The sequence below is a fragment of the Molothrus aeneus genome, chromosome 7 (genome assembly GCF_037042795.1).
Source record: "Molothrus aeneus isolate 106 chromosome 7, BPBGC_Maene_1.0, whole genome shotgun sequence".
Lineage (NCBI taxonomy): Eukaryota > Metazoa > Chordata > Aves > Passeriformes > Icteridae > Molothrus > Molothrus aeneus.
Window position 1 is genome coordinate 28,722,000 of NC_089652.1, and position 576,716 is coordinate 29,298,715.

Below are 576,716 nucleotides of genomic sequence, written 5' to 3' on the forward strand. Positions count from 1 at the left end.
CCTCATGAATCACCTTCTTGTTTATTTTCCACTCTCCCTGATTAATTTGCTGATTTCCTCAGTGCTGATGTTTATAATGGGAGGCTGTTCAGAAGGTCAAAATGCCTCTCACTGGGCACTTACTTCTTTTTTTCATTTGCCACTAGGAAGCAAAAGTGTGATCAGTGGCAGAAAGGTTTCCTCATGTGTTTATTTTTTAAGTTAAAACCTACAGATACCTTGCTGGTTTCTTATATAGTGAAAAAACAAACAAAAAGAATTGTATTTCTTTGGATATGATTTCTACTGCATTGCTCGGAAAACATAATAATTTGGTTAAATCATTCTGAAAACATGTTTTTTGGGGTTTTGTTTTTTTTTTTTTTTGATTAGTTGAAGTATTTTTAATGACTTGGACTGTATTGTATGACCTGTAATAAGAAATCATGAATATTTACAGTAGAGGGAGCAATAGCCCCATTGCTGCACTATTTCTCTTTGGCTGTAGGTTGTGTTATAGCTTTATATAGCAGATGTATAGAAAAACAACAATTAAAGAGATGTAATGATGTGTTCTTTTCTGTAGTAAAGTTTCCCTCATGATTCATATTAACTATTGAACTAGTACTTTCCTTTTAAAAAGCAGAAAATTATGCTTCTGGGGTTGTCTCACCATAAGCTGGATGAGTGCAACAGTAATACTATTTCAACCTGAAAGAGATTTCCTTTTTCAATTGCTACCTTAAAATTATGCTCTTATCAGAAAATTTAAAATCTAATCCGCATATTTAGCACTTGGGGGTTTTTTTTAGTTGTTTGTTTTTTTTGGGTTTTTTTTTGAGACTTGCGGAATGGTTTAAAGCCTCTGAGTGTTTTGTGCTACCTGTGGTTAACAAGACCCTTCTGGTGTTGCTATGGAAATTGTGAGGTTACAGTATGCACATGCTGGATCTTCTCCACGCTCAAATGGGAGTGGAAGAGGTGATGGTAGTTCAGTCTCTTTGTTCAACTGCACTTCCCTGAAGCAGGAGACAGTCAGAAAAATTAGAAAATTATTTGGGTAAAGTCATCTTAATGCCGAATGTGTCTTTAAAACCTCTCTCTATTCAATGCAATGAGCCATACAGGCTAATTCCAGTATCAGCCTTCCCAGATTGGACTTTTAACTGCAGGTCAAATAAAAATCAATGCCATTACTAGGCAGCCCATTTTCACTAATCCTTTGGGTGGTCACTTGAGAAAGATTTCTCCATTGTACAATGTATTTCCTTCAACTGAAGAGGCTTTTCAAAAGGAGGAGGATGATGAGCTTGGCACTGATGTGTCAGCTGAAGCTTTTTTGTGAGGCTGCAGTGGCTGCACATCAGTGTAGGGTTTCTGTTAGTGCCTCTCCAGATGCACAGGTCTGGATGATGTAGCCAAGAACTGAAATGTGCCTAAACGCTGGTCTGGATTCCAGCTTCTGCCCCATCTTTACTTCTGCACAATTACAGGAGGGATATTTCTCCTATATGGTTAGGATTTTTTAAAGAGATTGGCTCCTGCAACATGTGGTGTCTTATGAAAGGCAGAGATGTGACTTATCATGGGAAGTGGTTCAGGCTAGAGGATTAATCTTAGGTGACAGTGGAAGGGTAAGGAATTTGAGCTGAAAGAAAAAGGAAAGAAGAAAGTTTGATTTTTCTATCATAAAATGGAAGAAAAAAGGAAGTCAGCAAATCAGGAATATTCCTATTGGGAAATTCTGAAATTTGGAAGACTTTTTCTTAAAATGTAGTACTTTGGTTGAAACTCCCTAGTGAGTTTAGGCTACAAACTCTTCCAAACAAGGCACTGTCTGCAAATACAGTCTAGATAGTATGAGGAAAGATAAGATCTGGTCTTAGTATGTTCTCCAGACATTATAGTAAAAATGAGACTTTTTAGAGGAAAAAAAAAGTAGGAATGGAGCTTTCTTCCTGTGGTCACTGACAATGAGTAAACATAGATACCAGGAGTGTTGTCTTTATGAAACCATTCCTCTTACCAGAAATGTACATCTCTTTGGAAGGTGATCAGAGAAAGGGGAGAAGAGAAGGCTTGTGGCTCAGATGATGCTCTTGCCATTCAAGATGAACTGTCAAAACATTGTCATTTATTGTCACTGACTCATTTAAAAAGCTGAATCACTAATGCATAAATGGCTCTTGTTCATAACATGATTTAAATGGAATGCCTCTGATTTAGTTCAGTTTAATTTGGACATCATGCCATCTTTGCAGAATCGTGTTAATGTCACTTCCATTTTCTTCTTGAAGGTTGCTCATCAACAATTCACAGCATCACCCTTTCATTTCCCTTTGGCAGCCCAGTGTTTCCTCCATGTGTGCACACTGAGAGTTTCATTCTGATCTAGACTCACAGAATGGTTTGGGTATCGTGACAGAACCATGGAAACATTGTTTTGTCTCCATAACGGTGTTATAATTACATCACAGTGTCTTGAAGCAATTAGCATTATAATAATATGTTACAAAATGTATGTGATGAGTGCATAGCAGTCTGTGCTGTGGCTTTTGTTTGGTTTGTACTGAAGTTTGTTTTAGAGGCCTCCAAAGAGTGGTAGTTTGTTAAAAATGTTTACACAATAATTCGCATTTGGGTACATTTCAGCAAAAAAACCACGATCTTCCTACCTTGTCATAAGTAATTGCCTTTTTCTGTGTTAACTCAGAAAGAATTGACGTATTAAAGCTATTTTTAACCACAAGGTTGACAATTTATGAACCAATTAACTCTCCACTTTTCAATAGCACTCCTTGAGCATGTCAGAACACTGTAAACTAGAACATGGGTTCCTTGCTACTCTTGTGAAGAAAATAGTATCACTATACCCATTTTACAGAAGTATAAAAGAGCAGAAGAGAAATGTGAATTGCTTGAGGTTGCTTTGCAGACTCATAGCAGAATTGTGCATTCGCACACACACACACTCGTGTGTACAAACCACCCAGAGCCATCAAGTCCTTCTACTTACTGCTGACAACTGTCACACAATTCTTGAGATTTACTGATCAAGTTCCAACTCTGTTTTTTTTAATTCAGATACTCTGTCTTTCATTAAGATTATACAGCAAAAGTTGTGAAAATAAGATTTCTAAAACCATGAGTAGAAATTTGCCAATTGCAAGGAAATAGAAAGCACTGCCCTAAAGAATCAGAAAATCAAATAAGAGTCAAACTCTGCTGTTGTTCCCTGTTTGAAATATTGAAATAAGGCTAATGACATTTTTTCCTCATCTGAGAATATTCCCAAAATGAATAAGGAAGTGACAGCCCTGGAACTTGAACTGTCTTTCCTCTGACTTCTATGACAGTTATACTGGACTCTAAAGAAATGAGTGTCTTTGCTCGTGGGGTGAACTAAAAGCAACATCTGTTGGGTAGGCTCAGAGGGAGGTTTCTGTGACCTTTTCATGGATTGGTTTCTTCAAGACTGACAAAGTTTTGCAGAGGGAGATTCCTGTTAGGTTGAAAGTTCAGAGCAGATTCTGAGTCAGTAGCTTTTCTGCCTGATGTTAGTGTCTAAAAATGTCCACCTACACTGTTATGGACAAAACCATAGCACAGCAGGGAGGCAGCTCCATGCTTTGGCAAAGTGTGACAGATGTAGTCATTTCTTTAGGGATTTTTGAAATAATTTTCATGGTCTTTGGCACTAAACATCTACAGAACTGTAGTGGGAATGAAGTGCCTAAATCTACCAGGCTCTTGGCATAATCCCAGCATGGTGATGCTTTCTCTCCTCTTTTCCATTTCAGTAATCTCCCTCTCCCCACCTGGGTTTGCAGGAGATGGAAGAGCTCCTAGAAGGAATGTGAATGTGTCAGCAAGCAGTTTGTGGTGCTCTTCCCAGGAACAAGGAGGATTAAAGCAAACACAGCCACTACACTGCTGGTGTAGTGAGGATGTTCAGCTCCCTTGCACTGGAGGGGTTGAAAGCTTTAGACTCTGTTTTAAGTGCCTGCAATTTTGTTAGCACACCATGAACCACAGAAAGTGTTATTGGGCCTGGAACAACCAAGTATTGTGTCCCTGGTGGACATGGAAGCCCATCAAGCTTTTGTTTTCTTTGAGGATGTATGTTGGAGTATTTTTCTTTGTCTGATGCTTTCATGGTTGTGTTTCTTGCACCACTGAATGTATCACAGCAATATCCAATTCAATCTTAAGAATAATCACTTTGTAGTTTGGAGAGTATACCTTTCAATACACACCATAAAGATCTAGAAGATTAATTGAATAACGAGGTGGTGAAACCAGGCAAGAAAATATGGAGGACTGGGAGAATGTCTCAAAGGATTTAATAAATTGGATGATTGGGCAATATGATGGCAAATTAAATTCACAGAAGATAAACACACAACAATGCATTGGAGGAAATAATTGAAGCTGCTCCTGTGCACTGATGTATTCACAATTATCTGCAACTTCTCAAGTGTAAGAACTTGGTGTTATTGAGGGTAGTGCAAAGTCCAAGAGCTGATGCAGAAGGAATACTAAGGGACATCCTGGGCCACATTAATACAAGGTGGAAGAATAATTTTCTGAACAAACCACTTTACTGAAAGCATGTAGAATGCAAACATGTTGATTTTTAATTCAAGTAAGAAATTGCTCCAAATTAAACTTCCTAGGATTCGTTCTGGTTATGTAATCTAAATGTATGATGAGTTGTGCTGATAGTAGTATTTGAACCTGAGATTTTCAGCAATAAAAATATCTTATACTGATTAAACTGAAAGGCATTTGGATGAAACATGGTCTTTTTGATGCTTGGCTTTTAATTTCACCAGACCAGGGACATTACTTCAGTCCCACAATTAGTCAATAGTAGGCATAGGACACTCATGTACACTACTGATGAAAACTAAATGCTGCTGTTGGGCCAATGTTGCAGATACAAGGCATAGGAAAAGTATTTGGTCTAATAAGTCAGACAAGATGATAGTCATTGGTAAATAAAGAAAAGTAATTAGTATAGAATATTAATCTTCATTGTCAAAACTAGTTTTGTTTTCCAATATTTTAGAAAAATAGATATTTTAAAAAAAGAAGTGTCTGTGAAACATTCCATTGATGGTGCAAGAATCAGCACAAGTATACATGTGTACCCACACATATATGAAAGGAGCAGGAGGGATGGCCTTGGAAGAGATTAAAATAAAAGGATTGAAATGCCATTACAGATAAACAAATACGAATTCATGAATTCCAAATTATATTTGATTGTGTGAATGGTAATAATGACTACAGTGTTTATTTCTGTTGCCTAGGAAAACCGCATATGTTTGCAATATTGACATTTGAATCTTAAATTCATGTTGTGCTGCTCGATTTTATAACTGATGAAGAGATGCATCGTTGAAATAAAAGCTTCTCCTGGCAGAGCTTACAATCAGTTATTCTTTTGCACTTGCAGAACATCAGACTTTGAGCAGGGGTGGCTGAGTTTTGGGTGTCACTCCTATGAGCAAAGGGACCAATGTGGCTGTTGCTCAGAGTGTGCTGGCATGGAGAAGAGAGAAGCTGCAAGAGGAATGTGTGTTCTTGGGCACTGAAGTGTCCTGCTAAAGCTCTCTACCATCGGCCATAAATGGGAATATGGAAATCACCTCTATGCATAAGATCCACTAGGGCTTCTTCCAGGACTAAAATTCACGCCGAAGTTGTGTGTTGTTCAGCTGCAGATCCAAGAGTATTTCGCTGAACTGTAATGAATTTAGCTTTTACCTGAAGGCAGGAATATACTACAGCCCTGTTGCAGATAGGTTAATTATTATTTAGAGGGTAATTATTCTCCAGAACGTCACAGTTCACAGCATAAAGACACCTTGTATTTGAATCTAAGAATTCTTACTGCTAATCATTTTTTCTAATATATATTTTTGTTGGATCTTGGTAGCCAGATGAACTGTGGCCTATAGCTCAGACTTCTGGCAGCTCTGGAGCATGAGCTGTCTCATGCTGGCTATGCAATAAGGCATGCTAGCATAGCATAGCATGGAATTGGTCTCTTCCAGATGTTCACCAGAGCTCAGGGAAGAGCTGACATGACACAATCAAGGAAAGGAAGATGGTTGGTTCTTGTGTACAATTTCTAGATTCATTATATCAGTCAGTGATACAGAGCCCTTCTTTTTTAGCAGATATCAGTGTTTCTAAACAGATCCAGATGACCACAGAGGGTTTACCCTTTGAAGGAAGGCAGTACTTCAGCTCCAGCAGCTGTGAGGCATTATGTTTTCAAAGATACTCAGAATCATGTGTGGTCCTAAAGAATTTATAGCACAGCTTTCCTGGAGGTCAATTTTGATACCAGCCTCTATGAGATTGACAGATGGGGCTGTAGAAACACCTACCTTGAAGGCAGCTCTTCTGCTGAAAGTATGTCAGTCTTACCTGCTGTTATATAAATGACCTCCCTCTCAGAGCAAGTGTCACAGTGGTTTGGAACATATTGTTTTGAAAATAGTATCTGCAGATACTGTCTAGCCCCTTCTGCAGAACAGTATCATCTGTGACTTCCCATCTGGTTCCTAATTTTGTCTCTTTCTAAGCTGTCAGCACACCAGATCCTCACACTTCTGTATGAATCTTGGCCCCATCAGCACTGGAACTAAAAATACAGATATCAAAGTGGCAATATGTATTGAAAACTCAAATTATACAGAGGTTCTTTCTTGAATGTTCTGCCACTGAAGCATCTCTTCTAGGGGGAAAAACATTAATTCTTGCAGTTGTTGGAATGGGCACAAACCTCATCAGGAATCTTCAGTATACCACATGTACATTATCATCCCTGACTCTCTAGGTCTCCTTGGGAGCCATAGGAATCCATCCCTGACCTTTTAATGCATGAGAAATATAAGATACTCTGAGCTAGATATGGTGGCAGTAGAGACTTACTTTTAAAGTTCAGAGCTAAGCTGGGGTTTGAACTGAGATCTGAAGAACCCCTGCAGGTAGGTAAGTACCAGGTCTGGAGTTGCTGTGGAGAGGGAAGGAAGGCTAGACCTCGGCCCCTCACCCCCTCAGGAGCTCTGGGAAGCACAAGGATGGGGCTGTGTGGGCACAGCTTCCTCCTTGTCTACTTACAAGTTTCTGGTTGCAGTAAAATGTGGTTTTCCTGTATTCCCAGTATCCCAATACCTCCCCTCCATCACCCTTGCCTGATGCAAGCAATACTGGGAGGAAGCTGGAGCTACTCTCCATCCTTGTGAATCTCTAGGCAGCAGGGAAAGGAGGCATGCTATTAGTGGAAAAGAAAAAGCCAAAAAGATAATAAATGGAGGAGAACATCTAGAACCTTTCCAGCTGTAGCTGCAAATGAGGCTGAAAATACATCTGGGGAAAGGGACAGAAGTGGAAGTGTGCTCAGCAAGGCTCTTAAAGCCCTCTGCAGAGAAGTGGTGACTTGAAAGCAGGGGGACACTGAGTAACTGAGCCATACTCCTGGTGTCAGGAGGAATGATGGCTGCCTCTGAGATGTGGCTGCAAGAACTGCTGTGTGTCTGGAGGAGTGTGAGGGAAAACTCCAAGTCACTGAATGACTCCAGTGCATCAGATTTGGTCTCAGAAATTATTGCTTATTACTGCCTTCAAAAACATTTTTTTAACCCCTCCCAAAAAAAAAAAAAAACCCAAAAACCCACCAAAGCAACAAACCAAATCTAAACTGCCTCAAAAAATACTACTGAGGGGTATCTTCTGACAGTATCTTGGGTAAGAATTTGTAGATAAGACTTGTTACATGAGCAATACTGGGATGTTTGCTTAATAGCAAAATAAAGTTTATTTGATTAAATTTATTAATTTGGACAATTAATGGAAAAAACATTCCCCTTAGTGGGTGGAGTCTGTTATGAACATCACAATATACATTTTCAGCGTTACAGCTATTGCAAAGCACTAGGCTGGATAAACAGCTGCCAGTTACAGGGACTGCTGGCAGGATTTTCAAGGACTGTACTTTGCAGTATGGAGTTCTAGGGGATTTTGAAAGGTTGTCACCTGATTCAATAGGAATGCGTGACTCATTTGATGTGTTAGCTGATTAATTTTAAGTTTACTAGGGCTTTTGAGGAGAATCCAAGGATTAAACATTATGGCACATTTACAGAGCCAAACTTTAGTTTTCTAACTTTGTGAAAAAAAACAAACCAAAACCAAACCATTGTTTTTGTTTTTGCATACACCACTACTAGTTTTATCACAGCAAGAAACTTCTTTCTCACACTAATTTATACTGGTGAAATGGAAAACAGGTTAGTATTTATGTCCAACCATGTGTGAAATTAGTATCCTACGAGTGCATTGAAATGAATGCTTGTGGTAATAAAGTAGTAGTCACTGTTTAATTTTAATGCATGCTTCACTTTAAAATTGGTTTTCTGAATAGCTACTATGTACATTTACATTCTTCCCAAAAACACTTCAATATTTAATATCTCCTTTTTCTGGTCTGGTTCTGTAATTCTTTCTGCACTGGTCAAAACTTGCCTGGGAGATTGCTTGGAATTTAGGAACTACTGGTAAAGAAGTACTACTCAGTATCACTAGGAATCTGGCAGAACTTCAGAATCAGGATTAAAAGTTTGCAGGAAAATCAGAATAAAATGTTCCAGCTTAACAGTGCCTTAAGACTGATGTTCTTTATGAACATAAAAGTACAGTGTACACTTGGCCAGCACAAGGTTTGCTTTTCAGGCCTGATGTAGCAAATGGAACCTGGTTGAGGAATACCAGTTTTGTGTTTAGATTTATTTATTTCATTAGTTAACAGAATCTCTGATCCACTAGCACTTATAGCAACTTATTTAACAAATTAATCCAAATAAGTTACCAAGGAGAAAAGAATTTTCAGTCACTGTTGGCTCTTCCAGATTCATATCTGTAAGTTTAGCTAAGACTTGTGTCTTCTTGGATGCATCAGCTGTTCTGCTTGTTGCTAATTCAGTCCAAGCTTCTCTGGCCAGAGTGGCAAATGCAGTTCTGGAACTTATGGAAGAGACACATTTGTCTGATGATACTGGTAAACCTTTGCACTGCCACCATGATAAAAATATTCTATATTTTGTAAATTGTTTTGCTAATTGCTATTGCTTTCTACTGAGTGATGTTTCTGTAGAGAAGTGATTATTGCTCAGCTTTCTGTCCAAGTTTGGGGAAATTGGAATTTGTTTCAGCTCTGAAAGCAGGAGACTAGATGGTAACTGAGCAGCCATTCCCATTTCAGCTGTGATCCAGAGGGGGAATATAAAAAGAGTAGGGATGATACTGGGACAGGGACTTTGGCATGGTATTAGAGCTTGCTCTATGCCTGCCCATACAGCTGTTCCACATCTGAGCAAACAGTAGAGCTAAGCCACATGTGTGAGTATGAATGTGGGTGCTGCAAAGCCAACCTTGATATGTGCGTGCTGTCTGTTGAGCCAGAAATAATCTTTGGCATATATATGGGCATTTGAATTTAAGCATATGAAGCATGTCTTCTGCCTCCTCCATCCTGCCCTGGAGGCTTCTCTGAACACCCTGTCTCCAGGGACTTGCAGATTTTCCTTTGCAGGATCCCTGATAGTCTAGAATACAGATGGAAATTCCCACCCAACTGTGCCTGGTCCCATATAAGAGCATAGTAATTTCAAGTCTAATACCTAGACATAGGCCTAAACAGGTGTGAGAAATTCTTCTCACATACCCAGAATGTAGCTGTAAATAACTTATTAACAAGGCAGCCTTAGGTGCTTTTAAGACTTAGATTTTCCTGCTCTACTATTCAGGTTTTCTCTTGATTCCACCTCCTAAAACACTCTCTATTTAGACTTTGCTGTATCACTGAATGGGAGGGACTTCTGCACAAGCAATGGTCTCTGCAGCACTTAACAGACTGCAGCTCATCTGCTGAGTCTGGCAGATTGGTTTTTCTCCCTGTCCCTTTTGAATGACAACTCTTGACCCATGTACTGTCTTTTGTAGCACTGGACTCTGTGCAGGACACACCTTTGCATGTACCTTCTCAGAGTCCTGCTCTGATTCCAGCAGTGCAGCTGTCCTGGAGCCATCAAAAATATTTCTCCTGTCTTGGATCTGCTGTCTTGGAAAGATGAATTTTACTTATTTCTTGTTCGCATTCTTCTCCTTCCTCCCTCCTGTAGCATGCAAACTCATGAGATTTAGCTAAAAAATGTTTCATCTCAGATACCACCTATTGCCATCCCATTGGAAAACTTGACTGTAGCAAAGGCCTTAAATCAAAAGCCTATGTGACACTTTCTGATCTTTCAGCAGCTTTAGGGGCTGCCAAAAAAAAACCAAACCAGTCATACCTAGTTAAATGAAGTTGTTTGGTAAGGATTGAGGTATTTGTCAAGTAGAGCCATGCAAAAGATTAAAGCAATGTCTGTCAGTGAATCTACTGTATTTTGGCTTATGTAATTCTACAGGGCTTTTTTCCTATGTTTTGCTTTTCAAGGAAACTGTAGGTGTCTTCAGCATTATATCTAAAAAGGGAATTATACATTGCAGATAGTATTTCATTCTATATTTAACAGCTCTTCTTTGAACAACAAAAACTGTAAACTCATTGCTGGGACTTGAACTGAAGTCATGGTGGTTCCTAGTTGTTAATGATATTTTACAGTGACAGCCCTGTTCTGCTTGCAATGTTAAGAAAAACAGTAGCTCACTCAGTTCTGGGTTTTCACTAAAGTTTACTGATATTGGACTGTAGTACTGCCCATCCTGCAGTGCCATGGTGTGTGCATATGAAAAGTGTGTGCAAAATGTTACAGTAGGACTGCTGCTTTAATGCTTTAACTCTAAAATCAACCAGATTGTACCAAATCCTGAAGGGATTCAAAGCTTCATGAGGAAACCGCAATCTTCCCAGTTGCCAAGCTCACACTCCTGAAAGTACCTGTATGTAAGATTCCTGGAGAGCAAATTTGCTCTGTGTTCGTGAATATTCAGAAATGAGATCTTGAGATGGGATCCAAAATGGTGCAGCATGTTTAAGCCTGGAAGAGGGAAGGCTTTTGTACACTGTGCTGTGATGTGGAAGGGGTAAATGGTCGCTGAAGAAAGTCTGGTGCTTGAAAGGCTGATGTTCCTCATGTCCTTGTACTGTGGTAGTGCCCTACTGCTGGCACACCCTGATATGGAGGTGCTTCTGGCATCCTGGAGGTCCTAAGAAGAGGAGTCAGAGGCTGCACAGGGGTCTGTAATGAGCTTTGGCAGCCTGGACGTAGCCTTTGTTTTGCTACTTCCTGCAGATAGTTGTGAAATGACCTTTTTTAATCCATAAACATAAAAAGATAAATGGCTTCAGTTAAAACCAGCAGGAGGCAGGCATGGGAAATGGCACTACATATGAACTATCAGGAGGGAGGGAATGAAGAAATGAAATGCTAGGTAGATCTCTGTAGGATGTTTGCTCTTATTTCTGAGTCTCTGGGCATGACATATCTGTTTCAATTGGAGTAGTAAACAGTAAGGTCGGAGGAGATGTGACTGGGATCTCTGTGCTCATCCTGCCTGGTCAATGCCATTTTGACAGTTAAATTTCTGCAGGGAAATTTTCAGTATTTTTATCAAGTGCAATATACATCCAAATCCAGCCTTCCCTTATGTTCTATTGAGAAGAGATCAGGTGGAGGAAATCCATGCTCCTCTGGCATCTAAAATAATCTGGGCTGAAACAGAAAATGTTCTGCTAACCTCAATTGCTAAACTACCTGTGGATTGAAAACTGATCCAAAGAGTGTCACTTACAACCAGTTGGCTCTGACACTTCCGCTAGACAAAGTATTTTTTTCCTTAAGATGCACTAGGCTGACTGATACCTCTTTTGAAGTGCTGCAGTGCATCCCTCCATGCTGGATGCTTGGAGAGGTTTTGTCCTCAAGTCCCTTGAACATCAGAGATTTTCAGTGGCAAATGAGTGATGATTAGGCATTACCCCTAAAGGATAAAGGCAGTGAGGCCACAGGGATATTCTGGCTAAAAGACTGCTGTTCTTGAGAGTGATGGATGGGATTTTGCAGCAAGAATGGGTTATCCAAGGGTAATACAGCCAGAGGGGTCATCATACCAACAGTTGCTTTTTCGCCTAATGGTAGAGGAAGCAAAGATGGACAACTGTGAGATGTGAGAGTAACATTCCTGTTTTACAGTGGTGGTTAGGTGAAAAAGCAACATTTTTCCTTAAGCTCATTTTAGAGCTGTTATGCGATCATAGAAGAATGAGGAGCTGGGGAAACTTCAAATAGGTGAACAGGAAAAGAAAGTGCCCAAATGGCAAACATCTGTCTTCATCTATATCTGCCTGTCTGTGCTTGAAATCTTGACAGCTGGGCTCAGGGAAGAACATTTAAGTCAGTGGCTAACAAAGTACAAATAAGTATTCCTCACAGCACTCCTTTTGAGACAATTATTGTCCCAAATCACAAATATTGGAGCTACAGTAGAGAATTCAAAATCATTTAGCGAGCAGAATCAATGTCTGAGCTGGGACCAGGATCTTGGCTTACCAAACTCCTTTTTGGCTCTCTAGTCACCGAGAACTGTAAAGAATAAAATATGAAGGCGTACCTGCAACAACGTGCAGTTTCGCTGATCGTTTGCAAAGCAATCGTGCCCAACAGCTCCTGAACAAAAAAAAAAAACCCTAACCCCTCCACCCAACCCCAAAACAAAAAACAATTTTTTGTGTCCGTATAACCCCATCAGCGTTCACTTTCGCCCCCCGAGTACCTGCCCGTCTAACAGCCGTGCCCCCGCGGCTGTTCATCAGAGGGGAGGCATGGCAGCGTTGCAGCCCGGGGATGCACAGCGCTACGCCTGCGGAGCTTACGGGGGTAGGGAATAAAACAAAAATTCCCTCCGGAGCCCGGCGGGGCGTCCGTGCCCGCACCTGTGCCCGGCGCGCCCCGCCCGGAGCGGCCGCGCCCCGCAGCGGGGCTGCCCTGGCGGCGGGGGGCGCCGCAGCCTCCCCGGCCGGCGCCCGGCCTGGCTCAGGAAGTGCCGGCAGGGAAGCGGCGGGGGCGGCCGCCGGGGGCCGGGCCGGGCTGTCAGCGCGGCGAGGGGCAGCGGCGGCGGCGGGGGGAGCGGAGCGGAGCGGAGCAGGTCGGAACAATAGCGGGTGGAGGGGAGGGGGCCGGCGGCGGCGGGGCTCGGCATCGGCACCCCGCCCCGGCCGCACCGCCCAGCGCAGCCCGGGGGCAGCGCAGCCCAGCCCCGGGGCAGCCGCCCCGCAGGCACCGCGGAAGGGATGATCCGAACGGCGCTCGGTTGGGCTCGCAGCTGAACGCGCCTCCATCCCTCCCTCCCTCCTCTTCTCCCTCCCTCTTTTTTTCTCTCTCTCTCTCGGCTCTCCTCCTCCCTAACTCACTGGATATTACCAGCCGCCGGGCTCGCCGCCGCCTCTCCCCCAGCCATGAATCCCGCCGAAGGGGCGGCGGAGGAAGGCGCTGTCCCTGACTCCGAGGTGGATGCTTTCTTCCGAACAGGTAGGGGAGCCTCGGGGAAGGGGCCAGGGCAGCGCCGGGCCCTGCCTCCGCCTCGGGATGCGGGGCTGGCGGCTGCGGCGCGGGCACCGCCAGTAGTGGAGCCGCGGGGAAGGGAGAAGAGGGGATGGAGGGGGTCCCCGCCTGCCTCCTCGCTTTGTCCGCCGCAGCCCCTCGGTGCGCCCGTGGCCCCGTGGCCCCTCCCGTCCCTGGGAGGATGCTACCGCAGGGCTGCGCTCCCACCGCCTCGGGAGAGGACCGGCCAGGCCCCCGCCCCAAGCAGGCACAAAAGCCCCGCGGGGATGCTCGGGGAGAGCTGTCGCGTTGTCACCCCCGCGGGAAGCGGCGCCGGCTGGGCCCCGCCGGGCCCCCGCCCCGGGCGGCGGCGGCCACCCGGGTACCGGCTGGTATTTGAAAGCGGAGCTGGCTGCCTGCCCCGCTCCAGCCGGGCGAAGCGCCGGGCGCTACCCCTGCCGCCCTCGGGTGGGCAGTGAGTGAGCGCAGAGGCGCCCTGGGCAGCGCTCGCCCGCAGCCGGCTGGGGATGCTGACCACGCGGAGACGGCTCGCAAAGTAGCTCAGGGCTGGGTGAGAGCCCTCTGTTTCACTCTCCCGATTCAGAGGATGCTGAAATGCAGCCAAAGTGTAGCTGGACTACAACAGAGCGTAGGAAGCCTTTGCTAATGAAGCAGTGGTTAATTAAATGTTGTGGGCAATAGGTACGTGCTGGGGTCCCCGCTGCAGCACTGGTTTGTGAGGTGGTGTTTGTGTGGGAGCCCCCAGCTCTGAAACATGGCTTTGCACAGGATGAGCATCTCAGCTGAAGCAACTTGTGGTCTGCATGACACACCCCCCTCTTCTCTCTTGCTCCCTCCCCCATCAAAGTCTTAAGAAAGTTTTATAATCTTGGTAAATTTTTAATTAAAAATTGTAAAGGATTAAGTACTTGTTTCATAAGGGGATTGACCCTTTTGGGCTAGGACTGACACTGCCACAGCTGTTTGTCAAGACTGCTTTTCAGCTGTTTTCCTTCTTCTACCTGCTCATTAGCTACACACAATGCTTTGAGCTCCAGTTACAAAAAAGCGATTATGTAATCACCAAAACTTTAAAGAAGTAAAATCCTGAAGGCCTGCAGCAGCTCCCTGCTATGGTAGACTGCACCCCATTTATGTGAAAACCCTTTGATCTAGAGGATAAGTATAATAAGGTCTGGCTGTGTGTATCTTATGATCCACAAGTCATTAAGCCATAGGATATTTGCCTGTTGATAGCCTACCTGGTTACAAGATAATTTCCAAAGTCTCAACAATGACAGATTTGTTAGAAAAAATAAAAGAAAAACAACCCACCAATTTTCCTTTTAAAAGGAATGTGTTAATTAAGGTTTCTCCCTGCCTTTTCACTCTCTCCCCTCCTTCACCCAAAGCTGAATCATTTCTCTGTGACACTGCCTTCTCAACGTAAGCACGTTACCAGAATTGAATTTGGAGAGAGTCAAATCTGTCTAGCTTATATAAAAAAGTATTCCTAAATGAGGGGAAAGCACAGGGAGCCATGTGGCTAGACATTTCTCCCAAGCTGCCTCCACCTTAAATTTCACCTGTAGATCTGTGAACACACTTGTAAACCTGCATTGTACATTTAGCCCAGAGATTTCAAAGAGTCTCCTAACACTTCTGCTTCTTGAGGAAACAAAAACGACAGGAACCTGGGCTTGGGAGAGGTGCCTAGGTCCTATCCTTGCACTGAAGCATGTGTGCATAGGCCATCCTTGATGGTTGTCTGCTTCACCTTAAGCTTCAACAAGGAAGGTCTTGTTTCTGCATCATTATGTAGCATCTTGTGTCCAAAATGATGATGTAAAAAAAAACCAAAAAACCCAGACTATTCGTAATTAATTTTGGCTCTCTGCTGGCAACATCCCTGAAAAATGGGGAAGGCATGAGCCCAAGTAGGAGTTCTGTGAAATGACAGTGTTGGTTCTCTGAGTTGTTTGGGGCCCCTTTACTTGTGGGTTTGTGCACTGCTGTTGTGCTGTGTGAAGTTGGGTTCAGTGGATGATGGGGAGAACAGCTGATGTGGAGCTTGGGAGAACAATCATAGCCAGGATACAACTGACTCCCACACCTCTCAGGCTGACACTAGTGATCCTGTCTGAGCAAGGACTGTCAGATGTGGTCTGATGTGTAATAGCTACAGAGACCTGCATTGACTTAGCATTTGTTATCCCTTGATGCTAGATTTTTTTGTTTCTATGCCTTATCCTGATTTGTGTTCTGGATTTGTAAAGCATAACCATTGTCTTACATGCTCACATCAAATAAAAAATGAGTGTATATGGTTTAGAGATTAGCTGCCCTGATAAGCCAAGCTTATACTAAACAGCCTAAACTCATCCCAGATTCACAGTTACCACATGGAAAAGCATGAACTCATCATTTGTTAAAAAAACAGAGTCAAAACAACTAAAGCTCTCTCGGAGGCTTTTAGCAACGAGCTGGGCTTTGCACTGAGCCGGGAGGATCGATAGGCTGCTCCCTGGTGCCGGCAGAGGAGGCTGATGCTGGGGGTGGCGCTGCTCACAGAGCATCCAAACACGCGAGGTACCGGTCCCTTATGCAGGGACACCTGAGATAGAAGGTTTCTGAGCTGTCCCTGGAAAGGCAATCTGAAGAAATTAACAGGAAGTAATAAAGGAAGGTCTGTTCTGGTGCTTACACTGATGAGAACTAGGAGTAACTTTAAGAAAAGGGTGGATTTAACAACTGTGTAGTTGATGCTGGCAGTCAGTTAAAACCTCCCTGGAGTCAGGCAGGAAAGGGACTATTCTAATTTTCACCATCTGATATATGCAGTAAGAAATTCAGGAATACTCTTTTAGAGAATCAATCCCGTGTAATTGGGATAAAAATTAGCAGGCAGAGGGAGATGAAGGGCAGAAATTAGTATTGCCATCTCCAGCTCTGATTTCTAGGATAACATCATCTGCTGAATTGTAGCAGCAATTTCTGCATGATGTCTATCACTTCTGTTTGAGTAAAAACCCAAATCTATGCCTAGGTATGCTTTACCAAGTTTCTTAAGTCTGTTTCTTTTGACAGGTAAAATATGACCAGGTTCTCTGGAATTGTTAATAGTTGTATTAAATGTGTACTGAAACTTTTTTTCTTGTGTGGAACAGAATCCAAATACTTACAGTTTCAAACATAAATGAAGTCACTTTTAAAGTCTACAAATAAGAGATATCCCCTGAATACAGACACACAGAGAAACTTTAACTTCCTGCTTAAGGTGTAGTAATTTCTGCAGTGTATTTTGGATACAGGGGTGACCAAATTTTAAATATTTATATTTATATTTAGAGGTCAGTGACAGAACAATTTAGCAAACTGCCAATTACTAAAGAAGTAGTCATTAATATTTCTCATGCGCTAGCAGGTAGTTTTATTTTCTAATTTATTTTTCTGGCACTTATGTATAACATTGATTATATCTGATATGAAGATGCCAACTTTGTCATTGATACTTGCTGTGAGTGAGGTGAAAATTGACGTTATTCCATTTCCTTTGGATGCGATGAATTATTCTCTCTGCTTTTCAGCCAGCTATACTTCTAGTGTTGTTCATTTGTGCACAAGTGACTGGCAGTTCTGCTGTTAAATAACTTTAAAATGATTGGCATTGGCCAGGCTGTTTGATCAAAAGATGTGCTTGAAGTGATGTCAGCAGAGAAGTGCTCCTTGAGGTTGATGGACTCAAGTGTCTCCTTGTAGTGCAGGTAAATTGATTCAATTGAGTTGTCACTGGGGTGAGGTGTTTGTGTGATGCCTGGCTTCCTTACCTTGAGACTTTCTAATTCATAAGGCCTGGTCTGGTAATGTGTGCTGTTAAAGAAGGCTCCGTTGCAGAAAAGACTGTCAGGTCTGTCCTACCATTTGGAAAGCTCTTGTGTTCTTTGAGGCATTGCTTTTAATCAAAATCTGTACCATGTTCTGGAGGCTTTGACCTCTGACCCTGTCAGGAATATGAGTTTTGTTGTTTTCTTTCTTTATTATCTAATGTAGGTGGTTTTTATTTTTTCATGTGATTGATGTAGGGGAGGAGTTGCTGTTTTACTACAGGTGGAACCCAGGTCCCCCCAAACCTCCGCAGTGAATGGAGAAGGCTGTGTGGCTCTGCCCTGTGTTTGTCCCATCTCCTCCCCCTCAAATTCAGACAGATCTGCTAGTTCAGGAATTTTCATGTAGACATGGGAAAGGACACATAGGTGACTCAAGAGGTCTTGGTGGGAATGACAGTCCTCTTCCCTCTCTTGCCATGCAGATGCTGCTAAGAAATGGGGCAGAAACTGCTGGACTGTGGGGTCTTGTGTCAAAAAAGAAAGACTTCTTTTTGTCTGATGCTGGAAGGTAGCAATTTAAATGAATGATTTATGTTCACAGGAGCATTTCTTTTCCATACTGCTTCCTTCCTTCTCACAGAGGTATGTACAGGGCAATAGGGATGATATCTGATAGTTATTTACAATGTGTTTATTCTGGATGAGATTGCATTGTGGTGTAGGCAAGTAGGAAGATACTTATTCTGTTTGATATTAATTCAATTAATGTTGAACATGATTACTTCCAGACTTGCCTACACTGTGTTTTTGGGTTGAAACTCTGAAAGAGGAAAAGTATAATCCTGTAGTCACACAAAAGAGGAACCCTCCTGGTGCTTGTGTAGACTCTTTTACATGTGGACTTAGATGGCCGTGTGAGTGTTGGAATGATGAGTGGCTTGGATACAGTGAGCATCCAAGCTGGCCAGGCCAATGTAACTATCACTCTTTCCTACCACCTGCCTCCCATACTGTATTTTATCAAGTCTCATAATAATAACCTGCTGGGGAAACATGAGGTTTGAAAAATGGGAGTGGCTTTGATGGGTTTGGTGGGTTTTCTTTGCTGTAATTTCCAGGCACACCCCCACATTAAGAGCCTTTTAGGGAGTCCTCTGGCTGCACAGGTGCTCTGGGCCTCTTGAAGGTTGGGAATGAAGTATTCTGTTGTTTCAGCTGCTGTGACCTTATGGTCTCTGGAAAGGCTGGTTATGGATGTAGAGCAGCTTTATTGCTCCACGGTGACATGTACCATACAGTACCCAGTGGTATTTTAAGTACTTCATAGTTACATCAAAGAAAATACTTAGGGAGTATTAGGCCTTATAAACCCATAGTGTTGTGCCTTTTACAGCTGGAACTTAAAGTCATGAAACGACTTAGAGGTATTTGTGCTTTTGTTTGATTTGGACTGGTGTCCTGCTTTTAATATTTCTTTGGATAAACAACTCCCGTTTTATAGCCTTGCATGGCTCACACACCCTGTGTTTAACTGAAGGGACTTTGCCACTTGGGGAATTTTGCCTAGAGAATCTGGCAAGAATAACAGGGAATATTCCAATACATGTTTTACAAAAGAGAGCTGGATATGAAAAGAGAAGTCAAAAATGATTGTCTGAATGGAGAGCCTTAAAGTGTAAAGGACTGTAAAAAAAAGAAGTCATAATATTTTGAATTATTTCTTTCCCACTTGCTTCTAGGATGGATTGTGTTACTCCTGTACAGATCCAGAGAACTTCAGAGGAATTGCTTGGGAGTTTTCACAGATATAACTGAAAACAGAACTTGGCCCAGGCACTGCAATGGCAATCATAAATCTAGGTTTAAGTCAGTCACCTGTGTGATATGTGGCCTGCAGTGTGTTGAAATGGGATTTAGAGCGTTTCGTGCTAGGAATGGAGTGACGTTTCAGCAAAATATCTAAGTTTTCATGTTGTATTTCATATTTGATTCAGAATGATCCTCATGTTTGAATCCAGGGTAAAGACTTTCCTCTGTTTATAAGTCATTGTGAAAGTCATTAACCTATGTGATTACTGTGGATTCATATTAGTTTCAGCTGGTTTTAATTTATTTTATTTTGAACTATTCAGAGATCATTCAAAGTGATATTTTGAAACTATGTATGTTCACTGCTGAAGTGCTAAATATAATTTAAAACATTTGATGAAGTTTAAGAAATTTCTGTTACTTAATCAAGGGCTTAGAAGATAATTCTGTTTCTACTTTTAAATATAAATATTCATTTTGTTTGCTCACCTTCATTAACCAAATGCCTGGAATAAATTGTGGTTTATTTGGGTTCTTTGTCTCTTATCAACGTGTGGCTTTCTTACTAAAATCTAGGAGTGTTTATTGTTTCTTTCAAATTGCACAGAATGAAAACATTCAGGTATGTAGGTCTAATTTGTTACATTTCAACTTCAAGGCAACAAATTACCTTTAAAACTAAAAATGAAATTCCTTTTTTAATAACCCTAATTATATGAACCAGCATTTCAGTTTCACTGATGGAACAAAACTACCATAATTAGGCAGACTGTAGTTTTTAGTGTAAGGTCACATCATGCTTTGCTGAGAATAATAAGAGGAAATGATCTTCAATTTAACATCTTGGTGACAGATAGACCAGCTGCTCTGGTCATTTCTTTTAGTGAAGTGGCCTTGAGAAAAAGGGTGAATGTATGTTGCTTGTGAGAGAAATTAAATTAACCTTGTTACATAATTAGTATCCATGTAGACACGGTGGAGTTTTCTTGTTTTTAAAATACTTTTTTTGGGTGGGGGGAGGGTAGTTTTGGTGTGTGCAATTAGCTGTACTGAAGTGGTAGAAGATATGCCTTATCTTTAAAAGGATAATAATAATAATAATAAAAACATAACACGGAAAGATTTGACTCTAAGATGTTGCTTTCTTCTGGGGATTGTGACCCTTTCTTTGCCAGGTGACTGCTTGGTGAAGCAGTAAAGGCAGCAGGTCAGGCATGCTCCAGTGCAACAAAAGGGCAGTAGTTGGCCCGGGTTGGTTTATTACCTGAAATCAGAAAATATCTATCTCTCTCTATATGTATATATCTCAAAAAGTGCTTTGCACAGGTTCCGCGGTAATACCGGTGCTGCTGGCATGGTTCCTGACTCCTGGAGCGGACCCTGGTGCTCCCGCTGCTTTTAGTGGCAACTGGCAGCCTACTTTGGGAGCAGCCTCGTCAGCTGGAAACAATAGTGTCTGATTCTTGTTTGTCAGCAGGGACAATAGCCCCGCTGATGGGCTGCGGCGCAGGAGAGGGGGCTTCCTTTGTGTGGCAGCGCGGGCATGGCAGATGGCTAATTGGACATGATAAACCACGGGGGCAATGGGGGAGAAAAAGGAGATCTGCAGAGATTAGCGGCTTGTATCTCCCACACTACGGGAAAAATGTATTTTAAAGATGTCATCAACTTTAGTGCTTTGCCATGAATATATCATTCAGTAATGAAGAAGGAGGACATCCTAACTAAAGTATTTCCTCGGCTGATGTGAAGCCTGCTTTATTAGCTGGGAGCTGTTACTGTATGGGAAGGTAGGTGAATGCATGGCTCCCAAAGGCGCTGGCATGGCACTTAGGAAATTAGCAGTGCATATTTTTCATTGGTCTTGTAAGTCAATGTCAGACTGTTGTGCCAAACAGCATCCAAGCTGAACACAAAGAGCTTTACCAGTTGTGTGTGTTGGGAGTGGAAAGTTGTGATCTACCATAGCTTGACTTAATAAGAAGAGACGTTCCTCAGTGTTGGAGCACTGAAAAGCTAAACTGATTATCAAAGATGGAATTTATTTATTTAAATATATTTTCCTGGTCTTATTAGAGTATGCACTATAAAGGCAAAGCCTGAGACCCTTGTGCAAACGAACTTTTGCTTATTTAAATGAGTTTAGTGAAAATCAGAACTAAGGCCTTGGTTCTGATTTGATTCCAAAGAATTGGACACCTGTCCTATGAGGAAAGGCTGAGAGAGCTGGAGAAGGCTCAGAAAAGGATCAGTTGCAATAAGACAGGAAGCATCATTTTTAAAGTAAAAGAGAGTAAGTTCAGAGTAGAGATAAGGAAGAATTTTTTTATGATGAGGATGATAAAACTCTCAAATTGTTTGCCCAGAGAAATAGTAGATGCTCCCTCCCTGTAAGCCTAGATGGAACTCTGAATAATTTGAGGCAGTGGAAGATGTCCCTGCTTGTGGCAGAGGTGTTGGACTAGATGACCTTTAAAAGACCCTTTCAATCCAAACTGTTCTCTGATTCTATAGTATCCCAGGTAGTTTTTGGTATGAGATGTGTAGGCGTAGCTGATGGTTTCAGCGGCTTCAGACTGTGGGCTGTGAGCCCAAAGCTGTGTCCACAGCCTGGCAGCAGAAATCAGAAGCTCATCCTAATAATTAGATTAATTTTAGTTCTTTTGTTCCTCTTGCTGCCCCCTCCTTCTCCCCAACCAGTTAAACAACTTTGGGAGTAACTCTACAGAGGAACTATAGGCAGTAAGGCTGAAAGAGGGGGGGGTCACGAGTGTTTGGTGGCTGCTGCAGTGAGCAGCAGTCAAGTCATTGCTGTCTGTAATTCCCTGTTCTGTAAAACGGTATCAAGTGCCTAGAATACTTTGCTATTTTAGTGTCTCCCATAATAATAATGTTATGGCATATAACAGATACTTTTAAATTGTAGTAAAAATAAATCTGCTAGAGGTTAAAAATAATTGCTATCAAGAAATATGCAGTTCTCTGTGGAAGCAGATTTACTTGCTGTGGAAATATCTGGACTGTGTTTCTTTTCAACTGTTTACTACTGTCTTTTCCCATGGGACAAGTTTAGTGGAAACTCCAGATGAAAACTTTCAGTGAGTTGCCTTTGGTTTTTAGCAGGCCATTCAAGTGCTGTACCTGTCAGTCTGCACAGCTTTTGAAGCTGTAGGTGCTTGAGAATATTCAAAAGATTGTGAGTGAATGCAATAAAACTTCCAGTTGGGTTGTTCTCCTGTAGGACCTACAATATGGCCATAATGTGATGGTTCTCTACCAGGGTTTATTATTTGTATTGCTGTCTCAGCCACGGATCAGTTCCTTCTGAAGCAGATCCTGCATGAACACTGAACAAAAAGATCCTTGCCATTGAGTGCTTATGACAAAAGCTGTCAAATAGGCTGCAATTTCATTTAACCAAAGATTCATGTTTTGCTTTTGTTTTTAAACATGTCTGTAGGACAAGTCTGAGGAGTTACAGAGTCATGCACTGGGCGCAGAGCAGAAGAAATGGATGAGAATAAGGTACAAGCAGAAAGATAAGGAAGAAATGAGAAAACTGTAGGGAAAGCATGGAAGAATGCCATAAAGTTACCTAACAGAGCACTTCAGAACTGGAGGGCACTTGGCTGAGAAAGGGATCACAGCCTGCATCCTCCGTGGAAGGGAAGCAGATGTTGTCAGTGTGGGGAAGGTCAGAAACCAGAGGAAATCACAGGAATGAGACAATAAGAGGTTTGATTGGAGTTGTAGCTTTTGGGATATAGAAAGCCAAAGGTAGATTTTCTGACACACTAGAGAATAAAACAGCAAGATTGCCTGCGTACATAGTGAAAGGAAGGAACAGGCAAAGCCTGTGCATGTTCCATGCTCAGACTGGGTAAGGCAGCCATAAGAACGATGACAAAGCGCAGGAAAAGCAGCAAGGTTTTCTCTTCTAGGTGTCCCTCACCATTGAAGACTGTTATTATCACACTGCAGTCTTTTAATAGTGGTGCACTAGATGCCTGCCTTGCTTTGATGCTGTGAAGAGAAGGTGTTTCCATATGAAGTGAAGACACAGACCCAAAATCCTTGCATGTTCTGCTTCATGTCTAATGCCTCTTGTTCACAGAAACATGTCATGGAGAGCCGACCTCCTAGGATCTGGCTGCCACTCTGTTTGAAGCAATTTAACTTTCCTGCTCTGCTTTTCTGTGCTGAGGCAGAGAGTTCAGGAGTGATGCTAATTGAGTCAGTCTGAAGCATTCAGATAAATTTAGTCCGAAGGAGAAACTCAGGCCTACCGGGTAAATAGTAATGATCTTGTGAGCTTGAAGGACTTAGATCTAAGGTGTGTGAATCTCCTGTTAACAGCTTGCTCCATTCAACTCAGTCCTGCTCCAAAGTGTGCTGGACTGTTAAACAGGTCAGCTATCTCTTACATATTCCTGCTAGTCTGTAATCTGTCTGCTGCTTTAGGTTATTTGTCAAATCCCTAATGAGACTGTCTTGAACTATTTGAGCCAGGAGAAAGTTTTTAAGAATGTCTTGGTTTAGAACACCTCTGATGCTAAAACTGGAGGGGAAACCCTGTTGATTGGATGAGCTTAAATCAATTGAAACTGATCCATGTGGTAATGGGAGTTTGTAAAAATAACACTTCCCTGAGAAGTGTACCAGGAACTGCATTTAAACCTCCCTAGACATTACTTTTCCTTTTGGTGTGAGGACACCTTGCAAACAGTGGCTCAGGCAGGAGCCTGAAGCAGTTAGATTCCAGAGGAAACCAACTGTAGCAATCTATTTTTAAAGGGTTATTTTGATGAATTGGATTTTATGACCTGATCTGAACTGGTGTTGAGCGCCCACGTGTTCTGTTGTTGCAGCTTGGACCCACAGGAGGGTCCATGTGTGCTATTCTGCCACTGCAATCCTATTTGCTTGCTGTGTTGGGCAGTACCAAATTATTCTCTCCATTCTCAGTCCTACTTTTCCTGTGTGCCAGTAGTGGAAAGTTGCAGATCTTTTGCTGAGGAAAATAAAACTTGTTACATTGCAGTTTCTTGGCTGTCCTGTTTCCCTTGAAGCACTGGCAGTTGGGGGTTGGGTCTGTCATGTTTTATGAAACATCATTATGCCTATTTTGACTATCTTTAAAACATTATTTCAAAATCCTCTATGACCAAAGATTTCATGCAAGAGTTTACATAAGGTCCTTGATTTTGTTATAGAGTTACAGATACAGGTACTATATTAAGACCTTAAAACACCAAACATCCAGACCTCTCCACTACAGTCAGTGAAATTTGAACAACCTTGATCTAGAAAGCCAGGGGCTCTTGCAGCATCAGTCCCTGATGCCTTGTCTGGACAGGTCCTTGCAAAGCTCCTCTTAACATCAGTGGCACAGGAGCTTTACAGTGGGATTTTGGCGGGCACCAGCCTGGGCTTGTACTTCCTTGTAGGAGGCATTCAGCATGTAGGAGTGAATATAAACCTTGTATTCAGTCTCTTGAAACTGTCTCAGTATTTCTGTTGTATAATTCTACACAATATTTCAATTGTGCTGAAGGAACTTGAGTTGATTCTCAGTCCAGAAACAAATGGAAAGCTGTGATGGATGGGCTTGGATTAGGTATTGATGCTCAAGAAAGCTAAGTGACACACTTTTACACATGGATAAGTAAATGAATATGTTAATTTGTAAGTTTAGAACTTGTCATGGAGGTTTTTATCATACCGAAGTCCTGCTGAGACTCTGCTGACAAATGGGATTTTTAGATAGAAAGCCGCCATGGATGAGTAGGTGCTAATGGCTCTGTTGTTGGCACCCATCCATTTGAGCCCCTAAGTGGCACTTAGATATTAGAAGTGCACTCTTTCTGAAGTTAAGGCTGGAGGTTCACAGTTTTGAAGCTGTTGGTGCAAATAAGGCAATTCTGAGCAATTTCTGGAAAGGAAGGCTGCATTTCTGTGTCTTGCCCAAATTCCTCTTGAGATAACTGTATTCTTCTCTTTCTTTTCCACATTTCTACTCTGGTTATACTTTGCAGTGTTCGTGTGCATGAGTAGTTGCTGAATTTGACTGCATGAATTGCTGCATTTTCATTTTGAGAGGTGAATCGTATTTGTGTCTCTTCCATAGGGCTTCAGTGTCAAGATCATGTTTTTAGCACCTCTGCTTGTCTTTGCCCAATGTCTTTTGCTTGAGTCAAGGTAAAATAAACACAGTCTCTGGCAGCTGTGTCAGGAACAGCACATGCAGACACCGTGTCCAAGCACCCCATCCTTCCCGGCTGCTACCAGAGCTGTCCGGGAACACACGGGCTTCCCCTGCGTCACGGCTCAGCCTCCGTGCCTAAAGGAAACCTCTTTGGATCTCCAGCTCTTCCTGTCCAGCTGCACGTGGCTCCAGCACGTCACAGCTCATTGTTTCAGATTTCAAAGTGTGCTGCACTCTGCAGCACGAGAGGAGCTGGAAAATGTTATTTTACTATCATGTTATTGTTATTAAGAACTCAATAAATGGTTAAGCACCACATGTTGGTCAGACAGAGCTTCCCTGCTTATGTTGATTGATAAGAGGCTTGTTAGAGAAAACCTGCTATGAAAAGAAGGGGATAGGCAGGCACTGATTGTCTCCAGCATCCCAAATCAATGGGTGCTTTTTCTGGTGCTGACTGGAATTGAGTTTCCAATATCTCAGCTCTCTCCTGCTGTTTTGTGTGTCATGTTCTTATAGGGTTAAATTAGGATGCAGCATCCAAGCTGCAAGCTCTTCTGACAAGAGCTCTTGAGCTTCTGCATCTGTAACTTTCCTGAGGCTCCCCAAGGAAAAGTCTGGCATGCTTTATCTGACAGACAGCTCAATTGATACTTCTAAAGGTTTACTTACCTGGTGTCAGTGCATCAAGGTGCAGCCAGAAACGTTCACCCTAAAATTGTGGGTATCCCCAAGTTCCATTTACAAGAATTCTACTACAGTTGCAATAGAAATGCCTCAGCAGTAAGGCAATAAGTGGGCATAAAGTGATAAGGAGTGCAGCATCCCTGTAAGGTAAAACAGTCGTACCTTTTTGGATGGGAGCCATAATCTGGAGAGGGGAATCCAGACTTCTAATTTTATTCATCTCACTTCTTCTGATCTATGCCAGACCAGAAGGTTCCTCAGTTATTCATGTTCATCTTAAATATCAGTTATCCCCTTGCTGTGAGAACAGATCCATTGCAGAACAATGATTTTTTTTTTGCCTTAGAGTAATCCTAAGAGAAAAGATTGCTGCTGTGAAAAGTAAAGCTCTTGGTGTTCTTGTTCTGTGTTCCTCTTGTCATCATTAAAGCTTCTTGTGTTAGACCGTGAGCAGCCCACATCATCACCAGCTTTTCCTGCTGCTGGAGCCTGCAGTGAGACACTAATCCTGCATTTACCATCACAGTGTCTTCATATACAGTGTGATTTTACAAACCTAATATTATGTTTCTCTGCAGGAACAAGAGCAACAACAAGCCAGCTAAACAGCAGTGTTAGCAGAAGTAAGCAAGTGTTGTGCCATCTGACAGTGCTGGACAAACAGCAACCTTATTTTTGCTGTCTAATACCAAGTCTGTAGATAAGTTTAGAGGATAATGTAAAATTCCATAGATGAAGACCCTAATTCAGCTCTGGCCTGCTGGATGACACTAGGCAATTAGTGTTGCTTTGTGCCTCAGTTTCCCTATGAGAGTTGGGTAATTGGCTGTGAACAAAAAGCTCTGTAAAATAATAACACTTAAAGCAGTGCATATAACAGTTACAAACACAGAACACTGTCATCATCTCCACTCCATAAGTGTGAGGAACTGAGGCAGAAAATGGTTTGCCAAAAGCTATTGATGTAGCTGGGGCAAGAGTCCTCATTAGACCTCTGGAGCTGGGGGCTGCCTGCCCAGCCTGCAGGATTCGTGCTGCTCGTGGCCCTCCTGCCCCTGCCACCGAGCACTGCAGCCTTGGGGGAATGCACAGGACTTCAGTGTGGGCAACAGATTTAGGCCCATTCCTTTCACTGTTTCTGCTGCCTGAATTGGAAAAGTAATGAAATGGTTCTTATCTAGGAAAAAGGTTTGAGAGCCTTCTGTTTTTAACAGTCATCTGCTAAATAGTACAAAGTATATGGGACAGCACTGTCCTAATTAGTTTTCTGTCAAAAATTAACAGCCCTGGAGTTCAGTAGGAAAAGATTTAGGCCAATATAGTGTCTTTGAAAAATTCACAGGACTTTTTGAATATGAGTTTGAAGCTTCAACATTATGGAACCTCCTCTGAGCAGAGCTTTACTCTTCATATAAAACATTCTCCCACTTTAAAAGCCTGTGTCTTAGTGTAATTTGAATCCTTCTTACTTTAGGGTATATATTTAGTATCCAGCTGATTTTTTCCCTCTAAAGTTCTTGGATAGCAAGTCCACTAGGAAATCTCAGCATTGCCAAACCATTTTAAGACATTTGGAACTTCAATTACCTGCTGAACTCTTAAAAAGTAATTTGGTAATGAAAGCAGTGAATGCATTCTGCAGTGTTTAAGGATTGCTTACAGAGATAAAATGGTTTTGGCTCTAGGTCAGATAAATACTTTTATGATGAAGCATATGTGCAACCAGTTTTTCTCCTTTTTTTTTGAATGATTCTGAAGAGTCTAATCCTTCAGAATATCCCCAAAAATATTTTGGATTACTAGACCTTGTGTTCTTAACTGAAGAGAAACATTTAGTATTTTGCACCTAAGGAACATCTTTCATCTTCATGTACTTTACAAAGCCAAATATTTTCAGTTTAACCAAACTTGTGTGAAACGAGAAAATGTAATTTCCCATTTTAGAGCTATGTTAGCCAGCAGCAGGACATGATCTGACTCTCAAGTCAGGCTGGTAGCAGAGATTGCTGGAAGATGATATGGGATTGCATGCCTAGGTGAGAAACTTGGGTAACAGATTCTTGGAGTCTTGCTATGTTTGACATTGGCTCAAATGTGATTGTGGTCACAAATCCGGTGCCTCTTGTGGGTGAACAAAAGAAGGGTGCAAAACTGTTTGTCTCCCACTCTGGGTTGCAGATTATTTTTGTATATGAATCCTTTATGTGTTCTGCCCATGCCTAGGAAGCCAGACAAGGGCTCTGGTGTGTGTAACCACAGCCAGCATAGAGGAAGAGAAAGATCTGAACTGCCTTGCTACCATACAGGTAACACACAGAGTTTTTCTTGTGGGAGAGAAACTTCTCAGCTCTTCTAGGGTGGTTCTATTTTAAAATTCACATTTCTGGAGCTGGATGGCTGAAAGAAATACCTAGTCTGAGAGGTGATTGAATTACTGTGGGATGCCTGTCTTGGTGTGTGGCTCTGTAGTATTAACAAGTTTATCCAAAAGTGAAGAATTTAGTTGAAAGATGAAGACCATTAGTACCAGAATTTGGGGAGTGGGCAAAGGAGGGGGAGGTTAAATTGTGATAATGGAATCTGAAGCTGTTTCTGAGTTTCCTGTGGATCATATCCTCACTTTTTATACTCCATAGTTTATCTGGGACACTGAATGTAGCCTCATTTGCCATTTTTTCCCCTGAACTACAGTATCTACAGCTGTGGCCAGATGTGCTACTTGGCTTGCAGCTGAGCTGGGTTCAAAGACTTTGAACCCAAGCCAGGCTTAAAGTGCCTGGGCACAGTCCCCACTTCTGGGGGTTGGTGTCTGCAAGCGTAGCTGCAAACATAGTCCTTCTCTAACCTAAATCAGTCAAAATGATCTGGGTTAAAGAGAACCCTCCATGCTTTTAAATAGAAAGCCAACCTGGATCATTTTGACACAACCGGGTTAGGGAGCGACTGTGTGCAGATATAGTGACAGATTGGAGGGGCAGAACCCAGCTCTGCTGCAGCTGAACCCTGACTGGGACCACAGGCCAAGTAACACTGCTCTGTGAGAGCTCAGGAAGCTGCCCTGACTTTTGTCCCGTGCAATAGTCTTGTTTGTAGGAAATCATGAAATAGGTTAAGGGAGAGAAATGCAGCTGGTGTTTCCCAGTTTTAGCCTCTGATGGCCAGTTTGCTGCCTGATGCCATCTATTGTAGATGTATGTTCTTACCAAAGGGCCTGGTAATGGCTAGGTTTTCCCTAGAGGCAGTTTAGAGCAACTTTAAGGTTCTGCTAAACTTGCTTTCCCAGGTGCTTGCTTTCCTGGACTGTAAGGAAGCTGCTACCCAGGCAGTATTTTCTGTATAACATCATTTATTTTCAGATATTTATGCACATGAGTGACACACATGTAAACTTGACACAAGATGCTCTGTGGGTTTTCACAGCATTCTAAGCATGCTGATAAAAGGCAGATACAGCAAGACTTTCTATAGAAACTGAATGAAAACATTTGAGATTTTAGTTCACAGAGGATAGTATGAAAATCTCTTGGGCAAGTTTGTAAGTGTGTGTGTGTTTGACATTGGACTTGACAGTGATACCATTGATTTCTGCTGGGCTCAGACTCAATTACTTTGGTTTAACATCAGTGCATTTGAGAGTAGAGTTAGGCCTGCTGAAAGTATGGATGCTCTTTCTTTCCTCTTGGGGAATCTTTTGGCAGTGGTTATGCAGGTCATGTCTACCTGCTATGACCTGTCTGCATAACAAGCCACCACTCTATTACTTGGCTTTAGATATTTCAGATACCTTCAGCTATGAAAAATAATTTTCTCACCCTGTCTTCCCTCCCCAGGAGATACAATCCCCTTGTTCCCATAGCACACACACTGGATGCTGTGGTTCAGCTCCTCACCAGGGCATTGTGTTTTTGCCATCACGTGACTTGTTCTCTTTCAGTTTCTGCTGGAGGCAACAATAGGAGACTCCTGCTTTAGTGTGTAGACTCCTTCAGGAGAGTTGAGCATCCACATAAACAAACAGAGGGAGTTCTGGTGCACTGAGGTGTGTGGTGTATGGTGGTGAAGAGAGATGGCTGGGCCATTGGATGGGGTGCTCCCCAAACACCAAGGCCCATGTGAGTGACTTCAGTAGTCCCATCTGGTGCATGTTGCAGATGTGTTGATGATGACATGTGACAGCTTCATGTTCTGTAGCCCTCAGGCTCAGGACAACCAGAAAGAAAAGGCTTTCCCTTGTTGGTGATTATTTCTGAATGCATTCACAGCACAACGCAGTGCTTCCTTCAGCTGTCTGAGGCGAAGACTTGACTTCTCCTTGTTTCACCTCCTGTGACATTTACTCACAACAAACAGGCCTAGATGTTGCAGAATGTTTTTCTGGGTCATTGAAAGCATTGTATGCTTGTCCTTCAAAGAACAAACACAACATCCTTAATCTCAGCCCATTAGCTTGTTCTAGTCTTTTAAACTCAGTCATTTTGGGGCCTCAAGAAGAAGCTGTATGAGGTGTTAGGACAATACTCTCAGGCACATGGTGTGACCCTTGGGGATGGTGCTGTGCAGGGCTGGGGGATGGCCTTGATGATCCTTATGGATTTGTCCCGTCTCTTATTCTCTGGTTCTGTCAATAGGCATTATTCATATGGGAGAAATGAATTGATTCGTACTGGAAGCACACTTCCTCATGCACACACTCCCACAGGGCTCTAGCATGAGGCAAAGGCCATGAGTCTAACCCAGAGGGTCAGCTCCTGTGCTGTGCAATCTCTTAAGGGGATGGGGTACAAAATCCTACAGCAGTACATGCATACCAGTGGGGCTGAGCTGTCCCAAAATAGTCTGACCTCAGGTGGTTGCACCTGGCAAATCTGCAGTTTCTCCTGTGTTATCAGCAGGTGCTCCCAGCTCTCCGGTCTTCTGTTTGCAGTGGTATGTGCAGAAACAAGTTTACACACAGCCTACAGGCTGTCTCCAGCATTTTGGAAACCTCTTTGCATGAGTGGTTTATCTGTACATCTGGAAATGAGCTTGATTGACACAAAAACACAGGAAAAGCTGTATCCCAGATGCTTTTGCTATGATTTGGTAGTGTTTTCTGTGCATACTTGGCATTTATAGCACTGTCTGGTCTCCTTCAAATCATATACCTGCCTGGAGGCTAGGACCCTGTGAGCTCATGGCTTGAGCTGGAATTGGCTACCTTCAGCCTTAAACACTACTCTTCTGCAACAACTGTCTTTTATTTGTAGAATTTCAATCCAATTTCATGCTATGCAGGCTGTTTCACTTACCATTTCCCATGCTTTTTCCATGCCATCTCTGCCTCTCAGTGCAATGGTCTCCACATAATCTTGTCCTGAAAATTTTGGTGGTAACAAAAAAAAATGTTTGTTGATGATTTGAGGAGAAATCTCTTCAGCTTTTTTTGAAAAAAAAAAGTAAATCAGATAATTTGATGTGTTTGGACAAAACCACTTCTAACTGAAAAAAATTGTTTGAAAACTACCTAGAATATTAGAATAGAAATTATTAGCTAATAAGTACTGTACATTTTCCAACAAAAATATTACATTATATTTGAGAGCATGGGGCCCTTTGGTTATTTTTTGAGTCAAATACATATTTCATAGTGAAATGAAGATTTTGCTGAAAACTTGTTTAGCCCTGCTCCTTCAGCTATTTTCTTAAGCACCTCCTAAAAAACCATTGTTTGCATCCCCAGTAAACTATCATGTTTAAATTCTTTTGTTCAAAATGAGGTCCAATAACTTCTTAACAAACAAACAAGCAGGCAAGCCCGTGACCTGCATGTGCCAGAGTTAATGGAGCTGTCAGCTGTGTTCATGCCATGGTGATTGATGGGTGCTCTGATGGAGTGGCCTCTTCCATCTCTTTCTGTCTTGTCTGCATGTTAATGTCTCCACTCTCTGAATAATGATTCACTTTAATACAGATTTGTCTTATTTTTGTTTCTGAGTGCTGTCAGGGCCAGGGTTATGTCTATGTTTCTCTGAAGCACCTGTCATGCTTCTGGCCAGCAGGAATTTTACCTGGAGATGTGAATGTCCTTGTTTTATGGGAGCACCAACCAGTAAAACAGTGCCATGTGATATTTCAGTGAACCTGCAGATTTGGTACCAGGGGTAGATGAGGTCCTTTTCTTAGATTGCATGGCTATGCCTGGCATTTTGGGGTGGTTTCACTGTGACAGAGGTGTGTGTTTGAGGGCAGAAGGGGCACACAACAGGATGCTGGTGAGCTTCTTGCAGGACTTTCTCCAGGCAGCTTGTGGGGACACTCCTGAAAGTGGAGTGCAGGCAGAGAGATCTGTGCCCATCTTGTTCTTTTGTCTCCTGAGCCAACTCATGATGACCAGTGTGGACACAACCAGTGCAGCTGTATGTGGTTCCCTTGGGGATGTGCTGGCTGAGTTATACCTTGCATGATGGATTCACTTGACTTTACATTATGTACAGGCATCTGAAGCTCACATTAACCATTGGAAGCAATGTTTCACCGTGTGGACATGATTCCTTGTGGAAAGTTATCCATAGGGGTGATTTATTTTTATCCATGAACCACATATCTAAATATATAGATTGCCAATATTTTGTAGAAAGCTTTAAATCCAATAGGTCTCAATGAATTCTAAATCTTTGAGTGTTTCTGTTGATAGTTTGGAAAACAGTTAACAAAGCTGAAGCAATCAGTCCCCCTCACCCCTCCCCTGCTTTCCCCCAGAAGAGCCCTAATTCTCTACAACTTCCTAGAAGAACGTTCTAGCAACATGGGGATCAGTCTCTTCTCCTAAGTAACAAGTGATAGTACAAGAAGGAATGGTCTCAAGTTGTACCAGGGGACATTGAGATTGAATATTAGGGAAAATTTTGTCAATGAAAGGGTTGTCAAGCATTGGGACAGGCCACCCAGGAAAGTTGTGAAGTTATTCTTAGAAGTGTTTAAGATGTGTGGATTTGGCACTTGGGACATGGTTTTGTGGTGGCCTTGGCAATGCTGGGTTAATGGTTGAGCTCGATCTTTGGGCTCTTTCTCAACTTAAATAACTCTATGATTTTAGGATTTCAAGAACTCAGATCTGTTTCTTGTCACAAAGATGGTCCAGATCACTCTTTATTCGCTTCTTTGTGGGATGAGGCAGACAGGCTCCCTGCTGCAATGCACCTCCTGTTTGTCCTACTTGATATTCCTGTCTCTAATATGGGCATTTACAGTAGGGCCAGCTCAGCACCTTATTAAATTTACAAGCCCTTGGTTACATTGTTAGTAAGAATAAATATTTTAAAAGACAAGGGCAATTTAGAGATCCTGGGTTAGATGTAGCAATTTAAGCAGGAAAAGTCAATTGATACTCTGAATAGCATGGGCCAAGACTAGAGATGTAATAGTATGGGAGGAAGGGGGCTTCAGGGACATCTGCCACCAGTGTATATGTATATGTGTATTGATTCAAACACTGCAAAAGACCTTAAGATATTTGCATCAACTACTGCTGTGTGATTCCAGTGTGTGAGGAGGGTATATGAGAAATAGGAAAGGCAAGATTCTCACTACCACAACATAGTTCCCCCCAAAATTTTACAATTGTAAAAAAAATTATTTTGGGAGTCTGGTGGGTCAAAGTGGTCCCAGGGCTGCTGTCCTGCGTAGGATGCTTGGAAATCAATAGATGTTTAGGGTTCAAGATTGCAAATACCCCCTCCCTCCCATTTGCTTCAAAGATAAGTCTTGGAATAAAAGAAAAATCCGTTTCTGTTGACAAATATTGCAGAATACGGTGTGAATATATAGTGTATGTGTGGGAAAGCAGCAATTTGCATTGTAGCTGCAGTAAATTTTCATGCTATTTGGAAGTCAAACAGTGTCACAGTTCCAGAAGGACAGCAGAGGCTGCAGTTTGCAAGCTCTGCTCCCTCCTGCTCTCGTGCAGTATTTATCACCAAACTGTGCAGGGGGCTGTTAGCCACCAAGGCTCTTGGGGATCTATCTCCCAGGTTGGCTTTGTTTCACTAAGGGGTATGGAGCTTTCATCCCTTCATCAAGCTACTCTGGAGAGGTTTAGTGTTGTGAATATGCCAGTGCATGGTACAGCTGTCATAGTCCTGCTGCTCGAGCAGAAATTTATGGCAAGGAAAGACAGATACATGTGGTGTTGGGTTATGAGACTGACAGATTTGCTGTCATGTCTCATAGCAGTTTAGGTGAGATAAAGCTGGTTTTTATTTATTTTATTTTGTCACAGAGTGCAAAACTTGAGCAGAAATAAGGGATATTTAACAGTAAAGGGAGCCTAATTTTCCTATTGGTGTAACTGATTAGAGATGATTTAAAAAAATCATCTCAGCTAAGTGATTCAGAGGAAGAGGACGAGGTACAAGGCAGGGACAAGCACAAGCTCCAGCATTCTGGGGATAGAGTCCCAACCCTCACTTGTGGCAATGTGAGCGGTGCTCACCTGCAATGGGTTATCACAATTTTATTGAAATTGTTTTCATGTGTGAATTGTTGTCTTCCCTCCAGCAGCTGTCAAAACCCTCCCTTGGGTAACTTCTCAGAGCAAGCAGTCTGATCCTGATGCAGGAGGCCACTCGAGCCTGGGCCCCCTGAGAGGTTGTTGCACACGGCTGCTCACATGGGAAGATGTGCTACACCACATGAAAATGAACAATTAGGGAAAAACCTGGAAACTAGGTTTTAAGCCAAGATTTTGAATAGTTATTACCAACTTCTTAAATTTTCTGGCCCCTGCTGGTAGTTCTTGAAAAGGAATTTAGGAACTGGGGCTAGTCCATGTGTATTTTGTAGTGTTTGGTTTTGTTTTTTTGTGGGGTTTTTTTGTTAGTATTTATATGTGAGACCATATATGTGACTGTTTGTGTCAGAAGCTGTTACCTTAAGCAAGCCAAGTAGTGAAATAAAGGTCAGGAGGTTTCCTTCTCTGTGCCTTCACAGTAGGTCTGCATGCCCATAACCTGTCCACTGAATGTGATTTAGGATGTCTAAGAGGAAAAGGATATTTTCCTGTATATATGAGTGTATTTCTGTCTCTGAAATAAAATGTGAATTAAAAGGAAAAAATTCATTCATTATGTAATTCCCCCCCCTGCCCCCCCCCTTACTGTATTTCCTTTGAAAAATGGAATCCCTGTGACACTTGGATGTTCCAGTGGATTTGTTTTAAAAATTTTGTGGGTGATTCCAAATACTTACAACTTCCTTAGTGGAAAATAAGTTTCTAGAGACTTCTTGGCAAATGTCTTTTTTTTTTTTTTCTTTTCTTCCTACATCCTGGTCACACTTCTGTCTAATTTATTGTCCAGTTCTTTAGGAAAATAAATGAATCTAGGAAAACTGGGTTTATTTGCTCTGTGCCTGGTTTTGACTTGTCACATGGCCATGACCATAGAGAGAACATTAACCTGGTTGTGACTTAAAGCACCAGCAAATGTGTATCCTTCAGGCTGGGGTGATTCCTTTGGGATTGCTTAGAAGAGCTGGCAACAGATACAGTCAGGTCTGCCCTGGGCTGGGCATGGCTTACATGGGCACATTGGAGCACCTTGGCTTTAGTACTGGTCCTGCATTTACCAGGTTGCCAGGTTGGCACCATGTATTGCTGTGAGCTGTCTTTTGAAACACTTAACTTCATTCTAGAGAATTGCTGCCAGATGTTTGGGGTTTTTTCCCCCCTTATATATTTCTCAGTATCCCAACAACTAAGCTGCTCTGTGTACAGATGTAAAATAATACTGCTTTTCTGATAGTCATCTAAAAAAGAAACTCATTGTCTTGGTCCAAGATAGATGTCCTAAAAAGGAAAAAATATAACCTCCATGACTGCTTAGAAAACCTTGACATTTGCTCAATTTTTTAGTGAATGGATTTCTTAATTGCTTTGGCCACAGAGAAAACAGAAATTGAATTACTGCAATACTTGCTTCTTTTCATTATTTGTATAGTTTTGGTACTTCACAAAGCAATATTGGGATTGGGAAAATAAGCTTGAGATGGTTTTTCTTCCTTTTCACCTCTGTATTTATCAAGCTCTTTTGTTTAAAACCTAATATGAAAATGTGTTCAATATCTTCTGGTTCCTTTGGTTCAATCCAGCATCAGCTTGTATTGAGTCTTGGGTAAAGTATTTTGTTCTTAGTTTTCTGAAAGTTAACATGTGTTTTACCTGGAGTATGTAATTTATTGTTATCTATCTTTTACCCTTTTGACCAGCTGGAGTTGTTAACATCTGAACACCTTTAAGTAAACTATGAAACCTTGTTGCCTCATTCACTATGCTGCTGAAATGTACAGATGCTAAAAAAAAATCACCGTATTGCTGAGCCTTTAGTAACTAATATTCCAAGTATCACCAGTTCATTAAACAAAACTACAAACAAGAAAGCAAAAATCCTCACCAGCCCTATTGGGTACCCAAAGGAGCTCAGTTGTTACATGTATCAAATGTGCAATTTGTAAGCAATACAAAAAGGTGTTGTCTTCTCCATCATTGTGAAAATGAGTTTTGATAGGAGATCTTTAGGGGATGCTTATGCTAAAAGTTCGTAAAAGTTCCAACTGCAGCTCCTAATATTAGACATATAAGTACATTTTGGGCTTGGATATGAATTGAGACTGCATTTAGGAAAAGAGCAATAACACAGCTCTTTTGAGCATCTGCAGATTAAGTCACTTGCTCAAGACTGTTTCCAAGGTGTTGGCTGTAGCTTTCAGAGTCTCTGAGTTGCAGCACATACTGGTGTTTACCTGGAGCATCCTTATACCCATGGTGGGGGCTGGACCTGTGAAGAGCAGTCTGTGGTGGTGCTCGTGCAGCACAAAAAATGAGGTAGTTTTGTTCTGAACAAGCCAAGAGATAGAAATACTTCTGTTCTGATTCATTAAAAATGGTTTGTTGGAGCTACCATACCAAATAAGGCTGTGGCAGCAACAAAAGGTCAATTTTTCTGTGACTTGCTGTCCATGGTTGCTTTTATTGTTTATTTTGGTGATCAGGTGCTGTGATAGAGCAGTTCACTTAATGTGTCAGACATGCAGCCTAGAGCAGAGAAAATCTGAGAAGGAAAAATACGTTTTCTCTAAACATTGTAATTAGGAACTTAGAATGCTAAATGCAGCTCTGGCAGTGATGTGTCTCAGACCCCTTTTTTCCCCCCACTTTGCTCTTCTTGGGGTGGTGGTGATTTCACAAGCAGTAAATTGTCAGTGGTGTAAGAAGTTTTCACACTTTAAAGAAGCAAGAAGCAACCTTTGTAGGTTTTTAAAATGTTAGTTAGAATTCAGGTTCCTGACACCTCTAGTTAGCTATTTTCAGTAATCCTCCTTTCAGGGAAGTCAAGGAGAGCTTTACCATTGCCTTTGGGAAGCTTAGGTGATTCTGCAGCAGAGAGGAACAGAGATTCAATGATTTACTGAAAAAGCAGCTCTGCTCTAACCACCAAAATTTCCCCTTTTCTCTAGGCCCTGATCCTTTCTTTCATTGCTTTTCTAGCAGACATTAAAAGTACTAGTGTAGCAGCAATATTGAGGCTTGCTTAAATTCACATCTGTCTGCTGATGTAGCAAAGCTCTGTGCCCTGCTATCTGCAAGTTTTCCCCAAATTATAAAGTGTGCACACACAGAGAGGCTTCCCTCTGCCTCTCCCCAGTGCCATCTGGGCTTTGTGTATCTGTGTGTGCAGTGGGGGGTTTTATGTGGCCTCCCTGTTGCTGCCTGCTCCTGGTGCATGTGGCCTGAGCTCAGTCACACATGGCCTGGGTTGGGTGCTGTGAGCCACAGCCCCTCAGCTCTGCAGCTTTTGCCAGGAAAGGGAAAGCTCAGTGTGGCTCTGCTCCATCCAGGATCAACACCAGCCTCAGCTGGTGCTGCACTGCCCTCCAGCCCTGGGAAGGCAGCTGAAATGTTTGAGCTCTTCGTGTTTTGTGCTCCTACATCTACTCTGCCCTTCATCCCGTTCCTTCCACTGCGCTTTATTCACAGTTGTGCCCCTACAAAACAGCCTATGACAGTTTACTTGGGCTGACTAATTGCTCCTGTCTCTAATTTTGTCTTCATACCAAGTCACACAGAGCTTTTGAAATGAATTGAGGACCGAAAAATGAAGCAGAATGTTACAAGAGGCCATTTTCTGTGTATGAAACAAGGGGCTGCTGGTCTGTCCTGCTCATCAGGTCTGCAGTGTTGCTCATCCTCCAGAGTGCCAGGGCTGAAAAAGTCTGTTCTTGCTCTGCAATGCTTTCTCTCTCTGCTGCTCCATGCTGGACTGGGAGGCTACAGAAGGGAAGCTAGAATTTAAATTTTAAATCACATTCCTACAAAGTGATGATATGGAAATATGGAAATTATATTTATTTGGTGGTTGTTCCTTGTTGACTATGGCCTTTTAATGTTTTTTTGTGGATTGTTTCTGTTTGGTTTGGTTGGGGGTTTTTTGGTGGTTGTTTTTGTTTTTTCTTCTTACCAATAAAACCCAGTTCTGTTTTTTTTCAAATTCTTTAATCTCCAGTCATGCTTTCTTTGAAGCAGAGTGTGACCCAGACTGGACTGCAAAGGCTATTCTTGCACAAGCTGCAAGGAAACCACATGTGGTCCCAAACCTCATCTTACTTGAGATCATGAGATCTCACTTTACCCCACGCCATCCTGAACTGCAAGATTTACATTAAAGCTGATAAGAAAAATCTATTTCACTGAATTTCCTTCTTTGAAAGGAACTACATATTTTGCTTACATGGTTTGCCATTGCTGAAACTGTGAGAGAAGCTGGACTTTTCCCAGGGTCCCAGTTGTGCAGCCTGCCAGCTCTGCCAGGCACCTTGAGGTTGGCAGTGCCCTCTTGGGAGGGATGTGGTGCCAGGGCATGCAAACCACTGTGGGGCCGAGGATCCTGGCATCACAGGATCTGTGGCTCAGGAGCAGCCTGCCAAGCCACTAGGGCCCCATTTTTCTTTTGGAAGAAAACCAGGTTTTAAAATACTAAAATGCTGCATTAGGCAATAGTCTTTTGCTTCCCAGCTTTAGTTGTTCCTGACGCAGAAGGAAGAGAACCATCACAAATCCCCCTCTCTCAACAATTAACTATTCCTTGGATGTTTCATATTTAAGTATTTTTAAATGTTGTCCTCAGATCCTGACAGAAGGAGATACAGCCCAGACAGCATGAGAGAAGTTCGTTTAGTCTGAAATAAACTCAATGAAAACTTCCTTGGTTATTCCCTGAAATATTTCTGCAAAAATTACCAAGACTGCTTTTTAAATTTTTAGGATCTGCTATGGTTATTAAACTGTTGCTGTCCCCCGTTTAGGAAACTGAGTGGAATATGTAATATACACATGCACTTTATGTGTGCAGGCTTATCAGGTACAGCTGAAAGAGGAGGGCTTTGGGCTGGCATTGCCTCCTATTGCAGAAGTGTTTAATACCAGCCCAAAAGGAGCCAGGACTGCAATCAGCAGTAGGTAGTGATACAGGAGCACTCATTAAAACCGGGTGAAAATTATATATTGATTAAAAGTTTTGTCATACCCAGGAATGTGACAGATGGTTGATTTGTAGTCAGGGAAAGGTTATTGGCTCTCAATTGTTTATTTATTTCAGCAATTCAAAGATACTCAGTTGCCAGACCTGGAGAATACTGCAGTAATTAATAAGTTGACAAAGAAAAGAGGTGATGCTGTGCGTGTCCTGTGAGTGCCCATCAGCAGGATGGAAACACCACGGAGCCCTGGCGAGTTAATTCACAGAACAGCTGTGAGATGTGGGGGATTATTAGCATCTCTGTTTTACAGATGGCACCAAAGTATGGAGATTTGGATGCAATGGTAGGATTTGACAGTGGTTGAGAGAACAGAAATGGATCCAATTTTTTCCTGCATTTGGAGGGTATGACTGAGGTTTTGAAATTCGATTTAAAGCCATTGTTTTTATCCTTCCTTCAGTTATCTGGGATAATTGATTATTATGATCCCTCGGTCTCCACAGGACTCCCCTAACTTTTCTTTATTTTTATTTGTTGTCATGTAGTGAGTTTCTCTGAATCCTGGGCATCCTTTCTAACACTGCCAGTTTCAGAGGGTGATTTTTTTAACAGCTGAAGATTACCTATATGTCTAAACAGCTCGTGAATTAAGAGCTCTTCAAATTTTTTTCAAAGGGCTGAAATTCTCCAATTTGCAGTTCCAGATTTGTCTTTTAGGCAGTGCTGGATTTCTCATTCACCATTGCACTGGTGCATAATTCAAACAGCAAGGCAAGAGGGGTACACAGTTTGTTGTTTTTCCATGTGTGTGATAAACTTAATACCCCTGTTTGTCAGCTCCCAGCTTCAATTTTATCATTTGGAATTAGTCAAAGTATGGTTTGTTCAGCATCCTCATTAGGTTTTTATGTTTATAACTGCTGATTTAAACAGATTCAGCTTACAAAAGGCCTCAGAAATCTTCAAAGAGAATTTACTGAAGGTCCAAGACAACACAGTTCTTCTAATTGTATCATAAATTCAGTAGGGACATTGCACTGCTGGTTTCATGCTAAAAATATTATTTGTATGCAACAAAAGAGACACTTCTGTTTGCATATCTGTCAGTTCTTGTAGAGCACAGTTGTTTTCTCAGGATATTTCCTACCTGCAAACTAATAATTAAACAAACAAACAACTTGTAAAATGGGCTGAGAAATTGAATTTCTCTAAAAATGCAGGAAATGCCAGGCCAGCTTGTGTGTGTACTAGATGATGATACCAGGTGATGTAGAGGTTTCAATGGTAATGTATAAGATCATAAAAATGACATAAAACAAAGCCACTCTTCTGATCATAATTTTGGAGAGATTGTGTTACCCAGAGAATAAGTTTCACAGCACTTTCTTGGTGCTTGGAAGCTGGTAGCTAAAAGCAAGAGATGAAGACTGGAAGTGAAATTCCAGTATTTTGGTCTAATTTTAGGTGTGGAGACACGTTTTGATGAATTTAGAAAGTGGAGATTTCTTGCTGAGTAAACCCAGGCTCTTCAGCACCACATTTTATTCTGTTTCAGCATTGCTCATCTACAGTGAACCCACTTTTATCAGTAAAGTAGTGAATGATATATTAGAGCCACATTTATGGCTCTGGGGATTAAAATCCCACAACAGCACAAAGCTGAAAGGAGTGTGCTTTCAAAGGATATGTGTATCTAAGTAGAGAAAAGAAGCTTTCTGTCATCCTAGAATTGATACAAACCAGCTTAGTCACATTGAGGCATCACTACAAGAAGTACAAACCCCATTTTGAATGCACATCTTTGCTATGTTGGGAGGTACAAAGGTCAAGTTGACTGAAGGAGGTCATGAGGTGACACAGAAAAGATACAGTAGGAGAAAAGAATTGAAAACAGGTAACTTTTTCCCATACTCTTCATAAGTGGTGAGAGAGGGATGGAGTAATGTCATTAATATGCGGTTGAAGTTGCTGTGCCTGAGGTCTGTTCATACAGTGTTGTGTTGAAGCACATGGGTTAAAAACCAAACTAAAACAACACAACCCCCCCTCTCACCAACTTTTTAACCAGTTCAATCAGATTAATTTGTATTGTGTTTGAGAATTACAGGCTTTAGCAACAGAAAGTCCTTTTTGTGCTGACTTTTCCTTATTTTGGTGTTATAATTGAAAACAGAGATGTAGGCCAAGAAGGATGTGACAAGAGTTCTCTGGCTGATTTGTGAATGTGCAGCTGTTTATCAGGTCTTGCATCTTCTGAGTAGGAAAGTCTTTGTCATGTGCCAGTGAAGATCACAAAGATGCGGTGTTCACCCAGGCATGATTTAAACCAGACAGTGGATCATACGAGGAATTCTCTAAACTTGAGAATTTCCCTGTTTTACTGGGAAAGCTCAACAAGCTCTTATTGAGTCTTAGTGACATTTGAAGGCAACCCTCAGGGTGCTACCTGCACTGGAAGAAAGCAAGGGATGTTACAGGTGCTGGCATCTCAGGGAAGGCAGAGCAGCATCTGAAGTGCATTGCTTGATGATGACTTTGGCACACTGCATAATTGACAGGTCCCAATAGGCATCTTTTGAAAATTGGTCCTTTCAGTAGTTATTGTGTATAAAGGTATAAACAGGGTTTGCTTGTCAGGATTTTACATGTGTTTCTCATAAACTCCATGTGCAGGTATCTAAGGAACAGTTTACAACTTAGCAATATGTGAGAATGGAAAATATTATTTTTGTTGTAAGCATTATTGGCTGGATGACTGAAGTTTCTCATAAAAGATCCAGTGCTTCTGATGTGCCTCTGTCCCTGAGGAGCCTCCGTGCTTGGAAGTGGATATATCTTGTGGTTCAGGACTGACTGCATCCCACACTCTGTAGGAATTTCACATTTCCATAGAAACTTAAATACAGTATGTCATTCAAGCTACACAACTTTTGGCCTTCTGAAAGTTTTCAGCATACACAACCTGGGTCTGATCCTGCTCTTACTAAGGCTGATGGGAGCTTTGCCATCATAGGAGTAGGAAAGACTCTGTCACAAGCTGTGCCTATCTGAGCTGATTATTTTGCACAAATCAAGGTCTTAGTTTTTTGTTTTGTTGTGGTTTTTTTTTTCCTCATTGTTATGGTTTCCATTATTATTTATATAATATATTTTCATTATTATTTGACTGAGCTTAAGTATGCTGTGCACTATACAAGTAGGAGAGGAAGCTTGCCCCAAAGAGCTTGTAATGTAAATAGGAAGATAAGGAAAAGCTGGCAGGCAAAGAAAGAGATCTGTGCAGAGGGGACACAGCTTGCTTGGAGTGGCAGACAAAGATGAGGGTGCAGCCAAGCCTCTTTGGTCCAGGTTCAGTGCTCCCAAGCACACTATTCTGTTCTGTGCTGGACTAATTTTGGATCTATTCTGATGGGATTGAAGGAATTTTCAAATTGATTTCAGCTGGAGCACTATCTGCCCCTTGATGTTGAAGGGCAGAAGGAGAAGGGACAGACTTTTATGTATTGGGGAATTACGGTGCCTGTTATCATGGGGAATAGCAGCCACACACAGCATTTCTCTTTGGCTTATCTGCTCCCACAAATAACCATTTAGCTTCTCAGGAAAGTTGTCCTGATGCTGAGTGATTAAGTGTGCTAATAAGGGAAACACAATTATTGATGTTTTTCCTATTGGTGTTTCAGAAATGCCCGAGATCCTTGTTAAAACTGGAGTGAAGTAGGTCTTGTGGAACAAAAATGCAGCCTTATAGTCAGTCTTAGGTGTTTTTATCTGCATTTATTTATTCATCAGCTTCTGTTGGAGAGAAGGAAATGTGTATTTTTATTTGGTTCATTATTAGTGTGCCATTATTAATTTCATTCCTGTAGTTGTATTTATTCTCTCTACAGCTCTATGGTTTCCATGTCATAGAATCATAGGATGGTTTGGGTTGGAAGGGACCTTAAAGCCCATCCCATTCCAACCCCCTGCCATGGGCAGGGACACCTTCCACTATCCCAAAGCCCCATCCAGCCCTGCCTTGAACACTGTCTGGGATGGGGCATCCACAACTTCTCTGGGCAACCTGTTTCCCTGCCTCACTTCCCTTACAGTGAAGAATTTCTTCCTAATATCTAATCTAAACCTACTTTCCCTTCAAAGCCATTCATCTTCAGAAAAGGAGATTTCTGTTGTTTCACAGGGGCTGGTTTATTCCCTGGAACAGTCCTTCACAAGTTCTGGATTTATCTCAACCAATTCATCTAGTCTCTTCTGGGCAATATGCCATTCTTTTTTTGACTACAGGGCAAACATGGTATCTGTTTAGCACAGGAGAACATTAATTTACCTGTGAAAAAAGACTACTTTGCCCACACAGGTATATTTATTTAAAATATGTTTGTATCAAACTTTATGCCAGGATAAAAATCATCTTCTGTGTTCCAAGGTACATTTTTTGTGCTAAATTTTGACTGAAATTAATTCACTGTTGCAATAAGAAATACTACAACTAAATCTGCTCCCTCCCTGTAGCAAAAGCCAGCAACATGTACAACATGACAAATTGTCATTTGCTGTTATGAGCTTTCTTCTGTATGTGATACTATTTGAGAAATGGAATGCTATGGTGCATTGAAGGGCTGTGTTGTAAAAATGCATATGCACGGGGGGTAAAATTAAGGTTGCCTGGGTAACCTTAATTCTGGAATTTCCTGATTTTTGAATGCTATTTTGTGCAACCTTCTCATTGCCTTGGAGTGGTGTTTGCACTGTGTTCTATTTATATGCACATGGTATAAACAAAAAATAAATGTTTTGTAACATTAGTCATGGATTTCATCTGGTTATTTGTTCTTGATTTCATGCAGGAGTTATTTTGTCTTTTGAGTTTGTTTTTGAACATTTTTAGCAGTTAATAGTCAAAGTAAAAGGTTTTAGAATTTGTCATTCCTGTACTGAAGTCAGCTCTTTCCAACTGTGTCTGGCCATGTAGGGGTGAATCAGAAAAGAATTTTGCTCAAGTGCTTTCTATTTCCTTTTCTCTCTATTTTGCAGTAGTTCTGGATGCAGCTTTTCAGTGAGCAATATGTTTCTCCTACAGTTTCATTTTACTAGAGAGATCAGGATGGAAAACATAACATCCAATCAAAGTAATGTAATCTCCAAGGGAAAAGTTTCTTCAGCTTGCTATAAGTAGAAATTAAGAAATTATGTTTCTTTTTAGCAGGTCTCCTGGATCAAGCTGTTTAGGGCTTCTAGAAGGGAGTGACTGCATCCAAATGGATTCTCTCCAAAGTAAAATGTTCTTTTTTTTAATTTTTTTTTTTGGCTCTGCTTTTAATAGCAAAAGTTGTTTTAACTCTCATCAGTTTCTAAAAAGATAGAACAGTGAAGTTCACTGAATCATCTGAAAATATAGCTGATAAGTAATCATAAAAATCAAACCAAGGAAACAAAGACTGGAATGTAACCTATGATGTATGGGGACCTCGAGGAAACAAAGATGAATGAAGTGTTTTATTGAAGCTAGGAGCAGGAAGGAAGCAGGTGGGTAGAGCTAGCTCTAAATCAGATAGCAGTAAATATGATCCTGGTTATTTTTAATATTATGGCTCTGATTCTTCTAATGTTAGGGAAAGTATTTTGGTTTCCTGAGGTTTGGTAATTGAACAGTGAGACAAATGTTCATGTTTGCAGTCAAGACTGATGCTGAGATCAGAGTTGCAAGATAACAAAGGGAAGAACCTGGTCTGTAATTAATTCTTTTTGACCATGAAATTCAGCAAATCTCATTCCCCTTTGGAACATGAGGAATGAGAGCAGATAAACACCTTACAAAGGGGTGCTGGGGTGCAGTGCTGGGGTAACACCTCCATCACTGAGTTAATGGCTTTCAGCAGCCCTGTGTCCAACCCACTAAAACTGATCTCTTTCTAAAAATGTTTGCTTGTACTGTAATTTAAAATTTAACATTCCTTCCTGGCACATCATATGATTTTCTAGCAGGGGCAGAGTGAGTAAAAGTGCTCAGGACACTCCCAATATCAGCTGTTTTAATCTAAGTACAAGTAAGGAGTGGTTCGATGTCCTTCAGACCTGCTCTCCAGCCTGGAACATGCTGTTCCTTTTTCCCATCCTGAGCTTTACTATATGCTCTGGGCCAAATTGCTGAAGTAAACACCCAGAGTCCCATTTGAGTTTATAGAATCCCAGACAGGTCTTCCTCCCAGGGGGGGCTGGGGGAGGGCAGGGAGTATTTTATCATAACTTCCCCAAATCTGAGCACTGTAATCACAGTGGGGTTGAAGTTTAAGAGAGAGATTTAAAATAAATCACTGTGGTATAATATGAAATACACAATTAATCAGTTTTCATACTAATGTCCTGCAATAATGTTAAATGTGGGTAAGGAATTTTAGTGGTTGTGATCCTAGAATACATGCAAATGATTATGAGGCACATTTGAGTTATTTCTTCTTCTTCTTCTTCTTCTGGTATCTTGTAAGGTAAGGACAATTCCTGCAAGACAGAGTAATTGAATCTTTGATTCAATTTTCAAAATGAAATTCAACCTAAATATTGATTTGTTCAGAGTACTGTCACAGTGAGATCATGCAATGACTTGCAGCATTTTTTGCCAGCTTCTGTTTCCATCAAGATCACTGGGAACTTTGTCACTGACTTCCCTGGGAGCAGCTCTGAGCTGTTCACGTGTACTTGTCATGCCAGCACTCCCACTTAGCAGGGCCTGAGGATAAACTGGTCTTGGAGGTGATGGTTCATCACTCAGAAAGCCAGCGGGGAGAGATGTGAATTTTTTGATGTGAGGTTTTCAGTCACTTCCTGGACTATTTAGAGCCTCAATGCCATGTGGTTGTCACTGCTGATCTCCTGTATCCATCAAAGCTGTTCTGACCAAAAACCCTTGCACAGATGTACCTCTACCAGAGCAGCTGTGCTCACCCTGCCCTGGAAAAGACTAGCATAAATTTGTCAAGCAGTTTTACCTTTTTTACTTAAAAATGCTGCATCCACAGCCTCATCAGCACAGTTGTCCTGGTTTAATTGCATTGATGTGAAACCCTTGCAACTGGCACAGCTCTGTGAGCTGGATGAAAGACCTTAGCACATCCCTGGCAGACACAGTGGCAAAATTATGTGGGTATTTTTACACTTCCTTTGTGCTGCTCTAAGCCTTCCTTGTTTCCTTTCCTTCAGGCCATGACTTTCCCAGTGATTAAGATATAGTTCTTTGTAAAGAAATGCCATAGACTGTTCTTGACCTGGAGATTGTTCACTGCACATAGTGAAAGTCAGGTTTTGGGAGTTTGTTACTTTGCTCTACAAGTCCAGCCAAAAATCCTGAAAGTTTCCCTTGTTTCTGCTTTATTGGAACTACTGGTACCTGCATTTATCTTGCAAAGCCACCTGTATAAACTTATTGTCTTCAAATTATGCTCCCAGTGACACATATACAACCCCAGAAAGGAAATGGTGTTGGCCAGATGACACGGGACACATGAGTAATGGATTTACACAGCACTGGACCTGAAAGGATTTGTATTGTTACTGATGATACATGAGCCAGAAAACAAAAAGAATTTGACTTTCAACTTGAGGTGAAGTTTGCAGTGGTGCTGTTTTGCTTTTAACCTCAGTGTCATTTGGTAATGGTTCTTAGCAGCTGTACAAGCTGTGTAGTCCTGTTGTACAGAATCACAGTGCAAGGCTGACTGATACTGCACAGGGAAGATTCCAATCCTGAACAACAGCAAAGCTCTCTCTAAAAACACCACAGTCCTCTGATGAAGAGAACAAAACTTTTTTCTTTTTCACCCCACCATGAAAATATGTGATGGAATCTGAAAGTCGGGAATTCTTTCCATCTCCTAATTCACAACTTTTAGATCAACATCATAGTATGTCATGTTGGAAAATTAATAGCTTCAAGCTGAGTTTTGTCACAGCTTCCACAAGCTGGCCTTTACAGCCCAGCAAAAGCACAGACAGTGCTGGTTAAGTTGTTCTCCTAGGCAAGTCTTCTGGTTTATTTACTTCAGCAGTGTTTAGTTACTAAATATAATTTTAGGGCTTAAATTTTCACTGTTAACACTTGGATTTACTCTGTTGTAGTTCATTTGAAGCCAGCAATGCCACATTGTCATAAGAATGGAGTAAAAGGGAAATCTCTCACTTCAATCTAAAGAGTTATCGGGTGCTAACAGTTACAAGGAGAAAGGGCCAATATTTTCAGCACAGCATTCTAAAAAACTTGGACATTTAAATCCATATATGGACATGTCTTTAACACATGCCTACTTTCAGACATGCTGAATCTCTGCAGTCCTTGTTGGCATAAAAGGAAATCAAGATGTTTGATCCTAATGCTCGTGGCAGGCTTTGGGTCTGCTTTGCACATGTGCATGCCCAGCACTGGAGCATCCAGGACTTAGAGCCAGATGTTGAGCTCCCAGCTCTCTGGGATGGATGGGCTTGCCATTCTCTCTCTTTTTGATGGACTTCCTGTACCAGCTCTCAAAATTTGTGAGCAAATAAACCAGCTTGAAAGCACAGAAGACTATGACAAGACTTTCTTCAAGTCTCAGCAGTGCTTTTTCTTATCATCTAGGTTCTATCTTCCAGACCCTAAGATCAGGGCCAATGTGAGCTATTGCTGAACAGGATGAGATGCACCTTTTTTCTGAAATAAGTAGCTTCTCTTGCCTCTTGAGTATCCTCAGCCTCAGGAACAGCAGACAAGAACCATTATTCAAACATGGCTTGGCACAGAGATGCAGTCACTAAGCTTCCAGGCTGGCTACGAGTTGGTTCAGTTGAGCAATTTTATAGAAGGCTGATGCAATTCTTTCTTTTTTTTTCCTTGTAAGGGAAGAAAAACTTCATATTCTTTGGATTTGGTTTGAAGTTAAATGATCCTCACTACAGTATTTCCCAAACTACCATGTAATCCAAATAAGTCTGGATTTGACTGAACTCCTGTAAGAGGTTTAGTGATATCTGAGCTATTGTTTTAACTTAATGCTGTCTGGTGGGTTGATTACACCTAGTATTGTAATGCTCAGAGGTTTGTTTTGCATGTTAAATTGTGGATAAAGAAGATGAGATTCCTTTCATCTCTTTTAGAAATTAACAAGTCCAGCAATTGCTCATTTAATGATTAACAGTTAGTGGCGTGTCTCACTGCACAGGCTTTCCAGGTTGTATTCCCAATTTGCACTTCTGATCAAGGATCTGTATGATTTTGGTGGAGCTGTGTGCACAAGGCATGATGGTATTTTGGATGTTTCACTTCTTTTTTTTAAGAGCCTCTCTCAATGGGGGTCAAATTCCTCGCTTTCACTGCTGCAAATTTACTGCAAAAACTATGCAGTATAACACATCCATGCTTTCCCTTGTAATGGATGAGATTTACTGGCATAATATTCCTTGTTTGTTCTTGGCTAGCAGTATGATTTGCTGAATGATTACCTGTAGCTGCCAGGTCTGTATTACATGAGTGCTTGCACCTTGTGAAGATAAAAACATGACAAAGGATCAGTTAAAATGTTGACTCTGAAGCTATTGTCAGTAAACCATAACTGTCAAAGGGTATAATAGTAACAGCAGAAGAATAACTCTATCACGTAGTAATGAAACTTTTTCCCAAGACTTTACCATCAACTATCAACATCAGGAGAGTGTTACAAATTGGAATCATTATAGCTGCAGTGCCCGAGTCATGCTCCCACTCAGACATAAACTACAAAATTCACAGCATAATGATGGAGTTATTAAACACTGAGCCAGATTGTGTCCTAGTTGTTACCTTTGTGAATGTGTGCTAATGAAGAGGTGATTTTGGGGGGAGCCAAGCACCCCTCTGGTCACATGGCAGCAAAAGCACATGCCTAGTGCCTGTGCAGGGCTCCCAGCATCAGCTGTGTGTCCTGCTCAATGCCAGTTCTGTCATTGAGATGCTGCATGGAAAGGAGAGACAGTTTGGCATCGTAAGGGCTTGAGAATCACAGGGTGTTTAATTATAACATCATCTGGCCAGGAGAGGGTTGATACCAGTTTGACAATTTAAACTGAAAACCAAAGACACTCTGGGGAAAGAGGTGAAATTGATTCCCTCTTGTCATACAGGTATCTTGTCTGATATTTCAGTGACATTTACAGTGATTAAATAGAGAGGATCTGTAAATCCATGATTTAAGGTTTTTAAAAAATTTATTTAGAAAAAAGTCGTGAGTGATTGGGAAGAAAGCTTTTATCATCTCTTTAATCAGTTGGGGAAGACTTGGTACTATACCAGCTCACGAGAGTCTGGCCTCATGGCATCTCTTTTCCTGAAGTAATAACTGTTACCTATATCATGTATAATTTGAACTAACAGAAAAAGTATTGCACGCTGGGGAATTGCTCTCTCCAGCCTCACTTCTTTCTGTCATTTGAATGAATAATGCTGTGTCACGTGTTAGCATAATATACTTCCCAGGTCCTTGCCTTGTTTTGAAGCATCAACTTGAGATTTCTTTTTCCCTTCCTATATAATTTCAGTGCTATTGCATTCCTAGTGTTTCAGACCAATCCTAGATTAGCTAATGACAACAGGCAAAGTAAAAATTCTGGTAATTTTATTTATTCATCATTTGGTGACACCAAAAGCCTTAAAGAGGGTCTGAGATCTTTCCCAGGTCCTATAAAGGTTCTTGCTGCCTGGCATCCAGATTTGAGAATGTATTTAAGTGCCAAACTTTTTTTTTTTTTTTAATGCTCTCAGCTCCCTACAGAAATGAGCAAGATTTAAGGGTCTAGATGCATCAGAAAATTTGAATTTTATTTTCCACTAATTTCAGTAGCCAGAATCTGATAAATAAAGGCTTACTAAGCCAGGCAGTGAACATGAAGTAGATTGTCTGGATGCAGGTTATGGAATGAGTGCTGTAGCTTTGTGAGTATTTTTATAACTGTCCATGAGTAAACCCTTAAATTAATGATTCACATGTCAAAATGCCATCTGAAATCTGTGCTTTACTGCATTAACTGCTGCTGCTGAGGTGTACGGTGGCCTGGCATCGGGGGGACAGCACACCAAGTTGTGTTTATGTTTATCAGGTATTTCCAGAAGTTTTAGGGCTTTTCTTGCCAAAATCGTAACCCCTACACCTGGACACTAATGCTGTTATAGCTCAAATAAACACATATGGAGCTACTTTTCCAATTGGCAACAGAAGCCTATTTTTATTTGATGGTATTTGAGTCCTAAGTGGGGAGCATGCTATTAATAATAATTTACTAAAAATATTTTGTAGTGAATTTATCATTAATGCAAAATGTATTTTTCTATTTTTGGAGTAACTTCTCTGATTGCTCATTGCATACTGGTGGATATGGGGGCAATGGCCTATGTAGAAACTTGGAACCTGTGATAACAATTTTTTCTGTGATGACTTTGAAGCTGTTACGTTAGAAACTTAATGCTGGTTTACCTTCCCCTGGCTTTCATGGAAATTTCAGCCTGCATCATCCTGAGCTGGGAGTGGAGATGTGGTCTGCACACAAAACTGATGTTTAATATTGACAAGCAGGCCTGAGCTGCAAATGAAATTAAGAAACCTTGCCAAATCTCTATTGATGTTTTTCAGTCCTAATAAACACTTGAATACAATTTTTCGGAGTGCTGATGGGAGGCACTGAGATGGAGCTAGCATACAGCCTGACACCTTGAAGGGAAATAACAACTAAGTGTGCTCAGTGAAGTAGGCTGATACCCAAATGCAGTCAGTTCAGCGCTTAAGGAGGGCAGTTCAGTTCCATACTGCATCTCTTCTGTGTCTGAAGTGTAAATTAACCCACAGTAGCTCTCAGATAGGTTCCTGTGCCATCAGGTGCCTCTCAAAGCCTGGTGGTAGTTTTGGGCCATCACAGCAGGGCAGTGGTAGCCACACCAGTCAGGGACACCTGGGGCAGCCTCTTCAAGCACAGCCTCAAATGTGCAGCCCAGTTGTGCTGGCAGGAGAAACAGACTTGTCCTGCATCACTCCTGTGTGCACTAAATATAGAGAGTTCCTGTGTCATTATGAATAGATTTGTTATTTGTAGGCAAAGGAGATAATTCCGGAGACCTCTCCTTTCCACAGATTTTTTTTTTTATTAATATCTAAAAGATTATTTGTGCTTCTCAACCTGAACATGGGGCTAAACTGATAATTGCTCTTATGCTTGCAAAACACTTCAACCAGAAAGCGGAAATGTCTAAATTTGTATAGTCCAGTTTTGAAAAAACATTGGCTTTCCCTTTATAAGAAGAAAGATTTTGTGTTGAAGGAGAAATGAAAAACATTCCCAGACATGGGTAAGTGTCTTACATAAGCCGTCCTTTCTTTTCAGATGCCCAGCAGTAAATGATGCAAATGAAAAAGATACAGTGTGGGGAGTACTATTTCAGTGTAATCTTCCACCTCACGACTGACACCTGAATGATTTTATTATAAGAACAACGTGGTTTGGGGCACAGTGTCAGAAAGTCAGCTCTTGCCTGGAGCACACATAAGAACGTCAGTAACCCCTCCATTGCCAATTGTCCAGAGAAATCCCTCTCCCTTATATTGTAAAACTTTTTCTCTGCTGAATACTACCACTGAATTTCAAACACAAGCCCACTGGAAAGGCAAAGGCTCTCATGTGGACTGGCTTTTCAGAGGCATTACTGAACAAGCTGTAACATGTGGATTTCTTCCTGTTAGTGTAAATCAGTGTTAGCATGCAGTGTTTGTAGTGTGACTAGGTCTTACCAGCTTGTCACCAAAAAGTTTTGCCACTGTCACTTGCTTCAGGAAAAGACTCCAGATGCTCTTTGGGGGGATGCTGTGATAAGAGCATGCAGGTTGGGCTACGGCAGTGCTTTATAGCATTGCAGGTGTGAGGAGGTGGAAGGGTACTGCCCAAGTGACTTGGGTTTCAGCTTTCCCCCAGGAAGAGATTTTACTTCATAGAAGAGCGTGCTGTGTTGGTACTGTAGGAACAATTTGCCTGCATCAGGAAGAAAATACAATCCCAGAGAGAAAGTGGAGACATGAATGAGCATCAGTGAGATTTGCCTTATGTAGACACACCCCAGGCAAACTATCATTGCTTTGTAGTATGTGCTCTCCTGCAGGGTCTGCACCAAGCCTATTTTGGGAAAAGGACTTCCCATCTTTACCCATGAGCGGCAGTCATATTCAGAGATAAAATTAATGTTTATTGTGTGGTCAGTCCATAACATATCTTACTTCCAGGCCAGTGCAGAAGTGCTGTGCTGAATTACAGCCTCCTCCAGAGAGTGCCAAATGGGTGTACCTTGTGGAAATAACCTTCCTAGGACAACACAGGGCCTGCTCACCTGCAGCAGCTTGGGCAGCCTGTACTGCTGCCTGCCTGGGACATGGATATGTTTTCCTGAACTCTAGTTAGTAGGATAAAAAAAGGTGAGACATGCATGTATATCCTCACTGGTCTCTAGAGATCAGCACAGCAAATTCTTTCTCAAAAAACAAGTAACGTCCTGAGACCCGTGAATACAAATGCTTGGGATATGGATGCTGTTTTCCTACTCATGGCTCTTGGTGTGTCTGGTCCAAACTGAGCTTTAAAGATGGTAGAGAAGCAATTTTTTTCTGCCTTGACTCACTCTGTGAGTATTTCTTGGCAAATGATTCTAAGCAGCAACACATTTGAGAAAATCTCTTTGAGATATCTGTGAAGAAAATTAGACACTTAATTTGGCAGGTGAATTTGTTACTCTGAAACTTTTGCTGGTCTCTGATTTTGGACCAGGTTTATTTTTGTAGTTGATATTGCTTATGTACCTATTTAAGTGTCATTGTGCCTTATTGAACTCTAAATGTGTCACCTATAGTAATGTGTACAGTCAGTGTGTTTTATTTTTTTAATCAAACATGGGAAAATACTGACGCATAAACATTGCAATCTTGATTTCTTTTACAACTTCTTTAAGCGCTTAACAACTGCAAAACCCCAACTTCAAACACTTCCTGCAACTACTTAGGGATTCATTTGAATGAAGATAATTCAAATGTTGGCATGTAACTATGAGTTGGGCTTTTTAAAAAAAAATCTTTGCAAAATGAAAGGATTTAATTTTTTTTCCTAATAAAAACAAACAGCTGGGTCTCCCATATGGTATTCTCTTGTAAAATATTTACATTTGAAAGGCGCCTAGACTCTTTGCAGTAGAATATAATTTAAACAATGAGCCCAAGTGAAAAAACTTCTGTTGTTGTTGGTTCTGATTGCAAAGGTTTTTAGTGTGCACCTTCCTCCTTCTGAACCTTCTGTGCTCAGCATTAGGCTGAGTCTTTGTGTTGGAAGATTTGCCATGTTGAGTAACAGTGTTTCCTTTTCTGAAGAAATAATAATAATGTTCATAAAATCTCAACCTGATACATGTCAAAGGGTGTGGGAGAAGCTGGATATTGTGAAGGAATTGGGGGGAAAAATGATAGAAGGAATGAACTATTAGTACATGAAGTTCTTAACAGTTCACTACTCTGAACTGCAGAAAAGTTGGCGGTAGGAAAGTGTCCCTGGAAGCACCATCTCTCCCTGGTTAGTGGAAGCAGTTCCCTTGGCTGTATAGCTGCCAGAGTCTGTCTTTTTTACCCTGCTGCAAGTATAAATGTTAACTTTCCAGCTGGAATTGCTCTGTTTGCTTTCACAGTGAAAACAGAACTAACTATTCTGGTAATGTTATTAAAAAATATTTGTCATGTCAAAAAGTCTTGCTGCCTGTAATTATGTTTAAACATCCCAAACTGAATAGCAACATTCAAACTCAGCTGAAGTATTTGATTAGACTCAGTTAATAGTTACTAATGGCTGTGCATCTTGTATGTAGGACTCCAGGGAGAGAATGGGGGAATTAATGGCAAGCTTATTTGAAAAGCAGTGAATGACTGAAGAGCTGTGAAGTCTTGAACCTTGTCCTGTCGATAGAACAGGGCAGGGAGGCTTGTGCCAGGCCTGTTTAATGAAACAAGAGACCTGATTTTACCCGATTAAGGCTAGATCTTGATAGAAAACAAAACAGTTTTTATGTCTGATGAACACAAGGTTGATGGGAGTTGCTTTTTTCTTGCCTTTTTTTTAAATTTTAGAAAAGTTTCTGTTTTGATTCAAGCCCACAACAATCTTTGCTGGCTGTGTTTGTTGCTGATGTTATGCTCTGCAGAGCAGCAGTAACCTCAGTCTGGGCGTTTCAGCAGCAATCCCTGATTACAGCTGGTTCCTGGTGCAGGACACATCACCTGAGTTTGTCAGACACCCACCCATGGTGGTTTTCTAAGGCCTTCTCTCTTGGGGAGCTGTATGACTTGTAACACCACCAGTGCTACTAAAGAAATCCGTCACTCCCTAATGTAGCTGCAGGTTGGATAGTTACAGGTGCTTTTCCCTGAAAAGGTTGATGCTCGGGGGAAATTCTGTCTGCATGGATAGGGGTGAACACTGTAATCATCCTGTGATGCCATAGCAGAGCTTACTCTGGGAGGCTGCATTTATAGCTGTATTGGTATAAAATCCCATCCCTGACCAGCAGCTGCTTGTGGAGGAAAACTGGGTACAGGCCTGGCTTTGGTAATTAGAGAAATCCATGCAGTTTTACTTTTTGTTTTATGTCACTCCAGTTTACCAAAGCCCCTTACTGTAAGCTTCCCTGCAGTCCATGAGGAGGTAGAATTGTATTATGAAGGAAGGTGTTTTACCCTATCAATGCCATCATGACATCCTGGAGAATTAGTTTCCAGCACAACTTTGTCCTTTCTCCTGTTTTTTTTTTTCCCCCCTGTACTTCCCATTCTGAGTGCATGCTCTCCTAGTTGTAAGAAAAGAGTATTTCCCTGTTGAATTATTTATCAGCTCTGTCCAGTGCATGTTGTTTCTCAGGAATAAATATGAACTCCTAACAGGAAAATAGTTTTATGCTTTTTGGCAGTAGCCACAAGATGGTCCAAAACAAGCTGCATCTTTTTATTATATGCAATGCTTGGACTTCAGGAATATGTTCTATTCAGAAATAATGTGTTACCAGCATCTTGAGAAAGGCCATGAGACTAAAGAATGCTTGTTCTGGTTACTTAAAAAAAAAGGTTTTAAAGATAATGTCTATGATACATTTGATGTTTGAGATAAACTTGTTATTGGGCTGTGAAGCAGCATGCTGGTCTGTTGTTTGCTGTTTTGAATGGAGGAATTCAATTTTGGATTTATAAATTTTTTTCTTAATTTGAAGAAGAGAATCTCAGTAAGTCAAAATACAAGAGCAGATAATCTCAGTGCAAAACTGATGGTTTCCTTGAATAACTCTGGATGATTCATTTCTGACACAAGTGCTAGAAATTAGTGACCATTTTAAAAGCAACACAGGAAAGGAAAATCTATTTTATACTGGAAAGGAAAGCACCTGGCATGGTTACATTGAATTCAGAGACCTACATCATCCGCCCATGTTTTTGGACAGGTCTGGAGGAGCTGGCAGGAGGATAATAGCAAGTTCAAGGGGTGCTGCTTACAGCAAAAAACCCCAAAGCAAGGTTTTAACCCCTTGCTGGCTGCTGCTTTCTCCTTGGCCATGTGTTGCCCTGGAACAGCTGTCGGCAGCTCTGAGCGCAGCGGGCTCAGCGCACACAAAGGCTCAGCAACACTGAGGTTATGACCTAATGTTAATGGTGCTGCCACTTATTGTGTGCCTGCCATGGGACTTCCCCTGCTTTGTCTAGGGTCCTGCCTCATATTCTCTTTAAAAGGCTTCCTTGCAAAAGGAAGAATTATGAAATCAAACTTTCTCTTTTATTGTAGCAGCTTGTGTTTACTCTTGACGTGCTTGCTCAGAAAAGCTATTTTTGTCACCGCTGGGGAGATGAGAGTAGGTTCTTGCGTGTCCTGTTTAATCAGAGTTTCAAATGGCTGTTTTCTAGGGGACAAAAAAAAATCAGGTCAACAGTCAAGGGATCTTTTTATGTTGATGGTGACAGTTTTTATTCTGCGGGAGTTATAATCTAGATGAGAGAGGCAAAAATACTCGAGGAGAGATATCTGGCTCTGTAGAGTAAAAATGTTAAGTGTTGCTGCAAGGCTGAATGTAAGTCTTTTTCATTCGAGTTCTGTACTGTAGCAGTGCAATTTTGCACCATAGATTTTCCCTTGAAAAGTCTGTGCACATCTACTTTAAAACTTGGTGTAGTTTGTTGCTCCCTACCAATTGGATGGTGGGAGACATTAATTTATTACATGTTTGGGGGATGTCTGTGGTATTCCCCCAACAATAATGGGAATGAATACACCAGATTGACTATGATTAGTGATGGTAATAGTAATAATTTAAAAAATCAGTCCTTAGATATCTATCATTCTTTCTACCTTTCTATTTGTCTAAATAGAAGATCTCTTATCTGCAAGAAGAGATAAGTCAATTTCTAAAAGGGCAGCAAGGATGGAGCATTGATCTCCAGTTCCAAGAGCACAAAAAGCCCTCTGCTTGCAGCATCTGTTCACATTTGTCTGGGGTTATTAGCTTATATCTGACCCGTAGTACATGTTTGGGCAGCCCTTTTTGGGACAGTGAAGGGCAGCAGTGCTCACACATGCTGGCCAATTCATTATAATTAATTTTGCAGACTGGGAAATCTAGAAGAGCAAAGGTTGATAAAGCACAGAATAATCAGAGCTGCAAAATTCAGTAAAATACTATTTAGTTCTAACTGTGCCCAGGGGATACCTAGGGGAAAAGCAGATTATAGATACATCATGGCAGAGACAGTGCTATACAGTCCTGTCCAGAATTATTTCCAATGTTTTCATTCAAGTATGCAGTTAAACTTGCCCTTTGGTTAGTCAGATTTAATTTGAGATTCAAGTGCCAGAATGAGTAATGTATATTTCAAGTTCTTGTAGCTTTTGTTTCTAGCTGGTGCCTAAATCTGAGATACCTGAAATAACTACGTGCTTGTTAAAATCTTCAATAGGTTTTCATTGAGAAAAATGATAAATGGATGGGCAGGAACAGGAAGCATTTAAATTCTTTGAACATAAATGCCTCATGTGGCAGTAGAAACAGAATAGAGGCTCTTTGCCAAATGCCTGGGACAGATGCAGGGCCCTGAGCACCCCCACGTACTTGTGATGCCAGCGCTCAGCCACATGGTGAAATTCTAGCTCGCCAACTTTGTTTCATTACTTGGAGAATCTGTTTCAAATTTATGTACATAAAAATCCCACAACCTATTAAACATAGCTCATTATCAAGTTTAAAGGATATCTGTAATAGAGATTTCTCAAACTTGCAGGTAATGGAGGGTACACTTTGGAGAGTTACCTAAAATGACCCTTTGCCTGTTTAAACCATTTGCTCTCACCACTGCAAAATGAATTATAAGGATATTTTAAAGGAAATTTAAAGGAAACACGTATTGATGAAGAGACTCCTGGGATCCTTTAGATGTGGTTCAGAATTGTCACAAGGATGATGCTCTCAAGTGTCTGATGTTTCACAGCTGGATGCTGCATAGAGAGACCCCCATGTTTTATCTCACCAGAGGCACATGAGGGCCCAGTGCTTCAGACAGGCGACACTGGTGTGCCTCATTCTTCATCATCAACAGATCACCTTTTGAAATGCTGCTTGCCAAAGTTGGGAGAATGTTGTGTGCAAAACAAATCATGGAAAATATGGACCTCAAGAGGTTGTCTTTGCCCACTTCATCCCTTACTTCATGGTGGAGACAGTGACTCTTGTATTTTACCTGGCAGCTTGGCACCCTTGCAACAGATGCACGTAGCATCTGTTCCAGCACTTCATTAATGCACTGTTTGTAAAAGTTTTTTTCCTAAAACTTTATCTCATTTGCAGAAATTTAAACAGGAATCTGAAGTTTGAAGCTACCTTTTTATGATTTTTTTCTTAAAAACCTTTGTGTGTCTTTCCATAGTCCTCACTGATGAAATAACCCCAGCTCTTTCAGTCTTTCGCAGGAGTCTGTGTGCTCTGGACCTCTGCACGTTTGTATCTCTGGGGAGGGTTGGCTGTTTTTTTTTTTGTGTGTGGGTTTTTTTTTCCCTTTTTTTGGGTTTTTTTTTTTGGCTAGTGTCAAAGTTACAGTGTGTTTTCAAACAGTTAATTGAGTAAAATAGAAGGCAAAACTAAAGAATTAAAATTTCATTGTTCAACTAATTCAGCTTGTTCCAGGTGGCCCAATGCCAATTTAATGAATTTCTTGTAACTCTGATGCAAGTGATTAGGATGGTTTAATTTCCCAAATGTTGTAATTCACATAATATTTTCTCTTCATTCTCTTCTGCTTCATTCTATAGTATCTACTTGCTGCTATTTTTCAGGTGGAATTTTTGGGTAACTGAGAACTAAACAAAGAGATCCAGCACAAGACAGTGGAAATTTACTGACTGCTCTGTTCCATCCCAGCCACACACTGATTTATCTCTTTCTTCATCTGCAAGCCAGCTACCCTCTCTACTCTAACTCTGATTCAGGCCTCCTTGCTGTTGGTGCAGTAGTCTGGGTCATAAGAAAACTTCTCTTGAGTTTCCTTGCTATCCTAAGACTGTTGAAATTGTATCTTAGCTTTTTCTTTGTGTCAAAACCCAAAAAAATCTGCCATAGAAATAACCTGAACTTATTTTTTTTGTGTTTTGTGAATGTAAATCTTGACTGGCTGTTTGCTGACCCCATCCATCCTCATGGCTGTAAATGAGAACAGAATATGGTCCTGCTTCTTTATAGAAAAAAAAAAAAAAGAAAACACACATAGTTTGGACTTTCAGTGATATTATCTTTGCTGATCTGTCCAATGGTTTTCAAATTATGATTTCTAAAAAGTTACTCATAAGGCATTTGCTGAAGGATTTTTGGCCTAAGCAGTTTGGCAAAGTGCTGGTTTTATGGGATCTGTATCAGGGTTCTTGACTGTTAGTGCCTCTACTGACTTATCATTCCTATGCTGATTTGCAGCTCTGGGTTGTGGTTACCTGCAGTAATAACTTTGGCCGTTTCCACTGAACAAATGGCTCAGATTCAGCACTGGAGTTGCAGAGAGGTTTCAAATCAGGGCCACATGTATAGACTTAATATTTGCAGGAATATGGATTGAAGGATCTTTTCTGTCAGGGGAAGCAGCCAAACAGGATGGAGTCCTGTGGAAGCCAAAAGTTGGGGTTGTGCAGTGAAAATACTGGAGTTGCAGTCATGCTGAGATGGCTTGGAGGAACAGCTCTTACCTAAGTTGGCAACAAGATGATGAATGAAACCATCTCAAAAAGCACAGCCCTTTAGGAGGGAGGCAGCAACCACAGCAATTGTTCGTGTCTCTGAGTGAAACAACCTCCTGTGACGGATACATGTCTTTTTCAAGTGTTATTGGTTTTGTAGCAAAATGTGAGAGAAATTTTCATTAATACTGTAAAATAAATTTCTTTCATATTTGTGTGCAGAAAAATGAAAGAATAAAGAGCCCAAACTCAGAGCAGTGTGTCTTGGGATGATGAAATGGGTGATGGAGACCTGTGCATGACTGTCCCCTCTTTTGCAAGTTTAGTAGCCACATGGTTCAATGTGGTGAAAACAGGCATTTCCTGGCTGGGCCTATCGTTCTTAGAGCAGAATATTTTTGCATGCCTCAAATACATTAAGATCTGAATGTCCTTTTTTTATAGCTGAAGGAAACCATCTCTCTGACCAATCTTTTTGTTCACTTACTAGCTGTGCTCAGCACTTTCCAATCCACAGTCATGTAAGTGACAGAGAATAGTTAGCTTGGACCTTCAATCTTGAAAAATACATCTTGTGGAGGGATTAAATGCTCTTCCTGCATTTGGAGCTCAGGACACTCAGAAAAGCTGCGGAATCCCCGGCTGGTACATGCTGCTACATATTCAGTAGTAAATAATATGTAAGAGGGAATAAATCTGCACCTGAGATATGGTTGGTGTGAAGGATTTGATGTTTGCACATTGTGGATTTCAACTGTTGCACTTTGGACCGGCCAATCCCCATGCATGCCCAGAGCATCCATTTGTGGGGTGTGTGTGTCAGTCATTTGAGCATCATCCAAAGAGATGCTCTTTGGCTGTCCATAAGCCCCCTTGGCAGCACAAATCAAAGCAGCTGGGAGATTGCTTCAGAAGTGTGTTCTGGACCTGTGCTGTGGTGCTGAGGTAGCTGTACCTGCTCTCACCCTTGTGAGGTGAGGGGCCAACTTTTCCTCTAATCAGTGATAATTACTACTGTGGCTCTGAAGGATGAATGCCCATCCAAAAATCTCCTTTACATTCTCCTTCTTCCGTGTGACACATTTGTCCCTGGCAGCATCTGTAAAGCTCCTGTAAAGCAGGGACAGTAAAGCCCCTCCTGCTGTCCCTGAGGGCTGTGCTGTACCTCTCAGCCAGGCAAAGAGCAGGCACCCAGCTTCCCCGCCTGGCCTCCTCCACCTCCCTCTCTCCCAGGGAGTTGTGTGCACACATCAGCACTGCTCCCATTCAAGTGGTTGCTATTTTGGAAAAGAGCAGAGAGGATATCAGGCCCTGTATGGAGCACTTACTGGAAGTGCCTCACTGACTCACAGCAATTACTAGGGTATCTGAGGTTAAGGGAGTGATGAGTAATTGAGGTCTTTTTCACTTCAGGGATGCCAGATCCTGTCTTCTTGTGTGCCCAATGGAAAGAAGTAATTTGCAAGCCTTCAGTAAAAATATATAATAGATGGAGTATTTTTTTTTTTACCTCAACAATACTAGCAGTGTCTCTAAAACGTCCCTTTGCATTGATTGGAGGTGTCAGCAAGGGCAGAGAGTGTTGCACACTGTATCCTCTATGAGAAGAGTGCAGGGCTTTGCTCTCTACCAGACCTGCAGAAATTGTTCAGAGACCTGACCTTTTCCTGCATAGCCCCTCTGAAATTTGTTGTATCACATAGAACACAGGGTTGTGCCTAAATAAGATTCTTGCTGATAATTTTCCAAGAGTGCTCTGTGCCTCTTCTTTATCAACTGGTGAGCCACATCCCTGGCAGACTAATGATTGATGCCTGATAGCAGACATTCCTGGGAATACAAATCCCCACACTGCTGTGTTATGCATTCATAAGGCAATTATAAAAATGGAGGTGATCTTACTGAGCATATAATTTGGATGCTGAATAATCTGTACTCAAAGTAGTATCAGTGCAGAGTGAGGGAAGTGTTTTCTGTACCTGAACACGTAGATCTTTGAGCGGAGAATACAGCCCTGCAACTCTGGTAGCTAAAGCTTGTCAGGACTGTCCACCCACCATCCAAGTCCATTTAGTGCAGTTGCAGAAATGCTTAGTAATTATTGACACTATATATTCCTATGGATTATTGCAGTTCCATCAGATCTACCAGGTGGTTGCTCCTCCTTTTCTTTTTAGACTCAGTGTAGTTTTCCATGGGCTTTTCCACGTATCTAAAATTCGGAGGAGTTTGGCTGTCATTAGTCTCTTGCTGCCTTCCATCACCAACTTTGCTCTCCTTTGTCGTGATGCCTGATGTGCCATCTCCTCCTGGAGGATGCCTGCCACAAGGGACTGAAGCTGCAGCCCATACACATTTGATTCTTGAACTAAAAATACAGATGTGTCATTCCAGTCATTTCTACCCTGAGGCCAGACAGGCTTGTGGGGTTTTTTATCATGTAATGAAATGCTTCCAGTGACACCGTATAAATGAAGAATAATAACTTATGCATCTTGTGGAAATGAATTCAAAACTGAAATATAATTAAAATTGCTTTTAAAGGGGAAAAAATCATACTGCATTAAAAATAAGGAAAATTCCTTTTTAAACATCACTTTTCTGAACCATGTTGGGTTTTAGTCTGATTCATTGATATAATGAGAGCTTCCAAAGATCAATGCTTGTGCAAAAAATATTGGCTTCCAGTTATGTGGACCATATACATGTGGAGGGACAGAATGTAAGAAAATAAAGATAGTGCAGAAGGCAGTCTCACACCTGAGGAGTTGCAGCTGTACTAATCACCAAAGATTAGGAACAGGCCTGCCCTTAATGGCCACAGCTGTGTCCAATAAGAAGACAAGTGCCACAGAAGTGTGGGTTAGCTGGGTGAGGAGAGAGTTGGAGTTTGTTGGCTCTACAATGAAGAAGAAGCCACTGCTGTGAGGAGCTGCCCATGAGAAATCAAGGTGGCGGTATGGAACTTTCACAATAAGTGAAACCCGACTGGATGAAATCTTTCAGGGGAGAACAAGTTTTGGTATCACTATTTAAAAGCTAAACAGGAAAAGAAAGCTTTGTATGAAAAAACCCTTCATCCTAAGCTCACAATGGCTTGTAGGGTCACAGCTTCATTCTCTCTTCTCCTTGGGATCAAGGCAAAGTGACCTGTGGCAGCTCCTGGTTTTTGTTACTGTACAGGGCTGTGTAAAGTGGGGTTCACAACGCCAAGTTCCTTGGCATCACACTTCCCAAAGATTCTAGAACTTGGAGAGTGTCTTCTATCACACCCGTAAGGCTTCGGATCTTAACCCAGAAATGAACCAAATCAAAGTATCTTTTCCTTGGTGGTTCCTGGCTACGCAGGGTGGATTTCTGACCCTATGTTTTTGGGATTAAACCAGGAACTCATCATGGCCCTTGGGTTCCTCAACCCAAGCAGGGCACTAGGGCACTGACCCTGGGCAGACCCAGTTTTCTGCTCCAGTGCCCGTTCAGTCAAAGCCTGGTAATTGTGCAGCCAATTAGTCTTTGTTGTGAGCATCTGTGACAAAATACACTTTGTTTTAATAACAATCATTATTTGAAAAGCCACTAAAAATTAAAACAGATGCAGCCATTATGTAGCTGCTTACATTTGTGTGGCTCTACTGGTTTTCTTCAGTCATGAGTGAAATTGTAGCTTGTTCAGGGAATATGACAGAGCCCTAAATATGGAGATCAGGCAAAATATTTTCACCCGGCTGCCTTCACACAGAGGAGCTCACACATGCCTGTGCTCCCAGTGGCTCAGGGTGAGACAACGAGCTGACAGATTTCTGAATTCAAAATAAATTCAAGTCAGGCTCAAAGGCAGGGATGGGAGGGAAGCCTGTCTCACTCTGTCCCTCTTCACTCATGTAAGTGTTAGGTCTTGGTAAAGCTCCAAATTAAAACATAATTTTAAGTTGTAGTTTTGTGAGCCTTTTTGTGCTTTTGAAAAATATTATCCCAGGAACTCAATTAAGAAAATATCTTGCATCCACCTTAAGTGGTGGGAATGCATTTTCTGGTATTTATAGTACCAGCAATTACTATTCTTACACTGTTCAGAGACCCTGAAATATTTGTCAAGGTAAAATCCATACAAAAAAGAATGCATCAGCTGAATGGTATAGGAAATACTGTTTGAAAATGTCTAAGTCATGGCTAAGAAGACAGCATTGTCTTGTCACAAAGCCTGGGATGATATTCTTCCATTTTCTTAACATGTTTATTACCAGGTAACAGTGCAGTGGTCAGATATCATTATATCTGCTGTGAGAATGAATGGGGACTTGCTGAAAGTTTTCAGTGTGTCATTGCCTGAAGAATATGAGAGACCAGGAAAGGAGTTAAGTGAGAGAGATAGTTTAGCACATACCACACTGGCTTTTCCCCCATTGGCCCCTATTTTCCCAAAGTCCCTTCCTTTTGCTGCACAATCCATGCCATGAGTTCATATGAACAGCAAAGTCTCTGTTCTTCATTTGCTAAAGGGAAAAACAACGTGATTCTCTTGTTTTTCTAAACTTCATCCCTCACATCAGAGCCTCCTTCAGAAACTGCTCTTCCTCCTCTGTTCCCACTGCCTCTCCTTTTCTGACAGTTCCATGAAGTTACAGCTCTCAGTAACAGCCTCATGAGGAGCACCAGGATAGGTGAAACCAGAGAAACCCCCATTGTGATCAATAGCTTCCCTTATTTTCCTTTCTTGGTAGTTCCTGCTGTGCCACGAATCCAGTAATGGCCCGTTAAGTCATTACCTGAGAATTTCCATTAAAATCAGAGGGATGAGCAGTGTCAGCAAGAACTACTCACTAGAGGAAGAACTAAAGCATGACACTGGAATTGCAAGTCAGATCTCCTTAGGTGCCCATTGGCTTTATTTCCACTTTCTTATTTTTGTAAGGCTTGGTGAAAGTTGGTGATAGCAGGGAGATTAAGTGAGGAGGTGACACTCCCAGGCAAACGTGAGTACTGTATTTGTGGTGTCTAGCAGCAGAACAAGGAGCTGATGTGATGGGGTTGCTACCAGGTGTGTGCCAAGGTCTGCCTGAAAGGTCTCCTGGCCAGGCTGCCCAGTTAAGGGACTCATCAACCTTTTGTGCTGGATTTTTGCAGTGGGAAAGCAGCTTCTCAGTTGCTGTTCCTCTGGATGTCAGTGCTTAAATCATGATATTTACTAATTAAAAACCACAAAATCCAATAGATGAAGAGATGCAGAGGGTGTGTAACTTTGGAAAGTTGATTAGAGACAGTAGAAATGTGTTATATTAGAAGATCTTAAAAGTGAATCACACAGACCTTTAAATAAATAATTGCTCTTAACCATAATTTTTGTAGAGGAAGTTGCTGAGTAGAAACTTTTTTTCCCCATTTTTCAAGTGAGAGTCCAGGATGCAGTCATGTTAGTACACTCGTCCAAAACGCAGACGGTTTCAGAAGGAGATTAAGAGAGCAGGAATTCCTGGCTCTTGGCCCTGTGTTCAGACCATTTGCCCTAACAGAGAAGAGAAAACCACAACACACCAGGCACTTGGTTGGAGTACACTCCATTAAAGAGAATACGAGACTTTTAAATTCGGCTCTGTTTCAACAAGGTGCTTTCAGCTTGCACTTAATGTTGTGTGATTTATGCAATGACTTCACATGTTTTCCATGGGGTTACTCACACTTAATGTTATTTGTTTGCTGAATCAGGGCCTAAATCAGATCTTCTTTTAAAACTTCCTAGTTAATAAGTGATCTCATATTATCTTGTGCCCAGAGCAGTTTCCAAACTGGCATTTTAGAACCTGTGGGTACAGTTAGCTTAAAGTAATTAAGATAAATGTTAGATTTGGAATGCTAGTCCGATCCAAATTGCATGTTAACTAAAAATACTGTTTCCATAAGCAGTATTGAATGCAGATAATATTAAAGAACTGAACCAACCCATGCGTGCTACTTAGGAGATGTTGGAAATCCAGAAGAAGAGGGAGTAAACAAGAAAGCTATTGGCATATCAAAGAGCAAGTCACTGATGTCTGTCAAATTTGTGACACAAGGCTTTGTAGTAACTGGGGACCAGTATATCTCTCCAGCTGTTGTAATTTGGCTTAAACTTACAGTCAATTTTTCAGCCGAAGTAGAGGCATAAGATGATGGAGGAAGAGTGGTAATGTGTTTATAGTACGTGACAGAAAGTCTGTGTTCAGTTCTTGTCCTTGCTATAAATGTCCTGTTGGACCATGGGCAAATCTCTATAAAGTTTTGTGGGCCTCAGATCTCTGTTTTCTGCTTCATGTTTCATTTACCCATTGGTTGCATATCCAGAGTTTGGGCTTTCCAGAACAGAGTCCAATGTCAAAAAGCTGAAAAAGTTTTAATACTGCTGCTGGTATTTCTATATCCCAAGATCTAAACACATATTTTCCATCGAAACGAGCTTATTTTAGATATAAAGAACCATGGCAATGGATAACCATGAGACCTACAAACAAATCTTCCCTAAGGGCAGAACTTTTAGAAATGTGAAGATGTTGTCCAATGCATACAAAAAAGAAAAATCCTCTGTTTTACAACTCCACACATGATACTAATTACTTTTACCATGTAATAGTCACTTCAAATAATAATGACATTTCATGCTTAAAAGCATTTTGAACAAGACCAAAGGGCATATTGATCACACTTAAATCCTGTGAAGGGGTGTACAGAGTTTGAGTGTGATCTCGATGAGGCCCTTGGTGAGGTAAAGCCATGGAGCACTGTGTCAGACCCTGCAGCCCTGAGCACTGCAGGTCATTAGAGTGGTACCAAAAGGATCTGGGAGAACTTCAGCATCTCTTAGGGAAACAGCATCACTTCTTGTAGGACAACGTTAGCACAAAAGGAATGAAGCCAGCAGAGTAATTTTTTTTTTTTCCAAATGAATAAATACGACAGAACGTTGTAGTTCATATCATTTTATGATATCATATAATTTACAATAATCATTTTATGATTATTGTAAATTGCAGGATGATTTCTTTGTTTTAAAAGCACCTACATATATTTACCAGATGTAGGACCCAGTGTGCTAAAACTGTATAGTTCTGTAGGACATCTGACTTGCATATCTTCTTCCCTGGTCCCTCTGTAGCAGGATCGAACCAATGTACTATTGTTAGGTCTTACCTTGAAATGTAAAGAAAAATGGGCCCTTGTCATTTGTGAGATTGCCCATCTCCATTTTATTTAATTTTGTTTGAAGAAGACCTAGCCTATGAAAGTAATAATCCCAAACAAACCTTAGAAGCACCACAGAGTAAGTTCAAAGGAAATGGTTAAAGAATGAAAGCCATCTTGTAATAATTTTAATGTTATATATAACATAATATAATATAATATAATATAATATAATATAATATAATATAATATAATATAATATAATATAATATAATATAATATAATACTATATACTAATATAATACTATAAAATTATATTTGTTTCCTTGATGTTGGTGCTGTTATAATACTGTTGTGCATTAGCACAGAAAGCATGAGGTTGTGTTTAAAGTTCATCTTTATCACTCAGCATTTCAGCTTCAGTGTGATGTAGCTCCCAAATCAATCAGGAAGTATGGAAATATTTACTCACTGGGTAGAATTAATCAATTATTTGAACTGTAGTGGAAGTCTGTGTTTTAATCTCTATACTATCAGTAGTTCTTTGTGGTGGAGTAAAATGACATTTTATGATCTGCCAAAGTTTTTTGCATTTTTGACACAGATACATGGCATTACTAAGGTTAAGTGAAAAGAACCAGAAGGAATTTAATATAAGATTATTTAAGGTGGAGAAAAAATGTTCCTAATATATGTAAAATTACAGCCACCCATCAGTCATAGTCAGAAGCTGCAAGAGATGGACTTTTTTTGTTTGAGTCCTTGCAAATTATCCTGGAACTGTTCCAGAAGTCTCTTTATCAAAAGAGAGAAAATGTATTGTAAATCTTGCACCACTTTTCAGCTTTAAATATTGCTAAGGTACAGAAAAGGAATTTCCAAATATCCTTATTGTCAGCCTACCTCAGCGTTTTTCGTTGTTGAAGCTTTACAAGTGATATCTGAAGGAAAGCCTGACCAACAAAGAGCTCTGAATGGTTCCTTTTCTTCTTATCCAGCCAACCTGTAGATGATCCCAGTGCTACCAGGTCATGAATATACATTCAGCCCTGGGAATAAACACCAAAAAAACATTGCATAATGCATAAGGCACCACTAAAAGTCTTGAATGCCAGTGAATCACAAGATTTTTTTTTTCTTTACTAATGCATGAATAGTCGTTTCCAAGGGTTGCAATACTGGGGCTGTAGTTTTGTGGCCAGCAGTTCTCACCGATGCAGAACCTAAAGTGTGATTTGCAGCTAGAACTGGAAAAATTAGTCTCTGGCATTTATACCTGTATATTAATCTGGACATGCAGTTACCTCATTTGTAAATTCATTCAAATACAAAACCAGCTAAATGATATCTCCAGAAGAAGCTGAGGATGTAAAAAGGTGCATTATAATATTCCCAAAAAATATAGGAATAAACTACATGCCTGGTAAATACAGCTTGAAATCCTAGATCTTCAGGCTTTGTCTGAAAGTCTCTTGAAGATGATGGAATGATTCTCCTTGCATTACCTAGGGCTTGCTTTTGACTGCAAGTATATGCCAATGTTTCAGAAGCATATAATATGAATAATTGTCAAAGCAGCACATGAAAATACAGCCAATAGTCTGAAAAGGTGATGAATAGGTTAATTAAGGGGATCCTCCACAGATTCTCTATGTTGTGTTACAGTCCTGTGAGTTTGGAGATAATAGTAGGTGAGGTGTAATTAAAGGACTTTTCAATTTAATGCACCAGAGTTTGAGGTCTGTGTGGTACATTATCAATCACTTAGCCTGGATTTTATTACATGCCCTGTGTAGCTCAACAGCTTCTGAAGAATACTAATTTAAATGCTCTGCAAATGAAGAATACGGCATTGATTTGATGTATATCCTATTCAATTTGAAAACAGAGAGTAACATTAGCCTTTGGTCTTTCTCCTGGATTCCTGCAGCCAATACTTGGCCCCAGCCATGAAGCAGTCATTGAAATCATCAGTGTCATGGGCAGAACAAGTATGGGGTCCATGGTGCTGCATCCCAAAGGTCTTCCTGACTTTCAGGAGGTCAGTACTCCATTCTGCTCGCATTAACATGGGGGAAAAAAATCCCATTCCCAGTTAAACACATGTAAACCAATTGACATCAGTCAGGCTAAAAGGGATTTAACTACATGGGGGGATTTAACTGCAGGCAGAGCCTGGCAAAAAAGTGAAAATTATAGAAGAAATAACAAGTTTTGATCTTGGGAATAACTGATCAAGCCTTGTCAGCATTTGATGGATAATTTGCTGATAAATATCTGTCCTCTTTTTCTCCTTTATAAAGATTTGTTATGGTGACCTGAGATTTTTTTTTTTTTTTTTTTTGTCACAAAAGAATTTTTTCCTCAACTGGATTGGACAATACTTTGCTGAAGTGTTTGTACCAGGGTTGCTCCCTCACACAGGTAATGTTCCAATGCCAGTGCATTTGAACAATGAAAAATATATCTGTGTTATAGGAGTGGCTCCAACCAGATGATCATTGTAACTCACATACAGATCCTTCTCTTGTATTTAAATGCTCTCAGGTATCACTAAGGAAATGCAGTTGCCTGTAGTTACAAAAGGTCTTCTTCTGTTCCATCATGAGCTGTTCTGACCAAAAGAGTGGGATTTTAAGTATTTCTATTAATGAATAAGGGGTTTGGAAACCTGTAGGTCTTTGCAGGCAATGTTTGCTGCTGCCTTGCAGTGTGCATAGGAGCACTTGAAGTGGACTATAGCAAGTCAGAAAAGGCTTAGTGTGGAATTTTGAGTGATTTACATGTAATAAGATACAGGAGGTCTTGAGCAAAGAGTCAGTGTTGAATAACTTAATAGTCTGTGGGAAATGCAGCCAAACAGCTTTAAGGTGCTTTAGGGGAACTAGGGAGGTTGTCAGCAATTGAAAGGGTTGGGAGGTTTTAATCACTGAGAGATGTGGGTGGGACTGTCTTCACCAGTCGCTGCTGACCATAAAAGCTCCTTCCTGCAGCCCTTAGGCAAGGCTTTGCTTGCTGAAGTAACTATAATCACACCTAAAACATCGCATCGGTGTTAATGTCTGGCAGGTCATTTCACAAAACAGCTGTTGATTATCACTGTGTAAGCATATTTGCCCTCCCAAAAACTCAGTGTTGTTATTGGCTGGTAGTTAGGACCTTATATCTTGTGTTGCCCAGAAGAGACAAAATGTATTTACATTTCAGCACAGAGAAAAATTATATGGGGATGGTTTGGTAAGCATTTATAGACAGGCTAACAGCTCCCATCAAGAACCACATAAAAAGCCTGTTTCTTGGCATGGCCCACACAGTTATGTTTGATGAACCTGAAAATGTTTTGTACAGAGAGACCTTGCAATGTTTTGTCTAATTGTCACAAAATACTAATGATATATCCAAGTTGCTGTTGTTTTCCAGAATACAGTGGTAATAATGAACAAGAAATAACATCTTCCCAGCAGAATGATGTAATATGTTTAAATATGTAAACTTTGTAAGTGGCTCTCCAAATGACTTGAAGGAAGGCTATAAAAAGCAACTGAACATTACCTTTGCTTTCCATGTAGCAAAGTGTTCTCGGGGTGGTCACCAGGGCCTGTGGGACAGCCCTGGCTGGTGCATAGGTGCAGAGCTTGTGCATAATCTCCATTTCTCTGAGGTAGGGACCATGGCAGCTGATGGCTCTGGAGTGTCTGTCCAGTCACAGCCTGGCTGAGCGGGTGATGGATGTTCCTGAACAGCAGTTTAGTGCTGGAGAGAGCCCCGAGGCTGAAGTCATTTATTTATGCACGCAGTGTCCTGCGCACAGCAGCACAGCCTGGCCCTGCATGGGGAAGCACCCGTGGCTGCCTGCGTGGGACCCCACCTGTCCTGGGCATCCCAGCAACTTTTGACATGGATGTGTGTCTAGGGAAATTGCCCAAGGCCACTAAGGCTCCTTCCACCCACCCGTGGTGCCTGAGTCAAACTGGGAAGACTCTTGCTGGTGGTCCCTCTGGTGGGTGACTGAGCCACAGCCATGCTTCCAGCTGCCCAAGCACCTGAAAGGGTGGCTTCCAAAATGCAGGAGATTTCCATATCAGTAATGGCTGCACTGGGCATGTAAGTGAATGGCATGGGAGGTGTCTTCCAAATGAGAGCAAAAAGTAAGGCTTGGGAAAGTCTGGGAAGCATGGATGCTATAGTACAGCCTTCTGGCAGCACAGGGATTTTGCTTCCAGGAGACCTTGGATAGACTTGAACTGGTGACATGGAAGTGACTGAGCATGGGTTCCTATGCCCGGATTTGTCCACTCCACCTCAGGAATTGCTGTAATATATATTTGTCATAGCTGTTCCAGTTTCCTCAGCAAAGAATTTCCTAAGGCAGGGACAGACTGACGGAACAGTTAATTTATGGATTGCTTTTTTTCTTTGTCCAGTCCATATTCTGGTTCTCTGGAAAGAAAGTTGTTTACAGTTGGGCTGGATTACCAAACTGCCACTGATGCTATCAGGAGTGATGATTTAGGATTTATTTATACTCACCCAATTGGAAGTGATGGACAATGCTGTTTCTGGCAATCCTCACCCACCAGCTCTTAAAGGAGCCAGTCACAATTTCACGTGATCAGGATTTCTTGTTGTTGTCTCAGAAAGCAATTAAAACTTTAATTAAAATCAGCACTGTCTTTATTGGCTACAACTGCATATATCCTAAAATGATCAGACATGAGTCTGCAGCCCTTGGAATTGTGAATAGTGAACAGTTGCCAAAGGTTGAAATGAAGGAAAGTGTTGGCATGCATTTAAAACCCATATAAATGCTAAATTAAATATTTTAGATTGGATAATAATCTCCATATTTATTTAAAACTATTTTAAGTATATCTGTCTCAAAATAAAGCAGGGAGGCAAAGGGAATGACATATACTTTAGACAGAACAACATTACTCATCAGACTTTTAACTTCAATGATTGCAAGACTTTTAAAAGACTCTCTGTGCAGTACTGTAATGTAGAACATATTTTCAGATGAATATTTAGGACAAATAGAATCAGTTGCTACAAGTCAGGATTAAGCCTCCAAGAATGAGATTTTGGAGGCACTGGGATGACACCATTGTGGGGAAAAGCTGATGACTTCTTGTATAATTCTCTTCTCCTCCCCATTGTGGGAGTCCTGAATTAAAGTTAAGTAGATGACAAAGTTTGTTCAGTTTTTAAGACTGTAGTAGATTTTTGTTGAATTCATGTTTCTTCTATTTTTATTTATGTCCGTAATTTAAGAATGTTTTGGCACATATTATGGGCAAAGAGTCTTGTTCAGGAGAAACATTGGTGTGAGGAGGGAGGGAACTATACAAGCATGGCGTGGATCTAGGTGAGTGCAGTTGTACAGATTTAAATGAATGTGAATCTGTCAGAAAGCTTCCCCTATTTTGCTCATTAAAGGTTAAAGCACAGGCTCATTAGCTAAGTTCTTGAAGGTGTAGAGTCAAGGGATGTTTGCATTCATGAAGTGTCAGGCTGTTAGCAAAATGGGGGAAAGAATCATAGATAATATAAAAAAGGGAATTTTATTTTAATGTCCCTTATTTTTTGCATCCTTGTGTCTGATAGTCTCACCATACCTGCAGGAGAGGAGTGTCCTTCACTTTCTAACAGAATCTCAGTGTTACACAATGGATCTCACCCAATATAAAAGGGTAAGGGTAAAAGCCCTTACAGTCCATGTCCTGGTATTTCAAACTGCAGGATCCTAAGTGTTTGCCTTGTTTGTTATGGGTGGTTTTTTTCATGCAGAAAGGAAGCCTCAGAAATTTGCATAATTAATAATACTAAACAGCCAGTGTGCAGTAGAGATAGCATTAAATCTTGGTGTAGTTGTAGCCACAGAGCTGCTCTTGCTGGTAACAGCTTCATGTGTGGCTGCTCCACCATGTTATGCCTGCCAAGAGTCCAACTGACTGTTCTGCAGTCTATATGTACATAGAGACTGTTGCTGTGGACAGAAGTGTTATTAAAAAGGCACAGAAATTATGTTTTCTGGTTTTTCCGTCCCACCTGGAAAATGCCCTCCCAGTGCCCATTGCAGAAGTTGGGTGAGAAGTCAGAGGTGCAGTGAGGAAAGAGTTTCCATTTTCTTTTCTATACACGAGTGCCCTGCTTGGGGCTAGTGGTTGATTACAGCACAAGAGTTCTGTTTTCTCCATGTTAGAAGGTAATTTTTTGCATTAAATATGTGCCTTGATAACACGGGACTAAGACCAGATATCCTGTCACTGAGAAATGCATTCTTCAAGTGTAGCCATCCTTCTGGCCTGCTTTTTGTTAATTGTTGTTATAAATAGTCCTAAGCAGGCCAAAAACCTAATCTCTCAGAAATGGGAGAACAGCAAGGGTTCCTTTGGTTCCTTGGTGATATGTAGGAAGAAGCAACACATAGGAATTTTATTCCCAGAGAACTGTTGCAAGTGGGCTTCAGGCAAAGAGTTTGGTTAAGCATAAACTTGATAAGCATCAATAGTGCCCCAATAAAAACAGTAGTTGTAACAGAATAAGATGCCCAATAATGGAAAACTTCGAAATAATCTGAAGTGCTCTGTACTTATAGTTGTGAATGTACTTTCTCATCTTCCCTTTTGTCAGCAAAAGGTATCACCAGGTGCGAGGTTGTTTAGGGGTGTAAGGTTTCTCTTTCCCTTCTGGCATATGATAGGGATTCTTGGATCAACGTAGTCAGCTGGGAGCCTTAGGCAATGTTGTGAACCTCAGGATTTCAAAAATTGGGGATTGAGTTCACCAATGCCTTAAAAATGAGATTTGCAAGAAGTATATATTTGCTAACTTTTTGTATATGTATCCTGGACTTTAGGCTTCAAGGATCTATTATTTTTAAAGTTCACATTGATAACCAAGTTTCAAGAGAAGTTTCAGGAGGTTTGTGGTAAAATCAGGAGCAATCCAATCTCTGTTTTACAGTATGTTAAGTCTGTTAGGAATAGTTGTGGAGAACTGAAGTTTTAGATCATATTCTCGTATGTGTGATATATGTACTTCCAGATGTGACACAAATGGGACTTGTTGATATTCATCCAACACAACACACTGATCATATGCAGTAACATTTCACAGATTTTATAGAGATAAAATTTTGGAGTTTGGAAACAAATTAGTCAGGCTTATTTGAACACATTTAAATAGACACTCTGGGAACCTGCAGGTCTGTGGGTGTTTTCCATTTCTCTTAGGATCTCCAAAGCTAAATTAGAGCAAAAGGCATCATTAAAAGGCCACACAACTGCCACAATTGTATGTCATCAACTTGTAATTACAAGTAGTTCCCACCGATTTGCCTCACTGACCTCCAATGGAGGCAAATGAGCATTTATTTGGCACTGTGTTGCAAATTGTCCTGTGTGTTTCTTGATGTACATTGACTTTTTTATTCTTTCCGCTTTGTGTCTTTGTTTTTGGGAATCACCAGTTGGTAGTATTTTCCTAAAAGTTATAAAAATAGGAGAGACAAAACTTTGAAAGTGAAGAGGGAATGTGTTGGCAGAAAAAAAATCCATTTGAAGCCACTGGAGAATTCCTACTGTCACTTGAAATGGCTGTTGTGGGGGGAGATAATATAAAGGCCTGGATTTTTAAATGTGATTAAGATAAACAAGCAGTGTTTCTTATCCTTGAGCTGGTTACAATCTAATCCAAGCAGCTCAGTGTAAAAGTGCATTTTTGGCCTTAATTGATATTTTTAATAATGTCAGTGCACAGTCTGGAGCGATCACATTTTGCTTTGACAGCATAAAGCATTGTGTAAGTTTTCATCCGTACCACTGAACTATAAACATTGCCTGAGCCAGCCCAGCAGAGCTTGAACGTTTGAACTGGAGCCGGCCTGCCTCGAGCACGGGAAGGAGCTGCTTCTCTTGCCGAGAGCAGAGTTGTCAATGGTGGTTTGGGGGGACACCAGCAGGGGCCACTTGCAAGAATTTTAGATTTTATGGGTCTGATTCCATAAACTGATTCCCTGAACTCTCATGGAGCAGAAGTTGTGTGTGTATATATGTGTGTGAGAGAGAGAGCTAGGTAGGACTTGACCCCATGATAGTTAACTGCCTGTTTGTGGCATTAATGGTAAAGAGAGAAATTCCTTAAGCACCCTTGGATGCTAAAGCCCCTGCACAATGGCCATCACAGTATATCTTTCCTGGTTATTTGCTTTAAGGGTGTTAAATCCATCTTAGTCCTTTGTAAGCCTGAGACTGAAGTTGTTGTTGGAATTCCTATCTGTGAGCAATGTCTCCACTAGTGTTGGGTTATCCCTTCTGGCCCTGGAGATTGCTTACCTCCAGCCAAACAGGACTTTTGCCAGAGGATGCTTCTCTCTTACTCAGCACCACATTGCCTTGTGCTTGGAGGGGCAGCAACAAAAGAAAGGATCTTCAAGAAAGCATGAATCGTTATTGATTATATCCATGGTGCAGATCAAGGCTTTGTCTGCCTGTTGCTGGCCCCAGGATGTGGGGAGCAGGTGTGGCTGGGGAAGCTGTTTTGGGTGCTGGGAGCCGTCCCGACTTCTCTGTGTTTAGAAGGTCTTGAAAAGCTTTGGGTGGCAGAGCATTGCCTCCAGAGTGAGCCTCTCTGCTCTGGACCTGGCTAAAAGGATGCTGCCATGGGTTATAATATAGCATATTACAGAGAGATTTTTAGGCCTTCTGCAAACATTTCCATTACTTGAATTCAACTCTTCCATTAGTAATCTCAGCTTCTTCTCTGTCCCCAAACCCAGGAGCAGAGAGGGTGAAAACTACAGCTTTTCCAAGCAGCAGTTACGGTTTGATTTAGGGATGAGTGGAAAATAACTCACTGTAAAGCAATAACAAAAGCAAAAAACAAAACAGGAAGGGATGATAAAGATAATTTGCTGTTTGCTTTTGAATTTAGGAAAAAACCCAATTCATAATGCTATAAACCCATATCAGTTTTATCTTACTCAACTGATTTTGTTTATTTGGAATAGGAAAAGTTTGTATTCACTCAAACTAACTTAATTTTATTTCGATGAACACAGTGTTAAAGGGGTATGGGATAATGTTGGTGAGAGCCAAACACCACGTGGAAACACTGCAGGGTCCCTACACCAGCATTCAGTGAGGGCCAGGCTCTGAGCCATGTAGGACATTCATAGCTTCCACTAAAGTCATTTAAAGTTCTGCTGTCCAGTACATTCCACCTCTCTTGCTTTTCCTTTTGAATCTGTTTGCAGCCTATCTGTCTTCATCCTTTTAAAATAAATGTCTCTAAACTCCTCTTTGTTTTCAGAAGCATGAGATCATTGTTTTTGATGGTTAAGGGTTTCAAAAGAGAAAGAACACACTTGTTTGCTTCATATAGTTTGTTTACAGAAATAAGCAATGACATTCTTTTTGTTATTTCTACTTCATCCAAAAGCTGTATCTCTTCTTTACTGTCTTTAGTGGCCTAAAATTATAAATTGAATTTTAAAGTTTGTTTGCCTGTGGGAAGATAAAACTTGGGAGAAGTTGGCTGTGCAATCTTCAAACCAAACCTGCAGCATTGAATGACAGAGCTGAGAGCAAGTGTTGGTGAGCAGAGGGAATGCAAATAAGGCACTGTAGAGGATGGAAAACCAAAATGGGTTAAGTGTCAAATCTGCTGCTCATGAGAGTAAATGGGAAATAAGATGTGGAAATGCTGAATCGCTGTTTTCATCTTGGCCCAAAGAGGTGACTTTGATATGACAGAACACATCCATTTGTGCCCAAGGCTGGTCTGTTCAGGAGAGAGCATTTGGCTGTTACCAGCTTGTCTCCTTGCAACCTTTTCTGACTCTGTGAGAGGAGAAGAGCTGAGGCATGGTTGGCCTCATCATGAGGAGACTTGAAGCTCTGAGTGCTGAGTGAGCTGGGATTTTAAGAAAATGAAGAGTTTATATGTGTTTGCATCCAGGGACTGCTACTATTGGTGACCTCTTTTTACCTCTTTCTAATGCTGTAAAGCAAAGGAATGCTCTGAGTTTTGTCTTGGTTCATCACTCCCAGTGTTCAAGTGCTTCACTAAATTTAAAATGTAAAGTCAGGAATCTCTCTGGACCAATTCCTCCTTGCTCAGCTGTGTACAGAGTAAGACAAAGAAAAATTGGTACTATTGTGTGAAACATAGTGTCTGTGCTGACTGTGCATCACCAGCCTGGTGGCTCCTCAGAAAAGATTTTAGTCCCCTCTGAAACCTGTGAAACACTTCACAAGTTCACACAACCTCAGTAGCCAGATCTTGCCAAGGTTGGCTGGGATCCACACCACCCTGCATGTGGGTAGTTCAACATGCCAGACTACTGAACAGTGTATTTGGAGCTGGTTGATGATTTTGTATTTATCAAATAAATCTTTTCTGATGGTGTTAATTCACATCCTCTTTATGTATCACTGTCAAATAACAGATTTACCTCTCCTTAGTGCCCATGACACACATCTGCTCTGGGATGAGAAGCACAGATACCTGTACACAAACATACAGTGTGTTGTCCAGCTAAAACCTGTCTCTTCATGTGATATTCCTATGTCCATCTTGTTATCTTCCACGCTAATGAAAAACTCATTAGAGTAAAGTTGGTGCTGATGCAGAGATGAGTGGCAGCATGACTAGGATGTTGATTGCACAAGACATTCCATTGCACCGGATGCTGCTTATTTCTTGCATTTTCCCTCCATCCATTTCTTGCAATTTCTCTCCATCCTTTTATGCACTCTCCTTCTCACCAAATGCAGGTGGAGTGGCTGTTTTGGAAGAAGGAGCTCACATAAATATTCAAGGCATTCTCACCAGCAGCAGAAAGGGCTCAGTTACGAGCACTTACCTGGCAAGGTAGAAAAGGATTTCAGTTTGGCTCACTGACATCTTCAGTCTGTCCAAAGCACAGAGCCAAGGTGTTTTGATCCTGCCAGTGGAGAAGTCAGGCCTCCCAACAAGATCACCAGAAGTTCTGTTTTAGAAATGGTCTGGTTTTGCTTCCTGCAAAGATAAGAGTTTAAACTCTTCAATAAAGAAATGTGTGTCTTCCAGGGCCCATAACTCAATTTAGATGGGACTTCTGAGACGAATTTCACAACTGTCGTCATTCTTTCCGTTCCTCTCAGAGGTGAATGGAAGAGCTACAAAGCTTAAACAGCAGGGCTCCTTTCCAGTCTTTTGTATGCATATATCACACAGAGACCTCACAGATCTCTATCAAAAGTGATCTCAGAATTCCATCCAAATTGGCCAATATATCCATCAATATTCTTTTGAGAACTTAATGGAAAAGCTGAATTTATAGGACATTTGAGTACAGTGGATTTTATACAGACATGCATTTTATATCCACTCCTTGGCTTTTTCCACCTGCTGCAACAATAATAATTTAAAAAAGCATATCTATGTCAGCATAAAGTAATCTTAGCCCAGCTTGAGTTGCATTTTTGGCATCCTTTTCACCAGACAGCTTGTGGCACATGAGAGGTCTGCATGGGCTGTTCAGAGGTCTGCATGGGCAGTTCAGAGGAGTGGGTTTTTCATTCCTCAGTGTCCTCTTTTGTGACAGCTGAAAAGAAATGATGACAAGAACTGTTAAAAGTTAAAATATGTCTTTGTGATGTATCAAATTAGCACTTGGTTATGAATTTTGGGGGTTGGGGTGTTCTGTTTTTTCTTTTTTTTCCCTCAACAGATCTATCAGAGTAGTATACTTGTTTAATATCTTTCAACTATAATATGTGATAAAAACAAAGATTGTGTTCTTGGCTCAGAACCAGCTATGGTAAACTTCAACAATGTGTATGTGCAAGAGAAAAAAAGAGAAATTTTAAGAGACTGTCTTACAGGAGATAACTAGAAGCTGTTTTGGCCACAGCACAGTAACCCTTTTGCTTCAGACAGAACTGTTGGAGGCTGGTAAAGGATAGTTGATTGTAGACAGACACTGAAGATACTAAAAACATCCAGCCAGTGGATAACTTCTTTGTTCATGGTGATGCACTTCCCTACATCAGTTTGCTTAGAGCGAGTTGTCTGATAAGAGCTCTGTTCACTGTTTGAATGAGAAGTGGGTGTATTTAATAAGTGTCATCAGAGGTTAGATAATGCTAAGTCAAGGCAACTGTGCCGACAGATGGGAATGCTTAGTCACAACCAGCTCCTGGAGCCTGTAAAATCTAAGATTTATAAGGACCAGTACATTTGTTTTCTCATAAGTGATAAGGGAACAAGAGACCCTCTACAGAAACATTGATTAAATCTTATTTTCTCTCCTAATGCCCTAAAGTTATCTGATCCTTCGTGAGAACTTGTGCCTACTTATCCTATTTAATTTATTGAAATACTTTAAGCCTTTCAAGTTATCCACAGGTAGTACAGAAAAACTGATAGAAGTGTATGCTTCAGCAGCAAAACTTTCTTATTTTACTGAGGTTTGGAGGAGAAATAGATGCTGACACCAATAGAAAACCCCGCTGGTATGGCAGACGCATTCATGGCAATTAGTCAAGGAGCTATCAGTAGGAATCCTTACATTTCTGTTGTCTGTGACATCTTGAGATTATCCTTTCCCAAAGTACAATAAACTTCAGGAGGCAAAGAATGCTACAAACAAATTCCAGCTATGAAACAGTGTTTCTTCAGTATTATAGTGAGGAGAACACAGGGACTTGTAAGAGCATGGAGTCTGATAAAGATCAGACCAGAAATCTCTAGATGAGCAAATTTCTGTACTAAAAAAAAAAAGTTTTTTAATCTTCTTCTTTTTTTTTTAAGTGTCTTTTTATCTATTTCGTCTCTGCTGATTGAGGTGGAAGTGCATATGAAACATGTTACAAAAGCAGTGGTGCTATTTTATTTCAGGATGTTACATTTGTCCCCTTGTTTTCAGTCTGTTGGGTGGAACAGTTTCGTAGTACATTTTGTTTGCAGCAGATATTGAGAAATGGACATTTCTATTAGCTTTTATATCTACTTCTTTTCCTTAATGATTGCAATGCTCTCCATTGAAATTCATTGTAAAATGAACTTGATCTTAATGGAAATAGAATTTCACCTAAGAATTTCTGTGTTGCAGAAAGGTCTGATCATGTAGTCTGATAAGACATACAAGGAATACATTGATGCAAGGATAGGGTTTGTAAGGACAGCCTCATAGAGCCATTGTCAATTTGGGTCAGAATTTGAACAATTTGAACTTTTTTGAACTTACATCTTCCCTCCCAAAAGCCACAGGAAAGTTTCAAGGCCAAATGATTTGTCATGAAAAACTGTGTCTGGTTCAGGGACTGGAGTCTGGGCTTCACTGAGTCAGGGTTGCTTAGGGGTCACGAGAGCAAAGTGAAAATATCATCCATTGGTGGATATTTTCAGGGGAGCAGGAGTGGAAGGAAATTTGTCTATGGGGAAGGGGAATTTGCTGGAGAAGAGAGAAGGAAAGCAAGTGATAGAACTGCAGGAGGAAAAAAGGGTTTATCTATGGGCTTTGTAGTCTCCTTTGATGATGCATTTAGGGGTAGCACTGTAAAAGCTGTAAAGGGTTGGTGGGTACCTGCGTGTCACTTGGCATATGCACAGGCTGGAGTGGAACACTGTACCCAGATGATCCGAGAGCAAAGAATTTGTCCTTTGTCGCTGTTCTCTGAACACTGCTGCCAACCAGAACGGTATTTGTGTTCATTCCTCAGCTTACTCTTTTGCAACCTCAATTAAGAAAAAGTTCAAGCAAGAGCTGTGTACTCAAATCCATGCAAAAGCCACTGTGGCCTTGGATCTTTCCTCCCTCTTCAGATGTTGCTGGGGATGCATTCTTTCAAATGCTGATATTGTGTTGCTTCCAGACTGAGCCATTTTAGGATTGTGGTTAAATATCATATTGTTGAAATTACTGCTGTTGATATTAAATTGGCTGAATGGTGACTCTTGCTTGGGGTTACCACAAGAATAAATTCTTTCTTTAATGACTGCTTTCAGGTTCAGTGCCACTAACATTGTGCAGCAAATCTATTCTGAATGTGCTTAACTAAACTTCTTGGCAATAACAGATGTGTGGCTTCTGTTTTGTGGTGTACACAAAACAGATCTTGCAGAATTTCTTTGTTTTGGGAAATCTGGATTCTTGAAATCAAAGGGGTGAACTGAATGCTTAGAATAGATTTATAGATGTTTTAATTCTTGCTCTGTGAAAATATTGTACTTTCTCTTAGATGAGATACCTTTAGATTTATATCCACTACTGTTGACAAGATGTCTCCTAGAATGAGACATCTGAGTACAGTGTCACATACTATTTCAATGTGGAGTATTTTCCCTTCATTTTATATTCATTTAAAACCTGCTAGTACCAGCAAAGAACCCCTAAAAAGTAGTAATTCTCTGCCAAAGTAAGCTTGGAGACACACAGTGGATAGAGCATGAGAAATGCAATGCTCTGCTGTACTGTATTTCATTTCCTTGCTAGAAGCAACATCTTCATCTTGGTTCTTCTGTTTCTGTTCCCTCATGGATGTGCTATGTATCTGTTAAGCACTCATAATTTTCTCAAGACTGCATGAGATGCAAATATTACAGTAGTCCCTTCCTCAGATAATTTCACAACTTAGAAAATAGAAAAATAAAATATGCACCTGAGTTGGGCCACTGAGAAGTCACTCAGCCTAACCTATAAAAGACGCTTAAGTGAAATGTGTGTTCTGATTTTGAAAAAAAAAAAGGTTTTTGGAGATGTAAATGGGGAACAGTGTCTGGGTGAGGAGGGAAGTGTTGGATTTTTCTTTGATAGCAGCTGCAGAGCGTGAGGCAGGTAGGCAGACTGGGACAGGAGAGATGGCACCTGTAAATGCTGGTTCTCATGCACATGAACTGAAAGCCAAGGTGGTAGGTGGGCAGCTCACCACAGTGGGCTGGTGGGAAACCCTCTGGAGATGCCCAAGCTTGGGTGTCCTTGAGATGGTGGGTGGTGGGGAGGCCATGGCTGAGCCCCAGGACAGGGTGGCCGTGGCCAGCACTGGGTGTCTGCCTTGGGCAGTTCTTTGTTCATACCTCAGGGTCCTCTGAGGGGATTTGCAGCTTTGCACTGTCCAGTGAGGGGCCCTCTCTTATAAACAGAGAAGGGCTGGGTTGGAGAGATTATGAAGCTGAAAGTGGTTTATTTTTATGATAACTTTGTGGCTGTTGTTTACATGGCTGATACATAAACTCTCTCCTATCTCTCTCCTTGCTTTTGTGCCATCTCCTGCAGTCTGCAGTGTCTAAGTAGCACTAGTTATGTTTATTTAAAGAAACTTTTATGTTCTGTCCCTCATACAGCTTACTTCAAATTTCTCCTTTTTTACTTGAACCCTGGTGCCTACAGGGACCATGTGGGAGTCAGTGTCTTAATAAATCCTTCTGTAGACTAACAAAGAGCAGTTGCCTAACCAGGAGGGACTCAACGTACTCTGTGCATGTAGAGCAATTTCAGGGTGTTCTCTTAGTAGGGGAGATTTCTTCATGACAAAGGCATTTCCAGAAGGGTTCACTGTGCATTTAAAAGTGTCAGATTTTTATTGATCATGTGAAACAGAGTAATTTTCTGCCTTCGTTAACCTGTAAAAGTGCAATTGCCAGAGGTCTAACAAAATCAGCAAAGCTGAGGCCTCTCTGATAATGACAATCAGTTTCTAGCTTTAACTTATGAAAAAGAAACACGATAGTATTATGAGCAAAGCCAATATTAACCATGTAAGTCTTTTAATTAATTTTATGCCTTCTCTAAACAGTCTTTTTGCCTTGGTCATTTGCACTATAAATCTCTCCTGGGTTTTAATTTTTAAAATTGAATGTAATTAATGTATAAATAAGTTCATTTGTGTTGTGTTGTGTTGAAAACAATGCTTGGAATTCCAACTAGATAACTAAACAGATATTTTAATTCTTTTGTTGTTACTAGACTACCAAACACTGTCAAGAACCATGATCCCTAATGATGGATCTGGTATCAATTGCTAGACAGAGATCTTCTGAAAGTTTAAGTTTTCAGTTGTTTATATAGTCTTAGTTAGCTAATCATAAGGCATAATCAGCTCAGCTAAACCTCTGGCATGTTTAGAAATACCTGGGATGAGATGTGCAAACTGTGATATCTAAACAGAACAGAAGATGTAGAAAAGGCTTTGCAAAACATTTTGATAAGCAGCTGAACAAATTCAGTTTGTTCCTTAGCCCAGTTTGTGAAAGACCACCACATTGTGGTGATTGAGTTATACTGACAGTTCTCTGGGTAATTTTTGAGCCCAGTGGGAAAAGACTGAGTATGAATTGAGTTATGTCATTATTAGACTGTAGAGAAGTCCTATTGTAAAGGGTGTGTGCTGTAGAGAAGGCTTTGGATCAAAATGCATCTTAAACCCCAGGGAACTCCTCCACAAGACAGAAACCCATAAGAAATGGGCATTGTTAATGCCAGTGTTGATTGTGTTTCATTAGAGCATGAGGCTGGGAAGCAGTAAATCTGTCGCTTGGTTGGGGTTTTTTTTTCCTGACTCTGACCTTGACTTGCTTTAACTGTTTGGGTAATTTTTTTTTTACCATCTTGGATAATCTTTAAAAGGATTAAAATGTTTTTCTCTCTGTTTTACTCTGAGTGGTAACGCTGTGGTTTACCTTGAGAAATGGCATTCAGCCTTGTGTCATCCAGACCCACTTTTCACTACACTGAGATATTCTCATTAATGGGGATATTTCTGGAAGCTCTTATTAAACCACAGGAGCAGGGCACTGTTACTGAACTTGGATACCTACACGTTATTTCACCCTTCAAGAAGCTTGATCTAGAATCAGCATAAGGCTGTTTCAGAGATTGGGAGGGCAAAAAAATGCTCATTTGTGACACAATATTATTTCTAGGGAAGTACAAACAGTGTTAAGGTTAGGATGAAATCATTCCAAGTCAAATCAGTGAAAGCTTTGCCAATTGCTTTGGAAAAATCAAGCCTTTAACAAAATGATTAATTAATGAGAAAAAATCCTCACCAGGAAACTCCAGAAGCACACTTTCTATCTTGAAAGTTCAAACTCAGTTTACGCTTTGATGAAAACAAGAGAATGTTGAAGAGTTCGGAGTCAACTGGAAATCAACAAAGCATAAGCCTCTCCCTGGCTGTGCTTCTCATCCCCACTTCAGGCTGTTAACCTGATAGGAGCTCATTGATAAGAGCATTAAAAACTTATTGATAAATTGTTGAGAGAAGCTGTGAGAACAGATGGGTCTGGGAAGACTTCTTTCCCAGCTGCGTATCAGTTTGCAGATACTTTCCAGCTTTCTGAGCAACCAATCTGAAAAGCTATTTACTTTCAGACATATCAGGTTGGAGTTCTAGCAGCTGGAGCTGAGTGAATAATTACTTCAATTAAAATACATTCAGCAAGAGGTCAGTGAATATTTTGTGTAACAACATACCTAGTACTTAGCAGCTTAAATGTGTGCAGATTTTTCAGCTGTGCATATATACACAGTGTCACTTTGGGCCAGTTGTAAGAATATCAGGAGAGCAGCCCAGAGGTCTGGTTTTTACTGCCCTGCTGTCTGGTGGTTGTGCTGGGCTTGGGGCTGGAGGTGTAAGGGGGGGCAGCAGCCACAGGGGACATGCTGCCCTGCCTGGGTCAGGACTCAGAGAAAACCTCTCCAGGTCTTGGGCTTGGAGTGCAGCCTGGCTGACACCCAAGATATTGTATATCAGCACTGAACATGCAGATGGGCTGTCCTCTGTTGCTATTATTATGCAATAACTGCACAAAAATGCTATTAAGCTAAACATGAAATTAATTGAACATAATATGGAACAGACCCATGAACTGACTCCATGGTCTGTCTGAGGCACTGTGGTCTGGCATCCACAAATACTGATTTATTTCTAGGTCTTGTAACCCATTTTAGTTGTGACAGGTAGTTAAGGCACCTGACAGGGTGTTCAGAGAATAGCATGTCCTAACTCCTTGATGACCTGCTTGTCCTATTTGTGGAGATGTTAATTCTACCCATCAAAAGACCATGGAAAATATTCTTAATTTAGAAGCATTTTCCTTTCCTATTTTTTTAGCCTTTCCATATGTATATCTGTGTCTGAAAAATGTTCACTCCTTTCGCTCTTTTTGTCTTTCATTTAAATGGTTCAAATACATTGAGCCTTAGCCAGCTGAAGGGCAGGTGGTTGCTGCCCAGGTAAGGGATCCAGGCCTGAACTGCAGAAGTGCACCAAGTTCCCAACAAGACATCAGGCATCTGCCCTGTGACCAAGAGTGGACCACACCACTGAGCTTTGCTGCTGTGTGCTGGGTTAAGAAGGGAGCTGTGGGTCACGGTTGACTGTCATGCTGAGTGCACAACTTTTTAAAGGAGAATATTTCACTCAGCCATCTGAGGCTTAGCAATTGAGTTAATTTGGCTTTTTTTTTTTTTCGTTTTTTCCTGTTTCTTTTTTTTTTTTTTCTGGAACAAAATCCTCTTTGATACAAAGATAGTAACAAATGGAGAACTGACATAGGTTTTCCTAGAATCAAACATATGGTTGGTCATGCTCTTTATATAGGCTTTCTCATCTGAATATTTTTCCTAAAACTGGCAGTAGTTAGACCCTGTGATGCAGTCAGATGCCTGGTAAACTATGTAAATTAAGTTTTTTAAAATCTCATTTTAGATTTTGTTTTCTATACTTGGATTTTTTTATGGCAGTTTCTGCATCACTTTCACAATTTCAATTTCACTGTAGCAATAGTGATTATAATTTACAGTAGTTTTCCATTTCTCCTTTAGCAGTCTTCTGTTTGCAGATCCCTTTTGTAACATCACTGAACGAAGAACTTGGGGTCAGCTGCTGTAGCTCATTAACCTAAATTCCTTCAGACTTGCTGCCTTCCAGAGAAAAGTCCCACTTTCCTGTGCCCTTTGTTTCTTGTATCATTTTTCACCTTGCTTTACAAAAATACACAGTTTTGGAATGGATTCCCAAGCAACCCAGATTGCTGATGTCCTGCCTTCATCACTGTTTGCTGCTTTACCAGGCCTTGTATCAATCAGGCATTACAGTGGTAGTGAAGTTACTTTTACCCCCTGAATACTGGTGAAAATGTTCAGTGGCTTCAAGCATAATAATAATAATAATAATAATTCCTGAAAAAACCTCTGCAAACATCCATCCTTCATGTGTCATTTGAGATCTCAGCCAGGTCTGAGTTAATTTAATGCATACTTCATTGGTAAACTGTAATGCTAATTTTTAATATGGGTGTTGCACCATACTAATTTTAAAATTTTATAAATAGATAAGTGCACTGTGCCAATAAAACCAGACTTAAGCAGCCACATTTTGCTGGCTCACTGAAGTATCAAGTCAGGTCTGTTTGACAAGATTTTTCAGTGATTTGAAGTACGCACTGAGGTATTGACCATATTCATCTTTATCAATTGCATTTTGCATTAACTTTTATATTAATCTCCCTGTAGTTAATGTTAGACTCTAGAGTTTATAGTTGTCCTAACTCTGTGCTTGTACTTTTTCAATGTTGGCACAGCATTATTTGTCTGCTAAAGATTTTTCCCTGGCTTAATTTGCAGGCCAAACTTCTTAGCTGGATTTAAGACCTTTGGGGTTTGCTGCTTTTGGTTCTGCTTTTCTTTTCCATAGATTCTGCCTGAAAATGTGTTCAGGTTTTGATTACCTGGAGAGAAGTTAATCATCTTTGCATGATGAGAATTCATTGCCCCATTTCTCTCAGGGCAAAGTGCTTTTTTCCCTGGTAACAATTCAACTTCTGGCATCTAGCAAAAAGGGATCACATAATTGCTAGGATTATAATTGCTGTGATTTCTTTTTCTATAGAAGTTTATATAAAAGTCTAAAGTGTACAGAAATATAGCTGAGGAAGAATAATTTACTGTACGAAATAGATGAGCACTCTGCTCTTACAGAATGCTCAGATCTAAAATGAAAGTTCAACTTGGCTTCTGGAGCAGCATGCTGTGTAGTTTTCCCTTTAAAGACTTTTCCTCCTTTTGCTGTGAAACCTTTTCATATAGGGCTTTTCTTCCTTGAGAAGCTCTCCTGCTGGTTAATGTCAGCAGATACACCCACGGCTGCTCAGGAGGGAGATGTCAGAAAGGCGTCCTGCCGGCTCTGGATTCCCGAGGCAAGCTGGGAGCCCTGCTCAGGGAAGGGAAAGGAGCTGAATGCTGCCTCATGCAGCAGTCAGTAATTTTCCCTGGTTAAAATCAAGCTTTAAATACAAAGCCCTGTACTCCCTCCCCCACAAGCCTAATCAAAATACTTATTTCTTTTGTTTAAAAAGCATAAATCACTATCATTTCATGTACTTGTGCATGGCATAAACTGAAGCCACTTACTTTTTCATTATAAAGACTTCTGTTATTGTGACCTGTATTATATTTTCTTTTTGCTATTTGAACTTTTAGTCTTTGATGTTATTGTGATCTGTAGCAGCATGGCCAGTAACTTGTGTTTCCTCCTGTCCTATCTGACATATATGTACTGTGCTCACCATATCCAGAGCTGACTGTCCTCCAGTGGTGCATTAGGCTAACTGAAAAACTGAAACACATGACAGCATTACCACATCTGAAATAATTACTGTGCTTTAATGGCTGACTGACAACTACCAACACACAGTACTTCTAGGCTCAGTGTAAGATGATATTAATAAAATATGTACAGAAGCCTGGATGTCTCTATTAAACAAGGTGCCCATAAGGGCTACTGGAATGATCAAAATAATAGAAAAGCTATATATAAGTACGTGTTGAAAAAAAATACTCAATATATGGTTGTTTATGTCTCTGGAATAATGAAGACTGAGGGCGATAAGGTGTTTTTTTTCTGTGGATAAAGGGTGACATAATCTATTATACCACCACTAAAAGAGATTGAACTCCATGTTATTGTTCAACACAGAATGTCTCAGAATTTCAAGTCAAGTTAGATTGGGTTAGTGGCTGGAAATTTTCTATGCATTTTCTAGGAAATAGAAGTTTAAACTTTGTCATCATTTGTGAGATTATTGTGACCTTCCTCTAAGGTCCAGATAGATCCTTTCAAATCATGGCTATTGTCTGGTAGACTGGATCAGATGTCTTGGGATAACTTGGGGTTTCCTGTGACTTGCAAGAATCACGTGAATACTTTCATGGATAGCCAAAAGGAGAAGATGCAGGGTCCCGTGAGGTCACATATGCACCAGGTATGGCACTGTGTGGCTGGAATGGTGTTCACAATATTGCAGTCAGCCTGTACAGAAAAGTGGGAGACTGGAAACCATGGCTAGCTATTACCTCAGGGAAAGGCAAATTCTGGATTTTGGCCAGTCCTCCTGTTCCTATGCTGCTGGACCCTGCATCCAGAAACTCAGTCTTCGCTGAGCGTGACTGATATGGCTCTGCAAAGGCTGTGGTTGTGGCAAGTCCTCTTGTACTCCTTCAATCCCTACAGCTCCTACACCAAATAAATACATACCTACTTTACAACTTTATGATTTGTAGAGTCTTTCTGCATATCACTATCGCCACTGGGAAGACAGAAAAAACAGACACGAAATTTCCAGTGAAAGCAGCTTTACAGTGCATTTAATTGTCATAGAATTGATCATCTCCATTCCCCCCAGTGTTCTCTGACTGATCAGTAATCTGATAGATTCAGGATGATCCTGAAAATATGTGTGGAAGACTTTTTGTCTTTTATTTTGTTTTGTTCAAAGAGAAATAATTAATTCCCTTCCCACTGAACTCAATTCTGTTGCAACTTAGTTTTTATGCCTCATCTTACCACTTGACAGGCAAAATATGTTTGTGTAAGAACTGGCTTATTAAAGCAGGATAGCCCAATAAACCCATTGAATCCCAGTAATATCCTTGCCTAACAAAAAACCAAATCCCATGCAAGTGTCCTTGTTTATTGTTCCACAATACATAAAAGTTGTGCCAGCCAGTGATGGGAAACAAATTCTTATTTTTCTTTTTATATTTAACTTTTTATTTTGTGGGTAAAAGAAAAGAGGAAAAATTCAGCTCTTGGGAAAGAAATGCCATCTAGCCTCAGCCCATGAGGAGGTACAGGCCAGATGTCGGAATTATGTCTGTGTACCTATCCTGGAGGTCTGTGGGAGGGTAATTTCAGGCCAGAGACGATCCAAATTATTGGGTGCCTGATAGCTGGATACTGACCACAAATACTCAGTCACATTTGGATGGCTGATGTTTGTGTTATTCTGAGTGTAGCTGTTTCTTTATAGTTTTTTTTCTACTGCCAGGACTTTGCTTTTTTATGAACATCTCAGGTGAGGGGGAGGAAGGGTTGTTGAGTGCAGCAGGCCAGCAGCAATTCCATTGCTTGGAGTAATCTCAAGCTGTTCAGAGACAATAACCTTCCTTTGTCCTTATTAAATGCTAATAGCACATTGGCTTTTGAAAACCTTTCTTTGCTCAGGTACTTGGCTGATATCTGTGAATCGTGGTATTTTATGGAGGTGGGCTGAATATTTCAGTAGCTGCAGAGTACTGTGTTCCCATAGCAATGGAGAAACCTTAGTGCCTTGCACAGGCACTTGCATGATTCACAGCTAGGAAAGGCAGTCAAAGGAGAATGGTGATAAAGCCTACACAGGCCTAGTTCTTTGGGACAGTTTGTTGTGTCTGCTCCTTGCTGAGGAGGAAATGCTGATGTGGCAGTACTGGATGAGTTGATCAAATGATGCTGAAAAGGAAGACATCTGATATGATTTCACATATTGGGGTGACATGTTCACCTGGATGTGTGTTCAGTGTTGTGGTTTTTCTGTCCACAGCTGTCAACAGGCAGGGTTGTTGTGGGGTTGTCTTATTTGTCTGCCTACCGCACCTTCCTTGAGGAGAAGGAAGTTGAGACCTGCATTCTCCTGGCAGTGCCATTCTTCACTCAACCTTCCTTTTATTCAATGCAGAGTAAAGAATCTGTGCATTGTGAATACTTAGGCACTGAGCTTTGAGTAAACATCTGCATGATGGTTTTGCCAGCTTTCAGGAGCAGCCAGATTTGGGAGAGGGCCTAACAGACTTAATTGTGAGAAAGAAGTATCTAAATATATTTTCTGTAAAATAATCTTCTATTGTTTTTATAGTTTCTTTGCTTGATCAAACACAGAACTAGAGAAATAAGGAGAAAGAGAATCTGGATTGTATAGCCAGATTGTCTTCTTCTGAAACGTGGATCGTAACAGACACTCCGGCACAGGCTGGAGAGCCACTCAAATTTCTCCCTTAACAGGCTCTGTCTCTTTGGGATCAGAGGTTCCACCTTATCAGCTGGGTTTGCTTGGACAAGGACTTTGGGGACTGGATGCCATCCAGTGCTTGGATGCAGCTTAGGGTGATTGTGCCCTGTCAGTAATGCAATGGGGCTGTGCCAGGATACTTTCCTAGGGCCAGCCAGGCAAAAGCAACCATGGGTTTGCCTTGACAAATGTGCAAGGAGGAGCTTCAACTGCTTGTAGACAGCACATCCTTGAGAGTGTTGTTTTAGTGACCTTCCAGACCTGATGTGAAAACAAGGCTCAGAAATGCCCCTTGGATATTCAAACAGAGGAAGGCACAGCATATTAAACAGTTGTTTAATTAGTAGGAAGAGGAATTCTGAGATCCTCTCTCTGGAAGCTGTAGTCAGCTAAATTGAAAGAGGAAAGATGGGTGAAGCTTCAGCCATCAGGGTTATGGCATCTGCGGCAGCTTACCAATGGATGTTGGAAGTTCTTAATTACCTGCAATATTTCAATAAGATTTAATAGCTTTCTGAAGTAGATGATCTAATGTGACCACAACATGTAGCTGTTTCCAAGAACTGTTAAGGAATTATCTGCAGCTTGTCTGAAGTGGTGGATCTAAATTCCTGTGATTGTGATAGTCTCTTCTTGCTTCAGAACAGAGGTACTCATGCTTTGATTATTTCTGCATATACCTAAGCAGCGAAATTAAAGGGGCTGACAAGGCAGTGGATTAACACCAATTTTTTCTTTGTATTTTTAGGCTTAAAGAATCCTCAGGATGAGTTTCAAAACACTTTTTGTCTCAGACTTATTTATTATATATGTCTTAACTAATAAAAAAAACCCACATGCTGAAGAAAGTTCCTTGATTAAGGGCATACAGGAGGCCAGTGACATTACTGAGACTGGAAACATACCATGATTTTTTAATATAACTTTTTCTAGGACTGAGGCGAGCCCATAGCATCTGTACTGGTATATTCTCTTCAGTTAAATTAGCTCAGTTACACTGATACTTGGTCTGGTGATCTGGAGAATTAGAGTTCTCTGTCCATTGCCAAAAAATAATGGGGGGGAAAAGCAAGGCAAGCCTCATTCATTTTGCATCCCATTCCTAGGCTGAAAGAAGGGTTTAGCTCATGAATTTAAATAACTGTTAGCAGATACTCTTACGTGGCTGGCTGAAAGAACCTTGACAGAAGTTATAGTAAAAGCAGATGAGAGACATTGCATATTTTTCACTACATATAACTTTTGACCATCTATGCAGGTCTGCTGATAGATTCTGGCAAAGACAGTCCAACAGAATAATAACGTGCTTGCCATTTTTGTACTTATGATGTGATATTCCAAATATCAAATTAGCAGAGGTGAAGTTTGAAGCTCTTTCACAGCCTGCCCATTATGTTTCTAAAGAAAGAAAAATGCACAATTTTGCCTTTTTACTACCTTAATTAATAAACTGCAACACAATGGTAATATAGTGCCTTTTATGTCTAAGCTTTAGAACACATAACAGGAAAATAATCTTTTCAATTATTCCAGAGGAAGAGTATTAAAGGCGAGTACCACGTAACTCAGTGAATCCAGCAGTGCTAGAGCTGACAACAAAGTTCCTCAAGTTCAGCTCCATGTACAAGCAGCTGTCAGCTACCAATAATCAACACTTTCAATCATAACTTGTGGCTTCTGTTTGATGATATGAGTAATGACAGTGACATACATAACTGGAGCTCATTTTTAGAGTCTGAGCCATAAACAATTTTAAGAGCAAGTCTTATTAATGTCTCTCAATATCACCTGCTAGTTTTAAACATTCAGATCTGTTTTCATATAAATGTTGCTGATCTCTTTGTCTTCTCAAGAAAATAACATGTACTTTTAGGCTGATTGCTGAGAAAAGCCAAGCTGTCATAATCATTCCCTCTAGCAGAAAGAATATGTTGTTATCTGAAATATCAGAGGGAAGAAGTTTAGCTTTTTGAAGAATTTGATCTAAATTTTCAAATGTATCAAAGATTGCGGTGATTTAGCAGAGATTACCTGAACTTTGTGAGAGTTCTCCTTTAATGTTCCCTCTACCAGACTTCTGCTTCTGAACGTATTTGAGATGTCTGAGAACTTGAATTCTCTTTTAACAGAAACCTCTCTTGATTTAGCCCCTGAGCAACAGCTGTGAAGATCAACAGCCCACTGGTGAAAGGAATAAATTATATTGGTAGGATTTTTTTATCAAGAAAGGAAAAAAAATGGTTTTAGAATAAAACTAGGAGGTTAATAATGCATTTCTGCTGTATTTGTAAAATTTCCTATGAGCTTATGCATAGCTTTGTATAGACAGATTGGTGTAATTCTTAACCCAAGTGAATATTAGAATAAATATTTAATCAAACAACTTAAAATGTGAATCGTAGAGTGAAACATAAATCTCATGTACAAACTTTCTATTTCTTACTCTGAATTTTGATGCAATATTTATTGACTAGGTCAGGTTGAATAATTTAGACTAGCATGGTTGGATTTCCCAGAGTTGTATGTACTTTGCCTGCTGTTTACCCAGCAATCCTCTCATGGACATACCTTGTTTGCCATCTTTCCTCCAGGAACAACTGAAATTATAAATCTCCCACTATATTTGATTTCTGCATCATGAACTTACAAGGAGTAAAACTAAAAGCAGAGGCATTGTCAATAGGCTGCTCAGCAACAAAAGGGGAGGAAAGCAAACCCAGCTGTAATTCATTGACAGATTTTTTGTCTCCAGTATCTCTTCAGCAGGTTGGTTCTGTTTTTATAGGCTGGCTGTGCAATGAGCAGCATCAGTGGTATAAACCAATGCACACTTGCATTGTTAATAGACCAGACAGACTTTCAAAATAATCATTTCAGGAGACTGAGCTGTCCCCAAGCCACCTGTAAGAGAAAGTAAAACAGTTTGAGCATCTGATATGTGCTGGAGCAGAGGTTCCTCTGCAGCCCGCGATGTGGACTGTGGTGAGGCAGTTGTGCCCCTGGGACACACATCAGCAGGGGATGCCCAAAGGAGGCTGAGACCCCATGGGAAGCCAGGGCTGGAGCAGAATCCTGGCAGGACTTGTAGACCTGCAGGTGACCCACACCGGAGCAGTCAGTTCCTGAAGGACTGCACCCCATGGAAGGGACTCATACTGGGGCAGTTCACAGGACACTGCCATGGGAGAGAGCCCATGCTGGTGCAGGGGAGGAGTGTGAGGAGTCTTCCCACTGAGGAGGAAGGAGCAGCAGAGACACGTGATGATGTGACCACAGCCCCCATTCCCCATCCCCCTGCACTGCTGAGGGGAGGAAGGAAAGAAATTAGGAGTGAAGTTGAACCCAGGAAGAAGGGAAGGATGAGGGAAAAGTGTTTTAAGATTTAGGGTTATTTCTCATTATCCTGTTCTAATCAGATTGATGCACTCATTTCCCCAAGTCAAATATTTTTTGCCTGTGGTAGTAATTTGAGTGACCTCTCCCTGTCCTTATCTTGACCCATGAGTTGTTAATGATATTTTCTGTTCCCTGTGTATTTGAGGAGGGGAGCAATAGAGTGGCTTTGTTGGGCACATTGTGTCCAGTCAGGGTCAGTCCACCACAGGATCTTAGACATCAGATTTTGATTGGCAAAGTAAATCTGTGCTTTATGTAGCACAAACATACAGAGCAGCAGTGACCACAGAACAATGAAAGCTGTCTCTTGTCATTGAATTATAAATAATACCTAACATATGCATGTAATTATGACCAGGATTACATACACACAGAGAGCCAAGTGAGAGCTGTAACATGCCTAAAGAACCAGCAAGATCTTTCCAATCTTGTAGGAATTATGTGATAGCATGTTCATTTTACAAATATGCTCCTAATGCGCCAATTTCTGCCCCTGGCAAGTTACTGTTGTTTTACCTCTCATCTTGGCAACTGTTTAACCTGAGGATCTTTAGTTACATTGTCTTGGGAAGACTTAGGATGGAGGGCTAAGCTTCAAGGCCAGGCTGTCATCAGATGCCATGCTCTACATATCCCACTGAATAAAATACTGACTGTGGCAAGGGTTGGGCAAGTGAAAAAATGGGAGAGGAAAAAAACTTTTTGAGAATGTAACAAAAATGGTGGCAGATCTGTGGTTTTACAAGTGGTTTCTTCACTTATGACCAATTACTGTGTAGTTTACGGCTCCTAAATTTGCAACACCTGTACCAATCTCCCATCTCTGCTGCTGCTATGTCAGATGCACTGGAGAAAATCCAATGGACCAACAGAGAGACAAGGAATGTGTCTCATTTGATATCAGTTGAGCTGCTTATTACAGCCATTGTTGCTGGTACTTATCCCTTACACCATGAATATCTCACTTGTTTAAGCAAAAGGGAAAGTACATTAGTTTTCTCTTGTGCCTTTTGGAATAGAATTCAGTTAGTATTTAGTTGTTTTGAGAGAGAATAACTTGAAATTCTTCTGTTTATAAAGGTCCCTCCCTACTTCATGAGTCCAGACACATCCTGCTGTGAAGTATCTTGTTCTCTCTGACATCCTGCATGTCTTGCCTATGCCCCTGGTGTGAGCTGCTGGTCAAGGAACAACAGCTGCACAAAGAATGAGAAATAATGGAGTCTCCTACACCTATTGATTTGGAAAACTGATCAGGTTCTTGAATGCTTTAACTCTGAGTACTTCTGCACTTCCCCCACTAATGTTTGCAGTCGTAATTCTAGAAAATCAGTTATTTGTTTGCATTTTTGTTCATGATCATGCAAAACAGAAAAAAAGAATGATTACCTTAGATTTCCTATCAGGATAAGGCAGACAATTTTCCCCTGCAGCTTAGTTGTAGCTCTTTAGGGATTAATAAAAATTATAATACTGTATCTTGTTTAAATCATTAAGTAACTTTATCCAGTTTTGTAGAAGAAAATATTGTCAGATTATCTGCGTGCTTTGATGTAGAAACTTTTCCTTGGGTAAAGCTTTTTCCATTGAAGTCTTATTCATGTTGTTTTTATTATTTTATTGTTTTCACACGTGGACCCTATTATCAGCTTAGGAATGAAATGGTTCTTCTATATTCCTTTAAATAGAGAGTTCAATCAAAATATTATTAATCTTTCTGGAGTATTTATTCAGCATTACGAGTAGCATATCTGTGGCGTCAGTGTTAATGATTTTGTGCAGGAAGGAATGACATCTCTCTGTTGACCCTAAAGCACTGTGGGTTTGCCAAGTATTATTTTGTAGCACAGACATCTACTACTGGTTACTGTGGTTCCATGGAAGAGTGTATTAGCTGCAGCATTGATTTTTCTTGTGCTCTTACAGAGACAGGAAAAAAATGTGTTTGCTACAATTCATTTGAAGGGGAATCAGGCAAGGTTTGTGCATTCCTCTAGCTCCAGCTCACAGGGAAGTTTGGGTCCTGCCTTTGTAGGTGATACTAAAGCGGTAGCACAAAAAAGGGTAGATTTTAAAATAACCATGGGGTAATGAGCTACAAGTGAAACTTATTGAGCCTGTGCTCAGTATGTGCCTTATTTTACTGGAAACTGGGGTGGAAAAGATAAAAAAGTTGACCTTTCCTAGAAAAAGTAAAAGTTGTGCTCCAAGGTGTAGGGTGGTAGCTGATGCAGGACCCTGGCTATTACCCCTGCTCATAGTGGAGGATGCCAGAGAAATATTTGTATTTGTGTCCTCTGAGTGGATCAATTCTGTAGCTGTATGAGGCATGACAGGCCCCCAGTGCTGCACTTTAACTTTTGTCACACCATTAGGCCTGGATCTGTCTCCCTAGTTTATTTTTAGAAGTGATTTGGCAGAGAGAGAAGTGCCGAGACTTGCCCTTTCCCTGTGGAGGGAAGCTCTGATTATTCCTTTAGCTGCCACATTCTTGTTTGTCTGTCTCTAATCTATTCTACCTCTGGAGGCATTTCTACTGTTCTCATTACTGTGGTATGTGAGCACTTTGGGCAGTGAGCTGAAGAGCAGAGTCAAATACAAAACCCCCCAGGAGGGTCCTGTACCATATTCTGCTTCTCTCTTTCCAGGGAGGTGCTGGGGATGGGGAAACTGTTGAGTTTGCCGTCCCTTTTCTGTACCTTCTGTATCTGGCCCAGGGTAGTTATTGCTTGCTGTGGTTCCTCTCCCACCACCATGTGCTGGAGGACTTTCTGTATGGGGGTTTCCACTGGGACCTCTGGGTCCAACACACTGGAATGACATTGACTGTCGTGGGGCTACTGCAATTCTGCCCACATAGTACCCTTGAGTTACAAACAAGGATATCTCCCATCAGCAACAGCATGTGTCTTGCTTTGGATCATTTCAGAGTGATTTTTAAAGTCTGGTTTCTTTTAGAGTAATTTGTGCTCTGGACTCTTCCCTTTCCAGCTTGAACAGCAACCTGTGAATGGTAGCACTTCTACAAGCAGGTCTTTATCTTTTCCCTCTCATGAGCTGATGATCCTTTAATTGCAGTGCCATCTGCCCATGCCAGGGTTTAGTCACGAGGCCTGAGTGTGTGTTTTGTGTCATACGTGAAATACCTGGAGGAGAGTGGGTTTTGTCCTGTTCCTTGGTGCAGAGGTGAATTGTTGCCAGATACACAGAGGGACAAAGAGCTGTGCACAGAAAAGTAGAAGCACAACCAGCCCACACACTTGGTGGCAACTTGGCATGTCAGGGACACTGTTTTCTGTATCATATCCATAATGTTAGGGGAAAAAAGACAGGCTGAAAAGTGCCTGGATCTCTAGAAGATGCAATTCCCTATGCTGACAACCCACTGTTTGTGGTGCTGCTGAGGTGCCTGTCTTATTCCCAGCTCCATTCTCTGTGCAGCATTGGAAAGAAACATACCTGTCTGTGATGGTTCAAACACTCTGGGAAGTGCTGAGTGTAACTCCCTCCTTCTGGCAAGGGAGCCCTGCGAGGTGGAAAACTTCTGTTTTCAGCAGTGATGGAGAGAATAAGAGGTACTCGTTCTCCATCTGCTCAGCACTTAAATTGTTATTCCTTCATGCTTTCCCCACCTTTCAAACATAAAATTGGCAGAAACAAATGAAGCTGTAAAATAACAGCTCTGAATTAAAGCTTAATTGTGCCAAGTGCTGTTAAAAAGAGCATTGCCCTCAGTACGCTCTTAACACTTCAGCTGTTAGGGCTGCTGGGAGGAGAGGAAAGTTGTTCATTTTTACCTGCCTGGATACTGTGGGGTTAATAGACCCCACGCTAGGACAGTCAGTGCTAAAATCATTGTCTGGAACAAGTGGAAATCCGACTACAAATGCAGCTGAGCAGCACCAGTTAATAGCCTGGCTGTTAATAGCTGATGTAGGGGATTGCCAGTGAAAATACCCAGAAATGGGCAGGGCACTGCTTAGAAAGAAAACCTAGTAGGAGCCAGCACAGTGCTGCTGGGAAGGGGGTGGGATATTTACAAGAGTCATCATAGACTGATGTGGGTGTCACGTCTCTTGGATGAGACGAAGTGAGCAGTGTAATGCTGATCTATCATAAACATTTGTTTAAAGTCTTGCAGGAGACTCACCCAGCCCAGGCAGGGGGCCCGGTGCATTAGCTGACTGTCAAGCAAAGCTACTTGGTATTCATAGGCAGGTAGCAGCCTGTCTGAAAATCTGCCAGATTTTCTGTTTAATTATCTATGAGGGACGTGTCACCATTAGGACTGCTTCCTATTTTGCATTCTTTGAGGAAACACAAGAACAAGCTCCCTTTGCCAGTGACAGGGAAATTCAAGGGTGCCTGGGAAGAGTGGCTTTGCTGGGGCTGCAGCTCTGTTCGGGCTGGTCAGAAAAATTTGGCAAAGACCACACTTTGTGCATTGAAGCTGAAATGTTTTGTGGTAACTGGTCTCAGGGATGATTTCTAAAGGGATTATTTGGGAACCAATGTAGACTGTAATTACTTCTGAAAAGAAGGAGAAATGTCTCCATCAGACCTCTCACCTTTTCTACCTTGAAACAGATATTTTGAGTATACTGGTTTTCCTGTAAAATTTGAAAAGATTTTCAGTTGAATGATGAACTCTATCAAAAGAAAAGAAATTGTCCTTTGTTCAGCCCTAGGTTATGTCAGGGCAAGGAGATTCATAGGCCAGCACATCTGAGAACATAAAAAGCCATCTTACATTTTTAGTCAGTAAGAGGATACACGCCTTGTGTACTGAAGGCTGAAAAATCTCTTTTAAGATCCATGCAATTTTCTCTAAGATTGAGGTTGTATTTTACTTTCCCTTTCATTATTTATTCTTAGTTTTCTCTGTGGTGAGGAAAACTGGTTGCTCAGAGTAATAATCTCAAGCCTGTGCATGTCAGATGTGTGATTAATTGGCTGGAGTGAGAAGGGTGTCTCATTTAGATGATTAGTTTGGTGATGCTGGTGTGGTGAGCCAGCTGACCAGCTAAGTGCAGCCACCTGATGATCCCAGAGCAAGACTGGGTTATAGTAACAGCAGGTTATAGGTTATAGGTTTATTTGGAACTTGATGGAAATATTAGACAACAGAATAATATGAGCAGATCTAGTAATCAACATTCTGAATTATTTAGAAATTCAAATTAAAGGACTTAGACTGTGGCACTGCTAAGAAGCAGTGACATCCAGGGGATTCAATCAAGAAGAGCAGAGCTCATATTGCAGCTCCACTGCTTACACAGTGGACAATGCTAGGAAAACAGTTTTTCTTACCTTTTTTCAAAGGTGTCTGTTTTCTTTGGGTGCAGAAGCTAATGTACTGTGTGTTTGGTTTCCAATTCCAGAGCCAGGGACTGGTTGGTGCAAATGCTTAGGGCTTGCCACTGCTGGGAATTTGTCATGGTCATCCTCATATTTGACCAGAGACATCAAAGAACTCAGAGTCATGGATGTCTTTTGGAGACTGTGGCAATGGTCATATGTAGAACTGGAATGGCAGCCAAGGCTTCAGCATCTTTGAATATCTCATACAAGTACTGAGAAAAATGGCAAATTAAATGGAGAAAATGGCCTCAAGGATTTTTGGTGCACTAAAGCAAGTAGAAACATGAAATCTCCAGAATTTACAGTGGTCTAGCCTCAAATGCCTCTGGAAATGAATGGGAGATACAATATTTAGTTAGTTATTAAAGGAATCAAGGTTCCTGGTGTACCCTTTCCTCCAGAAAGGAGTGTTAGGAAGCAGTCTTTGGCTCAAGAAATGTATCTTTAGAATGAATTTTTTAAGTCAGAAAGGAAAAAATAGAGAAGCTTTATGGATGTTCAGGGAAACTTAGGCTGAGAGCAGGGCGAGCTACAAAGCAACGACTACTCTACCCTTTCTCTGCAACTTCGTATTGATATTATTGGAAAAATTCATTAGCAGATGTGCACTTTTCTGAGTAGAGTACAAGTTGCTATAATTAAGAGAGGGATGATGTATTATTTAAGAGTAATTTGCAATTAGTGTTCCTAAGTGCTCTGCTATATCATTGGTTTCTTCTCTCTGTCTTGATCAAATGCAGCTGGATAACCTGTAAATTAAAAATGATGGAAAAGTCACTGTGAGTACAGCTCTGGCTCTCTGGACTGAAAAGAGCTGGAAGAGAAATTGGCAGCTGCTACTCTGGTAGCAGAGGGTGGGTGGCAGAGCAGTGGTGCTGGGACCCTGGGGCACTCTGGGCATGGGAGATTTGGGAGAAAGCTGAGGTCTGGGACTTTTCAGCCAGTCCAAGGCAGGGCTGGGAGGGAGGGGACCTGCATCTTCCCACAGGACCACATTTATGCAAATACTTCTTTCCTTGGGGTGGGATTTCTGCATAGTAGGAAAAGCAGAACTTTGCTGTCAAACCTCCTGGATGTTTGCTGGAGGAGAAACCCAAGTCTCAGTCCTGCCTGTGGAGAACATGCCTGCTCCAGACTTTATGCATGCACTGGAAAAGTAATTATGCTTCACATGCCCAGTGATGATTGAGCAAATGTTGATAGTTTAATTATTTCTCAGAAAGTGTTGAAAAATTAATGTCTCATCCAGTGTCCATGTTTCTCCATGGACACTGGATGAGAAGTTTAAATGCTTTGAGGCCAAGGAAAAGTTCTTTACTCTGTTAGAATTCTTTCTCTACATAGGCACGAGGCAGCATATTGCCACTGTCACATAATGCCAAATTAACAAGTTTCTCCAGTTCTTTGTCACCTTCTTGTGTTGTCACATTTACCTTTCCCTTGGCAGATTTATCCGTGCAGTGGCTATGGCAGAGAATGATCAAATATAATTTATTATTTCAGACATTTCCTCACTGCTCATGACTTTAGTAATGTGGTAGGAATAGAAAAGTGTTCAACCTGTAATGTCAGTGCAAAGAATTAAATATTTATCATATGCCAGAGAGTGACTTGGGACTGATTAACATGTAGATTTGCATACAGGAGCATTAGGAAACACCACAAAGTGGATCATTCCTTTCTAACAATACATGCAGAAACATGTTTGTTTTCAAATTTTCAGATATATGTGTTTAAAAGATGCCTAAAGAACTGTGATTGACATGATCCATGAAATGCTGCTGGCTTCAATGTCTGATTATGCTACGTATCCCATAGGGCAGGTGTCTCAAAGGCTTTTTGTCTATCTATGACTGTCAATCTCTACGGTTTCTGAATCAGCAGCAGTTTTAATTTGAACTGGTGTCACTGGGAGCACTCAGTCTTTCAGCTAACAGAGTAATGGTTAATTGAGATGGTTGGAAGCAGTCACATAGTGGTGGCTTCACAAATTCTAGTTTATAAGCCAAAACATGCTAATCTGCTGTTTGTGTGCTCTTAGATTGGTGGTTAATACCTCCGTGAAACAGTTGCAGATATCCCCACACACATTTTCATCAAATGTATTTTATTTCAGTACTAAAGTGGGCTTCAGGTGCTCACATACTTACTGCAACTCAGAGGATGGGCAGTCAGCTGCTGAGCTGTAATAGCTCAATCATTTTTGGTTATGGGAATATACCTGTGCTTTCTGGTTTTATTAAGAGTTTGATTTTTTGTTACAGGCCAAACTTGACTTGGCAAGTGGCAAGCTGGAAATGCTTTTGAGTCTTTTTCAAAACCAAGTAGATCAATTTCAGTACTTTAAAGTGGTTTACATTTGTTGTCACCAGTGCTACCTGGCCATTTAAGCTGAGCTTTCTAGGAGCTCATTTCTTTCATCTGGGCAAATGAAATTGCTTACCCGACCTAGAAAACCAGGAGGATTTTAAACTTCTTTTCACTAAGAGGACATTTCAATCTCTCCTGTGTTTAGACTGGCAGTTTGTGAGATACCTACACAGGAGTTGGAGGCCTGTTTTGGTTTTTTCTAAGCTGAGTCTATTAAGGTGTTTGACGCGGGTCTCGCTTGTAGAGCTTGTGCTGAATCCTGCTGTGAACCTGGCAGTTCTCTTGCAGAGATCACATCCCACCATCCTGTTGGAGGTTATAGCCCATGGAAGATGTGTTTGTTCTATAGCTCTCAAATATCTTTCCCTCTCCAAAAAAATAGGAAAAGCTGTCTTTGATTCCACAGAGCTCTACTGATGTTAGAGGGAAATACAGAGTGAACTGAGCTAATTTGTGGATATTGCAGTATCTACCTTGCCATCAAGTTTAACAGAAAACTTTGGCTTTCAAAAAGCCTTTTGCATTTAATGAAAGAATTTCAATTGGAGTCCCTCCATCATAGCTGTGCTCCTGATAATAACAGTTTCCAATATATTTGCAGCAGTCAGCATGGCTCCAGGGATTTAAAAATCCTAACTAGTCAGATTGCCCAAATCTTGTTTAATATTCTTAATATTCTTTTCCAGTTTCTTGTCTCCTGGGAGAGGAATGGTTACCAGAGTGGGTACCCAGAAGAGTGGGTGGTCCTAGGCCCATTGAAGCACCTTATATGATCTTATTTTCTGTCTTACCAACAACATTGGTTCTAGGTGGTGACCTTTTTCTTTTTAAGAACTCATTTCAACCAGAGTTGTGAGGATTATTTGTGCAAGTGTAAATGTCTGATACATGAATATTTCTGTTTTCTTTGGTATTTTAAGTGTTCAGACCACCAATGTGATAGGATGCTGGGAATTTAGTTATTAATAATAGATATAATGATGATATTCTGAGGATTGGATTAGATTCAAGGTACAGTCCACAATGCTTATTTGGTTTCTGACTTTCTTAGAGAATTCAGAGAGATGATGAGATAATGAGAGACAAACCTGAAAGAGAATTATCATTTGTATGAGCTATCATGATGCGTGATAGGGTAGCACATTGTTGAATCAGCTGGTTTTAGATGCCAGGTATCAATCCTGTGGTGTTGATGAAATTCCATAAAAAGGAAAAATGAAAGAAATGGAAAAGAATAAAACATGAACCAAGAGTTGAAATATTTTATGAAACACATGCTAAATCTCCCTGCTTTAGGACTGGTGGCCTACAATGGAACAGAGCATTGGGCCAAAAAGAATAAATCTTACTCTAAATCAGTGAGACAATTTTATGCACAGCATGAATTTAGAAATGGGAGGAAAGGAGGAGGCCATAAGACAAAGCTTAGCAGGAACAGAAAGAGGTAGAATATATGTGCAAGAGAATGCAGTTGTAAAAGGAAAGGAAAATTGACACAATATGAACAAAATATGATGAACTCACTTTTTTGTTCTATGGCACTTTGTCTTCTCTGTCAAAGCCTATTCTGCCATTACCTCACTCATTTGCTGACCTGTGCTTCCCTGGGTCATTTGTTGTTCCCAAGAACTTTATATCCATTCAGATCACCTGGAGGCTTGATTTTGCATTACGTCGGTGACAGTGGGTTTAGTCCTGATTTATATTGTTCTAATCATATAAAAATCACACACTTCATTGGTAACACTCGGCATTTCTTTAGGGTTTATCATTCATTGAGCACTCTGTGACAGTAAATAATGATCACTTCCAGCACATGGCAGATGATTAAAAAAACCAAGGAAAGCAGAGAGCACTTGCATGTTTTGCCAGTGATCACATGGTATGGTGGGGAACACAACCCAGATCTCCAGACGCCTTGCCTATGAGATCATGCTGCCTCCCTAAATAAAATTAAAATGGAGTTCTGCCGTAAAAAAGGAATGACTTTGCTCTGATACCAGTCTTAGTGAGATCAGCAGTGGGCCTCCACTTAATGACACTGTGTTACTGCTGGGTTCACTGGGAACACTGTTAGACTCCCTTAATAACTGGAGAAGAAAATGCCCAGGCTTTGGTTTCAATCTGTACACAAAATGCTGTAGAATACGCAGCAGGAGTGCTCCACTAGGTGAAAAAAACAATCATTCACCTCACAGTTTACAGAGGAAATCAAGTATGTGCTATATTCATCCAATCTGTAACTGAAAAAAAACACTGTTCTTTTCCCTAAGGTGGTAATGTCTCCAGTTAATCTGTGATTTTCTGAGACTCATGTGTCTTCCATGGGATGCATGTGTATCCCACTCCCCTTCTCCCTCTTTTTCTACTCCATTCTGGTTGGGAAATGTGTTTTTAATATTTTGAATCAGAGATTGTGTTTCCACACTACCAGCACTGCAGGAAATTCAGCTCCTGCTAATAATAAAAAAAGACTTAGTGATTTCAATTGGAAGGGAGTTCAGGACAAGTCCAGTGTGCAGTGTTCCACCGCAGGGATGTGAAGATGAGGGAGCTGGGCAGCAGTGGCCATTGGGAAGAGCTGTGGCTGTGTGCAAAACACAAGGGCAGCAGGGAAAATAGAAAGCAGTCCCAGGGTATGAAGCAGTTGGGATGGCTACTTAGGCCAGTTGGCTCTATGGCAATGCTTCATGGAGACATGAAGATGCCAGCACTACATTGTTCAAGGACACTGAGTTTTTAAGCTCCCCAGTGAAAATTATAAATTTGGGGCTGTGTATTCCAAGGTGAATGATATATCCTGTGCCCAAAACTTTTTTCTCCTTTTGAAAAAAGGTAGAGAAAAAAAGATGTTACTGTTTCACTATTTGCAAGTATACCATTTACCTGGTTTTCCCTGAAAGTATACACTTTTTCCTCTTGGATATTTTCTCTCCCTCTTAAGAAGTGTTTTGTATCAAAAGGTCTGGATAAATGGTCATAGCAGATGTTTAGGCCACCTTGGTGCACATTTGTTTATTTGTGTTGGATCCGTTGGGCTCTGTGTGGCCTGCAGATCCTGAACACCTGAGGCAGAAAAGTTCTCCTTACAGAGAGAGAGTCCCCTTACAGCAGGGAGTCTCTGCTCCATGGTGCACACAGGACCCCAGTTCTGCTCCTGTTCTGCTCACCTTTTCCATGTGTGGAGCCTTGGCTAATTGTAGAGGCATGAAGAGGATTGAGGGTTTGTCAGGCAACCTGACCCCAAGCTATCTGCTGATGACTTCTGCAGTAAAGCTCTCTGATGTCAATGCAAATGTGTGGGGGCCCTGAATTAAGATGCAATTTGCTGGGAGATAATAAAGTTAGGGGCAGTGGAGCCTAAGTACATGAAGATAAAGTAGTCTGTGATAAATGACAGGGCAAAGGTGTAATGCTACTTCAGTGAAATAGGGCCTGGGTTTATACCTTTCAAAAATATGGCTGTGATTCATCTTCATGGGTTAAGGTTTGTTTGTGATCTAGTAGAGGAATGTGTAGGAATCTGACCATAATGTATCTTAATATTGCACAATTGACTTGTAATACTGAATTCCTGTGGTAGCATGAAGTGACACATATTGTGTCACTTTCTTGTGCTTCTCCACAGCTGTGCATGGTCAGGGCATCCCTTGAAGTACTTCTTTCACAATAATGTGTTGAATGTGTGGCAAGTCATATCTGTAGTTGTGCTCTGCAAAGACCGACCATTTTCTTCTAAAAGGTTTTAAAGGACATATTCAATTTGTATGCTTTATGGCATTAAAATATTTTGATTGCTTTAAAACAACACAATAGAAACAAAAAGCAACTTGAAGTTGGTATGGAGTTCTGCCCTTCCTTTGGTTCAGTACTTCAAGTTTATACACAAAAGAAATACTGGGTTGCCACGGTAACTACTTTTTCACAGGTTCACCCTGTGTAACATGCTGTAAATCTTTCTTATGTGCTGATGGCCAGAGATAAGGAGGTAAAATCTAAGCTCAGAGTTTGATGTATGGAAAGGAAAGTATAAAGTGTGCTCATGTGGAAGTAATTCAAGCAGTGCAAAAGCACACAAATGTGCCAGTCTATCAGTGCATCTCTCTCTATTTTAATTAGTATTCCTCTCTTGGGAATACCTGCTTCATCAAGTTCTCTGTATTTACAGGCCATCCAGTAGAACTGAAATTGTAATGTTATAGCTCTGTCATGTGGCTCATGGTTTTCTTAATAAACATTGCAGCCACCTATTTCTTAATGGGATTTGCTCAAAGCAGACTGACAGAATTTGTGATGACCTCTGTGGAAAATCATTATTGCCTTGCAAGGCAGTTAGTGTCCCATAAATCAGTAAGATTATAACTCTTGCACTCTTCACAAAACACAGCTCCTGCCTCCTCTGTTACCCTGCTAGGCTCACACATTTGTGCTGAGGATAATGCCTGCACTGGGCTAATATTCCATTGCACCAGCAGATTTTCTAAGTGTTTCAGTCCTGTTCAGCATGTAGTTTGTAGTCAGTATCCAAATCATGCTAAGGAAAATCTTTAAAATGCAGAGAAATGGGTGTCAAAACTGCAAACATGTCTTGGTCATTTTTGGTAGTGAGAGTGCAACACAATTCTGGCATAAGCAGTTTCTGCCTTGAAAAACTTTCAGACCACACAGAGGCAGCAAACAGAAGTTTTAAGACAGAAATAGAGGGGTGTCAGAACTTCCCAAAGAGCACACAGAGGTGCAGCAATGTAGTGGGGAGCAGAGGGGAGCTGAGCACTGGGTCTGTCTGGATGCAAGGCATCACCAGGTTGGTCCTCAGTACAGGATTTTGTACATGTTCATGATTTTGAATGAGACAAAAAAATGAACTTTCCAATGTTTCCTGGTGATTGTAACCTTGTTGTGTGCTGCAGGGTAAAGCAGGATGAGAACTCTGGAGTAAGAATCTTTTGAGTGAAAAAATATTAAATTATTTATTAGCATTTGTACCAGATTTCCATTATATCCTGGGTGCATACACAGAAATATGCAAAAAAACCCAGTCCTTGGTCACACAGTGTTTGGTGGTAGTCTTACAGGTATTTGAGGACTTGATATTCTTGAGTTTCTCAAGCTCACTTCATCTTGTCACCGTTTTTCCTTTGTGGAGAATGTGTTCCTGGCGAAACGCAGCATGGGAGACAGTACATTAAAACATGAATAACTGGCAACATACTCTATTTCTCTGCAACAGGTAGATCAAAACAACCCAGAATTTCCAACAAAAACCTGGCTTACAGCCCTGGTTCTTTTTTTTTTTTTTTTTTTTTTTTTTTTACTGGTGGAATGAAAGCCTAAGGAGTGTTGTGATAGCAAGCAAGTGCATGTAGATGTTTATCTTAATCTCTTTCTTAACAGATACTAAAAGGCAGTTTTGCTAGAACTCTGAATTCTTGATTTGTGCTTCACTGGGTTGGCATAAAGTGAGATCTGACACCTGAAACACTGGTTTCAAGGGCCGTGCCATGTTCCTCTGATGATCTGCAGCACTACAGCACCACACTGGTTTTTACCACTGAGATTCTTTTCGCTAGGCAATAAACTTAGTTGAGGAAATTACCCCCATGTCATAATTATGTTAGAAGTGTTGTGGCTAATTGTAAATATCCATATTGTGTTTAGTTATCCTGGAACTCAAGAGCAGCTCAGACAAAAGCCCAAGATTCAGATTCTACTTACTGAAGGAAAAACATTGGACAGCATCTGATTTTATTTGCATTGATTGCTTTATCCATTAAGCTTACATCGAGGGAAGCTTTTGGGAATGGTATCAGCCTCTAGGTAGGCAGCATAAAGAGCTGCTGGCAGGATGCTGTGCTTATTACCAGCCACGCTATGGATGGGGGCATCAATTGCCAGGAAAGTATTGAATGGTGAGACAAAAGGCTGACCTTGTAATGGGCAGCGTTAGGGGCTTGTTATGGACCATTTCCTGGATGAACCAGGCACTTTGGCACCCGCCTCACCCCCTGCCCACACGAGAAACTGAAGTGCCTGAGAATCAGAGCCTGCCTTGGCTGCTATTGCTGGCACAGGGCAGAGCCACTTGCTGAGATCTCCTGTGAGCTTCTGTGTGTAAAAGGAAGGAGCTGCAGCCCTCACCAAACACCAGAGGTTTGATCCTTAAATAAGGGTCACAGGTAAACAACAACAACAATAATAACATGTCTTTTAGAGGAAAAGTTTGCAAAATGGCAGAGCAAAGGCAGTTTGGGTATTACAGACCTTTATAAGCTTCCTGGGTGCTGAGTGTTTTAAACTTTCCATGAATCAGGAGTCCCAAATGATTTAATCGGTTCCAAAGCACAGAATGCTGTGCTAAGTCCCAGTCATTCAATGTGTTAAAGCATGACAGGGTTTCCTGAATTACCTCGTTTTCTTCCATTGAACACAGGACCTGGAGAGGAGACAGTGGGACTTAGCACTTTCCCTGATGTTAAGTTGGGACTTGGCCAGAGTATACATCCAGAGGAGTGGGAAAAATTTCCCAGACATGATGGTTTAGATGTGCCCATGTAAACACTGTCTGCTTTTCCTGATTTATTTGACGATGTCACCTGGATAAACTTCTACAATGCTAAGCAGTACCTTTGAAACTCCATCTCCTGCAGGGAATACTCACATCCCACTTTTATGCATTTGATCCGAGTACTTCAATCACCAGCTTAGGTGATCTGTATGAACTCACTGGAGTCTCCAGTGGCAATTCAGAGCCTCTAAGTATCAAATTAGAAGCAACTTCTAAAGGGAGGATTTTTTACATGTCTTTTTCTAGAACTGAAACAATCCAATAATGCTCCTTAAGTGCATTGTAGGAGTCTTATAAGAACTCATTCAGTGACTGTTTTGAGAGACCTTGAACAAAAAGATAAAAAACATCTTCAGTCTTACTGTGGCTGACTCTATTGCATCCAGATGGAGGATAATTCTGGTTAACTATCTCTCAGCAAGAAGAGTGGTGGTTAGACGATAAAGGGAACAAAGCATGAGGTGAAATTAGTATCAGAGATGATGAGGTTATTGACTTTAAGCATGTGCAACATAGTAGAGATGATACTAATTTTGAAAAGGTTGCAAAAAAGGTGTGTTAGGAAGTGGAAGCAAGGCGTTTTGTCTACTTGAGGTCACTCAGTTTCTGTACTGAGAGCTGAAATCTTACACAACTTCAGACCAGCTTGAAAAGTTTATTGAAGCATTGAATATCTTTTCAGCCTGGTTTTCATACAGGGCATGGTGCAGTGAAACTCTTCTGTGGAAAGGGATCTTGTGTTGTCACTGGACATGTAATACTTGTGCTTCTTTGCTAAAATGTTTCCTCTTGACTGAACTTCTTGAAGATGTTTCAGATGCATCCATGTTTTTATCAGCAAGATAACTAAATCTGATTTACAAACAGAAGGCAGCCTCTCCTACTCTTGTGTTTTTTTAATGCATCAATTAAAAAAATAGATTTTTTTTTCTAGAGAACGTTTTTCATGCACTGAAGTTTTCTCATATTGTCATTTCTTCAAAATGGAAAAAACAACTCTGTTTGGTGGTTTTCCATCACGCTATCAAATCATTAACATAAAAAAGGATAAAACAGAAATGAAATGGAAATAATGTAATTAATTATATTTAAAGATTCATCATATATCTGCCTTATTACTGTTTGTCTGCTTTTTTCTTTTCTGACTGAAATCAATGGCAAATTACAAAAAACTGGGAAGCGTTTCTTCTTTCTCCACATTCTAGAAAGCTGTATGTTAGACATGTCTATAGGCACATGGACAAAACTGTTAATGAATTAGCATGTTAAATGATTTTAAAGACTCCATCAGGAGACAAACATGAAATAGTAAATAATGAAATTGTTTCTTTATATGTAGATTACCTACCAGATTCCCTCAAAAGAAGGTTTTGTCCCAATGAAAATTATAGGCCCATATCCCTGTATAACTAAAGCATAACATAACCTTTCCTTTAAACTCTTGTGATTAAGTGTAAGCTCATTGTATTTTTTGATGTATCCATAATTGATTGAGATTACAAAAGTGTGACAGTAATTCGTCTTTAGGAAAGTTGCTTTGCATTAATCATACTTGGTTGTGGGGAGAAGTGTGGGTGTGACTTTTCAAATTAAGCAGCCACAGAGAAAAACACTTAGTGATTTTCTTCAAGTTAATGTTTTGAAAATTATTTTCATTTGAAAGCAAACAATTTTGAGATCTGGGTTTGAGAAGGAGGAGCGATCTTTTATTTTTATTCTCATTTAATGTTCCTTGGCATTTTTCTTGCACTGAAAAAATTAATTTACTTAATTGAGTTCATTTGGAAATAGTAACAGAAGGATGACAGATGCATTTGTTGACCCTTTCCCTAATGAGGGAGCATTGTGTCATTCAGTAGCTGCCCAGTGCTGGGTGCATGGAAGGAGTACAGCAGTGGTCCCACTCCCTCTGCCCCTTAATGAGCAGAAAACGTCCCCACCCCTGCCCCCCTTTCATTACCAGTCTGCAATAAAAGCTGCAAAGATGCTCCTCCTGGTTCCCCTCTGGGAGTAGCAAGGCCACCTCCCTGGTGCCCATTTGGGGCCTTCCTTGGCTGTGTCCAGACTGAAGAACTTTTAGTAGGATAAAGCTCCTTGGAAAAAACAACCAAGATGAAAAATGAAGATGTTTCCATCTGGAGGCAGGAGGAGGATGCCTCGTCCCTCTGTGCCCCTGCCATCTCTGAGCAGCCAGCATTGGCTTTGCTGCTCTGGCCCCTCCACTCCTGTCCTTCTCTGACTGTGGGTATTTACAGCTGCCAGCTCTTCTTCAGGCTTTTCTGTGTGTTTGCATGCCAGTGTCTGTGCTGGCTTCTGATTTTTGTCTGAGCTTCCATGTCCAACTGCTCTGTGAAAAGCAGTTCTGTGCATCTGAGTAACAAACATCATCTGGGAGAGGAGGTTCACTCAGAGGGATCAGCCAGTGTCAAGTTTTTACTTTATGCTGGGATCATGAAGGGAAGCTGCACACAGAAGCCTTCAATAATCTCTCAGGAATTTAATCTTTTTATTTACGTGGATCATCCTTTAAAAAAAAAAATTAATTTTTAACTTTTTTTAAAGCTGAAACTGAGACCACTGTGGGGGTTTTTTTTTAGATGTTTGGGTTTTTTAAAAAATTTTGGGGGGGGGTGGTCTGGTTTTTTTTTTTTTTTTTGGTTTTGGGGTTTTTTTGGTTTTTTTTGTTTGGTTTTTTTTTTTCTTTATCTAATCAGACATCGAAGGAGACAGCCCAGAAGTCAAGAATGGGTGCAGGGGAGTTGGGGGCTTATCCTTTGTGGCATCCCCCCCCTTCCCCCTCGGGTTCATGTTTCCTCTCCCCCAGCTGCAGACAAGGGTTGGGCCAGCAGTACAGGCTCGGGTGAAGACAGATCTGCTCCCACATCGAGCCTCCCACGAAGCTCCAGAGGTCCAAATTTGTCTCATCATTTACGGTTTCAGCCTGGATGTTGAAAACATCTGCTAACCTGTCCACAGACATGAAAAAAAAAGGGGATTTATGTATCGTAGTCAACTTGATTTAGAGGGGTAAGAGTTATTGCAAGACAAGGAGGTGTGGGCTGTTCCTCGCACAGCCAGAACACCACATGGCCGCAGTGACTGCTTCTGGCTGAAGCTCACTGATGTGCGTGCTTCCTGTGAAACACCAGGGATGAGCCATGAAAAAGGCCAAGCAGCTCTCCAGGAGCAAGGCATGCTTGGCTTTCCTCACTGCTGAGCCCCTTCCCGCAGGGTTCTTCGGCTCCTGAAGCTCTGGTTTACCACATCTCCCCTGTGCAGCAAAACACAGACACACATGCTCGAAGTTAAACCTACTCCTAAGACTTATAAAACTCATTAAATGCAAGCATATGCGTTTAAATGCTCTCCTGGGTGACACCTTCAGAGCACATGCCAGCAAACACGTATTTAATTTCATGCCTTTGGTGAAATGTTGATTTTATTTTATTTATTTTTGTGCCTGGTGAGAAGGAAAAGTTCTTTTTATTTTTCGGCAACTTTCTTTGTAGAGAGTGTTGAAAACCTGGACTCCACACCATCAATGAGAAGCTTTGCTACCTACTAAATCTAATTACTTCCCACTGTGGTTTTAAAAAAAATCAATGGTCATTTCTAAATAAGTGTCCTATATAATAAATTAAATTATTTTAATGATAACTTGTATCTTTAATATCTGGCTGCAAGCTAATATGTGTTAGCGATTGGGCATGATGTGTAGAAGAAAAGGCAACATTCCTAGTACCCAGAGTATAACTTTGACAACAAACAAGCAGTAACATTTATTCATTAAGAGAAGAACTGTGTATTCCTGCAAATGAGATGCCACCATACAGCTCCAGGTCAGCAGAAAACATCCCGGCTTTGCTCAGCTGTTGCATGAGCATGGCTTTGCTGGAGCAAGGCAGGATTTCGGGGAGATGTCTGAGCGCCATTGTCCCCCTTGCCTGAGGCGTGCAGTTTCCCTATTTAGATTGGGCTGATCATTACAGACTTAGTTCAGCAAAGCTTTTGAGCATGTTCTTACCTTCAGCAGGAACTACATGAGTGTGCTTTGATGCTTGTGGGTTCATTGCTGCCCCTCTGATTTGGAGCAAGGTCAAATTAACACTGAAGCAGGACTAGAGCCTACCACATTTCAGATGTGTCCAGGTTTCACTGTTACTTGGGTAAAGCTCTTAAATTTTTACAGGTGGCAAGTTTGTACCAGTAAAGCTTTTAGTTTGGGATCTCCATGGGGAAAGATTAAATGCTTCTACTTTTCTAAAAGTTCTGCTACCCTAGTGAGGTTTTTACCTTTATCTTTTTAAATAATGTCTTCCAGGTGTGGAAGGGAAACCCCCTTTCATTGTTTGGCCTGAATGTGCAATGGGGTTGGTGAACCATAAATGGACCTGTTTCAAAGTATTGTCCCCAGACGGATTTCTGAGAAAAGTGAAGGACCAGACAACATACTTTTATTATTTTTTAAATGGTTAAGAGTGAACCATAAAGCTGTAACCTAGTTTACTTTAGAACAGGAAACTTCTCGGAAGCTTTCTCCAGTGGTGTGATAAGAAAACCCTTGGAAAAGTGTTGTTTCACTGTGGACAAGCAGGGTGAGGGCTGGCTTGGGGGGTGAGGATATTAGAGGATGAGCATTTTTTAGAACTGCACATAGGCCTAATAGAGGGAGACAGCTTTTGGAAAACTTGTGCTGCTGGAAACTGGCCTCATGCCAAGAGCTGATCACTGCAGATGCAAAATCCAAAACTGAAAGGGTTTGATGGTGTGGAACCCTGTGGCACAGCTCAGCCTCACCAGCTGGCGAGGCAGCAGGGTGGGCAGCAGGGCAGATGTGCTGGGAGGCTGGAGGCTGCCAGGCCTCCAGCAGCTGTGCCCTTGCAGCTGGGGGTCCCTCTGCACATGGGACAGCTCCCCCAGGGCTGTCTGCTTGGGACTGACTGCTGCAGCCTGTGGTAGAGGAGGAGGATCTCTCGAGGTCTCATTGCCTTTATTAAAACTGTGTAAGTCATGAAGATTCTGGGGGGGTTTGTTTTGCAGGGGAGTTGTTCAGGTGCAAAGGTTCAAACTGAAGCAGTGTTAAAACTTTCCTATTTGTTTTTTGCCATGCCAAAAAGAGAACTATATGGTGGCCACAATGTCTAAAAATCTATACTGAGACAAATGCATGCAGTTGCATATATTCATCTGTTTTGGAAACAGGAGAGAATTCTTCATGCTCATCTTTAAAGGTCATTGTCCCTAATCTGTCTAATAACAAAATATTAATTAGAGTAACTGGTATAATCCTCGTTTATCCCTGACAGTCTGCTAAAGCCTGCATAACCCTGCAGGCTTGCTGCCAAATTTTAGTGAGTGCAAAAGATGCCTTGGATTTGTGGTCATGGTCGTTTCTTGTGCTGTAAGTAAATGAAATGATCAAAATGCACAAGCAGCATCTGACATTAATTGCATGAAATACAGTTCTGCTGAGAGTTAAACAAAAGAGAAATTCACTGCTGGAGACTCCTTGTCTTTAAGATTGATGCTACATGGGACAACAGCCTTAAAATTCATTATTTAAAGTTCATTGGAGGCTGCTGACAGGGGAGGCCTTCTTGATGAAAGGAACTCTTCATACGGGATTTCCTAGTTTCCTAAATAGAGCTGAGCTTTAGAGAAGACTGTGTTAATGATGGTTAGACCTTTTGGGTTTTCCCAAAGGTCTCTATAATGCCCAGGAAATCTGTGCTGCTGCCCCATATTCTCAGATTCAGAAATAAGGTGGTGCAGGTATAGGCAGCTGCTTAGTGCACTCTGTTAAAAAAAATGACATTTCCATTCCTGTTTGGAAGCAAAAGCACTGTGAGGCTTATTAGAGCTCAATTAACATAATATATTGCAGTTACTACTCTCAGAATGATACCAGACATCCCCCTTGGAGGGGGTAAATTGAATCCTGATAACTGGCATTTAAACAAAACTGGAAACCAGCACTTAATAATAGGCAGAAAAATATAGAATGTAATTGTTCCTCTTCTGAGTTCAGCTGAGTCTGGTTGCAGGTGAAGAATTAACCATGGACTTCCATCCTTTCTTAAGGAAAAAAAAAAAAAAGAAAACCTTAGCCTGAAATAATCATTGCACTTGATGGATGACATGGTTTGCTGTCAGTACAGAACTTAGAGAGAAGGAGGAAGGTTTTACAGTCCTCAGCTTAGCATTTGATGGACATTTAAAGACTTTATCAGGCATTTCTTCCCAGGCCCTGCTCTCATTTTCTTAAAGGACAAAGATAATAATTTTTTCAGTCTGCTGCAATCTCCCATACCTCTTAATATGGTCCTTTACTCCTAACACAGGGGGGAAAAAAGTGTGTTCCAGCTAAAGCCTTACACATAATTGTCTGTGTCCTCTGTAACACGATGGGAGAAAAATCAGTGTTGAGTTAGTGCCTCAAAAACAAAAATCCAATGGCTATGATGTTCCCCACAAATCAATATGATTTTCAGGCTTCTGAACAAAGCTTCGAGTTATTTTGCTGTTGTAACAAACAGTTTATATAAAAATCTTTTCCTCTAAATATCTGTTTTTATCATGATCCCCAAACCATGATCTTTTAAAGAAAATCATTATTATAGATACAGGAAGTTTGAGGACAATAAAGTGAATTGCATTTAGTCAGTTCCTCCTCATGCCTAAAAGAGAGGCTGCCATGGCAAGCTGCCAAAGCTGTGTCCATACATTGGTGTGCTTTGTGGGTTCAGCTCAGTGGAGCAAAAACTTAAATTGGGAAAGATCTATCAGAGAGTGGTTGGGTGGGGCATTCTCCCCTTGCTTCACCCAGCTGTGTCTATCCATGACACACAGTGCTGCTAAGAACATCCAGTGCAGCCAGTTTTGGAGAACAATCCTTGATTTAAAATGTAGTCCCTGCTAGAAAGTGTCAGCTGGAAAATTTGTCAGTTGGAAAAGAAAGCTGAGTTGCAAGACCTGTTAAAGATGTGGGGATCTATGAAAAAAATGGTGATGGGTCTGAGGGTATTTAGTTATTTTCATTACATGTAAAACACAGCTGAAATAATTTACTGGGATTATTCATGTGTAACCTGAAGTAATTATGACAAAGAGCTGGCAGGCAGGAGCTGCCTTCACGAGCCTCTGGTGTTCACACTCTGCACCACACATTTTTCCACACTTTTTCTCCCCACACTCGCATTCAGCAAGGTGCTTGAGGCCATGCTTACATCCATTAAAGCTCTCTTAAACATATGATTAAGTACTTTATTCAATAGAAATCTTTGCTGTTTTGGGGCAGTCAGTTGTGGACCTGCTGCCTTTGCCCCATGCTCTGGGCTGGGTGCCCTCAGCAGAACCCATCCTCTTTTCTGTGCAGCAGCACAGGGTGTGAAGGCTTGATTGCTGTTTGTTAAGTGATCTGAAATCCATGGAAGGAAGTTGTCACGGGAAGGCAACATATTGCAAAATATGTCCATTCTGATGTACTTGTTAATCAGTTCTGGGATCCCTTGGAGATGGGAAGTGTTGCATAAATGTGAAATTTCCATTATTTCATGTAGCATTACTCATGCAAAGGTACTGCAGGCTTCCTTCTATCTGATTAAGATCTGCGCTGGTTAATTTCTAGTATGTTTAAATATTTTTATTGGACAAATTGAAACTACAAACAAAACCTAATTTGTAGTTTTATATTGATGGTAAGACTCCATTATTATTTTTTATGTAACTTAATGCAGATTATGTGCATGTATTAATTATGAATAAAACTGTACAATGGAATGGGTCATGAGTGGCCAGTATTTCAGTGATTAAAATAACAAAGCACAGTGGAAAGAAACATAAATGAATCTAGACCTGTTTTTAGTTAATATCAGCCTCTTTTGAAACATGTCATGCAGGTCTGAGAGTGGTGCTGCCGCTGTCCATTGCAGTTTAATAGCCTCCTTTGTGTGGTTCCAATTTGCATGAGATTTACTTGGGAATTGATTCTTCTCCAGCCCTGCTAGCTGCTATTTTGGGAAGACAAAAGGGACCAAGTATGGTGCTGTAGCTCAAGCACAGGGCAGGATTTCAAGAGCTGCACCCCAACAGGCTTTGTGTGGCTGTCAGGCTGCTTTGTTTTCCTGAGCTGCTGCAGTTCAACTGCTGAGTTTGTGAGCTTTCTGTTTTACAGGATAGAAGTAATAATAGTTCAATTATTATTTCTAAAAATAGAAATAATATAAATTCCAATTTTCGTTGGACCCCAGGTATTTAATAATCTCTTAATGATCTATGCAAGTTCTGAAGATGGGGAATTGCAGCTTCTTTGTAGCAGGTGAAGCCCAAGTGTCTGTGTGAGCTGCTCAGTCCTGGCCTGGCAGCCCTGTTCTGCTACAAGGAGCAGGGCAGTGCCTCAGCCCAGCTGGGGCAGATCTTTCCCATCCTGGGAACCCAGCTGCTTCCCCAGGGTCCTGCAGGAAGGGTTTGAAGTGTGCCAGGCAGGAGGCAAGGGCATATAAGGGACCTGGATTAACGAAGGAGGGTGTGATTGTGTATTTTGCATACTGCAGTGCAACCACAGCTCCTCATAGAGCAGGCTCAAGGAAAGGCTGTGACACAGAGAAATCATCACTGAGTGATGCCCATGGCCTTTCCAGCACCAAGGTCTTGGGATTTGGAGTGAGCAAAGAGGCCTTTGAGCCACCCAGTGCTCTGCCCCATTGGCTGTTTTCTTTAGCATGAGCATAGCATGGTTTTGCACCAGGTGACCTTATCCAAGTGTCTCCTCAAGGGCAGCTCATTGCTTTTATTTCCACAGGGACTGCAGTCTTGTAGGTTGTACCTGTGTAACACTGGCTGAAACTCATTCCTTGTGTAGGTGTGACCATGGCTGGGTGTGCAACAACCTGACAAACTTGTGAGGTTGTGCAGGTACAGTAATGTCAAGGGAAGCAGCCAACAGAAGATCAAATGTGGGAAATACAGGTTTCACCATAGCTCTTGGCATCTCTGGTGAGTTCGCAGACAAGGGTGCCAAGCAGTGTTGTCGCTAAAGTGATTTTTGTGATATAAGGACCTATTTAGTAGCATCAGCACAAAAAAGATTACAAATTCGAAGCAACTGAAAAGGTAAAGTCTAAATAAACAGAAAGAAAAACTGAGGGTGTTGTGACAGGGTTTTTATACAGTCTTCAATGTAGAAGCATATAACTGTAGCACCATCTGAGTCTCTAAGAGAGCCCGATCCTGCATGGTCCAGATTCTTGTAGGAAGCAGAGCGTCGGTGGGAGCTGACGTGACAGAGCTCCTGGCAGGATGAGACCAGGAGCTGGCATGCTTCACAAGTGGCTCTTTTTGCTGTTAGCAACCAGCTCTTCTTTGACGAATAGCAAAATAAAATGAGTGATGTGCTTTTTTGGTTCAAGGAGTTTTAAAATGTGATGGAGAACTGCCAGGATAGGAGCAGCACTCCTCCCTTATCTTTGCTTTTGATGTGCAGCAAAAATGAAGGCATTGCCTTGAAATAGTCTCCTGCACTGGGCAAACAGGAGAAGAAGAAAGAGAAGAAAAATCTTGGCAAAAGGACCATGGCAAAAACTGTGTGCAGAATATCCTCTGTAAAATGTGTCATGATAGGAAATCAATTTTGAATTACGCTCTGTGATGCATACTGTATTTTCCATCCTTCATTGTAATGAGCAAGCACACCCTTACGTAATTATGACTTTTTAAGAGATTGCCTTTGGCTGAATTTATTGCCAGACAGATCTATCCCATGGCATTTAAACTTCACAATGCGATGAAATGTGCAAGCTGGCTGAAACGTCAGGAGGATGCCTGTAAAACTTCATTCCAGTGAGGGCCATCTTTCTTCTGCTCTTGTGCCTCATTGATTTCTTGCAGTGGGTAAAAACCAACACAAATTTGTGCCACAGATCTCTTGCAGGAGCTGAGTTTCACTCCCCTCTTGTTGTGCCACAACAGCAGAAACAGGAAGAAGGGGTTTTCCTTAGCACTGAGATGCTCTGTCCATGTATCATGTCCTGCAAGGAAGGCTGAATAGCTGGCATGGCTGAACATGCAGAGGTGGTGACAATCATTGAAATAACTCTGTGCAGATTGGGGAGTGAGGCTTATGCTATATCTGTGGAAATCCCCAGACAGTTTAGATGTCACTGGCTGCAAGCTGTTGGCATGCAATGTCTGCAGTTTCACATTCTTCCACAAGACTTTTGGGCGCATTTTCCAGTGTTGCCTCTGGGTTGAGACACAACAGAGGCCCTGAGTGAGCCTGTTGGGATTAAAGGGGAAGGGAGACACTCATCTTCCATGCACATTTGCTTACTCAGCCTTGCAGCAGAGGATGCAGGTGCAGATGCAGGTTATGATGGTGGCTTTTGGCATGCGGGCAGCCTTCCGTTCCAAAAGCCAATGGATGGATGGATGGATGGATGGATGGATGGATGGATGGATGGATGGATAGAAGTTCATGGAAGCCAGATGTTGCATGCAGATACTTTCCCGAGGCTGGCTTTGAACTAGACCACTGTGGAAGAAGCACTGTGCTGGCTGATTGCTGCTTCCCAGCAGGCAAACAAATGCACTTCCAGTGGCAGTTACACTGAACTGTCCTCTTCATCTTAGAGTGTATTCATAATTGACAAGACAAGATGAGATTTTCTCATTTTCTGTATTTTTCTTGCTAAGTTTCTTTCTACAAATGGTGTGGTGAAATCTCCCTCTCCTTTTCACAAACTGGATCACTATTTAATGAATATGGACTCCCTCTCAGCTTGGAAGACATTTTCAGCAATGCTCAAAGTGAAACTCAGTGATTTATTTACTCCTAGAAATTGCTAGCTATCCAAAATTCACCCAGGAGTGTCAGAATGCTTCTCACAGAGTTATGTTATAGCCCTGCTCAGCTGCATGAAATGCCAATTCACTAAGAACCAGAAGAAATGAAAACCCAGTTGCTGCTTTTGTACAATTAATTAAAAAGATAATTTAAATTAGAAAAGAACTAGTTTTGATTTTCCATTTTGAAATCTTTACTGGACTTGGTTGGATTGTTCACGGTGTTTTCAAAGTCTGTGAAAAATTTTGATATTTGTTCTACCTTGTCTATTGAAATGAAGAGGTATCTCCTGGATCTGAGATGCATGAGAGGTCCCCAGCACGGAGCCTTGTCCTGACAGGCCTACAGAAGCCTTTCAACATAAATATTCTCTGCAGCCCTGCTTCACTGGCTCTTTAAGTGTTACTTCCTTCATGTTGAGAAGGTCAAAACACCATAAAGAAATTGAACATAACTTCTTGACATTTGAGATTGTGAATTTTCCTTTCGAATTAGAGCAGTAAATTTGCAAGTTAGTAAGAATAAAACCGAATCCTTCAGATGGTTTGAGGAGGGGGGGCAACTCTAATTAAATCCTCCAGGTCAAGCAGTCCTCGCTCATCTGGTTTGATTTTGATGAGCTGTCTGAGCTGGTGTGTACAGAAGTGTGCTGCTGTTTGTTTTGTTTCCCAAAGCACCACAGCTCGAATCCCCCAGTGACAGCAGCAGACCTGGATGCTCTCAGCTGAGGCAGATTGATTGTCTTGCTGCCACCCCTGGAGTCACTGGCTGTTTGCACAGCACGGAGGGATGGGTATATGTCACCCTAGAAATGCACTGAGCTGAAGCTCCCCAGCAGTGGAGCCTGGGGCTTAAGTGCAGATCTGGTTTGCACCTGAACTCTTCTGTTCTCATCATGCTCCCTGTCCCTTCCTCTCCTTTGCCTTGTCTCAGCTGTCCCAGGGGGCTGTAGGGTTTGTGTTTGCAAGGTGATGGTGGCAGGACTTTGGTTTATTTGGACACAGAGGCTGTGCAGGGCAGCTCTCTCCATCCTACAGGCTGTGATCTCTGGACAGTGAAGGAGAGCTATGACCAGAAGCCAGCATCTGTGTGTGTGTTCACAAGATATGGCAAGAAGTAATTCCCATACTGCAGCATAAGGACAGTTAATCACCATCTTACTGAGAAAGCCACTGAACCTGGACTTGGGAGTGCATCTGGACCAACAAGTTGAATGTGGTTCAGACTATTTTCTAGCAGTGAGGGCATCTGGTATGGGGCAGCCAGGTCTGTGCTGACACCATGGTTTAGCCTCCAGAGCAGGGTGGCTACATGCAAATTGCTCATTGATAATAGTACATGGCCTGTGCTACCCTGCTAGGAAATAGTTTAGGAACAGACCAAGCTAAAATCCTACCAGGCACCATTTATACAGCAGCAGAGAGCATGGACTTCCCAACTGCATTTAGTTTACTCATCAAATGCAACCCATGATGTCACAGTTCAAAGAAATGACCATCTACTCCAGCTCTGGAGCAGGGAAGAGCTGCTCCTCAGCTCATGCAGACTCCAGGAGGCCAAACTTCTCCAGAAGATCCTTCAAGACGGGCAGGAAGGGCACAGTTGTGTAAGGAGTATCTGGGAGTTAGACCAGTCTGACTGGGATTGAAAGAGCTGCACCAATGCAGAATTGCACAGTTATTTTATTAGAATTTTCCCAGGGAAGCATGGAGTGGTCAGTGAGAATGTCTGGAAGCAGAAATAGGCTGTTTGATCTGCTAGTGTAAACAAGCAGTAAATCTAAAGCCAAATTCAGATCTGGTTTGCAACATATAATCTGCCTTGGCTTAACGAGGGTTAATGAGGTCTAACCCTGGGCTGGTAATGGGCCCTGAGAGGTTCTTTCCCATCTGTGTAACAGACCATGGATTCTGCCTCGCTCACTCATAATTATTTCGACAACAGCTCTGGGTCCAGAGCCAGGAGATCTATTTGTTCTACAAAACAGAACAACTGTCCGATTTATGTGTGCTTTACAGTGCTATTTTTGTTAACGCTGGACTTATCCAATCAGTCTCTTCCAGTTCCAGTTTCTGTAGGTATTTTCAGTACAATTGCATTGCATATACAAATATGGCAGCATTTCTCATATCATTACTGTTTCCTTTATGGGATTCCCCCAGATTTTGGGTGGGTTTTGTTCTCCAATCCTACCTGGGTGTATTCCAGCTCAGAGTCACCACTTCATCCATTAGCCCTTACCAGGTCCTTGGTCTGTGTTTGAGCAAAGCAGAGTGTCTTCCTGGCTCCTGGTCTAATGTGGGAACCTATGGAACAAATATTGAATGATATATTTCCAAGAACTCCTTCTATCTGTTTTCTCGTATGATGTTACATCTTCCAAGATTTTAATGACTTTTTGTTTTCTTTTTAAAGACAAATATTTCCTTTCCCTTTACATGCTTCATGCAGCTTTTCAGAAACACACAGGGGAGTTTGAAACACCAGCTGTTTCCTTTCAAGATCTCTTTGAAGATCCCTGGGCCCTGTACTCCTTATTCAGCTCCCGGGTAGCTGCAGGGTCCGTGCTCCATGCAGACAGCAAGGGAACAGTTTCCAGCCTCTCAGTCTCACCCAAGAGTACCTGGGGCTGACTTGTCTCTCACTTGTGGCAACTTGGACATCCCAGTCCTACCATGGTGAAAGCACATGACATCTGTGTGACTGTCAGTGATAAAAATCCCTGTTTCTCCATCCCTGTGAGGTGTGCCTCCATGTTAAAGAGCAGCAAGGCAAAATATAAGCAAAGTGAGAAAATGCATTCATATGCAATTTGCAGTCAGAATTTGGACAAAAATTACACAGGAGAGGTGGAAATTATCACAGCTGGTCTTTTTAAGAATAAAGGGCTACAGCAGATTAAATCTGCTCAGCCTCCAAGGAGTTTACAAACATCTGCCGAGAGCAGCCACTGAAGAAATGTAGGAGTGGTAATGCTGGACTTGATCCTGGAAACATTCCACTGTGGTCAGGGGAAAGCTCTAAGTGGTTGCTAGGATAAAGTCCTGACTGGCCCCTGGTGCATTTCTGGGCATGGTAATAACCCCTGCATTTGGGGTTATTACCAGGCTGCTGAAGATTTCCCCATAAGCACTACTCCCATCTCCATGGCAAAAGCATGTCTGGTGTCCCCACTACATTGACGCTGCCCTTGCCTGGACTCAGCCCACCATCCTGGGGTGACTGATCCCACAGAGGTGGCCATCCTTCCTTAGCAGCTCAGTGCCAAAATCTTCATACAGCCAAGAGTGTGGAGATGTGTTTGAAGCTGAGAACTTAGTTGGTTCATGAAGGGACCTGGTTTTATCCATCCCTCCGTGGGTCTCAGAGAAGGGATTTAAGGTGCTCTGCCTACCTCTGATATGATGCCAGCTCTGCAGCTCAGCTACCAATGTCATCCTGGCATCAGAACTCTCTGTGAACTTCTGGTCACCACAGAGGCTGCTACTGGCTGTGTCCATGCTCATTATCCATCCCCACACAGTGCAGCAACTTTCCCCTCTGAATGCTACACCATCATGAAGAATATTAGCACCAAGTGTAAAAGTAAATCTGAGTTAAGAAATATTTGTTCTAATGATGCATTCATAGCATTGCTTTTGTTGCTCTCAACAATGGTAATCACATGGGTTTCTGGAAGACCCTGCAGCTAAGAGATAACCATGGCCTTTCTATTGCAAATATGCCTATGGGTAACTTTTTATGCATATGCAGCCTCATTAAGCCATCTGTAGAGAATTAGACTGCTCACTGCATAATTGTTTGCAGGAACAGGAACTGGGTTCATCGCCTTTCTAACAAAAATTGTATATCTGTCTAGAGAATGATGACTTCATCTTAATTTGCATCAAGGCAGTGGTAATGAAGCAGGCTTGATGAAAATGAAAAGCAGACTATGAGAACCTGGCATCAGAAGTGAACTACTGATAGCATAGTCTCATTTTCAGTTCATCTTGAGACTGTGCTGTGCTAGCGCTGTGAAAGTGTCTGCTCCTTACTTATATCCTGAGAACATCAATCTTCTAAATATCTATATACCAATATTGATACTGTGTTCTCACTGCTTATAATATTATATACATGCACTCTCTTTTTTAAAAAAACCCAAATATTTATTAGAATTTTCATATTTTTCTTTTATTTTGAAAAAGGACAGCCCTTTACTTGAACTTTTGACTATGCTGGATTGAGATGGTTTCATTCCCAGCTTTTCCTCTCTCTGATGCTGCAGTTTTTTCATGGCATAAATAGGATTCTGCACCTTCCCTTCTCCTATTCTGTGTATATTGTCTTTAGAGATTGTCTTGTCCTCAGGAAGTGTTACCTCCTCAGGTTCCAAGCTAATGCAAGCAGAGGTTGCCAAAGGAGGGGCTGGCATGTCCCTCATCCCTGGTTTTGTTCTGCTACAGACAAACCTCTAGGTGTGAGCCTGCTGGAGGGCAAAGCTTCTTGCTGTGCTGGTGCCCAGACAGCCAGGCAATGCACAGTGCACTTTGCTGTCTGCTGAGTGTCAGGCACCCAAAGTTTGGGATCTTGCATTAGTCACCACAGGGGTTTGAAATGTGTTCATGGTGGTTACACCATCAGCTTTTGCCTAAATTGTTGAAAATCTTCCTTCATGTGTTTTTTCCCCAAAGTGTTCCCCCTCTAAAGCAGAGTGTATGATGCTATTTGGGCTAAATATGTTGGTTTGCTACTGATGGCAAAACTCTGTGCTGAGGAAACTCAAAGGCAACCAGGGATCTCAGCTCTCTGAAGGTGTTGTGGGTGGGATTGATAGATCCTACTTCAGTTTACAACATTTACACATTCATTTGGGCTAATCATGAACCTCTTTGTTGTTAATTTTGATATGTAGACACTTTTAGAGAGTGATGCATTCCATTTCTTTTTAGATGTGTTTCAAATGAGATTAATTCTCCCCTATATCGCACCATTTCTCTGTTCTCTCCTTTGATTCTGTTTTAAGCCATTTTCAGCCCATGGAGCAAAACCAGCAAATGTTGGCCTCTCCAGTTGTCTTCCAGCACTGTGCTGCAAAGGGAGAGTTTGCACCTGCCCCAACCCTATGCAAAGTGAAGCATCAGCAGGAACCAGGGAGTTAGAAATGCTCCAAAGTGTTCTTTCCTGAAAAAACAGAGATTGAAACCCACAATTGAAGGTATTCCTGAGCCCACACAGTGCTTTAGGGCTTTATTACTTTCTGTGAAGGGTGTCTTTGCAACCTGTTCTATTTCTGTCTCTTACTTCTGCTTTACTTGACTGGGAAACATCATTGACTTGGAAGGGAGCAGTGAGAGATGGCAGCAATCCACACTCCACCACTCTCCGTGCTGTTGGCAGCTGAAAAAGGAAGCTACCTGAGGTGGAAACTTCCTCACTTGCATTTTGACCCTCTCCACAGCCATATCTTACAGCCAGAGAAGCAGATATTGCATAGGGGGCACTGATTTGTTTCATACCATGCTCTTGTGAGGCAGCCATGGACTGAAGTGGTAGCACACAAATCAGCCAGTGCCATTAGGGGTACTTAATAAATATTAATTTAGGTGTGTTCTTTCTGCTAAGAAGGTGTCTGGTGAGTAGAGTGCACACTGGCAGCTGAGCACAAATTAAGCTTTTCCATTTGCTGAGCTCATGCGTGGCCACAAAATTACATGAAGAGAGGAGATACACCAAAGTGGCGAGATGCACCCTGAAGTCATCACACCATGGAGTCCATCCAGTCTCTGTAATTAACATCAGAAGTGTCTTTGTTTTTTATTTTTACTTTTTTGATCTTTTTACAAGTGAGACTTGGTCTGGTTTAGTAAACTTTAGGGTATGATGATTTGCCAAAGTACATAGTTTACACCAAATCTGGCAGTTTTGCTAGCAAGAGAATACATTATACTCAAACATAAGCAATTATATAGCTTCCAATTTCTTTCTCCTGTTTGCAACTTTTAGCTTTAATCACTTCGAAAATAGTGAACAATTTTATTCTTATTTACCAAGTTACTTTTCCTTCATAGTTTATACCAAACTTGCTAAGAATGGAAATTGGATTTCAGTTAAAATGCAGAGAACCTGCACTGTGAAATTGTCTTAGTATTAGGTAAGTAAATCTACTTGTGCTGGATGAAGAGGTTTGGGTTTTTTTAGTAATCTAAATATACTTGTATTTTTAAAGGTTTAAAATACTATTTTTATGTGATAAAGTAGACTGATTATTTTTGGGCAGCCTTCCAAATTATTAGATCCCAGTTTTCCACTCTCATTATTTTTGATGTAACAGCAAGGGAAAACAAATGTTTCTGTTGTGGTTTTTTTTCCCCTAATACTCAGTCCTTCTCCTGTTGCTAGGTGAACTGATTGCACTGGTTTTACTGAACTAAAATTAAATATAAACCTAAGCTAAATGGATCATTTCATTGAGACAGTAAATGTTTGCAAGGGTGGCCCAACCTGGCCCCGGTGATAGATAAAGCAGTATAAAAAGGAAATAGAAGTACTAGATTTTATTTTCCAGGCCTTGAAATGTTGAAGTTTTCTGTAAAACTGTATTTAACCAAATGCATACCTCAGTCAATCCTAGATTGAGCAATTGATTGTTATTGATTCCCGGTCCTATTCTTGATCTAAAATGGACAATCATTGATTTTAGAATGCTACATAGCACAATTAAATGAGGTGAAAATTTTTTTGTGTCCAGAAATATTCACTGAGATCTAGATAAATGAATAATCATGTGATTTTGGACTGGAATATAAGTAGAAACTGAAAGAGATTTTATTGTTACCAAACTTAGCTGATGATTTTTTAATACAGAATTCTTATTATTTATCTTTATGGTTTGTAAAGCTAAGCATTGTTTATACATTGGAAATCAAACACAAAATAAGTATTTTATAAGCAGAAGAAAAAAGACATGTAAATATATTGGGTTGGATTTAGTTGAGCGAGGTTATTAAATTATTCAGTTCTTCATGTGATATTTAGATAAATAAAGTCTCATTTTCCACTATGCAGCTGATCTCATTAAAGGGAAAAACCCTTTAATGTTTAAACCATCTTCTAATTCTGAGCAAATCCCTAAGAATGTTCTAAGGAGAGAATTCTTAAATTGCTGGATTTTGTATCCTAATTAAATCTCTTGACAGCTCTCCGCATTATGTGCAGCAGTGGCTCAGTGCAATACAGGAGGTGGAGTTCAGCTTTTCATCATTCTCCTTTTTTGCAAAATAAGGCTGATATTTCCTTTTTTGTTCTGTGTACTGAGGAGCCCCGTTTCCGGGTGATCCAAGTTCAGCTGCTCCTTGGAGGTGTCTGTTTTCTGGGTTTTCTCCTTGGCTGGGAAAGGGGGACTGTCCAGAGGAGGGGTAGATGTTTCTTGCAGTGCAACAAATTAGGAGGAGGAGTGGATCTCTTTCTGAACTTGTCTTAAGAATGAAGTATGGGATTTGACTGATAGATTTTAAACCATAAATGGATTAATTAGAGTGTGACTGAGATCATGTATAAAAAAGGAGCCAGCTAATTAAGTCTGAGCAGTACTCCAAATGCCTTTTGTACTGATGACTGGAGATCAAAGGCTAGAGCAAATTTTTTAAGATTGTATTTCTTTAAGTGAATAAATGAGCCTTACTAAGGGTGGACATCCTTTCAGTCAATCCAGGCATATTTTCTACCTGGTTGATATGCTTAGAAGTGCCTGATTTTTAATTGATGCTTGGCTATTCAGATATATTATGCTCCCATGCATTACAGCAGAATAGATTTGTACTTTTGCATTTTGATGCCTTATTTAAGAGGAAAAATTTTTCTCTTATGCTTTGGGCTCAATTGTCAGAGATTCTGGAAATTTTATTATGGATGGGCTGTAACTTACACCAATCCAGGAATAGCACATGCCCTGGTGAGTCCAGCCACGTATTCTCTTATTCTCTGTCCTGTGTTGCTGCTGCCTGCTCCTCTTGCTTTCTGTGGCTACAGTTACACAGCTGGATTTGGGGTTTGTGCATACTTTTGGAGCCAGGTTATAGTCATCTTGTTATGAACTCAAGGCAACAGTAATAAACAACAAAAAGCATCTCCTGTGATGTGCTGAATGCCGACTCTGAGCCTGGAAATTGGGAAAATTAAGAGAAGTCAGCTCAATACAAAGGAACACTGAATGTCAATGAGGATTAGGGGTCTAAGTGGTACCTTAGTTTTTCTTTAACATTCCATTGCTGTAGTTTAAAGAGAAATGACAATTTCCCTGAGCAGAGCAAGCCAAACCCAGATACATCCTTGTGGAAGTCAAGAGATAGTAAGAAGGCAGAAGGACAGGTGTACACCTCACTGAAAACTGGCATTTCCACATACATGTGATTTTGATGTAAATTTTCTGTGTTGAAGTTGAGGGAATTTTTTTGTTCTAGACAAGAGAAAGGCAAGGAGGGGAGGCTACTAAATTTCAACTGCTCTCTTCTAAACTGAGAGCTACGTCCATGTGACTTTTTAAATGAAAATAGGAGGTTTTTGCCACTTGTGGGGGTGGCATGGACCAAATCAGGTCTTGAGGTTCCTGGTTCTGTTTTTCACAAGGTTGTCTTAGAAGTGACCCAACCATTGAGAGTTACACCATTTAATTCATGAGGCTTATCCCTTTTCCTGTCCTGTGGTTCAGCTCCAAAATTTAAAGGATCTTTTAGGACAGTGAGAGTCACTGGTCGATACCCAGGTGAATGTGCAGAGTCTCCTGCTGAGGATGTTGAGAAGCTGGGCAAGAGATGAGGTTTAGAAGATACTACTCCTGGCAATCTTATCAGTCAGATTCAGCCTGATGTGCCAAGACTTGTGAATGGGATTGAAGGAGGATTTATTGTCCTCCTGCCCTGGATGGCCTGAGGTGGAGGGCTGCTCTCCAGTCTGTGGATTGTTTGCTACATCCGTGATGCTTCCCATGCATCACAGCACAAACTGCTTCAGTCTGTAATGCTCTTAGAGAAATAACAACTTTTCATGACAGTAAACATCACTTGATGGATACTCCAAAATGGGTTTTATTGACCTTTGCGTCTTTTTATATTTTCTGATTTGTTTCTTTTTTTGGCATAATCCATTGTAGAATGATATAATTTCAGAAATGAGAGTACCTGCTAGCTGGAGGCTTGGAAGCATCTCCTTTTGCCAGGTTTGACCGAAAACATAGGAAAACAGGAAATAGCTGGTTCCTCAGCATTTTCCTTCTGTGTGAAAAATGAGTTGATGTTTGTTACCTTTCAGTCCTCTGCACTGGTATAAGCCAAGAAGGATCTCCACCTCTGTCTGTGCAGCTGGGTGCTCTGCAAGCACCTCTTTCTTTCTCCAGTTTAAATTGGAGCACCCAGCAACTGCTTGTAGATCATGACAGTGGTATTTGGACACTGGAGAGCCCATAGCATAGTGGCTTTTAAACGTACTCAACAGCAGAGGGGACCTTTGAGTCTCCAAATCAATAACAGAACTCTTAGACTTGGGAAGAAGTCCCTAAATACATCAAGGACAGATCTCTGTACAAAGAAGTGTAAATATTACCTTGTGTGTCTTGCCAAATCCACTTAAACAGCTTTCCTAGATCTGCAAGCAGTTACTATTTGGAAGACAGATGACTATCAGCCAGTGTTCAAGCCATATCTGCTGTTTGCAGGGCCTAACTAAATAAGATGATGCCTCTCAAACACTTTTCATTTGCAAATAAAAACTGTTCAAAAGTGTATTATGGACAAAGGAAGAATTCTGTGGACAGGGAGATGGGATATATTATATATTTTCATAGAGATTTAAACTGGGTTATTTGTCAGGGCACAGCACGCATACAACTGCCTGTATTATGGAGCCTTATTACTGTATGTAATAGAAACAAATCAAGTGCTATTAGATAAAAATGCTGTCATCTCCATTACTGTCACAGCAGCAGCCACTCAGCCCAGTTCAGATGCTGTGAAGCAGCACTGGAGTCACTCTCCAAGCACACAAAGGCAGGTAGGTGGCAAAAAGCTGCTTGCTCCTCAGCTGCTTGTCACATACTGAGGAACAAGTGTACAGGAAAGCCTTGTATTCAGGTACAAAGTATGAGCAAATCCATCATAAGATTGGGATGGTAGTTCCACTGCAGAGACATTAAGTGAAAGTGCACTGGGGATTTTGAAGTTTTCAGGAGTTACAGTGGAAAACACATTTCATCTGCTGAGCACAGCATTACTTATCCCCTGGAATCAGCCATGTCACTCACAACATCTTAACCAGGTGGCAGCCAAAAAGAGCCATGCCATGCATGCACTGTGACCTGGACAAACAAGATCTGGCATCCAGGAAGCCAGAGCAACACACAGTGAGGCCACATCTTGTATAAAGTTGTATATCTCATAGATATGGATGGCAAAGCAAAAAGTATTTCCAAGAATTGTCTATCTCAACTGCTAGTGGTGTTGCACTTCTTTTATATAAACTGCTAATCTGACAGGTTTATACCATCCACATCTGTATATGTGTATCACTCTGTCTGTCCAGGTATGGATGTTATAAACATGTTATAAACATGCTCAGTTTTCTCTCTCTGGCTTTCACAACTCTGACTTTTGCAAGTGGGCTGAGCAATGCATATATAACACAAGTTAAATTATTTTGTATTTTTTTTCTTGTTATCTGGATGAGTTTCTAAGCAGTGCTCTCACCGCTGTCTTTGAGCAGTGCTGGTGACTGAGAGGTTGCTTTAACAAGATAGGAGCAAAAATCTGAGTCTGATCTGTGTACCAAGTAGTCAAAGTAATTTGAAATTATTGAATGGAAGATGTGGTGCTTAATGCAGAGCACTCAGGTATGGGTTTTGAAGGCCTGAACCTTTATTGAGGTTTTCAGCTTTCTAACTGAATTTAGGGTGCAGAGTATTTCTAGGTCTTTGATATGCAGCCACACAGAGGCAGAAGGAGACACAAAGATTTAGCCTCTCTTCTCAAGGCTGCCACAGAAATGAGGGTGCCCTAATTATGCAAAAATTACTCCTGCAAAAGACATTCCTCATTTGAAATCTAGCCCTGTCTGAAATGCAAGAAAGAAAGGAAATCTGTTTCTTTCAGTGAATTGAGAAAATGTGGAACTTAGAGGAACTGCTCGTATATGTGCTGCTGCTGTTCATCTCTCACAGGAATAAAATTTAATATGAATATGTTTATTATTACCTCATAAAGACAAGCAGCATTTTAGAGCAGAAAATGTCTTTGATTGATTGTTTCCCCCCGTTGGAATGAAATCCCAGTGGAAACAATAACATGTTTAAGGAGTGCTTTGGGAAGCAGAGGATGACGAGGCTGGAAAGCCTTGTAAGTTTCACACTGGTCTGTAAATAAACTCACACCTCTCTTCTGTCTCTTCCTGTCTCTGTCCACCTGGGATGTTTATTTTTAGGACACTACCTGTATTTATGTTACTGTCTCTGGAACTAGAAGCAGTTCTTGTACTAACAGATTTTACTTTTGAAACTTTTTGAAGCTGTGGACATTAAAAATTGTCCTGTCCCTTTCTAGAGTTAATTGGATGTTAAACCCCCAATGTATTTCACGTCTTCAACTGCTTATAGAACAGGGCAATATGAGTGGTGTGTGTGTGCTGGGGAAGTTTTGCAGCTGAGAGGGAAGCACAGGAAAGTGGATCCTGCTTCTGAGGCACAGGGCCTGTGCCCACTTCTCCACATGTATGCCTTGCTCACAGTGAGGTTCTTGTGGGATATTTTTGATGTCAAACCCCACAGTGGCTGTACTTCTCTGTCCCTCTGCTTGTACGACTTGAACAGAGATCACTTTGAAGATTAAAGGGTAACTTAATTGATTCTAATGGACACTGTCTCTACCCCATCCTTCATCTCTTCAAAACACTTTGAGTTCTCCAAATGAAAAGTGCTAAAAAGGTGAACAGTATTTTCACTCCTGAATATAAAATAATGTCCTCATTTTTCTTAGTGATTTGAAGGGCTTCTGTACAGTGTTTTCTGTACCACTTGCCAGAACAGGATCATAATCTCTCCCTGTCTATACAGAAATATAGGCAATTTGATTAAAAACCCCTCAACAAACACAAATAACCTTCACCATTAGTCATCAAAGGTGTTAATAAATAGAGCACATAAATATTACATTGATTATCTGCCTCAAATAATACAGCTTCAGCAAGATAAGCTTCACTATAAGGACTGACCTGTCTCACTGTTGAAATTTTTATGGAATTACAACATGCCAATCATTACATGGGGGAAGCAGCTTAAATTATCTGGAGGTGTAGGATTTGGGGGGAAAAAAGCAACATCATTGCTGAAGGATTCAGTGCTCAAAAGAAAGAAATCCCTCTCTCCCCTCCCAAACACAAAACCACTTATAAAAGGAGAAAATTTAATTAAAAGATTGAACTTGGAGGCAGCAGCTGAATCAGATTTATAGTCTGAAGATCTAGGACACTCCTGCATCTCTTCCATCTGGATCACTTATTTTTTAGGAAAGGAATTTTTCTGCTGTAGATGGTTTACTATTATACAACTAACATTTATGAAGCGACTGAAATGGAAATGGTAAAGAAACCCAACTTTAAACCCCAAATGAGGAAATACCCCAGAAACAGTTTAGAGCAGTGAGGTGTCTTGTCCCAGCCAGTGCTGAAGGTCAGCTTCGGTTGTGATGTTTTCCCTTGTGTCTTGCTGCACTCTCATGTGAGGTCACTTTTCTCTTCAACTCCTCAGAGATGTCCATCTCCTATCAGCAAATCCCTGTGGTGTAGAAGTTGAAAATCTAGGAAGTCCTGTCCTCCACGTGTCCTTTGCAGAATATTGTTCTTTGGTATAGTTACCATTTACTACTTGATTTATTTTTAAACTTTATGTTTATGTGTAAGTGGCCTTAGTGCTGAAGATGAAAGTAATTTGAAAGTGCTGTCTTTCAAGGTGTTAAGCATCCTTGTGTCTATTATAAAGTCAGTGGGAGTTGATAGCACTAATCACCTCACAGGAAGCATTTACCATCCCTGAGGGTTGGAGCTGTAGATTACAAAGTCCCTGGGGGAAGGAGTCTGTCATGATTTATTTGTCTTTGACTCTCCGGAGTCCCCTGTGGTGCTGTATAAATAACAACACCCTTCTGGAAATGCCATTTGTGCAGCCTTGCTAACTGACCCACTTATCTTAAACATCTCAAACATCTTAAATTTCTTTCCTACTGTTATGCTTGAGGGTGCAATGTTTGTACTCTCAGGAAGCTGAGCAGGGGGTGCTGGTGGAGATATGGGGCCCCCAGCCCAGCAGCCTCCCCTCCAGCACCACGCTGTGAAGTGGCACAAGCCGAGGGGCCTCCCCTGCCCTGGGAGCACTGACAAGTGCCCTAATGACAAGTGCCTCACTTGTCATTAAAAGTTTAGCTGGAAACTAGTTTATCAAAGATGTGACCTGCAAACATTGAGAAGAGCAAAGGATTTTAGGACAGTCTTTCAAACGTGTCAGACTGAGATGGTGGGGGAGATTTGTGGCTTGTTTTCTCCCTGTCCTTATTAAGGGAATCACAGTGGCTGGTTGGGGTGCCTGGTGCAGGATACATTCCCCTGCCTGTGTTGTGGCATTGAGGTGATCACTTGCCCTCCAGTACTGAACATTGCTGTGTGCTGGCTCTGGATTTGTCAGCTTGGTTTGAAAGGCAGAGCAGATCAGCTCAGCCTCACCTGGGTACCTGCCTGCAGCCTGTGCTGGGGTGTCACTGTCACCCCTCGATGATGTAGGCGTCGGCTCTCTCAGAGAAGATTCTCTGTGTGATCCACACAAAGTGCATCGCTGCTCATTTCCAGGAGCCTGATCAAGCAGATGTGTCCCCAAGTGGGAGCACGTGGGACCCACTGTCTAGACTAGGCAGAGAGGAGAAAAAAAAGGATAAAATCTGACATCTGTTTGGTGTCAGATGCCCCCCTTATCCAGTGCTCTGCACGCTGTCTGAATTACAGATTTACTGCAGAGATTGAAGGCTCTCCCTTTTAACACAGCCCAATTGATGCAGGTTTAGAGGGCTAATTTGCTAGTTCCTCTGGAGAGAAAGGTCAGATACTCCTTTGCTTGTAACAAGTGATTCCAGTGATTACAAAAGCTCTCAGAGCAACGTTGTTGGGGCATTCAGCACTGGGATTGTGCAGGCTGGTGAGGCAGGACACCAGCTCTTGTAGCATCAGGCCTGTGTCTGTGAAATCACATGTGATGATGTGTCTTTGGAGTTTGAATTTCTGTACTGACTGTAGTGGGGCAGGGGAGGAATTCAGGCTCAGCTCTCTGCAGCTGGAGGTGGCCATGTGCCCCCAGCTAAGCAGGGAATGTCACCATGCAGCCCAGGCACTCAGAAACCTGCTTGCTGCTCACCACCCTCAGCTCAGGACAGGACTGTCCTGTGGCTTGTGGCACTGAGTGCAGCCACTCAGGAAGCAGCTTTTCACTCCATTGCAGACATTCTGACTTCCCCAGTTAGAGGTTTCCCACACTTGGCTAATACAAATTTTTGATTTTACACTCTGCTGTCCTTTCCTGTGGGGGAATGGGGAGGCTGAGTATAAGTCCTGTTTCCTTCTAGCCATACCAGCCCCACCATTTCAGCAATGGTGAGAGCTCTCTAAAAGCTTTTGTACGCGGATTGCAAGGGGATTACTCCACACTAAAGTGCTTTCTGATCAATGATTATCAAGGTCAGCTATTACTCTGTAGAAGTTTCAAACCTACTTGTAAATTAGGAATTTTTTAGGGATGCAGTCCTGAAAGTACTGCAAATCAGGTGTGTACAATCCTCTGTCAGAAAAAGTTTCCTGTCTAATTCAGAAAAACTTACATCTGTTTTTCTGTTGTTTTGCAGTTCTTTTTTTCACCTCCTTATTACATGTTCATCACCAATGAAGAGAAGGAGAATCTGAAATCCAAAGTTCACTTCTGTGGTCAAATAATTTGTTGTCTCATGTGAAAGAGTTTTGCTGCTGAATGTATTATCTGCTGTGGGAGACAGAGCTGACAGGCCCTGGGCTGGGAGTTGGGCTGTTAAATCCCACCGACAAGGCTGTTGATGACTTTGACAGATAGCACAGCTTTTGTGTTGTGGCTCTGCTTCACATTCAGATTTTCTTAACCTCATAATATTGAGATCTTCTCATGAGGAGATGCTCTGACAAGCTGAAATATTATTTCAGTGGTTGCCCACCAAATGCACCTCTTATCCAAATTAAATTCTTTTGGCCTTCTCTGTAATTATGCAATGAGCCAAGGAGGCCTGTGAGCTGTACAGTGAGGGTTGGAGCTTGCCTAGGGACACGTCTGTTGATGGACCAGCCTCTTTCTGGGGTTTTTCAGAGTCTTTTCTCTAATGTTACTCAGCAAGGATGTCAGGACCACACAGAATCTGTGGGACACCCCAAGGTCAGGGTGCATCTCAAGGTGATGTGATATCTAAGGTGTAAATGCAGAAAAGGGACCCAGGGTTAAACTGTTGTGGGTTGTATACATTCTTTCACTTGCTGAAGAGCCCTGAATAGCAGGGCTGCATCAATGGGTGGGTTCATCCCTGGATGTTGGAGACACTTCCCCAGGAGCCTGGCAGCCAGACCCTGCACAATGCTTCCTCTCCCCACATGGCCATTACATTGAGGTTCATCTCTCCCTGTGACGTTACTTCCCAAGCAGCTCACAGCCTCCTCTGGTCATTGTTTTGTGTTGGATATTGGAGGAAAGCAAAAAAGGCTGCATTTTTTTAAAATTTATTTTGTATATATGTGTGTGTGTGTGTAATTGAAATCTGTAAAGTGCCGAGTTTTATTTAGGAGTCACTTGTGCCAGTGAATGAATTCAAGTCATGGTGATGCAGCTGATTTATATGCAGAAAAATTCATAGCAATATCCAGGGCAAAGATTGGTGCTTCCAGGTAGGAGAGGATCCCATGCAGGGATTTACATCCCCAGCCAACTTTGGTGCAGGGCTGCACATCCAGACAGGGGCTCAGTGGAATCTTTCCTTCCTCTCCTTCTGGTAAAGTGTCAGCCCCTCGTGCTGCAAAGCCAGATGGCAGACTGGATGGCTCCTCGGCAAAGCTGCTTCCCTTATGATGTGATCTCTCTCCTTCTGTGGGCCAGATCCTCAGCTGGGACAAATCACAAGAGTTCCCCTGGGTTTCACTGCAGCAATGTGAAATTACAGCTGCTGACTCCAGCTGCTGAGGTTCCAGCCGGTACCAAACAATGAGCCCAATGAAAACCTTAGCTCATGGAGATGGCTGCCAAAAATTCAGATGAGCAGCTGTAGACCCAAAAGCAAATCTGGACTGTGATGTCATTGCTCATCATTGTGCCACTGAACCAGGGCTTTATACCTGATGCTGCCATAAATACAGTGAAAGTGCTGGCTGCACCTGCACAAATCCACTTCCAAACCCAGGGACTCAAAAGGTTGCACAGACATACCTGAGGTCAAAATCTGGCTCTCCCCTTTCCACCTTGTGCTTTTTCTGCCTACTGTTGGCTTCCTTTGACAGGTGCCAGCTGGCTCTTTGCCTTTTGTCTGGCTTGGGTTTGGTGAGCAGCACTTTACCCCCACACTGCTGGTGGACAGCCATTTACGTGTTTATTCTCATTGAACTGGTGAAACACTCAGCTGGGAGAAAAGCCTGCCAGTCAGTTTGGTAGGAATGAGGATGTTTCTCATGTTGTGCCATTTGTGATGTAAAATCCATGAGTTTCCTCACACCTGCAGGAGAGGCCCTGGGGTACAGCTTCGTGCAGGGTTTTGGAAGATGCCCACCAAGCCGTGAATGGAGGGCTCCAATGGATTTCAGCACAGCTTCAGTCCCAAAGCATGCGGGGTTTCTGGCAGCAGGTTTCTTCCAGCATCACACTTTATATATATACATAAATGTATATATATTGGATCTCACTTATTCATGAGTGTTTTTCTTTTACAGGAAGAAGGAGATGCATAGAAAGGAAATGTAATGGCTGCATATAGGAAAAATGTTACTTTCTTTGGCTTTAAAAGTTGAGTTCATACAAACCACAGGAATATTCCTCCTCCCGGTGGGAGAGTCAGGTTTTGTCTGGGTATCATGTCATCTGTCCACATTTGTTTTGGATCCAGGAGAAATTATTAAAAGTGATTGAAAAATCAGGCTTTGAAACAGTTGGTATGGAAGTGTGAGACCTGTCTATCACCTTCCATCAAAGAAGTCTTGGCACCTTTCTCACCATCTGACAATTCTCCTCACTCTGCTTCTGTAAAACAGAAATGCTGGCTGCTTGTGGTAGGGGAATGCAGCCTAGTGGATACCAGCAGATATTCTATGCTCACCATGTGACCTGTTGGTAAGCAGCCTTGATAGAAAATTAATCCTTTTAAAAGGTAATTAAAGAGTCTAGAGTCACTGTGCCTGGCAAAACATGTTGGTTTTCTGGGATATGGACCACAAGAAGGCTTTTTCTGCTTTTCGTAAAGCAGGTGCATTCTGTTCTCCATCATTGACCTGTTTGATTTTTTTTTTCTGCTGTCACTGGTGATTCTTTCTTGATCAATATCCTGCACCATCATCTAGTCAGATTTCCTTTCAACTATTTGTTTTCCAGCATTATCCCCTTTCTCTTCTGTTCTCAGAAGAGAGTGATTGACCTATTTTCTAATTTCTTTGTGTTTCTGCATCAGTCTTTTTATCAGCAGGCTGAGGTGTCACTCACTAATCTAGGAGAACAGTCCTGTCCCAAAGTAGCATAGCCATATTCCTAAGTGCCTTCTTGAGTTTAAAACTAAATCCATAGCCTTCTCCTTCTGTCTCCCACCAAGAGAGAGCAGTTTCCAAGCTGGGACTGCAGTCACAAATGCAGGGCCACTGCAGGATCAGTGCACAGAGCCAGTCTGACAATGGGAATGGGTTAGAGGCTGGGACTCGGAGCTGTCGACTCACAGGCAGCTGAGTGACTGCAAGATGGGTGCAGCAAATTTGAGCTTGGTGCTGACACAGCCTTTCAATAACTGGGTCATGGGTGCATAACACCTCCATATGCAATAATATGTGCACAGCTTTATGTACAATAAAGAAAATTAGCCCACATATTACCTTTGCTCCTGTCTGCTAAGTTATTGCATATCTACACTGTCTTCTGCACTTGCTTATTGACTATAGAGAAGGTACCTGAGTGCTGAAAACTAATTCAGCAGGATTGGTTGATTCATTCTGGATCTGTCCTCATTGTCACCTCTCTACAGGAAAAAAAAAATAGGTCTGTTCACCTTGACACCCCTCCTGTGAATGTGTGTCACTTTTTATTCAAGTTCCTGCCAGTAACTTTTCCCAGTGCTCAGGCCAGGCTCAGGGAGCCTGATGTTCCTCACTCTCTGTCCTGAACCTGAGCCTGCCTGGTCTCTCATCTGCTCCTCATGGGGAGTTAAAGGGTTTCCTTCATAAAGGTTCTTCGGGCTCTTGCTCTTGACTTCCTGATCCTCCTGACCTCTCCAGAGCATTGTTTGATTTTAATTGTTCTTATTCCCTTTTTTCGGTCATTTGACATACTTGCATGTTGCCTAGCATTTCATTAATTTTTCATTTTCTGCCCCCGGGAAATTTCTCTCCAATTTTGGCATGTTTCCCTCATTCTCCCTGCAGAACACTGAGTCAAAGAAATCATTTAGTTTCCTAGTAATATCCGCCTCATCTGTCATCAAGAGATAAAATTACTAAAACAATGAACAAAAGGTTAAAAAAAAGCTGGACGTGTCCAACTGCCAGATTATAGGTCCTTGCAGTGAAATACTGGTTGTGTGTGTATTTTCCCTGTATGCCTTCCCGTTTGCCTCCTGCCTACTCCCTCCCCTGTGCTGAAACAACTTGGTTTGATCTGATCCATCTTTCTTGCTTAAAAAACAGGGTGGAAACCTCTCCTGAAAGCATCATTTTTGCTGATGGGATAGCTGAAAGCTTTTTGGAGATGTCTCTTTGTTGACTGTTGTTCAAGGAGTGGTTTGTAGCACCAGAATTTTTATTGGGATGCTTTGAGTGGAATGGTCAACTTTTGCCTTCTCTAGGCATGCAGGAAATGCTCAAAACATTGGGTAGACTGAGCCAAAAGTGAGCAGAAGTGGGTTCTGCTTAGCAGAGAAGAGGAAATTCTTGGCTTATTATTATTCATATTGTAAATGAAAGTGGCTTTCCTGACCTGCAGATTGTACACAGCACAATTATTATTATTAGTGCTGAGGACAAGGATCTGCAAGTGCATTATACCTAATTTATACCAAATTTCTGTGGGTACAAAAACTCCTTTGGACAGCAGTGGCTCACACAAGTGTGACAGATGCAGTGAATGACTGATGGCTTCCTCCAGTGCCTCCTGGATCCCGAGGCAGCAGATGTTAACAGAATGTGATCCCATGTGGAGCTGGGCATGAGAGAGAGGAGAGTGCCAGGGCCAGGCTCTGTCCTCTGCTGAGTGGCGCAAACCCAGAGCTCTTGGGGCAGTTAAACCAGACTGACACTCATATTGCTCAGATGTGCTCTCTCCTAACTGCAGGTTAGTTGAAGATGTTTTAATCTCCATAGATCTTCAGGCCTCTGCAAATTACCTTGCAGGTTTTTCACAAGCAAGTGTTAAATCCCAAGTTAGTAAAATTGAATAAAAAGTTGTCTGAGTCATCTAAAATTTGTACTGGGGAGCTCTTGTTCAACAGGATGAGACTATCTGTATGTTTCAAACAGCTGTCAGGCTGAAGCTTCCTTTTATCCCAGATGTGTGAATTTCCAGCAATTTATTAACTGGATTGTTCATCCTCAATGCTGTATGGAATTCCTTCCTGCTACTGCCATTGAAGGGAACAAAGGAAGAAAGAAAAGGCTGGGTGGCGTCGGGTGTGTGTTGCAAGGTGTCTTCTGCTTTCCTAGATTGATTATAGAATAAAGCTTCTGACAAAGCCACACTGCAAATCAGTGGATGCATTTCATGTGATAAAGGGAAAAAAGATAAAAGGCCTCAAATTATGTGTCAGTTTGGAGAATTATGCTTTGGGCTTCTGCAATTTTGGTGGTTATTTTAAAGGTGGAATCCTAAAAGTATAGAAGTGTGTGATGGCTTCATGACACCTTAATACCAACCAAAGCCACTGAATCACCACTAGCCAACAGGGAAAATGCATTTTTCAGGCCTTGACAGAAAATATCTGTGTGTTTTGCATTTGGGCTGCAGTTCACTTTGAGCTCTTCCAAGACTGTGGAGGGACAGAATGTAAGAAAATAAAGATAGTGCAGAAGGTAGTCTCACACCTGAGGAGTTGCAGCTGTACTAATCACCAAAGATTAGGAACAGGCCTGCCCTTAATGGCCACAGCTGTGTTCAATAAGAAGACGAGTGCCACAAAAGAGTGGGCTAGCTGGGTGAGGAGAGAGTTGGAGTTTGTTGGCTGTGATGAAGGAGTTACTGCTGTGAGGAGCAGCCCATGGGAAATCACCAAGAAGGTTTAGAACTTTTGGAATAAGATGACAACAGAAGACATTCTTATCTCTGCTCCTCTGGGTTTGGATTTTTGCTTTAAAAATGTGACAAAGAACTCTTCCTGCTTGAAAAAAATGCTATGGCCCTTCCCTTATGGTGCATTGATTTTCGTATTGTTTAAGCATCTGCAGAGCAGAGAAGTATCACCAAATCATGACCTTTACTTACGGAGTGAATAAATAATTGGTAACCATTAAGTTTATATCATGAAGTCAGAAGGAAGATTTTTGTCCAGTCACTGATTGTCCAGAAAGTGTGTGTGTGGTCTGTCCTTTACGGCCCATGGCCATACTCCATTAAGACTTTGCCAGAAGAATCAGTCTTTTTAAAAAGCATGTTTTTTTCCAAACTTCTCTGGGAGCAGTCCTAGACCACTTGCTATTCCATAATTCAGGTTAGTAAAACCCTGTAAGTTTGCTTTTCTCATTTTAACTTGATGACCTGTGATGAACAAAAATTGAGTGAGCTATTCCAGTTTATTTCCCATGTGCATTTTAATTCTGCATCCAATGCAGGTTGCTCCATCAATTTATATTTTTCTTAGATCAGGAGTTGCGATTTAATTTTTCCAGATATTTCAGCTGTTTTAAATTTGCTCTGCTAAATGTCCACTAAAGCATCAGGATGGCAGTTAGTGAGCACTTGAAAGTCTGTTTTATGAAAAATTTTGACATTACGAAATTTGTTTTCTTTCAAAACTTGAATAAAACCAACCTTGTTTGAATTTCCCATTGGAACAGAATTTGCAAAGCTAGAGGTGAAATACATCTTTCCATCATCATTAAAAAGTGTGAGAGAGCTCAAAAAGGCTACAGTAATCAAACCCCATCATTGGCAGCACAGAGGGAACTCTGCTACTTTCTGAAAGATGAGACAGGTAGAGGGATTGAACAGAATTTTAAAACCATCTCCATGGCCTGTTATTGCTGTTGATTCATTGCATTTACCTTCAGAGCCCATCAAGACCCATTCCTTGTCCCTACAAATGTGGCAGGTAAGGAATAAGGACAGGGACCTCTGTCTCTCTCTTTTTCTTGTGTTTAAATGTACAACTCCAGTGATCTTTAGTCTATATCACCAGCAAAAAACATGTGGCTCCTTTTACATTTTTATTCAGAGGAGTGGGGATTCTAAGGTGACATACATTTCTGGTAGTCTCTAATGAGCAGCTTTATAACATGTGCTTGCATATGTATCCTCTGGTATAAAATCTCAACATCGTGCTGGGGTGCCACATGACTTCACACTGTAAATGTCATTAGTGTCTTGTATGTTAACAGCCCTAATTGTTTTCAGTGATCTGTCCTGGATTGTTAGCTGAGGACACCAGCTTCTAACAGGAGATGTTGCACTTATTGCCCAGTTTTCACAGATTGGCTAAACCTTTGGCCTTTTGAAGGTTGTGTGTGTGTAATCTTTGTAAAGGCATGCAAATGATGAATGGAGCATTCAGCTGTGCTGGCATCCTCCAACAGCGATTATGGACCTCAGTGGTTCCTACCAGTGAGTTCCTGGGAAGAGACAGCCAGCTGTTAATGACTCTGGCTGCACTCTCTTTTATGTTCAGAAGCTCCCTGAATAAAAGGACACTACAGAACCTCACAGTTTATAATTTGTGTGAGACCTTGTTTAGCTTTGAATTATTTGGAACCTTACTTCTTGGAATCTGGGATCACATTATACAAACACACTTCAGCCATAAATTCTGCAGACTTGCAAAAGTGGTTACAAAAACCAATGCTCTGAAGTGGTGAAAGCCCTTCTTTGGTGCTTTAAATGGTGTCTCACTTATTTGCAACTAATGAAATTCAACTATAAAAATTCTTTTCTTAATAAAAGGAACTTCTGTAGTAAATAATCTTGACATCTGTAAAGCAATCCAGAATAACAGCCATCTTCAAAGTAACGTGACTTACAAATTTAATGGCAAAAGGAGATTTTGTCCAGAAGACCAGGAAAAACAATTTAGGGGACAGTAAGCATTTCTCTTGCTGAGCAGCTACCAGAGTAAATCTCTCTGCTGCCTGGTTCAGCAGTTCCCTGTCCTCTGGTAATTTTGTCCTGCCATATGAACCTGATTTGAGGTCCCCTGAGTCAGGCTTGTAGTGGTGATTTCCTCATGCACAGCGTCACTTCATGCTGCTCTGTGATGACAGATAGCAAAGCTGACAGGAGATGCTGGGACCCTGGGAGAGCCCTCCTCAAATTGCTGTCCTGGGGTCAAGGGTTGCCAGAGGCTGGGGTGGGACCCTGGAGGGAAGGAGCCCAACATGTAAGCACATTGTTCTGTACAGCATCTGCAAACACAAGCCTGATGAGCCAAGGTTCAGGGAACTCTTGTGTTTTTAAAGTAATAGGGAAAAAATGTTTGGTTTTGGCAGAAATTTGGATGAAATTCCATTTCCATCAGCCTGTGTTAAAAGAGAAATTGTAACTCCCTCATACTTGTCACATAGATTTTTATTTTCCAAAGAAACAAAATATTAATAGATTCTGAAAGTGTAAGACCTTGTAGTGCTTGCGTTTTGATTTATGGCTTCTAATAGCAAAGGAAACAATACTGTGTGAACAAATTATTCAGAAATCAGAAAAGGCTAGGAGGCAGGGGAGAGGGGGGAAACAAGATGCCACTAAAGAAATTTGCCTGAAGAGGCACCTAAAGTGATTCCTGTTTCCCAGTAGAGAGCTGAGGTAAAGTGTGCAGCACTGAAATGTGACTGATCCCATCCCAGATGTATATCCAGCAATGCAGAAAGGGGAGGCAGAAATGGGGAGCAGAAAGGTTGTTAAACGTGGGGGAAGGGAGAATGTTTGGGGTTTTTGTGGGGGGAGGATTTCTGTGTGCTGTGCTGCTCTTGCAGCAGTGGGAATTAGGAGGCTGCCTGGTACCACAGCAGCTCTATTGAGGACTCCCTTCTGAAGCAGTGCTTTAGCATTCATGATACATAGACTGCTGACACTCCATTCAGCAGGGCAAGTGAAAAGGACAAAACTGCCCTGTGTTCTGCTCATCTGCACTGCTTTCTGTTTTAAACTAATAGAAAATCTCTGCTCCAACAGCGGAGGAAGCTCTCTTCTCTTACTAGCAGTAGATTAGGCAAGCCTTGGTTGTATCTGACATTCTGGCTGCTGAAGCATGGGGTGGGATCCCAGAACATTCTGCTTTCAGAATTGCAGGTTGAAAGAGTTTGTCATTTGATAATCCAATCTATACAATTCTTTTTAATCTCTTTTCCTAGTGGAGTCATTAAGTACACAGGAGTGTTTGGCAGAGGAGTGATAGAGTGTGATATATCTTATTTTGGGAATGGACTTTCTTTTTTAATAACAATGAACATTTTTTCCACCCATTACCTTTGTGACTGACACGGGAGATGTTGTAAAACTTCTATTCAGAAGAAGTGTTAGGTCAACCTGCAGCATTTCCTACATACACAAACAGCTTACAGCATTGTCTGGGTAAACCTCTCAGATTTACAGCAAAGTGCTTGTTTGAACTTCCTAAGCATGTTGAAAGATTGATTTTAATGTAAACAGGACCTGCTTACAGCACTGACAATAGCACCTTACTTTAGTGGGAGCAGAAGGACGGTGCACGGGGGAGCCAGCAGGCTGTGTCTGATACAACACTGAGATGAAATTCTGCCAGTGGAAGCAGATGTTTTGAGGGTTTATATTTTCAAATTTCCCTTCTGAAACCTCCCAAAAAGAAGCAAGGTTTCGAGCATGCTCATTGCTTCTCTTCTTGAAATCTCTACTCCTTAAGAGGTCTCTTGCAGTTGCTAAGAAACTAGGTTCCCCAAATGGACATCCCTTTGAACATCCTGGTTTATTGTCAGAAGTACTTGTGGTGTTTCAAAGAAGGCAAAAAATGCTGAATAGTTCTATCTTTTGTTTTGGTGGTTTTTTGTTTTGGTTTTTTTTTTTTTTTTGGTAGGCCTAGGGTTTTCCTGTTGGTTTGGTTTGGTTTTTTTGGGTGGGGCTTGGTATGTGTGTATAGGGTTTTTTGTTGTTTTTTTAGGGTTTTGTTATTTTTGTCATTTTTGGCTTGCTGCTGTGGGCAAGAACAAAAAGAACCATCTTTTCTCATAGAGACACCTGACACGAGAAATTTGGCAGAGGAAAGGATGTTTATCATCCCTGGGCTTAGGAGTATGCTGCTTTTATAATATGAGAAAATTGGTCCATGTACACAGGGCCAACATAACACAATCCCACCTCACTCAGGTCCCTTGTCCAAGCCTGGATGGCTAATACAGGTGAGGGAGGACCATGGGGACAGAATAAGGAGCACATTTATCCTGAAGCCATGTCCAGCTTCTGCTGTTCAGGCTCTGCTTTTTCACTGCCCTGCGTATCTTCATTTCAGATCCAAACTCTTGCAGAGAATAGGCTCCAGGAAGAATTTCCAGATGGTGAAATTGTTGTTGTGGTTACTGTGGCAAGGTGACCAAGAGGCTGACTCAAATGGGACCAGCTTGAGCATCATGAGTGCTTGAGCAGGCTGGAGCACAGATTTCTCTTGCCTAGAAGATGGGTAATCGCTCTGCCAAGCTTTTTAATGTGGTAGCTTATCAAGTGCATTTATAACTGCTTGATTATCTGTACATTCCACTGCTCTTTGACATGAAGACATCCTCTTGTGAGCTGTCCTCAAAATCCTTCTCTGCCTCTCCAGCAAAGTGAAAAGCCATCATCATCCTTTACAGTAACATGGTTTTGTGTTCTTCCCTGGGAAAACAGCCATCATTTGAGCCTATCACCAATCTCTAGCTTGCTCCATATTTTTGTTTAAAGACATATTATCTTGAAAAATAGAAATCAAGGTCCAACTTTTCAGATTTATACCCTTCACGCTACCACCTGGTCCTGAATCCAGAGTGATTCTGTGTAAAGATTTCCCATCTTTTTCAGTGGGTGTTTCATGGTTAGTATGAACTGACTTGGCCTTGTAATGATATGTTTGCTGGCAGTGTGTTATTTAGCTGCTAGTTATCTTTGTGTACTGTGGAGAAATTCAGGCAAGATTTGCTACTTGGTAAACAGGAAAGCAGGGTGGGAACCAAAGTCTTTTTATGCATGTCAACTCCTTTAGGTTTTTTCTACAACAAAGATTTTCTGTTTAAGAAAACAGTGTCTGACAGGAGAAAAATGGGAACAAAATGATCATGGATTTTCAGCTTGGAAAGAAATTGCATACTGCTTTTATTTCGGATTCTGGATTTGAATATTATCTTGTCTGGAAAGGTTTGATGAGGTTTTACTGCCAAATATCAGGATGTTCTTATCAACCTCACACCTTGTCTTCTGATCACCATGGAAAAATGGATCATTCAGGCCTGTTTTATGTTCAAAAAGGCAGTTTATAACTTGAGCAAGTTAGCCTGCAATAAAGAATTATGGCTTGGATGTCTGTCTTCCTCATCTGCATGAATTTACAACATCTATTTGAATTGGCACTGATTATTAGTTTTTAAAATAGCACAGGGCATTTAATTGAAGAGGACTGACAATATGCAAGGAATAATAGGCTGTGAAAGCAATGAGGTTGCATAGCTAGATGTTTTCTTTTTATTTTTAATTTGCCTTTGAGCCTAAGTTAAATTTCCTTTTCTGTGTATATAAGATAAGCAGTAGTTATTGATCTTGTTTGAAATGATTTATTTATTTCATTAAGGGTCCAAACCATTCTGGAAAAAGAGAGGCTCAGGACCAGTGCAGAAGTCACACTGTGCCTGGACTGTTGTTCTGTAACGATGTGTCTGCTTCAGATTCATGGACTCCTCCCGTCTGCCTCAAACTCAGGGATTCCTCCCTTGGTTTCCAGATCTCCTGGCTATTCTGTTTTCTTCTCTTTATTTTCCCTTTCTGTTTATAAAAACACTTTCCGTTGTTGTATCATCTGATGATGTCCACTGGCTGTTGGGTGTCTCTCATACCAGTATGGACATAGGTTCTGCCCATGCATCCAGAGAAAGTGTGCTGTGAATTTTCTGTTTCTTGTGAGTTGGGTATTAAGGCACAACTGTAAATGACAGCCCAGGAAACCAAGAGGTAAGTTACTAGGCTGTTTCTAGGCAGGTAGAAAGGAGAAAGAAAGGACACTCTTGTTTAACAAATTATTCTGAAGCTTTTCCTCATCATCTTAATTATTAGTTCCTCACTATTTCCTTCCATAAATAATTATGAAGTAGAACAGTCATAAATTATAACTTAATTTGCCCCAATTAATGTTGAACGATCAGTGCAGTTTGCAGAATTGAGTGATTCAACTGCACTAATGGATTGTGGTGAATATGGGTTTCTGTCATGTTATATAATGCTCTGTTATTGTCTTTAGCTCAGCCCGGGAGATGCTAGAAAATCTCTTGTTTGCGCTTGCTTGGAAGCTGGAGTCTGGCTCAGATTGCCAAGCAAATTACGTGGGTTTTCTCCTCAATGCTGTTACCAGGAACCCTGACAAAGTCCAAATCAGGAAATGGCTGGATTTCTTATTCAAGGGTTATCTTTATGGCAAAAAAACAGTATGAACTCATTACAGATAAGTGTATTTGCTATATTCATCTCTAAGATCATGGTCTTGCATATTAATTTTCAAGACTACCAATTTCCCAATGGTTTGACTGAGATCTGCAAAGGCCATTGATAAGAGTTTATTTCCTGTCATGAGACTAGACTGTTTCCAATTACCATCCTACAGCTTTATGTGCAACAGATCATTGACTATTTAGAGGACAGGATAAAAAAAAATCTGCATAAAATGTACTTTTTTAAACTTGTGCCACGTTCAAATTTTCTTCTTTTGACTTTTAATCATGCAATTTAGCAAAATAATATTTTCATTTTAAAAGAGAGTCTTCCTGTCTTCCTTTCTTTTTTTCATTGTCCTCATTTTCACTTATTATCTGTCTGTTCTTACCCCATTTCACTTTCATCTGGGAAGGCCTGGCAGTTATGAGCTATCACACAATCTTTTTCTTTTAGAAAAGTCCTAGATATTGCATTAAGTTCTTAGAAATTCCAGTTGGATTAAAGGAAGATCATAGGATAGTTAGATCACCCTGTTTTCAAGAAATAATATGTATCTGTGACTCGAATAAATATGTATTCAGCCTGAAGAAATGATAAGCATTGTCTCCCAGATGACACCAGTTCTCTAAGAGGAAGCTTCTATAAAGACATTTGGCTCCAGCCTGGAGAGATTGGAGATGAGCACATTTCTTTATGACTTCTTGACTGCCTTTCAGCACAAGTCAAGTCCCTTCATAACAAGATCCGGGTCTTGGCCTAAAAAAGGCCTTGAAAAGGTCTTGGAATTAGGCCTTCTATGCCAGAAGAGCATGTGGCTGGGACCCACTGTAATGGAGATGCATATGAGACCTTGGATGTATCTCCTGTCTGGAGGAACAGATTTGACTCACAGGTACAAGTCCTGGTTTCCCTCACAGGACAGCAGGATGAAGGATGAAGATTGTGGGTGAGAGTCCATAGTGATGCAGAGTCCCCAGGCAGTGCAAAGGACAGCTGCTTTATTGCAAAAACAGGGCCTTTTTAGGCAGTTAGCTCATTATCTGTTACCTAGTTTTAAAACAGAACAAACATAATTCAACCAACCACCATACTCCACAATGCGAACACACAATCATTGCATAACTTGTTTTTCTGCCTCTAATTCAGCAGAGTCACTTTCCCATAGTCCTTTTCTACTTTTCTGAAGTAACAGGCCTTAGCCATGATTTTACAAGGCCTTCCTTTTGTAAGGTTTTGCCTATATGCAGCAAAAGATAACCTAGTCATTCATAATATCATATAACATTACTGCCCATTGCTATTTTTTCCTCATTTTTGATATGCATTTCTTTTTCATTTCTTTAGCCACATTATTGGTTAGTTTACCCAATGTACAATCACAGACTCCATAAACCAAATATTCCAGAGTAGGAAGCTATGGTGTCTCTGATGAGTCTTCAGCTTTTGGTCCAGATGTGATTCTCTGGCTGGAAGACTGGGAGCAGGGGGAGTCTTTCTGAAGCTCTCTGTTTTTTAGCCACACATGAAACATTTCTGACTGCCAGCTCCCTCTCCGTGTCCTGCTTAGCACCTCACATGTAACCATATGGGACAAGCGTTTTAAGTGAGAGGTAATTTGGCATCAGTTCTGGTTCACCTGACAAACAACTGATTACTCCAGATTTCAGTGTGTAGGTTTTCCTATTGAAGACCACATTTTCATCCTCATTTCACTGAATATGCCACACTGACTTGGGGCATATACCTTAAAAGTTGAAGGTGATGGGTTTGGTGACCAAGTGTTCCTAATTTTCAAAAACTGTTTTACAAAAGACTTGTGCTTGTTGCCCCATACAGCAGTTCCTCTCTGCAACTGTGTTGGCAGCCTTTAAGCTCATAGATGGAGGAGTTATATGCTCCAGTATCCAGGCAATTGGATATGTGGCTTCATGCTTTATTTTCAAATCTGCCGACTTTGGTACTCAGAAATTTTGTGCAGTCTTTGTCAGATATAAGGAAGACATAAGGAGGAATAGATTTAGGCTAACACCCACTCTGTGCTTAAATGCCTCTTTTACCAACTAGACTCTGTACCTTCTGAGGATCACCACTTGCTGTGGTGGGAATTTCAGATCTAATGAAATGTTTGAAAGCTCAGAAGATTGAGAATGTGTAAACAGACTTCTGAGACAGGCACCTTTTTGAAGTGTTTAGTAAAAACACCCATAAGCATCTGCAGCATGGAGGATAAGCAAGTGCCTGGTTGGGTCCTGGTCTGTGTCAGAGGAAGCCAGGCAGTGCATGGCACAGGGCTCTGTGCAAGGGACAAGGGTTTATCCCTGCCAGTGATAACCCCCTGCACAACCCCAGAGAGGGACTTGGCTTTCCCATGCCTCTCTCCCTTCACCCACACAGTAGATTTGCTTTACTGTTCTCCATGGTGGCTGCTCCAGAATAGGAGCAACCCTGCTCAGATGTGTGTGTTAAAAGCTCAGGGATGACTCAGACAAGCTGGTTTTCTTTCTGAGTTTCTGAATGCAGTATTTGCCACTCTGATTTCTCACTTCCTTCACTAAATGTTTGCGCTGAGTGCTGGGTTGCAACTGAAGGTCTCCACTGTGTTGGAACAGGGCAGTGGGGCAGCTGGGAGTAGCTCTCTCTGACCACCATGTGCTGGAAACATACTTGGCTTGCACTGATGGTAAATTAGATTACACCCAGTGAAGTTCAAACCATCAGCAGACTAATTGCTCGAGACTTCACTTGGCAGCAGTGCTAATGTGTGGCACTTGAATACTTTCTCACTTTTTTTTAGAGATGGACATTTTCTTTCGATAACAGCTTTTTATCTTTGCTTTCTGCCTTTTGACTTCCCTCTGAGCAAACCATACAGAAAAAACACCCACTTAGCACTGATGGTAAGAAATTTTCTTGGCCAGTAGAAAGACAAGATGCTGCTTCCAGGCCCTGTGGCTGCTCTCGGGAGGCAAGGAAACACGCTGTCCCCAGCATATGGGTGAACCAAGATGATGGAAGACTGAACGATTTGCTTGTGATCACAAGTTGTGTCAGTGGCCAGGATTAAAAACCAAATGTTTCTGGCTAACCTTGAGAACCATTATCCTTCCTCATCTTGGGACCACCAAGGAAAATGTCAGAGCTTCCTGGAGACGAGAGTTGGCACAGCAAGACCCCAGGCAGAGCTGCATGGCACTGGGGGAAAATTTCACATATTGGGCCACCTGCAGATTTTTCTGCCTCACTGTGACATGGGTTATGTTCTTCAAAGGCTTTCAGAGAGGGTACACCAAGGAAGGGAAGGCCATTTCCTTCCAAGGAGTAAAATGCAAGGGTAGATTCAGTGTTAATTTCTCGAGAGTTTTCTGAAATGAGCCACAAAAATTGCTTGGGACCTGCACTGATGTCTATGTATCTCCATCATCTGCTACTTTTTTGCAGGATAACGGTTAAATGAATGGTTAGAAACATCCCTTGTTTATAAGTCAGTAACTGTTTCTTTGGCTAAATTAATTTATAAGCAACTTTGCGTAAGATATACATCCTGAGGCTTTTAGCCAATGGATTGTCCATGATGGCTTTATTGCCAGATTAATGTAGCATACCTCTGTGTTACTCTTAGCGGACAGATATGTGGTCTTTTTTTTCCTCATCCTAAAATAATTTAATAAGGGAAAGATAAAAAATGAAATGGGCTTTCAGTATCAATTTAATCTGGAAAGGGCTTTCAATATCAATTTAATCTGGTGCTATCAGTAGTACTGTGCCCTACCCATAGCTATGTACACCTTCCTTGATATTCCTGGAGGCTCTGCATTGTTGCTAGTGTGCCTAAACACTGCTTTCATACTTCAGCCATAGCAGTTTGCTTTTACATTTAACTCAGTTCTGAATTTTCTGGATTTTTTTTTTGTTGTCTGGAATAATTGCAACTTCCCACAAAATGCTGCTTTTGCTTTCAGACATCTGAATTTACTCAATTTAGATTCCAATTAAATGTTATTTTTTCATGAAAATTCAAGTAACTATGCAACATTCTGTGCTGTAAATGACGAGGCAAATCCATTTCTTCCTATAAAGAATTAAAATAATTTGCAGAGAGACCATGATGAAAGTCGCACAGAAGTGTCGAAGGACGGTTTCAGTGTGGTAAATCCACAATTCTCTGAATATTGTCAAGTGCTGCTCCTGTCTGCATCAACATAACAAAGGACAGGGTTTAATCCAAAGTCTAAAGCCACTGGTATTGTGAGGGCTCAATTTTCCCTCCAGCCCCAAGCATTTCGTTGTCTGCCATCCTTCCATGCCATCTGTACAAGGTCCTTCCCCTGACATGGAGCAGCCCGTAGCTCTCCAGGACTGGGCTCAGCTTGGAGCACTGGGGGAGAAGCTGAGCTCTCAGCCTGCAAGCAGAAACGCTGTGCTACCGGTTGGGAACTATTTGCATTCTCAGATGAGGATGACTCAAATAGCACATGCTGTGACTGCTGCTGGGAAAATATCATCTGGAGGACGGAGTGAGCCACAAGTACACCCATTCCTTCTCACTGTGCTTGTTTCAGAGTCTCCTTGGCAGTTTATGAAGGCAAGTCAGCAGTGGCTTGTTGCAGGAGCAGCAGCCTTGCCTTGTGTGACTGTGAGTTTGTAAAATCTGCAGGCAGATTTCATCATCGTGGGCAAGACCTTGGTTGGGGCTGACTGGGAAAGGATTGGCAATTGCCTGGCACTAAAAGGTTGTGTGATTGATGGGACTCCTTGGGAGTATGTCCTAAGCGGAACAATTAGCATTTGATGCTGCACTTGCTTAGCTTACATCTGAATACATAAAGAGATCCAGAGAACAGAAATACATCTCTCAGCACCATAACAGCCATAATTGGCCTGATGTTACATTGATCACAGCGCTCCTTAATGATGAAAGCCAGGCGCGCTGCTTTCCAAATCAACAATTTTACACTTAGCTAGAAATGTTAGCATTTGGAGTTAATTAAACACCCTTGCTCCTCCTTGTTGGAGGGAGATAGCAAAAGGAGGAAAGCCACAGGGATGGCCTGGCAGGACTGTCCTTGCAAGCAGGCACCTCTGGCTTATGAAACCAGCATGGAAAGGCCGGGTGTGTAACACTGGCTAATGTTTTGGAATGTTCCTCAGAACTCGCTAACTCAGTACATTTGCAAAGGCTGGCCATGTTCCCAGCCTTTATTTTCAGCCCACTTCTCCTGTAAGCTCTTATACATTTTCTCTTTGGTTGCCATCAGACATTGTCGTTAACTCCCTAAGGCACAAGGATGGAGGAGGCAAAGCACAGACCTGGATGAAGTGGTCAGCGTTAGTGCACCTGTACATGAAGGAAAGCTTTGTGACAACTGGGTAACAGAGCCAATGTTCCCTCAGTTTACCCTCCATGAATCTGAGTTTCACAAATGCCTCAAAGCTAATTCTTTTGCAAACCCTTTACAAGGCTCGAGGTGGCACTGGGATCCACAGAGCAGCCCTATGGGTATAATATATGTTTGACTGGTGGCATCCAAAACCATTTGGCATAGGAGCCCAGAGGAAAATGCTGAGTATATTGGGGGATGAAATGAGGAGAAGCCAGGGCATGGCTGAAAATTTTTGCTGTAGGGAACCCATAGAAGATGTGACAAAGAATTAGAGGATCTGTATGTCAACATAGTAGAAAGCTAATCTGTTCCTCAGCCCTTAGAACATCTTGTTTTTTCATGTGCAGGATAATGGGGCTCAGAAACCTGATTGCAACCTGTCAGAATTGCTGTAAGGGAAACCTGCTAACCCCTACAACACTGGGGTTTACAGGCAGACAGCTGAGCAATGGTTAAGTTACATGTGAGCACATGGGTCTCTGTAAGCAAATTGGCCATGTCTGTAATGCAGTAAATTGCAGCTGTCAAATAGTTAATGTAGATTCAGCCTGCGGACTCATAAATCTTAGTTTAACATGCAATTCTTCTCCGACAAGTGTCTATATAAAAATAACACCTTCCTACAGAAATGATCTTCTATCTATGTGTAATCACATGTAAATCTGATTAATTTGCTGACTAAATTAAGGGGAACAGTTTTGAAAAATGGGTGTCTAAAGTTAGGTACATACTATTTATGTACCTAAATATGCAGTAAAATTTTAAGTGGTACTTAAGTCTTGTCACTTTGAATTGCCCTTGGAGTAGCTTTTAAAATCAGGTTACCTTTCTAGAACCCTGGAGTGCGGAATTAGATAAGTGGGTTTGAAAATTCTGTCTCCATTTTTATTTGTTATTATCTCTGTTGAAGCTGGAAGTACACAGCTGCTCCAGGAGCAGGCGAGCAGATTTCTTTTTCATTCCTCTTGCAGTTATACAAGCCAAAAAGATGACAACTTAACTTCTAGATCCCAGCATGAGTTTGTAGACCTGGTAGTTGGAAAAACAAACCAAACATCTTTTTTACTTGTAAACTGACTGTATTTGATCTGGAAATCATTGAGATGCAATAAACATGAACTCCATGATTCTGTTTTTATGGAGTTAGTTTTCCGAGTAGAACCACACGTAACAAAACAATCATTATAGTTGAATGGCAATGCTTATGAAAAGGACTGGATTGAAAACACTGATGACAGAAGCCTTCTGTTTATCCCTGGAACAGCAGTGAAGTGGTAGTGTAAGCTACATCACACTGTTCCCCAAACAGTTGACACCCAAGGGACTGACTTGTGTTATGGCTTCAAGTGCACTATTTTGCTGGATTTCTATGCATGGTGGGTGCTCCTGAGCTAGTGGTGCTGTTAAGTGGTTGCAGGGCCACTGACAGGTACTGGTGACTTAGGGCACTTCACCTTGTTTTTTGTAGCTGTGCTATTGCAAAACACTTTTTGGAAGCAAAGGGGTGAGGTGATAGCTCAGCTGCTCTTGCTCGCTTGGTCTCCACAGACAAGCTCACTGCTGTTCTCTTGATTATTGCTGGTTGTGCAGAGCTTGGACTTTTTTTCCCTCTCTATCTTTTTATGTTGACATCTGTCTGTTGGACATCAAAGGGCAATCTTTCAAAGCCAGAAAGTTGTATGACTTACGGAACACTTAAATGATGATCTGCAGAAATGCGGGTGAGCTCGCTCTGGGAAGAGGCATTCTGCTGTCATGATGCATTAAAACAGCTCTTTGTATTTGGGCAATAACAAAGATTCATTTGAAAGTACTAGCTATCATCAGGGCTTGACCTCTTCAGAAAGTATTCTTTAGTCAGGGTTTTAAAGTGGATTTGGAAAGATAATTGTTCTTGTCCCCGGGTAGAACCTGGGCAATTTATGTGCTCAGCTGACTTGCCACTATGGCTTCAATGGATATTTATTCCATGAAGTGCATGGTTGTGCTGTGTGGCAGAGGATGTTGGTAATGAGCAGATCAGATACATGCAGACAGAGATACTGCTCAGGGTGATACATCCTTAATTGTCAGTAGTCTTATAGCAGGCAGTGTACTCAGTACTGTAGCACTTCAGTGCAGGGGATGATGACACTGTTTATTTATCTCTTTGTTTTTTTTCCTCTGTGTGTGAGTTCACAAAACATTTTCAAAAAAGCTTCATTTGATGGCCATGAAAAGATTGTTTGTATCATTTAAGCCAGTATAGCACTCAGATAATTGAATTTTGTACATCTTGTGCCTGATAACTTTCTATATATTTCTATACAGAAACTTTCTATTTCTTTCTATATATTTCTATCTTTCTATAATATTTCAGTATGCATTTTTTGTTCCCAAGATTCATTATTGCTTTATCCTCCAGCTTTCATTACTAGCCAGTGTCATGTATCTCAGCTTTCTGGAGTTGCTATAAATGGATATCACAACATTTGATAGGGCTTCCTAGGAAAAGTGAGAGAGGGGGTAGATGTATTTCACAGGCTGAATTTCCATCAGATCACAAGATGTAAGTAGGCATTATCAAGAGGATATTTTTCTGGACCTCTCAGTCCCAAGTAATATCTGAGAACTCTGATATTGGGCCAAATCATGCAGTGGGATTCACTGGGTGAGATATAAACCAGAGATCTGAGGACTCATGAATATTTTCATGCTATGTTCCTCAGGAGCAAAAGCTCTGGGTGGAATGTCATAGCTACTTTTCCAGTGCAGTTTTATAAATATCAGTTTTATAAAAGGCTAATATAAATGTCCTGTATCAAATACCTGGTCATGACACCTGCACTCTGCCATCAGTCAGCTCCCACGAAATATGGGAAATGCAGTTCTGCATCTGGTTGTGTCCCAGCATAGCTGGCTCTGGTCACTTGAAGCCCTTTGGGATAAAACTGCTTTCTGTGATGTGTTTGTGCATCCCTACCAGTGCTGCTGACTGGAGCCACGACAAAGCTGCAGGATGCAGACGTAAGAGATGGTGAGGGCATCAGCACAACCACTCTTTCCCATGACTGACACACGCATGTTGCACCAGCTGGTGGTGGCAGAGGGGCGGAAACAAATCTTCTTAATGTGCACCTGCTAATATAAATTAATTATTATAGTAATGAAGCCAAAGCATGATGAATTTGTTCTCTCCAGTCCATCTTTCACTCTGCTTTTCTTTGTAAGCAGGCAGAAAAACATCACTGCATTTCTTTCTTTTCCTTTGTGCAGTTAGTTTGCTATTTCTGATTTGTCATCGCTCCTAATGTTTCATTGACTTCTGACTGTGACTTGTTTATTCAAAGCAGTATTAAGTGCCTAAGAATTATTGAACAACTAACATAATGAACAAGTCATTCCAGCAGCAGAGCTGGAGCTTGCAGGAAAAGGTCATGGAAACCCTGGTCTGAGTAGTAGGTTGGAAATACATGGTCTGTTCTTCTATCAGCAAAGCTAGAAGCCAAATATAGGAAAGGTGTGTGTGGTTGCATGTTTGTGTGGGAGAGCAGGGATGCCTGGCATCAGATGTTTATGCGGGATGAGCTCCTGGCTGGGGAAGAATACAGAAATTGGTTATTAAAACTGCTGCAGCCAAAGGAGTGAAAACTCACCTGCAGTAGGAAATGTGGGAGAAAATGTGTTTTCTCCTCATATCTTATTTACTGAAGGTATTAAATGTCCTTTGGTTGACTTAACTTGGTTTAGGTTGGTGTCTGCTCCACAATCTTATACTTGAGGGAGACTCGACAGCCACTGTAGCAAGGCTGCAGTAGGTCATCTCAGATCAAAATATAATTTCCCTATCTTTAGAAACCTATCTAATAAACTTGGTGGACTGTTACTGACACGTTGAATGTGACAATTTCCTCCTACCTGGAAATGCTGTTTTTTGCAGGGCATGCTGTTCAGTGAAACCACCAACCAGTAAAATACATTCAGAAGGGAAAATGTGTGTGGGAAAAGGATTTTATAATTCAGTCTGTGAAATTAAAATATCATTGCCAATATATTGCACTTCTGTCACCTCCATTGAAAGAAAAAATGCAACCTGGCAGTGGGCTGGAAAGGGGCCCCAGACTTTCCCTGTATTTCAGGGAGGAGTTGGATGGTCATCTGACTCCAGCTGTCCAGGATCTATAGAGCAGCAGCTTGTACCCTCTGGAGATCAGTCAGATCTCATTAACCTGTAGCCAATTATTTGTGCAGCTCTGAGCTCCCCCTTAGTGAAAAAAAGGCAATTTGCTGAATTTAGGTGCTAATCTTTTAGCCTGTTCCATAAAGAAAGGTATGTTTGGGATGGAGAACATATTCCTGGTAACTCTGGTACCCAGCATCCAGTCCAGTGGGTTCAATGGTGGATTTGGGAGTGCTGGGTTAACAGTTAGACCCGATGATTTTAAAGGTCTTTTCCAACTTCAGCGGTTCTATGTTTCTGTGATAGATGAGATGAGATTGAATGCATACCCTCTGTGTTTGAAACCTGCCCAGTGGATTTTTGTAACTCTACCTTCTGGTGAGTTACATATTTCAGCAAACTTAAGGGCTGCTTATCCAGAAAGCGATCCAGACAGCTCATGATACTTTAATCCCAGTCTCTCTTTATATGCATCTTTAGCTGGAACAAACTAAAGGAAAGCTGCATTTTCAACCTATTACTGATCCTTTTAAATTCATCATGACAATAACATCACAGGTTTTTAGCACAAAAATGTCAACGTTCTTACAGCACTAAGTCTTAGGGCTATAAACATTTATACTAGCATGCTAAAGAGATTTGGGCATAAGGGGCTGTACTGGCATCAGGGAGCAGCTGAAAATATGAGTAGGCTAACATTAGATTAAACAGAGGCAGGCAGTAATTTAATTGGCATTTTTACATTGAGAGAAGGAAAAAATAGTAAGTTAAAAAAAGAAATGCGGCTAGGAAGCTTTTGGAAATCAGGGAGGTAATTTGCTTTCCAAAATGATTCACGGCATCTCGTGTTAGCTAATTAACAAAACAGCAGGTTTGTGAATTTAACTGCAGTGGGGTTAGGGCTCCATGGGCTCGGTTCTCATCCAGGCATTCACTGGGGTCTGTTCAGCCCCCTTGGTGATTTTGCTCTGCTCTTTGGCATCTGGGGGAGCCTGGCCTCTTTCAGAGGGCAGAGTTACAAGTGGCTGCATTCTGAGATAGGAGCCAGATGAGGGTGAAAGGGGCAGGTGGAGAGGCAGGCGATTATCCATTGACTGGCATGACTCAGCCATCCATAAAATGATTTTCATTAATGTTTAATGTGTGTCAAAAATGTCAGCATCCGTAAGAGAGGCAGATAAATTATTTAGTCCTGTGAGTGTCTTGCCTTCCCCCTCCCGCTGATGTATGTAAAATGTTTGCCCTGGTTTTGTTTGGATGTGGGATACTGGTGGGGGAGTTAAGGGGTTGCTGTTACACCCAGGGTGTTTCCTGGGCAGAGCCTCGGAGGAGCTGCTGCCACTGCCACTTCGCAGTTCAGTGCTTGGTCAGAGAAGCATGGGCAATGTGAAGCCAGCTGCCAGTGGGTTGTGTACAGGCCCTGTTGGTGGGCTGACAGTGGTTGTGGATTGGTTTGCAGAGAGCAGACCCTGGGAAATTGTAATAAAGACAGAAGAGTGGGGTGTGACAGGAGGTCCTGCTCCCCAGGTGGAGGCAGCTCTTGGAGCAGCCCAGCATGACAGTGCACCTGTGAGCCTTTCCCTGGCTCCTGATGGGCCTGCCTGATGTCAGCTGGAGTGCTTTCTGCTGCTCTTCTTGCTGCCTTGGTTTTGCTGGGTTTGTCCAGAGATGCATTACCCAGAGACCTGCAACTTCCCTGTTTGGATGAACTGTGTCCTGCTCTGGCGTAGAAGCAGCCTCTGTGATCCCACCAGGGCTTTGGCTACTCTCCCTGTACCCCTCTGCAGGGACGGTTCCTACTTTTGCCTGCCCTGTGTCAAGAGCTTAGGGCCTGGATCTTGCTTTATCCCTAACCAGGGAATTCATGCATAGGAAGGGAAAACTCCCCTTTGAATTGCAGATTTAGGTTTTCTTTTATTCCTTTTTTCTTTTTTTTTTTTTTTTTTAAATCAGCTTCCCAGGATGACACAATAGCTGCAAGCTGAAATCATAAGCCCTGGCAGAAAGAAAGAGGGTCCAAAGGAGATGAGCAAAGGCAGAAATGTATCCGGTCAGAAGGGATTTGAGGCGACGTGAGGCAGGGGAAATGTAAGCCTAATTAATTGTGAGGTGCTGGTTTCTGAATGTTGAATGAACCACAGTCAAAAATGACTAATTTAAACCCCACTCTGACATTCATATTTGACACAACCATCCTTCCTGGACAGGGATTTTTCTGAAGGCAGTGGCAACTTTTTCAATCTGTTTGGATGGGGCATGTTGAACTCTGTCAGAAAAATTAAAAAGAGAAAATGTGGAGTGTTTTTAAACATGGGGGGGGGAATGCAATTGCCTTGTTTTTTTAGGAAGTTTTTTTTTTTTTTTTAGGGCAGTCACAGGCTTTGGGACAAGGATTTCAATTGGCCTCTAATTAAAGTTGCTTTCTTAGTGTCTGGCATGAAATCCCCCTGAGAGGCAGATGTTTGCAAAGCACACTTGGGGCACTGGCATATGGTTCCTTTGTATGGCTGGCGTTTCAGCAAAGTGCCTCCTCAATGTTGTACATAATTAGATATTTTATTTTATTTTTTTGTCCTGGAGAAGTTACTGATGGCTGGGGACCTCCAGGATGTGAGTAGGAGGCTTTCTGAGATAGGGGTGGAAAACCCTAAGCACATCACTGCTATGTGACAGGTGATGGCAGATGCCCTTTTGCAGCTTTTTGGGAAAAGCCTGCTGACTAAACCAGTGCTAGTTAAAGGATATTATTCTAACCTACAGATTTAATAGAGGATGGGACCTGGGGTACCCAGCCTCTACAGCTTCAAAGAGGGCCTGCATCCTTCATGCAGGAATCCATCAGTAGTTCTAAACTTTTTATGGGATTATAAAATTCTGAGGAATGTTTCCATAAGAAACCCAATTGTAATTGAGAGGGGAGTGAAATGAAAAGAAAATATTCATGCACACTTGGCCTGGATAGAGACCATGGCCGTGTTTAAAATGTGACTTCAGATTACAAATGGCCCGTAGCTGTTTATTAACACCATAAAAGACTGTTGCATCTGGGTGGTCACTGATGTGCAGAGCAATCTGTAGATCAGAGCAATCTGTAAATGGCAAGAAACTTAACCACTAAAATCTCAAGGTGCTGAATATACTTATTTCCCTCTAGGGCAGCACATCTATCCCTTGTACACTTAAGAAATAAAACACCGGATTTTGTGTCAGATGATCTAATTTTTCCAGTTCTCTTAACATCTCCCATTCCTTCCCAGAAAGTCCTTTCTGTGATCACCAGAGCAAATCTTTCCTACTTCTATGCCTCATTTTTGCCTGTCTATAAAAGTGCACTGCAACAGTTCCTTGCCTCAGAGAACTTGGAGTGGTTTTTTCAGACAAAATTAATTCATGTTTGAAAGGTGCTTTTGAGGTCTGTGAACCTGACTGCGCTTTACTAATGTGGGCAGTCATTATTTCCGTTCTGTAGAGAGGGAAACCAAGATCTGGCACAGTTAAAACATCTTGTTCAGGATCATAAAGCAATTTAGGAGCAGAACCACAAATAGAGCCAAATCTTTTGACTAGCAGTCAGATGTGCTGTCCACAGGGCTACCTATAATGTCTAATTATTTTTCTAAGTGTAAGAACTGAAAGATCTCAGCCTGATTCCAAAGTCCTGATGAAAATGAAAAGGAAATGTGCAAAAGACTGATTCACAGCCATTGCATTATTTGGCATCTCTATTAGTGGATGTTTAAAATGAAATGAGTAAAATCCCCCATGGATGAAGTCGAAGCAGAGACTCCGCTGCAGATTGTGCATAAATTCAGTATCCTTGTGATGCTTTGAATGGTTTTGTGCCACATGAAAAGGCAAAGCCTGGCTGATGGCTTAGGTGGGATGCACAGGGTGCGATGTTTTGCGCTTCAGATGCTGAACACGGCTTATTGGAGGCCACACGTGCGCACAGGCTAATGAATTTGCATGCTAATGAATTTGCATGCTTGCTGCAAGCCTCTCTATCTTCCTTGAGGCCTTGCCCATTCTTTGGCTTGGTTTCAAGCTGAGGCTACTGTTTAAATGTGTGGACATTCAAAGGCTGTGCTGGGAGGCTCAGTGCTGCCAAGTACCCCGTGGAAGGAATAACAATCTCAGCAATTAGCAAGGTCCTCCAAACCCCAGCCCTGCCTCTCTCCCTCTTAGGGGCAGGGGAGGGAAGGGGCTGTGCTGGCAGGGGCTGTCCCTGTGCAGGGATTTGAGCAGTGAGAAATCAGAGGGACCCTCCTGTTGGTGTAGAGTGGGAGAAAAACAGCCAGACTTCTGACGTACACAGGCAAAACTTGGAAGGGGAAGTAGCCTTTAGTACTGCCACCCCTTAGATGTGACCAGAAGGATATTTCAGCAAGCAGGACAGGTGTATAATTAATAAAAAGAAGGACAGTATGAAGAAACACAGAGAAAATAAAATTAGTCTTGGACTGAGCCTAACTATTAGATATAAACCCAACATTCATCTTTTAATTTTAGAATAAATGCAGCAATGTAATGCATGTGACTTTTGTCTCAGCTGGGATAAAGAATGTGGCATGTGGTGCAGTGGGATTAATCTTTTGTGCAGGCTATCTCTTTGGTATCCAAGGTTCTTGCAGCTTCTGAAGCTATGGCATGGATCTGTGTGTCAGTTTGTACACTGGATCTGGTGGCTGGAGAAAGCAAACAGAGGCGTGAGCATGGAGGGGCACAGCCACTGTCCTTGCCCCAGGGCTGTGGTGCTGATCCAACCTGCCTTTCACCCTGTCCCTGCCACACTCCAATCTGCAGTCCTAAATGCTTCTTGTGAGACCAGGTATTACCTTTTATTGGTTGTTAAGGAGAAGTATATAGTTCTGGGTTAGTCTTCAGTAATAGTTGGTAATAATATTTACAGCTTAATTTTGTGGGTTTTTTTCTCCCTGGTGCTGTCTTTAGATTCAATTGAATTGAATCCTTCCTTCCTCTGTGAAATCAAAGCCTGCTCTTCTGCTGCCTGCGGTGGGGAAGGATGGCAGGAGAGCCTTGCAGGCTCCTGGGGAGCTCAGGGCACCAAAATGCTCTTTCTTTGCATCAAGGATCAGGCTGTTGTCCAGAGAGGAGGGATTGGCAGATGTAGAGTGTCCAGCCTCGTTTATCTCTGCCAGATGGTGCTAAAATACTAGTCCAGAGCACGTGTTGCTTCTATTCAACCAAATGTTTGTGCCATGCTGTGGCCTCTCTGCCTTTGAACCAATGAGTATCAGCCAGCAAAATCCCAGAGGCAAAGGCCCCAGCAGCCTCCCTAAGCCCCTCGGTGTGGCTTGTGAAAAAGCAGAGAAATCAAACTGGGAAGGCTCACAGCCCTGAAGGGACAGACAATAGCCTGCACGAAGGGGAGGAAGGGGTTAAAGGGGGTTTAGCACACACACAAAGTAAATATTTGAGGCATAAATGCAGAAGGAAAGAATAATGGAGAGAGAAGGGCAGGAGGAGGAAACCAGAAGTGTAAAGAGAAGAAAAAGGAGGATTATATTCTGCTGGAAAACAAAGGGATGTTTGTATGAGAAAAGCGTTGGGGAAATGAGGGTTCAGCTCTGCACAAACTTTCTGTCTGACACTGGACAAGTCAATCTCTCTGTGTCTCAGTTTGCAAAGGCTACAATGGGAATACTAAAGTCTCCTTTGTTCTGCCTCTCTCTGCTCACATCAGACGTCCCTTCTGTTTGTGTGTTGTAGAAAGCCAAGACACTACAGTACTGCAAAGACAAATAAATTCCACTGAGACTTGGAGGGGGGTGGGGAAACGAAAAGGTAGGAAGGCAATAGGCTATGATAAACCTGGGAGATAAATGCCCCAAAAACTGCGATGTGGGGGTATAGAAATACAAGAGAGGCCTTTGCTGGGGGAAGAAGAAATATGGACCAGATTAATCCTACTGTTGCATCCTGGACTCCAGTGGAGTTCCTTGAGGGATGGGTTTAGCCCAAGGAGTTCAGTTTTGTTTGGTTAAAGAAACTTTATGCCAAAGTTTTTAAATAGTCAAATCTGTTCTGAGAACTATGAGAATGTGGGCTGCCTTTCCTGAAACATTGCATGGGACTTGGGATGAACAACTCTTGCTGAAGGCATCAGGAGCCAAGTGATTAAGCCCCATGCAGTGCTCTGACAGGAGGCCTTCTTCTTGCCTACGCATACTTTTTTTAAGTATAGAAAGTATTTCCATATTTCCAGCAGCTGATCTTTATTTGAAGCCAAGAGCTGCATTTTTCAGATTAGAACTGAAGCTTTTCTAGGAAAAGCCACTCTGGAGCAGACCATTGATCCATCTAGCCCAAGACGGTGTCTCCAGCAGAGACCCTGCACTCTGCTTTGAGAAAGAAATGCTAAAGCTCACAGGGCTCTCTCTGGGGATAATTTATTTTTCACTCCAAGAGTTAGAGCTTGGCTTTCACTTCAAAGTCCATAGGCTTACATTCTTTCCAAAACTCTTGCTTATTTTATTAATCTTTACAGTTCTCTGGAGATGTTTGTTGTTTGCTGATCTCCAACCTGTTCAGGAAGCCCCTGGAGCTGCTGACCTCCCTCTCCTTCGGCAGCGAGCTCTCCAGGCCAGTTGGGGCATTTGTGCAAGGGAAAAACAAATTTTCTCAATTTCAAGATTGCTGCATTTACTGTGGAAGCATGCTCTAAGCTTCTCAGCTCACCCATCTGGCTTCTCATTACAGCATCTCATCTAAAACTGTGAGCTGCTTCTGCCACCCAGGGAATCCCTGCTAGGAGATGTTCTGTGCACGCGCGATGCTGCTCTGCCCTGAAATGTGAATCAGCCATACTGAGGATCCACTCTTAATTCTTTAGTGCTTCCAAGAACATGTAATGCTGTCAGCTGCTCAGGCTGGTATGGTGTGCTTTCTTCTTGGGTCACTGGAATAATAAAAGTTTGTGGCCAGTCATAGTGTCCCTGCTCCATGCATAGCACACTAAGCCAGGATGTGATGAACGTGTGAGAGGCTGCAGGGTGACTGGGTCACAGCACCATGCTCTCTGTGCCTCTCTTTTGGTAAAGAGGTGATTGCAGTGCTTGAGTGTCTTGGCAGACCACGCAGGTAGAAAGCAAGAGGGGCTCTGTTGTGTAGTGCCACGTTTATGAGGATGGTGAACCAGCAAAACAATGCATGGCCAATGGCAGGATGGCTCAGCCTGCCCTTCCTTCATCCCTCCGTCAGTCTGTGTCCATCTGCTGCAGAGGGGCTGTCTGAGAGGAGCAGCAGAGAGGTGTAGGGCAGGCTACAAAGCCTTTGTGTGCATGGGGCTCTGCAGCAAAATGAGATGGTGCTCTGCAGACATGGCCTTGGATCCAGCACGCAAACAAACAAAACAAATGTATTAGAAACAGCTGGGGAAGAGGATGAAAATGAGCATCATTAGGGATATGCTTATAATAACTTATGAACTGGGGAATGCATCATTGCTGTGCTGGCCCCTCCTGGAGACAGATTGGCTGTTGCTTTTGGAGTCTTTATTAGAGCCATTGGTTTTCCCATTTATGCATACCTTGCCCCAGCTCTTGCTGGAAACCTGACTGCATGCTCTGAGAGGTAGCCTCCAATGCAGGAATTTTGTCAGGAACTGGAGCAACCTCTGAAGCACTGGCCATGGCTGCATCTGTGGGTCATGAGGTGCCACTTGGTTAAGGACTATGCATTGCTTTAGGCATTGATCTGCCTTTCAGAGCTTCCTTCTTCATCCCGAGGGAAGTTTTGCAACTCTTGGGACTTATTGTTTATTCCTGGTTGTAGGACAGGCTCACAGTTTTTCAATTCATTCATCATTCACTTTGGAGTGTGTCTGACCTGTCCTGGGCAATACTGAGAAAGGGGAAGGTACCTGCTGCAGCACTGTCCCCACTCAAACCTTTCCTTGCCTCTCCTGTGTCCAGTCAGGACATCAGGGCTGTTACCAGAGAGCCCCTTGCCTGCAGCCTGCCCTGCTACAGCTCAGGAGATGACCATCTTTTAAAGTCATACCTTTTTCTCCTGGTCTCCATGTGTTTCCTCTGTGAAATGCAGTCCTTCCTTGCAGGAGAGTGTCTGAAACTGGTCTTCAGCCCTCAGCATAGTGGGTTCTTGCTAAGAAGTCCTTATGGTGTGCTTTACATACGCCCACTGGCTTTTTTTAGCAATGTTCACAAAGATCTCAGTTGTAGGCTATCTGCTGCACAGTTGGGTGCCTAAGAATTGACTTTGCCATTTTCCTGACAAATTTAACGAATACTGGGGAAAACTCAACTTGCACTGACACTGCAGATCTTGCAGCTGGATAAATTTGGCCCCGTATTCCACTTGAGTGTCTTCAAACCCTTGTGCTGTGTCTCACACATTGGCTGTTCCGATTTGCTTCATGGTTGGATGAGATGCTTATATACAAAGCTTCTTAAATTCCAAATGATGCCTGTGGCTGAGCACTTCCTACCTTTGATGTGAGAACTAGCCATAGCCTGGGATCTGCGGGGTTATTCTTGTTAAGAGGATAAGTTAATAGCCAAGTCTCATATATTTAACACAGAGTGCACAAAGTCCTGTTTACTTGAACACAGAAAGAATTCAGTAATCAGGACTCATTTCCCAGGTCCCAAAACACTTTATTGACACAATGCACACTTTAGGCATCCTCTGGGACTCTGCTGCAGTGCCTGTTCAAATTTCAGTTACGTTGGTCTTGGCCTTGCATTGAATTACCTCACTCCTTTGAGTGCTAGTTTTCACTAGCTTAAGGCTTAGCTGGTGAGCTTTCACATCTCCTGGGGCTGAGTGTCACAGAGGTGACACCTGAGAGCAAGTGGGGACACAGAGAGGTAGCTGTAGCCTTTGGTCACCAGGGAGGGACATATTTACATGTACAAGACAGCCTTGTTGCACAATCTGACTGTGACTGGCAAAAACCAGTAACTCAACCATAATAATACTTAACACTTGTAGATTAGCTGAAAATGGATGTTTTGGTCTTCTTCCTGTCTGTTCCAAATGTCTCCATGGATTGAACCACTTTGCCTTTGCAGGCTGCATGTTGGCAGCAAAAGATGACAATGTAAAGGGGGAGCTTTTATCCCCAGTCCCACTTTCACACCCAACTGGTCAGGTACCATCTGCTGTGTTCAGCAAGGAGGGTGTGATGGCTCCAGCAATGTTACCCTGATTCTAGAAAACTGCTTAGTGAGAAGACTTTCTTACCCTGGCACCATCTCAGAAGAATGGTAGTTACTGCCTGCCTGTGAAAGGCAGAAAGTGAAAATACAGGGTTTCAAATGTGTTATATTCTTTGGTGAGCTGGAACAAATCTAAGGCCATATGGAAGATCACTTGTCATGATGGCTATTATTCACTACCCAGTGATGGATGAGTTATTTTTCAGGGGAACTGCAGAGGTGTCCTTCAAACCCACCTTTTCTGGGAATGGCAGTGTCTGGCTTGCTCTGGGATGATCCCTTACCGCTGGTCTTTTGCAGAGCAGAGTGATGCTGCTGGAGCCTGAAACTGTGGGCAGTTCTGTTCCCAAGAGAGTAAAAGACTATGATTTCTTGGGTGAATATTTAGGATACATGAAGTAATTAGGCACTTCAGGGAAAGCAAATGGCCTGTGCAGATATGCTTCATGTGTAATCAAACAGCATGAATTCTCTGAGAATGTGCTGGGGTTTCAAACCACTCGTAAGGAGCGAGTCCTCCCTCTGAGTGTGGTCCCACCTCGAGCCGCTGCATCCCAGCTGTGCTGTGCACAGCAGAAAGGGGCAAAGGGGAAAAGCTCTCTTTAGGCCAGCCCCTGTGCAAATCCGTCTCAAAGGCTGATGCTAAATGGATGTGTATATGCTATAATGTTCCCTGCAATTTTGCCTGGCTTTGTTCAGAACAGTGAAATAAGAAGGCTCCTGGCTTGCTGTGCAAGATGGGGATCTCCCAAGTGATAGTATTGTGAAAAAGGCAGCAGGGATTAATCTGGTTACTTGATGGGAAATTGTAGGTGCACAGTTTGTGGTCATTGGGAGTGAGACTGTGGCCAAGCCTCATCCCCAGTGGGTACAGCTTTGAGAAGCAGGTGGGCAGCATTGACAGCAATGAGCCATGGAGTGCTCAGGGGCACTGACCAACCACCAAAGGGAACAGAGGGCACACAGGTGCAATGCATCAACATGAGGGGTGTAAAAGGTTGGGCTAAAGAACAAGAAGGGCCTATGCTTGAAGTTGTTTGGTATGACTCTGTAGGGGTTGAAGCCTTTTGAAGTTGTGTGATGATACTCTGTGTATCGTGGCTGTCTTAACTGCAATGTATGCTGTGACAGAAAATTTATTAACCTTTCAGAACTTCTGAGGGATAGAGCAATGAGCAGATTCTCTGTATTTAATTTTTTAAACAAACATATCTCTATTGATGTTAATGTTGTTTGTTCAGTAGTCATTTGGGTCTCTTTGTGTTTTTATGTAATTTATAGCCTTTCTGCAGTCTGATTTTGAGAAACATGGTGTGTCCCTGAAGCTGGGAGCAAGAACATGCTCTCTTTTAATGTGACTTTCCTGTTTTTCTGTTTTGCAGGTTCTTTTCGAAATGATGGTTTAAAAGCTGCTGATGTCCTTCCAATACTGAAGGAGAAAGTGGCCTTTGTGTCAGGTGAGCACATCTTTCCTTGATCCCTCCAGCCCATTGTGACCACTGTCTGCCACATCCTGGTCCTTATGATGCTGCAGAATCTCGAGGGACTGGTTACATGTTTAAACTTAGTAGTACCTAAATTAGCTCTTCTGCCAAGAAAGGGGCTATATGTGGACCAGGGCTATCCAGTAATACTCAGAGCATGGGAAACTGGTCCACGTTCATTTTCTTCATATTCTGAGGCAAGGGTAAATGAGCAGCACAGGTAGGATGCAAGGCAGCTGCTTAGCTCCAGCCCAGATGTGGGTTGTCTCAGCATGAAGGACAATTCAGGGATCCTGCCTTTGGTTCAAGGTCAGTGAATACCATTCAATTCCTGTATGTAGGAAGCACTCAGGCCTATAAATCACTGGTGTTCCATTTACAGTCCCAATCATCTTGCAGTTAAAAGTACCATTGATGCTGCATTTACATAATAACTCAGATGCTCAAACTTCTCCTATCATTCTGTGCAAAGATTTACAGCCTTCATTCAGAAGACAAATCTCAAGGATCTGGGGGTGGATGAGGACTAGACAATATGGAAGAGGCTTTGAGAATAGCTTGGATGATATTGCTTCTGGTGTGAATTACAACTTGTCAGTGAGAGGGGGAAGAGAAAGTCTGAAGCAATCAGAATCTTGCATGAAGTCACTCAAATTGGCAGCATAAACCCAGGGTATTTCCAGTGGCGGCGTTTCTGATGATTACAAACCATGCTTGCAATGAGAAAACCTCTATCAAGAATAGCCAGCTCCTCTTGTTTGTAGTCTGCTTTTTAGTTTCCTTTGTCTCCACAGTAATGCTGACTGCAGAAGGGAGGAGGTTGCAGCAAGGCTGTTTGGAGCCTGGACTCTTCCTCCATGGCTCTCTCAGCAGGAGTTGAGCCCCCAGTCCCATAAGGATGGGGTTCATCAATGTGCTGTGACATGGATGTGTCATCCAGGCAAGAAAAGCTTTCCCCTCTACTGATACCTGCTGTGAGATGTCTTCCCATATTTTAACAGTTAATAAATAGCCTGCAGATCACAAGTCCAGCTGTGACTTGGGGAAACAATTTGAGGATCTATAAATGCTGACTAAACTTTCATCAATTACATAAAAATCCAGGAGTTTGAAGGAAGCTTCTGAAACACCAAAAGTCTTTTGTGAAAACCCAAGACTATGCCAACAGTACTCACATGCAGGAGCACTTTATCTTGCACTGCATCTCATTCTGAATATCCTGAATTGCTTTACATGGCTAGCTTTCACTGCCCCAAAGAAGGGAGCATAGTCATAAAAACACAGCATACCTGCACACTTGTTTGAGACACAAAAGCTGAACTGGGCGCTCTGGGGAAGTGGAGGGGAGGAATTTATGCAGGGACTGTACTGCAATTTAGTTCTTGGCTCCTGCTGTTGCTTTGCATGGAAATGCTTGCAGGATCACTTGGTAATTCATGGAATATTTATTAATGACAACCTGTCTGGATTGTTTATGTAGCCCCTTCCACTGATGGTGCCTGTGCTCAGCTCTGAGCCAGAGGGTCTCACATCAAATCATCAGCTCGTTAGACACTGTCCTGTGCCAAGGCTGCCTTGCGGAGGGGGGTGTTAAATAAGCAGTGCCAGCACAATCCCCCAGGCTTTCACACCATGATCCGCTGCAGGCAGGGTACAGCTTGCTCCATATAGACTCACCAGCCTCCAGACTTAGATCTGCTCAAAATGTGCTGTTCCTGACACAGCTAGAGGTCCTAGGATTTACACCTCCTCTTCATGGTCTCCAAATGCAATGACTATGGGCAGCAATTCCCTTTACTGCAGAACACTTTGAATTGCTGGTGTTCACTGCAATAGCCCCAGCATCCCCTTCCAGCCCACAGTGTAAGTACTGCCCAATGTTCCCCTGGACTGTTGTAATAAAGCAGATTAAGGAAATTATTTTAACATTTCAGCTGATGGTTAGGTTCTTTTTAATTAAAATGGAATAATTTCCTAGAGTATTCTTTGAGCACAGAAGAAAAATTTTGACAAAAAAGAAAAATCAAATACCTGGATTTTTCCAAGATCAACAACAACAAAAAAAAAAAAGAGTTCTGTAGTTAGCACAGAGTCTGGGAGCACACTGTGTTTTAATCATGCTTCCTTGAAGAACAGGAGAGTTTTATTGAATCTTCTTCATAGTTTAATACTACAGTTAATTTTAATGATAACAGTACAGTAAAGTTGTCAAGGGGATTCTCCTTACACCAGCAGAATTTATCAGCACACACAAAAACTCTCAGCTGAACATGTCAGTTACAGAGTTTATTGCTTTTCTCATCAGCTGTGGCTCACCAGCTTGTTTGTCTGTGATTCAACAGGAAACTTGCAGAAAACACACAAGACCCTTCAGGCAAGGGCTATGCTTTGCTTTGTGTTCCAGTGTGGTGGATGCTCCTGCCCTGGACAGGCAGGCAAGGCAGGCACAACAGGACCTGCCTGCACAGCCGTGTCATCTCAGAGGAGCACTCAGGCTCTCACAAGTGCTCTTAATTTCAGAGTTGACATACAGATCTGTCTGGGCATGGATTCATCCAGCCTAAGTGCTGTCTGGGGCTCTGTGCCTGGCACTTCCTCTCAGCTGAGCCAGCAGCAGGTGCAGGGCTCTGCATCTGCATCCCTGTGCCGCAGGAAAGTTGAGGGGTGGTGGATAATATCAAGACTTTTTCCTGGAACTGGTTCTTGGTTTCTTCCAGTGATCTCATCTATGAGCTAGACTGAACCTGAACAAAGTTCACATGTGTGTCTAAAGAATACCTGAAAATCCCATTCCATAGCTCCTATGCAGAGCGATGGACTGAGCAGTTGTGGGTGAGGTGCATCCCAGCCATGGCTGATTGCTTCCATTGCTGACCTCCTGGAAGCAGATTAAGCAGGGGGCTGGCAGGGGGGAGGCTTTGGCCACCTGCTTGTTGTCTAAACTCAAAAACTCTTGGCTTTCCCTGGGTGGTTCAGTGTGTTGCTTCCAGCAATGGAATGGTTTTGGGAGCCATTAGGGAGTGAGTTACAAGCCAGAGACTGATTTTTGTATTCTAAGAGGGAGATGAATACTGAGGAGAAGAAATAAAACAGGTTGTAGATTATTTTAGGTGCTTTTTTCAGTGAGAGGTGGGGAAATATTTTGGAAACTGGGCTTATAGTCTTTCTTGGGAAACAGACTCTGTTTTAGAAGGGTGGTGTAAATTGGGGCGTTGTTCAGCTGCTTGATTATATTTATAGTAGATTTTCTATTGATCAAGGCATTATGGAACAAAGTGTATGAACTTTTGGGAAAGAGAAGGGAATTTTTTACCATGTTACCTTCCCATGCATGGAAATTTTCATGCACTTAGGCTATAAAAAGCTTGGTAGTTGACTGATGTCATGGGTCTTGCTGAAAGCATTTCCCTACATCCCACCCAGAAGAGTTTCTCAGGATCCTTCCCGGTGTTTCCGCTCCCTGGAGGGCTCGGCAGAGCGGCGGCGCGTGGGCTCCTGCTGTCACCCAGGTACTGTCTGCTCATCTGCCGAAGCAGGAGTACAAAGGAGGAGGCCGGCCAGGTTTCTGGGAGCGTGGTTGAGCACAGAGGAATCAGCAGCAGAAGGGTGTAATAAGCTGGTGAGCTGCTGCAGCTGTGACAAGCAGAGCTCCCAGCTTGTGTCTGCAAAGCAGGAGGGTTTCCTGTGTGCTTTGGGCACCAAAAGGGCACAGAGCAGGGAGAAGTGGATGCACTAACAGCTCAGCCATCTCCATCCTTTGGTAGCCCACTGTCCCCAGCCCCACATCTCGGGTGGAGTCTCGTTATCAGGTAACAGCAACCTCTGAACATGACTGAGAGCCTTAAGGAAAAGCAGAGATTTCCTGAAAGGTCTTTCAGAGAAGGAATTTCACTGTAAATAGATCTAAAGAAAGGACAGCTTTTACAATTAGATTCCACCAAATTGAGGCCAGCAGTATTAATGAAAGAGGAAAGCTCAGAGAAGAGGACACTGGCCTTCCCAAGGACACCACAGGTCACTTAGTGCCAGAGATACTACATGTTGAGGTACATGTTTTTTCTTTTTCTTCAGTTTTTTCTTTTCTTCAGCCTTCAGAAAAAGGGTTGAAATGTGTTGAAGTGTCTCTGGGAGCTGAAAGAGTTCACATCCTGGTTTCAGGAGGTCACAAATGCTGGTTTGTGGATACTGGAATTTGTATTGGTTTGGGAATAAAATTAACCAAAATATCTAATTTTTCAGTGATGTAAACATTTTGTATTTACGCAAAGTTTTGATTTAAAAGAAAAGTTTCCATTCTCCTTTTCCTCTGGAATGGAAATTTCAAATGAAACATCAACAGTTCTTCTATATTTTGTTACAGAAAAATATCTTCCTTTTTATGCCATTCCCTGGTGTAGTTTGAAACCAATGGAGTTCAAAAAAGAGAAATCTGCTATTAGAAAAACATGGCATTCCTTGACTATTTCTCCACTCTTGTCTCAAATGAGGAAGAGAAAGAGTGTGTTATCAGGGTGAATCTGTCCTCTCTTTCTTTCTCCTTGTTCTGTACAGTTTCCAGCCCTGTGCCCTGGGGTGTGGGTTTGGAGTGTCTGTCTGTACCGCTATCAGCAGTGACTGGCATTGCCATGTGCTGTGGCTTATTGGCCAGTATACATTTAAAATTAAATAAGTACCCCAAAATCCTTGCATAAAGCAGTGAAATTGAATTACAAGACACAACAGGTTGTCTCTTCAAATCCATGCAGTGGCTTTAGGTGGTTGCAGGACAAATCTACTTGATAGGACAAGGGATCACTCAGTGGCTGCTCTGGGCATCCCATCTAGAGTGTTTGACTTGCTCTGCCAGGAGATCTTCTGGTGAGAACAGTTAGCCTTGTTTTTGGAGTCATTAACCCTAAATGTAATGTCATGAAAGTTTGCCATTAGAATTTGATTTGGGGAATTGACTCTGAGACATGGATGCTGCAAAGAGCAGCACTGTGGATGATCAGGCCTTGGTGATTGCACTACAGCTGTGTTAATTGCCTTGTTGTGGGAGCTTAAATTTCCATCACTTGTACTAGAATCACCTGATTGAAACCAACTGAACTGGAGGGTGGGCACACAGCTAATCCTGTGTATGACCCTTGCAACAAATTAGTCTGTCTTGAAGTTGCAGGAGTTTTAGTACAGAAGTCTGCTCACAGTAAGTCCAGTAGCAGGCAGACTCGTAGAGCTCAGCTATGACAGAGAAAGGAATGTTATTTTAAGACTCTGGATACCAATTCCTTGATACCTTCCTTTCCTAGGAAGTCTGTCAATTAGATTTAGAAATCCAGAGTGTATTGTTTATCACTGTATTGAAGTGCCTGACATCAACTGAGCTCCGTCTGTCTCCTGGCTCTCTTCATTATAATTCATTTTTTCACCATATTTTGGACTGAAATACCTGATGAGGATTATTTCAGCTCCTCTGGAAACTCACTTATGGTCTCAGCAGAGTCTACAGCATCGAGATTGATCAGCTTATGATCTGCAGGGTCAGATGAAGTGGTGCATTCACTTGAACTGCAGTAGACATCTGAACAGGGGCCAGAGACACCGTGTGCTGCTCCTGTTTCCGTTGCTGCTGTGCTGCAGGATGTTAGACAAGGTTCTTGGGAACCTTTACATGTGTGGACATTTGCTTGTGTCTCTGGCTAATCCTTGTGAATTCATGCTTATGAAGAGACTGTGAAAGGAAGCAGAGGGTTTGAAACCCTTAAATGTGGATCTCTGCAGGCAGTAAGGATTGTGGTGGAAAGGCTGATAGAACTGGAGAGATGCAGCTTGAAAACAGAGCTTGATAAAATCATTATCTGCTGCATACAAGTCTGCATTAACGGAAACTAATAATTTCCTGTCCTTGACAGGACTACACATAGCTGGAATTTCAGTTTATTGTGTATTAACAGAGATGGCTGTGGCTCAGGACACAGAGATTTTTTGAGGTTGGTAAAGCCTATACGCAGAGTTCACATCACTAACACTTTGGGATGGCCAATTTCTTGGCTTACCTGTGGGCAGTAGGGGCCACTATAGGCAGAAATATTTGGGGCCACCACTAAGAGGTGTTCAGGCAGCTGCCAGAACAGGGATCCTGTCACTGGAATCTCTTTCCTCTTGGTTGCAGGCTTGACTGGCAAAGTGGTCATCAGAAGGCCACTGACTGTGCTGCCTGCCTGCATGCAGGTTTTCTGAGCTTTCTTTAAGGTTTTCTTTTAATGTGGTATGCATCACAATGCCTTGTGCCATCACTGCAATGTCCCCTGGATGATTTGTGGAGCGAGAATTATGTGATCTTACTTCTGGGAATAAACTCTGAATTTAGCCATGGGTTCTTATTGGATAGAAGAACGGGAAATGGGAAGAACTGGCAAAGAAGCCACTGACAGGAAAGGCCATCAACAAAGGATTTTGTAGGAGAAATGCAAGGCATATATGGCTAAATATTTGTTCTCAGTGTACTCTGTGCCCTGAAGAGCATGTGTTTTTCTAACTCTTTTTTTCCAGAGCACTAATAACCAGACCATCTGTTTGCCTCTCTAAATCAGAGCAAAGCTCATGAAAACCCAACTTGAAAAACAGTAAGAAATTATCAGCTGTTTGTTTTAGCATTTAATAACTGTAATTAGCAAGCCTAATGACATGTTTGATTATTTCATCACTGTTCTTCAAGTCCAGGGGGAGGCAGGAGATGGGACTTATTGATTAGAGCAATTGAGACTCCTGGCTTCCTTCTAGTTTTTATTGTATTTTTAAACAATGTGCTGAGTAGCTCTCTGAAGACTGTGCATGTACAATTGGTGTGGAGATCATGGCTGACTTGGGGCAGGATTTGGCTCCCTGAGTGGATTAGTAACAAGCAGAATCTCAAGCACTGTGAAGCTCCTACACAGTGGATCAAGTCAGAAAACCTCATTTCTTCTCCTGGTTCTTCAAGTGACTCACTGCGGTATCTGGGCTGAACTTCTTCCCCTCTTAGTACTTTAATATTCCCTTCAGTAAAAAGATAATAATAAAGAAAAGGAATGGTATAGACAGACTCTCTGCAGAGGCAATGCCAGAAGGTTTTCTTCTCTTTTATTGTGTGTTGCTACTTCTTAGCAAGCTCCATTAGAGGAGATGAGTGTCCTTATGTAGGCATGTTCGATGGTGGCAATATCCCCTTCAGTATTCCTAGAAAAGCAGAGATTTTGAGTTACAAAATGTAATAAAACCTCTGCATATTATCAGTATTTAAGAGAGTAAACCACAGTTACTGAACTCTGCAAGTCTAATGGTGAATTAAACATACAGTGTTTAATTAGTGTTTAATGGTTTGTTTTAGAAGAAATCTGATGTTTCTTTATACAGGCTCATGGTAATATTGTAAATTATGTAGGCATTCATAAAAATTAGTGATTTCTCAGTAACTAGGATTGCATGGACTTGAAGGAAGCAATTGAAGAATTCTAATATGTATGATGTATTTGTAATAACTTCACTCTATTGCTCAAAGCCTAGAGCTGCACTTTTATCACAAATGAGAAACATTTGTTTCTAAACTTAGCATGTCTTGATATTTTACCCAAGTCTCCTTGTTTCTGTGTGCTGTAAGACTAGAAGGAATCAGTCTGGGTGCTTATTTATCCTTCCATCATCCAGAAACGTCCAACTGGGTCAGCATGTAACCTTCCTCCTCCAACGAGAATGAACCCATTTTCTCTGGCCTGTCCTGGTAACTTCTGACCCTGTGCCTGAGCCTTATTTATCCTGCTCCCCTGAGGACAGTTTAGATGAACTGTTGAGAGATAGTTTTTATCCTGAAGCAAAGACAGGACAGGAAAGTTCTAGATCCTGGTTTTTTTTCTGTAGCTGAAATCATTGGGTTGCTGTTACTGCAAGGATCAAGAATTTTCTGACTTAATGTTTTCAGCCTACCAGAATTTGCACAGGTTTCTATTTATTTATTTTGTAGAGCTCACTTTGGTGGAATGGTAGGTGTTAAAGGAGTCCCTGACCAGAAACACAATTTTTGGTTTACGAAGCCAAGGTGAATGAGCAGCATCTGAGTGATTAGTGCTGCTGGGCTGTGGGAAGCTCATGGCCCTTTCCAGGTGTTTCATATCCTCAGAGAGGATTATAAATGTAGGCTTGGATGTCTTCTGATCTCAAATCTTAGTGCTTTTCCACATTGTACAAATATTTAAATGATTGTGAATGAAGGAGAGGGAGCCTGAATGAGTAGTGGGTAGCGTGTTCTGGGACACAGTTCAAGTTGAGGTCTCTGCTTCAGCAAATATCTGGAAGCTTTTGAAAACCTTGGTTACATCTAGATATGATGGGAAATGTTTCAAAACCTTGAAAAGCCTCTTGTGTTGAAAAAGTATTTCCCTCCAGCTTTAGTTGCTTGTATTGCTTGCCATTCTATAGGCTGGCTTGCTTTTCTCCTGGACATATATCATGCATGATATAATGGTTTGGCATTGATGTAGTGTGTGAAACAATCTCAACAAAGGGAAAATGTACTTAAAATGAGGAAGCTTTTTTTCATAAAAAGGTCCAAACATTTCGAAGAGTTTATTTCCTTGTAAATAGAATCTTTTTTACATTATGTCCCCACTTTCATGCTATGTGGCAGAGGCATGGACCTGCCAAGGTGACACTGAATTCCAGTGGACATTCCTCATTCTCATGGTGTAAAGCCAAAGGCAAATAGAAAGGACAGAGATTTTGGTGGAGATTAGGCAGGACAGTTTTTGTACTCCATATGTACCCCTGTCTGCATGAGGGCTCAAAATAAAGATGACATCTGTTGTTTGCCTCTCCATTTGTATCTCTGGACAAATCAGACACAACCTGGCTCCAATGGAGACTTGCACAATGTAACCCTTCAGGTGCATTGCATCCACTGAAAACCATGGGTGCCAGTGGCATCTCTGTTTGTCTAGATGAACTTTGTGTAAGAGACTCTGTCTTGTACAGGCAGCAGTGCTGTAGAAAACTCTTTAGACAGATCTTAGCAATTAAAAATTATCTATATTTTAAGTAAAAGTATATATAGTAACAAGAATGTGCCAGTAGCACAGACTGCAGGTGTCCCGAGTTCTTAATGAGAGATCACAGTGTGGATCAGTGCCAGAGATGTTCATGTCCTTGTGTAGCTTTTTCTTCTTGTTGGCCAAGTAAATTAGCTCAGAAAGCACATGAGTTTCCTTTCTCAGAAGTGATATTTCTGTTAAAGGGATTATACTTTCCATTGAGAAATGCAAACTCATGTGCATTTTTGCAGCTTGTTTGTGAGGTCCTTGCAGTTCTGTACTAGCTTTATGAGCTGTAGTTTAGCTGTAACTTTTCCCTAGATAACAGTGCAAACATGTATCTAACAACACAATTCCTGGAAGAAATCCTGAGATAATATGTAAAGAAAGAACTAAACATTGAATGAGGTATTAGATTTCAGTTTCACTCTTAAACTTTGTTTACAGGAGAGAATAAAATAAGGTAAAATAAGGTGCTGCAGAATAGATTATATTTGCCCCTGTGTTTGTGGTTGTACAGTTCAGGGTAGAGTTATTCTTTTAAGGCTAATCCTTTAAATAATTGTTGTAAAATAAAAAGGGCCAGACACTGACAGTTTAAAATAAGTGATTTTTTTAAGACAGGAATGCACATGCCCCCCCCCCCCGCCCCCCCCCAACAAATATTCTGATTGCCAGCAACAGTGTATAAATGAAAAGCTTAGAAGACATGAACTTCTAATCAAAATTTTAATTCAAATGAAGTACCTGATAGATTAGAACATTGTGCTGCATAAACATTACTGGGATACATCGCTTCGAACTGGCAGGATGTAGTACACTATCTTGGAATGAACAGTGCAACAGACTCAGCAACAGTGAAAAATGCTTTCACTTTCTTGGTGCTGACCAGTTTAAAACTATCCCCACAGTAGGATTTCACTAGCATCTCCTGCTTGGAGTGGCAGATATATTAGATTTGATGGGATTAGGTGAAAGAAGTGCTAGTAGCAATTTTCCTTGTAAATGCAAGCTTGTCTTCCTCAATTAGGCAAGTCTGAAATCTACAACGGGTGTGCAGACTCTTAAATGTGCTGTAATTTATATTTATCAATTCAGTGCACATAGTTTTTTTTGATGTGTGCTTCCTGTCTGATTTTCTAACAATCCTTTATTTTCCACAGGTGGCCGTGATAAACGAGGTGGTCCGGTCTTGACCTTCCCAGCCCGCAGCAATCATGACAGAATAAGGCAGGAAGACCTTCGTAAACTTGTGACTTATTTGGCCAGCGTGCCAAGGTAAAGCTAGAAAGAAAACACTTCAAAGCTTAGGGTGGATGGGTGGGTGGGGAACTTGTTCTTGGCAGTTGCTGATTTCCAAGTATTAACATTTAGTACCTTGAGCTCTTGGGGCCGAGGAACAAAAGTGTTCCCTTCCTCCTCCTGTGTGCGCTCCGGTGGTTTTTGTGGCACATGAGGCAATGCAGGAGCCCCAGCATGGAGGCAGTGGGAGCAAACCTGGGCTTCAGGCTCCTCACAGCCTCAAGGAGCAGCTCTCATTCTCCATGGTTCTGTGCAACTCTTTTAAAGGAGTGCAAAGGCAGGAATGCTTAGAGGTCTGCAGTTAAATATAGCAAGCTGGAGAGAGCCTGCTGTCTGTTGTTGCTTTTTAATACCTTGTGGGAGGTTTGGGAGAGCTGGGGTGGGGGGCTGTAGCTGCTGGGGAGGAGAGAATGCCTGTACAAGAAGGCAGATCTTCCTGCTCCAGTACTTTCTGGAGATTTCTCCAGGCTGGGGAGGGAACATGGGTGGACCAAAGAGGGAGCTTTCAAAGAAAGGCATGTCAAATTGTTCTGAATGTAAACCACCACCTTTCCCTGCATTAGTCTCTGTGACTCTCTTCCAACAAGCAAGTCCCCATCCTTTTCCCAGGGATACTGGAGGAAAGGTGTGTTGCCAGAGCATATTTATTTTTTCAAGCCTTGGGAGATCATTTATAGGGCTCACTGCCCAGGAAGGTATTTCTGATCCAGCCTCAGAGCATGAGCCTACATATGCCCTCATCCAGCTTGCTTTTCCTATTTTTAAGCTTGTCAAATATCCTTGCCCAAAACCCTCAGCTGTTGAGGTGAGTGTTACCCCAGGGCAGGTGAGGGACTGAGAAGGAATGCTCAGGGTTGCAGGAACAAGGTTGCAGGAAATCCTGTGCCACCCAGCAGCTCCTTCTTTTTTAAACCCCTGGGACATGAGCTATTAACAATGTTCATGTTTTGGCAAAGAGTGTGAAGTTAAGACATGAAGGGCAGAGGGGTTGGCTGCATCTGAAGGTCAGGAGGTAAGGGTCTTGGAAATGCACTCTGTTCCTTAAACATGCAATGTGCAGAGGACAAAGGTTGTGTTTGGTATGGAAGAGGGCTAAGGAGGCTTAATCATTTGGATGCAGAGTGAGTAGCAAATGCAGCCATGTGCACCAGATCTGCCAGTGCTTGTTTCCTGGACATCATAAGTCCTCTGGTAATGCACTTTTTGCTCTCTTGAACTTCTGTTCATCAAGGTTTTACTAATAAGTGAGTCTGTTTGCTTTTCTCCCCACCTCCTCTCATTTCATCTTCTAGCCAGCTCCATTTCCAACCATGTTGTGTGAGAGATTACAGACATGCTGTGGGGCTAGGGGAGCAGTAGGTCACTCCCTGGGAGTGTGTGTCCCAGAGCTTAGCATTTCCCCCTCAGCTGCTGTAGTAATGAAATTGGTGCCCTACATCTTAACATTTTTTGCATGGTTGCAAGTATGGAGATATGACATTGCTCTGGGTTCCAAGCAATTGCAGAGCAAAAATGACCTTCTAACGCGTCAACCTTTTCTGTTAATTGCTCTTCCCTCATGGAGGTGGCAGTGATAGAAAGATGCATCCTTTGTGTTCCCCACTGTCACACAACTGACTCAATTAGCTCAGTCTTTGATGCTGCTTTTAGTTGCCTCACTCTATCAGTGCAGCAGTGATTTTTCTGTGATGATGCAGAACCTGGGGTCAGAGCTACGTGAAGGAACCAATACAAGACCTGGCTGCCTGTGTCCCTTGAAACACTAAAAACCATTCTCCTCCTGGTGGTCACTACAAAGCCTTGTTCTGTCCTGGTGTGTGAAGCCTTTGGTGGGTGTCTCTCTAGTTACACCAGAGAACATCCTTTCCTCTGTGCAATCTCTTGTCATGAAAATGTGCCCAGCAGTGAGGGACTGGCTATGCCTGGAGCAATTTCACTGGCTTCCCAAGGGTCCTTGCAGATTGGACCTCTGGATGTATTAACTGGAGCACAGTCTCCTTCTTGGGATGATTGCACATCAAGAGGTGTGGAACAGAAAGCAAGAGTGATCAGAGGTCTTGAAAATGTGGCCTGTCAAGGAAGGATTAAAAGGGTAGAGGTTGCTCAGTCTAGAGAGTGAAAAGCACATGCAAGCATGTTGTGATGCTGCAAAAGAGAGGGCTTGTAGGGCAAAGACAAACAAATGTGTAACACCAAAGCAGTAAAGATTAGGCTAGATATGAGGAAAAGTTTTCAAATGGATTCCCATTAGCAGTATAAGACATACAATTTTTTTTCTTAAATCCTTTTGTTGCTGTACAGACAAGCCTCTGGCATTGATATAAATGTTATGGAGAGGGTATGGCAGATCAGGAGGTTATTTCTCCCAGTTCTTCCTAGTCCTGTTTTGTCTGGTGCAACAGCTGTGAACTTGCTGCTCTAGGAGGGAAACGTGACCACAAACTTCATGGGTTTGGCACGTGGGATTGTATAACCTGTGTGGTGTAAGGAAACACTGAAAACTCATTTTCCCTAAACATTTTGTTCACTTTAACAAGGGCAAGCAGCAGAGCTTTCAAACTTATTTATGTTTTGGAAACAAATATATGGAAGGAACAGTTGGAATTCCTATCACTGGCTCTCAGTTCATGTTTATTCCAAGATGAGTGCTGTAGCTATTAACTACATCAGCCATCCACCAAAATAAACAATTTCATTAGCAGAAACTCTGAACAGGATGTCAGAAGAAACTACTTGAATGTTGAGTGCTAAAAGGCGAAGAGTTTTCTGTGCTAGCTGAAAAAGTAGAAATTCTTTAGGAAAAAGAGACTGTAATTTATCATATTGACACCAGGATGGTAATTCTTTCTTTATTCCTGGTGCATTGGTTTCTGAGTGAGACAGATTGCTCTCCACATTGATACTATCTGTCACTTAACCCTTGTTTTATATCTTAATGGAGGGGGCAGAGGTGGCGCAGTGCTGGGAGCTTGGAGCAGGTATGAGATTGGTGATGAAATGTGATGATAGATTAGGGTAAGTGAAACCAGGGTCTTGCTAGCAGTTTTCAAAATTTCTGATTCAGCTTACTGCAGTTCCTTCTTCAAAACCAGAATAATAATGTGGGCTTTCTGAAAGCAGCTATGTGTGCTTGAGTTGGAGCAGAATAGTGAGGGCTTTCATGCAGCTGGGAGCTACAGTCAGGCAGGTGCCTGCAGGCAGTGGGGTTTCCTGTGTGGTTGAGGATTACTGCCTGGGGGTGAAGATCTAGGAACACAGCTTGTTCCTATCCCGAAATGGTAACCTTTCAGTCCACACTGCCTGGGGTAATTTAAGGCTCCTGGAAGGTTCAAAAGCCTGATCCTGCAGTTTTGAGGAGGAGGAGGAGGTGGTTGTGAGTGGGTATCTGACATTGCGAACTAATGCGGCCCTGGTTCGGTGTCCTATGTTGGCTCTTTCAGGCACATCACAAGGTCCTTTTCTCTAAGCAGTTCCACTGTAATTAGTTACTGAGGAACGAAGACACTATTCATTACATGTAAAGATAATTCCACGGATGCCAAGTTGCCACCACTCTGCCATTTTCTGCTTGGTTTACATTTGCACTAATGCTTTCTGGGTAGGCGAAGCTGTATTTCTTGTGACTCAGGATAGCTTCTATTTACATGCAAATTTAAATGGATGCAATGTTTAGAAATTTGGAGGGCGTGACTGAATCTAGGATAAAATGGTGTTTATGATCAGGGGAGCTGAGGGAGGATTTTCTGGCCTTGCTGAAGATTTTATATTTTAATGCCAGTGCAGTGCCATCTATTCCAGTAAACTGAGCTTTGATTTATGTGTGTGTAAATGAAACTAGCACCAGGCCAATCTCCTCTGCGAGCCTTTGGAATTAGGAATTAAGTTATGCGTAGGCTATAGGAGGATAAAAAGGAGACAGAGTATTATTAGGCTGAGTTATCTCCTCGCATGGCGAAGCAATACGATGAAGGAAATGTTCTCTGTCAGCTATAGTGAACCTTCCGGCTGAGCACATCAATCTGTTCTGGAGCCAAGATAAGCAATCTTCTGTGCTCTCTGCAGAGGGGAAACCTGAGATGCCTCAGGGGCCTGTGTTTTTAAAGACATCTACTTTTTATTTGTGCTCTGTTCAAAAAGCTGCTCAAATGTTTCCTTGTTCTGGGGGACATCCAGGGCATAACAGCAGCAAAGTGTTTCCAAGGGCCAGCCCTGTGTGTTTGAGCAGCTCCTCAGAGCTGCCCAAGCTGGATGAGAGGTGCTAGGAGCAGCAAAACAACTGAAGTGCTCCTAATAATTAGTTTAATGACGGGGGCTTTGTAAAATTAGAAGAATAATACAGGGGATGGCAGAATGTGGCAATACTCACCCACTCTTGGATTTATTTTAAGCCCTTCTCTGGTGACCTGTGGTACTCTGTGTATATTAGCTCCTCTGGCCGGGAGTAGTGTGAAACTCATTTTGTTGATTGATGGGAATTAAACCCTAGAGCTCTGATTTCTGTTATGTGATCTTAGCACAGAAGGAGCTTTTGAGGACTTTTTTTTTCCTGGAGGCTATTGTAGATCTATAAAAATAGCCATCTATTTAAAAAATAACACCAGGGACGTCATACCAATTTTAGTAACTAAATATCTGGTGCCATCGATAAGATAATTATTCCACCATACACTTGTTTCAAAATACAGCAGTAAAAAATGCAGTGAAGCTAATGAGCCTAATGGAGATGTAATATTTTCTTCAGATATAATTTAACAAATAATGGTAAGGTGTTTTGGAGAAAGGAGTTCATTAGAAGTAAATAACTGACATGAGTGCTGGTGAATTTGAGAGTGTTTTGCCGCTCTGTAGCCAGCTCAAATCCAGCCTCTACCATATGTGGTATTTGTGTGTTATGTTTTTATCACTCTGTTAGGAACTGGGGGACTTCTGTTGAAATATTGGTGCTCTTACTTTGTCCTACTGAAAGGCTTCAGAGCTCACTGCTGTGTGTTGCTTCCTGTGTCCTCTTACTGACCACCTCAGGGCAAAGTTACACGTTCACTGCTTGTTGGAAATCAGCACTTCAGAAGAGGATCTCTCATCTCCTTCCAGCTGTGTTAATAACCTGTTGAGGCATTTTATTCCTGGGTGAGTGGACAGTGGCTATAATTGATGTTGAAACTCTGCAGCAAGTGTCTACAGCTGCAATCTTGGAAACTCCCATTTACCAGAAGCTGCTAGAAAATGTGGGCTTCCTAGAAGTGCAGAGAGAGTGACAGGAGCTGTCAGAGCCTGGAGAGCAGGAGTTATGAGAAAAGACTGAAGGTGTTGGGGATGCTTATGTTAGAGAAGGAAAGTAGAGTGATCTGTTAAAATACACTCTGCAAGCCTGAGCTAAAGTAAACAATTTAGTCTCAGTGTACATGGAAAATGGGACAAAAAGAAGGTGATTAAAATCACAGATTGAAGAACTGGAACAGGTTTCTGTATCCTCCCCATCTTGGAGACCCTGTTAGGTGTATCAGGAGAGACCCAGGTCTTGTCACTCCTGTCTTGCCACAGAGGAGTCAAAACAAAAGTCACTCCAGCTTTTGTGATACTGTTTTGTATAAAGATGTGGGGTTTTTAAACAGATACACAATTTCCTATGTTTGTTTTTAAATCAGCCCAAACCTAAGGAAAATGGGAGGGCTGTGGTATCTGTTTCTGAATTATTTCCTGCTTTCATTGCCTGTTGCTGTTTTTCTGGCTGGCGTAAGGTCCCATCTTGCACAGCTCTGGACCTGAAGCAGATGTCCTCTTTTTCTCTGCCCTCTGCAGGAGCTGAGAGTGCTCTCTGAGTGCTTCCAGCCTGGTTACCTGCTGAGCCCTGCTCTGCTGTCCTGATCCATAAGAGTGCAAGTGTTTTCAGACTGGTTTTGTGATGAGCAGCACAAAGAGCATGATAGAAAGCTTTGCAGTTGATGTACTGTGAATCGTACAGCTCCTGTAGCCCTTTCCCTCTAAAGACTAATAAAAGGCAGAGTAAGCTGGGCTCTGCATCTCACTGTTACCAGTAATCATCGATATGGGTCTAACAGAAGTCTCTGTTTATTGTGAAATAGAAGAAATGATATTAACTTAATATTGAAATAAGCTTATGAAGATTTCATTATCTTGTTTCAGAATTGAAATAAATAAAGGTTGACGTTCTTACAAGAGTGAATTCCTTATTTAAAGTAAATTCCTTAAAGTACTTCCAAAGAGATTTGCAAAGTATTTTCTAAGTTGTTTATCTTGTATCCAAACATTTTGTACTGTTTTGGAAGACCTGAAAATCTCTTACTGTTTTTTTCCCCACTAAGTTCTACAATAATTCTTTATTCTTAAGTATAGCTTGCTCCATTTAATTATATTTTAATTGTATTCCAATAAATAATTGAAGTTACTGATTGCCACATGCAGAGAAACTGGGATTTCAACTTGTCATTGTGTTCTTAAGCATTGTATTCAACACTCAACATCTGCTTAATTTTAGGCTATAAATCTGCAATTGAAAACAGTTAATATGAACGAATCCCCCATTTATTATGTCTGAATTATTTCCAAGGCAATTGTTCTATTTTACAGTGTAGGGGAAGGAGTTTAATTTTCTATTACTGCCAATCTCATGCTGAGATTTCAAAGTCATGTTGGGTTCTTTCTGGTTCATCTAACATCTCCAACACAAATTCAATGAGTTAATAATTTGAAGACTGAGGATTGCAGAGGGTAGCCCTACAGGCCAAGTTTAGCATAGAAGGGAAATGCACAGGTCTGGAAGAGAATTTGCCTTTGCTGGCACTGGCTGTTTCCTTGGCTGTTTTCCAGCCAAGTGGGAGCTCTCTTGTACCTTCTTCAGTGGAGTCAGGGGCTAGGGCTTGTGGAGGGCACATGTCCAATGGAATAAAAGGTCACTGTTTTACTTTGTGCTCCACCCAGACAGTAAGGTAAGCATGTCTACCCAGTTCAGGTCCAATGCCTTTTGGTTTTACTGGTCTGGCCTTTTTTGGTTCAGCCCTGCCCTCTCAGGCAGTGCATTCAGGCTGCAAGCTCAGAGCAGCCAGAAGGATGGCAGGATGGATTCCTCCTCACAGCCCCCATCTTCCCATGTCCTCTGTCCTGAAAATAGCCAAAAGGTGCTGCTGCCCAGCCACAGCTCTGCAGTGCCACCAAACCTGGCTTCTCTCTTACTTACTGGGAGAAGAGCCCCTGGAGGGCTGTTAAAACCCTCTGAGCAAAGTCAGAGGTGCCTCTGGCAGTGCTTCCTGTGCGGCCCAGGAGGGCTGACCTGGAGGCAGCTGCCTCCTATATGGATGGTGATTCCATGCAATGGCATCACTTGCATCCTCTCAAGGCTTGGTGGCCTTTGCCAAGGATCTGAGCTTTGCTAAGGCCTTGAGAAACCTCAGCTGTATTCTCAGGGGAGCCTCAGGCCCTACTCAGCTCCCCTGCAGGGGCTGTGGGATGCTGATTCTGGCGCTCTCACTCAAGATGGGTGCCCATCCTGTGCAGCCACTCCCTGTGTTGCTGTATTTCTGTTAGCAATGTTGTGCATAGTACCTCACTGCATTTCTAACAGAGGATTCTGCCTGGGAAGGATTCTGCTTGGATTTCTCCAAATCTGGATCAAACAGCAAAGCAACCCCTGTCACCATGCATGCTACCACTGCTGGTTGTCTACCATGTCCTAGTGCCACTCAGTGGTGCTGGCAGGGTCTGGGGCCTGATCCCATCCCCTGAGTTGTCTCACGTAGAGCTGTGCTGCACACTCTGCTTTTGAGCTCTGTCCAGGCCCTCAGTCTGGGGATTAGATCAGCATTGTTCCTCCTCCTAAATGGCTTTTGCATGTTGGTTGTACCGGCATCTGCTGCCTGGAAGAAGGAGCTGAGGTGATGGAGAAAAGGCAGAAACTTGTAAACTAGGATATATCCTGCACCCATTCACTGGTGAGGGAGCTGGCGGGCACCACAGCCTGCTGTAAATGTTATGCAGAGCATCATTTTCTCCATCCTCTTCCTCAGTGGCTCTCTGAGAAGTGTTTTGTGAGTCTCTGCAGCACACCTCCCCATGCTGCTGTCCCTGGCCTTGGCCACGCTAGTGCTGGTGTGCTAGCTCTTGCATGTTCCTCATGGGCCTTTTAACCATCAGACCTGTGGCTCCACAATGCTCCAAGAGGTCCAGGCAGCAGTGACTAGCAGAATTCCTTGGAGAAGGCAGGCGTGTGCTAATGTGAGCAGTAATTCAGAGAAGCTAAAATTAGCAGACACAGAGGTTTTGTGGGAGCGTCTTGCTGGCAGCAGAGCTGGCACAGGCTGTGCTCAGCTCCCTCCTGAAGCTGTTAGCAGCCGTCAGTGGAATATGCAGCAGCTCAGCCAATCCTGAATTTTCTTTTAGGTGATCTCTTTCCTACAGTTTTTGCAGAGACTGTAAAATAGTTTTTGTCTCATTCTACTATGGGTGCTTGTGTTCCTCATCAGTAACTCCAGTATGTGCTATATCCTTTTCACTATTAGAAATTATTACAATTTGGAAGTAGCTTATGCCATCTCTTCATGGATGTCATTAGAAGCAGGAAAACAACTGCTGTGCTTTGCAGTCTGCTTTGTAATGGGCATATTGTCCAAGGTATCTCAATGTCAGTGGAAAGCTCTTCTAGACTCCCATGGAGGATGGATGAGACCTTTACCGTGTGCCAATATGAAGCAAGTAATGGGAGACACAGGAGTGGAGTTGTCTCAGCCTAGACAGGCTGATCCTTATCCTCACTGGATGCATGGAGATTTTGGGGAGGCTGCTTCAAAGTTTGGGTTCCCCAGTGCACAGCTGGGGTACGAATGAGGATATGTTTTCAGGAATATAATTTTAGCCATATCTCCAAATGAATAATAAAAAGCTGTTCTATCATGCTGTCAGTCACTGTTAAACCAAATCTGTCAGAGAAAATGCTCAAGAATATTACATTTCTACAAATTTAATGAGAATAGACAGCTGCATCAAGGAAAGAGACCTAATTAGTGTCCACAGAGAGAAGAAGGTGGTCTGAACTCAGCCCTTCTCAGAGACTGGAGGTGTGCAGGTATCCCTAGATCATGTAAGAGGCACATTTGTTATTAACCATTAGAGAATCAATGTGCAAACCACTACCAAGGGTTTGGCAGTTCCCATGCTCATAAAAGCCCATGCTAGTTTATGGTATGAGAAAATTTGATCATATTGAAATAGAACAATGACCAGTTCATAGTAACATGTGGGATTGAGCAGGCTGATGTTCTTATAGTGTGGAAAGTATGGCTTGGGACTGGCAAGATTTGTCTCAGAGGTTGGGATGCTCAGTTCCTGCTGTTTGCAAAGGGAGTTGGTATCCAAGTTGGGTAGACAGTTGTAAATCTCATCAATGGTTTCTTCTTATTTTCCACAAGGTGTTCCTAACCAAGTCTGTGGTGTTTTATGCCTTCCTTGTGGATCCTGGCACTGCTTCAGAGTTCCCTGTGGATCCTGCAGCACTGCGTGCAGCAAAACATAATTGTAACTCTATGGTGTGTGACTCCTGGGCTACTTAGATTAAGATAAGAAAAAAAAAAGAGAAAAAGAAATTCTTTAATGCAAAGTAAAAGCAGATATAAGAGAAATAATTCTAGACTCTCTCCTTTACCCCTAAGAAAAGGCAGCAAAGTGTAATTCAGACATGCTTTTGGCTTGGCAAACGTTGTCTGGTCAGCAACGTGTGCCACCGTGTATTTTTCTGCTATTAACAGCGGAGGATTGGTTTCCCTGACTGTGTACACATGGCTTTATTTTATGTCTAACTTTAAAGAGAAACCTTAGTCTCTAGAGAATTTTCCAGTGATGTAATATTTTAGAAAGATTCTTTGTGGTACTTCACCAACAAGGCAAAGCACCAAAACAGCTTTCCCTTGTCCTGCAGCTGTTTTTAGGGAAATCTTCCACCTCTTAAACATGCCCACACTACTGTGCAAACATGAGAAAGTAGGAACCTGCTGTAAGCTTGATGCTGTATTTACAAGGGACATCTTTGATGAATGGTCCTTTTGGTTAAAGTTAGTGAATAGAAATTGTAATAGAGCATGGGCTTTGTAGAATAATTGCATCTCTCTCCAAAAATCATAGCAGCAGTTCATCTCCAGCCAGATCAGTCTGCTTTCAAATGCCTTTCCTATCCTTTTCCCCTGTTTCACATGGGATTGCAAGAAGAATTGACAGTCTCTAATATTAGTGCTGTATTATTAGAAAACTTTCACTTGAAGGATAAGTTAAACTTTATAGTTTGTTTATTTATTTGAGGGTATGACAAACCAGATGCTTGTGCTATGGATGTTGTCATTGAGGATTGAATAAATACTACTTTTTGAAGTTTAGTTTGAAAGAATTAGTAATTAAAAGTTATTTTTGCTTGGTAAACCATATTAAACAGATATTAAACCATATTAACTGATATTTTACATCTTGAAGATAGAAAACCCTAAGTGGTTTTATTATAGATATGCTGCATATCTATATGTAGATAAGCAGAAGTACACATCCCTTTAACACTGTGCATTGATTAGACCTCTAATTTCTGGGAAGCAGGGTCTTAAAGCTGCCTTTCCCAATCCTGAATTGGGAGCACTCTGTAGGAAATTTGCCATGTACTGTGTTGCTGCCTGACCTTAGAAAATGCACTTGGAAAACCTGTCTCATTATGAAATGTACCATTTCACCATGCAGTAATTCAAGGGAGTGGAAGGAGAATTTAAGGGAGAACAGTAATTGCAAAGGTATCTGATTAACTAATGGGTGATCTTGCACATAGGAAGCATGGCTTGTTAATAAACCGTTAGTCTAAGAATGATTCAAGTAGGCAATATGTTCCTTTTTCCTTAAGATCTCTTTTTTTCTTTTGTTCTAAAGACAGAACTAAACTCTTACAACACTGATTAATGACATCCAATTTTGTGGTTATGTCCCCTTATTTCTCCATTCGTCTCTTTCTACAACATTTGTAATTTAGTTCAGAAACTGCATCTGGAGAAGCAAACATTTCTGGGATCACAGATTAGTTAAGATTTTGCTCCCCACTGGAGATTTGTGGGTAGGAGCTGCAATTCCATTCCAAAATCTAATTAAAAATCAGGTACATAGGAAAATAGTGAAAAATCTTACCCACAAGAAGAATGTCTGGGAGCTCTGCTTTTTAATGAACTGTTAGGCTAGGAATCAAATACACAAGCAGTATGTGCAGGGTTTTTAGGGTTTTGTTCTTCTCTCTTCACAAGGCAAACCTCAACTGTTACATCATTCCTCACTTACCAGGCTTACTGGAAATCTCAGTTTCTCTTCACTTTCCAGAACAGCCACCCTAATGATTTTGCAGTGTCGGATCATAAAATGTAGGTGACATGGAAATAAGGTCAGCTAAAAGGATTTCCTGGGATTTTCATTTGGGAATGAATTCTGTAGGACACTTCACCACAGTAGTTTTAGGGACTGTTAAATTGTATCTGTGTGTATTAGCATCAGCAGCACTTACCCGATGACTTGTTGGGCACTACTAATTATAGAAAGAAGGCATAAATTTTAGTTAGGTAAAATCCACTCAATACCTTTGAGAAAGAGGCCATCTGAGAATTCACCTGCTCTAACTTGGACACTAGATTTAGAAATATTCATCTTAGCAGATAAGATGCTAGTTGTCCTCATTATATATTTTTTATATTCCCGGGGGCACTTAGGAAATTAAACCAGAAATGTTTGAATAATGTACAGAACTTTGAGCAACATAAATCAAATGAAGGTATTGGATACAATACCAATGCAAGTCTGTCTTGATCTCCCTTTCTGGGCTTTTGAAATTGGTGACAAGATAGTATTTCCAGAAGCTGAAGTCCATTTTGTCAATGCTGTGTTCACATTGCTCTTTTAGAGGCAACTGACTTTGAATTGTTTTTCACATCACATAGGTTCAAATATTGGTCAAGTTCTGAAAGCTAATGATAAACTATTTTAGGTAGATAGGGCAGAGAGAAGATCAAAGAAATCATTATCACCAGATGATGTAACAGGATTTTTGGGGTGGATTTTAAGGTATTTGGAAGAAAATTAATATATGAGATAATTTTATGAGTTAGTCTCAATTGATTTATCGAACCATTAGTTCTTCCTACCTTTGATGTGTGGCTCCTGTGAAAATTACAGGATTCCCCTGTTGGTTCTTCCAGGCTACAGCTGACTTCAACAGAATCTGAATGAACTTGAAATATATGTCTGCTCTGCAAACACAATCAGGCAACAAATGAATCTCAAGACAACAGACTAGAGAGGATTTCTAGGCAGCCATTACCAAGCTCTCAGACTTTTCCATAAGTCTCGTACATCTTAAGACAGAATAAAGATTTTTATTCACTGTGTAAGTTGCCAGGGGCATAAGAAGGAAACCATCAAGGTGGAAACATGCATTCACCATGTCAGCTCTTAGTCCCAAATGAAAGGAGGATATCAATACTTTTTCAGGCTAACACATTAATTTACTACAATAGATTGGAAACTGATGCAAGAGGTCAACCAAAGCAGTAAAAGGCCTGCCTGGCCTGCAGGCTTCTACTTACTGTGTCCTTTTGCTAATTCTTGTTTAAGTCCTGTGATCTTCCTACAGAAAAGCAGTCAAGTGTGATCATGTGTCCATCCATATCCAGCAAGTGCAAACATGTGCTTCATGCACCATCTTAATTGCTTAATCAAGCTCCTTCTATTGTGAGGCACAACCATACAGAAACCAGATGGAAGATATTTTTATCAGGCGGGCCATAGGACTAAAGAAACATGGTCACTGAACATTGCTGTCCTTAAAAACCCCAGGGCTGGGATACCACTGCATCCATGCATCCTCCCCACAATGTGATAATTCAGGCAGCAGCCACTCTCATAAACCCAGACTCAATCTTACCTTCCCTTTCAGATACCAACAACCTGGGCTTGATTAAGGGACATAAGCACACATTGACAATTATTTTAGAGGAGTTTATATAAAAGAAGGTTGAGACAGTTATTTTACATTTGGAATTTTGGTTAGTTTGTTTTTTTTTTTTTTGGATTCATTAGTTTTGTGGATGATTTTAGCAGTTTGCATAGCATAACCCCCATAAGAGACTAGTGTAGTATTCTTTTTTGTTTTCAAGTGGTAGGAAAAAGTCTGAGTGTATTTGAGCTGTTTTCTCTGCTGTTTGTCAAGCCTGTTATAGCAACAGAGGTTTTAACTTGTTCTCCTTATTTTTATGTTATAAAGCACTTAAAATTATGCATTAAGCTAATGCTCTGGTAGGTTCTACATCAAATCACCAGTAATTGTGCTTTTGCAGTCTTTTCCACTAGAGGCTTTGAGTACTAGTTTGATTATGCTGTGATCACTGCTTTTACTCCACACAATACAAGAGGAGCAAAATCCTTGATTATAATTGCAGGCATGTTTATTTAGCCAGGCACTTGCCCAGTCCTAATTGACAACCTGAATTGTACAGCATGGTCATCAAAATGGGCAAGAGCTTTTGTGAATAACTCATGGCTTTGACAAACATTGTATCTGCAGGTTTGGTGGCAAAATTGGTGGCAGCAGTGAAATATTTAAGAATTCTGGTATTTCAGCTGCCAGAACTGGGTTTTCAGTTAGCATCCCAATAAGATGGAGAATGCAAGTTCATGTTCTAGTCTCATGGTTTCTTCCACTGGCTGCAGACTCAACAAGACAAATGTACATTAGTCTATATTGTCAGGGCTATCTTTGCAAGCAGATGGGCTAGAAATCTAATTAAAAAACCCAGAAGCTTTGATTCTGGCAAAAAAATAGAAAAGTCTAGGACAACTCTAAATCCTCTGAATTAAATGGATGTTCTATGTCAATGCCATTCTATTGTCACACTTATAAATAAAATATGAAGGGGTCTACTTTCACATAGACCCATAAATGGGCTCATTTGTGAGTTTAATAAAGCATGTGTATTCAGTAAAATTAGATAAGCATATGTAGAGAGCAATAAATGATTCCTATATAAAATCAGCACGTGTAACAGAGAATATATCCCAGCCTGGATAAATAAGCACATGCTTAGATTATTAACTGATCTCTCTTAAGCTTTTTAAAATTAACTCTGAGGTGGCCACAACTATTTGTAATTTTTCTGCAATTATGGATCTTCCCTGTGAAGATGTGGTAGATACAATATATTCAATGGAAGAATGCAATGGCTTCAACAAAGAGAAGTGTGGTATCATGCACAAGAAGGGGATGAATAACCCAACAAGGTTCAACAACAAGGTTCACCTGACTCAGTCTCATCCCTTGGACTACAGTGCTCCAGCCAAGTGTAAAAAAAAAAGCATAACTTGTGAAGCTGTAATTGCAAGGAAAATAGCTACATGTATTTGTGTTACCTCAGTATCAGGGACTCATGCCACAGGCTTTTCTTAAACTGGGGAATGTGTCCAGTGTGAGACACTGAGGTTTGCAGAGCAGCTCTGAAATGGATTCTGTTGATCCTTGCAGTTGTTTCTGGCAGAGTGGGGAAGGGGTAGCTATGGTTGTTCAACTTGCTACAGAAACCCACCACACTGGGCCCATTTCTGCACAGGATGTAATACTGGCATTAGTTTAACTCACAGGTAGGAAACCCATTAGTCTGGTGGAATAGATGTGGCCTGATGTGTGTTTCATGTGCCTATTCCAGGCCAAATGAGTGGCTCAGTATTAGGCCAATATCCTTAGGTGCAGTATTTCAAGAATCTGCTCTCTCTGATTTTCATTACTGTGGGCTTGCTGACATCTGCAATAAATTGTAAGTTCTCTGACTAGCAGATTCCTATCATTACTGACCTGGCATATGTTAATTTGTCAATATAATTTTCAGGTCTGTCAGCAGGAAAAGCACCACCTAGGGTATGTAGTTCCTGAGATGAATAGGTTGATGATCATTCACATGTGGCACTTGTAGATGGATTTGCCAGTGAAGTTTTATTGTGCTTTTGATAGAGAAGCAATATAGCTAATAAGGAAAAGGGAGCAGGCAGTTGAAACTGGGCAATTACTTTTCAGAACATTTATTTGAACCTGCTTTAGCTGATAAAAGAGTTCCTCTGGTTTTTCCAGTTATTGCTGACTGATAGGCAGAGATACTGATGGAGAACTGAAATTATTTGCAACGTGCTGAAAGTTCAGGATTGTAAGGGAAGCAACATTAAAACTGCATTGCCGTGACAGCAATGTGTGAGTTCCCATCAGTGTGGGACAGTGCCTGGCATGATGGATGCTAAACCTGAGGAGACACACTGGCACCTGAGGAGACACACTAGCACCTGAGGAGCTCAGTCTCCTGCAAAGATGAGAGTATCTGAGGCTGGAGAAATACCTCAAGTGATCTTGGGAAGACACTCAGAGAATGGTAGCTCAGAGAGTGACTCACCTGGGGTTTATTGACTCACCTCACATTTATTGCCAGGGTTTTGACTGTTGGATTCATTTTTGCTTTCCAGAAGCTTTTTAGATTCAGCTTTCTCACTCTGGGTGTAAACAGTGTCTTTTGGTCTTCTACTACCTTTGAAATACTGAGTTATCAACCTCTTTGTGCTCAGTCAGCTCCAGTGATTTTGATCTCCCCCACATTTATGTCTCCACACATAAAAAGGGATGATACCTCACATCCATGGCTTCATTGGCATGGCTTTGCCCCTCTTGCTAGACACAGTGAGAGAGCCTGGCCTTTCTAGGAGGCAGATTCAGAATAAATTGGATGTGAGCTAGAGGTTTTGGAGCTGGGTTGGAAATAACTCATCAGTTTCCCCTGTCTCCTGAGGACTCTGTAAAAAGGACTTTTTCCACTCTCAATGCCATCGTGGTAGTTTTTTGAAAGAATGAGTAAAGTCTGCTGTTTGAATGAATACACAAAAATTGATTTTACAAGTGTATCTTAAAGCATAGATTGATTTTGTAGCTTCAGAGCAAGTCCTTCTGGATGTAATACAACAGGCAGTGTTCACCCAGCCTGGCATGGCAGGAAGCATCTATCTGATAAGTGAACTATTTTAGGTAAATCATTGTGCCTACAAAAACCTGCTTTGTTTGTGTATGGGTGGAGCTCAAAAAGAAAAAAAAAAAACGAGTACCACTCATTTATTAGTCATGGTCAGTCCTCAGTGTCCAGCCCAGGGAAAAAAAAGAAGCATCAGCTTTTTAACTGTGCAGCTCTAAAGAGAATTGAAATTCTTGTAGAGTATCTAAGCACACCCATGGACCATGGACCCATGTTTCTGGGTTTCAACCATGCCTCCTGACAGATGCACTGGAATCCAGTGTTTCCCCTTATGTCTGTGGATTCTGGAAAAAAATCCTATATGTCTTAAGGAGTAGTTATGCCATTTTTGCTTAGAAGACATTGAGTGCAAAGCAAATCTCATGCTAATTGCAAATGCTCATGCTCATGCAAATCTCATGCTGCAAAACTCTGCACTGCAAATGGGCAGAAGCTAAGACAGTTGTGGAAGAATCTGCTATTTTGAAGTGCAAGTTTTTAAGTGAGGAAAAATCTAAAATATTTAGAAATTTCCTAGAAACATACCTCTAAAATGTTATGTCAGTCAAAATATTTTGATAAAATTCAAAGTTTTTTGATAAAATTCAAAGTAGACTGATCAAAAAAAGGGAAAAAATGACAAAGAAATCATCTTAAAGGGTAAACCAGAATATTTTGCTCTTATAAAAGCCTTTTTTCAGTTTTAAATTCAGTAATACTTTCATGAGAACCTGCACTCATCATGAAATGTCTTACTTTGAATTGACGTGTAGCATCTCATCTTCTCTCCGTAGCTCCTTATTTTAATTACAGTTCCTCAGTAAATGGGTGTGCATTGCTCTCCTTCCCTGCCAGGAGCAGGGTATGGGAACTGACGAGTGCTTACTGCAGGAGATGTCAGTGCTGTGTAGAAAAAGTGATTTTACCATCTTTGAAGAGGTTTTTTTCCTCTTGTCACCTCTGAGCTCAGTCAAGCTCTGGATCAAACGTGCAAGTCGCAGAGTAGTCAAACCTGCCTGCATCAGGAAGGAATTTGGCACGGTGTCTGCCTGTGGACATTATTGGATTTTACCAGGTGCTGCTGTTGACTGTCTAGACCTACATTAATCATTCTTTGCATGAGCTGAACATGTTTGCAGGCTTCTCTGTGCTGTAAAGGTCTTTCCCCTGTGGGTTTCTCTGCCTCCCACAACGTGTTTCAAGGAAATGTATGTATTTGCAATCTGGAGGCTTTCCACTCTGAGGTGACTGTTTTATGGCACTGACTGGAATTCCTGGAGCTGTTCACCCTGCACCATTCACTCACTTGTTAAGTCACTGATGTTGAAAACTGATAAATTAGGATGCCGTGTCTGAGAGCCCGAACACTCGTTGCCCAGATGAAGTATCCCTTTCCTCATGTGAAAATCTGGCAGTGCTGACCATAGACTAAACTTGCCCATGACAACATGTGAAACAACCTTCATGGTCTCCTTGCTTGAACTGTGAAAAAAACTCATAGTACAGGCAGAAAGATCCATTTATTTTCTGAATCTTAGGAGTTTATATATATGTTTCTTATACATCTATTTCTCCTCTGGAATCCAACGGATTTTAATCTTCAAACTTGCTTCCAATAGCCTCTGCTCATCCAAACCTTTTCAAGAATGGTGTGTTTCTATTTCAACACAACCCTAATATTTATTTTTTCTAGCAAATTTCAATAACATATAATTTTCATTTGGTAAAGCATTTTTGTTTTGTTTCTGCTAAATCATCTCAAATGCAAGACTTTAAATGCTCAAGAGAGAGTTGAATGGTACTTACTGTTCAAATATTTCTTTGTTGTAGTAACAAATTTTTAAATGTAGCCCTGCTTTACCAAAAAAACAAAGCCCTGATTAATTTCATATTTATCTCGGCAGCTGTTTCAAGGAAGACCTGCCAGATATTGATCCAAATATAGTAGATGTGCAGCAACAAAAGGGGAAGAGGGCAAATGGGTTTAGATGAAGGCATCATTTGCCAGCAGAAACTTAACAGGAATGTGAAAAATTATAGCATTTGTCCTCCAGACTTGGCTTTAACAGCTGCGATCATTTTTTGGACACAGCTGTGTTTTATATCTTTGCTATTTGAATGAAGACAGGAAGCTTCTCAAATAGTGTTTATTTGCTCAATTAAATAGGAGGCCAAATGCTTGCAGAGCTTTGGGTCCCAGTTCTGGTCTGGGTTGTAACAATGCAGATCAGGATTTTTACCTGGGTAGAAGAGAGCTCAACACAGCCCTGCTGAACCCTGACAGAGATGCCAGTGGGATCTGAACCTCTCAGAACGACCCCCCAGGCCCTCATGGAATCATGGTTACATATTGGAAAAAGCTTTTCTTACACCTAGCTGGTGTCTGTTCTTCCTACCTTACATCATTTTACAACAGATTTGCTTGGAATTTTCTTAGATGTAAAAATTGAATATCAAAATGAGTTACTTGCTTGAGAGTATCAGGAGGACCCATCTGGCACCAGTTAGCTCCTGCTGCAGTTTATGGGATTTTTCTGCCTTTCTGTTCCCTTCCCGTTGTCTTGGGGCCAGAGGCAGGGGTTGAACGTGGATGTTGTGCAGCCCACACATCTGCATTCTTGTGCCATTCACAGACACACCTCATGTCCCTCAAGAGCAGTGGCTGGAAACCAGAGACAGGAGGTTTGTCTTTGCCTGGACCTCACTGGCTCCAAGTCTTTTTATAACATGTCACTGAAATTTCTCAAGATCACTGCTTTATGCCCAGCTCCAGCCACTGTGAAACTGGCTTTGATTTTTTATCTCTCTCTTTTTAAAAAAGAAAAGTGACAATGAGCAATTCCTTTCCAGTGCTGAAAGAGAATAAACAAATTTAGGTCACAGTAAGAAGAAAGGATTAATTGGAAGTGGAGTCTGGGTGGCTGTTTCTTCTCTAATTGCAAAAAACCATTGTGAAACCAAGTTAAAAAATGTAAGAAGGAAAATCTAGGATGATGATTGTCCTCCTACAGTCCTTTAGGTAGCTGAAGTTCTCTGGTGGGAGCTTGCTGTGAATTGCATGCAGAGTGATGGTGCTCTTGGGTTGTGCATCACTAAGTTCCTCCCCTGGTGTCTGATATAGCAGCACAGAAGGGAGATGTGAGGATTAGGAGTCACGAGTGTCCCAGGATCTTTGAAAAGATAGTCTGTCTCATGCTGCTGAGCAGCCACTGTCACTGGGGATGTGGGTGACAGCTCAGAATGACAGCACAGGAGCACATTTCTTAATTGGGATAATAAGCAAGGTACCATTTGCTGAGAAGTATTAAGTAGAGCAAAGGATTTTAATAAATAATGCTAGTTCAGGAGTGCTTGGCAAACAGGTCTACTAAAAATTGCTTTATCTGGTCCTTTAAATGTACTGAAAAGTAAATTATGAATACAGGTACTGACTGTTTCTATTGACAAGGTGAAGTTCAGGCTCAACGTGGTGATGTGAAACCAAAGAATGAAAGTCTGTAAGTGATGCTGATTATAAGCCTCTCTGTCTGGTTTTATTTCCAAGCTGAGTAAATAAACCACACACAAAGTGAATAAAAATTTGCAATTAATCAAAAATATTAACACATAAATCACTGAAGTGATCCTTGGTGCATTTTGATATGGAAGCTAGGCAGCAGAGTTAGTAAGTTCTCATATGAAATGAGGCCTTTGGGATAACAGTTTGTGCTTGGAAGCTTTTACATACCTGCTTTTCTCCTCTCCCTCCCCCTTTTCCACCCTCAGCGTGGGAACCAATTGGCTGACTACAGCCACATTTATCAAAGGAAGGGTGATCTCAAAAATAATTAATTTCCTGCAGATTTTGCTCCCATGTATTGATGCCTGAAGAGCTACTTGTTATTCTGACAGTGTCTCCTGACAAGGTTATGCTGACCTGCCTTAAAAGAGACCTTGCTCTCCCTGTTAACAAATCATATTTAGAATGAGATGCTGGACATGTCAGATCTGGGCTTTTAGTGGTCCAACAGGAATGCTAAATGTGCTGCTTCATCATTAACTCATGACTGCAAAATGGGAATGGAGATATTATGTTATTTCAGCTAATCAAGTGCTGAAGCTTCCAAACACCAGAAGCTTGGGCCAAACCATAAGGATGAAAAATACACATAATCAATAGGTATCTGGAAGATTAATCAGAAAGCATGAAGTCCTTAAATTCATTTGGTACCCAGCAACCCAGCTCTTGCCAAAGAAAATACAATTTAGAGCGTGCCTGAATTAAAGAGGAAATTTGAGAAAATAACCTTATGAAAGTACCCTAGAAACCAAAATAGAGGCATTTATTTTTACAAAATTATCACATCTGCTTCTGAGTTTCAATTGTGTCCTTTTTTTTTTTAATCCAGATCATAAGTATTATTTTCACAAATATTCTTGGGTATTTTTATTAGACTTAGAAGATGGTCTTTGCTTAAAAGCAGTGGAGCAACTGAAATGACTTATCAACTATCAAACAATTTCTGTTCACCATTGCAAATCTAGTCCAGATGAGCACAGCCAAAAGGCTGATGGATTGTCCAAATACCTTGATTTGAGTGTTTTTTCCAGTTTCTGGTCAAATATCAATACCGGAAAAAATTAAGCAGCACAATCAACATTAATTGCCATACTAAAGTGGTTACTTGTGTGTAATAGATATGTGTATTGATGTATCATCTTGGGAGCCAGGAATAAGGCATGTCTTGCTTGGAAAATATGGAGGAAGCTTGATTGCTACTGATGCTTTTCCCGATCAATTGCTAAATTGGGAAGGGTTGGAGTTGTTGCTTTTAAGCAATAAAGTTAATAAGCATGGCTGGTCCATTCAAAAGGAGCCTCACATCATTTCCTCAATCTATGCTGAGGTAACTGAAGAAAAATGACTGACTGTCAGAAATGACAGATTGTCCCAGATTGCCTCACCAGAGTTTATCAGAGCATCATTATGTCTAGGCCAATTTTTTAGGATGCTGTCAATAGCTGGAAATATTTGGATAATGCAACTTTTTTTTTTTTTAAATAAATTGCCCCACAATTATGTTAGCCTTTTGTGCTTTCACATCCATGTTCAGTTTTGGTTTTGCAGACCATTATTACTCATTATTTTTAATTCCCTGGATTTGCATTTATGGTTTCCTGAAAAGTAATTTATTGGAATTTATTCCAGGTAGCTGAAGATTGTAGTATGAATATATTCAGCTGAAGACCTTCAGCAAGGCAGGCTCCTTAAACAAGCACAGCATGGCAGATGGTCCCTGTCCTGAAGAGGTTACACTCTAAATAGTTTTCTTATCTCACTCTTCTTTCTTTGAGATATTAGTACCTGATTAGAATCTGGCTACCTGTTTGTGCAGGGTAAGTGCTCTCTAAGGCACCCTCTCTGCAGCAAGCTCTGCAACTGAAAGTAGAAATGATGAGCAGGCAGCTTTCTGTCTTGCAACAGTTTAAACACCGTTAAATAATAGTTAAATACTTTGAGTATTGCGTCCAGTTCTGGGCCCCTCACTTTAGGAGGGACGTTGAGATGCTTGAGCGTGTCCAAAGGAGAGCAACGAGGCTGGTGAGGGGCTGGGAACACAAGCCGTATGAAGAATGACTGAGGGAGCTGGGGTTGTTCAGCCTGGAGAAAAGGAGACTCAGGGGTGACCTTATCACCCTCTTCAACTTCCTGAAGGGTGACTGTGCTGAGCTGGGGGTCGGTCTCTTTCTCCGGGCAACAACAGACAGAACAAGAGGACACAGTCTCAAGCTGCACCAAGGGAGATACAGGCTGGAATTAAGGAGGAAGTTTTTCACAGAGAGAGTGGTCAAATACTGGAATCATCTACCCAGGAAGGTGGTGGAGTCACCATCCCTCGATGTGTTTAAAAAAAGACTGGATGTGGCACTTGGTGCCATGATCTAGTTGAGGTGTTAGAACAGGGTTGGACTCGATGATCTTAAAGGTCTCTTCCAACCTAGAAATTCTGTGATTCAGGTGCTAATTTTCTGCAGAAAATCAGAGCAATGTGGAGTTATCACTGTGCTGGGGGAATCAAATTGTGTAGATGAGACTAAAGACCCACAGATCTTGTAGTTGGTACCATTTATCACATTAAAGAAAAAAATTGCAAGTAGAGTTATTTCTTCAAGAATGTCACCAACACTCTTGAAATAGAGTTGGATTTTCTCAAAATTATAAATACTGCCCATTTGTATGTTTCCTGCACTACAATTGAAAATGGACATCCACCTTTGCACTTTCATATTTCATACAGGAGTTTACATGCCTGTCTGATGAATGAAGTGGGGAAATTGTCTTTCTAATAAAGAGCATTGTTTGGAATTTTGTATTATTGGTGTAAGAGTGATTACATGTTGATGTGTTTTGAACATAAGTATTCTGTGATTATTCTTCTTCCTTTCCTCCCTTTCCATCCCTCTTTCCCATCAGTTTCATACTTGAAAATGTACTAAGCTTGTTGGAAATTTGGTCTAGTTACAAGGATTGTGGATAGAGCTGGTAGTGAATAACTGCTTGTTCCAGGGAAAGAATCAGAAAGCATTCCCAGCCTGGGAATAGTCCTCAGGATCAGTGACCATGACTGTGTCCACCAGAAAAATCTGGGGAATCATTGCCATTTCTTCTTCTACTGAAAACCTGCTGTGAAGTCTCCAGAGGCAGTACAGTGGGAGTTTGGGGTGTTTTGGAGCATTTTTTTACACACACACGCTTAGGCATCATGTGCTGATGGGAGTGGGTGGCAGTACTGCCTGCTCCCTGCACTGCTTCTCTGCACCTCACAGGCCTGGAGAGGCTGCAAACCTTCAGCAGACAGACTCCAGCCTGTATTGACATTTCTTGGTTCCCTACCTGGAATATCTGTTTTAATGCAGGCTAAACTTCTAGTCATGGTGGTATATAATCAAGGGTGCCAAGGTATCACACTGCCTTAGCTCTACAGCTAAGTTGCATCTGTTTGTGTCTAAGACTTCAGGTTCATAAACAGAAGATTTCAGTCTTCTAGGACATTCCTGTTCTGCTTACTGAAACAGGTTTTATCAATAAGTATTAACTTACTGTTTTACATCAAATTAGGTAAGTTGGCAGGTTGGCAGTGGTGAGGGGAGTTGAAATGAAGCTGATATTCTCTGTGCCTTGCTGTGGTTGCAATGGATGGTGGTGGTGTATTTATTTATTTATATCAGAAAAGACAGATGGCACTTAGCTGTTACTTGTCCTCTCTTGGGGCTCTCCACGTGTCTGTATGGCTCCTGCATCTCTTTGTCAAGTGTTTGAAGAAATCCTTGGGAAAGTGTGTTCAGGATAACAGGGATCAGTGATTTGGCAGAAGTTCCTGAAGTATCCTCTAAAGCTTTGCAAGGAAAAAAGGAAAAATAACACAAAACACAAACCCCTTTCTATTCATTGCTTTCTGATTTGCTTCCTTGTCTCAACACTTGTTCCAAAAGGCAAGAGGTGGTAGCACCCCCAACAAAGCTTCTTTTACAGCCTTTTCTTTGGCATTAGTTATGAAAGGATCAGATGTCTGACCTTTCAGCAGTAGGTAAAAGGAGAATAAAAATATCTGTATTCCTGACAGTGTTTGGAAGTGCCTGGTCTCCCTTGTTTTCCTTTGCACTGGCTGTTGTATGCAGTGTGCTCTGGATGTGCCAGTAATATTAAGGCAGAGGACCAAGCTTGCTGTCTCTGAGTGCTCCTGTCTGGCACTATGTTGAGACTGTTCAAGTTAGCAAACTCTCCAAATACATCCATCCAGTGTGCCTCCTTTGAAGTATATTCCTGTCCTTGTTCCAGCCCAGAAATCTAGTTATAAGCTTTATAGTACTGTTTTCCACTGAATATGTAGGAGATGGATCTTATTATCATCTTGTTTTAAGATGTTAAAGAGGTAGAATGCAGTGAAAATCCTCCTGTGTGTTTGTGCACTGGGAATATTTCTTTGGAGTCTTAACAGTTTTACAATTTCTATATTATACCCAAACCACTTTTTCTGAGGATTAATACTACTGTGTCCCTTGAAAAGTTATGCTAAAAGCTTCACAGACTTGACTTGACATGTCCTTTTATTCTGTCTCCTCTCTCCTTGTGAGGAAAAAGAAGAGATGTGTTTGCAAGGGAGTGCTGTGGTGTTGTTGGGCCCCATGCATTGCCAGTGACCAGGCCAGATAGCTGCCTTGGACTTCTGAGAAGGGAAGAGCACGGGCTGGGGGAAAAGTCTGACTGCAGATTGAAAAAGGTCCTACAGCATTTGGAAGATCAGTCGTGAGGAAAAAGGACCCCAATGATAATAGTGCACATGCTGAGTCACAAGGACCTTCCTGACAAGGAGTAATTGCAAGGCATTTTTCTGGACATGACACTTTTCTGGAAGTTCAACTTTTTAAAGGGCCTCTAAAAATGAAGGCACCCAAATTTAAAAGTGTTGTAATGCTAAGGCACAGGACCCTGCTTGTTGACTTTGGCTGGGTTGAAAGCAGAATCCATTGTATGTACGCATAAAGAGCTTCTACACAGATGTGTTTGATTCTGTTACCAATTGTGTGAAAGTATGTATGCTTTTTAGTGAATATTTGAATTACACGTGTTTGGAAAATTAGAGATTAAACTGTAATCTAGACACTTGCATTTCATGTAAATTAAATTATAGCCCATTTAATATGACCTTTCTTATAGCCTTTACACTGTACTATCTCTTGTCTTTTATGTTAATCATTCCTTGCTTTGCTCTGAAGCACCAAATACCAGCAACAAAAGCTAAGTGTCACTGTGGCTGCCCACAATATTAATTATCATGATGTGCTTTTATTCTTGCAGTGAAGATGTTTGCAAACGAGGATTCACTGTTATTATCGATATGCGGGGATCCAAATGGGATTTGATCAAGCCTCTCCTAAAAACCCTTCAAGAAGCCTTTCCTGCTGAGATTCATGTTGCCCTGATTATAAAACCTGATAATTTTTGGCAGAAGCAGAAAACAAACTTCGGCAGTTCCAAGTTCATCTTTGAGGTGAGAGCCATGTAGAAATTAATTGTAAAGCATAATTTCTGATAAGAACTTTTCTTCAGGTAAAAACCCCCTGTGATTGAAAGCAAAAAAAACATCTGAGTGCAGGAGGGGGCTGATGTCCTGGCATCAGGTTGTTTTCTGAGCACACTGTTGAAATGAGTTGCATATTTCATCCCAGAGGTTAACATAGTTAATTTTGCTGAGAGGTTTTTTTTGGTGGTATTTATTTTTCATGATGTTGCATTAAGTCTTTCCTTTGTTTCTTATAGGAAAAAAACCTCAAAGAAACCACAACACCAAATCCATCAAAATAATAAAGATACAGTTTTCTAGGTGCAAATGTATGAGTTTGTTAGTTTACCTCTATCCATCTTCCACTAGTGGCTTTTTTTTTTTTTGGAAAAGACATTTGCTAAATTTTCACCTCTTTCATTTAATTTAGATTTATAGTTCAGAGATAGCATTAACAACTTGTGTGAATGATAAGGTGCCTCAGGCATGTCCTTTGAGAAGTAACCAGTATATAACTGCACAATTAAGGTGAATTTACTAGCTTTGTTGTTGATGAAGACAAACCAGCTGTCTTCTCTGTAGCACTTCAGTTTTCTGTGAATTTCAGCTTCTTGCCCAAAAAGAAGCTGAAATTCAGGTGCACAAAGTGCTCATACATCAATCATGCCATGCCATTACTTAGTCAATGTATTGTTTTTTAATAATTCACTGAGAAACACTTATATTGTTGGCTGTTTTACCAATCCATTAATTCAGAGAGACACAGAGGTTTTGCATCTCTGGAAGGCAGAAGAGAATTTGGTTATAGCTCTTAACATTTACTGCAATGGAAGACTGTATTTAAGAAGACTGTATTTAAGTATATATTAAAGTTTTGTTGAAGTCAGTGTGATATAAATGTGTCCTTATCTTCAACCTGTTCTTGCAAGGACCCTTGAATTGCTCTGTGGAATTAGATCAGTGTTACTCATTAACACAATTTTTCATTGTTATCACATTTTAAATGCTTGTAAATTTTTACCCCTGTTTCACATAATCCAGTCAACTCATAAATTTTGCTTTGATTAAATAAGTCTTTACACTCCTTGGTACCTTTGAGGACAGATAAAGTAACAGAGTTCAAGTATGTATTTTTAAAAGATTTGTTTGATTAAAAAATTAATAAATACCTTCTGGAGGCTTGACATATATTTTTATTATGTGGAGTTGTTGTGATGATAGCAAAGAGTAAACTGTGACCAAGTTATGCTTCATGTTTACAGCTCTGAGTCTGTATTGTTTAAAAAGCTCTGGATTCATTTGCTGGAATGCATTAAGGGTATTTTCATTTTGTGTGTGTTATCAGTGCCTTTGAGCCTTAGTCTGTCTGCAGGGTTGTTCACAGGGGTGTCCAATGGTTCACAAATTTTTGGGCTGGAGGAGGAGAGTCAGTGCTTTCACTATGTATTGGACCACCTGCAGACACTAAGAATCACAGAATGGTTTGAGTCCTTCAATTCCATGATTCAAACAAAGATTTCCTGAGCTGTGGTCCACCCTGCAATATACACACCACAGTCAAGGAACTTCTATTGAAAGGATTCTTTTAAGGCCAGATTTCTCTTTTGAGCTAAAGGGAGCATTATGTGTGTGCCAGGGAACTGTGGGACCCTTAGTGGACTCTGATGAGTTGGATTTTGGGGAGTGAAATTCTGGCAGTGTTTCTGTGTCACAGTCCAGAGTGAAGCATGTACATAGATCTTCACCCAGAGAGAGAAAGAAAAGTGCTTGTTTGATGTATGTGGATTCCAAAGTTTTCTGTCACTTTGAGGAATGGACCAGGCAGCTTATTTAGCATTAATTCAGAGGTGCCTTCAAGACTATTTTCCTTCTCCTGCAGAAGAAGGCTAAACAGTGGACAGCACTTAGAAAATTGATTTCAAAAAGAAGGATGAGCAATGCCTAGGAAACCGTATGCACCTACCTGCCTCACTAAAACTGTTTTCATTAGAGTTTGAAGAACTACATAAAAAATCAAACCTGAATAAAGAACATTTCTGCTGAATTTAAGAAATGAAAAGCCTTTCTACTGTCTCATAATGTCAAATTCTCTGCATGATTAGAGTAATGTTTCCATTAGCCTGACAGACTGCAGGGGGATGCCCTAGTGTTAGCCATGAAGAGAAGTATTTCCCTGACAGGCAGTTAAGCTCTAAATTGAATTGTCTTCAAGGTTTCAGTGTCAGGTCAGGAGGTATAAAAATTTGAAAATGCTCTGAAGCAGCATACTTACCTTCCCAATGTTTGTTTGCTCCTCCCACTGTCCTCCCTTTTCCTCAAAGCAAGGAATATTGCAAGAACATTTTTAAATAATCTTTCTCCTGAAATTAAGTTCAATACAATCTCAATTTTAATATATTGCAGAACGCCTGATATTTTTGGATGGATACAAATTGGAAGAAAAAGCCTATTGTTAACCTTTAACCAGTGGCTAGCCTACTATTTTGGACATAATTTAGGATTATGGTCAGGATTTTAGGTGTTTTTCTTTGTAGATGTCTTCTACAAGAGTTCTGTGATGATTGGGTGCCTCCATTTCTGAATAGCACAAGCTCTGACATTCTTTAGAGGCCTGATCTTTAGGGGATAGATGTGCAGTCACTGATGAAGAGAAAAGCCTTTAAGGGCTGCCAGCTTGGGCGTTAACATGAGAGCACTGAAAATCTCTAGTTACATATGAAAGCCTATGCTCCTAATTTCAGAAAGTATTTTGTCTAAAACTAATGGGAAAAGCTATCAGTTGCTGTGTCCTTAAACTGTAATCTGCTTTCCAGACACCCAGTGCTTTTCTCCATCACCAGTTACAGAGTCTGAATGAATTAAAACCATTTCTCATTGATCGTGTATGATTCGTGAGCAGTACTTTCTATTGGCAATAAATTCTAGTTGTTAATACTTCAATGACATTTCACTTGCACATTGATTTTAGCTTAATTACATTAGAAATTGCTAATATGAAAGAGTGGCAAAAAGTCAACTGGAATAATTTGGAATAAGAAACCCAACTGTTAAGGCAGTTTGCAATACCTGCTTCAGTTCATATACATGAAATTTTTGCTTCTGTGTAGCTGCTGCTAGCTGGGGTGTAACACAAGTAGCAGAGTGCTTGCAATGCCCTGTACCCATTTAGTGAACAACCATGTCCAGATATCCAAAAGCTGCAGTAAGAAGTCTTCAGTGTCCAACTGGGCTGATGAAATCTCTGGCAGAAGCATTTTCACTACATGTTTTTGATAGTCAGGCCAGATGAAAAAGATAGGCATTATTCCAGTAAATATCACATCTTTTAATGAGTGACTAAATAAATAAATATATGCCGTTAGAAGCAAAATTTTCTGTCCAATTAATGTATTAAAATTAAACACAGGCCTTGACATCCTTTACAATGTTCCTTCAATTATGGATTGATGAGGAAAATACTTGCTCCATGCTGTTTGTGGGTTGTGCTGTTAATTCTAATTGGATGGTCCCTGATTTAAATGCTGTCCTTTTCCCTTCCTTAGACAAGTATGGTGTCTGTGGAAGGCCTGGCAAAGCTTGTGGATCCTTCTCAACTGACAGATGAGTTTGAAGGGTCCTTGGATTACAACCACGATGAATGGATAGAGCTGCGTGTCTCCTTGGAAGAGTTTTTCAACAGTGCCATCCATTTATTATCGAGGCTGGAGGATCTCCAGGAAATGTTGGCTAGGAAAGAGTTTCCAGTTGACGTTGAGGGCTCAAGAAGGCTGATTGATGAGCACACACAGCTTAAGAAAAAAGTGATTAAAGCTCCTGTGGAAGAACTGGATCGTGAGGGCCAGAGGTTATTACAATGCATAAGGTCCAGTGATGGTTTTTCTGGTAGGAACTGCATTCCTGGAAGTGCAGATTTTCAAAGTCTTGTGCCAAAGATCACCAGCCTTTTAGACAAGCTGCATTCTACCCGGCAACACTTGCATCAGATGTGGCATGTCCGCAAGTTGAAACTGGACCAGTGCTTTCAACTCCGGCTTTTTGAGCAAGATGCAGAGAAGGTAGGGAGTAATCTGTTCCTTTTTTCATGTTTTAAACAAGACTCTATTGCAAGGGTGGCCGTTTTTTTCTGTAAATGCTAACATGAGGTGTTCATCACCAGTGCAAATTTCATGTTGCCAGCAGATACACTTTACGTGACTCGTAAACCAAATTCACCCAGCTAACTGTAGCAGGCATAGTAATATCCAAGAGTAATTTTTCTGTGTTGCTTTTGGTGAAAGTTAATCTGCTTTTCTGTCATATAATGAGTATATTTGGTAGACATTAGCACAAGGCCCTGGCTTTTTTTTTTCAAGCTTCTTTTACTAAGCTTATGAATATATTTATCTTCTTGTCACAGCACCGAAAAGAGAATGTTTTTGCGGTTTGATTCACTATGATTATTGTTTGCACTTCTTGGAGTCTGTGGAAAATTTCAAGTATGGGTTTCAGGAAATTTACTTTAGAAAACCATGTAGCACTAAAGTCTTGGCTTTCTTAATGCAGAAGTGCTTGGCACCTTTTAAGGTGGCACATTTAAAATTCCAGGCCACAGAGGTGGGGTATTCTCAGGGGAAGGTACTGAGCTCTCAGACTTGTGTCTATCTAGTCTGTATATCCATCAAAAGCACCAATCTCTGAATCTTCTCTACTTAATGTATTATCCAGTTGTTTCACTAATGTGTCTGCCTGGACAGACCCAGGAGGAGTTGCAGAAGAAAAGCAGACTCATGAGCAGGGGGATCTCATGAGGACGGTTTTTTTAATCAGTTACTAGTTAGTGTTATTTTAAAACATCACTAAGAAGCACATGGCTGAAACAAACTTAATCTTCATTAGTGCAGAACAAGATACTTGACATTGGTTTTCAATGCATTTGCTAAATATTTCTAAGACTTGCTAGGACTGAAAAAGCTCCACCATTGTATAATCAATCCTCCTGTTGGGAAAACCTTGAATTCAGATGAGTCCCTCTAAAATAAGAGTCACTGCAGAACCGCTCAGGGATGCACAGGAGCAGAGTTTTAATTCCAAATGCTACAATAGTAGCATTCTCCCTGTTCCTTCTGTGTCATATGCTACAAGGAGGACTCTCCCTTCTGTCCTTCCCAGCAGTGGCTGTACTTTGGTTAATGCATCACTTTGGATTTTCAATTTCTTTGGGATTATTCAGATGACCACTGCTTATTAATATAATTGTATAATTTATTAATTATTCAACAATAGTATTAGTGAATTATTATAATTAATAATGTTAAAAGCTGAAAGGCTCCCAAGCCAAGTCAGTGTTTGAGAAGTCCTTGTTGCCAAGCACTGTTCTGTGGCATTGAAGGAAGTCTCCAAGGAGTTTCCTTTCTACCTCCTGCACAGGCATGAAAGGATGGTTTGATATAAGTCTAGGCAATGCAACAGCAAAGCTCTTTGCATATGTTATTCTGAGATTTATATGTATAAGGTCTAGGCAAGTCAGAAAATACATGAAATTTTTGAGATGAAGGAAGAAACAGAATGTGATTTCTGCCTTTGTAAAAGTAGCTGTCTTGAGCAATTCCAGTTTGACAAAACCAGGATTCTGCTCTTCTCTTCTTTGTCTGCCTCACATTAACTAAACATATAATCAGCTTCTCCCTGCTCAGGCTCTGCTTCCCTTTTCTTGACTTCTACATTTTCTTAAAGAATATAAAATATTTTCTTGTTTTATATTCCCAAATCTGTGCTTTTAATCTTCTCAGTTTGTGAGTCCCTAAAATTCTTCCCGGAAGGGTTTCAGACCCTTTAACATCACATTTCACACGTGTAGACTGATGTAAAACATTGATGTGCTTTTCCTCTGTAGCTGCCTTTCTCAGGTCTCTTTGAAGTAGTCTCACCACCTCAGACTGGAAAGTACTTGTTTCATAAAATGTCCAGAGCTAAATCCAGCCCGAGTGCTGTCTCCATGTAGAAATAGCCATCACTGTGTATTGAATTTTAGAGTTTCCAGGTACCTTCATTTTCTCAGTTGCATTCTACTCAGGTATGGTAGCAGAGCCCAGTTACTCCTCATCTCCTGGAGAGAGAGACAGCTCTTTTTGTATAACCTGGACATGTAATTTAGTTCTAATCAAATGATAACTCTAATAACCTGTGAAAGCTCAAACTCCAAGATAAAATTCTGAACATAAACAAGGTTTCAGGGTCTTTTAAAATATCTCTCTAAATTCATTTGATGATATTTCAGGAAACCTGTTCCAATAAGAAGAAAATGGACAAGGACTTTCATTTTCTGGACATCTCTGATTTCAAAAATTTCAGGTGTTCTCATTGCCTGAAAAGTTCCTTAAAAATGGGGGAAAAAAGGGACACAAGGACTAAAACACACAGTATTTTAAGGAAGATTAATTTTTGAACCCTTTGGTACTACAGTACCCCAGGTTTTAAAAGCAAATCAATTCACTTTTCTTCCTCCCAGAGATCCCCTGTATTAGAACATTTAGAAATGGCAGACACTGCCTGGACACACAAAATATTTAAATTACATGCATTACAACTTACAGAAGTCTGTATAGTTGTGTGCTGAACAACTCATATTATTGCCAAAATAAACAGAGGGGATGGCAGGCAGAACCTGGGCTTCTCCCACTCAAATCAGTGAGAGAGAGCAGGGCTTTCTGTAGAGAAACTTTGTCCCCATTCGGGCCTTTAGGGTTGTACTTTCCTGTGCTGGGGCCAAGGGAAAGGAAAAGTGGGGCTATCACATAGGCACAAGCAGTGCAGTGAGATTGAGTCTCCAGATGGAGACTGGAAGCTCCTTGAAGCTCAAGTCAGCAGGCAGGTCAGCCATGTGGGGAGCTTTGGCAGAGGGGTGTGAGGAAGTTCACATGCTGTGCAGTGCTGACTGTAATGATCTGCTGATAAATAACACATTTCAGCTGCTGGCGAAGCCCTGACCCTCACTGTTCAACAAATTTATTCCTCGCCAGCTAATGGAGAAATACATATGTACAGATATATATAATTTTGAAACTAGAACTGAGGCTTTACTGTGTTTTACTGGGTAACAGGGAAAATATTTTTAGTCACCAGTAACATTAAAAAATATGTCCCAGTCTAAATTGAATATTGTTTGAAACAAAAACCCCACAATCAACGTAGATCCAAGTATTGGAACTATCTGAGAAATGATAATTGGTTGGTGGAAATCTGGACAGGGAGAAGAATTCAGGCAAGAGTCCACATGTTTTACACTTGAATAAATACCAAAAAAAGACAAAAATTATACTTACACTCTGTACTTTCCAGCTTTTCTGGAAATCATTTGTAACTGGCACCCAATTTGACTTTTGTAGGAATTTCCACATCATTTTCTGTTGGTTCCACACCAATTGTACTACCCCAACATGGATGTGAATAAAAACCATCTATCATGACGTAATCAGCGTTGTCCATGTTAAGTATAAACAATACAGTCACCAGCTGGACTGAGCTGAGGGTCTGCACTGTAAGCTGCTCACAGCAGAGCAAGGAGCTGCTCTATCACTGTGGGGGTCAGCCCCAACAGGAGGCAGAGGGGGCTTGGCGTGTTCTCTCTGTCCTCACCTCCCCTTCTGCTTCCTGACTTCCCACACAGTCCACTACACAAAGGAGATCTCCAAAAGAAGGAGTTAGAAAATGCCACAAGTGAATTTCATTGGAAGCTTGCGGTGGGAGAAACATTTTATTTGGATCAGGCCAGCTTTGTAGAAAGTCTAGTGGCAAACCACAGGCCACATCTAGTCTTCAAGGAGCAGTGAAGTAGCAGGCTTACAGTTAAAACCATCAGCCCCGTGTAAACCAAGGCTTCCCTTTGAAAAACACAACTCTGCCAGTGATTTTCCCTGTGGAGCAGGCAATGGGAAGCTGTGCAGGCTGCTGGGGCTGCCCTGGTTCTGCTGCTCTGCAGGGAGAGGGAGCAGAAAGCGTGGATAACTTGCTGCTCCTACCCCACAGCAGCTGTAGCTCCCATTTCCCAGGTGATGTGACCAGCCTGGAACAACAGAAAGAGCTCACTGAGTGCAAGAGTGATGGGAATGTGATTAACGATGCAAAGTTCATGGATAGGAGACCGGTTTGGAGGGGGGTATAAGCAAATGGTTAAGAGGAATAGGGTGCAGTAACAATTGCAGCAGTTCTCCTGCATCCTGCTCCCTGTGCTGGTGTGGGCAGTGAGACCACAGCACTGAGGAGACACTGCCTTCCTCCCTTCTCACACCCACCTCTGGCCCCTTCCTCAGGCAGGTCTACTTGAATACGGGAACTGATGTGTTATTATTCTACTGAGTTGGTGCTATTAAACTCAGGCCCCACAGAGTGAAATAAATAATGTGACATTTGGTTTCTCAAGGAAGAAAGTCACAGATATGTGAGCTGTACTTGACTCCTGTCCAGTGTACAGTTGCAATTCCTAATGAAAGTATTGGGAAGACTCCTATTGTCAGCATAAACACATTACACCCATTAACTAAAGGTATAGCCATTCTGAAGTGCCAGATGAAATTTAGGAGTTCCTAATTTAAAATGCCACTTAACACTAGGGAGAGTTAGTCTCGAAAACTACAGAGAAGCTCTAGCTCAACAGCAAAGTCAGTGGGAGAGAGGAATATCCAAGAATATATAATCCAAGTATTTGACCATGCTCATACTGGTTTTGGAGTGTTACACCTGCCAAGGGTTCATGTTCCTCAGAAGGAAGAAATGTTCTGCAAGCTACTCTTTGTCTAAAAAGATGCAAGATGGCTTTGGTGGATAATAGAATGCAAAATGTGAAAATGCATTATGTGATTTAGGTGGGAAAAGATGGCTTTAAAGAGGAAACATTGATATCTTGATGTTTGAGAGAAAGGAAACTATCAGTACATTTGTGATTATATGACATCCACTTCAACTGTTTTGTACATTACTTCCCCACATTGCATTTGAAAATTCTGATGCTGTATGTTCTGTAATAAAATGCATTACAAACCTGATGATAGGATCCTTCTTGCTAATAGGAGGCAGTTTATTTTATTACAGTCCATTAAGTAGAGCAATTGTAGCTGCCCTTTTAGTCAAGGGAAGCATTTCCTAGAAATGGGTCCTAGCTGACTTTCTGGAAAAGCAGTGTAAGAAAGATTAAAAACAAACTTGGCTTCCTTTTACATTCCACATCACCTCTAAGTTTTCTTCTTTTAGCAGTGTCAAAAGACCCTTGAAGTGATGCATAAAGCAAATGTATAGAGTTTTCCTTTTTGCAACATGTCATATTAACCCTTAAGGACTTGCATAATTCCACCAGGCACAGCACCTGGGACAGACTTCTCTGACTGAGATAAAATCCACTTAGTGAAGGACCATTTCCTCTCTCTTATTTCACTGCTGGAAGCACTTGGTTTCTTTGATCTGTGCTATGTGCCATATATACAATCACCTCAAAGATTTCATGTGAATTATTGGCTTACAATTACTGTGAGAGGGATGTGTCCCAGGGAGTGAGAATGGGAAGCCAATGAGGAGAGTTCTGAGAAGGTGGCAGAGGAACCTTTCATATGTGAAATGAATAAAAAATGAAGGAGTTCTGGGGAGGTGGTTAATTAGGACTGGGGAGGAGGCAGGAAGCACATTAAGAGGGGACAGAACCACAGTCAAGATTAATAATGAGAGCACATCTGAAGTACATATGCCCTATGTGCTGTTTGACTATGAAGGGATTTGTTACTGAATGAATAGTATTTAGCAGTTAACAGTAATAATCATACAGGCATAATAATAATGGATTAGACATGGAATTTTGTATAGGATTTAGATTTCATTTAAGTTACGTGAACCCTGAATTGGTGTGCAGAACTCAGCATGCTCTGGATTTTCCATCTAAGTACTTAAACCATGAATATCAGAACAGCACAGTGAGTGAGCATTGCAATAAGGAGCTTTCCTGGAGATTCTGAGCACGGGGGATGTTGTTAGACCTGAGGTAAGCTCTGTAAGACTTCTGCCATGAAAGGATTCAATAAGCTTAGTGTCTTCTGCAGAGGTATTTGACTGAGGGTCTAAGTGAGACTCATTTAAGCATGTTTCTGTCAGCCTTTTTCAAATGTTTTTCAGAGATAGGATAGGGCCTTGGGGTGCAGATACTGCCTGGGAATACTGGCTGTCATGTTTTTGAACATCCACATGTTTGCAGAGAGCTTTATAAGAAGAGTGGCCAAGAATTTACTGCTAAGCATAAATGAAATCTCTGACCTGTAATTCCAGAATAGGAGTTCTCAGAGGGCCAAGTTTTTGGTGATAGCTACCCCTCTCAGCCCAAAGCAACTGCTTCTCCCTTCAGGTGAAACAACTCAGTTTCAGATTAGTTTTAGCTGTAGCCCTTATCTAGTTGCATTTTCATGCTCAAGGTCTCCCTGAGTTGTCTGCTAAAAAGAAAGAGGCCAGGCCTTGTAAAGCAGAAAGAGTTGCAGCTGCTGTTGAAATCTGTGAGGGACTCAAGGTCTCTATCAGTGCTCCCAGTGACAGCACTGAGTGAGCTGGAGCAGTGTGGCATTCCCTGGTCCCAGCTGCTGGCTCTGGCTCCAGCCCTGCTGGTGGAAGGGTCAGCCCTGGCCACCCACTTATGGTAAGGAGACCAAATCTCCGTCTGTCCATGCTGGTGTCCCCATCCCAGGATTCCAGTTATGTTAGTTCACATCTGCAACATTTGCCAGGGCTTTCAGTAGTCTTGATATATAAATAATGAGCTTTGAAACCAATTCCTGACACAAATGGTTCTTATTTTTATTAGATAGAATAAATATACAGATCTCTACATTTATGGATCTGGAATAGACATTGCTCAAGAGTCTTTGAATTTAGTCAAAGTACTTTAAATTGCCTTAACATCTTTGTCTTTTTTCATGCAATGGACTCTTGAACAGAGCACATAGTGTCTGTTCTCTCCTGAAACCTTGTTTCCAAATCTGGCATCTTCTCTCCCATGCTGCCAATGACAAATGCTTTATTTTATAATCTGAAGTTTCCTTTAGCATATGGTGCCTTTTTTTCGCTATAGAGATTCTCACTAGACAACTGTTCATAAAATCAGGCTTGGGATGGCAGTGTTGGGAAGGAAAGTCAGCTGTCAGCTGAAATAAGCTGCCATGTGGATAGAAGGTCATCATGTCACCCCATGCTTTGTACTTAACCCACTCTGAAATTAAAACAGCAGAGGACAGGCCCCATGTTCAACATGAGGTGTTTGCTCTGGCACATCATTTCTAATACAGTCAGAACACAGAAAATAAGTGCAGATAGGTCCCTAAATTGTTTGATTGGCAGACACCATTTTACAGTATCTGATCATAAATTGTTGGAAAGATGATTACAAAGGTGATATGGAAAGGAGGCTTGAATTGAGGCTGAGCTGGTGCATAAACAATAAATACTTGAGTGTGTGTTTGTATGATATCTAGCACAGTGAGGTCCTGAATCTGACTGGGATATTGGTTGTTTCCAAAAAGGAAATGCAGATTTTCAGTTGAGAATGGCCCTTGGAGATGTAAGGGTATGAAAATATTCCTATGGAACACATATGTATACCCACAGAGGATTTGGGTTGCTTTGGCATATACTGGGAATATTCTGCTTCACTTAAGCTGTTTTGAGCAATAACTCTTCTGATAGCATCAGTCAAGGGCAGACAAAAGACCAACGCAGGAAGTTCATATCAAAGGGGGAAGCTGTACATCTATTCTTAAAAATCTGTGTGTTTCCCCAGATGAACCTATGCCAGCTCTAATCACTTGCATTTAATTACTTCACACTTCCTAGAACAAAGGAGACTCTAATAAACAGGTGAGAATTGAAAGCATGTAGCAATAACTCTATTGTAGCATGTTTTAATTAACTTTCAGTGTTTATTCAAATGTGTTCTTTATCATGTTTTTTTTCTGTAGCATTTTAAATTAATTGAATTCTTGCTACTGAGTACTGCTCCTGCTTTGTCTTGAAGCACCTCAGTACTCGTTGTCATAGGTAAGCCACTATGAGGTGTTCTAATGCAGCTGGATAAACAGTGCAATGTTCTGAATGTATCTTTACTGATATTTTTTGGAACCTCAGTGGTGACATAGCAGGTCATCAATTTCCTGTATTACTTGGGTTTACCTGGTCTCAGATTATTTGTTTTTAAACAAGCCAAATAAAAGAACAAAGTTTGCCTAGAAGCAGAAAAAACATTATAACAAGGGGTGGTTGTGCACAGAGCATGTGTTGACAGCTCGTTGTGATGCTGTGAGTGTAGATGTCGTGCTAAAGAGATTTCATAGTGGAATCTGCACCTTCCCTTTTGGAAGGCTCTGAGAGTGGCAGCTAAACTGTGTCAAATCTGCCATTTCCATCACCTAGCCAAGTGCACCAAAGAATCCTTGGGGACCTGTGGGGGCAAATCTTCAGCATCTATAACAATAAATGACTTGCAAACCCCTTCATCTTTAATAGAAGGATGAATCCTGCCTAGCCTGCATGTCTCAGTTCAGAACCTGCATGCTGGCACTTGCTGTCTTTGCAGGCTGCAGTTCTGAATGAAAGATGCTGACATCTGCTCTCTTTAATCGGAAGTCACTTTCTGACAGGTTGCTAATGCCATCTGCAATTTGTTGCTCCCAATGTAAAGTGAAGAGTTGTCGGAGCGGGAAGTAATCCTGGTGGCCTCTGTGGGAAGCATTCATTACTTTGACCACTGCTGGTCACACTTAATAAGATCCTGTTCTTGGTACCTGTAGTGGGGGAAAAAAATTTTTGCAAGATCGGGAGATCATTATAGATGTTTTTAACTTTCCTCAAAGCACAGAGTTTATTTCTGCTAATTGGACTGCAGAGGAGTCCAAGTCCAGAGGAGTCCCTTCGTTATTAGTGATGCTCCAAAGGAGCTTGCAGCTTCCCCACCGTGTCAAGCCTGCTACTTTCCTATTTATCAGTCAAGACCAGGGGGGTCTTCCCTTGTTATGCCAATAGCATTGTGAAGGTTTGCTTTTCTGCCTTTCCATCCATCAGTAGAAAGCTTGGGGACAAAGCTAATAACCACAGGACAAACTCACAAGTACACACCAAATGCTTTGTGCTGCTCCTACAGCTGAAAGAAGCTACAAGCCCCATTTTGCCATCTGGTTTGAGGAAGTGTGGGATTGCCTTGCCTGCTGAGCAGAGCAATACAGGGATCAGGGTAAATATATATATATATATCAGAAATGCTCTTCCTTGTGGCTGTGATTCTAGTGGTGAATGTCACCTTCCATTGCTGTAACCATCACTTCTTTCTCTGTGACAAAGGGGCAGGATGCTTTTGTAGCCTCCTGTTGACATTTCTGTTTCTCCTGCAACAAGTCTGCTGCTGGTTCAACAGCTCTGAGGGTACAGACTTCCTCCCTTAACACTTCCATGACCCAAGTTCAGGCTCCAGAAGCAAAGAACACAAGAATCTTCTCAAGGCATTTGTACTAATTTTTCAGATGTGGACAGCTGTCCATCAGGAAGGGCAATCTTCTGCCAGACACTGATTTCTGTTGAGCTGGATTGGCACTGGAGCAGCAAAATTAAGTGCAAAGGATGCATAGTTCAAAGCTAAAAATTGGGAATTAAAAACCACAGGGGTTAACTGCCTTGCCTCCTGTTGCACAGGAAGCCTGTCCTGCAGTGGGAGTCCCGATCTGATGTGTAAAATAAACATCTCAATGCTTTCCTTCTTTCTATATTAATTCATTCTGCCCTGTGCTGCCCTGTGCTGGTGGGTTTTTTTTCTTTTATTGGCAGATAAACCTGTTTCCTCCATAGCACTTGGAATTGAACCTGATCTTTTTGATGGGAATGTAAAATTACTAACAATGCCTCACTCTGCTGCTGCAGCTCGGGGTGAGGAAGAGTTGCGCGTTTCCTTCATGCTGAGCGTGCCCTGTAGCACAGTTACCGTCGGGATCCCTCGCTTGTCAGAGTGACCCCGAGAAAAGTTCGAAAGTCTCTTTTCCCAGCCCGGTGCTCGAAGAAGGAGTCAGAGCTCTTCATTTCTCGGTCTCAAGGTTGTTTATTGTTTCTTATCTATAAAATTCTTCCTCCTGCCCTGCTGAAGTCCGTCCAGCAGGACAGTTCCAGGCACTCTGCCTGTCCCCGGGGTGGTGTTATGTCTTTATACTAAAAACTATGTGTACAATGTTTACCATGACTTTCCAATACCTATCACCTATGTTAGACAGTGAGCTTCTACTCTAAACCAATCTGTAAGTGCCAACATCACAGCAGAAGATGGAGGCCAAGAAGAAGAAGGAGAAAGGCTGGACATGCCCAGTTACCTCCATCTTGCCTCCTGAACCCCCATACGAAAACCCCAAAATCTACTTTTCCACCCCGTGATAACTTCACTATTACTCTACCTGAACTGTTGTGGCTTGCTGATCTTCATATAAGGTTTGTAATTTGCTCCATGGGTCATAATCAAACCCACAGGTGTTTTGGGCTCCGTGCCAGGGCTCCTGAGCCCCCTGGCAGGGGTCCTGGACGTCCTGGACAGCCAGAGGAATGTCCTGGGTTCCCACAAGTTACAGCATCTGGGGCCACTCTGTCCCACTGACACTGGGGCGTCCAGCACAGCTCGTGACCTCTCAGTGCAAGGGGCACAGCCAGCCCTGCCCAAGCCATGGCTCTGTTCCTGCTCTGTTTCCAGGCTCCGGCAGCAGCCGCCTCGCTGCCTGTGAGGAAGCGGCTCCGCAGCCGCTGTGGCTGGAACTGGAACATGGTGTGCTCTGCTATTTGTAGTTTCCTGCTGCCGACACTGGATACGCAGTTACTATTCCTCCTGCTTCCTCCTCGAACATTAGAATGGGTCCAAAAATAATTGAAGGCAGTATGTTCTGATGGAATATTTTTGCATTTGCAGAAATTTCCTCCTTCTTTCGCTTGCCAATTTTGATAGGGAGCATTTTGAGACTGTTTCAGCATCTCCGACTTGGCACCGCTGGGAGGCACAGGAATGCTCCCCTGATCAGTATGGCACAAAAATCAGTTTGGGCACATGAATACAGACTTAAAACTCATTTTTAAGGATGATTATAGCATGTTTTAACCACAAAGTTCTTTAGCTTTAACTAATGAAGATGAGAAGACCCAAATGCTCTAGAGGGTAACAAAGCCCACACATCTAGGCAAAGATGAGAAAGCTGGGTTATTTTAAACTTATTGCTTTGATCCTCAAAAAGGTTAGGTGGCAAGAGACTAGCTGTCAGGAAATAATGTAATTAAGCTGTACATGAGGTTCACAGACTTATTGTGCAGCATCTTTCAGATGTAGCGATGTGATTATTTCTAAATGAATGTCTTCCTGGCCTGGCTGAAATGCTTTCAATGGCCCACACTTGGCAGTGCTTGGGGTCTTAAAAGTGTGTCTTAAATTACCCTTTATATCTATTTATAGAGAGCAGATAAAGGTGGGTGTACAGCTGAGAGGTTGTCTTCTTTGGAGCTGGTGAGGGTTGAAGAGGAAAAACCAGTAGCATGGTCTGTGGATAGCTTCCAGAAGTATCAGTGTAATTTTAAACCAGGTGGCTCTGACTTTTCTTCTTACAAATCATGCACATTACAGAGAATGTAATTCAGAAATATTTCCTTGAACCCTCATGTCTTGCAAGACCCCTCTGTATTATTTGGCACCAGAGTCCTGGATGCCTCATGTCCTGCACAGGTGCTGAAGAGGTGTCACAGATAAAACAGTCTTGAATTGAGGAATTTTGCTCAGTTTAAAGCTTATGAACACAAATTTCTGATCTTGATTTGGGTGTTGAAAGGAAAAAGCAGGACACACTGCCATAAACACCTACTTTTCACCAGCTTAAATTTCCCTCATTTGTGTCTTGGTTTATACCTAGTCCATCAAAAGTTTTTTGGTGGGCTGGTGGGCAGCAGGGCATGTCAGGGATAATATTCACATAAGTTTCTTTTTGCTGCTATTACAGCTATTCTCTGATTCTTATTTTTTTCTTCTGCTGTTGTTCCTTAGAGTTCCTGCTCTGACATGGGCCACTCGTCCCTGAGGTGTGACACCACAGTGTGTCTCCAGCACAGTATCCCTCAGCAACCCTCATTTTCTTTCCCTGACACTTTGTGTCCAGGTGTTCCCTGTCTGATGGATGTTCTGGCAGCATGGTCAGGCACTGGCATGTGATGATTCTCCCTGATGGGGCCTCTCCTGGTGCCAAAGCTGGTAGGAAATGGGTGGAGGCAGCTCAGGACTCCCTGAAGGCCACCTTGTGAGATCCAGGGGCACTGCTGAGGGAGCAGTCAGGTGTTTAAAGCTGTGGTTACACCCAGCTGCATTTCTGGACCTCAGACACATGTGGGTTTGGTCGAGGAAATGCCACAAATCTGGTACAAACCAGCAAACATCTGTCTGGCTGGTTTGTTCTTAGTGGCAGCTATTTGGAGTCACAGGAATGTTACACATTCAGCCAGGAATAGAACCAGGGTCTATAACAAAGTCACCAAACTCCTACAGCATTTTCATCTGAATGAAAATTTCTTCTGAAAGCTGAAAGGAAGATCCCCATCTGGGGAGGAAATTTTCATAATTTACACTGTGTTTTCCATTCATATGGCTGTTTTCTGTTTATATCTTTTAGTATTACATTTCCTATCCAACCAATGAATTAATTTCCACCTAGACAGCAAGCAGTTTTCTGTAGATGATCTGTGTCCAGAAAAGGCCATTTCCATTTTAAGGAACAGTGAATCCTTTCCAGGAATGCTGGAAAGTGTTTGATGTTACTAAGTGTGGTGGAAAGGTGCAATATCTAAAAAGCAAGCAAACAACGCAGATGTATAAAAACACACCCAGATGTCATTAGTTGTATTTATATGTTCAGGATCTGTAATTTTCTCCCACCTTCAACAATAAAACTCCTACTTCTCTATTCAACATTGTAGGAATCAGATGCCTTACTTTGTACATGGCTGTGGCTTGATATGTGTCAGGAAAAAAATACACAGATCTCTTACTCTGGCATTTAGTGGGAACATTCAGTGTGAGTATGTTGGAAGTGGTGCTCTGCTATAAATACAAAGCTATTTGTCACGTCACACATCTTGCTAATTTTCGAGTGGGTTGACAATTGGGCCCATTGTCTGGAATAATTTAATGTGCTGTAGCCTTACTTACTGTACTCTATGAATCATATACACAGATATTCATAATGGAAAAACTGTGTTCATGAAGCATTGAGGTTTACACAAATACAGCTGTGGGTCTGAATCTTCAGCTGGTGTAAATTGGCCTTGTTGGAACGACACCAATTTATCCTGGCCATGGACTGCACAGAGCACATGTGAAAGGGAAAGATCTGGCAGAAGGATTGGCTTGTCCGTCACCATCTGTAAACACGAGACAAACACAAAAACAAACACAACGTTGCATTTAGGCCCTGGCTTAGCAAAGCATTTAGATGTATGCAGAGTTCTATTTTAAAGCTACAAGTGCTTTGATTTAATTAAGGCTGTATTTATAAAGTGGCAACAAGAATTACAGCAGATTGGAGGTTTTTTTATTGAAACAATTTTCATAAAATTTTTTGATTAATGAAAAAAAAATTAGATGCGCTATCAAAGTTTTCTTTAAGTCCAAAATTTATTCTGGAGCCAGTACCCTCCTACCTGAGCACATCCATTTTCCTGGTCACTGTGGAGGTATTCAGCCCACTGTAAGAGCCCTGTGGGCACTGATGGACATTAATGACCAATCTCACTGCCAGCTTTGCCACAGCTCTGTTCTGCCTGGCCACAGACCCTGCTGAGACAGACACTGATCCATCAACTCATTTTGTGGCATGACCTGGGACCTCCCTCATTGCTGTGGACCTGGGGCAGTATCTGAGCCTGGTTACCCTCACTGGGCCAGATCCTGGCCTGCTGGTTGACTTCATAGCTTAAGCTTGGACTTGCCTTGTCACCAGAACTTGTGCAATGTCCTCTTGCTTAAGTCTTGTTGCTGTCAGTTGTAAACCTCAGGGGCTGTGGGAAGGCTCTGGTTAATGAGCCCCCTGTTCTACCTGCTGAATCTTTATTTCTGGCTCCTGATCCCTTTGGGACCAGCTTGCCTAGACAGCCAGCATCAGTCCTCTGTTCTGCTGAATTTAGCTCAGGGGCTTGACTGGAGGGATTTTTCTGTATTCCAGGTAGAGCTCCTGAACTTCAGGCTGTTGGCATTTCCCATGTGCTCCTTCCCAGAGGTGTTGCACTTCTGTTGGCCTTTCCCAGACGTTTAGGTGACCTAGACATATGGCTGGTTCCAATTAAACTGTAGTTTTGATTCTAGTCTGGAGACACTGGGGGAGTTTCTTGATTGCCTCTTATAAAGTTAGCTCACATGCAAATTTTTCCTGGATCATGCCCTTGCATGTCAGTAGACTATGTGTGTACCACAAATCTGTGACCCAGTATTCTTTTTGTTCAAATACTGGCTAAACTCAATTGCAAAAGATGTAAGAAATATGCCTTGATATTTTGTTTAATTGAGTTGTTGAGAATACTTGAACTCCCTTAATGAGATAGGAATAGACCTTGTAGCTGGAAACTTTGTAAACCTCAAGAGAGGGACTCTGGCAGTTACTGTTGTGTGTGTGTTATTGTTTATATTGTGGAAATATATAAAATGAACTTGCTTAGCTGTAGATGCTCTCAGAGTGGAACTTTCCACTTTCTGTTGTAGATTATTCAGTTTAACACTGGCTGGACAGTTTTGAAAATACAAAATGCACATGGACTCTTAAATGGACATCTCTTTAATAAGCACTGTATGCTTACCTCTAGCATTTCCCAACCTGTGAATCATGGATATTAAGTTCCTTAGTGGTTAGTAAAGGTATTTGATAAACAGATTTATTCTTTGAAGACCTTAAGTGGCTACAGTGCTTGCCTTGAAAAAAATATGGGGTCTACAGATTGGAAGAGATTGGAAAGCACTAATCTAAAAGGGATTTCATCTGGCATATAATTTCTGATCTACCCTCTCCACAACTACAGGCAGGACATTCTTTTACGTTAACATTTTTTGTCTCTTTGTTAGCAGCATATGGAGGCATATTGAGAGAATGCATTTATGACTACCTGGATTTCAAAACCCTGTCTTGTATTTTCCCTAAGTGCTCTTGAACTTGCTTTTATTCAGAACATCATCCGAGTTGTGCTTGTCAGAGCAAATCACATAAACACTACTGGTCTTTGTCAGTATTTGTGCAGGGAACTACCAAGAGAAAAGATAGTGAGGCAAAGCAGAAGGTACTGACGTTGATCCAGCAGCTGTTGCTCTCCCATTTTTGTATCTCCTTTTCTAGAACTGATGCCAGAAGCACTGCACAAGTTATCCTAAATGATGTCAGCTGGAGTATTTCCAAAAAAGAAATAAAATCAACATTTCACAAAGTCCTTAGGGTTAGTCCTTAAAATCTCAGTTGGGATTGAAAGATATCCATGAACTACAAGTGCAGAGAAAGATTGTGTAAGAAGCTTCAAAAGAGTTGGGCTGTAGTAAAACAAACAGCATAAGAGACAGTGACCCCAACTAGTCCACACTGGAAAAGGTTTAACACTTGGGAGAACTTTTTTAACTTGTAGGGAAATGTTGACCTAAGAGAAAATGTGTATAAGCTGGACATGAGCCTTGTGTAGACAAGAGAGTATGTGAAGAGCTCAGTAACAGGAGCAGAAAGTTTTTGGAATTGCTTGTCATAGGAGGAGCTGGGCTGTAGCACTTCACTAGCTTTCAGGTGGAGCTTCATCCCTTTATGAAAGGAAATTTTATGCTTTGGTTGGCTGCCAAAAGCAGTGATTGGACTTGACCTGAATGTCCCTTTGGAACTGTTTTCTTTATATGTACCCTATATTGTTCCTCAAGATTACATGGCTATAATGGTTATCATTCTGCCCTTAATTAACCATATGAGTTTGATATTTATGGCTCAGAACTTAGAAAGAAGATGATTTGCTACAAGCCAGTTCATAATTAATTCCAGCCCTAGTATGGTGTTCAATAGATTTGGGATTTATTATTTCCAGCATGTATAAACAATTTCATTAATAAATATGTTCGGTTCACTGGCTGCCAAGGCCATGAGGACTGTAATCCTCCCATCAATACCACTGGCATGGGGTGTGCTGCCAGCCATATGCTGGGCACATCAACCTGTGGTGCTCTGCACCACTGTGTTCAGAATCCAGTGCTAATGCTCCTCAGCAAGCACTGACAAAAGCCAGAGAGCAGAGGTTTTTATCTGAAATTATGTTATAAATCTCATTTTAGCTGATGTAGAGCTGGACTGTGCACAGCCTGCATACATGCTGTTCCATATCCGTGTGTTTCTTGTCTGTTCTCAAACAGCTGTTCTCACCCTGTACTCACTGGCCTGCCAGATGTTACAAATCCAGGGAAAATATGGAGTCACATTCTCCCTCTGTAGGACTTAGCCATGACCAGCTTGAGTCCTGCTGTTTGGTCTAACACTTAACCTGGATTTTCTAGTAACTCATCAACTATGATGACAAAACATGAGGTTAAGAACTTGTTGCCAGCAGGACTGATGCTGGAGTTGTAATCTGATACCCTGATCTCGAGTGAAGTTGCCTCAAGACCACATCTATAATAATTACTGGTGCTTGTATGATCACTAGTGACAGTGAGGCTAGATTCTTAAAATGCATAGGGAAGAGACCCTTTGGATCATTCTTAGTTCTTCTGACTCTCATAAAAGACTAATTTCCTTAATTAAATGTAGCACTTCACGTTCTTCAGCACATGCATTCAATTTTCTTTATGTATTTTTAGAAACAGGTCTACAAGAGATAATCACACTGAAAGTTTATCTTTTTTTTAAGTGTGCTTAGTCCCTCCCCCTGCTTCCCAGTCACTGGAAAACTCCTAAGTACTTAACTGGTCTCCAGATTATCTACAGCAATGTGGAGAAGTTCCAGTCTGGGAGACACTGAGGACAGTTGGTTCATGTGTTTTTAGTGATGTAATGTCCAATCTTAGTTATTCTGTGCTGCTGTTTAGTGTGAATTCATGACTGCAGGAGTGATTAGAAGGCTTGAGAGCAGAATTATTTCACTGGTAGTCAGCATGACTCCAACTAAGAAGTAAGTCACAGGAATAATTAAAGATCCATTCATTTTGTGATAATCACTAGACTAGGTTTGTTAAGAGAGAGTCTTTTTCATGGATGGGATGAAATCAATTGATACAGGGCTGTATAGCAATGTTAGAATGACGCAGAAAACCTGTTTGCTGAGACATTCTATCTGGCCTAAACTGATCTCACGGGGCACATTCTCCACTCTTTGATATTTATTGTATTAAAAACTCATTCCTTTGACAGGGAAACTGACTTGTCAAAGGATCTTGAACATTTTTCCAGGAGCCCACATTAGCCCCTTGAAACTGGGGCAGTCCTTGCAGGGTTGAGAGAAACAGCAATAGTTGGGTCATTGCCATGTTCACATCCGTAATGGTGCGTTTTAATTAAACAAACGAGGGAGCACACTCGCTTCAGGAACACAGGAAGCATCAGAGTTTCTCATGTGGAAAACAGGTTTCACTTGAAAGCTTTCAGGAAATATTGCTGGTAATATGGGCCAGGCCAGACAATGCTGACAAACCTTCATATCAAAACCTCCTGGCCACGCATTGCAAACTCTCACGGCACCATCACAACTCACATTTCATCTGATGTTTCAGAGTCTCAATTTGGAGTCACATTATTAGGAGAAAATTTTGGAGTTTTTGGTCAAAGAAAAACGTTTGAAAAACACAATCCATTGTATCTCAAAAGTAAATGACCCCATTTTTAGGCATTTATTTAAATCCCATCATTTTTAAGGAAATCTTGTGACCTGTGGTACTGTGTAATACTTACATATTTCATTATAGAGGTCTATTGCTCAGTGTTGCTCAAAATTCTTGAAGGGCATCCTTTAAACTGTTGTTGTTATATTTCAGCTGATTTAATAAGACCAAAAAAAGGCAAATAATCTCTTAAACTTCCTTTCTTTTTCATAATAGTTTATTATTTTACATTAAAAGGGAGAAGCATGGTTTAACTTAAGCTAGGTTCTCATCCTGCAATAAGTGTATAGATTAGATAAAGGAAATGCTCCCTATCCACAGAACAATAGATTACTTGTTTAAATTACTTGTCTTAAAAAGATCCTGATTTGGCTTTGCTGAGCATAAAATATTAAATTTATTGTTTATTTTTAGTGGATTGCTGCCAATTTTCTTTTCCCTGTCTTTAGATTGTTTAAAACATAAAAAAAAATGTTCTCATCAAACGTATATCTACTTACAAGAAATCTCTGTTGGTCTTTCCACAGAGACATAAAATCTTGTTGTTAGGACTTGAACTTGTCTGTAATGGAAGTTTCTTTTCTTTCTTACCTTTATGTTTTTCCTGTCCTTTTTTTTTTCCTTTAAGCACACAAGTGTGGCAAATTATGTTGTGCTAATGTTGCTTATTAAATCTTCATAAAGGGAGAACATGGAATCAGGTGAGAAAGCTTTAATGTCTCCTCAGGTGTAGTAGGTAGTTTCATTCTGTTTAATTGACAGTAAAGTTTGAAAATTCTGACCTCATCCTTGCAAAAATTTTGTTACTTATATTTCCTGAAAAAAAGGTGATAGGCCTGATCAGCTCCATTGGTGGAAAGTATCCGTGTCATTGATATTACTTTAGACTTGCATCTTTGTAACTTGAACCAAATTTGGCTTTTAGGACTATTTATCAACAGAAAATACAAGGCTGATGTAGACTCTCTAGCTGCACGTGTATTTTCATAAATAAAAGATTAAGAACTCAGTCATATGTGACAGTTTCTTGGGGACCAGGTCAGTGTAGTGTGTCTGGTGACACATGGAATGTTTATTTTTCTTGTGTTGAAAGGGATATTCAGTGTTATTTTTGCAAATCCCCTCCATACAGCAGGGCACTCCCAAGCTGGATTGAGTGCTCAGCATGAAATGCTGTTTTTTCCTGCAGGAATCTTTGGTGACCCATGCAGGGCCTTTTCTCTCCTCTCAGGAGCCCCATCTCCACAGGGATGGGCAACTGACCCTGAGCAACTGCAGCAACAGAGCAGTGGGCTCTGAGTGTTCTTCAGCTGTCACAGGTCAAAAGTTGTTATGCAGTGCTAAAGAACAAACCAGCTTTTTATTGGAGGACATGTAAATGATATAACAAAGATTTGGACTGATATTTGACCCTAAGGTGGTTACTTAAAAACTGCATCACTGCCTTTTTACCTTAAAACACCTAAACTCTTTACACTTAAAACTCTTTCTCTAAGACTATCTAAGACCAGGGGCTGCACTGACCTGACCTGTGCAGCCTCCATAATTAGTTTTTCTTTTTTGTAATGAATTAATGAGTTAAGGGTGTTTTTTAATTATTATTATGATGATGATGATGAAAGAGTCCTTATTAATGAACAGTTCCCCAGGTTACTGGATGGAAAATAGAAAACAGGGTTTTAAAGGGATTCTGCAAAAACAGTATTTGCAGAAAAGGTCTGAGATTGCAATTGCCTGCAGAGCTGCAGTCAGGAGTAAAGAATGAAAAGTTCTCACTTTGAATGCATTTAGTCTCTAGCACAACACAGAACAAGCTAAAACATAAATGCACTATCTCTTAGCTGGCTTGTGACAGCTTATAATGAATGAATGGGCTGCAGATTGAAATGTCATACTGACTTGCTTCTGAATAAGAAATGAGTTTCATCAGCTTTATTCAATATATTTCTATCTGTGTCTGAAGTACTGAACAATCCATTTTGCTTGGGAATACATTTGGAAGTGGAAGAAGTTGAAATGTGTGCTCTCTATAGATATTAATAAAATACTTTTTTTATTTTTTTTCTCTTCATTCCCAGAAATAGTAAGTGGCAGAAAGGCTGGGTTCTGACTTTGAGCTTGGAAAGATCTAGGAAATAAAAGTGTAGGAAGTCAGCTGGCTATTTGAATGTAATATTTGGAAACTTTATATATAAATAAAAAAGAAAGGAGTTTGAGAAAATTGCTTCACTAATATTTATTGAATTTTTAGTCCATTTGTGAATTAAAAGTACTTTATCAACTGCTAGATCTTTGGGCAATGAAGCAATCCCTGATTACAGTTCCCTCTGCTGACATTTTTCTGTATATGAAATTCCCATTACTTATAGGACAAGACTGTGGGATCAAGCTTACTGAATAACATGTTTAATGAATTATTTTTCCTGACCTATCAGTCTGTTAATAGTGAAATTTGGTGATAACTTCAATGCTTCCATTGCTCAGCAACAGTTTATTTTATTGAGGATCATAGGTGAGATGATTTTGGCTGTGTTGCATACATGTCTATCTCAGAACAGGATTTTTATATTTTGCACTGTCTGTTACTGTTTCCCTTCTTGTCTAACTCTGTTTTTTTTACCTCTCTCTGTGTGAACCCTTCTAGATGTTCGACTGGATCAGCCACAACAAGGAGTTGTTCCTGCAGAGCCACACAGAGATCGGTGTGAGCTACCAACACGCCCTGGACCTGCAGACACAGCACAACCACTTTGCCATGAATTCCATGGTGAGTTGAGGGCACTGTGAGCAGCACAGGAGGGAGGAGAGGGCCAGCACAGGAGGGAGGAGGGGGCCAGCACAGGGGGCCACATCTCCAGGGAACGAGGGACCTGGGAGAGGCGATGTAAGGAAGGTCAGGCTGGATGGGGCAGCAGCAGTGTTGCTCTGTCCAGCCAGACACTGATGTATGGTAACTTCCTTGACTTAAGAGCAGCTCAGTCCTGTGGAGTTTGTTTACGTTTTGGAGAGCAAATACATTATTTTTGAAGTTTTCAACATTTCTTTGACTGGGAATTAATGAGAGCTGTAGGATGCACTTTAATAATTTATACTTCTCTCTCCACAGAGGGTGGAGGTATACACCTTAAATATAAGGTACTTTTCAAAACCTTGAAAAGGAGACACTAATCAAGCTGTCAGTTGTGGCCACAGTGGGATTTTGCCTTTTTCTGTTGTTAATTGGTCAGAACTTTTGAATCCAACTCAATTTACCTTTCTTTTTCAAAAAAGAAAACCATCATTATAATCATTATACCTTTTAAAGTGCTTTGGTCATTTTCTTATTCTTTCCAGACATAAGGTTATTTGTCCTGGAAACTGCCCTGCTTTCAGCACAGAAATGAGGACAGAATGTATTGATGTTTTGATCATTGCAGTGAGATGGCAAAATGCACGCATACCCCCCTGCTGCAACTGTGCAGTGCAGAGATGAGCCCTCTCTGAACACTGTCAGCTACAGCAAAGCTTGTTGAGTGAAGCACTCCAGAAGGTGAAACCTCCTCCTGCTGTGCAGGGTCAGGCTGCAGCTGCAAGGGGCTGGCACCTCAGAGGTGGTTGAAGTTGGTGGTGTAAGGCACTGGAGAGCCCCCGGGGAAGGCACTGGAGAGCAGCTGACTGAAATGGGAAAAAGAGATCCTGACTACCCCAGGAAGTTGAGGACCCCACATTGCTTTCATCAGGTTACAGGCATTAACCCTGGGGTTCTGGCCAAATTCCAGGTCAGGTAATTAACTTCTCTGACCTGAATTCCACAGGTCACTTCCACCTAGCTAGCTATTCCTCACTTCAAGCCCTGTGCCTTGCTAGGGCATTGCATAACAGTGGGAGATGAGAAATGTTTGTAATGCCTATTAATGTGTTTATTGTGATTATATCAGAACAGAGCACTCAAAACCAGGCTCTAGGCACCTGATAGTTAAACTTGCCCTCACAGTGCCATCTAGCAAAATCCAGGATAACACTGTTTCTATATAACAGTGCTGCTCTCAGAGTCCCAATAAGTAAATGTGTCCTGGAGGTGAGTGCATTAAAATTCATTTGACTTGTAAAATATGCAAATTCAGTCATAATTCTTCAGAAATACCATTAGAAGAGTCAGGCTTGAGGATCTCCCTTTATCCTTTTTTGTGCTAATAATACAACAAAATATGGTAATGTAAAATAATGGTGTCTAGTATTCTTTTCTTAAAATAACTGGGAGTTATGCTTGGTAAGAGATCATTGCTGTTAACAGAAAATTAATGATTTTGGTAGAAATTTGATGTATAATTTAGCTGGATCTTTTTACATGCAATACATCAGCAACTGTTGGATTCAGAATAGCTCAGCTGTTTATTACTCAGAAGTATGAGTAATAAAATAATGAAATCTTGAGGTGCTTTTTTTGGAATGTGGGGCTCGGGCTTTTTTATGGTATTGAATTTTGTTTTGTTTTGTTAATACATTAAAATCAGTATCTATTGGAGATCTGGAGGAGGACAAAGTAGCTAAAGATGGCTGCATGTTTAGCAGGGAAAAAGCCTACAAACTTCAGGAAAAGCTGGATCCGATTTTGGATCTCTAAGGTATTTTGTTTTGGTTGTGGTTTTTTTTTGTTTTTTTTTTCTTTTTGGGGTTTTTTTTCTTTACACTGTGCCTACTGTCCTTTAAGCCTGGCATACTAATAAAAATTAAAATACAGTCTTCAGTTCCTCTAGAAAATGCACATCCCTAATATTTACTGGGTCATGCCTTTTGTTGCATGATCTTCCTGTACACCTCCATAGGCATGCTGTGACCAAAGCTCCCTTTTGGAAAAACAATTTGCTTCTCTGTTTGTTACAATAATTCTTCCTTCTAAATGATCAATATGGGATGTGGAAAATCATATATTTGAGGTAATAAACTGTAGTGTGGTATTTTTCTTTCAAATAAGGAGCATAGATTTTTTTTTTCCCTGTGATTCGAGGCAGTGCTTGTTTTCACTTCAGTTTCAAAATAAATTGTTACTCTTTATCACAGCTGTATAATGTTTATACTGAAGCAATAATACTTTTCACAAAGATGAATATTTAACTCAGACCTTTTTCAAGCAATATCAATAATCTAATAAATTCACTAGAAAACAAATCCTCAGTGTTCCAGTATGGCACAAAGCATACTACATGTAGCTCTGCACTTGTATACCTGGTGTACAAGCCATTTGTTCTGACCAAAGTTATTTGTATGTCCCTTGCCTGGACTTTTTTATGCCTGGATCTGATAATTTCCTTAAATTATGAGTTCCTGCTTTCTGCACACAAAAATGAGAGTATTCAGTGCTGATACTGCTGCCTGTCCTGCTGGTGTCAGGGAATTATCTGACACCACACAGAGATCCATATTATCCCAAATCACAATATATTTCTAACACGTTACAATTATCATGTAAAGACTAATAATATCTGTTGAAAATTCCCAATATCTTACTTCGATGAATGGTATTTTTCTGTATGTAGGCTGAGTTAAATGCCATCCAATATTACATAGGCTACATGTAATTGGTCTTGTTATAGAAACTTAAAGGTCTTAAAGATGTCTCATGAGGGTTTTTTTGTCACTGAAATATTCTGCTTTGGATTTATGTGTTAGGCTCATTTCACATATAGTTTCTAAAGTCACAGTAGCACAGTATAAACTAGTTATTTTTTTATTTTATTTTAAAGAAAAGTCCTTCAGCAATCAAATTTGACTTTCAGCTAATCTGCAGAACCCTTGTCTTGTAGCCCACCTTTGCTGCTTGCCATCACAGTATCTCACCTAGTCCTCTAGGAAATGATGAGATGAACACTCCAAATTCCTTGCAGATTGAATGCTTTCCACTGCTCCTTTTTCTTTTTTGAGTGTCAGGCATTCTTTGTTGTCCCAGCCAGGCTTGTAGGGTTTCATTAGAGGGGAGGTCTCCCAGCTTGCCCATGAGGTGATCAGGGATGAATGGCTGTATTTCCCTGAGGGAGATCATTCCACAGTTGCAGCTCCATCTCTGTCAGTGCTCATTGCTGACACTGAGGGCTCTGATCGGGGAGGGACCTGGACGTGCACAGTGTTTGCTGTGCTGGTGGGACAGCTGTGTCACACCCTGGGGACCAGAATCAGGCTCTTGGCTGGGCCACAGAAATGGGCTGAGAGTTGGTGGACAAAGAGGGGAATGAGAGCTTACAAGGCACTGCTCAAGGCTTTTGTCAACTGTAAAAGAAACTCTTACCTATCATGATATCCGTGTACATGCGGGGAAATTTTTGTTTTGTTTTCCAGCCCAGTGATTTTTAGAAGGCAAAAATCCCCCTTTTTGGACTAAAGTTTCAAAGTTGAAATAAATGAGTTGTGTCAAAGTCATGGAACATTGCTGTGTTTGAAGAAAAAGTTCCCAAAGAAGTTTTGATTTCCTGTAGAAAATGTTTTTTTTTAATACTGATTTTGATGAAATATTGAAAATAAAAAAATAAGTCTAACCTGAGAAGTGCCTTTGAAAAGCATACAAGTACATGTGAAATAAACTTTGTTAAATGCTGAAAGGTATTTATTAGCTAAAATTTCAGTGCATCCTAGTGTCATGACTACAGAATGTTAACTGAAGTGCTTTTACTTCTAGGCATTAATATATTGTTTCCTCATTTTTTGATCTATTATGCTCCTATATAGCTATAGATGAGTGATCCCTGAGTGGTCTTCCTCAGGGACCCGTCTCAGGTTTGAAAGAAAGATGAGGTTACGTTTAAATTTAAAGTGAGACTTTCTATGCACTTACTATTGTGAATTTTCCAAGCCTAAAGGAAAAACAAAGTCACAGACATTAGTTGCTGTATTGAATTTATTTCCTGTTAAGATTGAAAGATCTATATAATAGTGACACAGAAGAAATCTCAATTCACTCAGTTTATAGAAGTGAACACACCAGAGGGAAAGGAAAATTTAACTTTGTGAAATGTCAACAGACGAATTTCGTCAGCATAGATTTTCCATTTTACTTCAGAACATTACACATTGGCAGATAAAGATGAAAGAAAAAAACCTGGCTTACAATGTTTGTTCAGAAATGTCTTGCATTTTGTGGATTGTGGTCAGTTAAATGTTGGGGTTTTTTCCTGAAAGTAAATTATGGATTGCCTTGAGGCCAAATTGCATTTTACTTCAATCTGCTACAGCAATACAGAAGAGCCCATCACAGGTGATACTGCACTTGGGTGCAGTTTTTGCTCAAAAATGAGCAGGAGAAGCTCAGGAGTCTCTGTTTTCTGAGCCTTTTCCACTTGGTGCGCAAAGAATGGAGGCATGAGCTGGTGATTCCCAAACTGCTTCTTGCTTCCTGCTGAAAAAGCTATGGAGTTAATGGGTTGGTACCCTTCCATGAAAAATTCCCATATAGGAAAGAGACATTTTGCTCCTTATCCCTGTCTAAAAATACAACAGACATAACAATATATAAATCTATCTGACTTAGAAACTAGACTCTCAGAACATCTGCTGCAGTTTAGCTAAACTTTCCCTTACCATCCTGCTGGTTAACACAGCTGTGCACTGGAGCCATTGGGAACCACAGAATTCACAGTTGTTCCCTCCATGCCCATTGCATCGCAGTGGCTGAGATAAAAATAAAAATAAATAAACAAAATCAGGATGAAAACAACCATTTTCTACAGGAAATTGAAACTTCTTTGGGAACTTTTTCTTCAAACACAGCAATGCTCCATGACTTTGGCACAACTCATCTAAGTTTTAGCACCTGTAGTGATGCTGAACTACTTTCCACCAAAAGGATTGACCTGCAATGTTGCAAAATTGTCTTGGCTGAGGTTTTACTCATGAAGGATTTCTGGGAAAAAGGCTTAAACATTTAGTAGGATTTCCAGTTTGTAACCTAGAGGGACACAAAGAAATGTTGGACAGTGGCTGGTGGTCAAAATTTCAAATCATAGTATCTTTTTTTAGTATACTTTAAGCTCCAGAACAGTTTTGATTGGTTTCTCTAGTTGTAGTGAAAAAAGATGGCTATTTCTTAAAAAATAATCTAACAATTTTGAGCCAAATCCAATTTTTAAGAAAAGGCTTTGTGATAAGAGGATAAACAAGACTGAAGGCTGGGTATTGCTTCAGATCTATGTTATTTATATGACAGTTGTCACAATCATGGTTCTACCAGGGAGAATTGAGTGGCTCAGAGGGCTGGGGCCCAATCTTTTTCCCCTTTAGCACCTAGAGTTATGATGAATGTACTTCATAGTTATCCCACACACTTTGCAGACATACTTTGCCCTGCTTTACAACTTAGTTTGGACCTGTGCCTACCTTGGCAGTGCTCTGTTGCATTTCATGTTTGGATTGGCAGATACCTTTCCACGTTTTGCTCCCACTCACTCTGATGAGATCCTGCTCCAACAAACACTTCCATCTCTGATTTATTATTTGCCCATGAGTAATGCTGCTAAAATCATCAGGGCTCTGTCTGTCCTTGTGCCTGAGGGTCTTACAGATTCTACTCCCAGAAATTTCTAAGGCCCTTTGGAAATATTTTAGAGAGACAAGAAAGCAGCAGTAAGTCATCATTAGCAAAACATCTCAAATTGTGAGATGTTCCTTTCCTCTGGTGAGGAGGAAAGAGAAAGGAAAAGTGCTTACACCAAGTGACTTTCCAGGAATCTGCAGGACAGCTGTCATTTGTCTTGTGATGGTGCATCAGTGTGGGACACTTTCATGATGGCTATTTATTTTCAGCTTACATTCCTATGCAGAATGGGGGTATTGTAATGCAATTATATTGCTGTCTGAGGTTCAGTTTGAGAAAAAAACCATTCTTCCACTTCTTCAAGGCTGAATAAAAACAATAATGGAAAATTCTTATGAAAGAACAGAAAATATTACCCTTTTAGAGGCTTTTGAATCCTTCTAAATGCAGAATAGCGTTGAATAATATCTCTGCTGGAGAACAGCTTAAAATAGCCTGCAGAAAAGATAACATTTTAACTCTCCACCATAATGTAATAGACATTTCTATGGAAACACTTATATTTCTATAGGATAGCCTTATGAGCTCTTTAAAATTCTGTAAGACTTTTCCATTTGTTGACTCTACATGTCTATAAAGGATTATCAGACAGTTCTCAAAGGGCATAAAGCAAACCTTTTACCTATGAATATGTGGACATAGCATCCAGAAATATGAATTAATGCAACAAAAAAATCAGGAATATTGTAGAAGCAATGAGTACACCCTAACAGGTGAGTAAGTAGCTGAAGTATGGCAAATTAGTTTTACATAAATAAATTCAAGGAGAGAGGGGGAGATAACAGTGTTAGATAATGGCATAGATGTACAGAAAGAATCCAGAGGGATGGGTTTTTAGAGTGGAAGGTATTCTGCCTGCTATTCACGCATATTGAAGCAGGTGGCTGATTGCTCTCACTGAACTGCTTGGCTTTACTCCAACTGATGGTGCTTGGAATGTGTAATGAATGCAGAGGGTGGTCACAGTTCTTCCCTCTCTTTATTTACGTGTGCTTTTTAATTTTCAGAATGCCTATGTCAACATCAATCGAATCATGTCTGTGGCGTCGAGGCTCTCCGAGGCAGGCCACTATGCTTCCCAGCAAATCAAACAAATATCCAGCCAGCTGGATCAGGAGTGGAAGAGTTTTGCTGCAGCTCTGGATGAGCGCAGCACCATCTTAGCCATGTCTGCTGTCTTCCACCAGAAAGCTGAACAGGTGAGTGGCTCTGGGGAGAGGCAGAATGGTTCCCTGCTTCCTCAGTAAAGATGATGCTGCAGTTATGGCTTGGTGGGTTTTGGGTTATGTGCACTGAGGCCAAGAACTTTGCTCTTGGGGGCTCAGTGTCCCAAAAACAAACAGTAATATTTCCATCCTAAAAACAGCCCATGTCCCCTGGTGAGTAAGACATCTTTTCACTTTAGTAATGAGAAAGAATCTGATCATAATCGAAGTACACTGGTGCATTAACAAGCTGTTTTATTTCTAAAATTTCATTAGTGCTGTGAATAAGCTCAGGATTATTATGGTCAGGAAAACAGTATGTGCACTCATGTATATGTGCTATGTGCAGAGGAATATAACACACATGACAAAGGTGTAGACCAGCAGGCAATTTCTAGGAGCCAAAGAGTATTACTGTTAATGAATATTATGGAATTCATTCCAACACTTACAGTGCTCTCCATAGCCCCAGACATTGTTAGAGCTCACTGAGCAGAGATTTCAGAGACAGCTGTGAACATCAAAGAAAATTTTCCATACCCCTGAACTCTATTTTGTGTCTTTAACAAGTACTAGAACAGTTCCATAGTTCATAGCTAGAATAAAGATTTAAAATGTCACTGAATAAACCTTGTGGGTTTTTTTTTTTTGCATCTAAGCCAGGTTCACCTAATGATGATGCTTCAACATCGATGATATGTTGATTACATTCATTTTCCAGTGACAAACACTGCTTTGGGGCTTTCTTCAGTGTTGTTGTGTGCTTGTTTTTCCAAGTAGTTAATACCAAAGTTACTAAGTGGGTGTGCTTGGTATTTATAAAATAACCCATAGCTGAAGCATCTGAAGAAGAAATTGTAAGAGCTAAGAAGGAAACTGTGTCTGTTAAGCCAGAATATATGTGTAGAAAAGGTTATCTTAAAGAGTAAAGATTTTACCCATTGTTTGTTTCTGACTGTGAAATTACAATGGATTTTTCTTTACTCCGTGGCTCTTATTGACAACAGGCAATAGCATAGAGCAATTACTCACCCTACTGGGCATTTACTCATGTAAGCACACTCAGTGCATTTGATGGGACTAATAATGTATGAAGATGCCCAGTACAAAACCTTTCATCTCCTTACAATGGGTACTGTAGTGATTAGGTGTAGTCCCGGTCAATCATCATATATTCATAAAGGAAAATCAAAGGATATATAGGCAGGCTGTGGTCACAATTAAAATGTTAGTCACAATTAAAATGTTAGCGTTTATTAATGAATTAGATAGTTCTTGTTTGCTTGGTTATGTTTAGGGTAGTTTTTACGACTTCATAGTTTTTTGGTTTTTTTGTTGTTGTTTTTTTTTTTTTCATGAGTGACCCTCTATTTTTCTGAAGTGTCAGTGTTGTTTGCTATTTCTGAGGAGCTGCTGAGGTATTGTGCAGCATGAAAGGTAATAAACCAGAAAAGTATACTGACCTGCCTGGCACCTCCTCCCAACATATTGAAATTCGTGCTGTCTGACAGGAGCCAATTTCTCATTATTAACAGACAGGAAAATTTGCTAATTGTGCCAGCAGTTGGTCCTCGCTTGCAGTAAGAGAAAACTCAATGGAAGAGAAATGCTGAAGTGAAACCTGTGAGCTCAGCTACAAAAAACAAATGTGAATGTCACTGTGTCCATGAGCCAGGACTAAAATTTCTTCCCTGCCTTAGTAACTCTGGCATAAACCAATGCCTTGAGCTAATAATTTGGTCATTTAACCTCTGTATAGTTAAATAGTGAAGTGTTTGAGATTTGGTCTGTAACTAAGTCTGTTGTCTATCAAATATTCATTCCAAATGTGACTCTTTATTAGTTGGCATCCGCCAGGGCTTTTTTTTTAAACTCAAATCAGGGCTTCATTATTTTACAATAAATAGGGCTTACTGTCAAATAGAGCTGTATTGTAAAGCAAAGATACAGATAAACCCACTATTTCCTCTGTTGCAGATCAAATCTATTTTTGCTCCCTTTGTTCTCTCAGTAAGGGTAATCTTGTTGCAGATGCAGCCATTTCTCCCAGAGTGTATCCCTGCTTCCCTCTCATGGATCTCTGGTGCAGATTGTCATTCCTTCTCTGGTGCAATAAGTTGCTGCAGTCTCTTTGTTCATCCCTTCCTGCTGATTGAAGGTCTCTGTGATGCCAACAGGAAGCCAGTCTTCTAGGACCATCATCTTTGAGCCTCTGGCACACCCCAGCCTGCAAGGGAGTTGTTGGCTGGGGACGAAGATTTATGAAATATCTATAATATGCAACATGAGCAGGAAGAAACTTGTTTTTTCAAGGTCTCTTCCTAAAGACCCCACACAGAAAACTGCACAGAATGCGATTTGTCTGGTTTGGAAGGATGAAAGGCTAAGTCAGCCCTGCTGGGAATTGAACCTCACATCTGTCTTCATGTGCCTCAGAATCACGGTGCTTTCCTGGCTTTTATTGCAGATACATGTGGCATGTATGAATGGGACTCAGCTACTCAGCTGAATTCATTCCTGGATGCTTTATTTATTTATTTTCCTTTTTTTTTTTAGTGTGTGTGCACATACTTGTCCTTCTTAAATTTTTAAGCACAGCTAGCACGTACTAAACCATCATCAAGAAAACAGCAAAGAAAAGGAAAAAATAGAAGAAAAGAAAGAAAACAAGACAAACCTTGCCAACTACATCGCCTCCAGCTAGGCAGTCTTCAACACAAGTGTCTGATCAAAAGCCAGTAGACTTCACTCAAAACAACCATTTTGTCTAGGTCAAGGTACCACTCAACAGATTCACTGGAGGTGTTTCCCAAATGTCCTCTGATTCCACCTGCTAAAAATCTCTCAATTCTGTGGTGTTTTTTTCCTTCTTTCTTTTTTCTTTAATTTCCCCTCCTTTTCTCATGCTAACATGGAGATATTCTAGAGCAAAAGAGAATCTAGTTCTCTGGGTTTATATATGTCTGAAGCTCTTCAAAGTGTCAGGAGGATGTAAGACAACATGTCTTATCTCACTGAAATTTCAAGAGAACTTGCTGATTTACTCCAGATGAGATTCCAGCTTGCCAACCACCAGATGGAGGAAGCACCCACACAGGTGTCCTCCCCATTTTGGATGTAATCTCTGAATGGGCTAAAGTGTTCATAAGATGTTCACTCTACAGGTCCTGTCAGAATGAGCAAATCAATGCTTGGAATTAGCCAGGAAATCTCAACCAATTAATTCTGGCTCAGAGTCTACCCTCTGAAGTGCATGAGCAGAATTACTGTTTAAGGTAGTAGGTGTTAAGTGCACACACTAGATATTTATGCTGATTCTCAGAAAAGTGACCCCTGACCATTTGTTTCATATTACTTTACTCCCCAACCAGGAAGATTACTGTTATCATCTCTCAGCCCTGCCTGGATCTCTCTAAGCACATCCTCAACTCCCTTGTATGAACCAAGGAAATGAAAAAGAAGAAAAGAAAAGAAAAGAAAAGAAAAGAAAAGAAAAGAAAAGAAAAGAAAAGAAAAGAAAAGAAAAGAAAAGAAAAGAAAAGAAAAGAAAAGAAAAGAAAAGAAAAGAAAAGAAAAGAAAAGAAAAGAAAAGAAGAAAAACAGTTAATATTGATAAGATGCAAGGGAAATTCCAGAAACAGCATCAGGAAAAATACAAGTAGCTTCATACAAAAAATTGAAAAATTCAGGGTAGCAAGAGGTATTAAGAGTCACTGAGGAAAGATGTCTTCCCATCTTTCCCCATAGCCATTCTGGCCTGAAAGCACACTAGAATTTTGTTTTAGATTTTCTGGGTCCTGGTGAACCACCCTGGTTATCCTGCAGCTTCCACACAGAGGCAAACAGTGAGGAAGGACTGGGCAAAAAATCTAGAGAAATGCAGAGTACAAAATGTCTGAGCTGTGTTTTGGAGCAACCACTTGGTACAGCAGAGCAGTCCCTGAGGAAAATTAGTAAGAAGTCTGAAAATCCTTTATTACCTGTTAGAATTTGCACACAGAATTTGCAACTCAGGTTGAGAATTAGGAGAAAGTGTAGATCATCATTTTAAAGATGCTTTTGGATTGGATCAGAGACTCAAAGGTACTGTAGGGACTTCTTTCATTTGTGAGAGACGTTCTTCCTGATCTTTCCTAAATCCTTGTAAAGCATGGACAATTATTTTAGTCTGTCATTTCAAATCATATTTAAGGGGTTTTTTAAGTTCCCAATAGGGGATATTCTAGTCAATAAACTAATTACAAATGTAAGCATTTCATTTAAATGGTATTGAGTTCTAGCAGACAGTAATGACTTCTGTTCCAAACTAACAGTTAGTAATTTACAATTTTAAATTCAAGTTTTTGCAACTCGCTCAAATGGTGATTTTGTATTGTGATAAGAATTTGCTTCTAGCATGAAGGGTTACATTTAAATAATTTTTTGTCTGCCACAGTGTGTGACAAATAATAAAAATTAACAAAGTTGCTCTTTTGAAAATATCCAAATCAGTAGTACAATGTCCTGAACACTTTGAAACAATACCTAAAAAAACCCTATTTGCTCTTCCTGCATGACTCTGCACACACAGCACAGACCACTCTGTACTCTTTCAGAATATCAAACCCTGACAAGCTGCATCTCTTTAAACTTTTTAAAGCAGATGATGTCAACTGCTCTTGCAATTGGCAGAAGCAAAATTAACAAAGTAATTGTGACACTGTCTATATACAAAAGATAGATGCAAACCAGCAAGGTGGACATTGTGCAGTGGATCGTCCTGAGACTTCTCCCATGAAGTGTGCAAATCACAGTCTGGAGATGTGACAATAGATGAGTAACATGACTGTAAGAGCTATTACTGAAATGGGTAGAATTCAGCATTTTTGATAAGAAGCATAACAGTGTGATTCCAGCTGCAGGAGCACTCATCTGTGAGGTGTAAAGGTCTTTTGTTCACTGTTTTGACCAAGAGGTTCATGGAACAGCCCAAAAGGGATTGATCCCAGCTCTGTGCTCTTAAACTGCATCGGAAATCATGTGAATTCCATTACTTTGGCACAAAATGTGATGACTTCAGCTTTATGCAGGGATGTTTGGGGATTTCATCTGAACAGATTCAACAGATCATAAGTCAAACCAGAGCAGGAGAGCCTGCCATCCTTGCCTCTGGCTTTCTAGAAAGCACAGTCCTCACTGATAGATTTGTACTCTGTAGACATGAACTCTTAGGAATTCATCTTTTGTCACAAATCTTTGTGCACAGAAGTGTTTACAGTGCAAACACTTTAGAGCCTTGATTACACAGCAGCATGGTGAATAGCTTTACACTACCAATAAAAAAGGGTGCTGATGCCAGAGACAGAGTTGAATTGGAATTCTTTGCTTTGAAACTCACAGCCCTTCACGCTGTGAGTGAGTGCTTAACTAACAAGCCACAGGTGAACACTTCAGGTGTGGTGATAAAGTTGTGATCCTGGGGTGCTTTTGTGGCATTATACATTCGTCCTACAGGGCACTACATCTGTTATATAATTAGCTGTTCTTTTTTATAAATAGCCCAAGGTGTGGCAGGCTGGTTTAACAGAAAGATGGGGGAAGAGAAGGCATTAATGAGAAATAATGAGGTGGCATTAGGCAGCTCATATGGACAAAATATGAACATGTGAGCTGTGTCATTGAACCAAGCTCTGCTTAAAAGAAAAACAGGGTGGGAATCTTAGAGACTAAATTCCTCTTTTCTGTTACAGAGCAGGCAGCACCCAGGAGAGCTTCCTCAGTTTGTTCTGCCAAAGTGCATCAGCACTGCTCAGGAGGCCTTTAGAGTAGAAAAATACCTTTTTCCACCCCTTTGCACCCCAAAGTGTTCAGTTTCTGGCTGGCTGTTAAGGGTTCCAACCAAGGTGCTAAACCATATCAATTGCAATGGCAATGCTTTTTTTTCCCCTCCCTCTTCATGGACATCTGCCCACCAGGAACTGGACTGAGACCAGCAGCTCATTTTGTGCTGGCTGCCTAGCAGCTGTCAGATGGTAATGGCATCTGATCACTGCTGACCTGGGCCAGAAGCACATGTGACATGGGGGCCTAAAGCCTTGGCATCCTAATAGCAACCCCACCAAGCTGGACCTGGGATGGAGCTCCTTGGATGCAGACTGTTTGCCTTTCACTGAAATGAATCTCAGCAGTGATTTTAAATGGGAGTTTTCTCATGTGAGTAGTTTTAAGGACAGGTAAATGAGGGCAGACAGACAGATGAGACAATGCTAAATGCAGCTGGAGCTGTCACTGTTCCCTGTGCTTCACACTGGTGTTTTTTCTCTAAACATGTTGTAGCCTCCCTTTTGCAGTGTTGTAGCCTCCCTGATGGTGTGCAAGGGCTTTTAGAAGGGGTGTTTGCTGAACCTGCTTAAATAAGCATTTATTTTTAATCCAGAAGAAACAGAAAACATTCCTTTGGATCTAGGCATCCTTCAGAGTACTGAGGAGGTGACAGGAATGTGCCTTTCCAAGGTGCCCAGAAGGACTCCTTTGTAACTTCTGTGTTCTCCTCAGTCATTGCTGCAGTCATGTGTGGCACTCTGCAAAGTTGATGTTGATGAGGTGTTTTGTGTCACTGTTGCTCATTGTTTCTGGAATTGTTTCAGTTCCTTTCAGGTGTGGATGCCTGGTGCAAAATGTGCAGTGATGGAGGCCTCCCCTCAGAAATGCAAGACCTGGAACTGGCCATCCACCATCACCAGACCCTCTACGAGCAAGTGACCCAGGCCTACACAGAGGTATGTGCTTCCCAGAGCAAATGTGAGGATCTGCTGAGTGATAACAGACACGAGGCTGCATTTAGGAGGATTTCCTTTCCATTCCTGCAACTCTTTCAAAGATAGAGTCAGACCCAATCCCAGGCTGTACTACATGACTTCCCAGCATGTACTTCTTGCTTGTAAGGCAAGAACCAAAGGTCAAATCTGAAATCATACAGAAATGAAATCTAGAACCAGTGTTGGCACCCCAAAGAAGAGGCATTTCTCTGTCTCTGCTGAACTGGGAACCCCTTTTTGCCACTAGCACTTTTACTCCTTTTGCTTTCCTTCTGTGGATGAGTCCTGGCTCTAGCACAGGTATGCTAATGGCTCAGAAGATGCCAAAGGCTTTTTCCTTCGATGTACAAAGAGATGTAAAGTCCTAATTGCAACAAAATGCTCAAAAGACTGCTTTAGACAGAATCTAGAATCATTGAGGCTGGAAAAGACCCTTAAAATCCTGAGTCCAACTGCTGAGCTAAAACTATCATCTACCAATAAATCCTGTCCCTAAGCACCATCTCAGATGTATTTGTACGACTGTCGTAAAATATCTCCAACCTAAATAGGGTATGTGCTTTTTTCCTTTAAAAGAGGATGCCAAGAATGCTGAGACAAATTCTCTGGAATTTTGTCAAAAAAACCCACATGAAGTTCTTGCTTTTTTCTCCATTCAGGCTATGGCATAAAGTAAAAGCTACTGACAAAAAGAGTTTCCTGTGCTGTGCTGGAGTGTCTCTCTGGCTGTGAAGGGATTTGCTCCTTGCAGGGTTTTCCAAGCTGGACTGGAGGACTGTGGTAGTGTTTACTATACTTAGTAAGTCACCAAGTGAAGACTCCAGGACAGTATATATATATACATACATACATATTTTTATATATATATATGTATCTCCCACTTGCTCATGCCTTGCTCTGGTCATCATAGAGGAATGATGTATTTTCTCTAAACCCCATTTTTTTTCCCTAGTGCAAACTGTACATGTTTCACAGATGGCACCATTAGTCTTGTCACTTCCAAGGCTCTGAAGGTCTTCCTGAGGATATCCTCAGGATATAAAGGATATCTGCAGATTTTCACTTATTCCCTATCTTTGCATAGAGCAGCCATGGGATGATTGCACTAGCACAACAAAATCTATCCTTTGGTTCACCCAAGGTTACATAACTTCTTTCAGAAGCATTTGCATTCTGCCCATCCTTTCCCTACCACAAAGCCAGGAATATCAACAGGTGATAGGAGTGTGTGTGTGTTTTGTGCCAGGTGGTGAGCTAAACTTTCCCAGAGTCGAGCAGCAGTTTGCTTTGACAAATGCAACACTGGATCTTACACCTTACTGGGATTGCAAGTCATGGGGTGTGGGTCTATTCAGCTGAAGACTTTTGCAATACTTAAAAATATGTTGCAAATAAGATGATGTGACTAACCTGTGTTGTTTTGCTTGTCTCCTTGCAAAATCTTTGAAAAATTCAAAAAGATTCACATGGAAAGAGTTTTGTTGATTTATTTTTGCAGTTATGAGGAGAACATGGAAATGAATGAAAGAGCACAGTAGGTGGCTTCTCCAATTTTGAGGCTGTTCCTTTCAGAAATCTGCTCATTGGGGAACTCTGAGAACACAGAACTTCTGAGCTATTGATTGGGAATGCAATAATAGTCACAGTTTTGGAAAACAAACTTTTTAAGCTGAAGAATTTCAGAGCTGCAGATGATATGAAACCCTGGAATATCTGTTATCCTTGAGAATACTGAGTACCACTGGTTACCTGATGGTCACCATGCTCCTTTTCATTTATTTAGTCCAGTGTAATTGGGATAGGGGTATAAATTGGAGAGCAGAAGAACACTTCTAATAGACTCTCATTTGTATTGATGATAATTAACAGGACAACACAATGACTTCAAATCTGGTGTTTTATCTCTGTCTATCCAGAGAATTACCAGGAGGTAATCCCCATTAGGGAAAAATCATAACTTGTAATCTCTGAGGTTTTTAGACAGACAACAGAAGCAAATTGCCATGCAACAGATAAAAACCTACATCCCATAGAAGAGAAAGGAGTAAGAGACAATGCAGAAGTGTAGCTATTAATAGGTCTGTATTACAGCACAAACTTTGTAACAAAGTTTTTCTGAGTAAAACATGTGTGTTATATTTTCTGTGCAATCACATCTCTTACTGCTAAACTTTTGAACCTTTATTTTTAATCCCAGTTCTGCTGTGATTGTAGCAGTGTAAAGCAGCAGGGACTCTATTAAAACCATTGGAACACCACCCAGGGAGTGATTCAAACCACCTCTAAGCCTAAATCCCAGTAACAGAAGCACAGTGAATTACAGAGTGGATTTAGCCAGTGCAAGGAGTTTCTGGTCTAATAATCTGCACCCACATGTGTCCATGGCCTTAGCTTCCTGTTCCCAGCAATTAAGGAGTTGCTGCTTGTCTTCCCACAGATAAAATAGGATGTAGTGTGCCTTATCTTCTTCCTCTGGAAGCTGCTTCTTCCTGACTAGCAGCTAATGCCATCTCCATAATCTTGCCAAGGTAACACCTCTGCCCCAATGTTTCCTCCTAAAATCCTCCATCATATCACCACTATCCACTGCTGTTGTTCCTCTGTGACCCTAAAGGGCTCCAGCATGTGCAAATTATTCCAGCTGATCTTCAGCAGCAACTGAAATCGAGTATGGGAAGCCACTCCCTTTGTACTCTCCAGTTATTTCCTCATCTAGTTTCAAATTACCTTGAATACTTAAAAAAACCCCAAGAATTTTCCTAAGGCCACCAAATAGTCATAAATATAATGAGATTTGACTCCAGTTTTTGGTTTCTCTGGAAATGCACCAGACACCCAGTGCTATCAGAGACCAGGATGTGGCATGGCTTACCAAAGTTAGGGCATTAAAAGGATATTTGCTACATTTGAATAAGCAACTTATAATACAGGAATAAATAAACATGGAAATTCTGGAGATGTTTTTTAGCTTTGACTGATAATATTCCAAATTTGAACTGGATGAAAAACATTCATTACCCTACTTTCTGTCAGGATTGGTGATTGTGATTGCATACAAATAACACTTTTCAGGAAAACTTGTCATTTTCACTGCAGTTTGTTTCAGAGGGAAAAGCAAGAAGAAGGCTGGCAAAAGAGAGGGATTCCAGTAATGTCCTCATTTACCATTTCTGTTGAACAAAATATTTTAATTTTGTAATCTGGAATGGAAAAGTTATTTCAAAAAGCCATTTTTTGAGAATCAGTGCATGAACACATTTTTTAGCAGAAATCTGGTTTTTATAGTTAAATTTGTCATTTTGCCCCTACAACATGAAAGTGGTCCAGGAATGTTCCAGAAAAAAATCTGACATTAAAAAACCAGGCATCCTGATTTCTTTTAATGCCCAAATGCCTTTGCATCTGTAAATATATTTTAATATGCTTGAAAAAGGTTACATGTATGCAGAGGGCTTTGTATTTCCCAGCAAACTTCATAGTCTATTGAAAACTGAGACCCATAGGTCCCTCTGAGCTCTTCCTGGGGAAGAAAAGAATCAGTCTAATTTATTTTTCACTGCCACTGAATGAAATACAGAATGGAATGTCACACTTCTCAATGTATAGACATACTTACTAATCCTACAAAGAAGGACTCTCCCTTATTATACAGAATATGAATGACTCTGCCATCTGTGGTTTTCTTAAAATGCCACCTCCTCACAAAGATAGGCCCGCTCTTGCAAATGCCACCTGTCACCAAGCAGTGTGTGTCAGGAATTTTCAGTGCCCAAGTGTCACCATGGAATAAAGCCCTGGGATCTCTGTGTGCAGCCCCAGCAGTGCTGTACCTGAGCTCCTGCTGAGTGACACAGCAGGGCCACTAGGAAGCAAAGGCAAGTGCTGCATGTGTAAGTACAAGTCAAAAAGAGATGTTATGAGCTCTTTCTTCCTTTTTGACTGAAATAAGGAAAACACACTGCAGAAAAAGAATGAGCTAGGCTGTTCTCTGTCAGCTGGCAGATATTTAAGTACCAGTGCAGTGAAGCAGTTCTATTTCTTCATTCAGGTGAGCCAGGATGGAAAAGCCTTGCTGGATGTCCTACAGCGTCCCCTGAGTCCTGGGAATTCTGAATCTCTCACTGCTACTGCAAACTACTCCAAGGCTGTTCACCAGGTGCTGGATGTGGTGCATGAGGTCCTGCATCACCAGCGGCGCCTAGAAAGCATCTGGCAACACAGAAAGGTCCGGCTACATCAAAGGCTGCAGCTCTGTGTTTTCCAGCAGGATGTTCAACAGGTAATAGCCCTACTAAAGAGATAAAAAAATGACCCTTTATTTGCAGCCATAAAGGTTAGTGACTCATGCAGAGGCTGGTGCCATAAGCAAGATTTCACACACAGCTCTAGAAATCTGCTAAAATCCTAATGCATCTTTTGGTATCTCTTGGTTTCATGTTGGAAATCATCAATCAGTCCAGTGAATATTGATCAGTCCATTCCCTGTAAGAATGTGACACTGTGTTCAGTGCTTAATTTGTCACGAGTGAGCAATTAGCTATAGGTACTCTACTGTTCCTGAGAAAGTTATGTTTAATAGAAAAAAGAATTTCAAGTGTAAAAATCAATTGAACTGTGGTGTATTTCACCTTTCAGTGTGGAAACAACATAAACTGACAGTTTAGTGGTGCTGTTTACATGATCTTTGCTCTATTACCACTTATGGAATCCACATACCCATGCTATGAGTTTGCTGGCTCCAGTGAAGTGCACACCCCAATGCTCAGAGCCCTCCTCACATAAATACAGTTTATACAGCACAGGTTTGTCTCAGAAAACCTCAGCTCCAGGTGGATAACTTTTCTGTCCCAGAGGAGTCCATGTGAGTGCCAGCACAAGAGGGTGAGTGACAATAAGTATGAGATGCCATGTTTGTAGCTGCCAACTATACAGGCACAATCCACAGATGTTCCAGGGCTCTGCTCATTCAGGGTGGTGTGGTTTGCTTAAGGGCCCCATTATAGCCCAAAGCAGATGTTGGGAGCAATTTGGTACTTGCTTTAAATGAAGAGGTTGAATGCTCTAATCATGTTTATGGAGCATTCTAGTGTCCCTGGCGTTCTGTATGCCACTGCCTTCCTCCAAGTGAAAAATGAGGCAGAGATGGAGCAACAAAGCTGTCACATGCAAAACAGACATGAACCAACAAGGACAGGAGACAGGCAACTGTTATTCAATGTGCAGATCTGTGGTGCTATTAGTGCCATAACTGGAGTTCACCAGCACAGACAGAACTGTAGCTGTAGATGTTCTTTGCAAATATTTCTGACCATTTCTTTGGCAGTTTTCAAAAATTTGCCAGTGTTTTTACCTACTCAGGTTTTCCTCTAAAACCACAAAAATATTCATGAGATATATATAATTAAAACTAGGACTGAATGTAACAGATGCTTAATTTAAGCAACTTTTCTTTCATTATGTTTCAGCAAACATACTGCATGGTAATGAAATTCATAAGCTATATATTAAACAGAGCATGTATTTGGTATTCAGTTAGAATATTTTCAGCAAATGATATGAAGTTAATGCAGTTTTAGGGCCAAAATCTGAAAAATCAAGTGTTTTTTAAATTCTGATGGTTTTATACTTTTTCTAATTGTGGTATTTAACATCAATAAGAATCTTAGGTATTCTTCATTCCCTAGGGTGATTTACACTTTTGTTCAATCTTTCCAAACTGAAACTTTCTTTCTTACATCTCCTGAATTCAGTAGAGGTGTTTATGAGGTTCATTCATGAAACACATTCAGACTTTTACTTCCCACACATGCAAGGCAATAAGCTGTGTCACTGGTTTTCAAAAGGAGCAGGTCTTTGTCTGTACTGTGGCTTTTGGTGAGAGAAAAAGAAACAGGCAGTAAGAGTCTCTGGAGCACAATCACTTGAGAGAGCATTACTCTGTGTGAGTTCTGTTGGCAGCAATCTTTCCAAATTTTTCTCTTAATGGGTAGTTATTATCTGGGAAGCAACAACTTAATGACAGACATGCTTCCATCCTAGCACACACTGGAGGCATCTCTTTGTCCTACTTAGAAAGTAGAGAGGAAGAGATGAATCATTCTGTTCACTAAACATCTGTACTATTCAAGATAAATGCTTTGTAACTCATAAATGAAATTATCAGCTAAATAGAAATATGAATTGTAGATTCCATGAGGAGGAGGAAGATATCTGAGTATGTTGATGAGGGCTTTTTTTTGAAACTAATCACCTCCTGTATATCTGTCATGCAATTCCTATTATGCTTATTTTGTTAAAAGCCCATCAGTTGGTAGATGAAGCTGTCTACCTGGATATTGTCACTGATCATAAGCAAGACTTATCTCTAATAATTTCTTGCCTTGTCAAAATTTAACAACCTTCAACTGAGCTCCTCCTAGTTCAAGTCTAAAATGAAAAGATGTGGGAGAAGAAATCCTGACAAGAGAGCCCTGAGTTTATTATACTTCTCTGTCTTCTAAACACGTAATGATACAGCATAGTTTCTCTGAGGAAGATACTCCTCTCACACAGCTCAGAATTAAACAGTTTCCCACAGGTGCAGTTTTCCTGTCAGGATATGCTGTGGCTCACCCTCTCCAGCTGTTGCCCAGTGCAGTAAAAGTTCTGGTGGAAGATGACCTCAGTGGCAGAGCTTGCACTCCTTCCCTTGTTCATCCATGCCTTTCTTGTTGTGTCACCTGTTGTGCATCAATCTTGTCTCACACATGGATGTTATAGGGACAGGTTTTGTTGTGTTGGATGTCTTAATAAAGACTGCAAGATTATTTTGCATCCTCTCAGTCTGCTACTAACAACATTAATAGATTTTGGTAAAGACATCTCCAAGAAGAGACTCTTATGGACCCTGAGAGATCAGTAATTGCTTATCTAACTATTCTGGTTAGTCTTGTCAGAGGGATTGAGTATTTGGGCATGGAATATCAAGAGATAATAGAGAAGTCTTGCAGAACTGATTAGCTGGATGAAGGCTTTGTGTAGGCCAAGTGTGTGCCATTTGAACTGGATTTGAGAGTTAAACTGAGTTCAGCAGGGCTTGTTCATATAATTTCTAGTTATCTAAAAATTCATTTGGAAGGCAAGACTGCCTGCTGTATGTACTAATGGCATGTCAGGGCTGTGTTCTCAGAGGTTCATACTGTCAAGGAAATACTTCTGATTCTAGCTGAGTTTCAGCATGAACTGCACAAAATCCCTACAGTTACAGCATAACTGAAATACATTGTGCTGTATAAAAATACAGTGTAAACGCTGCGGATTTTCAAGTTACAATATTAATGTAAGAAATGTTAGGCTATAAAATATCAGTAGAAATAATCACTACCTCACACCATCAGACATTTTACAAGACTATTTGCTAATACATCTATGTATTAATACAATTACATCCATTTGCACATGTGAACCAAGATAAATAATGGTGTGCTGAGGATGCTGAGTTATGAATATATAGTGTTTTAAAGAAGGAAAGAAAATAAATGGTGTGAAACTGCATTTGCAGCCTTCCCAGGAAATAGAGCACCATTCACACAAAAGCAGCAGCAGTTAAGAAAATTTGTGAGCTGCCATGATGTTCGACACAGGCAGGAACTGACAAGAAACTTTTTTAACACCAAAAGTATTTAGGATCATTATAAAAATGTTGGGTTGCTGAGTGTGTAAAATACTTCATTGCTTCAGTTGTTTTTTAGAAGTTCTCTGGTTTCAGATAGGGAAGAACTGCACTGTTTGATCCTTTTAGAACACAGCTGTGGGAGGAGGTGCTGAGATTCTGTCCCGCAAGGGAGAAGAAAAATCCCTTTGACTTTCATGCCATTATTTTGTAGTGGCTGCAGATGCATTGGTCCATTTTTATACCTTTTCCCTTTTGCTCCTCTCTGCTCTGGGTCTTCCCCTTCTGCAGACAGTTTACCATCCAATTAGCACCATTTCCATTTCTGTTGAGGTTTCAAACTGTTCTCATATTTTCTCACATTCCCACTGCTTTGCACTGTTAGGTCCCGATTTATCCTCCCAGCCTCTTTGTGCATCTCTGCACTTTAACATGTTCCCTTTGCCCCATGAGCAGTAACACCATGAAACAGCAAGGGCAGCAAAAAGCTTATAGCATGAAATGTTATCAAACAGCCTTAGAAATAGCTGAAGTAAGTTTATAAGGCTGTTCTTCACCCCATTGCCTCCCCATCCCCTTTGTTTCACACAGGCATTCACAATTCTCCACTCTAAACTCATTCATGTGGAGCACACCTGTTAAAGTAGGAGAAAGGAGACGCATTTGATGCTTTATTGAAATGGCCTGGGCAAACCTTGAACTTGGTACTTTAGCACACTTTCATGTCAGAACAGTCACACTGATACTCTCATTCTGCAGCCTTCATTGCTTCTCACAGAAATTCTCAGTCTTTCCATCATTTCCATACCTACATGCCAACACAGCCTGGCACAGGCAGCCTGTTTCTCCACAGACTCATGATTCTCTGAAGAACTCTGCTGGTGCCACTTTCTTCTCGCTTCACTTTGGTTGGGATGTCTGCCTGTAAATAAAGAGTGGAAGAATGGGTGGATATTGAGGTACGGTGTGCTGGTGCTTTCTTGGCTCTGAACAGTGTTGAGTTAGCTGTGGTAGCTCTTGCATGTCAAAATGGAGAAGATGAAGACCTTGTGGCAGATGAAGACCAGTGGTGAACAGCAAGATGACACTGACAAACATTTACTGGAGAGAGGGTAGGCAGTGCTAAGAAAGCTGGAGCTGTTGCCTTTCCAGCTGCAGTGATGTCTCAAATCCTCTTTGTTACTGAGAAGGTCAAGCTAGACTAGTGTCAGGTTCATCTAATTTCTCTAAATTTGGGATTTGCCTTCTGTTGGCTTCATGCCCAGATACATTAAGGGACATAGTTTTGGTTTCCTTACGTGGTTATCTGCCTTCTGGTGATGGATAAAAAGGCCATGTGGCCATTCTGATATCATTACATTTACCAGCTGCCATTGCTGTGGGAGACTGCAGAGTATTGAAGAGAAAAGGCTGTCTCTCTTCATAACCAAGCAGTTTAACTTGTAATGTGTCTGGCTTTTACTGGCAGAGAAAACAGATCAGGGCATGATCCTGACATCATTCGTATGGAAAAATGTCCTGCCAACATCTGTCTGTCTCCATACACTATCTGAGAATGCTGAGCACTCCATGTGATACATGTGATCTGTGTAGTCCATTTGCAGAAGAATGCTTGGATGTTTGAGGCAGTTTATGTTTCATTTAGCTCTCACACAAGATTTTAGAGGATTAGGTCTGTGTATTACTCCCCCATTTGCCTGTGTACACTTGGTTGGTTTGGTCCCTTCAAGGCAGTGAGGAGTTCTCCAGCATTCTGTACTTTTCCAACTTGTCATAGTTTGTTACAAAGACAAAGGAAATAAAAGAATAAATCTGCCTTTATGCTTTGTTTACAATAATACCTTCACTTGGTCTTGTAAAACTAGAGATTTATTAATAAACAATTGCTAAGGAAGCGAAAAGAACATTATAATTAAGTCAAGATTATATTTACTACCAGATGACTTCAGCCACATCACCCTGCAAGAATACATCACATGCTCTGTGTGCCATCTGAACAGATTTAGCCTGTAAATAGCTCCCACTGTCAGTCATTAATTAAAACATTACAATGCAAAGCATCCTAGAGAATTTTCACAGCTCCTTTGGTAAATTGATGTGGTCATGAGATGCATTTAATGTTTGCCACTTAAATGTTTACATTTTCAGAGTATTATTGCTGTGCTTTCTCTGACCTTAGAAGGTGTGTGTGGCCTTATTGGCCATAAGTGATAGTGAGTAGAGGTTCTAATTATGGTTTTATTGCCCCCCAAAAATAATGAAAAGGGAATTAGTACTGGTAAAACTTCTTGGCAACCTTCTCCCAATGGGATACAACAGGAGAGAAAACAACCTTTTGTTGTCCATGGCTAAGAGATAAATACCTTTGTTCTCACTAACCCTGTCCTTCCAGCAGCTGGGGATGCCTTTGGTTTATTATCTGATATGAATGTCTCAGCAGACAATTCTGATAGAACACCATACAACTTTTACCTACACAGCTGTAAAGGACCAACTTAATACTGTGTGCACATGTCTCCAAACTCACGTACATCCCTAACACCCCTGATGTAGCACTTCTCTGCTTTATTATTTATGCAGTAAAGGATGTACAATTGTAATAAAAGGGTTTTCTGTTTGCTTCCATCCACATCACAGACCGTGCAATTAAACATTTTGTCAATTGCTTTTTCACAGCAATTTTCATTCCATTCCTGTTGTTCCTGCCAAAGGAATGGGAACGTTTTCAGGCAATGTGAGTATGACCCCAGGCATTGAAGGGATCTGTGGCCCCACTCATCTTCTGAAGAGGTCTTATAAGTAGCCAGTGCTGGAAGTAAAGTGGTGGTTTATTTGTGCTGATTAGTATCCCGCAAATATAGTGAAAATGGCCACTAAAAGAACAAGCATTGCTGAGTGATTTAGTTGCTTGTTTTGACCTGTTAAAAAAGGACTATAATTCCTTAATTTGAACCCACAGTGGCATGGAATTATGCAGGAGTTTCATCCATGACTATGGATGTTTCACTAAGCTCTAGTGGTGACAGAGTACAGAGTAAGAGCACCCTGCACAGCTACAGAGCCCCTGGTACTCCTTGACCAGATTGTGTTGGATTTGCTGCACAAGGAACCACACCAGGAAAGAGAATATTGCCCATGTATTTCTTCAGTTTCTGGTGATTTCATAGGGATGTTTCTCTAGCTCCTATAGCTTGCAAAGACATGGAGCATTTATTGGCAGTTGTGGTCAGGGTTGGGCAACACAAACAGGACAGGGTTCATGGAAAAAGAGCACAACTTAAAGAAGTAACGTGCATTTTTCCTCTTTATCAGTGACTCTGTCTTAGAAATCCTCCCTTTGAAGGGCCACAGCAGAGTTTCCTGAGGGAGGGTGCAATCATGTGGCATGTTGCTGTTTGGGCACGTTCACAGAGTGGCTGTTGGTATAGAGGCAGGCTCTGTGTTTCTGTCCAGGCAGAACCTGGGACATTTGAACCCTCTAACCTCTCATCACTTATGGTATAAGAACCACTTCAGATGTCTGCAGCTATCAGCCTAAAAAGTAAATTGCTTTAAATACTTTACATAAGAGAAAGAGAGCTCTGTTCTTAATGTCTGACAATGCTCTTAAGCTTAGACCAGTATTATCTTGCATTATTTTTGTGCCAAAATTCTTCACAAAGAACTATAGGTTTAAATTTTTATTTAAAGATATTTATTCTGGAAATCCTTTAGAGGTTGCTGATTAACAGTACACTATCCTCTTCATAATTTGACTTAAAGTGTAACTTGAAATTATCTGGAAACAACCATTGTCTCATTCTTCCTTTACACAGTTATTAAGACAAGCAGACCATTGTTCTTTGTGCTCCTAAAGAGTCACTGATGAAAAAATAATAATGATCACTTTTTAATTTATACACAGAGCAGTAGTGCAAGGGATATCCAACTCCAGGGGCCAGATTCAGTTACCAACTGAAGTTTTCTTAACACTGATGTATGAGCAGTGCAAGAACACTTTGATGAGCTTCACAGCTGTCTTGGGAGATAAGATCTGAAGAAATCTGAACGAGCCAGCTTGATCTCTGAACCTATTGAAGCGAGAAGAGGAACAGAAAAAAAATTCCTTTGTCTGTTGAAAAATGTTTTTCTTGTTTAGAGCACTGTCTGTCCTTCAAGACCTAGCTCCTCTCAGGTGGTCTGTTTTGCTCCTTCTTGAATGGCAAATGTTTGGGTTATTAGGCTAAGAAGCTCTTGTGGAAACCCTCTGAAATCGTACTTACTCATTGATGATGTGGGTCTGTCTTTCAGTGGACTAAGAGGAAACAAGTCATAGCATGGAGAAATGGAGAAGGCAATATAAAGATGCAGTTCCTTCTCTGTAGGCAGGTGTAATGATCCATGGTCTGTATTTATCCTGCCTGTCTTTAGGAGCATAACTGAATCATCCAAGTCAGGAGCCTAATGCAGAGTTTCCTTTTATAGCAATGGAGAGACACTGGCATCACCTGAGAATGACTCTCATTGTACCCTGGATACCTCCCTCTCTTATTCCAGGCTGTCAGGGCAATAATGATAATGTAGGCTCTTCAGACAAGACCTTCATTTCACTACTTAATGTTGGGTGGGATTTATTAGGATGCAGGAGCCCAAATCCTGTGCGATGCCATTCTGCTGGGCATTCAGTGTCCTCCCGATCCCAGATTTGCCTTGCAGCATTCTGCAGAGAAGTCAGTCCTCAGCAAACTGCTAAAATTTGATGTTACATTTAAACAGAATTTTTAGTCATTATGTATCCTGTCCTCATTATCTATTTCTGTCCCAGGATTGTTTACATGTCAGGGTTCCTGAAAATATCATGTGTAGTTTATTGTTTCTGAAAGGCATTGTTGGCTCTTAGTGTCATGGCAAAGGAGGAGAGAGAATTAGGCTTGTCTGTTACTGATTAGCCCTACAAAAATAGAAGGGTTGCAGTGGTGAAGAAAGAGAAATAAAATAGAGTCTTCTCCAGCTATATGTATATTTTCTGAAAGCAATTGCTAGAATGAGTAATTGTCATAAGAACATGGAGAAAAATAAGGTCTTTGAATAGATGTAGACTGGAATGCCAGAAAACTTTCTGCCCTGTAACTTTAAGAAGTAATAATAATAGCAGTATTTCTTGCTTATTAAGGTTTATTTAATTTCAGGATTATGAATTTTCTAAAAGGCTGATGTTGAGCAACCTGCCAAAGGTCACTTCAAGCTTCATGACTAGAACTTTTCATGTCAGGATGTCTGATCCCTGCTCTAAACCAACAAAGTCATTGCTACTGCAGTTTTACCCCTTATGGAAAGATCTTATAGGATTTATTGGGACTAGCTAAAAATTAAATAAAGGTGTGTTATGCTAAGAAATAAATATGCTATTTTAGGCACTGATTTAGGAGTCCAAAATAGTCATTCTTTTCTACTCCATTTGTTTCCCATGATCTTTTCTTTCAATTATCTCCTCATATGGCCTCCCAGCTTTTTCATGGTCCTGTCACTCTGAGTGATGAATCCTCTTTCATATTGCTTCTGACTGATGGCCAACAAAAGGTATTTTCATTGATGTGAGAAAAAACCTTGCCAGACAACAAAGAGCATAATGAAAGCTAGTTGCTAATGTATAACTCTAACACTTTTCCCTGTGTTTTCCTCCATGGAGCAGCTGCTCATCCAGCTGGTTACTTCCCCACTGTAATGAATTACACTCATGGTTTGAGATTATTTGTCTTGCTGGGTAGCAAGAGCCAACTTAGGCTGAGCTGCTCTGGCACCATGACCTGTCTCTGCCCAGTGCTCCTCTCCATTCCAGTCATTCCTGTTATTGCTGCTCCTCCTCACAGCTCTGCCCTGCTCCATGCCACAAACTTCCTTCTCTGGCAGCTGTGCTGGGCAGCATCTCCTGTGCCTGGTTCTGCTAGCTGCCTTACCAAACCAGCTTGACTGAAGAGTTCTGGTGTTTCTTTCCGTGGAAGAGAGGTTGTGCACTATGTTGAAGTAAATGCAGAGTTTTATCTCCCAGGAGACTTTTAGGCAACTTCTTTTGTTTCATATTCCTCACAGGGAACTCTTAGACAAAGCTTCTTGCTTGTTTTTAGAAGCTATAACCTGGATTGTAGTTCTGGAAGCTATTGCCTAGGCTGGGGTAACCCTTCAGGCACATTTAGACAGAGCTGCTTGGCTCCAACTCCTGTATACTTTTACAGCTATAAACTTCTTTTATGTTACACTGTGGTTCCCTTTAACAAAAATGTCTTTCAAATGTGAAAATATGCAAACCAAACACATTTCAGGTCTATCCATTGGTCTTTCACCTTTCCACTCCCTTTGTTTTGAAGGCTCTTGACTTGGTTTTTTCCCCTGCCTTTTGTATTTTTTTAGATGGAACGTGTATTGAAGGATGGAGAAAATTACTTTTATTTTTGGCTTCAGCAACATATAAAACATTCTGACCTTCAGATGGTTCCCTTCCCAAATAAGGAGGAAAAGTTGTGGGGAGGAGGGAAACCACAAAATTAAACTCTTTTTATTATTATTATTTTCCCTGTTCCTCCAACAAAAAGTAACTTTAAACAGTCAAAATTTTGGATATTTTGGATATGGTTCCTGCTTGCTTACCTCCTCAGGTTTTCAATGTCCACAAGGTGTTAGGAAAGAAGAAGAGAAGGAAGTTCAGGATGAGGGGATGATGTAGCAATCAAACTAGAAGAAAAATAAGAAAGGAGGTTTTCCACAGAAAATTTCGGTTTGGGGAAAATTGAGCTTGTCTTTGAAAAGGTGCTCAAAGAAAGTCCCCAAACACTTCTGCTCTTCATTCTTCTCATGAGTATCACTCCTGGAATAATTAAATGTCTCCTCTTTTCTCTGAATAGCTCAAGGTTGTTTCTTGCTGAAAAGGGTTTTCATAAGTCTGAATAATAATAATTATTTGAGGAATTAATAAAACTTCAAGTGCACGTGGTCATAGCAGAGTCTGAGCATTGTTAAAGATGTTTCTAATAATTAGGATATTGTTTTATCTGTTGGTTCTGAAGGGCTGTAGAAATCCCCTACGTAAGTGCACATGAGGAAGAAACTGGGCCAGATATTGAGCTCAGGTGTTTCTCTTCCTGGGAACTTCAAAGCTTAAGCTAAAGTGGTGGAAACAGAGAAAAATTAAATGGAGATTTGCTTGAGCAAAAAAACAAGAGATTTTCAGGTTGCCTTTGCTTCAATGCTAACTCTGCCTGGACAATGTTCTTCCTATCCTCTTGAGCTGTGAGAGACCTGTGACATTCTTTCAGAAAGCTCTAATTATGTCCACGCAAACTGCCCAGATGGGGGGAGCCAGACCTAGACTAGAGCTGGCCACAGCCATGTCTGACCCAGCAGCTGCTTCTGGAAAAATGATGTGAAAGGAAAAATATGGGAGAAGAAAGGGAGACCTGGGAAAAAATGTCTTGGTCTCAGAAGGAGCAAAATCACCATTCTAACTAGTGCTATGGACAGCAACAAATGAAAGTGTCTATATGCCCTAAGTAAGAAAATATTTCTGAATTTCTGAACATTACTGTTGGTCGTCATCTGACAGACTTGATTAATTGTATTGCCAATTCATTACCCTGCAGCCAAGTGCCAGGTATGATTCCTGAGAGCTGCAGAAAAGACTCACAAATAGGAACCCAGCAGCATAACTGCAAAAGAAATAATTTACCTGTCAGCCTGAAGAAGCTTCATGCAGAGCACAGCAGCATCTTTCTATGCTGATGCAGAGCACATTTTCTGTGTCTTGTACAGAAGGAACATGCACAAATGTGGTTATTTATAGCTTCTCCACCTACACTCAGCTTTGAAATTTTGTCTAAAAGAAGTTCAGCATTTAAAGAATACAACAAGGTTTTTAACTTGGAGATATGTTTTTCCTTTTCTTGACTTCCTTAAAAAACAATAATCTGGGAACATTAGTAACAATCCAGGCATTAAGGAAGAAACATTAGTTCTTCATTTGTCTGTCTATTGTTCTCTTACTTGGAATGTTTTTAGAGAGGCGGTTGCCAAATTTTATGAAGTAAAATATTTAATCGAGAAAATGAAAGATAAGTGGGTACATTTGATGAATGTGAACTTTACCAAAGGAAAGCAGTGTTAAGTTGAAAGAAGTTCCTTCTCAGGGTAAGAGAGGCATGTGGTGTATATTCCCACTCCCTTTTGGGGAGCTCACATCCCAGATGATGGCATTTAGTGAAGGAGCAGGCTGGGGCTGCGTGCCCTCAGGCCATGCCCAGAGGAATGGGACAAGTCTTGCTCTCAAAATGCCCAGCCTACACCCAGCCAGCTCTGCCAGAGCCTAGAACTGAACGTGCTGTTTCCAAGAGAGACACAGCTAAATGCTACATTTTGCTAATTACTGGAGCTGGGACCAATTGTTTTCTTTACAAGAAGGTGGACGGGACCAGAACACATTGTATTCTCACTCTTCTCCAAGCTCCTACCAGCTTCAAACCATCATGATACTTTTATAGATGTGAAGAACTGTACAAGTACATAGGAGCCATCTGCAGAAAGCAGACACAAGGTTATTTTTGCCATATAAGCCTATGGAAAGGTAAGGAGTTCAGCTGGAGCAGCTCTGTGGGAGCAGTGTATCCCTCATCATTGCATGAGGGGAGCAGCCATGCTGCCCATGGAGGGTGGCCTATCTGAGACAATCAGATTGTAATTCTCAGATGAGTAGTTGTGACTATTGCCCAGGTCTGTAGGTCTACAGTAATGTGAAAGTTCTTGGAGATGGGTGGGGAATGAGAGAAATGCTGCAGCAAGTCCCCATGAACTTCTGAGCCTCTGCTAAAGAAGCTGTGAACGGTCTCACTGATGTGCAGTCCATTGCTATGGGAGATATTTAGGATGTCTTCACTTAGTCATCCTGTTAAGTCTGCAGCCCTTTCATAACCAGTTTGCATATTTTTGCAACAGAAACTTCTAAGAAGGGGGTTGCTGGGGGAGTTGTTATTCTGTAGTGTTTTCCACTGCAGAAGCTGTTGATGAGCAAGGATCCTGCTGCAGAGACTGTCTTCTCTGGATAAACTCCTACAGTTCTGTTTCCAGATGGGCTTGTAGGATATCTGTGGGTGCTAGAAGCAGTGAGAAGTGTGAATAAGACTATATGCATGTATTTTTGCATATCTAGGACTCCTCTGGACTCACATGTCTCAGTAGCTGTATGGTTTTCTCAGATGTGTCCAGCAGTGTCAGCTGTGCTTTGTGAGGCTGCTCCCACTGCAAAGAACAGAACATGGATGTTCTGTTTTGACAAACTAGTGGGGCTTTAAACTACAAAGGTTAGATTTTTGCTGTTCAAATGAAAAATTGTGCAGAGGTGAAGCTTTCACATAATGTCCAGGAAGCTCATAAAAACACCTTCAATCTGACTTCATAGGGACTTCTTTTTTTAGTTGAATTTAGACAAGGGAATAAAGGAAATTTTTTTTTTAATGTTTTAATTGGCTCTGCATTTAATTCCCCTCATTAATTTAGTTGCAATATACAGCAAAATACTGATAGGTCTGTAAGGTTGTTTTTCCCTCCAAGGGTAAATGGGACTGTATGTTTTTTCTTTTCAAAAGACCTCTTTAATTATGTCGTGGTATTTGGAATAGCTACAATTAGAGAGCAAAAGCAGGGAATGATTAAAAACTCCTACTTAATAGCAGCTGTATTAGTTCTCTGGCTTTTCAAAGAGACCCAGGCACAGTTGAGTCCACACATACAACACGGAGAAGTTGTACTGAAAAGGAAAGGCAAAATGGTGGTCAAAAATTTTTAACTGACTTTAGGGAACATTGTCTGTTGTAGTGTTTTAAGAGAGCTCTTTCTTGAGAAAGGATTATAGAAGTATCAAAGTTCATCCTTCTTGTGCAGTCTTCAGACTACGGTAATGAGTGTAGCTCTGTTCACTTAATTCCACCTTAAAACAAACAAAAAACCCAAAAAACCCCTCTGAAACCTCAGATTGCTTGTCTGGTGATAGTGGACAACACCATGTCTTAAGACAGTTTGAAATTAGTGACCCTTTTTACTTAGAGTCTGTGCTGAATTAAATACAGAAGCACTTGGTAGGCTGGCTATATTATTTTCTGAAGATGAATTAGTCATTGCTGCATGGGCAGATCAAGCTATGGTATTTAAGGATTTATAGGTATACATTCAGCACTTAGGCATTTGTACCTGAGTGGTTTTGGAGCAGCTTGCACCTGATTTTAAAGCCTTGCCTTTCAATGGATTGCCTGTTCCCTTTTGTACAGCTGCCACCACATTGCTTATTATTTATAATATTTCAGTATGCTCATTTAGTGGAAAAGGTTCCTAGAATCCCCAACCAAATTTGGAACCACACAGAGGCTGCAAAAACTTAAAGTGGAAGGCAGCTTTCCACTTTCTCTGTCAGTCTTGCTTCTTTCAATTGCAAATGTAATTAATGTCATTTTAGAAAAGTGAATGGAGGCAGGGACATTGATTCACTTGCTCAACTGCCATGCTGGGCATTGAACCAAATCACTCCAATTCCAGTCTACTTTCGATATGAAATCCTTGTTGTTTTCTACTTTTTTCTTGAAACTCTTCCATGATTTGACATATTTGACCAAAGGCAGTGAGCAGAGAAAGGCCCTGTTCCCTCCCAGAGCTGCACCAGCAGGGCTGTACCTGGCCATGGGGACTGCTTCAACCTGTGCACTGCAACCTATGAACTACACATGTTCACACATTGCTATATGGAAAATAGAACATGGTTGACATGTGTGTCCAGAGGCTCAGATCCTACTGGATGCACCATTAGTTCCTGCCTCTTAACTTGACACATGTGAGGTCTTTGATCCATGTTTGCTGAAGGCAGTTGAAATTTCACTGTGGCTTTTGGTGGGAACAAGATCTGAGTTGTAGAGTCAGATATAGATGCCTCTGGAAATAAAAATCATTTTGTGGAAGCCAAAGTTGATGTTTCTGGTTTAAACATGAGGTGTGATCCCCATCTTTAAAAGGTTTTGCAACAATATTTTATTGTGCCACCAACATAAATTTATAATGAAGAAGTGAAAAAGGAAGTTTTTATTAGGAAACAGAAACCACAGATGAGAATGGCTGAGTTCTGAGTTTTGTTTTGGGTTCTATTATAAACTAGTAATAATAGCAGGAAAAGCCAGAGGATAAGTTCCTTTGTATTTCAGTGTATTTTCTCAGCTAGACCTTTACTTGACATTACCCTGCTGTGACAGGGCTAGGGATAATAGGGAAAAGGAATCTATTTTCAGCAATGATTTGGAACACAAAAAGAAACTGATTTAAATCAGACTCTGTCTGCGTTTCATTCATTACAGAGGATTAGTATTTCTTAAGTCTCCTTGAGTTGTTGTGAGTTAGGGGGGATTTTTCATTTTGTTTTTCTTCTGATTCTCAGTGCTTGTTCTGCCTTCCCTGGTGCTGTTGCTGACACCAAGTTCTCTTGGAGAGCCTGGTAGCAGGCCAGGGGTTGGGCTGGCCATGCCATCATGCACAGAACAGCATTATCCACCAGACGGAATTCCAGTGGATAGAAGTTGGCAATCCCACACTGGCTGCTGCCTCTCCTCACAGTCAGGGGTCTCCCTGGCAAATGTGCCAAGTATCTCTTACAGGCACTTTTTCCTTCCAATAAAGGAGTGGTTTGTGGGTGACCTGAGAGCACATCTTTTTTGAGCTGTGTTGCTCATAAATGCATATATGCTGTGTAGCTTCTAGTTCTGCTAGAAGAAAATGAAGTATCAAGAGATTCTGTCTTGTATTTGCAAAATCTGGTACATTCAGTACTACTAACTAGGCTTGTACAATTTTGAAGGGCTTTGACAGAAAAGATTGGATTTTGTTGCTGCGCAGTGGAACAAAACATTTGTAATAAGCTTTGGATGTAAAGTATGATCTGAAACATGAACCTTTGAAATGCATTTCTTGGTTACAAAAGGCAGGCTTGGCAAAGGCAGAGCTTCTGGAATAGGAGTTTCAGACAGGCAGGGCCTTCGATCTACTGAGTATTCATAACAGCAGCTACAGGAAAGTAAAGATAAGGTTTCATTCTTGTGAATTTTGAAGTACCTTATGAATTCCTAGTATCTCACCAGAATTAAGTTAGCCCATAGTGCCTCAAGAGCAAGCAAGAAAGCACTCATAGTGGCAGCTTGATACTGCCTGGCTTTCTTTCACCAGACAATCTTAGAGGCTTTGTCCATGTGTTTAAAGTTAGGCAATGCTTATGCACCTATGTGAAATGGGGCCTCATTTAAAGCTGAATAAATTAGGTGGAATTGCTCTGGAATTTATTAACAAAGAGTTAAACTAACCCCTTTGAGTTATACCAGGTTTGTGCTGTTTTGAGATCAAGATCTGACTCTCAACTGCTTGAAGTGTAAAATGGTATAATTTATTTTCAGTTTTCAGAATAACCCCTATGGCAACAACAGTGGGTCTCAGGGTAACAAAGATTAATGATTCCCTCGGCCAAGGCACTTCAGTAGTGGAGCTGTTGGACATGGCCTGGGCCAGTTGCAGAAGCCAGGGTGCTCTGTCACCGCTGGTACCACACGCTCTGTCCAAGCTCACCCTTCTCATCTCTTCCTGTTGCACAGGACAGGGGTCAGTGACTGCGGAGTTTGGGCATCCCTCAGTGTTCAGGCTGCCTGGGAAAGTGTGGAGTCACCATCCCTGGAGGTATTCAAAAGACATGCAGAATCTAAGGGACCTGGTTTAGTGGTGGGCTTGGCAGTGCTGGGTTGGAGTCAAGGATCTTCAAATTCTTTTCCACTTTAATGATACTTTGATTATTACCAAAGTCATCCTTATTTCATCTTCATTCATTTCTGCTAAAAGAAATACAGTGAAAATCCAGAAGTTTTTCAAATAACTTCAAGGGCAGATATAGTTCCTTAAAGTAATGGATTTACTATTCCTTTGACATTTTGTGTTCATGTAAAATGGGTGCAGATCAAGAGGATTTGCTGGGAAAGAATTGGTTCCCAAGGAGATTTTGATTTAAATTGGATAAAGTTATGAGATGTTTCTTAATTTTCACATTTTCTGATTAGGAAAGATACCTACAGAAAGAGATTTCATTTTCAAAGTGCTGCCTCAAAATGTCTGATTTCCCTTTTAAAATAGAGCCCTGTTGATTTTATTACTTAAAAATTAAATTAACTTTTTAAAAGTTTTTAAAAGGCTTGACCTTAACTTCACTTATGTAATCATCTTGCCATATTCCCATCATACAAATTAGCCTAGAGGAAGAGCAATTATCATCCCAGAACTTTGCTAAATTATTGCCTGATTGCTTCTCCAACCTCTTCCCTCTCAAACCATTCTTCCATCTCATTCTTCCCATGTTTTCCTAGGGTATCCCATACAAACTATCAGCATTCCCTGCCAGTGGACTCTCAAGTGTGTTTTTCCTGGCCCCACCTGGGCAGGATTTGCTTTGCCAGTTTAATTGTGCTGTAGGTAGAGTTTGATCCTCAGCAAAAAGGAGTGTGGAAAGGGCTCTGGAAGTGGCTCTCTTCAGATACCTCCTTCCCAATGCTCTGCTCAGATGAAACCCGTCTGAATTGCCTCTATCATTATTTTAAGTTACACAGATCATTCTACAGGGACAGTTAGGGCTATTCTTCCTCCAGGTAGCATTTTGAATCTTGTGGTTATCCAGCCATATAATGACTGTAATAGCTGGCACAGTCAGCCTGCTGTAGCTGTACTGAGTTTTATTTCATTTTCTCCATGACCTGGGTTTGCTGCTTATTTTGTTGGGTGTGTAATTGTGCCCTTGAGGAGATAAGGAGACAGGATATGCACATCGGTATAGAAAATAATGTTTCCATCAATGTTGATCTTAAACTAGTGAAATAAAAATAATTTTTAAAAAGGAGATATTAACATATTATAGCTACCCCAGTGAACAGAAACAGCTTTTAACAGAACAGAACAGTTCTTTTCATTCCAAAGGACTCAGCAGTTACAGTCCTCTCCTAGCTAGAATAAAATACAGCTTGTCAATAAAGCACAATTAGGAAATCTGAAGATTTAATTTAGAAAACACTCCTAACTGCAGTTTTAATGGCATCTTCAAGCTTCTTAAGTTTTTAAGCGATAATTAAATAATTTCAACTAAGTCACTGTAACTTTAATGTCTACTTGTATCTCAGGATGTTAATTTTTGGCAGTAGAGTAAATTACACAGTCCGTGCTCTCAATTAAAATGTTAAATGTTTATCTTGAATTATTACACAGTTATTCTAGTTCTAAAGACTTTTCCTTTCTTCAGGGTAAGGGAGAGTTTCTCCAAATATGCTGACACATACATGTTTACAGTTCTGGTGATTTCAGCTTTGACTGGGACCTTTCAGAATTCTTCCTGCATTTGCCACAGACTGACTGCTTAATATTTCTCATTGTTTGCAGGGCAGATTGAGTGCTTTGTGTCCACACAGATTTATATTTATGCTGTTACTTTATTCACTCTGTTATTCCATATCTCAGCTTTTTAAAGTGCCAGCTTTCTTGTCTTTTATGATGGAAACAAAAATGTGGTATTTCTCTATGCTTGCAGATTATTGTGAGCTTATTAGATTCAAGTGCATTATATACAAAAAATGTATTATCTTTATTAGCATCTTAGTAAATGCTGAGGATTCTTTTGTTAATTAGGCCTATCAGGTTATCAGAGCCTCATAACAACACCTGGTCTTTTGCCAGTTTCCTGGGACAACTCAGGAATGAGTTTCACACTGAGATGTGAAATCAGCTGTTACTGTGTTGCAGTTTACACAAGCTCATCAGAGGAGGGTACTTCTTGTAAAAGATTCCAGATTTCTGATTCCCTTTCCCAAAAAGTCATCTATGTGAAAGTAAATATTTAATATCTGCCAGGCTCCAATAACTAAGCTAGACTTCAAAATAAATTGAAGAACAAAAATTCAATAATCCTAATTTAGCAGTAGCATCCACGAGCATTTATCTTCTCTCCAGTTAGAATGGATTTTGACAGAGCTGCTTGTGTTCACCCATAGCAAGCACAAGGCATTCCTCTGCAGCTGTTCCATCCCCACCCTCACAGGGTTTCTCTGTGCTGCTGAGGCAGGAGAGGTAACTGGATGTTCTTCTTTTCTGGCAGGTCCTGGACTGGATTGAAAATCACGGGGAAGCCTTTCTGAGCAAACACACGGGAGTGGGGAAGTCTCTACACAGAGCACGAGCACTGCAGAAAAGACATGATGATTTTGAAGAGGTAGCACAGGTAAGAGTCTGAACCAGACACTTCTGTTGCCTTGATTTTTGTTGCTCCTTTTGCATATTCAGAAAAAGTTATCACTGTTTTGGTGATACACACTTCTGCTGCTCTCTTCAATGGTTTGGAGCTGCTCAGGGTCCTGTCTCCAAGGTCTGGAAGTCAGCATGCACACTGCAGGACTTACAGTCAGAAAATCATCACACTGGGTCAATGAAAGGTCTCAAAGGCCATGAGAAATCACAAACAGCTTACAGGAAAGTAGCACTTTCTCTTGGGACATAGAGGAGAATGGTTATGAATGAGAGTGGTGGAAAAATCAATCCTAACTCCTAGGTGGAGGCTGAGGGCCTTGAGCATAAGGTGGGGAGCTGCTGTCAGGAAGCAGGGGAAACACCAGAGTTTGTATTGAGGACAAGTACCCTTCCCATCCTTCAGTGCATTATGTGGCAGGGATTTTTTGGTTTGGACTGAGGCAATCATTACAGGTAGAAATTATTTTTGTAATTTAACTCATAGAACACTGTAAGCAAGATTTTTTGAGGAATTTGTTATGAAGCTAAAGTCTTACAACTATTCCTCACAGTGAAATCATAGTAGATGATTAAACATGCATCCTGTCCTTATTTATATAATTTAAAAGAAAGAGGACCTTTTTTAAGTTCTTCCATGGATCCAGTAGATTTTTTTTCCCCTGTAAGTATCCATGGTCAGAAATTACCCAGTCTCAGCTCTGACTGTCAGATCATGTCACACCATTTTGGGGTAGATTTGAAACATCTGCTATCTGTAACTGATAATCTGTAAAGGTACTTCTCCTTTGGGTATTTTGGATAAATTCCTGACTGATCCATGTAAAGCAGAATGTATCAGATGCTTTGTCCCCCTGATACACACAGGGCAGGTTATTGCTCAAATGCTTCAATGTGGCATAAGATAAAAATTTACTAGACTTTAGTTTTGGTTTGCTGCAAAACATTTTCCATGTACTGGCCTAGTTTAGTTTAAGATATTTCCAGTAACAGGGACATACCTCTTTCACTGTTTCGTCAGGGAAAATATTTCGCTGCCTGATGGCAGCTACTGACAAGATTTTTTTTTCTCTTCTCCCTCATATTGCATTGATATTTCTCTCAATTTCTTTCTTTATTATTATTATTCCCTTGTTTATATCCCTGTAGTCTTATTCATCTCCCTTAAGGGGATAAATCCCAGGAACTGGGATGATTTAACAATCCTGAAATATCTGTAGAATGTTGTCATGTTTTCTCCTATGTGCCTCTTAACCATGTTCAACATATTTAATTCTACTATAATTATTCTTATTCACCGATCCCTTGAAAACCTTTTCCTATCTATGTTGTTGTAAATTTAAATTACCAACATCCTTCTTTTCATTAGATGTTCAGCTCTTATGGAGTATCCCATTGCTTGGCTTGCTAATGAATTTCAGTGTTACCATTCAGCTGTGATGGGAAATCCTTACATACCTTTCACAAATCTCACAGCCTGAAAGCAGCAGTTCTGCATTGGTGGGTTTCTAAAATTTCATGAAACCACCTGTGGAATTAGGATTTCTGGTAATAGGCTTGAATTTCTAAAAACTTAAATTTCTGCAAATTTATTAAAATGGATTTTAGGCTGGAGGTTGCAAAGCATGGTTCTGCAAGACCTCATCCAAAAACACAAATTAGTGTTAGTTTTCATCCTAAAATCAGTATTAGGGTTCTTCCCAGAGTGAGTGCTCAAGTCTGCTGTTTTTGGATGCTATACTGGGCTAGCAAATGAAAATTAGGATCATATAATATACAGGAGCTGAAACGAGGTTATTTCATGTCTTTTGTGTCATTACCACTTTCTAAATCCCCCTCCTCTGATACATTATCTTCATGATTCCCATTTCATCTCACATTTTTGGGATCATAGTATGCTTTTCTACCTCCTCTCTGAGTACTTCTTAACTAGAGATGTAGGAAACAAATTAAGAACAGGTGAGAAGAGACAGAAAAATAACAGAGTCCTGACAATAGAGGTGAGAGCAAGCCATGTAACTGTCTGCACATGGAAACAGCAGCAGCTCATTCAGGCTTGCTCCATGGGCTGATGGAATTGGGAGATCAATCCCCTCATCAGGACTGAGGAACCTTACAGTGTGCAGCTGGCACCTGTAGGTGCTAGGGTAAGTCAGAATATAATTACTTTGCTGAAGAGTTTTCTAACCTCCCTATTAGGCCTCCTTCTCTACCCTTCAGCACATCTCTCTGAGCATAATTTCAGACACATTTCCTTTCACTTCCCAAGGCCAAATTCAGAGCAAATGAATCTTGTTCACTGGGTGACCACATACGTTCAAGTGAAGGTGGGTGTTTCAAAGGGGGATGCAGAGGAAAGAAAAAAGTGTCATTTCTGAGGTTATAGAACCTCTTGGGTTCCTCTGAATCAGACTCATTTACAGCTGATGGGTAGAATCACTGAGCAGCTCATTGCTCTGCCTGGACTGTTGTGAACATGAAATTTATGATGCATCCTAATTACAAATAATTGACACAAGTTGAACCTGGTCCCTTCCCAACAGCTTTGACAGGAACACTTTGCTCTGGTGCATTCACATGAGAATATCATTGTAATTTATGAGGCCTGTCTGCAGTGTGACACAGGAATGTGGTGCTGGCAAATGGACTTGGGGACACACAGTGAGGGGAAGTGAAAGGAATCTCAGGCTTTATCTGAGCTCAAGGACTTGAGAATACAACACTCTGCTTTGGACAGAGTAATAGTGAGGGTAAGAGGAGAGTCCATAAATTTATCACACCTGGAATTCTCTTGCAGAAGCTTTCAGTGGGGTTGATTTTACAGCTGGGAATAAATCTCCCCTCTACTTGGATTATGATCAATTTTTATTCTTCCTAACTCCCTTCTTGATGCTTAACACTTTACAGTTGGTTGGAAATTAATTCTAAGTTTAAATATTTGTTATTTTTCTCCAGCTAGCAAACATCTTTTCCATAGCTAGGGTGAATAATTGGCAGGATTTTTTCCCAGTATAACCATGTAATAAAGCAGATATGCCACCACCCTAAAAAAGCTGTTGAGTTTGCCTATTTCCCTCATCAGGATGTTAATTGCTAGCTTTAATAGTAATAAAAATTATTGTTATGATTGTTTTTCTTAAAAAAAAAATATATATATATATGAAGTGTTCTCCTGACACACTTGGTGAGCTTGACAATATAAGCAATAGTATTTCTTATTGGCAGTTCTCTGATAGAAGTGCTTAGCCTGCCATACAGTATAAATTTATTCTCAAAAATCCACTTTCTTTGGCTCTGACATATTTGTTCTTATCTCTTGCTGTTTCAAGAGGGCATTTGCAAAGGTCAGACTAGAAGCAATTTTCAGGAATCTTCTTGACATTTTTAACAGGGGGAAAAACATTCCTAGTTTTGCCTTACTGTGTGTAAACCAGAGTCTTGTGTCTGGCATTGCAGTGCTGAAAAATGCTGTGATTGACTGACCTGCCATGGCACTAGATTGAGAGGGGGAATGTGCTCCCTCTATGTCTGATTAGAAACCGCAGATTGATAAATCTGGATGTAATGATTCAATCAGGCATGGCCCAAATAGATCACATTCCTGCATACAGCTGTGCTCAGAAAATGTCAGTGATTTTACAGCACTGTGTTGCAGGCAATAGGAAATGTAATTTGGGGTCTCTTTCTCTCATAACTGCTGTTTAGACAAAGCTCTGGCAATTTTTCTGACTGTATTTATACTACATGGAACGCACAGATGGCAAATGTTTGAATTTGGATTAAAAAGCCTGAGCTCCTGGGAGGGAGGTTGTTATCTTGTGTATACCTGCAACTGTTTCTCAGTCAGTGCTGGTACCGTTTGCAGGCTGCCTCTGCGAAAGTGCCAACCTGGGCACAGCACAGTGCCCGCCCTGCACTGACGATTTGTAGCCAGGCATTATCAAGACATCACCAAAGGAATATTGCTCTGGATGTAGCTACAGTGTTCCAGTGATGGCCTCCTTGCTTGGCTGGAATGATTTTTTGCAAATCAGATAACTGTAGTCCAGCCAGTTACGGATGCAAATCAAAAGATAATTTCTTTTTAGGCTCTGTAACTTTTCCTTATTCAGTGCTTTTGTCCTGAGAACAGCATTGCCTTCCAGCTGGAAAAGTCTCCCAACATTTCAGCACTATCTAGCTGAACTGCACGTGTTGGAAGCACTTCTCCTGTTCCCAGTATCCTTTCCCTGTCTTCTGGCAGTCCCAGCAGTCCGAGGTTAAGGCGGCCTTCTGAGCACCCTCTTCTGCTCACAGGGAGCCTTGCTACCTTTGTGCTGCCCAGAATTAGGAAATGTCATGGGAAACTGCTCTGATAATCCCTGGCATTCTGCTGCCACAGGTCTGAGTGGTTTCGTGAATAGTCTGAAAGGAGCATTTCTGTAGTCTCTCTGCCTTTGGGAGCTTTTCCCTCAGACGTGCAGTTAGGATTTCCTGTGGCTCAGGTTTATCCCCGTTTCGGCCGGGAGCCAGTGCGTATTTCCACCTGCAGATGGCACTCGCAATGCGCTGGAGAGCCTGGAGCCCTAATGGCAAACAGAGCCGGTGCTTCTCATCCAAACTAACCAAACACTGTCTCGCAGTGAAATGAAACAGAAGTGGAAGCTGGCTCACTCCCCGTCCCATGGTGTTCTCCCACCCCTGCCAAAACCCACGTTGTTCAAGGTCACCCAGAAAAACAACCCCCCTAATATTTTATTTTTTTAATGCGAAGCTGGGCGGTCCATGGTTTAAGTCAAGGTGATGCTTGTCATCTGTGTTTATGGGATAAGCTGCTCTCAGAGCTGTTCTCAAGGCTCTTGGACCACATTAAGCTCACAGCTACAACTGGGTTTGCATTTAGTACCTCTGTGTGTGCTGTGTTTGCATGCAATAGTTGCTGTGTTCTTCATGGTAATCCAAAGGCACTGATGTTTACAAGGTGAAATAACACAACAAAGCACATGTTCTGAACAGCCTTGGCTCAAAATGTGTGGGATTGTCCCTTCTTATCAAACACAGTAAGAAAGTTGACTGGAGACTGAGCATGGCCATCAGAATTCATGGGGTTTGTCCAGAGCAGCAGCTCTTGGTTCAGGCCTTGTGTCTAGAACAGATTTGATGTAGGTACAAGGCTGGATCCTCTATTCCTCACTTTGAAAATTTATGGGATCCATTTTGCCAAGGCATAAATGCAGTGCAGCGGACTCTTCTTGAATTATTGCAAGGAAGAAGAGCCAGACAAAATGTGAGAAAAATGCCGGACTTTGCACTCTGGCATTTGGGAAGCCACTCAAATGTTCTTGGGTGTCTGTGCTTGCCTTCCTCTAAGACAGCTTCGGAAGATGATGATTAAACACCTGAATACTGGCTTTGTACCATCAAAGTTAACCTTTGTGTACATGCACAGTTCCTTTAAGATTCCGTTCTTCCTTTTATTCATCTCAGGGAGGTAAATGTATTTTCTACAAGTGAAGGCTTTTGACAGAGACCTTGAAAGCCAAAGGCCTGAATCAGCTATAAGAAATCAAAGCTCTGATGATGTTCTTCATCTAATAAGCAATTTGTTCTCCAATATTCCTTTCTAGAGTATTCTCTTCCTCCACTGTGCTGTTCCTAAAATACTGACAGTTCAGAGTTTTTGAAAAGCCCTTGCAGATAAGCAGAATTATAGGTGCAAATATGTTGAAAAAAATACAGTTACATTGCTTGTCATGTGAAATATCCAGAGGATTTGGTAAGAAATTTTGCAGGTAAAAATAGTATTCTGTGACCTCTCAGTCCCACATAGTTTTACTTAACTGCTTTAAAACTATGTGTGGTAATGGAATAGTCAGTCCAAAGCTGAATTGCAAACAGCTACTTGTTTGGCCTTCAGGATAAAAATCTAGTGCTTTCCCATACAAATTCCAGCTCTGTTGGATGTCGTTGTTCTACAGTTTGGCATGAAGTTCAGTACTGATGTAAAACAGCTAGGAATAAATTAAGAGTCCATGTTGATAATGAGCACTTAGGAAGCATTGTCCTAGAGTGGGTTTTTTAATTTTTATTTTGTTTCACTTCTTACAATTTTACGACCTATCTGGTTGTTGAAAGGAGTAGCCTGCTGGGCATACTGGGTTTTTCACTTTGGGTTGAGTGACTAAAATCCTATGAAGGATGAAATATTAAGCCAAAACAGGGAGAAGCAGACAATTAAACCTGGTGAGAAATATGCTCAACATTGGCAATAATAACTGTACTTTCAGTAATACCAAATCTTTTTTTAAATAACAGAAGCATGAGACAGGCAACAAAAAATCAGGCCTACTCTTATTTTCATCATCCTTTACATGGCTTTCAGCAAGTTCTGAAGCTAGAATCTGCATTTTCCTGTTCACTTAATTTATGTAAATGTATTCACTTCTAGACAAAGAGGAAAAAATGCCCACTGGCAGCAGATTACACAGACCTTTGTATCATGGTGCAAGAGCTCCAGAACTCCTGGTTTCTTCTCCTGGCTGGCATCAGACTCTATCTGGCAGGCACAGACAGCAGAGATCAGTGGAACTGCCACTACCTGGGCTGTCTGTGGAGGTTACCTAGGGCCTGCTGGATCCAAATGTGTCTAACAGCATACCCAGGGGCTGGATAGTTTACCATGGGAGCCGTGGTACCACTCTGAGCATGAAGCCTCTGGTGACTCGGGACTGATCTGCAGTGCAAGAGCAGAGATACTGGACTGGGTCTGCACAGCCTGGGCCAGGAGCCTTCCAGGGCAGATTGCCTGGCTCAGATGTGAGGCTGTGGGGGCTTGACTGCCACACCTAAGTCAGAAGCAGGGCATATGAGACATGTTTTCCCTGAGGAGGTGTGAAGGGAGGACTCTTCAGAGCACATTGTGGATCTCAGTCCCGTGGAGACTCCGGTAGCAGCAGCCTGGCAAATCTTGTGGAAGCAATGGAATTGAACTGGTGGCCAGTGGTACTCCATGATCTATTGGTAGTGGGGAATCTCTTTTTAGACAGGCTTTATAATGGCACAGAGGTTTTCCTGGCAGTTGTGTGATGGGCTGTATCTATTATGCCATGTCTTTGAGTTTGCATTTCAGTGTATTTCTTCTCTAGCTCAAGATGACTTTCTTTCCTATTTCTTCTCTTCCAAAATCACTTGACAGCTGGATATTTTCATTAAATCTCCTGCAGCATGATTCACAATCTAAATGCTCCCTATAAAATCTTAAGTCTTGGCAAGAAAGTGCAATTTTTTACAATTGCCAGGAGCTAGCTTCCTATCACCAGTTTATTTGGGTAGGCTTATTTTTGTGTCTTTAAAATATCATCCCTTAATTCCATGTAAACGCATTATGCTGTTCCCATGACAAAAAGGAGACAATGAAGCTATTTAAGAAATATATATTTTTAATTCTGGAGGTTCTGGAAAACAGAATTTCTATTGTGTGGTGAATTCTGAGATTTTGAACTAATTTCTTTTTGAATCAGAAGATGGCCAATGTTTTCTAAAGAAGATAAATCCTGGAATTTGTTTTTTTAAGGCTCAAAAGTTCTTAAAGAGAACACTGGAAAATTATAGCACTGATGTGCTATACTTATATAAAACAAGTACTATAAATATATTCAATATGGTACTGATGTATCAACTGAATAAACCTAGAGCTGAAACAGAAGGTATTTACCTCTGACAATTTTGGTGAAATATACCCACTTTAAAAAACCACTGCTGTTCTGACTGACCTGTCTGTGTTGATGAAAACCATCATCATCTAAAGGCTTTTAAAACTTTCTGGTCATTTTTCTTTGTGCTCTTCTTATTGGCAGGTCAGTGGGTTATCAAACTGTACTTTATCGATTCCAGAAGACTGATTGTAGCAATGTCCAAGTCTCATTTGTAATGGTGGTGGACTGGTACTCTTCAATTTCTTGTAGCTATTGATAATGGGAAGGCTCCAGGGGACAGGAGTGACACTGTGAATTGTATCAGCATTTTTACTTTGTGATTCTGTTCTAGTGCAGTAGGAGGAGCTGCCCCAGGCTGTGCTGCTGCCTCTGGGCCAGCCAGTGATGGCTTTAGGAGAATGGCACAAGTGGTTATGACATTGCTGCCCATCACAAATATGCTGCTTTGCAGGCACTGGTAAAGAGGAAATTTAATGTAGATTAATCCAATATCAAGGATCTGTATGCAGTAACAGAGCAAAACAATTTTCAAGGACAGATTTTAAGTATTTGTTATCATTGTGCAAATTTTCTGGAAATAGACTGAGTTCCATTGATCACTCTGCTGCACCAGATTTAGAACACAATCACACTTCCAATTTCAGATACATTGCTTATAATTAACTTGTTCTGAAGAGTGGAGAATCCACTCTGATGTGTCTACACTGCAGAGAAGCTGCTTGGCAGTGTGATTGTGCCTCTCTTATAACCCTATCATAGATCCCTAATTGTCCAGATGAAGGATGTTCTCTTAGTCCCTCATCAGGTGTTTGAATTGTCTAAGAACTACACTTGCATTATGAGACTATTACAGAGGTTATATACTGATTATATATAGATTGAAAGTATTCAACCATCTTTTTATTGTATATAAACCTACTTTTAAAATTTACTTTCCTGTGATAGTGTTCAGGTCTCAATTTCCCCTGTATAAAGATAGAGCAACCTCAGTGGATTTACAGAGTACTTTTGGAATTACATGTGTGAATAGGGACAAAAAAATCCTAATGTGCATATAAATAATTCACTTGTTGATTCAGTGCTTGTAACCCAGCCATTAATGTTGCCCTCCATAGCTGTGGTCTGTGAGGTCTGGTTTTGCATAACCAAATCCCAAGGAAGCCCTGCTTTGTGTCACTGTGGAAATGGCTTCTGGTTTGAGGCATTCAGGCTCCTTTGTTTAGTGTCTGTTTCAGAGCACCACCACATGCAGAAATACAGAGCTCTCTCCTGCTTTCCTGAGCTGGGGAGAGAAATTCTGTGGTTGACATGAGAAAAGCAGGCAGAATCAGCCTTCGCCTGCCTTTACATTTGAAATGAATCTTGTTTGGAGAGAAAGAAATTGCAGAATTTGCAAGAAGTCAGGAACTGAGACAAGAGGTGTCTCTGAACTGTCAATGAGCACGTGCACACGTGTTAGTTTAGCATGACTGCCTGTTTTAGTATGCAGCTGATAGAATGGAAACCACTGTGTGCTCCAGAACAATAGCACTGGCTCCTATTAACATACAACTCTCATTTTTATCAGGGTGGTTTGTGCAATTAATGAGATTTTTGTCAGTGCTATTTTTTTTCTGTGCAGCATAGGTGAGTCTTTGTGACATTGGTGAGATCCCCAGCTTTGCAGCAAGCAGAGAGCTGAGCCTGCTGTTGCCTCCTCTGGAGTCATGTCAAGGCTCAGTTCAGAAGTGCACAGTGTAAAAGGGTGGCTGTGACTCCTTAGGATCAGGGAATGGCATGTGTCAGCTGCAGTGAGTGCACTGTGGGGTGGAATGAAGGTTGTTCCTGCTTGGGGAGGAGAGATGGCTGAGAACATTGGCGTTTGGCTTCTGGCTCCTGGTTATTTTGCCAGTGGCCAAGATTTATGTTGACAACCAGAGCTTAGATTTGTCAATGCCCACATATCAAAGTTGAGTGCAGGAAGGACTGGAAACCTGCAGTGCTCCACAGTGGGGAAGGGTCTGGTACCATCTGAGTCTTATTTTCTGTTGTCTTCTTGGGTTTGTTTTATGCTTAAAATAGACCTAATTGAAACCTCTTAAAATCAAAGGTGTCTTTTTGGGGTTTGTTTCAGGCTTAAAATAGACCTTCTTGTGGTTTTTTTAGGCTTAAAATAGACCTAATTGAAACCTCTTTAAAATCAAAGGTAGGTGTTTGTTCCCACCAATTAAAAGAGGCTCAGATAAATACTACCTAGTCAGGAATGCATTCAGACCATTTGTCCTTTGGAAAAAAAAGCCTTTTCTGACTCAAGGGGGAGAGCTGCTCCTCCCAGTTGCAGGCTCCTTCCCAGAGGATTCACAGTTTTATCTGTGCCTCAGCACAGCCCCTCAGTGCACACTGAATGATGGGCACTACTCAGGCTTCACTGCTCTGTCATGCACTGGAAACCAAAGAGGAGAGAAGCAGCCCCACAGCACGGCCAGGGCTGTGCAGCCACGCTGAAATGCCAGTCGTCTCTCCTGAGTGTGCTCCCCTTGGGGTGGGGAATTGGGTCACTAGGTCATTCAACCATTCAAATTTAGGTTTTTTATAGGCACGTGTAGATGTGGGATAGGAAAAAAAAGAGATATTTCAGAGTACAGAGCAGAATCGGATTTGTGTGCTGACATCAGGATGTGAAAAAAGGAGATTATTTTGGGATGAGAATGCTGGGAGGAATGGGAGTTGCTGTTTGGACCTGCTGGACATGCCTCCAGGGTGGGGTTTGGCAAAGGTACAGCAGGCAGAGAGAGATCAAAAGACAATTCAAAGAGAATTTCTGTGATCTTTGTTTTTGTCTCATGTCATGGCCAGTCTTATCCTTTGGGGGATGATTTGGGATTTTTGAAGGAGATTGGATAGGGAGAAGGAAGGACTCAGCAACACTAAATAAAGAATACATTAGAAAGCTGGCAGGATTTTTTTAATAGTAAAAAATATGGCAGATGTTGACTATAGGGGCAGTATCTCATATGCCTGCAATATTCATGGAGATCTACTACTTGCCAGAAGCCAGTATGTTTTATAGCATGAAAATTTCTGGTGGGAATGCCTCTGTACCAGACCTCTCACTGTAAGTCATTATTAAGATATATTTATCTCAGATCATGTGTGGCCCCCTAATAAGAGCCAGAAATAAAACCATGATATCTTTCTAAATCTTTGTTTTGCTTATGGATAAGCTGAATTGAATTTCATTCACACAGTAGAACACATTTTTATAGTGCACCCCATATGAGTGCTTTCTGGCCAACATGAAAAATGTTGGTTCCTGTCTGGAATTTTTCTGAAGTATAGGAATAAGTCTGGTATAAAATAAATAAAAAGGTCTGTTACTTCTAGGGTAGTGAAACCTCCTTCCATTTTTCCTCAATATAAGTAGGCAATACTTCCTAGGTGTTACAAGAGATTTTAATATTTTGAAGTTTTAGGGAAGACAAAGCCTTTAGTCCATCCTGCTTTGGTGGCACCTCTGAAGAACTAATTTGATGGGTAAGCCATACAGACAGTTCACATGTCAGGGAAGTAACAGTGGTGAAAAATTGGTTTATAAATCTAATAGGATTCAGAGAATAGTTTCTACTCATTTGAAACAAATTCCAATGTGTAAACCATGACAGAGAGATGAATTAATGTTGACAGTGAAGAGATTCTGAATCCAAAGGAACTGTCTTGCTGACCTGCTCCTAAAGATGCTCAGCTAGAACAAAGAGGTGAAGTAAAAAGTTACTTCAATTTTAACTGAAGCTGAGGGAGACTGTTTTATTATTATAGATAGCAGAGGGGCATTCTCCATGCAATTATCTAGGTCCAGAGAGCAGGGAGATGAGGATGGATGTTATCTGAGTGGTGGGCAGGTGATGTGTTTCTTGTTGGCAGAGTATGTTGAGAAACCTTCTTTTGCCAAATGGAAATACACAAATTGTGAACAGAAGTGTTGGTGTTTTATTCTAATTGCATGTTTGTTTCTGGCAGGCAATGTATTGAATTGTGAGGTTTATTCTGGAAAGAAATTGATTTTTTTTTAAGTGATGAATATTTAAGTGATTCTTTGCTAGAAGTTAAATTTAACAGGACAAATTGGAGGGACCCAGGAGAACCAAGGGGTTCCCTCTGAATCTCAAGGGAATATAGACAGTGCTAGGAGATGGCACCACAGGATGTGATGCTCTCACTGAGAGCATCTGGGCTGGTGCACAGGAGCTGATGCAATGCAGCATGTCAGGGAGGAAATCTATATTTCAAAGGGGCAGCAGCAAAAATTTAATTAAATCTCTGCATCCTTCCTCAGGTAGCAGCAGTGCACTGACCGTGCTAAAATGATGTGGCATATCTTCCTCTGTATTTTTCCTGCCAGCAATCAGTTTGCTTGTCAGAGGTGGCCTTTCACTTATGGAAAAAAAAATAGAAAAATGGCTGCAAATCTGGAGGTTCTGTGATGCATTAGTAGTACACTCACCTTTTTGCAGCAGCCTGTGTTGTTTTTGTCATATATTACCAGAGAAAAAGAATGATTGTTATGTAATGTATACGCAGCACTGCATTGTGCTCAGTATTCAGCTGTGTATGAATTCTTAAGCTGAAAGATCAGGAGAATGTGGGTTAAAGTTTTGCCAAATTTTCTTCTGTTAAACATTATCTCATTCTGTGAAAGGTTCCATGCCACTCCAAATGGATTTCAGGAAAGGTGTTATAACCTATCTTCATATTAATGGAAATAAGAGCATGGCTGAGCCAGGGTAGTGATTGTGGAAGAAATGGAGAGGAAATGCTTTGCTGTCTTATTCAAAGTGGGTTTTATAAAAATATAGGCACAGAATTCACATTCTCACAAGTTTATTCCTGCTTTTGGTTTCAAGGCAGCCATGATGCCAGTTGTATTTGGTGCTGGCTTTTCCCAGTGCTGCTGACAGTCCAAAGCCTTTTATTACTATTGTTGCAGTGTCTTTGAAATCTCCAAACCAGGAGCGTGATATTAAACCCAGAATGGCTGGAGTTATTTCAATTCCAGAAACCAACCAGACTTGATAAAGCTGTCATGATTGCACTCATGTCTGTAGGGCTCAGGAAAGATGTGATCTGAGCTTTTGGGACAGAAAACAATACCATGCCCTCTCTCCTGGATTGCTGCTCACCTTGGAGCTGCTCCATGTTTATTTCTCCACCTGCCTTCCCTTTTTCCCCTATCATAAAGAAGTTGTGGAGCTTTGCTGTGAACCACCTGGGTTTTCTGATGATATTAATCATTTAAGAAGTTTTCAAAAGGAGCTGCATTTCACTCCTGTCAGTCTGCCTTCTTGTGCTCCCTTGTCATTTCCACAAAAGAAAATGCTTTCCTCATTTTTGCTGAATTTGAAAGGCTCAGTTACCATTCAGTCACCTGAGCAGCTCTCAGTTGTGCACTCTGCAAGTTACTCAATTATGAAATTGGGCAGTGATAATTCTGTTTTAGTGGTACACTCAGTGTGTTGGATAACACCAAGCAGTATGAGTTTGGTTTCATGTTTGGCACCGCAACTACTGTTTTGTTGTCTTCATTGTCCTTCTTTCCTTTCTTCTGCTCACTTTCATCTTCCTGTTCCTGTACTAGGGTGTTCCCAAGTTAAAGGACCAAGCTATTTCATGTATATTACCAAAGACAGAATACTAGAATAAAACCTAGCCAATAATCATCAATTTCAGATGTCTTCCCTAATTCCTATAGATCCTTGTAAAGACCATAAAATATTGGAACAGCAGTATTTCATCATCTCATTTTAATATTCTGTTTGGATATGCTTCCACCAGAAGACCAGTAAGGTGGCAGAAAATAAAAACTGAAATAGCTTTATAAGCACAAAATGAGCCTACATGTAATTCTCTTTCCCAGCTGTCCATCTCTCTTGGTCTCAGGATGACACTGAAGATGGTTGAGAAGTGGAGATCTTTGCCAAGCAAACTTTTCTTCTTTGTGTGCTTGTACTGTATGCACACAGACATGCATCTATGTGTCTTTATGTACTTATTATTATTGGATGAGATGTGTGATTTTAATTGTAATTTAAACCATTGTTTCACTATATATTTCACTGGCATTTAATTGAATAATGGTTGTGATCACACTGGAGTTAATTAGCAAATTCAAATAATAAATTCATCTCGGTTTGTATGTGAACCCTGAGGGAAAATCATAAATAAAAGTAACAATACACAGAAAAATATCTGGTCCTGCGCAGTGGTCAGTGAGGATTCTGGGTTATATCCACCTTGTCATTCCTGGGAATATTTAATATCTAATAAATACTGAAAAATGCCATATGTTTGTATTTAAAACATATATATACACAATATATTATACATAATATTTTATGCAATTCACTGAAATAATGGCATTTATGGAGTTGTAAAGTAGTGATTAGTATCAGCATGATATCAGTGCAAGGAGAACTGGGGTGACATTATGACAAGGAAAACTAAGGATGAATTGCCATTTTCAAGGAAGAACAGTCTGAAGAAGAAGGTGCTGATGGAAATTTCATTAGCCTGGATATTTTTTTAAAAGGTCCATTCTAGTTTATAGTGGGGACCAATCTTGAACTGACAGAGTGAGTGGCTGCATTACCTCAGAGAGATATTCTGCCTGTAACTTCTGTAACTGTAATTCCTGGTAAGTCTGTTTTGAATTACAACCACAGAGTACAAGTAAGAATATCAGTCTTGATTTGATTATGTGCAATTCAAATGGAATAAAATCACAACTTATATTAGATCATCATATGCACTTAGCCTTTGCCCTTCTTAAGGGAGGAGGAATTTTGACAAAGATGGATGCTTTGTTAAACCCCAGATTTATCTATCAAAGAAATGTTTCATTGTGGTCACTTATTTTGGCTTTAGAATATCAAGTTACTAAAGATATAATTCTTCAAAAAGGCCTGACTGTGAGATCACTTAACCTCAACAAATACTGGAGCTAATTTTAATGAAGTGGCTTGAGCAAAGAATCTGATAGCAGTAACTGAGCTTTATAATTAAGGATAACAATAGTTTATAAGGCTTGACAAGAACTGCAGAATCAGCTCTGTAATTATAGTTTTGCCAAAGTGAATCGTGCTGTAGTTTTGTTGGGCAGGAATTCTACTCGCTGTCTATGCACAGAACAGGTACCAGTCCTCCAGAGTTCTATTTTTAGCCCTTTGCCATTTTTTCTCTCCTGTGATCTTGGGGAGATGGTTAGAAGGCTGACCCAGTTCTCCCTGAAGTCAGTAAAATCCTTTTTACTGTTTTCAGTAAGAGATGGATCAGGCTTTGAACTTTGTCTCAAGTTCCCAGCAGGAGTGCTGATACAGACATTTCATCTTTGGTACTGGAGAGTCACGACTCTAAAGAACATATGGGAGATAACACATCAGAGAAAGCCTAATAAGTCTCCTAAACTTCAACCTGCAGGCATAATGAGGGATTCACATCACTAGTCTTTAGTCAAGAATATCAGGTCTAAGCTAGTCCTCTTTCTCTCTCTAGTTGGTACTTCCTGGCCTCCAGAGATGCCTTCTCTTCCATGCCTTTTTCATGGCAAAACCCAGCTGACAAAGCTCTCTGAATCAATACAAGGAACCTTTGCCTGGAACTGCCTTGCACAGCCCCAGAACTTGGTCAATACACACTAGTGCTGCCTAATCCCCCTTATCTCAACATCTACTTGGGAAGTGAGGTCTGGGGTATGTAGTTTGTGTTTAATGTGATCATGTGCCTGATCACCTGCCCTGTTCCCTCCTCCATGTTTTTCCTGATGTTTACAACAAACACATTTCTCTGGCTGGTGGGAATGGCTCACTACACTTTGGAGAACTCAGAGACAGTTACCATGAAAATCCCTCAAATAAAATCAACAGCTGTAAAAGAGTGTGCAGGGGCAGATTGTTCCGGAAAAAAATTGTCCAGATTAAGGACATGAACTTTTCCCTAGACTATGACTAGACACAGCTATTTTCAATGTAATCAGCCTAAAAACATGCAGCAATAAACTACTTACATGTGCAGTTCCTAGCAGTAGATAAAAACTACATGGAATAATTTTCTATAAACACACACGGGCCAAAACCAAAATGCTATGCTAAACTGATTGATACCTTAAAAATGTGAAGAAGTTCACAAAGAGATAGATAGATAGATGGCTAGATAGATAGATAGATATTTCCTTGTGTTTGCAGGTTTCATGATTGAAATAGGTCATTATGCAAAGATTGGTCTACAAATATTATTAAGAGATATAAGGTGGAAGTTGATTTTGTATATGAAATGTTGCAGAAGTGTGGAATGCCAGTTAGCAGTTCACCGAGAATTTCAAGGGTTTTCACATGCACAGTTCTCTCATGGGTTAAGACAATATTAAGAAAAAATGCCACACAACCCTAAAACTTCAGAAAGCATATAATTTTATAACTCATGGATTTTTTTTTTTTCTGCCAGATGTCAGAAGGGCTGTGAATCTGAGATAACCTCTTTTGGATGCGGATGGAGGGACAAGGAGGCATTTTATGCTTTTCTTCATTGTAGAACTTAATTCTCTCTTGGATTCTCACCCTGCCTGATCCAGGTTTATGTCACACCAAAAAAGCAGAATGTGCTTCAAACAAATAAATAAAATAAGGGTTTGTACCCCAAAGAGCTTATTAACAAGAGATCAAGCTCAAGATGAAAATGTAGGGAGCAGGGAGGCAGTGCAACATCAACCAGAATGAAGCTCTCAGCTTCAACAGCACTTTGATATGTGTAACAACATCTGGTGTGATTTATGTGCACTTTAAGCAAACAAACAGAAGAGAAGTAGAGCAAGCCCTCAGCAAATGAGTAACCTCTGGCTTATTTGGCCTGTGCTGTGTGCACATCTCGACAGCTGATGAGGGAGGACAGTCCTTTCATGAGTGCATCAAGCTCAGGAGTTCAAGGCGAAGGTGGTTAACTCCCAAATGTGGCTGATTATCTGAAATGTATCTAAATCCCTTAAGTCTGCAACAGTGAGCTGGAAATCTCTCAGCACCAGGCCTTCCTTCTAGAATGACAGGAATATAACCATTAGTTGTTTCTCCTATCATAAACTGCACCTGTTTTAAAATCCCGACACTTACCTGTGACCTCAGTGGACAAAGACAGAAAAAGAGGTGAAGAAAAATGTCTCCATACTCAAAATGCACTGTGTTCAAGCCTTTTGTGCAGGACACATTTATGCAAACACATCCAAAATTAGGTATGCATTCTTTAGGGAAGCATCCCTGCATGCTGACAGTGCCTGTCATAGCCCAGGGAAAACACCGAGTGTGGCTCCTTCCACACCCCATCAGCTTCCCTGCAGAAAATCCCCTTTGCCTTTGGAAAACCTTGTGCAATGCAAAGGGCTGCTACAACTTTTTTGGTCTGTGCAGTAAGGCCAGAGCCTCTGTTGAGGCCAGTCTGCTTTCTTTCTCCCCCAAAGGCTAGGGTCCAGCCTATACACTTTTCACCATGGTATTCACATTTGGTCATTGTATCTGTGAACTCAACTCATCCACAGGTAATTCAACATAGCACATGTTGGAGTCAGTAAACTGTGTGGCTTTCAGCAGAGATAGACCTAAATGTCTCAGGGACAAATGCAGCAAATCTGGGTCCATACTGTATTTCAACAAAACTGGTTTTTGTTCCAAATTTGTGCCACAAGGAGAGAGGGAAGGCACTTACAAGTACACAAAATAATACATATAAAAGCAGGAACAGTCTTGTGCTCAGGGAGCTGGACTGGTGTGTGAGTTGTTGTAGTGGTAATGTGTGAAAAACACTGGTGTGGACTAGACTTTGAAAAAATTGTGCTAGCTCTGGCATCTGCTCCAAATACTATTGGAAGGGGATCATTCAGAAAGGATACTGTTAAGTGAAACTGGACCCTAATTCAAATCACATTAAATGGAACATTTTTAACAAACTCTCAGCTAAAGAGGTTTCCAAAAAATGATTATTAAAACATAAAATTTTGCTGCTGTTAACAGCCTAACCATTACAGCAGTAGCCTGAAAGTGAGGGAATAAAAATTTACTATTGGTAACAAAACTGTCTCAAGTATGTTCTTCACAGTCCAAAAGGAGAAATGCAAATACCAGATATTTATAGTCAGCCCTCAAAAAATGAACAGTGAATGAGATGTTTTCTTTTTGCTTTTTTATAACTGGAAATATTTTCCTCCATTAAACACTCGGAGGTCAGTGCTCCATCTCTGTACTGAACATTTTCTCAAACAACAACTGTTGACTGCAGCAGGACATTATCTAAGTAGGAACAACATGGCTTGATCCATTGCTTTATTTTTGACAGTGTTTGTGTAATGCTCAGAAATACCTGTGTGTCTACAGTTTTAGAGGTATTTTGTGTGTATGTATCAAGTTAATGCATTTTTAAACTGAGGAGGATTTTGACAAGGAAGGTGCTACAATTCTGCTATTGAAGCAGAGGTTAAAATTCCAGGGAGAGCAGTCTCAAGCCAATGCCAAGTAGTTCCAAAGATGTAGCCCAGTAATGGAAACACCCTGAAGCTGACATCTTTGTCTCTCCTTATTTTTGTTAAGTGTTGAATACCAAAGAGCTATTGGCCTCATCTTGAGTGAAGAAAGCTTTTATATGACAGCAAGGGCTGGCTCTGTTAGTTTGCCTAAGCTGACTAAGGCATAGCTCCATAGTTCTGGAGAAGATGTCTGCACTCACTTTCCATTTTTCCTGTTATTCATGAGACTCTCTGCTGTATTAGTTGAGTGGTGTTTTCCAGAGATGTGAAAAAAAATGAGAAAGGATGGGCAGGTAGCTTGAAACCTGAGGCAAGTTGGATGGATTTCCCCTCTTTCACTTGACAGTCTGGCATGTCTTGGGTACATTAATTTGCTTCTGGGTTCTTCTGTTCCCTCTCTGTGAAGCAGGAGTCCTACACCTCATATCATAAAGGCTGTGGCTGTGGGGTAAATGTATTCAGGATAGTGCAGTGTTCAAATTCTTGTGTAATGCAGGGCAGGTACATGCCCTGGGCAAACTGGAACTGAGCATTACTTACTGGCAGCTGCAAGCAAATCACATGGACTCAGTCCATCTGGAAATGGGATGCAGAACAGTAGACAAGAGAAAAAACTATAGAAGGAGCTTGAAGACATGGTCTATCTCACAAAAGCCAGTGAAAGGCAAATATTTCTTGGGGTTGAGACATCTCTGGCTACCATGATTACACACTGTAATGTGAGAGCAGTTGGGAGGCCAGTGCAGTGAGCTGGTGGCTGAGTGTCACGTGAGGCACTGCAGCCTTCTGAGCTGGTGAGTCCCACTTGCTTCGTGCCATTATCTTTGAGAAATTGCAGGGAACTTGGAAATAAACAAATGGGAAGTCCTATTGCTGTGCCTGGCAGGATTGGGTTGAGGTGGTGTGTGTCAAATAAGAAAAAATTTCATGTGTACTCAGGCATTAGTCTATGTGGCTTTATATGTTCTCCTTTCACAGATGGCAATGCCACTAAGAAATATTGTGATTGTTTTAAAACTCTGGTAATCACTTGCTTTCATGCCTTAAGGATAAACAGCCTCTTTCAGGGGTTTACTTGCCACATTGTATTACTCATACTGTGTTTCTTGCTTTGTTTGCTGGTAGAATACATACACCAATGCAGACAAGCTCTTGGAGGCTGCAGAGCAGCTGGCTCAGACTGGGGAATGTGACCCTGAAGAGATCTATAAAGCAGCCCGGCATCTGGAAGTTCGGATTCAGGACTTTGTCCGGAGGGTGGAACAGAGGAAACTTCTCTTGGACATGTCAGTCTCCTTCCATACCCACACCAAAGAGGTAAGAGGTGCACGAGGGAATTTTGCTGTGTATTGTAGAATGCTGCAAGAGGCTGTCTCTGAAAACTCAGATAACAGAGAAAAGGCATTTTCATCATACAAGGCTGATATTATCCAGTTCATTTCATGCATATGAGTAACTGCTTTAAAGAGGAAATAAAACGTGAATGAAACATATGAATGTTACAGTACACTAAAATATAGCAACACCATCTCCAGTGGTGCTTAATCACAACTAGAATGTATTGTTAGAAAGCAAGAATTCTCTTGTAAGAACACTTTAAGTACAAACATGCCAGCAGCATGATCCTCTGAGGATTCCATTTAAATGTACTGTTAATTAATGTATCCAATATCATTATGTGTTACTAGAAATCTTACATTGTTTAATGAGGCAGACTTCAAAACAACTGCTAAAGAAAAAACAGCCACATACTGATACAGTGAATCAGTGAGGACCTGAATAAATGCTGTTTAGTGTAATTGAAAAATATCCAGAGATAAGGCTGACTTGCCAGAGGAGATACAGTGGACAGGACATCAAATGGGAGGCCACTGGGGATGTAATTAAAGCATACTTCACATTTTCTGCAGTCCAAAGGCCATTCAGTGGTGAGTGACTTTTAAAGATAGGGTTTCTGCTGAGAGAGATGGAATTAGTCAGGATGGTTGTTTTCATGCTCTGCAGCATCTGTTAGTGAAAGCACACTTGATCAGGAAGATACTCTGAGAAGCTGAAAGCTTTGCCTCTGCTGATTTACATGTTACAAACAAGTCGCATATATCAGGCTTCAGGATGCTGGGGAGCCCCTGAAGTATAAGGTACATGCAAACATTTATTCAGATGTGTATGGAAGATGGAGTTTACAGTTAGAGCTGTTGGTACATGAAGGTTTTTCTTTTACATCTTGCTTCTGTAATATACTAAAATATCGTTGGCTCTCAGCTTGTGGATAATGCTGTTCTTCCCGGAGTTGCTCAAACACTTGCAGCTATGCTGGTTTGCCACTGGGGAAACTTAATTGGTTATTTCCTCTGTAAAAATTATTTCATAAGAGTTTCCTGCTGTGATTAACCTTGATTCACCTATGCAGGTGATGATTAGTAAAAAAAAGACAGTTAGTGGTATTGTGTAGCCTAATTTGGCTTTGGGAAATAAAGCCTCCCTGTATGAAGGAATTGGGATTGCAGTGCATTATACTCCTGTTCTTCTTCAACAAGAAGGGACTTTGCTTGCTCTACACACCTGGTCTTATTGAGCTCTGTCTTGGTGAATAAAAATGCAGATGTATTAAAAATTAACATTTTTAAAATACTATTTTAAAAACGCATCTTCTATGCTAGCATCAATGCTGTTCTCTAGATGTTAAGAGTAAATGCTAAGTATTTGCTTCATTAAGGTTTTCCCGTGAGACAGATTGGCTCTGTGATGTGTTTTTGGAAAGTTCAGTAATTAATTCATGTCATTTTTAAGGAGATCCAGAGTGGACAGACTCTGGGTGCTTATCTCTTATAAAAGTCCCTTCCAACCCAAACTATTCTATGATTCATGTTGTATTAATCTATTGAGACATAACTGGTGAAAAGGTAAATTAAGTAGAAAGAAATGGTCTTACTGACACTTTTTCTTTTTTTGGAAATATTCTGAAGATCTTCCTGCAATGAACATGTTTCTTCTGACAGTTTTCCTAGCACAGGTTGTGTGAATTGTGAATTTCTGATGTAGTAATTCCCAGGTGTGGATGAGTTCATTGACTGTGAACTTCTCATTCCTTCACCTGTACTCTGCCCACCTCTTCATCTCCACATGCATCTGCTCAGATTCTCACCACCTGAGAAACTTTTAACTGCTCCTACCTTTTTTCTCTTGTCAAACAAATGTTTCCTTTTGTAGTCAGTCTTCCTGTATTTTCTTCAGGACAATAGATAGTGTTGAATTAGGGAGTCATTAAAATGTAGATATCCCTATGGGTAATGTAAGTTCACAGTGGATTTTTTATACTACAGTATACTTGAATCACTGCTTATTTCATGTGAAAGCATTAAAGAGGGTCCCTTCTGCTAAACACTGACTCATACAGTTGAAGGAATATCAAAACTACAGTCAATTAAGCATAACAATAATTTTGATATGTTTTTTAAGTGACCTTATTTAACAATATATACAATAGGTTGAAATGAGGACTTTTTGGTGTTGTAATAACACTTTAGAAGCATAAATTGGAAGCAGTGCTTTAAGTGATTGTTCACTCTTGAATAATGTAGGTGTCCTATTGCCATGCCTGTAAACAGGATTTTGTGTGTCCCCCTGTCCTATAGCGTTCCTTATGCTTTTCTAGTTTGTAGTCAATATTTTTGTACCCTTTTGGACCAAGGCATTTCCGATGGTGTGAGCAGAAACCTGGTACTATGGGAATCAAATCCAATTATCTGTATGGCAGGGTAAAGTTATAAATTATTATCACTGGCATAAATACATTCAACAGACTCATACCTGAATAATTTCTCTCAGGACTAAGTGTAATTGAATTTAGGTTCTTTCTTCAAATCTGAATCAATTATTGTCAGGATTGTCAGATCTTGCACTTTTATCACAAACCTCATGATAGTTGATGTTTTTCTGTGAACTTTTGGCTTTAGGATCAAATGATGATAGAGGATTCTTGGCTGGCATTTGATTTTGTTTAAAAGAGAATATTTCTGGAGCTTCCTGGAGAAGAGGTTGCAGATGTCATAAAATCACACCCTGAAGACTCAAAACCCTCAAGGACAAAAGAAAAACATCTTGCAATTAATTGTCTGAATCTTAATATTTTAGTGTCTCAGTTCTATACTTAAGGTTCTGCAGTGTATTTTACATTTCCAAGTATTAAAATGTAGACAGGAAAGAGCACTGTGACCACTTCTACATCATTAAAAATTTTTAAATCCTCTTGTATAGTTAAGGTTGTGTTACTTGTGTTACTACATAGGTTTTGTTACTTGTATTGGCTGGTGATGCAGTTGCTAACTGAAGAATGAGAAGGAACTTCACTGAATTTAGAGCCATTTATAGTATATGGGCTTTAACTAAACTATAAAACAGTTCTGCACTTGTTTCATAGTTTTTTGGGGCATGAAAGGCATGTCTTACCACCTCTAGGCTTCTTGTTTCTTAGTGGGCCTGAGATTACCAGTTCTGTGTTGAGTCCAGCACAAAAAAAACAGAGAGGCAGAGAATTGTGTTTTCAGATCATGTGCCCTCTGTTTTGTTGTTGTTTAGTGGGTCAGAAGAGCAGGAGGACGAGGTGCTCAGGGCAGGCACTTCCATGTGGAACCTGCCATGCCTACCTGGCCCACAGAATGGGGGATGAATGTGCTCAGAAAATATTTAATGTTGAGAAAAAGGAACTGCCAGATTCCTAACAGGTTACTATGAACATGTGCAAACTGGAACTTGGCAGAGGTCTTCTGAGTGACCAAATTTGGGAAAATGTTCATATGAATGACATAATGTGTATTCTTGACATCAAGGCTAAGCCCTGCAAAATTTCAAACCCTTGCTTAAAAGCATGGAGGGTCTGGAGCATCTCATTTGAACAGAAATAAAACTAACACAGGCAAAGTACCTTTTCTGTCCCTTTCTCTCATTCTGGCCCTTTCACCTCAAAATTCATCAAGTTCAGCCTTAGGCAGACACCTGGTATGGAAAGTTTCACTCTGAAAATCTTGTCTGATAAGGCCATGAGAAAGTGTGAGCTAAGTCCTGGACCATTAAGTGTCAGACAGCTTCCTGTATTATAACCTGTATTATTTGTGGTCAGTAGGTCACCTTGGTCACCCCACAGACATCAGTGGGGTTACTCAGCTGGGTAATGGAGTGGGGCTGCCCTGTCAGTCAGGAATGGTAACAGTGTTTTATTGCAGGCACTGCTAACTTAATTTTGCTTGATAACCAAGACCTGTGAAATTAAATTTTCTCTGCTTGAGTTGAATGTTGTGATCAGAAGATTATTTCAGTGTAGATCACTAATTCTGACAGGGCTTGTTCTTCACTTTGAGGCAGAGCTGCTGGGACACAGGGAGCGGGAAGCTCAGGGGACTGAGGTCAGCTGCTATTGACTCCCATCAGAAGAGTTGACAGAATGTATCTAAGTTAATCATGGAGCAAACATGACAGTGGTTCTGGGATATATCCTGTAATCCTGTCACTCACTGTGAATTGACACAGGAATCAAAGTTAATGTTACTGAACTTCAAAATTTGTTGTTTGACTTTTACTGCTAATATTGACTTTCCAGAGCAATTGCCCACTGGATAATAAAGATTTGTGATGCAGAGGATATTCAGTTTAGCAACTCCACTTGCTGGCAACTTCTGGAAGTTTTGAAAAGGTCTTGTTCTCTGAACATGTGTTTGTCTTACACACTGCTCCTGTCCTGGACAGCGCTTTTGTTCCTTTTTTCATAGTATGTCCAGATTTCAAAAAAAAAAAAAAAGGAAAGCATAAAACATTAAAATGACCCAAACTGGCTCACTGCACATAAAATATTCACTGAGTGAATATTCACATATTCACACTGATTTGCATATTTGCACCAATTCACACCCCAGAATTTTCAGTGTTAGAATGAAGCACTGTGTGTCTTGTTCAAAAGCTAGAAATTTTGTCCTTCACTGGGATAATATTAACAGCTGAAATAGATGCACAACAGCATGCAAAATCAAACTTGGAAAATACCTGCCCTTCTTTTCACAGGAGGGCTGTGAAACATCAAACCTCAGACTTATGTCTCCTATTAGTATGACCATGGTTTTTGCTGGGAGCTGAATCTGTGTACTGGTGGTGCTAAATGGATGGTTGGACTTAGTGATCTTGAAGGTCTTTTTCAACTTTAATGATTCTGTGGTTCTATGATTCTAAGTAAAAGCTGTTTTGTTGTGTTTGCTTGGTATTTTTAAGAAATACTCAGTTCCTAAATATTCTCCTACTCCCATCAGAAGTGAAATTGCAGGCAGAAATTAGAGAATGTGGTAGAAGTGAACTGGCAGAAGTGCCCATACAGTAACACGTGTGCTGTCCCTTGCCTGGGTGGCAGATTCCTTGGAGAAGGCAGATCACCTGTCAGCTCAGCATTCTGATAATTGTAGCTGTGGACAGGGCTCTTCTGGTATAAAATGTGATATTTCTGTGTGAGCTAGATCAAAGTACACCCTGGGTTATCAGCAATCAATTACCATGAAGCTGCCAAATAAAAGCAAATCCCCTTTCAGCTCCAGAAGGTAGGCTGTGGCCTGGACCAAGATGCCAACATTCACCAGTCATTAACTTTAGTGGTGGCTTTTTGAGAGCTAAATCTTGTCTGTAAAGCTACCAAAGATCTGGGACTGAGGAACCAGGACAGCTGGGGTGCTACAGGGTGCCCTTCTTTCCTGTCCATTTGTTGCCCAGAAGCAAGTTCTTTTCATGAAGGATTAAGTAGCTGGGAAAGAAAAGAGCTGTGGTATTCTGGCAGCACATCCCGCTCTTGAGCAGGGGAGTTTGAAGCACAGCCAGGCCACTACTGAATAAAATTCTGCCATCTGTGATGGCAAAAGATTGGTAAAAGAGACAGAATCAAAGTAATGAGAATCAAATGCTTGTAAATGCAGCCACATAAACCAAATGTCAGGAAGTCAAACCTGTGCATGGAAGAGAGGTTCTTTCCATCCTTCCACTATGTGCTAGCCAAAGGATTCCTGTAGACTTCATTTAAGTTCATACTTTGTTATCCACATTTTTCAGGCCATTCATCAGCATTGTTACAGACCAATGGCTCCACTCAAATATTTTCCTTGGCTTTTGAGCCCTTGCATGTGTTTTGCATGTTGTGGAAATGTGAGCCTGCGTGCCTCACTCTCCAGATAACGTGGTTTGTGCTAAAAGGAAGTTTTATGAGCATCTTTAAATAAGATGTGCCAACTTTCATAAAGCATTCTTTTATTAGACACATTTCTGCCCATTCTGATTTCCTGAAGCTGAGGAAGATGAGCTTCTCCCAGTTCCAGTGTGTGGGCTTCAGTGCTGTGTACAAGGGCAACAGAGTGGGCAGCCAGCAATAATCTGTGTACTGAGTAAGTTTTTATTAAAGCCATACAGGTACACTACTGTAATTCACTCATCACTCAAAAGACACGTTCTGTCTTTCACCTGAAGTACATCTATGCACTGGAGACTAACTAGTTGAAAATGGTGTCAGTGGAGTGGCTCAAGTCAATGGATCCAACCAGACTGGTTAAAGAAAAGTCATGTAGATTTTTCAGTCCTTAGCAAGATTCAGAATGATTCAGAGTTGTCACAAATTATTTATTTCTGCGATTCCCAGAGCAGTGCACAAAGTTACACAAAAGGCCCAAAGCAGCAGATCAGGGTAAGACTGCAAGTGACAGATACAGTCAGTCACTGGAAAAAGCACAGAGGGAAGAGGTGCTGCAGCTTCCATTTGAGAAGTGATGATTAGAACCAATGCACAATAAGGAGAATATGAGGGTACCTGTGTTTATATTAGTAGATTGCTGCATTTGCAGTGTGGGAAGCTTCCCCTGCACCAAATTGTCCTGTATCACACTGCTGTAAAACTGAGTAAATCTTCCAATGTAGGAAGAACTTTTCTAAGCCAGTGTGATCAAGTGAAGAATTTGATTATTACAGTTACTGAAAGTAATTACAACAAGATTCCTAATCACAAATAACATATTAAAATTATACTAGAAGAGGAACATGTTTTTTACAATTCATGGTGGGGGCAGAAGAAGCACAGAACATGTACGTTTTATTCTTCATTTTTAAATCAATTTTCTCTTCTAGATCAAATAGTCCCTGAATTACATTTACATGACCTTGGACTGGGGATCTACACACTCCCTGATGTAAGCCTAGCTACCCAAATCATGTTTGCCTTGAGAGGAGATTATTTTGTGCTATATCAATCTGGTCCATGCAGGACTTGGAAAAAGCATCAGATGTTTAGGCAGTGCAAATCCTTTTGCCATAGGCAAGGTTACTAATTAAACAGCCTGAGCATACAGAAGCACCAGATGCAGCCCAACCAAGGATAAATGTCAAGAAATTGGCGAGGAAAAGGGAAAAAGCAAGAAAGAGGTTAGGGAGAGATCAGTTTTTTCACAGAATGTTCCCTTTCCACTTGTCATTTCTTCCCAACCAGTTTGGTGGTGTCTGACAACATTAGATCTTGCAGCAGAGAGTCTCATGAGTTGTGTCTTACTGTGGAAGTCATGGCATTTCCTACGTAGTGTCTGGTCACATCCAATCCTGTCACCTTTTATTAGGTGTGCTGCCATTATGTGACACTTTGCTGGTGGCATGAGGTCATTTGGCAGCTCATCATTACAGACCTTGTTCTCTGTGTTTCTGTTGACATTTTCTTGAGAGCTTGAATGGGACTTTGGACAATGTTGCTGAAATGTTTACAGCAACCCTCAGTTCTTTTAACTAAAACAGGACTGGATGCATTCTAAGTGTGAATAAATACCAGTTGATGAAGGTTAATTGTGCTGGAAAGTTTTATTTTCACCACCATGTTGGTATGGGGATGATTTCCTAAAGGCTCTGCAGTCAAGCTGGATGCACAACAGCATTTGAACAGATGCCTTAACACAAGTGCAGACTGAAGTTCTGCCATAAATTAACCTAACTTGGGATCTGTGTGATTTCCTAGTGCATATCATGACAAAGCTAAATATTATTGCCATAGAATTGGCTTGTAAAAGCCTGGCATAGTAGTAGAGGGAAATAGGGTTGATGGACATCTCCCTCTGGAGCAGTTCTGCTTGTGAGGGTTTTGGGGGATTTTTTCAGGCTGCCCTTGGTTTCCTGAACACTGACATTGCAATTCATGGAGTGGCAGCAGGGTCCCTGCATGTCACTGAATTCTTGTGCATTCTGCTCTAGTCTCCATTGCTGTGATGAATGTTCTCTTCCTGATTTGTCATGAGCATCTTTTTGGGGCCTGCCCTGCAATACACTATGCTTCTCTGACATAGTAAAAGGGCAGAACATACACCCTGGGAAGTTGCTTCTTTCCATTAACATCCTTGTTTTTAAGACTAGCAAAAATGCTGTACAACAGTAAATCTCCTGGATTGAACTGGTTCTTTGCACTGTTCCCATAACTCAGTGCTTTTAAACTGTCATTTAGAAAGAGCAGCATATAGGCATTGGATGTTTAATAGTTATTCCAATCATGCAGGCAAGATTTTCTTAGTGATCACTTTAGGTTTTAGATTTTGTTTAAAGTGGTTCCTTTTTCTAAGTGAAAAGCATTAATTTTAGGTAACAAGCACAGGTGTCCTTCAGACCTCAAGTTAAGTGGTCTCACTAATTGAGTAAAATGAAGGGTATTACATCAGATGAAGTAACTGGGAATAAAGAGTTGCATTGTCCCTTGGATGGAGGGAAACTGCCTGGGCTTCATATCCAAGAAAGATGCAAAAGTTGTTGACACCATGCATAAGGGGCACCAGATGCTATCCCAAAAGAAAGGAGGGGTGTCATTCTTCTTTCCCACTGTTCTAGTAATCAGAGGAGAATTAGCTGTCTTGTGTAAAGCCTTGATAAAATAAAGCTTCAGTTGTGGAGCCACTATGAACCTTTGGCATTAATGGCTTAGGGATAGGTATTTACCTGAGACTTCTCGTAGCTAACAACTGTGACATTTTTACATGTAGTTGGCATGAGTCAGATTTGAGTCAGATCTCTCATAGACTGAATTCAGGTGTTACCATTAATGCATCAGGTTCTCCATATCTAATTAATCATACCAAAGCATAGATCAGTTGAAAAAAGAACAAAACTTACTTCTGTGATACTTCTGTATAGTTTCCTAGGATTCTGTATTTTTTTTTTTTAGTACTTGTTAAGTAACATAATGCAGAGGTTATCTCCTTTTCTGGACACATGCATGACTGGCAAATTTAGTGAAAGTCACCACAGGTGGATGTGGAAATTCTGCCTCTATATTTTGAATATCTGCATGTAACTACATACACCCCCTGTATGGGATCAAGTAGTACCTTAGTAATAGTTTGAAGTATGTATGGAAATGAGACAAGTACTCACAAATTTTGTTCATGGTAAGAATAAAATAAGTCAATTTCTGCAAATATGAAATGAAAGTTGTGCTGTGCAATATATCAGATTTTAATGGGAACAGTTTCTTTGGTCTAAGCTATCTAGCTTAGAGTGGGTCACATCATAGACTGGAAATGCACAAGGTATCCAGTGATTTGGGGCTTTAATAGTCAGATATTTTTAATTGGTCAAATACTTGCATTGGAATGAAACATCAGGCCCTAAGAGGGACTGATTTTCCTGAGCAGTGACAATCAGGATGCAATTTCTGTTTCATGATTAACAGCTGTTCTGACTGGTGTTGCAGCGACATGGAATTGGTCTTTTCATTCCTGTGGCATTCACAAGTGGGCATGGTAGCAATTTATTTCATGTGCTATTAATTGTAGCACATAGCCTAGGAGGTTTTGGAATCAGATTCCTATTGTGGATTTTTCCTGAAAGATCTTCCTGATCTTATTAATATTGACTGATTCTTTGTATTAGGGTTTTCCAGGGATTGGTGGAGTCTAAAGGATTAAAGGCCTCTGAGTCAAGGATGACCTAGATTCTGATAGATTTTATATGCAAATCCTTATAGACAGAGGTCATTAATGGAAACATCTGAAGCTAATATGAGTTAATATATTTGAGTGCTCTCTGAAATTAGTGAGTGTTTTGATTCCAGGTAAATACAATACAGTTTATGTTTTAAGTATTTTGAAAGTGATTTAGAAGCCTACTCAAGCAGTGGTGTCAGATCTTAAATGCCCAATGCTCCTTCTGAAAAGTTGGGTTCTGGAGACACTTTAGAGCACGGGATTTTCCTCTGAAGGTTGGAAACTTTCTACTCTGCCCTAACAAAATAATTTCAAGAAAACAGCAGATTCCTATCAATGAACAAAATTCCTGATTTCACTTTCATTTTCATAAAGAAAATTTCCTGAGCTTTTTTAAGTTGAAAAAGGATCTAAGAATTACAAGAAGTTAAAAAACTACTGGTGGCTTTCACCTCAAAACAGAAGGATGATTTCTATACATAGCTATTTTTCTGTATTTACAAAGTGCTCTATTACTTGAAGATCTGATAAGCAGAAGTAATATTCCTGACCAACCTGGTCCTTGTCTGTTTTGGTCCAGCTGCACTTACTGTTTGAGTGGGTGTAGGGATTGGATCAAAACCAGGAAGATTCTCAATATAATTAACATATAAAGGCACTAATGCATTTTCCTTTATGGTAGCTTCCCAAAGCTCAGCACATGGACCTCAAACCACAACTGAAAAAGCCCTCTATTTGGCTCATTAAATATGTTTTCATTTTTCCACTTGTTTCTCATGCCTATTCACTTACATTTGTTTCTTTGATTAATAGTTCCTCTTGTATAGTATGCCCTTTTCCTAAGAATGTGAAAATATGTAAATATCCCAAGCAAAGACATTCTGTTTCAGGCCAGTAGTTGGGCAGGCCATTATAATTATAATATTTATGAATAAACAGGGCATTTACCCAAAATATTCAAAGCTGACTCTGAGAAACCTACAAGTAAGGCGTATGTTCTAATGCTTGTTTTTGTAAGTCTCTCAAGCAAGGACTCAGTAGCAGAGGTGGGGACAATGCAAAAGGCACTGGGCTCTCCCTTTTCTGATATCATGAGTGTGCTGGGACAGCTTCTAATTTTGATCATTTTGATTTGGGCCAGGTTAATATCCTCGAATTCCATAGCAAATGTATAGTGTAACACGGAGTGAGCGGCCTTAGGCGTGGGCCCTGGCTGTGAGAAGCTTGGGCAGCTGGAGCTTTAGACATCCCCATCCTCCTCTCATTTAATGTGGACGTGCAGAATTCACAGTCTCAGAGGAAATGCTGCAGGAGGGGATCCAGCACGACTCGTTTTGAACACAAACATTTTCACCAGCTCTTTGCCACCCACACACAAGGGCCTCCTCTGCTTCACGTTCACCCCGAGGTCCCCGTGGGACAAAGCTCTGCAGTCCCTGGGACAGCGGGAGGAGCCGCGGCCGGCACCGCATCCTTTGGCATTTCCCGCTCTGGGACTGCGCTGCCACCTCCAGCACACACCAGCACAATGTGGGTTAATGGGGCAGGCGTGGCACAGAAAAGTCTCTGGTGGAGTCATTAGGGTGTGCTGGCAGGCTGCCAGCTCGGTTGGTGCAATTTTACACTCACTTTTCAGCACAAGCTTAAAGGGGAATCCTCTGTTCGCTTTAAGCCTTTACAGCCAGTGGGAGGCTGCTGCGGCGTTCCTGCCCCTGTCCAGACCTCTGATGAACAGCTGGCTGGAAATTCTCATCTAAGCACTGGCAAAGATTTGTTGCTGTGATTGTGGCTTTAAAACTGGTAGTCAGAACTATTAAAAATTAATGGATCTTCATGGGGTCGATTAGTGATATTGCTGTCTCCTATGTTTGGATTTCCCCAGAGTTAAATTGCAGAGTCTGAGTGCATTTTGAGGAGGGGGTTTAAGTACTGGAAACAAAAAAGAAACCCCAAAACCTCAACCCCTGGGAAGGCATAGCTGAGCAGGCACAGTGAGACTTCAGTCAGTACCATACACCACACACACACCAAAGATTGTAAGGTCTGTCCTGCAACAGGCTTCAGCCACATGTGAAATTAATAGCAGCTGATAGTGCTCAGCTCCTGAAAGGGTTACACAGATGTAGGAGATTTTAATTTGCTGCTAGTATAAAGACTTAATCTGAATAAAATAATTAGTTATTGCTGTATAATAAACAGAAATTTAATTTTTTTTGAAAACTACCTGATATTATATTTATCTTATTTTCTTGCTTTAAATGGAATCAATAACAAATGTATCTTTTTGGGCTTACAAATTTTAGGTCAGTTTTCCTGTGAAACATGCAGCTGGAGTTAATGCCTATTGATCTGGAATTAGAGAGCAAAAGGGTTAAATCTCAATCCCTCTCTGATTTATATTTCCCTCCCCTTCTTCCCAGCTGTGGACATGGATGGAAGATCTGCAGAAGGAGCTCTTAGAGGATGTCTGTGCTGACTCTGTGGATGCGGTACAGGAGCTTATCAAGCAGTTTCAGCAGCAGCAAACAGCCACCCTGGATGCCACCCTCAATGTTATTAAAGAAGGGGAAGATCTAATCCAGCAGCTCAGGTAAGCATCCACCTGGGGCACAGGTGTTGAGAAATCTGATGCATGCTGTGCTTTAGGGGTATCTAAACAGGGAACTGCAAGCTAGGATCAATTGGGAGAGTTTGTTAATTCTTTGCTTATTTATAATTCTTCAGGTCCTTTCAGCGTTTTATTGAAATTACAGGGAGTGATTTGTGTGGACTGATTAGAGTAGTCTGTGGATCAGCATTGGTTTCCTGTTTGACTGAGAGATTATTTATAGGCACTGAGAAGTGAATGAAACCAAATGTGTTTGAAGTGAATATTTTTAGTTGGTATTTATAGAAGATTGTTAAATGGTTGTGAACTGAGGCCTTGTGATTTATAGGGTTATTCCCGATGTAGGGTAAGTGTATTCCTCTTAATAAAATACACACGTGTCTAACAGTCTTCACTGTTTCATTTTGCATGCAGCACCCTTCTATTTATCTTTGTGTATGTGGGATTTATTCATAGTGTCAAAGAGGCTCTTTCACTGCTGGTTCTTCTACTAGCACTGTGAATTAAATCAGCTCATTTTTGCCTAATTTAAAATACATGAAGAGACTAGTCCCAAGAATTTGGGAGGGCGGGGGGGGGAGGTTGGGGCTTTTGTTGGGTGTTTGATGTATTTGTTTCTCTTCTTTCTTAATCTGCAAGTATTGTCAAATGAATATTTGCAGAGTAAGCTTATTCAGAATCTGCAATTGTGAAATCTCTCTCATTTGTTGCTAAAGTGGTTTTCTGTGCCTTTAGCTTTGTTGACAGCAGTGAAGTTTTCGTGCCTTTTAGGGATGTTGCTGGGCACTGAACCAAGTCAAATACATCACTTATTATTTAGATCTTTGTATTGTTACAGGTTGCCCTTACCCACATGTACGTAGTATGCATGTTCTGTATACATTGTAATATGCAAATATCCCAGGTTTTATGCATTTCACCAGACAGTCCAAGAGAGTGACATCATCTTCCTCACCCTGAGCTTTCCTAATCTGATGCCTTTACTTCTCCTCCGAGATGTGCAGAAAACCATGAGTCATGATAGGAACCTGAGAGGAAAAGCCCAAGATGCTCTGGAGTACAATGGACAGTGAGGGCTCTGGTGGAGCTCTGCCCTTAAGAGACCTCCTGGAGTCCTTAAGTATTTTCCTACTGCCATATGCCGAGCTTTCCTCTAAGCTCTTCCCTGTCATCCTGGATGCAAAGTTTTCTCTGCTGGGTCAGAAACAAACAAACAAAAAAAAAAAAAAGAGAGATTTGAAAGGACTGCTCGAGGTTCTGATTGTCATTCAGCCCTGGGCAGCCACACCAGAGAGCTCATGGAGATTCCTACCCTTGCTGTGTGTGACTTGCCAGCACTGCAGGGGAGGGAGAGGGACTGGAGTTGCAGTATTGCTTGCCAGTTTTAGAGTTGAGGAGGAAGGATCAGGAGTAGATATTCCATCCTTCTATTCATCTTTGCTGATGAGATCAGTAGGATAAAAACATGCTGGGTTTGGTAAGTGAGCTGCCAGAGGGGAAGGGGTTTTAGCTGACAATATGTATGGCCAGCTGTAGCAGATCAGTCAAAGGTCTGCATGGTAACTTATTTTATGCAAAGAAGTTGTTTGCAAAGTTTAGAGCACTTCAATGAGATGAAAAAAATGGCATTTAAATTGTGGGCTACAAATTTTTTTGTTATTCTTCCTAACTCTTGGAATGGCATCACTTCAGTGTGAACAGTCATGGAGTAGAGCCTGAAAGGAACCATGAACAAGCCCATCAGGTGGAGTGTGGAGTGGTTTTTGGGGTTGCAGAAAGTGTCGACATTCAAGGAGTCCTGGTTCTGGTTGTGGGCTTGGCCTGAAGGATTTCTGCCTGAGTACCTGAGTCAGAAGGGAAGTGTGCAGGGTGGCTAGGGTAATACCTGGAGCTGAGAAGTCAGTGGAGCATGGGAAAGAGAGGAACTGCAAGGTGGTGTGTGGGACATCAGCTTTTTCTTAATGTGAACATAATCAATTCTTAGCTTCAGTCTTTGAAAAGTGACTGTGGCCTCAGCTTTGAGACTTTTTTTTTTAAATTGGTGTAATGCTCCAATGTTTGCAAAGTATCAAGGCAAGTTTTGTGGCAGCTGTCTTTAATAAAGAAAAGTTGGGTTTGGGGTCTGGTTTGTTCTCTGAGCAGTGAGCAAGGTGGAACAAGGTGAACATATTTGTGCAAATGGATCCCCCTGGTTCTGATGGAGTTAATACCGAACATTTCAATGCACACAAAAGTTTGCAGTGCTGAGCTGTCAAGATGAGCTGGTTCAAGTGTTGGATTTGAGCACTCTGACTAACTGCAAAGCTTGTAATGTGATCCTGGACTCTTTCAAAGCAGAACAGTGTGGAAAAAAACCCCAATGAAGCTGCCTCTGTGTGTGCCCACTCTTACCAGCTTTCATCACTGCGGGCAGTGGTAAAGAACACAGAGATAAAGGAAGAACTAGAATTGCTGCTGTCTTTCCTTAACACAGGATTGCATTTCAGTGTGGATCACCTTGTATGTGCAGTGAAGAATAGATGAAGACTGCAAATGCTACAACAATGGAAAGAATGAAATACACTGCTCTTATCAAACATGTCATAACACAGGTTAAAAGCAATAAAATTACTGGAGCTTTGCAAAGTTTTACATTTCTTGTTCTTATCTTTGAGAGAACAGATTTTGGTTGAGAGAAGATCATTTGTGTAATAGCACTCTGCTTCCTCCAGATAGACAATGAAAAGCTCAGCTGCCTGAACTAAATACCATGCCTGGGACTGCACTTCACACAAGGTCTTCAGGACCTCAGTGACTCCATCAGGAGGCCATACCTATCAGGAATAAAACAGGCCTGCCTAGAAACTCTGTGCATGTCATGGTTCACATAGGAAACACTTTTCTCTCTTCCTTATCAGTGCTTTACTGAGGTGGTTGTTGTTCTCAGCAGTCAACACAAAGCAAACCTTTTGAACTGCAGTTCCAGGGGTGCTGCTGGGGGCAACATTTCTAGTCATCTATGAAAGGCAAAACAATGACTTGTTCCAGTGAGATGTGAAAAGCAGGAATGTAAAAAAAAAGCCATTGAAGAGTTAGGTATCTTGCCTTTTTTGCAGTAGTTCAGCATATAAGCTTTAGTTAATAGATATTTCTTATTGAGCTTTCTCCCAGTGAAAGCACTGAAAGTGGTTTTAGGAGCACAGTGTTCATTTTAAACAAAGTCAGCAGCAATGTACTGAGTCCAATTTTCTGTTCCCCAGAGTTTATTTCGGGGTTTTTTTTCAAATAATTTCTTTGAATTAAACTTCAACTTGAAATTTCTTTTAAAACTCTAATCCATAGCCTTTCAAAGATTAATAAGGGTCTTATATTTATTCTTTCCAAGAATTTCTCATCACCAGACAGAACAAGAAATATTGTGACAGAAGCATGCAACCTCAGAAATGTTTTTTTCTGTAGGGAGATCTTTCTCAGACCAGACTAGCTAGGGGTTGTCAATGCCTTATGCAAGGAGACTTAAAAAAGCCCGCCAGAGTACTACTCTTAAACTTTTGTATTGCATCAGTCACTGAAATGCAAGTGTGGCTTGATTTGAAGAGTGAAATGTTTAATGAAAAAGAATTTCTAAAACTAAATGTGTCTCTAGATCCCGTGAGAGATTATTCAACACCGGTCTTGAATAATTCATTGAGTAATTTAGATAATATATGAATAGTAATAATCCTGCATCTGAGTGAAGACTTATTTCATGTCCTTTTATAGAAGACAGGTGCTGACTGAGGGAAGCAGAACTTGATTGGATGCAGCCTCAGATTAGGCTGTAGTTTGAAAATCTCTAGTTATTTTAATTCCTCTTTCCTCTGTGCAGCTCTAATGTGGAGGCAGAGACCCTGTGATCACCATGAATGTGAAAACAGACATACAGAGTGTGGCAGAAACCATAACACCTAGAGAGAGAAATATCAGTGTAATATTCCCATGTAAGCAAGGGAAATCAGTACAACTTACATCTAAATCTTGTTTTAGCCAATGTATCAAAGCCAAGATTAAATTTTGGCTTTGGAGTTTCCTTTCTGGCCCTTCTGAACATTGAGGGACCTTGTGTGAAGCATTTGAGGATAAATTTCCATTCTTTATGTCTGCAAATGGTATTTATCTGTAAAACAGTCACTGAAAAAAAAATTGCTGAAGGCATAGCAGACTATTGGTGAGCCCATTAATATCCATGAAAGCACAAATAGAAAAGGAACCATCAGAGCTTTCCTGTGCCCATGCTAAGCTTTCAAGTACAGCAAATTCCCCCTTGGTCCTGGCCCACAAGTTAAGGGTTTGCTCCCTTCTGCTGCCTGTAAACGGAAAACGTAACTGGAGCAGTATCTAGCCTGTCACATTCACACCTCCTTTTACTTCCACCAGTGAAAAGACGAGTCAGAATCTCTCTTGCTGTTTCTGAAAGGCTCGTTGAGGTTTTTTTGCACTGTATTCTGTATCCATTGCTGTTATCCAGAGGATACTGGGGCATCACTAGCCATTGGTATAAAATACTCATCATTCTGATTCAATTTGTCTGTAAGTAATAGAGCAAATGCAGGAAATTAACTTGTAAAGGTCCAGGAGGCTGAATAACATCTCAGTTGGTGTAAGAATAGGCAGGAGCAGGTGACCCTGTAGCATTGAAGGTGATTGCCAGCCAGTCTCCTCAAGAGAGCCCTTGAGATTGATGTGCATCTCCTCCCCTGCCCCTCCCAAGCGCGTAAGGTCACGGTGTCACCACACAAGAAAGGATGATCCCCCTGCTCAAACTTTGTGGCGAGCTCAGGAGCTGCAGGATTTCAGGGAGTAGAGGAGTTGAGTGTTGCACCCACCTTCCCTCAGCCCTCTGTGCTTGGCTTTGCCCCTCAGCAGCACACAGAATCACAGATGTGGAGTTCTTGCTCTTCTGCCTGCCTCAACGCTCAGCTCTAACCCTGCCCTCTGCCTTGCCACAGGGACTCTGCTGTTTCCAACAACAAGACCCCCCACAACAGCTCCATCAGCCACATCGAGTCCGTCCTTCAGCAGCTCGACGAGGCCCAGGTACAGATGGAAGAGCTCTTCCATGAGAGGAAGATTAAGCTAGACATTTTCCTTCAGCTCCGGATTTTTGAGCAGTACACCATTGAGGTAAGAGCTGGCTGCAGGGCCTGGCTGGGGGGAGCTGTGGGAGAGAGGGAGAACATGTGAACACACCCTGTGAGGGGACATCTTGGGCTGTTGGATTCTGCTTGGCTCTCCAGTGAGGGGGAGAGGGAGTTACAACTGTGCTTTAATTCAGGCTGTTGGACCTAAAGCATGATTTAAGATACAGTGCCAGAATGCACTGGAATAGGTGCATGGGTGCTTCCCTGACTATGCTGGGAATCATGCACTGGAATAGGTGCATGGGTGCTTCCCTGACTATGCTGGGAATCTGCCTGCTTTGCAGAGAAGCTTTATGAGATGCCTGTTATAACTCTCTGTTGACATGAGTCACTCAGGGATTTGAAAGTTTCTGTATCACTTATTAGTGAGGTTTGTCTCTTCAGATACAAACGGATACATGCCTGTCTAAGCCACAGAGTGAAAAAACATGTTATGCATTAAAGGAAAGGGTATTTAAAAGGTGTGCTTTTTAGACACTGCAGTGGATTTATTTAAAAAGGAAAAAAATGTAGAGGGGAAAATTAAAGGGACATTTTAATGTCCTCGTGCAAAAAAAAGGTCTTTCAGATCTGTTTTGGAATCAAAAACACTGGATGGAAAATTCATCAAAATATTGGGGTATTCTTGGAGTGAGAAATTTTGAAGCTATTCCAGCCAATCTCAGTAATTACTTTCTGTAGTTCTGATAGGAGCTGAAAAAGGAACAAAATGGGTATTAACTTGTACACAGAGTCTGTGAGACTGATGTCAGTGCTTGTGTCCTTTGTGGGGTGTGTTCCTCCTGCTGTATCCCCCTGGTGCTTGTTCAGTTCAGGGAGCACCTGTAAGTGTTTGAGGGTGATACATTCCTGGAGGTATTGTTTGTAAATCTGTAGGTTTGTTTATTATTTATTTATTGTTTGTAAATCTGTAGCTAGTCTCAAGGTGGGTGCTGGTAACTGCTGGGAGGTTTAGAATGCTGTGTTACATTTTGTGTTTAAGACATGACATGATGAATTACAGTGGGATTAAAGGCAGGAAGCAGGTGTCCAGGTTCCTAAAAGGTGTCCTGTTCTATTGCTGAATGCCAGACATAGGAATCAGTGAGGAGTATCTGAGCTTCTCTGCTGTGACTGCATAGTGAGGTATTTCACTGCAGTCTGTCCTACAGTGCTTGTTAATTATGTAAATTGGAATAGTTTCATTTACTTACCAGTTATGTGCAGCCTCCTTGCTGTTGAGAGGCAGCATTCTTTGTATTTGTGTATAAATCTATAAATGTATCTATTTCATGTCAGGTACTGCTCTTTCAGCAGACTATGTTATCTCCTATATTTAAATAGAAGATACTTTTTATACATGTTGGTGTGGCATGGCAGATGCTGAATAATTGAGAGTTTTACTTTAAAGACGTAAATGGGTGTGAATGCTGTACTGGAACATACCCATAAATGGCATCTGTGTTTTCAAAAAAGAAGAAAGAGACAACCAATTTTTGCCTCTGGAGCACCAAATGTGTTTGTAGACAGTATGTGGTGAACCCATGTGATTTACTCATTAAGGTCTCAGCCTGTTTCACTGCAGATTCAAGGTCTGAACCTATAATTGTGCTGGTTTAAGTAAAAGTATTTTTAAAAAATCCCTGTTCTCAAATTCTTTTTCTTTGTAAATAGTCTTCAATCAAGGAGTGTCACTACCAGGCATTACTTTACTGATGGGGTTACTAAGGGAGTTACCAAGGCATCAGGAGAGGATGTGACTTACATTATTCCCCTCACATGGGATACCAATATGGAAATGCTTTGTGGATACTTTTGATTTGTTTCTACATGGATCTTACTTCTGTATATTCACAGAATGGAGTGGCTGTAATACATTAAGATACTTAAAACTGGAAATGTGCTTCGGAATCTTCTAAAATCAGATTAGCAAGAAAGGATTTGAAAGAAAATCACCATTAGTTGTCACTGTAGATTTGCTGGTTTTTTATCATATGAACATCTGAATTCCCTCTGCAAGACTGATATTACAGGGAAATCTGAGAGCATGTTTCATAGAGAGTCTAGGGGCAGGTGATTTTATTTAGAGAGTTCCCTCTCTCGAAAAAATATTTTTTATTTTAGAATAATTTTGATAATTTTTACTCATAACACAGTTAAAAACATACCCAGGTCAGTATCTTAAATTCTCTAAGTACAGTTAGTGCTTAAACAAGAAAGGCAGTTTGATGGATAGTAAAACAAAGGCAGTTTGAAATAAAATGTTCAATAACACATGTATGCTATGCATTTCAAACAGCTGAATTGGCTCAAATTGACACAGTAATGGTGCTTAGAAAGTAGATTGCAGTCAGTTGCCTCAGCTGTATAATGAAGACTCCAATTCAGTAGGAAACTGTTACAAGAATTAACAGAATTATCTCATGCCATTGTTGAGAAACAAAAAGATTTTTTTTCATCACCATAATTTAAAAGCATGTAGTATTTCTGATGGTTGACTATTCCAAGCTATTGAGGAAAAAAGATGATGATGTTTAAAACAGGAAATTAAGTATTTTTTTCTACTAAAGACAAGTAGCTTGAGCTATGACTGGAAATGTATTTAGGTTTTAATTTTCCATAATAACCTAGATCCTGCATAGATTAAGAATTGTGAAATAATGTGTACCAGTATGATTGATTGTCAAATTAATTTCTCCTTTTCTGGTCTAGATAAGCCCCCTTCCATCTGTCCAAAGAGCAGTGCCATATAGAACACATCCTTAGTGAAAGACCTGTACCTGCTGCAGCTGTGTTAATCCTTCCTGCACTCACACAAGCTGCCTGCAAAACCTGGGTCCTCTTCCCAAACTTGAACATCATTCTCCTCATTGCCACTTCTGCCTTGTCAAGCACCCAGTTTCCCATTTTCCCCCTCAGGTGTGTGTTCTTGGGTCTGTTGGTTCTTGGGCTCCAGGGAATCCCTTGACATGAGGACCCTTTGCATCTCTCTAGTGGAAGCTGGAGGGATGCAGCTGTGAGAGCCCATCTGCTTCCAATAGTTTTAGGGAAGGCTGCACATTAGAGCCCAGCCTCAAAAAACATCTCATGTTGTCTCTTTTCATCCAGTTTTGGTACTGAACATTTCCAATTCTGTTAATTTTTCCCTGCTTCTCTCTCTCTCTCCCTCTCTCTCTCTCCCTCCCCCCCCCCCACTTTCTAATGAATAGGGCAAACAAAGTAGTAGGATTTTTTAAAATTAACAAATGGCAAATGAGTGATTTGCCTTTTTGTTTTACTTAGGATGTGTCTGTCTTTTGTTCTTTGGAACCTATCCTGCTTTGACTGTTATCCACAAATATTGAAATATGTGCCATTGATCATAGAACCCATTCCTCTGGCACACCTTCCTAAACTTACACTGTGCTCATCTGTTTTGTAGCACCTCCTGGTTTTTGAGCTTTTGCATCTTGACAGAGGTTTGGAGTTCAGACACACTTTAGGATTAATGATTACTGTACAATCAACACTTATTTCCATCTATTTAGGCATTATTGATCTTGTACTTCAGTGAAATCTGTCAACCATTGTTGCATTTTGTCTTCAGGAAAAATACTTTCCTTTGAGAGAAGCCACCTGCCTATTTCTTTGGCAGGGCAGACCAGCTGTGTTCATTTAGGACTTTTAAGGACTTCTAAGCCTCACAGGCAGCTTTTGTGTTGCCCTGGACTCGTGGCAGGTTTGGCAGATATGAATTTGGGTACAAACACACAGCCCCATAGCATGTGCTGCCTGTTCTTTCTTGCCTTAATCTCATTATACTGACTGATATTTACACCCTGGGTCCCCGGGGTAAGTTATGAAATCCAAGCTATGGCAACACCTGAAAACAGACATAACAGAAACATGAGAGACCCTGGCTGTCCCTGTGGGAGCTGTTCTGCCCTAAGTTTTAACACACAAAATGACAGCCCATCCTTTATTTAGGAAACGTGTCTAACTCTGATGTCTGATAGGTTTGATTCCTTTACCAAGCCCCTGCATGTTTCAAAACAACATGGGATCCTTGGGATTATATGGTTGGTCTTTCTGTATGACACAGACTGAATTGAGTTTGTGCAGCCAGCCAGGTAACTCAGGAGATTTCATGGAATGTGAATGTGGGAGCTGATCTGCTTTGAGGGAATCAGGAGCAGGGCTGGAGGGATGAGGGCTGGCAGACATCAGCAGCAGGGCTGGCATCACACTGAGTGCATTTTACATACAAAGCACAGGTGTGCTCCAGAGTTATATCCTCAGGAAGATCTCTCAAGTGTACTTTGTCCCTTGCTTCAGAAATAGTAATTTAAAAGCTGATTAACCATTATTTGAATGAATGCAAATTTACAGCAAAATGCTGAGTAAATGTATATGAACCAAATGATAAAATGCACTGAGTGGCAATCCCTAAAAAATTACTGCCATGCAGAGTCTTTCTGCATATTTTTCCCTTTAAGCTTTTGTAGAGAGATTCAGTTTCACCTGTAGGCCTCTGTAGAATGCTATAACTGAGAACAGGAATGATCTCAGCCAATACATGTCCAGCAACATTTGTTGGTTACCTCCAAGAAAACCTTCCACACCTGTAGATGCACCATTTGTGGTAATTGGGAGTGGGATGGCCAAGCCTCATCCCCAATGGGCTCAGCTGTGAGCAGCAGGTGAACAGCACTGACAGCAATGAGCCATGGAGTGCCCAGGGGCACTGACCAACCACCAAAGGGAACAGAGGGCACAAAGGTGCAGTGCATGGACAGGAAGGGATAAAAGGTTGGGCTGAAGAACCAGAAGGGCAGACACTGAAGCCTTCTGAAGTGTTAAGGGTGAATGCCTAAAGCCTTCTGAAATTGTATGGTGATACTCTGTGTGTCATGGCTGTCTCAACTGTGACATATGCTGTGACACTTCTGCCTCTCCTAGGAAAGTGGAAGTGTCCACTTTCCTTTCCTGGAAGCATCCAGCTCCTTCCCTTACATGTATTGTTTCTTTTCCTACAATGTGAAATGCTAGACAGAACCTGTTTTCTGTAGTCTTAGAGTGATGTAATTCCTACACCAGGACAGTCCTGAGAGGGTTAAGGGGGTTCCCACTGCACAGTATAAATTGGATCTTGTAAGCTGTTTGTTATATTTCAAAAAAACCCATGATCACTAAAACCTTCACCTGCTGGATATCTAATTTTCCCCCCATTCAATTTCTTTGGCTCCATTTCACCTGCTAATTAAATTTTTCAGTCCTGATTTCTCTTGCCGCCTCTTCTGGCTGTTCACAACAATCCCTGAGCACGAGTTTAGGAGGAAACAGGAGCCAGCTTTCACAGCAGCTCATTTCACTGTTATTTACAACTCATTTGAGCATCCTATTCCAGGTTTATAATACTAGCTGTACCTTTCAAGAGCATTAGCTGCCTGCATGAAGGTACAAGATGTTTTGTAGCCCCCTCACTGACTAAGAGCTGATACTCAGATGTGAACTTCTTTATTAGAAATAAGTTTTACAGAGCTTATGAGATAGATTTGAAAGAAATTTCCACCTTTTCTGTTCATAAGATGGGATCCTGTAATGTTTCTTGCTTAGTGGGTTTTTGTTTCTCTTTTCCATCTATACTGAGTTTTCCAACTTCATGTCCCTTCATTTTAAGGAAAGGAATGCTCTAAGCTCTTCTGGGCACCCTGTGTTTTGGAGCTGAATCCCATTGTTGCTTCAGATATTTTTGGGATTCAGAGGAGTCAAAAGCACTGGAGCAGAATCATCACTGTGACAGTCCTTTCACACTTCAGTGGCTCAGGTCCCCACTAAGCCAGTGTGGCATCTCTGTCTGTTGTCAAAAAAATGGGGTGACAGTATTGTCATTTTGCACAGCATCAGCCAAAACCAGGGCCTGAGAAAGAGGAACAGCAAACTTTCTGCTTATATGATCTGTAGAAATGACAGTTCCATTTACCTTTTCCCATCTCAGTCTGCTCCTAGACCCACTTACACTGTCACATCCTCTGCTCTGAATGTCACTGTCCTCTGCTCCTTCAGCCTGCTCTGAATGTTCTTACCCTTGGCATTCCTGTTGCCCAATCTCTGGTGAGTGCCTTAGAGATCTGGTCTTAACAATTCTATTATAATTCCTCTCTTTCTGCACTCACAGAAATTCCCTCTGCAGCCAGGATGTGGAACTTTTTTTTAATTCCTTCCTGGATTGAATCTTACCTCTCATCTCATCTGTCCCCACTGTTAATCCCAGCTGTATGGCTGTCACCTTTTTTCTCTTGAAATGAGGTAGATCTTGTCTTTTCAATGCAGATCTGCTCTGTGCCTGTGTGACTGTTCTTCCTGTCCTGGCTCATCCCCATGCTCTACCCACTCTTCTCACCTTTGCTTCTCTTCCTACTTGCTCCATCATTTTAGTTCCAACCTGCCTCCTACATTTGCTTATTCTTCCCAGGCATCTTTACTCTTTTTCAGATCCCTCTCAAGCCCACTCGCTTTGTGTTGATAGCTTGTGCTCCCAGGATAGAACTTTCTTCCCTCCTCCTCATATGCCCTTCCTCAGCCCATACTTCAGAATATCAGCTTCTCTGTGATTCATTCTCCTTATAGCATTTATCTTCTTTCACTTGATTCCTCACTTCCCCTCTCCACCTCCTTCAACTGGCAAACAAAATTTTCTGCTTGCCATTAAACACGACTTTAGATGTTGAACACTGAATTAAGGCCAAACAAGCAGCATTCAAGCATCCTTTTGTAGAAAATCTCATCATCAGCACAATAAAAAAAAATATATACTTAAGGATTTAGACAAGAAATTATTGGAGATGTACGATTGCCTGCACAGCAGCTGGTCCAGCTCTGGCAGGCTCCTTGGCATAATTCACAAGCTGCAATGTAGACATGAGATGCCTGGGCTGCTCCTGTTGTCATTATTACTGCTGCTGCTTTTCACCTGTGTACTCTTCTCTGCAGCTGTCGTTATTCTCCAGGAACTGAAGAACATGTCCCTCTCCATTTGCTCATGTTTCCTGCTGATGTTGCAACATGACAAATCCAGGAGGCAGCAAATGCAGCAGTATTGCAGGAAAGGGAATTTGGATATATTAAGTTGCTGCTTTAGGAGGATTCCTGCCTAAGAGCTTTGTGGTCTAGACTGTGGTCACTGTGTCTGCACGAACACAGACCTGGCTGCCATGGGCTCTATATCCATAATTGCTCTGGGACAGGATCATGGAGCTCACACAAACCCAGCATTTAATGACATGCTCCACCCTTTCTCTGATAAGGACATCTCAGATATCTCACTTCATACTAGAGTGGCTTCACTGCCAGTGCTGCTTCTCCTCCCATTCTTATGGCAGCAGGAGCATCTGTTTCAGGTGAAGAATGACAAAATGTTCTTCCTATGCTCATTGGAATCAACAGCTATGTCATGGCTTTCTCCCATCAGTACTCCTGGGTTGTTTGACCCTCCTTTAATAACAGGGAGTTGTTTCTTGGCCACTGACCTCATATGACCCACAGAAAAGGAAGGTGGCTCCTTCCAAGGAGTTGGCTGAAGTGTGGCTGACAATGAGTCACATGCATCTTTCCTTTGAACAGTGTGGGAACCAGGGGATAAGGCTGCTCCTATCCTAGTGTAGACCTTGCACTCCTGCTCTTGCTGCTCTCAGGACCCTTCTGCTTTGGTAAAATTGCTTTCTCAGGTGGCAACAGAGCAGAGCTCCAGTCTTCTATTGCAGTAGGGCTTCCCTTCTCTCACTGCATGTGGGGGATGCTGAGGTCTATTTAGAATCACTAACAATGGTAAATAAAGTGAATAAAATAGGAAGTACTGTCAGTTCTTCCCACCAAAACACATGAACAGGGTAAATTAATCAGCATTTCTTCTTTGTCAAAAGGGAATAAAACAAGTTCATGGCCAAGTGACCCTCATTTATGAGAGAATTCCTGACAGAGGCCCCGTGCAATTGGATCTTGCCACAGCTTAGGGGATAGGACACTTCTGTTTAATGCAGTCCAAGTTTTATCAGAGATATCAAGGCCTGACTCATCTGTGAAGGATCCATTTTTTAGACTTGAAAAGTATATGGCTGTAGTCAACAGAGCTGCCTAATTACATCTTCCTCAAGAAAAAGAAATCATTTTCCCTATACCCAAATGAAACCAGTACACTCAGACTCTGGCACTATTTCCCAATGGTCCTGTTTGAAGTACAGAAAATGCTGGGCTTTTGAGACATTGTCTGTACAGAGAGAAAAGGAAATGTCCTAATGAGATATGCAAAGCAGCATGGTCTCTGGAATAGGGCACCAGATTGGGATTCAGGAAACCTGGGTTGCTGTCACAGCCCTGCTATTGCTTCTTGCCTTAGTGTGCTTTAGATTCCCTGCTAGCCATCTGTTTGTTACTCAGAGCAATGTACCCAGCCTTCCTGTACCCACTTAGCCTGAGAAATTTGGTGTTGTTCCACCTCTTGCTGTGCCTGATTCCTTCCTCTCTTCCCCTGACCCAGCACAAGGGATGACTGTGACTGACACTCCTTCACTGACACTGACTGACTGATGACTGTCACTCCTTCACTCAAAGGCTACTTCCCTCCACTGGCCTGGCAGAGCTGGCACTCACTCTCACAGCTTTGTTACTGCTGGACATGCCCAGAGCTGCTCAGGCACAGGCTTAGCCTCTGTTCCTGCCCTGATAATGTGACAGGGAGCACCGTGGACTGGCCTTGCATCCTGCATTGTTTATCAGCTTGCATCCTCACTGCCTGTCCCATCCTTTCCTCCTTATCTGGAACACTGACAGGATCTGGGGAGTGTGGATAACAGAGCAAAACCCCTTTTAGCTCCATTGTCTACAAGCAGTAAAAGCAGTGGTGGTCAGTGTCCCTTCTGCAGCCAAGTGGAGAAGTTACCAAGAGAAATTTCTGATTCACTTATGTCATGTGCTTTTCCATAGAAAGAGCAGAAAGGAACTGAACATTAACACTGAACATTTACATTTAACAACTGAACATTTACATTGAACTTTGTGTTACTCTCATGGCTGTAGGAACCTGTGCTCACTCTGAATAAATTCTGTTGTTTGTAGTTTAAAATGAGGTCAAGATCACCTCAGTTCTGATTACTGTTAGCTGAGCATCTGCCCCTAAATGTAAATGTATCTGGTAAAGCTCTTTTCCGCCACAACTTTGGACATTTTTCCCTAATTGTTAAGTCTGCCAATAAGTCTCCACAGTCCAGGGACTCCTGCTGTGACATGTGAATGAATCAGAGGCTGCTGGAATCGGGAACGGGGGCAAAGACAGTGTAGAGATAGCTATTATTTAAGGGTAATTGAGTGGAATGGGCAAAGGAACAAGCTGAAGAAAAATAGAAACCCCTCAGGATATCCACGCTCTGCCTTCTCTTCGGCAGATGAGTCCCAGGTTCTTCACTGAGTAAGTTTGCTTTTCTGCTTCTCTCAAAAAAGAGCCTAAAAGATGCACTTTTTCCCTTCTAGTTCAAAACTCTGTGCATTTGTCCATTCTAATGTGAGAAGGGCTGAGAACTGGTCCATTTGGGTCCTCTTCCTAAGCCTGTCTGCATATTACTTATGTCTTCTGGAAAGGAAAGCTGAATGGAGAAATCTGAATCTTGATTCCTTAGGAAGTTAAACATGTCACTGCACACAGGCCCTGAAGAGCACTTTTAGTGAGAAGCAGAGAATTTTTCACTGTGTCATAATGTGTACAAGTGGGAATGTAGATATCTACTTTTAGCTCTCCTGAATTTAGCTATTTAGCTGAGGAATTGACCTATTAATCAGAATTAAGTAATTTATTTAATCATTTTCAATCCTTCTAAGACTTGTATTCTGCACTCTACAACTTAATTCCCATTTCCCTTCTCCCCCCCTCCCTCATTCATTGTCACTAGCATAATTCCCTCTTTTTGCCTGCAGCAGCAGAACCTAGGTTGAGGTGAGACTGGGCTGCTTAGGTGGGCACTAGGTCTTGCTTTAATTGCACAGGCAAACCTGGAGGACTTGGATACCAGCTGGCTTCTGTGGAGAAAGATGTAAAATGCAGAAGATACAAGAAATGGACTGCTAAAATCATCAGCCTGTGTGTCACAATTAGGAAGCAGAGAAAGCAAAGAAGATTTTGCATGTTCCCAGGAGTTACTGTCAGGTCTTTGGTTACAGCCAGGTTTCATTTGTGAATCTGTAAATGATTCACCTAAACCTTGAGTGTGATGTTTCTGTATTGTGCATTACATCTGTGATATGTAACATATAATGTGTTGCAAAATGAATGCTTTAGAAACATTCAGGCCCTTTGGGGATTGTGTGGTTGCAGGGTGTTCTGTAATTCTGGAAGCATTATTTTTTCATTTAATTTGAATATATTCAGAAACATTTGTTCTACCAGCAATGAGAATATAGTGGGTATTCTCTTCCAGTGTCATTTGGGATATGTAAGGGAAAAGGAAGGTGACAGTTTTTGTTGGACTGATAATCTTTTCATGGATCCTCACCTAAGAAAAATGTGAAGTGTCACCATTTAGTGGGCAGGATCTGGAGTTTGAAGGTTTCTGGATCAGAGTCAAAATGCGAAGTATTTTCAGATCCAAACGTTGTTTGAGAGTAAGATATTTCATTGATCCTGAGTGTGTCTTCTGCCCATGAAGGTTACAGCAGAATTGGATGCTTGGAATGAAGATCTGCTGAGGCAAATGAATGATTTCAACACTGAGGATCTCACTCTGGCTGAGCAGCGATTGCAGCGTCACACTGAGCGGAAACTGGCCATGAACAACATGACCTTTGAAGTCATCCAGCAAGGGCAAGACTTGCACCAGTACATCATGGAGGTCCAGGCTTCAGGTGAGAACAATTTGATCTCTATTTTACATGAAAAAAAAAAAAGGCAAAACAAAAAAAACCAAGAAAAAGCCCAAACCCCCAAAATGCATAGTAAGCCGAAATACCACATTACATATCAAATAAGCTTTTAGCATAAGTGTAGGCAATATCTGTCTCTCCACTCCCAGAACAGTTCCACAAGTTTTGAGAATTCTGATTCAGGATTTTATGTAAAAATCTGCTGTTTCTTTGAGACTGAAACTCATTGAGGAAGTGAAGCTGAATTTCAAGTTTCATTCAGAAAGTTTCACAGCTGCAGGATGGAGAGTGTGATTGACTCCAAACTGGATGGAGAGGGGAGAGCAAGACAAGCTCCTTGTCCTTGCTCCAGCTCAGAAACAAGCACTGCAGTCAAGAGCTACAGATCCTTGAGCTGGGCAGTCAAACCTCAGGTCTGGATGCAGTCTAGTCATTCTAGACTCCTAAGCTTGTTAATCTTACTGCAACTTTACTTTAGTGAGAGTCAAACTGACCAGATGGGCTGGCTTCATTCTCTGCAGACTCAATTGCCTTTTCCCTGTTTCCCATTTAAGGGTGTAGACATGCCCAAGGTAAAGAGAGGAGAGTAAGGGGAGAAAGAATCTAGTTATCCAAGAGTCCTCTGGGAAAGAATCCAAATATGAGAGCCTTGAAACCACTAATGAAATGGAACTCTTGTTTCCAGCCAGTTCTCCTTGGAATTGTTTTGTGTAAAAGGGGAATATGATAAAACATACTGGAATTCTCTTTTTCAGAGTGCACTTAAAGGTAGCAACTTGGGTGTAAAAAAGCCCTTTGAGATGTGCTCTTAAATGAAAGTTTTGATTCATTTTGGTAGGAAGTCTGTCTGATTTTGTTCTGCTTCTCAGCATAAGAGAAGTTCTAATACATCCTAAGAGTCAAAATTTTTGTTTCCTTGGATTTTGCATCTGGAAAAGGAATATCATAATTCAGATTAATCACTGCATAAAGCCCAGAAGTGAATGTTACTTATGTAGTGCTTTAACCTTCTAAAATGTTTGGAAAGATTGCAAAGCAAGAGCAGTTCCTGTTCTTTCCCTTGTTTGAAATAAAAAGGATTTTATGGTATTATTCTTTGGCAAACATTTTACCTCTAGGCACCTACCTTCAGAACAATCTGTAGGCAGTATCCAGCCTGATTTGGCAGGCTGCACTCAACAGAGGCTTGAGGACTGCTCCAAGAGGATGTTGTGAACTAGATAATCTAGTGCATTCTGTGAGCCTCTCTGAGATCTGCCCACACAATGCTTGGCCCTGTGCTTCAGCCTCCCTGCTTTCTGAGTTAGGAAACTCCTCCTAAGACATTGGTTAAGATGGTTGTGCTCTCTTGTCTGTTTGTTTTTCCATCCTGAAGGAATCCATGGGAGGTAAAGAATATGATCCAGAACAGAGCACAGTCAGAAGCCTCAGTGACTGAGTTTTAGAAAATAAAAAATAAATTCTGTGTTTGTCAAGAAGTTAGAAACAACTTTTGGATTGCTGACAAAAGGTTAGCAACTCAATGAATTGACTTGTAAAATGTTTTTGTAAGATTCTCTGAGGCCACTTTCTCTGAAGCCTACCTAATAAAAATCCACTGCTCTCAAAAGCAGGGAAGCAGATGTCCCGTGGGGATGTAGAGTAACTGTAGTAAATCAAAGGTAATGGCCATGTCTAGTATGCATGGAATGCTAAATGCTGGAGAATGGAACAATAAGGGAGAAAGGTAGTACTTGGGAGCCTACTGCTTCTTACTTCAGTAAAGAACAGTTATACTTCATAAAAAGTGATTGAATTTTACTCCTTTTTCATGAATCCTTTATCATAGCCATTCAGGGTATAGGGTAGGGGATGATTGTTCTTACTTTCCAGAGCTGAAAACTTGCAGAGATTCTGGGACATCAGCTGCTATTGCTGCTCCCTATTGTACACTGTCACCACTGCTACAATCAAAATTCAGCTGTAGCCACAGAAGATAGAGCCAGAAAAAATGTGATTTTCCAGAGCCATTCTACCTAACCAGCCACCCTTAATTGACCAAGTTTCTTCCCTTCCCTCTAACTCTCTTTGAGCTTTATTCTTTTCAACATGCCACACAGGAGACTGACTTGGTTTTGATCACTCTCTTCTTTGTCTTGGAGGTCTTTAAGCCAGCAAGTCTGTCAGATAAAATTACATCCATGTGCTGCCATTTATGATGTCTTTTTCACTTGGAAGTCTTGAGGTAGAAAAAGAAGGTTTTGGACATTCAGCCATGATTTTTGCATGTCTGATGCAGACTTGGAGCACTGACCCTTACTAGGCTGTAGAGTGTCTGGCAATCCCTGTGAACATTCTTATGTTGGTACAATAAATCCAGTGGTTCTGTGATGCACCAGGTCAGACTCTGTGGATATTGAGGGCATCCACACAATGAGGCTTCTCTGCAAGCCCAGTATTTCCAAAGCTCCATCCAGCTCAGGGCTATGTTCCTGTGATTCCTTCCAATGCTCCAGCACACGCGAGTGAGCCTGGATTAGACTGTTTTCTCCATCAGAATAATTATTTTTTAAACAAATGTTTGGTTTTGTTAGGGAATAGATAAGATCTGGAAGTCAGGTTGCATTTTCTGAAATTTTGCAGTACTTGCAGATCGTCGCTAAAATCTGTGTCAATCAGGAAACATATTTGTATGTAGAGAATATTCTAGTAATATTCTCAACAAGACTGGAGTTTCTAATGAGCCAGCCCTTTTTGTTTCAAGGAACCTATCTGCTATTTTTCCTGTTTGATTTTAGCTGATAGCAAAGCTAAATATGTGGGTAAATACTCTCAGAAATGGTTATTGATTTTTCTGGATGCCTAACTCAATATGTTGAAGGAGCCTGGTGTTTCCAAAAGTGACAACTTGGAGACTTCGGAGAAATCCATTTCCCACAGAAAGTTTAGGATAATTATTCAGGAGTAATTCAGCACTTGGGCCCAAGCTGTGGTGGTGATATGCTCAGGTAATTTATTACCATATGCACCTTAGTCTGATCCTAGGCATTAAAAGCAGTTATACTCTAATCACCGGTTAATTGATTGTGCAAATTTATTTGATTAATAAAGTCCATTTGCATTGTCAATATCATTGTCATAATGAGCCCCCAGTTGGGGGTCTCTAATGGTTTACAGAGCTTTTTATATCTTAGACAAATTACTTCGAAGTCAAACCTGAAGTACACTGCAGAGCTGAAGTTGGGGATATTTATTCAGTACCTGCCTGATATGTGTAAGATTCAAAGTCCTTTAGCTTCCTGGTCATCAAGCTAACATTGTTCACATCTTTTCCAAGTGTCACATTGCTTAAAAGGGAAGCAGAAATCCATTTCATTTGCTTTGTGATGTCCTTTATAGTTAATTATAACTATAGTTTATATTGCAAAGAAGAGAATATAAACTCTGCTATCACAAACTCTTAATATTTCAGCATAAAGCAGGTTTAAAGCAGTTTCAAAACAGTTTTGTGCAGGTTAAAAAGCAATACCCCTTCCCTAGACTGAATTCTATCTCACATTGCAAGCAGTTCAGGTGTCACTAATGAAGGTTTTGTAGGATGCCAGTTAGTGTGGCTTAGTACTCTTTCCTGTAGGATTTTTTAAAAACATTTTCAATTCAGTATCACTCACTTGACATCTGCTGCACTGTTTGAGGCAGTAGAAGAAAATGGCAACCAAGTTCGTTTTATCAGAAAGTCAGCTGTGCTTTTCTAGCTGTCAAAGCACAATGTAAAGATAATATGTATGAAATTATTCGGGAAACAAGGCTTTCTGTTTTGCCAACCCATACTTGAGAAGAAAAAGCGCTCTCCCCACATGTGCTGGCACCGCAGAATAAATCTGCGTGACATATGACAAGCAGGAAAGGGCAGATCATTCATCATGGGGAGCACACACTGCCCTTGGATAGCATCCCAGGCAGTTCCCTGGTTGCTGCTGATGAGTTAGCACGATCAGAGCTGCACCAGCTGAGTGTGCAGGAGGCAAAGCTGTGCATTTAATGTCCAATAGGTGTGGTGAAGTCAAGCATACAAAAAGCCATCATGTCCTCAGGGTACAGAACCATATGCAGGCTAATTGCAGCAACAATGCCTGGTGTCTGGCAGTTGAAAAGAACTTCACTCCCAAGAATAGAAACATATATTAAATTTCCAGTTTTAAATGGGAAGCCAGGGGCCATTCCACTTTATTTGGTAATGAAGGAACTGTTTTGTTTTGGCTGGGAAAGGGAATAAGCCAATCATTTGCATTCCCATGTGCTTTTTCTGATAAAACCAGAAACCAGGAAAAGGGATGGGGTTAGTAATAAGGTCGTATTTATTTTGTGTGCTGTACTGTGTAATGCCGCTGAATGAAAGTCATGAGTCTCTGAGGAGGATAAAGAGGGAGGTAAAGACAACTTTCAAAATGGTTTTCAAAAATAGTGTCCAAGACTTTTTTTCAGCAACTTCTAATTAACACATTTCTTTTTTAATCCTAAATTAATCTGTTAAATCAAATGGCTTTGGAGAAAAGTGCAGTGTTTTCTCAGCGTTAGTGCAATCATGTTATTTTTATGTTAGGTTCCTTATCCTTCCTGCTTTGAGGCAAAATTCCAGTAGACCTTCATAAGGGAAGGGTCTTTGTTAGTTTGCAATCCCAGGGACTGCAGTAACATGAGATAACATCATATTTCCTCAAGGCCAAACCTTCCAGTTGCACTGGTGGCAAACCCAGAGTCCCAATCGCATCAGTGGTACCCAGAAGGAAGATGTGAAACTCTGCCCTGTATTTCATGTAAACACTTCACACAAGGCTCACAGTGTCAGAAAAACATTCAGGAGGTAGGAAGGGCCTCAGGAAGTCTCTATTTCAATCTCCTGATCAAGTCAGGGCTGTGAAATCAGACTGGGCCTTTGAGGGGTTAGGAAGTTCACGGAGGATGCAAGGGAGGGAGATGTGGTACTGAGACACCCTTTCTGTCTGCTCTGTGAGGATTGGACAAAAGTCACTCTGTGGAATAATTCTGAATGAACTAAAGTCTGATTAAAACTAATTCATTGTTGATGATCCTCTACAAGCATCCAGATAGAAAAAGGTTTTCTCTGTGGAGCTCCCTGCACTACTGTAGATCTATTTGACTTTTCTATTTTCTTCCTTATCTCTTTTTTCTTCTAGTTTTTTTATTCTTTTTTTAACATGCATTTCTAAAGTATAAGTTTATTAATTATCCTAAAAAACTGAGAATTTTTCTGTCTTTTTTAAAATTTGATGTTCATGCAAGTTTTTGAGCAAGACTGTGCTTAAGTCAGTCCGACTAGCCAGATGCTGATGAGTCAGATAAGCAACGACCACCAGAGAAACGCTACTTTGTAGAAAAATGTAATGATGAAGATTAGGGAGCTGTGAAAGCCAAATATTACATGTGAGAAAGTTAAGTGAGAAAGAATTACTCAGACACTTGCAAATCAAAGTGTTAAATGGCAAAAAAATTTAAAGATTTCAGTAATGCAAAATTGAAATTTCAAGTAAGTGCAATAATCTCTCTTTCCCTGCATGTTACAGGCATTGAGCTGATCTGTGAAAAAGACATTGATCTTGCAACCCAGGTTCAAGAACTGCTGGAATTCCTTCATGAGAAGCAGCACGAGCTGGAGCTGAATGCTGACCAAACTCACAAGAGGTTAGAGCAGTGCCTGCAGCTCCGGCACCTCCAGGCTGAGGTCAAGCAGGTGAGAGTTTTAACCATACATGAGGGGCTTTGAGGGGGTTTTCAGCCATTACATACATTCACACCTCTAAGCCAGTGTCTGCCAAGGGACAAACCTTTAGGTGGGCAGTCTAAATCCCCCCTTCCTTAACAGTAGTTGATTTGCTGACAGGTTTACAGAAAGGCCCTTTGCAAATAAGAAGGGGCTCTGCTCTCCCAAGTGTGCCTGGTTTTGGCTTCATGAGTAGTTATGGAAATTCTGTGCAGAACTGACCACGTAGCTTCTCAACTGGAGAAACAGCCTCAGACTCCAAGTGTTCTGGGAATATAATTATTTGATTTGTGACCCAGATTTAAGCTGAGGTGGAAAATGGACCCAAAGCAAAGGAAACTGAGCTGTGAGGCCTAAGTATGAAATTGTGGTAGTTTCACCTTTTGAAAGGTATAGCAAAGTTTCACCTTTTGATGTATAGCGATACGTTTATTTATAGCCATAAATGTATTGCTATACATCTGTTGTCTTGCAGGAATCTTTAACATCTTCCAGTGATTTAAAAAATTCTATCAGTGGTCTCTAGATCCCAGGACTTGTTCAGACCTCTTAGTATTATTACATTGCCTTTCTTTCAGATTTCATCCTAGCATAGGCAGTCATGTTCTGCCTCCCTTGGTTTTCCCTAATATTTAATTTGGATGCCTCATGTTTCTTTGTTTTCCTTTGCTGCACGGGATAGCATTACACTTCCTGCTTCCTAGCCCATAGGTGGCTTCACACTCTAGTTTATGTCTGTCTTTTTATTGAATGTTCTTGATTTCATCAGCAAAACTGAGGATGTTTTTCCAGACAAGTGGAATATTCAGTTTTCCATTTAACGATACAAATAGTTGGGCTGGGGGGTGGTGTTGGGACAAGGTGTTCATGAAAGATACTACAAGGTGTTCATGAAAGATATCTGCTCATTTGTTTACTTAAACACATACACATACTCTTTGAATGCTCAGTACATATGATCATAAATATTCACTTTTGAAGACAGAATAACTGAGTCATGCTTTATCTGAATTGCTTTATCATTGCCAGCAAAATAAATCCTTTACACTCGGCAAACTGGCAGCTCTAACGGCAGTGTATACATCTTTCAAAGTCCGCTTTGATGTGAATATTCTTCCACTCTACCTAAAAGTAGCACAGAACTCTCCTAATTTTTATTTTTTAAAAATGGTCATTTTGCATTTGTGATTATTGAAGATCAGCTCCTCACAAAGTTCTGTAGCTCTGTAGACTGCTTGGCTTTCTTCTGAAAAAAAAAAAAAAACAAAACCAAACCAAGCAAAACCCAGAAACACTCTGTGATATTTAGAACAACCATCTTAACATGATTATGAAGTATATACTTTTTTTTTCTATAGGTTCCTGAAGTTTCTTAGCTTAGCTAAGCCTGGAGGTGTATGTGATAGATTTCTGGTACAGCAGAGCCATTTTAACTTATGACAGAAAGCAGAGAGGAGTTTCATGTGTAGCAGAAAGGCTAAAGATGTAGGTTGCCCACTGGTCTGGGGTAAAGTGCAGTCAGCCCTGTGTGTGGCTGCTCCTGCAGCCGTTCAGTGGCAGTGCAGCACTTTCTGCAGGTACCTGATGTTATTTGCCTTATTATCAAATATCTGCTTAACTATTTTATAACTGAAATCTACCCAAAGGAAATGGTTATAAGACTGAGCTAATGCTTACTGTGAGAACAGCTGCCTTGAATTAGTATTTCCTTAACAGAGCTTGGGACCATCAGAGCCTTTGTTATTATGTGACCTCCCAGCAAACCAGTAGTGAAAAAACATTTTATTTGTTCAGCTGAGTACTAAGCGCCCCTTTGCTTGTTAACCTATAAATTACCACAGCTACAATCTCCCTTGGAAAGAGGCAAGTTAAAATATTTCTGTGTCTTATCTATTTGGTTTCCTGTAGATGATTCATGTTCCCAACCATTTAGTGAAATTGGGAAATGTATTGATTTTGGCTTGTAGTTCATCTCCAGCCTGGTCCAGGTTTCCTTCACTTTCAGTTTAGTGCATCTGAGATGATGGATGATCTCATTACCAAATTGCTCTTTCTCTTGTGAATGAGTTGAGATGTGGTTGTTGCAAGACACCTCCTGTAGCTGTGTTAAGTTCTGCTGACAGAGTAAAATTGGTCAAAGCTGCTACATGTACATGTGTTTGCATTTTGATATAATGGCTCATGGAAATAAGAAGTCTTTAAACTGTCTCTATCTATTTAAGTTTCATTTGCCAGAGATTTCTGCTTTATATCATATGCACCAAGGGTTTGAATGCCAAGACAATGAATTGAAGTTTGGGGCCATTAAAGTGGAACAATTCCAAATGAGATGTTCTGCGAACTGCTTTAGAGTGGAAATAGAAAAGATCAGTAATTCACAGGGTCTTTGTTATTAATAAAAATTCTGCCCAAGCCTGATTTTCCCTCATTTGGATCCTACTCATTTCTGACAGAAACTATAGAGCTTGGACTGCTTACATAAAAGTAATAGCAGAATAGATTTGTGGAGATCAGTTTAAAAAAACAAACTCTAATGCTGTGCCTACAGCTGTTTGGCTTCCCTATCCCCTTAATTTATCTTTGTATGGTTTGGGCTTTTTTTTAAATAAGTTTTGAACTTGACCTAATTTGCTCCAAGATATCCTCAAGGTGTCCCATTACACTTGCTTTCCAGGTTGTTTTGAAGATATATTTAATCCTTTTGATGTGCTTGTTATCCATCTATTTTTGCTGTTTGGCATTAGATTTGCTTCAAAATATATATGCCCAAAGGATGATGGGAAGTAGTCATTTGAGAGACACTGAATATATTTGTTTTTTCCTAATCTAATGTCAAATAGCTCCTGGGAAACTGATGAAGTTTTAAAAATGGTTAAAATTACCAGAAGCTGTCCTTGATGGTTGGGTCTGTGTGAGTAAAAGCTTTTGAAGGAAGCTGCAAAGGATCTGGAGTTGTAAAAGATTCACTTAGATTGTTTTGTCTTCTAAACTTGAAAAACTTTTCTTATCTGACTGGACAGATATCCATAGCAAGGGCCTAAGTCTTTTTTAGAAACATGAAGAAACAGCTTTAGAAACATTCTGACTAAACTGAGCAGTAGACAAAAGCACTGTATGGTACAGAGCTTTCATTTCTTAAGGATGGCTGCACAAGGGGTGCCTCAATCTTAATTTTTCCTATAAATTCTGACTCTGTGCTCAGTGAAGATGGCAGAGTTCCAGGGAAGAAATTAGGGGGTTTAGAAGAATTTGGTACTATTATTTAATTACAGAGAATCCCTGTACAGGAGCATAGCCTCTCTAAAGCAAATTGGAGTCAAAGTGGGAGTTGTTTCAGAGTTGTGGTGGTTGCCCTGTTAAACAACCCATGCCTTGAAGTAAAACTGGTCTCCAGTGACAAGTGGCTTTTATATAAGAGCCCATAAAATTGTTTCTGCTTCTCTGTTATAAAAAAATTGTTAGGATGTATAAGAAAGTCTTTGAAGATTTATTTAACTCCAGAATTATTTAGTCATTGCTTCTACAAAGCTGATAAAATCTGTAATTTGTAGAAAATATCTTTTTAAAGCTGTGTTTTAGGGTTGGCCTGTCTGCAAGTTGCAAAATAATGGTGAAACTATTAATACAGGAAATCATCATAGAAGTGCTTTGGTCCTGTACTAAGAGCTTTTCTATAGATTTTAATGAAAAGTATAAAGCACTATATGAGTAGAAGTCACTTTGTGAGCAGGTCTTGTAAACCAGACACAAATGTATAAATGCCCCCTTCCAGCCAGTTCTAAACCAGGGACACAAGGAATGTCTCTGCAGGGTTTTGAACTTAGACTTAAGAAGCTTTGGTTGTGCAACTGAATTTTTTTTCCTTACTGTACGTAAACAACACAAGTAAGAGAGAAACATTACTATGAAAGCAGCTGATGCAAATCTCAGATGAGGCTCCAACACTGAAGAGCCAGACTTGTCAAAGGAGACAGGGGTCACTGTGTAAATGCTACCAAGCAAAATTTGCTAGTGCTTGGGTGCTCCTTGGGCCTGAAAAGGGGGATGTAGGAACCCCAGAATGGGTGTCCAGCCCCACACTCTGGGAGAAGGAGAGGGGGCAGCTACTCAGGGGTGGCAGCAGCCTTGGTCAGGAGCGGTGCTGGCAGCATGGCTGGCACATGGAATCCACCAGTCCACGTGAACTGCTTTCTCCTGGATAATTTGAGTTTGCAAGACTCTTGAACAGAGGGATGAATATGTGTTGTAAACACAAATGGAAACCTGGCAGACTGGTTGTGTGGTCCCTCTTCCTAATCAAGTTGCTTTGTTGTAAGGCTGAGTTTCCATATTTTTTTTCCTGATGTTTCTCTATTTAGAGGCTCAGATATTTGTGTGAAAGCTATGTCAAATTGTCTGTGGCAGTTTCTGAAAAACTCAGCTGAAATGAAAGATGTTCCACAGCAGAAAAAAAAAAAGCTGTATTTTTAGCGTACACACTCAGTATTTTCTACATTCCAAATAGTTCAATGCTGGGTATATTGCAGTATGTAAAACATGAAAGCATGTCCTGCCTGATGATGTCCTCAATTCAGGCCTTTCCCAGGTACAGTGATCCTTTGGTTAAGTTCAGAGTTTGGTACCATGTAGTTGGTAATAATGCAGGGTTCAAGTCTGATGGACTATAGAAAATGCCAGACAATACAATTTCCACATGATAACTCAACTGCTTTTTCTTTAAATGTGTGATGTATTTACCACAGGAACAATTACACCTGCTGATGAAAGAGAAACAAATGAAATTAAATCTTCCACACTGTTGTACTGAGCAGAATGTAATTTTCTACAAATTAGGGTCAGCTACATGTCTCCCTTTTTTCTCCTAGGGAAAACTCATTTTTTACCCTACAGGGAACTGAATGGCACTAACTAGGGTGATGCATGATGTAGGGAGGAAAAACAAAGCAATAAAAAAATCCCTGTTTCCTCCAGGCAATTAATGGATCACTTGTAGAAAATGATAGTACAAAAGGGAAATTGCTATGTAGACTATTGCAGCAAAGTCAATTTTGGAAATCACAAGCCAAATTTAGGGCAATGATTGAGCAATCAGGATTTCCTGTGGATCTGTGAATTGGACTCAGCAACTTTCTGGCTTTACTGGACTAATATGACACCTTCACAGGTAGAAAAAAAGCTTTGAGACAACACAGGAAAGAACTTGCATGTGTGTTCTGGGCGCTAATTTCCTAAACACTTGTCTTAAAATAGCAGAAAATGTTGCTGCTTAAATGAGTGAGTGCAAGCTTGAGGGATTAATTATGTACATTTAGGATGTGATTCTGCAGTCATTACAGCATGGATTGCACGTCTACAAATAATTTTAACATGTCTGAAGTAAAGCCTCTTGATTAAACACAAAATACAAGATTTGACACTTTTTCCTAGCTGTGTGAAGGTGGAAACTCTAACTGCATCTTAACTCCATGGCAAATGGATCAAACTGTGTCCTCTCCCTCCTCCCCCCTAAGCTCAGACTTTTGTGTGAAAGGCACACAGGCAAGTGAAGCAGAAAGGTGTTGCAACATCTGTGATTCCTGTCGGAAATTTGAAAAGGTGCTTAAATTCAAATCTCTCTCATCATGCTTTATGGTTTTGCCCTGGGGTATTTGCATGGGGGCCCATTCATTTTTGTGATCAAGCCTTGAAAATGAATGTTCTTTGCTATCCAAATATCCATGTAAAGGGAGTTGAATTCTTCAAGCAATAACTTTTTCAATAAGATCTGATCTTTGCCTCTTAAAACTGTGTTTTAAGAGGCAAAGATCATTAAGACCAGGATTTCTTTCTGTTCACAGAAAAGACTTCTTTCTGCTCACACTTGTTCAGGCAGGCTGAAGCATTTTCTGACAGGTGACTGCACAAACCCTGGTAGTGAGTGCACCTTTCACTGAGCACATCCTTTGTTTGCAGGTGCTTGGCTGGATCAGGAACGGGGAGTCGATGCTCAACGCCAGCCTGGTCAATGCCAGCTCCCTGTCGGAGGCTGAGCAGCTCCAGCGGGAGCACGAGCAGTTTCAGCTGGCAATAGAGGTAACACCAACAACTCCTCTTTGTTTCTCCTTCCCAGGTGAACATCACACAAAAGGTTATCTCATGGGCATCAATCATTGCTTTCCTGAAGGAAGGCGAGGAATAGAGGCTTTAGAGAATCAACTTATCATTAAACTCGTAATGTAGCCAGCAGCTAATAGTGAAACAAATTATTTATCACCTGCAGCTAATTCTTCTGCTGGCAGATATCAGCTTTGCCATTCATGAAAATGACACTCAGGCATCTCCTGATAATTTCCTTGATAAAAAATTAAGGTTCATAAAGTGATCTGAAATGGGAAAAGTTTTTCAAGTCAGTTTCTTTCCACATCCACAGTCTGGAGGTCATTCCACAGCATTCATTTATGAATATTTTTTAATGGGTAATGCTCTCACACTAAATAATCTTTGATTCAGTTTTCCTTTCATGAACCCCAGAAAAGAAACTCATTCCAACCCTCATCCTGAAACAACTTTGACAAAGAGGCAAGAGGGGAAATTTGTAAGAATTGACTCCTTGCTCTGGAGTAACAGCACACCTTTGACCTGCCCCTTGGAAACTGATTGTGAGCCAACCCATTTGCCTCACTCACAGGGCCAGGAGGAAGAGCCCCTGCTCTGAGCAGCTTTCCTTTGAATGAGAAGGTCGTGAAGGGCTAAGGTCTGCCCTGAGCAGGGCACTAAAAGATTCCTAATTAAGCTCAGTGCTTGATATATCTCTGTTATTGTGAGAGATAGGGTGTGCTCCAAGGGTGTGCTCATTTCAGTTGCTGCAAAGAGGTTGCTTTCTAGCGTCATTTTTTCCTGTTCCAGCTTAAAAGGTGTGTGTGCTTCCCAGATTAGATTGATTGTTAGGTTTTTACAGAGGAAAGAGCAGCTGAAAAATACTCATATATTTGAAAACTAAACCAAACTTTGAACTCTGCAAGTATGGAGATTTGAAGAGATGCCTGACTGGGAGTGGGAGGTGGGGGGAAGAGGAAGGGATGTCTCTGGTAAACTTGAAGTTAGTCAATATACATTACAGTGATGGTAATAATTCTAGAGTTTAAATATCAACTAATGATTTATTTTGATCCAGCTCTGCTCAGAGTAAAGAAGGAGCAGCTGTTGCAGCTCCTAAAGGAAAAGGAAGAAGTTTTTTATCAATTCTGTATGAGCTGGCTGGCACCAAGCTGTGCTGACCACATCTTGGCAGCCATCACCAGACAGCAGTGGGGAACAAGACACCCACTGGCTGAGTTATCACAGCTTCTGACATTGGGGAAGTTCTTGCATTTGGTGCTGAATGCAAATTGCAGAGGGAGAAGAGGGTTACACCATACTAAGGGGAAAATAAGTTTTCAAAAAGAAAAAACCGCTAGATTAAATATTTAAAGTATTTAAAGCTCAATATGGGGAATAGATCAGCAAAACACACAAGGCAGACTGTTCTCTAAAAGCATTCTAGATGTGGAATTGATTTTCAGTTGAAATCCTTCAAAGTCTATTTCAAACAAGTGTTACAATTCTAACATCAGTAAAGCAGCTGGATATTAAATTTAACCAGTTGTTCTTGAACATCTTCCTAAGTTTCTGCCAATTATTAATCCTTTTTGTTTCCTAATAGCTTTCTCTACATTACATTATTCATCAGTGTATTGCCAGATGATTTCAGGCTTTTTTCCAGGTTCATGGCTTAGATCATAAAACTATCACATGAGAATTTGTCAGCAGCGGTTACAAATGGGACATAGCACAGAGGAGTCTGAGAGATTTTAGGGCTTCTGTTCAGAAGATTAAAATCAAATACTGAACTTAACCATGTCTGAACAGTTACTCAGGAGGCTGGGAAGGGATGGGGGTTATTTTATCAGCCCACAGAGGAAGACATAGCCACCACTTGCTAACTCTGAGAGTAGGCTGAAGAATGGGGCAGATAACTCAGTTCTGCCTGTAAAGGGGCTACTGAGTAAACTGGGGGATGGTGGAGAGAAGGATTTGACTCTCCCCAGCTCTGACCTTAAAGGTAGGAGCATAAGTCTAATCTCTAGTATGAGTGAACTGACTTCTAGAAATGCATCTTGTGATAAAGCTCCTACTTGTGATAAAGTTCATGCCCTTTAGTAAGACATCTTATTTTCTGGGATTGATGTTTTGAACAACTGCACAAGTAAAGCTGCTGATGCCAGGTAAACTGCCTGGCAAGAGCTGAATTGGGGTGATTAGGCCCATAGTTTGCTGTTTAGAGTTTGCTTTTGGGCTGCAGACTGAGTGGGATGCAGTGAGCACTGAGGCTGGGTGAGAGTTCAGTGAGAGCTGCCTGCACTGGGCAGTCAGAATGGACCCCTGGGAACCCCACCCCATGTTACTGCCCAAGGGGCAGCAGCTGACCAGTGGAGCCAACCCACCTTAGCAGTGCTTACATGTTCCAGGCTTTATTAACATGTTGCAAGTGTGCGTGAATAACTGAAACTAAAATGCTTTGCAGAAAGTGACTGTTAACTGAAGATAACTCTGAAAATATTTCACTCTCTCGCATCCTCATGCTCACGCCTCGCTTCACCTTTCTACCATACATCTGGCACATCTGTACAACCTTTCTTTCCTCCCCTCATACACAGTCCCTCTTTCATGCCACTTCCTTACAGAAGACACACCAGAGTGCCCTGCAGGTCCAGCAGAAGGCCGAAGTGTTGCTGCAGGCTGGACATTATGATGCTGATGCCATCAGAGAATGTGCTGAGAAGGTGGCCCTGCACTGGCAGCAGCTGATGCTGAAGATGGAGGACAGGCTCAAACTCGTCAATGCCTCCGTGGCCTTTTATAAAACCTCTGAGCAGGTGAGCTGGACAGGGCCATTTCTGGGCCATAGTAAACCAAGTCTGGATCAGTAAAAATTCTTTCTTTGACAAGTCTTGAAACACAAAAAAACATAACCCACTCACCCCTCAAAAAAAGACAAAAAAGAGCAGCAAGCAGTTTGTAAAAACTTTCATCTTAGTTTTCAGTGCACCAGTGTAATTCTTGAAGGTGCTATTTTTGTTGGTTTTTTTTTCAATTTTCCCCTTTCAAACAGGAATGATTTTTGAAATCCCACCACTTTTGTTTCAAGTTCTCATTATACTTGAGGAACATAAATCTGCTTTTCCTTCAGAACTGATTGCAATTAATTAATTGTTACTTTGTGAGCCAATGTTTTCACTAGTACTTAAATACCACCATGCCAAAAAAAAAGCCAAAATTTGAAGGGATTTCTCTTAAATCCACCTGCAACACACATAATTACAGCAGGAGGCCATTATATGCTATCCCAACTCTACTTCATTCCAGGTGTTCATGAATTGCAAAACACATTCCAGTTGGCTGCTGGCATGGTGGGATTATTCATCCCTTGCACAAGCAGGTGCCCTTTATACTGTAGTCAGTGGGAATTAGTGTCACAGTGTGGCTCCTCGAGCAGCCTTGCCTGATGTCATTTACTGCAGCCAGGCAGTTGCTGTTAGCAGGGACACTGCAGGAACCTGTGGTTTTACACAAAAGGCAGCAGTGATTGCCAGGACATTTTCTATCATTATTGTCACACAGTTAGGTCCTCAATTAGAGAACCAGACATGGAAAGATTTTTAACACAACTAGATATGTCATTAGGGAAAAAGTGTACTTTTCCTTAAGTTGGAGCCTTGAGATGATCTTTGGGCCATTTTTTGGTGTCATTTGTTTAATGTATTTTTAAGACTGTTTAAGAGGAATACATTCCTTATAATTAATGTATTTCACTGTGAAGGGTTTCAAACAGATTTACAGTCTCTGATGCATTCAAGATCAAAATGAATTACTGCTGATGGAGGAGTGTGAGAATGAAAACTGTTAGGGGATTCATTAGAGCTTCAGACAGTTAAATGTACTGGCCAAAATATGTATTGCCAGTAATTTATCAGTTCAGTCTCTCTTCCTATTTCCAAGTCTCAGACAAGCACACTGCAGTGCCCACCAGTTCATTCACTGGTTGTGTCTATTCAGCAAATGTGCAGGGCAAAGATCATTCAGTTTTTGAATGCTCATGAACTCAATGCTGCAAGCCTGTCATCTTCTCTTGGGCTGCACAGCTGATCTACAGTCCTTAAGGGTCTGCTCCGTGACTGCCTGACAGTGGAGTGAATCATTTATTGGATCCTGAATTCTCTGAGTATCCAGAAAAAAGAGCTAAAAGAACACAGAGAGTGTCACATGCAGCCAAACTTTTTCATGCCTGTCTTCCCCAAGTATATTATGTTCTTGATGTCAGTGGTGAAGCCCTGGATTTCAAATAACCCGGTTTTTCTCTGCTTTCATTGACAGCCTATTTTATATTCACTTCTCTCATCACCTTAACAGAAAGACATTCTTGGCATGTGCAGGGACAATTCTTCCTGGAAATATGTGAATCCCAGGCAGTCCATTTATTTTCATTCTTTAAATCACCGGAGTTCAACAGAATGTCAAGATTTTCAAGAAGTGAAATGGAAATGCTTTTCTGCGCACACATGACACGTGAAGCACTTGCTCTCCACTAAATGTTTGAGTTGAATGCTGGTTTACATCCAAGCAAGAAGATGATTTTAGATTGCCAAGTGCATAAGGCCCTTTGCATAATGCATAGTGCATAAGCCTGGCAGCAGGATCAGTTATCAGTTTACCTTAACTCCCCAATTTTAAAGTGGACTTCAGTGTGCTCTTGGTCAGATTTACATGAAAATGGCCTGTGATAGTGGCGGTGACTGGGGAGTAATTCTGGAGTCTCCTCCAGATGGTGCTCTTAATAATGTGGATTATCCTGAATTATAACTGTGTTCATATTAAAGCTTGCAAGAGTGAGCAAGAAAAGGATGGACATTGCTACCTGGAGCCCAGCAGTAACTGACTGGGTCATCTCAGCAGTGGAGTCTGTAGGAAGAGCCCTTTGGGAGAGAAGAAGAAACTTCCAAATGTCTTGGAAAACTTTTGCTGTCTCTGCACAGGCCACTGAGAATATTCTCAGGATCTGCAGCACAAAAGACTCAGCCTTGTCTGAGGCAGCTGCCTAATTTCCAGGCGGTGTTGGTTTATTCACCTCAATTCCACTGTTCCAGTATTCTACCAAGATAGAACATATGTGTGTGAGCCCTGTGCAGTGGAGCACCTGCATCCACCTAGATTGTGACCCTGATTTAAGTCTATTGGTTTCCATCAGCCTTTAAAAAAGCTGTATAGGGAGCAACTAAAATATAGCTGAAGAGAATTAATTCCAGCTTCAGACTTTGTTTCAGGAAAGTTTTTAAGCATGTGCTTTTCTTTAAGTATGTGTTAAGTCCCTTGACTTCAATAGGATTTAAACACGTTCTAGAATAGGGATTATTTCCTGAATGATCCACTGGGGCTGGGCTGACCTCTGCCTTGATTCAGCTTTTAGTGCTTCCTCCCATTATTCATTAGAAGAGAAGAATGATTTATCAGCCTTAAATAAATTGTATCCCAAACAGTAAAGATCCCTAGGGGTAAGAAAAACACCTTGATCATTCTCTCTAGGGCCTGTTTTATACCCAGTTACCCCTATGCTGTGGCCCATAGTACAAAAATGACATGTCATTGGTCACAGACTTTTACTGAATGTTCTCCTCCTGGATATGACTGTGGATAACTGAGTTGTGCTATGGGCATGTTCCAGGTGTGCAGCGTCTTAGAGAGCCTGGAGCAGGAATACAGACGGGATGAAGACTGGTGTGGAGGCAGAGATAAACTTGGGCCAGCAGCTGAGATAGACCATGTCATCCCCCTGATCAGCAAACATCTGGAACAGAAGGAGGCTTTTCTCAAGGTCTAATTTTTGTTCTCTAATAAAGTAGGAAAAATTTCCGTTAGGTAGACAATTTAGAGCAATATTGGTAAGTTTGAGAGGATGATCTGATGTGTAATTCCAGTTCAACTACTGGCTGACTTTATAAACCCTAGGCCAGTTTTACTTTGTTGTACTAGGGGTATTGAGCATAATTATCAATACATATCTCAGAGAGATATCATCAAGACTAATTAGGTGGTGTTTGCACTTGGAGGATGTTAGTTGTTGTGCTGGTTCAAAGGTCAGTTCTTAAAATTGCACTATAAATGACAGGTATTACACATCACTTTGGTGTTGGCTTGTACAAACCATCCAGCATTTCAGATTTTGTCCTCCAAGCCAATAACTGAAAAACTAATAACAACTGAAGCAATTTTGTCTCTGCAAGGCAGCACCAAGATGGAGACACAAATTTCTTCCTGCCTTCCAGGTGCTGCTTTGGAAGAAACAGAGATCTCCCAGGCTGACAAGTGAACTGTCAGCCAGCCTCCCACCTGCCACTAAAACTGATACACAACATGAAACTACACTTGCAGTCAAGGCTTAAGAAATCACGCCTCTAGATTTGTACATTTTTTGAAACAATGAGTCCTTTTCTTGAGAGATGGGTTAGATTTGATTAGACAGAACATTTGTGAGGTACCAGCTCTTAACAAGTAGTTGTTTTCTTACTGTCACTAATTTGCTTTAATATATAAAATGAGCCACTATATGAAATATTACTCATGTTTTAATATGTCTGTGAGGCTGTTATTTTATTAGCTGAGTTTATTAGCTGAAGTTCTCATCTTCCCAGAGAGAGAACTTGTTGCTTTCTTTGCTCATCTTTACTGACTCTTTTTGGTGGGGGCTGTTCTTCCTAGGCCTGTACCCTGGCGCGGAGGAACGCCGAGGTGTTCCTCAAGTACATCCACAGGAACAACGTCAGCATGCCCGGCGTGGCCAGCCACACCAGAGGGCCCGAGCAGCAGGTCAAAGGTTGGTGCAGAGACAGCACTGAAGGTCTGGTTTTCCTCCCCCTCTGCAGTGGGGTCCTGCTAAAGTCTGTGAATGTGCTCAGAAGGCAAAGTCTGTTCTGGCATCCTTTCCTTTGCCAGATCACTCAGCAACTACGCTCGCTTTGTGGTGGTTTCTTGTGTATGGTTTTGGGGTTTTTTTTAGCAGCCACTTTGAATCAATGCCTGTTTTTAGGAAGTGTGATTTTGGGCTCTCTGCTTTTGGGAACAAGGTCCAGGCAAAGTGATTAAATAGCTTATTTCTGTATGTACTCAAGGAATCCGTAGTCATGCAAATGTTTTCCTCTGCCCTGCAGCCATTCTGAGCGAGCTGTTGCAGAGGGAGAATCGGGTCCTTCACTTCTGGACCCTGAAGAAGAGGAGATTAGATCAGTGCCAGCAGTATGTTGTCTTTGAGCGCAGTGCCAAGCAGGTAATGTGAAAACCCCACCTTGTCCCTCTGTCCTGGCAGTGTGTAAAATCTCCTGTATCCATGTAATGCTTCTGTGTGGGGCTCCTCTTGCAATCTTAAGTTGTGTTCAAACACTGTAACTTCTGAAAACATGGCAAATATAGATTTTAAAACAACTTAAGACAATTCCAAAACCCGACAACAAGATTCACTAATTTTTTCACCTCAGATTAATTTCTGTATTTCTTCATTTGTTTGAAAATAAATATAAGAGCAAACTTGTTTTATTGAGCTATTTCTGAATGAGAAAACTGCTTTCCCTGCAGATCTATCTGTATATAGGTGGAATTCCCTACACTCCTTTTTGTCCTAGGAAACACAGAGAACCCTTTTGTATCCTTTCCTACCTGCTTTCATTATTTTATTCTTTTTATGTGTTCCTAGAAAGTGTTTCAGTATACAGGGTATTAATCCCAATGTATTTGATATTCTTTGTTTGGCAGGGTTTTTTCTTTGTCAGAGGATTAATTCTTGAAATACAAAAGCTGTTTGTTTTGTTTTTTCCTTTGGTGTTTTTGACATTCACAGGCCTTAGACTGGATCCAAGAAACAGGAGAATATTACCTCTCTACTCACAACTCCACAGGGGAATCAGCAGAAGAAACTCAGGAACTCCTGAAGGAATATGGGGAATTCAGAGTGCCTGCCAAAGTAAACAGTGACTTTAATCTAATTATGCCATCTGCTTTAGTCTGTATTTATGGTCTTGTTTCAATGCCTCAAATCTCTGTAATAATATTCCCTTGATTTTATAGTTGCCCTCTAAAAATCCTAGCCCTGAAGATAAATGATTTTTGAGAACTTTTAGCAAGACATAGGCACGAAAAGAAGGTTTTCTCCACCTTGGTTAGTACTGGTTATAGAAAATTTCTGTTCTGATCAGAAGGAAGAGAAAGTCCATTTGCATACAGAGTTCACAGCAATCTAAAAGACATTCCATCCTCAAGCAATCATTCCAGAATGGCATAGAGTGACTAATTGATCTGAACACATCCAAGGTCACCATGGACTCCTGGTCTCTTTCTTCTGTCTTTAAAACCACAATTTGTCTCACTAATTCCAGCTGGGTTGATCACAGATGATCATTTATCTCATTAGAAATAATCTGCTGATCCCAACAAAGTACTTTAAATAGATGAGTCTTTAAACTCTGGGGTGAACATTTTTGAATACAAAACTGCATTACCAAGAATATATTAATTTATATGGAGCAGTTCTGGGAAATCTGATGGGGTTTACACAGGAATGGTGATTGGATCTGCTTCAGACAAATTAATTCAAACCATAGGTAATTCATAGACAGTGAATCCACAGGGGTATTAAGTCTCTGATAAGGATGTAAATTGCAGAGTTGGGCTGCAGGAAGACCATGGCCTTGGTATTATATAGCTGCATTTCACTGTGTCCTGAAATTGATCTTCTATAATCCTTAAATTCCTCCTTAGGCTGCCTATGCTTGTATGGGCTTGATTCACAGGCTTTATGGTGCTCTTGTCCCCTTCTTTTAGCTTAGCTTGCATGTTTCTGAAAATGTGAGATAGCTAGCAATGGATGGAAGATAATTTCTTCAGACACAACACATATGAAATTCTTTTAACTACTTCTGAATTCTAACCATGCATAATTAGTCCACTTGCAATTACATTCTGGTTCATAATTTAATTTTTATCAGAATAATCCAAATTCATAGCAAAGTTTCTGAACCATTTTGACTCTTGACTTAGCCTAGGATTGAATTTTAGACCTTGTTCATTATCAACAATTACTGTCTGTTTCTTACACTGACACATCTAAGTCTTGCTCCCTCAGGCCGTCCTACTGCTCCTACTGCTGATGCAGAATATTTTCACTGCCATGTGCAATCTGGTAAATGCATGTCATTCCCACACTGATGTTATTCTCAAAATTAAGCTGTAGCTGAAAGCCTTCCTGATCCCAGTAACTTTCTGGCAAACCAATTCTTTGAAATGCAAAATCAGCAGTGGCTTTTGAGAAGTAATCACCCTTTCAATATGACAGGAAGTTAGATTTTTACATCTTCATACCTAGCCTTGCTTAGGTACTCATTTAATTTGTTAGGATAATGTCTGATTCAGCTGTTAATCTATTATAGTGGTGAAATTTCTTGAATTTAGTCTTGTGTTTGAAATCTGCTGGATGTTTTCTGGTCTGACATTATTTGTCCATTTGTGGTCAGATCACTGATAATAATGCCAAGTATCTGACAGTGTGCCTTGCTTCAGGCATGGGGGAACATCCTCTCTATGTTTGACCACAGGCTTGCCAGTGCCTCATTTCCTGGGACAGATTTGGAATCAGAGCTAGAGTTTATAACTAGGTCCTTTGTGCAGTTTTGACTAAGGGGCAGTTAGAGACTAAGTGGAAGAGAAAAGACCTCTGGAAGGTTTAGGGGCTCAGTGTGTGCTTTGGAGTTCAGGCATCTTTTAGCTGGTAATGTTCTAACTGGACCTAAAATACCAATGGAGGATTTTATAGTAGGCCATGAATTTGGATTTAAATTCTGTTTGTTTTTGAAACAGACAAGTAATGACTCAAAATTACTTCCTGAGCTGATATGTGATGTATTAATGACCTTCCTATGCAGATCTGCAGATCCACCAGATATAGAGTCAGAGTAACTTGTTGTACTGTATGAGGTGTGATTTTAAAATCTTGTCTTCTACTCCAGGGCTCACCAAAAATAAGCTTTTGCTTAAGGGAAGGAGGCTTGTGTAACTTCCAAGGTGTTTTATGTGTTTGTGTCTGCGGGGTTTCAAAACTTGACTTTCTATCTTCTTCAGCTTCATAAGTGTCCTTACAAAAATGTCATTCCTTTCATGTTTTACTGAAAGTTTGAAGTGTCTGATTCTGTATAAGATGAAATACAGACACTCTTTAATGATGTATAAAAATTGTGAACTTCTTTTGACTGCTTTGTGAGTTAAAAGCAAAGGAAATAATAATAATAATAAAACATAACCAAAGACCATATTTTGGGCAGCAAACAAAGGAGAAAGTGAAGCTCCTCATCCAGCTGGCTGACAGCTTTGTAGAAAAAGGACACATACACGCCACAGAAATCAGGAAATGGGTCACCACTGTAGACAAGCGCTACCGGGACTTCTCTCTCAGGATGGGGAAATACCGTTACTCCCTGGAAAAAGCCCTTGGAATCAACCCAGAGGTACTGTAAGACCCTGTCCTGTTGGGGTTTTATACCAGAGTCACAGAGGAAGGGGAAGCCTGTGGAATGAATGCTGTTGGGTTTTGTGTGCCCATTAGAAACACTGAAAGCTCAGCCAGCCCACCTGGCCATGGCCAGAACTGCTTCTGGAGAAAAAGGGTTAAAGGGTTTTGCTGTGCTTGGTCAGTGAGGAGAGGCAGATGAAGATCAGAAAGATTTTCTAAACAAATATTTGCACCATTTTTCAGGAGACCATATAGCTTTCAGGAGGAAACAGGGGAAAACACATTAATTGAATAAAAGTCCGTGTTAATTTTGGCATAAACCATAAATCCTGTTCCCACACCATTATTTTGCATCAAATTCAAACTTTGACTCTTAAGTTTTTATTCTCTCATCCTTTAACTAACATAAACAATTGATCCCCAGCCTCATCTCTGAATTCTTTTAGGTGAAGTAGATCATAAGAAGCAAAATTTAGCATTTCCTGCTATTCCCTGGCCATAGTATTAAGGGAGAGTGCCAAAAGCACAAACATTTAAAAACCTTTCAGCCAATGACTCTTTGGAATAAAGTATTAAGAATAAAGAATAAATTCCTTCACACTCTCATGATACTTTAACTGCACTGTTCCTTGTAGGGCTTCTGCTTTACACAGAGTTCTAACCACAGCCTGGAAAGGTATCCCATGGTAAATGGCCACTGAAAGTTGTCTCTGCATGGTGCTCTACTTTATCAGACTGGTTTTTATGAAGTTCCATACTAGACAACCAATTTAGATATGAAAGAGTAAGGTAATTTAGGCTTTTTTTATCAGTATTGATTCCTAGTTAGGAGAACCAGTGAAGATTACAATGAATATAATTTCTGTGTTTTTAAGATTTCTCTCTCAGGTTTTTATCTATTCTCAAAGTATTTCTACTTCTCCCTAAATTTCCTCCTTTTTGATATTATCTTATTTTGTCCTTTCTTACCTCTTTGATCTCATGAACATGCTGCACTTTGCACAACAGTAGGATTACAATGAAGTTAAACTCTGTATTTTTTTCCCTAGGATAACAAAGACCTAGAACTAGACATCATTCCAGCAAGTCTTTCAGACCGGGAGGTAAAGCTGCGAGATGCAAATCATGAAGTCAATGAAGAAAAAAGGAAGTCAGCCAGAAAGAAAGAGTATGTTCCCAAACACTCTGTCTGCATGGCACATTATCTGCTAAAGAATAATTCTGTGATATTTGCATGACCTGAACTGACTGACAGTCCTGTAACTCATTCCAGCTGCAGAGCTATTGAGATAAGTCTGCAGGTGTTGGGCAGAAGTTGTTTCTTGTAGGTTGGAGAATTTCAGAACATAAAGGTTGAATTTCTTTTGGTTTTAATCAGAACTTAGAAAGGAAAAGTAGTGAGTCAAGCCCTTGGATTAACCCTGATGTTGTGGAGTTGCTAATTTCTTTCTGGTTGTATGTAAAAAGTAACATGAGCAGGAAAAAATACAGAGCATCTTTAGGTGTCTAAATATTATCTAAACATCAGTGACCCAAGAGTTCACTTGAAGTTTAGGTTCAAATTTCAGCAAGTGCAGAACTGAGAGAACTGGAAATAGTTCATACTAGAGGAAATAGTTGAGAAGTGCTTGTTGCACTTAAATCTATGAACAGTCTATTTTCACAATGTTCTGTCTTATTTTTTTTGTGTAAGAATATTGGGAAAGCATTTCTCAGCCCTCTGAAATTGTCACAGGTCATGATTGATAAGATTTAGAAAATATTACCCTTGGTCTGCCTGTGGTAAATTTCAGGAATTTCAACTTTGAGGGGCCCAGCCTCAGGGTCTAGAGATGCCATTGTTGCATTTCACAGCATCTGCATTTTCTCTGGTCAGAAACCAGGCTGTTGAAGTCTCTTCATAGTGGTGTCTCCCAAATCCATCTGTGTTGCCTCTAAAGGTACAGTTTTAGGGTGACTTCCCACTGACTGTCAGCAAAGGTGCAAATGATCATGAATCACAATTCCTTAACCCTGGGGGGGAAAAATTTCTGAGAACCAGCTGATAGTTAAGGATGGGCAAGTATATGGTAAATCCCATGGACTCAGGAATACAACTTAATAGGGTTTTGTGCAGAAAAAATATTTAGAAAATAACTACAAGGGACTGGAGTATGAAGTGCTATTTTGATCATGGACCTGAAAGGTGCAAAGTAAGGCAGCTGAATGTCTAGGGTGGAAATACCCTTATTCTTTAAGACAACAGGAGGATGTTTTGTTTTCTGTTCATTGTAGAAATGCTTATAATGTCCAAGCCACCTAAAATACTTCTTTTCTTTTTTTTTCTAGATTCATTATGGCTGAGCTGCTGCAGACAGAAAAAGCTTATGTCAGGGATTTACATGAATGTTTAGAGGTAAGTTATGGCCCAGGAGCTCTCCAGTATTCCTGGAAGCACATGTTGTCCTCTGCAGTGGGGATGCTCACTTTAATGCACAGGCTGTGCACCTTGATTCATGGAGCCTTTCCTTAAAGATTCAAATCTGTTCCTTTGAATCATCTCATACAAGAGAAACTTCTGGATTTGCACAGTCAAATACCTTGCCTTGCTGTTAGCAGGGTGTTCCTAAAGTGGATGATGGTATTCAAGGCAAAAACCAGAGTGTAATTCAGTGAAATCTGTCAGCTTTCACATTCCTCGATCTGGCAGAGATTTTTATGTATCTAATGCTACTGAAGTGGCAAATCTGGCTTTTCTTTCAGCTGTTTCTGCCTGCAGTTTTTGGACACCATCAGGTGGACACCAAAGACAGGTGTTGTTGGCATGCTTCTGCTTTTTCCTCAGACAACATTGAAGCATCAGCACTTTGAATTTCTCTGGAGAGCTTTCTGTAACATTGGAACTTTTTTTAGATTGTTTATATAATCTCAAAGTACATAGTTCCTGTTCAGCCTCTGCCTTTGGCAATAAAACAGGGAGATCTATTCTTTTCCACTGCATTTATTCACAAAATTAAGAGTTTCTGGTGTTTTCCAGACTTACCTTTGGGAAATGACAAGTGGAGTGGAAGAAATACCAGCTGGGATCCTTAATAAAGAACACATCATCTTTGGCAATATTCAGGAGATATATGACTTCCATAACAAGTAGGTTTTCTTACCAGTTCTGTTCATGTTTAGGCACTTGTGCATCTCTGTGGTGTCTGCAGAGAACCCCTACAGTACAGTGCACACCTGAGTGTAAAGTAATTGATTTTTCAAAATGGTTTTTGATTTCTGTTTTGTTTCTTTTACAAAACTGAATTGGAACTTAGTTCAAAACTTTACCTTTAGCAGCAATGTTAAAGTCATATTATACCAATGCTTTGCAGTCTGATACACGCTTCCATCTCACAGCACGAGATCTAGTCTGGACACTTGCTTGTCAAAAATATGCTCTTGGAAAACACAAAGGGGAAAAAGTGGAATTGTTGGCATGAGCTAGGTTAATAAGTAGCTTTCTGCCACTTCTTGGAGACATTTTGTATTTAATCTGTACCTAACATTACTCCATCTCATTATGATAAGACTGTGTACCAGATCAACTTAGAGGACATTGTTTCCATGGTATAATGTGAATGCAACAACAGTTAAAAACTTAACATTTAGGGGAGATTAATCCAGCAAGTTCAGTCTGAATTCCAAATCTGTCTTCAGGTTACACTTCAAAACAAATCAGAGAATCCTTCCTTGTTTGAGTTCTGGGACATTTCAAGTGCTTCAGTCAGATAAATGTGCCCAGCCAGATAAATCACATAAATTCAGTCAGATAAATCACATAAATTCAGTCAGATAAATCACATAAATAAGGCCCAGCAGACTGTGCCATATGCAGGCTTCTGTACAAGCAGTTTCAAAGCACATCAGGAGAGTAGCCTGATTGCCTTCCCACCTGCCCTTTCTCTGTGGTGCCATATTTTTGTTCTGGTGACCCTGACTGATGCCATCTGATTGCCTCCTCCTTCAGTTTCCACTCTTCCCAGCTCCATCCCTCCAGCCCTCAGTCATGTCCCACAGCTTCTCTCTGCTGTCATTTATCCTTTCTCTGACCCCTCCTCCTGCAGCCTGCTGCTTCTACATAATCTTTTTTCCTCTAAAACTTCTTCCAAGCAATGCTAAAATAAATTTCCCCTGTCCCCTCCACCAGAGTCCTCCACAGCCTCCTGCTTTGGCTGGTGATGTTAAGGCATCCTCCAGCCTGATTCAGAATCCATGTCCAAGAAAGGGCAGCAAAGCTGGTGAATGGTCCAGAAAACATGTTCTAGGAGAACATAAAACATGTTCTAGCTGAAGAAACTGTTTCATATTCTTCTTTCCACCCAGGCATTGTACAGGGCTCTATCTGCAAACAAGTGTTGCTTGTTGTACAAGCTATTCAGAGAGAGCTGATTTTAAAAATCTGTATTTTGAAAGTTTACTACTTACCTATGAAATGCTGAGCTTGTTTAAGTTGTTGTCCTTTGTCCAGTGTGCTAAGCTGGGTGTTGGGAACCTGGCAGCTTTGGGCTTCCCTTGTTGCTCTTTGTGTGAACCACTAAACAAGAGCTCTTTGAAGATCTGTGTTCAGATAGAACAGTCCTGAGCACACTGATTCCCTGCTAAGGATTGCTTTTTTTTCCTTTCTGGTGGAGTTAGGCATGACTGTACTCAGAAAACAAAGCACATTTTGGCAAAGGACACTCTTCCTGCTGGCTGGACACTTGGGTAGTCCCATAATCAAGATACAAGTATTGATCCTTAGCTCTGATTGACTCATTGGTTATCCTGCATCTCCTGGGTATTTGACTGGAACTAATTACATTGGTGTCTTCTTTTTTCAGCATTTTTCTAAAGGAGCTGGAGAAATATGAACAACTGCCTGAGGATGTGGGCCATTGCTTTGTCACCTGGGTAATGAGGCTGCTGCTTCTCATTATTTATTCAAATTAATTCCTCCAGCACATATGGAAACAAGCTGGGAATAGGTGCAAGGGCTATGTCCCCAGTGATAAATAGGATTAGGAGCTAGTCTGGAACTAAAACTGCTTTATCCTTCACCTGCCCAGGGTGAAAGTTTCCACCCTTCTCCTCAGCAATAGTGTGAAGGCTTTCCAGAGCCTCTCTCCTTGTCCTGTACTGACCACACAGCTTTTATTTACCTCTGCTGGTTTCTGTTTAGCACAACTTCATCAAACCAAACCTGGTTTTATGCGACATTCATTTCTCTGTGAAAGGCCCTGGGAGGACAGACATTTAAAATCCTAATATACCTTCCTTAAAGAATTTTAGTCATGCCATGAGAACTCCACAAAGGCATGAAGAACATATTTTATCGACTTTTTTCCTCCAGAAATTAGTGTCAAATTTCTGAGCCACTGTGCTCACTCATTCCATTATGCAATGCCAGGATAATTTCCAACAGGACTTTGAAATCTTGGTGCAGAGATTCTTTGTGAGTGTAGGAGGCTCTGGGAATTGGCTACAGTAATTTATCTGTATGAAAGCTGTTCTCTTTTCAAAATATTTACCAGTCAAATCAGCCATCTTTGTGATTTGTCTGATTGTTTTATTCATATATCAAAGCTAGGAATTAGTATTTAAGAGTAAAGATGGAATATTTTCACTTACCCAAAAACTTAGCATGTTTAGATGATTTCAGATGGGTTTTTAATTTAAAAACATGTCACAAGTCTTGATGAAATAGATTCAGAAATATTGTTTACAAAGAACAGGTTACCTCTTTAGGGAAGATGAATGCATTTATGTATCATTCTCTGCAAAAACTTCATGGTACTTTAACATACTAACTGCATCATCTCAACAAAGGTACATGTCCTGAGCTGTGTGTGGTTACAGATGTACATACAATGGTGTCTGCACAATTGCAGAATCCTGTTGTTTAGATAGCTGGAATTTTAAAAAAAGCAATAGCAATAAAAGGAAAACATCCTCCTCTTTTATTTGCCTCCCTCTTCTTGAGACCAGAGTACATTAATAAGAGGTGGGAGTGCACAGATGCTTTTAATTTCTGCTTAAAAGTAAACAAATTAGGAAATAAAATGTAAAACAACATAAAATTTGAGCCATTGAAGTTTGAACCAAAGTAGGAAAGGCAAGTCTGGGTCAAGTGTCATAAATTTCAAGTAAAAAATGTTGGCTTGTGCCAGTTTAGATTATGTGAGTCTCTTGCCCGGTTTCTAGACTGGCTTTATCTTCAAGTAGGTGATAGAGTCAACACTTCATGACTGAGTTTTGAGACCCTCAAACTCTTGTGTAACATTCATAGAGCTGTTAGAAATTATTTTACAGCTGGATTAAAATTTTAGGCCTTCCCTCTGTGATATTTGTTAAAGAAAGCCTCCCGCAGCCCTCAGAACTGCTCAAATAAGGTATGAACATTAAAGTCTTCTGCTCTTAATTTACAGTTCTTGTGCTGCTTGGTGGCAGGGTTGGGGTGCTAGTGGTGGTGGGTGTGTGGGAGAGAATCATCACCTGTATTTATCCTGGTGTGCCTCAGTAAAAATCTGTGGGAGCAGAGAAATAGCTTATCTTGCTTTTCCCTTGATGTTTGTTTTCACAGGCAGATAAATTTCAGATGTATGTCACCTACTGCAAAAACAAGCCTGACTCCAGCCAGCTCATCCTGGAACATGCAGGGACTTTCTTTGATGTAAGCAGCCATTGCTGTTTTCCTTCCACACACCTGGTGCAGCTCTGTGCTTTTTTACACTCGAGCTATGGGTTCCTTTCTGTGCCTTGGCATTTGGGTTTTTCATTCCACTGCAAATATCACATGCTGTGAGAACTGATGGGCTGTGGTGTTGTGTGTGGTGAGGTGTGGAGACACATTCTTATGAGAACCTTTGGGCATTTTTCAGACCTAATCCTTTCTAAAGATCTGGTTTAGATGTAATCTCTGTTTCTGGGTTAGTGATAAAATGAAAATCTCAGATTTCATTATATATTATGACCTGAAATCCCTACTCTAAAACAAGCTCCTAGCCTCCTGTTCTGCAAATTCTATCCAGCCTATTCCAGATTTCCTTCATTTTGCTAATAAGTAAATCCATTGACTCCAATTAGACTATTTCCCATACAAGCACTACAGCCAGTGATAAATGTTTTTAGGCTCCAATTCCAATTTTGTAGGCTGAGAAAAAATCAAATTTTTGAGTACCTTTAAACCAAGCTCTTCCTCTTATTTAACCTCATCCATTTCAACATGCTTGTCTGCTACATTATAGCTTTAATTAGTCATCTTTCTTTAAAAAATAAATAAATAAAAGAAGTGCTAAGACCTCTCTTCCAAAGCATTGAAAGTTTGCAAATGTAACAGATCAGCAGGATCCAAGCTGTGCTGGAGTTGGCAGCTGACAGAAATCAGCTCCTCTGGAGTTTGCACATGCCAATGGTTACAGCATTTCAGTCTCACTCGACAATGAAAGGAGCCTCAGGAATTGATGAACACCTTTTTCTTTTGCCTTGTTACTGAATGTCGAGTGGAGCTGGAAGGGGTTTTCCAGGAGGTGGCGCTTGAGCCTGTGGAATGGTTTATACAATGGTTTATACTGGTCGGCTGTTTACACAGCTTAAAAGCTTTTCCACTGCAGCTCTCTACATGGGCTGGAAAGCTGCCTGATACTGCTCAGTAGTGACGATTCGTGTGTCAGCAGCTGCTGCTCTGCCAGGGAGAGGTGTTTGCCTTCCATGGCTGCTGGGCCATCCCCCAGTGATGCTGGTGCAAAAAGAGAAAGCTGACTCTCCCCCCCAAAAAATCCTCAAGGAGGCACTCAGTGTGAGTGACTAAGGTCATGCAAAGTATCTGGGGATCCTTCTTACCTTGATCTTAGTCACTCACTCAGTGTGAGTGACTAAGGTCATGCAAAGTATCTGGGGATCCTTCTTACCTTGATCTTGGAGTAGCAGTAGTTCAGGGGCAGGACAGCCTGGCACAAGGAATACAGAGAGAATAGTTGGTTCTTTTTTTCCAGGCAGAACCTGGAATTTCCCAAAACCCTGATGATGAGACTGCATTATCTAGAATAACACCCCTTAGCAAGAAGCCTGCTTGAAAATCACAAGCATTCCTCAAATTCATAAGCTTTCATAGAAAGCCACCTCTGAGATGAAAACAAGCAGTCCCAGTAATTCTTTTTTGAACCCTTCAAGCCCATGGAAAACCTGCAGCTACAGAGCTCACTGTAAGGGTTAACTGATTAGGAGGAGGAGCAAAGACAGGTGACACACCTCATGTGAGATCATGAAGAGAATTCTGAGCTATGTTGAGAGCTGGGCTGTTCTCAGGATGCAAGTGAAGCCATGTATGTAGAGAATAGCAATGTATTTTATTGAACCAGTTGAGACAGGTGAAAAACAATGCACAAACTCTCACCTGTGAAACGTGCCTAGTTTATCCTACAGCATCTTCCCTCCCTACAGATGGTGCTTTGCTTATAAAATTCAGCAGTTGTTGGTATGGTTATATTAGCTGGAAATCGCACAGGGAATGAGAATAGTGTGTTTATTCTGACTTAACTGCAGTAGACTTCTTAATTTCACACTTTCTGGTTTTGTGTCTGTCTTGTTCATCATTACTTAAAACTGTTCTTTATTCAGTAGTTTGAAAGATAAATTATGCTTGCCATGTTTAGCAAATTTTAGTATTTGTAATACCATATACTTCAGGCTAGCAAGGTATATTTTTGATTACCAACATATGTTAGCTGTCAACTTCAATTGATAGAATCAGCATGTTATTAAAGTAATCAAGTTGATTTTAGTGTCTTTAGTTAAGCAAGTTTTGATCTTTGGGACAGAGTTTGGTTGAGACATGTACATGCTTCTGCTGTTTGGAATACTTTTTTTGCTTTGAATCTTGGAAAATATATAGCTTTATATTCAAGAAGCCATGGGGCACTTTTGATTTGCATGACCAGCATGGAACAAGGTAAAGCTCAGTGACTTTGGGAGCATTGCAGAGCATGGTGTTTCTGCATGGATGAGGGTTCTTGGACAGTTTCTCTGCTGAGCCAGAATGTCCCTTAGGAAATGAGCAGAGGCACAAACAGGATCTTACTCCAACACTTCAGGGATCAGAGGGAGGAGCTGTAGGGAGAATGTCCCTTCCCAGCACTTGGCAAATGTCACCCCCCAACCAGCTGTGTCTCTGCACAGCCTGACCAGGGAGCATCCTGGCAGAGCAAGGAGTGCCCAAAGGGGAGGCATCCTGCTGTTCAGAGAGCTGGGGGAAGGAGCAGGGCTAATTTTGTTACTTGGATCCTACAAAAACAAGTGTGCTTTGCCAGCTCCAGGAAGTTCACAGACATGGCCGAGGTCTTGCTGGCTCCTGCAGTTGTGAATTGAGTCTCAGACATGTGCTCTGCAGGCACAGTTCCTCTGTGAAGTCAGCTATGACTCAGCTTCATGCAAATTCCATTAACCCCCAAACAGAGCCCCTTCCCTTTTGAGTCTTCTTCATGGCACCAGGGCTATTAAAAAAAAAAAAAAAAAAACCAAACAAAAAACAAAAAACTTTTCTAGTAAAAGAAACCAAACCAACAAACATGAAGTCTGTTGGAACATTGCATGAAAACTGGATGGTTTTGTATCCCAGCATTAAGACAAACACTGGAGCTAAAAAGAAGCAGTAACCTCCCTAGTACTCAGCAGAAAATCAGATTGTATACAAAAGGAAAATCTCTGTTCTTGGCAGCTCTTCTCTCTTGACCTTCCATAACTACTTCACTTTACAGTCTCAAATTTACAATTCAGTAGCTGGAGAAAAGTCCCATTCCCCTTTTCTATTTGCTTCTTTAGGAATCAAGGATTTCCTGGTGGCCAGGAACAAGGCAAGGCATGTCCAGGGCCTGGCAGAGACAGAAGGGTTTCCAATCTGTTCTATTTCAGCAGAGAACCTGCCCCTGTAGGGCATGAGTTTGGAGTCTTTTAAATGGCTAGATATGTTCATTAGGGTCCTATAGGATTTTCAGGAGCTCCTAACTCCCCCTGGGACAGTTGTGGGGAGGCAGCTGGGCCCTTTGCAGCCCTCAGCAGGCCTATGATGTCTCCAGACATTCATGAGCACATCACAGTGATCAGCCAAGACATTTTGGCTGAGGTTCAGGTGATGAAACAGTGCTGTTAGAGGAATCATGAGGGGATATCTCTCCTGGCCCCCAGGTGCCCCCTCAGAGCAGAGCAGGTCTGTCAGCACTGTGTCAGACCTGTTATTCCCATGTGGATATTTCAGCTACCCCAGGGCTCTCAAATGGGACTCAATGCCTATGTTTAGACAGCTAAATTACACCCTACTCATGCAATTTAATTTAATGTCACTTCATTTTAATTGAATGTTAAGACTCTGCTTTCAGCCTTTATAGCTAGGGGAAACCAGATGACATGGCATGTAAGTCATATTTAAATCAGGGCCTGTTTACTCAGCAGAGCTTCAGCTTGACTTGCAGAGGGACCCTGCAGTTTAAGTGGCCTTAGGGGGACTCTGCTGTTTATTACCTCACTGAAACCACATTTATGTAATGTGAACTTAAAGAGGGTTAAAAAACTATCCATAGAATGAAGGGATCCAGCTCTAAATTTAGTTATGGGTGGTTCTGTCTGGCAGGGGGTTAACAGTTTTCCATAGCTGACTACTGTTTTTATCCCTTCTAGGAAATCCAGCAAAGACATGGGCTGGCCAACTCCATCTCTTCTTATTTAATCAAGCCTGTCCAGAGGATCACAAAATACCAACTCCTGCTGAAGGTACCTCAGTGAGCTGCACACATCAGCTCATGCAGAGCAAGTTCACAGATTCATGAGTTACCTTCTGCTTCTTAAGGGAGCAGCTTCATGGCCTGTAAGCAAAGTCCCCAGAAATCTTCCAAGGGCACAGTCTCCCTTGAGAGCACCTTGTTTTATCTTTATAGCTCATCCTATTTGACCCCCACTATTTGTGAGCATCCCCAGTGGGGTTTGCTGCAGTTCAGGTTTCTCTGCCTCTGAAGCAGCTTGCAGGGACCAGGTGGCACAGCTGGGTGTGAAGGCAGCACGTGGACCAGAGTATGTTTATGGTGTCTGCTTTGCTTCTTAGGAACTGCTGACCTGCTGTGAGGAGGGCAAAGGGGAGCTGAAGGATGGCCTGGAAGTGATGCTCAGTGTCCCAAAGAAGGCCAACGATGCAATGCACGTCAGCATGCTGGAAGGTGGGCAGGGACCTGCTGGGAAATGAAGTTTGTTAGTAACTTGGGGTGGAAATTAATAGAGGTTGACTGTAGCAATACTGTTTTTTCATGATAATTTTTAGGTACCTTCTGATTTCTCCAAAAGTCTTGAAATAATAAAGCTGGCTAGGAAGTTGGGGGGGGGAGGGGAGGTATTGATCTGTATCTTTTGTGTGTACATATATATATATATATATATACACATATATATGTACATATGTATATGTATGCATATGCATATGCAATGTATGTGTACATATATATATTTAGCTAAAACATTCCTTCTCCATTAAACAAAAAAATTCCCTCATGAAGCAGTATCAGTTTAGCTGCTGACAGCTGTAAAAATTATTGGATGAAAACATTTCATAATACTGTTTCAACATTTCAAAAGTTCTGGTTTTCTGAGACAAAACAGCTTGTGTTTAAAAATGTTAGCATAGTTATGCCAACGATTTTTTAAAAAAGCACTAAAAAAATATTTTATAACTACAGGGGGAAAAAGTTTGATTGGCACAAAGTGAAGTCTTTTATTGGCTTATTATTGTGTGAAGTGTTTCTGAAATGTAAAAATTTTATTCTCAACTGAGATGCTTTATTGTGTCTCACACATTTTCTTGGCCTAGGAAAATAATTTCCAGCCTGGCTTAAGGAAAACCAAGAAACAAGCAGAATACTAAAACAAGTGAAAAAAGGAACTAGTGCCAGTAGCTGGGCAGTTCAATGAGCTCAGGTGATTAAAATTGCAGGAGGGCAAACTGAATTTGTAATGAAGTGCATAGGATTTCTTGCAATGCAGTTCTGTGTACAGTAACCACCACTGAACCCTTCATAATATTATTTTTGAGTAATTATTACAAGACTTCAGCAGCAGCCTCATTTAGCATATATGATGTATTTGACCTTCAATGAGGTAATTACATTGCTGCAGTAGGAAAAAAAATAGAAAAATATTATCACTGGGGCAAAGACCCTTTTATTTCAAGTCTTGACTTTGGTGTTTCTGTGAATTGCTTGTCCCAATAATAAACACAAATGATTGTATTTTGTGGCTTTAGGGTTTGATGAGAACCTTGATGTCCAGGGAGAGCTGATTCTTCAGGATTCCTTCCAAGTGTGGGATCCCAAGTCTCTCATTCGGAAAGGCCGTGAGAGGCATTTGTTTCTCTTTGAAATCTCTTTGGTGTTTAGCAAAGAGATCAAAGATTCTTCAGGACACACAAAATATGTTTACAAGAACAAGTTACTGGTAGGTGTGGCTGCAAAGAAAATATTCTGGGTGTTGTGTTTTTTGTAGGTAGAAGTGGTGTTTTGGAGGCTCACGTGTCCCCTGCTGGGTTGGGGATACTTTTGTCCCTGGAAGGGCTGGCCCTGAGTCCTGCAGGGTTCGCCTGGAGTGAGTCTGGAGAGGTTTAAGGTAGTGAGATGTGAAGGGTGGGGGAAATGCAAGCAGGATCACTCCAGCCATTCACTTCCCTGCCACGCCAGAGCTTTTCTGTTCCTTTCATCTGTGTGTAGCAAACGGAGATAAAATCCCATTCCCCTACCCATCCCAGCCTCCCCACTTCTTCCTACAAGTCCAAAGTTTTCTGGACTCATGAAGCTTCATATATATGAAATCTTCCATCATCTCTCCTCCACACTAGACCTCAGAACTGGGAGTGACTGAACATGTTGAAGGAGATCCCTGCAAATTTGCTTTGTGGTCTGGACGAACACCATCCTCAGACAATAAAACAGTGCTGAAAGTAAGTCTTTTCTATTTGTTTCCTTTGCCTTTAGCACTTCTAGTTCAGGCCTTGGGAGCCCTGAATGAAAGGTCAGTTTCTTCCCTCCTCATATTCACATGGCTTCCCTATCTGCCTGTGGGGTCATGCCTGCAGCAGGAGCAGCTGAGCTCTAAGGCCTCAGTAGCAAGTGGGACAGTCCCGCAGCCTTGCTGGAATTGCATCTCCTCTTGCAGCCTGGGTTGAGCAGCTGCTCACTGACACAGGGCAGGTCTCAGGCTGTTTGGCTGGGAGGTGTAATTCTCTTAGTCCTTTGCCACTGGGCTTGTCAACAACCAACCTCTTCCACAGACCTCCAGAGCTGACAGCATGTTCTGTCATGTGAGTCTCTGCTGAAGAATCCATGTCATCGTTGTTTTGTCTAAGGAATTCCAGCTGTGCACTGATAACCTGTTTCCCCTCTACAGAGCATGCTGTGTTGCTAGCATTAAATGTATTTATCCAGAGCTTAGCTGCTTTCCTGTTGCTTGCCAAGTAGGTCTGGTCAGAGTGCTCTCAGTTCCCTGGAGTTACCAGGGACTCCAGCAGCTGCTGCAGTGCAGCAGAGAGGACAAACAGTTAATCATGACATTCCCAGCTGGCTATGTCTCCTCTACACAAGAGGTGAGAACATGATAAAGTCTTTATCTTTCTGCCTTGTGAAACTTTAGGCATCCAGCATTGAAACGAAACAGGAATGGATCAAAAATATCCGGGAAGTTATTCAAGAAAGGATCATTCATCTGAAAGGAGCTCTGAAAGAGCCCATTCATCTTCCCAAGACACCAGCAAAGCAGAGAAACAACAGCAGAAGGTAACTTCAGTCATTCCCCACAACATGAAATCACTAGTGTGTTCCCAATCCACAGCAATGTGGTGTCTGTGGACTTTTTATTGGTTTTTACTGTAGTCAAAGCAGTTTTCATTGTCTCTGCTTTTTTTATGTTGTCTTGGCAAAAGTAGCTAGAAATGGTTTTTATGATATATGTACAAAGAGATTTCATTTTATGCTTCAAAGTATAGAGAAAAACAATAAAAATTCTTCAGAGTCCAAGGTTATAGTTCTTTCCTAAAGTAGACTTTACTTCTTCATATTTGAGTAAAACCAGATTTTTTTCCTTGTTTGCCACATTTAATTGTTTGGCAATCAAAATCATAGTTGATCCTAACAATATATTGAAGAATACATAGTGAATAATCTGCATTTCATCATCTAATACAAACTTGTTTCAGCCTGTCAAGCAATATTAAATATTTTTTGTCAATTTTTTCAATCCTGGATCAAATAGAAATCATAGATAATGAATTGTTCTTATGTTGTGGCGTTCCTAAAGGCCACCTGTAATTTGAGCACCTTCATTTCCTCATCAAATTTTATCCCTCTTTTATGTTAGGCTGTGTCACAGACACATCAAAGCATAAATAAGCAAGTTACCCAGGAGATCTGTAGCAAAGCAGAGATCCAGACATTTCCTCTAAGAACATGGTCCAATACAAAAGTTTTCTTGTACAGAATGGTGACATATTTTTTCTTTGTCCCTAAGTATATAATTTGTATTATTTAAGTATTTCCTTTGAAAGATCAACAAACATTTAAGATAATTTTATCTGTACAGCCAAAGGTAAGAAAATGTGTTAGGCAGCCTCAGTGAGGTAAATAGGTAGAGCTCTATGCTGTCTTTATCTATATTTGAATAGCATCTTTATGGCTTAGTATTAAATTCCTCAAGAAGTTTAAACAAATGTTGTGATTATGTGCAAATACAAACCCCATGGCTGAGGGTGGCATCCTTCTAAATTGCAAGAGCTCTACAGCATCCTGGGCTGCCTCAGAGGGGTAATTTTAGCACAATCCAGCTCTGTCCTGCTGACTCAGCACTCCTCAACTCCACCTCTCACGTTGTGCTCACTGGTGCTGTGTTAAGGAATGTCATTGATTCCCAATCACCTCTCTTGCAGGGATGGAATAGATGATGCAGACAGCCAAGGGGATGGCAGCAGTCAACCTGACACCATTTCCATTGCCTCCAGGACATCACAGAACACAGTGGACAGTGATAAGGTAGGACTGAAATGTGGAAATACCTGGCAGGTAATTGTCCCCAGAAGAATGTAAGTGAAAATAGAATAGAAGGCAAAAGAAGACAATCTGTCTTCTGCTGAGTGAGCTGAAACTGGTATTCCCCTTCACTAGGTTATTAACACTCAGTCTGTTTCTGTGTGCTTGTCAGTACTGCTCTTCTACACAGTAACATCTCTGTTACTGCTGCTTGTTTGTGGTTAATACACAGAGATTCAATTGGCTCTGAAGGAAAAGCCCAGAGCAACCTTTTCTTGCCTAGTAAATCTTGTCCTGTGAGATCCAGCTTCTGAACGAGCAAACAGCTGCTTATGTTACATATTTCCCTCTGAGCTGAAATCAGTTGTTTGTTGGAGGGATGCAGGTACTTAGACACCAATTAATGCAGCAACACTGCCATCCTGGCTGCTGTATTGAGAGCCTGGGAGACCTCCCATTTCCAGAGACTGTGATTGTGGACCCCTCTCCTCACAGACATATGCTGGAACATATGGATGGCCCTGAGACACGCTGGGTTCTGTTGGAAAGCTGCATGCTGTCAGCACTTACATACTTGTCATTTTACTTGTCAGACAATCTGAGTCCAGATCCCCAGCTCCACTAGGATGCCTCACTTGAATTTGTCACCCTGATACATCCAGCTGTGCTCTTCCACTGAATTGGCAGTTGATTGTAGGAGAAAATGGGCAGTTAATAATTACCTCAGCTACACTGATGGGGTTTGTCATATCCCCTGAGAGAATGCCCATATTCTCTTCATGTATTGTTTTGGAATCACATGTAACTTGAAAAAAGCTGAATTCTCCCATGCCTTTATGGATTTACATATTTGCCAGGGCTTTAATTATGCTGCCACTCAGACAAGGTAGAAGGGTGTCTTCACAAAATCAAAGTCCAAGCTTTGGTTGTAAAGTTCACAGGTAAGGTTCAGTGCAGACACTGTTTTTAAAGCTGGACTCAGAAATATAAGTTAATTGCAAATAAATTACCTTTGTAAGACCATCTGTTGTATTTATCTTAAATGCATGTCCCCATGATTTAACTTTTTTGTCCAATAATGTGCATTAGAAAAATACTAAGCCTCACCATCCAAAGGCCACTGTAATGTATGCAAATACTTTGCCCGATGTTTGAGAAGTCTTCAATCCACATGGACTTGTCTTACTTTCTCTGTTTTTCACATTTATCATTCCTGCTAAAAGGCTCTGACTTAGTGCAGTACTTGAGCTCATGCTTAATTTTAAGCACTTGCCTAAGCTTTGCTCGTTCCCCAGCCCCTTGTGTCGGTTGCATGAATTCTGGCCACGTCCAGGTAAGATGCTCCATGTTGCATGCTGCAGCTGCATATAAGGGCCATGGTGCCAACACAGGCTGTGTACCCTGAAAGACAGCCCAGCGTGGCAGGAGTTGGTTTAAGGATGCAAAACTGGAAACATTTATAGGAATTTCTATCCAGAACCTTGTTTGAACTGAGCAGCAAATGTGTATGAGATAAACTGAGTAAAGATCGTACAGGGAAAAAAGTTGCTACCACTGGGGAAAGGGTTGTGTCATGCTTTTAACTTTTTTGACTTGCTGACCTAAGGCTGTGTGGTTTTGTGTCCTGTTATACATTTAATGAATAGAAACAAATTTGAGTGTACAGCTAAGGCTAAAGGTTACTAGTATGTGCTTTGTTGAACCTGAGGTAGCAGTTTATCATCCTTAACTAGAGAGGCAGCTCCTGCTGAACAGTTTCCTTACTGTCTCTGATGCTAATGCCAGAATACTGTGCAGAATTCAGCTCCTAGAGTGCTGCATTATCATGTCTTTGCTCCAAGGAGAATGAACTCCCTGAATCTCTTTATAGTTCTCATTTTTTCTGCACAGTGTTACCCAGATTAGTGGCAGATGAAGCTGAGCTGCCTTGCCTCCTGCTGAATTGGCAGAGTCACACCCGTGTTCACTCAGACATTGGCCTCACCTGCTGGCCCCTGCTGTGCAGGACCTGTCTTGTCAGCAGATCCAAAGCTCTGAAAGGACTCCTAATGGTGGCATTTCACCACATGGGATTTTTTCCTTCAGTGTGTAGTTGAGTTTTTCTTCTAGGAGGGTCAGAATGAAACAAGATTGGCCTGGGAGGTGTTATATTCTCACATGGATGGGTGCTAGTTATCAGCACTGGAAGGCAGGACCGTATCATGCTCTCCAGGTAGGTTTTCTTGGCAGAGCTGACAGTTCATGGCACACATGCTATAGTTCTTGTAGCATACATGCTATAGTTAACTCCTGTGGGGCTGATGGCAGCTCCAATGGGTACAGGGTTCAGCAATCAGGGGTTTCCCTGCTTACTTAACTCCAGCATAGTCAGCAGACTTATTCCCATGAGTTCAGATTCAAGACTAGAAGCTTTTTGCAGCTGCAGCCTCCATGGGTGACTTCTCTATGTGCCCCAGTGAGCTCTCCATCCAGAGGAACCAATGGAAAGAGCTCCTGCCTTTAGAAACTCTGGCTGTTCAGAGCAGCTTCATCTGCAAACCCATGCCAAGAGCTTTGCCCTGGCAGCAGCGTGCCAGGATGGCCGCAGATTCATCCTGCCTTGGGACCATCTATGTATTAACTCCATGCCAGAAGCCATTCTCAAGTAACATGTAAGAGTTGATATTATTCTCTGAAGCCAAAAGAATTCAAAGATTTAGCTGACACACTTTGTCCTTTCCCTAAACCTTGCTATTATGCCTGAGGATTGCCTAACACATTAGTTGAATGCTCAGACAAGAATGTCAAACAACATTTTAGACAAAGAAAATCACAACTTCTCAAAGATTCTCATTTTCAAGTAGCACTTCTGCTTAACAACACTCCTCATGCCTCAAGTCGCATGTATTTCTTTCAACTTATTTGTGAGTCAACTCCTCCTGAGTTGTAAGTAGCAATTTCTGTTTTCTCTCACCATGGCACAGCCCTGGAGCTAAGCTTTACTTTTGCATTTCAAACTTCTAAAAAGACAAAAAGGTTTTTTGTTGTTAAGTGGGAATGAAATAGCCTTACTGTAAATTCAGTGAGGATTTGTTTCCTCTCAAGACATGTGAATGTGGCCACAATATTTATCAGGGGGATCCTTTGGTGGAGATGATGGAGCACTTTGACTGGGGGCTGAGTCCTGGTTTTGCTCTGTCACTCACATGTTGGATGCCATCAAAAAGTACATTTGATGGCACATTGCCCTTTCCTTTTTTCCCCCTTGTTTGGGTGAGAAATTTTCAGGGGGAGACAAAAATTCATGTAAACATTACATTTATACATTAATTACAGCATTGTCCTCCACTATCCCAGCACATGATGCAGGGCTGAATTCAGACCTATTTTTGTAACCTTTATGGTGGCAAACTCTGCTTTGAAAACACTCAGTTATGTGCCTGACCCCAGAAGTGTTATTAAGCCTTTAAGACCTTAAGTATTCAGACTTCCCTGACTGCAGGCAGTCGTCAGGTGATTATATATAAAGACTCTCCTGATTTAAAAAAAAAAAATCTTGGTCTGTTTAAATATCTGATTAAGTAGCTTCTTAAATCTGGATATGAGTATTTAATATCTTTACTTTCCTTGGGCTTTTCTCTGTCAAAAATATGTAAGTCAATTATCTGCAGGCTCAAACATTTAATTTTCATGAAATACTATGTAGTAGAAACACAGACTTCAAGTAAGTTCTGCACCTTTGTAAAATGAAAGAAGGAGACAAGATATAAAATGTTTCTTTTTCCATTTGCAGTCCATGACTACTTCTCTATGCAATCTATAATCTAAAATACCTCATACACAGGAAAATAATTATTTGAATTGTCATTTGGATTGTGTAAGTTTTGTATAGAAGGGGGAAAATGGGTTGATGACCCAGACTCAGTGCTAAAGAATCAATAGATAATGAATACTATTACAGTAATTGCAATTCCCATTGAGCATCCAGGTCAGGTCCTAGGTAACCCACTACACAAAACTTCTTCATCCTTTTCCAAAAGGCAAAGGAGACAGCTTTTGTTCTATACAGTAAGCCCTCTTCAGCTTGCTATCTAAAATCCTCTCCTTAGAGAGAAATCCTTGCCCTATTCACAGCAGACAGGATTTCAGTCTTTATATTTGGATTCAAAGCAGTGGGGAATTGCATAAAGGAAATGTTACATGCAGGGCATTCTCATTTGTTAAGCCCATTGAGCTGCTGGCTTGTGAAACAGCTGTTTCTGGTGATACTGGTCCAGCTTCCAATGGCCTCCTTTTTGTTGGCTTTTATAGAATACTGAGGAGAGCAGTTCTCATTTCCTTCTGTTGTTTTTGGATGTGGAAAAAGGCTCTGAAATGTGAACTGAAAACGTTTTGCTCTCTAAAAATAAATCTACATTATACACTTTTATCTTTTCCATTAGATACTATACTCAGCTCATCTTTCAGCAGCCATGAGAGTCTGATCTTGACCTCTTTCATATTGGTGGCATTATATAAAATCTGGGAATAATCACTCTTCTAATTGAAGGTAATTTGTACAAGAGGGGAGATTTTAGAATTAAGGCTTATTAGAACAAGTCACTTAGGGGCAAATTCTCTTTCCTTGAGAAGCTTCTAATCAAGGTAAAACAGCTTTGATATTGTTGCTGAAGCGGAAAGCGCTCACTCACTGCCCCTGAGCTCTGTGTTGAGTCATGTGCAGGGGACACATTTCTACTGCAGTGCTGGTGGAATATCAAGGGACAGGGGGTGTTGGCCCCCAGAAGTGCTTGTGTATGGCCAAAACATGTGTCACCATGGCCTGGAGTCTGTGCAGCCCCTGAGCAGTGGGACTGACCTGAACAGCAAACACCTGCCAGTGGAAAAATCTCTCTGCCAGTGGTTAGTGGGTGCTGTGTGCTGCAGCTGATGGGAAGGAAGCTGGAAGGTGCAATGGAAACTCTGTGGCAGAGCCAAGGGAGAGCAGGATCAGGGGAATATGGAGTGGGTGGTGAAGCAGGAAGTCACTTAAAAACAGAATCAGGAGTATTTAGAAGTCCTCCTGTTTTCTGGAGCACTGTGGTAGGTGCCATCAATTTATCTGCCAGGCATTGACCTGAAGAGGTTTCTTCCTCCCACCAAGATATTTTACTCTCAGTAAATTGGATTAGATTAAACAACTGTGAGTTTCTAAAGTGCAAAGGAAGGGATTGATTTGGTCTCATTTTTGTAAGTACTGTTGTGGTTATTCTGCCACTGTCCCAGCAGAATATGCCAGAATTCAGTGTACTGTCTAGAGTGCTGCTTCCTTGCAGGGACTGGTGATTTATGGGACCACAAGTAAAACTAAATTTATGTAACAGAAAATGACTGCTGACTGTTAAGTGAATTTTTCCTGTGAAGGTATGATAAAGAGGAGTGAATTATGGCCTCAGAGGATGTATTTCTATTGCTTGGATGCTGCCTAGCATTGGAGCAGTTCTCACAGAGTCCCTACTGCCCTCACCTGTGGAAAAGAGAAAACATGATAGTGATCAGAGGAAAATCTGACATAAAACATTTTGGCACTTTAATTAGCCTTCTTGAGGGCTCACTAGCTATAGGTGGTTAACTCTTTTGAAGATACTGTCATGTAGTAGCAAAATGTTTATCTTACCAGGAAATAAATTGTTCAGCCAGGAGCTGACATCTCTCTGTCTCTCTAATGATAATTTCTTAACATTTCCTTAGGCTTTGGGAGGCTGCCTCTCAGTTCTGCCTCAGAATCTTGGTTAGGACCCCTGTAAATTCAGCTTTTCTCTGAGAAAAATATACAAATGTATGTATCTTTTTTTCACTGTGAATGGCTCCCTGAAACTGAAGTCATTGAAGTGACATTTGGAGTTGATAAAATGAGACTGGTTTATCTCTGCTGGCAATGCCTGATTTGGCATGAACTTGCCTTTCTAATCGTTGATGTTCAGTAATATTACTGTGGCACTTTTCTTTTTTTCTCTCTTTCCTATGTATAAGTAAGGACTTTGCCTTTGCTTCCTGTATTTCTTATCAGGAATGCAGCAGTGCCAACATCATGAAATGTTCCAGCTTTTGATTTGCAGAGCTCTACTTGTCTCTCTAAATTTGATGCTTTTTAGTCTTTTGGAAAATTAACTTGAGGCTCTTGGAGTGAAATATAACACACTCAAACAGGCAAGGTACAAACTATGTGTTTAGATTTCCAAATGAAGGAAATCTGGACTGAAGTGCTGCACCTACTTTGAATAATGCAAACTTTCGTGGGCACTCACAGAAAACTCTGAAGCTCAGAGGGACCCAAATAATTACAACCATTCTTTGCTCAGTGTTGGGGCTGTGCTCTGCCTTGGTGTACCTTAATCTCTGCTTTGGGGACTTGGCTGATAGGTCTCACAGTGCCTTTATTTGTCTGTACACTAGGCACTGTGGCTTGGAGCTGTACAGGAATTTACCCACCTGCCATCTGCAGCAGAGCAGCTCTATTCTTACTGATTTATAATGCATGTAGCAAAGAATTTCCAGCTCAGGTATTAATACTGGCTCTGCCTGCAGCACAGATCTCCCAGGACAATTCTGGGGCCTTGGGCACTTTTTTTTTTTCCCTGTGAACTTTGAAAAAATGGACTTTGGTCTTCCCTGGATTGAAATCAGATTTCAAAACAATCAAAAAAGTAACTCTCACTAACCTTGAGTTTCAGCCAGGTTCCATCCTGGCTTGAATTACATGTTATCTATCTTTTCTGGCATCCAGTTCTAAATGTAACAGGGAGGTGATCAGGAGATTTACCTCTGAAAAGAGATCTGTCAAGGGTGCAGGTGCTACTGAGTGTAAGGACATTTGCTTTCTGTTGCCAGCCAGTTCTTGCTGCAGCTGTGGGTGGAGGCAGCACCAGGCACAGGGTGTCTTGTTTCACAGAACCTTCTTGGAAAAGGTTCTTCTGGAAAACAAAATAAAATGTGATCAGCTGCTCTTAAAATATAACACTTGTTGGAAGCACTTGCAAACTTCATAGTAATCATTCAGGGGACTTCAGAGAAAGTCCTAATCAGGTAGTGGAGCCTTGTTCATTTTTTCTTGTACTGCGTGGCTGGACAATTTCCCACACACCTACAAAGGGGTTGATGACAATGGATGAGTTTCCCCAAAGGCCCCTTTTTTTCTTTATCTAGTAGTTGAATTTTACCAAGAAATTTCCCAGAGTGCTGAGTGTTTCACACTGTGAAAATAACAGCAAAGCCAAAACATCTGTAGTGCCCATGGAAATAGCAATCACGTTGTTCTTTGGGTAATATTTCCAGGAAATAACTTCATAAAAGGCAGGCATGAAATTTGCCATGCATTTTAAGTATTTCAGCTCGGATTTCTCAAAGTGCTATTGCACTTGAGAAGTTCTTGCACTCAAAATTCTTGGACAGAATTCTTTCCCCAAAGGAAAGCCATTCCTGTGGTGGTCAGTGCAGGGTCACTGCACAGCACCCACAAATTTATCTCCAGACCTGTGTAAGAAAGAGCAGATATTTTCTTAGCACATCTCCAAAGTTTGGTTGGATTTTTGTGGCTATAAATAACTGCAAATATGAATCCAGATTCAGTTGAGTGATCAGATGCTGAGAACAGATTCAACTGCAAGTTCCTGAAAGTGATGTTCTACAGAAAGGAGTTCTTCAAAGATGTCTTTTCAGCATTTTCCTCCATGCAGAGCTTGCAGTTACATCCAGGGCAGGTAGAATATGCTCCACTTCTCTTTTATAGAGTGTGTAATTTTGTAAATTTTCATTTCTATTGCTATCCATTTCATAAAGAACATTTGCTATTGACTTAAATAAATTATGCTTTTGCATTTAGGACATAACAATCAGCATTCAGAATGCTTTCAGTCTTATTCTTAGGTCTTCTAAATCTAATGCATCCCCTTTGGTGGAAAAGAAGTTAATCAGTAACACTTGAAAATGTAAGTCCCATTATGATAAAACAAGTGTATAGAACTCCTTCATACTGGAGGTCTCCTGAGAACACTGTAGATATAAATATTAACGCGTTCCTGTTGAGGGTATTTAAATGTAATTTCAGTGGTAACCCACTTGATCTCTCCTTTCTGTTCCTGCCAGCAGTGTGAAAATCAGATTCTGTACTGATGTGCTGATGGACACATTCCCCAAAGAGGTGCAAGGCACACAGTCAGAGTTTCTATAATCATAGAATCTTAGTTCATGTGATGAGTATCCTAAATCCACTGCAAATGTCATATCTCTCAATCACAAGGCACTTCTGAAGCATGTATGAATCTGCTTAGGCAGGATGGCTGTAATTTTAAAATGTACAGAATATGGTGGAGAGTGCTGCCCTTTAAAAGATGGTTGGAAACTCAGCTATGGACAACACTATGGTCTTACATGACAGGAAATAAGCTCCATATCAATAAATCTATATTACTTAGCAAACAACACAAAAAGATATTTTAATGCCTGCTGTGAAGAAAGAGGATGTTTAAGTTAGGGGGATGTTTAAGTCAATGAGTTTGATACAATCGGACTATGAAGGAAGGAAGTACAGGAAAATCCCTGTTTTTATTTCAAAGGCATGACCAACCTCAGTGATTTTAAAATAGAAGGATTAAGATAAATTATTGATTTGCACAGAATAATTAAAGGATATTCTGTTTTTCAGCTCTGCAGAGGGACCAGCTGTTGTTTGACTTTTATAAATGTGCTGTGATTTTCAAAGAATCAGATGTAAAAGATTTTTTGCCAATTACCTTGCATTAGAAATTGAGTTGGATTTCAGGTGGGAGAGGAGTTTCTATCTCTGAACTGGTCTTTGACTGAGGAAAAGTTCAAATTGATTCATGTTAGTCAAAATTAGTATTTTTTCCAGCAAAAATGGTTAGACAAAAGCATATGTATTTGAAGAGATCAAGTGATTGAGTGCCTTCCTCCTCTATATCCACTAATGTAAGTCATTAAAGGCCATTTCCTATTATTGCTTATCAAAGCTAACACTGTGTTCCTTCCCCTCCTCCTTGTGAGCAATTCCTTTTCACCTTTGTGCTTGCCCCTCATGCACAGCAGAGGATGCCAGTCCTGGAGTGACACTGCTGAGGTGATTCCTCACCTTGGGCTGCCATGGTCTGACCTGCACCATCACCTCTAAGGGGGGTGCACAGCACCTGCCCAGACCCCCTTCCCAAAAACCTGACACCACTTTGGAAGCCAGCCTGCTCAGACAAAAAATGGACACTCCTGCCTCAGCCTTGTGCCGGTGTTCCAATTTAGTCTGTTGATTAAAGGAAAAAATAGTTAATTAAAAGTGGATGGATTATGGGGTCCTGTCCAGATGAGGACATAAATAGAATAGGAATTGTCCTTCAGTGTTCTGGGGTTGTCTCTGTATCCATTCTTGGGCCACTAGACCATCTAAAGTACTTGGCATGGAAAGAAAGGAGCAAACAGTATTCAGAACTTGTTTCTAAAAAGGGTATTTTTATTCTTTTTTTTAAATTTCATCTCAAGTTCGACTTTCTATGTTGTCATTAAGCAAGAAGTTGTTCTTCATCTAAATCTGATTGTTCTCCTCCTGTTCTTCAAAGAGTTTGAGTTCATGTTTATTTTTCCTGTGCTGTTGTTTTGAGTTGTTTCTGGGGTTTCATTCTGGTGATTACAGTGTGTTTGTTTAATTTGGATGTACAATATAAAATATATCCCTCTGAAGGAACAATATGTTTTCTTTTTGGCATAGGTTTTTTTCATTTTAGAATTCATAATTTGTGTGTGGTTAATGCTTACTAGAGGTGCCAGCTTTGTTCAAGAAATTTAGAAAACCTTGGAACAAGATGGTTCCAGCTATAAAGGGCACATAGGGATAACACAGAGTAACTGTCTAGAAATGAAGAAAAGTTTAAGTGAGATCAGAACCTTATTGTTAGGAGCTGACCTTTGAGCAACACTAAACTTCATTGATCCAAGGACATTAGAGGACACTGGACATCATTCAAGTTTGAAGTGAATATTAGCAAGAGGTTTGATATTAGAAAAAAAACTGTGTGTGAAGGTGGGGGACTAAAGGAAACAGTTCCAAATTCCTTTTTTCTTCATATCAAGGTGATCAAGTCAGGAAAATACAGTTCACAAACAATACTTATAAGGACACCTTTAATTCAGTTATGTAGCAGCTTTTAGGTGGGTGTTCAGAAATTCTGCTGAAGGGTCTCTGCTTTCATTAAGTGTATATCTGCAGCACTCATTGCCACCTTGCATCACCTCTGAGTGATGTTAGTGTGTGCTGGTGGCCTTATCCAGATTTGGCTGACTCTTGGGGTGGTGAATTTACCCTTTCCTGGGGAGTTGTCAAGACTGTGTGTCTCCAGTGCTCATCAGTTCTTGAGACAATCTCACAGCCTACCATCCCAGCTCATACTTCTCCTCTGTTCACCTTGCTGTCTGCTGGTAAATGTTTCTCCATCCAAACATGTAGATAAAACTTTATAAAACTCATTGATGCATTCTCCTGTGGCATGGCCCTTGTACAAGGTGGAATGGCTGATTATGGGCAAGAGGGAGCAGCCAGATAGTGAGATAACTGATTTTAACTCTTAACCTTAGTCTTTGTGTGTTGCCTGGTTGAGCACAGCTGTGGCCATGAAGTATCAGAAGCACACAGGTACTGGACTGGGAGGCAATAGAAAGAGGCATGGGACATGGAGGGCAAGCCACAGGGAAGCACAGAGCTGGCAAAGTAGCTGAGGGAGGTGAAAGCTTTCCTGAGAACTGGGATGTTCCATGTGAGTGGACTGGAGAAAGTGATCACACCACTCAGTAAATCATTATTTTGTCTTCTCTTTCTCCTTAAATCCCAGTATGGGATTCTTTTTTTTCTCACCCCTAGGTCAAGTAGGTAGGAAAAGGCTTTGAGTTACGGGAAGGGCTATTCTGGTTTCTTCTGCTTGTCCACAAACTCATGGCCTTTTCAGTGATCTGAGGCAGTATTTGTTCTCCAGCCAAGTATTTTTGTGCAGGCTGCTCCAGGAGGCACCTCCCTGCCTTGGATTCAGCATTCACCCCACCTTGTAAACCCACATGCATGCCTTGCTACTGGCAGCTAACAGAAGGGAGAGAGGCATCCAAAGCTTCCCCCAAGCCTCTGTGTCCAGGATCCAAGTGCTGCGGTTGTCCAGACCAACTTTATTTTTCTGTTTGTGTCTTGCATTAATTTAAAACCCACTAACAATCCAAATCAAACTCTCCTTTCTCAAATGTGTGCAGGCAAGAAGCAGAGGAGTGTGAAACATGGCACAACTCCACAAGCCCTTTTCTGCCTGGGTTAATTTTCCCTGATACTACAGCATCACTTCCTGACCGTGGTTGCAAATAAACAATTATTGAAAGCACAAGGCTGGACCACACATGTGTGTTTTCCACTGGCATGGAGAAAAGCTGTGTGTTGATTGCTGATTATTTATTTTCACAAGAGTCAGGTTTTATGTCTTTAGGGCACCATCTCTTGAGGTGCTGATCCTTCTCAGCTTGCAGGAAGAATTGAGGGTGGGAGCCAGCTGTGCCCCACAGGTCCTGGGCCTCAGCTGGCATTATTAGTAGAAGTTCTCTAGTGTTGATATTTACTGCATGATCCTAAGCAGTCAATAGGAAAGGACAGCAGGGGTCTACCCAGCAGAAGGAGCACTTACCCAAGCCATGTGATTTTCCTTTAAAACTCAAGTCATTAAACCATCAGTTAGAAGTGACATTTATGTAGAGAAAAGAAAGGAAATTGAAATGCACACAGAGAAACTTCAGCCTTCTGGCTTGTTGCAGATAATGCAGTGAGAGCTGATTTTCGTATGAATTTAACTGATTGTACTTAGAAGTGTCAGGGCCATGTTCTCTATCCATCACTACCTATAAAATGGGCAGAATGGCATTCAGCTGACTGGTCTTTGCCTTCACATCCTGGACAGTCCCCTACTGTGCAGGCTTCCCGTGTGAGCTGGGGCAGTTTAAAGGCTGATGGCCCCCTGAACCTCTCCAGCAGCAGATCCAGCCTGGCCCAGCTCTGTACTGGCTTAAACAGCTGTGACTGCAGGGACAGGCTGGTGACTGAGGTTCTTGAAGAACCTGGCTTTTGTTGCAGTGGCTACCAGACTATGGCAGCATCCCCATCCCTCTGCCTCTCAGATATAACAGAGGTGTAAACCAGGCCTCCAGGGGTTTTGTGGGTTGCCTTTTGAAATCTCAGAGGTTTCACATTCTTTTTTAGCTTCTGGCCTCAGTGCAGTTATTTTGCAGAAACTCCTTCCAAATCTGAAGTTCTGCTGCCCTCCCTGGGAACTGAACCTTTGGTACCTTTTACCTTTATGAAACCTCTCTCCTTCAGACTTCTGGGAGAGAAATTTGAGGACTGAGAAAGGACCTTAAAAATCAACCCTTTCTCAGGCTCATCGAGTTCCTGCCTTATGACCTTCTCTTTGTGTGATGCCCATGTGTTATTTATGAGCACTTGGCTGCTCGTTTCCACAAAAAAAAAAATTGTTGAGGCTGAAGTGCAATTAGTTATGTGGCACTGCAAAGGGCAAGAAGGGATGGTGAGTGCTGCTGTACTGGGTTAGGCAGCTGCTAAGGTCAGAGATGCAAGGCACAACAGGTAAGTCTTTTGAAGAAATGCAAAGGAAACAGGGTGATATGTAAATGAGTTTAATTTCAAGTTAAGGAAAGCACCTCACTGTTCACCTGGTGAATATCTGGCTCTGGGCCTCCCATAGATCCACATCACATCCAGCCTTTCAGGATCAGCTGCTCAGGGTTTTGTTTCACTAGGAGCAGGATTTGCCTCCAGCCTTGGAACAAATCACTTTCCCTGTGAGGGGGAGATAAAAGAATAAGATAGTTAAGTAAGAGCTGGGCTGAAGCAGATGTCTTTTAAACAAATATACAACTTATTTTCCACCTGCTGGTTCCTAAGTCCTTGCTTGCTGTGAGAGACAAAGAGCAGCACTGCTGCATTTCAGGAGAACCAGGATGTGCTCCCCAGGTACAGATCTGAAAGGTGGCCACTTGCATCCACAGACCTGGCATTTTTGCTGATAAGGGCAATACAGTAACTGCTGAAATTGATCCTAATGAATGAGACCATTCCTCTGCTTTTTTTAATGTTATAACTGATTAATTCCCCAAAGAACTCTTCTGGGCATCCCATCCCTATGTAAAGACTATGGCTTAGTGGCTTAATAGGATAAGTGCTTTATAAAACAGCTCTGTAATATTTTAGTTGTCTCTTTTCATTTCAGTAACAAGCATAAGGGAAGCTAATGTCCCAGTATACAGGGATTTGCAATCACCATTAATGGGGATAATTCCCCTCATGGGAAACAATAAAAAATACCATTGCAAGAGCTAGAACACTCTTCTAGCTTTGCATTTTTGTCACAACAGTTTGTGTCTCTCCTACTAAATTTCTTTGTGCTCTAGAGGAGAAAATTAATCTGGCAAAGAGAAACAACTTTAATTGTAAAGATAAACTCATGATGGGGCACAGTAAGGGTTTCTGAGTTTCCCAAGACAGCATCTGTATGATTGAGGAAAATGAAATAAAATCATGGTAGCTATTAGCAGTTCAATCAGTTTTAAATGAGCCCCAAATGATGGCAGAATTAAGAAGAGTTTTTGCTTTTTTCACATGATCATCACTAACAGAAGGGGTCTCACTTGCTGTTTGTTCTATTTTGATGGTAAATCCTGTCCTAACAAATATGTTGACAAGCTGTAAGAGAGCAACTGACTTCAATTGCATGGGAGGTCTGTCTCATATTCTGTATCCATTTTAGATCTGGTTTTCTATGTCTTTAAAATATGCAGCAATGGAGATTAATACATTGGTTTGCTTTTTAATGAGTGAACCTTGGATTTGAAGGTTTGCTGCAAACTCTTTTATTTAAATGCTTTCATATTTCTGGCGCCATGCTTAGAATGTTATGCATAGCATTATCTGGCTATTAACTCTTGTGACAAGATGGATTTTAGGATTAAATAAATTGTGAGCATTCCTTTTAAATTGCTGGAGCTAAAGGGGTTAGGAGTGTAGGAGTGTTAGATTACCCAGCTGCAGTCATTCCCCCTGCACAGCCTTGTGATATGTTACAGGGGTTCTGGTGGCTGAGTAGGAGGAAAGAAGTCACTGGAAGCAGCTTGGATTGCACAGCCTTGACTCACCACACAGGGTAGGTGACCAAGCTCTTTCATGAGCAGCAGGCAGAGGGAGGGAATGGCAGCCTCAATTTAGCACAATATAAGCTCCATGCTGGGCATATAGTTACTGTCCTTTGAGATCAGTCAGATTTGAACCTTTTGTGCTTAGTTGTGATTGCTATGCTGCATTTTTTTCTTTGCCTACCATTATGAGCTGGTGCAATGTGCTAAAGCAAGTGATTATTCCAGGAGCTGTTTGAGGGTCAGCATGTTTCCATTGTCTGTGACTGGTCCCAGTGAATTTTTTGGTGCAGAAAAAGAGTTTCTCTTTTCTTCAACTGCAATATAACAAATATAGAATTCTCTCCTGTTAGAAGTGTTGTGTTAGAATGCACATATGAGCTGTCTGCATTCAGCTGCCTACCCTACCTGTGCATTCCCACCTCCACTTTTGGAAACCAATTCCAGGCCAAAGCCTGTCTCTTTTAAGCACATGCAAACTGATTTTAGTGGGGCCTGAATCTGTATCCTCTCTCAAGCAGATTATTGCTTTGGAACAAGAGAATGCTGTGAGCCTCCTATTGGCATTGAGCCCACACTAGTCATTTAGTAGAGCAAGGAAGTGTCATGTTTTCAGACCCAAAGATTAAACATTTCCATCCTGTTGTCACACCTGTTTCCATTGAGGAATGCTGGCTGCATGAAGAGCTGCTACCATTTACAGTCAGCTGTTCCTTGGAACAAGCCATCCTCTGCACACACCTTTCCAGCTTCCACTAATGTGTGTTCTTGGCTGATTCACTCTTTGCAAACAAACTCTTGACTAGGTGATCATTTCCTTACCTGTTTCTCATATTCATGTGTTATTCCCCTGCCTGTTGCATAGTGCACAGTGGTTTATTCCATCTTCAGTTTTTTAAAGAAAAAAATGAAGTTTCTTACCTTTCATTTTTCCATACTTCTAGATCCAACCTCAGTGTTGCCAGAACTTTGTTCACTGATGCTGGTTAGGTGAGGAACTGTTTTTGTCCCACTATCTAGTTTTAATTTCAGCCAGTGTTTTGGCTGGATAACTGGCCCAGTTATTCAGGTTAGTATGTCTCAGTTGTATCAGAAAAAGGTTTTATAGGTTGTATAGGTTTTATCTTATTACATTGACTTCAAATACAGCAGAAATTAATGTCAACTTTAATGTCACCGTTGGGTGAGGCTTTCATGTTAATGAAATGGGAAAGGAACAGGAAAAGGGAAGACAGTAAATAATGAGTTGCTCAGTTCTAAAGAAATGAAATCAGGAGGTATGACCTTTAGTAGGGAAGAACTAGCAGGAGAAGGAATCACATGAACCTGTCTCTTATATCAGTGGATAAATTGAGCATGTTTCAGCACAAGGGGTAATGGGAACAAATGATACTGTGATTGTCTTGTCTGTTCTGTAGGCTTGAGCAGTAGTGTCATTGGTCTGATCTTACCTGGGAAATGGAGAGCACAGGGTTCTTGTGAAAGCCCTTGGTCTGATTGCTGAGGTTGTTATTTTGCAAAAATCAGAAACACTGTCAGGCAGTGTGCCTGGATATCAGGAGGTGGGAATGAGGCATGGTGCCTCAAGTGCAAATGGTGGGGAGTGGGAGAATGAGAACAGGAATAAAGGGGCTGGGATGGGGAATAATCAGGAAGTGAGGCATGTGGAACAGCCCCAGGCAGTGGCTGGGTGTTCCAGACTTTGGACCTGATGGGATCAGGTCCATGTCCCATTGGGACTGGTTGTGTCCAGGTGCCCTATTGGATTTTGCTTTTCTGGGAGGAGACTGGCAAGGGCAGCCCATGGCAAGGGGCCTGGTGGGACCCAGTTGTTGGCTGCAGCTGAGAAGGAATCTGACACTCTCCAAAGATACCAAGGAGCCTTTTGGCTGAGATTCCTTCTCTAGGAATGGGACAGTATTGATTAAAGGTGTTCTTGGTGCTGGTGTGCTAATGTCTTTCACAGATGAGTAGGAGAAAAGGCTGGAAATATTGCCTTTTGGAGTAGGCTCCTTGCAAGCAAATTACAGGCTGTGAGTAATGAATGCATTTGACAGCAGAGTTTTTGATTTTACAACATATTCATAACACCTTGGAGCACTTAGTACCTTGTTAACCCAATTAGTATACTCTGAAACTGCCAAGGCAATCTGAACAGCTGTTAATCACATGCCAAAATATCCAAGATCACACTTTGTTATTACTGCAGAGGCAGCCAGGAGTGGACTGGGAAAGAAGCAGGTTTAAACATTGAAATGCACAGACAACTGGTTACAGTAAAACCAAATAATACTGAATCAGAAATTAATACAACAAAATAAGGCATCATACCATAGACTGGCCTGCCTCATTGGCACTTCAGGAACTATAGTGCTGTGTGAGTGGAAGTTGCTTATCCTGGAAAGAGCTCTACATGGTTTGTGCTGAGCAATGCTGATGGTACCACTCCAGCCTGGAGGCTCTGCAGGTGTTTTCTAGCATGGCCCAGAAAAAGGAGCACAACGGCAGCCTGCAAGCAATCAGACATACACCTACATCTGATTTAATGTCCTGGCATTGAGCAACTGCAGATTATACCCACCCTGAGTCATTTCAGTCTCTGGGGTTCAGGGCTAACATTAAAGTGCAGTTCAGCTCTCAGGAACAGGTGATCCTTGATCTCTGTTGCAAGACAGCTTTTAAAGCTGTAAATGTAATGGGACAGTTTGGTCCTGTCCAGGAGAAACAGGACAGGGAATCAATTTAATTAACATGTCCATTAGGGAGCTGCTTTCCAGATCTGTTCAAGTTTCCATAGCAGAGACTCTTATGCTATAAGAATGTCTAAGCTACAGCAGCAAAGCTGGTATGGTTTCTACTGACATAGTAATGGCTATGTGTGTTCCTACATGAGATATAAATAACACAAAAGATCCCGAGAAACTTTCAGAAATTGTATTTAACCTAAAATAAAAACAGTAAGAGGATTTGTGTCAGATATTCCACCTCACCTGTCAGCTGATAAAATTGCAGTTTTCAAAATCTGCTGTCTCATTTGTAGTTCATACCACTGAATTGCAAACCTGGTATATTTTCTCTAGGAATAATAGTGAAATGACAAATAAAGAGCAGAGTTAATGATGTATTAAACCCTCTTTGTGTAAGTAATGCAAGTTAGCACTTGTTTATAGAAAATAAAATTAAGCTAGCTTGATATTTTTTTATGAGTTTATAATTCAGCTAATAGAGGAAATAGTGATAGACTTTTGTAGGCATTTGATTTGGGCCATGTGATATTTTTATTAACTGAGGAGAATAATAGAAAATAAACATGTGATGTATTAAACGACGGAAACCTGGCTAGTTGACAGACACAGATAAAGCAGAATTATTATAGGGCAGGCAATTTTGTAGAGAAATCCTGGAGAGACTTATCCTTACCTTTATGATACGAGAAATTTTTTAACCTAGTTTTATAAGAAAGCAACATTTTCTTTCATGTTTTCCACATCTGTTTGTGCTCTGCCCTCTGACAACTTTTATACCCGTTGAATAAATTTTAAGCAACTTGGCAGAAGCTTCTGATCTCAAAAATCATTTCTCTGGAAATCCACATAAGGCTAGGGAGAGCAACCAACAATTTGCTCTGATTAGAAGAAATGCAGTAGTATGAAGACATGTATTTATGGACACACACATTACTAGACCCTACACATGGCTGAGAGACCTCATAGATGCTTGACCCTCAGGAGAAGCTTCCACTGTAGCTGGAGACTGTCCACACAGCCTAGCTCTGTGGGAAGCTGGCCTGGGCTGAGTCTGCTCCTCAGGGACTGCTAGTTATGCATGAGAAGCCAAAAAAATTAAAAGTATGTCACTAATGCCTGCAGCTGGACGAGCAGTCAGGAGCAAAAAGAACAGGCTGCTGATACAAATTGCTTGGCTGGCTTTCCATAGGTAAACAGGACCAGTCCTAAAAACTGCAGATCTCACTGTCATGGAGGGAAGGACACCAGCCCTCTTTAGGCTCAGGGACCAGTAGTGGTGTTGAGGAGCCCAGGACTGAGGTGGCTTTTCTCTTGCTAGAAATGTGCTAATCCAAAAAGCATGTTTCTTGCAAAAAATAACCATTAGTTAAATGCAAGCTTGTACTCAGTCTCATGAAAATATGACTGGCACTATCCCTGTTTCTGTGACTCAGAAGATATAGGAGAGTGGAGTCATCCAAGTTAAACATTGGACAACAAAGAGAGATTTAGAACAAAGATCATCTATGTCCCAGGCCTTCTGCTAGGTTTTTTTACCTTCCATATTTGTATGTTCCCATTTTTAAGTGGCAAACCAGTCCACGTGAACATAAAAGCAGCACCTTTCTTAGATGCAGGTTTGTAACAGCTTGGGGCACTCAGCAGTCCTGAGACACAATTATGGTCTGCTCCGTTGCTAAGGCTTTTGGATTTTAATTATTTTGAAAACACATTTGTAGCAGCATATACAAGAGCAACAGGGTAATAATAACAACAAAGCTATGTTGTGTTTTTGGTATAAACTCTTTGGTGTGGAGTTTACGATTTATGTGTTCTGGAACTGGATTCTTGCCTTATAAAACAATGCAGCAGCCTTTTCTCATTTAGTCAGCCATCCATTTTTATTAGGGTGCTCTATACAATGCCTGCAATAATATTATAAAGGTGCACAAGGTTCGTTATTTCACAACAAGTGACTAGCCAAGACCTTTATTATTTTTATAACAGCCAGGCTTTCTATTGAAATACAGTTTGGATTATAACCTTTTTTTTCCTCTTCCCTCTTTCTCTTTTCTCTACCCAAAGGTGAGATGTGCAATTGTTCCTTTTCAGATTGCTTTTCCACTCCCCTACAAAACATGTCGTTTTCTGTGAAATGGATGGATTATAATGGGAACAGATCAGTGATAATGCATTGCTGGAATACAGCTATCCCCAAGAGAGCTTATCATAATATCCAGTCTTCCTAAGCTTCAAAATCTGCAGTTTGGACAGCCTATAGTTCTAACATAGAATCTAGCTCTGATTTTTCCCCGCACTCAGAATTCTTTGATGCTCAAATATTGTTTGGGTTCTGCTGTTTCTGTCACATTGCCATGGCAACTGCCTTGCATAAAATCCAATGCTCAGACAATAGAGACCCTGCTTTATACAGGGGCTTCAGACTCAGAAAAGTTGAAATTGTTCAGAGAGATTACTGAAGATTAATGACTGTGCTTTGAGCACTGCAGAGCATATTTCTGAAAATCATGGTAATTAAATAAAAACTGCATGCAGGTGATGTGTTTGTTCTCCTAGTCAGGAGTGTTGACACCTGCTGGCGCCTGCTGGGAGTGGTAGAGTTACAGTAAATCTGCAGTAAAAACACCTGAGGGTCTTATTCCAGCATGTATTTTCTTCTTGCTAAATAGCATTGGTGTGTAATTAGCTGTGGTGGTTTTCCTTCGCCTGTTCTCTGGCTGTAAATGGAGCACCCTGACCAGGGCTCCCCACTGGGGCTGGCACAGGTTGATGTGTCCCAGGCTGGTGCTGTGTGCTGGGCTCCCTCAGCCCAATGGGCCCCTTGAGGAGGCCAAAGCTCTGGTTCCTGCCACTGGCCTGTCGTAATTCCGTGATAAGGAAGATGAAAACAGAGCTGCAAATTGCTTGTGCTGAATCATAAACCAGGACGCGTTTCATGAGCCCATTAAACACATGCCCTTGATGTTAAGCATATACTGAGTTCTGCTCAACAAGAACAGATTTTGGTTAAGTCTATTTTTTTAAGTCCTGCACTGGTTTGGAGGTCTTTTAGAGTTGTGAACCGCAGTGGGACAATGAATTAAATATGTTGATTAGATTTGCAAAAGTGTTAGCTATTTTCATGTTCAGTAATAACATCTTTAATATTACATGCCACATTAGTTGTAAGCAGCTGTCATGCAGCAAGATTTAAAATAGTCTTAATGGGAATCAAGGCATTTTGTCTTCCCCAAAAACAATAGAGCAGTCTTGGTTTAGACTTTGCCTCCCTCCGAAGGTGAGCAGTTCTCCTTGGGATAACCTCCAGAGGCACATCTGTTTGAGAGCAGTATATTACAACCTTATGTTACTAAAACATGTGTACTAGGAAAAGCCTAGCTTAGGAAAAATCTTGTGTATCCTAAGGGGATACAAATATTAACTCAAACCAGATGCATAAAGGCTAGGGACATCTTTGTTCACTACAGCAGGTCTTTCAAAACCTGTTTCAGATCTTATGTCTGCCATATCAGATCTCTGTTTGCAAACATTGAGAAACCTGCAAGTATGGGAATTATTGAAAAATCTTTAAGTGTCAAGCAAAGAAGAAATGCATGCAGTCTGAAAGGGAACAATAATTCATCTTGAGATCTAAACTTGTTTTTAAATTAGCTGTTTGTATGTTAACTTCCTCAATTCAGAAGCTTAGCCATCTGTGTCAGTGAATTAGTTACCCTTTGGCTGAAGTCTCATCATGGTAGGAACAAGAGGCAGGGGAATCAGTAGCCCTAGAGGATCCACAGGGACTATTTCCACAAGGTTGAATTTAGCATCAATCCCAGTACTTAAACAAAGGGTGCCTTTGCATTGCTGCACTGGGTAGGAACCCTGCTGGGCCAGCATGGCAGAAAGGCTGGTGGGTTGCACAGCTGTTGAGAAGTGTATTTTATTGCTCCCTGGAGATTGTTTGGGTTCATTTCCATATCCAGGACATCCTCTTTGAGGATTGCTGGGTTCTCCCTTGGTGCTGTGAGAATAGTAACGATGATAATAAATAAATTTGTATCACCAAATTTGCTAACCTGATGTTCACAGCCAAAATAGACCATCGTTCTCCTGTTTGTGGTGAGCTGCAGGTTTTGTAGCAAAAACCTAAGAAGCATTCAGGCAGCTGGGCCAGCCTTTTCCACTGGGGTTATTTCATGTCAACTGCTGCAAATAAGACACCTATAAAATTTAAAATGTGTGGGTGTCTGTGCACAGAAATTTAACTTCCTCAGTATTTACATAGAACATAAAACAGTCATCCTTGTTTTAGGCTAGGATGAACATTTCTGTCACATTAAGAAAGGCAACCTTGTTTTATTCTGCAGCTGCTATTTAAATTCTACAAGATCTCTTTTAATTCTAGGCAAAGTTCAAAATGAGATGTTTCAAACATCTGCTAACTATTATGGGTCATGCCTGCTAGTAGAGGCAATAAATTATAGCCAAGAAGAGAATCAAATGTCTTAAAAATGTTTTTAGTTCGTTACTTGAAAGTTTGTCTTCTTTCAGTGTTATCTGTTCTCTTTTTGAGCATGGTAGTCAACATGCCTACAAAGAAGATTGGGCTGTGGGTCAGGTGGTTGGGATTGCAATGGGATGAGGGTGACACCCTCTAGTTTAAGTTAGGGGAAAAACAACAAACAAGTTGGTTTCTCTATTTCAGAGCAGAGGGAAATCTAAATCAATCACAGAAGCTCACTCTCTGTGCCGCGTGCCAAAAACAAGATGGGTGGGTCTAGCAGAATATGGGAGAGAGGGCATTTCAATTTCCTCCAAAGAGGAGATAACAGATCAGCTTTCTAGTTTGTCATGGAAACCTTTTGTCAACCCAGTAACAATGACGTCAGGGTGGCAGCGGCACAGAGACTGGGTTAGTTAATGTAGCACACACCTGTTGAACTGCTCAGGGAAAGGTATGTTGGCTTTTACATTTTCTGTCCCTGATTCTAAACAACTTCGGTGCAGGTTTAAAAAGTGGTTTTTTCAAGTCCCAAGGCAATTTTCATGGGCTGTAGCAGATTCTGACCATGAGCAGGCGGTGCTGGAGCTTTCACTCTCTGAGAAATCCTGCTAAAAAGCATTTGCTCAAGCAGTGCCATTCATTCCCTCCTGTTTTGGGTATCCTTTTAGAAGGTGAGGAGAGCAGACTTGTACTTCAAAAGAACAGCATCAAATTCCTTCAGTGCATTTGCTGTGCTTGGGAGTAAAGGCTCTGCTGGTGTTTACCAAAGGAGTTTTTTAGAAACATTTCTATAAAAAGAGAAACCCAAATTTACTATGCCAGATCTGTAGCTGTAGATGTATAGCATTACGCTGTAGCCCATTTTTGGAATGACCATTCTCCTGCCTGTTTCTCTGGTGGGTGCTGTACTTCTGTGTTTAGTGTTGTTGACTGGCTACTTTTTCTTTTGTAAAGAGAGATGAGATCACTTTTTTGCTTCCTTCAGTGTTGCTTGTGTGACTACCTTCCCAGTTTTAGTAATCAAAAAATGCTCTAACAATTCCTTAGAAATAAGCTTACTTCTTTCCATGAGAAAAGTTTGTAAGCAGGGAGAGCAGTCCATCTTTTCTGCACTATTCACATTTACCAGCAAAATCATGGAAGTTGTGTTTGCAGGAGACTTTTTGAATCAGTTAGTGTTGCACTGTGTCAACAGTGATGCAGGTTTTGTTACTAGAATATGAATTTACATTAGTTGCATTTCTGGTCTATGGCAACACATGATAATTCTCCTAAAGTGTGCCCTTGTTATTGCTAACCAGTATGCATGATACAGAATATTTCCTATTATATAGCTTGAAAGAGGAGAAGCAGACCTATTATAGGGATGATGAGTCAAATTATATCGGGTTGCAAAGTAGAATTAAGGCTGAGAAAAAGAGTGGCATAAAATGACATAAATTGATCAGAAAAGAAAATGCAGTTAACCAGTATAAATGACATTTATTGTACAATTAGAACCCAACTGTATGTAATGGTGCCAGTGAGTTGTAGAAATTTTTGCAAAGGAACTCTTTGGGATTATAATTGTCCAAATAGGCAATATTGATGACCCATGGTATCTTAATGGAGACGGATGATGTCAAATGGCTGCCAAGTTTCAAGGAGGTAGAAAAACTAAAATTGGGCAATAAACAGTGTTTTCTGTAGAAGATGAAATTGTCCTTCATATGAAAGGAATAAGGTTTAGCTACATTAGTATTGTTGCCATTGTGGTATGTGTAAATTCTCTGGAGATATCTGTGAAGAACCACAATTCTCTTTGGCTTCAGTTTGGAAAACGTTGCACATTCATCTATATTTTTTCTTTACACTCATTACTGGTGATTTCACCCTGACAGAAAGGTATTTCATGTGATCTAAAGTCTCTGTAGTATCATTCAATTTTATTTGTGACTTTGTCACTGGAAGGCTAGAAAAAGGTATTATAGACATTTTGAAATAAGACTCGTCCTAAGTTCCCACTCCCATGGATGGGTTGCCTGACCCCCAGGGAAAGGGCCAGTCTCAGACACTGGCACATCTTCTGCTGCCACCTCTCAGCCAACTGCAAGTGTCCCCCTGCCCCTGCCGTGTGTGGGGAGCAGCAGGAGCAGGGCAGGCTGTCCTTGGGGAGCCCAGGACCCTCTCAGCTCAGGAGGGGAGGAAGGAGATTGTTGCTGCTCTTGCTGCTCAGCTGGGCAGTGATGTGCCAGTGACAAAAACCTTCTGTCTGCCTGCCAAGAGTGCTCCTGCCTCTGAATCCTGTGTCCCCTGAGTTTTCTCTCTGTTTTCTGCAGGGCCTTTTCAGACTCTTTTCAAACCCTCTTTAGTTTGTTTTTTTTTCCCCGTGCCTCAATGGCGCATATTACTGACAAAAATACCTTTGATACAGGAGAGAGGCAAATACATTTATCTGCACCTTGGATCAATCCAGACATTAGTTATGGTACAGTACAGAGCAGTGTGATAAAGGGTCCCTTTTTTGCTGGAGGGACAGAAAGGGGACCCAGAAAGAAGAGAAGGAAGCAGTGCAAGCTGTGATAAGTACATGCCCTTAATAGGGTCACTGCTTACTAAGGCCTTGTGAATTCTGAGAAGGAAAGATGATTTATATTGTGTTTTCATTGTTTTCTTGCAGAAATTTGTCATTGAAAGAGCCACCACCTCATAACCATATTGTTAGGTGTGGTGATGCAACAATAAATTCCTATTTCATGCAGTAAAGGCTAATTCATTCTCTTCTACTTCAAGCCTGTTTTCCCTCCACTTAGGACTCATTCTGGCAAACAGATCATTTTAGCAGTCTCTTCTTTGGAATGGGTGGGGATTCATGAGGTTTGAACACACAGTTCTGCTACTGTATTGCCTGTGATAGAGGAAATTGCTTACTTATTATTTATCATTCTTATTTTATGAAAGGAAACAGATGTTTATGCCTAAAGTCTTCCAGCAGAGATGAAGTAATACTGAATTCATAAAACAGAATTTGTTAAGGGAGTGTAATTCTGAGACTGAAAAAGGAAATATTCAGCCAAGGAAGTGCCCTGTTGGATATTCAGGTTAAGTAGGTGGGATAATACCATGTTAATTGCTACAGGCACAAGCATGGCAGGCAGGCTATCAATATAAGAGTAATAAGAAGTGGAGTTAAAGCAAGAGCAAAAAAGGTTAATAGTTTTTTTTTTCCTTAATTTTAAGATTCCCCAGTATGCAACTTGAGAATTTGATCTCAAAGTGAATTAAAGTTGTGTAAGGGAATTGCTCAGTTTCATTACGAGCTTGTTTATCAGCCTGGCTGATTACCACTGCTGGTATTCACCACTTTCCTCTGCCTAGCCCAGGTCCCTGTGTTGCTGTCTGCCCTCCATCACTATGGTCCAGTGCTCCCACAGCCCTGTTCCTTGCCAGTGCCTCTGTCTCTCCATGCATGGGCTCCTGTTGGCCATCCCTCCTGAACCTTGGATGCCACAAAATCCCTTACTATTCAAGCTGAAATAAACTAACTCAGAGCCACTGTCAAATGCAATGGATTCACTGTCTTTCTGAGAGAGAATTTCTAATAGTTTATCTTTTCTTCCCAGTTACTAGCAAAAAATTAATTTGTGGTTCCCCCAAGCACATATCTTTATATCTGCCAAGTAAGGATAAGATGGAGATTTAGTCAAGGATTTGCAAAAGAAACCCAAAGGAAGAGCAGTGTCCAATTCACACTGAATTTCACTGCCTGGCTCTGTCCCTTCCCAGCAGCAGCTCTGTAACTGAGCTGCCCCGGATGTGTCCTCCCCATGGTTTGAGACACACTGGATTTGCTGTTGACAAACATGAAGTGTACCTGGATCTCAGGCTGAAAATGTTACACTCAGCTACCAAAATCTTTTGTGTCTCCTGGACACTCTTGCATTACACACTGTCAAATACCCTGAGGATGTTTTAAGCTCAGGTCATATGACCTTCCTCTGCATACATTGAGCACAAAAAGAAAAATGTAGTTTTAGGGAAGAAAAGAGCACATCTATGACTGTTTTGGATAAACACAGAACTCTCTCTATGAAAATTGAGTTTTCTATATTGGCTGAATTGAGTGTAGGAAGAATAGAAATGAATGTATTCATCTGGGAACAATTTACATGTAACGGTGATTGCACAAGCCAGAGAATTTTATTGGAAGTGTCTTCAGGGAAAGAAATTAAGCAGGGGCTGGGAATGTGCTTATCAATAGACCTTATTATTCTGCTCAACCTTTGATAAGTGAACCTAGCAAGTTCTTTCAGGCTCCTCTCAATATTCTACTTGTTTGTGCTGAATTTCATTGATTCATATTTTGCCCTCCCTGATAATAGGACATGACAGAAAATGTAAATGACAGAGTCAATGATCATTTCTCTTCAGTTGAAACAAAGCAAGTGAGATCAACTATCAAACTCTTTGGATTTACATTCTTTGAAATAGAACTTATTACCTTGTTAGAAACTAAAACAAAACACACCATTAAAAAAAAAAAAAGTATGCAACCATTTATTGTTATTGGAGTTAAAGAAGAAAATTTTATGGAAGGAGTGTCCTTTGAGCATGCTTCAGTCAACTCTGTCAAACAGAGTGGCCAAAAATGATAAAATTCAAAACCTGCAGCTGCTGGTTCCTTTGGGAGTCACATTACAGTAGTACAAGCAACAATCTTTCATTTTAGGAGGGAAGCATATGACTGCAGCCAAAGGCCTTTCAATGCTATTTTAGGTAAGCTGATCTTCATAAAGGCCATTGTAATCTCTGCTGCTGCTCAGGTTTTAGGCAATATTTTCATTTCATAATACTGTTTCTGTGTCCACTGAAACATCTGCCTCGATGTGCCAGGCTCGATCGTGCACACTGTTACATCACTTGGCAAATGAGGTCACCTCAAGTAAATGGCAGTATTATGGAAAAGGGAGTGAAAACCCAAGGGTTTAACTGTTAGGAATCAAGCTGCAACCCATCATGGCCTGAAGATCCTGCAGCAATGCTGGAAAGGCTCAGAGGGTGCAGTGGGCAAGGCAAGCAGTAGGGAGGACTGAAATACAAGTGATCATCTCTCCCAAGTTCTTTTTTCCTCAGTGCCAAACAGCATCTGAGGGTATTGGTATGCAACAGTTTTGCACTCTCCCACTCACAGCTGGCTTTGCTTCAAGCAGAGTTCACCCCTGCAGCCTATCTGCAGCAGCAGTGGCCTGGTTTTCTGTGATGATTAATGGGAAGATTGAGCTGAAGCAGATCATTAGGATGCCCTCAGCCATCACACATTCTTTCAGCCTGAAGCCTGTCTGGCACCCAGCACCTTCTATCAGTCATTTGCAAGGGGAAAAGGGGCAGGAAAATGTGCCAGCCAGAACCAGGTCTTCCTTTAGTGGCTTGGAGATGAACACCACTCACTGTCACCATTCCTCCCAATGTGTTTTCTGTATTCACATCTGCATTCCCCTTTATGTTCTACTAAACCAACCTAGTACTGAAAATCACGCAAAGCAGCTTGTCCAAATCCACCCTTGAATCAATTTCAGGCTTAAGGCCCTGATTTATAGTAATGGGACCTAGGGACCAATAATAAGAAAAAAAATAGCAGCTATTAAATCTGTAAAGAGGAAATGACTTGGAAACAGAGAGGGATGCCAAGCTGGTCTCTCCAGCAATGGCAGAGGGGAGTCAGGCTTACAGGACCATATGGCTTAGACATAGTTTAAATAATCTCCTCCAATTAAAAACAAAACCCATTTTATGTCAAACATCTGTTCTGTGAATACATCAATTTAGGCAAAAAACCATCAGAGGATATTGTAAGTACTTCATCATGGTTTTGGTTTCTCTGTGCAGATCCCCACCCATTTTGAGGGGGTGAATATCCCTGAAGGAGGGGTGCTGTGGTTTCCTATGATGCTACCAGGCAGGAGGGCAGGCTTTAGTGTTTCTGTGTGCTGGGCTCCCCATCCCTGCTGCCTTCAGATATCCAGCATTCATTGCAGGGGAGGAGGATATTTTAGGAGAGTCCAGAGCACCTGGGGCAGATCAGTGAAGGTCAGCAGAGGGTCTGCTGGGCATGGCTGTCACTGGAGAGGATATCTATCTAATGTCATCAGTCTTATTTGTGTCTGAACCACAGAGATACTTGGCTACTAAATTCTGATTCCTGCATGCTGGCAGAGGTGAGGAAGGGAATATAAGATTATCCCTTTTCTGCCTTCAAGCCCTCACTTCTTATAGCAGGACTAGAAAAACATAGCTTTGAAGCAACCCACAACTTCTTGTTCTTGGAAATGTCTACTTTTTACTTGACAAGGGAAAGGAGATCTCTTGGGTATTGATTGAAACTATATCACCTTTTCATAAGTCCATTAAAAGTATAACTGTGCACACAGCAATGTACTCATTTAAAAATAATTGTCCAGATTATAAAGGAAATATAATCTGGGGATATGTGCATTAAGCAAATCTGATCTAGTGTACAAACTGAGATTTACTTTGTTCTAAAGCATTCTTAGGTGGCCTCGTTGTGCTTTTTTTATTTACTGTTGTATCATTTGTTTCTTTCCCAAGAGAACCATATGAGATTTCTCCTCTGGTTATTGTGAACCCTTGTTCACAGTTCTTCAGGTAACTGTTTCCTTTTGGTGTAATTGAAAAGCTGAGGTGGTTAATTAGAACCTAATTATTTCCTGATGTTGATATCAGGGAATCTGTAGGGTCCTTGTTGAGAAGCAAATAGTGGTGGTCATACTTAGCTAGGAGCACTGTGGAAGGAGGAAGGTTTCAGGAAGATTTTTTTGGCCTCCCCTCTCAAAATTGTGCTCAAGGCAGAATGCCCCACTCAGATAAAGACAGATATTCACATAACCCACCTTTTGCAAGGGCTCATTTTCTTATCCCTTGTGTTTCTAAAGCTTCCATTAGACTCAAATCCTTCTTTTCCCCCTGTTCCAGGTATGCGATGCCAGCAGCTAGGTTTCTATTTTAAACTCATCAGCTATGAAAAAAGACTTTTTACTGTGCACACTTGCCTCTGCTGCTTAAACCTGGAGGTGTTTCACAAAGTTCCTGACCAGAATACATGATCAGGTTTTGTGTACTTGCTAGGAGTGTCCCAGGAGTTGGTGTCTGATGAATCATCTGTGACTGGAACTCTTGATCCCTGGTTCAAAATGGTGCCAAACATGAAAGAAAACAGCGAGTCAGTTCCCTGATTTCAGTCTATTCTTGCATTTTTATTAACCCTGCGTTGGTTTAGAAAATCTTGTGGCTGCAAAAGACAGCAGGTAGGGCTTACCTTGGAGGGTTTCAGCCATCTGCCTTGCTCAGCCTCCAAAACCAAAGGGTTTTGGAGCCAGGTGTGCTGGCTGTGTGTCACTGAGGAGCACAGATGATATCTGCTCCATTTTGTGCTTCTCAAGGGAAGGGAAAAGAATGGAATTTGGGTACCAGCTCTCTGAGCCAAATGCCATGAAAAAACCCTCAGATCAAACACAGGCATGATCTGGTTCAATTTGTTGTGTGAAACAAAGTAGATCTGGTTGTTTTTATCTTCAAAAGCATTTTTTATAGCTAGAAATGCTGTTTCATTTGGATCAACTTTAGTCTTACTTTCTGGAAAAAAGGCTCCAGAAATAATTCAGACAGCTCCATTCAAGCTGTTCTGCAGATGTCAGCATGTGCCAGAGTCCAAAATCCAGCAGAGTCAGGATATGGTCGTCTAGTAGGAACTCCAGCAAGAGATGCTGGAAAGGTATGTGCTATTTGAGACCATAACACCAGATTTCCTTTCCTTTAGCATATTTATATGTCCCACATGCCATTTGTCTCTTCCTCCTGCTGTGGAACAACTTGCTGTGCTTATATTTATAATGCTGCACACCCAGATGCCTCTGTTATCTCCTTGTTGAGAGGAGCAAAGATGGTACATTTGGCCCATTGGATGTCACCATTATCCCAGCCATGTGTTTGATTAATTGCCTAAATATAAACAGACCTTCCCCTGAAACCCTGATCCTCTCTGTTCAGTCAGACAAAGCAGAAAGAGTGGGAAGCACCAAGTCTACCTTCATGGAAGATGGGTTGTGGGGCCTGAGGACTGAGAAGGACTTAGATGAGTCAGGCATTTTCCACTGAATTTTCATTTCAGAGCTGTTCAGTCCAGAGCAATGCTATTGATTGTAGCAGGTTATTCCTGGTTAGCCCACAGCTCCTGAAATACAGCCTGTCTCCACAGAAACAGCCCTGAACTACCTAGCATCAGGCTAGATGCAACAAAACATCCACCAGCATTGCCAGAGTTGAGAGGCTTTAGAGTGACAAACATGGGTGATTCAGAGTTCACACTCCAAACAGAGCCTGTTATAGAGTAAAAAAACTAAAGCAATTCTCTAGCACTGAGATTCCTCAAAGGCTTTTTCTGAATTTGATCTCTCACTCTAACCTCCCAGTAAAAAGAAAATCTCTATGAAATTACAGAAATTTTCACAAAGAACTCCACGGGGGATAAGATTTCTCATGTCCATCCCCCAGCTAAATTGACAGCTCCTGGATTTATTTCAGTGCAGACAGAACCAACATCTAAGTGGTTTTATTCACTTTTTTTAATCTCTTGATAAGAATGCAAATCCCATTCTTGCTCCTACTGCCTCTCTCACCCTCTTGAAATAGACTGTTTATGGTGACTAAATGCTTCTATTCAAAACTGGCTTTCATCCAGAAGCAGACAGGCAGAAAGCCTAAAAGCAACAGAAAACTAGCAATTTATATTAGGCCATAGTGCTGCAGCACACAAAATGCTTTGTTTAAACTAGCCAAGCTCTGTGTCCTCTTGAATAGATGTAAATAACCAGCTTGTGTGAGTTTCCACAGCAGTGTTGGCATATTTCAAAACACTTGCACAGACTTCAGACACCCACCTCCAAATACCTGCTCCCCCTGTTGGAAAGCTAACCATGCCCACTTCACTTTCACCTGGAGTGGATTTAGTACTACTTAAGATCTATTTTAGGGATTTATCTGAGGGAAGGAAGGACAGCCTGTGACCTGGTAGGTGTTTTCCATCTGCACTATGATGATGAATATGCCTCTGGTGTTCAGCCTTGCTTCCTCTGCTGCTGCTTTGTGGCTGAAAATCAAACAGGTGCACAGTGACCATGCACACACACTGTGGTTCAGGAAGGACAATCCCATGGTCATCCTGCACTGACCAGTGCCTGCTGATCACTGGAGCTGGGCTGGCTCCAGCTCTTGGAGCAGCCTGGACACCCCCACAGCAGGATGTGACCACGCCTGGCATCCTTTTGGTTGTTTGTATTTCACTCTCCTGCAGCTGACAGCACTGGGGTGGGTGTTCCCAGGAGCAGGAAGGCTCATGGGGGTGACAGAGCTCATTCCCCAGAGTCAGTGTCTGCCATAAGCTGCTCACATCAATGCTCTGAGCTTTGTGAGCTGCATCCTGCAGCAGAGAGGGGAGTTCCCAAGGGCTGTGCCTGGGTCCCTGCCTGCACTGCTGAATGGGCAGAGCTCTCCTCTAGCTCAGATTTGATCACTAGATTAAAATAACCTGATGAAAACATTTACACACTGAATGCACAGTGATGTTTTCTAGCCCAGAAACTCGTGGAAGCAGAGGATGGGTGATGGTTTGCTGATGGCAGGCACTGTGGAGACAGGCTGGGGCTCCTGCCAGCTTCTCTCAGGACATACAGCCACTCCAGACGGCTTGGGGCCCTCTTGCTTCCTCATTATATTTTGCTATTTGCTTCTACCATTTCCTTTTCTTCCTGATTTTGAGGCTGTTGCTTGCTGTGTAATTTGTTAGATCTGTCCCTGTGTCAGATCTTTCAGTTATGCCTTGTGCTCTGCAAAGGCATGTTGCATTGTTATTTTTATTTTACTGTGTCTCATTGTGCCATATACAGATTAGAGTGCTGTCTGGGTTCTAAATGTATCCAGTCAGTGGCTTTAATGGTGGTTTTAATCACAGGAATAATAAAAGTGAACATTATATGTTAAAATGTGAAGCCATTTACCTGTGAATTTAAACCCCAAGGGCATTCTCTATTTTCTTTCCAAAACAAATGCAATATGTGTGAGAAACCAGCAGTCCATCTGTATTCCTATTTCCATGCTCCAGCATAGAGGGAAGCATGATATACTTCTCTGAAGCTGGAAAATTGTTCTCTAAAAACAAATTAAGTAACTAACTAACAGCTTGAGTGGTCACTTTGTAGGTGAAATAATTTCTGTCATCGGGAATCAGATGTATTTGCATTATTCCTCAGTGGCTTACAAGTTGTATGTATATTAGTATATCATAAGTTTTCCAGAGAGATTACTTTGCTGTGGGTTAATTTAGTAGTAAAATGTTCTTTGTGGTGTGGTGGTATGTAAGACATGGAAGAGGCCTGGGAAATACTTGGAAGCCCTTGGGCAACAGGAAGGGTTCTGTTCTTTGGAGCTGGCACCTAAAAATGATCTGTTCCTTTTCTGTTCTTTGGAACTGCCACCTAAAAATGATCTATGGGCACTCCCTGAGCTAACTGCTTGTACCTACCACCTGCACCTACCTGTAAAAGGGAAACTGCTTAATTCCGCCTGCCAAAGGGAGCACTTTCCCTGGAAATGTGTTATTTTAGCACTGGCTCCAGCCAGTCAGCTGCAGCATGTGGAAGCCCTGGTCCACAATTCCATGCAGTGGATCCTGGAGCAGCAGATGATATAAATTCATTTGCCTTCAGGGATTTTCAGGCCTCCAGGGAGCTGAGGGAAGCAAGCTCCCTCCCTCACCCATCAAAGGCATGGTCTGAAGGGAGGGGGCAAGAATCTTGTCTGCTGAGGCAGACTTGATCACACCAGGTGCCCAGGGGCTCCTCCAGGGAAGGATCACCTCCTGTTCTCATTGTATTAAATTGTTGTTATAATGAACCAAAGAAAACAGGCACACAGAGCTGGAAGGTACCTGAGGGTCATGGAGCACACCTCCCTCCTGTGGGACATTTACAGGTGTTGCCCACATTGAAGCATCTGTTTGTGTCCCAGATGTTCAGTTCTCTTGGAAGGGTGACAAGGCCTGCCATGAACTGATGTGAGGTCAGCTGCCCCTGAGCCCCCAGAGAGGAGGGCAGGGAGCTGCTCAGAGCTGCAATTCCCAGGCTGATGCTCCCTGGGAAGTGCCTTGTTTGTCCCAAACTTTCCCAGGTGTTGTCTTGACCAGGCCTTTTTCCCTGGATTATTCCCAGGCTGTTTCACCTTTCATGCTTAAGCAATAAAAATGACTTGTTTTTCAAAATTCAATCTGAACCATCTGAAGACAATTTTTTAAATATTCTGGAACATTCTCTGCCCATATCATTGAGAGCAATGAGTCTGGGGATGCTGTCTGAACCAGCTCCTTCATGCCCAGGCGCTGCACCTCGTTCTTAGATAAGCACCTCGGAGACAACAAGGGTTAATTCTTTATAGCAAATTCAGTTGCTGTGTGATGGTGAACACGGACACCTAGTGGTGCTCCGGGACAGGGCATGAATGCTCTAAACAGCTCTGTAGGAGAGAAGCTGATAGAGCAGAGTATTTGTTCACATTTTCCCCTAAAAGAAGGAGAGATTTGATTATTTTCAGAGAAGATTTCTTAGATAGCATAATTTCTGGGACAGAAAGTTTACTTAGCATGGAATAGTGGAAGAATTAGGATAAATCCATCACTTTTGGCAAGATTGTGCATTTAGCAAGAAGTAATCAGTTTTTTTCTTCCTGTCTTAAATATCCCACACCATGCCAAATTATATACTGTACTGGGTCAGGAAGATTTTCTCCTCTTCAAATTAGTCCACAGCAAAGAAACCTCAGCAAATATTTTAAGAGTATCTCATTCTTACCATCCCTGTTAATATCTGTTCTCCAGTTATGGGGAGATTGTCAGCATGATGAGTGGTGGGTTTGCTGATAAACTCCCCTTCTAGGTGCTACACTCACCTCCTGTGTACTTCCATCAGTGCACTGAGCTCTGTCTGCCAGGATTAATGCCAGCACTTTGTCTGAATGGCCTCAAACAGCTGCCATGGTTTGTTTTGTTTGTTTGTTTCTATTTACTTACAAATAATCTTTCAGAGAAATATTTCCTTCTTCTTCCCCAAATCTAGCATTTCGTCTACGGCAGAGACACAGGACAGGTGAGAACCAGTCCTTGTCCACTGACCCCTTTCTGTAATTGTGAATATCACCCCTGTGAGTGGGATTTCTTTCACATCTGCATTGGACACAAAACCCCTGTGCCACTGAGTGGGGAGACAGGCTGTTCCCATGGGAGTGTGTACTGGGGGCTGCTTGGGCTGAGAGAAGGGATTTTGAGACTGTACCAGCTCAAGAGTGAAGTCTAGAGAGATGTGTGTGCTCTTCTCAAGGGCTCTCCCATTCAAGCTGAGAAGCAGACCCCATTTTTTACTGATTCCACAGTTACTCAGCATCTGACTAGATTCTTCCAATTCAGTTAGGTTTACAAGTCATTAATTTAAAATTATTGTATAATATCCTTGGTTTTAGCTTCATATCCTAAGAAAATAAAGTTTATAGTATTATGTTTGTTTACTATCCTCATCTTGATAACTTTTGAATCAGTGAACTAACTTCTATCAAAATTTCTATCAAATTTGACACTGGAAAAAGGACCCCAAAGATTCCTGCATACCTCGGGAAAGCATGCAGCACACAGGACAAAGAATAAGGGTCCCTAACAATAGACAGGCAGCAAGAAATCCACATTAAGAATCTTTCTTAATGCTCCTCTGCAATCCATTGCAGAGGAGCATTAAGAAAGATTCCTCAGGCCAGAAAAACTTAGATTCATTCTAACACCTTTTTAGACGTGCAAGGATCCAACCCTGAGATCCAATTCCATTAAAGAAACCCCAACCTTTGTTAAAAACAAAACTGTACAATCACTTCTTTATGTGCACACAGGTGCTTATATTCCCAGTCCCTGGCTATACAGAGACTGTGATTATACAGACCACTGTTGTTTCTCGAGAGTCACAGGGTGTGAGGCTGAAGGAAAGCAGCAGTTCCAGCACTCAGTACGGAAGTAAAATGTTACATTTATTCCTAGGTACAAATCCTGAAAGTCAGCATATAATCAATCACTCTGTGTTTATATATTTACACCTCTGGGTTCCATCAGAGAGCATGGGAGGAGCTTTTCTGATCTGCCCCATCAGGATTTTGTACTCTCCCAAGAGGTCCCTAGGGCAGGTTTGGGATGATGAGGGTATGTTTCTTGTCTTCCAAGGAAAGAGAAGCTGTTTCCTCACTGCACTGGTGGCCAGTGGGGATGTGCCTCACTTATGCTGTAGAGGGATGAGCTGGAATTTGTCACACCATGAAGCACAGCACTGAGACATCCTGGGCTACTGCCAAGCTAGAAAGTGACCCCAGAAATTAAAGCAACAAAAAACCCTCAGGGTTTCTGATGTACACTCACAGCTAGAAGATTCACAGCTCAAAAACTCCCCCACAGCTAGCATTCAAAAGGTTACTGGGTGGGTAGCTTTGGTGTCTCACTTCAGCCCAGCAAAATCAATAAGAAGTAAAGGAAACCAGGGGCACAACGTGTTGAACTTTGACAAAACAAATTATTAACTTGGCTTCTAAGGAACATAAATCCTGCCTTTGCCAGTGTAAATATGATGCAGAGATGATTGCTTTCATCCTACCCTTGCTGACATCGATTCCTTTTCTTTTTTTTTTTTTTTTTGTTTTTCCTGTTGAACCTGGGCAGTTGTCTGGAGGGTGTGAACTAACTGTGGTGCTCCAGGACTTTACAGCGGGCCACAGCAGCGAGCTGAGCATTCAGGTGGGGCAGACAGTGGAGCTGCTGGAGAGGCCCAGCGAGAGGCCAGGCTGGTGTTTGGTGCGGACCACGGAGCGGAGCCCGCCGCAGGAGGGTCTGGTCCCCAGCAGCGCTCTCTGCATCTCCCATTCCCGCAGCAGCGTGGAGATGGATTGCTTCTTCCCTTCAGGAAAAGGTAGGCAACAGCTCAGCTGGTTTAAGATTGTTTTGGGTTTTCCCTTTTGTATCATGTAAGTGCAAAGCTGCTTGGGCTGCTCCTGCAGTCAGTGGGTAAAAGGCTGTTCAGTCCTTGGTGAGTTTTGTTCCCAGGTCCCTGTGAACGGGCACAGCACCAGCCTGACTCCATGTCCATGAATCAATGTTTGTACATGTGCGTCTTCTGCTATGTGGTAATCATTGTCTCAAGATTCTGGATAAAAATAAGACTTATAAACAACAGAGGGACTGCTTTCAGTGCCTAAAGGCCTAGAATGAGGGAAAGCCATGCTGTCTCTACACCCAGGATGCCCCAAATTGTGGAAATGTTATTTTACGATTGCCATAGTGCACACTAGTTCATGTTCTTTTAGTATATCCTTGTGTGTAAAAGCAAAGAGGCCACCAGTGAGTACTGGTACACTCTGCTACTTTGTGAACTGGAGACATTGTGTGTAATGGCACAGTACAATGGGGAAAGAGTCCTTTACAATCAATGTGGAACAAAACACATCTCTGGTATTATCCTGAGAGCTTGGGCTTCACTCACAACGAATGGTGGATACTGTTTGTCTTTGTGGTGTCTGTGGCCTCTTTAGTTGATGTTCTGTTCTGAGCAATGTGTGTCCCACATACAGAATCCATGCAACCAGGCTTAGGAGGTGCTCCAGACTGATAGACCAGGATTGGTTCAGGTCAGTGTGGCCAGAGGAGGTCTCCTTTGGCTATGGCCCCACTTCTGGCCATGCACAACACAAGTAGTGTCTGGGGAGGAAAGGTTCCTATCATCCCACTCCCTACTGGAAGCCAGCAACCTGAACTGTCTTTTTAAATTCTTTTTCCACTCAGCATTAAGAGAAATAGAATTTGATCCATTGTTGCTTCAGCAAGTTAGGCTTGGTGATTTTGTTTGTTTGGAGAAAAAGCACTGAAACTGAGCTGTAGTTTGTCCTCACTCCCTGCCTGCCCTCCCGCTGCGGAGGCTGGGAGTGGGACACACGCCCAGGACAGAGCACTGCTGTAGGGCCAGAGTTTCAGACTTTCCCTGCAAGAGGATCTGATCCAAACCCGGGGGACAAGAGCTCAGCTTCTCTCAGATTTGACCCCCTCAGCTGTCAGCTCTGTCTGCAGTGTGAGCTCCAAACTCCTCATGGCTTCTCAGACCCTCTGGCACCTCTTCTCCCTGCAGCATTCCCAGGCCCTGCCCTGCTGCTGCTGCCACGGGAGCCTGTCCTGGCCCTCAGCTGAGAAGTGCTGCAGTTGCTTCCATGCAAATTATCTGTGACTGAACACAGAAAGGTAAAGCTGCACGCCAGCCTGGTCTGCGTAAGAGCAGTCACTGGCTGGCATGACTCACAGGAAGCTGGGGACGTGTCTGCTGTGTGCCTGGTCCAGCAGCTGGGCTGGTGTCTCTGCTCAAGGGCACTGTGAAACACCAGCCAAACCTCATTTGAGAGTGCCAGGTTGTAGAGCTTTTCCTTAAATGAAATAAAACTTCAGCATTGCAAGAGTAGGCTGTGAAAAGGGAGGCAGGAAATTCTGGGGATGAAGAGAGGGCGGTGCAGGGGCTGAAGGCTGGCAGGGGACATGGAGACTCTGCTTTTGGCATGATTGTGTGAGCTTCAGGGCACAACTGCACCACAGGTAGGGCAGGATGGGCACAGTGCTGGGCTGTGGCTGGTGGACCAGTGCCTACTGATAGCTGGGAGCCACCAGGCTGTGTCAGCAAAGCACCAAGGCTTTGCTGGCACACTCTGCCTGCCTGTGGGCAGATTTCTCTGTTTCTCACCTAACACTCTGCCACTGCTCCTGGGCTGGAGCTGCCTCTTGGCCCAGCATCTCTGAGCAAGTGAGTCTGGGGCAGGCTGGCTCCAGCCATGTGTTCATGGCCTTGATGTCCTTTATATCTCTGTCCCCCTTGGCCTCAGTTTTCTTCCTGCACATACCAAAGCTGTATCAGGGAGCCTCAGAATTAATGTGATCTCCAGAAGTGCAGCTAGAAATAATAAAAATAACCACTCAGTCCACAATTTTGGCCAGTGTACAGCAAATAGGCTCTGTGTCTAATCAGTTCTCCCTCTATTAGGAAAACAGGAAATTGTTTAAACTGAAAGAACAGATGCTGGGAATAAAGAAAGAGGAGTAAGCTTAAAGGGGAAAATGCAGTAGCTGCTGAAAGAGCCTGCTGGTCTCATGAGGTGCTGGAAAGATTAACATGACAAATGGTTTCTAACTATTCAGTTGTGCCCTTCTCCACTTCCAGTAGCTTTAGGCACTGGTTGCATGCAGAATCCCTTGGTCCAGGCTTCCACAATTTCTTGCCTTTCTCTACAACCCAGAACAAAACCTAGCACATCTTATATCAACATTGATGATGTTCCTGGTCTGCTTCAAGTATGTAAACATACACAGTTGCAGAAAAGCAGGTTAATAGCTGAATTTTGCTTGCAATTACCAAGGCACATAGTTCTTTGCTTTTACAAGCACAAATAATTTTAAGAACAGAAAGTACCTGTACTCAGAACTTAACATTTCTAATAATAGTATTTACCATCTATTTTAGAAATATATAGAGTTTGCCAAGTCTCAAAACATAGTTACATCTTCATAGGCAGAAACGGCAAATTACTCTGTTTGGTCCTATTACAAGTAATGGTGGAGAATAAATGTAAATCATGGCTCATAGAAGCTACCTATTGCCCTTAAAATGAAAGATTAAAGAAAGTAATATGTCACCCAACATCTGAATAAATGAAAGCTTGAATGATTTGGTGGGATCACCAGAATATTTTGCAAAACATGAGTGCAATCCTCATCAAGCCTTTCTGAACAGTCTTAACTGAAAGCCACTAGAAATGCAAAACCCAACTTGACAATGGAACATGTGCTCTGTCTGGCTCTCACTCTTTTACACTATTCCTTTGAAAATTGGTGGTGAATTAACATAAAATATTGCAAAAGGAAAGACATGGTGTGAATATAGCAGAACACACCCAGAATAGAACACTTCCTACCTTTTGTCATGAAATATCTGTACAGATCTCTCTTGTTGATCATTAAGAGTGCAGAGACTTTAAGGACTGGTCTCCCAGCCTTCCGTTGGCTCCTGGCTGTGTTCCTTTGGAGGATACAAAGGATACACATATGATTTTTTCATGACTTGTCTACAGCTCAGAGCACAAGTATCCTCCTGTCTGTCCTTCCTTTCTGATGATCTGACAGTGTTTGCAATTACCCTCTGTAAAAAGGCAAACAGGTTTCTGGGATTAACCTTTTGCTAGTGATATACAGATGATTGAGTAAAAGGAATTTGTCTGCAGTCTCTGTTACTGGACTCCAGAATTTGCAGGATGGGGGTTTTCTTTCGGACTAGTATTCCTAGGAAGGAAGAAGAAAGATCTCTGGTACTAGAAATGAAGCTCTGTTTGAACTATCCCACATGAATATATACAGGAAAGCTGTGACTTTTATTTCTTTCTCTTTAATCCTATAACGGAGCTCTAAGATATTAAGCTATAAATTTCAAATTGAGAGAGAAATCCACTTGGATAGAAAGCAATTTCATGACCTTCATTAAGCCCACTGAGCCAAGCATATTCTTGGTGGCATCCTGTTAATTTTGAGTGATTTCAAATTTGAATTTGGCCCATGAAAGAATTAGATGAAATCTTGGTCTTAAAAGTCATTGTCTGATGACCTTTACACAGGTTTTTTTCTTGTAAAATCAAGCACATGGGGTAACAAAGAGTAACAAAGAGGTTAGTTCTTGCAGTAATTTTAAGCAACCTCCATCACAAAAAGAAAAAGAGGACATTAAAAAAGAGATAGGATTTCATGGCATTTGTTTTGGATTCATGATAGATGAGAGGAAGGTCCTGTTCAGGGCCCCAAAGCAGATCCTGCCCACAGGATATGCTTGTGGCTGGTGCATATCTCTGGAGGAGATGAGGAATATATTTTTTTAAGACACTGTGCAAACATCTTGCTGTGCAGGCTGAAGTCCACTTAACAGCAGGGTGGCAGTGCTTGGTCCTTGTACCAGACCAAACTGAGAAATAGTTGGATATTTTTTTCCAGAGGAAGAGGAAACACAGATCTTGCAAGGTGTATGTTGGCAGGGTGACCATCTTGCCTGTCCTTCCCAGATGGGTCACTTTGTCCAGGAGTCACTGGCAGAGCACCAGGCTTTGGGCAGGAGGGATGAGAGTTTTGGTGCTGCACCAGTCACAGCTGCTCATGTGTTTGGGGGTCACCTGCAGCCTGAGAGAGCCTGGGGCTGGTAGGTGCCATGGCAGGCTTGGCTGGGACAGCAGGAAGCAGAATAAGGATTTAACAAGGCTGGAGAGAAGAGTGGTATCAATGAAAGAGGTCACATTTTGGTAGTTTCTCCAGTTTAATGCATTAGTGTGCAAAGCCGGTGATGCTAATCCAGCTCTTGCTGTGTTTGAAAGACTCTTTCCTCCAGTTCCTGATCTCAGAAGAATCATCTGTGTAGGGAAAAACATAATTGTTTCTTCCCACATCTCTGTTTTTTAAGAACATCCTGGGTTTTAGTGCAGGAAAAGAGTCTAGGCTGCTTTTGTTATATCCCTGTTCCTGTTGAGCTTTAAATTGTGATCTGCATTGGCTCAAGCACTCTCTCGGTTGCGTTTTAAACAATCTCTGCTGCAAACATATTCTATGGTAATGGTTGCTGATGTCCCAGGGGAGCTGTGTGAGGACAATTCAGAAGTTTTAGCATGCTGCATTAAACCTTCATTTGTCCTTGTGGAGGCTGAGAAATTGTTTTTGGTTTTGAGAGTCTTAATGAAGAGTGGTCAATTAAAATGTTTGTAAGGCTCTGAACTAAAGGAAACATTTCATTAGGTAACACAGTTGATTTAACTGGTCCATAAGCTGGTCACGGGGTTCCTATTAAACAAACAATGTTCAGGCTCTCATTGTCAATATAAATATGCAATATTTAAATTTAAAAAACCAAACCCTCACTTCTGTTCCTGATACTGATCCAACAAGGGTGTTCAGAGTCAAAATTTTATAGTATAGGCTGTCTTTCAAGAGAGGTCCCTTCTGCTGGCATTAAGTGCCTCATGGTGTCCTTGTTACAAGTTCAAGACGTGGCTTACAAAGAAAAATCACGTCAGGAAATGTTTTCATTTTCACTCCTTTTCAGTTACAATAGAGTGACTGTAAGTTGGTCACGAGTGTGGTGGGACATGGCAGCTCTCTGTGCTGGCACCAAGGTCTGCCACAGCCCAGCTCAGGGCTGCTGCTCTGCCTCAGTATCCAAGTGTGGCTCCATGCAGCTGTGAAAGGAGCAGGAAAATAAAGATGAAATAATTCAAAACCACTTTGCTATTTCAGTCACATCACCCTTTCCCTTGTTTTTTCTCTGCTGGCTTTCCCTCCTCTCATCAAAGTCTGTCTGCCTTCACTTTGATGGCCCTTCACAGTTCTCCCCATCATCTCACTCCTTCCTACCTCAGAGGGCAGTGTCTCCACAGTGCTGGAGAGCTGCTGATGCCTGACTCCCCTCCCTACTGCTGTACTTTGATCCCACACTTCTGTGCTTTCTCCTGCTTCACAATCACCCTGCAGAAGAACTCGGGCCATAAAGTGTCCATCCTTGGAATTATCCATGCTTATACCTTCTCCTGGGCACAGTTATCTTGGAAATAATAAAAAATGAGCAAATATGTAGCAATATGGGTGATGAGATCTGATTTTCATTGTGTCTAAGGAGTAAGCCAAGCCAAGGCTGAGAGGATGAGCCATATCTGTGTATGGATATTCATATCACAATGCCCATAGCTCTACCAGGGGTTTTACCTGTCAGGTACATCAAAACCAGAAAACTAAACTGACAAATCCTTGAGAAATATGTGTCCTCCCCTACAAGTCACAGACACAGCTCATATGCAGGCTGTGGGAGCCCTGCTTTCAAGGTGCAGATAGTGTGCAGGCTGTTCCATGGTTTGTGAATAGCCCTACTTCACTGAGGTGATATTTCTGTTTCATTTGGTTTTATCTTCAGTATGGCATCACTAGATAGTAACACCTACATTCAGCCATGGGGACATACCAGGTACTGGTACAGTCACTTATATTTATTGCTTCAACTTCTTTCAGCTTCAGTTCTCTAGTCAAAACAAAAGGCCTCCAGTACTCTACCTGGAACTTTATTTTTATGGAAAAGGACAATTTTGATGAATGCTTTGATAAAACAGGAAAGGCTATTTTGGGGGAAGTTGCTTTGCTTTTGTACAGTGGATTTTTATTATTTTAAACACAGGATTCTTTGTTTAAAAGAGAGAAGGCCTGCAAATTTTCTTGTTTACTTTGCCTTTGCTTCCCCTTCTGGCAGAAGGTGGGTAAAATTTAGCCACATAGCTGCTCTCAGCTTAACCCCAAATTTCACAGTACAGTCTCTATGTTGTTTTTATCACTGAAAAAAAAGAGAAATGGAGGGAATTTAAAATGCTGTGGACCACTGAGACTCACCAAGAGTGCCAAAGGGTTCAGCTCTTGGTCTGGCAAAGAAACTGGAGAGAAACTCAGTAGTGGTTTACTACTTTACTTTTTCTCTTTACTGGAGAGAAACTCAGCAGAAACTCTGTGTCAGGCTCAGGAGTGCAGTTCCTTGCACAGCCCCTGAGGAAGACCAGGGTCATAAATTCTCCATGCCCCCCTGGTTCTCCTGCCTGCCTTCCCAGTCTCTTTTCCTGGGGCCAGCCCGTGCTTTTCAGGGCCAGGTTAAGCCAGCCAAGATAGATCCCTTTTGCTATCCTGCACGGAAGTGAGAACTTCCCTCCTCAGCTGCAGCTCATGAAGGGGAGGTCCCAGCTGGCCCCTGGCTGCTCAGATGATGGGTGAGTGGGTGGCCACAGCCCTCTCCTGGCCCCACGAGCTATCTGAGAGGGGATGGTCTGAAAGGACTTCAGCTGAACGTACATGCTGACAAACAAGACTGCATCAATCCTTTTTTTCTTTCCAGCTTGTCTTCACACACATGCTGGAAAAGGAAACTTTAATTTTTATTGCTCACATATTGATGTCCCAGCTGTTGGGAAACCACAAAGACCAAAGATTGTTCTACTGAGTAAATATTAGACTCGTAATTAATTGAGATAGTTTTCTAGAATAATGTGGGCTATGCAGCATCCCATTTGGCCTGGGGAAGACTGGAGGCATCTTCCTGACTCTAAACAGTCCCCAGCCCTTCAGTGATCCCAGCACATGTCTCTGTTCATAGCATGGCAGAGCTCAGCCTTCCCTTGTGTTAGCAGGAGCAGAGCAGAGAGAGGGGCCTGTGACGCACCACAAATGGTGCTCACAGAGGCTGAGCAGTGGCTGTTGTACTGAGAAAGGACTCAGCTCTCCTGCTGGGCTACTCAGGGTCAAGAGATCAGGTCAGGGATTATCCAGAGGGCTCTGCACAGTTAGCCAGGGGAGGCACCTGCTGAAAATGGTCTGAATATTCTTTTTATTAACTGCAAAGGAACCATATGGGTGTCTTCTGTTTCTTCTCCTGGGAGCTGCAGTGCCTCAGTGCAGTGCAGAGACACCAGAGCAAGCAGGCAGTTCAGTTTGTACCACGAGGTTTTACACCAGCTCTGACCTAAAGGCAGCAGCCAGAGCATCCCCACACCTCTGCCCCACCAGTGAAAAACGAGCACCCAGAGGAAGGGTATAAAAACAGCTCTTTGAGTAAAGTCTATTTCCTCTGTATTTAGTCAAGTCTTAAAATACAGTAGTGTGGCTGTGCAGCACTTGGCCCATGGAGCTGACAGGAAGGTCATCCTCAAAGATCAGCGGGAGCATGTGCATGACTTGCGTCTTGTGTTTCCTCTGAGCACAGACTAAATTTAGCATTTTCACAGATGGACATTGAACCATAATCCATCTAGGACTGCAGGATGAAGAGTGGGATGGGAGCTGTTTGCCTGGGCTTTTTGCTGTGTAACCAGCTTCAGTGCACCACCACTTATTGTGCTCCTCAGGGTTTTCTGCTTTGCTCAATATTGTGGAACTTACTGCCTGATCCTTTTCCCTGAAATTTTTAAAGTTTAAGCACGAAGGAAAAGTAAACTGCTGGTTCTGGGTTCAGGCCTGACATCCCTACTTAATGTCAAACTGTGCATGTACTTTTCAACAGCACCATCACAAAGATTGAACCTATAACTACTGGTCCTTGCAAGAATTGCACTAAGACAAATACTAATGACTGATGATTTTGGGTTCCCCAAAATGTTGCCTTCCCACTCTTTCAGCTTCTAGACAGTTAAAGGGACTAATCCTAAATGTGGTATTTGTACCCTGCAAGGCCTGTATACTGCTGGGCTGATCCTTCAGTTGCTTATCTTAAACAACTATTTTATGAGCATGTTTTGAAGTGAACTAGTTCTGCTAAAAATCCCATTTCCCTGACTGGTCTGAGCTGGAAATAGGCAAACCATGATGCAAAGCACATGTGTATTAAATAATGTATTTCCAGTAACAGAAATTATGTTTCTGTGTATCTGCTCCAGCACACTGCACAGATTTGATATAGTGATCTTGACACAAGAAGCCTGATTTTCCTGTCATATATGCAAGCATTTTGCCAGAGCACTTATTCCCAGGTTACACATTTTGCAAAAGAGCCTGAAACAATGTCAAATTTGCTTAGTTCAGATTAATCCCAAATTTTATAAAGTAGAGTTAATGTTATTGCAACTATGATGATCTAAAAGTCTAGAATAGGAGGTCATCTACATAAATGCCAGTGTATCTTTTCCCATTCATATTAGCTGGTCTCATAAAGAATATTATTTCTTTATAAAAATGTTTTCTTTAACTCCAGAACTATACTTTTCTTTTCTTGAAGGCAGAGTCCATATTTGACTGTATTTTCTTTAAATGTGTTTAAATAAGTCTCTCACACTCTAGAACAGGAAAACATGTTAAACCATTCTTTTCCTCAGGTGTCCTAAGCATTTATTAGAAGGTGCCACTTTACATTTGTATTATATATTCTTCATATGCATTGAACATTTAGTGATTCTGCAGAACTGTAGTGCAGTTGAATAAGTTTGGTTTTTTTCTTCGCAGAGTTTGCAAAATACAAATTAAATTTTACACAGCATAGAGATAATTGCTTGTATATTGCAGGAAAGATTGGGATGGCCTCCAGCCTCACTGAATTTGTGCCTTCCAAGAAAAACAGTAGTCATACACTGTCCAACACTTCACAGATAAAGCAGCCCTGACTTTTCCTTAGCAAGACAATTTGCAGCTCATGATTATTGGTGATTCCCGTTTTCATTAAGTGAACGTCAAGTTCCATTTTTCTCACTGATAACATTTCCCTGATGCCAAATGACAGGTTTTTTTATTGCCCTTTGCTTTTGCAAGCCAAAAAGATTACAAGTTCAACAGTAGCACCCAGAGATCATATTTCAAGGGCATTTTTCTATTTCCTAGACTGGGGAGGAACACCAAAATATTTGAACTCAAGATACACTCCTAAAAGGTATTTTTAGGTCTTTGTACAGTTCAGTTTAACTTCTTCAATACTGTACCCAGCTCTTTATTTTCTCTAGAAAATACAGTCTCAAAGTCTCAAAGAAGACTATTTTCTTTAGATTTCATGTATCTTCAAGATTTTAAGTTAATAGCTGCATTTTGCTAAGGAACATACATCCAGTTTCTTTGGAAATCTGTGGGAATTGCATTTAGCTACCAGGGAGCAGATTCTGGCTTTAAGAACCAAATAGCATTCTTCAGAAAAGCACCAAAGAACTTATTAACTCTGCAGGACTCCTACTCAGTGAAATAAGAACATTCTTCCTTTCACTGACTAGAAAAGTCAAATTAGGTTTCATGCAGGGTGAAGGAATTGGGGTGCTCTTGGGGCCAATCTGGCCTGTGAAAAACCTTATTGAAAAAAAGCTTTGTACATGGATGGCTGGTGAAGGTGGTTCAGGCTTTACACCCTGTAACCCTCATGGCCATTGCACATCTGTCCAGACAGATCTGCTGTGGTTGTGCTGTGCACACTCAGTGCTGCTCCACAGGATATCTGCTGGGACACAGCCTTCACCTGGCAGCTCGACACGTTCTGCAATGTTCTGCAATGCTGCAGCCTTTCATTATTCCAAAGATGTGCCTTTCTGCACATAAAAATGCAAAAATGCTCATTCCTCTCCCATCAGTTTCTGATTGCCATCATAAAACGGGACGTGCAGGCACAACAGAGACAGGGCTGAGCTCAGCAGCGCTAGGGGCAGAGTAGAAGATTGTCAGCCAGCTGGAAGTACCCATTTTGTCTCACAGCAGGAGGCTGAACCTCCCTGAGCATGAGGAATGTGTCCTGTGCCTACCTGAGCAGCCAGGATCTAGCACAGCAGTGGGATCACCCAGACCAGTGGGATCACCCAGACAGCCCTGCAGTACAGGCGATGCAAGAGCCACACAGCTTGAGGCTTTTGCAGTGAAATCTGAGCAATGCTGACAGGAGAACGAAGGCAGATCAAGTAAACAATCTGGGCTAAAACAAACCTTTTTTCTCCACTAGGTTAATTTTAACCTAGATCCGCTTGTGGATCAGATTCACTGTGAAGCTGCACAAACATTTCTGTTGGCACAGGGGAAGCAGCAGGAAGGAGCAGGCACCTGGGAGAGACAGAAAGGGCACCAAAGGGATTTGGCAGGACTATTGGCTCTTGACAACTCAAAGTGCTCATGGAACTATCATGTAATGTGGAACTGTTACGTACCAAGAGATTGCCTGAACATAGGAATTAAAAAGTACTCCATGGCATCATGTACTTGTCCCTCTTGCAGAAAAACCCTAGAGGGTTTTCTGTCTTGTGGTGACTGGAAATTCCAGTGTGTAGAAATCCAGCTTTTGGCAATGTCTGATGGTACCAAGCAGAAGGGGGATTTCCAGAGGTTTTGGTGCTAGACTGGCATTCCCAGGAGCACATTTCAAAACAGAACATCAGTAGAGCTCCTGTCTGTCAGAGAGCTAACATCCTCAAAATATCCTAACTGCTGGTTAATGGACACCAAAGAATGAAAGCAGGCAGAGGTGCTCCACACTGAAAAAAGAAGGGTTGTTTTCTAGCTAGTCATTCCACCAGATGATAAAAATAGCTTTTAAACTACTTTTTTTTTCAATTCTCTGCACAGCAGGCTGCTTGTTATGTGTGCCCTTGTTATTTATACCCACCATAAGTTTCAATAGCAGCTTTACAGATTCTTTTATGCTTGTCTTAGATCTGGTGTTGTAAATCAGAAAGCTTTGCCATCTTAAACATTGCTGGTAAGAACTCCTCTGCGTTCTTTTTACCTTAGAATAAAAGGGAAGTGGAAAATACACTTAATGCAGTAATTTGGCCCAAATAAATATAAGCTTTTACAATACTGACACTGAATTTTATTTTAATTTGAGTGCAATTCCTCCAGATGGGCCAGAGAAAATTTTCCCCCTAAGCAGCAAATAGTGTGTGCCAGTTTTTAAATTTTTCTTTTAGCTTGCCTTAAATCCTGTTTGTGTTGGGTAATGGGTGGGGGAAAGGAGATGAACAGCACTTGCAATTTGCTGCAGAACATCCCAGGAAAATAGTCTGAATACTCTTCCATTAAACAAACAAACAAACCAAAACAGGTAACAACTTACTCTAAAGAAAGAGAAATAGCATTTAAAGGAAAATCAGCTGTGGCTTCTACCATCCAAACAGAACAACCTCAGGCAAGTTGGGACAAGCAGGCTGGGAATATTTTTGTTACACTGTTGGTTGGTAGTTGCTAGAACAACTCACCTTTGTCATGCCCCAGTGTGCGAGGCTCCTGTTTGTCTTGGGAAGCAGACTATGATGGGCTGAGATAGGCTCCTGATTTCCCCACTGAGGCCCAACACAGTAAAGCAGGAGCCAAAACATCCAAAAGGCAGCACTTTAATGCCTCTTGTCTTCTGTCATTGGGTATTGCTGTAAATCCCAAAGATATCTCTCTGTTCTAATGGAGATAAGTGCTTCAGGAAACAAACACAAACCTGCTTTAAATTTTTATTTCACTCTTTTCTGCTGAAGGGCTGGGGTTTTATTCTGACCAGTAGCTTGTTCAGGATGTGCTCACCATCCAGCACAGCTCCCCAGCAGCCAATGGGTACTGTACCAACAGAGTGTGGTGTGTGGTTTCGCTTACAGGGCCTCCCAAGTCAGACTGGTTTGTGAGGTGAGGCTCTTTGCTGCAGCCTCATCTGAGCATAACTCATCTGGGGGTGCTGCTGGCAGGTCAGAGAAGTTCTCTCTGCTCACTCAAGACCTTGCTGAAGCGGTAGAGCCAGTCCAGGGTCAGGTGAGCCTACGGTGAGGTCAGGGAGGACGGTAACGGGGCTGTACTTACACCAGCTTGTAACTGTTTCCTCACTGTCAGCAGATGGTTACTGCTTAGGAAGGAGCTGTATATCGAGGGGAATTGGTCCTGTGGAACAGGACAATGTAGGAATCTGTTCTGAGATCTCTGAGAGGCAAAGTTAGACTGGAGGTTGAAGGGGTGTATGTGTTCTGCAGGTGTGTTCTGCTCCAAAATAGGTGAAACTATCCTGGGCAGTACCTACCTGAGTATTTGGTGGGGCAAATCTAAATTCTCTTGAAACAGGCTGAATCATGTGAAAGCAAATATGTGTTATTTATTCTGTGGTCTGCTCTACAGTCATCCACCTTTACTTGATGATCTTTATAAGATATTTTCTGGGATAAGTCTCCAAGCAACTTCTCTCCTTCTGTAGATCTTCCTTCTTCAGAGAATGCAGAGAAAGAGAAAAGATGAGTTGTAAATAAGGAAGGAAAGGCTGGTGTCAGTGGGGAGCTTGTGATGTTTGGGAGAGGTGGGTGAGCAGTGTGTAAAGGTGAGGTCCATCACAGCAGAGCAGATGGGTCTTTGGCTTTACAGTACAGTTGGTGTGCCAGGATGCTGTTAGGTCATGGCAACTCTTCTAAGCTGGCATAAATGCACCCCGTGCTGACATCCACAGCAGAGAGATAAGGATGATATATCCTAACATTTGCGGAACATATGCCTACATTGCAGTTCAGCTTGGAGGTTGTGCTGGACTGTCTATATTTCTTCTTAATTTGTTTGGTTTAGCTAGTTGAGAATGTTCCTTTTTTTGCCTACTACTGTGCTGAACTGAGGAGCCAAAAACCTTTCCTTGGAGTTGTGCTCTCTTGCACCAGGAGGGAATATGACTCCATTTATTTATTTATTTTTAATTAATTTTATCTGTTTTAGTACCCAATAAATTTGTTGTTTTTTCCAACTGGCACAACAAGGCTCTGGCTATTTTTAAAGAATATGGTTCATTTGATTTAATCTAATGAATGTTTAGTGCTGTTGAAAATAGCTGGAGTCAGAGCCAAGAATAATGTACTGAAATGTGCTGGTTGAGCAAGGACTGCTTCACTCTGCCAATCTGTTTCCCTCCAGTTGTTCAGATTTACCTGGTTTTGCAAGTAGCATTTGCAGGCAAGATGTATTGATCAAGGTGCTTTTTAATACTGATTCCAAAGGCCAATAGTGCCAGAGACATATTTTGTCACACTCATTTCTAGACACAGCTAACAATGACAGCTCCTTCTTGTTGTTCAGTGTACGATGCCTAATCTGTTTCAGACCACTTTAAAGGGAATGTGAAATGCTGATATCCTTTTATTTCACATAGGAAAACTGAGGCACGAAATGGTAATTTTTTTCCCCTAAAGTCACCCAGAAAGCAAGTGACAGAATGAGTAATAAAATCAGCATCTACTGGGCTCCTGAAGCTGCAATGTAAGTCCTGATTTCTCCATGAACTGAAGCAAGACATAATCGAAAAAGAAGTTCTGCTAAATCCTGGTGGTTTGCACTGGTTTTCAGAACATCCATGTCCTGCCTGCACCCTCTGAATTGCTCTGTAGAGGTATCTAAATGTCCCTATTAACAAAACCTAAATTTCATGCATCTCTTTGCACTATCTGAATTTGACACTGCAAGGCACACCAAATATTTAAATTATGTTTTTGAAACTGTACAAATCCATCTTCCTTTTGCCATCCATCAGTTATTTCTGTTAGATAGTTGGTTTGCTATTCCTCCCTAAGAAAGGAGTGGCTAATACTTAAGCTTCATTGGATTAAAAAAATAAATCAACCATAGTACATCTTATTCTGTGATAGTGATGTCCATAGGGAGGGATTTTCTGCAGAGATCACTTTACACCCTAAAGCACAATGTAGGATTGACTTGCATAAGTAATGAACAGATGCTCCTGACAGCTATTACATTATTCATCTCCCTGTGCATGTGATGGGGAGAAGGAAACAGCACCTGTTACTATGGGAGAAATATTGTCACTGCTGTTCTGCATTACAGACCTCCAGGGCAATCTGGGCCAGACGTGTTTCACAGCATTTGTGTTGACCCAAAATGAAGCCATGCCAGTTTACATCCCCTCGCTATTTTGTCCTTTGTTTCCCTCAGATAGGTCCCTCAGTTTATAAATTAAGAAAATAAAATTGCTGCTGAAGGTGTGACGGAGCACTGAAAGCAGTGAAAAAATTTGTTTTCCATCTTTCATCCCAAATTTTTCTCAGGAAAGCTGGGTAAAACTATTAGAACTTATTTCCCCTCTACAACAACAGTACTTTTTACAGATCATCTCAGATTTCATATGGAAGTAACTCATATGCCTGGGGAATTTCTAAAGGAGTGTTTAAGAGTGGACAGAAGTATTTTCGTTGTCATCCTGACCTTGGATTGAGATGAGTTCCCGTTCATCATCGGTGTTGGGCAGGGCAGCACGCATGGCCCATGGTGCAGGCACACTGCTAATAGACTTAGCTTCAGATGCAGCCAGCCAGGGCCATAAAATTCTCTTGTTCACTCCACTGCAGGTAATGATTGGAGCATTTAGAGTGTGTTTCCAGGAGATGTTTCCTTAAAGAACTCCTGTGACTCAGTCTTCCAGTAAAGGGGGTTTATAGCAAAGAGGGAGGGTGCCTTTTTACACAGGCAGATAGTGATAAGACAAGGGGGAATGGTTTAAAGTAAAAAAAGGAGATATTTAAGTTAGATGTTGGGAAGAAATTCTTTGCTGTGATGGTGGTGAGGCATGGGAACAGACTGCCAGGAGACATTGTGGCTGCCAAGTGTTCAAGGCCAGGTTGGATGGGACTTTGAGCAACCTGATCAAGTGTAAGGTGCCCCTCCCTATGGCAGCAGGGTTGAAATAAGATGACCTTTAAGGTCCCTTCCAACCCAAACCATTCTGTGACTTTATTCTTTGATTCAGCCAAAGGTTAGAGCAGGGGCAGGGATCTTTTCTTTCTCAGGTGACGTGCTGATAATTCAGGGACCACAGCAACACATAAATTCATCCTGCCCAATAATCTTCTAGTCCCAGACAAGCAGCTCCTTGCCCTTCACCTCGGGCAAGTGGGCTGTACAGATTTCCATCCCCCACACAATGTCTGCAATATTTCTACATCCCAAAGGCTGAATTTCCTACTTGAAGCTAAAGAATCAGTGCAGTTGGCAGCATAGTGCCAATTTGCTGCTGCTGACAGATGTTTTTCCCAGCTAGGGCTGGAGCTGAACTAGACTGCCCACAGCATGTCTCCTCCTCTTCTTTATAGGAGCTAATTGATATGGTGTGGTTATTAGGAATATGGCTTTCAGCCTTATTTTGTGAAATATTTATTCCATGTATCATTCATTAGTGGTTATGTGTGGATGTTCATGTTTCTAAAGGGCAACTTTATAGAGATAATCTTCACAACACTGCTGGAGCTGTAGAGTGGGGAGGGGCAGAGCCTGCTTCCTCCCACAATAATTACTTCAATTCTGTTTTAATTAGGGAAGGAGGTTTTTTAAAGACCTGAAATTGCACCTTAATTATGTTTTAAAGTTTGGCTGCAATTACAAGAGTTGCAGCCTTGCTTCCCAACCCTCCTCACAGTCTCAAACTCCATGCCCATGTGCTGGTTTATTGAAGCTCATTCCCTTGCAGTGTTATTGTGGTGCCTCTGCTGGCACACTCTCCATGGTTTTCCACCACCCTGGCTCTCAGCTGATGGCTCTGATCAGCCCAGTTCCCCCTGCCTCCCCAAGCTCCCCCCAGCATGCCAGGCTCACACAGAATCACAGAACATGCTGAGCTGGAAGAGACCCACAAGGCTCCTCAGGGTGGACAACTCTTCCAGGAGTCATGGGAATTTAGAGGTGGAATGCTAGAGGTGAACAGATTAGGCTGTTTCCTAGTTTCTTAAATGAGGAATATTAAAGGTTTTCTTAAGATGATCTTTAAAACCAACCAAGAGCTGGGATCTGGCAAATTAGGCTCTCTGTATGGCCTGCTCCTGCCTCAGGTGCTGTATTGCAGGTCTGGGCAGATGCCACATGAGCAGTGAAATGCCAGCGAAGACCTTACTCCTTTTCTGTTTGCACAAAGGCTGAGATCAGGTGGGGGCAGCCGGCCCATGGGGCAAGAGGTGGGCATGCTGTGCAAGAGGGGGGTTAGAAAAGAGAGATGCAGTTCAAAGTAGAAAGCAGAGGAGGAGCTGCCTCCTCAGAAAAGCCCTGCTGCAAGTTTCCTGAATCACTCAGAGGATTTGAGCTGAGCTGCTGCCTGGAGAGCCATGGCAGGGACAAACACAAAGAGAGGTGCAGAAGGTGAAGGTGTCCCAGCTGGTTCCCAGCCCACCTTTTCCTTCTCTGGCTGCAGCTGGGCTTTCTGCTTCATGTGTGACATATTATCTCCCCACTACAGGCACAAGAGCCCTGAGTGCACCCTCCAGACATTCCCTTGCAGCTCCCAGATAGGCAAAGACCCAAGTCAAAGAAAGACACAACACACAGCAAATGGGAAACGGTTACAGAGCCCTTTGTTCTCGTGTACTGAAAACACCTTGGTGCTCAAGGGCATTGGCAAGAAAATGTGCATGCTTCAGGCGTGTGACAAGGTTGTCAGTCCTTTCAATGTGGCTGTAGTCAAAGAACAGTTCCTGCAGAGCAGCCAGAAGTGAAGCAGGAAGGTTTCATATTTGCCAGTGTGGTGGAGGGAGTTTCTCAGTTTCTCCTCTGTCCCTCTCCTGGCACCAGGTACTGGGGTCTTTCTGCCAGGAGTCCTTAGGGTCTGCATGATCGCACTCAATGGTTCCATGGAATCACTGAGTGCAGGCCTGCCCCTGGGCAAGAGCACCCTGAGGTGGGTTTGTGAGCACTCTGCCATGGCTCCAACCCTCTCCTCCTGTCCAGAAATGGCCTTTGCCCCCCTGGGAGTGGACTTACCCCAAAGCCATTGCCAAAAGCCTTAGGCCAGATCAGCAGCACAAGAGAGCTGTGCCTGCTCAAGCTGAAGCCCTGGCACAGAGTGGCACAAAGCGTGGCACATCTCCCCTCTGCTCTTCCCTCTCATACCTATGTCTGCCTGGGAGAAGGAGCTTGTTGGGTTTGTTCAGCTTTTGATGCAAGAGTGCAAAACTATGATGCTGTTGCTCTGGAATCCTGCCCGACCTCTCCTACCAGCTGCCTCTAGCAAGGTTCTGGATGTTTTTGGCAACTCCAATTTTCTGTGCTTTAGGTGGGAAATCCTAACACAACAGGCTGGCACCTTCCAAAGCACGCTGTGCCTCTGGATCTCGAGTGTCTGGGTCCGGGTGTCAGAAGGGGAGGCATTCCCTCTGCAGTGCTTCGGGCAGCTCTGCTGCTGCAGGAAGCAGGCAGAACCCTTGGGATCACCGCCGGCTGGGCAGTATTTTCAGCCAGTTGTAAAGAGTTTTAGCTGTCAGATGCTTAAGTTAAGGAATGGCACTGGGGGCGGGGAGGGAAGCCAAGAACATTGTGAAGTTTAAAAAAACCCCACGGCAATACAAGTTTTGCCTTTTAAAGGCTTTGGTGGAAACCCCCCATCCGCAACGTATCAAAGCTTTAGCAAACTTCCTCCCGGGCACTTTTTATTTCTCGCTCCCCATCTCGGATACCGCAGTTCTGCATTTCTTCCTCCCGAAAACTCTTTTTTTTTTTTTTTTTTTTTTTCCTTCCAAGCGTTGGCGGAGCCCGGTGCGGCCGCAGCCCCCCCGCCCCTCCCTGGCCGGGCCGGGCCGGGCGCGCTCCGCCCCCGCCGCAGGCGCCGCCCCCGAGGAGCGCGCCCGGCTCGGGGGGACCGGGGCTGCCGGCGCCGCGGGCAGCGGCTCTGCCGCGCTGCTCGCCTGCCCGCCAACAGCTTCCTGCCTTCTTTCTCTGCAGAGCCTTGTTTTTTAGTGTTAGTATTATAATTTCTTTCGTTGTTTTTCGCGAGCGGGCCGGTGGCTCCTTGCCATGAGCAGCCCGAAGGCAGCATGAAAGCGGGCAGGCGCGGCTATCCCGCCCGCTCCGGTGTAGGATGGCTCCTGGCGAAGTGCTGCTGCTGCTCCTGCACAGGTCGGTGGGGCCCGCGTGTGGGGAGCCTGGCCCGGGGCGCTGCGGGGGTCGGGGGCTCTGTGGGGTCCTCGGCAGGACAGCGTCCCTCCGGGGACAGCGGGGGACAGCGGGGACAGCGGTGCCCCCGGACCCGGGGACAGCGGGGACAGCGGTGCCCCCGGACCCGGGGACAGCGGGGACAGCGGGGACAGCGGTGCCCCCGGGCCCGGGGACAGCGGCGGGTGAGCCGGTAGCGAGCACCGCGAGCGAGAGGGCAGGAGTTGACACAGTTTTACAGTATGTATATATATACAGTTTTGCAGTATAGTTGTACATTTTAGCATTGCTCGTAGAAAACTCTCTGCGACTGTAGGGTCAATAGGGCGGGGAGAAATATTTGCTTAAATGATTATTTTTTTTCCTCTTTCCTTTCTGGTCTTTCTTGGGCTCCAGTACGAGCAAAATGCTTTGAGAACATCTGTTTCTCACAGTTCACAAATCTCTGAATGGTGGTGGGGGAAGGTCTGGGGAAGCTGGCTGAGCTGAAATGCTGAGAGAGATGTGGGAAAGCCAGGGCAGCTGAAGTGCCTTGTAAAAATAAAATCAAAATCTGGCTTTTATGTGGAGCAGCACAGCTCAGAAGCATTGACTGAAGGTTTCTCAGCCTGCAGTCTTTATGCTGTGATATGGCTCTTGGACTTGTTCTGGATAATGTGAGGTTTTTCAAAGATCTGCTTGTGGGATCTCAATGTTTCCTGTTCTCTGAATGGCCAAAGAAAATGTCTCGAACAAAACTTGGCTTTTGTTTTGTTCCTTTTTTTTTTTTTTAATAACTAAAGTTTTCACATGCAGTCTTTTGGTAACTGTGGAATCCAAATAAAGAGCAGATAAAGATGACATTGAGGATGGGTGGGCCTGCTGGTTTCTTGAGGCACACATTTGCAGTGCAGGAGCCCTCTTTCCCAAGTTACTGAATTAGTCACACTTATGTGGTGACAGCAGCAAACTAGTTGGTGATGGAGTTTGCCACTACTTTGTAAGATGTGATCTGTTTCAGCCTGGGGAGAACTCACGACTCACAACCTCATGCTAAGGAAGTGATTCTCGAGGTCAGTGCACAGCACCCCGCTGCTTTGCAGCCTTTAAGGAGGAACACGCAATCTGGTTTAGGGGTAGGGCTGCCTGTGGAAAGCTCGTGGTACTAAACCACTGGGAAAGCCAAGTCTCTTGGACAGCCCCTGCTTTAACGTGTTGGCCCATGCAGCAGGGGCTGGAGCAGCATTCAAGCTCTGTGAGAGAGCTCTGGTCTTGAAAATGTTGATTCTAAGGGATTAAAATCTCCCTGCTGCCTGTCCTGCCTACAGAGGTCTCTAGAAGGGGGAAGGGGTAACAGCTGGCTCTTCTCTCTCCAGTTGAAATGTTAACTGTGTTTGCAGTTCTAGATTACTGGGTTGGTAACAAAAGGTGTTTTGTGATACAGATTGATTTACTTCTTTCTTATCCTTGGTTGTAAACTTCAGGCAAAAAGTTCTAAAAGGCTGTCTGTCATGCTGTGTTTATTATAGAAAACCAGAGATGGTGGAAATACTCCCTGAATTTAAGCAGGTACCAAACCTGATATTTGAGAAGGGATTCAGGTGCCGCAGATGACAGCATCAGTGTGCCTTTGTTGGCAACTTCTCCCATTGAGCTTGGAGATGTTTTCATGTGGCAACCAGAGCTCTGAAGCTCTAACTTCATGTATTCTGTGTTGTCAGCAATCACCTGGGGGGCACACTGTTCATCCGAGGGCTCCTCACTGATCTCAGTCTTGCAGTGCAAATAGGTGAATGTAGTTTGTATTAAAGGTGGGTGTGAAGCATCTCAGTGCTGCCCCATAGGTGACCTTACCTTTTTCTTTGGAAATTCGACTCTGCTTTTTCCTGGTGCCAGTGCCTGATGTATCTTGATCTTTTGCAACTGCTCAGTAGGTTTGGTGTGTGAATAAGAACTGTCCAGAGAGAGAAATAGGGAAGATGAGCCTGCATTCTGTGTCAAACACAGGTTTTGTGCTCAAACAGTTGGTGTGAGCTGCATCATTGCTTTCCATGGAGCTTGGAAGTGATGTGGATGCTTGATCTCCTAAATAGCAGCAATAATGCAGAGCTGAAAAAACCCAAACCCGAGGTCCCCTGTGTATCATGAAATACGTAAGTTTTGTGTAACCGGGCATTTCTCTGAAGGATTTTGAAAGATGACTCAAACCCTTTTGCATTAGTATTCCACTGTCTATTGCAGCAGTAGAGATGCTGCTTTTTTGCCTGTTTCTCTTGGTGAGTTTCTGATCTTGTCAGCTTTGCCCATGTACAGAGCTGTTGGGATCCATCCAGAGAAAGCCAGTGACAATAGCATTTGCAATTTTGCTCTTACCCTGATAGTTGCCTGCAGGAACTAAATAAGGAGTACTTCTCTGTTCTGCAATATAGAGAGATATGAATCCTAATATAGGAGTGCTTCAGAGCAAGAGTCTGTCATTTGCTTTCAGCCATAAAAAGGGGTATGTGAGGAGCAGCACACTTGCATAGCCTTTAGGACAGTGGCTTTAGTGGCTAAGAGTGTGCAAGCAAGGCTTTTTGCAGGATCTCCTAAATGCAGAAGTGCAAAGTGAACTAGTGTAACAGAATGCTTCTTAAAGCTGCAAAACTGTCCCTGGTTAAGAGGGTTCAAATTCTGATGGTCTTTTCATAGCTAGAAAGTCATTGAACTCTCCTTAGAAATCAGCCCAGGATTTGCAATTGAATATACTTTTTTTTTTTACATGAAGTCTATCTCCTCAGTTATCTGTGTGGTTCAGATTAGAAATTATTTTCAAAGGGAAAAGAGGGAAAATAAAGACATGGGAGGGATTCCCTCTTTGTGAAATGTCTTTTCCAAAGCAAATGGGCAGCTGCATGCCGTGGGTGTGAGAAGATCAAAACTTTGCTGCCTTTAAGCGCAGAGCCAAGTCCAGTGTGTGAGTGCCATTCCTCTGCCCTACCTTCTGCACAGGGCTCTGAAGCTGATCAGTGAGTGGGAACATGGGCATTGGGTGAGACTAAATTCCAGGCTCTGATGCACAGGGAGCTGTAAACATTACCAGTGTCTCAGATTTAACCTGGAAATTAAATTCTACGTGCTGCCTTAAACTCAGGGCCTTATTTAGAGGACTTTTTTTTCAGTAGTTCAGCTCATTCAATTCTAGCCCAAACTGGAGCACGCTGGGATCTCACTGCCCTAAGGGACACCAGGAGGGTGGAAAGCACAAACAAGGTGTAGGAAATGCTTTTCTTTGAGCACAAGGAGACAGATGTTCCCATCTGCTGGGCTTGAGCTGGCTGTGACTGTACCAGGTACAGACAAAGAAAAGGGTCTGTGGTTAAAAGTAATCAATTGTCAGAGTAACTTTAGAGTTCAGATGGGTAACATTTTGCTGCAGTGTGGCTTCAGGTGAGAAAATAGTATGGTTTCTACTTGAGGGTAGCCAGAAACCAGGAGGAGGATTTAAAGGGATGCGCTGTGTTGGCTTTGATAAAGAGCACATCCTCTGCCTCCTTGAGAAGTTGTTCCTCTGAGTAGGCTGCTGGTTGTATGCAAACTTCTGATTTCAGAACAAGAAACTTAATCTGAATGTCAAACCTTAAATCTCACTGTGTTAAAGTTGAAAGGTTGAGTGGGTTTCTGTTTGTGCTAAGCTCCTAGTAAAGCTCTTATTTTAAATTTTCTGTCCCTCTAGCTGGTTCTATCTCCTACACTTTCAGTCTTCTTTCTGCAATTTTCTGTTTTACTGTCTTCTTTTTCTTTCTCTCCTTCCTTCCTTTCCCTCTTCTTGCCTAAATCTTTGGTTTGTTACTGGATCTTTGCTGTAAGATGAACAAAGAAAGCTTGTCCTGACAGAGTGGTGATGACTTCTGTGCAGTGAAGGGGGCTCAGCCAGCCACTCTGGTACATCTTTTCTAGCTGGGCAGAAACAGAGCCTTAACTGGAAGTTAAGAAAACCAGCATCATCACAAGGGCTGTCAACAGCACATTAATAAAAGTTATTTCTTCATTAGGTAAAAAGTGAGATCTGATGGTGCTTTTTATAGAAGGTGCTGACACTGTTACAGGGAGCTGCAGAGCTTTGCTAAGGGAACTGGTACCTTTGTGCTGAGTGGTAGCAAGAGAGTGATCTGCAGTAATATATTTAAGCCCATAACATTTCCTAATTTGAACATATTTTATTTAGTGCTTCAGGCTGAGCCCTGGTTGCACTGTGTAAAGCATAATGGAATGCATGGCCAAAGCAGCTCTGTCAAAATTGAGGCAGAGGAGAAAACAATAGTAAAATAAAGGGTGTCAACCAAAGCTTGCTTAGCTTCCTCCTGGTCCTTCTTGAATGAGAAATATGAGGAAACTCTTAGGTTTCCCAAATAATCTCCTTGGGTGATGTCCATCTGTTGCTCATTAGTTGTATCTCAGCAAAGTTAAGAGGATCAAGTGTACTGGTCCTCTGTAGGCAGTCTCCCTCCCTCTCATGCCAGAGTTGAGCTCTGCTCTTTGTCCTGGCAAATTCATGAGCAAATGGCTGTGGAGAGGTTTGCAAGAGTTGTTGTTATTTCCTTCCAGTTCTATTAAGAGAAAACTGGTTAGCCCATGACAGGAACGTCTCTTCCAAATTCTGTGTTTTCCCACCTCTGCAGGCTGAGTCAGGAGTCAGAATAGGTCATAGCAGAGAGTTATTGGAAGGGACAAAAGAGTTGATGAAAATGCTGCTCAGTTGAGCAAGCAGGATTAACGTGACAAGGTGAATACTGTTAGCAAAAAAAAAAAAAAAAACACTCTTTTTGTTGGTGTGAAACTGCTTTCTCACACCTGCTCTACACCTTCCTGACACACAGTTCTCAGTTAAGCATGTCCCTAAAGCATGACTGACAGTCCCCATGCCAGTGTTTTGTGGTAAATATTCTGAACCTCGCTAATCTGAACATCTTAGTATTTGTGTGGCAATGACACATAGGAGGAGTTCAGGAGAAGTCCTGGGGCTGATGAGTAACATCTGAGTATGGACAGTCAAAGGAGAAGCATGGACACTGCTCTGCTGGCAGGCTGTGAGTTCCTTGTAGGATTACTTAGTGTTGTTAAATCTTACCTGTTTGCAGGAGGGCTTCTTGAGGGTAGGAACCTTGTTCACAGATACAGCAGGTCACATTTTCAGTGGGTCTGTATTACTGTCGAAAATAAATGCCCAAGAGCACAGAATGTTTGAGCTTTTCAGAAGTGCTGGTTGCTGCACATGACACTGTGCTCACTGGTCTCATATGCCACCAGCCACTTTCTGTAAATCGAATGTTTATCATGTCAGTGCCAGTGTTGGGATGCTTTAGCAACTTTCTCTCAGTTTCCAAGATCCAAGCAATAACACTGTTATTATTTTCTCTCTTGAAAGTTACACGCACTGCTAGGCAGCTCTAACTCTCCTGATACAAGCTGGCTCCTCAGCCTCTGGCTTCATGTCTCCCTGTTGTGACTGATCTTGCAGCCTCTTTACATGTGGTTATGTACAAGATGCAACAGAAGTGGTAGAAAAAGGAAAACTTTCAGATACTAATTCATGTGTGAAAAAGAGGTAGCAAGAGCTTCTGTAAACATCAGCTTTCAGTTACTGGTCTGGGTGTGAATACGTGGTGGGGATCCTTATTATTCAGATTGCTACGTTGTTTTCAACTTTTATAAATTTGTCCAGCTTTAAAGAAACATGGGATTTGCTTTTATGCAGGCAAAGCTCCAAAACTTCCCCTTTACTCCAAGGAGTATAGAAGAACCCACAAGGCTTTATTCATCTTGTCAAAAACCTGAAGAAAGGAGACTTTATTCTTAGGAAAAGAGAGCAGATACTTGTGAAAAATATAGCTTGGATAACTCTCCCTGCTCAGTATGAAGACGTGGGGTAATTAAACATGCTGTTTTCCTATAAAATAAGTGCCAGATAGATGTATTGTTCAGGAATTCAATGCACGGATGCTGAAATAAAATCTCTCCATTTTGAAGTGAAACAAAAAGGGCAGTTATTTCACATGACCCCAGAAAGATTTTGTTTGGGTTTTTTCCCAAACTGTTATATTTCAGCACACACCTTGTTAAAACTTATGTGTGTATTAGGAAAACTAATCTATCATTTCAAACTCAAAACCTCCCAAAGTTCCAAAGTTGTCGTTCTAAAAATAGCATCAAGATACTTCTCAAGCACACCAGAGCACTGTTACATTTCAGTCTAATTCTTGTCTGTTAACAGACTTTATGAAAGTATTTTCATATTTGGCAAAAGTTGCAATTTCTTTTCAAAAGAGAGGAATTGGTTGGGCAGTTAGTGATTACAGCAGGGATCTACAGATCCTGTGGTTTTCAGTTCAGTAAGGAAATCCAATTTTCTGCCAGTTTAGCCACTGCATCAGTTGCTATTGCAGAAGAGTTCAATTGCTAATATTGCATCACACAATTCTGTGTCATATGAAGTTACTTTTTAATATAACTATAGAAGCACATCTGGATATTTTCTTTAAAAAGATGCATAGATCACAAGTAGGAGTTCAAGAATCATTAGAAAACAATGAGATTATCTCCAATGAGATAAGCTTGAAATCCTCTCCCTTGACCATTCTTTGCCATTGGAAAACCACAGCACAAAAATTAATGTGCTTGCTCTTAGCTCCTGTTGTTTGATGTGGCTGGTTATGCTGAAACACAAACCAGTCCTTGAGTTAAAGGTAGTTAGTGCACCCCATTGGGTCTCCTGTTGAGTTTGACTTGCCTTGCATTCCTTAGTTCTGGACCAGCCCCACAATGCTCTCCTGAGCAGGCTGAGAACTTGGGAATCACACACATCACCTGGGCTCCCTTCATATAATTAGGGCAAAATATGAAAATGTCTCCAGTGAAGTTCTAATGAGATGAAAACTAGAACCTGCAAGCTGAATTACAGCAGTTAATAATAGAAAAGCCATAGGGGTTCTTCTCTTTGATGGGGAGAAACCCATTATATGCACTTCAGTTTATGTATTTGTCATTTTTTTTTTTTTTTTATAATGTAGCACACATAAGATTATGTTGCAGAAGGTTCTGACTGGATTTTACTCCCTGACCTCCCAGTACTTCCCAGTGGTCGTGGGTGCTCCTTTACTGTATAGAAACCGTGGCTACTTCTGGGAAATGGAAAAAGTGTCTCAGGTTTTGTGTTGCCACATGATGAATCAGTAATTGCTATCCTGTTGCCCTTATTGCCCCCCAGTGCACTTGCTTGTCCCATGTGGTACAGCCATTGCAAGTCCTGGGACATCTCAACAGCTTTGAAATCTTGGATCCCCTGCAAAATGATATTCCAGGCTGTGAAGTTCCATAAGGGAGTGAAGCCTGGGAGCCAGACCTGCTGGGAACCCATTAGCAAACATCATCCTGAGGAATCAGTAGGTGGTTTCTTCTGGGGATTGTTATCTTTTGTATTGGAAGCGAGTTAAACATGGAAATTTAAAGTTGCTGTGTACAGGAAAGCACAAGTACAGTCTATGTGTGAGCTTTGAGCAAAGGTCTCATGTTCACTTACACAAGAAAACATTGAAGTAAACATTTGGGAAAAGTGATGGACTGTGATTCTAAGAGGCTGGATTTAGTGACCGTGGAGGTGTCTCTGCCATTTTCTGAGAATTTTTCCATGTTCATTTTTCACATGGAGCAAGTAGCCCAGAGCACAGAAGAAAGCTGGGAGTGGCACGTCCCCAGCTATAGCTAAATCTTTTGAGGACACTTTTTCATGCAGTTGAGGCTTGCTGACAATTACAGCTAGAGACTGTAGCAGCCAAGGACCTCTTAGACTCTGTTGGGTTTTCTCCTCATCCCTTCGTAAGGCACATGCAGCTTCGGTGAGCAGAGGTTCTCACATCCTCTAGACATGTGGTACAGCCGTAGCCTCTCTGAAAACACTTTACAGCTCAGTCAGCACTTAGAAACCAGTGACCAACTGAGCATCAGATCATCAGCAGTTAGAGCTTCCAGATTCATACTGACCAGTTGATTTCAGCCTCTTTGTGGGCCTGCATGTCCTGGGCAGCACATCATGCACGTACTCCAGATCACCTCGTTCCAGGGTGCTGGCTGATCGTGGCCAGAGCAGCAGCTCCTGCAGTGTGTGTCCCTGCTCATGGACTGCAGTCCTGAATCCACTCTGTCCGTGCTGAGCTCCCCTGATGATCAAGGCTCCAGCCCTCTGCTGCCATGGGAGCGTGAGCCAAGGCAGGCCATGGGAAGCGTTGCACAACCGGTATAATTTCACTGCATGCTGAATAAATACACTTTTGAGGACTCTTTTGAAGAGATGTTGCTTAATTAATCCTGCAGGGGGTATAATATGTATATTTTTGAAATCCAGTTTTAGCATCGTGCAATTAGCTTTTATGGCCTAGGGATTCTGATTTAAGACATTCTTTAGTTACTAATGGTAATCTGTTTTAATTAGAAATGCAAATGTATTTTAGATCCAAATGTGTCTGAGTGGTACAATGTAAAATGATGATTCACAGTGAATACCATTGAAGTGCCTCAAGTCTGGTATTCTTTGTGCCTTCTACAGTTTGAACTCTGAGGATCAACACAATGTTCAAACATCGCTGTCAGCTGAAGCATGTGGAGACTGAATAGATTTCTTTAGGAAATGAAATAAATATTAATCAACAGGGATTCTTTCTGGGACGGCAGAAGGAAAATCGTAGCTTTAGGCAAGAAGGAGTCAAATGCTTTGAATGTTGGCAGTAACTTCAGCTCCTCATTAGCAGAGCACAGCTCCTGCCAGGGTGCAGGTGCTGAGCAGAGGGCAGCATCTTAGTTGACTTTGTCTTAATATCAGAGAAATTACCCAGGCTTTAGCGTTCCAGGCTGCTCATAGCAGGATAGTAGCTGCTCAGAGCTGTGTTGCTGTAAAATTTGATCTGGCAGTGTGGCTAAGACAAGCCTACAGCAAGGCAAGCTCCAGACAAATATTGAAAGGCTGATGTTTGCTGAATATTCCCTGCAGTCACTTGTCCTGGAGATAATAAACTGTCAGGCAGGTGATGTCTGTGATCAGACATCTTAAAATGCACTAACAGGTCACCTGTATTCAACAAAGGCTTTGTAGAATCAAAGAGCCTCTGCTACTAATCCTTGCTGTTGTGTTCAAGTGTTTCTTTTCCTGCTTCCTTTGAAAGATGGAGCCAAAAGAAAGTAACCACCCAGCAATAGAGAAGATGGCTTTTGTAATGAAAGTTTATTAGACATGTTGCTTGGTAGAGCATTTTTACAGCTGTTTGTGATGAGACTCGGTGATGGAGAAGGGAATGAAGCACTTCATGCAGGGCATCTCTCCACATCTCTGCAAAGCTGGATGTAGGGGGTTTTTCCCATAAGGAGGCTGCTGGTAAGGAGCAATGATGTAGGCACCATAAAAGCTGTGGGTGGCTCTGTGTGGCCCTTCAGAAGTCACAATCTATTAGGTCCTTAGGACTAGCCTCACTGGGAAGGCTGGTGTCTGGGTCAAGGCACTGGCACAGCTTCAGAGGGCTGAGACCTTGGCAGGGTGCTGCAGAGAGCCAGCTCTCCTGTTCCCATGTAGCAGATGCTCTCTGAGACTTCACGTTCCTGTCCATCTTTCTTGCTGACGCAGATAGAGTGTAGTGGTGACTTTGTCACCTGAAATTTGATAAACTTGTTGACTGGCATCACGGGGAAGCTTCCTCACAGAGCTACTCCCTGCCGAGCTGTCAAACGGAAAACCAAGACGCAGATAGTGTGAGCCTGTTATATGGGACAGCAAGTGGTGTTCTGGTTTTGCTACTTAAGCTGAATGAATTAAAGCTTCCCACAAGCCTAACTGATAGTCTTGAGTGTGCAGTTAAAAGTCTCCGAGCTGCTTAGCCATCTCCCTGTGCTGTGTTCAAAGAGCAAAGTGTCACAAGCACCAGCAGTTCTTATCTGTGTGTTTTATTTCCAAACCGCTGTTTGCATTGACTGCATTCATTCCTCCTTTTAATTCATCCCAATCAGTACCTTTGCTGTGAGCTTGTATTTCCTGCTGGCATTTCTGGAGGACAAGGGTGTGGAGGAAGCTGCTTTGGGCTCCAGCCCTGGAGGCTGCAGCTGCAGTGTGTCTGTTGTCAAACACCCCAACCCCGTTGTTCTTGGTGGTTTCGTGGTGTCCGCTCCTGCCCTGCGCCACTTGCAACTTATCCTTATTCCGTTCTTTTCTTTTCAGGGGCTGTCAGAGCCTGAATAATTTAAGAGTGAACAAATGAGAGACGTTCATGGAGGACTGTTCTTACCTAGGCACAAATTGACAAGCTTGTAGATTGCCTTGGGTTTCCACTGCACCTACCACAACTTTACTAAGAGAAAAGTCCCCTTTCCTAGACATCTGTGTCACTCTTGCTTAGTAAAGTTATTCAAGATCAGCGCCTTTGGAATTGGTTGGTAAATGGACAAAGACTTTCTCTTTGCCCGGAGCTCCTCACAGCCTCCAAGTACCAAAGAGAACTCCACAGCACTAGAAAGCAAGAGGCAGCTGCTGAATGTTGGAAGCTACTGCATTTGGCAAAAGAAGCTGATGCAAAGATGCACACAGTTGTGTTTGTTTGTTCTGCTTGTTTTCTGTGCTTTCCGAGCCCTCTGTGTGCCTGGAAAGTTTAATAACCAATCCCTTCTTTCTCAACATGCAGTTTTTCTTCCTATCCCAAAAAGCTTTGGGTTCTGTTCTTGCTTTTTTTTTTATTTTTCCAATTCCAAGTTTGTCACTGATACTCTTCTGTTGTTTCCGTGGAGAATTGTTTGGGTACATAGCTACAGCTTCCTTTGAGATAGGGAGACCTAAATATGATACTCAAACATCATTGTCTTCTCTCCCCCCATTTAACAGAGTGGTCCACCTTGTCACAGAGGTTGCTGACTTCAACTATAAGGCAGAGTTGACCTTAGCAATGATGTCATTTAACTGAGAAATTACTTCAAAATTCTTACAGTAGCTCAATTTGGAAGCTGCTGAATGAAGCTGACCCTTGACACTTGACAAAAGAATAAGGCTTGTGTTTTACTAACAGCTGCTTGGAAACCATGTGTAATAAAGTTTGTTTTTGTGCCCAACATCCAGGATAAAAGATGGCATTTGCTGACTCTAGTACCCTTACGCTCCCAGAAGAGCAGAACTGCTTTGATCCAAGTTTAAAAGTCTGCTTCTATGTGGGTGTCTAAGCATTTCACAGTTCCTTATGCTAAAAGTAACAGTGTACTTGCAAAGGCCAGCAAATGCTGCTCTCGTTCAGCTTCAAACACATTACATTTTCCTCCTTGTCATCCCATATAGCTTTTCATAAAGTTTCAGGGTTAAAATTTTTTTATGGAACATGCAAAAATCTCCCATCAAAATATATCAAGTGGGATTTTTGCTTTGTGTTTGGGGCTTTGTTATTTTTGCTGCTAGCGACACTTATTCTGGAAACTTCAGGGTTGGAGATTATTTTATTTTTGTCACAGAATGAGGACAGTGTAAATACAAAATGTAAAGTAGAACTGAGAGAAGTGCTTCAACAAGTTGTTTCACTACATTGAAATAAATGTTGATTTGTTCAAAAAAAAAAAAAAGCATGCCCTTTCTGGATCTTGTTAGTCTTGACTTTTTATTTCATTTCTTTGCTGAAGAAATGCATGCCTCTTGACTTCAGCAATGAGCTCAGCCAGCTGTGAGGCATTACAGGAAGGCTGCTCCAATGTGCATTCCCAGCAGATGTGTGGGACTTGCTGTCACTGTGCTCAGGCTGGCCTGGGACCTGTGCTGGGCACAAATTCGAGGCAGGGGAATGGGTGAATGAAGTCAAATGCACACAGATACTGCATCTGGCCTCCAACTCTCCTTTGTGGGGCAACTGCTCTATTTCTGAGCTTTTCCACACCTTTTTATGCAGTAAAAGTGTGTTCTAAAAAGATGTTGCTTCAAGGTTCCCCTGAAGGTCTGTTGCTGCCCTGCCTTGCCTGTGTCTCACAGTGGTTTAGGATAGGAGCTGGCTAGGAGTATCTCACCAACAGGTTGGTGGATTCACTCTGAATATTTGTCCTCTTATTATTTTAATTGTGAATTCACAGCAGCTTATGTGGGGCTCAGATGGGACTCTGAAGCAGGAAGAATTAGGCTGGTACATGGAGACAAAAAGGCTCAAACCTCCAGCAAGAGAAGTTGTAGATACCCATAACAGTTTTAAGCTGTTCTGTGGAAACCCATTGCAAAGCAGGACACTCATAGGGAAGGACCTCAGGTGTTCCAGCTGCTCTTCAAGCACTTGGTGCCATGGGGCTGAGTTTAACACTTTCCTGAGGGTCTCTTTGGAGGCACAAACGTGTTCTGCCTTCATGTTTAGCCTTCTGCTTCAGCAGCAGCTCCTGACTGAAACTGGGTTTCCTTTCTGGAGGAAATGAGACCCTGCCCTATATTCACCTGAGGACTCATCTTGCTCTTTTCCCCTTGCCCTCCCTATGGTCACCTCTGATAAAAGCCTAGATCCACATGAAGCAGCAGATACAATAGAGAGCTTGTGCATTTGTTCCTCTCACTGGGCACTCTTGGACAGTACTGAAGTCATGTTTTATTTCAGCAGGCTTTCTCTCTCTGTGCCTTCCCTTTGTGCTGTTTCTCTCCCTGGAGACCCAGCTCACTCATTCAGCACGCTCTCAGGATTTCAGTAACTTTTCTTGCAAGGTCTCTGGGGACCATGCGCCTCTGTGCTGTTTCTCCAGGCTTTTGGTTTTATCTCACTCTTTGAAACTTTCCCAGAACTGCAGTGACTTTTCTCTGACCTCCAGGAACTGCAGCTCTTGAGCCCTGACACTCCGACTGGCACAATGAAGACCTGGAGACTACTTTGGGATGTCAGCTTTCCCAGCACATGTTGGATGGAAGCTGCATCTGAGCAACACCAGCTAAAAATAAAAGCTATTCAACTGAAGCTAATGGCAGGTTGCCACGAGTTATTGCTCATTAAAGTGAATTGACAGATGCTTAACTTCAGCTAATCATTCCCTGCTGCGAGATCGGCCTGGTATGGAACGTACTCAGATGTGGGAAGGGGATTCACAATAACTAAATTTAGCTGAGGGTATAATTTCCTTGGACTCCCTCTGTAGTTAATGGAAAGAGAGAGGCTCCTAGGGGGTGTGTTCCTCTCTGCAGCGCCCTTGGGCAGAGCCTGCACAGCTCCTTGACTGCGGAGAGCAGCAGATGAAGCTGCTGCCTGCCTCGGAAATGAGTGGCTCCAAGTGACAGTGTTTACTCACCCCAGCTGGGTGAGTGCTTGTTTTCCTCACATTAGGTTTCAACCTGAAGTAATGATCAGAAAGCTGAATATTGAAGCCAACAGGTTGGTGACTGTTTCCCGAAGACCAAACCCATATGCAAAATCCCTCTGGAGCATCCCCTGCTTTGCAGTGTGGTTAAAGGGAATTTTGCAGGTCATTCTCAAAGCAGCTCTTACATATTTCCAAGAAATGAGAGCTATTCAATAGCAAAACAGTGTGTTCTAAATGTTGTGTGATTAATTCAGATTCTAGTCCTTTTTTCCCCTGTTCTTTGGAAGTAAGTCATGTTTGCATGCTTGGCAATGAAACAGAAAGTCAGATTTTGAGGTTTTACATTACAGTGATCAGAAAGTTTGTCCAATATGTCTGCTGCTTCCTCTATTGGACTAGAAACTTTTTTTGTAAAATATTTAACTCCATGCCGTTATTCTTGAGTTTGGACAGAAGTCATTTCATCCATATAAGTGGAGCTGTGAGAGTCCTGCCAGATTGATTTTTACCTTTTGATGCTACTTCCAGCTTGAAGCTTCAAATGATAAACAGAAAATTCAATTGAACCTTCTCATTTTGCTCATTTCCAGGGGGTTATGAATTTAGGGAGAGCATTTGAATCTCTGAACAAAATCTGCATTTAGATTTCAGTGGCATAGTTTGAACATGTCTGTAGCCTCTGGTGTGAAGTTCTTTCCTACATGGTCCCATCTCATTTTTAGCTTGAGCTGAGGCACAGGGCAGGTCTGTGGTGGGACACGTGTGGAGCTGCTGAGCAGAGCTGGGAGAGGATGGAAGTCTCCAGGGCACGTTTTGCAATTCCATCGCGAAAGTTTGATGTACTTCTAATCTAAAGGGCTTTTCAAGCCAGTTGTCCTCTGTCTTTGTCTGACACGGCCACTGAAAATTTGCTTGTGTTCACTTATATTCTTCACTAGAGCCTTTTTCAGAGGATGTGTCTGAGGAGACAACTTATTTGTTGACATTAGATGTTGTAAGATACATTATTTACACTGTTAACACCTAGTGTTTTTACTAAAGGAATAGCCGTAAAGTGCCTTTGTATTATCCAAATATTGTTGCCTCCCAGACTTTTGCAAATCCATGCCAGGTTTTACAGGCAGAATGGGCTCTAACACTAAAACCAGGACCAGTACTGTCATCTGCCTAAGCCACAAAGTTTTGTAACCCTGACTTGTGCCAATAAAAATGTTTCACTGAGCATGTTTTGGACATTCAGTACAAAAGCGCAGAAGAGACCAAAGGAGCAGTGTTCATACCTCATTCTGCCATCTTTGCATCCCTTAGGTAGAGCTTTAGTCCCAAATCCCTTGAGCAGATCCAAGGGGACTCAAAGCAGCATTTCCCAAGGGAGAGTATAAAGCTTCAAAGGGCTGAGAACTGCGAACTGGAACCTGCAGCCTGGATGATCATGGAGGTGCTCTTGGAAAGGGCAGGAGAAGGTGCATTTTGATGGTTTACATGGTTCTTTTTGTTTAGTGTGAAATACTAACACAGAGGCTTTGTTTGTGCACAGGATGAGTCTAGATGATTCCTGCTGTCCAAGATTTTCTGGGATGGAGATTCCCATTCTTTAGGAAATTTACTCGAGTATAGACTGAGTTAGTATTTTACCCACATCTGATTAAATTTTGTCTTTGTCATAAGTGGTGACAGGAACCACTGAATGTAGAAAATGGGCTCTATTTATCACAGCAGAGCTGATTTATGTGTTCATCAATCAGATTGTCATTATTGGCTTTCATTCACAAGTGGCATTAACTCTGTAAAATAAAATTTGTTGATTTAAATGCACATGCTAGTAGGACTTAAGAGTTCCCATTCTGGCTCATTTTCTTTGACTTTTGTAGAAAAATCCTTTTCTCTCAGGCTGGGATGTAAATGGAGCCATAGATAAATCAGAAAAGGATTCATGTCACTTAAAGCAAGCCTGTGCCCTACTCTAGTCTCCTATTTTTATAGCTATATTCTTAATTTTCTTCTAGTTATGGATATTTCATTCCTATTCTTTATGATCTGTAATTATTATGTATCAAATAGAGTAGACTGATGTTTTCTTCTGAGTTGCTCTGAGAAGCCTTTTCCTTCCCCTGTTAGAGATCTGAGGTCCTGCAAAGGAGTCTGGTACTGCCTGAGCCTGATCAGACAAACCTCCCCTCCCATGTGTGCTCTGGGGAACAGGGAGGTAAAAATAAAATGCCTTGTGTTTATGCTCCAACAGGAATTCCTACTGACTCAAATGAGAATATTACTGTGCCTCTAAAACCAGGTCTATGAGATTTTAGTTTTTCTTTTCACCCGAGGTTGCACGGAACTGAAACCTTCTATTTTCCAAGTACAAGAGCTGTGCTTTTACAGATGTCTGTTCATTTGACCAACAATAACAAACATTTCATGGCTGCAGCAGGGCAGAAGCTCTGAATGTTAAAGCCCTTTGGTCTGGCTGAGTATCTCTCACAGTCCTCTTGCCAGAAGTTTCTTGGAGGTTTGCTTTAGGAGTGTTTTGGAAACCATCATTTCTTCTGTCTGAATGAATGGTTTGGCCAGGAAATCAATCTAGCCACATGAGTCTGCTGACCTTCCTACACCCTTTTTGCTTCACCAAATACCTTTTTTTAGACGTGTGTCCTGGAACGTTGGTGGGAGGAGAGCTCCTCAAGGCAGACCTGCTGCAGTGCAGGACAGCCGCTGCTGCGCTGGTGCTTGCGGGCAGCAGCAGCTGCCTTGCTTATCATGCACTGAGCTGCTACATCTTTCCCAAAAGCTCCCTGGCTTTTCTTAAACAAACTGTCTCCAAAGAGCTCTACTAATGCAGTTTGCAAAGCACATATGTGCTAGTGCTTTGCAAGAAGAGCATGGTAACGAGTCCTGCTCTTCCGCTCGATCCACCTGGTGTCTGGGTCTCGGGCCAGTATCGAGTGTCATGATTAATGTGTTTGTAGCCATGTGTGCCGCAGAGCAGAGCTCACGTGGCTCAGGAGGTTGTCTGCAAGGTCTTTCCTGGCAGATTTTTTTTTGTGCTTCTTGTTTCTTTCTCTCATTTTGTGAGCTCTGCTCTTCCTTCAGCTCCAGTCCTGCCTCTGCAACCATGTTGATGTGACCTGCTTTATGTGCAAAGGAGATTATTCTCACCAGGGCCGGCAAACTGCAAATGTGACTCACTCATAAATGTACCCAAATTTGCAGTTCCTTTGAAAAAGAAAAAAAAAAGGTTATGAACATTGTATGTGGATTCTTGGTGTGGCATGTTTGGTAGCAGTGGGAATTGGGATGGTGAGATGGAAGTGCTTTGTACCAGTGTAGGGCGTGGGCAGAGATAAAAGTCACCCAACGTCAAAGGACTCTCATGGTGGCTGGGGAGAAGGGAAATTCATGCCAGCCTTTCTCTCCCACCTCCCTGCCTATTCCTCAGCCAGCAGAGACTGCCTTACCAGGCAAAATAAGGCCATGTTTCCAGTCTTGGGTTGCATGGGCCAGGCAAAGTGTGGGCTTTGTCCCAGATGCCTTACTGTGCTCAGCCAGAGCAGTTCAGTTAACAAGGAGAAAGAGAGGGACTTCACATCTGACGGGGTTGCATGGCACGACCAGCATGCAGTAACCCTTTGGTGAACAGCCTTTTTCATCACCAAAGGCATGACCTTGAGCAGGAAAATCCAGAGCCTTTTCCGGTGGGATCATTGAACAGTGTTAACAGCCTCCCTCTGGAAAACTGTGGGTTGACTTTTGTTATGGCTGGTGACTCTGAAACTCTGATGTTCAATCTGCAGAGGGTTCCTGGATCTGGGTGTCAAAATTATTACAAGCAGGCAGGGTGGGCTGTGGGCCAGCTTGGGACTGGGACTGGTTCTGCCCATGTGCTGCCTTCCTGGGAGTGCCAGGATTACTGACCATCACTTCCCCGGGACAGCTGAGCAGAGTGCCATGGCAGGAGAGGTGCTGTGTGTCTGTCCGTGCTCCAGCTGTGGCTGTGCTGCTGGGCAAAGGAGAGGGAGGCAGCAAGGCTGGGGCCTGACCTTGCTGGTAAATTCTGGGGTGTTTCCCTCTGGGAAGAGAGGTTCCTGCCCCTTCACAGGCATCAGGGTTCCTGGACTTGGCCCTGCCTCAAGCCCACTGGACTGAGATAGGATTGGCATCTCAGTAACAAACTCTTGGGGTTGTCTCAGGCTTCATTAGCCTCCCTTCCCTTACCAAAAGTTAAATTGGCAAATTTAACTTTTGGTAAGGGAAGGGAGGCTAATGAATGGAATTTAACCAATTTTACCAATTTAACTTTTGGTAAGGGAAGGGAGGCTAACTTTAAGTCCAGTTGCTGTGGACTGGAGGTGGGGGTTGGACTGTGTTACTTACAAGGTGTAGTAAAAACCTCTCTGTTCATCAGCTGAGATGTGGTGGGATCAGTTCATCCTTGGTTCTCCTCTGCCTCCCACTGAGCCCAGTCCCCAGCAAAGGCAGCGAGTCTGTGATACATCTTCTCACCCCAAATCATCTCTGGAGTAGCAGCCCCGCAGCATTTCTCGTTCTGACTGCAGCCCAGCTCCCTTTGCTGCAGGAATTCCCAAAGTTCATCCTCCTGCAGCAGCAGTAGGAGTAAGGGCACCTTTGGGCACCAAGCAAAGCCCTTTGGCCAAGAACCCTCCAGCTTCCCCCACTGCCTGTGGGGCTTTCAGTGCCGCCAGGGCCACGAGGGCGCTTGGAAAATCAAACCCACCATGGTGAAACCCTGCATTTTGCTGACGCAAGGGCACTGATAAACTCGCAGAGCATCACGTGGAGCCTGCAGGGAGAGCTATCCAGAGCCTGTTGAGTGGAAGATAAGCTGGCCCCTGACAAACATTATCTGTCACTCGTTGATTTAGCGCTACTTCGTGTACATGAAATAACATCAGCAGGAGCTGGCTAAACCCCAGGCCTTTTGGAGATAAGACTGCTACTTTGCCCTTACAGAGGAATGCCACAAAATCCCCAGCAGCTCCACCTGGGATCAGCTCCACCTGGAACCTGTCCTCCTCTCAGTTCCTCTTGCACTCAGTCCTTTTGTCAAAAAACAGATGATTGAGATTTTCTTCTTGTCTGGGAAGTGAACTTTGACTTTCTCTAGCTTGTTAAAATTATTTCTGTATGTTCTAAAATTTAACCTTTGACCTCAGGTATGTAATAACTTACTGGTTCAACTTCTGACTGATGCTGTGTATGGCTGTAAAACATTCTGACTCTCCTGGTCTGCATTGTGCAAACTGGCAGACAAGGCAGGATGCAATCTCTGCTCCGTGCACAGACAGCTGCAAGCAGCAGCTCTGCCCAAAGGGAGTATGATCTCTTCATGCAGGTAGCAGGAACTGGCTGCTAAAACAATAGAGGTAGTGATTCTCTGCAAGAGTAGCTCTCCCTCAGCATGTGTACAACCCAGCATCTCTAGTGGTATTTATTGCTGAACTGAGAATATCTGGGTGCAGCAGTTTATTTTCATGTGTTGTAACTTAGGATTTTGGTTTCTGCTGGGACAGATAAAAGATTCAGAGATAACAATGTAAAAAATGTTTAATCACATTAGTTGGCTCTTTTATGATGTACAGCCTGAGATGCTTCTTAAAGGAGTGTCACAGTGTCTGAATTTTGTAAAGCATCTTCATCTTAAACTGTGTGGGGATTAAACATCTCAGACCCTGATAGGGAGGGGAGGGAGTTGCCTTAACATGGTTTCAGAAAATTGAAAGCAGAGCACTTATTCCTGAAGGGCAATTGGGAAATCTTTGAGCAACTTGTTTGTTGCTGACATTGGTACATCTTTGGTCTGTTGCATTTGGGGGGAGTAAGGAAGGTTGCAGCCCTTTCTAAGGTGCCAGTCTGAACATGTGTATCAGTAACTGAGGTTGGATGCAGTTCAGCAGAACCTCCTGCTTCCGTATAATGAAACTATTTTTTAATTTTAAACCTTATTGAGAGTTTCCTTTGGTTTGAACAATTTGTCATCTTTTGTAATTCCAGTTTCTTAGTTCTAGCGAATTTGTGAACTCTTCTGGCAGGTTGCTTTCAAAGGCAAAGGAGATAATTTTAAGGTGCTTCAAAGTTAATAAGTAGTCTAACTAAATCATGTCATTGGGGCCAGGAAACAGCTGAGAAACAATTATGGAACCTGACAATGTGTTGGTGGCTGTCAGGTCTCCTGTAGTAGGTCTCTTTTTTTGTGCTTATTTTCTTCCTGGCAATTCACAATGAAATTGTAGGAAGAAGCTGAGAAATTCAGCACTTAGCATGAAAATCAGGCTTCCATAAAAAAACCTGAATAAAACCCTGCATATAAAAGCCTCGGCTGTCTGCGATCTTTCATAAGGACAGATAGCGTGGTAGGAAATGAGAGAGGCGTGTGAGATTGTGGGAAATGCCCATTGCAGGGCATATTCCTCTCTCTGGCGTGCAATAAAGTTTGCATAAAGTCCATAGGTCACGAAGCCTTTCCCCAAGGCAGGCAGTACTGTGGTGCTGGGTGCCGTGGGAGCAGAGGGCTGCTGGGATGAGGTCTCACCTGCGCCGTCTCCTTGCAGACGCGTACTCAGTCTCTGCCAACGACAACGGGGGCAAGTCTGACTCCGTGGCCAACCTACAGCCTCAGCCATCCCTCAACTCCATCCAGAGCTCTCCGGGCCCCAAGCGCTCGACCAACACCCTGAAGAAATGGTTGACCAGCCCCGTGCGCCGCCTGAACAGCGGCAAGACCGAGAGCCACATCAAGAAACAGAAGAAGGTGCGAGATGGCAGGAAAAGCTTTGACCTCGGCTCACCAAAGACTGGAGATGAAACTACTCCTCAGGGAGACAGCGCAGATGAGGTGTGTGCCGGTGTTTGTTGGTTTTTGTTACGGGAAATACCATCTCCTCCGTGGGGTGTGAGTCATGCTTGAGTAAATGCAGCTCCCTTAGGGTCTGCAGGGAGCAGCGAATCATACATAAAATTTCATTGGTGCAAAACAGCTTTATCATCCAAAGGGAAATGGAATTTATAAGGAATAGTGCTTCATAGTTTGCATATATTGTTGTCCTTTGATTAAGTTTTTTAATAGCCTACTAGAAAGCTGCCATGGAGAGAAATGAAGTTATTCTTGAGCAGCTGTTATCAGTTTCTGCTGAGGTTCATATCCCCTTTATGCTACCATGGCACTGTAATTCCTTATTGAATGAAAATACTCCGAGAAATAGCCATGTTTCTGTTAAATCTGCTGTGTAGCTGTACCTGCAGTTTTTCTGCAGGCATGTTCTCCACCAGAATGGCACTTTCCTGATAAAGTGAATGAGGACTTAAAAACCAAAAATGCAGAAGGTACTAACTGAACTCAAATAAGAGGAACACATTTTTAAAAATGTACATTAAACCATTTTTATTTAAATGAAAAAACTACTATTCTGTCAGCATACAGACAGATGTAGTTGCCTTAGCTGTATGAATGACCTATAAACTGTATTTCTGTAAGCTTTAGAATGCACCAGGATTAACCAGCAAAACCTTATGTCTTTACTGCTTCTCTTCCATTACCTGTAATTCCCTCCTTCCAACACGATACTGAACTGAAAAGATAAAAGGATCCTGTCCCTGTTTCTAATTGTATTTAACTTTTCTTCAGAAGAGCAAGAAAGGTTGGGGAGAAGATGAAGCAGATGAAGAGTCTCACACTCCTCTTCCTCCTCCCATGAAGATTTTTGACAATGATCCAACCCAAGATGATATGGTAAGGCTTCCCTTACTATAGTTTTTCTGTTTGAGTGCATTTCTTGCATAGCTATATCCAGTGGTTTCTAGTGGTCTCCTGGTATCAAGGGCCTAGACTTGTGGTTATAAGAGTCACCTGTGTACAAATCATAATCTAATACCTTTTTCCAAGTGAATTTACAAACAGTGCTAGATAAGCAATTTAGCCCTGTTTCATGGCAGGTGGATGGTGTGCTGTGCTGTGTGTGGGCAGAAACTCCCTTCAGATCAATAATTTGTGTTTGCTACGTCTGTTTGAAAAGTGCTGCTAGTGTCTGGCTGTAGCAGTGGAAATGGTGCTTGGTGGCACCATGCTGGTGGTGGTAGTTCTCTGACATTAAGTCAGGATTTGCTGTGGTAACTGGCCCTGTGGCTTGCAGAGTCCTGTGTTGGACTCAGGGTGAGAGCCTGTGAATGTGGCTGAGACAGTGGTTTGCATTCAGAGCCAGTTTTGTCTGTACATGTCCCCCCAGCCTTTCCTGGTGCTGTCATCTCCCTTGTAGAAAACCATCCTTCTGTTTTTCAGTTTCCTGCTTTCCTGCTGGCATCTGTTTTTAGCTCTGCCACTTCTGTATTGCTGTCCTCTGATTGTAATTGCTGCAGGCAAAGAGGCAAGGATAGGGGAGATTAATAAATTGTCAGGAAAGAAAAACCAAAACAACCCAGAATGTTCTTGGGGAAGGTTCAAGCCGAAGTTTGGAAATACAGAGAGAGGAGGATGTAAATATTTCTGGGACTCAAGGAGCAGAATGATGGAGTAAAGGATTTGGGGGCTTGCTGCTAATCTGTCAGGAAATGTTATGACATTGTGGTGGCAGCAGGAGCAGAAGGAAGCAGCTGGAGCTGTGGACTCCTGCCCTCGGAGCGCTCTGTGTGCTCATGGCTCTCTGGTGAGGGGCAGAGGCGAAAGGTCAGCAGAGCAGAGCCCTGGTGGATCCATGCCCAGCACAATTGCTCCTGCCTTGTTCCCCATGGTGTTTAGCTAAATGTTTGGGGCTTAGTTTGCTTTTTGGTTTTGGGGAGATGGTTTTATTTTGTTGGGTTTTTTTTTTTTTTTAAGAAAAACAGAAGTGCTGCAGCTCAGGTCACTGTTTTTGGTGTCCAACATGCCATGTGATTTCAGGATTTCTTAAATATGTTTCTGACAGCATAAATGTCATGGAACTAAGCTGTTTTCTGCTTCAGATGTCTGAGCTTTACAGAGTGTTTTGGCATCCTTTTTCTTCACCCACTCCTAAAACAGAAAATTAAATAGAGCAAGATGCATCTGAACCCCCTTTTTTATCCTCTTGTTTTTCTTGCCCTATCCAACCTTTGCACAAAGGGGTAAAAAACTTAAGCCCATAGGGTCCTGAATTTCCTGGCACAGGAGCACCATATTAGCAATGTTTGAGCCATGCTGGAGCTGAAAGCTCTTTAATGGTGTTGATTTGAGCACAGTGTCCTGCTCATGTCCTCCCTCTGTGCTTACAGGCATGCGCTTAGGCTGGACCAGCAGCAGCAGTGTGGGGCAGTAGCTGTGGTAGGTAGGAGATGTCTGCATGTATGGGAGGTGACACTTTTTCCCTGAGTCCATCTGCCAGGCAGCAGTAATTGTGCCTCACTGCTCCTGGAGGCTCTCATAAAGACACATTGCGAGATCTTTTCATATTAGAAATTCATAATTTTGTTCCTGAAGAATAGAAGTACCGTATTTCTATTTTTCTTACTCAAAGCAGACTCTTGTTGATCACAGAAGTTTTATTTAACCCTGGGATTCTTGTAGGCAGCAAATATTTTCATGCTTCCTTTAGAATCCTGCAGTTATTTACTTTTCAGAGATATTGAGCAATTTCAGTTAAAATAAGTGACAGCAACAGCTGTTTAATGCCTCCAAAAATTGGACTCCTCCTGCTAGAATGGCTGTGTTTGGCACTTATCATCAATGTATTTGTCCAGTATCTCTTCAAAGTCCTTATTTTCAGTCTTTTTGTTTTTCCTAAACACATCCGTCTGCATTGCAGGTGAAACAGGCAGGCTGAGTTTTTACATTAGTATGAGATTCCTTCATTACCAGCCTAATTCCTCAATTACCAGCCTGATTACCTGTAGTTTTTGTTGTTGTTGCAATTAGAACTGTTGATTAGATGTATCATTTGTGAAAGACAACTTGATAAGTAGCAGTGTGTTCATGTTTCTGTTCTGTCACAAGGCTTCTGGTTAGGATTAATCTCCTTTGCTTTTTTTTTTCGTTGTACTGGGCACGTGTCACTCAAAGGGAGCAGCCTCCCCAAAGGGCTGCTGAAAAAGGGTGGCCAGCTGCCTAATTCCTGCCATCCCATTCCCCATCTCCCTCCCCAGCACTGCTGAATCTCAGATGGGTGTTTGCTGGCACCTGCACAGTGACTTCACTGAAATAGCTGCCCTCCACAATACTTTCATTAAGCAGCTGAGGGATGAATAAGCTTCTTCATGATTTATAAAAATTTAGCCATGCTTTAGTCTGTGTCAGCCTGACAACAAAAGGAGGTTGTCCAAGGGCTTGTGGTTTTAGTCAGGGCTTTAGTTTGAGTCAGGAAGAAATGTATATGCAGGTGAGCTAATAAATCCCAATTCCCATAGCTATCAAGTGGGTTTGGGTGTTCATACTGAGGTTTCTTAGGACAGCAGTCAAGGGATGATTTTGCCCTTGTAGAGCAAAAACCTTAAATTAAAACAGAGTTTTTCTGCCCTCCTGTGCCAGGTACCCAGGAGGGGTGGGGTGTGTAGAGGTGTTTTGCCTCCAGTGGTTGCAGAGAGGGGACAGAAGAGTTTTAGGTGACTGAAATTGCATGAGTGGAAGATGTCATCTTAAGTTGCAGTTGATCTCTGAGGAAAGGATGGGGGATGATTTGTTCCCCCCTGCCTCCCTCCCCTACTGCCTGAAATGCCATGTGTACCTTGTGCTTAACTGCTTTTATCAAATATGCATGTATGGGGGAGGGGGTAATTTCTTACATTTGCAGTAAGAAAATCAATTTTCTGGAGCCTGTAAGACTGTAGATGGCCTTAGAATGAGGAACCAACTTTAAGAGAATTGTAACCTGTTTGTAAATGAACTTCAGTTCTTTGATGCTGTTCCCTGGTTCCAGTCTTGGAGCTGCTGCAGGGAGATGTGCAGCCAGAAGTGGATGGCAATTCCATGCTTGTCTCACACAGCAGCACTCGCTCACCTGACCTGCATGCGTCCCTCTCGCCCTCCAGCTCCCCTTCCACATTCCTTCTCCTGTCTCAGAAGCTTCTTCACTTGACCACCTGGTTTCCTTCTCCCTTCTCATCCTGCTAACTTGCTTTTCCTTTGCCACCTGGTGTCTTGCAGTCCTCTTCTTTGCTAGCTGCTCGACAGAGCTCCTCCGATGTCCCAACTGCTGCGGATCTTGTCAGTGCAATAGAAAAGTTGGTCAAAACTAAGCTGGTAAGTTTAGTGTTGTGAAAACTGTGTACACAACAGGCCCAGTGTGATCTAAGGAAGGGCTTTAAAGGCTTCCTCTTGTTCTGGTTTCCTTGCTTTCTACCTTCATCTGCTCTGCTTTTATTAACCCTCTGTGCTCTGCTTCCCAGTAGCGTCCAATATTTTGCTCCCCTGTGAGATGAAGCCTGCATCTCACATAGGCTCTGCACTGCATGGTCAAAAGTCACTTCTGGAGTGGGCTTTGCAGAGCATGAGATACTGTACTCTACAGTGTCTGGGGTCTTGTTAGTATTCAAATATTTTACACAGTGGGATGTTTTGTTTGTTTTAAAGTGTGTTCTGAGGCACAGGGGTTTTACTACCCAACGTGAATTTGTTTGGTGTTCTGGTTTTGATGAAAAGACTCTCTAAAGAGTAGAACTGCTTGAAGTATCACAGCTGTGCTTTAATTTTACAAAGATTCATGTGTCACTTTTAATCTGCCTTGTCAACTCTTTCTTGCAGGGAGTGGAATAAGCAATAAAAATGCTCTGGGATTAATTTGTTCAAAAATTTCATATCGTGTGTTCTCACTGTCTGATCCCCATGTCTGGTGGACAAGGAGTAAATCCTGTGTCATATCCTGGCTCCTTTTAAGTTTTCCCAGTGCAGTTCAAAAATGTTAATATCAAAGCTACAGTTTTTTCTACATGTCCCAGGACCTCTAAAATTAGCTAAATGCTTTATCTAACAAGTTCAACATAATTAACAAGCAGGGATATGATGAGCCTACAAAGGTTCATTTCCTTACATCTACTGGAATGATGAAGAGAGTAAAAAAAATCGAAAAATCCCCACAGTGATCATTAAATTACTGAAACTCTGAGCAAGCATCTTTACCTAGTGAATAATTTCAGAAGACTTTGGTATTTTCTCAGTTTGAGATGTGGTACATGAAAGAGTCAGTGTTTACAGCGCGCTTGATAAGGCATGAGTGGTAAAGGAGCTCTTTGTGGCATGGGAAGCCAAGAAGACTATTCCCAGAAAATTCACTTAAAATAGTTTTATTCCATTGAGGGACTAACAAACTGAAAAGTATTTCATTAATCCAGTCAGACATATTTTTTTGATGATATTTTATTTTCTCTCCCCCCCATGCAGTCTATTAGACTATTACAACTACTTTCAAGGGATTTGGGGCAAACATTTATTATTGTGGAACCTTACTATGTGTCCATCTATTTCTATTTCATGTTTTATTTTACTACAAGCATCCCTCATCCAGCTTTTGGCAGAGGAGCTTTTAACCACATGTAGCCTAACAATGGTCCTGATTGAGACATCAGGATATTTCCAGGTTGATTTGAAATAACTTGGAAGAAGTTTTTTTTCTCAGATCTACTGGAACGTCTTTTTCTACCTTCTAACAAGAGGATGACAACTCCACTTTTTTTTGTGGAGTCCTACATCAACCTAAAACTAGTTTGGTTATGAAATTCTGCAGGAGAGTATTTCTGAGTACTTTGTAGTGTTGGTTGCAGAACTGACTTGAATACTGATGCTGAAGTTCAAGGAGAATGTTTATTTTTATTCTATTGTTCTTTGGGGTTTTTTTAGACCCTTGAAGGAGGATCTTACCGAGGAGGCTTAAAAGATGCCACTGGCTGCTTGAATGAAGGAATGACGCCTTCAACTCCCCCACGAAACCTTGAAGAGGAACAAAAAGCCAAAGCAATGAGAGGCAGGATGTAAGTTGTGTTACTGGTTCTTTCCAAAATATGTACCCCAGGAGGACACACAGCAGCACTCCAGGAGTACTTTGTAGTCAGTGAATGACTATGGAACTGGGAGTAAAACCGTGTTCTGCTTGATTCCTGTTTTTCTTAACGTGTAAAAACACTTCATAAAAGCACTTCCACACACAGGAACTTCATCATCATTCTAAAATGTACAGCTTTTGCACCAGATAGCAAATATCTATTGCTGCAAAAGCCTCTGAAGAGCTCAACAGGTATTACTGAGATGTTTGCATTGGTAATTACAGCATTGCCAGAGGTGAAATCAGCTCTCAGAGGGGGGATATGTGTTGACCTTATTAGCTATCTTTGAGAAAAAGAAAAATCTCCCTAGGATTTTTTGAAAGAGATATTTTTTGCCCTTATTATTAGCAAAGGAAGGGACAAGATTCAGATGCATCTGATGCATGTGGTGGAAACATGCCACTGCAAAGAAAGTTCCATTTGGGAAACTCTCATGTTCATGGTAATGGGAGAAAAAAGAAGTGGTGACAGCTCATGAAAGTTGTTTTTTAAAATTAGCTGTACACCCCCTTAAATTTAAGAAAAATAATGATTTTTCCTTCAAAGCCTATAATGATTAAAGCATTTCTTAAATGTGTGCTCAGCTGAAGAACACAGAGAATTTGAGCAACAGGATCAACAATTATATGAAAGAAAGCTGAGGTGGCTGTTTCCTTTGTATCACCTCTTACACTAACAACAGCAACTGCAATGATCTAATCAAATGGTAGATTGAGGAGAAAAGTGATGTTCCATACAGCTCTCAGGGGAGTGTGGTAAGGTCAGAGGTGGAAGAAGAGCACCCCATTTGGGAAAGGTGCCAAGTGAGGAAGAACAAGGAGGTGGTTAAGAGTAGAAGATGAAGTAGGAGCAAAGTGTCACAGGTCTGTGAAAGCCATCATTTGCTTCTGCAGTTTGTTTCAGGAAACCAGAGAAGGGATACAGTGAGGGACTGGAGCAACTCCCAGCAGCTGACAAGGACATGACAGTCCTGGATGTGTTCCTGAATGGCAGAAGTTTTCTAAAAGGCAGCTGTCAGCCTTCCTGCAGGGAACCTCTGCCCATGACTGTCTCCTAGACACTCCTCAGTATTGCAGGATCTGGAGTTCCTCTGGTAGCAATTCATTAATTGGGTGGCTGGCAGCTAAGTGCAGGTTGCAGTTTTAGTGCAGAGACCTCTGCCACTGTAAGCTCAGCTACAGGAACGCTTCTGGCAGGGAACTGGCAGCCCATTATGGGCAATTAGTAGCTGCCAGAATTCCTAAACACCAGGATGTTTAGGAGCACCTGCTAGTGACTTTCAGCACAAGACATCTGTCTCCCCTCCAGCTCCTTTGTGTCTGTGTTCTGTGTCCCTGCAGCTTGCTGGGTTTAATTCCATAGTCATGTGAGGCAGCTGATCTCCCAGCTCGAGCTGTGACCCTCCAATCCCCACAAAACAGCAGCTGAACCCTTGCACAGGCATGGGCAGCAATGTCCTCTGTTCCTGGCTGCACATCCAGTAGTTAGCCTGGTTTGAGGAAGCTCCTTATTCCATCAGGCTTGATTGCTGCGTTTCTGTGAGGAGTAGGACAATAGTCTTATTGAGTGTCATTGTTCAGTATAGGTCTAATACAGAGTTTCCAAGATATCCAGCTATTCAGACTCAGTCAGAAATCCTGTTCCTGTCAGTTTAAATACAGCTGTGTAGTCAATACCTACTGGTGACCAGGGCACTTTGCAAATAGCTCCCTGCCCTTGCTCCCTGTTATCAGAGCAGGAAACGAGGGAACTTGAATTTTTGCCTACGTGCAACTTAGAAACCTTAAATTTGGGAGTAGCTCTAAGGTGCTGCATCAGATAGGCTTCAGAGAATCTTTGTAGAGATGGTCAAGGCTGATTTTCCTGCTTGTTGGGAAGAGAGGAGCTGAATTTAAAGTAAGCAGTGGAGGTGCAGACCCTGAATCATAGTAGAGGTGTGAATTGGCAGGTTTTGTCTGTACACCAGAAACCTGATTTTTAATAAACACACACCTGCCTGCATGTCCTGCAGTGTTATATACTAGAAGTACCTGCTGCTTCATTTTTAGAGCAGAACTTGGCAGGGTGATCCTTGCAGTAACCCTGTAGTGGGAGAGGTTCTCCCGTTCCCTCCGCAGCTCTCTGTGCCTGTTGGGAACAGTGCAAACAGGGGTGGTGCCAGCTGGAAGGTCCCCTCCTGGCCTTCCTCTCTGGGCAGAGGGGACAGTGGAGCCTGTCCCAAGGGCACAGTGAGTCAGGCAGCCCGAGGGGCTGTGCAGCACACGCCTGCTCAGGCCATGTTCTCTGGGAGCAGCTCTTGCCTCACACGTGTTTGCTGCCCAGGCACAACTTGGCACGGTGCTCCAGAGAGCACAAGGGTCTGGTGTGGCTGCTGCCAGCCCTGCCTGCTGCCAAGGGGGCTGGATTTCACTCTCAAACCAACAAGAAGCTGTTTGACTTTTTTCTGCCACATGGCCAAAGTATTGCCTCTGCTTTGTCTGAGCAAGGAACACGTTGCAAGCACAGCAGGAGCAGGATTTATTTTCTCAGTAGCCTCTCATAACTAAGTCTCTCCTTGCAATGCCAGTATGGTTGGATTTTTCCTCCCAGGCTTTATCTTAGCACTGTTAGCCCTCAGCCCTATCACTTCAAGTGGGTCAGTCTGGTGTTTGATGTGGACAGAGCAATATCAGACATGAAAGCACTCCTGTCTTGTTAGCCTTGTTACTGCCATACCAAACTTGAGGATGGATGGAGTTTATTTGTCATATGCCAAATCTATGTATTGGCATAATTGAGAGCCAAAGTCTGCAGCAAGCTGTAACTTTTTTTAATTATCCTCAAAAGAACATTATGTGATTAGTCAGTTTGAGTTACAAAGGAGGGGCTTTTTTTAGCTTGCTGTTGTTTGCGTGCATCAAGGCCTTCATCAGACGACTCCCCTACCTGGGGTTATTAGCTCTGAAATCAGAGTTAAAACATTTGACACCCACACATAGATTACCTGCTCCAAAAGATTAAGCTCTTAGCTATGGTAGGAGAGGGGATTTCTTTTCCAAGTGTTTGAAACTTCCAGATTGATACTTAATTGATGAATCTTGGGTGAAGCTAGAAGGACTGGGACAAGGAATCCACTCCTGCTTGCTGGAAAATGGGTCAGGACATGTGTCCATCATTCTAGGGGAGCTGTGTAGGGGACGGGGAGAGGAGATCAGGGAGGGGTAGTTTAAGGTACAGGCAGCTGTTTGTGCTGCTGCTCTTGCACCATCCTGGGATGTGGGGGAAGAGGGATAGCAGGAAAGAATGGTTAAGAGATTTGAAACTGCTCTGAGCTGACATGTGATGTTTTTGTCTGTTACATTCCACTGAGCTCTGAGTGAAGGGTGAGTTGTGTTATGTGATCTGGATGATGATGGGGTTTTATGGTGAGGTTGTATGTGGTAAAGGAGCAAATGGTAACATCAAGGAATATGGTCAAATACTTGTGTGTTCTGTTTTATTTAGGTTTGTCCTAAATGAGCTGGTGCAGACTGAAAAAGACTACGTCAAAGACTTGGGAATTGTTGTGGAGGTGAGCTGAAGCAAACCCTGCTATGCAAAATGTTTTCCCACTAAAAAGCACCATGCTGACAAGTGACAACAAAAAATACAGCAGGAGAAACAAACTGCTTTATTTTGCAGTCTGCTTCCATGGTCCCCTTCTCATGTTGACAGAAACAAGAAGAAATGCCTTTGGAAACTATTTTTGTTTCCATCTAGCAAATGTTGTATTTTAGGTTCAATTCCAGTGTGCAGAGGTTTTTCTTGGCTACCCTACTTGTGACAAACTCTTTTTGCTGTAATGCAGCTTTGGAGGCATTGGTGGAAAATTAACTTATGACCCTACCACTTTTTCAATGTTTTTCTTCCCATCATACTGGGTAATGGTAACACATACTTTCCTTGAATTTGCACCTGGACTTATGTCCTGTGTCTGAGTACCTTTCCAGAAGCTGGGCCTGGAACTGTGTTGAGGTGCATGTGTGTCCTGTAGATTATTGTTTTGCAAAAAAGCCTGAGATAAAAGAGAGTTTGAGGGATTTTTGCATTAAAAACAAGTCTTCTTTTTTAAGCTTCAACTTGCAAAGATTTGGCTGATCCCTAGGGATCACCTGTCACATCTAACTCAGTGCAGGGTTCAGGTTTTTTCCCAGCAAGAACTCAGAACTGGAGACATGTGACTCACTAGTGGCATTCACTGGTCCAGAGAGAATTATCAGTCTATCTAACAGTGATTTTCAATAGCTTCCAAACTTGAAAACATTTGTGTTATGTATGCACCACTGGCAAACCTGACAGGGCTGTCATGCTCCAAAGACTTACAAAAGAAACTCTCAGGAGGTGTGAGGAATCCTGTTCTTGTGACTCTAAACTTACTGCTTGGCTCCCACAAGATGCTCATGGTGATGAACAGAAGAACTTTATACAGATAAAGAACTTTATACAGATAAAGAACTTTATACAGATAAAGTTCTATCCATAGACTGTATAGACTCTATATAGAGTCTGATTTCCTCCTCTTACCAGAGAAGCCAAGAGCTTGACAAACTACTTTGTTTAACTTTTATCTTAAAATTGCACTTGTCACTTCAATTAAATCTAATAATGTTTTCTGTAAGTGTTGCAGGTACTCTAAACAGATCATTTAAAGTTTTCTTTTAAGCAAACTGTGTAATTTAAAGTATCTACTTAGGTTTCTGGTTTGAAATTGTATGAAAGATATTTTCAGCATTTTCAATGTAAAAAAATCCTGGCATTAAACTTTTCCTTCTTTAAAAAAGAAAAAGGGTGTAATTGTGCTCCCCCTTCAAATGAGTCCTTTGCTGAATCAGTGATCCTTAATCCTAAAGGGCTTCATGAAGAGGATGGAAGAAAAAGGAGTTTCTGAAGATATGAAAGGGAAAGACAAGATTGTATTTGGCAATATTCATCAGATCTATGACTGGCACAAAGAGTAAGTTTTTCATTTAGTTCCTCTTTAAGATGTGTCTCAGCAACATCTTCACATGCAGCTGATGGGATCACAAAGGCTAACAATACCAGTGGTATGTGGCTAGAAGGGTGATAAAATGCAAATTGCTTCTAGGTCCTTCTCACCTGAAAGCCCTGGCATACTTTGGCCAAGTTGATGCTTTTAGCTCTGAGTTGGGAACTACATTCCTTAGAAGTATATTTTGAAAAGCTGCTGGAAACACAAGCCCTGGGCCATTTGCCATGTAGCTTTGTGAACAATGTCTTGCTTATGGACAGTATGGTCATCATTTCAATTCTGCCACTCAGAAATTCTCTGCTGCTCCAACTAACTAAACTTTGAGCATGCATGTACAGACTTGAACAATGGGCATTGGGATGGATCTTCCTTCAGCTCTGGACATTTCCCTCACCCTGGAAGCACAGTATCCTTCCTGTCATGTGTCCCATAGGTGCTCATCCCATGGTCTGTGCCTGTCCTTGTGTTCTGACAGATGACCTTGTGATCACAAACTAAAAAATGTCAGAGAAAGCTTCACTTTAAGTTGGTACCAGAAAATGGAATGTGTTTACCAGTGCCATTCCTTGATTAAGTGTGAGGATAGGAGTTTTCTGTAACACAAATGGAAAGATTCCCTATTTTTAGCTCTGTATATCTGGGTCAAGAAGTCTATTTAAATGCAGATTAATGTAGCATTTATAGAGGATTGGGTTATGGAAGCAGCTGTATCTAATGGTAGCAATGGAGATTTTTAATTGGGACATCTGTCCAATTTGCATCATTTTTTGAAGTTCTGGGATTTCTTGGGATCAGAAAGTGTGTCCTCTCACAAAATCTGGCTACTGTTGCAAATCTGTGGAGGCATTTGAGACTGAAATCCTGAAATGAAAAAGAGGAAGATAGTGGACAGGATGATTGTCTGGATTTGCCTACCAGATAGAAAAATCTAGCAGTGTTTCTGAAGTTTTTAGCTCACTTAGAGGCATTCCAGAATATTCTTGATAAGGGCATTTGAGCTAGAATGAATGACCTCCCTGAAGATGCAAGTCAAGATGGAGATGGTGTTTATGAATTGCTGTGACTATTATGAATTAGATATTGTGATTTATTATGAAATTAAAACCAGTGGGAAATAGAACATACCATAACTCCACCAGAAAATCATGTTGATTCATTTAGTCAGGTGGAAACATAGAGCAATCTCTTTCATGTTGACCAGTGCTCCAAATCTTCTCATGGAACTGAGAATTCCTGGTAAAACTGGAGTTTTCATAAGCTGAGTTTTCACAAGCATTGTGGTATATGGAAGGGTTTTACTTTGGTACTTCTCAGTGAAGAAAGCAAATCATGCAATTAGATAGTGATCAGCACTTTCTGAAAATTGAAACCACTGTCAGAGTAAAGAAGAGAAGACAGTTTGCAAAACAAGACCTCCACATTTCACAGCTCTCATCTAATGATTTAGAAATCCCACCATTAGGGCTGAAGCCAAGCTTACCTTTTAATTTATTATTGAATCCTGGAGTTAAAATGTCACTGTTACATCTGAAGGATGACTAGTTTGCTGCTGGGATGACCTGAAGAAGTGTTCTGAAGTGTTCATATGCTTTCTTTTAGCTTTTTCCTGGGTGAACTGGAAAAATGTCTTCAAGAACCTGAGCGTTTAGCACAGCTTTTTATTAAGCATGTAAGTTTTGTTTTGTTTCCTATACCTACTACAATTGCCTTTAGGGTGTGATGGCTCCTTTTCAAAAACATCTGTTTGTGTTGACTCCATACTTTTATGTGTCTAAACTGAATTTAAACATAAAGTTTCCCTATAGTTACACATTTCCAGTGGGCAGCTGGATTGCACAAAGGCATTAATCATTGTCTTCTTGCAGACAATTTACTTTGGGGGGCAAAATTGATGTGGTCAAGGACATCTGCCAAAATACAATTATGGCAGGTACTTGCCAACTGCTACAATTTACATGTTCATGTGATGTTAGCCAAAGCTTAACTCTAGAGGAAATTTCAGACCTGTCAGTCTGGGTATAACATCTCTCACTGGCCACAACCCAGAAAGCTCCCCTTGCCTAAGTGCAGATGTGAACAGAACCAGTTACCGATTTTATTTCCTGCTTTAGCAAACTAAATCTTTGATTAAACTAAAAATAAGGAAGACCAAGTGGAATATCATAGCAACTTTCTGCCACCTTTTAATAGCAGAAGGGTAGCCATTATCTCACTGGGTGCTGTGCCTCTTGCCTCCACAGGAGCGGCGATTGCACATGTACGTGGTGTATTGCCAAAACAAGCCCCGCTCTGAGTATATAGTAGCTGAGTATGAAACCTACTTTGAGGTAAGCACAGCTCAGTGTACATTATCACTGCTTACAGCTCTGAGTCCAGGTCAAGGAGACTGTTCTGTAACCTGTGGGCTTTGCCTAAAACAAACTCCTGAAGATTTTGATACTGCACGGGGTGCTGAGGTCTCTGCCGTTCGGAGAAAGTGTAATTATTTAACTGCTTTCAAATTCTCATATTGTGAATTTCTAATAAATATTTAATTCAGTGCTAACTGTGTGTGGCCCTCAGAGTACCACGAATGCACTAATTTCTGTTCCAAGTAAAACAAGACTTTTAAATCAGTAGTGTACAAACAACAGGGGAGGTAAAAGCTGTTGGAGCTGGATGGTGCCTCTCATAAATCCCCAGTAACTCTGTCTGTTTCAAGAAGCCTTTGGGACTAGACACATTTCGATAGCAATGTGAAAGCAGCTTGTTTAACAAGGGAAGGATGTTCTGCAGGACTCACTGGTGAGCTAATCCCCACTGCAGTGGGGAGAGTGACCCTCAGCCCTCGCTGGGCTGCTGGCTCAGCTCAGAGCAGGAGGGATCCAGAGCTTCCCAACGCCTCCCAGCTCGGTCACAGCTTCTAGCCAGGCCTTGCCTAAATAGGGTATGCCACATTTTTAAATCCTCAGAAATTCCCTCTTGCAAACACAAGATTAAGAACTGACCAACTTGCAGTGGAAATAAGTCTCTGCTGAGACGTTTTATCGTGTTGTCTGTCTCACTCTGTGATTGTTTGCAATTGTTTTTAATCCTCTTTTTTTTAGGAGGTTCAGCAGGAAATAAGCCAACGGCTGACCATCAGTGACTTTTTGATTAAACCCATTCAAAGAATAACTAAATACCAGCTTCTTCTCAAGGTGAGTGAAAAAATACAGTTTGGATTTAACTCTAGTCTGCATGTTGCATTAGATGCTGTTATTTTAAATCAGCCTTAGACTTAACTGAGGAATAAATACATCAAATTAGGAGAAAAGAGGTTTGCTCTCTGGGCATGCAGTGACAGAGGCCTGTGGAAAGTGTCCAGAGAGCAGGAGGCCACATCTGTGTGAGTGGTTTGTAATTTAGGATAGTAAACAGATTTTTTTTTAACTTTCTTTTGAAATTTTTTTTTATAGAAGACTACACTTCAAATAGGACTTTTCTTCCTCTGAAGTTTCAGAGCAAACTTTCAATTTTTTTTTAATTGGAACAAAGATACACAAGTGTGCTGCTAAAGTCTGTCTTAGGTGCTGAATGGCATGCTTCTAGTAAATGCTATACCTCCATTTCTGAATATCTGCCTTCAAATTAGCTGAAGAAACTTATTTTCAAAATAATCTGTCATCTTAAAATTTTGGGAGCTTGCCACAATTTTTTCCCCAAGGAGCCTGACCACTCTGGTTTATGGTGACTTATCCATAATGACAATTACTCAGCACTTTTGAAAATTCATCCCGAGGGGTCTGAAGCCAATATCTAAAATCAGGCATGTCTGAACCCACCCTGTAATCGCCAGCAGCACCAGGGCTCTGAGCTGGTTTCTCCTCTTTTTTGAGCTAGACCCCAGCAGGCTGCCATCAGCCCAGGTTTGGGAATTGAGCACTAGCAAAGGCACAGCAGTGTGTTCCCCAAAATGCCAAAAGGAAAAGAAGAATCTTCATGTGTGTGTTTGTGTGGTCTTGTGGCTTAAGACAGGGACCAAATAAGCAATCCCAAGGTCTAACCCCAGCTTTGCCTTTTTTTCTTTGATCTTCTCCAGAACCATCCACACCCCTTTTCCATATTTCTAAAGTGGTTATGACATTCAGCAATCTCTGAAGATGAATTTATGAATATTAGCTATTAGTTTCTTCTCAGAAAATCACATACTGAATATGCTTTTTCCTTTTCAAACTGGTGCCTTTTGTTCTCTCTTTCCTGAAGTGCCTTAATGCAAACCTTTCTGCTTTCTCCAGGACTTCCTGAGGTACAGTGAAAAAGCTGGTCTGGAGTGCTCCGAGATAGAGGTACTTTTTCATGCCCTGGACAATAGGGCTAATGGGACTCTGTGTGGAGAAATGAAAACCCCAGTATTCCTTTGACAGTAGCTGAAGATCCTGCTGGTATTCTAAATGTGGTATTTCTCTTAGATAAATCAGAACTAAAAGATGACGGTGCAGTCCTGCATTTCAGTCCTGCACCATCCTCTTTTAGACATCTATTCATCAGGGCCTTGCCATGAGCACAGCAATCGTGCTATTGAACTTCATTATTTGACACTGTGCTTTCAGGAGCCCTCTGGTTCTCTTGTAATAATGCAACATCCCTTTTCCTCAACAGAAAGCAGTGGAATTAATGTGCCTTGTACCAAAACGTTGCAATGACATGATGAACCTGGGTCGCCTCCAAGGCTTTGAGGTATGCATTTGCATTCTTCTTACAATAATTACTAGGCAAGGAAAATTACTTTCTCTTTATATGATTGTCTCTACAATCTACCCAAGCAACTTATCTAAGGCTTGTTCTTCTGCAATGCTGAGCTCTATGCTTTGGTGAGGTGTCAAAGCTCTCACTCTAAACTTGTGACAATTTATATTGTTTCTTCAAAATGTGAGGTCTGTAAAAGCTTCTGCAAGCTTTAATGACACTTATTATACCTATTACCAGAGCAAAATAAGTGATGAACCAACCTGCCCTGCCTATTAGTAAGGTCACCTGGCATTATTAACATGTTAACAGCTCCTGCCGAGCTCCCGACGAATTCAACAACATCCAAGAGGAGACTTGGGAGTTACAACCCCACAGGGTACACCTTGTGGCTTGTAAATAAGCCAGTGTAGGCTTTGGGGAGAAGTCTTATCTCCAAAATGAATTAAGATTTGTCTTAGTGTCTTATGCACTGCAAACAGGTGGGTACTGGCCTTTGCACATTCAGAGGTGCTGTGTCAGTGACTGCTGGCTTAGGGCATGACGGAGAGCTCTTGGCTGGAGCACTACAGCAGCATAATGGGAACAGGATTTGGAATTAAGTGTACAAAACTGTCTGCTTGAGACCTCTTGCTGTTGGTTTTATATACTCAGTGGCAGTGAGAGCAAGGAAAACCTATGTTGTTTGTCTTCAGCTGAGGTCAAGATCGCTGCTTTGGTAACTCAGAGGGGATATGATGTGTCTCACATGAATGCAGGTCCCTGGAAAACTTCAGCTGCATAAAATAGAGCATATCACCTTGTGGGATCACAGTGGGTCAGGGTTTGTAATGTTGCTGCCTTGTCTGCTTCCCAGGGCAAACTGACAGCTCAAGGCAAGCTGCTACAGCAGGACACCTTCTACGTGACGGAGCAGGATTCCGGGGTGCAGTCGCGGCCCAAGGAGCGCAGGGTGTTTCTCTTTGAGCAAATAGTTATCTTCAGTGAACTCCTTCGAAAAGGGTCTCTAACGCCAGGCTACATGTTCAAGAAGAGCATAAAGGTAAGAAATGCAGAAGGAGAAGCATGGTCTGTTTGATGGCCATGTAAGGTTCATCCTGTCATAGGGGACAGCAATGTGCAGAAAACATTTGCATTTACCTTTCAGTGGATCAGAAGCTGCTTAAGACCATCTCAAAGTAGACCACTGGCTGTCTAAATTTATTGGGTCATTTTTACAAGGAACACAGCCAGAGCAGATCCTCTATCATTCATAGCTGTGAATTAGCAAATATTGCTACAAAGCCTGCAGTAGTCAAAGGACGTTTACAATAGTTGCTTTTATGCATGATTATAAAAGGTAAACGAAGGTACAGTACCCAGACAGTTATTTTAGGCCAAACTATAAGTCAGTACCAAGCCTTTAATATGATATTTCTGGAAATACTCTCCCTAATTTGGGTGAGTGCTCTTAGTACAAATTTGGATGTTGCAAGAATATTTCAAAGACAAATAAACCCACACATAATTCTAAAAATACAGCTGTGAGGAATTACAAACCAGATAAACTATAAAGAGAGTTTTGAGAAATTCATTTTGGTTTTAAATAATCTGTCTAGATTATGGGGCTGGGGCTAAAAAAGCTGAAAGCTGAAGTAACCAGTGGAAATACTTCTTTGTTTAACAAATGCAAAGTTAACCTGTGAAATGGTCAGTGAAAGTGAATAAGTGCTGCACATCTCCTGGTAGAACAGCCTTTGCTGTGCCTGCAGAAAGAGAAAAATCACTGATTCATTTGAATTTCTGGGTCATTCAAAGCTGATTGATTTCAAAGATACAGGTTAAGAGACATGGGGTAATGCATTGTGTTTGCTCTAAGTCTTAAATGATGCATTAATATGAAATAGAAGAGAACACTATCAGCTGAAATAATGCATATTAACATATATAACTAAACAAATTGATGGTAAACAGCATATTTACTGAAATGAGGTTGTCTTCTTGGCTGATGGAAACAGCAGCATTTACTGAAAAGCCTATATCCATTTGCAAGTCAGTGTATTTTATAGTTTCTAACCAAATAATAGGCCATAAAGGGAAAACCCAAAGTGTACAAATAAACAATCATCTTCATTTAGATGATCAGCTTTGATTTTATCTTTTTTGCTGATTTAAATCATTATTAAAATTGGAGATGGAAATAGTATGAATCATTTTTACTTCAGTTTATTGTATATATAACAATGAGGCTTTTATCTGCAGGAAACAATTCCTGAGTTGTATATTGTAGATAAAGAGAGAAAAATAAATCTCTGCTAATGTCAATAAAATTAGCTTGCCTCAAGGGTATGAGTTGCTTTTCTAGTTACACGGCCTACGAAAGAAATGCTGTTCCCACTGCCTGAGTTTAAAATTTTTGTATGATAATTTTCCAGCCCCTTTTCTTCTGCTTGGCAAACAGCTCATTCCCTTGTTGAGTGTCTCCTGCAAGTGTGGGATCCCCTGTGGCTCCATGTGTGTCTCCCCCACCTCAGCATGGAGTTTGTGTGCTGGCAGCTCTCACACCACCCCCCCAGCCCCCACCTGAACTTCTCAGTGCTTTGCATTTCTCTGTTTCCCAGAGGGAAGAGCTGTGGCTCTGAGAGGAGCACGACCTTCCCCTGCCTCCCTGGGCCCTGAGCATCCCCACCTTGCAGTGGGGCCTCCACCTGAGCCAGCACCACAGATCCCATTTCTTTCCTCTGTCACAGCCACAGAGCAAAGAGTGCATATGACTTCAAATGCAGCTGTTCTGGTCTGTCAGAGAGATGGGACTCCCAGATATTGTTCTCCAAGGTCTGTCACACTCAAACTGTGACAGAAGCTTCAGCATCTTGTCCTGCATTAGCGAAGAACCCTTTTTTACACAATCAGGTCCTTAGTGTTGAGAAATTTCACATCCCTTCTCAGATACTGCTCAGTTGGACACCTTCTAGGCTCTCAAAATACCAAAGTGGAAGCCTTGATGAATGCATCTCCCTGAGACACAAATAGGGGGTTAGGGGACTCTACACATCTGTTATCTGGAGTCATACCAGGATTGGTTTGGCTATCAACCAGAGGAAAATGAGCTCAGATCAGGAGCAAGAGCACTGTCCATGTTCATCTGTCTGTCCTTGTCCTTGTCCTTTCCATGTCCTCATGTCAGGGGAGTTCCTCCTTGTCACTGAACTTCACAGGGACCCTCAGGAGCAAAGGCAGATGCTAATTCCATCTTGCAACTTGAATGCTGGACAGTATTCTGATGTGGAGTGGATTTCCATACCCTGACAGATAATCAGAGCAATTAGAGATGGATTTCTTCTAGGGGACATTACTGCCTTAGTCTGCTTTTGTCTGTCTGCTTTTGAAGACACTCCCTCTCTTGTTTTTTTTGGGAGGCTATGCCAACTTATTCTTGTTTACTACTCTAAGTATCTCAGGAAAAGCTAAAGTTATGAGTACACTTAAAACAGAAGCCTCCCAAGGGCAGGACAGCAGCCAAAATTCCCATCCATATGATTTCCAGAAAGAGTATCTGTGACTACAGTCAAGTGAAGTGATTACACACAGATGACTCTAATCTGCTAGAAATAAGATCTGCTGGAGCATCATGGGAGAATTGCTCTTTTTTTCATTATATCCCTGTGCACAGTCCATTCCATTTTTAAAATGCTATAATGACTGAGACTTTCTTATCAGACAACAAGAAATATAAACACTTATTTAAATTGGAGGGATGATAGACTTTATTAACATATTAATAGGAACATTTTTGTCTATTTATGGGTTTCAGTAAATTTAAAGGACATCAGTCAGGTTCTGTGTTGCTTAAAATAGAAGTTGTAATTCAAGACAAGGCGGGTGGATGTCTGGTACATCTGTCAGAGCTTTATTAAGCACCATATTTAAGATTTAGATTTATCTGGGTATATCTAGATGAGACAAATTCTTCTTATTATGATCTAACAGTTTGTTACTGCACTTAATTACTTTCAGGAACATTTCGCAATAGTTTTGATTATTGTGTAATGTTTGCTCGTGCTCCCTGTAAAATGCTTACCTTGGCTTGTTTCAGATGAACTACCTTATCATTGAAGAAAATGTGGATAATGATCCCTGCAAGTTTGCTCTAATGAGCCGGGAAACATCAGAGAGAGTCATTTTGCAGGCAGCTAATCCAGAAATTAAACAAGCTTGGGTACAGGACATCAACCAGGTCCTGGACACACAGCGCGATTTCCTAAACGGTATGTACACGGTCTTTGCTCTGTTTCCCAAACTTTAATGCTAAATGGGATTTAGAATGTTCATGTCCTTGTTTCCTCTGTGAGAAAATCATTGAGCCACTTCTGCATGTGTCAGTTGGGCTCGTGTTCCTCAGGTCCCTCCGTGGGTGGTGCTTTTGTACTGGGGTTTGCAGGGCTCTGTCACCTGTTGCTTTCCATTGTACAGTGAGATTTTAAATCTGAAGCCAGGTTACTACTGTGTCTACACAGCATGTCTCATTTACTCAGAGCAAGGTTTATCCCCAGGAGCCTCCTGTTAGACATCCCTGTGTGCTACCAGCTGAGGATTTGAGGTGGGATGAAGGCTGCCCCGCCATGCACTCTGCAGGGCTGCAGCAGCTTTCAATTAAAAAAAAAACACCAAAGGAAAGAGCAAGGAAACAAGGGCAAGGGCATGTTTCCCTAGGAACCATGGGAGCTGTGCATGAAAAGGGGCCTTTCCAAGGTATCAGCTTTGCTGTAAAAATTGATCTGAGGTGGTCTGAAATAATATTTCAAATTAAAGCTATGTTTCAAAAAAAAAACCTCTCAAAAATGAGACGCACAACCAACAAAAGTGTGTCATTTGAAAATACAGAGGAATCAAATTCAGATAACAATTTCAGTTGTTCCTGGTCCTGAGTGGTTAAGGGTAAGAGAAGGGAACAGAACTAGACAAAGAATCGAAAAATAGTATCTCTTTTGTTTGTTTGGAAGCAGCAAAGTAGCTCTGGATGCCTCCAAGATTGCTTTGCACTAGTCATTGCATAACAGCTTATTTTATAGAACTTATATTAGGGTTCTATATTTAATAGCTTAATACATGTTCAATAATAAAACATACTTGCTTGAATCAAGATGTTTGGGCTTGGCACAATATGTTAGGTTTTGTGGGTTTTTTAGGGGAGCGAGTTTGTTATTTGGTTTTGTGGATTTTTTTTGCCACAAAATAGAAAGAGGTTCTTTCAGTTCACATCAAAGGTCCCCTTTTCTTCAGTGTGGAGGTTTTAAAAATTTTAATTCAGCTTAATTTTACTTTTCAGAACTTAACTGGGAAGGGGTTACATGCAAAAGTTGTTTGTGACAGTTCAGAATCTATGGCTGAGCTGAGAAGGGAAATGTGTTTCACCCATGATGCCACAACTTGATACTGGGTTTTTGTGACTTGGAATAAAAATGGCCTCATACAACCATGGCAAAATGATTCCTTAAATACACTGGTGAGATGAAGAGTCCAAGTGCTTCATTTGGACCAGTTGGTATCAAAACTTGATGGGTTTATGACAGTGCAGTTTGCTTTGGAATTATTGGAATAAAAATAAGTTCCACTAACAGTTAGCTGCAGACTTTTTTTTTTAAAGCCTTGTGAGAGCTCTGCAGGCACTAATGCAGGGTTTTTCTGTCCCTTCCATATCTTTCTTGCTTGCTCTTTTTATTTTTTAAGTATTTCATCTTATTTTCAGAGGACTAACTGCCCTGTGAGCCTCTCTTTCTACTGAGACATTTTCACAGCCCCTATTCAGCCTATCTTCTATGAGGCCAGCAAGCAATTTGATGAGTTAGGAACATAATCATCACTATCTCTAAAGCAAAAGTAAAAATAGATTTCTATTAAAACACAAGCTGAAGGATTTACCTTAAAACTATAAATCAGATCCAAGAAAATGATACTGTATCTAGTAGAGCCTGCCCAGTCCAGAATATTTTAAGTGGCTTTTAGAATGTAATCTTGTTGAGGCTGACTAATCTTTAAATATGTTCTTTAGCTTTGCATTTCATTAAAGCAGATGTTTTCTGTCCTTAAAATCATATTAAATCCACACTGAGCCAATGCTGTGTAAACTTAATAACAAAATATTCCCCTGAGTTCTTGCCCAAGCTGTCTCTGATTTTTCTCTCTTCACCAGGGAAGTACTAAAGAGTAGGGGCTCTGTACAAAGCAGAGGATTTGCATCCAAACTTCATTAATGTAAAAATGTTAAATTCAAGTTTTTCATTTTTTTCAATGGAAAAGTAAAAGCTGCTAAATTTGAGAAACAGGCTGTGCATGAAATGATGGGCTGTTGTGATTGTTCTTTAAGAAGCAGGCTGTAATGAAAGTCTGTCACTGCTGGACATGTTTCATAAGGAAAATTCCATCCATCTGTACCTTCTTTTAATCATGTTTTAATTTGAAAGAGAAAGAGAGAACATGCAAGTAGATGGACACTGACTTTTGCCAGAGGCTTCTAAGAATACTGACAGATGTTTAACAGGAGGCTGGAAGCCAGGCATCACTGTGATAGTTCATGGTGGAATTAGCAGTCAGAAATGGACCCTCAGCTAAATACCCTTTAGAAGTACTGAGTACAATAGGTTGTTTCAAGAGAGATTGAGAAGTATCCATTCAGATCTTACTGCTAACTACCTTGCAGCCTTATTTACTGTATACAGGAGAAAAATGTCACTGTTAAAATCATTGTCAAAGTTCTCCCCAGCCTTCCTTGCCCTCTTTGGCTGGTCTGCAGCAGGACCAAACCATTTTCAGCTGCAGCTGAGGTAAGCAAGTGAAACTGGCAGTCACTGTGGCATAAATACAGCCTGCTTTTGTGACAAGGGTCAGGTTTTAGAGACAAGTAATCTTCCAGATTGCTACAGATCAGTGTCTGTGTCCTTTTGAAGATAATGGTGATCTGGCATCCTCCTTGATTGATTATTTTCCAGTCATTTGTTCTTTAGTGATTTCTTGAGTTGTCCTGCCTTTCTCTGGAAGGGGAATGCTAGAGTGTGCGCTGTATGGTGCTGAGCTTTTCTGTTTTTCTTTCCTTTTCATTTTGTTGGGAAAGACATTCCTTCTGTTGCGGTTCCCTGGTGGGGCTGATGCTGTGACATTATGTCCTCTGTCTGCCCCTTGCTAGACAAGTCTCTCTGCATTCCAGTAGGTTTAGTCTGATGCATGTACACAGTATTAACCAACTATAAATCATCTGTTAAAGCCACATGACATGCAAAAAACCAAGCCCATAGGTCTAGGGCTGGTAGCCTGAGCCCAACAAATCTGCTCACTGTGAGTCCCAGCCCTGATCCCTTCTCCTCCAAACATAACAGATTATTTATTTCTTTATGGTCTGAAATTTTTGTCCTACCATTTCCCAGTGCAAGCTCTCTCCATGACTATAAAATCTACTCTCACAAGCAAACTTTATTTTTTATGGCTTATGAAGCTGTTTAGTGTTGCCTGTTGGGTGTTTTCTGGAGAGGTTTGGACTGCTGGGATGAATGTCTTGGTGCCATCTATACTTCCTGACTTGCTGGCCAGTTGCAGCAGTTTCCTTGAACCAAAGCAGTTCATGTAGAAAGCACATTGAGAGCCAAGTTGCAGTGCATCACGTCCAAAGAGTATTTAATAGTCACACTTTCTTGGCAATATGCAAATGAGACTTAGAGGTCTTGACCTGTGTTTTCTGATGTTAGCAAAATTCACTGAAAATGTGCTGTGCACCTCTTAGTCAGGCTTTCATTTATTTTGACTACAGGATGTGATGAATTTGTGCGATTTCAAAGAAAATGAATGCAATTATGTGTACTATAAATGGCAAACATTTTAGCCTCCTTCCTGTGTAGGTCAGAGAAGCTGTTCTTCACATCAGCATGGAGTGCTGTGTTCAGTCCATGCACAGCACAGTGTGAAGTGCTTGTGTCCTGTCTGGCCATGAACACGCCATGTGCTTCCATGGGCAGCATCTCCTGTTCCTCTTTGGTTTGCAGCGTATGAGTCTGTTGTGTTTGAACCATGCCAGCTGCTGGAACTCCTCTGCAGCCCCTGGCAGTGCTGCTGGGAGCAGGTGGCTGACTCCTGTCCTCTCTTGCAGCGCTGCAGTCGCCCATCGAGTACCAGCGCAAGGAGAACAGCTCGGCGGTGCTGCGGCCCCAGGCCGGCAGGGTCCCCCAGCCCAACGCCAGGCCCCATTCCTCTATTCCAGTAGGGTCTGAGAAGCCTTTGAAGGCTACGAGCCGTAACCCGTCTCTCCCACCCCTGAAGATATCTACCTCCAATGGCAGCACAGGGTATGAGCACTCACAGCCCGGAGACAAGTATGAACAAAGCAAGGTACTGAGCTCATCTAATAAAACATGATCTCACAGCCCATTTCTTGTGCCACAGGTGATCCATGATGTTATCTTTAATTAGCAGCTAATCAGGTCAGCAGGAATCGACATACTGAAGCAATGGGGTAACATGTGATTTGGGATTAAACAGCAAAAGCCCTGGCATCCACATGGATGACACTTCATCTGGGAAACAGAGACAGAGCCTGACCCTTAAGCACTGATCTCGATGTTTTTCAGGGCACTGTGCTTGCAGATCTGGTGAACTAGATATCCATTTCCAGTACTGGCAGAAGTAATATTCAGGCTTCTCTGATAACCATTAACCACCTATTCCTGAAAAAGTCTGTGGTAGGGAAGAGCTTAGACCTTTTCCCACATAACAGCTCGCAGGGTGCCAGCTAAAGGTATAATTGGGGTACCTGTGCACTGCACACAAACCACTAAAGAGTCAGTGGCCACCAACCGTGTTTGGACCCTGCTGCTGTCTGAGGTTGACCAAAGCCACTTTCCATCTGACCTATATTTAACTGTGAGTATTCACTCAACTTCATTTGTCTTTCTCCCCATTTGGCTCAGCACAGACCATTCATCTGTGACAACCCTGCAGATGAGAACACCCAGGGACACAGTCGTTAGCAGCTTTGAAGTCTGATGTGAAATAGGAGACTGGTTTGTATTAGGTTACTGCCACCTTTCAGATCTTTAAAATCTTTTTCTGCCAATGTGAACTTCCAAGTGTTTTGTGTCCTTTTCCCTGGTCTGGTTAGGCTGGACATGAAGTAGTGGGACTGCTGCCAGAAAGGGCAGGTTCCTCCACGCCGGCCGCTCACGGGTTTGTGTTGTGTCCGTTTGCAGACTGATTTGGGAGGGTGCAATGGGACCTCTTCCATGGTGGTGATTAAAGATTACTATGCACTGAAGGAGGATGAGATCTGTGTGAATCAAGGAGAGGTGGTTCAGATCCTTGCTATCAACCAGCAGAACATGTTCCTGGTGTACCAGCCTGCAAACGACCACTCTCCAGCTGCTGAAGGATGGATCCCTGGCAGTATCTTGGCTCCCCTCCCTAAATCCACTACAGATAATAGCGATGGAAGCATCAAGTAAGTGCCCTATTGGCTTCACTGGGAGCACTATGTGGATTTTTTGAGGAAAATGAAATAAATGAATAAAAATAAACAAACCCAAATGGTAGGGAAATCCTGCTGATTTTTGTCTACAGTGCCATTGGAACAAGCTGAGTGGTCAATCCGCAGCGTCGGGCAGCCATGGTGGATAGCTCGGGTTTTGCTTATTTTCATTTTGTGGGATTTTGTTTATACTTTGGAGAGAAATAAAACCATAGACGGTTAAAGATATGCTTTACGTGACACCATTTTACACCAACATGGACCTGCTTGGACTGGACTTATATTTATGTTGTAGTAAGTTACTAATCTATATATTGGTTATAACAGCATCTAGATTTAAAAAAAACAACAAACACAAAAATCCAGGCTCTGTGTTGGACTGAGGTTTGCTTCTCAAGGAGGAGAGATTTTGTTGTCTATGGCAATTTCCTTGTACAGCTTGTATCTTCTTTTTTTTTTTTTTTTTCATTTGTTTTGGGTTTTTTTCTGTTTGCAGTAACTTTTGTAATATATTTTTTGGTTTGCAAGACCCCCATCCAAGTACATTCCTGTAAAAAGTATTTTGCACTATTTAAAAAAAAAAAAAGAAACAAACTCACATTGATGAAGTCAGGTTGTGCAATATAATGAATAGTCGCAATGTTCATCATTGTACCTGTAATGTAACTAATTTTAAATGTACTATTTTAAATATGTAAAATAAATTTTCACTATGAGCATGTTTTAATGAGGTAAAAGAATTAGTTTGACCCTTTTTTTGTTTGATTTTGTTTTGTTTTGATTTTAATTTTGTTTATAATATTTTGTTGCTTATTTAACAAATGTGTGGATATATATTTTTCTTTTCTGATTTTTAGAAATTTGTCAGTCTGAAATGACTAATGCAAGGAAGTGGTTTTTTGGTATTAAATACAGAAGGTACAACCCTCTTTTCAGTAATACCTGTTGATTTCTTTTAACATCTAAAATGACTAGATGGTAATGCATGATGTATGCTACAAATTGTGTTACCTTACACAAATATCTCGAGGCGCAGAATTGAACACGAGGAAAGATTTTGTGACAGATTCACTAAAAATAATAACTTGATCTCTGCTGCCGTTTCAGTTAAGAGAAATGATGACTTTACCTGTCAGTCAGTAATGAATGCTACCTGGAATTGCATGTTAAGCCAAAGGAATTGCTTGGCACATCTCTTGCACATCTGCCACGGCCATTCCCGGGTTCCTCTCTAGCCGCAATTTGCAACCACGTGCCCTTAGAATCATCCACGGTACCAGACTCCTGGTGAAGACTGATTTCATGGCAGCTGTACAGTAAAATTCCGCATCAAATTCTGTGGGCAGATGAATTGTGGCCAGGAAGGTGTAACAAAATTGAAAGACACATGAATTGCACTTCTTTCTCACTGCAGTGAGATTTAAAGTCCTAAATGATGTTTTTGAGAATCAAACAGCTAAAACAACCCTTAAAACAAAAAGATGCTTGAATAATAGGAGTCCTATGAGTAAAAAACAACGTGGAGCTGTGCTATCTTCAACCCTATCTGGTCTGCCAGATCACAGTGACTACTTTGATTAAGTAATGCTGTTTCTTCTGTGACGAATACTGTACACAAAATATACGGTCGATCCAGCAGTGTTGGCACCATGAATTATTCACCTATATTCATTATATAGATCAGGGAGCCCCATCTGCCACATTCTTGCTTCTTATATATCCTAAAGGAAAACATACCAGTCCTGAAGTGTTGGATAACTTCCCCTGCTGTGCAGTTCACATTTGGACCTTATCCAGAAACACCCAAACACAGTCAGCACTCAGTGCCTGTCTGAGCTGTGCAGGGTGCTCTGGTGCTCTCTGTGCTCAGACACGACTGCCTGTACAGGCTGAGTTAGTGCAGACTCTTATCCTGGTTGCAAAAACAGTTGTCATGACCCAGTTCAGTCTTGTGGCTGTGGCAGGGTTTGCTTGTTCTTTACCTGAGCTATTGTACAGCTCCCATCAGGTGCTGAGGGAAGAGCAGGAAGCGTGTAGGAGGCAGCCGCAGTCTTCATGGGGGAGCATCGGCTGTGTGGGGCATCCTTTGGGTCCTACCTTGCTAACATACTGCGTTTTATTGGCATCACAGGTGATCCCTGGATTTCATACAACTTCCTTTGTAAAATGTGTCAAGGTACTGTAGACGTGACATGTGCCAAACATTGGGCTTAAACATGCAAATCAAATTTGCATGACTTAAAGGTGGGCAGATGCTTTGAACCTGGATCCCAGCTCATCACACTGCTGTTTTGGGAGCTTTATGCTTTGGACAACATACCCCTCCCCAAATTCCCCCCCAACCTGTCCACTATTTTAACCAAATGAAACCCATATCAAGAACTGGTTTGATTTTTTTCTTATGTCTGCTTTGATATGCAATTCTCTTGTCAACACAGCATTGCTCTTACAATGGTTGATACTGTTCTTTTTTAATTTTTTTCCAAGAATAAGGTCATAGGAGCAGTAATAAAGGGTGAAAAATTTACTGGAAATGGTGCCTGCTGTAATTGCTGTAATGCTAGCCAAAACCCATGGCTGACTGATGTCCTCTTTAACTTGATTGGCAAAGTCAAATGGAAATTCTTGGTCTTGAGAGACACAGCAGAGCTTGTCATTCTAGGAAATTACTTATCTCTTGGAAAATTAATAACACAGTTCCTATTTATTGAGTTGTCTGTGTTCTGAGCAACATGTAGTTAGCAACAAGTTGAATTTCTTAATTTTTTTAAGTTTATTACACTGACTAATCTATTAAAACCATCCCTACATATTTATATTTGTTACACTACTTTCAACCAACAAGACTAAGGACTAGGTTGGTCTTCTAAATGTAGCAAAATTAAAATAAATTTCTGTTTGTGGCAATGCAAGACAAAGTCCCTGAAACCAGATGACCAAATTTGAGTTGCCTGTGCTTCCATCATGGACATTTTTTTCCTGCTCCATGCATTTAAACAGCAAGTGTGGCACAACATCTGCTTTGCAGAACTCTTTGATTTGGTTTTTAACTTCAGCTCTCATTGCTGAGATTGAGACAGGCATATTGCCTGCCAGTGGCTTTCACCTTCTAGGGAATTGCAGTAGTTGCAAATGTGGATGCTGGTTCCCCTTTCCAAAACCTTTCTTCCTGTTATGATTTGCCATTTGATTGCTGCGTTTTTTGGTACAACAGGAAGTCATGTTCATGGCATACCCTGCGCATGAGAAAGCGGGCGGAAAAGGAGAGCAGTGGCAAAAATGAAGCCAATGGGCCTCGTAAATCCAAGGATATTCTGGGGAACAAAGTCTCTGTTAAAGTGAGTAAGGCCATCTGAAAGCTCTGTGCTGCTCTCCTGCTTCCCATCCTTTCCACCCCCTGTAGCATCCTCTCCTCAGAGAGGGAGGGGGCAGTAATTTTGAGTTTGGGTTTTGGTTTTTTTGTTGTTTAGTTTTGATTTTTTTTTTTTCAACTTGAGTTATTTTTTTTTATTCTTTTTTGTAGTATCCATTTTAGCAGGATTTTTGCATGCAAGATAAAATGCAGTCTTTGTTTTTTGTTTTCTTTTTCCTGGCATCCCACATGCAAGTAAGTAATCCTCATTAAGAAACCTAACTATATACAGAGTTAAATAACTTAAAATTGGGACACTTGTGATTTACTGACCTCTGATCTGCTTCATCAGAGCAGCTGCAGCAGTGAGAAAGCCACTGGGTGAACCAGTGGCCTTGCTGATGAGTTTTCTTTAGGTCAATATTTCACCAGATGTTAAGATAAGGGGTTCCCAGCCTGGGGATTCTTAAGGTTTCTGGTCTAGGGAGATGGTCTCAATGACCTTTTTCTTTCCATGTTATCAGACAGGGCAGAGATGCTGACTCTGTCTTGCCAGGAGAAGGTCTCGTGTGTGTGTGTGTGTGCGTCTGTGTGTGTCTGTGTGTCTGCGTCTCTCTCTCTTTCTCTGAGATCTCCCAGTATGGAAAAGTTTGAGAACTGTGGGGTTAAGCTCCATCTTCTGCTCTGGGTGCCTGACTACTGTGCTCCAACTCAGAGGATCCACCCCTATAAACCGACCATGAGGCCTGCTCAGGACTAATCTGGGGCTTTCCCTCCCAACAGAGGCAAGCAAACACTTGTTGTGATTTTGACACAACTAAAGCCCAGCCTTGATGCAGGAAAGCACTTGAGCATGTCCTTTGGATCCACCCCTTTCCAGGAGAGTCCATGATGAAGTGTTTTCCTTTGCAGAGGCTTTCTGCCTTACAAGCCTGGTGCAATAGCCCTGGCATGTGCAAAGGGAGGAGCCCTGGCACTGCATCCCTCCGGATGAGGAAGCACTGGGTCCAAGGGAAGCGCTGCTCCAGCATGGTGGCACAGTTCTTCCTCCTCTTGCTTCCTCCTTGTTTTCACTACCTGAATGAATTGCAGAATCACTGCTGCTTCTCTGGCAAAAGCATGTCTTTGCCTTTGCTTCCCTTGTTTTGTTGTCAGTTTGTTTTTTGTTTGTGTTTCAGGAGCATTTTCCCTACCGTTACCCATTTCCATGCTGCTCACAAATGTGCTGCTCTGCCCTGACTAACCAATCTCTTTTCTAATCTCTTGTTCTCTTTCTTCCTCTTCATGCTGCCAAACAAGGAGACAAACAGCTCAGAGGAATCAGAGTGTGATGACCTTGACCCCAATACTAGTATGGAGGTAGAGACAATCATCCTTGTGATTATTTTTTCCCAAAAACATGTGTCTGTTTTGAAATGCCTTTGCTGCACGGGGAGTTGATGGGTCTGTATTGCTTGCAGACATGTGTGTCAATTTAGTGTGAGTCACAAAAAGTGTCAATTCTGGTTTTGCCAAGCCTTGAACTGGAGTTTGGCCTTCCTTTGTAGTGGGAGCAGTGGAGGAAGCTCAGTAACAAGCTCCTACTGAGCTGGAGGCTCACGCAGCCACCCTCAGTCTCTGCTTCCCACCTGAGACCTCATTCCAACAGTATTGCAAGTGTGTCAGCTGCTGATAAATGTAGTATCTTTCTATATTAAAAACACCCTTTGCCCTGGCAATATACACTTGAGCTGCCAGTCAGGCCAAATGTTGATGTACCACAACCAGCATTTTGTCTAGAAAATCAGAAAAGACAACATTTCCCTTTTCTCTTAGCAGAGTGGGAATTGCATTTCTGTCAAGGTGTACTGAAGGAGAGTGGTAAAACCAGTTGTGTGAATGTACCTGTGTCTCAGGAAAGGCTGATGCAGATCGGTGGGCCCAAATTATGCTACGTTATGCCACTGTTTTTCCATTGTGAAACCACCAGTTCTAGTGGAGTGCCTTGTTGAGAGAGCCTGAGAGAGCCTAAAATCATGAAGAGCTATGTGTCTGATTCTCCTCAGTTAAGATCGAGCAGAATCCTTGGGGTTTTTTTTTATCCTGTTTATAGTGACCACACAAAGCATTTCTATACATTTTTCCAAGGCTGAAAGAGGTTCCTGCTGAAAAGGCAGGGACATGGTGCAGAGAGATGGTGATTTTGTGGTGATGACAGGACAGGTCCCTGGAGAACAGAGATACCTGTGTCCTAGCAGATCTCCCGGATGCTGTCAGCCAGGCTGCACTATAAACATCCTGCAAAAGAAAGCTGATCTTCCTCCTGAAGGGAAAATAAGAGAGAGAAGTGTATCGAGGTGCACCACCTAGGCAGTTAACCTGCTTTTATTTTAAAAAGCTTGCTTTTATTTTAATTGTGTTGGGATTAATTGTGTACAAAAGGAAAGCTTTTGACCCAGCTGACATCCTGGAGACTGAATGGTCCTCACCTCTAAAGGTGCATTATTCTCAGGAGTGTTTACATTTTCAAAGAGTGTGTGTATTTGTTATAAGGCAGTGCCCATTATTACACAGAAGTCTGTGTAATTTTCATTCACTGAAAATTGTCCTGTGGACCAACAGGTGGCTGAAACAAGGGTGATAGTGCAGAGCTGGGTGAAAATCACTGTTCTTTTGCAGAGGATTTCTGTGTTTTGACTTTGTTCAACAGGAGGAAAACCAGATGGTTTAGAATTTCCAGTGGGAGGTGTCTGAATCCTTGCCTTGTCAGCATTTCTAGTCTTTCTGATGGTTTGATTTGGGTTTTTACCATGGTATAGTCTACTGTTCTGAAGTTCAGGAGAAAAAAAAGCCTTTCTATTTAAACCAGAAGACACCAATGTGAAGTCTCAGCTCTGGTGTCAGTCTGCTCTTGGGGGAGTAACTGTGCCTTCTGTGTGACTTTTTACACTCAGAAAGCCCCGTCCTGCATCTCCCAGGTCACTTACTGGAGGTGACAGTGCCACTGCACTGCAGTCCCCAGCAGCCACAGTATTCCTCATGGCTTGGAAAGCTCAAGTTTGCTTCTGGCAAAACTCTGGGGCTGAGCAAATATTTAAAACAGCAGAGAAAGAGAAAATAAGAGAACAATTGTGGGGTGACTTAGTAAGGTCACACTGCCCTGCAAGGAACAGCACAGCCCTTGCTTTGTGCTGGTTTTAGTACATCTGCAGCCAGGACTGAGTGTGGTCATCTTGTTGGTCTGGCTAAGAAATACTGGGGGAAGGGATCTCTGGAACCCAGTATAAACTAAATAAAGTCACCTGGAGGGAGCAGAGCAAGGGCAGCCTCATAAAATGCTGGTAAAATCCTAGAAGAGGCCATGGGGAAGCCTGGTCTGTAAAGGTCTGAGGTATTCACCCACTGGAAACCACAACTGCTCTCCCTTTTCTTTCATTTGAGTGTTTTGATTCTCCTTTCCAAACGTGTTATAATAAATGGGCTGCATTAGAGCCCAGGAGGCCAAAGCCTTTTCTCATTAAATCAGAGGCAAAACAAGCTAATTCCAACACCAGAGCCTCATTCAGGGCTTCATTGACCTTCTAGGCCTTGTGTGCTGGGCTTCGATAACTTAGACAGCTGTGCTACCCCTCCAGCCCAACTGTGTGTGCAGTGAACATCTGCATCTCTCCTGGTTTTGCTTTCCCTGCTCTGTGTGGAATGTCCACTGATGAGTGCCCAGGGCAGCTGGGGACAACGTGACAGCCCAAGAAGAGGGAACCCCTTGTCTTCACAGCTGGCCAGGCTCGTGAGGGGTTTCACAGATGCTGGGAGTGGTGACAGCAGAGCTGTGTCCTGGCCAGCAACACCCAGAGGTGCCTTTCCTGTGTCATTAAGGTGGAGTCATCACTACAGGCAGGTAATGACAGGGCCAGTGACCTGGCTTCTCGTGTGGCACTGTCACCCCAACATCCCTCCTCTTCCCCTTGTGCGTGAGAACGTGCACCCAGTGCTAGGACAGAGAGAGCAGTCTCTGCATGCAAAGCAGCATATTAACATATTAATTACCTGGAAATGTGGGTGCAGTTTATCTCCACCCTACTTCCTGCACAAGAGATCAGTAAGCTGGTCACAGTATCCATGAAGTCCCACAGCTACTGTGGGACTTTCAGATCTGGCTTTGTTTGCTGCTTACCACAGTGGAGTCCATTCAGTAGATTCCAGGTTTCTGGAAGCACTTTGCCTTTGTTTCAAGGGAGCACAAAGAAAGAAGTGTGGAAAACATATATTGTCAGAGCAGGAAACAAATTCTAGGTGATTGTTTAAAAGAGCTAAAATCCCACTAGTGGGTTTTTGTTCACACAGGCCTTGGAGAATTTCCTATTCATTGTAGCTTTGACTAGAAACAGCATCTCTTGGGGACTGGTTTTTTTCCCTCTTTCTTTATTAATGTGTAATGAAAGTGCATAAAGATGGAAATGAAGTTTGATTTTTTTCCCCCCTGGTTTTCTGCTTTGTGCTATAGTTTCATCAAACAGAAGGCACAAACTTGCCCATTAAGTGTGTGAGTGTAGGAGCAGGCACTTAAGGGCCACATGAGTGGCAGGAGTAACCTGCACTTAAGGATCATCAGGGACTCTTTCCACATGTCTGTAGTAACTGCACAGGGACAGGCAACTCCACTTCTGGGAAGGTGTATGCCCTTGTGAATCAGTATCCACACCCAAGGCTGGGGTCCTGGACAATGACACAACTAATTGTCCTACAGTTCTGTGTTGTAACATCTCATGGGGTTGCAGTATTGCTGAAGGGGTCACAAGGCAGCTGTGCAGATGCCATCAGGATACCTCTCTTGTCTAAGGGAATGCTCTTGGAGCAGTCAGAAGATCTGACTGAGCTAAACCTCACTAAATCCAGCAGCAGCTCCTCCCAGCTTTGGGGTGGACCCTCAGGTGCAGGGTTCTGAGATGGCTTCAGACATTTTGCACAACTCCAGCTGCAGAGTTACAAGTGCTGTTGGTGACACACGTCTGTCACTGAGCTCTGGTGTCTGTTCCAGTGTCTCTGCTGTGCAGAGCAGAGATGAAGCCCAGGCCAAGTCACTGCAAGTGCCATCCTTAGATTAGAGAGCTGAGCTGTTGCCAAGGTACGTACGTTGGGCTTCTTAATCTGTTTTTTTTCAGCTGTGACATCTTAGCATGTCAAGAACTACTCAGAGACACCTAGACAAAGATAAGCACTAGGAAACAGGCACTGTGGAAGAAATACTGTGTTAGCAACCCCACACTCCACGTGGTTGAGTAAGTAATGTTTTGGTGGATACAGCACTCTCTCCAAGTCACCACTCAGCTCAGGCCAAGAATTCCCAAGTGCTTTATGCCTTCACCCCCTGCCTGAGGTTGTCCACCTCCAGAGTAGATCTAACACTCTCTTGGCAAAATCTTCTTACAATACTGTAAGAAAGCCTTTCCTGGCCTGTTGCCACAGTGTGAATGAGTACAATCCTGGGAATTTCCCTGGGTTTCCCTGGAGTAGCCTCCCTGGGCAACACCACTGTCCTGCTGCCCTGAGTGGCCAGGGCTTGCTGAGACAGAGCAGGAAGGTGGCTCATCAGGTGTGCCATAGCCTGAGCCAGCAGCACAGACATGGGGGATTAGCTTTTGGAAAAGCAAGAAGTGACCTACTTCATCTGCAGGAAGGTGTAGGGTGCTACAACACAGGGCCAGGGACATCCCACAGGTTCAGCCATGGAAGCCACCAGCCATTAGGGCCAGGCAGCAAGAACATGAGGCAAGAGGGCTTCTGCTCTGCACAGATGCAGTACAGCATCCCTTGTGCCTTCCCCATCAGTCCCAAAGGCAGCTAAGCCCATCCACACTGGTGTCAGAGGGCATCCCCCATCCCTGACAAAAGGCTGATGGCATGGGATGCTTCATCAGATGCCATTTTAAATTTTCCCTTTGGTAGCCTCTGTCCATCTGTGGTGGAATCTGCTCATTTTATCAAGAAATTCTCTACTTAATTTGTTTATTTTTGGTGGAGGGGAGGCTGGTGACACTGTGAGCCTGTCACCCTGAAGGTCTCAAAGTAAAGTTGACCTAGCCATGGGTGGTAGATATTTTCCTAAAAATTAGAGTTCAGCTAGCTTCTCTCTAATTAATTTCATTTTTTTCTGAGTGAGGTAGCGAGGAACATGCTGTGACTCTGCTACCAGTATGAGCAAAGGTGTCAGTATTGTGTTCTAACTCAGTTACCAAGAGGTGCCATGAAATGGTTTACAAAAAGCTCAGCTGCTTGTCTTGGAGTAAACATGCCCTCTGCTGTTTAGGTGAAGCACCGACCTTGTTACAGAGGGCTTGGTTTGCAGACTATTCTTATGCTTTGGGGGAAAAATAATATTCTCACTCCTGGTTTTGATATGTTCCCTTAAAATGGGATTGAAACACAGCACTGGAAAAATCTGGGCATCTGCTGGGCCCTTCTGTGCACTGGTGTGTCTGGGCTGGGTGTAATGCCTCCAAGGAAGTGGGGTAGGCACGGCAAGGACTCCCCTGCACTGGAGAAACAAACCCTGGCCAAGGTGAGAACCCTCCCAGGCAGCTGAGCTGTGTTTGCAGAGCTTTTTGGGACTGGCCACTGGCGTGGCAGGATGGCTTCTCCCTCCCCACCAGATAAAGCATGTGTGCACAAGTGAAAGATAAGGTTGTGCTAAGAATTAGGGCAGTCAGAGTCACTTTGCAAATGGGCTTTGCAGCTACTGATGCAGATGCCTTTCTTATCCCTATAAGCTTAACAGACCAGGAAAAATACTGCAAAATACTGAGATTCTGGAGAGGCCCCCATGCTACTTTTCTAAAGCTTGACTGTTAAGTTACAGTTAATTGACCTAGGTGTAAGTCACTTAGATCCCTGCAGGCCCCCAAAGGCATTCAAGTGTGTGCCTTATGTGCCTGTCTTGGTCTGAGTCCTAAAACAGTGCAGGCTGGAGGAGGGACAAGCAGCAAGATCTATTTCTGCCTTTTTATTGAATAGCTCTGACCTGTCCTCCCACTCCTTTATCTCAACCCCCCCCCTCCAGCTACCTGGCTTTGCCTGGTCAGTGTTAGACCCCACATTACTTGAGCAGAGGCCATTTCATGTTCTGCCTTTTGTTACCTTGCGTAGGATTTCCATTTTCAGCTGTCACCATATGGGAAACAAACTCTGCTGGCCACAGTGGGGAGAAATTTTAACCTGCTCTGGGCCATGCAACAGGTATTTCATTCAATTAGAAAAAAAAAACCTACCTCATCTCAATTAAAATTATGTTTCAAGGAAAAAGAGCACATCTGTGTTTCTTACATGCAGTGCAAACTGAGTTTGATCCCCTTAGGGTTTGTATTTGCATGGTGTGGACTGACACTGAAGATGGAGTGAGAGCTTCTTGTGTTGGGTGCTTCCATCCCCATGAGTTTGTCCTCTCACAGCCACACTGGTGCAGGGGTTTGTGCTGGGATTTCTTCACGTTGCCCTTGTCAGCACAAAACCCTGGGCCACCTTCCCCTGCTCATGGCCACTGTGGCCACAGGTGCTCAGCTGAGGGCTGGGCTGTGAGATCCTCATTCAAACTGCTGCAGAAGGAGTGGGCAGGTGTATCCATGAGGAGATCCAGCCCTGGCAGCAGCAGGAGGCTGTGTGGAGAAGCAGCACATGAGCTCCCATCCTCTGAGGCAGTGAGGACACGCTCTGGAGCTCCCCTTCTCCACCCCTGGGGATTACAGACCTATTTGGCAGATGAAGAAATTGTCTCCAAAGATCTTGCACTTTATCTGGAAGGACTCTGTGGAGGCTGCCACGTCCTGCCATCCAGCCAGAGCCCAGGACCCTGGCCAGCCTGCAGGGAGAGGCAGCAGAACCCCAGGGCCTGGGAGCAGATGTGTGAACCACCGAGCCGGCCCCTGGATGCACATCTGGCTGTGAACCTTTGCTTTCCCATTTCTGCCCTTCTCACCCCATCATCTGACACCCTCCTTCAAAGCAGAAGAAATCCCATTCCCTAATAAGGTGCTGTATTAAATCACTTTAATGTTTTCATGCAGACAGACTTTTATTTTTGTCTAAGCTTACAGCAAGCTAAAGCTGTGCTGTGGCTGTGGGGGTGTTGTTAGGTACCATTTGATTAATTAACAGATGAATCTTTGGGAAAGAAAATGTAAATTTTACCCACAGACTCTTCCAATAGTACATTGCAGAGATAATTTTCTTTCTGCTATTCCCATGGTGAGGCAATGAAAAAAAATGGTTAGGCAATTATTATAAATTATTGTACCTTGGAAGTCACTAGAAATGTAGAATTATTTCTTTATATGGATATCTATTACATTCATCATTGTAGTTGCATCTTCTAATGAATCCTTTAGAGTAATAAAATTAATATAAAGTGTTAACTAGTGTTTCTTTCTCCTGATCTCTAATCCTGCAGGGATGGAGATCAGTGAATAAGAAGGGAATTTAGTGCATGCTGCAGGGAAGGAAGGGGAGAGCTTTGGAGAAAGGATATTTCAGTTAAGCCAAACAGCACAAAAAATGAAGATGTATGTGCAAATGAGCCAATGCCTGGGGTTATTCAGCTGAAAAGTAGATGGTGTCTGTGAGTGAAAGTGGCAAGCAATGGTTATCCACAAAACAGCTTTTTCTTCCTTTGCTGTGTTGTGTGAGAGATACAGCTTAATCACAAAGATCCATCTCTCTTTTTTTCACCTGCACAGACAGGACAGAGGATGTTTTCCATCCAGTACTCCATTGTGCCACAGTTTCTTCCTGCCTGCAGGGTCCAGGGGCTGTGTGTGGGTCCTGGAGCTGCTCCCCACACCCTGGGCTGGCAGGTCCATGTGCTGTGGCAGGGCCCAGCTGCACCCTTCAGAGGGACTCTGTGCTTTCCCTGTTATGCCTGGTTCATTTGGGCTTTGTGGTGGTGGCAGGGGAAAGCAGACCCTGAGGTCTCGGTGCTGGTACCAAGCTTTGCCTGGAGCTGCAAAGAAAGGCTGCAAAGAAACCAAAATGAACCTGAATGTGCCCAAATGCCTCCTTGAATGGCACCCTGAGCCATCGACCTTGGAAAACTATATATAAAGCCAAAATGTAAATATAAATCTTGAAGATGTATCTACTTTATTTTGAAGGGTTATTGCTTCTGTTTTGTGGCCTGGTTTCTGAGCCTCTGCAAAAACCTCCTATCAGCTTGCCATGAATTAGGTCACTGCTTCATTGGTATCTTCCAAAATAGCTCTGAAATAAATAGCAACAGAAATATTTAAGGCAAGATAAACCACATTGGTGTTTATGGTTGAGCATGAAATGGCTTGAACATGAAATTATTAGATTGAATTTGAATAAAAAGGCCTTATGAGATTATTAAAACAGTTAATGAGGCTAAAACCTCTATACTCTTGTATACTACAATGTAGTTAGGATCAATTCTGTAAGAACTCAGTGGAATTGTCTTTGCTTTTTCCACCTTTGCTTCCAGAGTTGCATTGGCACATAGAGACCACAGAGTAACAGTAGCTTTTCAAGTCTTTGCTAACTTGGTCAATTAACTAGTTAGATAAAATAACTCCTAGCTGTCCAAACCTAGTTTCAAGCTGGAAAGTTTCCAACAGTCCAATAGTAAATTTTCACTCATGTTAATAGACCAAGAATTGTTGCAGGACTGATGCTTGACAGTGGGCAAAATGAAGTATTTATGGTCTAGTGCTTTACCTTTTTTCTCCTGAAGCTCAGCACAAGTTAAAAGACATTTCCTCAGACCTGGTTAGTGGGCAGAGTGCTGGTGACATGCCCCAGGTGTGTGGTGACTGCAGGTGCTGTGTGACACAGGTCTGGAGCCAGGCACAGGGGGTGCACAAACCACCTCTGGGAAGTTAATGGCTTCATCATTATCACATAGACAAAGAGCATGTCCACCCTCCTCAGCCTTGGTGCTGTGCCTGTTGCCTTTGATGCTTTTCCAGGGTTCAAGAAGCCATAGCTTTCATTTACTTTCCCATGTGTGTTATCACTACACTTGCTGCACCTGCTGGTTGTTAGAAGGTGCCACTTGTTACCACTGCAGCACTTCTGCAGTTCTGGTCAGAGTCACCATGGTACCTTGTGAAAACAGATGCTTCTTTGTCACTGTCTAGGAAATAAATGCTTGTGTCTCTTTGTATTTTTCAGATAATCAACCCCAATTTCATCCAAGAAGGTGAGTTGAGGACAGCTGTTTGGCAGTTGTGATTTACTTGGTGCCACAGCATGCTCTGCACCTGGCAGCATTTGAGCTCAGGCAGCTGTGTGCTGCTCAGACCCCAGGCAAAGCAGGCGTGCTGCTGGGCTCAGCCAGCCTGGGGCCACAGGCCAGCCTGAACCCCCCAAACAGTAACATCCCCAAACGTGCCCTCTCAAACCTCATCCACCTGCCAGAGCTCAGGGCTGGGGGATGGAAGCTCCCCTCTACCTCCTTCTCTGAGCTGTAGAGAGCTGGCTTTTACTGGAGGGCAATTTCAAGGACACAATCCCAGGACTCCCAGCTGTTTGGGACCCAGATCCCATAGTTCATCCTATAATGTATTCTCTAGCCTTGTATGACTCTAGACAGCCTCACCTGAAGATTAAAAGTGGTGTTTGTGTGTCCCCATGTTTTTTTTTTACAGTGGCTCCAGAGTTTCTTGTGCCATTAGTGGACATCACCTGCCTGCTTGGGGACACAGTGATGCTGCAGTGCAAAGTCTGTGGGCGACCCAAACCAACTATAACCTGGAAGGGACCAGACCAAAACATTCTTGACAATGACAACAGCACAGCCACATACACCATGTCATCCTGGTAAGGTCCTGCCTGTGGATCCCAACATAGCTGGTCCTGATGGTTGTGTTACCCTCAAATATGGCACCAGCCTGCCTACAAGACTCATTAGGATGCAGTTAATTAAGTGTGGCATGGCTTGTCAGCACATCAGTGTGTCAAACATTGGCTGGCTGGAAAGGGTCAGGCTTTAGGGCTGGGGTGGCTGTATTTGTTTCCCAGGCTGGTGTAGGGTATATCCACAAAGTGCTGCTGGCAGATGTGGGCTTGCTCCCGTTGACTTCCTGAGTCAGTGGCAAGCCAGAAGCCGGAATGTTTACAAGCCATTCGTTTGGCTGGCATTGCCTCTGCTGGGGCTTCTCTGCTTCAGTTTGATGCCTTGATCTCCTGTGAGAGTCAAGCAGAGCAGGCCCTCACCAGCTTGCAATACTCCTGTCACTGGGCATTTTCTCATCTTATTGGCAGTGGTGGGGTTGCAGTTTTCCTGAGCCTTTCCTCAGCTGTTCCTAAAAAAGCCCAGATGTGCTCTGGGAAGGCTACATCTGGCTTGGACAGAAAGATGCTTGTCATAATGTTCCTGGCTTGGCTAGCAGAGAGGAAAACTATCTTTACAACTGGGAAGATTCAGAAAGATCTGGAGTTGAATTCAGGTCAGGTAACAGCCTGCTGCTGGATGCTCATCTGCAGCTTATATAAGAAATTTGGGCCAAACTGCAGTGGAAATCTCCAGGAGGCAATCTTTCATTTCAACTTTTCAGCACTTCTGGCACAGGCTGAAATGAATCCAGGGAGTACAAAGTCACTGAAAGTGAAAAAAGAACAGTAAGAGAGAAGGGATTTTACATGTTCAATAAAAGAACCCCTTACATCTGATCAAGAGCTTCCTTCAGAGACCATTGGCTTGTGCAGCTGCCCCAGAGCATCCAAAATTGTCTTTAGCTATTGCTCAGTAGATCTCCTAGTGCCTTATCTTCAGCCTCTGTCTGGGCTTGGGATGGGGGGATATTTCCATACAGGGTTCTGGTTTTCATCACAGTCTTCTTCCTGTTGGCTCCCCGTGCACTATCAGCACTTGCATTGTCTTGTTACTCAAATAATCCTCCCAGTGAAGACACTGCCTGCCAAGCAGAGGCCCAGCGGATCAGTGGCTCTTACAAATCTTGCTGGCACGAGTGTGTGGGTTTCAGGGAGAGGGGATATTTCTGTCCTGTTTTAAACCAGCACTGTCAGACCAGCAGAAGCTGCAGAGTCCAGACAGTTATCCCAGCAATCATGTCTTTCTGCAGTACCCAACAGATTAAGCATTCAAGAGCTAGCCTAGTTTTGCCATCAAGGGAACTTATTGTTGGCTCTAAGCTGGGTCTCCAGTTACACAAGCAAAATCCTTTAATTCAGGCCAGCTCCCTCAAATTGCATATTGGAGACTGAAGTGTGCAAACAGCAGTGACTGTGAACAGACCTGCTGTAAATTCATAAGACTGCACAGAGCTGTTTATTTTCTCAGATTGGCCCAAAGACTGAGTGTGTCTCATGAACTCAGTGTTGTGCTCTTTATCCCTGGCTGCTATGAGATATTCAGTCTTCCAACTGGGGCCCTGGCAGCAGTGTCAGATCAATGGCACATGCTCCAGGGCTCTGAAGCTCCCTGGAAATGTCACCCTGTGCTGTGTGACTGCTTCCTGCATCTGTGGGAAGCCCAGTTTGTCTGGTGTGTGTTGGACTTCACTGCAGAGGCACAGCAGCTCACCATCTCCCATGACAGGAAAGATCTTCATGGGCAAATCTTTCCAGATATACCAAGTCTAAGCATCCAGCTCTGGACAGGCAGTGTTTAACTCCTGGACTGCTTGCTGCTTCAGTGATCCTTCACATCTCTTCCTAGACCACAACAGACATGAGGATTTGCCTGGCAGGCAATTTGGACCAAAGGTTTGCTCAAGGGTTTCATTAACAGCCAGACCCTGACATATGAAGGGGTTGTACTTGGGCATCAAATTGCTGGAGGGATGTTCCTTCAAATGAGTTAACAGGACTTGTGTGTATGTCTGTTTGCAGTGAGGCAGGGCAGGAACTGTATAAAAACCATTAGCAAGTGAAGCAGTGTTTTATAACTTGGGCTTCCTGCATCCACAGTGACTCAGGAGAGCTCACCTTGAAGATCTGCAACCTGATGCCTCAGGACAGCGGCATCTACACCTGTGTGGCCACCAATGAACATGGAACTGCATCAACCTCTGCAACCATCAAAGTCCAAGGTAGCACATCTGACCTTAACACATGGGATTTTCCTCTGTGTGGTCCCTTGGGGGTGGCAGCACACAGGAACAGCCCATGCAGAGGCAGGCAGATGTGGAGCTGTGCCAGGTGAATTGACACGTTAAAGTCATACCACCATTCCTCAGCCACAACTCCCGCTGATGGCTGAAGGCTTTGCATACTCCTTGTGCTTGATTAAGTCATCTGACCATAAACATCACATTTGGGAAGTGAAAATGCACTGGCAAGGGTTCAGCTCCTGCATCCTGCTCCTAGTGCTGCTTCCCAGGAGCTCAGCCAGGTCAGCCAGGGGAAGCTCAGCTCCCTTGGGCAGCTGAGTCCCTGGGGGAATGATGCCCCAACTGACTGCAGGAAGCTCTGGGCTTCAGAATCTGCCTGGAGTGGGAGGAACTGGGATCCAGTGACACCGATTTTCTGCCTCCCCTTCTCTTTAGGGTACAAAGGAGGTGAGAGTAAGAATTAGCCTGGGTGAAACTGTTCTTCAGGGATTCAACTTGGTGACATGTCTCCAAGCCTGAATTCTCAGCACTGTAATTAGTGACCCATCTAATTGGAATGAACAGGAAATGATGAGTTCATGCTCACTGCCTCCAGCTCTGAGAAGGGATTTGTTAGCACTAGAGATGAGGTGCCAGCTGTGTTGAAGGGGATGGTCCAGAGATGAATGTCGAACTGGAGAGTTACAGATGCAGCAATGTCACAAGCATTTAAAAGTTGATTTATTTGGTCTCACAAACCACCCTGGAGATCCAATTTCCCCAATTTATCCAAGCAAGTCACTTGGCTTGCTGCACTAACTACTCCTGTGCTGAAGGGAGCCCTAAGCAAAGCACAGAAGGATTACTGGTTGTTTGTCAGTCTGGTCCCAAGCACACAAAGCACCCTACGCACAGAAGAATTCTGAATGCCTTGCCTGTGTCATCTTTGGGCATTCCATGGTAGCTGACTCCTCACCTGCTGCTTAGTTAAGCCCCTCTACAAGGTGCTGCTCTCCTGTAGTGACCTGATGCACCTGATAACCTGATCTTCAGAATAAAGCACTAGCACTTACTGATGAGATGCTGGATTTGATATTGTTTCCTCTTCCCAAGGTGTGCCAGCTGCCCCAAACCGCCCCATTGCTCAGGAGAGAAGCTGCACCTCTGTGATCCTGCGCTGGCTACCCCCTACCAGTACAGGCAATTGCACCATTTCAGGCTACACTGTGGAGTACAGAGAAGAAGGTAAGTGTGGGAGCTGGGCTTGCTGGCTGTGAGACTGAGAACAAGGTAAGTTTCCTTTATGACACAACAGGTCCCAAAAGCATTCTTGTCACCACTGGTGTGCCACTAATTGTAGCTAACAGATCTCAAAGTCTAAGGCAGAAAGAAGCCCTTCTATCATCCAGTCCAGCCTCTCATATATTACAGACCTTTCTTTTTATTTTGGTCCCTTACAACAAGTAAAGTGTGCTAAGGTAAAACATATCCATCACTAAGGCATCTTTTTATCATCTACATTTTACCACCATCCTTTCTGGTGGGTGCTTCCCAGAAATGCAAAACCAAATCACCCTCATTATTTTTTTGATCTGGATAAAGTTGCAGATCCCTGCATACTTTTCAAGCTCAGCTCTGAAATCCATTTTTTCTTAAATCCAACCATCCATTTCCCCTAAAGAATTAGCTAGATATTAAATGCACTGTTTTCCCAATATGCACAGGCATATGCTCTTGAAAAGGGCCTTTGAAATTATTCACATCCCTTTTTTACCATTCTTCCTGCAAAGGTGTGAGGGTCCCTGGCAGTAAACCTTGCCTTAGGCATATGGCCTCTGTTTTTCCCCCTTTATCCTTCAAAAAATCCTACCCCATTTTAGTAAGTGTGCAAACCTAATGCCTTCTCTTAGTGAAGATTTTATCTTGACCCTCACTGTGCCATCAGTGACTGGCATTTTTGTAAAAGAACAAAAATTCCTTTATTAAGAACAACCACCAAAATTAAAAAAAAAAAAAAAACAAAAAACCAAAAAAAACCAAAAACCCAGCAGTGTTTTCAGAACTCCTCCTACTTCAAAGGTAAAACTGACTCTTGTAAAACCAGCCATGACTTTGTAAAACCTGGAAATTAGAATCTGTCCACAGGACACACAAAATAATTGGGTCATGTTAAATAACATAGGGGTAAAATGCCCTGAACTTACTAAAATAAGATAAAATGTTACATATTCTTGAAGAAATCTCCATCTGTGACAGGGCTCTGTGTTCCAGGGGTCATTTTCTGTTCTCTGATCCTGTACAGATGAGTAAGTACTGGTCCTTTGGTTGTCACAGGTTAGGCAGTGGCTGGGTTTGACATGAGCAGAAACACATGACAGAGTCACACATTTCTTTGCTGCAGTTCTGCTCACCTGCAAGCTGCCTGTGTTAAGTGTCAGAAAGCTGGTTCTCCTCCTGCAGCTGCAGCTTTCACTGTAGCTGCCACATCTTCATCTGCAAAAGCATTTGGATTGCACTGATGCCCTGTCTCAGTTTTATCTCCCTTGCCCATGGTTTTGGGGTTTCTTGCAGTATTTCTGCTACTGTTTCTTTCATAACAGAGCTGTCATCTAACCAGCCCTCCCCTTCTGTCTTATCACACTGCCCTGAGACATCACTTGTAGCTCACAGCCACAGCTACAGTGCTGGAGAGATCAGCTTGTCCCTGGGCTGAGCTTTTTCCATCATTATCCTGAGTCAACTGAGGGACATTTCCTTCTTTTCTCATTTAGCCAGATGGGAAGGTGGCTGCAACACAAAATAGCTTCTTGTGATCCATTTCTGGTTTAACAGTCTGCTGTACCACCCTTAAAAAGCCTGTAGATTTTACCCTCCCAGGGTACTGCCTAAGCTGGGCAGAGAAAGCCTCAGCCCTGAGCTCCCACAGTGAGTGCTTCCCTCAGCTCCCCTTCTCTCCCTGTGTCCAACAGGCTCGCAGGTCTGGCAGCAGTCAGTAGCCTCAACTCTGGACACATACCTGGTCATTGAGGACCTGTCCCCAGGCTGCCAGTACCAGTTCCGAGTGAGTGCCAGCAACCCCTGGGGGATCAGCTTGCCCAGCGAGCCCTCCGAGTTCGTGCGGCTCCCGGAGTACGGTGAGTGCGGCTGCAGGGGGCTGAGGCACACGGGAACCCACCTGTGCTCTGGAGGGCTTGTTTGGATGGGTCCTGATAAAAGCAGGGATCCTGGACCAACTAGGGATGTAAGAAAAAGCCTGGGAGGTGCTCAGAGCTAGCTCCTGGCCCCAGAAAGGATTTTCATGTCCTTACCTCCGTCCAGGCTCAGAGCCTGCCTCTGCAACAGAGGCTATTGCAGATTCTAAACAGGTTCCTCCTTTTTATACCAAACTATTTCTTGTCTTTATCTCTGCCCAGTGGGCTGCATGTCCTGGCTGGTGTCTCTCCTGCCTTTCCAGCAATGTTAGCAACAGTTGCAGCTTCTGGTGGGCAGCCCAGATGGGGGCTGCAATTCCACTTGCTAAATATTTCCCCTTGAGCAATGCAGCTGGAATGGGAATGCTGTGATGGAGGCAATTCCCAAGCACTCAGTGCTGCAGGAATTTGGGGCACAGCTCACTCTCAAGTGCTGTGAGCAGAGCCCACTTTTCCCAATGTTTTAGCAGCCCTGGTGTGAAGCTAGGTCTGTGACTGGCTTGGACAGCTGGTGCTGTAAGGAGCAAGAGCTCACACAACATAGCTCTACCCCGTCTCTGTGACCCTTTTCAGCCCAAAACTGCAAGGACAGTTTTGTGTCCCCCTTTTCCATACCTTCCCCTGGGGAGCTCTGGCATTTAGTGGTCCAGCACACTGGAACAGTAGGAAACTGGACTCCTAGTGATAATGTTTCCTGTGTTAATAATAAAGTCTCACATGATTTTCAAATACGCTGTTTATAGTCCACAGCAAACTGTCTTTATACCTTCTTCCATATTCTTTGTTCTCTCAAAGACTCTGCTGCTGATGGTGCCACTATTTCATGGAAGGAAAACTTTGACCTTGCCTATGCAGAGCTGCATGAGATTGGGAGGTAATGCTAACTCTGCTTATCACTGCAATAAAACACTCAAACAGTGGCTTGAAGCTTTTTCCTTGGTGAGGAGTTTAGGTTACTTTTGTAGTTAGCTTGGAAACTGCTGCTCTTGTCAAAGAGCATTGCATATCAGATACTGATGAAAATACTGAATAAATTATGTTTTTCAAGATAAGTTCTGATTTGAGAATTGCAGATTGGCAAACTGGTGAGCAATTAGGCAGTTGGTATCTTCTCTGTCATCTCAGATTTGAGGTCCTGTTTTGAAGTGATGACAATTTACTGGTTCTGGATAAGCTTAACCTTGACTGAATTTGCCAAAACACTTGGGCGTGTGACTGACTTATCTCTGCTGATTGGGAGGGTGAGTTGAACAGAGCCTAAATAGGAGCTGCACATGTTGTCAGCCCTTCGCGCTGTCCACAGATAACAGATAAGGGGCATGCAAATAATTCAGGTTAATGCAATTATTTCTTCAGCTCAGATGTCAGAGACAATTCTGGGGCTGAAAGGACAGGAGTCCCTCTGGTTCTGTAGAAAAATGGGATGTATTACTAAGAGCTCAAGTTCACCACATGGTTTCACTGGGTAGTTTTACTTTCAGGAATGGTACTATGGTCTGTAGGAGTTTCCTAAATGCTTTCCTGATAGCTTTTTTCTTTATTTCTTACTGTGTTTCTGAAAAAATGAGACAAAATGGTAGGTTGGTGATTATTTAACATGGGTTTTCTTTTAGTTGTTTGAGAAGGTTTGGTCTCTTTAATAAAACAGCTGGAGAAGGGAGACCCACAGCTAAAATAAAAGGAGATAGAACCTGTAAAAGTGGCAGCAAATTGAACCCAGGGGAGGTTGTTAGAGGATATCAGTGTGGCTGCACAAAGCAAAGTGACACCGTTTGCTCTCAGTGTTTGCTAATCCCCAAAGAATCTCTACACCCAGGGTAAGAGACAGAGGGCCTTTGTTGGAAAAGGTTATGAACAACTTGTTAAATCTGATGCCTTGTGAAATATTAATGTGATGAATCAAAAAAACCACTTCAAAAATCACTGTGTTATTGTGCTAAAAACTAGGCATGATTTATTCACGAAGCCACCTCAGTATTTTGTTTTCTTTATAATTTCAGGGGTCGATTCTCCATAGTAAAGAAATGTGTCCACAAAGCCACCCGGAAAGATGTTGCTGTAAAATTCATTAGTAAAAAAATGAAAAAGAAAGAGCAGGCAGCACATGAAGCAGCTTTGTTACAACACTTACAGCATCCTCAGTACATCACTATCCACGATACCTACGAGTCTCCTACTTCTTACATCTTAGTTTTGGAACTGTAAGTACACAGAGCTTGGATTTAAGATTTGGGTAGGAATCCTATTAAAGCCAAGCATAAAGATCACCCTGAGTTCAGCAGGAACAAGATTTTATGGATTCAGATGTCAAATGAAATAGCCATTTTCTGCAGAGCTTGCACTGCCTTTTCTTTACAGGAAGTAAGATTAAGAGGGACAAATAAAACTGCTTTCTACTTGGGTGAAGCTTGGGTAATTTGTGCCACTGAAAAGCATCAGATCTACTTGGGCAGTTTTGTCCACTTTTTACATTTGAGTAAAATTGTTTACTAGCTAGATCAAAGCTTTCATCATTCTAATGCTTTTTGGTGAAAAGACCTGTTTAGCAGCCGTGCTTGTCCCATAAGAAGAAACAGCAACCAAACTCCAAAATGCTTTGATATGGTATCCAACAAAGTATATCTGGGCTATTTCATTGTTTGTTTGTACAGATAAATAAACTAGGTGAAAAACTTTTATTGGGTTAGTTTTCCCACAGAAAATATTATCAGCTGAAAATATCAGTGATTTTTTTTGCAATTATGTAACCAACTCTATAAATAAATAGATGGATCCAAATAATTAATACGTTCTGCTTCCAAAGGGACTGTCTCTGTCTATTGAATCTATCCTTAAGCAAATGAGTTTACTTTATGACTGTTGCTAAATTTGTCAAGGACTGGAGATAACAATTGAGGATTAATCATTCTACCACTTCATGGCCTGCAGTACCTTGAGATATCATTAAATACTTGTCAGATCTTGCACTTTATTTTCCTCCCTTTTTTAGGTCACAAAATTTCTGCTGCAATTTTGTTTTCAGATATTAACTGTTCCTAGAGGTGCCATGTGATGTTTCATGCACAGGGTTTGGTTTGTTTGCAGGATGGATGATGGCCGTCTCTTAGATTATCTGATGAACCACGATGAGCTTATGGAGGAGAAGGTGGCCTTCTATATAAGAGACACAATGGAAGCCTTGCAGTACCTCCACAACTGCAGAGTGGCTCACTTGGACATAAAGGTAGGAACAAATGAGAATGATGCTGTTCTTCTGTGTCCTGGAACAGAGAGTTCCCAGCTGTACAGACAGGGAGGAGGTGCAGCCCATACCCCACGGAGATGATCACTAAATGGACAAGCTGCTGATCAGAGAAAGGAGTTACTGACCTGCAGCACCAGGTCTCTGCCTTCAGACAAGAAATGCACCTTTTCCCTTGATTCACTGGTTTGTCCCCAAGAGCTTTCTGGACTTAATTAATGATGGAGAAGGAGGATGTCAGAGAGACAAGAGTGAGATGTCACTAGCACCTGTCTGAAGGGAAACTATGGATAATTCTATGGAGTATGGTTTGGGCTCACATTGTGCCAACTCAGCCACCAATGTTCCAGGGCAGAGCTGGCTTGTGCCAGGCTGGCAGGGGCAAAGGAAAAGGAAAGCAGCACACTACACTGTGCTGGACAGCGTGAGAGGGGAACTGGGTGGGAAATACACCAGGGAATGGTTCAGAGGAGGAACAAAGGACAGGTTGCACTGTGGAGAAGAAATTGGGGTATTCTCTAACATCACACTCAGACCAGTACAGCTTGTACCTGCTTTTGTGAGCACACATGGCAGGAGGCACTGTACTATCCTGGATTTAGCATTGTACTCCTGTCCTCCCCAGCATCCCAGTTACCTTGGATGACAGAGAATTAGCCATTGAAATTGTGATCAAGTGTTTCAAGTTTTGTGATCTGCAACATTGATTCTGGTAGCCAGGGATAACAGATAATCTATAACACTTTGTAGACTTAAATGACAATTAAAAATGGGGAATGAGAAATGAATTTAACTTCCTTATCTAGTGGACAATCCAGCTTCAGGGAGATTTATTCTCATCTCTCTAAGCCCCAGGCATGTCAGATGAAACGACACATTCATTCTTCTGCTGCCTCCACCCCTACAAAAAAATTCCATTTGTACAGGACCTTATATGAGAATTAGACATAAAAGGCTAAGTCATCTTGGTCTCTTTCTATGCATTGTTTGTATTTTTTGCTCTATTTATATGACCTGTCAAAAAGTAGGTTTTACTGAGGTAAGAAACTGCAATGAATTCTCTGTTTGATCATAAACAAAGAAACAAGGTAGAAAGCTAATTTTCTGTGACCTCTCTGCAGTTCCCCTGAATGAGGGATGCTAAATAAAGCACGTTCTGTTGCTAAGTTGGAAGCAGGAGATGCACTGGTAGTGACAGCAGACCTGTCCATGGATTAGTATTGTCCCAGGATCCTGCTCAAGGATGTGTTGATTTTGTCAATAGAGACTGCACAAGAGAAGAGCAAGTGAAGAGACTGGAACAGCCATGTAGATAACTTTGCTTTTTATATATATATATGTATGCCATGAGGTAGCAGTAAAATATGCATGAGGATAAGGGAGAGATAAAAACATCTAGAAGGGTGCAAGAAGTAAATTCAGCAATCATCTCAGAGCCAACAAAGGAAGGATAACCCATGTTAAGTCCCCAGAAGAGTGTGTACAGGCAATGCTCAGTATCTCTCACTGAGAGACCTTAAATACTGAGAGCTGCTAAAACAGAGAAAACTAATTGGGATTAAATAATTTTACTCTGTCTTGGAAAGCATGACTGTGTCCTGGTGTTTTTAGGGGAACACTGGCAGCTCCATGTCAATTGACAGCAACAGTAAATGGCACATAGCAGTCCCTCCCAGGGTAGTGGGTGCAAAATTGAACACTTACTTCATGAGGAACATTTCTGCTGCAAATTATGCACACTTACTTAGCCAGCTGTTAGCTGAACAAATGGAATCTAAATAAACTGATCAGATATATATATCTTATTAAAATTTAAAAATCTGTCAGTGCTCTTAATCTGTAGAGATTTGTTTGGAAAAATAAATTGTAAGTATTTAGGACAAAGTGCAAAATCCCAGTGTGTTGCCCTCGTGCAAAGGAGGATCTTGTCATTGTGACTGCAGCATTGATGTGAATTTAGAGCAAACAGCAGCTGAGCTGGTTCCTTATCATTCACTCTCCTGATCTCTCCCTTGCACATCTGATTAAATGCAAGTTTTGATTAGCTGTTAAGCCTACATCCTACACGAATCATACACATTTTATTTGCCAAAAGATAGTTATGATTAAGTTTATTTCATTGTCTTTTCAACAGCCAGAAAATCTGCTCATAGATTTGAGAATCCCAGTGCCTCGTGTCAAGATCATTGATTTGGAAGATGCAGTTCAGATCACAGGTCATTACCATGTCCACCACCTCCTTGGAAACCCGGAGTTCGCAGCCCCTGAAGTTATCCAAGGCCTTCCTGTCTCCCTGAGCACGGATATCTGGAGCATTGGGGTCCTCACCTACGTCATGTTAAGCGGTGTCTCTCCGTTCCTGGATGAAAGCAAAGAGGAGACTTGCATCAATGTGTGTAGAGTGGATTTCAGCTTCCCACACGAATACTTCTCCGATGTGAGCCACGCCGCCAGGGATTTCATCAACGTTATCCTCCAGGAAGACTTCAGGAGAAGGCCAACAGCAGCCACTTGTTTACAGCATCCGTGGCTGCAGCCGCACAATGGCAGCTATTCCAAGATCCCACTGGACACCTCCCGCTTGGCGTCCTTCATCGAGCGCCGCAGGCACCAGTACGACGTGCTCCCGGTGCCCAGTGTCAAGAGCTTCCTGCTGAGCAGGATGAGCCCGGGCACGTAGTGCCTCCATCCATGGCATCCTCCGCTGCTGCTCCTGAGCCCGTGCCGGGAGCGCCGCCGGGAGCGCGCGGATCCGTCTGTACATATCCTGTGTTCGGCGTGTGCATTTCACCAACTGCAGGGTGGGAATCACTGCAGACGTGGCAATGGGACCCAGGCAAAGGGGGTGACAGCAGCAGGGACACGCTCCCTCTCTCGGGACATGTGAGGGACACATCCACTGCCAAAAAAGGACTGCAGGAAGCAAACACCAACTTGGAATGAGAGCCAAAATTGCAGTTGCCTTAATCTTTGTGAGGCAGCCTTATAAGAAATCCTCTTGATCTTGCTGAACTGAATTCAAAATGTACAAAAGACTAGAAGTAGGATAGTGGGGGAGAGTGAGACCAGGCTGACCTTAGCACGTACTGTAGAACTGGACTGGTCAGTTTTTGCTGAAATCATTGCAAGCCTGCTCCAGGTTATCAGTCAGATTTCTCATGCCCCATCTGCCCAGGTCTGCCATGATCTCAGTGGGGACTTTGCCTGCATAGGACATGCAGGATCAGGCTCCAGTCACTGCTGGATCAGCTCCCATGGTGGCGTGGCTTAGGGAACACTCGTGTTGCGTGGTAGTGCTCAGACCAAAATCCTCCATGAAGCCCCTCCTTGGGCTTTCTGCTGTGTTAAGTCAACATGCAGCACCTTTCAGAGCTACGATTAAGGCAATGAATTCACTGGAGCATACAGCTGGTTCTGATTAAGCACAATGGGACTACGGTGGGTTTTTTAAAAGCATTTTATACACATTGTACAGAAATCTTTTGCAAAACCTGTGCATTGAGAAAAGGCAGAGTCCAATTTTTGCAGTATCTGTAAACTAGATGATGATGGTGATGAAGACAATTTTTTCTATCACAGGTTTTCAGTATACATATATTGTATCATAGATATAAATATATATAAATATAAAGGATCCTGCTCCATTTCTAGCTTCAGAATTGCTTGGCCCAAAGTCCATCTAAGCCTTTCAGAGTGCAGTAGGAGTGGTGAGTTCATTCTTGTGCTTACATCTTGAAAATCGTTTTCAGTGTTTAAAGCATGTCATTTGTTTCATTTCCAAACTTGTAAATATCTCTCAGCCACCATTAGCACCTCATAACCAAAGCATTCATAAGGATATTTTTATGTCCAAAGCCTAATTTGTAATAAAAAAATAATATTCACAATTAAAACATTTCTTTCTTGCAAGCCAAGTTGCAACATCATCATATTGATGTTACAGTGACGGAGCCAGCCTTAAGTATAACCAACATAGGGAGTCTGCAGTGACAAATCAGCAATTTGTAGGTTGGCCAAATCTTCCTTTCTAGAAATGGGACTGGAAGGGGAAACCATCTGGGGCTTCCCCATCCTACTGCCACACCACGAAGCTCTACAGCCTTGTGGGGTTATAATCAAAGAGATTTTTTCCCCTGGCATGTAGGGACTTTGTCTTGGTGCTGAGTAGCATTTGTGTATCTGTAATGGGAAATGGCAGTTGTTACCAAAGGTTTTCCTAAGGAAAAGGGCTTGATCTGACCACGTGTGCTCATACAGACTCTCTGGCAAGGGAGAGAGTCAAATCTCATTTACCATCTGAGTAACTGCACTGTGAGACTGCAGGAGCAAGTGCTGTCTCTGCCAGTGGGGGGTGGAGATACCCTGTAAGTACTGTTAAATTCTCAGTGCTCTGATAGCCCTTTTTTGATCCACCTCCAACCTCCCTTTCACAGCAGGGAGGAGACCTGGCCCTTCTCTTTGTGCTCGCTCTATCACTACACCAGAGTGGTCAGTATTTTGTTAGTGGAGAAGAGGCACAGCAAAAACCCTCAGTGCTCAACACTGAGTGTGCAACAAAGAAAAGCCCTTGAGATGGGGAAGCCACGGGCAGAAGGGTGAGCCCAGGCACCTCAGCAGGGTCAGCAGCAGTTCTGTGAGAGATCTAACACAGGGAGGGAGTGTGGAAAGGTTTGAAAGAGACAAGTGTTCACAGAAGGTTAAGCTTTTTGAAAATCATCTAGAACCTATCTCAGTTCCTCTCTAGAGCAGCAGCTGATTTTCTAAGCAATCCAGCAGCACCTCTTAGATAAAGACCAGACTCTCATCCTGAGCAACAGTGCAAAGTATGCAATTTCTTAGCAACTGAATACAGACAGCAGTCAAGGGGGGGTCTCTAATTACCACCAGCCTCAGGTACTTTCTCACTACAGGACTGACTGTAATTCTTCCTATTTGTCAAAGCTGGCTCTTTGTGCTGTGATTGTGCTGCCCTTAAAAAAATGTTAGTGGAAGTGTGGTCTGTAAAACCCACAGTTTTTATTAGGCCCATGGGTACAGTTTGAACCACAGGCTTTCTGCTTGGCATTAATACAAACAAATTCTCGTGTATCACATGAAATTTGGAGTTATTTAACATTTTGTTTTCCTACATCCTGCATTCATATGTCAAATTACAACAGCAGACCCTTTGAATGCACAGGGGGAAAAAGCTGGACTGTTTAAGGTAATATTTAAGCCTCTCATTGGTATCAAGTAACAGAAAAGAAAACCCAAAGGGCTGAAAGAGAGACGATATATGATTAGGTACTGGTACTCAAATTCAAAAAAGACTCCTTGTTGAGAGAGCTGGAGGTGCTGAATTCTGAAGATATTGAATGTTCTAGGGTTACTTTCTTTTGTGGTTTTGCTTTTACCATATTCATGTTAGAAAACCTCTTCCTGGACACCATTCTTCTTACAGCCCATTCAGGAATACTTGAACCAGTTAAAACTTCCATAAAACATTTGTGATTACCAACCATTCTTGCCTTTGCCTGAATAATACCAAGCTGACATGCAATATTGCCATTTGATAAATGCAGAGAAGTATCCTGACTTTGCTCTTTCAAAGTCTTTTTCAGCCAACCTGTGGTGCCTCTGCAGATACAACAGGTCCTGTAACTCTTGTCGAAAACTATAACTGCATTGTAAAGAGATTACAGAAGCTGAGTAAGTAGGCCTGGAGTGCCCCTGCTGAGTGAGAAGCCCCACAGCCAACCCTCTGTGGAGCATTCTCCACTGACTGGATTTTTTTGGTGCATGAAATACTGTCTGTAACAAACACAGTTTCTCAGTGAAGCTCCCCAGAGAATATCTGACCCCAAGGGGAAGATTTCCACCTGCAGCTGTGTACCACTCAGGGTGCTCCCAAGATGGCTTGAAGGTGTGGCGGTAGCTGCACCCTTTTGCTTCTGCAGCAGCTTCCAACTATCCAGGATGACCAGCAGGAATCCTGACAGCAGTGCACCACAAGCTCTGTGTGGAGTGGCACTGTGCACACAGCCACTGCCATCAGACATCTCCACAGTGCTCTTACCCTGCTCTGACATCAAAGTGTGGCTCACAGTGTCCTCAGGTGCTGGGTGACAGGAGGGCAACAGCAATGGTGCTGGTGACACAGAGCCCAGAGGACGTGGTGACATGGGGGGCTCCTTATTTAAGATGGCTTCATTTAATGAATGTGCAATGAGCAATTAACTCACCTCTCTCTCTGCTCCACTTGGAGCAGCCAGGCCAGGGCAGGAATTCTGCTGGCTGGTGTAAAGTGCCAGCCCCCATCAGGTGTGGCTGCCCTGGGGGAGGCCCCACACACCCTCAGGATGCCAAGCCCCCTGTGCATGGCACTACTGGGGTGACACACAGCCAGCCCAGGGCCGAAGACTTCAGTATTTTAAAGCAATCCAGGCTTTAAAATTTATAATATGTCTCTCTCTTCTCAGTGATGCCAACAAGTTTCATTTAGTCTTACTGCCCTTTCTTTTTAAAAGACTATGGATTGGGTTTTTTCAGTAGCATGTATCTTTTTACTTCTAAGTTAATGCTGAGACAAAGTCTGTGCCCTCAACTGCCCCTGAGGCTGTGGCTTCAGTGGAGGCCATTGGCATTTCTGACAATGCCATTAGGCCTGTGCTACAGATACTGTGCATAAAGGCTGAATGCAGAACCACACATTATAACCTGACTATATATAACCCTATTTGAATCCCCTTGCCATGAGGGGACTGTGTCAAGTAACCTAGGATAATATAAACTTCAGAGACAGATGTAAAGTCTTCTCTGTGCACATAAAGGTCTAGCAGAAAATTTACATGCACAGGGGCTCACCACCTTTTTTTGTTCTTGTTCCTTTCCCAGCAGAGGTGGATTCTCCTCTAACACAGGGCTTGGGTTTATTTTTGAGGTCATTCACTCATGTCCCATCAGAAAATGGTGCTTTCCCAAGGAAACAAAGTCAAATCCCATTTTACTAGGCTGACTGCACACTGCCATCAAGTGATGTACTCTCGTTCTGGGATCTGTATAGTGCTGAGTGTTTCCATAGCGTCAGGATGCTGAATGTTTGCTGTAACTGTAGTCTTTATTATGGAGCTAGTGAAAAACCAACATCTTCTCTACTCAAGCCATATTTCACCTTCATGTCCAACTTCTGATGCTGGTGCTTTTACTTCTCTTTCTACCAAACTGTTCAACACTGCTCTGCCACTGGGGTCAATTTGCTGATAACTTTTGGAAAGCAAATGCAATAGCAAGTGCAAAAAAAAAGATCAATCTCAGACTTAGTCACCAAGATAAGAGCAAACAGTTGGAACGTATTGATGCTTTTCAATCCTAGCAACAATCCACTGAAGGAGGAAAAAAGAAACAGTATTGCTAACAGCTCAGCATTTTCAAGGTGCAAAGTAATTCCACAGCCTTAATTATTTCAGTGTATTGCTGGTCTGCCTTAAATGTATCTTCAGTTTTATTGCGGAATTCATTTTGTATGCACACAGTGTTGGTTTGTAAAGGCAGGTTTGTAAATATTTCCTTTGTAAGTCTAACCACTCATGTGTACTGTTGTGAGGTGACTACTTGCTGTCCCATGTTGTTGTTACTATTCTGCAGTATATATGATCATCTACAGATGTAGCTTCAACCTGTACATCTCCTGTCCTTGCATTCCCATAAATAGAGTATACTCAAGACTCCATTTCTGGGCTTTTTTGATTAAATAAAATTATTCAGAGAAGACCGGGTCAGACTTATTTCACACATGTGGCATTCTTTCTGAGTGAGGCCTTGCAGACTCGGGCAGGCTGAGGGCTTTATTCAGCCCATGTTTTCGGGGGGATCTCTCAGGGACGCAGCCCGCGGGATTGCCACCCTGGCTGCATCCACCGAGCGGCCTTTGGGAACCACCCGGGGAGCCGGCACGGCGAGAAACCCTCGGGTCACACCAAACCCTCTGCACCGGCGGCTTCTGCTTCCCGGAGAATGGGGTGACGAGAGAACGGGGAATCGTGGAGGGGACAGCGGGCCTCAGGGAGCAGGGCCGGGATGGGGCAGGGGCTGCCGCCTCAGGGAGGGGAAGCGGGACGGGCACAGGGACCCCGGGATGGCGCAGGGGCTGCCGCCTCAGGGAGGGGATGCGGGACGGGCACAGGGACCCCGGGATGGCGCTGCTGGGGTTCCCGCCGCAGGGAGGGCATGCGGGACGGCCACACCGACCGCCTCCCGCGTGTCACACGTGTGCCCGCCCCGCGCCCCTCCCGCTCCGCATCATCTCCGTGCGCCGGGCCCGGCGATGGCGGCGGGGCCCGCGGGGGCCGTGGCGGCGACGCTGAGCGGGGCGGGCGCGCTGCGCTTCGGGCACTTCGTGCTGAAGAGCGGCCGCTCCTCGCCCGTGTACATCGACCTGCGCGGCCTCGTGTCCCACCCGCGGCTCCTCCGGCAGGTGCGGCCCGGGGAGCCCCGGACCCGCCCGGGCCCCGCGTGTGCTCGGGGTGGCGGCTCCCTCACGGCCCGGGGGCAGCGGGGACGGCGGCGCTGCCGCGGCTCCCGCAGGGTCGGCTCTCGGGTCGTGTCAGCAGAGGGGGGTTCACTGATTTAGTCACGTTCGCTCCGGCCTGGCTCTTAAAAAGTGTTTGGTTTTCCTTTCCAGGTTGCAGGACTTCTTTTCCAGGCAGCCGAGGATGCGGGGCTGAAGTACGACTGTGTGTGCGGCGTTCCGTACACGGCGCTGCCGCTCGCCACCATCATCTGCTCGGAAAATCAGGTGCCCATGCTCATACGGAGGAAGGAGGGAAAAGACTACGGTAAAGCCTTCAAATCAAGAGTTTGAAATTTACTTTATTTGGGAAATGACTTAATATAATTTGTGGTTCTTTTGTAAGGCACAGCATCTCCCTTCCAGTTTAAGGTTACCATTGCAATCTACGAAGCCGGCCCTTTCCGCGCTAAAGCAAACCTCCTACAGCGTTCCTGCCTGATCAGCCTCTCCCAGCTGGTTGCTCTTTAGCCTGCAGCTTTAGGCCTGCTGTAGGAGATTTGGAGACTCTTGAAGGGTGTTTTCTGATTCTTTGGTTTTGTTTGTAGAGTTTGTTTCTTTTCTTTAGCAATGTCCTTTTTTTTTTTTTTTCCATTGTTACCCTTGCTTAGTTCTGGGTTAGTGGCCTCATCCAGAAATGAGGATTTATAACTCAGATTCTCCAGCATGCTGAGACAAGAGCCACATTTCGCTCTCAAACAGAGCATTTTGCATATTGACACCAAAAGGAACCTTTCTAGTCTCTTCTTCATTTATCTCTCAAACCCCTTTTTCTTTCCTTACGCTGTGGTCCTGTAATCAGTGAGCCAGGTGAGCAGCAGATCCTTCTCTACTCAACCATTTCTTTGATTGTGACAAAGGATGTGGGAGAGCAGACTGAAGCATTAACCTGCCATATAACTGGATTTCTACGCATCCTCTTCCAACAGTGTGTAATTAGAAAGTGCATTTGTCAAAACTAAAAGCTGCTCCTGTGTCAGGCAGTGGGACAGCCATGGAAACATTTGCTGTTCCTTCTTGTGAAGCACAAGCCAGTTGTGACAGCGATTAACTGCTCCTGGGAAAGCCAGGCATCCCTTTGTCGCTGCCCCCAGGAGGCCTTTCATGGATGTGTGCCTGTTGTTAGTTAGGACAAAGGCACTCGAGGCTTTACCGCTTCTAATTGTTCTAACAGGCATATCAACAGTGCTGCCTGTGGAAAACAGGGGTCATGCTGAAGAGTGCCAATAACTTGGCCGTCTTAAAGATGTTTTAAATAACAAGAGAATAATTTTGTAAGTCTGAGCATTCAAGTCATGACAGTACTATACTTCTGAAGTCATCTTATTGAAATATTTGAATTTGTGCTGTTAACAGTGTATCAGTTTTGTTATGGAATATAACTTCTGGAAACATAAAAGTAGTGTTTTATCAGCTTGGAGAAGTAACAGTCTTTACGAACTGAATTACAGATCAGTGAGTGAGCTGTGGTAAGAACTGTGATAAGTTTTGATTCTGTTAAGGTTTTTTTGGGTCGTCTGACCTTTCTTAATTTGGTGGAGTGTTTGCTTTTTATTTTTCAGGTACTAAGCGGATGGTAGAAGGTACCATTAATCCAGGAGAGACATGCCTGATCATTGAGGATGTGGTAACAAGTGGATCCAGTGTACTGGAAACTGCAGAAGCTCTTCAGAAAGAAGGATTAAAAGTCACAGATGCCATAGTGCTGTTGGACAGGGAGCAGGGTGGGAAGGCCAGGCTAGAGGAACACGGAATTCGCCTGCATTCTGTGTGCACCTTGTCTGGGGTGCTGGAGATTCTCCAGCAGCAGGGAGAAGTGGCTGCTGAGGTGGTTGAAAAGGTGAAGAAATTCATAGAGGGAAATGTGTTTGAGGCAGTGGCTCAGAATGGTGGTGCTCCTGTGAAGAGGCTCTGCAAGGAGCTGAGCTTCAGCGCTCGTGCCCAGCTGCCAGGGGTGCATCCTATTGCAGCCAGGCTTCTCAGGCTCATGGAAAAGAAGCAAACAAACTTGTGCCTTTCTGCTGATGTCACCAGCCCCAAGGAGCTGCTGCAGCTAGCTGCCACCCTGGGCCCCAGCATCTGCATCCTGAAGACTCATGTAGACATCCTGAATGATTTCACCCAGGAGGTAGTAAGGGAGTTGAGAACGCTCGCAGATCAACATGAATTCTTGATTTTTGAAGACAGGAAATTTGCAGATATTGGAAACACAGTGAAACACCAATATGAAGGTGATTATCATCAAGCTGGATTTACTATAACTTTGCTTCTGGTGTGTGTGACTGCAGTACTGGCACAGGTTGCCAGGAGAGAGTGTGGAATCTCCAGCCTTTGGAAATACTCAAGGGGATAAGACCCTGAGCAATCTGACCTAGCATTGAAGTTAACCCTGCTGAGAGGGCATGACCTCCTGAGGTCCCTTCCAACCTCAACTTTTTTATGAATCTGTGGCTGTGCTCAGTAAGTACTTCTGAGTTGTGTGCCATGAGAAACCGCTGCCTGCTGTTACTGTACTGCTTGTGTGCCCAGCATGGCTTTCTTTTGATACTCCATCTGCAGCTGTAGAACTGCTGCTCTCTTTTCCTGATCCTTATGCCCCATATGGTCTGCATGCTATCAGGGAAGAAAAGCACCTGTGACAGCAGATTTCTGGGCTACCATAAATGTCTCAGTAAATATTAAAGGTGAGACACTACCAAGTGTTTGTGAAAGGTAAACTGAGGTTACGCTTGGTGGTTAGGCAGCTGTCAGAACTGTCTGATGGGACTGAGCTTGTAACACTCAAGCTTCAGCAGTAAAACTGTCTTTTAAATATGTCAGTGATAAGGTGTGCAGCTGTTTCTGTCTAACTTGTCTCCCTGTTTACCTCATTTCTGACGACTCTTTGCCTGTCTTCCTGCCCTGTTCTCAGGTGGCGTGTTCAGGATCGCGTCCTGGGCAGACATCGTCAATGCCCACGCGGTTCCAGGCTCTGGAGTTGTGAAGGGCCTGAAGGAAGTGGGTCTCCCTCTCCAGCGTGGCTGTCTCCTGGTGGCAGAGATGAGTTCCCAGGGGTCCCTTGCAACGGGTGAATACACAAAAGCTGCAGTAAGTGGGCAGTCTTGTGTCGGGTTAAAAGCTTTTAAAGTGTCACAGGGAGGTTTTATGTGTTTCTAATATTTGCACTTCCAAAAGTCCCTCCAGCTCTAACTATTACAGGTGTTTGTTTTTTCCTTGGAGACTCAGGAACATGACTGTGTGGTGTTTAAAGGTTGCAGCTGTAGGCCAGTGATGTGAGGTGGTCAGAGTTCACACTGGGAATTCTTGTACATATTGCATTTTCTATTAGCACTCTCCCCTTAGTTTTTTCATTTCTTTCTTTAAGTAGTGCATTTCTAATTAGTTTAAATCCATTTGCAGTATTATTTATAACATAGAAAGAAACATAATATTCACTTTTCTGCCAGAGGGGAGGAGTGACTTTACATTGGAAAAGCAAGAGGTGTTTCATACCCCTGCTTCACACAGCTTAAAGTGTCAGAGGGTGGATGAGAAACAGATTGTAAGGCCAGCTGAGTTTTAAGTATATAATTTTTAATTGTTCACTGATCTTTTTCAGGTACAGATGGCTGAAGACAACTCAGATTTTGTTTTTGGATTCATATGTGGATCTAGAGTTAGTAATAAACCAGAATTTCTTCACTTAACCCCAGGAGTGCAGCTGCAAACTGGAGGTAACTTTTTCTGAAATATTTTTAGATTATTATTTTTATTTCTGAAATATCACTTCTGTTTGTAAGTACAGAAGTGATCTAGTCTCCAGTGAAAACATAGCTTCTGAAGAGGGTTTGGATGCTGGTTCTCAGCTGGGAGGAGAGGAGTCTGTTTCCCACTAAGGGCTGTCTCCCATATTTCTGGATATGCGGATCCCTTGCTTGGGAGCTCTGGAAGGCAGTGAGCAGGCTACACAACCTTTTTTCCTGTTTTGAGGTCTGTGCATACCATAAAGCACATTCCTGAAAACATGTAAAATGTCTTCAGATAGGTCAGATGTAAAACTATTCAGTAGTAGTAAAAAAAAAAATAACAAATAGAGAAGTGTAGCTGAAACACTTGGTATTGATATAGATGCAGTATCAGTGAATGGAAAGTCTTGTACTGACTGAAGAGGTTATCTTTGAAGCAGATAGGAGAGATATGTTTCTCTGAAATAGTTAATTTTTATGAGACTAAACTGAAATCACAAGTTTTTACATTCATGCTTGGGGGTTTTGCCTGCTTTAAGAAGGCTGAGGATTATTTTAGTAATCCTGATTGGTGCTTCTTTGAGTAACTGTTCCATCTATAATAATTGGTAAACCATGAGAAAGGAGGGTGCTAGCTGTCAAATTTGCCCTATGTTTTTTGGTTGGCCATGCAATTTCTAGTTCTGTTTGTGGATTGTTAGGATGAGAGCTGGGATGGGGGGCCTGTTTTATGTTCCAGCACCTCCCTGAAGGTTTTTAGTACATACAGTTTTGTACAAACAAAAAGAAATGGTGTCTGTATTTCAGGTGATAACCTTGGACAGAAGTACCTAAGCCCCAAGGAGGTTATTGGTGAAAAAGGCTCAGATATCATTGTTGTGGGACGGGGCATCCTGGCAGCCTCAGACCGTGTCCAAGAAGCAGAGAAGTACAGGAGGGCGGCCTGGGAGAGCTACACGAGCAGGCTTGGTGCTCCTGCAGAGGATTGAAAAACACACACTGTCCTAGCCAGTGAGCAAAGCTGATGGAGCTGCAGCCCTCATGAGGGGTCCAGTTAAATACCTGGACACTTCAGCCTGTAGAAAACTGCCCTTTTGGAGAAAAAGCTATTACAAAGTTGTTTTAATTGTACACACAGAGGTCACATTGAACTTGGCATTGTTGTTTTTTGATATTTGAATGTAAGAACCCAGAACTTCGTGCCAAATTTTTAGCCTTAGTGGGATCTCTTGTTTGAAAAACATAGCACAAAACACTCCAAGGGTATTTTTTGGCTGTTGTTGCCTTCGTCTCTTTTCCCCACCTCAAATTCTTTCTGGCTGTGGAAATGGTATTTTGTTATGTTCTTAATAAACTGCATCTGCACATTTGATGTGCTGCCCCACCTTCACAGTTTTATTCAGCTCTCCTGTTTCCAAGGAGCAAGTGCAGGTTTTAATGCCACACTGAAATTGAATTATGTGGTGTTTAATAAATACTTTTTTGCTACTGTTTTCATTTTCACTGGCTCTATATGTCTTTGTTCTGTGGCAGAAGTATAATAAAAAGTCATCCTGGTTTGTGTTTGTGTTTCTCACTGCAGAAGTTGCTCATGATTCTGTTTACAGAATTTGTCAGAGCAGTTAGTTGTGTGCTTAATTACACTGCAGCTGTTGATTAAATGAAATAAAAATATATATTAGACTTCTTGTTACAATAGTTGGAATACTTGCAGGCTTTACTTTCCACTGTACATGGTAAATAAGAAGAAATAGAACTACCTTGCATGATTAGTTTTGATTAAAGTGTATCTAGCATGTATGTGGTGCAAATAGCAATGAAAATTTTCTTGAGCAAGAAGTCAGAAACCAGTGGTGATGCAGTTCTGGACTGTTGCTGTTTCAGACCACACAGAAAGCTGGGTCCTTTTGTTAATACACTTGCATCTAGACTGGGAACAACTGTATTTAGTGAGGTTTTTTCCATTAGTGCTGGGCTTTTCACCAGGTCTGTGAAAATGGGAGATTGGAGGAGGCTTTTTTGGATTGGTTTAACTTAGGCAGGATTTCTAAGACCAAGGGACACAGGTTGGGATCTGAGAGCTTTGCTTTATGCCTCCTGTTTTAGTGACTAAGTGCTCTTTCATGATTCAGCTGCTTGTGGGGCTTAAGATGTTGTGGAGGGAATGCTAGAACGTTGTGTGTGTTATTTTCCTTGGGTTGCTTCAGCAGGATTAAGTATCATAATTCACACCTGGAGAATTCCACCCTGTGGAAGATGGAACTTGTTGATTATGAGGTATCTGATTCAGACACCCTGCAGCAGTCAGTGGGATGGGATATTTCACATCAACTTCTAAGAAGTTCCAGTCCTTCAAAACGAACAGAAGATTTTGTTTGCTGTCTCTATCTCATAGCCTTGAGGCCTGTAGCAGAGCAAGACTTTCTCACTTAAACCTTTTTGCAGAAAATGACCTTTTCCACCAGAGGGAGCTGAAACTCTATTTTTGGGGAGCGTTGACGCTCTGCCGTTTTTACAGCTTCCAATAATTTCCAACTCTAGATAATCCTCAGAATGAAAATCTGTCTGGTTTTTAACAAGTTACACCCTTGCTGTTGGGTATATTTAAAACATTTAAATGCCATTCCAACATTTGAAGCAGTATTCTAAAGCTCATTTAAAACAATGGTTTACCAGAAAGCTGCCTCAGGCTGAAGCTCAGCACAGTGTGTTGTTGTGGGCTCACTGTTAGAGCACAAGCAGAATTTCATGAGTTCAGTATTTTCCACTAACTCTGCTGAATCGTGTTTAAGCATGTGGCTGACAGCCGTGGAGCTAAATCCCTGAGCAGGCTCTTTGGAGAGCGAGTTTATCAGGCCTCTTGCTTAAAAAATAGCAACTGGATTTGGAAAGATGAATGTGATCTCATATCCAGTCACTTTTAGAGGGTACGTGCAACTCACTTTCTTTGCAAAGCGAGTTCTGAGGAACGGATCAATTGGGAAACTTCATTTCACAGTCCTTCTTTGTGCCCTCCAGAAAGAGCTGTGTTCTGGCACTTCGTGTGACACCACTGCTGCAAACATTTCAATTAGTAAAACAAAAACGTGTTACCTCCTATATGCATTCTTCTGTCAGAATGATTATAGTAAACAAGTGTGTGCACTTCCTTTGAGGCACCTGAAAGTGATTAAAAATCCATTTCAAATTAAGAACAAATGTTAATTTCCTTGCTTGCTCCTGCTGCTTGCATTCATCGCACAGTCCCTGCTGTTGGTCCCAACTGTTCCTAACATGGGAACTAGGTCACAATTTACAAAACTCATTTGCATCATAATATATGAATCTGAAACTCTTGCAGTTCATTCTGTGATCTGATTGAGCCCTTGGTAGAGGCATAAGGCTATATTTAAATTTCTCCATTTAATGTTAACTGGCAGTAGGTATTTATATGAAATTGTGATCCTTACCCATTCTGGAGTATGATTTATAACAGAATGTAAGGAAATCAGTCTTTTCATAGTGAAATAAGATTGTGACCAAGTGTTGCCAGTGCTTGCAGCAGAAAGCTGCATGACTTGCTGCTATTTCTGAGCAGTAGTTCTTAAGAATTGTGAGACCAGCACAAGCTGGAACCACTAAGGAATTGTTACGTAGCTGCTGATATTTGTGTGCAAAGTCCACTCTGTGTCTTGGAGATTGTGGGTATCTGTGTCAAGAGAACCCAGCCCGGGCACTTAAATCAGTAGAACTGCATAAATACAGTGCTTTACTCAGACTTAAAATTCTTGCAAAATCTTGATAAACCCACTGCTGAATTAAAACCAGCCAAGTTAAACCAGCGTCATCCTTAAAAGTATTATTTGTATGTCACAGTATCAACATTGCTTTTTTAATGGTTAACTAACAGGTCATATTATAGTTTCCATAGCCTAGTCTATGAAAATTTATTTGAAACTTAATCCCAGAAAAATAACTGAATCACTTCCCTTTAAGTTTATGTGGAAAGCCTGTTGCTGTGGATTTTTTTAGTAAGAGACACAAACATTGCGTTTAGAGAATAGCACCAAAGGAATGTGAAACACCCAGAGGAAGTTTGTTTTCAGATCTGACTTTTGGAGGTCACTGTCTCAGGGAATGGTCTGTTTTGGAAGACTGGTGATTGGGCTGTGGGCTAGACATGCTGGATGGTTTGTTTGTTTGTTTGTTTGTTTGTAACCATGCTGGTGGATCTTGGTCAGTCTGTACCACAGTGACAAGGACTGCTCTGAATGCTGCAAGAAATTAAAACTGGGTTGGCTTTGTCCTCAGCCTTGGTTCTCTGTTCCTACATGACCCATGTGGCCTCTGAGCACTTTCTGTAAGCTGATGAGAGCCACAGCCTGTCTGTGAACGTGCAGGGCTGTAGGTGGAGGCTGGCCAGGACAAAGGACAGGGAGAAGCAAGGCTGTAACTGTGCATGAGGTGGTGGTATATCATAGGCTGTGTAAATTGAAATACAGACTTGATGCTAGTATTGACTGCAGCTGCTGTGGAAATCCCTGTTTGCTTTCTGGCAGTAATTTGTAGTATCTTGTAGAGTACTTGTTTTGCCAACTGTAAGTATACTTGCCTTGATAGTAGTAAACTGTAATGATTAAGAGAAAATAGGTAATAAATCCTCTGTGTCCTTGTGCATGACAGAGTCAGGCATACTACAAACAGTTGCAATCTTTGCATACTCACAAGCCGAGTAATCCTTCTGGGTTGTGGCATTAATTGGTGTCAGAAGTGTGGATCTGTGACAAACAGGTCATGGATGCTTGGGAGAAGGCAGTAGGAAAGCAGTGAAAATGGCAAGATGCTTGTAGAAAACTCCTCTATAGGACAGGGATAAAGTATTTAAGAATTGGCTGAATTTGGAAAGGCTGCAAACTGAGTTTCAGAAGTGACAGGACACTCAAATGCAAAGCAGAGAATAGCAAGGGGCCCTTCATCTGGCTTCTCACAGAGGTGTCAGCTGTAGGTGCTTTGTTTAGCACTGCTAGGCAGGAACTGGCAGCTTTGCAGCAAGCTAAGGATGCAGAAGTGTGAGCAGTTCCCTTTGAATCCCATGGCTTTGTTGCAAACCAGTTAGTTAAAAACTACCCTCAGCCATCTGGACCTATGGCACCTACAGCAGAAGCCTATGTGCCTGGTCTCAGAGGAGATCACTGAAAAGATATATACTGAAAATGGAAAATGAGGAGGAGGTCTTGATTCTAGCAATGAGTCTTCCTCCCCCTCTTCATTGCCCAAGCTTTGTCCAGATAATGCAGCTTCCTTGTACCCTGACATTAAAACTTCCCCGAGGCTCCTCCTGGCTCCTGCTGGACAGGAAGGTCCCCCCACCACCCAGGGTCACAATGACTTCTAGGAATTTTCATGCAGGACAGCCAAAAGCCTCCTGAGGACTGGGTGGGATGGGTGGTACCAGCTGGGGGCTGGAGCAGTGATCCTTCATCAGGCTGAGGCTGGACAGATATTCCTGACAGGAAGAATATTTCTCCTAAACACTGATGCAGCAGCCAGAGTGAAAATCTTTTCCCTGTTATCATCCATAATAAATGTTTCTAGAAAAATGCTGGGAGTGTGGGGCTGTCTCCTTCCCCCTCCCTCTAGTAGTCTTGATGGATGCTCTGGCTGGACAATGAGGCTGACTGCTCAGGATTTCCTTAAGGAACAGAGGCAACACCCTGGGACATGATGGTTGTGCCAGCAACAGCATCAGGGAAACTAAAATTCTTGCAAACTACAGCATCCAGAGAGATCAGAAAAGCCTGGCCTTAATGTTCTGGCATGAAATGTGGCACTGAAACACCACAGTGGCCTGGAAGGGCTGGAAAATTGACAGTCCTTAGGAGAGGCAACAAGGACAGGGAAGCACTCCCAAAGGGAAGGTCAGGTCAGGGTCATCCAGAGGCTTAAGGGAGCTCAGAGTAATAAGAATAAGGGACAAAATGCTTGAAATGCTGAAATTAATAGATCTGACACAAAGTGGCCCCCTTCAAACAGGAACATGATCTGGAATGGAGACACTTAGGGGATCTCCTGGAAAAGTAGGCTGGCTAAAGGAGATGCCCATGGTCACCTTGCAGACTGTGGGATAGGCACGATGGGGGTGGCACCAGCACACTGCAGGCAGGGAACGAGCCACCTCCCCTCCTCAGGGAGCTGCTGAGCACAATGAGGTCTTACCTCAGCCTCATTTTCTCTAAACTAGGTAAACCTGGAGTCTTCTGGATGCATTCAAGGACCTTAACACCATTCTTAAATTGTGGGGCCCAGCACTTCACACAGTATATGATTCAATTGTATTTAGTTCTCATTACTGAAATCCCTTCTTACCAATGCTTGCAACTCAAACTTCACAGTTAAACCACCTTTATAACCAACACGGAGATTTATACATTCTCATTAACTACTGTCCCCTGACCTTTAACAGTTATTATCAGGTTGCCACTCCTCCAGATGTCATACTGATTTGGCAAGTTGGCATGAATTGAAACATCATCATGAGTATTTGTCTTTTTTATAACTTACATTATGCACACCATGCCTTGTCACTATGTTATTACTTGTTCCTTATTTCAAGAAGGAACAAGTGATCACCTTGTACAATTTATGAATATAATTTCTTGAGCAGGCAAGAAATTGGATTGTTGGCATTCCTTACACCACCCTTGATCATTAGATGCCAAATTTTGAGGCTCAGCAGAACCTGTCTCTGAAGCATCTTGATGTCAACCTAATTTGTCATACTTACTGCCCAGTACACCAAATTATCAATAACAATAACCTTTAAAGCACATTCATATGAGGCTCCATAGTCCATTATAATGTCCCAGGACAGAGATTCAATTTGGGTGAGGAAGACAAGTAACTATAATTACACTTTGTGTTACAATCACACCCAAGCGTGGTTTCGGTGTAAATGGGACAGAGCACAAGCTTGTATTGATTCTGGAAACTTCATGGACCTGAAATAATGAATCAGCAAATACAAACAAAAGAGGTTTTAATGGACTCTGGCAACTTACATGGAATGTTAATAACATGAATTGTCAAAGATCTATAATCTCACCGGTCCTAATTCTACATGCTGCTGTCTACAGAGTTGGCTTAGTACTAATGATAATTGGGACATCTATGACCCAAGCAAAACAATTGGCTGTATAGATCATAAACCTCTATTGGGCACTCTGAGTATAATAAAATTGAATTTTTTTTCTAATCTATGTTTTTCTAATTCATTCTGCAAACATGACAATGACCCTGGGTGAAGCTAGTGACCAACTCTTTAACCCCTGGATGGTTCTGTTTTTGTGGCACTAAGAGATTACCACCACAGAGGAGAGACACTTGTACCACAGCACATCTTGCTCCTTAGGCACTCCCATCTCAAGTTCCAACATTTCACTTTCAACACAACCACTACCCTGTAGGTAATCAAGGCAGAGTGTTTCACACTGTACTAACAGGTCCATGAGGTTTCCAGAATCAATACAAGCTTGTGTTCTGTCCCATTTACATCATCATTTATTGACTGTGCCAGATGAAAACAGATGTCAGCAGCACCTATTGGCTGCCCCAAGTGCTGGTGTCCTATGCCTGGTTATGTCTCTGAGGTATAAAAAGGACTTACTTTGTACCCCAAATGGAGCCTCTTTCTCTGATGCACCCCAATGTGCACAAATCCTTGTTCCCAGTGGTATTTCCTTGGCAGAGCAGACCCTCACTGGGGATGCCAGGCTGACTCCAGGTTCTGTGATGCAGCGAGGGTTGACTTTGGCTGGGTGCCAGGTGCCCACTGAGCCACTCTATCTCTCCCCTTCCCAGCAGGGCATGGAGAGAATAACATGGAAAACAACTCATAGGTTGAGATAAGGCAGTTTACTAAAGCATAAAAAGAGACAAGCAGAAGTTTGCACATGCGTGAGCAAAGGGAAAAAGTCAATCTCCACTTCCCATCAGCAAGAGCTGTTCAGGCACTTCCCGGGAAGCAGGGCTGCAGCACGCGTGGTGGTGGCTCCAGAAGGCAAACACTGCAGAGTAACAAATGCCTCCCTGATCCTCCTCCCTCCCTTAGCTTTCCTATCTGAGCTGACATCATATGGTATGGAATATCCCTTTGGCTAATTTGGGTCAGCTGGCCTGGTTGTGTGCCCTCCCAGGACCTTGCCCACTCCCAGCCCCCTGATGGGGGGGGAATGTTAGAGGGACAGGTCTGCTCTGTCCAAGTAGCCAAGGCACAGGTGTGTTATCAACACCCTTCCAGCTCCCACTGCAAAGCCCAGCACTGTGAGGGCTGCTAAGGGAAAATGAACTCAATCTCAGTCCAGTTTCAGCCCCCTTATTCCATGCACTGTCCACCCCTCATTCCATACCATTTGTGTCACACTCAGATCCCACATAATTTATATATCTTCCAACTGTTCCACTGTATTTATTTCTCATTACTGGGATTCCTTCTTGCCCATACATACAACTTAAACTACATCCTTAAACCATCTCTATATCAAACATACATTTTCATTAACCACTCTCCCCTGTCCTTTCAATGAAGATATTATTTTTCCATTTCATGGGCTTCTTTCATCCCTCCAGATCTATGACTTGGGCTCCATTCTATCAGGATGAGTGATCAGGACTGAAGCAGCACACTTGATTGTTGGGCACTGACACCAGCCTGGCTCAGGTTGTTGTTGCATTCTTCTTGCTCCTCACAAAATTCATCCTTCATCAGTTTGTGTCATTTCTGCTACTTCCTGCAACAAACAACTCACACCACAGATTATTTTCCCCCCAAGGTTAAATGTCCTTGAGGTACACACCAGGTCTCCTCATCCTTCTTCATCACCCACCGAGTACACCCAGGTCCTTGGGCAAAGACAATCCCACGCATGGGCTTGCCTTTTCCCATGGGAGGAGAAATCCACACTGACTTTCCCACTTCCCTGTGTGTGCAGGGACCTTATTTCCTCCCACAGTGTGTAGGGGCTTCATTTGGGCAGGACCAGGGTGGATACCAGATCCCCTAGGGGTGACTAGCCAAGTGGCTTCTGATAAATTTGCATCCCAGTGCTTCCATGGCCACTTACTTTACGCTCTTTACATAGTTTTCACCAGCCCATTTTACCTTTCAATCTTCCCAGAGGCCTGTGGTTAATAAGGGATATATCCAATCCATAGCATGTTTCTTTGCCCAAGAGTTTATCAGTTTATTTTTAAAGTGAACCCCATTGTCTGATTCAATTCTCTCTGTAGTACCATGTTGCCACAAAATCCCTCAAGGCCTGGGATCTCAATGTCTCTCAAGCAGTGGCAATGTTTTACAGAGGATGTTTCCAGCCAGCCAGTTGTTGCCTCTGCCATGGTGAGGATGTGACTCTGGCCTTGGTGTGTTCATGGCAACAGCCCAATACAGTCAATTTTCCAGACCTCACCATAGTGGAACCCCAGCCACCGCCCTCTCTTCCAAGGAGACTCCACTTGTGTGGCTCCTTGATAGCAGCACATTTCATATTTGTGGTATAACCTGTGTGGCACCTCTTGGCTGCCTTTGACTCCAGCTCGTATTGAATTTCCAACACGTCAGGCACAGCAGCGCTCACAATTCAGGCCCAACAGTCCACTTTCAGCCTCCATTCCCCATCAGATTCACACTGGCCAAAGGGTGAGCAGGTCCTGCTGACCAGTCCTTGGCTCTCCAAGGACTAATGGATGGGGAGTTCATGGATGGGGGTTACAGAGTCTTGGTAGGTGAGATTCTGCTGCTGCTGTACAGTCCTGGTAGCAATTGGTACTTGCTGGTCTTCATTCAACCTGCAGCAATCCTACAATGAAGGGATCTTCTGAGAGGCCAGGCAGGGTGGATAACTCTTTGATCTTCTCTGTATTCACTGTAGCTACACTAAAAGCCCAAGGATATCCTCTTGAATCCTTGAAGTATCCAGCTGATGCCAAGGATACAAGGGGCCTCTGAGCCGGTCACAGCCAGACCAATATCCTTCCCACTTGTTCCCTGTTAAGCTCACCTTGGCCTCTAACACAGAAAATTCCTGGCGTCCCCCTGTCACTCCAAAGATCCAGATGGATTCTGCACTCCTGTGCATTGATGGCATCAATGTACAATGTATCTACTAAAGCTTTGCACTTCTGTGGATATGATGTGCCAGGCCATCGAACCCACACAGTCCAGTATACCTGGTCATCCCTCTCCTCCTCCTGGCCAGAGGCAGGGACCCTCTATTCCTGTTCCTGGTCAGAGTATTCACTATCTGACCTTTGCGATGCCAGGTCAGAAGTCCCCTCATCAGGGTGAAAGGAAGTGATTTTAGCTCTTTTATGTCTGGGAAATCGCTGGTTACCTTCTTGTCTCTCTGTGGCAACCACACTGGCAGTCTTCTTGGGCGACCCTTTAACAGCCTTCTTCCCTCTCAGTTCACGGACACGGGCTTCCAGCTTGAAGGTGGGCTCACCCACCCACTTCCTCATGTCCTCCCCCTGGTCCCGCAGGAAGAACCAGAGCTCCCCACGGGGCCTGCGCTTGGGGCTCCCCTTCCCTCTCACCGGGGAAGGAGAGGACCGATCCCTTGGGCTGCCCCTAAAAGCTGCGCTGCTGGCTTGCAGGGATGAGGAAGTGCCCAGAGTTTCTTCTACATTTCGGAGCCAGGAGGAGGCCATCTCCACGGCTGGTGTATCCATCTGTGGGTGGTACAGTGATACCAAGCTGCTGGAATATGATGCAGGGGCGCTTTGAACCACCTTCCTCCACATGGCCATTGTGCAAGGGGCATCCTCTGGATCTTCAGGGACCCTGTCAATTTTTAGATCGCTATAGACGATTTCCAGCACTGCTAATTCTCTCAGGTACTGGATACCTTCATCTGCAGTGGTCCACTTCCCTGGGGAGTTCACCAGATCTTCCTTAAATGGGTATCTTGCCCTCACACTTGAGAGGAGCCGTCTCCAGAGGCTGCAAATTGCTCCTTCTTTTCCAATTCCTCTTTCAATTTCCCGATCTTTAGCAAGGGAACCCAGCTGCTGGGCTTCATGGCCTTCCAGCTGCTGTCTGCCAGCCCCATTGTCCCAGCATCGAAGCAGCCAGGCAGAAATGGGCTCACCTGGCTGCCGGCTGTAATCTTTGCGCAAGTCTCGGAGTTCTGACGAGGTCAGGGACCGAGTCACTTCAGTTTCCTGTTTGATTTGCCTCATCCCTTTTGATTTCTTTGTTGAAGGACCTGCCTCTTGATCTAACCCCTCCTTTCCTACTGTTACTTCCCCTTCTTCCTCCTCTTCTTCTTCCTCCCTTACTAATCGATAGAAAGGGTGTGTCACTTGCCTTGTCCATTTTTTTGCTTTCACTTCTGGGGCAGTTACTGTGGCTGCTGTGGTTTGAGTCCCTGACTCAGCCATAGTGTCCTCAAATGCAGTTTGGGTTCCTGCCTCAGCTACAGTCCTCTGAGAGTACTGAACAGTGGCTCGGTAGGCACAGGCCAGGCCCCAGTACAGGGCAAGAAGCTGCTGGTGTTCATTGGGGTGGGCAAGGCACCCTTCTATCAGCTGATGGGTCAGTTTGTCAGGCTTGGTTACCTGTTCAGGTGTAAAGTCCCAGGCAATGGGAGGTGAAAACCGCCCTAGGAACCTGCCCAAATCCTTCCATGCACCTTGCCACCCAGGAACTGGATGCCTCAGGGCATCTTTCAATATCTCCTCACCTAAAGTTTGTTTTCTCCTGCCCCAGGATGATGCCAGATTCCATGAACTCCATAGAATGCCAACAGTATTAGCTAATATTATTAAGAGTATTAAATGGCTTACATAAGGATGAGCAAAGACCATGGGAGCCTGCATTATAAAAGCATTCACATCAATTACCGTCCCCAGAACATAGCTCCCCACACACAACAAGGCCATCAGTGTAAGAGCAAAGCACAGAGCCATTGTTTTTGCTAACATGTTCCCAAACTCAGCAAAATAAAAAGATAAGCAGTTCAGCTCACAAACTCCGTGTCCTGCACGAGAGCTTGCTACAATTTACCTTTTACTACAGCATGCAATACAGATATAGATATGTATATATATATATAAAACTGCCTTTATCTCACCCCACTATTGGGCACCAAAAAGGACTGTAGTGTGTTGACTTTAGCCAGGCACCAGGTGCCCACTGAGTCTCTCTATTGCTCCTCTTTGCAGCAGGGCATGGAGAGAATAACATGGAAAACAATTCATAGGTTGAGATAAGGCAGTTTACTAAAGCATGAAAAAGACAATTAAAGTTTGCATGTGCATAAGCAAAGGGAAAAAGTCAATCTCTACTTCCCATCAGCAAGAGCTGTTCAGGCACTTCCCGGGAAGCAGGGCTGCAGCACGCGTGGTGGTGGCTCCAGAAGGCAAACACTGCAGAGTAACAAATGCCTCCCTGATCCTCCTCCCTCCCTTAGCTTTTATATCTGAGCTGACATCACACAGTATGGAATATCCCTTTGGCTAATTTGGGTCAGCTGGCCTGGTTGTGTGCCCTCCCAGGACCTTGCCCACTCCCTGTCCCTTGATGGGGGGGGGAATGTTAGAGGGACAGGTCTGCTCAGCATTAGCCAAAGCACTGGTGTGTTATCAACACCTTTTCCACTGCAAAGTCCAGCACTGTGAGGGCTGCTAAGGGAAAATGAACTCCACCTCAGTCAGACCCAATACACTGTCCAAGTGAGACTTTGCCCATTGTCAGCTGGCCCCACTGCTGGGATGGGTTTGACAAGCACTTGGTACCAGCAACAATTTGTATAGTACTTTATATATGTATGTATGTATTTATAACATTTTACTTATGTATGTGCACATACACACACACACACACGCATATGTATATATGCACATACATATATATACAGGCATGCATATAATCACAGAAAAAAGGTTTGGTTTTTAGGTTGGAAAAGACCTTCAGAATCATTGAGTATATATTTTTAGTCTGTGCTGCCATCCAGTAACCCCAGGAGCTGAACAAACAATAGGTGTGTTGCTGCCTTTCTGAGCACACTGCCTGTTGTTCAAATACCTCCAAAGTGAACCATGACCTCTTCACTCCAAGTAAGCAAGGGTTAGATTAGAATCATAAAACCATAGAACCATTTAGGTCAGAGAAAACCCTTATGCTCATTGAATCCCAGTGTTACCCCATCACTGACAAGTCCACCACTAAACCAAGTCCCAAAGTGCTACATCCACTCGCCTTTTAAACACCTCCAGGTTTGTTGACTCCACCACTTCCCTGGGCATCCTGTTACAATGCTTGACAACCCTTTCAGTGAAGATATTTTTCCTAATATCCAATCTAAGCCTCCCCTGGTACAACTTGAAGCCATTTCCTCTTGTCCTAAATAATAATTACTGACAAGTATTTTTGCGGCTTTACTAGTGGTAATTTTACGGTGACTTGTAAAATTGAAAATAGACTTGCTACTAATATTCATTTCTGCTAATATTGATTTCTGCTGCCATTGAAATATATATTTGCTTGAGCTGGTTTTGGTTAGGATAGAGTTAATTTTTTTTCAGAGTAGCTAGCACAATTCAGATTTTTGCTGGAAACAGTGTTGATAATACAGACATGTTTTAGTTACAGCTGAGCAGAGCTTACACAGATTCAAGGCCTTTTCTGCTCCTCCTCCCCCCGCAAGGATGCTGGGGGTGCACAAGGAGCTGGGAGGGGACACAGCCAGGACAGGTGAGCCCCACTGACCACAGGGATATCCCAGAGCATCATGCTCAGCACACAGAATTAGGGGAAGAAGAAGGAAGGGGGGTACTACCTTCACAGTCATGGTGTTTGTCTTCCCAAGTCACTGCCAGGTGTGAAGGAGCTCCGTTTTCCTGGGACTGGCTGAACACCTGCCAGCCAGACTCTGAAGGAATGAATTCCTTGTTTTGCTTTGCTTGCATGCAGCTCAGGCTTTACTTATGGGACTGTCTTTATCTTGACCCATGATTTCTCACTTTTTTTACTCTTCTGATTCTCTCCCCTATCCCACTGTGGCAGAGGAAGAGAGTGGCTGTGTGGGGCTGAGTTGTCAGCTGGGGTTAAACCACGACAGCCTTACAGTAGTTACTCATAGCATAGATACACTTGCTTTGCTGATCACCAGTATGCTTGCCTTGATAGTGGTGACTTGTATTAAAATGCAATAAAGTAAATTAGGAAATGAAGCCTCCATATCCTTGTGCACACAGGGTCCTGCAAACCCATAGTTGCAACCTTTGCCCCCACACAGACTGGGTGATCCTGGATCAGGCAGTTGAATGGACAAGTTTCTGATCTGGCTGCATCCTGTAGACACCAGCATAAACTAATGGGCATGCAGAAAGGGACAGGATGAAATAAACTCCTGTGTCTCTGCTGTATAGTTGTGACCTTTGCAGACTGGCAGTGGAGAGGAGAACAACAGCCAATTCCAGTTCCTGTGTTCAGGTGTGGAGATGGTGCTGGGATATGCTGCTGGGCTGCAGATGCAGTGAGTTACCTCACTGTGGCATTTCCTGCAGGCAGCTTAGCGATCCTTTTCTCAACACTGGAGCTCCTTGGCTTTCCACTTGGCTGGAGAAAGTCGAGGTTAAATAAGTTCAAGAGTGTGGGGCATTCATCTTCCAGCGCCTGGGCTTTGCCTTCAGCTACCGAGCACCTTCTTAGTCCACTGTAAAGGACAATGAGGATGCAGGCAGGCATGCCTCACTCAGGCTCGTGGAACAGAGAACAGTTTCACTGCACCTCCACAATTAACAAAACAAATCATGCTGCCACTGGCCTTGACCTTTCCCAAGGACTGGTGCTGTCTCCTCCCCCAGACCAGCAGCACAGGGAAAAGGCACTGGTGAGCCCCAGCTCCAGCAACCCTGCAGCAGCAGCAGCCCTCAGCTGTGCCTGGGGAAACAGGAGGAGATGATGTTGCAAGGGCACCCGGATTCCAACTTGGCTAGACAAGCACTGACATTTTTCCATCACATCTGACCCGTTGATGCCTTCTGCTGGAGCTTTCATTCAGGAATGCTAGCTGTGGTCAGGCTGCATGTATTTACAGACACAAATAAACTGCTGCTGACTGAAATACACCACTCCCATGACTCTGCTTGGCACTACTCTTGCAAGGGTAAAGGCAGATTTGCTTAGCCAGTAACACAAAGCCTTAGCAGTGTTTCCGTACTTTATTTTTTAAGATGTAATCTTGTGGAAAAGCTGAATTTGGGGGGCTGCTCTGCACTGCCTCATGCAGCACCACAGGCAGCACTGACAGCATCAACCCTATTCACTTTTTGTACACTGGCTTAGTAGCTTGGCTTGTGGCACCCTTCCCTTGCTTACTTGGTCCTACATTGCTCCCTGCCCACTCTGCAGACCAGTCTGCTTTACAGCTGAGCTGTCTCCCTGGGCAGGGGAAGGAGGGCACTTGCAGTCCCATCCCCAAGCCTTTTCTCTGCTTTTTCCACTCTCCCTGCCCAAACCACCCCTTAGCAATGAGTCAAATCTTGGCTCCCTACAACTGCCTGGGTTGCCCAGTCTCTCAGCCCTAACCCAGTGTTGTGGGAAATGCCACAGCACAAAGGTAATCTGCAAGAGCGCAAGGGAAAGGGTGGCAGGGGGGCACTGCCTGTGCCTCTCCTTTCAGAGTGCAAAGGGGTGGATTTGTTTTTAAACTGCTTGGTCCCTCACAAATTAATTGAAGCAGAAGTGTATTCACAGCATTTGCTGCTTTGGGTGGCAAAGCTGGTTTAAAGTATTCCTGCCCTTCCTTTTCCTGGGCTTTCCTTCCTGCTCCCCCTTTCTGTGCCTGGGGCAGTATGACTTGTGTGAGGCAGCCACGTGAACCAAGCTAAAACTTGCTCTGTCTCCTTGTGATGATTATTTTCTGACTGCTTTCTATTTTTTGTGGCAGTGATGAAATCTGTCTTGCCATCTCGGCACATGGCAGTGGGATGATCACGAACCCCAAATTTATCCCAGGGATGCTCTTTCCCAGGTGGAAGTGTTAGTCCCAGCTATTCAAAATGCTATTTCTTGGCCTGTAAACTTTAGCCTAGACTTCATTATCGTGTAGGAGATGTGGAGCTCTGAAGAGCTGCCCCTGTGCAGTTCTCAGGCCTGTCCTGCTGCTGGTGGTGCTGCAGGGAGGAGGCAGCACAGCCTCCAGCCCACCCAGGGTGGGTTACACTAAGGCAGCATCTAACCAGAGCCTGCCCCTGCACCTTTTTTTAGGGTGGATCTATGCACCCTCCTCCCCTGCTAGGGCAGATTTAGTGGAATGAAGTGGGAAGACAGCATAAATTTCATTTGCTTGAGGTTTTGAGTTTTTTACCCCACCTGATCAGCACCGATGCCGCCAAGGCACCACTTGCTGCCCTCTTAAAAATGCCAGTTCCCAGATATTTTTAGTGTGGTCTGCTGCATTTCTTCAGTGCTGCTTGTAGGTGGAGGGGGGGGCATAAAGTTCTTGAAGGAGAGCTGTTTTTACTGAACAAATAAGAGCTTCTGTTTATAGAGGCAAAAACACATGAAAAAAAAATAAATCCGGAAGGATGGGCCCATGGCCCTTTTCCAATGAGAAGAGCAAGTCAAAACAATGAACACCATTTGTTTTTGCTTTTCCCTGGCAAGCTTCCTTCAGCTGACTATTGCATGATCTGTTCAGGGTGAAGAGACAAGAAAAAAAGAAATTTAAAAAAAGAAGGAAAAAATATCCAGGCAGTAGCAATTGCTCCAGCTCCTCTCTCCTGCTGTAGCACCGTCTGTGTGGGTTTAAAGCTGCAGCTGTCAGCAGGGTAACCCAAACCCCAGCTCCAGAGGAAAACAGACAGGGCTGGGGGAATAGTTTGGGAGGAAAAAATCAAAAGAAAGCAAAAAACCAAAGCAAAATATATGTTGTGAAGCAACAACACTGGTCTTTATCCAGCTCCCTTTCCAAAAGCTCAGGGCTCCCCTGATTTTCCAGCTGGACTCCACGGGACCCCACAGCAACAGCCCTCTGGTAAAAAGTCAGAAGTCTGGATGAGCTGCTGTGTGCTCTCAGCTGCCCTCCTGCAGCCCCCCAGGCTGGATACCTACTTGCACACCATAAGGAATGGGTGTTTATATTAGTTTCCTCAGACTGAACTCCCTTTTCCTTGGGCTCCCACCAGTTTCCAATCTCTTTAACACCATTGGCTCAGATCAGGAGCTCCCTGCCCCAGGTCAACACCAGTGTATTAAATCAACACAACTTCTGTGGCAGTTCCTATAGCTCCAGGTCCATGTTTTATGGCCATGCTTTGACTGATAAGGCTCTATTAATAAATCCATCAGGTAGCACCACTGCTGCTGGCAGGAGGAGCAAGCCCTAGTTTTGGTGGGGGTCTCAGCAAAGAAACAATCCACTCTATTCACAGCATCATATATGCACAACTGTTTTATTTCGGGGTTTATATAAAAAAAATTCCTAAAGACTGCAGAGCTTTTTTATCCTAATTTCTTACACATATGGTTCCAAGACCCTGTTTTCAAGCTAATTCCCCCCTAACAACTTGTGATGGAGTGGGTTCCCCTGATTTTTGACCTAGTCACCTTTTCTAACGGGATATGTCAAAAGCTGCAATATGGCACTTGGTTCACTTAGTTGGCAGGTTTAATACATCTGGAAAGCTGGGGTATGGAGATGCACACGGCTCAGAGTCCATCAACACAGGCAGGGAGCCTGCCCTCACATCTGTGCCTCCAGAATGAACCAGACCTTTCTCCTTACTGTGCAAATAACAGGCTTTGGTCATCGACCAGTCCCGTCGTAAGGGATTCTCGCCCCTGAAGAGAATCCCATCTTCAAGTGGGGAAGCAACCCGGCCATTCAAGCAATTGTCCATGGCAGTGCCAGGCACTGAGACCCCTTCAGTCAACTGTACCGTTGTAAGACTTGTTGAGCTTGTTGAACGTGAACTCTACGTTATGCGTGGAAATGGGCTTTCGGTAGAGAGGATTGGATGCCTTTGGAGAGAGGAGCAGACAAAAAGAACAAAGATGAGGAACAAAGTCTGTGCCATGGTAAAAACATACCAATTAGTTTGGTGACAGTGCTGTGTTTGGCTTTGAGTGAACTGAACATTCAAATCCAAAGCCAATGTTGTTTACCCAGAGCTGGTCCATCAGACCCACCCTCCATCCTGCCTGCAGGCAGAGGCACTGCCCTCCAATGCTCAACATCCCCCCTCAAAGCCTCCCAGAAGGGCTCCCTCACAGACCTGACCAATGCAGCTGCCACCACAGTCTCTCCTACCTCCTTCAGCGTCCAGCTCTGCTTGAAAAATAGATGATGAGACCAAAGGCTGGGTATAGTTTTGCAAAGCGCTTATAACTTGCCTAGGAGAAGGCAACAGTCCTTCTCCTAGGCAAAAGAACTGCAAGATGCTGGACCCTGAAGGCACCACAGGGCATGGACACCTGCACCCTTGTTCCTGTCACCCTTTTCCATCACTGCAGAGCTGTTTGCTGCCAGTGCATCCCAAGAGCCCCCCCAGCAGCACCCCAAGCCCAGGCTCACCATTTCATATCTGGCACGGGAACGTTCGCTCTGGAATCGGTCGAACTCCCGCCTGTCGTGGATGGTGACAAGCAGCTTCCAGAGTGCCAGCAGGATGATGCCAATCAGCACCACACTGCCAATCACTGCCAGCACGATGGTCACAGCACTGGGGGCTGAGCTGCAGGCTGGCAGAGAGGCAGAAAAGCTAATTAGCCCTGGTGTGAGTGTATCCCGGGTCAGGTAATAACTTGGACTGCAGCCACAGAGCAAGTGACCTCAGGCAGCGCCAGCAGCAGCAGCTAAATTTGAAAAAGCAACAGTCCCCTCTGAAACTGAACTAAATTTTTTTTTTTAAATAAATAAATTCCTGGCTAGAGGCAGATCAAAGGGACACCTCTCATGGATGTCACCAGAGCTGGGATGTCACGTAGCAGGGCAGCAGTGCCACTGTCCAACAGCAGTGCAGGGTTTTAATGCCAGCTGACCCATGTGGGACACAGAGCGTTAAGGTGCCTCTGGCAAAAGCCAGCTCAGCTCCTCCCACACAGAGACAGGTGATCACTAAGGACTTTATATAAGGACATTAACTGTCAGCTAATCAGCTGGTCTTTTAATTAAGTGCAAGCTGCAGCACAATTGAAATAGAACATGAGGAATCTCAGTCTTTCCCATATTGGCCCATGCCTTGGAGGACCAGAGCAAATCACAAGAAGCTACTGCTGGATGCTCGCCAGCTTGTCCTGCAACACCACAAGGGGTTTTCTTTGAGCAACTGCATTGCATGTGATTAATGCTGGGAAGCACAGCTGTCTGCACAGCCTGTGGAGGGGAGTAGGGACACTCAGCCCTTACACTGCCTGGATCAGAACTCCTTGGCAATGTGGAAATCCTTAGGTGGTGCAGGGCTTTCCCAACATCCTAACTTAACCAGCAGCTGCACCAGGTGTCCTCTTCTGATGTTTTTGCTCACAAGGGCTTTATCTCTAAATCAAGCACACTTTTTGCTACTTAAATAGGCTTCAGTTAACTCAGCCTCCCAAAGCTCTTCAGCCACTTGCTGGCAATGCTGATGGCTCAGGTGCAAGGTTTACTCTCACAGTTCTTTTTTACTAAGTTGGGAGCATTTGGAGCTGGGTTTCATCACCGTAAAACACTTCAGTGTAAATCACTCTGGTTTATCTGCTCACACATGCAGCCAGCCTCTCTGCAGCCCACCAGGCTCCCCAGCAGCCCATCACCTCTCCTAAGGCTGCCAGTGCTGCCAAAAAAGAAACCCAAGGGAGGGCCAACCTGGCTCCTTGAGGACGGTGAGGTTGGATTTCCCACTGGGAAGCTCCATGTAGGTGAACTTCATGACGCAGTTGTTCACTGGGTAGGCACAGAGGATCGCATTGGGGTCATCTGTTTCTGGAACCAGATTCAAGAATCACAGGGTTTTGTAGAAGTTTTTATACATTAAAAAAAAAATCCTAAACACTGCAGAACTTTTGTACCACAATTTTTCAAATAAATGCTTCCATCACCCTCTATTTTTTAACATAATTTCCCCCTAAAAACCAATGCAATGGTGTGGGTTCCCTGATTCTGAACTAGTCACCCTGTCTCACAGGGTGTCTAAAACTGTAATACAGCACTTGGCTGACTTAGCTGGCAGGTTCATTATTAGGAATTAGCACAGCTCTCCCCTGCAAGATAAGCAGAGCTTTCCAGGGATGCCTGGGAGCAGAGGAATGGGGAGTAAGCCTGGAAAGCAGCACAGTTTGATCACAACTCATACAAATTGTAACAGAGCAGTGTCCAGATTTACTGCTTGAGAAAATTTGGCACTTGGCAAACACCACACAGCAAACAGACTCAACCTCGCACGCACACACATTCTTCCTTCGTGCAAGTCTGCTCCTGCAATAAAGGCCATTTTCTTCTTAATTTGCTAAATTTCTTGAAGAGTGGAAGGAGAAGGGAAAACAAGAGGCACTGACTCAGACAGAGCCAGCAGCAGCAGCAGCCCATGGCCAGCCTGCGCTCCAGCTGTACCGAATAGCTCCAGCTCCGGAAACGGCTGAGAAGTTTGTTTTCAAAGAGTGAGATAGAAAAGGAAAATGGGAAGGGGAGGAGGGAGCGAGGGAGGGAGGGGGAAGGGAGGAGTTGGTTGCAAGGATGATGTGTAGATATGGGAGTTGCAAGAAATGAGAGGACTTTATTCCCAAAGCCACGCTGTGCATTTGTGTCTGATGCACCATAGCATCAGACAGAGCCTGGTCACTGTCAGTGCTGCCTGAGGAAGGCTGCTTCACAGAAGCAATTTAAGATTGAGCAAAGCCATCACCTAAGGTATGCAGATCTAGCTTAAGGGGTGATTTCAGCAGAGCCACTGCCCTGCACAGCCACAGCTCTTTTGATGCCCCCACTGCAGGGACAGTGACCGGAGAGAGTTGGGGAAGCATCTCTGGCTGTGACAGGAGCACAGCTCTGCAAGCCTGCAAGGGCTGAGAGTTTCATGGGACAGGAATTTGGGGACCCAGTGCTCTTGTCTAGCAAAGACATGCATGACCTTGTCTTAGGCATCTGAAAATAGCTTTCCATAGTTCTTGTATCCATGCCTGTCATGCTGAAAAATGATTGCATTAATGGCCACTGGTACCCCAACCCCATAGCTCTCTCCTGTCTGTTTGTTTTTCCTTTCAATGCCTTTGACCTGCATCCAGTTAAAAGATTAATACCCTCCATTTCAACAGCTGAGCTCAGATGCAGCTGCCTCTCTGACATGTTCCTGGTGTGGACAAACCTCAGCTGTTCCTACCCTGAGACAGGAAAGCCTCCTCTATCTACATAGTGGTAGCAAAGCATGGGCTGGAAAAGTGCTGATTGTTGGAAAGCAAAGTACTAATTAGATAAATATAGATAATACTTCCATGTTTCTTGACTAATGCCTTTTTGAGTTGAGCAGCAAATCTTAGTTCCCATAGGTCTAGCTGCTTTCACTCTCATCCTTGTACCATTATTTCAGTAAAAGATACAGTGATTAAAGTCTCAATAGTAATGATTTCTGTTGTCTTCACTAGGTTTCAGAGATCACATGTCAACAGAGAGAGGTGTGAGGGCTCCACTGAGTTTTCAGGTTCACTGATGTGTGCTGCTGCCAGGTTCAGCTCGGAGCAGGACCTGTCATGCTCCTCTCACACTGAAAACTCCTCTCTGGAACTACCAGGAATGCAAAGGAATGCAGAATCAAAGGAGATCCCGCAGAATCCAAAGCAAGTCATACAAGCCTCCCATGAGGCAGCCTTCTGGCTCGTGAGTCCAATGACAGAGACCTCTGCTCTACAAAGCTTTGAAGCCCTGACTGCATCATATCCAGAGTCAAAAGGCAGCTGGGATGCTCAAGGCTGTGTTCATTGCAATTTGATATTTAAGAAGGTCCTATCTTCCTCTGCCAGGATAATACAGACCTATGTATTCTGTGACAAATATCAGCATTCTGCCTTTCAGCAGGGACTTGTATTAAGTGCTAAATTATACAAAGGAACTTGAAAACTAGGATTTGGCCAAGTCTGCCTGTGAAGAAGTCCGTAAGAACTTTCTTTAGGAATATTTTGCTTTACCTCTTTCTTTAGCAGCTCAGATCTCCAAGCTACGAAGTGCCTTGAGCTCCCAAGATCTCAGCACTATGTGCAATCTGACTGCAATAGTTCAACAGAAGCATAAGCATAATTCCCAAAAATGTCTTAAAGCAGAAATCTGGCTGTTTTTTTTCTCTGAAAGCCATGCAGGGGGCTGGCTGCCCAGCCTCACCTTCCAGGGAGCAGGCAGAACAAAAGCTGACCTTGGCATAATACATTAACTAGGCAGGAGGGATGAGCTTTGATTCCCAATATTGGCTGGCCAGACAGGCATTAGAAAGGAGCTTTGTGTGTTTTGAACTTCCAAACCCCTCACAGGGTGCTGGTGCAGGTGCACTCCCTGCTAAACTGCACAGTGAATGGAGAGAATGAGAGCAAGTGTCCCAAAGGGAAGGGTAAGAAATTCCACTGGTCATAATTTAAAAGTGGGGCACTGGATGTGAGAGGAGTCAATGGGAAAAACATCACCTGCAGACAGCTTAGGAGGAAGTGAGTGAAAAGCTGAGCAACGTGCGGGACTCCCACCTCTATAAACTAAGGAAGAGGAGGAAATGCCAGATGCAGACAGTAACTTATCCCTGCTTGATCTCCATCCCTCCCTCCAAGAGATATTGCTAAGGCTAAGGTCAGGATTGTGATTAAATCTGTTACAAGCCTGGATCTCCTCTAGAGATATTTAGATTGCCCTAAATAGCAACCAGGGACTCCCAGAACATATCTTGGAAAGAGAGGGGGGAAGTCATCTGCTGAGGATGCACATGTGGGGTCACCTCTAGAAGAGGACACAAAGGGCAGGAGATTGCCAGGGGGACTTGAAGCAATCAGTTCCACCAAAGCAGAATGCATTTTCAAAACAGCTTTGCTTTCTCTTACCACCTCACTTCTTCCAAGATGAAACCTCGGAAGATTAGAAAATGCCTTTTCTTGGGTGATACTTTGTCCTTTTGCACTCTCTCATGACTCCTTTCATCTGTCTCATGTGACTTCACCCCACTCTCTTTGCTCCCTGCACTGGCAGTAGTGGTTAGATGTCATTTAAAATCAAGGAGTTTTTTACTTCAGTATGGATTATAGCCTGGAGACAGCATCACACATACCACACATACACATGTTCATACTACCTACACACACACATTTCTAAATACCAGGTGCTCCCTGAAGCTTTCTTTACAGATATGTCTTGGTCTGGTTAAGAAGAGTTCAATGCCACAGTCACCAGTTCCCACCACCTGCAGTCCTGCTGCTGCCAACTTACCAAGAACATCCACAGTGGTGATGATCTCATCCTTGCAGTGCTTTTGGCAGGTTTGGTTATCAGCCAGTCTTCCTGAGTTAAACAGCTTGCATTCAATACAATCCCTGCAGGAACACACACAGAGGGGAAGATTAAGCACACATCAGAAACTGCATGAACACAGGGATTCAGCCCTTAGGAAGGGACTCCCTGGGCGCTGGTCTGGAGGCTGCACATCTGCACCACAATGGGGGGAGCAGCTTCAGGGCCAGGCATCTCCATTGCAAGGATGGATTTATTAGGATTCAATGAAAGTGCAAAGCAGCTTGTAGGATTCAATGAAAGTGCAAAGGATTCAATGAAAAGTGCAAAGCAGCTTATAGGTTTGGGGTCTGTTTGCCCTTTGGATGTCAGGAGCTGCACATCAGGTACTGCAAAATCCATCCTGCCTGAGATCAAGGCAGGCAGTCCTGCTGCTCTGTGCTAGTCTGAGGCTGATGGCCTGGGCCACCTTCATTGCTGTGAGGCAGGGGCAGTGATTCTGATTCCAGTCCTCCCCTCCTCTGCACCTCACAGCTCTCTGCACCCAGACATCTGCAGCTCAGAGTGCAGCAAAAGTGGGGTTGCCAGCCCTTCCTGCAGAGTGAGACAGCACTGGAAATGAGCAGGGACATGAAACTCCATGAGCACTAAGGCAACAAGACTTGTTGCTGCTCTACCTGGGATACTGTCAGGGTACTTAGTGTGGGCTCCTAGCAGCAGTAGGCTTGCTTGGGGCTGATCACACATTTAACAAAGCAGAAGTAATTCCTTAGCTGAAAAGTCTCCCAGGAACCAAAGAGCTGCCCTTCCCACCAGGAGCGAGAAATCCCTCCTGAACGGCCTGTGGGTACCTTTTAGTGCTGCAGACACCGGGGCAGGTGGGACACTTCTCACAGGTCTCTCCGAAAGCCCCTGGCTCGGTGCACTGGCACCTCCCACAGACGCAGGCGCCCCGGCCGCTGCACATCTGCCCGTCGCTGGACACGCAGCTGTCCGTCTCCGTGGAGCAGTTGCAGTTGTCCCCGATGTAGCCGGCGTGGCACTTGCACTCCCCGCAGTGACACTCCCCGTGACCTGAGGGGGACAGCAGGGGAGAGGTGTCAACAGAATGCCAGTGGCCACCACTGGGTGCTGTGGCTGGGAGGGACCAGCAGCCCAGCAGGAAGAGCTGCCAGAGAGACCTTACTTGGCAAGGCAACAAAGAGATGCTGTTGGGAAACACATATCAAATTAATATCAACATTCAGCAGCAAAAAATACCTACTCACTGCTCTTCCAGCTTCCCTCTATGGTTGCTCAAGACAAATGGGCACTTCCCCCCTCCTACTTTTGTATGAAATAATCTCTTCTTTCTCTCTCTACATCGAGAGATATTAAGATGGGAATGGAATACTGCTCCCTTGCTGGTTTTGAGCCCAGAGTTTAGCAGCTAAAAGCCTAGCAGGTTGCCCACCTCATAAAGTATTTCTTTCCCTTTCTTCTTAACAGTTTTACTTAAGAAGTTCTCTTAAAACCTTGAAAAAAATTATATCAACGGGCACTATTTCCTGTGTCCAAACAAGAAGTCTGTGTCCCATCCAGAGCCACAAAGGTTGCTGGGACCAGCTGAGTCCCCCCCAGGGAGTAGCTCAGGGCAGCTCACAGCAGAAATGGATGAAGAAACCAATCCAGCAAGGGTTCTTCTCCACTGAAGTACCCCCTTGGAGCCAAGGGGCTTAGTGAAGGGCTGAGAAAGTCAACAGGCTCCAAGAGTGTCAGTGACAGTAAGTGGAGTGGCTGTCCACTGAGCAGCTGGCTTCAGGGACGCATCCATCTGCTGGAGACTGCTCAAATTCTTCCCTGGCCAGTCCCTAGGAGAAGGGATGCCTTTGCAGGCATAGTTTGTAGAGCTGAAGGGTTTGTACACATGGCTCATCAGCAACCTAATTACAGCTCAGCTTTTCTGCTGGAAAGAGCCTCGAGCACCCCAGACATGATAAATTATACACACACTCCTTTCATCGACACAAACCCGCGGATCTCCCTGCCTCTCCCACCGTGCCAAGATTACCAGAGGCTGTGGATTGCCAAGCTATATCCCCTGCCAAAAGTCACAGGAGCACCTTCTGTTTTACTAGGCATCTCATATATCCCAGCATATCACAAGTTGTCCTTCTACAGCCTCTTCTGCACTCCCACCGTTTGCTTTGGAACCAGCCTAAATATTCAAACATTACTGGACAAAGGAGATTATGTTTACAAGATCTCTAGAGGTGACCTCCTTCTGTGCCTATGTCTGATGGAGATTAAAATCCCTTGCTCTGCTTGCCTTCACAATGACAGCCTTGCCCTTTCCTCAGACAGAAAGCTCTGGGTTTGAGCCCATGGGCTCAGCTACATCCACAGCTGCTGCTGTTTGGAGGGCAGCTGCAGAGTGGGGGACTCCCAGGACCATCACTTTACAAGCAAACCAAATGGGGTGTCTGGCTTTTATTCACAATTAATTCAGGTGATTGGGCTCTCACACACAGCAGGTTTGGTGCCTCCATGGCAATGCAAATGTTCAAGTTAGCTATAAACTATGGTTTTATTAAATGGCACTATTTCAAGGAATCCAAAGCAGCTGGCAATTAATAAATGTGCTCATGTTTGAATTTGAACTGTGAGGGCCAAGAGAAGCAAGCTGATGGTATTCATACCATCCCTCAAATCTCCTAGGACACCACAGAATGCAGTACAAGATGTGAGTCCAGAGGAAATCTGTCTCTGGACCACAAAATGCTTCCATTTTTAAAGGCATCAGTGCTAGGTCATAGGAGGCTAGAAAGACTGCACATCCCTTCCAGTCCCTGGCAGGCTGGAGGTGGAGCATGAAATTACTGTTCTGGCAAAGGGATATGGCCATTTGAAAATAATGCATCCTATTAAACCACTGTGATTGGAAAACTTAAGAAACAGCATCTTAAAGGATGTGGTTTTGTTTATTGACAGGGATGAAGAAAAAGCCATTCTGTCTGACGGTGACTAAGTGTGGGGTGTGAGCTTAAGATGTCAAAACATGTTGACATGTGTTTCCTGCCTTGGCCACACTGGCTTAGTGCTCAAGAAGTCACTGGCTGAAGCTTATCATGGTCAATGTGCCAAGAGCAGGAATTTCCATCTTGACCTTCAATGGCAAAGATGTCACAGCCTTCCCCACTTCATCAGCTTGAAAGAGTGGCCACTCCTGCAAGCACCAGAGCTACACTTCTGGTGCCATCCATCTCCCACACAGCCTGGAGACTGGAGAAACTCAGTGAACGAGAAACATTTGTTTTTCATATGGGCACAATGAGAGTTGTCCCACTTCTCAACATCCACCTGGAGCACCAGAGGTGGGAATGTACTCCATCCTCTCACTTGGGACACAAACTGAGAGGAGTCCTGAGGCAATGTGGCAGTGAGGCTTTTGGTGACAGTGACCCAGAGCTGTGGTTTGCAGAGTGTTACCCAGTACTCACATGTTGCAGCACAGTGCACTGCTCGTTCCCAGCTCTCTCTCCCACGGTCACACACAGTGCTGATGTGGCAAAGCACTCTCTGTGCCATCGTGCCTGCAGGAAATCTTCCACCACTGTGCCCATGATGAATCCAGTTTCACTTCCCAGTTTCATTTCCACAGCAATGTGTCCTCAAGGAGGGTGTGTTTCAAGACACCTTTGCACCAGCAGGAGTCTCATGGTGCAGGATATCACCCTGGACTTTAACCCTCTTGAACCCTTTGAGTTTGTACATTCTCTGTTAAAGCTGGTTTGTGAAGCCAAAATACATTAATTATGTTCTCCAAACATAATAAGAGATGTTTTCTTCTGTTTCCATATTCAAAATGAGACAAGCTTAAAAGTTTAAAGATCCAGATCTAACTAGGAAATGAAATGCTCCCCCTGAATTTGATAACATTCTTTCCAGTTAGCTCCTGACCTTCAGGGCCGGGCTAACACAAAACACATGTCAGGAGGCTGCAGAAACCTGCTGGGAGGGTGTGCAGAGGAAAGCAACGCTTCTGTGGGGGGAGAGCAGTCCCCAGACTGAGCTTTACTAGTCTGGGATCCATCTGGGCAGGAGCCATGGGGTGCACTGCTCCCAAGGACAGCACCAGAGCGGGCTGAGACTCACAGCCCAGCTGGTGCTTCCATCTCTCCCCATCCCAAAACACATCCCCATCCCACTGCTGTGCTCTGGCTGGGCTGTACATCTCACTGTCACTCAGGCAGCTTTTCCCAGAACATCCATCCATCCTCATTTCACCCCAGCTGCCCCCCAGGAGGGCAGCCACAGCCCAAATCCTCCGTGCCCCCAGCATGGCACCCCCACAGCAGCGCTGTTCTCGTTGCTCCCAAGCAGGGTCATTCCCAAATCAGGACAGCAGCTTCTGGCAGAAGCTTCCAGCCTCTGACCCTGATTTCATCCCAGCCTTCCTGACAGCAGGCTGTGACCCTGCTTGGCAGGACTGCCCGTCTGGCCTCTGTGATAACTGCGCCTTTTCGGAACTGCACCAAGAGGTCTGAAACTCCGTGCACTAAAAGCTCTGCCACTGGGGCTTTTCATGGAAGGTGGTTCTCCTAAAGCCTCCTACTTCTGGGGATGACAAAATCATGCAAAAAATATCAGCTTTCTTCTGAAAGAAAAAACATGATCCTAGTTTTTATGGAGAGGTGGAAAAGGTTTGAAAACAAGCTTCTTCCAACACTCCTTTTTTCCCCATCTTCTAGAACATAAAACTGATGTGCCTAACATACAAGAAAAACAAGTCAAGATTTTTAAGCCAGTCTAGTGGTTTCTGAGCACTCAGGAGGAGAAAGATCATACTGTATTTTGTTCCCATTAAATCAAGCCATTTATTTTTATGCCTCTGTGCTCACATCCAGACTTTAGGTCACAATCTCTGAAAGGCTGTGCTTTTGTCATTTTTGGTTATTTGAACAACTAGTCTGAAACAGAAAAAAACCCACAGGAAAAATAACTAAGAGAAATAAGTTATGGCAAGCAATTTCCAAATTCTCCAGTGTCATCCCTTTAACAAGCCCTGGCTGCTTCTTCACCCAGAGAGCTCCAGTGAAGAAGGGGTCCATAACCATGGATCAAAAACATCTGCTTATGAGAGAAGTCAAACCCTACTGACACAGGGCACTGCTTAGCACCAGTTTTGTACCAGACCAGCCAATCTCACAGCAAAAGTGCTCCATATCTGGGGGAGAGGCTCTGTGAACAGCACATTTTGAGTGGGAGGAAGAAGGGCAGCAGAAAAGGCTTGGAATACTTAGAAAACATAGGGCTTTTCATTTGGGAAAGGACTAGGGTAAGACACCGTGCCTGCCCAGGCAAATAAATCATCAACTTCCCCAGTAATTTCTTTCCATAGCTCAAAGCAGGCAGTGCTGCACATCAAGAGGCTGGGCCAGGCAGCCTGCCCAGGGCACAGCTCAGGCCCAGGGCACTGCCAGATGGTCAGCACACCCACAGTGACTTGGAGAGAGCTCCAGAAATTTTAAACAGCGGGGATGGGTTTAGGATCCACCCCCCAGGTCATGCCAGTCCAGCAGGGAAAATAAGGGTGGCAGGTTGGCAGGAGCATCCCCAACCCCTGGAGCCCACTGAGCATAACAACCTCCTTGTGCTAAGGAGGCTACTACAAAAACACAGACAGACAAATGTCAAGGGTCCAAGGTTTCTGTGTAACTTGAAATTCATCCAACTGCCTCCACTCACACCAGGAGACAGCTTGCCCACACTCATTTATCCACAATGCAATACTGAAGCAGCAAAACAAACACTAAAAGGTTAGTAAGAAGTAAATAGTGCTTTTCTGAATGTTATTTACACCAGACACCGTGGATCTGTGCATCTTCCCATTGCAATGGATGTTCATATCCTGGAGCATATGGGTTTAACCAAGATTTCAGTCCCAGCACTGGGCACACCAATCATTAAAAACAGCACTGGAGATGCAGACTAATGAAACCAAAAGTGAAGGAATAAATGCAGGCTTGAGCTGCTAATTCAGCCATGGGTACCAGTAATGTCCATCACAGCTGGACATTACTGCCAGCATCCCACAGTGCAGCACTGCCATGACAAAAACCCCCCTCAGCACTCCAGTTTCTCCTCACTTGGGATTTTCTGGGTTCAGTGAGAACTGGACAAGGAAGACATGGTTTTGGAAACTGCTGTTTCATGAAGGCAGCTGAAAGCTATCCGGGGCAGGCGGATTTCCTGTGGCAGCCCTGGCCAGCCTTTCCTCATTTTCCTTCTCTCTGCTAAAGAAGTGAAGCTGAAATGGAACCACGAGATACAGCTGATGATCCATCAGAAAGCCAAAATGGGCAATGAGAAGTCATTTCCTGAAAGAGATCTAAAGCTGCATTTCTTAAAATAAAGCCTTCCTCTTTTTTCTTTTTTTTTTCCCCAAGTAAGCTCAGCACTCCACAAATCCTTGACTTCTACTCACATTAGCTCCTCAGCCAAGCCTGACACATGTGTCCTTTTGGATGGAGACCCAGAACTGGGAATTGGAGCTTTCAGGTCCTGCTGCCAACTCTGTTACTGATGCAGGGAGAGCTATGGGGCAAGGGCTGGTGCCAGACCCTCCCAGAGGCACAGAGCTTTATCCTGAGTGGGGGCACTTGGGATGGATGTGCTGTTCTCCTCTGAGCCATGGGCCCAAATACCATCCCTCCACTCTGGGCACATGCTCATCCTTGGCTTTGTTACCCCCTAAGTACCTGACATGGAAGGCACTGCAGGAACTGCCAATAATTAATATTATTTCTTAAACCAGATCAGAAGGAGGTGGTGTGTGTGAATCCTCTGGGGTTTTTGCCCCTACCGTGTCTCCCTCCAAACCTCTAACTCAAAAAGGGCCACTTTCCCTTCCTATCCACCTCCATCTGTCACATGCAGGTGTTCATTGTTCTCCCATGGTGTAAGCTCACCAAAGGTCCGTGGTTTTGTAACAGATTTATCCTTTAACAAAGCACCTGGAAAAAATCAGAATATCATTCAAAGACAAGGAAAGAAAAAAAAGGAGAAAGAATGAACACACAGGCTGTGCTGCACTTCCCTTTCAGGTCAATTACGTAAACTCAAATTTTTAAATGAAACTGAGCAAGATTCACAGGTTGCCAGTGCATGTCAACAAGAAGTGCAGAGACCCAGAATTCCACTCACCTGCTGGTCTGAGGCTTTACCAAACTCACTGAGATGCTGGCTAGTAGAGCATTTAAAGCAAGTTTGTTCTAAGACCATCTAAGCTTTCCTTTCTGAGCTCATCTTGGTTTTTTTGGAGCTTTCTATGGGGTTTTTAGCCCTGGGAGAGGGCAGTTGCACAGGACAGGGGGTTTGGGTATGTGCATGAATCTTCAGATGACACCTCTGATTGGAACCCACACATTGTGCCACTTTAAGAGCAGAGCCCCAAAGACAGAGCTCTGGCTCCCATAAAGAAGTCAAAGACGTCACTCCTGTATTCTTCAATTCTGCCCGGGCATTTAATGGCTCATTAGCATGCATTAACACTTGCTAAAGGTCCGCTCAGGGACAAGGAGAAACTGCAGTGAAAGGAGGCAGGAACAGCAGCGCTCTGTGCGGGTTGGCCCTCAAGGAGCTGCTGCCAGATCTGGGGAGAGCTGCAAGGCTTGGACAGCAATAGGAGCCTGGGCAGGGAGAAAGGAGGGGTAACAAAGGGCAGCTTTTCCCTTTCGTGCCAGGAATAGAGACTCTGGGAGAGCACTACTCCATGCACTGGGGAGAGAATGCCCAACCTAGCTGCTGTTTCAGTGAAATGCCATCACAAAGCCCTGGTGTGAGCAAGGTAGGGGGTAGGCAGGGTATGCCTGCTGCCAGGAACACCAAGGAACAAAAAGAATAAGCACAGCACTGAGCACTAACACAAATGGAATCATCATTTGTGTTCCTGTGAGAAATCCATGCAAAGATCATCAAATATCTCAAGTTGGAAGTGACCCATTAGGACTACAGAGTCCAACTCCACAATAATCAAAAATATTTACCAGGTTACAATGTAATGTTAATGGCTGGTGGTGTAATAACAAATACTGCATTTAACTGCTGCAAAAGAAATCTAGAGGAGCATATCCATGGGGCACAGAGCATTCTAGCTAAGAACCATCCACCTGCACTGACCTGCACCCACCTCTGACCCAAAGCACAGCACGGGGGTCATTGGTGCAATTAGAGAGGGGACCAGGCATTTTTACATTGCAGCCACAAGCACTGGCCATGCTTTCACAGGTCACAGCCAGCAGACAAGGGTCACCCCATGCTGTTTGTCCCAGCCCAGAGGTCATTTGAACTCTGGGATCTTCAGCCTTTTGAACAGGTAAGGAGCAGGATGGGGAGCAGGATGAGGAGGAACATACTCTTGGAGGACACGAGCACATGACTCAATATTGAACGGAAAAGAGAAGAGAAACCAGGTTAAAGGGAAAAAAGTAAATTCTGAGAGGAAGAAGAAGAAGAGAGAGATTGGGGAAGGATGGAAATAATGTCCTGGGAGGAAGCGGTTTCAGGAGCCGCCCAAGGATTGGAGATGTGAGTAAACACATGCACTGAGTCAGCCCCATGCTCCTCCAAAAGGCCACTGAGGATCTGTGTGCCAGACTTCACAAAGATGAAATCTGGAATGCAAACACCTCCCACGTGGCTCTCAGCCCCTCTCAGCATTGGGACTATGGGCTCCTGGAGATGAGCACACCCAGACCACCATGGGACACCCTGCTGAATTTGGCTAATGCTCAGGAGCCCTTTGCCTACCAGTTAAAATCAAACACTTCTGCAGAGGAATGCTACTGCCAGCCAGCCACTCACACAGCCCTAGTGTGGAATCTCTCTACAGCCTTTCAAATCATCTGGGAGCTCAGGGCTGGGTGTCCATGCCCTCAAATAAGCCTTCCCTGCACAGAAGGTGCCACCCTGGCACAGTGAGCACATGATCCAAGCACAGAGCATTGCAGGCTGCTCACAGCCTTAGGTGAGCGTCTCCCAGCCATGTCCCTGTAGTTTCTGCTCCTCCTCACACCGTGTGAAGAGCAGACTTTCTCAATGACACTCCACACTAAAGGCTGAGAGGTTTCAAGTGTTGCTCTCAGAGCTCACTGCTGTCTGGCAGAGCAGGGCCAGGCCCAAGGCACCACGGGAAGCAGCCTGGGTTGACCCCAAGGCTCAGACACCAGCTCTTGTTGCCAGAACAAGGCCTAAAAGCCAACATCCCCCATGTGTCAGCAGCAGCAGGCGCCTCCACAGTTCCTTCCTCACCTGTGGAAATGTCTTCTAAATCACTGCTTGAGCAATCACATTCTGCTGCTCCAAAATGTTGCAACAGCAGGGCAGCCCCACGCTCTACAGGAGGGCAAGCAGGAATACCAACAGTTCAATAGCTGGCCTAAGAAAAGAGCTGATTTATGGAAACACACATTTAAAGAAAAAAAAAAGCATTTTTCTTGATTTGGGACTTAGACATTGTGCAGCCAAATGACAGTGGACATAGAGCCAAACAGCATCTGCAGGGAGCTTGTAAGCAGGGCAAGAGTGGCATCAGTCTGAGCAGGATGAGGGTGGATTCAGTCGACTCTTCTTCCCCACCACAGTTCTCAGCCCTGCCTGCTCCAGCTGACCTGATCCTTACTTTTTTTTTTTTTTAAGCTGACCCACTGGATTGGAATAAACAGAGCTGAACCTAAACCTTCTATTTCTTTACAGCAATCCATCTGATGAGAGTCAGCAGAACAGCTTTGCAGTTTAACCCCAGAAAAGGAAGAGGATAGCAGAGGTGCCCCATTTGATTTGTTCCTTATTAAATGTTTGTAGTCTATTCTTACTGGAGCCAAACTGTTTCACAGGTGGAGTAGGGATGTAAGCTGGAGAGGGGATGCCCACCCAAATAGTGACACCAGGCACAGGTGCTCTGGCCTCAGTTCCTCACAGCTATGGGACACAACAAGTCAGAGGTTTATTTTTCCTTCTTGTTCAGGGGGATTATTTTGTTTTATCCATTTATTCTCTGGCTCACAGACATCTCAGGACAGGACCCTTGGCTGAGCAGCTCCTGCAGGTGACAAAAGCAAAGGCCAAATGGGAATGCACCAAGGAGAAAGGTCTTCAGGAAGCTCGAAGATAAACATGCAGCCTGAGTTTTGACCACATTGTAAAAGAGAGATGCTACAGTAGTGCCATCTCCTTGCTGTCTGTTCTGGGCCTAAGGTCCCCTGGGCTCTGCAAGTGGCACTGTAGGCAAGAGACCTCAGGGTGCCTGAAACCAGATTTGTGGGCTGCCAAGGGCACCCTGTGCCCCACACAGTGTGACAACATACACAGACTGCTGTGTCTTCCAGCCCAGACTCCTCCTCCTACCCTGCTCTTTGGTGGGAACAGGGGCACTCGCAGTGCTACAACACCCTAATGATACAGGGTTTTGTTTCAGAGGACTTTACTTGGTTCTGCTCACCCCAAACCATTCTCCCATGCCCTGCACCCCAACAGCACCCGCAGCCACTGACCCCTGTGCCCCCAACCTGCTGCTAATGACTGGGACTGCTCACAAAGCAACTGGTACTGTGAGGTTACAGCACAGTGACCCGAGCTGACACTGCATCCTCTGTCACCAAAATAGCCTCGAATATGCTGGGAGATATGTGCTCCCCATCCTCCTCCCACATGGGAAGCACAGAGGGATTGACCTGTAGGGCAGCTGCCCCAGAGAGGGAGCTGCATCTCCCTGCAGCTGCACTAGCACTTAGCAACAGCCAAAGGATTATTTTTAACTTCCATATCTATATGGCCCTTTTGTCTCTCCCCTTCAGGTTCTCTTTTACTAAGCAGTGCTCAGAAAAACCTACAGATAACAAGACTTGACGTGACTTAAAAGGAAACATTGCTGATGTGGTTCAGGCTCTGTTCCCTCTCTTCTTTCTGCCACAGGCCACCCTCTTCCCTTCTGGCAGGGGTACCTCTGTCAAAAGCCACCGCACCTGCAGCACAACCACAGACAGTGGGCACAAAGGGAGCTCTCCTTCCTCCCCAAACCACACTCAAACATCACCTGCACCTGAGAGGTTAACAAATCAAATAATACCCATTTCTTTCTTAACAGCTGCTTCTGATAAAAGTTTAGGCATTAGGAATGAAAATCATTAAGATCAAAAATAAAATGCTGTTGTGTGTCTGAAAGATGTAAATCACCCTTATTCTCACATCTGAGTTTTCAGATGCACACCAGCATCTCCATCCAAGAGGCAGTTATAATTGCCACCCAGGATGGTAGCTTTATTCACCACTGGGTAGGTGAACAGTAACTACAAAAGTACATGTGGAAGGAAGTCTATTTCCAGATGATGTGTCCATGGGCACAGTGATTTGTAGAGTAACAGATCCCATCCAAATCCCCAGGGTGGAGATACTAGCAGAGGAATCAAACCCAAATGCCACTCTCAAAGCATGGAGTTCTAATGCAGGACCAGAAACCAGGGCACTGACACTGAGCCATCATCCCACTGGCTGTTAAATGTGTTATGGACAGGGTACAGTGAAAACAAATTGCAAAAGCATGAGTGAGGTTTCTAATTTGAGGCGTGTTAAAACAAAACAAAACAAAACAAAAAAGCCTTATCTCCCTGGGCCTTAGTACAGGCTGAAACATCCCTGAGCTTCCCTATTTACTAAAACCAAGAGAGGAAGCTTTCAGAAGTAAATACTGATGACTTGAATGAGCTCAGCAGTTTATGTAGTGGTTTCAGCAGGGCAACTGGAGCCACATCACGTGTCAGCTTGGCTATTCTCTGCCAAATAAACCCCCAATTTTCAATGAGCTGTCCCTTCCCACATCCCATCTCAGAAGTGATTCTGACACTTGCACGTATTGCAGATGTGACACCCGCTGCTCTACTGCTGATCTGAGTTTTCTGTGTCACTGGAAGCCCTGTGCTGGTAAGGGAGGCCAGCCCAGCTCCTGCGCTTCAAGGCATCCCCATCGTGCTGTGCTTCAGCCAGCCACGACCTTCAGTCACCTTAACCAGCTCGATGCTCACAGCTGCTCACAAGCTAGAGAGACTAGCTTCATTTACTGATGCAAAACTGTTCTTAAATCTGATTTATTGTCCAATTCTAAAAAAAATGAAGAGAAACCACAAAAGACCTGATCCCCGAAAGCTGGACCACCGTCAGTAGCTGCTGTGTTGCTCAGGCAGTATGGATTTTTGGGATGAGATCTTTTGTGTTTTAGGGGGAGGAAGGGCTGCAGCATGACAAATGCTCTCTGTAATTAGTGATGTGCCTGTGCACAACCAGAGTCCTGGGCTGAAGAGCACATAAATGACACTCACACAGGGAGCTGGGTAAGGGAAAATTTCTTTAGAGACCCATGTGATGCCATATTACTCTGTGTCCCCCCATCCAAGAAAAAATAGGTCTGGAGCAACTGAAACTAATGAAGCTTGGCCTCCAACAAGCCAGTCTTTCTTCATTAGAGCCAAATGTGTGATGCCCTTACTGGGGCCTCTCCTCCCTCCTGCCACCTTGTTTTATGGGACCTTCAGGAATGCAATTAGGGCAGAGATGTTTCCTCCTTTGTCAAAGTGCCTGGCAGGCAGCCAAGGAGTTCAAAAGCCTGTGGGTTGTGCAGCCAGCTGCCCCCTCCCCAGCCCAGCTGCAGGCAGGAGGGATTTTTGCCCTCTCCCACAGCCACCCACATTTCAGAGTCGAGGGGACAGAGTGATGTGTCGAAGATCTCAATGCAAAAAGGCAACCTCTCACCCAAAGAAAAACTGGGAGTAAAGCATTTGAGGGTTTGGGAAGCCTCTGCCTGCTTTGTCAGAGCACAGTGCTGCAGGTAACCCAGCTGCACTTCTTTTGTAAGAACAGAACACTTGTGTAACCCATCCCCTGCGGCCCCTCCAGAAGCTGGATTAATGGCTTGAAACAGCTGCTCTAGAGCTGTTACCTGGACTTGGGGAGCAGCAGAACAAATGCCACTGATTAGTGACTAAGTGACACTGATTCTGAGTTGGATGCAACTTGCATTAATATTTACTCCACATTATAAATTAGTTAAAGCTCCCTAACAGGAGAGCTTTAACTAGCAGGAATTAAATCTTGCTAGTTCTTTAGATTCTTTCTCACCCAAAATCTGCTTCTCCACTTCATGAGGGGGACTACAAAAGGACTGGAGCCACAGACAGCACTGTCTGCAGGCATCTCTCCTCTCAAATGCTGACAAAAATGAGGCTCCAATATTTATAAATGGACCCAGGATTTTTTTTTTCCTTAGCCAAAGGACCAAATGCCAAGAGACAAGAAACAAGTTCATTTCAGAGTATTTCAACCCCACTTGGCTTCTGCTGGGAATACAGGATGCCTGAGCATAAAATGCCACCCACCCCTGTGCCATGGCTGTGACTCAATGGGGACAGCTTTACTGCAGATCATAAAAGGAAGAAATGCCTGCACAGATGGGTGATGGGCTCATGCCACAGCCATGTAAGTGCAAAGCAGTTTGCCTGAGTGGATTTTTACTTCTGAGCTCAGAAATCTGTGCTCTCCTCCTGGTGCTCCCCAGAACCTCAGCTCAGGTTGGACTGGCTGTTTTCTCATCAGCTCTGCGTGGGATGGGCACTCCAGGTTCATGGTATCACCTTGTTCAGCAGCTGGGGCAGGTGTGAGTGCCTTTGATGGGGGACACCACAGCCTGTGTGCTAAACCTGAGGCTGGGTTCCACTGTTCAGAGCACAGTCAGTCATCAGAAATGCACTGAGAGGCACTGACTGCCTTCTATGCAACCAAAGGATTCAAAGAGTATAAATAAAACTCTTGACAGAAGTGATGAGTTTCCCTCATGGGTCCAAGCCAAGAAACTCCCAAGCAAGGACAGAGACAATAATCTGCTGCAAAATCACAGCTCCCTACACTCTGCTTTTTTGGTTTGTGCTTTAGCTAAAACCTGCACTCCCCCCAGAGAGTGACAGGCGCAGGGATGACAGAGCCTTTCAGGGACAGACACCGTGCCCAGGAAAAGACAGAGTAAGGGCAGGGTGTCATTTCACCCCCAGCAGGAACAAAAACAGCAACCAGCCACCGTAGAGACTGCCCTGAGAATCAACCTGCTCCCAAGGCATCACTCAAACTCTTCTGGCTTCCAAGTCTACTTGTGCTGGTGGACAGATGTTCAGTGCTGAGCTAAACACCTGGTCTTTTCTAGAAAGGCCCCATTTGTAGCAGGGAGAGAGCATGGTCTGCTGGAAGCCCCCAGCAATGTTTGTGTAGCAGAGGGCTGTTTGTTAGGGGCAGCCTTGGGCATAGCCCTGCCACACAAGCTTGTGGTGGGCTGGGCAATCCCAAGCCTCTTGGCATGACAAAACCACCTCAAAATGTTATGTCACTGGCACAGTGCTTGCTCCAATTCAGATTTAGCATCACAACTCATGCAGCCATGCCAGACTCCATACTTTCCCTCAAGCAAAGAGCTTGCTTGGCCTCAGCCTACCCTTTGTTTTCTTTTATAGCTATAAAAAGGACTTTTAAATTACTTTAAAAAGCTCCAGCAAATCCCAAACCAGCTATGATGTGCTTCCCAGCACCAGACATCCTCCACAGGGACAGAGGCAAGCAGGTGCAACAGAAGATAGATAACTTGCTTTCCTGTGGAGCAGCAGAGCTCTAGCCCTCCTGCTGGAAAGGAAATTTGAGCAGAGGTGTGCTCTTCTCTTGCAGCAACTGTTACACTAGTAACTTACAACCTCTCTTTACAGCACTGATGCCCTGCTTGCTTTTAAATATTCTCCTTTTGGGTGGGATGATGTTATCAAAGCAATGTGGTCTTCTGGAGAACTCCCAGAGAGTAGTGCTCCTAATTACTTCACAGCTGAGTTTAATTTTTACCCCTGTATACCTTCAAACACTTTTTTTGTGCTTGCTCACCCATCTTTCCACTCATGCACCAGCAGGGAGAGCCCCACACACCCCCCACTCTGGGCAGTCACTGTCAAGGTGGAACTGGCCTTTCCCACTCGATCCCAGCTGGGATCTCCAGAGCAATTCCAAACCCAGAGTACTGCCTGCCTCATCTTCAGCAGTGACAAAACCACTAGCCAAACATCCTCTATCTGCCTAACAACACAATCGCCTCAAACAGTCAGAAACTTGCAACTAAAGCTTATTGCTCCACTCTGAAATATGCAGGGCAAGATAAACAGCAGTGGAAAAAACACCACTTCCCTGGAGAAAACATAAAAAGTAACTATTTTTTCCAAGCTTACACTTGTTTGGAATTTTTGTCCAAGGTTTTCAGCTACGGAAATATTTTACTTGCTTGAATGCAGGCAAATTTTAAAGAACAGCCCTGTGCCCTGATCCAACTGAGGGAATTATGTCTGAGGGCTAATCCAGGCAATTATGTTCAAGGTAAATTATTTGACCTTGGACTGATGAGGTTTTAAAACTATTTTAGCAAACACAGCTAAATAACTCGTCTACCTTTGTTTAAGCAAAGCTGACTGGCTACAGCTTTCCCAGTGAATGACTTGTTTTCCCAGTGGGAGAAAAATCCATACATAAAACAGCTTTAGGAATCTTTAATACAGCTTTTCTCTAATAAGTAACAGCCTGAAACACAATCTTTCCTTTCACCTGTGACACACCAGGGGATTACACCACATACTTCATCTTTAAAAGAAGATTGTTTCTGCCTAGGCAGGGAAGGATGGCACACAAAGGAAAAATCCAACCTATGACAACACCAAAAAAGCCTCAGGGGATTCATGCCAGTGCTGGTTTACTCTTTCCTAGGGAAATACATCAGTGTGCAAGAGATGTGCATAGTTACATCAAAATAACAATAACAAAGCCAAGACTCTGCACATCTCCGTGGGATGCAGACAGCAGACAAACCTGCAGGTGTGGGAACCCAGAACATCCCTCTGGCTGTCCAGGACGTCCAGGACCCCTGCCAGGGGGCTCAGAAGCCCTGGCACGGAGCCCAAAACACCTGTGGGTTTGATTATGACCCATGAAGCAAATTACCAACCTTATATGAAGATCAGCAAGCCACAACAGTTCAGGTAGAATAATAGTGAAGGTATCACAGGGTGGAAAAGTAGATTTTGGGGTTTTTGGTATGGGGGTTCAGGAGGCAAGATGGAGGGAACTGGGCATGTCCAGCCTTTCTCCTTCTTCTTCTTGGCCTCCATCTTCTGCTGTGATGTTGGCACTTACAGATTGGTTTAGAGTAGAAGCTCACTGTCTAACATAGGTGATAGGTATTGGAAAGTAATTGTAAATATTGTATATGTAGTTTTTAGTATAAAGACATAACACCGCCCCGGGGGCAGGCAGAGTGCCTGGAACTGTCCTGCTGGACGGACCTCGGCAGGATAGGAGAAAAAATGTTATAGATAACAAACAATAAACAACCTTGAGACCGAGAAATGAAGAGCTCTGACTCCTCCTTCAAGAGCCGGGCTGGGAAAAGAGACTTTCTAACTTTTCTCAGGGTCACTCTGACAATATCCTAAAGATCCCTGACATGCAGGGAGACAGCCTTTGACTCCAATGCTGGAAACCCAGCTCTGATGAGGATAATGCAATTTTTGCTCTTAACTGTGGATGCCTCTAAACCTCTCCCTCCTTGTTCCCATAAGGAAAAGAAAGGGAGCACAGACTCCTCCAGAAACAGGGCAGATTCCCGACACACTCCAGCCCCATTCTGGGGCAGCTTTCTCACTACCACGACACTGAGGGCCCAATGGTATTGGAATTTAATACCAATATGGCTGGATGGAACGTGCTTGGCCTCGTCTGGCCCTTGCTGCTTGACCAAAGGCAGCAGCTGTGGTGGTTTCACCTCAGAGACACCTTTGGCTGGCTGGATGCTGCAGCTGGGCACTTGGGACAAGCCCAGGCATGCAGGAGCTCAGGTTTATCTCTGGCGAAGAGGCTTCAAGGCGAGGTGAAGGAAAGAAGTTGGGTTCTGCTGGAGGGTTTCGATCCAGAGCTTTATTCCTGGCCCACAGGCCTCTGAATCCAGCAACAGCTCTAACAGAACAGCAAACCACGTGGTTGCCGTGTCTTTTAACCCCGGGGAGAGGGGGAGAGAAGGGGTAGGGATCCCATGAACCAGGTAAGGGGGGGAAGTCTCAGGGGACAAATGACACCTGGATGGCCCAATGTGCCCCAGGGCTGAGAGGCATCTTTTGAACTTCGCCAATCACACAACGCCCTTTCTGGAATGCCAAGATTGACAGACAGCACTCAGCAGGGGCAAGGGGAGGGGAAGGGAGAGGTGATCGACACACCTGGTGAAGGAACCGGGATAACTGAGACAGGCTATGGCATCACACTGCAACACAAGGGAGGGAAAAGGCTCCTACCTGAGCAGAGGACTCCCTTGTACCTGGCGCAGGAGAAGTCGTCGCACTCGCAGAAGGGCCCGTAGATGTTGCCGAACTCGCTCTCGTAGCACTGGCACTGGTTGCAGCTGCACTCGCCCCGGCCGCTGCACAGGGGCTTGCCCTCGGCCTCGCGGCACAGCGCGTGGTGCAGCTCGCCCATGGCGCCCTCCCGGCACTCGCAGCGGGCCCCCAGGTAGCCGGGCTCGCACTCGCACAGCCCGCAGGCGTAGGTGCCGTTGCCGCTGCACTTGGCGCTGGCGGGCGCGGCCCGGCCGGTGCAGCCGCACTGGCAGCGGTAGCTCACGGCCACCTCCAGCGTGTCCCGGAAGCCGGCCGGCTTGATGGTGAAGCTGTGGGACGCGTCCTCGGCCGGGCAGCTCCGCGCCTCCACGGCCACCTCGAAGGAAACCTGAGGGGAGATGGAAGGTGACGGGCGCTGTGAAAAACGCGGATCGCTTGTTTTTAAAATTTTAAAATGTTAATAGTAATGAAATGGTTATAAAAATAGTAATACGTTTAGAGTAATAATGATAGTTTGGACAAATTGAATTAGGACAATATGAGACAATAGAGACAAAGAGTTACGGAGTCCGGGTACCTTTTTCTGGGCAGCATGAGCCTGAAAAAGGACACGTTAACAAAGGATTAACCCTTAAAAACAACAGCCTGTGGCATATTCATACATCTCATACATGATGCATAAATTCCATTCAAACACAGGATTCTGTCTGGTCATCGTCAACTTCTTCCTCTGAATCCTAACGGCATCTTCAGGACTGAGCGAGGTATGAAGAAGTTCATTTCTTCTGATAAGAGGGCAATAAATTCTTTTCCTCTGAAAGATTTAGGTGTCCTGTGGCTGCTATTTCACTGCAAGTCCTTTCTTTAAAAAAGTATCCTACATAGTGTGAAAAATACATGTATTTTATGATTGGCTTTTCGCAAATATTAAAATGAATATTATATGTGTTGTGTTAGAAAGTAATGCTGCATTAATTCTCTTAAGTAGTGTGTTAAATATAGTTTTAGGTTATAAAAAATGTTAAAATAGAAACTATGCTATGTAGGATACTTTTTTTAAAGAAAGGACTCGCAGCGAGACAGCAGCCACAGGACACCTAAATCTTTCAGAATTTTTTGCCCTCTTATCATAAGAAACAAACTTCTTCCCACCTCAAAGGCGCTGTCCTTTTTTGGGCTTGTACTGCCCAGAAAAAGGTACCCAGACGTCCATAACTCTTTGTCTCTATTGTCTCATATTGTCCTAATTCAAATTGTCCAAATTATTATTATTCTAATTGTATTACTATTTTTATAACCATTTCATTACTATTAAACGTTTAAAATTTTAAAAACAAGTGATTGGCATTTTCCACAATAGCATAGTTTCTATTTTAACATTGTTTATAACCTAAAACTATGTTTAACATACTACTTAAGAGAATTAATACAGCATTACTTTCTAACACAACACATATAATATTCATTTTAGTATTTGCAAAAAGCCAATCACAAAATCTGCATTTTTCACAGGCACGGCCCCAAAGCAGCTGCTAGCGGTGCTCCCCAGCAGGGAAGAGCAAATGTGCTGGGGAAAATCCATGGAGCAATTCCACAGAACTCGGCACGTCAGAGCTTCGCTCCCAGGTGTGCAAAAATAAACCCCAAACAATTGCACATCTAGCAATGGCACCTGCAGCTCAATGCACCAACATGAGGGGCTGGGCATCCAAAGTATTTTAAAACTCTCTGCTGTCAGCCATTCACAGCAATTTTCCCCATCAGGCACCACTGTTTTCTGTGAAGTGGGAAGGAACTTGCCTATTCCCATGAAACAAACAGGGCAAAACCCTAGCAAACAACCCAGTTTTCATGCCATTAAAAATAGAAAACTCTCTCAAAACAAGATCTAACCAGCACAGCAAAGAACCCAAGGTGCCTATAAGATCATGGATTTAGAAGGTTTTATGGGACTCCTGATTTGCATGTGGATATGTGTATCAGCCCCACAGTCCCAAGCTTTTGGCATGCTGCTCACAGGCCATTTTGAATGGATACTTCTATCAAGCCTGGTTTCAGAAGGGTTCTACACATCATTAAATGGTTATACATCACACCCCTACTCGTTTTATGTTGCCACAATCCAGTGTCAGGGATTTTCTCCTTGAGAAAACCAAGACCATACTTTAGTTGCTTGCTTAGCCCCTGATTTAATCCTGCTCTTTGTTAGGGCTGGTCAGCACTGCCCAGAGCTGCCAGTTAGTAAGGAGGATTAACCTTATTCCAAGGAAATGAGACCCTTTCCTAGGCCTCAGGAAGGAATGCTTTCTCTCTGGGGACATTTGGGGGTCACCTCAAGCTCTCACTGACTTCACTGTCCCACAGGTCAAGGGGGGATGTGCAGATGGAAGACACAGCAGCCACCCCTGGCAGGAGAGCTGCACCCCCAGGAAACCTCCCTTGGCCCCCTCCCATTCCCAAGGCCTGAAGCAATTAGGATAGAATCTCAAATTACAGAGGAGGAGATCAGAAAGCAAGCTAAGGGGATCAGGGTAATCCTGCTCCCTTTCACCCGCTGACACCCACAGCCCCAGGACTAAGCCCCGGCAGATTAGGGTCCAGTGCCAGCATGATCCTCTTTAGGGAAACTTCCTTAGCAGGAGTCAAATCTCCTCAAAGCAGTGGGACAGAAAGCAGCTGAAAAGAGGGGGTGGACGTACATGACCCCACCATCCTGTGGTATCTCTCCCTGTGCAGGCACCTTGACACTCAGAGTGCCCCTAAAATGGAGCAGTGCCAGCACCAGCTCCCTGCTGCACTCACAGCCAGACCCTTTATGGCACAAGCTGCAGCAGCTGGAGCCATCCAAGGAGCTACAGGGATTGCTTTTACCTACCTATCCAGGACCCAGTAAATTCAGTTTAAAAAGCAAGGCCACTTCCCTGTTTAACATCTCACATGATCCTTATTTGGTGGGGTAAAACTCCAGCTACTGTTGACTCTTTCAAACTATTTTTATATGTCACAGCACTAAGAGCCCTGAGGTATGTTTGCAGAGTCACTCTTCTCAAATAAGGCAATCAGGCTGCTAATGAACCCACACCCATGGCCTCAGACAGCAAAAGTCTGAAGAGAGGGAGGAGACTCCCCACCAACCTGAGCCCTCCTGCCCTAGCCCTGCAGCCCAGCAACTCATTTATCTGCATCAACACTCAATTTAAACAAGCAAAGCTTAGCTTCACTGCTTTTTAAAAAGCACAGGGTTGATTATGCCATGTTAATATTTATTTCAATCTGTGCTGCCATCCAATAACCTAGGAACTGAACACAGGAGAGGAGGGTTGCTGCCTATGGAATTTCACAGGTGAGAGTGTGATGTGAATATCTGTGAATAAGGGAAAAAGGCTCGTTTTTGACTATTGCATCCTTGCTGCCTGATCAGGACCTTCAGCTCAGTACTGTAGACAAGATGCTTTCCCTCTTTCCTCACAGCTCACCTTGGACTGACCTGCACCACTCAGAACTACTTCTAGCAGAGCCACCCTCTGTGGGTTTCTATATCATCATGAAGAAAGCAGAGGAAAATGAGCAAAACTGTGTTTTATTGCCCAGGACCACTCATCAATGGAGGGAAGCAGGTGAAAGAGCCTCTCCAGGGAACAGATTAAAAGGCAGACTCACCGTATCTCCAATTTTGAGGTCCCCACACTTCCTGAGCCCAGGATAGGACAACCCATCCTGGCAGGTGGCTGTGAAGGTCAAGCCAATGTCCTCAGGGCTGTCCCAGACTGTGAGCTCCACCTTGGACCGAATACTCTGGAAACACAAGGGGAAAGCAAACCATCAAGCTCCCAAAGACAGAAGGGTTTCTTCTGCTTTAGTCTCTTCTCCTGCTGTTTCCAGAGGGTGGGTAGGACATCTCTGCACCTATATGGAAAAAAAATCACCCCTGCACACACATTGACATTTGAGTTTGGTCCAATCAGGCTAGAAGAGTTCTGATGATCACAACTAGATTCACAGGGAGCTGCCTGCCACCCCTGCAGGGTGTAATGGACACTGCAGCCAGCACTGGAAACATACGGGTGCACAAGACAAAGAAGAAAACCTTCTCGACCAGAAACAGAATATCTCTGAATTGAAGGTCAGAGCTTTCTGTGCACATCTGCACCTTTTCCTCCCCATAACCCAGCTCCTGAGCAAAGTGCAAAGCCTGATTCTCCACTGGCAGCTGTCCTACAATGTCTGTTGTGCAGCACAGAGAAGACGTGAAACTGCACTAGCTCTGTCCTGCTTCCTTCATTTCACCCAACTGGTCAGAAAAATGTATTCTCCCTCTTAGAAGAAAAAGCTGAACCAAAAGCACCCTTTTGTAAGAGTCAGCTGGAAACAGCACCATGGGAAAAATTAATGAAAAATCTCTTTCTTTGAAAAAACTTTTCAAAGTGAAGAGCATTTTCCATCTGTGAGGTTTTGGTGTGCTTCTACCCCTTTCTTCTGCTTCTTAACTCTCTGCCCTGCTGCATACACAGACTTTTTAAGTCACAACAAAATGAAGTTTATAAATATTAATTCAGAATGACATTGTTTTGTTTAATTCTTCCAAGGGCTGGAACTGATTTTCATACCAGTGGTGTCCAAAAACGACAAAGTTTTTCAAAATGGAGCTTTCTGCACAAATATGCTTATTACCCAAAACCAGCTTCCACCTCCATCCCTCTTCCCCTTGTCCCCCGCCCTCACCAAACAGGCCAGATTAAGGAAAAGTGCTAATTCAGACCTCTTGCCAGTACATGTGATGACAAAAGCAGGGTTCACATGCCAGCAAAGAGCCAATGCTTCTAGAAATGGACAGGAAATAAATGACTTTTGGCCGGGTGAATCTAAACAGTCCTTGAGGAAAGAAAGGAATAATTCCCATCTCTCTACTGTAACAGTGAAGCTTTCATGGGATAACAACTGGGACCACATGGAGCATCCATTGCCTGTGGGCTGAACACCGCCAATTGTCAGTTAATCTATGGATGCTGCTCTGCCCAATTCATCCTGTAGAAATTAGCTGCTACACTGATGTGCTCCCCTCTCTTCTTTCCCAGAGGTAGCATGGCAGAAAACAGGACACCAGGTCAGGCCTCAGTATGGCCTTGCACAGGCTCATCCTATGTTCCTACACAAGTCCTCTTATCAGCCCTGTATAGTCCTGTGGAGCATTAACCGTTCTCTGCCTTCCTCAGAGGGTGAAGCTTTGGGAAGCACTCTTCCCAAGGGCATAACCAAAAGCTGCTTTAACTGCAGGGAGATGGGGGACAAGAAGGAAGAACTTTACAGATCATGCAAAGCACACCCCAACCACCCCAACCCCACATGGATTCTGGATGTGTAAATTCCTCCAAAGAAGTTCTTATTGACTCCCTGCACTATAGAACATAGTACCAAGAAGAGCTTGCAGCCATCAAAAGCTGTGCCCACAGGTCCCATGCATGAATAACTCTACCTGTTATGGGGTCAGATCTCCATGCCCAACACACAGCAATATCCTTGCAAGATCATGAAGACCTGACACATAGGAATTCAGGGAGAAGTCAACACAAACATTGACACCAGCTATGCTATGAACATGCCATTTAGCTGCTTCTAATTGAGCTGCTCCCCTGATCTCCATGGAGATGGACAACATCAGGTCAGCAGTACAACTCCAGGTCCCTTGCTGTCCTCCTCACTGTGCCAGGGCAGGCTGCACTGGCAGTGGCACACAGGCAGGGCTCCTTTGGGAGCATGGTGATACTCATAGGGTGTTGAAAACCAGTGTGGGCTGCACGGAGAGCAAGGCAAGAATGTGACCTTATCTGGACCTGGTCCCGGTCCCATCCTTGAGAGGCCTCTGAACATCAGATAACAAAGAAATAATCTATTTTACCTACTGGTAGGTAAAAGATCTCTGAGAGAGATCTGTTTTAGATGGGGGCTGTGTTTTGTGGGTAAATCTGTACACAAGAGAAGTGAGGTGAAATTTCTGCTGTCCCACAGGCTCTCTTGGGTATCCACGCTTCTCATCCTCCTCACACACCTTGTTTCCCTTCCCAGGGTGGACATCCCAGCTCCAGCAGTGTGGAGAGGATAGGGGAGGGAGGCTGCCAAGCCGGGTGGAGCTCACTGGGGGGAGCTGAGCTGGCCAAGTTCTTAGCCCTCCTCACTTCAGCAGCTGTGGAATTAAAATGCACTTACGTTGTAGGCTTTGACAATCAGCTCAATGATATTCTTGGAATCTTTGTGCAAAATCTCCACTGTTGTTCCAGGGATCAAAGTGGTAAAGTTCTTAAAAAAAAAAAAAGAAAGAAAAATTAAAATGTTGAGGTGCAGAGAGGAAAGCAGAGGATGAGGAGGGTTTTACCCCATGCCAGGGACACAGGCCACACACACTGCCCCATCACCCAGTGGTATACATGGTATATTTTGGCTCCAGTTAATGTGGAGCTTTCAAAAGTAAAGCATTGCTAATGAAGCATGTCAAATATTAAACAAAGCTCACGGCCATGGGTCAGGAACAAACATACCTGGGGCTCTGCTGCTGGGGGGGGAAGACCAGCCACCTTGTACTCAGGAAATCTGGCACTGCAGGGAGGGAGGAGCAGCTGTCCCAACTTCCCTCCCAACCCTGAGCATCCCCAGGAGAGGGGGTGGAGAACGAGCTCAGCCCTCCCACTCCCCATGGGTGAACAGCAGCATCCCCACCATAGCAACAGGGCTGCTTGTTGTTCCTGCTTGAGCCTCGAGGGCCTCGGCAGAGGTTTCCAAAAGCAACCCCGCCTGAAACACCACCCCTGCACCCACAGAGCAGCAAAACCCCACAGGGCAGCTCTAGACACAGGTTGGTTTTTGTGCCTTGGGTCACCTTTCCTTTTGAAGGGGAGAGCAGGAATAGCAGGAGAGTTCAAATTGTGTGTGGCACGTCAGGGCCCTGGACTCCGTGATGGAAAAACACAGCTGGGCAGAAAGGCTGTGCAGGATTAGGTAATGGGATTAAGTCACTGCAGAATGGGCCGAGCAGGTTTCTGCTCTCTGGCACGCTGCACGCTGGCAGCCATCCGAACATCCCGATTAACATGGAGGCTATTTTAGCTCTTCACATGCTCACTAACACACATATATCTGTTTGCTCTAAGAAGCTTTAGTGCTTTCTGCTGAAAAGACCAGCAGGGCTGAGCCTTGCCTGCCTGCACTGGGCAGCCTGTGGCCACATGCATGCACCCTCATCACTGCACACACGTTTGCCACTGCACACACATGTTTGCAGCTGCCTCCACTCCCCAGGGCCTCAAGAGGCATTCACTCTCCCCCCAGCCCAGGCAACTCAGCAATTACCTTGTAGAGCATGTAATGACTTTTTGTAACAGCGAAAATCAGGTGGATGTTGTTTTCAGCAAGTTTCTCCCCAAGAAGTGCCAGGGAAGGATAATCCTAGGGGGAAAAAGCCAGGCAGAAAGACTGGTGGGTAACACAGAAACAAAGACTAATTTCATTGCTCTTCTCTTCCCAATAGCAAAATTCATTCCAGACACATGGCGTGTTTTGTTGTAGGATGAAGTCCCTGAGGTACCAGCACAATCCTAACTGAAATAGTAGAAATCTGTTAAATATTTCTACAGCACTGCTCACTAAAATGCATGACTGACAACACCACTAGCCACAGCAATACCCAAAACACTGGGTTATTTCTTTCCACTTCCTATTTTGCCATCAGCAAATGCACATGTGCTAAATGGCTGCTACCTCAAGGGATGCGAGGCAGGGAGATCTAGAACTAAAGAAAGTGGAAATGTATCTAATTTTTTCTCCCAAAGCAGAAACATCCATTGCCTATTCTTTCTGCATACTGGAACCATAAAGAGATTACAATAAACTCTTTAATTCTGCAGATTTCCCAGATGGAGAGGATGGCAGGGAGATGCTGCTCTAGCAAAAAAAAAAAACGAAGCAGGGCTCAGTTTCTAGAGAACAGCTTGAGTTCAAAACTCCCGCCTGCTTCTGAAGTGCTGTCCTTGGAAAAAACCATCTCATTTACTTGAAGACTGGAGGACTGATTGAGAGCCTCTGAGATTCAAACATGGAAATGCCAAGGCAGCATCATCATGCCATCTCCTCAGCATTTACTCCACATAAGGGAGCCAGTTTGGGGACTGTGCTCCCTTACACATCCACTTGGTAGGACTGCACAGGGGGTTCCACTGTAGAGCCCAGCTTCTGACCTTAACATAGCCACCCAGATTCCCCTCCCCTCACAGGGTGACATTCAGGAACAACAATCATAATTAGTGCATGTGATCTGCTGAATAAAGCATCATTCTGCAGAAGGATGGGATAATGAAGTGGCAGGCAAGTGCTCATTCATCCCAGAAGTTTCCTCCACTGAGTTCAATTTTTAAAAAGGGCTAGTTTGCCTTTTTATTACTAAGACTTATGTTAGTGTTGTGCTCAAAGGCTATGAATAAAAGCAATATTCTATTGTACTTGCTAGTGTAGTCACATCAAGGTAGATACACCCTTTGCAGGAAGAGTCCTCTGGACAGTCCTCAGACTCCACCCTCCTCAAACATATTTTAGAAAAGGGATGACATATTCTGTTTCCTGTACACTTTGCAGGAAAAATGTAATGCTCTTCAGGACACCAAGTTACTTTTCCATCCCATGCAATGAGCTTTGAAGGAACTCACTAAGTCACCAACTCATTTTTGACCATCACAGAAGCATTCACTATTGGGGAATGCCCAAAAGAAGAACAAATTTTATTTGCAAATTGCAGAAGCTGGGTTAAACCAGGCACTGCATTTGCCAAAAGCTGCTGGAGTAGGGGTTGGTTGGTCTCCAGAGAGGTCCTCCAGCCCTCGAGGTCTCTGAGGGCTGGGCCCCGTGCCCCACTCACCAGCTGGCTGGACGCGCTGTACTCGTTGGCTTCATTCAGGTGGCACTGCCCATCGTGGGGCTGCACCAGCCCCCCCAGCTTCCCATCCAGGGCTATGTGGGGCACATCATCCGTGGTGAAGACCAGCAGGTGAGATGCCTCCTTACGCCAGCCGATCTTCTCCTGGGGGAAAGCAAACCCTGTGAGACAGCAGCCAGCCCCTGCCAAGCCCACGCTTCACCCCTCACCCTGCACATGGTCCCAGCCACGTGCCTAGCCAGCAGCAGACCCATTAGCATTAATTAGGAGAGTACCATGCTGCTGTCCACCCATCCCTGCTATGAAAACAAAATGTCGGGAGCCCATCCAGCAATTCCCAGCATCTCCTTCCAACACACTTAATTTAAAAAGGCATGAGGAGGTATGTGGACTGTCCACCAGACCTTCTCTGTCCAGATCCAAGAGTAAGAATTTCAGCTGCTTTTATAGCCAAAGGAGACCTGCCAATTTCCTCCACACACATTTAATCTGACCTTGTTTCCTCAGCTCTGTGGAGCAGCCAATGCAACAGCAAGAGCTGCAATATTCCCGCTCAGCATTTTCATTGCTGCTCACTCATAAAGGCTGTTTCTGAGCTGTGATGGACAAAGTGAGGTGCCTGCCAGAGGGGACGGGCTTTGGTGCAACCACACTCATGCCCAGGCACTCTGCCCTGATCCCCTTCTGCACACATCTCCTGGAAGCCATGGTGCCTCTGATATTTTGTTGTACAGCTCTACACATGCCCCAGGCAGCTCCGTCCCCAGGAGAGCAGGGGTACAGGGGTACACACACAGCCAGAGCAGAGCAGGGACCTCTGGCATTGGTGCTGCCACTAATCCCACACAACCACTCTGCACAGAGCTGCTCTGAGAAACTTCTGCTTATTTAAAAGCATGGTAATGTCAAGACATGCTGTAATGGTCCCTACAAAAGCACTGAGGCATCAAGCACAGCACATGAAGTGTCCTCTGACCCCTCCTTGGTCCCTCTGTGCAAGGACCAGACATTACCACTGTCTTTGCATGAAGAGAGATGCAAGGAAAGATTTTTTCAAGTAAAGGGATAAGATCTAGATGACAAACATTCCCCAGGTTTCCATGTTTTCATCAGCCCAAGAAGCAGATCTGTGCCTATAATAGCACATCGAAGCACTTTGTGGCAACGGAAGTGGAAGGAAACAGAGGTGCCCAAAGGAAATTTTTGCAAACCACTGTGCTGCAGCAGACCCCCTCAGTGGCTGTTCCTGCTGCCAGGTCACTGCCAAGCTGGGTGAGCAGGGGTCCTGCTGCTGACCACAGCAGGGAGATCCTGCCACGGCACAGACTGGAGGCAGAAAGTCCCACTGTCCAGAGCTTCCCCTTGGGCTGCCACACTGACCATCTGCCAGAAAAGACATGGCCCCACACCTTCCCTGCCCACGCACTTCCAGCATCCCCCTTCCTCCAGACCCTGGCTCAGAGAACCACCACAAAAATCCTGTGGGAAAGCACAAGGGAAAAGCTGGGTCACTGATGGGAACACGGTGCAGATGGAGATACCCAACTCCTCCAGAGTTACTGCTCAGCTTATTTAGCAAAACTCAAACTCTGCCCTGTTTACAGGAAGGTGCTGGCCCTTCCCATGGAAAGCAGTGGCGTGGGCAGGGCAGGAGGGCAGAGCAGGCAGAAGGGTGTAGAATCACATGTGCCAGCGCAATTTTCACCTCCAAATGTGAGCCATAGCCAAAGCCTGCTGATCTTTCCAATAAATATAACTTTTGCTTCAGGGACATTATTCTAGAGTAGATTCCTTTTTCCTCCCAATTACAGAAGGTTTATTTTCTTTATTGACATTTTAAAGACCCCCATGATGCATATAAGGCCATAGGAAGAAATTTTTGGCAACACACATCCCTTACCATGCACCAGCACATTACAGTCCAGCTCAGGAAGCAATGAGTATTTTTTGCTCTGGGAAGCAGGATTCATTCCTCTGAAGTTACCCCACTGGACAAAAGGCTAAAACCTCATGCCAAAATGTAACTTCTTAAGAACTCAACCCAAAAGTGATTACAGCTCTAATAATGCAAGAGGCAGTTTTCAGTCTGCTCAGCCACCAGACAGAAGCCCATCCAATTCACTTTTCTTTGAGTATCCAAAGCTGATTTCTTTTTAAATGTTTAAGGCCAAGAAACTCCCAAAGAGATTAGAAGGATTAATCTGAGTTTCATTTCCTTAGAAATGTGCTGCACACAAAGAAAAGGAGCTGCGTTCAAGCAGCAGTCACAAAGGCACCTCGGGGGTGCTGGTGCTGGTCACCTGCCTGCTAAGCCCACCTTTAAATCATGGGCTAAGAATTCCTTTGCAGACAAACTCTCCATGACTCCAACACAATGTCCCACATAAACAATATCAGAACTGCTGTGGCTGCTCAGCTCAGGAACTCACTCCCAAAAAGCAATGAGCACCCACAGCCTCAGTGCCAATATGCAGGCACTGAAAGTATGTGATGCCTCAGAACATCAAACCAGGGTGCCTTGGATGGGCTGGCTGAGCCAGTGCTGATCCCACACCAAAAAAAGCTGTAGACCTATGAAAAAAGCCCCCCAAGGAGGCTGGCATGCCAAGGAGCATCTCAGACTGCCTCTGCCAGTGGCCTCAAGGCACTGGAAAATACAGCTCTTCAGCATGCAGTTTCCACTGAGAAACCCAGAGCAGCACTCCACTCTGCTTAAAGCAAATAACCAAGGAGAATTTCATTTATTTTTATTGGACTGGGATTGCTGAACAAAAAACCCTGCACTGATGCCTACCCTCTCATCTGGTTTTTGATCCTTATGGGATAAGAAGGATTTTTAAAGCAGGGGTGGGACTGGACCCAAAGCAGAGTAACATGTTTCCACAGGGCTTGGGGTGCTATGGATCCTGCCCCTACTCCCACAACCAGCTACAGTTGCCTTCTGTACCCCAAAAAACAGCTTCTCACTCCATACAGCCAATAGTGACTGGCAAAACTGCCACAGCTGCCTCAGCACAGCTCTCCAAATACTATTGGAAAAGCAGCAAAGCCTGTATTTCCATGCCTGAAAAAATACCTACATTTATACTTTGGGCACGGAATAAAAGCCATTCAATTGCCAAGACTCAGTTGCCAGGAGACCCCCCTGCATTCATCAATTTGTCTAAAACCTCACCAGTTTTTCAGGTGCAGACTTTCTTGGAAGCAAGAAACAGATACAGGTGCAAGGCAAGTATGCCTTAGGGATCAAAAGCCAAAACCTCCTTCACTTGGTATTGCTCTGAAAGGCTCTTCAGTGTCTCCCAGATGCCTTGGCTATCTCCAACTACCAGTGTCTAGCAAGTACCAAGCAAAACCATTCCAAAAGATGCTTTATTTTCCAATCTAGCATTATGTCCTTGCTGCATCTTAGCATATAAGATCTGAAACTTATACATACCACCAAGCCATATGAGGCTTGCACTTAGAGAATGGCAAAAAACCAAAATACTGCAAATGGAAAATGTAATTACGGAAGGCTGATTAATATTCCTGGCATACTATTTTAGCATCAGAATAAAGGCTTATTGTCTCTGGCTCTTTCATTGCCTCGAGAATAACATTTACCATATCTTCATCTTTCAGAAAGGAGCCAAGCCCTGGGCCTGGTCCTTAGTCTCTGTTAGCTGTACAAACTTTCCCCATTCCTTGGGTTGAAGACCAGGCCAAAACATTACTTGAGTGCTACAGAGCCCTTAGGCAGCTCATGCAGAAGAAATGCTTGCTATGCATTCCAGCGTAAAAACATCTAGTCAACACAGGAGGTATTGTTTCTGACACCTCAGAAGGGGAGGAGAAGGCCTTGTTTAGACACCATGGCTTGGAGACAGTGAGGCTCTGCTGTGCTGTGACCCCCTCTCCCCTTGATGCTGAGCACAAAGTGCTTCATGAGCAACACACTGCATGTCCCCAAGGCAGGGGACTCTCTAAGGTGATAACTACCCTGGAAAAAGCTGGAGCAAGCCAGTGAGATGCAATGGGGTGCAGAGCAGTGACAAGGAAACCCACCTCAGAATTCACCAAGGTGCCCGTATGCTGCTCTCCTTGCATCAGAGGGGGAATAGGTCCTGAGTTAACAGAATTACTGTCTGTTTCTGGGGTTTTCATCCCCATGATACTCCATTAGTCACTGCAGGATGACAAACTCCATGCCAAGAATATCCTTGTCAGCAAGCTGCACTTCTCTGCCACCCCAAGTGTCTGCAACCCTCACCCATCTCAGTGGCGTTGAGTCTCACCACAGCCCACAGCCACTGACCAGTCTGGGCCTTTGCTTGGGGACCACAAGGGAAATTAAGCAATAAGTTCCCATTTTGACTATGGGACCAAACATCCTAATGTCAATCAGCTGCCTTGAAATTTTGCCTTTTTTAACTCTGGACAGACAGAATCTTTGCTGCTCATGGCTGTGATGAGAGGCAGTGCTCTGCTCAGAGCAAGGCACTGCCAATGCAGCATGAGTCATGGCACAGCCAGTTCTCTTGCCTTCACACCAGACCCATGGACTTCCTTTCCCACACCCAAGCTCCAGTAATTAATTAACTGCTGCGGCTGCAGAAATTTGCTGTCATGACCTGCCACATCATGCCAACAGTCACGCATGTACACATGCTCACCTTTGCTCACCCTTCCTTAAGGGTGCTCATTCCTGAATTAAGTTGGTACCAGCATCTAAATTCATCTTCTAAATTTAGAAGGGACAAGGCTGTGCATTCAAGAAGGACAGCTGAAGATTTTAGCCCTTAACAACAATCTGAGACTGCCACAAATTCAGAGGAAATACCTTGCAGGTCTCCTGCCTTCCACCAGCACTTCAGAAATGAGCCCTTGTGATACACACTGAAGTACTGCTGCACCATAGGGAAATATTTGCCTGTTTTTGCAGTAACATCGTGGAAGGGATTGCAAAAACCCACATGGTGAATGGCACAACTGAGTCACCATCCTGAGCCATCCCTGCTCTAACCATGGGAGCCACCTCTCCAAAACTGAGAAGCACTTTATATCCAGACAGTTATTGGGAGCAGCACTGTAGCTGTGCCAACAACAATATCTGTGGGAAGATGCCCCAATGGGGCAGGTTCAGTCCTGCCAACACCGTGAAGCACAGCAAAGGCAATCCAGGCAAGGAAAGATTTGGCTGCCCACATGCCTGCAATCCATCACTCCCACAGACTATTCCTAGCTCCCAGCTCCCATAATTCAGACCCAGAAGAAAACATGCCCAACCAGAAGGACTAAGCAAGGCTGAAGCAAACAAAAGGAAAATTGCAGCAATAGGTGAAAAAGCAAATAGAACCATTCCTGATGAGCAGGGAAGCTCAGCCTCATGTCAGAATTTTCATTCATGACAAAGGGATATGGAGCAACCCAACTACTTGTTCCAGAAAGATCTCCAAGCAAGCATCTCCAAAAACCCTAAGGACAGGGCTAACATGGCACCAAGCTAATGAACTCTGCTCCAGTTCTGCTGACAAAGAGGGAGAGAAGGCTGTCAGCACCCAGAGGTGAGATCATCCCCACACACACAAAGAGGGAAGGTATGAGCAGTAGGAACCAGCTCCAACCCCCAACATGGGTCTAGTGCTGCAAGACGTGTTCGATGCACCCTTGCTAAACACATTGAGCTGATGTGCAGCACTGCTGCACACAAGTGCATGTGACTCTGGAAGGATTCTATGCCAGGTGCTCAGCACCAAAGGTCTAACTGCATAATGAAATCTCAGCCCTAAATTTGTGTTTACAAAAGCTCCATTTTTATCCCTTTAAACTAGAGAAAGAATTAACCTTTTTTCCTTTGCCTGCTTGTCTATGGAAGCACATAATGACAAAAGCCTCTATTTTTTAATAGCGTTTTTCAGTTTCTCCAAGAAAAATTTAGAAGTTACTTCCATGAAATGGCAAACAAGCTTTGCCTTGGTTCAAGAACAGAGCAGAAGAAACCTCCAGAAATGAGAGCAGCTCACCTTGCACACAGCAGCCTGCAAAATGGCATCGAAGCCACCCTCTGGAGCATCCCGGTTGCGGGAAACTTTCTGTTTCCGGACCTCCTCGTTGAAACGGTCGACTTTATCCGTCAGGGACAGCAGGTGGCGGAAGCCAAAGGATGGGACACAGCTGGGGAACAGCTTGTAACTGCGGGAAGAATAGAGGACTGGTCAGCTGGGAGGAACCACACCCGCAGCCAAGAACTGCAGAAGCTCCCAGCTCTACCAGGTTGGTCTCTAAGGTTTTGTTCAGAAGGTTGGGATACTTTCGCAGTGCTTTGTATTTTGGACACTTCAGCTTCTGGCTACTTATCTACAAAATCCTAGAGTAAAGCCTGTATTTTTTTTCCTCTCAAGGGCTTTCAGAAGCTGAAGCTTCCAGAGATCCCACCAGGACTGAACATCTCTTTCCACATACCATGTGAGTGGAGACTGAGCACCAGCCCACCCTGGGCCATGCAGCTCTGCACTTTCAGCACTCAAAGTGGTTTTCACTGGGAACCTGCAGCCAAGGATTCTACCCAGTGATAGGGAGGCTGCATTTTGGCAGATCCACCCTCCCCAGCAGCCCAGGAGGGCCATGGGAGCCATGTCCCACACCTGCAGAGCCTGTGGGCTGGTGTCAAAGGGCAGGAGTATCACTGCCAAGAACCAGCTTTCCCCTCTTCTGCAGTACAGATTTTCACCGTGTCATCCAGTTTTCTTGCCAGTTTGAACCACCCTACACTTACTGCACACCACCAGGCACCTGGCAATTGCCCAGTATGAGATGGAGTAATAACCAACACCAGCTCAAGCCTCCTCCCACTCTCCCTGCAAGCTGGTGAGCAAACACAATCTGTGCTTCCCACTGGAGCAGAAAGGTGGGAAGGGCACCCTAAGGCAGAGAAATATCTTGGCAGGCTACCAGGAAACCTTTTTTTTTCCCATACAAAACCATGAGAAGGCAGTTTTGGTGCTCACCTGGAGAGCTCAGCAGAGCAGCTCCTGTGGCATGGGAAATCAGTGAGTGTGTGCAGGAGAGAGGGATGGGAAGGGTTAAGAAGAAATGTGTTTAAAAAGGAGTTGGCCTGGCACTAATTCACTCTTATCTTTAAACATATAACCCAGAGTACAATTAAAAGCTTCTGCTGATACATGACCCACTATGGGTAAGTTGCAAGAGGCTTTTTACACAAAGGAGTATTTTAAATTTACCATCACTGAGAACTCAAATTCCTCACAATGGACCCCAAAGCAGGGATTTCCATACACACACACACACACCTAACTGTGGGACAGGTCTCATTGCCCTGGGCTTGGCTAGCAATTAGAGCCATCCCTTTTGATCCACGATCCACGTCCAGACTTGCACTGTGCTCATGCCCAGGGCAAGGCAAGAAGTCTGCCATGTCTGAAACCTCTCACTGCAGGGTCTCAGCAAGCTGCCCTTAGCCCACCAGGATGCTGAGTCAGGAGCAGGGGTGATGAGGGAGACAAGGGAAACAGGGCTGCACCCCACCCAGACCTGCAAGTCAGTCACCACCACAAGGAAGAGGAGGGGAGAGCCTGGACCACTGCAGCTTGAGTTTACTTGCAGCTTTTCTTAGATGCTGAACAGTTTGTTTTGATAGGGATAGCTGCAAACAAAACCACGCCTGACAACCCACCTTGCTCACCAGGGACACGTGGCAGCAGCCAGAGCCCCCACACAGAGCAGGCTGGGGAAGGAGATTCCATCAGAGAGCAGGGAGCCAGCACCCCTGGTTTGGATGAAGAGGAGACACATGGCACCTGGAAGGGAGCACCTACCAGATGAGCTGCCATGGGCAATCCTTCCTAAATGTTTTCCTAAGACCAGGCTGGCTTAAAGTAACCAACAGAAAGAAAAGCAACCACGTGGGTAAAGCCAAAGGAACACAGATAGCCTGATCATGGTGGGAAAAGCTGAGGTGACAGCTCTGGATGTTCTTGATTAAAGGTCATTGGAAGTTTCAGGTACACTTTTGCTGCTGAGTTGTCCAGTTCCATCCTCTCTTCCTTCTGCACCCATCTCCTCCTGCATGTTTCACTCTGTTTCACTTTGCAAAAGCCATGTCACACCAATTAAATCACACACCAGCCAAACAAAGTTTCCAAGATTTCTCCAGCTGGAGCCTGTCCCCAGCCTGAGGGCAGGTGTCAGAGACTGAGGAGGACAGAGATGACAGAGGATCCCTCGGAGGCTATGCCAAATTTCTGGGAGAAGCACTACGAAGAGTGTGGTTTGTATGAAGATTGTGGTTTGTAATGCCATCATGGCAGAGACACCTTCGTGGCTCAGTGTGGTCACTTTTGCCTCACGATTAAAGCAAGAGTTTTCAGTGTAAAAATCCATTTGACTTTCCACTCTGGACAGAACTGGTGAAAAGCGAATACAGAAAATTTTTGTCCGGTCAACAAGCAATGTGCAGTGAGCTGCCAATGCTTGGTCAGAGCCAAAAGCTGGCCTAGAAACTCACAGCTGATGCAAGCTGTCTTTATCTGCCTCTCAGAGCATGCACAGAGCTTGGCATCCATGCATGAGGTGATCTTACAATGTAAGTATCCACAAATGGCTCAAATGAAAGGGTTCTCCTCGCTGCCCTTAGGTGACTAGGAAGCACTCACTGATGGATGAGGTGAAGATGGGGAATACAAAGGTGTCAGTGGTGACACTCTCCCAGGAGGGCACTTGCTGCTGTATCCATCCTTCAGTGCCAACACCCAAACCCATGTGAGCCTGGACACCCTTCCCTACACCCAATCTCGCTCTGGCATAATCCTCAATTCAATGGACTTGATCCCAACTCTGGTGGTTAAAAGGCAAACAAAAAGACACTTGCAAAGACACAAGCAAAAAAAAAAAGGAAATAAAGGGATGAAGGCTCTCATATCACCACAAAGTAAACCACATCATTTGTGTCTTTTGTAACTACCAGTTTGCTTTCCTTCCACAGCAATAAAGATGAAAAAACCCTCCTGCAGCCGTAAAAACACTCTACAAAAACTCATTAATCAGCACTATAGGCCATAGCAAATCTCAGTTCCTTCAAACACTTTTGTTGAGAAGAAGTTACATTGCCTTGGTCTCCTTATCTGTAAAATGCAGACAAAAAGCTTAATTGATTTACTCAACGCCAAAGTATGACTCAGAGCTAGGATCAGAAATCAGGAATTTCTGGCTCTGGCTCCTTTTCCTTAAAGGCTGTAAAAAAGCCTGCAATGTCTGCATCCTTTTCAGGTACTTAAAAATAGCTTCAGGCTCCCTGGTACAACAGTTTCCCATGTCCAGATGCAGAGATCTCCCCACACCCACAGCAAAATTAGAAGCTGTCCTATTTTGAATTGCTCAAGTATCATCATCATTCCCAAAAGCCAGGGCTGCGGTGTGGTTCATTATTTTCAGCAAAAAGGCACATGAAGACTGCGAACACAGACCTTGCCCCTCCAGGTGCACCCAGCACTTACCCAATGCAGGGATTGTTTTGGTATCTTGGCGCCGTGTAGGAGAAAGGAGAAATGTTTTTGTCCACGAAGGAGCCAAAGCCCAGACGGAAGTTGCTGGTGAGCTTCCTCATCTCCTCGGCCAGCTTGGTGCCCAGGTTGCGGATGTTGTCCAGGTCGTCGTTCATGGACAGGGACAGGTCCATCAGGTAGTAGAGGTCCACGGGGTAATCCTCCACCTGCCGCACCTGCACTCGGAACGAGGTCCGGTCACCTGCACGCGCACAAACGGTGGCCACGGTGAGCAGCAAAATCCCAGCACACAGAAAAATCCAGAACGCACTTTTATTTTTCCCCCTGCAGAGCAGAGAGATCGCTTTTCAAAAGAAGAGGGTGAGGGCGGTAAGCTTTTCCAAATACATCCCTTAGGACTAACAGGAAAACAGGTATTGACTTTGGGTCCTCTTAAGCTATGTAGGATATTGGCTGGCAAGAAAAAGACATGGAGTGCTTGTCTCTATTTTAGCTCTTTGGAGGTATCAGAGAGAGTCTTTCCATCTCATCTGAGAGAATGTCTAAGGGAGGGACACATGAAAAACACTGTTGCCCAGTGTGCAGTCCAGGGATGTTTCCTTAGAAAACAGGAAAGAAAAGCAGGGTGAACCTTAAATGGATATTTCATGGACTACTGCAACAGGGACCCTGCCCACATTTACTTGAGGATATTCTCAAAGAAAACCAGGAGCAGTCCAAGAAGTCCTGCACAAAAGACAGTAGGAGGTGGAGCAGACAAAGAGGATCAGAAAAAAATAGCCAGTATGAAGTGAATGCAAGATATCCTCTGAGCTGTGCAGGGAAGTCAAGGTGAAGCAGACACAGAAGAAACACCTTTGAAAAGGAGCTTCCCCCAAAAATGGAGCTGGAGAAATCAGGGCAAAAGGGAAGTGAAAAAGAAAGTTGTTAGGGTCACCCATGGAAGCCCTGAGGCAGAGGTGAAACTTCCTGAAGCGATGAGCACAAGGAAAGGAGCTGACAGGGCTGAGTCACAGGTTGTGCAGATGTGAAGAGAAGCAGAGGAAAGCCTGCCCCTGACCTTCTCCTCTGCCCCACTGGTTTTCAGAGATACTCTCTGGAAGGGGTGCCAGGGAAGGCCACCACAGGCAATACCTACACCTCAGAAAAGCTGAGGTGGCCCCAAAGTGAGCTCAGCTTCACACCAGATGGACCTCGGTGGAGCCCAGACAGCAGGTGGCAAAAGTTTGCCTTTCACTTTGCTGAGGGAGGGGTCTAAATAAAACCACAAACCCCAACCTCACAAGCCAGGCTTTGGAGATCCCATGCTCCCAGCTTCCAAATTAGCCCCTTTTCCAGTTCACTGGGGTCTCAGCCCCAGGGAATTGGATCCTTTCAAAACCAAGCTCCCAGTTCTGACCTCTCCCAGCCCTTTGAGGGCAAGGCTGAACTTGAGGCAGTGGCAGGTTCTGCAAAACACTTGTGGCTTCCCCTCTTCTTCCCCAGAAATGGAACTCACATTTTTTAGTATTGTGAAAACATTTCCCTAACTGCTTTATTGTTCTCCTCCTTGTGCACAGCAGCACAGCTGCTCCCACTTACTTCCAGTCCAACAGCAGCAACAGCATCCCAAAATGCAACTGGCAATGCAGAGCCCCTTGTGCTGTGCATTGCCATCCCATGCTGGCAATGCACAGCACAAGGGGCTCTGCAGCCTTGGTGCCAGACCCTGCCTGGCACCTGGGGTCAGGCTGCACCAAGCCAGAGCTCCTCAAACAACAACACCCTCCTTCTCCTTCAGCATTTCCCTGCAATCTGCTGCAGCCCCACCTGGGAAAGGCAGGGCTGCAGGAGGCACCATGTGCAAACACACACATGTAGATAATGCCCAGCTGTAGGAAGCAAGAAGCTCATGCCTTAAATATTCCTCCTTCCTCCTTACCCTCCCCAGCTTTCTTGTCCAGCAGGAGCAGGACAGGGCACAGGGCTGGGATGTGGAGTGCAGCAGGTGCTCCAGGTGGGCCTCACATTATACCTGGCTTGCATTTTGTGGGGGAACAAAGAAGAACACAACTCATGTAGCACAAAAACTGTTAGCACTGATTGCAGGGTAAAAGACTGTGATTGTAAGCTTGACTTTAATTCAGTGCGGCAAAAATGTGTTTAAATCTGGGAAAATTCTTTCCCATGCCCATATTTTTAATTCCTACATATTCTTCCCACTCAAAAAGGGGATGTGTCCTCTGTATTTTGCAATGTTTTCATTTCCAAAAACACTGCTCTTCCTGCCAGAAAGGGTATTTGGGATGCTGTGATCAAACGTGCTTCTCTTAATAGTTACGAATTTATTAGTCCCTGAGAAGCACCAAAACCAACAGGATCCTGTGGCTGGTTCTTCTTTCACTCCTAACTGCACAAACCAATTATGTCAGAGAAAATATCGCTAATGTATGTAAGAGCAAAAGAATTTATTATTCTCTATGGATAGTATTACTTCTAGGGATAATCCAGCCCCCTCCTTCCTCACATACTGTTGCCACCATCCTCTCCTTAGGGCTTTTACTGACAAGTTGTAAACTCTGAGCTTAATTCAGAAATTTTTCTTGGATACCATCATGCAGAAGCAGCACAGAAATTGGAAAAAATTATTTTAGTCAATTTAAGGACATAAACTCAACAATCATGCTTATCCAGCTTATTCCTGCTTGGTGAGGCTTATAGCTTGATGAGCAACACAGCTGCATCTATTAATTTTTTAAGTCTGTTTACACTATTGCTATTTCTTTTAACTAGGACATGCTGCTTTATTGCTGGGCTCCAGATTAAAAAGCAATATTATAAAAACTAAATGCTCAGTCTAAAAGCTACTCTGTAAGAACATCAATTTAAGGCCTTTGGAGTTTAGCTGAGGACACAGATTTGGGGACGTGACTTCTGCCATAGGATGATGAGATCAAACTGCCTGGGTGGGAACAGCAAACAATTGACAATCCACTCCCTTCTGCTTCTGCTTAGTGGTCTAAGAATAAAAGATCACCATTGCCACAGACCACCACAGACTGCGTGAATTTGTCTTTGAAACAGGACACCCCTCGTGCCCAAAATTAAATCAACGTCGTCTCCTTTTTGTCTTGGGTTCACAGGGTGAAACCTGTTCTCCCAAACTCAAGGATCAATGGATAATTTAAACTGGGCCTGCTAATGCAAGGGTTTAGGAAGTCATCAGCTTGAAGGTGAAGTGTTGCCCAACATCAAAAAGAGAAGAAAAATGGGAGATACTATCACAAACATCGAGGTTTGTCCCTCCTCCTGCAATGATTGTGATGCTCTGCAAGAGGAGCACAGGGAGAGGAGTTCACTGTCTCAGAGTGGGAATTGCTGTGGGGGTCCTCAGGATGATTCCTGCAGCTCAGCCCAGACCTGGAGGGTTTCTCCATCACAAAGAACTGAGGTTGGCCATGAGTGTGGTCCCCACAAGGGTGGGCAGAAGCAGCACACCAGCCCTGTGCAGCCCAAGGTTTCCAAAAGCCAGACCCCAGGAGGCCACAGGGAGATGGATCCCCACACCCTGCCACTGATTGGAGCAGTGGACATTGGATGGGCAAAACTGCTGGGGACTGGCAAAGCAGGATTTGCTGAGCACCAGGCACTGTGTGTGGAGGTGGATGCACAGGAGATGAGATGAGAAAGCTGAGCCAGCCCTTTCTGTCAGGAATTGCCTCAAGAAACAGCAGTAACAACAACTCCCTTTTGTTCCCTTTTTTAACACAACATTCAGTGGCAGAAGCCATGCATGCAAATGTATGAACAGTGGTGACTGCTCTCAGGTATCTGATTTTAAGGCTTTGAAGAAAATTTTTTTAGATTTGAGGGTCTGACCAATGACAGCTGAGGAAGTTAGTTGAAAAACATGACAATTTCTAACTTACACAGCTAGAACAAAAACTCCTGTAGCAGCTGGCAGGCTCTGGGAGAGCACTGATAGCATAAGCACCAGCTCAAACCCCTGTTTTTCTTTAGTAAAACATCAATATTTCTCTTTTCTGTATGCTCATGAGAGCTGTCACAAAACTGTAAGCCTAAGAAACCCACACCAATCGCTTATAATGAATCAAGCTTTTATATTTGCTTCTTATCTTTGCAATAAAGAGCTTTTTTCCCTCCTCAGAAATGTCAGCTGCCAAATTTTTTCAAGAATTCTAAACCCACATTAAAGCCTCCCCCCACCATGCAAAAACTTTTGATAACAAGCATGCTCACATAGCTTGGATGAGCTGTTCCCTTCTAATTTTTAATTAAAAGGAAGAGATTGAAGAAAAGTGATGGCTCAGGAGAATGAAAGAGAGACCTGGCTACAGTCCAAGGCCTGAGTCACAAGTTCAAATCTCCATCTTCTGCCTTGATCCCATAGCTCTTTTGCATACTGACAGAAAACAGATATGTGGGTTTGTTTCCAATTTATAGAAGGATCTGTCTCAGTTTAGAGTCATGCCCTGTCAGCTTAGCGGAGGAACCAAAGTTATTTTAACTCCTTCCACACAGTGATGCCATTTTGATGCCAAGCAGGTTCCTCCTAGACACACGCAGGTGTTAAAACCATTTCTGGTAGCAGTTGTGGGTGGGCTTAGACTGACTTTGCCCAACAGCGGCGTCCTCTCATGGAGGACACATCCCTCAGCCCCAAACCTGTTTGTGACTCACCAGCAAAGTTCAAAGGTATGGAAGGGGCCAGCAGTCACCTGCTTTAGTGGGCTACAAGGCCACAAGCTACACCCTGCTCTTGGCACGTCCTGGCCACCCTTTCTCCCTCCCCCCACACCCCACAGAGCTGCTGGGGACTCACCAGGACGAAGATTCAAGGCGACCTTCTGAGGCGTGATCTGTGTGACATCCAGGTGGCTCTGGCCAGAGCCCTTGCTGCTCAGGGGGACGTTCCTCACCACGCTGATGCTGCTGCTGGGGTTCTCGATGGCTCCGGCGCAGCCGTTCGCAAGCAGGTTCTGCAGGAAGTCGCACCGGGATGTGATGGACTTTGTGCTGCTGAAATCCTGGGGGGAGAAGAAGGGACAAAAAGGAAGTGGAGGGGAATGCATCAATCCCACAGCAGGGGCTTTGTTTTGACATGCTGGTATCTGACAACTAGGTGATGACAAGGAGAAGCTGGTGTCCTTTGTGGTGACTGTTCTTGGAAGCAGCCTGCACTGAGCCTTGAGCCTTTCAAAGGGATCAACCAAAAAAGGAAGTTCTGTGAGGATTTGAACACTGAGTTTGCTCACAGAGCTCTGAAACAGAAACCTAAGCCTGTGTTTTCAGCCCAGCCACAGCAGCAGCACCTGTTCCCAGCCCTGGCCACAAGAGAGCAAAGCAAAGCACCTGGTTTGCTGCAGGGACAGCCCATTGCCATCCCTATTATTTTATGCACATGCACCATCTCAAAGGAGCTTTCCAAAAGACAGAAGAAAGAGCAAGGAGGTGCCACTGAGGGAAGCAGGACAAACCCAACAACCCAGAGAGGGCCAGGTAAAGATGTGAAGCTGAAGACAGGCTTGGTGGCTCCCGCTCCCCTGGGTGAGACACGTCCCCACACAAGCACTGTGTGGGGAATAAGGGAGGTGGGAGAAACTTCACAGGAGTTGGTGAAAATGCAGACTGTGCCCACCACAAAGAGTCAGGCTCAAGCAGCAAGGTGCAGGCAGAGGCCCCCTCCCACAGGATGGCCAGGAGTCTCCCAACACCCATCCCAGAGCTCCAGCCCTCGCTGCAAGCCCCGTGCGTGGTGCACAAAGCAGCCTTGTGCAGGGCAGCGCTCAGGAACAGCCGGGAACACAATGCACCCTTTTGCAAGAGCCTATTTGTTAGAATGCCTTTTTTTTTCCTCCCCAAAAGTGCTAAAGGGAACATGTCACATGCCCAAAACTTACTGGGTTTTCAACAGTCGATTCCTACTTACTTCTGCACTACAACAATAGAGACAACACTCTTCAGCTCCAGGGCTGAGGGACTAATATGACATGAAATAATGCAGAGAAGATGCTTGCAGCCATGCCAGCCCCTCCTTCAGCTGCTCAGCCAAAACCAGTGTGGGGCTGAATGAACCTCACTTACTGCTGAAACTCCAGCATGGCAGAGGACAGGAGACATCAAGGAGGGAGAGGCTCCTGACAGATCCTCATGGGGTGATCTCCAGGGGTCCCTCAAGGACAAGCCTGGATACAGGGCCCTGGGACACAGACAGAGGCTTGCAGCTGCATTTTTCTCACTACAAGGTCCCAATGCTATTTGAAAAATGAGAGATTTGCATTCCAGCATCCAGCAGCAGGGTCCAGCCAAGAAACCGACGACGGCACATCAGATGGATACGAACACAAATTTCTTGGAACGTGCCGTGTAAACAGATGAACTTCCAAAAAAGGAGGACTGGGACTATTTAAATCATCTCCAGCATGACAAAATAAAAATCAGAATCCCTCACAAAACTGAAAACAAGGCCCAGCCTTTCAGAGACACACATTTCAGGCAGCCTTGGAGAAGAGTTTTTCCCAGATGTGGTTTTACCTGAAACCAACAAAAAGCTGGTGGGGTCCAGGTGCTCCCCTGGACCTATCCACCCAGCAACAGGGGGAGATGCTCTCCTGCTCTCCCAGTACCCAGACCACAGCTCCAGCTGAACACCCCTGCCAGCTCATTTCTGCTGCCACCTATTAGAAAGGACACTCCAAAAAAGTGTTGCAAAAAGCAACACAAACAGCCCAGGAGCACAGCTGGGAACTTGTAGTTACTCTCGAGTAACTAACATTGGAGAGAAGCATCCAAATAGGACAATATTTAGGGCTGCTCACATAACCACAGCTTCTATCAGGTGTTCCCAAGCCTTCCCAGGGTCTGCTCCAAAGATTCCAAAGGAAGTCCTAGAGGTCAGGTGTGTAGGAAAGCCCCTACACAACTCTTAGGCTCTTAGGTCAGCAGTACCTTTGCACTCCTCCAGGATCCCCTTGCTTGATCCAGCAATTTTCTCTAACTTTCTTCTAAAATGGGTCCAGAGAACTTGCCAAAGGGCAGCAATTGCTAACCTGCAGCTCCAATCAAACCCAGCTATTTTCTTGTCCTGTGAAAAGCCATATTACCTGAAGTGGAAGAAAATATCCACCCTCAGGGGTACAAATGCCTGAGGGGAGGGTGGTGCAGCACAGCACCCAGGGGTGCAGGATTGACCCCCTACTTTATCTTGATTTCTTACTCAGGCAGAGTAACACTGAGCAGGAGGGTGACAGTGGCCTTGGGAAAGTCCCAGCAATCACCATTGTACCCTGCAAACAAACACCCATAGGTCAAACCCAAAGCTTGGGTTTGAGCAGGGGCATACCAGGTACATCCAACTCTAGTGCAAAGTTTTCTGTGACACAGAAAATCAAGGCTCATTGGGGTTCAGTAAAGGGAAAAAGGATGAGCAGACCTGTCTGGACAGGTCCAGACAGCTCCTGAGAAACCACACCAAAAGGCAGCCCCACAGCAACTCAGACACAGCACACTGGTTCAAACCCCAATTTTCCCCAAGCAGAGAACACCCTGGGGTCAGTGAAGCGATTCAATGTGCCCACACATCTGCCAATCACCTGCCTGCAGGCCTGCTTGGGCAAGAAATGCAGCAGATGCCCCTCACAAGGGGGAACCACCCCAAACTTTGCTTTGTGCCCCAGAGGAGCACTCTGGAAGATGGATCCCCCAGCCCCTGTCAGTCACTCTGGCTGCTCCAGCCCCTGGTCGGTGCTAACAAGCTCACAAAGGGGAATGCACACAGGCAGACAGGATGAATGGAGACAACACTGTGACAATTACATGCTCATCAGTTTGACAGTTTTAAGACAAATTGCTTGGCTCATGCTATAAAAATGGAGAATAGCACTCACTGTATCTAATACCTAATTCCTGACTGGGCATGTCCCTACCATTCAGCCCATCCTGTTCTCTTTTGCTGAAAGTCTCAATAATTTTTTGCTTTAATCAATCCAGTTCTGCATTAATTCTGCCTGAAACATGCCCGCTTTCTCCGTTTAAAAAAGAAAAAAACCACCACAAATAAAAACTTGATATGCTATGCTCCCTTTAGGAACATCCTTGATTTTCTTTCCTCATTCTCTAGGCATACATTTCTGAGACGGAAGAGGATGGGGTAAAAGCACCTGCTGGAAAACAGAGGGTGCCACTGGGGAAATTTCAGTTCACTTACTCAAAAAGGACATTGCAGTTTAATTAATGTGTATCTCTGGTTTCCATCTACACACATAAATGCATCCACATAGGTAATGGACAGATGAACACAGTTCATCCACCTAAAAAACACATCCAACAAACAAGAGGAGCCTCTGCACACTGGTACATTGCTCCCCAAAGATTCAAAAAAGAAAACATAATGGTGACATTTCCCCCCCACAGTGGTACTCCTAAATGCTCTTTTGAAGAGCTTCACCCCCTGCAATCACCCCAGGGAGGTTTAGCACAATTAAAACCCCAACCTTTCTTTCACACCTGCCCTGGCAGCTCAGAGGATAGAACTGAAGCCACTTCCTGAGCTCCCTGTTCTCCCCAGCAAACCCAAAAATCCTGCTCAGCCTGGGCAGCCAGGTGTCACTGCAAAAAATTCCACAAGCATCCTCTGGTCCCACACATGGAAACCAGGCAGCCACAGAGATACAGCAACCCCACAGGCCAGTGTGCAGCTTCCAGTCAGAATATTTCACCAGCACCACGTCAGCAATTTCTCATCATTTCCAGCCTCTCCTAGACCCTGCAGGTTCCTCAGCTCCAGCATGGATGGACAGGCTGCAGCAGTCTCCATCACACCAGGAGTCATTCTCCCTCAGAGAGCCCTGTTTCAAGCATGCTCAGGTGATGGTTAAGGCCACATATTCACACCTCCTCTTCTAAGTGCCATTGAAATCACCACCCTTGAGGCCTGCCTTTCAAGGTATTCTTCCACAAACCAACAGAATCGATGCCTGCTCCCAAATTTCCAAGAGCCCAAAGACCTGTGGTTAGCTCAGCAGCCCTGGGAGGCTCTAGGGCTGCTGCACACCAGAAGCTGCTATCCTCAGCTCATCCATCATCACCCCTTTGGATGGGAACAGGGATGCTGAGCACAAGCAGGAGTGGAAAGAAGCCCAACCAAGGCAGGGGACGTGATGCACCCTGTACCAACAGGTGAGGAGGTGGCAGTCATAAAGTGAGAGCACCTTGCCTGCTCTGCTCTAAGATCTATCTGTACACATCCCCTTACCCTCACAATTCAGGGCAGTGTAAATTCAGGAAACTTTATTCCTCCTGGGAAACTATTGGGATAGAGCTCCCAAAAAAACTGGTATGATGGTACCACCAAGTGATATTATTCCCCAAATATTTCCCCAAAGGAAATACAAGAATGTGTACATATGCAGGAAGATCAATTATACATATAACTATACAATGCAATTATATATAACTATACAATGTGTATATATATATATATCTATATAAACCATGTAACAGACATCTCTAAACATACTGTATACATTTTATATAGAATTATACATGTACTGATAGACTTCTACTATATATATTTCCTGACAAAAGTGTTAATTGTTGCTTGCAAAATCGATAAAAGCTGGGCCAATTTGCTCACAAACCTGTAAAGTAAATGCAAAGGGAGCACAAAATACACACAAATCAGCTGACTGAGGTTCTACTACAACACAGCTGCCATCTGTGGAACACACTCCAATATCTTACCCCTGATATTTAAAGAGCAGCAGAGCTATAAAATTTGACTGGCATATATGCAACAAGGAAACACAGACAGCAAACTGCAGCCAATGGAAAAGCTAAGGAAAACACATTAAGAGCTATCTAATAAATTTAATAAACCTGACTAGGCTGCAGCAGAGGGAAGGGGAATAAGGTGGTGAAATGACTATGAAACGAAGGCGGATATTATAGAGTTTATAATATTACTTTAAAACTTTCTGAAGTTGAAAAACTCCAGGTATCTTGGAAATCCCATTACCTCACCTGATGATCTCAGCTAAAGAGAAATAATTAGTTTCAAAGAGCACATTCTAAAAAAAAATACAAAAAATACAGAATTAGGATAAGTACTTGCTAACTTTAGCATGTAGCATGTAATAGGAACAGCAGCTTTTGAACACATAGCTCTTGGCACAAAACACCTTGAACTGTGTATTTTTAAATAGCTTCTGCAGGCTAAAGGTCAGGAAGTATTACAGGACTTCCCTGTAAACACCCATCTTCCTCCTTGGCCCCTCCATTCCAGTCAGGAATTTTCTTTTTTTTTTAGTAACTACCCTGTTTGCATGATAAGAGTCAGGCTGCCAGTCCCATTAGTACAATTAGTGGTCACAGTGACCACCAGATAAACATTTCCACTAGCAGCATTCTGCAGAAAGTTGTCTTTTGATGCCAAGTAAGAAAAAAAAAAACAAAAAAAAGCACAAGCTATTGGGTACCCATAGCTTAATAGCCAGCGTTCCTGGATCCAGTCTCACCACCACAGATTAGCTGGCTGGAAGAGGAGCTCTTACAGCTGTTTACAAGATGTCTCAGAAGCAAGATCTTTTGCTTTACCCTTTCCCTTCTGCACACCAATTGCCTGGCTGGAAAAAACAACCCAAGGAAGCTGTGACGCTGTCAGGCAGCAGCGTGGTGTTTGTAGCATTACGGGGTTTTCCCTGGAGAGCTGCAGCTGTGCTTACCAGTGAAACATCCACTGAAACAGACACAGGGCCTGGGGCACCCCCCGAGACCCAAACCAGAGGGGCTGGAAGCCACCTTCACCCCATCCTCCATCCCAACCCCATCCTCTGCCCTGGAGCTGGCAGCTGCCCCAGGCAGGCCTGGCAGGAGGAGGGACGGGAAGAGCAGCGGGGACAGAGGCTGCATCCTCAGCTCAGCAGCACCAGCTGCAGCTGGAAGTTGAAGTGAGTGCCCAGAAGGGGACAGGGATGGCCACACTAGAGGAATAAGGGCCAGCAGGGAACAGAACAGCATCACCACTGGCCATGCCCATCCAGAGGTTCAAGATCACCTACTGCCCTGGGGTTCTCCCATCCCAAAACTGGTTCCTGACACAGCAGCTGTGCCAGCCTGTTTTTCAGACTTTTCCATGCATCTGAAAGCATCCATACTTCTCTCCTGAATACCTAGGACCTGCACTAAGCAGACAATTGCTTTCTATGCATCAAACATTATTAGGGCTTTCACACACCTTGCTCTCTAGAAATTGTAAGTCTGCTTGATAAGACATATATGGGATTATACATATATATATATATATATACATACCTAAACTCATGAGCAGCCCCTAGAGAGCAGGGGGAAGTATTTGCTCACAAACCAGGAGGTGCAGCTGAATTATGGGTGAGCAGCATCAGCATCAGCACAAGGATGTATTTTCCCTCTGAAGTGCTCAGTTACTCTGTGAAACTCTTGGCACCAATGCCAGAAGCATGGGTCACCCCCCCAAAATGACACAATAGATTCAGAAAGGAGAATTTATCTTTGTTACAGACAAAGAGCCCATGCCAGGCCACACGACAAGGGACACGTAGCAGGACACTAGCCAGGGGCTTGGGGCTTTTTGGGGAGAGAGCTTTGGAGCAAAGCTCCCTGTAACACAGAGCCCATGCAGGGACCCAGCACCCACCAGAAACAAGAAGGTAATTGAAGGGGCAGAAGGACTGAAGGAACAGTGCTGCTCTGTGAGGGTGTGTGGGGGTCAAAGTGGGGTCAGAGACTTATTTCCTATGATGTCAAAGAGCTGAGGAGTCCCATACACCCGAAATACACTCGGCATGGAGCATCCTCTGCCCTCACTCACCCCTTGTGGCATGAGTCAGGAACAGGCAAGGTGAGAAAAGAGCTCCCTTCCAGCACTACAAAAAGCACGGAAGTCAAACGAGATGTGCCCACCTACCTCCTTGGAGCACCAGGCACACTTGGGATGGATGAGGAGACACTCTTCACAGGACGTGGCGCTTCCACTGGTGCACAGATTGAGACCTTCAGCAAGAGAAAACAGTGGGGGCTGAATGGTTATTCCACTCCAAAACAGGGCTTAGGAGGGTTCTGAAACATTCTTAATGCTAAACACACTGTAAATCCAAACAAGAGCAAATAATCTCCCAGGAGCCTAAAAGGCAGGAGAAGCCGTAAATCTCTCTTCACCTGTAAGGAGGTCTTGTTTTCTTTTCCTTCCCTTAGGTAAATGAAAAGGACAGAAACTTGCTTTGGGGTGCTGAGAACCTCTAAAAAATGACTGAATCTGGTGATTTTTCTTTACTCCATTTCAATGGTGTCTGGTTAATCAAAGAGTCCAGCTACTCATATGCCTAATCAAACACCCCCATTACTGTAGGCAAAATTCAATAACTGTTTGACCACTCTGAAACATGGAGCTGGCTGTCCAAAAGCCCAAGATGCTGACTTTTAAAGATACATCTTCAGGCATATCTTCTCATTTTTTCTAGCTGAATATATGGGGAGGGCCTCTCCCCATAATTTTCATATTAAAGCACTCTTGAAACATACTGATCTCCTTCCCACACAGGTGATTCTCACAGTGGACTCATGTTGCAGTACATTACTTTTATTTTACTACAAGAGACATTTCCACAGGATATCCAGGTTAAGCCTTGCAGTGTGTTTGCACTGGCTCTCCCTGCCTGTGATCCCAGCAGGGGCATCAGCCAGGCTGATGCTCTTTGCTCCTGGGTTGCTGGTGTCCGGCAGCACAAGGGGTCCCGAGCAGGTTTCACTTACAAAATCCACAATTTGCACTTTGGGCTTTAAAAATGAAGTTGAACCACACAAGTACAGCCAAAGTAGACATCAATGGTACGGGCTCTGAATGCAGCAGCTTGTTCAAGCATGCCTGTGGCTATGAATGTGCCCTTCCACACCACTGATGGCCCAGCTCCCCCGGGTGCAGCTATTAACTTCCACTGTCAATAAATGATTAAAGAAATCTTCAACCGAGGTTTCAGCACAGAGGCTGCACACTCCAAATGAAATGCCTCAGGCTTGAACTCCCAATCTGCTATTTTTTCCAACCCAAATGTCAATAAAAGCATTGTCAGGCCTCTATTTTCAGCCAGTTGCACCTGCAGATACCAGCGCACCACACTGCTGCTGGGTGTAATCTGCAGATTCCGCGGAGTTGCCAATAGCTGCTGAAGAGTCCCATGAAGTTTTCTCCTGACCCAAGAACTTTCTGCCACGAGAGCTTTGGAAGAAGAATTTTTGCTGTATCCCATGTGAATATTGCACCAAGAAATGGAAAGCAGTGGCTGCCTGGGTCACTCCATAAGGGGCTGAGCTGTGAGCACAGGAAGCAGTGAATCAAGCTGGACAGCTGGAGGAAAACCTGGCATGCCCTGGACTAAAACAAAAAGAGGATAAGTATGTCCTGTCAGTCATTGCAGAGGTCTGGCCGTGCCAGAGCCCTGCAGTGACGGGTCTCTGCTGCCCACAAGGTGGTTAACTCTAACCCCAGAGAGCCAAGCCCTGCACTCTCTCGATGGCTCTCATTCAAACAGGCTCCTTGGGCTCATTCATACCAAACAAGAGCCTTCTTAAGAGTGTGGGCTTTTTTTTTCCTTCTGGCTGTTACCACATCCCCAGGCGTTTCATTCCTTTTTTGCATTCAAAAGTTATATTCCAGCTCCTGGACACTACAAGAGCTCAAAACATAAATAAGTTGTATAAAGCAAAATGTAACTTGTTCAACTGAGTTAAAATTTAGACAGCAATTAACACTTGCATTTACAAACCCTACAACATGGCCCAAAGCCTCTCCTTGAGAGCTGCTGCTCTGGCAGCTGTGCACAGGGTAACCCAGCTAAAATAATGGGCTTTAACTAGCAAATACTTGCATTCATACCCTGGCTACCCAGGCCTGGCTCTCCCACAGCTTCACTCGCCCATCCGCATGGAAATATTTACCTCCATTCCTGACTGCTGGGTTTTTGAGAGTTTACTTAGTCACAGTAAGAGCTGAATGAAAACCAAGGTCTCCTCCTTCCAGTGCGTGCCATGACCAAAGCAGCCCACGCTCCTGTGGCCAGCCATGGGGTGACATTCCTCCCGGTGGCAGCTTTAGAAGTTTCCAAGTATGCTTTTCTTTCCACTCTGTAGCAACACTAAACCATTTCCAGCATTGTTGTGAAAACAGAGCTTTGTGAAGCCCTCCAATTTTAGACTGAAACCTGAGCTTTCTGAGTTGGAGTTAGAAACGCAGGATTTTCCAGATGCAAGTCTTTGCTGTGCTTGGTTCAGTGCAGTCTTTCCCAAATCCAGCAGAGGAAGGACCTGATGATGCTTATGCTAGTCCAGATCCTTGCAGATGCTGGGGCAAGTCACCCACTGAGACTGGAAGGAACTCAGTCTGCTCTTTGGACTGTGGTACATTTAATGAAACCACTCCTGAAAAATCAACTGAACTTCTCATAACGGGGAAAATTCCATCCAGGGTTTAGCTGGGATTATTCTGGAGGTAAATAATCCACTCCCTGGATTGCTGAGCTGCACTGCCCACATACAGTCCTTCACACTGATGCCACTGAGTCCTAAGCCCTGCACCCTACTTATTTTGCCCAGTAGTGTCCAGCAAGCAGAAAGAACATCTCCAAATGACATCCTTCCCTTGGATTGAGCTGCAGGAGAGCCCAAAAAAGCAGAGGAAGACTGTATCCCACTAGACAACAGAGATTTTAATACATCAAACTACAGATGCAGAGCAAGATAGGAAACTCTGATGAACAGTACTCATCAAATTTACTCATAAAAATGCTCCAGGCTATCAGACCTCATTTTAAACCTGTTCTGCAAGAAATCCTAGTTTGGGCAGCTCCTCGAACGGAGGTGAATGTACTGGCTTGCTTAGGGAAGACAGATAAAAAAAAAGAAAAAGTAAAAAAGTGATGCACTTTATACAGCTAAGCATGAAAAAGGAGCATTTTATCCGTGCTTGCAAAAAGCATTTTAAAAGACCCGAGATGGTCTGCTACAATACTGAACCATCACTTTCATGGATCAGGCACACAAAAAAAAAAAAAAAAAATTAAGAAAGCTTCTCCTGAGCTTTTGCAATTATGTGCCACAGCACTCTGCAAGATGAGCCTCTTCCTAAGATTACTCATTAAAATATCAAGCACTGAGAGTAAGTACTCGAATGGTGGACTTAGGCATTTTGTGGGGTTCCTTCTTATAAGTTTCCCCAAATGCTCAGAGAGGAGGGAAACCCTATTTCCAGTACTGCTGGAGCAGAATTACAAACTGCACTGCAGTTCTCGTGTGTGTGTGCAAACCGAGAGCATCCCCACGAGGGACAGGGACCTCTCTCTGGGTGCAAATGAGGAACGATACAAGGTGAGAGCGTGGATACCGGTGACCGGCAGGGCACAGCCTGTGTGACGCTTTCTGCTGCTGCTCCTCATCCCATGGATTATCACACCGCGCTCAGGCAAACATCCCGGGAAGTGCTTACCCTGAACAGAAGTGGCTGCAGCCGCTCCCATTAGGAATATACATAGAGCGAGCTGTATAATAGCAGTTCCGTGCTTTTTAAGGCGAAGGTGCAACACCCCGCGGATGCGGTCCGTGCCCCGCAGCGCTGCCGGAACGCGGCTCCCCGCCACCCGCAACCGGGGGCAGGCGGGAGGGGGCCGGGGCCGGCGGGGATGCGCGGAGAGCCCCGGCAGCGGCCACCCCGGGCAGGGGACAGCGGGGACAGCGGAGACAGCGGGGACCGCGTCCCGCCGGCTGCGGGCGCACGGCAAAGCGGGCGGCGGGGGAGGCAGCGGGAAGGGGGGCGAGAGGAGCGCGGAGCACAGACGGTAACGGAGAGCACCGAGGCGGGTCTGGGGGCCAAGCCGCCTTCCGGAGCGGCGCTGGCAGGGCCCGGGGCGGCGGGAGCGGAGCGGCCCTTACCTCTGCCGGGCTGCAGCGGGGCGGCCAGGAGGAGGAGGCGCAGGAGGAGGAGCGGGGGGGGCCGGCGGGCGGCGGCGGGGGCCGGCAGCCCCCCTCGGCGGGGCATGGTGCGGCGGCCGGGGCGGCCGGGCTGCCCTTCCCGGCCGGGCCCTCCCCGCCGCCTTTTGTGCGGCCGCGGCGGCGGCGGCGGGAGGAGGAGGCGGGGGCGGCGCCGCGGAGCTGCCCGGGGGCGGCGGGACGGGACGGGATGGGACGGGACGGGACGGGACGGGACGGGACGGGACGGGATGGGATGGGGCGGCGTGCGGTGCCGCTGTCCGTGGGTCGCTCCGTGTGTCCGTGGGTCTGTCTGTGCGTGTGTCTGTCCCGCTGGCGAGGGTGCGCTGCCGCCTCCCCGCCCCGCGCAGGGAGGCGTAGCCCCGTCCGGAGCGGGACCCGCGGGCACGGCCGGGCCCACGGACACGGACACGGACAGGCTGCCTCTGCTGATGCCCATGTAGGCGCCCGGCCAGGCACGGGCAGACACGCACGGCGTGCGCAGACACACGGACACGGGCAGGAGGAGCACAGATGCACCCGCAGGCACACGAGGAATGCGCGCCCTCCTCCCCGCTCGCAGCAGGGCTCGCACTCATTCCCCACGGGTCAGTGCCTGCTCTTACGTGGCGCTTTTCCCGCTTCAGGGATTTTCGCTGTGCAAACAGACTGTGTCCATTTGCCGAAGGGCTCTTTGAGCCACGGCACCCGGGCAGAGCTGCACTCACGGTCTGGCGGCTTCTTGGCACGGTCCACGCCCCCATCGCCTGAGACATCAACGCTTCAGATCGAAAGGAAGCACCGATTTGTGATCGTGTTTGGGTTGCTGGAGAGCTTTCTGTATTCTGCTTTTAAAATAAATCATAAATCATCCCTAGAGCTGATTATTGGTTTTAAAAGCAGTTTATAGTAACAGGTAACTTACCCATGACCTGCAGACCTTCATGACACCCTCATGTCTACTAGGTCTCCCCATCAGATTTTGCTTAAAACACATGTTGTGTTGCTGTTCTCAGACAGAAGTGATTAACTGTAATGCCACCTGCCAAAATTCCCCCTTACTTGCATTGATTCCCAAAGCTGCTTTCACAAACCTTGCTGATTTCTTCAACCTCTTCATATCCCCGGGAGAAACCAGGTTTGGGTTTAAAGTGGCTATTTGTTGTTTTAGGAAATACACACCTAAAAAGTTGTTACAAAAGTTGTTACATTTTAACTGTACCAGGGCTGCTAAATCAAAACAAGTCCTGCTTTGGCCGTAGGAGCATCACAACACCACTGCTTGCCACCAATGCAAAAATATCACTAAATGCCTCACCAAAACCTCTGCCATGGTAGGAGTGTGGTGTGTGGGACAGGCAGTAACCTACAAGCTGCCCTCGAGCTGTTGGCTGTGCTTGGGGAAAGGGACAGCATCAGCACTCCTTGTAATCCCAAAAACATAAGGTGCATGCTGTCACCCTTTATTAATAATGGCCATGTTGGGACTGACCTGGACGTGCAAGATGTGGTATGTAGGGACTTCAAAGCAGGTTGTTCCTCTGTGGAATATTTTATGTTCCTGTGGAAGAAAAAAGAAAAAAAAAAAAGAAAAAAAAAAGAAAAAAAAAGTTAAACGCAGATCCTGCACTTGCAAGAGTTAAAGTACCCAATATGAGCATTACTGCCCAGAAAGGCCTTGTGTAAACCTCAAAGTCCCTTCTTGGGTCTTCTGGCCACGCCCAAGCACCCCAAGACCCAACTGCAACTACAACTATCCATGGATAGATGGATAGACTAATTTTTGAGGGCTTTAAACTATTCCTGGCTGCAGGAGCAAGGAGACACTCATCTCTCATCCCTGCATCCCACCATGCTGCCCTGGGAGCAGTGGGTGGAGGAGCAGATGCCCAGGGGCAAGTGGCAAATGAGCAAGGGGGGAAAGGAAAAGCAGGGCCATGGGGTAAAGAAACTACTTGGAGGGAAGGGAACCACCTTCTGAGACTCAGCTGTGGCATCTCAAGGGGCAGAGAAGAGGGCTTGAGGAGGCAAGCAGTACTTTCAGAAGGAATGTATTGCAGCAGGACCAGAGCCAGGCGAGGCATAGGAGCTCCCCAGTCACTGGTTATTTTTAGCTGGGCTCAGCTGAGGCCCAGCTCACTCTTCCTGCAGGCACTGGCACAAGCACCTGGTGCTCGCTGTGCCCAGGCTGTCCTCGTACCACAGCCCCCATGAGAAACCCCCAAGAGAAGGGGGAAGGCCAGGAGCTGCTGCTATGAACTTTTTGAGCAGTAAGACGTTGTTGATGCTCAACATCTGCTATCAGTCATCATGTTTTTCAAGCCAAATCCTTTGAAGGTCCTGCAGATTCACAGGTGGTTTATCCTATCCCAGTACAGCACCAGTGACCAACATCACTGTGTGGTGTGTACAGGAAGGACCCCAGGAGCCAGAGGGGAGGAAGTGCTGTGGCTTCCCTAATGAGAAGAATGTTAACATCCTTCTCTGAAGCTGGTGCTGTGCTCTTGCCCCACATGCAGCAGCAAAAGAGGATGTAACTGCACAAATGGCCAAAGAAGCATCTGTAACACCAAGAGGGGGAACTCATGGTGAACATGAGGTGGGCAGCTCAGTTCCAGGGAAAGAAGGCAGCCTTATGTCCCTGAGCTTGGCCACCAACCAAGAAATGTGGCATGAGAAGGGGTAATGTGTGGCCTGAAATGAGATCCACAGAAAAGGTGTTGGTATAAAACCTTCCTGCTTGCAGGTGACAGTGCCCTGGTTGTTTTTCTGGAGTCAAGCATGGGGTGGCAGTAGATGCCCCAAAAAAAGATTTCCTTCATGTATGAAACCAGATAACCCCTTGATTTTCCTCCTGGGATTCCCTTGTTCTGAATAAGGGATTGAGCAAAAAGCTTTTAGTGCCCATGTCTCAACAGGATTATTATGGGCTCAGTAGCAGATGAGTTTGAGGCAGCACCAAGGTTTTGGGAAGAGAACGGAAAAAAGGGCTCTGTCTCCTGGGGATTGTGAAAGGGTGACCTACAGCAAAGTCTCCCTTCATCTCCAGGAACAGCCACCACCACAGCCTGGGTCTTTTCTCTCTTGACCATCCTGTCTCCTGTCTACAAAATGCCATTCTCGAGGATCACATAGTCCGTGAGATCCCTGAGGCTCCTTCAAGTATTTATGTGCCACAGCCCATAAATACTTGCCAAGGCCCTTGGACTTCAGTTTTTGGTATCATTGCACAGTTTTTCTGTAACAGAGAGAGGAAAATCCCTATTTGGAAAGGCCTGACCTTTATGTTCATTTTCTTATCACTTACACTTTAACCTCTGGTTAAAGCAGAACATAAACCCAGGGTATCTGACCTGGGTATGGATTTGAAAGTGATGTAATTATAAGGTGATTCTCTGTCTCTTTTATGATCAGTTAAATAAAATCCTTTATCTAAGATACTTCAGGTGTTCTACAGATAGGTTTTTGTTGTCCGATTTTCCTTGGGGCAGGAAGGGTGGATGAAAGCATCTGAGTCACATCTAGATGTCTGCCATGGCACTAAAGAGGTTCTGATTTTCAGTGGTGATTCCTTCTCTCTGCACCAGTCTGAGCCACTCCCAGGCCCTTGCAAAAGCCACAGCCTGCTTCAGGGTGAAGCTCCACCTCTGTCTTAGTGTTTCACAAAATATAGCCACTCTCCAGCAGCAAAATCCTGAGACATCTCTGACTTTTTCCCACTTCCAGACTCTGTGGCATAAGTTTAGGTTTGCTGCTTCCTAGCAGCTCCAGCTGGAAGAAACATCATCTGTCTGGATGTAACTCATTACAGCCACATTATTGGGTATACCTCATTCAGCCACCATACTTGCAGTAAGTTCAGGATCCCAGGCACAGCTCTCTAGTGTGCAAGAAAGACCAGCTAAGACATCTGAGATTGCCTGTTTCCAGAAGTCAAATGGCTGGATGGGGAATCCAGGTGCAGCCTGGTTTCATGGTGCACAGCAGGTCCTGAATATCTCTCAGTCCTTTGGTCCAAGCAACTCTCCATGCAACAAAGGATGGCCAAACTGGAATTCAGATGGCAAAAGAGTGGACTGATTTATGGTTTTAATGGAAAGGAGTTTTAGGAGAGCTAGGGTCAAACTGGGGTGTAGGATCAGGGATGTGAAATAAAAGGCAAACTCACCTGAACCTTGGAAACCTCCACCGTGTTGCAAACAGTTCTTGTATTAGGAAAACACTTCATTTTCCTTTCCAGGTCCTCACCATGCTGTTTGCTGTTCCTCCTGGCTGTGCCATCATGGGAAAGAGGGGAGCAGAGACACAAGCTGTGGGCACTGTGCAGCTTTGCCATCCCTATGCTGCCTCCTCCCACAAGTGAGCCCACAGCCCAGGCTGCTGGGGCTTTCACTTCCATAGAAAAAGTTTGTCTCCTTCTTTTTCCAAGGAAGCTGTAAAAAAAATACAATTCACACAAAATGCTTGTTAGTAATAGGCAACTACCACATGCCAAAAATTACAATAATAAATTTAATCCTATTTCTATTCTCTGGATAAAGATGCAGCACGTGTTGCTGCTGCCTGCTATAAAAATAGATATTTTTACCATCTAAGGATGGTAAAAATACCTCGGTTGTCAGATACTCAAGAGCAGCACTACTCCCAAACAACTCCTGACCTGCTGAAGAGCAGCATTGCAACACTTCTGGGAAGCAGAGAACAGCACCTAAAGTGGTTTTGCCAAGTTTTGACCCTCTAATAGATGAAAAAAGGCAGAGCTCAGAATAAATCTCTGAGCTAGTCCATGCCTGAAGCTGCTGGGCTGGAAGGTGAGGGAGGTACAAGGGGGAGACTTCCCTCTATGGTACATAAAGCTGAGACAGGGATGATGAAGCCAAACTTGAAGCCAACTTGGCCAAACCTGGCCAAGTTTTGGTGTGCTACAGCCCCTGGAGCAGGCTGGGAGGCACTGGGCTGCCTGAGAGGCTGTTACAGGAGGGGCTCAGTGATGTGCTGAACTGAAAAGGGTGATGGACATCTCCAGCCATGAGCCATCCCAAAAAATATGCCCCAATTCCCAGAGTTAAGTAACGCTCCATCAGAGGGACAGAAATGCACTCAGCTGGGACACAGGAGAGGGTTAAAAATTAGCAGCTCCATGGAAACCTGTCTGTGTATCTATTAATGGTTAGCCCCAAGGAAAGCGAGCTCATTAAAAGGTTTTGCCTCTGCTGTGCCTTATCCTGCAAGTGCAAAGAGCCAGCCCCATCTTGTGGCCAGGGGTTCTCCTGCTCGGTGGCGGAGAGGAACGAGAGGGAGGAGGCTGTGACAGCCCCAAGGTCCGTCCTCACCACCCTGCAGGGCGAGTTGAAAAACATTCTGTCTTCCTGCACATCCTGCCCCACATAAACTGGCCCCACTTTGGTTAGCACTCCGGGAGAGCTTCAAAAGCCGGGAGAAAATGCTGGATGCATCTGGCAGGGGGGTTCCTACAAAGGGAGAGCCCGAAGAGATTTCTTTGTATGCCTGCATGTAGGGGGAGCATCGTTAAATACGATCGAAAATGTCAGCAGGTAGAGCCAACTAGGCTTGCCTCCACTCAAATCTCTGGCAAAATTCCCACTGAATAGACTAAAAGTTCCCGTCTTAAGCACCTTGATGAGCACAGTGCTCTGGAGGTACAAAAGGCAGGTTTCCAAGGAATTCACCTGGGTCTGTGCAGTTTGGACCTCACAATGCCCCATGCAGCTTTTCAAATCACAGCTGACACCTGGTTATTTAATCACTACCTGAAATAAATCACTGGACTCCGGTTTTTTGCTTATTTTTCTGGCAAGTGGGTTTTGCCCAGCGTGAGCTTGCTGCAGAATCTGTTCACACCAATCTTGGAAGGACAAAACAGTTGAGAAAAGCTAAAGAGCCTACAAGGAAAGGCCTTGCTTTGAAAAGAATAATAATGTGCACATGTTGTAACACAAGTGCAGCACAAGCCCTGTTTCAGTTAAAGGAATGATATACAGGCCCAGGTCCACAATTCCTCCCCAGAGACCCCTATTCCCATTAATGTCAGTACAAGTTAGGCACTGAAATACCTGCCTGGACTTGACCCCTGTTTCTCACCAATTTAAACATTCTTCTGCTTGAGAGGGGATTAAGAACCTTAGCACTATAATGACCTCTTGAATTCATTGACTGTTCCAGATATGAAACATTTCTTCTTTTAACTTTTGGCTGATTTACCCTATAAAAGATCTCTGTGGATAAAAAAAAAAACAAACCAAAAAAACTTGAGAGAAAGCCTTTTTTTCCCCCCTAAAGTCCCATTTATGCAGCAGACTTTCTTTCCCCAGCTACATCCAGACATCTACGACTAAAGGAGAGGCAGAGATTCCCTAATCTTAACCAGGCTCGTGTCTTTTAGCATGGAACAGGCAGCAGTGCCACCAGTGAGGGTCAAAGGGAGCTCTCTCAGGAGGGCTGGGGGCCTTCCTTGCCCCTCCCACCCACCAAGATGTGTTGGATGTTACTGTGGGAAGATGTTAATATCACCTTTGAAAACTGGCTGCCAAACGATGACCAAACAGGGAAACCAGCTGGGTTTCCTCAGAGTGGCACCAGTGGTAATAAAGTTACAGAACAGGCTAAAAAACCCCACCAAAAACAAACAAACACCCCCCCCCAACAAAACAAACAAAAACCCCAAAACTCCACAAACAAACAAACAAACAAACAAACAAAAAAACCCAAACACACTAAAAAAAATACTTGGCTGCCATAGATGCCCACCTAAAGCAATGTTGGATCCCTTCACAGCCCTCTCTGGAGTCCTGAACAACATTTTTTCATTTTTTATTTTTCTCAGTACCCTATTTTCCTTTTCCTTTATCTGACCCTGCAAGTCTCCCAGTTCCCCTGGGGGAGTCTCTGCCATGTTTGGGCCAACAGCTGGGCAGATGTTTTCCCTCTGCTCCCCTTGGTGTCACCCACAGCAGTGTGTGCTCTGGGGGACACTGCCTGGGACTTGGAGACAGTGACCAGGGCATTGGGAACAGTGAGAAGCAGGTGAGGCATAGCTCCTTTATAAGATGTTTTATTTCCACCAGGAGAGGGAGAGTGGGAGCTGTTGGTGTCAGTTTGCTTCTCCTGGAGAGGAATAGACTTTGCTCTCCAGAGGTTGCTCTTTGGAGCCTGTGTGTGAAAGGCAGCACCTTCCGGACTCAAAAGAAGCATTTTGCATTTTTCCAGTTATCTGCTTGTGAAACTTTCCCTTTGTTTCTTTTATAAGGCTGTTTTTACACAACAAGCAGAGCCCCATGTACAGCACCTTACCCTGCCTCTCTTTTATGAACAGCCTGGCCATAATTAGGGCATATAAAATCCACTATGTACAAATGCCACAGGCATGACCTTTCAGCCCATGCTGCTGTTGAATAAAGCAGCTCAATGCATTCAGAAGCTGAGAAATGTCCCTCTGGTCCAGGATGTCCATCCCATTCCAGACTGGTCCTGCAAGTGCAACAGGACAGACTGTCTGGGGCCCCAGCTTCTTTTGCAGCCCCTTTCTCCAGCACGTCCACTTTCTCATCCTTTTGTTAGGGGCATTTGCATCCTTGAATTTGTCTAATCTCCTTTTGAACCTGCAGATACAGCAGCCACAGCATCCTGTGACAGCAAGTTCTCCAACTGTGCCTGTAGGTTTTTTTCGGTCTGCTTGACACTGACCTTCTCTAGCATTGTGTACCCCCAGATTCTGGAGGGTGTTTGGCTGCCACTCTGAGTCAGAGCTTTGGAAAACCTTTAATGATGGCTCTGCACCTCACTGAGTCTGCAGGGGGTGCCTGGGAATGCAGCTGGGTACCACAGCCCCCACACCTGCACCACTGGGATGCACTGCTCCTTTGGGTCCCCAGGATCAGGGCCTGGTCCCAGTCACTTTAACAACCACTTTTTCTGTTTGACCTCATCCCTCCTCTTACCTCAATGAAAGTGATTTCCCTTACCCTTCCTTTACTCCTATTACCTCTTTACCCTGTGTTTCCCTTCTCCTTCCAGTTGCTCCAGCTCTTCCAGCTGAACCACTGCAGACTGGCAGGTGTGGGGAACTCCCCAACAGCTTCAGCTGTGAAAGCAGCCACAAAGGTATCACTGACTTTCTCTGCTTCATCATCATCATCCCCATCTGCCCTTCTATACCCTTGTAGTCAGCATTCCCACTGATTTCCTAGCTGCCTTTGTGGCTTTGGTATATTTAAAGAGCCTTTTATCATCAGCTAGAGCATCCTTGGCAAGGCAATTTACGGATCTTATTTTTAGCCTTGTTTCTTTCCTGTTTAATTGTGACCTGACATGTTTTATGAGTTTCTTTGTTCTTAGACCACTTTGGGCTTTTAGTGTTGGGTTTGGGGATTTTTTTTTTTTTTTGACAAGTTGCTATAAAAATCAGTGTTTTCAGCCCACAAAACCTGGGAGAAGTCAATTTAATGCTGCTGAGAACCCTTAGTAAGCAAAGCTGCTCCATCTCCCCCCACCAGCACCAGACACACAGAATTGAAACAGAGAGCATTACTGGGCTAAAACGAAAAGGCTGAAGGATGGGAAATTTGGATAAAATAGCATTTGATGACTTTGCAGCTGCCCAACTTGACAAATGAGAGTCTTCCTCTCATAGGAGTGACAGAGGAGGCAGAGCTAGGCTGGCCTTGCTATAGATTGTGGGTCATTGAACCACAAATTACCAGCAGGATCCTCTGTCTCTGGGATGTACCAAGGTCCAGTCACCTCCCTGAGCCTGGGATGAAGTTAAGTCTCCCCTAAACCAGTCATGTTCCCCAGGACACCTGCTTGAAGCCGTCCAACCCTCACCTGAGTTTCCCCACTCTCTACACCAGGCGGTTCTGTTGGGAAGCCAAGGAGATGAAAACCTCCTGCCAGAGGAGAGGCTCCTTTTCCCTTACCCCTGTCCTTCCTGTTGGAAGGAGTGCTGTCACACCTTGAAAACAGCCAGCCATCAAACTCAAGGTACACAAGAAGTGAAAGGCAAGCTCTGCAGTGGCATCTTACCTTCATTGTTCACTTTTGCTTGTTTATGCCTCCAGCTTGGCACATCACATGCAGGACCTGCATAAAAACAGTCTCCTAGAGGAAACAAGGGGTGGGTGGCTTCCTCCAACAGGCAACCAGAAAAAATGCAAAGTGCTTCCTGCTTTCAGGCCTGAAAGATGCTGCTTTCACCTGCAATCTGGATGCTGGGCTTTGTTGGGGAATGTGGATGCAGAGGTTTAGCTCTCAGTTCTGAGGCTGGTTTCAGGTGTGAGCAGTGCTAACAGCAGCAGGCCTGATCACCCCACCCATTCCTACCCTGCCACCCCCTTACATTCCTGAGCTGCAGCTCCTCTGAGGCAGCTGCCCAGACCCAGGGTCTTACCCCACTGCCACCCACAGCACCTGCCATGCCCTCCCCTCCCACCCCACATTGCTGGAATATGCTTGGGTATATCTAAATAAATGTAGAATGGCATATGGCTGAAGCTATCCCAATATTCCCAAGCAAGTATGTGTTGTAACCAGGCAAACCTCTGTCCCAGCTCCTTTAGCACACCCTGTGCAGACATGCCAAGAAATTACACTCTCCAGAGTGGCTTCTGGTCTAGGATAAAAGTTGGTGGCAGATTTGAGGGGCAGCCTCTTCCCCCCCTCCTCTGCAGGTCATGTGCCAGGAGGACACTCTGCCTCTCAAGGACACACTGCATCTCAAGGGAGAAAAGGGATGGGAGAACCCAGGGTGCAAAATGAGTTGTGGCAGATCCCTGGAGCCTCTCAGCGTGCCTGCAGCCATGTCCACACTCACACTGACAGTGAGGACCCAACTCAGCTCCTTTCCTCTGCCTACTTGCATTTTGAAGGATGTGCAACTGAAACAAAGCATGAGTCGAGAGGCAGCAGTAATAAAACTCAACAAAGAGCTATTTTCCATGATGACATTTCCCAGAATAGTCACACATTGCTAATAGACAAACAGAAGTGAAATATCTGGGAGTTTGCCCTTTCGGTACAGAATTCCAGTCCAGATTAAAGAACTGCAACAGCCTTTGAAATGCAAAAAAGGAGCAGGCTCACAGTGGTATCTGATTGCCCCTCCCCATGAAATGGGGTAAGTGAGAACTGGTAGCAGTGCAGAAATTAGCTTTGAATTAGAGCAATGAAAATTCCTCTGCAGTTAAATGATGCAAACACCTGACTGTTTTTGCTGGTTTTATTACCAGTGATAGCACATATCGGGATATCACACCCTCAATAAAGTTTTACTGCATAAAAGTTTCTCGTTCAGCATTCAGCTGCATTTCCAACCTCTGTTGCTTTGCAAAAGAATAGGAGATAACACTGAAAGGCCTTTCCACATGCCTCTGTAGCAGGTTACTGTTACATGTATTTTATGCATGAAGCCAGGCAATTTACCTCAGTGAAAGACCACGATGACCATTCCAGTGAGCTGTTACTGTTGATAAAGAAAAACCTTTTCATTCAGCTCCATGCAAGCCCAGGTTCCAGTCTGCCATACAAAGATTGGGAGAAGGAGGTATCCAAGCCAGCTGAATGAAGCTGAGCTTCATGACTTTTGGCCAGATTCTGCCTTTATCCCATCCATTTTCCAGTGTCTCACGACATCCAAATTTCCCCAGAGTGGAGTCTGCATGTGGTTAACAGTGCTGCAGACACCAGAACCTTTTCCTGCTGCTGAAAAGTAGGAGAAAAGGGGGGGAAGAAAAGGACTGAGCAGAAGGATTAGAAGCTGGGAGCATCTCCTTCACCCAGGTTATTGTGGAGACACACAGGGCTCAAAGAAAAAGGGGCAGCAGGCATGGGGGGCACACATTAAATTGTTGGGGGAGGGAGCTGGTCCAGCTTTTCTAGCCAGAGGAAAAATGGGTGTCTCTGCCTCTTGTGATAAGTGTAGCCACCATGCCTTGCTTTGCTCCTCACAGGACAGTACTCTCAGAGAAAAAGTCAAGAAAAAAAGAGCAAATCCCTCCCCATCCCATGAGCAAAGTGTCATGAGCAGTTAAACCCAGCTAGCCCTGCTCCCATGGAGCCGTGCTGGGCGTGCAGAGATGCACACAGATGGTGGGCTTGGCTGAGGCCACCAGAACCTGGTCTCCTACAGACCCTGCCAATGGCAGACACTGTGCAGCCAGGTGACAGCAGCAAAGGGGACAGGAGTGAACTGGAAGAAACAATGAAACCTCAGGAAAACAACAGAAAATGGCACCTTTTCTCGCCAGGCTGAAAAAACAGGGCCTGCCTCCTTTTGCTACAGAAGACACATGAGAAAGATCAAGACTATTTAGGTCCCAGCTTTCAATCACTCAGCTGCCAAGTGGGAGCTGGTTTTGATCATGGAGAGACTGGAAACAAGCATCTGCATGGACATCCTGGTAATCTCTGCAGCCACATACAGTGCTCTCTACCACTGACCCTCAAACTTGTCATTTAAGCTGAAAGACACTTCTTTTCATCTGGGCCAATAACAGCTGCCATCAGACAGAGCAGCTTGTCCAGCATTTTCAAAGGAGATCCAGCTGCAGTAAATACACAGCTCCCACCACAAAAACCACGGAATATTGGTGCCAGTCTCACAACTGTAAACATTTCAACTTCATCAATACTTAAAACATTTCTGAACTTCTGAGTGAAACCTGGGTGCTGAAACTAGTCCGTGCACACTTGTGTCTAAATTCTGCATAAATTTAAACATAAAAAAGTCTCTGGAGTTAAAAAAAAAAACAACCAAACACTTAAATCACTGTGAGGAGCATAAGAAAGCCTTGGTACTGAGAAAAAATAATGTTTAATAGGAAAAAATCTGTATATATAAAAATCAAAACACAAAATACAACAGAATTAATGATTATTTAAATGATTGTAATCTATAAATATATGTACATATGTGTGCATAAAAGTATTTTATATAAATATAATGTTAATGCCAGTCAACAGATAATGCACACTCATTAAAACACAGTAAAATATAAATTATTTTACAGACAGATTTATTGACTATATGTAAGAAATTTTTAAAAACCCCAAACACCAAGCTTATTATCATTCAAACATAAAGACTGGAGAAGAAAGAAAAATGCTAACACTTTCCACAGGAGCTAAAAATGTAAAATCAATGCAGTTTTGCAAGATGAATAGCATTTGTTTGGAGATATTCTATCTTGCCATTATATTGGGAAAGAAGGCTGTGGAAAAGGTCAGACAACTGCCATTGTCTCACACAACCCATGTTAACAGAGATCAGAACAGAATGCTTTCAGATGGGAAATATTGAGGGGTTGAGGAAGGTGAAAAAAACCTGTATCTAATACAGTAAATTGAAACAGGTCAGATTCTCATGAAAAATAGTTTTCATCTGTCCAAAGCCGTAGTTCGAATCAAGTGAGCACAAATCCAAGCGAAGCTCTGGGTACTGATGTTTTTCAGCATCACATATATTGCCTGGGCCATCTTCCAGATGAACTGAAAACCAGCAGGGTTAAAATCCTGGTATCTTGTGTGCACTCACTCTCTTGCCAATGTACTGGCCTCATTGAAGAAGTCTAATGTTTATTGGAGGACATTAGTTCTTTTAAAAGAAGTCCTCTTCTTCTCCCTACTCCCTAACATTTTTCTCTTATTTCAAAGTTGTCCATGATCTCTTTCAAGCAGGAATCTTCCTCTAGAAAATCTTGAGAGAATCTGGGGTTAAGGACGTTGCTGTCTCTTCTGTTGAAGTGACTGCATTGGTGAGAGGCTGTGAAACTCTTTGCTCTGACCCAGGGCTGTGGTGCTCGTCCATCCTTCTACTGCTCTGGTCACTCAATATCTGCTCCGTGTCCTAAAGCCTGTGGGCTCCTGTGATATTTCGTACTACAGAGAATTTTCAGACAAGAAAAGAAGAGAAATAAGCACTCACAAAAACCATCAAGTCTAACATATGAATGCCCATACAGGGTTTGATCCCACAACCTTGGTGTTATTAACCCAAACTGACCTAATCTCAAGCCTCTGCTTCCTCTGTGGCTCCCTTGCAGAATTCAGGGATAAAAGAGGCTTTTATTTTGGAACATGCCTTCCACATAATGACACACCTCTGCTGACCAGGCTCCCCTGGGCCACAGCAGGGCAAACACTGTTCTGTATTATTCATGGCACTTCACACCTTTCCCCTCTGCAATGCTGCAGGTGCTCTTGCTGTGAACGAGGCAGCAGCAGCCAGGCAGGAGGACATAACCCCTGGGCATCACTCCCAGCTTAAACTGACTGTGAATCTTGCATGAGGCTGCAGCTGGAGGTGCCACTGCAGCACCTGCTGACTCTACAGCAGCCTAAAGGAAGCTCAGGTGGTAGCAGCCTGTGATGCTTGCAGCACACCTGTGCTGAGGGATGAGTTTGGCTGGTGCAAATATCCTATGACACAGCAGACCACTGGGCAGCCAAGCTATTGCTTTGACCACTGCTTTTCACACATCCCTCCTGTGGCTCAAGGATGACTACTGGGGCTTTAGAAAGGTCTTCATGAGTGTTGATCTCTGTCTTGAGGAAAATTTCTGCTTTAAGACCATTTTTTTCAGCTGCAGCTGCAGCTACAGTTGTTTGGGTGCCTTTATACCGCTTTGGCCTTCAAGACCAAGGGAGGATTTACAGAGGGGAGTTTAGGTTCCAATAATGTCTGTAGCCCACAGTGCTACTGTTCAGGAATTCCATTCCCCCAGGACTATGTGAAACACTTACCAAATCATCATAATCCCTCTCTGGAAAACGATCTCTGTTTCTGGAATGCATCTCGTAGGGGTTGTTGGGCTGATATCCTGGGTTTGCATGGCCAGAGGTGGTCTGGACCCTGGGGAACATGCTTGGTCTGTCATCAGAGGTGCTCATGTCAGAATACCCTGACCTCATCAGGCTCCTCTTCTCTGGATTTTGTTTGTGCTTTGCTCTTCAGAGGAGATGAAAGAACAAAGGAGATTTTAAAAGACTGTTTAGTGTGCCTTACTTATTAAGTCCAACTTAGAGATTTGTCCACTCCAACCTTGTTTTGAATGCTCAGCCCCATCCTAAAGCATGCAACAGATTTTTAAAGCATGGGGGTTTTTAGCTAGTGGAAAATCCTTATTTTGAACACACAGCAAAGCAGTTTCTATTCAACTGTAAGAAATATTCTTACCTGACTGAAATAACAGAGACTGCTATCACTAAACACAGGATAATGGCTCCAAACACTGTGCCCACTATTATAAGGATGAGTTCACTGTCTGGGGGGAAAAACAGCAAAAAAGAAATGTGTCAATTGATAACTCACAGTGAATATTGAAAAATGAGAGAAGGGATTTATTTTCAGGCTCCTGGTGCTTACAACATTTTGTGGACACAGAAAGATATAAATTAAGGATCTGCATTAAAGACCATCTCTGATGGATGGCTGTTTTGACTCCAGCTCTGGGTCCTAATGCTATGCACTGAATGGTTTTACACATAGTTATAGGTGAGGGACAGGAACAGCTGGGAGGATGTAGGGGTTGTTTAAGCTAGTATTGATGCTAAACTATGTAGTCAGGTGTCAAATAGGCTCTTCCCATGCCCTAGGCACATAAGACAACAGAGAAATTTCACTTTCTTTTCCCCTAACATAGTCCTTCTATAAATGAAGAATGGTGGCACCCCTAAAGGCTACCACTTTTTTGTTATCTCAGACAGATTAAGCATTACTAGGTATTTTTCAAGACCATAATTAAAAATCAGAAATTCTTATACTTACTGTCAGTGCATTCCTCCCCAGAGTAGCCCACTGGACAACTACAGGAGAGAAAAAGGGGAAAGACAGAAAGTAAGAAAAGATGATCTTTAGAGTCCCATTTAATCCAAACCATTCTATGATCACAAAACAATAATATATTTCACCCCTTTATCAGCAATTTCTCCACAAAGTGTGTTCATTACCGGTTTCCTCTTTAACCCTATCTTACTGTTACTTTCATTAAAGTGAAACAATCTGAGATTTTCAGAGTGATTGGTGACCTTGGCACTTAAAGTTTCAGGTTCTCAGTCTGAAAAATGTTAAAAGGACCTAATTTTTCTAAAGACCAGAACTCTGCATCTTTGAGCCACTTAGAATTGCCATGCAATGTCTTTAACAAAAGCCTCAGTATAAGGTCTATAAGGACAGGCAACTCTACCTTCCACTCATAGTAGTTTCTTATATTTAAAATATATCAACTTTATGGTAAGAAATGTTCAATTTGCAGCAATAATAACAACAAAGAGAGCTGAATTAATGGATATGGGGAGTGAGTCTCTGTGTTTATCCACCAAAGCAGAGCACAACCAGTCACTCACTTGGGCCTCACCAGCAAACACCCTTGTTCTGTTCTGATCCTGAGCTGACAGAAATAATTTCAGAGAGGAAACCAAGCAGGAATTAAGGTCTGAAAGTTATTAGGAAACAGTCCCCACTGATAGCAGTGCAAACACTGCAGGGACTGGAGGCACGTCTTGCTCTAATGCCTGTTGCTTACTAAACACTTCAGCAGAGCAGCTCCCATGGCCCAGCCACGCTGTCAGAGCAGTTTGTGTTGATGTGGTGATGTACTTTGTCCTCTTCACTGACTCAGGGGTGACCTTGGGTCTCCTTCCTTTCCTCCAAGGTGTTATGAGTGCACACAAAGGACTAATGCCAAGGAGTGAAAACCCACAGCTTGTGACACCACAGCTTGTGACCCTCCTTGCCCTCCCCCTTGGGCTGCTCTCTGATCCAGTAGCTGCAGCCTGTTCTTCTGGCCTGCAGCTGGCCCTGTGGTAGATGCTCTTCTCCCTACCTTCACCTACAACACAGGAATGCAATAAAAAGCTGAATACTCACGCCACGCATTCTCCAGCCTCCTTTTTAAAGTTAATCATACATTTGCATTTTGGACCCTCTTCTTCATGTACACAGTACTTGTGTTTTGCTGCAGAGCAGTTTGCACTGCAAACTGTATTTTCAGGGAGAAAAACATAAGTGAATTGCAGATAGAAGATTGTTTTATTGCTCTAAACACACACCCACCCCTCTCCTGTGCTTTAAAGGATCCAAATGGTTTTTTTAGGACTGTACCCATGTAAAGCAAAAACTGAAATGTAAAATCACAAAATTAGAAATAAAGAGGCTGTGTTCAAAACCATCCAACTTCATCAAAAAGGAAATCTGGCTAGGCTGCATCTTCCACAGGCAAGCAGTGGCCTGAAGTTTGATCTCACAGCAGATTATTTGTATGGCAAACTGTATCAGTTTTAGTCAGGCATGGGACCACAAAGGTCTACCCTGGATCACATCTCACTGGGACTTATTGTAGCCAGCTTTCATAACTTTAGCTTGGATTTTTGAATTATTTTTTTGTTTTTCTTAAAATATTACATGTTAGACTTTTTTTTTTTTTTTACTTCTGTAGTGTGAAAGTTTTAGTTTCCGTAAGAAGAAAAGAAGGTATTTCTAAGAAAATTAGGTACATCACAGGGCTTTGGAGGGTAGCTAAAATATAAACAGAGCACTCACTTAAAGACTCAAAATAAGAAAGTAAATAAAACCCTAACAACAAACAGTTCCCAAAAATTACAGAAATCATTATTCTCACAAAAGCCTGTCTAAATCCAGGTAATGCAAACCTAGAATTATGAGCAAGAGACAGAGCCTTAACAGGTTATTGTAGTGCATCATGAGACTTCCAGTTCTGTCAGCTTCCTTCAAGTAACTTGTAGAATTTATTCCCTAAATATGTCCTCGTAGAGAAGGCTGTGAGTATAGGATTCAATTTGTTCCATCCTTTACCTCTTTAGGTTTCAGTTCTTACCAGGACTTTAACAGTGCATTTAATGGCTTGCCTACTCACTGGTTTCAGTGATGATTTTATCAAGTTTTAATAATTTATTCTGCTGGAATAAAATTATAGATTTGTTCAAAGTGAAATGTGATTATGTGTTTCTCTGGCTTTCTTAACAGGATGCACATTTCCTGATTTTTAGAGGTCAGCACATTTGCCCAGCACCTTTCTCAAAAAGGGACCAAGACAGGGAAGAAGCAGATCAGTCTTTCAGGGAAAGATAAAGCAGCAAGGCTCTTACCTGAACAAGAACGATCATCCCAGTTTGTCTTTTCTAAATCAGGTTTGCATTTGCATTCTGGAAACTGTTTCTCTTCACACACTGTGGTTTTAAGATCACATTCATAAACGTCACAATGTTTTGCCTCTTTAAAAGAGAATCAGAGAGCAAAGTTGAATACTCTTTCATAGAAAGCAGTGCACTGGCCCAGTAAATCATAAACCAATTATTTAATAATTCTAAAGAGAAAAAAATTATAACTCCTTTTCTTGGGACATCAATATTGCAGACTGTCAGACCAGCCCTTTTTCCCTCCTTGCTCTTTAACAGTTGTGGTCCTGTTTCCATCACATCTTCTGACCTTTTGTTTCTCAGCCTCCTTCAACTATCTCCAAACCTTCCTGGCTCCAGCCCATGAAAAGAGACATTCTTCCTGTAAGTTCATATTCTGAAAACTAACTTTTGGACTCACCTTAAAAAAAAAACAAAACAAAACAAAACAAAAAAAAAAAAAAAAAACCACCACAACAACAAACAACAAAAAACCCCACAGAGAAAAACCATAACTATTCTCCTAGTTTTTTCCACAGCTGAGCTGTGAGACCCAGATTCCATACAGTTCTAAAGAGATATAAACATTTATGGGCATGCAACTCATTTCATGAGCAGCATTAGTATCCTGTTTGCCCAGTGTGTTGCTCTTCAGATCCATGTCCTTGTGGTGGGAATGGTTTAAAGACCTCAGTGCATGGCATGCTGTAGAGGGATGTGACTGCACTGGTGCCTTGGGAGCTCTCAGTGGTTTTCTATTTCCTTCTCACAGCTGAGGATACAGTCACCTTCAGACAACAAACTCAGGCTTTATGCTTCATTATTAGCTATGCCTTTTAAAAAAGCTGATTTTAAAACAGGAACTTATATTAAAAAAAAAGAAAAAAATCCTTATTTTAATTAGGAACTCTTTCTCCCAGTATTACACCTTTAATAATGCAAACTACTGGTTTAGATCAACAAATCCCTTAGCTCAGTGGCTTATCAGTGAGGCCTCATTTCAATTACCATGGCTTATTATGGGAGAAGTCTAAAGAGAGTTTCATCCTATTTTGCCAGTAAAATACTGGCTTATTCTCAGATGCATAATATATATCTGTATATATTTTATCCTGATTTTTCCCACTTCTTAACACTCAGCAGGTTAAAACCACCATGCCATTGCTTACCAGGGAAAAATATTTTTCTTTTCTTCTTTATACAGGGAGTAGGAAGCCTTAACAAGACAAAAGACACTAGCACTGAATTGTTGACTCATCAAAATTACCCGAGATTGAACATTCAGCTCCTTAAAATCAACAAGGCTTATGATTTGATAGGCTCCTATGCCCACAGAAATCTTCCAACCAGGTTTTAAAAATCTCTGTTTCTGCTGATTAGTTGCTTCTCTAGCAAGGAGTTACATACCCTGATAAGAATTGACAAAGGACCCGTGACTCTGGATTGCAGCATTTATTGCAGCGCTAACTGTATTTTCATTTTCATTGGAGCTCTCTTTGAACAAGTTTGTCACTGTTATGTTCACTCCTGGGACCGAATTTCTGTTTTCACTCTGTTTTAGAG

General features: G+C 42.7%; 4 protein-coding genes across 8 annotated transcripts in view; 2 read left to right on the forward strand and 2 right to left on the reverse strand.

The window, feature by feature from the left end:
- Nucleotides 1–13,248: 13,248 nt before the first annotated feature.
- Nucleotides 13,249–478,205, forward strand: KALRN (kalirin RhoGEF kinase). Of its 4 annotated transcripts, XM_066553090.1 has the most exons (61): nt 13,249–13,526; nt 166,057–166,131; nt 176,363–176,477; nt 201,393–201,585; nt 205,140–205,652; nt 226,119–226,241; nt 233,042–233,233; nt 239,866–239,997; nt 244,085–244,315; nt 262,857–262,979; nt 282,356–282,547; nt 294,615–294,784; nt 299,770–299,944; nt 310,614–310,809; nt 316,392–316,558; nt 322,541–322,660; nt 325,291–325,482; nt 328,326–328,475; nt 329,360–329,474; nt 329,809–329,924; nt 330,492–330,614; nt 332,965–333,147; nt 334,202–334,320; nt 335,481–335,547; nt 336,169–336,278; nt 337,991–338,060; nt 339,730–339,819; nt 343,818–343,910; nt 344,239–344,350; nt 345,427–345,617; nt 346,015–346,116; nt 346,806–346,948; nt 348,094–348,196; nt 381,778–381,807; nt 383,409–383,655; nt 422,009–422,292; nt 423,082–423,186; nt 426,544–426,639; nt 428,233–428,363; nt 431,919–431,985; nt 433,304–433,407; nt 435,043–435,112; nt 435,684–435,770; nt 436,530–436,622; nt 437,700–437,750; nt 438,064–438,141; nt 439,007–439,192; nt 442,226–442,397; nt 446,267–446,505; nt 447,363–447,610; nt 450,852–450,975; nt 452,289–452,348; nt 461,145–461,172; nt 461,621–461,792; nt 463,905–464,026; nt 465,140–465,271; nt 466,996–467,160; nt 468,013–468,091; nt 469,218–469,418; nt 470,302–470,440; nt 472,593–478,205. In XM_066553090.1, exons 1-61 carry the CDS (start codon nt 13,454–13,456, stop codon nt 473,136–473,138), a joined length of 8,925 nt encoding a protein of 2,974 aa, XP_066409187.1. In that variant the 5' UTR covers nt 13,249–13,453; the 3' UTR covers nt 473,139–478,205. The 4 variants fall into 4 exon arrangements, with proteins under 4 accessions (XP_066409187.1, XP_066409188.1, XP_066409189.1 ...); XM_066553091.1 differs by lacking the exons at nt 426,544–426,639; nt 450,852–450,975; nt 452,289–452,348; ... (7 more) ...; nt 470,302–470,440; nt 472,593–478,205 and having other exon boundaries at nt 325,264–325,482; nt 423,085–423,186; nt 447,363–448,566; XM_066553092.1 differs by lacking the exons at nt 422,009–422,292; nt 423,082–423,186; nt 426,544–426,639; ... (21 more) ...; nt 470,302–470,440; nt 472,593–478,205 and adding an exon at nt 412,372–413,252 and having other exon boundaries at nt 325,264–325,482.
- A 549-nt stretch (nt 478,206–478,754) lies between these two features.
- UMPS (uridine monophosphate synthetase) lies at nt 478,755–484,285 on the forward strand. The gene is made up of 6 exons (XM_066553368.1): nt 478,755–478,910; nt 479,118–479,271; nt 480,566–481,234; nt 481,915–482,090; nt 482,602–482,716; nt 483,536–484,285. The coding sequence occupies exons 1-6, from the start codon at nt 478,761–478,763 to the stop codon at nt 483,715–483,717; spliced, it is 1,446 nt and encodes a 481-aa protein (XP_066409465.1). The 5' UTR covers nt 478,755–478,760; the 3' UTR covers nt 483,718–484,285.
- Nucleotides 484,286–500,145: 15,860 nt separating this feature from the next.
- Nucleotides 500,146–558,083, reverse strand: ITGB5 (integrin subunit beta 5). Of its 2 annotated transcripts, none has more exons than XM_066553546.1 (15): nt 557,970–558,083; nt 553,957–554,042; nt 546,838–547,042; nt 542,007–542,256; nt 538,518–538,686; nt 532,495–532,656; nt 530,937–531,032; nt 529,800–529,889; nt 527,256–527,390; nt 523,554–523,983; nt 507,015–507,237; nt 506,143–506,246; nt 502,558–502,674; nt 501,286–501,452; nt 500,146–500,732 (listed from the first exon to the last, which is right to left on the reverse strand). In XM_066553546.1, exons 1-15 carry the CDS (start codon nt 558,073–558,075, stop codon nt 500,637–500,639), a joined length of 2,436 nt encoding a protein of 811 aa, XP_066409643.1. In that variant the 5' UTR covers nt 558,076–558,083; the 3' UTR covers nt 500,146–500,636. The 2 variants fall into 2 exon arrangements, with proteins under 2 accessions (XP_066409643.1, XP_066409645.1); XM_066553548.1 differs by lacking the exon at nt 557,970–558,083 and adding an exon at nt 557,527–557,572.
- Nucleotides 558,084–570,033: 11,950 nt separating this feature from the next.
- MUC13 (mucin 13, cell surface associated) overlaps nt 570,034–576,716 on the reverse strand; it is a 16,551-nt gene continuing 9,868 nt past the window's right edge. The window contains exons 9-15 of the mRNA XM_066554043.1: nt 576,561–576,716; nt 575,124–575,249; nt 573,886–573,997; nt 572,785–572,822; nt 572,194–572,281; nt 571,761–571,965; nt 570,034–570,896 (exon numbers count right to left, since the gene is read on the reverse strand). The exon at nt 576,561–576,716 is cut by the window's right edge and continues 2 nt beyond it. Coding sequence (XP_066410140.1) covers nt 570,846–570,896; nt 571,761–571,965; nt 572,194–572,281; nt 572,785–572,822; nt 573,886–573,997; nt 575,124–575,249; nt 576,561–576,716 — 776 coding nt within the window. The 3' untranslated portion in view covers nt 570,034–570,845. The remainder of the gene's footprint in view (nt 570,897–571,760; nt 571,966–572,193; nt 572,282–572,784; nt 572,823–573,885; nt 573,998–575,123; nt 575,250–576,560) is intronic.

Coding starts and splice junctions, on each gene's coding strand:
- KALRN (XM_066553090.1), top strand. CDS start 13,454: ATGAATCCCGCCGAAGGGGCGGCGGAGGAAGGCGCTGTCCCTGACTCC. Junction 316,559..322,540: donor TCCAGGCTGAGGTCAAGCAG/GTGAGAGTTTTA, acceptor CTTTGTTTGCAG/GTGCTTGGCTGGATCAGGAA. Junction 334,321..335,480: donor AAGTCAGCCAGAAAGAAAGA/GTATGTTCCCAA, acceptor TTTTTTTTCTAG/ATTCATTATGGCTGAGCTGC.
- UMPS (XM_066553368.1), top strand. CDS start 478,761: ATGGCGGCGGGGCCCGCGGGGGCCGTGGCGGCGACGCTGAGCGGGGCG. Junction 479,272..480,565: donor GAAGGAGGGAAAAGACTACG/GTAAAGCCTTCA, acceptor TTTATTTTTCAG/GTACTAAGCGGATGGTAGAA. Junction 482,717..483,535: donor AGTGCAGCTGCAAACTGGAG/GTAACTTTTTCT, acceptor TCTGTATTTCAG/GTGATAACCTTGGACAGAAG.
- ITGB5 (XM_066553546.1), bottom strand. CDS start 558,075: ATGCCCCGCCGAGGGGGGCTGCCGGCCCCCGCCGCCGCCCGCCGGCCC. Junction 532,657..538,517: donor TGCAGGCTGCTGTGTGCAAG/GTGAGCTGCTCT, acceptor GCTTTCCCCCAG/GAGAAGATCGGCTGGCGTAA. Junction 500,733..501,285: donor CCCGTGCCAGATATGAAATG/GTGAGCCTGGGC, acceptor CTCTCTCCAAAG/GCATCCAATCCTCTCTACCG.